Source organism: Budorcas taxicolor, chromosome 18 (assembly GCF_023091745.1).
Source record: "Budorcas taxicolor isolate Tak-1 chromosome 18, Takin1.1, whole genome shotgun sequence".
In the NCBI taxonomy this organism is placed as follows: Eukaryota; Metazoa; Chordata; class Mammalia; order Artiodactyla; family Bovidae; genus Budorcas; species Budorcas taxicolor.
In genome coordinates, this window is record NC_068927.1 from 19,622,027 (window position 1) to 20,188,411 (window position 566,385).

The window sequence follows — 566,385 nt, forward strand, 5'->3', positions numbered from 1 at the left end:
TCTTATTTGCGTTGTTTCTAGAGAGAAATCTGCTATAATCCTCTGTACATAAGGTGTTTTTTATCTTGAGTCTTTAAAATTTTCTTTTTAAGACTGATTTTGAACAATTTGGTTATGATGTGCCTTGGTGTAGTTTTCTCTGTGTTTCTTGTGCTTGGAGTCATCGAACATTTTTAGATCCATAGGTTTATAATTCTTATAAAATTGGGGGAAATTTTAGCTACTATTACTTCAACTGTGTTTACTGCACCCACCGTCTCCTTAAGGAACTCTAATTACATGTATATTAGGCCTCTGAATACAGTGTCACAACTCATTTATGCTGTTTACAGTCTTTATTATTTTTTCTCTTTCTTCCGTTTTGGAAAGTTTCCATTGCTCTGTCTTTAAGCTCACTGATCTTGTACTCTGCGGTGTGTAAGCGCCTCCTTAATCCTGTCCAGTGCACTCTTCAGTCTCAGTAACTGTAGCTTCATTTCCAGTAGTTAGATCTAGGTCTTTTCCATGTCTTCCGTTTCTCTAACTAACTGTTTGAACATATGGAATGTCATCAGAGCTGTTTTAATGTCCTTCCTTGATAAATCTAACATCTGTACCAGTTCTAGGTCTGTTTTGATTGAGTCACTTTTCTCTTCATCCTGGATCATATTCTCCTGCTTCTTTCAGTTCAGTTCAGTCGCTCAGTCGTGTCCGACTCTTCGCGACCCTATGAATCGCAGCACGCCAGGCCTCCCTGTCCATCACCAACTCCCGGAGTTCACTCAGACTTACGTCCATCAAGTTAGTGATGCCATCCAGCCATCTCATCCTCTGTCATCCCCTCCTGCTCCTGCTCCCAATCCCTCCCAGCATCAGAGTCTTTTCCAATGAGTCAACTCTTCGCACGAGGTGGCCAGAGTACTGGAGCTTCAGCTTTAGCATCATTCCTTCCAAAGAAATCCCAGGGCTGATCTCCTTCAGAATGGACTGGTTGGATCTCCTTGTAGTCCAAGGAACTCTCAAGAGTCTTCTCCAACACCACAGTTCAAAAGCATGAATTCTTCGATGCTCAGCCTTCTTCATTGTCCAGCTCTTACATACATACATGACTATTGGAAAAACCGTAGCCTTGACTAGACGGACCTTAGTCGGCAAAGTAATGTCTCTGCTTTTCAATATGCTATTTAGGTTGGTCATAACTTTTCTTCCAAGGAGTAAGCGTCTTTTAATTTCATGGCTGCAGTCACCATCTGCAGTGATTTTAGAGCCCCCAAAAATAAAGTCTGACACTCTTTCCACTGTTTCCCCATCTATTTCCCATGAAGTGATGGGACGTGATGGCTGCTTCTTTACATGCCTGGTAATTTGTAAATAGACGGCAAATATAATAAATTTTACATTTTTGCATGTTGGATATTTTTTGTATTCCTAGAAATAATTTTGTGCTTTATCCTGGGCTGAGCTAGAGCACTCTTTACTCCAACCCTTTCTATGGATCTTCTCTGGGCCTCAGTTACCGTCCCCACGTGCATGCTGATTGATGTTTTGCTAAATACTTAGAAGGGGCCCCTGTGGGTCTCCAGAGTTCTGTCTCTGTGCAAATTTCCCCTTTCAGCTTGTTTTTCCTGCAAACTCCAGCTGCCTTGGTCTCTCAGCTCTCAGCTCTGTCTCTTCAACACGAGGAGTCTACCAGTCTCCTCCAGGTTTCCCCTCCTGTGTCATATCCTGGAAACTCTCTCAAGGCAATAAGCTGGAGCAATCACAGTGCTTTGTTCATTTGGTGCCCATCTCTCAGGGAAAACTGCCCTTCATTTCTTAATGTTCAATGTCTTGCAAACCATTGTTTCCTGTAGTTTGTCTGGTTTCTTGGTTGTTTCAGGCAGGGGGTAAATCTAGTCCATGCTACTCCATCTCAGCTGGAAGTAGAAGCTCCCTCACTAGTGACAAATGAATCGTCACAACTCAGTTCAAATATCATCTCCTTCAGGCAGCCTTCTCTGATGGCCCACAGACCAGGTTAAGCACTCCTGCTATGCCCCATCCCCACCCCACCCCAAGCCCAGCCACAATGCTTCTGTCTTAGTTCCTTATCGATCTGAATTGTTATTGTTTATTTGCTCACCTCCCACGTGGCACTAGTGGTAAAGAACCCACCTGCCAACGCAGGAGACATAAGAGACGCGGATTAGATCCCTGGGTCAGGAAGATACCTTGGAGTAAGAAATGGCAACCCATTCCAGTCTTCTTGCCTGGAGAATCCCTTGGACAGAGGAGCCTGATGGGCTGTAGTCCATAGAGTCGCACAGCGTCTGAAGCAACTTCAGTTCAGTTCAGTTGCTCAGTCATGCCTGACTCTTTGCAACTCCATAAACTGCAGCACACCAGGCTTCCCTGTCCATCACCAACTCCCAAAGCTTGCTCAAACTCATGTGCATCAGGTCGGTGATGCCATCCAACCATCTCATGCTCTGTCATCCCCTTATCTTCCTGCCTTCAATCTTTCCCAGCATCAGGGTCTTTTCCAATGAGTCAGTTCTTTGCATCGGGTGTACCAAGTATTGGCGTTTCAGCTTCAGCAACTTAGCACCAGTTAGACTGTAGTTTCCTAAACATAAAGATCTATGTCTTACTAGACTTGATCTGGCACAGAACAGGTGCTTGATGAATGTTGAGATTTTTGAATGTGTCTTAGCTCCAGAAAACGGAAACACCGTGATCAGGGAGGTTCCTCTTGTGTCCAATCAGATATGGGAGATGGGGAAGTTTCATCTAGAAAGGTGTGGATGTAAGGTACACCTGTGTCCCCAGGGGCAGGACACTTGTTCTTATCTTCAAGAAGTTAGAGTTGGTAGCCAGTTAAACAACAGTATACCAGGGGCTTCCCAGGTGGTGCTGGTGGTTAAGATCCTGCCTGCTAATGCAAGAGACATAAGAGATGAGGGTTCGATCCCTGGGTTGGGAAGATCCTCATGGACAGAGGAGCCTGGCGGGTTTCGGTCCATAGGATTGCAAAGAGTTAGACATGACTGAACCAACTTATCAGAGCACAGCACACACCCTAGAGGTATTTCAGATGCAGAGGGAGCAGGCAGGACCAGGGAGACATCTACACAAGGGCTAAGCTCCCCAAGGAAGCAGGGAGTCTGTCTCAGAATGAAATGCCTGTGCATCCTTGTTGTTCAGTCGCTCAGTCACATCCGACTCTTTGCGATCCCATGGTCTGCAGCACGTCAAGCCTCCCTGTCCTTCAGTATCTCCCGGAGCTTTCTCAAACTCATGTCCACTGAGTGGGTGGTGTCATCCAACCGTCTCGTCCTCTGTCGTCCCCTTCTCCTGCTGCCTTCGATCTTTCCTAGCACCATTTTCTTTTCTGCAGCCTTGTGGTCCCTCCAAAACCCCCAGCTCCCCAAACCCTCAAGGTCTGGAGAAGACCCCATCCCACCCCAGCCCAGGCATTAGGGAGTAAAGCAAGTTTGCAAACTAAAGGGATTTCAAGTCTGCACTGGGTGAGTGGAAAAAAAAAAAAAAAAAACACCTCACTCTTTTATAAAGAATGAAAAGGCTTCCCCCACCCTCCCTTTCCTTTCCCTTCAATGATGGCATTTCCATAAGAGAAACTGCTTGATAGGCCTGTTCCCTTTAAATTATTTTCTAACGATCCAGGCAGTCGCACGCGCAGGCTGCCTCTCCTTGGCTCACCTTTCCTTTCAATTACTTTCCTTCTTAAGCTGAACAATGGCAGCGTCACGGCCCCTCCTTGCTGGGACTGCTGCAACTCAGCGCCTCTGCGGCCGGGTGCCCAGGCTGGGTTCCGGCTTTGTTCCCCTGACCAGACGGCCGCTGTTTCATCTTCCCGTCTCCCCTTTCTGTGCCATTTAAACTTTAACCTGGTAGTAACTTTGCTGCCTTGATTCCCAATTCAAAGGCTGGCAGATGAAAAGCCCTCCCCTTGGATGTGGCTTGAAAACTTCATTCCCAGTCTCTCTCTGTCTTTGAACTGCCTTGGAGCCTTTTTGCCCAAGCCGTTTTATTCTCCCTGGGCCTCGAGCTTTCAGGCCTGGGGGCTCAGGAAAGGCAGCAATAGGGGCTCTCAGTTGGGGCCCAAGAGGACCCCAAGTGCCCAGAGTGGACAACTCCTGTGCCCCCCTGCACACACTACTTCCCCCTACCCCTGAGAGCCAGGAGTCTGGCTCAGGAGACCGTCTCTGGCCTTTCTGGGCCCGGTCCCTGCCTTCACCCAGCCCTCCCCCATCTCAGCTTCCCTTCACAAGCCCCAGACCCACAGCACTTCAAGGCTTCTAGCCCCAGGTGGGTCCTCCAGAAACTTTTTCCTTTTCAATGCCAGGCAGGCCACTTGCTGTTTCAGATATCGGGCAAGGCACAATGACAGAATTCTGCCATCACAGAAAAATTCAGGTAATCAAGACCAAATTCGACAGTGGGAAAATGAACCAGAGAGAGTGTTAGAAGTAAACCCCAGAGCAGACCTAACTTCTCCTCCTCCAATCAGGCTCTACACATCCAGGTGGTGGCTGCGTCGCTCAAGTCTCAGATGGACTTCCTTTTGTTAGATGCTCAGCCATCTTGTTTGTCTACAAGGACAGTTTCCCCACCACCCTTATATCTGCTGACAGAAGTAAAGAACAGTAGAGTGGGTTGAATCTTGGCCGTCAAATCAATATGTCCACATGCCTCCACTCCTGGAATCTGTTAACTGACCTCATTTGGTGAAAGGCTCTTTGCAGACATAATACAGTTGAGGATCTTGAAATGAGCAGAGCATCCTGGATTAGTCAGTTGCACCTAAATGCCTTTTTGAGAGACACACAGAGGAGAAGAGGAGCCCATGTGATCTCGGAGGCAGAGACTGGAGCAACGCGGCCACAAGTCAAGAAACACCCAGAGCCACCAGAAGCGGGAAGAGATAAGGAATGAAGTGTCCCCTGGAGCCTTCGGAGGAAGCACAGCCCTGCTGACACTTTGATTCTGGATTTCTGGCCCCAAAACTGTGCAAGAATAAATTCCTGTTGTTCTAAATCACTAAGCTTGTAGGGGCTTCCCAAGTGGCTTAGTGGTAAAGAATCCACCTGCCAATGCAAGGAGACACTAGAGATGCGTGTTCACCCCCTGAGTTGGGAAGATCCCCTGGAGGAAGAAATGGCAACCCACTCCAGTATTCTTACCTGGAGAATCCTATGGACAGAGGAGCCTGGTGGCTGCAGTCCATGGGGTCACAAATAAAGAGTTGGACGCAGCTGAGCACACATGCAAAAAAAAAAAAAAGCTTATAGTAATTTGTTACAGCAGCCTCAGGAAACTGATATAGTATGCAAAGATGTGGAAGGAAATTTTCATAGGTTTTCACCAGGGTTTGGTGCTATGGGGGAAATATGCTGGGGGACTCCCTCTTCTTCCTCAGGTGTGATCATCTTTACCTGCAACTCCACACAGCCAGCCTGAGGGTGATGGCAGACAGAGGTGGAAAGGGCCTACACAAGGCATAGCAGGAATAGACAATGATACAAGCGAGATTGGGATCTTAAAGGGACAACTTGAACCGAAATCATATATCCCAATGGAAACGATACTGGGTTTGGGGTAGACCAGAAGTCCACCTGCATGATGATTTACAGTAAAAAATCTGCCTGCAACGCAGGAGAGTCGGACACGACTGAGTGACTAACATTTGAATAGAATTCCTTCCTAAGGAAGAACCAGAGAGCCCAGCTTAGCTTTATAGCCAAGGCTTGAGCATGGGGCAGCGAGGGGGCCAGGATTCTAGTCTCTGGCTTGTAAGTTTTTCTCCTGACCATGCCCCACCCCCAGATTCAAGTTCCAAACTGGGATCGAGAAAAGCTGTCAACAAAAATTGGAAAAATGGTTTTTATTGAAACTCAAGTAAGGCATCAGAACCAATGACAGAGAGCAGTGGAGACCGGGGGGAAAGGAAATTCTCCCCATTGCAGCTCAGGGCTAGGAGGACTCCAACATGTGGGAAGACTTCGGCAGCTCAAGCTCCGCCCATCAGCATTGGAGACATAGGCTGAGGGGTGGCTGTGGGGCCAGCAGACAGGATGGCCCAGTTGAGGTGGTTGGACTCTGCAAAGGATCTAAGGTGTGTCCGGCTGGCACCATGGTGATTAAAAAGGACCTTGGAGGCACAGAGGACAAGGCACTGGAGAGCAGGGCTTCCAGATACAGGACCGGGTCACTCCGAACAGCTTCTCAGACACGACCCAACACGTGATAGAGAGTCCTGTGCCATGTGGTAACTGGCAGGTTGGCTTATAAGCCCACATGACACAAGCCTGAAAAGCCCCCGAGATAACTGAGTGACAGCTTGACTGGCTTCTGGCAGACGCAGGTCACATCATTCATTAGCAACATCATTCGAACCAGAGCTGCTCCCTTTAGCCATGCTGGGTAGACACCCCGTGGTCCTCAGGTGTATATCGGAGTTACCTGGGAGCTTTTAAAAGAGACTCATCCCCAGGGTCCTGCCCCCACCAATGACACGGGGATCACTGGACAAGATCAAGACTCGTATTGTTCAAAGCTGTCCAGGAGAGGCCATGGTGCAGCCACTGTTGAGAACCCCTCCTTCCTGGAGCCCTGTGCCTACCCAGACAGGAAGCAGTCACTCCTCAAGTCCCGGCCTGCCGAGGCTGAGCCCTCCACGTTGTCCTGGGCCTGGGTGGATGTGGGGAGAGACGACCCCCACCAGGAGGCAGAAGTCACTTGAAGCCTGCTTGTGTAAAAGCCCAGGAATTACTAATGGGCCTGCAGAGACATTAGGCAGAGGACAGAGTTTCCAGTAGTAACATCTAAACCCCATTTAATTCATTGATTTACAGTCAGTGGCAGCCCACTCCAGTACTCTTGCCTGGAAAATCCCATGGACAGGGGAGCCTGGTAGGCTGCAGTCCATGAGATCGCTACGAGTCAGGCACAGCTGAGCGACTTCACTTTCACTTTTCACTTTCATGCGTTGGAGAAGGAAATGGCAACCCACTCCAGTATTCTTGCCTGGAGAATCCCAGGGACAGAGGAGCCTAGTGGGCTGCCATCTCCGGGGTCGCACAGAGTCGGACACGACTGAAGTGACTTAGCAGCAGCAGCAGCAGCAGATGTAAGTTCCCTCGACGCGAGAGAGGATGCACCCGTCCTCTGACCCACTCCAAGGAGGCTGAGCTTTAATTTCAGGTGGATTCAGAGAGCTCTGGGCCTTGTGATAACCATTTGACAATGATGATTACAGGCAGCCTGGAGGGCAGGTGGCCCCTTGCTCTCCTCGTGGGAAGCATCCCCCATCCAAAGGCTCCCAGGCACCCCGCAAAGATCTAAGTCTTCTTCACCACCCAGTGCCCATGCTTCTCCCACACAATAGAAGCCCAGGCATGGCGGCTCAGAAAGCTCTCTGGTCCCAAGGCAGTGATGGTGGCACCCAGCCCTCTGGAACAGATCTCCCCCTCTACCCGATGGGAGAAGTAGGGGTCCAGGGATGGGGCTTGGCCCACAGCTCCAGGCCCACTTGGCAGTGCTGTAAGGAGCTGTGTGCCACCTGCAGAGATGCCTGTCTGTAGAGGTGGAGCCACTAGCCATCTTAGAGCAGATCCCTGTTCACGAAGGGGCCTTTCAGGAGGCCCCCTTAGGAGGGCAAGCATCCAGCGAAAAGGAACCGAGGACTAGGGGAAGAGTGTGGCCACAAGTTTGGGGCCTGACCAAGGCTACACACCCCCTACTCCTCCATCCCCACCTCCCCCACCCCGCAAGCCCCCACCTCGCATGTTGTGGACCCATTTGCCCTGGTGCCGGGGAGCCAGGGAGAAGAACTGACACTTGCCCTTGAGAGTGTCCCTAAAGCACACTGCCTTGAAATTGACAGGGCCCTGGCCATGATCCCTGGCTGGAAGGGATGCTGAGAACCCCAAGGAGGCTCACCTCAAGAAAGTCTGGACTGATGGATGAGCCTTTGCCTGCCCGGATGGTCGGGAGGGGTGGGGGTGTCAGCCTCATCATGGCCTGGACCTACTCCTGGACTGGCTGCTGGGCTTGGCGGGTGGGCTTTGAGAAGCAGGGTGGGCATGGGGCAGGGGGATAAGCCCAAGTGCTCAAACCAGGGAGGCCATATATAGGCAAAGGGGGCGTGGAGCACTCTTCTCAGATGAGTTCCTTCTACCTGTTGGGAGCTGGCACAGTGGGGGCCTCAGCCTCGGAAGGCAGGTCGCAACTTCCCCCAAAACTCAGCACTCACCAGCTGAGCCTGTCCACCCAGACTGATCTGTCCTGCTGGCTTTTCTCTTCCCTCCACTGGGACCTGGGAAGACAGGTAGCCTGTCCTGTTTGCCAACACCCAGCACGTAACTAATGACTCATAACAGTGGACTAAACACACGAGTCAACAACTTATCTGAAAGCCATTTCCACGTGTGGATGCACCTCGTCACCCACGTGCTCCCCACCCTGTGGGTTTCCCACAGCAAACACCTCCTCTCAGCTTCTCGCCCACTCCAGGGCCGTCCCACCCTCGCTGTCTGTGAGCTCAAGGATTACAAACTAATCCTAATATGTTTGCCTGCATGAAACCTAATTAGGAAGGTAAATCTGAAAAAAAGTAAAAGGTAAAACAATATAGAAACCCAAGAAGGGTGGCCCCCGGCCCACAGAGCAGAAGAGAAGGCGGTTTGGAATTCATTCTCTGGTATCCTCCTCTCAGCTCAAATAAGGAGACAGATCCCCTCCTTCTACCAGGCAGGGCCAATGAGAAAGTGGAGGATAATTTGTTTAAAAAAGCATCTGGATCTGGAATCCCAGTACATAAGGGGCTTTCAGAGAAGGCAGTGGCACCCCACTCCAGTACTCTTGTCTGGAAAATCCCATGGACAGAGGTGCCTGGTGGGCTGCAGTCCATGGGGTCACTAAGAGTCGGACACGACTGAGTGACTTCACTTTCACTTTTCACTTTCATGCGCTGGAGAAGGAAATGGCGACCCACTCCGGTGTTCTTGCCTAGAGAATCCCAGGGATGGCGGAGCCTGGCAGGCTGCCGTCGATGGGGTCGCACAGAGTCGGACACGACTGAAGCGACTTAGCAGCAGCAGCAGCAGGGGCTTTGGGGCCATGTTTCCTGTCTTCCTGCATCCAGGGCTTGGAGTTTCAGATTCATCAGAGGCTCTAGCAAATGGTTAGGGATGAAAAAATCTAATTCCAAGTGGCTTAAGAAAAAAGAAAAAGAATGGTAGTTGCGCACGTGAGTGCATGTGCTAGTGTGTGTGTGTGTGTGTGTGTGTGTGTGTGTGTGTGTGTTTGCAGAATTCAGTGACTCTGTAACTAAAAGCCCAGGGATAGGTAGGACTAGCTGAATGCAGTGACTTAAAGAACTCTCCTTTCCCCACCTGGCCATCATGTCGTCCAGTCAGTCTGTCTACAAACTGTATCCCTTCCAGCAGCCAGCTTCTACCCTCCCCACTCTGTGGCCAGTGGCAGGGAGGGCATCTTTTCTACGTTGTGGAAGCTGGTGATTGGCCCAGTTGGCTTCTCTTGTGCCATGTGGGCATCCATGAGCCAATCATATGGTCAGAAGAATTTGATGCTGCGATTGATCAGCCCTGGGTCACATGTTACACTCCTGGAGACAATGGGTGACATTCATCCCATCTAATATCCAAGGACTACAAGTGAGAGAGAGAGTGGTTCCCCAAAGGAAGATAAGCAAAAAGAGTATGCTTGATCCCACAAATGGGAAAAGAGGCTGCACAAGCAATGGAAGATGTCCACCATCAATTTGAATAGTGAGAAGGAGATGGAAGCCTTTAAAGTTCAATGAGCAGGACAGATAAAGACCTGGAGGTGAGAAATGAGCCACATAGGTTGGGCTGAGAGCGGAGAGGTGGGTTGATTGGAGAAGAGGGCTCCAAAATATAAATTTGGAGCTATCATGGTGTAGGTTTCACAGGCACATAAGCAGAGATGCTCCTGGGGCCCCAGAGCTGGATTTTGAAAGAAGCATCTGAGTATCTTCACTTTGGGGAACACTAAAATGACGTGTCAGCTTTATGTTCTGCTTTCTGGGGGTGATAAAAAGTAAGTGAAAAAAAAAAGGGAGGGGAAGCAGGAGACAGACCATCTGATGTCTAGCAAGCAACAAAGTTCTTACTGTGTGTGCATTCCCCAAAACCACACCTACTTTGGCTTTCCTGGGGCAGCTGTGCTTACAAAAGTTAACTTCAGGATAGAGTGGAGAAGAGCCTTGGGCTCTAGGGCACTGGGGATTGGTTAAGTTGAGGGACAACTTTCAAGGAATGGGCTTCTAAGGACCACTCTTAATTCAATTCAGGGGCATTTATTATGTACCTAGTGTGTGCAAAAGGTTTTCCAGGTGGTACAGTGGTATAAAGAATCTACCTGCCAATGAAGGAGACTCAAGAGATGGGGTTCCATCCCTGAGTTGGGAAGATCCCCTGGAGTGGGAAATGGCAACCTGCTCCAGTATTCTAGCCTGGAAAATTCCCTAGAGAAAAGGGCCTGGCTGGCCACAGTCCATGGGGTCCCATAGAGTCGAACACGACTGAACAACTAAGCACGCAGTGTGCAAAACATGGACTGTATCCCATGGCGTCAATGGACAAGAGAAACTTCACTTGGCCTCTGAACTATGGGATAGTCAGGTCCATCACTGCCGTGTCACATGCCATGTGACAGCATCACTTTTGCCTACAGATCCGTCTCATCTTTAATCCCTACAAGGGCGGAAATGTCCCCCATTCCTCTGGAGGTCTCCCGTGCCTGACCCAGTGGCCTGTACATAATGGCCACTCAATCTTTGAATCCTTTAATGAATCAGTGAATGAATGAGTTTCTCAATGATAACGGACACGATAAAGAGGATTACCATCAAATAAAGAATTCTGCAAACCCAGTGATCCTTCACTGACAGTAAGTTGTTTGTTGAGACCTGCTGTGTACTTCTGCTGGAAACACAGCCGAGTAGTAGAAACAGAGAGCGGTCTCTCCTGGAGCTTATGCTGCAGAGGGTGTAGCCATCCCCATTTACAGATGAGAAAACTGAGGTTCCAAGGGATTAAGACACCTGATCATGGGCGCACAGCTAGGAAAACGGGGAAGCTAGCACTTAAACCAAAAATTGGATTCTGTTCTGTATCTTCCTGCTTCCAAAGCCAAACCAAACCCACACTTCTTGCATCCCTGAGTAAAATAAAAACTGAATTCAATCATGCAACTATGGAAGAAGGTGTGATTACTACTTATCTGGGTTGGAGGAGACGAAGGAAGATACCCCAGAGCAGGTGGCACTGAGCTGACTCTTGAGGGATGGAGGAGGCTTCTGGCATGAGGAGAGGGTGTGGAGAAGGGCCCAGGGATGGGGGGCAGGGTCAGTAAAGATCCAGAATGGGGAAGGTGCAAGGTGAGGCATGCCACCAGCTGGCACTTTGAAAAGAGCAGATGCTGAAGCAGCAGATGATGCTGGATAGAGAGCTGAGAGTCAGCTGTCTGAGGTCTGGGAGATCAAGGGCCCGCCCTCTTATAAAGGTACCATTCTTAATCCTCCATTCTGTGCCAGGCAGGCTCTGTGCCAGGCACTTCCCATGTGTCATCTGATAGCATTACTACTTATACTGTGCTATGCTGTGCTGAGATGCTCAGTTGTGTCCAGCTCTTTGCAACTCCATGGACAGTAGCCCACCAAGCTCCCCTGTCCATGGAATTCTTCAGGCAAGAATACTGGAGTGGGTTGCCATGCTCTCCTCCAGGGCATCTTGTCAACCCAGGGATAGAACCCATTTCTCCTACATTGCGGGCAGATTCTTTACCGTCTGAGCCATCAGGGAAGCCCAGTAGGTACTTACTAAGTGCTTATTGCTATAGTCTTAGAGTACTGTTACTTACAGTATTAACAAGTACTTGCTTCTATTATCTTCCAGCACAGTTGCAATTCCCACCGTACATATGGGGCAGCTAAGGGTGCAAGTACCTGCCCCAGGCTGAAACTCAGGCAGCCTGTCTCTCACACGAGGTACTCTGCTGTGTGGAGAGTGGGAGTCCAGGGGAGGCAGGCGGGTGGGGGCCCTGCCTCTTTCTCCATCGTTCTGGCCCAGCTGGAGAGGGGCTGAAAAGGAGGCTGCTGCCCCGAGGCCCCCACCCCTCCCCAGCCGTCGGGCAGAGCAAGGATGGGAAGTCGCCCACCCAGGGTCTGGCTCCAAACCTTCCAGAAACCTGCAAACATGAAACAATCCTAGATGAGAGGAGGCTTGAAAGCCACCGTTTTTAAAATAAAAGGAAATCGCATTGTAAAAGCCCTGGCAAAGATGACAAAAAAAAGAAAAAAAACTTGTTAAGATCAAAAATGCAGCCAAACCTCAAAAAAGAGGTTTGGGATAAAGGGAGGGAGCAGGGGTTTTACCTGGGAGCTTCCAAGGGGGGCTTCTGAAGCAGGTGAGGGCGGGGCGTCCCAGCCTGAGCCCAGGCAGTCCTGCCTCTCTGGCCTCCCACCCACCCCCCCTCCCTGGGCACCTTTTATGTCCCCCTTCCCCCAGGGCTGTGAAGCTGAAAACGGCGCCCAGACGCTGGACACCCATCAAGTCTTCCAACGTGAAACTCATTTCTTTCCCTTTAAACTGAGGAAACTTGGAGTCCTTTCAAGACACAGAGAATGGCAGGGATTGTCAGGGGGCCTCCTCCCATCCTTTCCCCCACCTCCCAACTCCCCCATGCAGGAGGAGGGGCACTTATGGCTCTGCCCAGAGAAAGTTAAATCTTCACCCTGGGGCCAAGGGCTGGCTTGGTGGGATGCCTGTGGCCAGAGTCATATCACCTGTTACTCGCAAGGGTCTTTCTTCTCCTCAGGCCCCTGGGGAGCAGAGGACCAGACAAGGCCCAGTAAAACTCTAACTTAGAGCAGGAATTCTCTGGGCATTTCTCAGAAATATCTTTGTCATCCCAACCAGCCGAAGAGGGAGGTTGGAAAGTTGGAAAGAAGGTGGGCACCCTCCTTGAGGCCCCCCACCCGAGACTCAACTAACCTTTCAGAGTCTCCCAGCCCAGTCCGAGGGCTGGAGGGCAGACAGGAGCTCCCTTGGCCTCATGCAGAGCCTTGCACTTACTCTGAGTGCCATGGGGCAGGACAGAGGGGTCCCGGAGGACACGGGATAGGAGCTCCAGTGTGTGTCTGCTGTGAGCCATTTGGGGTTCGTTGCCATTTGGGGCTGGAGAGATGTGCCAGGGTCCCCACCTCAGGGACTTGGCTACAAGCACCTACACCCTGCCCCCGGACCACGCAGGCTGGGATTCTCATCCAGTTCCCCCCAGCCCTTGCCAGCCAGTGACCATGTGCGCATGACCACCCCTCAGCCTCCCCAACTGGGCAGGACCAGCCCCCAGCCCTGCCTGCCATGTGCGATGATGTGAGGGTCACAAGCGGCCATTCTTGCTGGGCTCGCTGAGCCTGGGAGGGAGACTATGAGTAATACACACTTTCAGAGAGCTGGGGGGACAGAATCAGGCAGAAAATGGGAGCTAGAGAGAGGAGATGAGCTAGAATATCAGAGAGAGACAGAGATCGGGGGAGAGCAAGAAAGAGGGAAACAGAGTCTCCCGGTGGGCCAAAGACAGAGAAACTGAGCCCAAGGCAGAGGGACACAGGAAGGGCTGGGGAGGGGAAAGGGTTCAGGCAGAACCACCCTCTACTCCCCGCCACATGCACAGACACCAAGGTGCTGGCGCAAGCTGCATGCATGCTCAGTGTTGTCCATCTCTTTGCACCTGGTCAGGGAGCCCTGGCTGCTGCTCACTGCCTCCAGGAGACAGCACGGGTCTACAGGGCCTGGACTCTGGTGAGTTTGGAAGCAGAAACAGTGGCAACTAAGAGCACAGACCCTGGGGTCAGATCATCCAAGGTGGGGGGACCAGCAGAGGGCCCCTGGGCACATCCCAGAGCCTCTGTCTCATCTATGCAATGGGACTCATAACACAACCCCCCTCAAGGGGTCACTGTATGCTTCCATGAGCTGTGGGCTCAAAGCCCTCACACTACTTAGGCCCCCTTGAGGGGTCATGGCCTTGGGCCTTCATCCCTCCTCCTTGGGCCTCCATCCCTCCTCCTTGGGCCTCCCTGTCTGCTGATCTTCTCTTCATGAGGATCCCCTCCAGCTCTGGGATCCCTCTGCCTGCCCGAGGGACACAGAAGCACCCAGGTTGGTGGTAGTATCTGCTCTCATGGACATCTGCCCGCTGCCAGCGATGCCAAAGGCCTGAGACTCATGTCTTCCCGGCCGGAGACTTTACCTACAGTACAGACCCAGGCCCAGCTCCACAGTGCCAGTCTCTTAAAGTGAAAGTCGCTCAGTCATGTCCAACTCTTTGCCACCCCATGGACTGTAGCCTGTCAGGCTCTTCTGTCCATGGAATTCTCCAGGCAAGAATACTAGAGTGGGTAGCCATTCCCTTCTCCAGGGCATCTTCCCAATCCAAGGATCGAACCCAGGTCTCCTACATTGCAGGCAGATTCTTTAACATCTGAGCCACCAGGGACCCCAGCCTCATAAAGGCCAAGGAAATTAATGCTGAAACTCCTATTCCTTTCTTTAAGAAAAAGTCCTACATTAACTGCCAGGAAGTGGCGGGGAGGTGGGGGGGGATGTGCTGAATGGGGGCCGGTGGGTCTCACGAAACCTGATGAGGTGCTTTTGTTCCTCAGGGACCACAGTGCTCCAGCCCTAAGACAGCTGTCAACCTCGTGACTCAAACCTCCTCGGACACATGGCCGAGGAAAGGACCAAGAGGTCAGGACAGCACAAAAGCAAGGTAGGTGCTGAGGGAGCTGCAGGGGAACAGTGACTTAAACGCCACCCCGTCTGAGAGGCAGCCTCCCCTGCCCATGCTCCCGGGGGAGGCCCTGTCTGTGTCCTTGCACGGGGTACCTACTTGGTTTTCTGTCTCCCCTGAACGACCGTGGCTGGGAACCCCAGCTGTTTTGTACAGGCTTGATGCTCCTTGCCTGGTACAGTGTGGGTGTTCTGCAATAATTTTTGGGATGAAATCTCAGTTACTTGTAGTTAACAGGGAAGAGGGGCTGGCGACAGATCAGGAGGTGGGGTCTGGGAAGGGAGAAGGATGTGGAAGTGGGAGAGCTTTATTCTGGGTGGCACGGCACCAGGGTCTCGGCTCTCTGTCGCTGCCTGTGCAGCCTGGGAAGGTCCCCTCCCTCCCTGTGCCTCTGTGTTCCCACCTGTAGAACCAGGGGACGCACATGAATAAGTGTGAGTCACTGCCCAGGTTCCATTCAGCTTTGGAGTTGGATGGGTGAGGCTGTCACAGGTTCTGTATAATTGAAAATCAATATAATGTTGAACCAAACGAAACTGACATTTTCATGGATCAAAAATGGTCCAGTGTGGGCAATTTCGTATGGTTCAACCAAAAATAGTAACATTAACGATAATCGAGTGTTACAGGGACCTTGATAACAGGGTCGATCTGAGGTCCATTCAGGACAAAGACATGATGAGCTGGGTGAAAGGATCCCTAGGTTCCCTTTTAGCCCTGCCTGTGTTAAGGTATTGTGAGCCAGCCATGTGTGACACGAGTCACTAGCCACAAGTCACTCTCCCTCTGCACCAAGTATAGATGGTTCAGCCTCCCTGTTGGGTCCACAGGGCTGCTGCCAGGTAACAAAGGGGGAAGTGCCCAGGAGACTGGAGGAGTGGTCCAAATGCATGATGGGAGTATCTCCATCAAGTGCAGAGTGCTCCTAACCCCAGCTCATGGGCAGGCAAAATCCTGGGGGCAGCCCAAAGAGCTGAGAAACATCCAAGGTGAACAAGGGAAGAAAGCGTGAATTTGTAGAGCAAATTCACAGACCTATATACACAGTCGCACCTGGGGACACACAAAGAAACAGAGATACACACACACATATACACAGACACTGACACACGGCCACGGACACACTGATATGATTGCCAGTTCATTGTGGTGACCTTCAGGGTGTTCAGAAAGGAGAGGGAAAGCCAAAAGGCATAGAAAAGCTGTAGGAAATGGTTGAAGGGGTGGCCTCATGGGCAGTGAGCTAATCAAGGTCACGGTGGGGACTTCCCTGGTGGTCCAGGGTCTCGGCTCTCTGTCCCTGCCTGTGCAGCCTGGGCAGGTCTGTGTTTTGTATGGCTGTTTTTCAGCCGTTTGGACTGTTCCCATAATTTGGAGGCTAAGACTCCATGCTCCCAGTGCCTGGGGCCCAGGTTCGATCCCTGGTCAGGGAACTAGATCCCACAGGCCACAGCTAAGAGTTTGTGTGCCTCATCTAGAGATCTGGCACGCTGCAGCTGAGACCCAGTGAGGCAAATAAACAAATTAAAATGAATATTAAGAAACACAGGTCGGGGTGACAAGAAGAGCCCGGGAGATTCCAGATCCAGGCAGAGAACCTGGGGAGAGACTGATCTGGGGGAGCGGTGCTGAGAGAGAAGCAGCAAGGGCAGGGCGTGGGGAGGGCTGGGAGTGGGACATGGCAGGAGGGGGACTAGGAGGGCTGGAAAGAGCAGCCTGAGCATGGGGTACCCGACACCGAGGGCCAGGCTCCACGTGGCCCTAGGCTGGCTTTCCCGTGCTGTCCTATGTTCCGACACCCCTGGCCAGACTCCAAAGAGCCCCTGGGGATTAGGGAGCCAAAAATACAAAACAGTAAAGCAAGAAATGACAAACGAGACCAGGATTTTAAATGGAAAGGGCCCCAGGGACCCCCAATTCCCCGCCCCCCTCATGGTGTATGACCTTGAGCAACTTCTTAGCCTCTCTGACCCGCAGTTCCCTTACCTACAAAATAAGAATACAAACATTTCTTTTGCAGAACCCCCTCCAGCCAAAGAGCATCAAGAATGCACCCTTTGTCCAACAGAGTTGGTTTTATGAGCCAGCTGCTATGGTAGAGAATGTACATCCCTAGGCATCTCAGGAACCGACCTTTACCAAAATTATTCTGGGACTTTGGCTCATGTTAAGTGAGTTTTCAGGCTTTTTCTTTGGGTTGGATGTTGTTGGGAAATAGGGGTAGTTGGATGACTGGGTATTAATGATTCTTACCTACAAGGCAGGAGGAACCAATGAAGCTACACCTGCAATTAGCAAAGGAAGATTTTAGCCAGGATGGGGGATGTCTGGGCAGTTTTGTGGTTTAGATGGTGCTCATCTCTGTCTGTGTCCAGACATGATTACAGAGTGGTCCTGTCTTTCTTTTGACCCTCCGTGGTCTTGCCTTGATGCTGGTGTTCTGGGGACCAGTTTGTGGCCAACAGCCCAGCTGACTGTCAGGCAGCTCTTCTCTCTCCGTTGACAGGAGGCTGATACTCAGAAACCTTAGGCGTGGCTTCCTCTCTGCTGGAGAGATAATGACCCGAGTCTAGCACGTTATGTGGCCTGTCCACAGAGGCTCAGAGGAGGGCAATGTGGGTAGGCGTATACCAGGTTGCTTCTAGCAGCAGTTAGGGCTTGAGCCGGGTTTTTAAGGATAAGTAAGAGTTGCCGAGGGAGGGCAGATGACTCCAGAAGCATCAGCGAGCAGAGTTTGGACTCATCCAGTGTGGTGGGCACGGTCCATCTCTCTGCCAGAGACAGCAGCCTCCCCAGCCCCTTGGTTGACTGCAGGTCTGCCCCTCCCCCACCTCAGATCTGGGTAGCACCACAGGCACATGACCGCCCCCAGCCAATCAGCGCATCACACCTGGTGGCCGTGGGACTGTGTAGGTCAGGCCTGTGACTGAGCCAGTCCAATCAGAGAGCATCTCAGTGCTTTCCTGGGGATGCTGGGCATCTTTTCCAATGTTTTGGAGCCTGGAAGAATGCCATCCCAGGGCTGCTTGCGGTTATTGTGTGAGCTTGAGGGAAACACTTGCACGTGAGAGGCTCGGGCCCAGGCAGAAGAGCAGGAAAGAACCAGGAAACAGAAAGCGCCTGTGTGGTCACCTGAGCCCCAGCCATTCCTGAAGCTGATTATCTCAGGACATTTTCTTCCCACTAGCTGGTAAATCCCCTCTGGGCTGAAGGCAGCTGGGATTGTGTTTCTGTCACTTGCACCAGAAGAGCCTAATTCATAGGCTGTTTAATTCAAGCATCCACATGAGATGCATTTCCCCATCCTCCTGTTTAGGGTCCCAGTTTCACAAATGGACCTTCCTCCAGCACTCGGCCCCCCACCTTCCTGCCCTCTTGGCCATCATGCTACTTTCCAGGTCTCCAGGAGAAGCAGCCCACCTGGGCATTTGTGGAGATCTTTCTGGGTGATTTTACTTTAATGCATCCTTGCAGCCATCCTGCAAGAAGGAAGAAGGAACCCATTTAATGGATGAAAAACTAAGTGTAGGCTCACAGGTCCAAGGTCCTGTAGCCAGTTAAGTGATGAGGCCACATCTGACTGATTTCAGAGGTCTGCTTATTCCACCAGGCTCCTCTCTAATGCCAGCTTCTGATCAAGTGAATTAATCCACAAGTTATCCACAAGTAATTGTCGAGTATCTATGATGGCCCCCAGGTTTGGGCCAGCCTCTGACACAACTCCTAGATAAAGGGGCGTAAGATTAAGAAAGAGACCAGCTCACCCGCACAGGACACCTATCAGCATGACACCTGTGCCCAACCTCTGCCATGCTGATAGCAGTGGAAGGGGAGCTTCAATAAGGCAAAACTGCGGCCTCTGCTTCACAGAGGGCACCCGAAGATCAGGCAGGATTCGAGAGAGGGTGAGAGTCTGGACCTCGCAGCAGAAACAGCACTGGTCCGGGAGTCAGGCAGACGTGGGGTCAAACCCATCATTTCTTAGCTGTGTGGCTTAGCTTGGCTGATCCTCAGGGAGGGTGGTGGGCCCCCTTCCTCCTGACTGTTTATCCCGGCTCCCAGCCCTACACCCAGCTGCCATTAACCTGCCAGTGGTGGGTGCCAAGTCCTCCAGGAGGCATTTGCTGGCTGATTTCCTCCCTCCACCCTGACTCAACCAACTCAGTAGGGCTTTAGGTGCTGATCTGATGAAGCAAGAACCCAACACAAGGACTGAGCCTGCAGTCCCCTGCAGGCCCTGCCACACACCTGCCCTGGACCACTCGCAGGGGCTCACAGGGGGGCGGAGCTTATCAAGGGTGTGGCTCCTCCATCAGTCCCCGAGTGTGGAGCAGGGTCTAGCTAAGAGTAAGCACTCCGTACCTCTTTGCTGAATGAAAGACTAATGACCCTCACCCCTGGCGGGAAGGGGCTCTGTAGTAAGATAAAGAGGCAGAGGTGTTAGCAGAGCTGCACACCGAGCTTTCCCATGAAAGCCATTGTGAAGTGGCTTTGTGTAGAGAACAGTCTTCTCTGAAGAACTTGCAGTTGCTAAAAGCAGAGAGCTGGAAAACAAGTGTCTTCAGAGGCCAGGCTGGAGAAGGAAATGGCAACCCACTCCAGTACTCTTGCCTAGAAAATCCCATGGATGGAGGACCCTGGTGTCCATGGGGTCGCAAAGAGTCGGACACGACTGAGCAACTTCACTTCAGAGGCCAGGCAGGTCCTGGAAAGGAGAGTGGGACCAGCCGTTGCCAAGGTCTGGGAGCAGGGGGGGCTTTGGGCAGACAGAGAAGACCTGTCACACCTAAAGTTATTGAAACCACAAAAACTAACCAGCACTTATTATACAGGCCAGTGAGAGCCACATCTGGCTTAGGGCCCCAGGGGGTGACTTCTGAATCCTGTCCCCCTCCAAGCCTCGAGGGAGGCCCGCTAGCACGGTGTCTTTCATAGGCAGGGCAGCCTTCCTGATGACACCCAGCTCCATCAGCAGCTTTCCTGTTCCCCAAGAGCCCCTCACCTTCAGAGGAGGGATGTCCCACAATAAGACAGGTGCACCCAGACATGCACGTATGAGCATCCAAGCACCTGCCCCCAAACACAAACTAAGGGGCAGGCTCCTGGGCACCCACCCCTCTGGCCAGAGACCCCCTACTCCAGGGAGTCCTTCTTGACCACGGCCCATCACCTAGCACACCAGATCTGCCCTCCCTCCTCTGGACCTCCAAGCCACCTGCATGAACTGGTGACATCCCCTCCCCTTGGGACAGGGACTCTGGGGTGGGGGTGGGGGGTGTCTACAGATGACTCGCCCCTGTGCCCTCAGCACAGGCCTGGCACTGATCAGTGGCTGCCAAGTGTTTACTGAGTGCATGAGAGAGCTTTAGGGAGCATCACAGAGGCAGTGCAATGTCCTCGGTTTGGATCCCAGCACCGCCATCGTCCAGAGGCAAGACTTGAGCAAGCTGCTTAGTGCTCTCTGCCCTCTGTCTCCCTGGGTATGAGGTAGGGGTAATCACAGCGCCTCCCTCACCAGTCTGCTGAAAACCACATGCAGGTAAGTTTCCGCAACTTCACTCTATGCATGTAATTTCGCCAGTATGGCTGCACTGGTTCCAGCTGGATGGGGAAGAAGGGAGTGAAGACAGGAAATATTTCCTGTGGCTTCTGCAGAGAGGCGCTCTGGCAGTGGGGTCAGACAGCAACCTCCCAAGTGTGCTGGCCCGGCCAGCCAGGCTCCCCCAGACTCGGTATTGACCTTCGCCTGTCCTGGGGCCCGTGGCCTCTTCCCTGAGCAGTGCATGTGGCGAGGATGGGCAGGACCTGCAGGCCGGATTGATTTTGAAATCTTGTCTCTTACACAGGAAAAGGTCATGTTTGCGGGTGGGCGTCCCGAGGCCTCTTTCCAGCGGGGTGCCCTGGCTGAGCCGCGGGACTTCCATTAGCATTAACGGGGGGGGCTGTTGGCAGAGGGCTCTGGTTGGAGGTGCCGGGAGGGCCGGGTGTCTGTCAATGTGGAAATCATTCCTAATGAAGCTGCTCAGAGAAAGTTGGGCTTTAGGGAAGGCGGGGCCGTGAGTGCAGATCCAGCCTCATCTGCCTGAGTTTGCCAAGAACAAGGAGGCTGGGAGGAGAGGGCCCAGTCAAAGATCCTCGGGGTCACGCTCAGCACCAGGGTCCCCTGCAGAAAGCCAGAAGAGAAGACTCTCCATCCTTACATCCTCAGGCAGGGCTGCATCCAGCAGGCTGCTGGAACCTGCCTGGGGCCAGGAGTCGTGGGTCAGTGGGAGAGATCAAGGTACCACTGCAGGAAGTGGGGTACGGACCTGCCCCTCTCTGCCCCTGCTCTCCCCAGGGCGGGCCTGGGAGAGGGGCTCCCTGGAGACAGGTGTTCGGAACAACCCTCTAGGACCCTTAGGCCCTTAAGTCAGGACCAGCGAACCCCCTGGCCCTGCTCAGACCCTCACCCCTGAACACCTGACTCCCAGCTGCCCACTGGGCTTGGGGTCCGTGATCAGATTCATGCCCTGCAGGGACCTCACAGAGAGCTGAGTCCAGAGCTGCCAACTGGTTACTTACAGGCTGGATCTGGCCTGTCACTGAGTTTTGTTTGGCGTGAGGAGGGTTTTAAAAAAATATTTTTAAATTAGCTTCCAACACTTCAAAGTTGGAATAGTTCACATTTTAAAAGAGGGAGATTTTAGCTTTGCTTGAAACATGAGAAGCTCTGGCTACTCTGGGCCTGCAGTCCCACACTGCCAGCCTGCTGCCTGCTACAGACATGCCATGCTGCCCCTGCTCCCTCTCACCTCACTGACTCCGATCTGGTGTCAGCTGCATGTGTTGCTACACTGGCGATCGGTTTCCTCGTGACAGCTGCCTGGAGCGATGGGCGCTAGAATTCATGGTCCCTGCTTGTAGCTGCAGAGACAGATTCAGAGAGGCTGACCCACGTTTGCCTCAGGGCCTTTGCACTTACTGTTTCCTGCACCCAGAACGCCCTTCTTCAGGATGGCCGCCCAACCACCCTCTCTTTTTGTTCAGATCTCTGCTCTGATGTCGGAGAAGCCATTGTGCCCACTCTCACCATTCCTCCTTTGGCTGTGACCCACTTTTTCCTTCATGGTTCTTGTTTCTTCCACACACATAATACACCCATCTGTTTATTTCCCCTTTGTCTCCACACCACTCCACCGTTAAAACATCAGCTCCAAGAGAACAATGACTTAGTGATTTTATTCATTGTCTTGTCTTCAGCCACTGGGTCAAGAAGATCCCCTGGGGAAGGAAATGGCAACCTACTCCAGTATTCTTGCCTGGAGAAAGACTGGTGGGCTACAGTCCATGGGGTCACCCAGAGTTGGACATAACTGAGTGACTAATAATTTCACTTTCAGCCCCTGGGGAGGACTTGGTACTTGGCAGGCATCCATCTGAATGAATGAAAAGGAAAAAAATCCTTGATGCCAGATGGAGAGCCTTGAATGCCAGCCTGAGGAGCAGGAATGGGGAAGCCTCCCTGGTCTACAGGCAGCAGAGTCACAGGGTGGGGTTGGCGTGCTCAAAGATCTTCCCTGGGACCCGCCTTTCAGGCATTTATGTGGCCCTCAAGGGTGCTGCATTTCCATATTAGGCACATAATCTACGTAACCAGAGCCATGAGGTAGCCAGAAACTTGGGGAGGCAAAAGCCATGGCCCCTGCCCTCAGGGGGCTTCAGTAAGCCTGGGAAACGGGAAAAGGCAAGGACCGCGACAGGGGTGGGAGGAAGGGGAGACAGAAGGAGAGAATTCCCACTAGACTGCAACCTCTGTCAACAAAGGTCCCCTAAATCAGTCAATAAAGATTTGTTGTGCACCTACTATGTGCCAGGACCCTGATCCAGTAGAGCTCAGCCTGGCGATGGGACAGGCACTTGTATATCACCAAATACAAGTGAAAGGGGGCTTTGAGAAAGGAACGAGGCCTTGAGGGCCTCAGTCTTGCTCCTCACTGTTTGAGCACACAGGAGATGCTCACATTGGTTTTCTAAATAAATGCAGGACTCTCCTATAGAGCTGTTGAGAGGAGGGAGACCCTGCGGAACCACAGGAAGGGCACTTGAAGGAGGTGGAGGTGAGAGGTGGCAGAGTGGGAGAATGCCCCGACCCCAGGATGAGGGACTTGCTGTTCCCTGCATGGGACACCACAATGGGTGATGGGTGCTGGCCACTAGGCCACAGGGAGGGGTCTCCTTGGGAGAAAAAGGGGGCCCTTTCTCCTTTTCAGGAATGTGCACTGCCCCTACGCCGACCCCAGGTGGGCCGGGAGCCACTCGGTCTGCCATTTTGATGCTCTCGGCAGGACCAGGATGCTGTAAACACCCATACGCGACTCTCCTGCAGGGTCTCCGGGTTGCCAGCAATCACGGCCATCTGCTCGCATGGCACCGGGCCCAAGCCCAGCGCCCAGGGAACCGTGCCAGGCAGCGATTGGTTCGGAGGCGTGCCCCCTAAACCAGGCAGGGGGGCCTCCACTTCTGAGGGGCCCTGGGGGAGCAGCAGAAGAACAAAAGACAGATTTCCCTCTCCTTAGAAAAGAAAAGATCGGTTTCACTTGAGACTTAGCACAAAACCAGGAGCAGGGGAAGAAACGGAGAAGAGTCACAGGCGGCCGCAGCACAGCTCAGAGTCGCCAGGTGACGGAAGAGGCACCAAGGACGCGCTCCATCTTTAAACCATCCTTTGAAAGTCTCAGGCACCCCATTTTCCAGCCATTCCCATGGCCTAGCCACAGAAGGAGGAAGGCAGTGGAGAAGCTGCAGATGTTATAGCCCTGGACTGGGGGCCGGGACCTGAGATCCCACGCAGCCAGGCTATCGGGGGCTGTGTGGCTTTAGAAAGTGCACTGAGCCTGAGTCCCCTATAAAAAAAAGGCAGTGGAAGGGTTGTGCAGATTAGACAAGACGGGAGACACGGTGGCATGTCTCTCGAGAGCATGGAAGGGTCACAGCAGTGGGAGGTCACTGGGTGCTACGCATGTCTTTGAACGTGTGCACACAGTTGTGTGTGTCTAGTGAGCTCAGATCTATCTGCATCTCTGTGGGCAAAAGTGTAGCTGATAGTGCCCCCGGGTGAGCCCATCTGTGTTTGCACGTGAGAGTCCAGGAAACTCTACCAGCATGTCTTGGCTTCTGCCCACAAGTGTTCCTGAGAGTACACGTATGGAGGCTCGAGTGGGCATCAGTGCACGTGTGTGACATGCGGGAGTCAGCTCTCACCCCGAACTCACCGCCTCTGGGAACCAGTCCGTTGGTGGCAGACGAGAGTCGGCTTCTAGCAAGGATTTGGATGCACAGTTCCTTTCCAGCCACGTCACCTCTGTCATGGCTTATCCTCAGCCTACCCCACCCATGGTCCAGCTGGCACACACCAGGGGCTGGCACTTGTTTCAAAGTCCTCACCCGAAAGGGGCTGGCCCTGGGACAGCAGGCTGGACACCCCAGACCCACCTGGACCTGGGTTGGGGGCTCAGGGGTTCTCCACACCAGGTCCTCGTCACCCAGTAGGCAACCTGCCCAGAGGGGGCTGGCTGGGTTCTTAGCCGGGAGCAGGGCAGCCGCATCTCTGTCCTCTGGAGAGGGCTGCAGAGTGGGGCGCTTATGACTCCAGAAGGGAGATCTAAACAACAGGAAGGGAGGGGAGGAGACCAAGCTGCTCCTGGACACAGCAGCCAGCAGTTTGTCTGGTTTTTTGCATTGCAGAAGCCCGCTCCATCCTTGCCACCATGCTGGGTAGCACAGCTGTCAACCCCATTCCACAGATGAGGCAGTCAAGGCTCAGAGCGGGGGACCGAGATGGTACCATGATATCATCCACACTGGATCTAAAAATCTCACCTTCAGCAGATGAGTAGGTGTGACCCAAATCAGCTTTGTGGGAAAGAACTACACGCACAGCATGTGGCTTAACTGCTGGCCCAGGTATGATTGTTAGCAAATCTCAGGAACACTGCTTTAGGAGCCAGGTTCATCCCCCAACAAACCCATGAGGTGAGTCCTCCCATGACCCCTATTTTACCCACGAGGACACCGAGCTCACATATGGGAAGAATGTTACACCAAGTCACACAGGTAGCAAGTAATACTTGTGCAGGTGGTATGCAGCCACCACACTGGGCTCCTGCCTTGCAGGCTGGGGGCATCACTGGCCCATTTAAAAGAAACGAGAGGCAGGAAATGGAAGGCCTTCTTGCCTCCTCTCCCCAGGAGAAGTGGGCAAATTGGCCATTCTCCTGGACAGAGGGCCTGCTCAGTGTCCAGCTACCCTTCCTCTGCCCCTGAGAGCCAGGTGGGAATTCCACCTCACTAGAGGGGAAGACAAGGGACTCCTAAGCTAAGGACACCCAAGGGTCTCCCAGGACCACCATTCCACTCCCATCCTTGCTCAAGGCCTGGCCACGTGGCCCTGTGGCCAAGGGGTCCTCCGCTCCAGGGTCCTGGGCCAGGAGGAGCATGGAGGAGAATGGTGACACTGAGACAGCCCTCTAGACCCCCGTCGCCGGGCCCACCACAGCCTCCTCTGCCATCCCTGAGCCCGCGCTGGATTATTCAATGTAACGTTTAATTACACCGAGAGTCTAACGAACACAAGGAAAGTCAGATGTAGAACTCGCACCCCCCGCTGAGCCTCCTGGAAACTATGGGGGAAGGCAGGGTTGCTCCATATGCTGCCGTGTGGGTGTGTGTGGTGCGTGCACATGTGTACTCACGCACTGGGGGCCTGTCTCCGTGTATGCGTGTGTGAGTCCAAGCGGACAGCCTGGGTTTATGTACCTGGTGCATGTGTGTGTGTGGGTGGCTGTCTCTGGGCTGTGCATGTCTGCGTGGGCCTCTGTATGTCTCTATTTGTCTGCCTTTGTCATGCTGCTAAAAGCAGTTTTGCCTCTAATGATAAACAGAGTTTTCCAGGCCCCCGGTTAAGAGAGGATTGGTCAAAATCACCATCTGACACAGCTTTGCTCTATAACATAGTCCAACAGGGGCCCGCTTGGGGCCTGCCAGTCATCTCCTGACCCCAGGAATCCCTTCTAGCCCCATCGTCCTGTGCAAGACTTTGCAGGTGATCAAGGCAGGAGCAGGCTCCAACCTCTCTCCTCCTCCCACTTTCCTTCCTTCAGGGCTTCTCCCTCACAGGCCTAGACCTGGGCAGCCCTCTTTCTGGTCGTTTTTCCACCATGCCCGTTCTAGAAGGTCACTTTGGATCCCAAGTTCCTCCACTGACTTCAGAGTCAGACCACCCAGGTCTGAATCTTACATCCGTCCCTCCCCGCTGCTGTGTGGCCTTAGACCAGACACTTCTCCTGGCCCAGCCTGCCTTCCCGCTAGTAGGGAGCCCCGACTGCAATGATGCATAGAAAGTGTGCTCTGTACTGCGCGGTGTAGCCAGGGGCGTTCTGTCACAATAGGAAGCAGGCAGAGGAGGCACCGTGAGCCTTTTCAGGGCCTTGCCTGGGGGGTAAGATCAACTAATGGAGAGAAGGTTGCATATTCTCCCAAACTGACATCAGAGACTAGCCCTCAAAAGATGGCAGTCAGAGGGTGGCACCTTCAGAAGAGCAGGACCAGGCTGGGCCAAGGCCAGCTGAAAATTTTCCAGGGACCTGGGCTACACTATTGGCATAAATTAGGGCAGGCTGCTTGGTCTGGGCCTGGAATGTGCTTCCTCTGGTTGGTTCCAGTCCAACTTTCCCTCCCCTATTCCTCTCTTCCTGTCCTTCCATGTGTTTCCCCACCAAAATCGTCTATCCTAAGAACCAACCCACCAAGTGAAGTCCGATCTGCTTAATTCAACATTCTGGAATTGTTCTATGCTCACACCAAGGGACGTGTCACTTCAGTTGTGTCAAACTCTTTGAGACCCCATGGACCATAGCCTACCAGGCTCCTCTGTCCATGGGAGTCTCCAGGTAAGAATACTGGAGTGGGTTGCCATTCCCTTCTCCAGGGGACCTTACTGACCCAGGGGTTGAACCCACAACTCTTACATCTCCTGCATTGACAGGCAGATTCTTTATCACTAGTGCCACCTGGGAAGCCCCCTACCACACAGAACTATTAAATAAATATATAATGGTCACTGCAGCACTGTTTGGAGAAGGCAATGGCACCCCACTCCAGTACTCTTGCCTGGAAACTCCCATGGACGGAGGAGCCTGGTAGGCGGCAGTCCATGGGGTTGCTAGGAGTCGGACACGACTGAAGTGACTTAGCAGCAGCAGCAGCAGCATCACTGTTTGTAACACAAAGACGGCAAACAACGTAACTGCCCAACAACAGGGAATAGGTTCAATCAATGAGGATTTGTTTATCTAACAGGAAACATTGGAGCCATTATAAAAGAAAACTATCTGAAGGGACTTCCACTTTCAGCAAGTTGGGACAGACATTCCCCTCCATTGTTTCTCATCCTAAGTTCAACTAAAACCCCTGGACATTTATGTGTGTGTGTGTGTGTGTGTTTTAAGTACAGACTCAAAAAGATGAAGAAGGCAGATTGACTAAGAACCTCAGGACCCGAAACAACACAATGGTGAAGTCACTGGGTTTACTTCCTGCTTCACATATCTCAGATTTAGAAACACCAACGGGCACAGATAGAAAAAAAAATCCCCCAAACAAAAGCCTGACTTCTCTAGCCAAAGGATCAGTAAAGGAGCACCCTACCAAGACACAAAACTTGTCAGTTCAGTTCAGTTTAGTCGCTCAGTTGTGTCTGACTCTTTGAGACCCCATGAACTGCCGCATGCCAGGCCTCCCTGTCCATCACCAACTCCTGGAGTTTACTCAAACTCAGGTCCGTCAAGTCGGTGATGCCATCCAACCATCTCATCCTCTGTCGGCCCCTTCTCCTCTTTTCAATCTTTCCCAGCACCAGGGTCTTTTCCAATGAGTCAGTTCTTTGCATCAGGTGGCCAAAGCATTGGAGTTTCAGCTTCAGCATCAGTCCTTCCAATGAATATTCAGGACTGATCTCCTTTAGGATGGACTGGTTGGATCTCCTTGCAGTCCAAGGGACTCTCAAGAGTCTTCTCCAACACCACAGTTCAAAAGTGTCAATTCTTTGGTGCTCAGATTTCTTTATAGTCCAACTCTCACATCCATACATGACTACTGGAAAAACCATAGCTTTGACTAGATGGACCTTTGTTGGCACAGTAATGTCTCTGCTTTTTGATATGCTATCTAGGTTGGTCATAGCTTTTCTTCCAAGGAGCAAGCATTTTTTAATTTTATGACTGCAGTCACCATCTGCAGTGATTCTAGAGCCCCCCAAAATAAAGTCTGTTACTGCTTCCATTGCTTTCCCATCTATTTGGCATGAAGTGATGGGACCAAATGCCATGATCTTCGTTTTTCGAATGTTGCGTTTTAAGCCAACTTTTTCACTCTCCACTTTCACTTTCATCAAGAGGCTCTTTAGTTCTCTGTTTTCTGCCATAAGAGTGGTGTCATCTGCATATCTGAGGTTATTGATATTTCTCCCAGCAATCTTGATTCCAGCTTGTGTTCCATTCAGCCCGGCATTTCACATGATGTATTCTGCATATAAGTTAAATAAGCAGAGTGACAATATACAGCCTTGATGTACTCCTTTCCCAATTTGGAACCAGTCTGTTGTTCCATGTCCAGTTCTAACTGTTCCTTCCTGACCTGCATACAGATTTCTCAAGAGGCAGGTCAGGTGGTCTGGTATTCCCATCTCTTGAAGAATTTTCCATAGTTTGTTTTGATCCACACAGTCAAAAGCTTTGGTGTAGTCAATTAAGCAGAAGTAGAGGTTTTTCTGGAACTCTCTTGCTTTTTCTATGATCCAACGGATTTTGGCAATTTGATCTCTTATTCCTCTGCCTATTCTAAATCCTGTTTACACATCTAGAAGTTCACAGTTCGTGTACTGTTGAAGCCTGACTTGGAGAATTTTGAGCATTAGTTTGCTAGCATGTGAGATGAGTGCAATTGTGCAGTAGTTTGAACATTCTTTGGCATTGTCTTTCTTTGGGATTGGAATGAAAACTGACACTTTCCAGTCCTGTGGCCACTGCTGAGTTTTCCAAATTTGCTGGCATATTGAGTGCAGCACTTTAACAGGATCATCTTTTAGGATTTGAAATACCTCACTGGAATTCCATCACATCCATTAGCTTTGTTCAATAAGCTGTGGAAAATTTCATGGCAAATAGATGGGGAAACAGTGGAAACAGAGTCAGACTTTATTTTGGGGGGCTCCAAAATAACTCCAGATGGTGACTGCAGCCATGAAATTAAAAGACGCTTACTCCTTGGAAGAAAAGTTATGACCAACCTAGATAGCACATTCAAAAGCAGAGACATTACTTTGCTGACTAAGGTCCGTCTAGTCAAGACTATGGTTTTTCCTGTGGTCATGGATGGATGTGAGAGTTGGACTGTGAAGAAGGCTGAGCGCCGAAGTATTGATGCTTTTGAACTGTGGTGTTGGAGAAGACTCTTGAGTCCCTTGGACTGCAAGGAGATCCAACCAGTCCATTCTGAAGGAGATCAACCCTGGGTGTTCTTTGGAAGGAATGATGCTAAAGCTGAAGCTCCAATACTTTGGCCACCTCATGCGAAGAGTTGACTCACTGGAAAAGACTCTGATGTTGGGAGGGACTGGGGGCAGGAGGAGAAGGGGATGACAGAGGATGAGATGGCTGGATGGCATCACTGACCTGATGGACATGAATCTGAGTGAACTCCAGGAGATGGTGATGGACAGGGAGGCCTGGCGTGCTGCGATTCATGGGGTTGCAAAGAGTCGGACACAACTGAATGACTGAACTGAACTGAAAGGCCCACTTGACTTGGCATTCCTGGATGTCTGGCTCTAGGTGAGTGATCACAGCATCATGGTTATCTGGGTCATAAAGATCTTTTTGTATAGTTCTGTGTATTCTTGTCACCTCTTCTTAATATCTTCTGCTTCTGTTAGGTCCATACCATACAAAACTTTTGGAAAATAACAATTCTACCCTAGCCGAACACCGCAGAAAAAAACTGTGGCTCCACCCCCACAGTGCAGAGACCCTAACATTCCACTGTCATGAGTCTGTAATGGCATTCCCCAGTGCTCACCAGCATAATGGGGAATCAGAGAAGTCAAGCTGGAAGACGGAGTTTCTATCCTTGCAGTTCAGTAACAAGTCCCTTTTCCTACTCCACTGTGCTTGGGAACTGGGATTTCCACTTCCCAGTGGCAGTAGTGAGGCGCTTCACAGCCTCCCTGTCCACTGGGGAGGTATCAGAGGAGGCCTAGTGAGAGGCAGAGCCTGTTCCTCTGTCCAGTAGTAATGAGGCCACCCACCCCTCTACGGGATCAATGGAGACCACAATGGAGGCAGCAACAAGGCACTCCTAACACTCCCCATTCAGAGAGGTGTCCCTGGAAACGTGATGGGGAGTCAGAGCTCCACCTCCACCCAGCTGTAATAAAGAAACTTGGGTATCAATGGAGACTTAGGTAACCCTCCTTAGGTACCAATGGGGACTTTGTGGGTAACTGAAATCCCACTCCTACCTAATATTAAGAAGACACTCGCACCACCGGCTACCAATGCAGAGGGAAAGAGCTAAAGGAGGCAGTTTATGTAACATCCAGAGTCTCATTATGTAACATGCAAAAATGTGAACATCTCAATAAAGAATACGTCGTTTCACTGGGAACTAGGAGGATAACAACCAGAATGAAAAATGACAACCAATAGATAGAAAATTGAGATGACAGATGTGTTAGCATTGTCTGACAAGGATTTTAAAGCAGCCATCATAAAAATGCTTAAATGAGTAGTTACAAACTTGCCTGAAATTAGTAAAAAAGGAAAGTCTTAGTAAAGAAGTAAAAGATACAAAGAAGAAACAATTGGAAATTTTAGAACTGAAAAACACAGTAAGTGAAATAAAACACCCAATGGCCTCATAAGCAGAAAGGAAGGGGCCGGAAAAAGAACCAGTGAACTGGAAGACAGAGTAATAGAAATTATTCAATCTTAACAAACAAAAAATAAACTGGAAAAAATTAACAAAGCCTTAAAGAAGCAAGATCCGATGCTGTAAAGAGCAATATTGCATAGGAACCTGGAATGTCAGGTCCATGAATCAAGGCAAATTGGAAGTGGTCAAACAAGAGACGGCAAGGGTGAATGTCGACATTCTAGAAATCAGTGAACTAAAATGGACTGGAATGGGTGAATTTAACTCAGATGACCATTATATCTACTACTGCGGGCAGGGATCCCTCAGAAGAAATGGAGTAGCCATCATGGTCAAAAAAAGAGTCTGAAATGCAGTACTTGGATGCAATCTCAAAAACGACAGAATGATCTCTGTTCATCTCCAAGGCAAACCATTCAGTATCACAGTTATCCAAGTCTATGCCCCAACCGGTAACGCTGAAGAAGCTGAAGTTGAACTGTTTTATGAAGACCTACAAGACCTTTTAGAACTAACACCCCAAAAAGATGTCCTTTTCATTATAGGGGACTGGAATGCTAAAGTAGGAGGTCAAGAAATACCTGGAGTAACAGGCAAATTTGGCCTTGGAATGCAGAATGAAGCAGGGCAAAGACTACTAGAGTTTTGCCAAGAAAATGCACTGGTCATAGCAAACACCCTCTTCCAACAACACAAGAGAAGACTCTACACATGGACATCACCAGATGGTCAACACCAAAATCAGATTGATTATATTCTTTGTAGCCAAAGATGGAGAAGCTCTATACAGTCAACAAAAACAAGACCAGGAGCTGACTGTGGCTCAGATCGTGAACTCCTTATTATCAAATTCAGACTTAAATTGAAGAAAGTAGGGAAAACTGCTAGACCATTCAGGTATGACCTAAATCAAATCCCTTATGATTATACAGTGGAAGTGAGAAATAGATTTAAGGGCCTAGATCTGATAGATAGAATGCCTGATGAACTATGGAATGAGGTTTGTGACACTGTACAGGAGACAGGGATCCAGACCATCCCCATGGAAACGAAATGCAAAAAAAGCAAAATGGCTGTCTGGGGAGGCCTTACAAATAGTTGTGAAAAGAAGAAGAGGTGAAAAGCAAAGGAGAAAAGGAAAGATATAAGCATCTGAATGCAGAGTTCCAAAGAATCGCAAGAAGAGATAAGAAAGCCTTCTTCAGTGATAAATGCAAACAAATAAAGGAAAACAACAGAATGGGAAAGACTAGAGATCTCTTCAAGAAAATTAGAGATACCAAGGGAACATTTCATGCAAAGATGGGCTTGATAAAGGACAGAAATGGTCTGGACCTAACAGAAGCAGAAGATATTAAGAAGAGGTGGCAAGAATACACGGAAGAACTGTACAAAAAAGATCTTCACAACCCAGATAATCATGATGATGTGATCACTAATCTAGAGCCAGACATCTTGGAAATTGAAGTCAAGTGGGCCTTAGAAAGCATCACTATGAACAAAGCTAGTGGAGGTGATGGAATTCCAGTTGAGCTGTTTCAAAACCTGAAAGATGATGCTGTGAAGGTGCTGCACTCAATATGCCAGCACATTTGGAAAACTCAGCAGTGGCCACAGGACTGGAAAAGATCAGCTTTCATTCCAATTCCAAAGAAAGGCAATGCCAAAGAATGCTCAAACTACCACACAATTGCACTCATCTCACATGCTAGTAAAGTAATACTCAAAATTCTCCAAGCCAGGCTTCAGCAACATGAACTGTGAACTCCCTGATGTTCAAGCTGGTTTTAGAAAAGGCAGAGGAACCAAAGATCAAATTGCCAACATCCGCTGGATCATGGAAAAAGCAAGAGAGTTCCAGAAAAACATCTACTTCTGCTTTATTGACTATGCCAAAGCCTTTGACTGTGTGGATCACAATAAACTGTGGAAAATTCTGAAAGAGGTGGGAATACCAGACCACCTGACCTGCCTCTTGAGAAATCTGTATGCAGGTCAGGAAGGAACAGTTAGAACTGGACATGGAACAACAGACTGGTTCCAAATAGGAAAAGGAGTACGTCAAGGCTGTATATTGTCACCCTGCTTATTTAGCTTCTATGCAGAGTACATCATGAGAAACGCTGTACTGGAAGAAACACAAGCTGGAATCAAGATTGCTGGGAGAAATATCAATAACCTCAGATATGCAGATGACACCACCCTTGTGGCAGAAAGTGAAGAGGAACTAAAAAGCCTCTTGATGAAAGTGAAAGAGGAGAGCAAAAAAGGTGGCTTAGAGCTCAACGTTCAGAAAACGAAGATCATGGCATCCGGTCCCATCACTCCATGGGAAATTGATGGGGAAACAGTGGAAACAGTGTCAGACTTTTTTTGGGGGGGGCTCCAAAATCATTGCAGATGGTGACTGTAGCCATGAAATTAAAAGACGCTTACTCCTTGGAAGAAAAGTTATGACCAACCTAGATAGTATATTCAAAAGCAGAGACATTACTTTGCCGACTAAGGTCCATCTAGTCAAGGCTATGGTTTTTCCAGTGGTCATGGATGGATGTGAGAGTTGGACTGTGAAGAAGGCTGAGCGCTGAAGTATTGATGCTTTTGAACTGTGGTGTTGGAGAAGACTCTTGAGAGTCCCTTGGACTGCAAGGAGATCCAACCAGTCCATTCTGAAGGAGATCAACCCTGGGTGTTCTTTGGAAGGAATGATGCTAAAGCTGAAACTCCAATACTTTGGCCACCTCATGTGAAGAGTTGACTCATTGGAAAAGACTCTGATGCTGGGAGGGACTGGGGGCAGGAGGAGAAGGGGATGACAGAGGATGAGATGGCTGGATGGCATCACTGACCTGATGGACGTGAATCTGAGTGAACTCCAGGAGTTGGTGATGGACAGGGAGGCCTGGCGTGCTGCGATTCATGGGGTCACAAAGAGTCGGACACAACTGAGTGACTGAACTGAACTGAACTGAGGGATATATGGGACTACAACAAAACAGTAGTGTCACTAGAATCCTGGGAAAAGAGGAAAAAGACAGTAGGGTCAAGAAAAGTACCTGACTGAAAAAAAAAATCCCAAATTTGGCAAAATATGTAAATCTACAGATTCAAGAAGATAAGCAAACTTCAAACAGTATAAACCCAAAGAAATCCACACCAAGACACGTCATAGTCAAATTTCTAAAAATTGAAGCGAATGGAAAAATCTTGAAAGCAGACAGAAACGTCTTGCCTAGAGAGGGAAAACAATTTGAATAAAAGTGAATTTCTCATCGGAAATGATAAAGAAGGAAGTGGCACAACATTTTTCAAATGCTGAAAGAAAAGAACTGTCAATCCATAACCTCACATCCAGTGAAAATATTGCTCAGGAAAAAAGGGGAAATTATGATGTTTTTAAATGAAGGAAAACTAAGAGAACTTGTAGCCAGACAATCTACCCTAAAAGCATGGCTACAGGAAGTTTTCTAAACAAAAAAATAAATTATAAAAGAAAGAACCATGGAACATGAAGGAAGGAAGGAAGGGGACAATAAGCAAAAATAGGAATAAACAAAATAGATTTTTCTTCTCCTCTTGAGTTTTCTAAATTACACCTAATGATTGAAGCAAAAAATTTAATGTTGTTTGGTATGCTTGTAAATGTGTGTAAAAGAATAATATACTATTATGAATAGGAGAGGGTAAACGCATAAGAGGAGGTAAGATTTCTATGCACCTCAAAACTGGTAAAATGACAGTATCAGTAGGTTTAATAAGCTATGTATATATAATGTAATATCTAATGTTATTTTTTAAAGTTCTGCAAGGAAATACACTCAAAAAAGACCATATACAAACTGAATGAAATTTGAAAAGAAAGTGTTCAGGGTAATAAAGCAGTAAAAAGAAATCAGAGAAATGAAAAACAGTGAGATAATTACCTTAAGTGTAAATGACCTACTGTATCAATTAGGAGACAGAGATTGGCAGAGTAGATGATATGACTATGTGCTACCTGTTTAATAAAAGAAACTCACTTCAAATACAATGATATAAACAGGTTGCAAGTAAAGGATGGAAAAATGTATAACGCAAACATTAATCAAAATAAAACACAAATGGCCATATTATTCTTAGATAAAGTAGACTTTAGAGCAAAGAAAACTACCAGAAACAAAAAAGATAATGCAGAATGATATAAGGATTCATCCACTCAGAAGACAGCAGTCCTAAACGTATATGCAAACATTAGAGCTCCAAAACAGGTGTAGCAAAAACTATTTGAATTGAACGGAAAAAATAGACACACCACAATTACATCTGGACTCTTCAGCAAGCTTCTCTGAACAATTAAAAGAGCAACTAGACAGAAAATCAGCAAAAATATAGAAGAACTCAATGATACCATCAACCAACAGGATCTGAGACATTTATAAAACACTCTACCCAATAATAACAGAATACACATTCTTTTAAATCCCATGGAATTTATGCCATGATAGACTATATTATGGGCCATAAAAAGAAATCAACAAATTTAAAAGAATTTAAATTACAGAGTGTGTTCTCCCACCACAGTGGAATCAAACTAGAAATTAATAACAGAAAGATAACAGAGAAATCACCAAACACTTGAAAATTCAGCAACGCTTCTAAATAATTGATGGATCAAAGAGAAAGGCCCAAGAGAAGTTTTTTAAAATACATTGAATGGAATGAAAATGAAAATACAACATACATATCAAATATTTGGGAACACAGCCAAAGCAGTACCAAGAACGAAATTTATACCACTAAATACAAATATTTAGTCTCAAAACCAGTAATCTAAGTTTCCATCTCAAGAATCTAGAAAAACGAGAGCAAAATAAATCCAAAGCAAGCAGAAGGAAATAAAGAACAGAAGTGAGTGAAATGGAAAATAGAAAAAGAATAGAAAAAAGTGAAACAAAGCATAAGGTTTTGGGGGAAAATCAGTAAAATTAATGAACCTCTAATAAGACTTATAAAGAAAGAAAGAGAAGACACAAAGTACCAACACTCAGAATAAAATAGGGAATGTTACTACAGACCCTACAGACATCAAAATCACAATAAGGAAACACTATGAGCAACTTTACTCACAGAAACCTCACAAATTAGATGAAATAAACAAACTCATTGAAAAACACAGACTGCCTCAACTCACTCAACATGAAATAGATCATTTGAATAGCCTTACATACAACTTGTAAATATTGAATTTTTAACTGAATTTAAAATTGAATTTTTAATTGAAAAACTCCCCACTCCCCCCCCCCACCTGCAAAAGAATAAGATCTCTGTGTACTAACAAGGAGAGAAAGGAACAGCATGTCAATAAGGGAATGAAAAATGACTTACAGAACAATGTGTTCAATAACATATTTTTATGAAAGAAAAGATAGCAGTATATACAAATGTATGCTTTCATGTGCATAGACTATCTCTGGAAGAAATAAGTCTGGAAGGAGTGTGTGTAGGAGGAATGGTTGATTTTTTTAAATGATGTTTAACTTTATCTTATATCCATCAGAATACTTTAAACATTTTTCTATTATTATTTAATAACTTTTAAAGTTGAATATCCACCTGCCTTCCCTGGCTAGAGTCCAGCCTTACAGACAGATCACCAGGTTTCACGTCTAGGCTTCACCACTCACTAGCTGTTAGAACCGAGCCCTAGTTTCATTTACTGTAAAATGAGAATGAAGATAATGAGGATAACTGTCTGGGAGAATAGGGACTCTGAATTCAGCAAACAGCACCTTCATGCCTTGCATTGTGCTGGGTGTTGTCATGGCAAGCCCAGCAGGTACCTGAGGGGAGGTCAGACGGTGGTTCTGGAGCTAAGCCCTGAAGGAGCTATAGGATGGCTCGGCCCCAGGGGAGGGACAAATGCTATTACAGAGATGCCAGAAGGCAGTAGAAACCCTCAGTGCCTGGGGACAGGGCACCAGGGTGCAGGACAGAGGAGCCCTCAGGCTGCCAGAGCAGGAAGTTCTCATGCCAAGGGCAAATCAGAACTCTACCCTGTTCAAAAATCAGAAGAGCTAGGATATTTTCCTCCTAATGTTCTCAGGGTTGATTTTCTCCACTGCTTTCTATGGGACTCTAAGAACCATCAGCTAATACAACTGTCCGCCGCGCATTTGACATGCCACCAGAGTGCTGCCAAATGTGGCCTATCCTCAGACCTTCTGCCCTCCTGGGTACAGGAATCCTTGTCCCTACTCAGAAGCCATCCTTGTGCCCGGTCCCAGGTCCCCAGCCCTCCCAAGAAATCCTCATAAACATAGGAAGCTAAAGCCAAGATTAGCTTGGAGGGCTTCTGCTTCAACACTTCCATTTCACAGATGAGGAAACCGAGGCCCAGGGTAGGGAAAGGACTTGCCCAAAGTCACACAGGGCACTGGCAACAGAGCAGCGAGTGTGGACTCCCAGCCTGCTGCTTGGTGCTCAGCGCAGGATGCACACGGCCAGGCCCCAGTCCCTGCCTGCCTTGTGTCGTAGGGCCTGGCCTCCCAGAGCTGTGAAATCCCCTCTGTTTCTGGGCTTGTCTGTTTCACATCAGTAGCAGGATCATCCCTAAAACGTTCAGGGACAGAAACTGGCTTCCGTGTAGGTTCTCTCCCTCCAGAAGAGACTTACAGGTGACTCTGGAGCCCCAGGCTATCTGCAGGCGTTGGGTGACCACCTGGTCTATGAGTACCTTACACGTGTCAGCAGGAACTGTGCTAAAGTCTACTATGCTATCTCCTCAAATTCTCACCACTCAAACAGATTCCCAATTATTTATCCCCATTTTATAGATGAGGAAACTGAGGCATGGAAAACCTGAGGATCCAGCTCTACTGCTAGAAAGGAAAACAGACAAATCCATCCAATAAGAGAGGCGGAGATGTGCTCCCACTTTTGCCTTCAGCCCACCACTCCGGGAGAGGGCGGCTAGCTTCCTTCAGCCTCCACAGGCTTTCACAGGCTCCTGGGGCAGTGACCCATTCCCTTCCATTTGGTGCTGGAAGTTCCAGGGCCTATGGTGTTCTCTCACATGTTCTCAAGAGGCCTCCAACTGGTGGCCCAATCACCAAACCTAGTCCTCAAAATTGTCTGCCCTGGCACACTTGTATTTTTTGTTTGGGGTTGCTTTTTTTTAAATTAAACTCTGAAGTAATTACCAGCACTGAAATATTGGGACTTTTCACAATAAAATCTGGAGTTCCCCCTCTTGAAAGATTGGAAGGTCTGATAAGCGGGGTCTGCATTCTCACAGGGCAGCAAGGAGCTGGACCTCCTTGAGATGGGCATGGACGGCCCCCCAATCCATCCAGCCCCGCTACACCCAGCCCACTTCCCTCATTCACCTGGACTGCCTGCCCTGAGTCTGTGGCTCCTGCTGTGGGTTCTCATGCACTCATTCAACAAAAACGAATTGAACATTTGCTAGATGCAAATAGTGATTTCACAGGGAGAGGAGGAAGGGAACTCTTCATTCAACTCATCCTATCAGAATCTCCAGGGGTGGTGAGGGTAGCTAACAGGTAAATGCAGTTTGAAAAACAATTTTCCGTATTATGAGCTAACTTTATATTTGGAAAAACTTAAAAATTGCAACAATTATACTAGTAGTAATAGTGGAATAACTAGCACCTTTTATCTATTCATTTACTCAACATCTGCTCATTTATTCAACATCTGCTCATTTATTCAATGCTCAATATTTATGGAGCAACTACTTTGTTCTGGCACTGTTCTAGGTGCTGGGGTTCCAGCAGAAACAAAAAGACGAAACTATGGCCTCTTTTTTTTTCCCCCCTTTACCATTATAGTTTATCACAGGATACTGAATACAGTTCCCTGTGCTACACAGGAGGACCTTGGTGTTTACCTATTCTCTGTATATGTGCCAGTTGTATCTGCTAGCCCCAAACTCCCAATCCAACCCTCCCTCTGCCCCAGCTCCCCTTTGGCAACCACACACCTGTTTTCTATGTCTATGAATGTACTTCCATTTCAGGCATGCTAAATCAGTTGCATCCAACTCTTTGGGACCGACCCCATGGACTGTAGCCTGCCAGGCTCCTCTGTCCATGGGATTCTCCAGGCAAGCATACTGGGGTGGGTTGCCGTTTCCTTCTCTAGATTTTCCCAACCCAGGGATCGAACCTGCGTCTCTTGCACCTCCTGTCAATGAGGGTTCTTTACCACTAGAGCAACCTGGGAAGCCCCTTGTGCTTCACAGATAAGTTCATTTGTCATAGTTTAGATTCCACATATAAGGGATATCATCCAGAATCTGTCTTCTCTGACTTACTTCCCTTAGCATGATAATCTCTAGATCCATCCATGTAGCTGCAAATGCCATTATTTCATTATTTTTTTTTAATGACTGAGAACTCTACCCTCTTGAAGTGGAGGTTCTCTTAAGAGTCTTATTCCCTCCCCACAGCAGCCTGATAGACACAAAGTTAGCTCCAGTAGCTCCCTGACCCTGCCTCTAAGCCCCACAGTTCAAGAGGGTGATGTGTGTGCCCCTCTCCCACCCCTTGCCCCAAGGGAAGTACAGCAGGGTCTCTGGGGTGTGGCCTCTGGGTGTGTGGAGCTTGAGATCCAGCAGGCAGGGATTTAGAAGGTGGTGCAGACTCTTCTGAGAGTTCTGGAGCCTGCCATCTTGGGAATCTTTCAAGGGTGGGAGGCCAGAGGCATTGAGGATGAAGCTGGTGCCTGTAGCTTTCAAGGCTCAGAAGAGAGATGGAAACCTGGTGTGGGGTGGGGAATGGTTATCCGCTGGTTGGAGGTCTTCTCTAAGCCTCCTGAGAATTCCCAGGCCCTACTACTGGACAGTGGATCCTTCCTCCCAGGGACTTTGACCCAGGTTAGGCTGGCCTCTCAGAGGCTACCTTGTTCCTCCCTTTCAGCGTTTCCCAAGGTCCTGGCCGGGGAGGGCCGAGGAACAGTAGAGGACAGGCAGTGAGTGGCAGGGCCTTTAAAGGACCTTTCTGTTTTCAGTTCTTTCTGGGCCTGGGGCTGGGTAGGGCCCGTGATTGGGCTTGGCGTTAAACTAGGAGCGGCCAGGGCAGGTGTAAATTATGCAAAGCTATTTCTGGAAACTTATCAGATTTCTCAAGAGAGAGAAATTAATTTGCCTGTTTGGGCAAATAACACCAATTTTTTTTTTTCCCTGCTTAAGGTCATTTTGTTAAAATAAAATTGATTAACGTTCTCTTTAAAGTTTAAGTAGAAACTGCTCAAACATATTTTTATGCACAGAAGCACGGTTTGCGCCCTTCAGTAATTAATAACTCCACAAATAAGTTCACACAGCACACTGCTCGCGCTCAGCCCTGCTCAGCCCGCGGCCCAGGGCGGGCGCCGGGTGGGCGGGGCCGGCGCCGAGTCAGGCCAATCAGGGCTCAGGGGAGGGAGGCGGCGGGTGGAGCCGCGGCCTCCACCGCTCGAGTCCAAGGGGGGTCTCCCCGCCCCACCCCGCCCAGGCTCTCCGGGACCACCCAGGACTTGGGGACCACCCGGCCACGAGATCTCTCCAGGGAAAGGCAGACACTGGGCGACCAACACCTGGAATTGGCTCCAGTGATGCGAGCATCAGAAGCCACCATTTCTGAGTCACTCTTAAAAAAAGTGCTTCTGGCGGGCTGAGAAAAGGGCTCTGGAGCCTAAGTTAGAACTGGAGTGTGAAGTAGCCTTGCTCTGCCTCGGTTTCCTCATATGTAAGGAGATGAGATTACCCACGTGATACTGTTGTGTGCGGGTCTTAGAATAATTCCAGATAATGTTAACATCATCATCGTTTTTATCTCATTTCAACTTCACAACAGCTTTGTGAGATAAACATTGCTTGTTATTCTTCCCATTTTACCTACCTGTGAAAATACCCATGCACAGAGAAGTCAAGTGCCTTGCGGAGGTCACACAGCCGGTGAAGTTTGAATCCAGGTCTGGCATACACCACGGTTTTAGGCTACAAGATGTCTTCATATACATGTTTATCTTCCCCTGAACCTTTTCAATTGTCATTTATTTACCTTCTGTTTAATTTCTGCATACAGTCAGTAAATATTTGTCTGTTCCAGATCCCATGAAGGGTGCTGCATATACCCAGATTTACTAAGAGTCAGGCTTTGCTCTTGAAGAGATTATAGTAGGGATGGGTGGAGCGGCAATGCAGAGTCTGTGGTGGTAGCCACTAGTACAATTAGCCAAATCTTGTCAGTTTTTAGGTCTACCAGTTACATGACAGGATTGCACTTCCTGGCTCCTGGTGATGGGGTGGGGCCATGTGAGAATTGTTGGCCAATGAATTGTGTGTTAAAGTGCTGTGTGTGTGTGTCTGTGTGTATGAGACTCCCAGGCAAGAGCTTTTAATTGCCAGTGTGAGACCCTCCCAAGTTCTCTATCTCTCTTTGGCTTGGTTACTGAACACATTTATGGTAGTCTGTTTTCTGAGCCTTCCAAGTTACTGAGGCTTTCCAAGTGACTACAATGAAGGATGACCAGGTCATCTGTGTGAGAAATAAATCATTATTGTGTTAAGCCACTACAATTTAGGAACTTTTTGTTATTGTGCCATAACCTAACCTATCCTGACTGCTACACAATCCCAGAGACAGACAGCTATAAAAGTGTATAGATGTCTAGAAATAGACTTATACACCATCTATTATCTGAGTCGTTATTATCAGAACATTTTTCCTGTGGGGGGGTCAGAGTAGGTTGCCTGGAAGACAAACAGGATCATGACTAGGGTGAAATGAGCAAAGCATTTGCCTTGGGCACAAAATTTAAGTGAATGGCAAAAAACTCAGAATAATACTTTCAATGTTTTTTAAAAATCAAAATAAATGCAAAAAGTCCACAGTAAACAAAACAGCAAAAATTTTAATAATGACAGGATCCAGTGGTACATTTGCACAATTTTGCCTCACTTGCCCCACCTTAATCCCAGTCCTGTTGGCTGTAGTTTTTCAATTTTATTTTTTTAGAATATTGTGTTAAATATTGTTTATCTTCATTACTAAGCTTTCTGGTTCCCTTAAATTTTGTATCCAAGGGAAGTGTTTTACTCGCCTCACTGAGTCTCAACCCTGAATATTAGACACTTGAACTGAGTTTAAAAGTAAACCAGGTAAAAAAGAAGGGAAGGGCATTCTAGGAAGAGGAGCAGCATGAGTGAAGGCATGGAAGGACACAGCCAGGGGTGTACATGGTAAAGTATACCCTACTTGGTGTCTAGCAAGACAGAGTTGTAAATGTTTGGCTTTTGTTAAGTGCTGGGAGTTTTTATCTCTTCTGGGAAATTGAGGATGCCGTATATCTTTGCTCATACTCCTGTCAAGCCTGAGTGAACCGAAATCAACTGTAAATTGTAAAAATAGTGACCTTGTGAATTTGCTTTGATAACTAACAAGCAGTTGGGTGGCCGGTTCCTTGAGGGTGCCTCTGTCTCCTCCAAAGGCAAAGCTAAGGTAGACCACCTCAGTTTGTTCATTTCCTAAGCTGTGGTCATGGATGGTACCTACTAACCACCAACAGGTGTTGCCTTGGGAGGAGAGAGGGAGGCCTTTCAGTTTTGTGGTAGACCAGTTGTATTAATGACCTTGATTCTCCATCCCTTCCTGAATCCCAGCTGCTGGGATCTTGCAGCTCTTCCCATCAGTAGGTAGAGTCTGTTTCCTTGCTCCTGAGTCTAGTTTGGCCATGTGAGCAAACACCATGCACAAGCAGAGGTTTGAAGTTCTTGCACAAGTGGGCTTGCTCTGCTCTGCTCTTTGGCCAATGCCATGAGAAGAACATGCTCAGGCTACCCTGCCAGAGGATGAAACATGAAGAGTAGCGCTGAGGTATCTCAGTCATCCCAGCAAGGCCATCCCACATTAATCAGGAGTCAGACACCCAAATCAGATCAGCCAAGCTAACACAGCCCAGCCCAGATCAGCCCAGCCCCACGAACTTAAGACCCAAATAGATATTGATGATAGTGGGTCACTGAGGTAGATTTCTTAGACTTCAGGTATTGTTAACTATCCCATATCCTTTCCTTGAAACTTCTAAATTTGCTGCTACTTGGAAGCCATTTATGTATATATTCAATTTGTTGTATTTACAAATTGATTCAACTATAATGAAGAACACAGATAATAATGGCTTGAATAAGAGAGACGTTTATTTCTCTCTCAAGGTCAAGAAATCTTTTGGGAAGCAAGACTGAGTTAGTATGCATTTGACAGTGTTAGAGATCCAGGCTCTTTCTATATTGTTGCTCAATCCATGTGAGGCTTCCATGTCTAGTTTACCTCATGGTTCAAAATAGCTTCTGGAGCTCCAGCTATTGCATCAACATTCCAGCCATCAAGAAAGGTAGGAGGTTGAGCTCATTTCTTCTCTTTAAGGACAATTCCTAGAATTTACATATACCACCATATTTTTACCCCATTTGTAGCCCAATATAATCACCAATAGTAATAGGGCCATGTTCATCTTCTAGGACAGATAGGGTATATTATTTGACTCTTCTCCTCTCCGAGGTAACATGTGCTCAGATAAAAATCAGAGTTAATTTATTAAGCAAAAGAAGGAGAGCCAGCAGTCTTTCCTACATAGTATGTCATTTTATTCATAATAATAATTATTATTCTATCAAATTTCCCTTCAACAAATAGAAATGGCTGCAGAGGGGAGTCAGACACCCAAGGCTAGAAGGCAAGACACCCAAATTATAGTTTTGGTTCTATGCTGAATTGTGTGACCTTAGAAAATACTCTGAATTTCTGTGGGCTTGTTTTAATCCATCTAAAATTGAAACCTGGTATGACCAGAGATCCCTAAGGATATTTCCAGCCATTTCCAGCGTGGGGTTTTTACATTCACTGCACTCTTTTCCCAGTGCTCGTGGACGGCTGAGTTCCTTTCATTGTTCAGGCCGGAACACAAGTCACTTCCTCAGCTAGGCCTGCCTCTAACATGGGTCCCCCACGTATTTCACAGTCCAGCCCTTTCCCATCACAGTGCTTGTGAGCATGCACTGCTGGGTGTTTACTGGCATGCTTGTTTATTAAATGACTGTCATGTGACCATGAGCTCCTCGAGGGCAAGCATCAACTCACCCATCCATCCCTTTATCCCTAGCACCTGGTGTACAAGAGCAGATCCATAAGTGTCCGCTGGATGAATGAATGAAAAAAGTCTTGGTCCATTTACTGAACACTTGTAACTGCAGATCCCACTCCTAAGAATGTACATTTTAGAAGGGAATAAAAAAGCAGAAAGTTCAATATTAAACATACTGTGAGTTTAGAAGGAACACTCTATGACTGGGGCAACTTGAAAAGATTCTCCCTATGGTGGCTTCTCCACTGAGACCAAAGCCCTTATCCACCTGCTTCCAGAAGCTCTAGGCAGGTACCCAATAGCAGGGATCGGTGTCCCGGGGTCCTGGTCCATTTCTCAGCCTGCGCTAAATTTCTCCAGCTCATAGCGCCACTAGACTGATGATCTGCACATGCAAAGCCAGCACCAGTGAAGTCAGAACTCCAGTCACCTCACCTGTTCTCCACTGTCATGCCCTACTCCAGCACCCAAACTGCTCGCGGCTGCCTCTGCTGAAGGGGTCCCTCCAGTGTGAGCTTCTCGAGGGAAAGCATCACATCACTCATCATCCCTTTATCCCTAGCACCTTGTGTACAGCTTCATTGTCCTCCTAGCAGTAACCATGCCACTTCCGGGTCATTCTCTGTGCTCAGCCCTTCTTTCCTGTAGCACCCTTTTCTATGAGCCTCCCAATGACTCTCCCAGATCCCGCAGAGCTGAGACGTAAGGTGGCTCATCCTAGCTTTAAATCATTTGACTAAAAGAAAGTAGGGGAGGGTGGGGCCAAAGCAAATGTTTAGAGCCCTGCACTACCCCCACCCCACACTGCCCGATGGTGACAAATACCAGTCCCAGCAAGGGCCGCCCCATTCCCCCTACCAGCCCCCGCCCCGCACAAAGTCACGAGGGGTTCTCTCAGCCGAAGCAGCGTGGGCAGAGCCAACCCGAGAACAATGGGGCCAGGGTGAGGGGGGAGTCGGTGGGGTTCCCTGGCTGCCTTGTCATCGCCATAAACCTCATTACCTCGCGGTCCCCTAGGCTGTCTCTCTCCTTACCCAAGGCATCCTCTGGCTTCGCTGCTGATTCCCACACGGCGTGAAAAGCTCTTAAACCCCCCGCTGTAGTTTTAATGGGGGCAGTGACTAATTTAGCCCTACGCCACCAACCGTCAAATCAAATCTTCCATTGGTACTTACTGAAGACTCACCTGGGTTCCATGGGGTTCGGGATAAATCCAGACTTGGGAGGGCCCAGAGACAGTGATCTGGCAAGCCCCGAGGACACGCTGATCCTGCCCACAGTCGCATCATTGTCCAAAAGGCAGGTTTGGCTAGGGACTCCGGGAAGCCTACCCCAGACCCAGGCTGTGGCCAGCCACACTTTGGGGAATACCGATGCCTACCCTGAGGTCTTCCCCTAAAATGATGAAGTTTCCAGATGACTAAAAGCTAGAGTTCACCATGTTTGGCTTCCAGGAAGTAGAAGCCCTGAAATAAAAAAGCAGCTGCTCGATTCTGTCCAATACTGGCAGAAGCCTGATCAATCTGAGATTCTCAGGCGTACAATACCTCTAGAAAAACTAACAGCTCCACCCATGTCAGATGTTACATGTGTGACAGCAAGCGGAACTCTTACAGAAGCCCCTCAATATGGGAGTCAGAAGATGCTGGGTATAGTGGCTCCAAATTCCATGCCACGACCTTAGTATTCCATTATAATTAGGTGCAATCTGTCTGCCTGTTTCATTTCTGCTCTGCAGAGGGTAATAACAGTTTTCCTGCCCCTTGTGAAAAGTTAACAAGGAAGGGCTTCCCCATGCAGGTTCCGAAGCCCTGGCTCTGATTGACAAGTTGGCTGAGCACCAGCATGATGGAGGCATGGGAGGACAGGCTTGTGGGAAGCTAAGGCTGCTGCGAGCCCTAGGGTGCCAGCAAGACCAAGAGGAAGTGAGGCAAGCAAGGCACCTAAGGGTGCAAAGTGTCAGGAGACACCCATTGTCCGGGCCCCTGAGAGCAGGCCTCCCTGAGATTTTTGTATCCTAGGCACTTCACTTGCCCCAGTAGAGTTCTGGCTGCAGCCACTGGTAGCACCTTCCACATCCCACATATCTCTGTGATTGGAAAACTGCTGCTCCTACCTGGAGCTTGCCTGGAGTCCTGGCTAGGTAAGTATTAATCATGTAACCAGCTGCATCCAGCATTGAGGAAAGCCAGACCCAAGGGGTAGCGATGAACATGAGCCACCCTACTAGTATACTCAGCTTAGCCACTCACTTATCCTTGGGCCTCAGTTTCTCCACCCATAAATGAGATGACCAGGGTATTCAAAGGTGTTTCCTGCTCTGACTTCAGTGCTCCCTACTAGCTCATCTGGTCTGTGTGCATTAGGTTGCTATGCTTCTTCCTTCTCAAGAGGAGCTGGGTCTAAACGTGTGCAGGTTGGGTTCTATCTCTAGGTCGGGAAGATCCCCTGGAGAAGGAAATGGCAACTCACTCCAGTATTCTTGCCTGGGAAATCCCATGGGCAGTGGAGCCATGATGGGCTACAGCTCATGGGGTTGCAAAGACTTGGACATGCCTGAGTGACTGAGTCCAAGCACACCCCGCGAGCATGTCTGATCTACAGGAACTCACACAGGGACATACCCTGTAGGTGACGACAGCCCCCACGCAGCCCTGGGCTGGGGAGGAGAGAACCAGGCAGGCGGATGCTAATCGCATGGATTCCCTTTATTGAACTGTACTAGTTACTGCAGTCAGATTAAGTCACATTTAAAAGCAGACCATCCAGTTGCACTGAAACCGATTATATTCATTACATAGTTTTAATCACTGTCCGGTGAACTGGCAAATCCAATCAAAGCATTAGTCTTTAATTAAAAAATTAAAAGGAAGTATTCAGACAATAGCCAAGCAATCACATCACGATGCACAATTACCTAGAATTGCAATTAAAAAGTAGTTAACCGAAGGGGGGAAAGAAAAACAAGAAAGAAAAATAAGAAGCGAAGAAAAAAAAAATCACACTAATCCTTTTTTTTAAAAAACTATCAATATAATACATGAAGGAACAAAGGACAATCGCTTCCAAAAGCGGGTTTCTCTAACTCTAGAAATGTAGTCTGCAGCGGAAACTCTAAAAGCACACTAGCTGTAGCAGGACAATAAAAAATACTGAGCATGGAATACTTTTAATCTCTGCCATTAATATTCATTTCCAGCTGCTTATAATAGCAGCGCCTCATGGCCAAATCATTAGAGTTTTACATCTGGGTTGCAAATGACACTTTGATTGGATGTAATGTTCAAATGGCCCTCCCCACGGCGTCTCCGGCAAGCCTTCTGCGGAGAGGAGTCCTGTCGAGCGGTCCCTCACTGTGCATGCTGGCTCATCGTGTGGTTCTGCAAAGGCGAAGAAAGGAGACACGCATGAAGGCAGAAGAATGGAGAGCATGCCCGTCCCCTCCCACTCGGTGCATTTAAGCCGAGAGCCACAGAAAAGCATCTCGATTATGACAAAACAAAATGCAAGAACGAAAAAGTGCTCTGGCGACGCAGCTGCCAAGACGCCAAGTTGATTCGGGGCTTGGGGATGGGTTCCTGTTGCTGCCAACCTGGGCTCCCTGAAAATTTTTGTTTTTAGACCATTCAGGTCTTACCAAGGGGACTGGCTATCCGGAGGGAGAGGGGAAAGGCAGCGCAGGCAGCGAGAATTGAAAATATCCCTGTTCACCTCTCCATCTCCCTTTTGCTCTAATGATCAGGAGGAAATTATATCCGATCGCCTGCAGGCTTCCCCCAGATCCCCTCCACCGTCCTTCCGGGGAAATATTCGGAGCCTGGTGGAGGGATACGGCTTGTGTGCCATGCAGCTCTCCAGCCAAGAAACGCCAGAGCGGCGCCGATGTGATCAGACAGTGGGCGGCCACAGTGCCTATGGCTGAGGCAGGGGCCAGGTCACCCCCGGGAGGGGCCGGGGTAGGGAGCCTGCCTGTGCCGTCATATGACAGTGCTCTGGCCAGAAGAACCTTGTGTACAGTTAGTCCGAATCCGCCTGGGAATAGACAGCCTGAGTGGAACCGTCTGGCTAAACTCTTTCATCTCTCCATAGCCCAAGTCAGCTCTTCCCTCATGCCAGCCAGAGCAGAAAGGCAGTGTAGGTGTTTCCCAGGAGCCAGTGGCCTGGGGCTAGGGTTGGCGTTTGGCTTCTTAAGAGCCTATCTTTTTATTTCTTTTCCAGTGGTCTGTATTTCAAATCCTGACCAATCTCATCAAAGCCTCAGGTGGTATTCAATCTCATGACACCTGGAGAAAGGAAGCGGAATCCCCCCAGGCCAGAGCAGCCCCGCGGTGGGGAGCAGCACAGGATCCCCCCCGTACAGAAGCAGCTCCCCAAGGATGGACTGCCTCCGCAGACCTGGGCGCCCCTCCAGCGCAGCGACTCCTCCAAGGTTGGGGGCTGCTCCTGCAGTTCTGCCGATGACCACCAGGGGTCAGGCGCGGCGCTACATCTCTCTCCTGGGCTCCAGGACTGGACTGCGAGGGCGACCACAGGATGCCCGCAGCTCCGCGCGGAGGCCTGGGGCCACCCCCGCTCCCCAGCCCAGGACCCCTGCGGCAGCCGCTGCCCACGGCGGGCACGGCTGCTGTCTCCTTGGTGATGTCGCCAACTCCTCCGGCAAGCGCACGGCCCGGGAGAGGCAGCACCCGGGCCGGGAGAGGTAGCGCCCCAACCACACACGGCAGATGCTTGCTGACTCCAGCAGCTCGGAGCTACCAAGCCCTGCTGCCTCCTTCCCTGTGCTCCGGGGCACAGGCCACATGGCCGGAGTCTGACCAGCACGGGTGCTCTGTGTGGTTGCAGGCACACTTCTTTCAGTCCCCACCGCAGGCTTACAAGGTAGGACATGGTAAAAAGGATACTGAAGCTCAGACAGGCTAAAATACACCCAGCCAGGAAGCAGGAGGGGGTGGCAAATGGAATCCAAGAGAGCCAGGGGCTTCAGCGAGACGGCAGGGTTCCCACAGCACCTTACATCCCCATGGGCACCCAGTCTGTGGATCATCCAAACTCCTCTCCAGACACGAACGCCAACTCTGCCATCCTGGCCTGGCACCTCAGCGGGGGTGTCAGGGACCCAGAGGCGCAAGGCAGGTTGTCTGAGGCCACAGATGGGATGCGGCGGTTTCCATGGGAACGCCCACCCTCCAGCCGAGGCACCTCTCCTTGCACTTGCGCAGGGACAGCCAGCCGGTCCTGCGGGGAGCCGAGCCCACCCTACATCAAACCGTCCTCCCAGTTCCTGGGCCTTTGCTCACTCAGTTCCCACCTCCTCTCTCCTCCCAACCACGCTCCTCTTGAAGTCCTCTGCTTCCCCTCCCAGGAGCCACTCAAGGCACTTCCAGCCCACCTCCCACACGTGCAACTGCCTCCCGAGTGCCAGGCTGGCTGCCTCGGCTGAGCGGCAGACGGTGGGGGAGGGGGGGTGCATCACCTCCTCTCTCAGTCCCACCAAGTTTGTCCCAGGAGCGGTGTCAAAGGTGCAGCTTCCAGGAATGAACGACGTCATGGTTTCACTCTCCCACCCTGCCAACAGCCAGTCAGTTAACAGTGCCCTGTTGCCTGGGCTCCCTGGGTGCAGTCAGGTCCTTCTTGATTTGCAAGGGGTTGTGGGGGGAGGGGGGCATTAAGAAGGTAAACATGTATAGCTCCGACTTTGTTCTCAAATTTTGGTTCTGAGGATCTGGTACCAAGTAGACACTGAGTAAATAGTTTTGCATCAGTGTAAGGATAAATAAATGAACCTGTGTACAGGGAGGATGTATGGAAAGGGGAGAGGACAGTCCAAACGGGGTGGGGGGGTGGGGGGGTGAGGGGCACAGCATAGAAGAAGGTATGGAGGCTGGAATAAGCTCGACCAGTGCAGGCACCAGTGGGGTGATCCCAGCAGAGGTCACAGAAAGGACTGCCGGGAGCCCTGGATGCCCTTGAACGTGGACTCTGTTTCATAAGCAGCAGAAAACCAGATGATGTCTGATCTTCACAGACTCCTCAGGGCTACCCAGCAGCAACATGGGAAAAGGCAGTGTTCGGGGCTCTCTGGATAATGAAGCGGCCTCTTGCCAAGATGCCAAGAGCAGGGCCGGTGTGACCCACGTGGTCCACAGCAGCTCAGCCAGGTACAGAAATCCTGGAGGTGGGAACCTACACCTAGGACCGCTGATGAGGACAGTTCAGGAACAAATGCCACTTCTCAGGCGAAAACAGCAGCAGCCTTCTCTCTTAAGGAGCAGGAGCTGGTGGTTTTTCGGTTAGACTCAAGGAAGAACTTCCTCAAAGAGGGTCGTAGACAGTGTGGGGTGAAACTTCCATTCCTGAAGTTCTCCAGCAACAAAGAGCCCAGGATGTCACAGCAGATGGAAGTGTTGAAACTCGATGCAGGGATGGGGCCAGGCACCAGAATTCATTCAGCACTGAGCTGTGAAGCGCCTGCTGGAGGCTCTGCCCTGAGACGGGCATAGCGGAAGGAGCGGGTGACTCCAGCTCGGCTCAGCCCGCAGTCCTGACTGCGGAAGCGGGGATGTGCCAAGAGGCACCCAGACTTGGGTGCAGTATGATAGCTCTGATGGAGCCGGGTCGAGGCCGCCCAGTAAGTACGGGGGTGCGGGTGCCGAGAAGCGCACAGGCCAGGACAAGCCGGCACCAGCTCCTCCTCGGGAAGGGCGGAGGGGTGGCAGGAACCGTCCCCAGGACTCACCAACCACTAACGCACCTGTGCGCTGAGGAGCTCCGCCGACGGCACAGTTCAATAACCTAAAAAGCTGGGCTGCTTCCCCCCACGGCTTGGAGCTGCGGTCGGTTCCAGGGATGGGGGAGCTTCATCAAGTCTTCTTAAAGAGTTCCTTGCACCCGGCATGGTTCTCACAAGGGCATTTTGGCTTAATGTCTATTTCTCTGTTTATGCCTGTGCTATATTTAGCCCCTTCCGAGAAGCAAGAAAATCGTTTTTTAAAGATGCTACCGACCCCGCAGAAGAACACTTTCCCGGCCTCATAAAGGCCGGGGCGAGGGCGGGGGTGGCAGCCGGCAAGGACGGGGAAGGTGCCTAGAGACAGGGGGGGTCTGGCATCCACACGGGCCTCGGTGCCTGCCAGGGAGACGCAGGTGTGGGCCGAGAAGCAGGTGAGAAAAATAAAACAGGAGAACGGGAGGGGGGTGGGTGGCCTTGGTTTGCGGCGGAGATCCATCCGCTCGGCAGAGCCCTTGTGGCTCTGGTGGCGGAGGTTTCTGGAAGGGCCGGTGCCGGCCGCCTCTGCCTGCTGCGCCGAGCTGTCAGCTCCCTGGGATAGAAGTGAGTGAGGCGCGAGAGGTCGGGCCCCGAATGGGGTCCTGGTGAACCCTGTGTCTGTGGAAGTCATCCCCAGAGGACTGCACCGCGGAGGATCCCTCGGTCACACCCTCACATTCATTTACATAGTCATTCATTCCTTCAACAAACCTTTTTACTAAATACCCTGCTAGGTGAGAGCCGCCTTGTCACTAGGAATCCGGCAGTAAAATAACCCGGATCCAGGGCCCAAGCCAGGGTATGCTGGGTAGTGAGGGGCAGCAGAATAATGGAATCTGTGGCTGGACCATTCTCTCCAAAGCGCAGGCACTCACTGGCACATGCCAGGTGGAGATTGTGGTGGGGGTCCTGTTCTGGCTTCATTGTCCCAGGAGGCATCCCTGGCTCAACACACCTCCAGGCCCCACAACAGGCATGTGTACGAACCATGCCCACACACACATAAGCACACGCAGACACACACTCACTGGTGTGTCCCTCCCTGGTCGGGATTTCTTCTCCAGGTCGTGGTTCTGTTTTCTGTCCCTCGGTCTGGGACCCTGCTTGGTGTCCCTTTGATGCCCACCCACCGCAGAGTCAAGTAGAAAAGACTAGTGATGCTTAAACATGCTGGGTGCCTGGTGGCATGGAAAACACTGCCTGCAAGGCAAAAAGAGACTGCTCTGCACCCCCTGAGATGCACGGGTGTGGGCTGGAGAGGATTTCTCTGCACTGCTGGTCATTATGGGCTGCCCCTCCTGTGCTCCCACCACGCTGATGACAAAGCATCTCTAAAGTCCTGGCACCTCGCCTGGTCCTTTGCACGTGCCCCATTCGTGCTAGCCCCTGCTCAGGGGATCGCAAGGCAGGCGGCGAGCCCTTATGGGCTGAGAGAGGCTGGCTCCTGGGTTTGAATCCTGGTTCTGCCACTTACTAGCCACGTGACGTTGACCTCTGGGGGACTTGGGGTGGAGGGAGCAGCAATAACTGAGCCCACGTCCTAAGATGCCCTGAGGCCTCAGGAGGTAGTGTGAGTGTAGTTATTGCAGACTGGTCAAGAGGACATGCTCCATACACCCAACAGACGGTGTTCATGATGCTCTGGGAGCAAGGGGCCGTTTGCTCCCGCTAGTACCCCCATGGTACCAGGAGGGCTGGCGAGATCTCAGGACCACTCCGGAGAAGGCAGCACCTTGGATGGTCCTATCCCTGGAGCAGCAGGGTCTGATAAAGGGCCTCCCCTCATGGCCTCCTCCCTGAAGCCCCCTGGCTACAACCTCTGCACCCACAAGCCACTGCTTTCCCTCCCGCCAGGGAACACAGTGGGATTTCTGGTGAGGTGGGGAATCTCACGGAGACTTTGTAAGGGAGGGAGGAGGCGTGTCCTCTTCTAGTCATTCACGCACCCCTTCCAACAGTCGTTCACAGAGGCCCCGGACACACAGAGTTGGGGGAGCCCCAGCCTCTTCCTTGAGAAGCTCACAGCTCCACAGTGTGGCAGGGGACTGGATTCACAACCCCGAGGCAGATGTAAGGGTGCAGGGACACAGCTCCTCACCCTGAGAACATCGACCCACCCACGCACCCAGCCCCACCTGCAGATCACAGCTGGCCTCACCTTGACCACCTCACCTGCCTCTGGTTGGGAAAGAGGCTGTGGTCCATCCCCTTTCTCCCCACCGGCGGGCCAGCCCCTGGTGGCTTCCGACCTAGTAGCTCTCACGAGGCTGGCTTCCGACCTAGTAGCTCTCACGAGGCTGGCTTTACAAAGAGCAGACTCCAGGAACGGGGATCAAGTCCAAGAACCTGCCTTAGCCATGGGAAGATTCATTTCCAGGAAAAAGGTAGATCCTTCCAGCTAATGCTATACAGCCCTGTTCAGGCTAAGGGAGGTTCTGGTATTGGTTCATTTAGCATACACGGAGCCTGGCAGTGTGCAGTGGACAGAGACAGAGAGAGTGAGGCGCATCCTGGCCTTCTACCAGCTCATGGCTGAAGGATGGAGAGCTGATTTCTGATTGGGAGGAGTTTAACAAGAAAGCTGGCCTCCCAGCTGCCCTTTTGAGGATTGCTTAGGTTAGGATTTGCAATGGTGTGCACGCACGCGTGTGTGCATGTGTGTGGGCATGTACTCACTTTCCAGGGAGATGGGACCACCCAGACAAAGGCTGATGGTGTGAAGGATCCTGACAACAATCACAGCTAACACTGATCTCGAGCTCACTGTGTTGTTCTTAACCCTTCATTTATATTAACTCGTGTAAGCCTCGCAGCAACCCCGGGGACTAAGTACTCTCATTATCCCTATTTCACAGATGAGAAGACTGAGGCACAGCATGGAGGTCCCACAGCTGGTAATGGCGGTGCAGGGGCTGCACCCTTGCAGTCTGTATGCAGAGCCCACTCTTCAGCAGAGCCCTTGTCTGCCTGCGAAATGTGAAAAGTGCAGCATATGTTGGGGGAACAATGAATAATTCAGCTTGGCAGAAGCACAGGGCATGTGCCATGGAGACAAGCCTAGAAAGGAAGGCGGGGGCCTTATTGATGAGGTTCCTTGATGCCAGATGAGGCAGCTTGCCCTTAAATCTGGGCCATGGGGAGCCATCGAAGGTATTTGAGCTGTGGAGTTACGTGAGAGTCAAGGAACAGGGAGCTACACACACCTCCAGCCAGAAGGGTCCTCTGGCAGGACCTTCGTGCTCTCATCTCCCTCAGCCCTTCCCACTTCCCCCCAGCCCTGGCCCCTGGTACCTGCACAGTATCTTTCCCTTTGGGGAGGGTTCAGGGGCAGGCAGCCCACCTCCCTCTCCGCTGCGCATCACCTGGGCAGCCCCTCTCTGCTAGTGAGCACTTATTTTTAGAAGCGTTTGACAATCGTCCAAGGGTCTAAGACGAACAGATGGCCTGTCTTAAAGGCTCGTATGTTCGCTAGTTTGCACTTCTGACAAACGGTAAGCGCACTCGAGAGCACGCCATAAACAGAGCTGAATGAATACTCAGAACACAATTTAGCTAATGCACGTCATGAAAATTAGGAATGAGTGATGGCCGAGGTTCCCTCTAAATGCCTGCCCGGTGACGCAGTCGCTCTTCTGGGGGCCCCAGCTCTGACGTGTCTGCGCCCCACTTCTCCCCCTCCCGGCCCACCCTTCTGGCTGACAGCTGCCCGTCTGCAGGGAGGGCGTGGAGAGGTTCGCTGGTGTGGAAGGGACCTCATTCAACATCAGGAAGGTCTGGAGTGAAGCTGATGACCCGCCAGTCTAAGACAAAGCCCGGGGTGTCCTACAAGGCCCAGGCAGCCCCTCCACGCGTGGGGACGTGTGTGGGGCTTCCCTGGCCCTGCCTCCCAGACAGCCAGACGGGCTGTCGTCTGCCACTCCGGAACAGTGGGAAGTGAGCGCCGCACCCGTTTAGCTGGGAAGTCTGTCTCTCCTGTGACTGCCTCAATTCATCCAGATCTCCTGGCATGGAGGGGGATTCCAGCTTCCGGGGAACAGTGGGGTTAGCTTTCCGGGGAGGGGGCAGAGTCTGCCACTTTCTGGCAGAACCCCGAACAGGAGCAGTTTTGGGGACCTCAAGTCACCTGGGGGCATGTGAGAAAGAGCCCTTGACCTTTGCTGCTCATATCCCCAAAGGAGCTGAACGTCTTCTTTCTTTCATCATCTCCACTGCTCTAAGGACCTCAGGTGGGCAAGTGAGCACCCGCTCTAAACCTCTCTCTCCAGCACCCAGGACCCAAGAGCCCGAAGCAGGGAGCGTGACCAACAACCAGTCCCAGGAGCAGGAAAAATATCTTCCTTTGAGTGAAAATGTGGGAGAAAATGTTGTTGTGAAAAAGAAGAAGAAGAAAAAAAAAGCCCAGTGAACTCCCAAGGGGTCAGGTTCTATACGGCTGTGCTTTGGAAATAAAACCCACCGGAGAATAGATTATTAGGAGGGAACTGAAGCCTTCTATTAGGAACTCAGCCCGTAAACAGGCTCCCATTCAGAGTCACCCAACAAAACAAGGGAGCTAATAATACCTGCCCAGAGGGCCCGCAGGCTCCGGGGAGCTGCACTTCAGCATGCAAATGGGCCCAGCTGGTCTGTTTTTGAGCACAGAATCGCAGGCAAGCCACTCGACTTTTACCAAGCGGCTGTGCAAGGGAAAATGAGGGTTTATGGCCGTGTCATGGGCAGAGGAAGGTGAAATCTCTCCAGGGCCGTTTACTGATCCGCCTCTCCTCGGCGACAAGCCTGACCCCCCGAGTCCGGAGTTAATGTGGCTGCCACTCCTGCTGTTTCTCGAAAGGGAGGTGGGGTCCCTCGGGGGCCGGGTACCCAGCACACTCTGGGATTAAGGGCCGAGAACCGAGGGTTTCGGCCATAATACGCTGGGTGGCCACGATTTCCCTGCGTGTGTGGACTCGGGCCCCTCCCAGGTGGGGACACTACGCTGGCCTGACACTGGTCACCAGGAAGTCCACGCTAAACACAGCCAAGCGCCTGCTTGGAACGAGCTCCTGGGGTTCATCTCAAATACGAATGAGGCACGGCCCCCTGCCCCCAAAGAGTCTGAGTCAGGTGTCTGAAAGATGGGATTGCGCCCTGCTGGAGCAGGGCAGGAATCGGGTCACACAGGCCACCAGAGTGTGAGGAGAGATGTAGGCAGCAGTGCTGATGCTCCATTAAAAATGGCACAGGGGGATTTCCCTGGTGGCCCAGTGGTTAAGAATCCGCTTTGCAGTGCCGGGGTTGAGGGTTCAATCTCTGGTGGGGGAAGTAAGATCCCACATGCCTTGGGGCACCTAAACCTGTGCCTCGCAACTACTGAGCCTCTGCACCAAAACTGGAGAGCCTGTGTGATACAACGAGGAGCCCACGAGCAGCAACTAAGACCCAAGGCAGCCAAATAAAGAAAAGAAAATACATGGGAAAAAATGGTGTGTGAAGAGTGGGCTCCCAAGACCACGAGAGGGAAGGGTACTCTCCTGTCCCTGAGAGCATGTCTGCTGGTCTTAGTGATGGTCAAAGAAGACCACACGCCACACACGGAACAGCCTATTAATGGGCCCCAAGCTCACAGTTAGAGCTTCCCTGTAGCTCAGATGGTAAAGAATCTGCCTATAATGCAGGAGACCTGGGTTCGATCCCTGGATCAGGAAGATCCTTTGGAAAAGGGAATGGCAATCCAGTACTCTTGCCTGGAGAGTCCCATGGGCAGAGGAGCCTGGTGGGCTACAGTTTGTGGGGTTGCCAAGAGTCAGGCAGGACTGAGCGACTAACATTGCTGCTGCTAAACTCACAGTAAAGGTTAATAAACTGAAGCACAGAGGCTGATGTTGGGGAGACAGGGCTGTGTGCGCAGGGCTCCCCGACCGTGTACAGCCATGCCCGGACTGGACCATGGCCTGCTGCTCAGGGTGCTGTGAGGTCCACCAGCAAGCTGGCCAGGTGCAAAGCAGTAAGGCACAGCGAGCACTGTGGCCTCCCAAGAACCCAAGCCTCACAGGAAAGAGGCAGCCCTCGTGGGCTCCGGGCAATGGCGGTCCTGTGGGAATGCAGGCCCAGTGTGGCCAGCACGTCTGGTTCTGTAGGAAAAACTGAAAAATGGGAGATATTTGACACATATATATACAAAGCATCTCAATGGGTAAAGCATGATCAGCCAATGAGAACATGTCTACAGGTCACATCTGGCTCCCGGGGCTGCCAGCTTGAGGCCGCTGGCATTCTGAGAGGCCCTCAAGACACCTGAGGTGTCTCCTGGTACACTGAGTGCCTGATGCCCAGGGCAGTGGGGAGGGCAGCCAGTGCTATTAGGTGGCACATGGCCCATCATTAGGATGGAGGACAGCAGAGGAAGCTCTGCTGAGGCCAGCATGGTCCCCCAGGTCCCGGGTACTGCTGCTACATGGGTGCTTTCCAAGGGCACAGCCTGAAGGTTTCCAGCTATACCAGGTGGGAGCAAGTCTGGGAAACCAGCCTTCCCTAGGGTCACATTTTGAAGTGCTAAAATGTTCATCTTTCCAGGCAGCCCCTCCCTCAAGCACTCTGAGAGAACAGCACCAGTTTCCCATGACCACCTGTTCAGGAGTCTCGAAGATAATCCCCCTCGTACCTCCCTTTCTTCTAAAGAACTTGAGAATCATCCCAGCCATCACCCATCGTGCCTCATGGGGAAGGAGAGGGCCGGGCATCATGGGGGGACTGCCCTTGGGGGCACTTATGAACTCAGCATGGTATGATGGGGCTCCTCTGCCCACCCCCAAACACACACTCCCACGGATGCCCTGCAGTCACACATCCAGGGAGAGGGGAAGTGGGAGATCTCTCCATGATCCCCCACTGGGTTCCAAACACACACACAGGTACCCCCAAATGAAATGCACACAGATACACACGTGTGTGCATGCATGCGAAGTCACTTCAGTCGTGTCTGACTCTTTGCAACCCTATGGACTATAGCCCGCCAGGCTCCTCTGTCCATGCGATTCTCCAGGCAAGAATATTGGAGTGGGTTTCCATGTCCTCCTCCAGGGGACCTTCCTGACCCAGGGGTCAAGCCCACATCTCCCGCATCTCCTACACTGCAGGCAGGGCCAGGGAAGCCCACAGATACATACACACCCGTGGACAGCCACACACATCTAGTCTCACAGATACGCCACAGTCACACACACAGTCATGAACACCACCCAATCCCAGTACGCTGGCGTGAACACACACACACACACACACACAGACATTACACTGACAACATGCTGAAAATGGCTCAGGGTTGGTTATTGTTATTTTGGCTTTTTGTCTCCTCACATAGGTGGCTCAGATGGTAAAGAATCTGCCTGCAATGCAGGAGACTCGGCTTCAGTCCCTGGGTTGGGAAGATCCGCTGGAGAAGGGAATGGCAACCCACTCCAGTATTCTTGCCTGGAGAAGTCCATGGACAGAGGACTCTGGCGGGCTGCAGCCCACAGGGGTCGCAGAGTCGGACATGACCGAAGCGACTAACACACAGTGCAGCTAACCTGCCCTGACCCACACCACTTCGGGGACACATCTGCCAGGCCCCACTTGCCAATGGCCCTGGTTTCCACTCTGGCTCCCTCTTTGTGGCAGTGGGATGCTGAGAGAATAAAGAGCCATGGTAGGCATGTCCCAAATTCTCTCTTCCGGGGAGCAGGGAGGTGAGATCTCTGCTAACTCCAAGGGGGTTCCAACCACACCCAAAAGAAATCCAGGCCCTGGACCCCAGGCCTGACAGTCCTACAAGGTCCGGCGCCTGCTGGCCTTGAAGCCTCCCAGCTCCCCAAGCAAGCCAAGCTCTTTCCCTGCTCAGCCCTCCTGGCAGCCACTCCATGGCCCCGAGGCTCCCTCCCGTCTCCCTAGCCTCCTCTGCCTCTGACTTCTGTGCCCTGGGAAAGCCCTTCCTGCCCACATGAGGAGAGACCCCTGTTTTGGTTAAGCTCTGCACCTGCACAGGTATCCCTCTAGCACTTTCCTCAACCTGCCATGACCAGGCTGCTTCCCTGGCTCTCCCTAGGCTGTGGGCTGCAGGCAGGGACCCTGTCTCCCCTTCTCTGCTGGGCAGTGTCAGCTCCAAGCCTGTGTTTGCTAAAAATGCAGTAAGAACAGCCAGTGAGAGACGGTGGTGAGGCGAAGCCTCCACTGACAGGGTCAGGGAGAGGAGAAGAAGCGAGGCTGCTCCTCTTCCCCGTGTCCCCAGCCCCGCCCAGGGCATGTTATACTTTTCCCTTAGAAGTCGGGGGATCCTTTGAAGACACTGCGCTAAGTGCAACGAGCTGGTCACAGAAGGACAAAGACGGTATGACTCACTTCTATGAGGTTCCGAGAGACAGGAAGGAGGATGGCGGTTTCCAGGGGCTGCGGGAGGAGGGAGGGGAGTCACTCACTCACGGGGACGTGGTTTCCGTTTGGGGAGATGGAAAAGATCTGTGGATGGTGGTGATAGTTCACAACCACGTGAAGGTACTTAGTGCCACTGAACCGTCTACCTAAAACCGGTTAAGGGCTTTCCTGGTAGTCCAGTGGTAAAGAATCTGCCTGCCAAAGCAGGGGACACAGGTTCGAAACCTGGTCAGGGAAGATCCACATGCCACAGAGCCACTAAGCCCGTGCACCAGCTCTGAAGCCTGTGCTTTAGAGCCTGTGCTCCAGAACAAGAGAAGCCACCACCATCAGAAGCCCCATGAACCACAGCAAAGAGCAGTGCCCGTTCACCCACAGCAACGAAGACCCAGCACAGCTGGAAAAAAAAGGTGGTTAAAATGATAAATTTTCTGTAAGTGTATTTTATGTTGTCTGTTAGTCACTCAGTTGTGTCCAACTCTTTGCAACCCCATGGACTGTGGCCCACCAGGCTCCTCTGTCCATGGGGTTTGGGCAAAAATACTGGAGTGGGTTGCCATTTCCTTCTCCAGGGGATCTTCCCAACGCAGGGATTGAACCCGTGTCTCCTGGGGCTTCCCTGGTGGCTCAGAGGTTACAGTGTCTGCCTGGAATGCGGGAGACCCGGGGTTTGATCCCTGGGTTGGGAAGATCCCCTGGAGAAGGAAATGGCAACCCACTCCAGTACTCTTGCCTGGAGAATCCCAAGGAGGGAGGAGCCTGGTAGGCTACAGTCCATGGGGTCACAAAGAGTCGGACACCACTGAGCGACTTACCTTACCTTACCTCCTGCATTAGCAGGCAGGTTCTTTACCACTAGCGCCACCTGAGAAGCCTCAAGTGTATTCTACCACAATCTTTTCAGAAAATGAGTGGGATCTTACTTTGTAAACAGGCAGATTGGGAGGGAGAGATTTTGCATTCTACAGCTAAGATGCCATGGCCGATCCTGAGCTGTAACCCTCACCTATTTGGTTCTAGGGCTGGAGGTTGGAACTTGCACGGACTGTAGCAGTGGGATGCAGCCTGTAGAGGCCTCAGCTGGGCAAGCAGGAGCTGCAGCATCTAGGGGACACATCACTGGCCAACATGGCTGCAAGGCCAAGGCCTTTTCCAGCCCCGTGGTGCATAGGGGTTCATCTGCAGTGCCCGAGCCTACGGCTACCACCAGTGGCCTGGCTCCCGGGGCCAGATCGCAGGACGGGGTACCTCGTGAGACCTGTAGACCTTCATGCCCTGAGCCACACTGCAGACAGGCTTCCCCTGCGGTCACCGCCAAGTCCAAAGGACTGGGGCGCTGACAGTTTTCAAACCCTGCTGGATGGACGTGTTCCTCTGTTCCTTCAGTGAGGGAGACAGGAAGCCGAGCATGAGGTGCACCTACGGCATACTTTGCCACGTTGGAGGAAAAAGAGTGGGAGAGAATTTTTCCTTGTAATCTTTTTCTGAAATCTTCCCAGACCTTTACAGCTTTAAAATTTGATGAGCAAACTCAGCTCCATAGATAGTCGTCATGTTTCACAAGCCCCAAAACCAGGACAAATAGCCAACAGTTGGGACAAAATACTTGAAATCAGGACTGTTCTGGAAAATCTAGGTCACACGGTCACTAATTATACAGAACATATATGTTCAGGTCCCTTAACTAACCCAGTGTTTTCAGGTCTTATAAATAGTATTTTAAAACTATGATCATATCCATTTCTTCTTTCTTCTGAATTTTGGCTAACAGGAAAACTTTCCTGCATCCTCAAAATTTCAAGAAGATTAACCCCTGCAGAGGGAGAGCTATCCTGGCAGATTATTCTGAGGGTGATCCTCCTTGGAAAGCACGGCTTATCATCCCCCGCAAACGGTTTCCAGAGCCACATGGCCCAGCCTCTCGCCGACAGACCCCCAGGCTGCAGGGCCAGAAGTTCTGAAGATGGACCTAATTTGCTGTGATGAATTGTGTGCATGCACCAGCGATCAAAACTGCAGCTGAGACCGATTATATTTAATGATCTCAAAGGTTCTTATGAAAACACTTGGGGGTATATCCTCATCCATTTGGAGAGGATGTCCAGTCTGGCACAAAGCAGAGGGCTAAGGGTGACCTTTACTGACCTAGAAAGGCAGGGCTCCTTGGGATCTGGGCCTGCTGACGAGGTTGATGAACACTGTGGCCCAGCTTGCAAGGCCTCGTCTGCCCTTGTACACACTCAGCTTCCAACCAAACTGTAGGCATATCATCACTGCCCACACACAAAGTGGATCTGCTCTTGATCTTGTAGGTCAGCCTTTGGCCTTCCCTTCCACCACCAGAACTTGCTGATTTCCATGAGGCAAACCAAGGACCATCTAGATCCTCAGTCTGTCCTGTTCCTCTCAACTCATCAGAGGGGTGTGTGTGCGTGCATGTGCGTGCATGCACGTGCACGTGTGTGTGTGTGTGTGTGAACACACCCAGCTCTAGGGTGAGAGGAGGGATGGAGAGCAGTTAAGCATGGAATTAAGAGCATATAAGAAAGATGTCATGCTGCTGCTGCTGCTAAGTCACTTCAGTCGTGTCTGACTCTGTGCGACCCCATAGACTGCAGCCCACCGGGCTCCGCCATCCCTGGGATTCTCTAGGCAAGAACCCTGGAGTGGGTTGCCATTTTCCTTCTCCAGCGCATGAAAGTGAAGAGTGAAAGTGAAGTCGCTCAGTCGTGTACGACTTTTCGAGATCCCATGGACTGCAGCCTACCAGGCTCCTCCGTCCATGGGATTTTCCAGGCAAGAGTACTGGAGTGGGTTGCCATCGCCTTCTCCGAAACATGTCATGAAGCTGTATAATTCCTAGCACTTAGCACTCAGTGCTGATGGCCGGCCGGCCGGATGTGTAGCTAGATGGAAGGAGAAATGGATGGTGCATGAGTGGGTGAATGATAAATGAGTGACTATATGGATGGATGAATGGATAGATGGACAAATGTGCAGATGAGTGGATGGGAGAAGAAAGAGGAGTGCCGAAACAAATAAGCGGGAAGAAGGTAGAAGGATTGGAGTTCAAACTCTGCTTTAGCCACCTAATATACAGATATGACCCAAGGCAAGTCACTTCACTTACGTACCTCTTCACTCATCTGAAAAATGGGCCAAACAGCATCTACCTCATAGCCTTGTTATGAGTTTCAAATTAGGTAATATATAGAAAAGTGCTTACAATATGTGAAATGGTACACAGATGTTTATTATTATCACAGTTACTACTAATCACAAGGGTCTGCCATCGCTGTCAACATCAAAGCATGGATGAGCCCATGTCTTTGAGCTGGCAGCTTCAGAAAGGATGGGGAAATGGAGACGAGCCATAGGGCTGCAGCTACTGACCTGTGTGTCCACGTCTGGGTTGAGTAGGGGCCAGGCTCTGAGCTGCAGAGCAGGGAGCCCCACTTGCCTCCCTGTTCAAACACCCAAAGGCAGATGGGTGGAAGACATCCCCTCTCCCACCCCAGGCCCCACTTCTCCCAGCTTTATCACCCTTTCCCAGCCTCAGTTTTCGGGTCTGCAAAATGGTGAGAGTAAAGAATGCTTCTAGTGGTTCCCAGCTATTGAGGCGCCAATGAGATATTTGCAGACTCTGAAGTGCTGCACCAGGGCCCCAAACTCAGAGCCCAGGTGGGTAATGAACCGGGTGAGGCTGACCACGTGGTGGGGCGATATTGAACCAGAGCTCACATTCCCGTGTCTAAAGAGAGCAGCTGATTGTTGCCATGCAGGACTGTGGTCCAGGGGCTGTCAGTTCTCATTTGCAGAAAAATCAAGAAATCTACCAATTTAGTGTGGCAGTAAAGAGACAGAATCTGGGGCCGGTGGCCTCGGTCCAGCATTGACAAGCTCTGTGGCCTCGGAGTTAGTTAACTTCTCGGCACCTCAGCTCAGTTATCTTAATAATAGAGGCATTGTGAGGATTCAATGTCTCAATGTATAGAAGTGCTAAGAACACTGCCTGGCATGTAATAAGGATAATGTTAACCACTGTAATTATAGGAAATCTGCATTTTGAAACATAGACAACCCTTTCAGTTGAGTTCAGTCAGTCAGTCACGTCTGACTCTTTGCGATCCCATGGACTGCAGCATACCAGGCTTCCCTGTCCATCACCAGCTCCTGGAGTTTACTCAAACTCATGTCCATTGAGTTGGTGATGCCATCCAACCATCTTATCCTCCATCGTTCCCTTCTCCTCCTCCTTTCTATCTTTCCCAGCATCTGGGTCTTTTCCAGTGAGTTAATTCTTTGCATCAGGTGGCCAAAGGATTGGAGTTTGCATCAGTCCTTCCAATGAATATTCAGGACCGATTTCCTTTAGGATGACTGGTTTGATCCCCTTACAGTCCAAGGGACTCTCAAGAGTCTTCTCCAACACCACAGTTCAAAAGCCTCAATTCTTCGGTGCTCAGCTTTCTTTACAGTCCAACTTGCACATCCATACATGACCACTGGAAAAACCGAAGCTTTGACTAGATGGACCTTTGATGGCAAAGTAATGTCTCTGCTTTTTAATAGGCTGTCTAGGCTGGTCATAGCTTTTCTTCCAAGGAGCAAGCGTCTTTTAATTTTATGGTGGCAGTCACCATCTGCAGTGATTTTGGAACCCAAAAAATAAAGTCTGTCACTATTTCCATTGTTTCCCCATCTATTTGCCATGAAGTGATGGGACCAGATGCCATGATCTTAGTTTTCTGAATCTTGAGTTTTAAGCCAACTTTTTCACTCTCCTCTTTCACTTTCATCAAGAGACTCTTTAGTTCTTCTTCACTTTTTGCCATAAGGGTGGTGTCATCTGCATATCTGAGGTTATTGATATTTGTCCCAAAATCTTGATTCCAGCTTGTGCATCTTCCAGCCCAGCGTTTCTCATGATGTACTCTGCATATAAGTCAAATAGGTAGGGTGACAATATACAGCCTTGATGTACTCCTTTTCCTATTTGGAACCAGTCTGTTGTTCCATGTCCAGTTCTAACTGTTGCTTCTTGACCTGCATACAGATTTCTCAGGAGGCAGGTCAGGTGGTCTGGTATTCCCATCTCTTGAAGAATTTTCCACAGTTTGTTGTGATCCACACAGTCAAATGCTTTGGCGTAGTCAATAAAGCAGAAGTAGATCTTTTTCTGGAACTCTCTTGCTTTTTCAATAATCCAGTGGATGTTGGCAATTTGATCTCTGGTTTCTCTGCCTTTTCTAAATCCTGTTTGCACATCTAGAAGTTCACAATTCATGTACTGTTGAAGCCTGACTTGGAGAATTTTGAGCATTAGTTTGCTAGCATGTGAGATGAGTGCAATTGTGCAGTAGTTTGAACATTCTTTGGTATTGCCTTTCTTTGGGATTGGAATGAAAACTGACCTTTTCCAGTCCTATGGCCACTGCTGAGCTTTCCAAATTTGCTAGCATATTGAGTGCAGCACTTTAACAGCATCATCTTTTAGGTCAACTGGAATTGCATCACCTCCACTAGTTTTGTTCATGGTGATGCTTTCTAAGGCCCACTTGACTTTGCATTCCAGGATGTCTGGCTCTAGGTGAGTGATCACACCATCTGGTTATCTGGGTCATGAAGATCTTTTTGTATACTTCTGTGTATTCTTGCCACCTCTTCTTAATATCTTCTGCTTCTGTTAGGTCCATACCATTTCTGTCCTTTACTGTGCCCTTTAAAGTCTCCAAAATCCCAAGGCCATGGGCTATGAGTTTTCACCCTCCACTCTGTAAAAATGTTCAACGTTACCACGATAATGACATTTCCTTCTATGTGAGGGGAGGCTGGATGGGACCCCCCTCCATCATTCTGATGAGAACAAAGGGGCTGGTATGCTCCCACTGGGAACCCCAGTCCCTCTCCCAGACAATTTCAGCAACTTGGTTCCTCCTCACCCTCTGCCATGCTTCCTACCAAAGGCATATTTTTTCCATTCTAAAACCCCAGAGAGTATAAGATGCTCCCATATTTGATGTATCACAACAAGCAAACAAACAAAAAAAGAAAATTACACTATAACACCCAAGTGAGGTATTCCAATGTAAGAGATGTTATAATGAGAAAAGCTGTGCATCTTAAAATATGTCAGTGGAATATAGTAACAATTACCATATATTGAGTGCCTGCTATGTGCCAAAACTGGCTGCCTGGTCTTCATACATTATCTTCACATGTCTCAATTGTCCCCATTTTACCAGGGCTCAGAGAGGCAAAGTAGGGATTTCCCTGATGGTCCAGTGGTTAGAACTCCACACTTTCACTGCCAAGGGCCTGAGTTCAATCTCTAGTTGGGAAATTAAGATCCTGCAAGCCACGCATCACAACAAAAAAAAAAAAAAAAAAACAAAAAATGAACAAAACCGAAAGGCAAAGTGGCTTGCTAAGTGATGCAGCTGGCTGAGCCCAAGTGGCTCGGTCCTGAGGCTGCCTCCTCTCAGCTCACCATCCCCTGCCCACCCCACTCTGGCCCCTGATGCCGCTGAGCAGAAAGATGGAACTGGGCCTGCACCAGCTCTGGCCCCTACATATCACAGCACACAAGAGAATCCCTCTGCACCCCTGGACGAGACCCAGTCAGTCCACGCTTGATTTTGCCTAAACTCCAGAAGCAGAGCTAGTGGGGCCACATTCATTATTGACACAGCAAAATTAATTTCTGCTGTCTCCTCCCTCTCCCCCCATGCCCGGCCCCTGCCCTTCGCCTCTCCTGTGAGCGCTGACGCGCGGCTGCTGACTGGTGCTCCTGAAATGCCAACTTGCATTTCTCATCATTAATTTCTTTCTAAATGTCATTAGTAATTGTTCCTGCTCGACCAAAGAGTGCAATCCAGGCTTCCACCGAGAGCACTGGTTCTCATCTTTCCGCTGAAGGGAGCTGAACAATCCCCCCACCGCCATCAGCCACCCAGACCCTGGCATCCGGGCAGGGGGCAGCCAGCCCACTTCCAACAGGTAGAGTGGACAAACCGAGGTATTGAGACAAAGCAGGCCTCATCTTTAACACGTGTGGAGCTTTGCAATGGCAGAGAGCCTCCCACAGTATCCAGGCAGCAGTTCAACACTCAGGCACCACAGGCAGACTGCCTGGGTTCAAATCCCACTACTGCTGACTGTGCCTCAGTCTTCCCCCCTGCAAAATGGGGGCAGCAGCATTGGCCTCAAAGGATCATCCTAAGGATAAAACAGGATGATCAGTGCAAAGGGCTCCCCGCAGTGCCTGGGGTTGTTGCTGTTTCTATTTTTCTCCACTCCTCCCCGCCCCTCGGGCTCTGCTCTGCCACCTACTAGCTCTGTGACACAGTATGAAGCCTCCCATCTGGGAAGTGGGGCAGTGACTTCACGGTCCAGGAGAGGCAGGATCGGCCCACTGTCCGGTGAGTGACAGTCAGTTTCAGAGGGGAGGTCATATGCCAAGGTCAGAGAAACCTTGAAGAAGCACCTGAGATTCATGCCCCCTGGGCCCCAGGCCCTGTGTCTTAGAGGACATCCAGCTGCCTCTAAGGCAATGAGGGGGCAGGGCTCTGTATGGTGCCAACCTCTGGGGGCCTTGGACCAACACGGCACCCACTGTTCTTCACATTTTTGTTTCTAAGAAACTGAAGGCATTTGGTCCCGGCTGGGAGAGTGCTGGCGAGGGGCTGGGCTTACAACACACACAATGGCCGCCGGCCTCAGCTCCTGGCAGCTCCCCCACGCCCATCTGTCGCCATGGCATGGTGCCCCTCTAAAGTTGGTTGGCCCCCCGCCCTAGGGCATGAATGACAGGCTCCGACGGGCAGACAGGCAGCCTGAGGCCGATTCCAAGTGCCATCTCTGCCCGGAGCCAGGCCTCCAGGGCACCCCGCCCCCTACCGCCCAGTCCCCACCTGGGCCTCCACACACTCCATCGCTCATGCAGACAGAGCCCCAGGGCCACGAGGGCATCTGAGCACAGCCAAGCCTGACTCCTCCCGGGCCTGCCGCTCCCTCACTCCTCTCTGCAGTGACCACGGCAACCGCAGCCCCCCCTCCCAAAGCAAGGCATTCACGGGCTCCGGTCACCTGCTGGCGACCTCCGAGTCACCTTCTGGAACTCTGGCCTGCTGGGAGGTGAGGCCTATGCCCAGTGCCCGGCACCCCGAGGCCTACACTGCCCCAACCTCAGGGCCCAGAGCACAATCACTAGGGCCAGGCTGCCTGTGTTCACAGCCCTGCAGCTCCAGCAGCTGTGTGACCCAAGGAAGCCTCGGTTTACCCCTTGGTGCCACGAAGGTCGTAAGATGCCACACTCGAGGGACACCGAGAGGCCTCAAAAGACTCTACGTGTGAAGAGATGGAGTCAGGCCCCCCGGCAACACTCAGGAAATCTGCCTCGTTTTGACTTCGGTGGGGTGAGGGGCTCAGGCCTGTGTCCGGGCGTCAGAAAGACAAGGATGAGCCACTGCCCACCCCTCAGTCTTCACCAGACGCAGATCCTAGGCCAGCACACACAGCCCCTCAGGAGGCTCAGTCACCCCAAGGGTGGCAGCGGTGACAGAGGACGACGATGTGCAGGCAAGGCCTTGCCCCACCCAGGAGTAAAACACTAAGAGCCACAGACAGGCCTGCAGACACGGGGAGCAAGGGGCCACGCTCGGGCCTCTCCGATGCCACGTGGGGCCCAGCTGTGCGCTCCGCAGGCCGCGGCAGTCCCGCTGCGTGAGACTCACACACGGCACGACTGCTGTGACGCTGTGCTCTAGCGCAAATATTATGCTAGATTACCCCCGAATGCGGAATCCATCCTCTGTCTGGCCTCATCAGTTCCCTATTTCTCTCTGGGCAGCACTTGAGAGATGTAGGCCTTTGTGTATCCCTAGAACCTGTACACACCTGGCACATAGTAGGTGCTCAGCAAACCTCGTGGGCTGCACTGAGCGCATCCATGCATGATGGGCTGAAGGAATCAGCCGTGAAGGAGTGAACCAAAGCCCACAGGTCACAACAGTGACAACAACAGTGGCTGATGCTCAGCAAACCTGGACTCTGACCAGACCTGGGGCTGAAGGCCTTTCAGGCACTGTCATTACCCGCCCCATTCTCTGAGGCCCAGAGAGGGTCAGTGACTTGCTCAGGGTCACAGGGCTACTCGGTAGTGGGGCTGGAATTTGCAGCCAGGCTCTGTGGGCACCACCACACCACATCTCCAAGGTGAACAGAAATCGGGCTGTGCTGGGCTCTGGTTTTCTGCCCTAATGGGGAAGGCAGGGCATGCAGGGCTCATACCCTAAATGTGCCATAATTACTGACAGGAAGCTTTATATTCTAAGTGCTCGGCAAGTGCTTTTCTGCAGGAGAACTGTCCATCCTCACAAAAACCCGAGGCAGTAGGTCCCACGCCATTGTACAGATAGGGCCATGGTACAACCCACTGTACAACTGAGGCCAGCAAGGGGCAAGCATCTGAAGCAGGAGATGACGGAGGAGGGGCAACCTGGGAAGGACTCCAGTGCCTGCAACAGGCACTCGCTGCCCGGGACCACGGCTGGGTGGCACTGGCACCTCCCTCTCGCTCCCCTGGCCAAGCCCAGCCAGGCCCAGCTCTCTGTGTAGTGGTGGCTGGCACAGACAGGCCGTCTTTTAAAACAGGAAGGAGGAAGATGCTGCTGCTCACAGAAAGCTCAGCCAAGGAGTCAAATGCTAAGTATATGCCTAGAGCACTTTCAGTTTTTAATTATTATTAGTTATAATTATCTGGCTAGATCTGATAGCGGCAGCGCAAAGAGGCAAGGAAACTGGCTCCTTGGTTACCCATCTTTTAAGGACCAGAAATTTAAAAAATGGGCTCCTAGAATCCGCAGTTGCACTTCTCCTTCTTTTACTCCTTTCCTTGTGTGTGTCCTCATCCCTTCGTTCCCTACTTTCCAGGAGCTAAAAACAAATATGGTGAAACATATGGTGGGTGGATGGATGGATGGATGGATGGCAGGCAGAAAGAGGCTTCGCCCTCCCCAAACTCACATTAGAGTGGGAAGTCAGGTGTAGACACACAAAGGGATCGGGGAGTTAAACGCAGGGTTGGAGAAGTCCAAGGAGGGAGGATCAGGGACGGCTTCTCAGAGAAGGGACCACTTGGGTTGGGGCCTGAAGACTCAGGAGAAGGGAAGGGCGTTCAGGCAGAAGGCTCGGCAGGTGCACTGCACCACAGAAGCTGAGAAAAGCACAGCCAGAAGAATGAAGCAAGAGGGGGCCTTCCTCCCCTCCCTCCTGACTCCCCTTTTCTCTGTTCCTCGGACTCCCCAAATCTGTCCGTGCCTCTGAGCCTTTGCACTGGTGGTTCCCTTTCCAGCTCTTCCCCCGACTGGTTCCTTCTCAGCCTCCAGGACTCAGTTGATATGCCAGCCTTCCTTGACCCCTGATCTGCTTTTTCAGCCGTTAGTCCTTCCTCCTTGCCCCACCACACACACACACACACACACACACACACACACACACACACTTCACTTTCTGTCCCAAAGCTGTGTTTTACTGTCTTCACACACACACACACACACACACACACACACACACACACACACACACACACACACACATTTCACTTTCTGTCCCAAAGCTGTGTTTTACTGTCTTCAAAATTCTGCAATCTGGAACGACCTCGTTCACATATTTACTGACTTAATTTGGTATCTCTTGCAGAACGTCAGCTTCGTGAGCATAGGGACCTATCTACCCGTTCACAGCCGCAGCCCAGGCCCCCATGATGATGACTGTAACAGGTACTCAGTAAATGTCTGTGAAATGGAATGAGGGAAAAGGTCAAAGTCAGTGTTCACAAGGAGGGGTTCCCCTGGGGCTCAGACCACGCCCTTGGCTCACAGACACCTCCCCCTGGCTGGGTACCAGGATTCCACCTAGTAGGGCCCAGCTGGCCCCATCGGAAGGGCTCCAGGTTGCTAGTTAGAATACCTAGCTCTGCTTTTAATCAATTGTAATCATTTAGCTGGAAGCGGCATGATTAGGCACACACAAGCAAACAGCGTGAGCTAATCCTTTAAATGCGCCCGCTCAACGCCAGGCTGGCCGCTTTGCCGCTGCGGGCCAGCTTGGGATGTGCTTCCTGCAGCCCCGGGCTTTTGTCGGTGACGGAGTCTAGATTCCAGGGCACGGGGCAGTCCTGCCACTCCCCCGTCCCGGCCCCATCCCAAAGGTCTGGGATGCCAGACATCCCAGCATCAGAGACCTTTCTCCGGCTCAGCCTCCTGTGACAGCACCCGGCAAAGCTTCATGAGCACGAAGATGCATCACCAGGGAGAGTGAGAGCTTGTAAGGTTCCTCTCCCCAAACCTGGCCCCCATTTTTCCTCTCTCCTTAAGCCTGGCCTGAGCTGACTGCTCATTGTGAGAAAATTTGCAGGCTTCTGGCCTCAAGCTGCAGCCTTGCAAACACAGCTACACAGGACTGGCTCCGCAGAACAGTCCCCAGGGTGCTTCCACTGGGGCCCACCCACGAGCAGGATCTTCTGCATCCCCTGTTACTGCTATTTGTGCTACCTGCTTGGCCCAACTACTAAAATAGTTTCCGGGTCCCCTGACACAAGGCTTTTTATAGTTCAGCACCGCAGGCCTCATTTAAATCTATTAGCTCATATAAATGGCAATTCATGTAAACTTTGGAGGATTTCTGTTTGCCTTGGTGGCAAAGACGATTTGGCTTTGTTTGTGGCTCTGCCATGGGCAAGTGACCCTGGGCAAATCATTTAACCTCTCGGAGTCTCAGTTTCCACATCAGTCAATGGGGAGAAGGAGAGCCTACATCACAGGACCCCGGTGAATACAATCCACCCAAAACGCTTAGAAGAGGGCCTGGCCCACACTAGGCATCCACCCAGGGCGCGGCTGTTATAACTACCTCCTGGCCAGTTCTGCGAGGAGCCTGTCCACCTGTCAGAGGCCTGCTGTGTATGGCTGGGAATCGGTGATCCCCCTTATAGACCCCCTTGGCGATAATGAAGACTGAGAAGCAGTGAGGCTCTCAGGACGGCGAGAAGGAGGTGCTGTCTCTGCCAGTGTCTGTGAGCAGAGAGGTGTCCACGGGGATCAGAGACAGCTGGGCTGGGCGGGTGGAGCACGCCCCTCCCCTCAGGTCAGCTCACCCCTGGCAAAGGGCCCACAGGGCCCCAGGCCTTCATCTGCTGAGGCCTGAGGCTGGAAACGCAAGGTCAACAGTGTTGACATTTTTGGGGTGTGCGGTTTACAGGCTTGTCTCACGTCCCCAACCAAATTTGCATGCCTCCCTCCACTGAGCCCCAGCACAACTGAGGAAACAGCGTCCAGAGAAGAGGTCTGGGCCAAAGGGGCTTGGAAACATGTAGAAAGCGGGAAGTGATGGCCCAGCCTCAGGCCCCCACTCTGTGCCGTTGCCCCTTCGCCTCCCTGCTCTGCACCCAGCAACTCCCAAGCCCCAGTGCCCGTGGCCTTGAGACTTGGCTAGGTGTTGCAGAGGGAAAGATCTAGTCTCACTTTATTCCACCTCAGGCCAGAAATCATGAAATCACAGCAATGCCCAAACAGAGGGGACCCTACCAAGTCATCTGAACCTCAAATGGCTAACTATACTACTATTACTAGTAGTAAATGACAACAGTAACAGGCAGGTGTGCCAAGGGCTTTACAACACAACCATGAGTTAACAAGAACTATTAATACCCACTTACAGATACAGAAACTGAGGCCCAGAGCTGATAAATGATGGAGTTCAGTTCAGTCGCTCAGCTGTGTCCGACTCTGTGTGACCCCATGGACTGCAGCACGCCAGGTCTCCCTGTCCATCACCAACTCCTGGAGCTTGCTCAAACTCGTGTCCATGAAATCATTGACGCCATCCAATCATCTCATCCTCTGTCACCCCCTTCTCCTGCTCTCTTCAGTCTTTCTCAGCATCAGGGTCTTTTCCATCAGAGTTCTTCGCATCAGGTGGCCAAAGTATTGGAGTTTCCGCTTCAGCATCAGTCCTTCCAATGAATATTCAGGACTGATTTCCTTTAGGATGGACTGGTTGGATCTTCCTTGCAGTCCAAGGGACTCTCAAGAGTCTGGAGAACACCACAGTTCAAAAGCATCAATTCTTTGGTGCTCAGCCTTCTTTATGGTCCAACTCTCACATCCATACATGACTACTGGAAAAACCATAGCTGTGACTAGACAGACCTTTGTTGGTAAAGTAATTCTCTGCTTTTTAATATGCTGTCTAGGTCTGTCATGGAGAAGGCAATGGCACCCCACTCCAGTACTCTTGCCTGGAAAATCCCATGGACGGAGGAGCCTGGTAGGCTGCAGGCCATGGGGTCGCTAAGAGTCGGACACGACTGAGCAACTTCACTGTCACTTTTCCTTTCATGCACTGGAGAAGGAAATGGCAACCCACTCCAGTGTTCTTGCCTGGAGAATCCCAGGGACGGGGGAGCCTGGTGGGCTGCCGTCAGGGTTGCACAGAGTTGGATACTACTGAAGCGACTTAGCAGCAGCAGCTAGGTTTGTCATAGCTTTTCTTCCAAGGGGCAAGCATCTTTTAATTTCATGGCTGCACCCACCATCTTTAAGCCTTCAAATGCAGAGCCACTCTCACAAGGTCTGTGCTCCCTGCCTGCCCCCCTGCAGCATTTGAGACAAGTGCTGTGTTTGCATACCTCCACTGATAGGCACCTCACCACCTTCCATTTATTTCATCTGTAGACACTTTGCCCACAGCGTGGGCCTCTGTGGTGTCTACCTGCCCAGCTCCCCTTCCCCTGCTGGTGCTCATTATCGGCCCCACATAGGGCCACAATTCACCGGAGCAGGATTGGACAGCACACTTGAGCACAACCACCAGACTTCCACTCCAGGAATCTAACTTGTTGCCTGCACACTGGCTGTTAGCTGCAGTCCCCATTTCTGGTTTATCTGGGTGTTCTTCTGGCTACTTGTGTTAACGAAATCTGCACACTAAAGCCCCTGTTTCGTGACAGTTGAAATACCCAGGTGTGTCTGTCTCAGCAGACAGGACAGGAGGAAGTGCCGACTACCTTCCTCCATGTGTAGAGGAGCCTGGAGAGTCAGCAGTAGAGAGAGAACACGTTCCAAGCCAGAAAGACGCAGAGGCAAGTGTCACTGCCTTGATCAAGGGCACTTGGTTCTTGGGAACAGGACCGCTGAAAACTCAATGGCGCTTCCTGCTCTTGGCATTCACAGTCATGCCCACATCCCTACAATTTCATTCCCATCTTGCTCGAGCTAACCCCAGAGAGTGATGCCTGAATCATGACTGTCAGAGAAGAAAATCTTCATCCAGAGTCTCCGCCCACTACCGGAAGTCTGGGGGCCATCAGCAGCATGCTGAGCACCCCTCATTCTGGCAGAGCTTAAAACACTTGAAGGCAACTGTCTTCACACTCCCCCAGCAGTCCAGTCAAGCCTTCTCCTGGTGAATTATCCCTTGAAAGCTCCTTGGAGCCAGGCTGCATGCTCACAGCCTAGCACTCTGCCTGGCTGAGTGGGGCATGCGTGCTTGTGTGTGTGTTTGTGTGTTTAGATGAATCTTGTTCAGGCGTCCTCATTTCTTTCCCCCAGCCCCAGCCCCTAGCCACTATTGGTCTGTTTCCTATTTCCACATTTTTGTCTTTTTCCACAGTATCATGTATACAGAATCACACAGTATGGAGCCTTTGGAGTCTGGCTTCTTTCACTTGCCATTTGCAGTTCATACATGTTGTTATTTGTAACGGCAGTTCCATTTTATTGCTGAATAGTAGTCTATGGTATGAACAGATACCTGTCTGCTCACTTACCAGGGAAGGGGTCATTGGGGTGTTTCCAGTTTGGGGCCATTATAAATAAAGTTTTATATCAGTCATGTAGAGGTTTCTAGATGGGTATGTTTTCAAGTTCTCTGGGATAAACACCCAGCAGTAGCCTTGCTAGGTCACAGGTTAACTGTATGTTTAACTCTGTAAGAAACTTAGAAACTATTTTGCCGCATGGCCGTCCCATTTTGCATTCCCCCAGCGATTTTGGAAAGTTCTGGCTGCTCCTCTGTGTCCTGGCTGGCACTTGTCGGCTTTTTGGCTTTGTTTTGGTCCTTCTACTCGGTATATCACGGTATTATGCCATGGTTTTCACTCGTTCATCCCTAATTACTAACCGGGGCTTCCCAGGTGACACAGAGATAAAGAACCCTCCTGCCAGTGCAGGAGAAGCAAGAGACACAGGTTCATTTCCTGGGTTGGGAAGATCCCCTTGAGTAGGAAATGGCAACCCACTCCAGTATTCTTGCCTGGAGAATCCCATGGACAGAGGAGCCTGGTGGGCTACAATCCATGGGGGTCACAAAGAGCTGGACACAACCGAGCTACGGAGCACTCCCACGGTTATTAAACACTCACCATGTGGAACATCCTATATCTTTGGTGAAGTGTTGAAATTTTTCCTTTGTTGTTGTTGTTGATTTCCCCCCTCATTATTGAGTTTTGAGAGTTTTTTTAAAATATGTTCCAGATACAAGTATTTTATCACATACAATTATTTCATGTGTGATTTGCAAATATTTTCTCCCAGCTTGTGATTTTTCAGTCTCTTAATAGTCAGTGACTCTCAAAGGCTAAATTTCTTCAATTTGGGTTTAGGATATAAATCAGATCGTATCTCTTCCCTGCCTGGTTCCCCATCACAGTGGGGATCGAATTCAAATGCCTTTGCTGTCCTCTGAACCTTGCTGAGACCTGGCCTCCACTCCCAGCTCCCTTTACCACCCCCCACCCCACTATGCTTCAGCTCCACACCCCCTTCTGTCATCCCAGCAACACACCCAGCTCACAGTGGCTGCAGGGCCTTTCCACTCATGGCTCTTTTCCATACACCCTCTCTCCCTCTCATCTTCCAGGCCTCAGCTCAAATGCCACCTCCTCAGAGAGTAGCCCCTTCCTTACCACACTCACCAAGCTATAACCAATCTCATCCCCCATTACGCTCTAGCCAATACCTGACTTTATTTTCTCCATGTCACCACTGTTGGAAAGTGTCTATTAGTCCCCTCCAGAACAGAGGCCTTATGCGTGTTTCTCTGTCTCACTCACCACTGTCCTGTTGGTTTAGAGCTCTAGTGTCTGTACATAACAGACACTTCACCTCTCACCTGCATGCTCTGAACAAATAAAGAGCAAAGTAAGTTCCCTCTCATGCATCTAATCAATGAATATGCCCTGGTTTGTCCAAAGCCCTTTAAATTAATCTGTCTTTGGGCAGAGCCAGGTGAACTCAGAATCAAATAGGACTTGCATCTCCCTCTTTCTGGCAACTGTGTTCCTATTAACGCAACCCAAGAGAACACTCCCTTTGGAAGCAGACATTTCATTCTGACACAGACCAAGCCTTCCAGAGCCCAAACCCACCTCTATATGCACAGCAGGAATTATGCTCCGATAGTGAGAACAATTCTAGATTTCATATCTTCCCAAGACCTCTCAGCCCAGAGTCGCTTGTGCCTAAAAACATCAGCTGCCCTGGGTCTCTCCATAGAACATACAGCCTGGGGAGCCAGTCAAGGCCTCAACAAGGACCAGGCCCCGTCTTCTGTCGCACCCCCAAACCGCCACATGTCACTCCAGGGAAATAACCCATGTGTCTGCCAGCTCCAGCTTCAGTGTAATGATGATGAAATTTTCAATGCCTGAAAAATCCTCCTCTCAAAAAACCAGAAAATTGCTCTTTGAGTTACTTAACGAAAGCCATTATTTGCATACATTTGGCGTTACTACAACACTTCCACATTTAAATGGTCTGTAATTAAAATCATTAATTGCAGAAAATAGTGACTTGTTAAGGCTATAATTTAGTGAGGTTCTCGGCATTTGAGGATCTGCCTTAAAGACCGACTGGGTGACCCAGGGAACCCCCAGCCCATACAAACCATTCTGGCATCTGGGACGTCTGCAGCCCCAGGTGGGTGCAGCTGAAGCGAGACAAGACTTGAAACCACAACTCCCTACATCTCTGTACCACAAAGCTGGTCTCTGGCACAGGGATGCTGATGAAGCTCGTAAGAGGCAGGACTGGGAAGTTTCTCTGGGGAAAACCTCTAAGCCAACACGTAAAGCAGTCATCCCTCTTTTGGTGTTCAGGACAGTGTGGGGGAACCAGAGGGCTGAGTGAGCCTGAAGTTTAAGTAAATCACAGTTTACATGAGCTGGTGCATTTAAGAGAGGCCTGCCGTGTTGGGCTATGGGGTTTCCCAGGTGGCGCTAGTGGTAAAGAATCTGCCTGCCAATGCAGGAGACGCGGGTTCAATCCCTGGGTGGGGAAGATCCCCTGGAGAAGGGCATGGCAACCCACTCTTGCCTGGAGAATCCCATGGACAGAGGAGCCTGGCAGGCTACAGTCCAGGGTTGCAAAGAGTCAGACATGACTGAAGCAACTTAGCATGCACACGTGTTAGGCCATAAAAGGGTTCACTTGTCTGAGGACCTGGGCCCCATTTTGGAAGCTGGCCAGGCAGGTAAGGCAAGTGGAGGTAGGGTGCTGGGTGCTCAGCCCATGCACAAGCAAGGCTTCCCAGACAGACACTGATCAGGGCTGGTACCAGCCTGCTTGGTCAAATGAGAAGAGGGGCAGTTAGCTGTCCCCTCACAGGCTCAGCCCAGAGGTACACACTCAGTTTGTGGATCAATGGGGAGACAGTGGTGGGGCCCTGGGTGGGGTTGCAACCTTGCTGGTGGTCATTTGGAAGTAGAATCCCCTTTTGGGGCCTGGGTCTGTAATTCTCCCCGACACTGAGATGGGATAAAGGCTGTGTGAGTAATAGAGGATTTAGAGGAACTCAGAAGGGCTGCCCAAAGGAGGAAAAGAAATAGGCTTTCCAGCAAACCATCCGGCGCAGTTCAAGGTCAGAGGTCAGGCTTGTCAGCTCTGCCTGCCCAGCCCGGGTGCAGGGCCAGCCCATGGGAGCAGGACCCTAACCATCGGATGGTGAACCCCTCTTGTGCCCTCTGTGGGAGCATCTGCACTTTCTCTGGGCGATGGCTGTCAGGAGCCACATAGGCCTATCCGGGCCCGGCTGAGCGCACGGGCTGCAGCGTGGTGCAGTGGGCTACCCTGCAACAGGCGCTGCACCCCTTCAACCCCAGAAAGGCTCCAGCAACATGAGGACTCTGCCGTGACCACAGCCCTGTCCCCTTCCCCTGGGGTGGGGGTGGGAGGGTAGCTGCTGAGTGCAGGACCACCATCTGCATGAGTGTGCAGGCAGCGTGTGTAGGGTGGGCAGATACTGTGGGCCTCGGTATGCCCTAGTCCTTGGGGGCATGAGGAAGCCAGCTCTCCTCTTACAGACACTGGGGGTTCCCTCCCTCGCTCCTTTGAAATTGGGCATGGCTATGTGATGGGCTCTGGTTAAGACAATGTGTGAATGAGATGTGAGTCATTTCCCAGGGAAGCTTTGAGAGCTGGCCTGCCAATTGTCATCTCCTCTCCCTGCCTCAGTGACCACGCAAACATGATAGGAGACGGACCCGCCATGGGCTGAGGTCACTGACGACTGTGAGCAGAGTCCCTCCCAGGCCATCTGCCTGGATACGTAACATGAGCAGCAAATAAATCTTTGTTACTTGAAGCAGAGCTAGGGGATATTTGTTACTGCAGCAGAACCTAACCTGCCTCCCACCTGAAAACCGTGTTATCCCCAGTACACGGTATTTTCTCCCATCTGTGTGTACGTGTGGTATTTTTGTGGATGCCTGTGTGTTACTTCTTTTGGGGTGTGGTATGATACTGTCGTGTGATGCTGTGTATTTGTGATGTTAACCAATGAACATGATGTTTCTGTATATATAGAAATGTGCTTTGTGTGTGTGATGCTATTGTACAGTGTATATATGATTTTTCTCTGTGTGTGTCTGTATGTGTGGTATTTCTGGGATGGCGTATGAGCTCCCTAGTGTTGCGAGAGTTTCTTGCAAAAACCAGTGGGTGAGAAGGTGATTTCACCTGGACACAGATCTTGGTCCTTAAAAACCAGCAACAGGTGGGAAGGAGTCCCAGAGGACACTAAGGGAAGTGGCTGTGGGTACCCAGGAAGGGCCACCAGAGCATCTTCCCTTCCTCAGGGCACCCTCTCAGCTACTATAGACTCTGGATGGATGAGTGGCGGGTGCTGAAGAAGCTGAGGGCTGTGTGCCTCACTTGAGGGCCACATCAGCCTCAGGGACCCATGGCAAGTATCCCTTTCTCTGAGTTGGGGCTCAACCCGGCATCCACTGCTCTCACTTCTCTGGCTTTCCTGGGCACACTGCAGGTTCCAAGACACCAGATCCAGCTTCTGGATGCCCACAACCCCAGGACTCAGCCAGGCAAGCTACATGGGCCACCAGCCACAGATCCAACGTTCAGAGGAACACCATCATGGAACACCGGGGTGGGAAATGAAACCCCTAAGAGGGCAAGGGATTTGCCATAGAAACACACAAAGGTTAAAAGCCTCTGACTCGAGTTCCAGGCTCAGCAGCTTCGGTCCGGCTCTGCTCAGAGTGCTGGCCCAGCGAGGCCAGGAGGCCACACACCCCACCAGCCAGCCAGGAGGGCAAGCACTGGCTCCAGACCCACAAACACAAGTCCAGAGGGCCTGTTGCTTTTTAGGTTACGGTGGGGCTGAGTACAAGACCCCACCATCATGGATTCACCCCAAGACCCTCAGTGCCAGTGGGGGCCCCAAAGAGCACCAGGAGGGGTGTGTGCAGCGGACAAGCACACTCACCTGCAGCTCGGTCTGGAAGAAGAACTTCTGTGGGCACTGTGAGCAGTCATATATCTTGTCCTCCTGCCCGTGCACAGCAAAGATGTGCTGCTGCAACTTGTTGGCCTGGACGAAGACTGGACATGGACATGGACATGGCTGTCAGGGGACACTGGGGACACCAGCCCGGCCACCCACAGCAGCTGTCCCACACCACTTGCAAGTGGGGATCACCCAGGCATGGACGCAGGGGCCAAACAGTGGGCTATTTGGAGCATCCTGGGCACCCACTGGAGAGGACTCAAGCCAGTGAAGCTGAGCTCTGCCACCCACAGGCTGTGTAATACTGGACAAGTCACTTAACCTCTCTGGGCTTCTTTTCCTCATCTGACAAACAAGGACCATTCAAGTAGGCAGTTCTCTGGGGTAGCTGGGAGGATCAAATGGTTTAATACTTGCAAAACACTTAGAAGATGGCCTGGCATTTAATTAGCCCAATGAATGTCATCATTGTCATCATCACCGTTTGCTGGTTACCTTCCGCGTGTGGAGTCCCTGACTACAGCACAGGCCTGTAAGGCAGGCACTGTTATCCCCGTTTGATGGAAAACTGTGGCACTGGGAGTGTTGAGTGTCTTGTCCAAGGTCCCTCTCTGCAGGTGGCAGAACTGAGGTCTGTATTAAATAAGCTCAGCACAGTGTCTGGCACAGGAAGGTGCTCAGTGGACCAGGATCAGTGTTCTTGCTGAGGTTGTCAGCATCCTCAGATCCCTACACAGGGGGCCCGGTGTCCTGGGTGGGCAGACCTAGCAGCTGGGGCCCCTCGGTGCTAGCCTCAACTCAGCTCATGGAGTGTGTTGGTAACAGATGGGTGGGGGCTCCCGAGACTGAGGGATTGGGGGGGAAGGGGCACCAGTGTGTGCCAAGGCTCCTGGGAACCCTGGGGGGGTGTGAGTGTGTGGGGTCCTCCCAATAGCAGAGCCCCTTCCCGCAGGTCAGGGCCCCCACCTCCCACAGCAGGAGTGCACGAGGCGGTCCTGGCCCTGGGCGCACACAGGAGGTGGCCCTGAAGCAGCTGTGTGTCTGGGAGGTGAGCCCTTCAGAGATCCCCTCCCACCAGGCGCCCTCCCCAGGGTGGGCTTCCCGCCATGGCAGACGACAGATGTCAGGGGGGAGGCAGGGGAAGGCCAGGCTCCCCCACGCACACCGGCTGCCATCTGGGCAGCAGGAGGGGGGCTCAGCAGAGCCCCTGAGACTCGCCTCGGGCTGGGGCAGCCGCTCGCCCGGGCCAGCAGCCAGTCTGGGGGCTGGGGAGTTTGGATGGCAGAACCACCCTTTGACCCCTCCAGCCTGGAGCACGGATGCAGCAGGGGCTGGGACAGGCCAGGGCGCTGGGGGGTGGGGTGGGCAGGAGGGAGGTGAAGGCAGAGCCCCACTGGTGCTGGACAGAGCTTGCAGCTCAGAGCTCGCTGGAGCCCCCACTGCAGAAGGGCAAGGCTGGTGGGAGTTGGGGGGAAAGCCTGGCAGCAGCAGGGTGGGAGGAGGGCTAGGAGATCACGCTGCCAATGCGCAGAGGCTGAGAGTATAGACAGGAGGGCCAGGTCAGCTGGGCACAGAGGAGGCACGTGCGGCCATGGGCTGCGGGTCCCTCGGGGTGTCCTCCCATGAACTCCGCAGCCACGCTGTGCCAGGAACCGACGCTAAAGGCCAGGGCTTGAAGGGCTGGGCTCCTGGGTCCCCCGCCTCTCCCCACCTGCGGCCCGCTGGGCACACCTACCTGTGAAGCACACGGGGCATTTGAAGGTGCCACCCATGCCCTCGAAGCTATGCTCGATGAGGTGACAGAGGAGCTTGGCCGGGGAGTCGAACATCTGGTTGCACAGCTTACACTCGTGGTTGATGCCTTCCTCTGCAAGAAGAACCACGGCCGGTCAGCGACCCTGTGGGCCACACCCTCCTGCTGGAGGCCACGCCGCCCCCAGGACACCCCAGGTCAGCCCTCCATGACCCCCTGGAACCAGAGCCCAGGGAGGGGCGCCATGGATGCTGAGACCCACCCCAGCTCCAGGTGCTCCAGCCTCCGCAGGCTGCCAGACCCGAATAGCTGGCTCTTGGATGTGTTATTTGCTATGACTTCTTGCTGGTCCAGCCATGCAGTGTCCGAGCCATGAGCAGCAGCTTGCATCCCAGACTGTATCATAGAGGAGAGGGGCCCAGGGTGGGGTCGGCTTGGAGGAGGGAGTCCAGCTAGAATTTTTCAAAATCCAACAGACCATTTATCGAGCATGTACTGTGTGCCAGGTACTTTGAGTTGGGGATTCTGTGGGGGAGATAAGTGGATAATGCACTTGTCCCCATTCCAGTGATGAGAAGACAGATAATAAAGATGATCAACATGTAACTCATTGTCAAGAGGTGGGGAGGGAATGCATGGAGCTCCAGAGGTGAGAGTCAGAGCAAGGCCCTGAGGTGGGTCCATGTGGGGCCACCTGGATGGTAGCAAGGGGGCAGGGACAGCATGGGACAGTAGTAACCAGGGATGCACTTTAAGAAGGGCCTCGGTGGACACTGGAGGGCTTAGGGATTCTACTCTAAAAGGTCTGGGCGGCCACTGAAAGATACTGAAAAACACAAGAAAGTGCTCTTCTAAACATTTTGGAACAGATGGTCTAGCCAGTGCTCGCAGACAATGGGCAGACACCCCGTGCTGCTTCCAGATCAGAACATGGCTCCATCCATTCACCTGGGAGCTGCTATGACCCCAAACCTTCACTCAAAGGCTCCCAGAGAAGGGAGCGTGCCCCGAGGCCAGCAGAGCCGAGATCTGGTGCCCCTGCCGGGAACCAGCAGGATGGAGTTCAAATTCTGGCTGCTTTCTCCAGCCACATAATATGGGCATCGGTTCACTCTCAGTAGATGGTGGCCACCTGAGTCCCCGCCTCACAGGGCTGGGCAAGGAAGAACGGGGCTGCACCTGTGACCAGCGGGGCCTGCTGGTCAGTGGGGGAATCGCCCCCGCTTGAGTGCCACCTCATCCAGGGTTACAGCCTGACTCTGCCACTTACTGCATGACCTTGGGCAAGTTATGTAACCTGTCTGGGCCTCAGTTTCCTCTTGCTAAAATAATAGCAGTTCTCCTTAACACTGCACACCTATGAGAATGGCCAAAATTCAGAACACCGACAACAGCAAATGCTGGTGAGGAGGCAGAGCATCAGGAACACTCATTCATTGCTGGTGAGAAGGCAAAATAGCACAGCCTCTTTGCAAGACTTCTTGGCAGCTTCTTATAAAACTAAACATACTCTCACCATATGATCTAGTAATCTCACTCCTTAGGATTTACCAAAAGCAGCTGAGAACTTAAGTTCACACAAAAACTGGTACACGGATTGTTACAGTAGCTTTATTTAATATTGCCCAACCTTGGAAGGAACCAAGATGTCCTTCAGTAGATGAGTGGATTCATAAACTGAGACAATTCCAGACAATGGAGTATTGCGTGTGTCTGTGTGTGTGTTAGTTACTCAGTTGTGTCTGACTTTTTGCCACCCCTTGGAGTGTAGCCCACCAGGCTCCTCTGTTCAAGGAATTCTTCAGGCAAGAATACTGGAGTGGGTTGCCATGCCCTTCTCCAGGGGACCTTCCCAACCCAGGGATCAAACCCAGGTCACCTGCATTGCAAGCAGCTTCTTTACTGTCTAGGCTTCCCTCATAGCTCAGCTGGTAAAGAATCTGCCTGCAATGTGGGAGACCCCGGTTCGATCCCTGGGTTGGGAAGATCCGCTGGAGAAGGGATAGGCTACCCACTCCAGTATTCTTGGGCTTCCCCTGTGGCTCAGCTGGTAAAGAATCTGCCTGCAACGCAGGAGACCTGGATTGGATTCCATGGGAGACCAGGTGGATTTGATCACTGGGTTGGGAAGGAAGGGAAAGGCTATCCACTCCAGTATTCTGGCCAGGAGAATTCCATGGACTGTATAGTCCATGGGATCGCAAAGAATCGGACACGACTGAGAGACTTTCACTTTCACTTTCTTTACTATTTGAGCCACTAGGGAAGCCCACAGTGGAATGTTATTCAGTGCTAAAAAGAAGACAGTGAGGAACCTTAAATGTATATTACTAAGTGCAAGAAGCCAATCTGAGAAACGCTACATACTGTATGATTCCAACTACTCTGGAAAAACTACGTATGCAATAGAAAGCTCAGTGTTTATGGGGGGTGAGTGAGCGGATGAATAGGCAGAGCACTGAGGACTTCTAGGCCAGTGAAAATATTCTGTGTGACATTATACTACAGCTATATGCTGCTGCTAAGTCGCTCCAGTTGTGTCCGACTCTCTGCGATCCCATAGACAGCAGCCCAGCAGGCTTCCCCGTCCCTAGGACTCTCCAGGCAAGAACACTGGAGTACATGCGTCCAAACCCACAAAATGTACAACACCAAGAGTGAGCCCCAAGGAAAATTATGGACTTCAGCTGACTATATTGCTTCAGTTCAGGTTCACCTTTGCAAAAAAAAAAGTACCATCCTGGTGAGTGATGTTGATAATGGGGGGGTGCTATGCAAATGGGGGGCAATGGGATAGAAGGAATCTCTCTTGTTTCAACTTTATTGTAAACCTAAAACTGCTTTTTAGCAGACTTCCCTGGTGGTTCAGTGGTTGAGTGTCTTCACTGCTGTATGGAGGGACATGGGTTCGATCCCTGGTTGGGGAACTAAGATTCCATATGCTGGGGCGCAACTAGCCCCACACGCTGAAACTACTGAGCCCACACACCACACCGAGGGCCACAACAAAAGATCCCACGTGATGCAATGAAGATCCCGAGTGCCACAACTAAGACACGACACAGCCAAATAAATAGGTATTTTAAAAACTGCTTTTAAAACACCTTTGAAAAATTTTCTTTAAAAAAAAAGTCAATCCTCGGCCCCACCAAAATAGCCTTTCTCTAACAGCTGATGTGAGAATTAAATGAGTTAATACTCCTTTAACACACGAAAAGGGGTTTTGACCGGTCTCTGGCACACAGCAAGCACTCAATAAGGTGTTTGTTGCCAAGCATGCGGGTAAGGAGGAGAGTATTATCTGGGACAGCCAAGGACACAGGCTCCCCCTCGGGCTCCCCCTGGGAACCAGCCTCACCAAAGGTGCCAGGTGCTGCGATCTGCCCTCAAAGGCAAGAATTAGGTAGCAGAGGGGCTCTGCCAGTGGCAAGGCACAATCACAGATGGGCTGAGGCTCCTGGCGAGTCCCTGGGTCCCCCAGGCCCTGGCAGGGGCTGGCAGGGACAGCAAGCATCCCTCTGGCCCAGCCGTCCCCCACCACCCCCCCCAAGGCACCCCACGGCAGAGGCAAGCACACACACGTGCGTGTGCAGGTGGGCCTGCCCCACATAGCCCACTGGCTGCAATCTACCGGGTGTTTGTCGTGCCCCTGGAGCCCTGGCAACTAGGCCACATGCACCCGACAGAGATTCAAGCTGATCTTCCATTTATACCGGCGGAAAAGGAATTCATTGACAAGTTTTGGGACACAGGGCAGGCTCAGCACGCTCGCCGCACAGGCCCCACGCACGTCCGCCACTTCCCTCGGGGAACTTCTCATCATAATTAGAGATGGCCTCCAGTGTGGGGGACTGCCTCAGAAGACCCCCCAATGCACCCCCACTCCGCACAAACAATGCTTCTAAGAGCCTGGTGCAGAGTAGGGAATGAGTGAGTGAATGAATGAATGAGAGGTACCACCTTTATATACGCTCTCCCTGTTAGGATGCGGACATCTCCTGCACGTTAATGAGGCAGAGGTTATGTGAAAATGATGACCGTGCTGAGGGTTTTGTTTTTTTTTATTGTAGTTAGCTGAAGTTTAAGTTTATAACCAACTGAATCTCAGAAATCACCCTGCCTGTTGGGAGAATTTCTAGGCAAGAAAAAAATGGGTTCAGAGAATGAGACCATTTGCTGAGGTAACACAGCTAGCTAGGGGTGATACTCTGAACAGGATACAAAGCCCTCCCTATTCGTGCATATCCCACCTGCCCACCACCTCCAGGCAGCCTCCTGGACTATGCCAGCTGACATAGCTGCCCCTTAGTGGGCACAGGCAGGGTTCATCTGACACATCGTAAGAGTCTTCCTGATCCTGGCAACGAGGCTGTGGGCACAGATAATGTCTTCTCCTCTAGTCCCCAAAGCATCAGGCTACATATGGGCCCGAAGGAGGGGCTCAGAAAATACTCAGGGACGAGAGATGCCCTGGCCGGGGTCTCTCCCCTTGCCCGGCCAGAGTGGGTTCCCTGGGCTGAGACAGCAAAGGAGGATTTACAGTTCTCTGCCGAGTGGGGGCCTTTATCCACTTGGCTGTGAATGGAGATCTGCCCACCTGATACACAAATAGGGAGAGGACAAAGAAGGCTCCCGCAACTTATAAATCAGAGAAATCATGTCTGACAGTCACTTTCCGTTCTCTGAGTGCCGAGCCATTCATCAGCCGGTCCCCCCTGATTCCCAGACGCAGCTATAGCCTGCACCCACGTTCATAACCATGTGCACAGTCAGGCAGTCCTGGAGCTGCAAGCCAGTTCCAGGGCCTGAACAGCCACCATCTGAGCAAATCACAGCCCCAAACAGGCGCCCATGTGAGGTTCCAGGATAATGAGATAAAGAGCCGGTAGACGAGTTGAGGGGGGTTGTTCCCTTTCCTCATTCCCCATCTAACATGTAAAGTGTCCAACCTGGGAGACAGGAGAAGGCAGATAAAACAAGCAAAAAGTAAAAAGTGGGTGAGAAATAATAAAGCCTGAATGAAGGCTTCCCATAGACCTAGGAATCTCTCCCACCTTCTGATCTGTAAATCTTCTTCCTGAAGGAGAAGGCCCTCTCCCCACCAGCAGGGGCTGGAGGTGCTGCCGGGGGTGTCCATTACGTGTACCTCTGCCTGTAAAACCATCCAAGAGGATGGGGGGCGGTGCTGGGGGGCTGCCCTAGTTACGGTGCAAACATTCCTTTGCATGCCTGTGGCCCAATACCATCCAGTCCACGGCGACAGAAAGAATTCACTGCCACATCCCTCATGCCCCTACCGGTGCCGGCAACCTCTCATTCCATCCCAAGTCACGGGGTCCGCAGACAGAGGCACGCTCAGAGAGTTAACTTCCCTGAATTATATAAGATCCCACAGGCTCAGTGATACCTCGGAGCAGAATGACAAAGCTGTCTGGGAGTCCGCGGGCCCCTCCGCCCCCGGCGTGGGGCTGGAGGATTTTGTGAGTGAAGACGCACAATCGCTCCCTCTTTTTTTTTTTTTAAGAACACATGACAGGCATCCATAGGAGAGACCCACGCAACTCAGGCGCATTAGGCAGCCCTACTCATTTGTAAAGTGAAACGCAGATTTCGCCTGCTCACCGTGCTAGCTCTTGCCTCCCAGTCCCCCTAAGTCAGGGCTGGTACAGGCAAATCTATTGATTTACTATGATTTAAAAAAAAAAAAAGAAAAGAAAGAAAAACCCAAACTGCCAAACAAATAAGCCAACAAGCATGAAAATCCCAGAGTCCCTCTCTCCCTTCAATTTTTTTTTCCTCTGCTCAGGAATAATAAGTGTTAATTTTACACTTCATTTCTCAAAAAAATAATAGGATGTGCTTTTGCTTAAAACCAAGTCAGCCTGCTGGAACCTTTCAGGCTGAAAGTGTGTCAGCCCAAAAGAGGAGCGGAGGGCTTTGTGGAAGAGCATCGTGCCGAGATGATAGCTCCCTGTAATGTCCTCGGTACCGACTTTTGTCTCCAAAAGCATTTGATCCCTGGCAGACACATACTTATTTCCATACAGGTCTTGGGGGAAGCCAGGAGGAGAGAGAGCTGATTATCAGAATCCTGAAGGTGAAGCTCAGGTGGGCCCCACTGAAGTCAAAGGCAGGCCTGGGCACACACTCGGAGGCCATAATTTGCTGCCTGGGAGGGAGGGGCAGCTGGCTGTGGTGGGGAGGGGACAGGGCATTGTTCTTGGATTACAACGCACTGAGTGTGACCTGCTCCCGCCAAAGCCATGGGCCCTGCCTGGCCCTTCTCTAAGCAGGGACCCCAAGTGGAAAATCCACCATGAGAGCAGGAATGTTCATGCATATACCCCTCCAGGAAGAGAACCAGTGACTGCTGCCTGTTTGGACAGGGCACATAAAAAGACGCCTCCATTCAGGAAGCAGTGATTAAGGACACAAAAGTTACAACCAGGAACACTTGGGTTTGAATCCCATTTCATCACTCACTCGCTCTGTGTGTACTTGGATAACTTCCCGAACCTCTCTGAGCTTTAGCTACTTTTGCTAGAAAAGGGGAAGAATCATCCCAGGGTTTTGGGAAGGTGGCCAAGCAGGCTTGTTCTGCCACAAGACCTCTGCCCTCACTGAGACCCTCCCCTGAGACCATCTCCTCATCCCCCTCCCCTCACTGCATCCAGGGGTCTGCTCAAATGATGCCGCCTCCAAGAGGCCTACCCAGACCCCCACCCCAAAATAGCACATGCAACCCATCCTTTCTAGCACCTTAATCACCTTGAATTTCCTTGAGAGTGCTTATTACCATCTGGCATAGTACACAGTTGATTGTGGTGTTTTTTTTTTTTTAATTCACTGACTCTTTTTCACTCACACACACACACACAAAATACAGACACACACACACACAGAAAGAATAATATAAGCTCCACGCAGGTTATTTTGCTCATTGCTGTCACCAGTGCCTAGAATGGGGTCTGGTACCTAGTAGGTGCTCAGTAAATAGGGAATTAATGATTTGCATAAGGCACTTACTACAGTGCTTAGAAAATGAGGTGGGAGGGCTGGTAAATGCCAGTTATCAGACACCGATGGTCCCCCCCAAACTCTCAGGACTGATGGCTTATAAAAGCTGTTCTTGCCTTCAGGAACTTGCTTTTTGGATCCTCAGAAGATGGCCTGAGTCCAGGAGTATGGGCACCAAAGGGGTCCCTCAACGGACAGAGGAGGAAAGGAAGCTTAGAGGGCAGGGCCTTCCCAGGGAGGTGGCAGAGTGAGGCGGGGGTGGGGACCCATGCTGGTCACCACAAGCAGCCCTCTCTGGTTTTAGAAAATACCAGAAAGGCCACGGGACTTGAGACCTGGGACCCAGCAAGCTACTCTCTGTTCCTCGATCAGCCCAAAACTTCCGGTAAGAAGGAGAGCAGACAGACCCAGCCTCCACGTTTCCATGATCTAGCTGGGCGGGCCCCGTTGTTGGTGCTGGTGCCAGCTCCAGGTGCCAGGAGCACTGGGGACTTTTCCCAGGTGAGGTGAGGAGGCAGGGCCCACAGTGACACAGTATGGGCCAACCCCGGGCTTTGGCGCTGTCCCTGCCATAGCATCCCTGCAAACGGAAGGAGCTGCAGAGGGTGCACGGGCTGCTTGGCTGAGCTGAAATCCTCTGTCACCAGCTGGGGTAATGAACTTCACCAGACTTCAATCCCACAGCACCAGGCCCACCCCAAGGATCAGCTGCAGTAAAGACCCCTGAGGTCCTGGGGCCCAGGCTCAGTCCCATGCAGGGCACTTGGCGATAAGGGGAGGGGCACAGAGCCCAGCACTCAGCCAGGCCAATGAGAAGGCAAGAGGAGGACCCTGGGAGAGGACCCCACTGACGCCACTCCCATAAAGAACTAACCGGAAATAGACACCGAACAGGTAATAGAAACACGGGCTGACGGGGAACTCCGTCCTTTGTTCTCTATAAAGAACAAAGACCTTTTGGCAAGAAGAGAAGAGGGCAGGCAGATAATGATATCCAGGCAGCCAGATCAGGCTGTTTATCTATTGATGTGTCATTAAATACCACAAGAAATGAACCGAGGTAAGCCGAGGGGAAAGGGGAAGGGTGACATCTGGGCTGGGCTTGACAAGGGGTAAAGGAGGAAACAGGTCCAAGCGGGGCTCCTTCACCAGCGGCCAGGCAGAAATCCAGGACCCTGTAAGCAGGGTCATGGGCTGAACTTGGGATCCCCAGCCCCCTAGGTCTTGATTGCCCTGGAGGATCTACTTCCCCGCTGGGCAAGGTGTGGTCCTGGCATCACCTGGGAGCTGGTCAGAAATGCAGAATCTCAGCCCCCAACCCTAGATGTGCAGAATGAAAACCTGCATTTTAAAAGCACTCCAATGATTTGAGTGTGCATTCAAGTTTAAGGAGCTCTGAGCTCTATGACAGGGTTTCTGAGGATGCTGACTCCTTGGAACCCTGTTGTCATGAAGCTGTAGGTTCGTAAGCATCACACGGCAGCTCTCACCAGGATGGTATGTTGCAGATCTCTAAAAAGGAGGAAAGTTTTCCAAAGTTGCTTTTGGTCCACGCTTTACAGAAGGCTGAGAAATCCTCAACAATGGGAAACACTTTCCTGTTATCCTGACTGGGATGAAAACAATGTGGGTGAATTTGGAGGGGAGACTCTGGGGTGGGTGGGTGGCTGACAGATCCCCGGCTACCTCAGCACCCCCATGGCTGTAGATTCCCCAATGCCAGGGTTCTCGGGGCTGCCCAGCACCTCCCATCACTCCAGAACATGCAGCCAGGGCTTGAAGGCATGAAGGCATACCCTGCCACCACTGCCCCCATTTTGGGCCCCCATTTTCTTAATTAATCCTGGAGGATGGGCTGTGCCCTTCCTCCTCCCCTCAGGAGCACCTTCCCAGGCCTCTCTGGCCAGGAGGGACCCATCCCACGGTCCCCCGTGTTTCAGAAAGGCTTATAAATGAGCTCTGGCAGTCTGAATCGGGGCCCCACGGGGGACCCGGAGCCTCTTCAAAACAGAGCCCAGACAATTAGGCAGTCTGAGTTTTGAAAGGCTTGGGATTGATGGCGTGGACAGTAAAAATATCACCTGGGGAGCTGGGTGTAGTCCTCTGAGGGTTGCCTGAGGTCAGTTGCCATGGTAACCGAGAATGAGCTCAACCTTGTAACTGACCCTTATCTTTTTTTGATCTGTGGGCCACTTGGGGCCAAGGCTTGAAATCAACTGGAAAATAATCTGGTCACATATCAGAAAGAAAACTATTTATACTTATTTACCCAGGTACCCACCAACATCCCCCTTCAACAAGGACGCTGACGCCACAATAAACCAATGTGGCATCTCCAAACGGAGGCTACCAGATGGCAGAAAAAGGGGAGGCTGAATTCCCCATCTTGGCAGAAGGAACCTCCGTCCACACACTGGCAGGCAGACGCTGGTGGAAAGGGTTACCCTCCCTAGCACTGCATGTCATCCATGCTGGAAGCACTGGGCCCTCTTGCAATCCAGTAAAAGTCCACCAAAGGAGTGGGACTCCGAGATTTCTCCTCTCATCTGCTACTCAGGCGTGTCATTTCAGCCTGGCTAGGTCACTAGGCTGCCTGGCTTTATTCCAGGGTCAGAGGAGGCGTGTTCCCGGCCTCAAGGCTGGACGGGGATACTAGGTAGTTGAGCTTTGCTTTCTGCACTAGGGCAGGTGTCGACGGAAAATAGGCTGAGGGGGACAACTGCAGGCCCTCCCTCCTCGCCCACGCCCCGGACAGACTGGCTGGCTCAGTCGCCCGTACACCCACCCCAGGGTTCCCGTGGCAAGACAGCCATCTGGCCAGGGCCCGTCTCCAGGACACTGCTACCCCACACTGCAAGCACTCGCTCACTCTCTCCTCCTCCAAAGCTCAAATCAGAAGACTCCAGATGGCTCCACTGACCGACTGCTCCCAGGAGCCAGGTCAGATGGGTCTTAGCTCGCGGTCAGCTAAGCCTGAGCATGATTCTGGGTGAACTGCCCTTGAGACTTCCCATCACAGCCGACAGGACACTTGAGCTGACTTCCTCTCACCCACCCTTGTTTCATCAAGATGCTCTTCTTTCGGGGCAGGGGGAACACAGTTGCAAATGAGGCTGCTTGGAGGATATTCCTGGCTCCCCTCAGACCCACAGGGTGACTCTGGGCTGAGCACGTTCCCTCCAGGCCTTAGTCTCCTCATCTGTGAAATGAGGAGAAAGTTGCCTCCCTCACAGGGCTGCTATAAAGACTAAAGAAGGAGCAGGATTATAACACGACTGCCAGCGCCACCCACTATCACGGCTATAGGTCTTTCCCATTCGATTTGACCCTGAAACTCCACGCCCGAGGTCCTGTAACACAATCCCTCTGCCAGGGTCAGTGGGGCGGAGAAATCCACCTCCACTGAATCTTTAAAGAGCCATTGCTGCTGCTGCTGCTAAATTGCTTCAGTTGTGTCTGACTCTGCGACCCCATAGACAGCAGCCCACCAGGCTCCCCTGTCCCGGAGCAGCTGGCAAGTAGCAGGTTGCAGTCTATGTTACATCCACCCACAAAATGCCTCTGGGCCATCTTTCCTTGTCTATATCCACTTCCGCCTCCACACCACTCCCCATATTTGTGACTGCAAAAGCTGTGTTCAGACTCAAACCCTTCTGCTCACCTGTGGCTCACTGCGGCTTCCTGCTTCCAGCCATAGGAGTTCATCGCACCACCCCTCGAATGCTCCTGCTACCAGAGTTTCATATTTCTTTCTGGTTCTTCTCCTAGTTCCTTTGTTTTAAAACTCAATGGGATATCTATGGAGGTCAAAGCGGAGCCTGAGACGAGGACATGACTCAGGTTCAGGTGACGCCCTCCCCACGGCATGGTCAGCCCTTCCTCATAGCTGGGCTCCTGCAGAGAGCTCCCCAAGGGCCCCATCGCTCCAAGCAAGAATCTCAAACAGAGCCTGGCCCAGCTGGACCGTATCCTCGATGGAAGGAGCCGCCTTCCAGGGCTAGGATCTGCTTCCAAGCTGGTAGGGAACCCAGCCCTGGATGGTTAATGAGAAAAAGCACCACCTTTGTAAACTGGTTCTGCTTGTAAACTTCTTTGGCAAAAGAAAAGTCACCAACCAGGCCCTGGACAGGTCCTCCAAGAGACCAGAGGAGACGATCTCAGCTACTTTAAGGGGAAAAAAGTGAAGAAGTGAAAAGTGTTAGTTGCGTCCGACTCTTTGCGACCCCATGGACTGTAGCCTGCTAGGCTCCTCTGTCCATGGGATTGTCCAGGCAAGAATACTGGAGTGGGTAGCCAATCCCTTCTCCAGGGGATCTTCCTGACCCAGGGATCGAATCTGGATCTCCTGCATTGCAGGCGAATTCTTTTCACTGTCTGAGCCACCAGGGAAGGACACTGTAAGGAAAGAAAGCCAATAGAACAGTGAATGATTAAATCAACCACAGACCAATGAGAACTCAAGGGAAAGAGAACTCTTGGAGTTCTAAAGAATCCAAACCTCTGGAACTTGAGACTTTAAGGGCTTGAAACATCCTGTCGATGACGACATTCCATGGCCCGTCTCACATCCTGCCCCTACCTGCGAAAGATCAAGACGCTCAGAAAATGAAGATTTGGCTACATCCCCCAGGGACCCACTGGGTTAAAAACAAACAGCTTATTCTTCTTAACACACAAAACACCTATTAATGTATATCCCTGATCTTCAGATTCAAGTTTTCCACAACAAGGCAACTGCTTAAAAATCCATCATGCTAATAATCCTCAGATTAATGGCCTCTAATAACATACAATTAACGTGACAGGCAGGCTGCAAAACCCTTACTGTCACCAGCCCTGCCAGGGACACATGAATTACCCATGCTTCCACAACAAGGGTTTCCTCTGCCGCTGACATCGTTTTTTTCCCCTACCGAGATCATTTTTTTAAAAGTAACAACAGCAATGCGTCAAAAAACCAGACAGCTACACACGTGCACACAAACCCAGGGCATCCATGCAGAAGGCAGGTATCGCCATTTTTAAAAAAGTTTTCCATCCAGGTAGACACGGAATTGCCCCTGCAGCTCCTCATACGTAAAGCAGGAAGACCTAGTGTTCAGCCTGGAAACTGCAATTCACCACTTCCTCCCCTCTGACCGTATTAGCTAGGCATCTCTCATCCTCAGCAATATCCTGGGCGAAAAAAAAAAAGGTGACAAGAGTAGAAAAGAACGACTGATGGCTATTGCAAAGTTTTCAACAGTATGCATCTGCTAGATGTGAGGTATCTAAAACGGCCGTTACTAGGCACAAGAGGCTATTTAAATCTAAAGTCACATAAAATTAAAAATCCAGTTCTGCAGTTCCAGCGCTCAGCAGCCATGTGGTCAGCGGCTACTATTGGCCAGCGCTGTGCAGACGGCAAGCGGGGTGAGGGCAGGGGCTCTGTCTTGTTCGACACTGTCATTCCAGAACCGACAACAGCGTGTGGCACGCAGCAGAAGCTTGATAGATATTTATTGAGTTGTGATGTATGCGTTTGCAGATGTTGTCAAGAATGCCTCGTCCCTTTTGCCTGACAGCGTTTATTACGATTGCCCTGCACAGCAAATGCTCAGGTGTGAACTTCTCTGACCTTCCAACTTAAACCTCCCCTTGATAATGACGTGGTCAGATTCCCTGGGGCAGATAAGAAGCGAGTGAATGCAGGAACGTTTGAGATAAGAATACAGTGAATGCGGGAAACTTTGAGAGAGTCCCGAGGGTTCCCTGAAGGGCACAACCCAGATAGGTGGGTAACTCTGGACCCCATAGGTTGTGAGGCAGGTCACTAGCCAGGGGTCACTAGCTCATTAGAGGCCCATCTGGCATCCCATCACTGAGCAACCCGCACCCCCTGCTCCCTACATCTGTGTCCCGCCAAGAAATCAGAGAATGTCAGTCGACAGAGGACACCTGAATGCCCGATACAGGGACTTCTCACCTTTACACTGGCTCAGCCCTGCTGCTCGAGCAGTCCCTACTGCTCAAGACTGTAATCCCTAACCGAGTGCTGTGTGGCTTCTGCTTCTACAGGCGGCATCCCAAAGAACCGGGTTTTTGCTGTGACCCGAGTGAAACGTAAACTGGACCTTCAAAGGCCACGTGGGATAAATGATTGCATTCAAAGGGACCATCCATTCTTCACCTCGTCATGTGATCCTATAACATACCAGTGCTGAGCCATGCTGGGGGAGCAGTCCTGTCTTCAGTCGGGCTGAGAAGCCCCAGGAGATGGCTGAGCTCAGAGTCGCAGCCTGGCCTGGTTCTCTTAGGTGGGACTTCCCTCCAGCCCACTCTCCTCCCCATTACCTCTCTTCAACCATCAACAGCAAAACAGCACCTTGCTGAGGGCGAGCACAGCTCCCCTGCCTTTCTCTCTCCAACAGACCCAGACAGAGACTAAACGAGGCCTACTGGATCCTCCAGGCCCACATTTGACATTAGTGTGGCTTTCTTAAGCTCCCAGCACCGAGTCTCCCACACAGTTATCTGGGATGGTTTGGGGCCAGCACCCCAAGACCAGATGGGGGTCCAACATCTTTAGGCAGCTTACGAGCCATGGCCCAGCTCCCAGAGGCTGGCCAGTCTGCCTCTGCCCACCACCTGGCCGTGCCTTCCCCGGCCCACCAGGCCTCCGAAGCCTGGGGTCTGCTCCCATCCCACCCACCACCTCGAGCCCCAGAGGGCAGTTAACTGACAGTGCCTGATGCCCCCTCATCAGAAGAGCAGGGGACGGGGCGGGGGGCAGCCTGCGTGGGCGGAGGAAGCGGGCGAGCTGCTGAGAGGTTGGGGAGCGGGGGTGGGGGCCGCCCCCCATGCAGCCCTCCACTCTCCTCGCTGGCCCAGCAAGCGGAACAGCTGCCATTAAGCCGTGATGAGAGGCAGGCAGCCCGAGGCCCACGCACCTCGGCAGGAGAACGCCCCTCCGTACGGCTCTGGCTGGCGTCTAGCCTTTTTGCTTCTTGGAAAAGACAGCTTCATAGACACCCTCGTAAAAAGAGAAAAAAAGCACATCAACGCCTGGCAATTCACCCTTTGCCCCCCGCCCCTGCCCCAGCTCATCATGCCTACCCCAGGCTCTCCCAGCTTGATCCCACCCCACACACGGTGACCCGCTAACCCTCCCCAGGCTCGATGGCCATCACTTCACCCCCTTCCGCGAGAGCCTGTGGTGGCTCCCTTTCTCCAGGGGAAAGCGCGATAGCCCAGGAGACAGCCCACCTAACCAGCACCCTACTTTCAGCCACACCCACCCCTCTGCCCCACAGGCCTCCTCACCCTCGCAGCCTGGCTCATTTCTGACTCTGCACCTTTATTCAAACAGTTCTCCGTGCTTTGTCTCTGTCCTTCCAACCACGATTTTCCAAGAGCAAGTCTATGCTGGCATTTGAGTCTCTGGTTCCACTTGCACCAAACTTCATCCATAGTTTTGTCAAATAAAAAACGGTCTTTCCAAAAATTCATTTTGCTTAAGCTAACTTGACTTCCTGTCACTTGCAACCCAAAGTTCTGGCCAATAAATTCTCTGTGGATGAAAACAGTAATTCTTTTCCTTGTCGGCTTGTTTCTATTGGGCCAAACATCAGGTGCTGGATTAATGCTAATACTTTGGTTGGTTGATAGATTCATACTGCCCCCGCCCCCAGGGCTCTGGAGGCTGCAGAGCTTGCACTGGGGCTTGCAGGCTAGGGGTTAGAGTGCTCAATGCTGACCCAGACGTAGGAGCTCAGACATGTGGCCCTGGGCCCACAGATGCCCTCCACGTGCCTAGGATCCAGTTGCCCAAGTATCTGCATGGTGACAGGGCAGGACCCAGTCTGCCCTCTGACCCCCACCCCCACCCTAAGAAGGATGCTGTTCCTGGGGCTAGACACAGTCCTGACTTGCCCACTCGGTGCCCTCAGGCAGCACAGAGCCTGGAGAGAAGTCTAGCTTCAGAGTCAGGGTTCAAACACCCCAGCTGCCTCCTACCAGCTGTGGGGACTTGGAAGAGTGACCAAACTTCCCTGAGCCACTGTCATCCCACCTGTGAAAGGGGGAGCATCACAGTACTGACCTCACTGGGCTGTTGTCATGGTGAACGGGCCTCAAAGCGCCAGTGTTATCATTATTATTACCACCACCACCATCGCTATTGTTGACTGTGTCAGGTGCTGGGTGAGGCATTGGGGTTACAGGTCAACGAGACACTCTCTGTGGCCCCCAGGTTGGCTTAGGGGTGAGGAGCTTGGGAGGTCTGGTAAAGGGACCTGGCGCGCGTGATGATGCAGTTACCCAGAAACCCTGAAAACACTCCAAATCGGGTCCTACAGAGGACCCCTGGCGTGGGAGCAGAGGAGTTCTAGGGGAGACAGATGGTTGGCGGCCTCTGTAGCTGGAGGAGCCGGCAGGAATCAGATGCCCCCCGGCCCGGCAGGCTGGTACTGGAGCCCTGGATCTCCCCCACGGGTGACATCACAGCCTCACTGACCCAGCGCCCAGGATGCAGGAACCATTCCACCAGAGGGCAGAGGCTCGCTGTGAGAACACAAGGTCCCCCTGCTACTGAAAGGCTTGGTCTGGTAAGATGACACCTCCTCCCCACTGGGCTTGGAGACACACACACCCCCCCCTCCAGAACCCATTTCCAGTTCCCACAAATTAAAGGAGATCTCAGTACAGAACCTCCCACTACAGTAAAGGCCACAGCCCTAATTCCACTCACAATGTTAGCCTCAGAATCTGGGAATGAAGAGGCAAGAAATCCAAAGGCGATACCTCCGCCTTCACCTCACCCTGAACGTTCAGAGGCCCAACTCTAACAACAATTCTGAAATCGTGAGCCGGAGTCTAGCAAAGTATCTTGAATTCCAGTCCCAAAATCAAGAGCACGTCTCCAACGGGACAGTGCCCGGCCTGTCTGAGCCTCCCTCCGATGGCTCCCTTCTCCTAATTCAGAGCTGAGAAGAGCAGGAAGCCCACACGCCTATGGGGGGCCGTGTATGTGTCAGCGTTAACAGTTGCTGGTGCCTGACACATTCAGGTTTTGCTTTCTGGAGCCTTCTGGATTTTTTCCCCTCAGTTATTTTTGATCCCCAGTTGACTGAATCCATGCAACCCATAGATACAGAGGATCAATCTAGTTTTTCTGCAGTGAGCATGGACAGCTAAATAGAATAAAAGCTTCTTTAATTAAAAAAATTTTAAACTATACCGATTAATGATTACGACAACAGTGGCAAGGACAGCGTCCCCTCTCTGGCCCCTGGGTCCCCATTTATGAGCTGAGGTGGGCCGGAGATTTCCACAGCCCCACTCAGGTCCTGCTCTGTGGTTTCTTCCCTCAGGGACTCAGGGCAGCAGCCCCACCCTCACTCAGGCAGCTTCTCACTGCCTGCTGGTCCCAGCCTGGTCCCTGCCTCCCTGGGGGCAAATCAGACTCTCTAGGCTAGGCTTGGCGCCAAGATCTGTCACGTGGGGAAGGCAGGCCACTTTCCAAGCCCAGGCTTTGCCATGGGGTCCTGGCAAGTCACCTATCCATGCCCCAGTCTTCCCATCTGTATAATGGGAACGGAGCTGCAGAGGCATCTGCAGAGTTGGGCACACATCCCCTGGACTCTCAGGAGCACCATCTCCTTCTCGTGGCCGTGAAGGCGCTTTGACAGGCGTGAGCATCCCTCCATCCCCACAGAGTGCATCAGGCCAAAGGTGAGCTGGCCAAAGGTGTGTTGCAGCCTCCAGGCCTTGGAGGTCAGGACCATGTACCCGGTATGACTCACGACCACAAAACTGGAAGCCGGGAGGTGTGGGAAGACGGGAAGTGACGCACCAAGTGTGTGAGAGACGCTGGGGCCTCCTGACTTCTTGTGAGGAGGTGGCGTGTGGCAGCCCCCCACGAACGGTCAGCAATTCTTCGCCGTGGCTGCCTCAGCCCGGGTCTAGGCTGGGCCCGGCCCAGAGGGGAGGTGGCAGCTCCAAAGGCTTGTCAGGCCAGATGCAGCCTGCCCAGATCTGCGCCCTCCGTGAGATTGAGGATGACAGGCTCCGGGGGGCCGGGACGAGCCGGGTTGGAGGAAACTTGGCAAAGAGAAGGGCGAGAGGAGCAGCTGGGCTCGCGGGGCCTTGTGCCCCACCCTCTGGAGGGCCTGGCGGGGGCCTCCCCTCAGCCCTCAACCCTCGGAGTTCCAAACGCGCCTCGTCAGAGGCCACAGTCCTATAGCTGCCCCTTACCATCCCGCCAGCTTCCAAAGAGACAGCAGAAAGTGATCCAAAGATCCAATATTTGTATTTTGAATGCTAATTTGACAAAGAGGAGTGGGCATGGGGGAGTGTTTATAACCAGCACTCCAATAAGCCCACAAACGACGCCAGTATTTTATAAGCTTGTTAGAAACAAATCACCCCTCAGCTGATATTTACTTACTGATGAATCATAAAAGGGCTCAATACACAAAGAGGAAATCCAAAAAGAATGTCTTTCTTTGGTCGCATCTTCGGCAACAAGGCTGGAAGGTGGGCCTCACCCAGCCTGAAACCCGCTCCCCACAGTGTGTCGCCAGCCTCCCCAGGGTGGCAAAGCGTTGGCACCATCTCTGTCTCCATGCCCACCCTCCCTGCCCCCCACCCATCGACTGGCCTAATCTGAGGCTCAACCCTGCGCTCCAGAGGCAGCCCCGTCCTTCTGCTGCCCCCGGAGTCCTCTGCAGGAGCAGAGCCAATCCAGCTCATTTGCATAATGATGAAGCCCTCCAGTGCGGGCTGGGTCTTAAGAGGCTCGGGAAGAAATATGCCCTGTCCTTTGGAGAGGCGCACAGAAGGCTCTGTGCAGCCCGGGAGGAATGGGGCGCCCGGCGGGTGGGCAGGGGCGGCGAGCAACCGCCGGCTCGCTCGCCAAGGACAACTCAGCTCTGTCGCCCGCTGAGCCTGTGTCCAGCTGGCCCAGCAGAGAAAGGACTGCCCAGGGCTCTAAAGCAGCAGGAAGTGAGGTTCTGAGTGTCAGCTCCAGATTCGGGCTGGACAGACCCAGGTCACAGTGACCGCCACTCACCGTCTGACTGACCTTGGGCGAGTCACTGACCTCTTGGAATCTCAGTAGGACCATACCAGGCAGCCGGTAAAGCGCTGATGAGAAGGGGCTGGTAAAATGCAACAACCGCCAGCCATTATTACAGTCATATCATCACTATTCTCACCTGTGCATTACAGGATCTATCCGTCGATCTGTTTATTCTGCAATGCTGGGTATTGTGCTGGGCAGGCCAGGAGGCACAAAGATACACATCCTCCCTTTGCATGGCCTCAGTGACACAATCGCTCTAAGGGTCTGGAGGCGAGGGTAGTACTTGCTCTTTTGGGGAGGCAGGGCTGGAAGGGGGCACACGGGAGCAACTGGAGGGCCAGTACAGGTCCTCCTTCTTGGTCTGGTTGTGTTCTGTTTCCAGAAATTCCTCGAGCTGTATATTTAGTTTGTGCATTTTCCTGGATGTACATTATATCTTGATAAAGCTTTTTTGTGATGTCTTGTCTACATAGGGAGGGAGATCAGCCAGGTGTGCAGAGCACCAGGCAGGAAGGTCAGCTTCTTAGGAAGGATGGATGAAATATTTGGGATGAGAGCTGGGGCAACATCAAGAGGGAAGAGATTCCTTCTGTGAGAGGTAAGGATGACCTCAGCAGGTGTTGAGCATGGTTAGGGATTCAATAGCTTCGTGCTGAATGAGTGAGTGAGGAAATGAATGAATGACTTCTTTGCTGAAGAGGGGGCCCCAGGAACAGGTGCTGAGATGCAGAAGCAGGCGGGGCATTCCAGGGGAGTGGCAGGGGCCCTGTGGTGGACTTCCCATTTTACAGATGAGGAAACTGGTACTGAATGAACTACACAGGCATCATCCCAGCTTGGCCCACCCTGAGCCAGCCAGGGGGAGCCCCGCTCCCTACTCCAGCCACTCACTGCCTCTGGTCCCTTGAGATGAGCAGCCACAGCCGGAGCAGTAGCTCAGGCTGAAGCGATTCTTCAAAGTCGCCTGTGAGCAGACATGGCTGCTTTAACTGGCAATTTTGCAGTTTGGGGTGCAAAATTCTTTTCCGTGGCACACGGGGAGTGGGGAGAATGGATTTGCCCGTGCTATGTTGCAGTCCTGCAGCCCAAGCAAGGCCGCAGACACTGGCCATGGCTGGGTTCACCGAGCCTTAGTCGCTTCAGCTCCCAGATGGGCCAGGAGGCCTAATAAATATTAACATTTACTAAGGGCTGACTGTGTGCCAAGCATTATGCTAACCACGTTCCATGTAGGATGAGTGGATAAGATCTGTAAGAGGAGGTAACAGTAAGCGACACAGCCCAGGCATTTCAGCCCTGAACTGTGTTCTTAACCCCCTGAGCTGCACTAACATTCATACCATTATTAATTATTACCATTGGTAGAAGAGGGATAACGGCAATTAAATTCAGTACTTAATTTCTGTTATGGCCAAAGCCTAGGGTCTGGGATTGGGACGCTAAGCATGATAAGAACTAAGCTATCTGTAAGGAGATTTTAAATTATTAAACCCATCAAGATTATTATTAATTTTTTCATTAAGAGTATTTCAAATGATCAAGTACCTGCTCAGCACATAGTAAGTCTACAGTAAATGTCTTCTAAGAAAAAAAGTTAACATTAAAAAAATATATTTTTAAATTTTTTGGTTGTGCCAGATGGCGTGCAAACTCTTAGTTGCGGCATGTGGGATCTAGCTCCCTGACCAGGGATCGAACCCGGGCCCCCTGCATTGGGAACACGGAGTCTTCGCCACTGGACCACCAGGGAAGGCCCAGTTAACCTGCTTTTAGGGAGCTCACATTTGCTTCCCTCCTGGGTATTCTCCATTCTATTTCCAAAAACCCCCTACATCCACTCAAACGGTGACTTCCTCCACTTCCAAACAATGATTCTTTCATGAAGAAACAGCAGTGTGTCCTTGGGTAAGTTGCTTTCCCTCTCTGAGCTCAGCGTCCCCCTCTGTGAAAGAAGGTGGAACCAGATTACTCATAAAGTCCCTCTGGGTCTAGAGTACTAGGAGGCTAGGGCCAGTCCCCATCCTAACTGTAGAGGACTTTATCAGGCAGTTGCAGGATACAAACAAATAAGCATGTGAGAATTTCACTGAGAAGTTCAAGGTTCAAACTCGAGGGCACGACATCAGAAAGAGACACTCAGAATGAACACCAGAGTGAACAGCCAGAAAAAGTGACCTTGGAAGCTTGGTAGGTCATTAGAAGGCATAGACTGAAATGCCAAAACTGGTAGGCAAAAAGCTGAACTTTAATGCTTTGAGAACATTCTCTGTAGTCCCCATCAATCCCTATTGTTTTATACTCCAGAGCCCCACCATTACTGGACTGGTCCTCAAGGACCAGAGAATTCATTCTTCAAAAGCAAAGCCCGAGGAAGGCAGGAGCATATCTAAGGCATGAATGCCTGATGCCAACAAGCTGTGTGCCCTTAGGGAAGTCACCTAAGTACTCTGAGCCTCAATTTCCTCACAGCCAATAGTGGGCACACACCTGTATCTTTATTTGATATTCTTTCCAGGAAAAAAAAAATCAACCAGATTTCCAGCACTCCCAGCACCCTAAAGCAAATCATCAAGGTAGGGAACCCCAGTGGAAACCTGTATCAGTCAGGACAGGATAAGAAATGCCCAGTAACAAACAAGCCCCATATCACAAGGGCTGCAAACCACAGAAGTGTAGGTCTTGTTTGCCCTTCATGTCCATTGCAGGGGGCTCTTCTCATGGAAATCACTTGGGTACCGCAAGACAAGCCAAGAAGCACCTTTGTTTCTGACACTGAGAGTCCCGTACCGCAAGGAAAGAGGGAACGCTGGAGGGCCTCACCCTGGCAGGGCAAGGCTCTGGCCTGGGAGCGGTGCCGGGCACCTCCACTCACAGCTCTCTGGCCAGAATCAGCCACTCGTCTCCCCACCCAAGACAGAGCGGCCAGGCCGTGTGACCCCAGCACATTCCAAAGGACAGCGAATGACTGCCACGCTCTCAAGCAGAGCGAGGAGGCCCAGCGGAGAACTCCAAGAATCTCAAGACAAGACTCAGGAAGGGAAGAAAGCAAACGCAGCCTGGAAACTCACAGTGGTGACAAAGGTTCTCAGAGAATGTTCCAAATGCCCAGGGTTCAGAGGAGCAAGGAATGTGCACCCTGCCCGCTAGCTCCCCTGGGTGAGCCCGGAGTGGCAGGTGGGCCAGACAGAGACTCTCTGGTCCCCGCAGCCTCTCCTGAAGGCGGAGGGGGGTGTTATCCTTTCGGCCGCCAGCTCTCCAAAGAGCACCCAGGTAAATGCCAGGTGCTGTCCTGGGGCTTTCGGCAAAAGTCGCTCTTGATGATAATGGCTTTCAGAGGCGATGCGACTGCACGCCTGGCATCTGAACGCTGGCGTCGGAGGCAGGTTTTGCATCTCTAATTAGGACGGGGATTTTTTTTTTCACCCCACACAGAATTTACATAATTGGGAAGGAGGTTACGACATGGCCCCTCCCCACCGATTGTGTGTTTTGTAGGCCCTCCTTCCACTTTCCCTTGCACACTTCAAATCGAAGGGAGAAATGAATCGATTTGAATTTTTTGAAATTAATTATCATCCTTGCCATGGAAAATGTATCTGAGGCCTTCCTTCGGGAGTTGAGAGAGGAGGAGGGGGGTGATCTCGTGCAGAGAGGAGCCCTGGGAGGTGACACACGTCCCCCTGATGCACTCCTAAAGCAAAACCCCACCCCTCCCACGACCTCGCCAGCTGGTTCTCAGAGCACCTCCCGATTGGGTCTGAGCATTCTTTAGAATTTTTTTTTTAGCACCAAAATTAATGCTTTAAAATGTCACTTGCTACAGTAAAATTTATCAACATTATTATATACCATAGAAACTGCCATCCCAGACAAATGCACGACATTAAAATTTGGTCTAGAGCTCCCCAGAGGAAACGTTTGCAGCAATTTGTATAACAGTTTATATATTTATGCTATTTAATGGTACAAAGCAATAATTATGACTTCATTCACTGATAAGCAACGGCATTACATAAATCTGATGCGGATTTAGAACATGCCAACCCTGACACCAGTGTACTAGTTGTAAATTATGTTGCCGTTAAAAAAAAAAAAATCCAAGCAAATATGAAGGAGCAGCGGGAAACTAATAATGCATCTCCAGCTGTTCCAGTTAACCTGCAAATGTGGCCATCTGCACCTCAGGAGGAAGAGAAGGGAGAGGCGGGAGGCGGAGCAGAGAGAGAGGAAGAGCCGCCTCCTGGAAGCCCCAAGCCTGCCCCGATCTCGGACCCATGACCTTGCTCTTCCCGCAGGCAAACCCAGCCTGGATCAGGCAAAGGTCCCCAAGACCCAAGGGTCCTCCCTCTGCTCCTCTGGCGCCCACGCTCCTGTCCCCTCGCCAGAAAGTCTCCGGTGTCATCTTTCCTTTCCTGCCCTTGTAGGAGGCTGGGCTTCCAGCTCTGAGTCCTATTTACTGCAGCACCAGGATCACCAGGCAGTTTCCTTTACAACTTTCTTTACTTCCTTTTTCTTGTCTTGTCTCTGTCTCTCTCTCTTTTTTTGAATTTTAGCACTTCTGCACAGACCCATCTTGCGTTAAGAAAAGGTGGGGCAGTGGTGATGGCAGAAGGAAGTCGTTATAGTCATAGAGAAGAGTGCGCCCAGTTCACAGAGTTCCAAATGGAGCCGGGGCATGCAGGCTGCAACCAGCAGATGAGACGGAAATACCAAGACTGCAGGCCATGGTTCTGGGCACCGACCACCCAGCGGGTTTCCCAGTGATGCAGCCAAATGGGTCCAGTGCTGCCCAGGGCCCACGCCAGGCAGACTCGGGGCTCCACTCTGGGGCAAGGACTTCTGGTCAACCCCGTGTCAGCTGTGGCTCCTGGGCACTGTCCTTGGGCTCTGCTGACCATGACGACTCTCTGCCCTCCAGAGACTGGCAGAGGAGCAGCCCTCACCTTTCTGTGTCTAAGAGTGTAAGGTTGGCTGGAGCACCAACAGCCAGCACGGAGCTGGCATGGAGCATAGATCCTGTGATCATGGGCTGGACACTTCCCATGATTCCCTCATCTAATCCAATCCTCCTAACCACTGTGCTGGGGACTGAATTAGTCCCATTTTACAGATACGGCCACTGAATCCAGGAAAGATTATAGAACTCGCCCAAGATCAGCTCAGCTAGTGAACCTTGCTTATAAAACACAAGGTTTAGAAGAATGTTTGAAGGTCATCTGACCTGTGTTTCAAATTTTTAAACTGCAACCCACAGCAAGAATTATATATACCATGACCTAGCCACACACTAACACATACAAGGAATCGCTGCCCCCATTAATGAAAATCCACTGAAGCTCGCTAAATGTGATGTACTCAGGCAGCTTCTTTCCTTTTGCTTTTCCTTCTTCCTCTCCTTTCCTTCCCTTCCTTTCTATTCTGTTCTGCTGCTGGCCTCTGCTCTGTCTAGTCCCTCTTTTATTTTGTTGGCGGTGACCATCCAAGTTGACTCCATGACTTGCTAATGGGTTGCAGCTGACAACTTGAAAAACACTGGCTGTTTCAACTCCCTCGTTTTACTGAAGGAAAGCTGAGGCTCAGAGAAGGAAACCCATTTTGCCCAAGCCACACAGGGTTGTGACCCAGTCAGAAGTCAAGCCCAGGCCTCCAGCTCTCTTTCCACCAAATGCTGTAAAGTCCACGTCATCCCAAGCCTTTCCTGGGCTCCCCAGCACCCACTTCTGGCCACAGTGAAGACAAGCAAGCTCTGGGCCTGTCAGATCCCTGTTCTTAGTTGGGGACAGAGAGAGCACTGTGTGTGTACGTGATGAAACAGAGGGGACAAGGAGGCAGGCAGAGGACAGGCCCCCAAGAGGGGCTCTCAGTTCATTCAGTCAACAATTCGGGGGCAGGGCTGACCCAGTGGGTCTACCCTTGAAGGTGATAACCGACTACCAGAAGGGAAGAGTCAGGTGATAATCCACCGAGAAGGCTGGCACCCTGCCTGGCCCACCGGTGTCCTCCACCAGGGGAGGTGTTCCTTCTGCTGCCTCCTACAGGAAGCCCTCCTGGCTAGGTATGTGGGGGAGCTGGCTATAGGCCTACAGACACAGAGGGAGGAGGGAGCAAGGTGATTCTTGCAGGATCACAGGCAAAACCAGCATAATCTCTCCAGGGCCTGACTCTCCCTTGGCATCATGGTGTCCCATTTCCGAGTGGGCGCCCAAAGGAAGGCCCTCAGGCCGGAAAGTGGGCCAGAGGCATGGTTCAGTCTTTCTTCCTGCTCACAACTTCCTATCATTTTGGTAAAATGATTCCACAACTCAGAAAACATTTTTGGCTGCTCCAACTTTGGCAGATTTTCGACAATCCCGGTTCCAATGTCCAGCCATCAGCTTTCCCACCCCAAAGTTCCTAGGGCCTCTCCCTTCCTCCAACCCCAGAGACATCAGTCCCTTTGGCCAGCTGCATCTCAGAGTACAACTCTATCCGCTGCCCCGCACATCAGCTTATTCACAAGACACACTCTCAGTATTGAGGACACGGTCTTTTTATTTTTATGGTCTAAGCAGCATCAATTCCAAGAACTAGAAAAACAATCCCTCAGTGGGAACCTATTCAGCGACTCGCCCGGCAAGTCCTGCAGGCCGAGCTGGTAGCTCTGTCTTCTTAGCAGCACAAGGACAAAGGACAGTCAGGCCTGAGGGCTGGGGTCAGGCCTGCACACACTTCAAAACACACACCGCGCACCTGAGCTGGAATCCAGACAGCAGAATATGTTAGGAAAGGCTGACACTTTCTCCACTGGCAGGGCAAGGAGACCCTCAGGAGAGTGAGAAGCTCACAGGGGTTGGGGCCAGGTGGGGGGGTTGCTTGAAGACAGGCAGGCAGACCCCTGATTCTGGGGCAGCCGGAAGGGAGGTGCTGAGGCAGGTGGATGGACAAAGTGGCCTCTAGCTTTGGTCAGGGCACAAGGCGTGGTCAGTATCACCCTCAGCCCACAGCGGTGGCTCTATTCTCTTTTAGGGGTCATATTATTCGGGAGATTTTTGTAATTAGTTGCTAACATTAAAAAAAAAAAGGAAAGAAATGTTTGAAAATATTATGAAAATCTGGAGTGTTGGTTTCTCTTGAAAACTCGGGACATCTGGGCTCCGCAAGATACAATTTCCCTGGACAACAACGGCAAGGCTGGACTCTCTGCGGGGTCACGGGAGCCCCCACTATCTCACACACCAGCTGCGGCACTTGCTTTTGTGACACTTGAACTACCAGGTGCTAAGAGGGAAAAGGAGACTGGGGTTCCAGCCCGCCCCCCGACTAACGCCTTGTGTGACCTTGGGCCAGGTCCTGCCCCTCTCTGGGCATCAAAGAAAGCTGAGCAATGAAGGAGGCAGAATCCAACCACTCGCTCCCTTGGTACCTCCAGGACACAGTCTCAGGCGCCTTCAGAGGGGTGAGCCAGGTGCGGTTTCCTGGTGGGCAGCCAATCTGGGGGACGGGGCGGCCCCCGCAGCCAGCCCCGCCGGGCCCGGCGCCAACCCTGAGGCGGTGCTGACGCCACTCTTCGGCAGCTTGATATGAATATTGTGTCAGAGATTGGAGATATTAAGAATGACAATGCATTATTACTGCAGCAGGGAAATCTCCTGAGTCCTAGAGATAGGATTTCGAAATCCTCAGCCAAAAATCAATAGTAATGCCCAAGAATTTATAAAAGAAGCACGTCAGTCTGCATTTGAGAAGACACACTTTCAGCTTTCTGGCTAAAAACCAAAGGGACAAGTGCAAGTATGTCATTCTGGAAGGGCAGGAAGCAAGATGCAAAAGCTGCCCTCGAAGTCCCAGGTGACTGAAGGCGCCTGGCAGGCTCTCACACGGGGCCGAGAGGCCACCAGGCAAACAGAGACTCACGGTGCCCCCCAAGGGTTCCCTGAGGCCCCTCCCAGAGGGGAGGAGGACGCAGGAGAAGCCCGCTTCCCCGACCATTCCGGGTCAGTCCTGGAAACCCGTGTATATGGAGGAGACGAGAACAGAGAGGGTTAGCCTGGGATGCCAGGTCTATTCCAAACTATGAAATGGGCAGAAAATAGTGGTCCCATCTTCCTCCTGGGATTGTTACGAGATCAAAAATTAATTAAAAACAAACAAACAAACAAACAAACAAACGTGCTTTAGGAAGCATTAAGACCCAACAGAAAGGGCACTGGCTCTGAAGACAGAGAAACTGGGTTAAATCCGGGCCCCACCCTGGCAGATGATGGTAACAACACTTACCTTGCCTCATGGCGGTGTTGTAAGGGTTGGATGTGGTACCTCGGTGTCTGGCACAATACTGAGTCTCGATACAGTTTCGATATTATGATCAGTATTACAAATATAAACAATTATCAAGCATTACAGCATTACCATCTTAGATGGTAACCACAATCACTCTTAGTACATCAGCTGAGACTGTTAAGTTTTTTCATAAAATAGTCATCCACTGGTATAGGGCTCCCCAGATTACAAAATGCTTCCTTTTTTTTTTTTTTTTTTCTGAGTGATGCTGACAAAATGAAGTGAGAGAGATTCCCCATTTGTCAGGACTCTGAACCCCCCAAAAGTAATGGGACTGAACCAAGGACATGAGCCAAACCAGCAACAGGAGAGTGATGCCTCCATCCCGTCTTGGAGGCAGGGAGGACCCCCAAACCCTCCAGTGACTGGCCCCCACCCCCAGTGCTCATTCCTGTTCTGGGCTTCCAGGTCCACCCTCAAAACAATCACCTCCTCTCTTTTTTATTGCTGTCTCTGTAAAGGCTTCCAGGTGGCACTAATGGTAAAGAACCCACCTGCCAATATAGGAGACATAGAGACGGGGGTTCCATCCCTGGGTTGGGAAGATCCCTGGAGAACGGCATGGCAACCCACTCCAGTATTCTTGCCTGGAGAATCCCGTGGACAGAGGAGCCTGACGGACTACAGTCCATGGGGTCACAAAGAATTGGATACGACTGAAGCGACTTAGCACAGCATAGCAAGATGGTGATTGGGATCTTAGATACTTCAATGAGAGTTTTATTTTCTTTGGTGTTTTCATGTTTCTTTCATATTTAATTGTTTAAAAAATTATAAGAGACCTCATGGACACAAGGCAAACCTGCTTACATTAAAAACAGGGCAGAGGCAGACATATGAGGCAAGAATTTCCCCTAAAAGTAGCAACAAAAACAAAATACACTGGCCATTTCATAATAGTCCTTACTGCCCACATCACAGGCCCCTCTTGCTGGAATCCCAGGCCTTGCTACGAGGCAGAAGCCTTATTCCCAGGAGGAAACTCCCCAGCCTATGCCGGGAGCTCTTAAGGAGTTCAGGCAGAATCAGACTCACAGGTGTTGCTCAGTAAGCAAAACCTGCATTTACTGAGTTCTTCCTGTTTTCCAGGTCCCAGGCCAAGCATTTTGCATGTACTATCTCATTTAATTATAGCAATGTGCTTTTACTATCGTTTGTTATCTTCCCCCACTTTACAGATGAAAAGGATTAACTCACAGGTTGAGTAGCTCGCCCAAGGGCATAATGCTACCGAGTGACAGCTGTAGGATTTGAATTTTAGAGGAACCCTACTTTTAACTCCTGCACTATAACATCTCATAGATTATAAATGGATATGTGGATGGATAGATGGTGGATGGACAGATGAATACTTAACTGGATGGTAGGTAGACGGACAGACATATGAGTGGACGACAGATGGAAGCTGAGTGAGTAACTTGACGGATAGATAAATGTATAGGTAAATAGGTAGATAGATGGTGCAGAGAAGGCAATGGCAACCCACTCCAGTACTCTTGCCTGGAAAATCCCATGGACAGAGGAGCCTGGTAGGCTGCAGTCCATGGGGTTGCACAGAGTCAGACACGACTGAAGCAACTTAGCAGCAGCAGCAGCAGATAGATGGTGGGTGGATGGATGGATGGATGGTGGAGAGACAGATGAACGGATGGATGGAATGGGGGTGGACGGCAGATGGACACCAGTCATGCACCAAGCCAGGACTGCTTCCTTCCTTTAACCTGTTGCCTCATCACAAGAAAACAAACAAGGAGATGACCCAAAGACTGCTCCCATCCAAACTTCAACAACCTGAGAGCCGCAGGCTGGCTTCCCTCTCATCTCATGCGGGAATTATCTTCACCCAACCCACCTAAGGGCTGAGTTTTCAAGCCCACCAGGCCATTGGCATCTCCCTGCCCCTGGAAGCTTTCTAGTTGTGGGGGGCAGGGGACTTAGAGGGCATTCAGGAGAAAGCAAGCCATGCACAGGTGGGGCAGCCAGTCCACCTTGCTCAGAATATTCACACTGAAGACTGATTGGAGGTTTGCTCATTTCTAAATATTCCCTGTGGGGTGCTCAGGGCCGGAGCACTGGGATGACCCTGAGGGAGAGGATGGGGAGGGAGGTGGGAGGGGGGCTCAGGATGGGGAACACATGTACATCCATGGCTGATTCATGTCAATGTATGGCAAAAACCACTAAAATACTATAAAGTAATTAGCCTCCAATTAAAATAAATTAATTTTTTAAAAACCTCCAAAAAATAAAATAAAATAAATATTCCCTGTGGCTCTTCTCATCCTTCAAGACACAGCAGAAGTGGCACCTCTTCTCCAAAGCCCTTCTCTTCCCCAGGACAGACTCAGATGCCCCTTCTCAGCGCCCCACACACATCTTTCTCTCCTAGCATCCCTCTCAACTGATGTGTTAGCTGTCCTCTTTCAAGGGATTACAAATGGGAGAGGGGAGATTTTGCCCCATCAACTCTGAGGCCCCCCACGGCCCTCAACTCAGCACTCTGCACCTAGAGGGGCTCAATAAATACATGTGCAATTGACTCCAACATCCCAAACTGAGACTTTCAAGGCCTCCAGCCTCCCTCCCCCGCTCCTGGACATAAGTAAACAAGTCTGGTCACCAGGCTGCAGAATTAACCACCTGCAGTTACTTCTTTATCCACAAGAGAGCACAGTCTTGGAGTTTCACACAAATTCTTTTGTAAATGCTTGGTGTACTTACAGAACACTGTATAACTCAAAAATTATAATTAAAATGTCTTAGCTCCTGTATTTATAGTAACATTTAAACTACTGTGCTTTCTTGAAGTCAGTCATTTACTCGGGAACAGCACGGTTTATGGTGAACAGATCTTTGAAACAGTACCGCGGGGATCTAGGCCAGGCACATGTAACTCAATATATGTCAACAGCTGTAAAAATATTGGTGGGAGAAGGCAGGAAAAAAGCCATGAGCCCAGATCAAGTGCCCTGTCTCTCACATCTGACTGTTTGCAGCGGCTCCCTCCTCTTCCAAATAATTGGGCCATTTTGGTGCCCGCTGTCACACAAGGCGGGCCCTTTTTGAGGCTGGATGATCAAAAAGGTTATAAATGAAAATGATTTCGATGTTGGCGGCCTGGAGAGTGACCAGGGCGTGCGCGGCGGCAGAAGGGCCTGTTCTAATCTTACCAACTGCACACCGCCTTCGCAGAGTCTTCCTAGGGCGTGAGCAGCTCCCCAGGGCGAGGCCATGGTAAATTCCGCCTAATCCCTTCTGCATACAAATGAGCGCCTGGCAGGAGGAGCCGGCCAGACGCTGCAGCCCAGCGCCTGCTCCTCCTCCCTGGGTTGGCTGTCTTAGCTGCACAAACAATCGGAGATGGTGGAGAGGTCGGTGGGCTGGGGAGAACCCCAGGGCTGGGCAGACAGCGCCCTGACACCATCGTCTGGCAGTGGGGACACAAGCCAGGATGTCAAAGGGCAGCATGGCCAGAGGCTGGGCCAGAGGAATGAGATATCCATCAACCTCAAGGCAGTGGGGGTGGCGGGGGGCATCTCTCTTTCAGGGCCAGGGGAGCTATAAGGCAATGTGGTGGTGCAGCGGGCACCCAGTCCTTCCAAAGACACTGGATTCGCCAAGATGTGGGGCCTAATGTCCCAGAAGGGACACACGGGAGTCAGGGGCCTCCTCTCCAACCACCAGATGAATGGAGGCCGCAAGCAGGAGTTCCAGGGAAGGGCCAGAAGGGAGGATGTGCCACTGTGAAGCTTCCCTGAGCACCAGCTCTTCATGACCACCCAGACGGGGCCACCCTACAATGAACTAAGTCAAGGGCTGGATGCTAAATTTGAGAGAAGGGTCCCAGATCTGGGAATCTGGGAGGCCCAAAGCAGTAGAGGGGTCAATAATCAAATGGGGAGATGTCCCAGAGAGGGGATGCGGTGTGTGTCTGGTCACAGAGAAAGGGAATGGGTCAGCCAGGACCAGAGTCACACAGGGTCACTTTGCAGCGCGAGGGGGCTCTGATGTCGGTTTGCCTTCCGAAAGCGGGAAGCAAGAACTGTTCCTGAAATCAATTCCGAGCCCCGTGGCCCACTCGGAACTTGAGTGCTTAGCACTTGGGTTCTTGGATGGACCTCGGGGAGACAAAGCCCACAGCTGCACTGCACTTGATCCTCACAACTGGAATGAGTTAACGTGTGTGCAGCATTGAAACTGCGCTTGGTTCCTGGGCACCCGAGAAGTATTAACTAGTGTGATGCTCACTCAGTGAGGGGACAAAGTCTCATGGCACACTCAGGTTCACGGTCATTGCACCGGGCTGGTCTCACTCTGGGGTCCCTTCCCAGCTTGGCTGATCCCGGAAGAGAGGAGTGGGCTCAGATGGGGCTCAGGGAACACGTCCCAAGGTGGAGGGGACAGTATTCCTTTGCTCAACAGTGGATCTATCAGATTTGGGCACACACGTATATCTACACATCACAAAAGTTATCATTTGCCTAAATCTGCCTGTGGATTCACACACTCACACACACACACACCATCCCACATCCACATCTTCCATGAAAACCAGCAGGAACTGCACATTTTGAGGACCCAATTAGGCTCAGTGTGTGTTTGACAACCTTTCAACCTCCAAGAAGACATTTATTTTTACAACGCTCTCCAGCTGAGAAATTACTAGGTTCCCGCTCCTCCCTGAATCATCTTGGCATCAGGAGGCACCAAGGTGTACCCGGGAGTGAGGAAGGGGGACCCACTTGGTGAGGCTTAGCAGTGGCTGTCGTGACCACTTGGAAAGTGGGTCTTAGGGGCATGGGTTGTCCAAGGAGGGGACAAGTCCTGAGCTCCTTGGGAGCCTGAAGAACCCACTCCCAGCCCAGGCCGCCCACAGGATGGATAATTCTGGAGGACTAAGCACCTTTTCCACTTTCCATCATCCTTCGGCCGCTTGCAGCCACCCTGGGAGGCAGGTGCGTGTCTGGGGTGGGGGTGCTGCCCATTGCATGGATAAGGAAACTGAGGGCCAGGCCAGAGAGGCCTGTGACCTGCCCTACAGCTTCATCACACGAAAGGACTCCACCTGGGACACTCCCACTTCCTGCTTTGCGCTGCCTGACTTGATACTCTCTGTATCAGGTCACTTGGAAAAGCGAGGCCAGTCGGGGAAGGAGTTTCAGAGTTCGGGGACCAGGGAATGGGAACAGAGCATGGGAAACAAAAATAAAGATGGCCTTCCTTGGTGATGAGGCAAGAGGAGCATGCATGTCGGCCCAGGTCAGATGGCTCGAGAGTCCCCTGGCCTTCCAGAGAGGCCCCAGCCCACCTCGTCATTAGGTTCTGTCTGCAGGCATTCTCTTGTCAGTCACATCTCACCATCACCAGCTTACCTCTCTCCCAAGGGCTTCCTCTTGCCCTGCCTAAGAGACTAGGACTTCACATCCTTGCGGAAGAAAAAGAGGTAGACGGTGATACGTTTTCCCACAGATGGCAGACCTTGACTCCTGGAGCCACTTAGCTTTGTCAAGGTCCAGCATCTGTGCACATGAACGAGGTCTCCAGCATCAGGACCAGCGGGGCATTCCTGGGCAACGACACCAAAGCCCCTGGAATTTCACGGGTATTTCATAGTAGGTCTCTCATTCACTAACATCTTCCTACACTACCATCTTCCTATGGATGCAATCAAGGCACCGGTGGACTTTCCCCTGGAGCAGAGACAGTGTCTCTGATTGTAAGTTACAAGTGAACGACCATAGCTTCAACATCAGTCTCTCTTTGTCCCTTGCCCCACTAAATGTCATGGTGAAGTTGTCAGGGTGAAAGCTGTTCTCAGAAAAATGCCACCCCATCACAGCCTTGGGATGGGGGTACCAAGGAGAACATGTACTCTGGATGGCTCTGTCTGCACCTCAGACTCAGCTATCTCACAAGCAGCAGGTTGGCAATTAGCAAAACAGCAATAGGGTCGTAGCCAGGGACAACTGCCATGGTTGTGCCAGTGCTGACACGGAGGGTCAAGCCTGCTTCTCCCCCACCAGGGTCCCCGCGTAGGCAGGAGCTCTAAACATTTTAGGAAAACTTGGCCAATCACTGCCGTGAATCTTTACTGCCTGGACAGATTAAACCCAGGCCCCAAGTGGCTTCCGCAGTTGACAATTTTTCTTTCAAAAAGGCAGAAGTTGCTGTGAGCCAAGTTCTTGCAGCCGAATTCCTGGATACAGTTTCCAACTATTCCAATCAGCCGGCTCTGCGGTGGGGCTGGGATTTCAAGCTTGCCACAGTATGAAGTCCAGTTTGGGCTATATTCCCTTCCCTCTCGCAGCGTGATGAAGGTTTCCCCGCAAAATCAAAAGGCTTACTGTCAAGTTTTCGATTGGTCTGGGCTCCGCACTATCATGTGTGTGGTGATGGGAAGGAATATGAATGCGGTGCCGGCTCTACCATGGGGCCTGGAGGCCTCGTCCAAGCCGTCCAGGGACCTCATGAAAGTGGAACGGAACTCTTTGCACGTATATTCCAACTAATGAAATTCCCCAGACGCGCCACAGTGTGCAAACCCAGTGTAAAAAAGAACAATGGCCGGATAAAAATCGAGGCAAGTCCACCGAGCACGCTGAAGACAAACCAGTGATGCTGCTGATGCAAGGGGAGGCCAAGCCAAGAGTCTGCCCCCCTCCACCTCTTCTTTTCTGTCTCTCTTTTCTCCTTTTGCACTTGGAACCTAATGTAAATAAGTCACCACGTTTCTAAGCGAGGAGGGCTGCTCTTTACTTGCATCAAATATATTGCAAGTTCACCCAAGGAGGCTGATGGTTTGGAATCACACACAGATGATACTCAGGGCCCAAACTGATGGATATGTCTTACTTCTCTTTTGTCCCTTTAAACCATGGTATGTGTAGGCAGGTATATAAACCAGTGCTGTGCTGGAGCCAGCTCATATTGGCTCCTAAGAGCAGATCACGTGCTTCTCTTCCGAACCCCATGTTCAGTGAAGTCGGATTGGTGGGAGCATTTACACCACAGAAATTGATGAACAGAATTCCTTTTTTTTTTCAGACAGTTCATTATTAAATATTTATCAGTATATTCCATTACTGATGTGTGTATAGATGGATGGATAAATAGATGAATGGATGGATGGAGATAAATACATAGACGGGCTTCCCTGGTAGCTCAGCTGGCAAAGAATCCACCTGCATTGTGGGAGACCTGGGTTCGATCCCTGGGTTGGAAAGATCCCCTGGAGAAGGGAACAGCTACCCACTCCAGTATTCTGGCCTGGAGAATTCCACAGGCTGTTAAACCATAGGGCTGAAAAGAGTCGGACGTGACTGAGAGACTTTTACGTCACACATGTATATCTATATTTTTAGATGGATATACATATATGGGCTTCCCAGGTGGCACTAGTGGTAAAGAATCCACCTGCCAGTGCAGGAGATACAAGAGACGAGGGTTCGTTCCCTGGCTCGGGAAGATCTCCTAGAGAAGGAAATGGTGACCCACTCCAATATTCTTGCCTGGGAAATCCTATGGACAGAGGAGCCTGGCAGGCTATGGTCCATGGGGGTCACAAAGAGTTAGACATAACAAAGTCTGAGCACACATGCACACACACGTCATTCATGCATATATCTATAGATACGGACAGAGAAAGATTGCAGGCACAGATTAACCATGAATGTCTGTTCCCCCTACTTCATAATTTCTCTTTAAATATTCTTTGAACGCAATACTAAAACCAGGGGTTCAAATGAATCTGTATGTTTTTATAATAAAAAAGAAAAACCAACCTGTTCTCCTCCAACATAATAGCAATAGCTAAATTGAATCCTTTTTGCCAGGCATTAACTTTCTCCTGACTGCAAATTCGCTGCACTTGTATCTTCTTCCATCCCCAGAATTAAACACACTTCTAATTTCTCACTTCAGGTGCATTAAGTGTGGTATAGGGCACAAATGAATAATTTTATTGGTAATAAGTTTTATAATCCATGCAGCACTTGCTGAAATGGATGCGTTCTCGATACATTCATTATTTCTCCTGATTTGAAGACCACGGGATTGCAGCCTCCCTGCTCACTGCCTCTGGTAATTGATGCCTATTTTCTACTGGTTTGAGGCCCGACTGACAATTCAGGCACATGGCTCTGCTTTATGTGGATAAATTATAATAACCAGTTTATCCGATTATTACTTTTATTAATTTAAGAAACTATACAACATTGGTGAGTGGTTTCTGTCTCCTGCAGACAGAAGTTAGCCTGCCAGCTTAATGGTGCCGTGAGGACTGGAACATGTTGCTAAAAGTAACAGCTCAACACACTCTTCTAAAATTATGCAGATAAAAGGTGATGGGAAAAAGCATGGTGGGGAAGTAGGCTGAGTGAGATGGAGAGAGGAGGAGCAAGGAAAAGACCAGAGAATTTTCAGGACTTTCCTGGTGGTCCAGTGGCTAAGATTCTGTACTCCTAATGCAGGGGGCCCAGGTCTGATGCCTGATCAGGGAACTGGATCCCACCAGCCGCATCTAAGACCAGGCACAGTCATACATCCATGAACTAAAATTAGAACTACCATATAATCCAGAAGTTCCACTATAACAAACAACAAAAGAAAGACCAGAGACTTCTCGGTTGGCTTTAAAATTGCTTGGATAGTTAAGAACAAGGTTTTGAGATCAGACAGACCTGATTTCGGTTCCAGCCAGCCCACTAGATCCATGTAATCTTAAGTCAAATCTCTGATCCTCTGTTTCCTCATCAGTAAAATGGAGAAATAACACCTTCCCCTTAGGACTCAGGAGGATCGATGAGATACTGTAGGTATAGTGCACGGCAACTGCTAAGCACCCAGTGGGTAGCAGCTGTTGACCCTTTCGGGGCTTCCACACTGGAAAGGAAGCCAGGAAAGTCTTTGCATCAGGTTAAGAACTATCAAAATGTACAGAGTTTGGAGAGAAGATGTCTGTGGTTGTCATGGCAACCAGGGGTGAGTTCCCCACCAAGAGAGGCATTTGAGGAAAGCTGAGTATTTGTGGAAGAGGCTCATGAATGGAGACTTGTGAATGGATTCTAGGATCAAATTAGATGACTTGAGGTTCTAGGATTCTTGTCAATTTACTCTTCTAGGATTCTTGTCAGCTGGACTTTCCTGGTAGCTCAGACAGTAAAGAATCTGCCTGCAATGTAGGAGACCTGGGTTTGATCCCTGGGTTGGGAAGATCCCCTGCAGAAGGGAATGGCTACCCACTCCAGTATCCCTGCATGGAGAATTCCATGGACAGAGGAGCCTGGTGGGCTGCACCCCCATGGGGTCGCAAAGAGTCGGAAACAACTGAGTGACTAACACTTTCACTTTCAAAGAGGAATTTGACCAAATTGCTCACATTCATTGAGTACTTACAATTCACTGGATACTTACACAACCACCTGTAGTTGTCAGCATTTTACATGTTTTCTCACTTAACCTCTACAAGAGCCCTATGAGAGAGATGTTCATTACCCTCATTTTCTTGATGAGGACACGGGACACAAGAGGGACAAGGGAGGTTAAGCAGCCTGTCCAGGTCATGCAGGCAGCAAGAGGCAGAGTCGAAACTCAAACGAAGTGATCTGCCTCCCAGAGCTGGGTCCTGAGCCCATAAACCTGTCTGCATCACTCCCACCCATACCTGTGGATGACAGAGGATCAATCCATTGGCATTTGCCTGCACCCCAGCCTCCTCTGGCCTGCCACTGGACTCATCCATCTCACCAGCAAGGCCAACTCGGGAATCCAAGCAAACACCTGAAACCACCACATCTGCTCAGTAGCCTCAGATCACGCCTTGGACAACCCAAGCTCATCCCCCACCATCTGACAGATGGAGGGAAAGCATGGCAGCTTTAGAAACCAGACCTCTTCCCAGCAGAGGACCATCCCAGTGGATGTGTGACACAGTGGTATTTACCAGCAGGCTCTTTACCAAGGTCTGCATTTTCCCAATAATTAAGAGCATCTGATACTTACACAAGCCCCTAACCTTCCCTAATACACACACACACACACACACACACACACACACACACGGCCAATGGCCGGCCCAAATGAGAATGCTGTCCATGCTTATCAAAAGCATGAATTCACTGGGATGTACCACATACACAAATGCAACTGAATTGTGGGTGTATCTGTCCTATTTATAATCATAATGGTAATAAGTGTTTAGTTGGATACCTTCCTTTCTTTGCAGTAAAGACTCACCTGGCCCTTGCAGTGGGAAGCATTTTGCTTTTTGCAAAAATAAAAACATATCAAAAAGAAGAGGAGAAAGAGGAAGAAGGAAATGACACACAAACTCCTAACCTTGAGATTCTGAATTTTTCTAATAGTGAAGTGGTCTAGATGGACCCCCAAGTGGCCCGCCCGGCTCCAGCCTTGAGTTAGACTCAGAGGCCAGAGCCAGACTCCTGTCAAGAGCATTTCTCTTCACAAGAGAAGACTTCTCTTGTTGTTTTTCAGTCACTAAGTCATGTCCAACTCTTTGCAACCCCATGGACTGTAGCACGCCAGGCTTCCCTGTCCTTCACTATTAAAAGGCCTCAAAACTGAACTTCGAAAGCCAGGCCTCCGTGCTACAGTAAAGGGGAAACTGGTCCCAGGTGACCCTGACAGCAAATGCTTCCTGGGTGAAGACAGGGGCAGCCCCCAACCCCAAGAACCACCCTGTCACTTTAGCCAGGGAGCCCTGGGCGTGGAGTGGTGGCACTGAGCTCTTGGGGCCTTTTGTACATAACCCCTGAATGTCCTTACTCACCCGACTCCCGAGCCAGCTGTCTGGAGCAAGGCACAGACAGGGTTGGGACACTGAGCCCACACCTGAGCAGCCTCTGTGTTCCTGGCCCCAGGAGCTACGCTTCTGCACAGTTTCTGGTCTGGGCGGGACATCCCAGCCCATCACGTCCTCCTCCTCTGTTCTAAATCCCCAGCATTCCGCCAGTCCCCCTCCTAGCTCTCCTGATTAACAGCCGGCCACCTCATTTAGAAAGCGAACTTTTCTCCGAGTTCCATCCTGTTCTTGAGGTTTCGGTTGGAAACTTGGCCTAGATGACAGCTGTGTGGGCCTCTCCCCAGCTCGACCCAGCAGGAGTTCTAATACACTTCATTCTGGGGCTGGTTGCTGCTTTTAATCTATCAGCACGGCGCCGCAGCTGCTGTAAGCTAGCTGAAAATTGTCTGCATACGGGGCGAACCGTTTGTAACCCTTTTCAGTGCAAGCGTGCACTTCAGCAGAAATGCACGGCCCGGATCTCCCATGCCTAGGAACTGTGTGGGTCCAGAGAGGCTAAGGTCTTCCCCTCTCCAACAGGAACTTCCTCACCATGAAAGCCAGGACACTTTTAGAAGCCTGAACCCACTGGCTTGGAAATTCTACCCTCCTGACTCAACTTCTTCACGAGCTTCAGCCAGAGCACCATGGAACCCGGTCACCAGGGCTGGACCCCAGGACTCCTCTGCCTGGCCCTTGGCTTTGATGCTTGATGAGAGGAGGGGCTTTCCTCCCTAAGGAAGCAGGTTCAGATTTGCGGGGGGCCTCCCAAAGGCTGCGCTCCCTTAGACCCAAGGAGGCCAGGCCCAAGGCAACGCCACCTGATTCTCAGTCTGCTGGTGCCGTCAACTGTAAAGCGCCTCTAGTTGATCCACTCAGTAGCGCTGAACCCAGCAGGCTCCACAGACGCGGTGGGGAGGCAGGAGTTGAAACACTTGCCAAATATGAATAGTTCCCATTCCTACAGAATAGCCAGTACCCATCAGGCATTAAATACAATTTTAGATGTCCACAGGGAAAGAGAAAAAAGGGAGAGAAATAGGAAAATAAAAAGGAAAGGGGAAGGATGAGTGGGAGAGAGAGGAGGGGATGGGAAGGGTGACTAGAACAAGGAAGGTGGTCCCCCCAGAAAACATATCCCCCCACCACCCCCCAACTCTGTCTCTACAGACCCCTCAGTGGTCAATGGACAAAGACCAGCCCTCTCTCCATTTGTAGTGAAGACGTTCTAAGGAGCTGTCACTCCCCAGCCCTCACCCCTAGACCTAATCGCTACGGAGGAGACAGGCTCCCCAGCTTTGGCACCAGGCACAGAGCCCCGAGGGCATTCACCGCCCCTGCTCCCTAAGCAGGCATGCAGAGAGGGACGTCCCCTCTACCATCCAAGGACGGCCCAAGGCGGCTCCCTCCTTGGTCATCGGCCATTAGATTTCTGCTCACAGAGCAGCACCCACAGGAGTCTGGGTCACCAGTCAGGGCAGTCCCCACACCCTGGGCCTAGAGCGGATGGGCGCAGATCACCCGGCCCCTCAGCGTCAGCCAGGCTCCAGCACTGGTTGGAGGGGGAGGGGCCCTTCCAGACGATGTGACTCAAAGAAGAGAAGGTCTGGAGGAGGGGACGGGCAGGGGAGGTGGGTCCACCTTCCAAACTCAGTCCGGCTCAAAACCCAGTCTTCTCTCAGAACTGATACAGCAGCAGCTGTATCTCTTTCATTTGAGTAATTATCATATAATTAAGTGCATGAATTACAAGAGAGCCAAGGCATTAAATTAAAATATTTAATGCTTGTAAATCTGAAAATGATTACTGTGCTGATGCGCAGCCAGTGAGAAGTGAGGCTAATGGCTCTGCGGCCAGCACTGGGAGGTAGTGGCAGCGACCAGCTTCACCTCCAAGGCGGGGTGGGGGCGGGGGGGGGGGAGGTGAGGGGAGGGCTGGGGGGCGGAGATCGAGGGAGGGCGTGGGAGGAGGATGAGAGGGGTCAGAGATTGTGGGGGAGGCTGAGAGAAGGCTGAGTACTGAGAGGAAGGGAAAGGCCTGGTGGGGAGGGCTAGAGGGAAGGGAGAGGACTGGGGGGAAGGCTGATAGGGGAGAAAGGTGGGGAGGACTGAGCAGGGGAGGCTGGGGGGAGGACTGAGGGGGAGGAAGAGCGGTGACTGGAGGAAGGACGGAGGGGGAGGACAGGGTGGGTAGGACGGGGAGGACCAGGAGAAGGACAAGGGAGGGCCCGGTGGAAGGCAGCAGACGGCAGGGGCAGCCAGTTTACAGATCTCACAGCTGACTCTCCCAGCAGAGAGAAGTAGAAGCATCGGTCCTAAAACGAGGGTGACATGTCGTGAAGCCCCCCCAAAGGAAACAAGGAGACAGAGGGTAAGACAGAGTCAACCACCTGGGAAACCTCACAGGGTGTTTCGGGGTCTCCAGGGACAGGAAAAAGTAGGACCAACCTTGATGACATCACTTAGGTGTACACCTTTACCTCTGGAATGTGTTCTTGCTCTAGTGGGGACAAACGAGGAAACCAAGGCACAGAAAGGAAGGGAGATTTATCCCAAGACCATGCAGCAAGTCAAAGCCGGGCTGGGACTCAGGCCAAGGCCTCCGACAACCTGAACTTCCACACCTGGGAAGCTGCGATGCGCTAGCTCACCTGGCTTCAGCTGGCTTTGATGTGACCCAGGATGGCATTAGCTGATCCTTTCATTTCCCAAACCAACCTGTCTCCCTCTTGGGAGAAAAAGGAGGTACAAAGCTCCCACAGCAATGCCCCATGATGCTGACAAACAGTTCCACAAAGAGGGAACAGGGGTGAGCTTTGGGTTTCTGCCCAGAAAACACCATCCACTACCCAGACAGAGCCAGGCTAGAGAGATGCCCACAGGGTTCAAAAGGAAAAGCAAGACCTGCCGTCTCAGTCACCGTTCATGGTGGCCAGACAGGAATCAGACCACTGGTGGTTTGGAGCAAAGCTCCCATTCTCATCCTGGAATGGTCTCCAAGGACAGCTAGGGAGGATGCAGAAAGTGGACATCCAGTCCACATGCAAGAAAATCAATGCATGAGATGTCAGAAAACTAGAGAGGATGAAGGGGCTGCCTCTGCCCACATGGTCTCCACCAGAATTCACCATTTCGTGACTCAGAAGATCTTTCTTTCCCTGGACCCACCCCTCTGTGGGTGGCCAGCTTCTGACCTCTCACTTGAGAGCTCTGACTCATGACCTGCAGAGGAGAGATCGCCCTTACTCCTCCTAAAGTGAAGTTTACTTTTATCCCCAACTGGTGTCTATTTTCCCTTCTGGGAACAACTAGTCAGATGTCCTTTGAGGAATCTCCACCAGAGGTTGACCTTGACCCTACCCCCACCTCTACCTCCTAGCTCTGCCCTAAGTGAGCATGTGACCCAGGCCTGGCCAACCAAAGTATTCCATTCTTCTGGATAAAATAATTGGTTCAGGGATGAGCATGTGACCCAGGCCTGGCCAATCAGAGTATCCCATGCTTCTGGAAAAACTAATTGGTTCAGGGATGAGCATGTGACCAAGACCTGGCCAATCTTCAGATTAAGGACAAAAGACCCTTGCCGGTAAGGTTGCTGAATTACAATGATGTACGTCTGGGGGGACTGGTGGCCATTTTTCTCTTCCTGGTGAAGCCATGTCCTGAGAGTGGGACCACCTGGGCCTTGAGAACTTCCCCTTTCAGGCCAGTGAGCCCATTTCCTTGGTTCCTTCTGAAGCCAGTATAAGGCAAGGTCCCGACTCTCAAGGTCCAGACAACTCAAGTCCTGACAAATGTGCCTCTCAAGCCTTCAATTCCTCCCAGAATCGTCTCTCTCTCTCCCTCCCTCCCCCTGCCTTACAGTATCAAGTACAATGATGGACTCAACTAATGCCTGAATGAATACAACATTCCCTGCTCAGGCAAATCCTTTGGGTTGACTGATGGTTCCCAACCACCTCCTACCCCCAGTTCTGTCCCTGATAGCCTCTCCTAAACACTGAAATTCACAAGCTGCCAGACGGTGGAAGAGCTGGTATTGGAGGTCACTCTGCTTGAGCCCCTGTGGGCCATAGGCCTCGTGTCCCAAAACACACAGGGAGCTCCTTGAAGGCAAGGACCTCATCACAGCCGCCTCCTGTACAGGGCTTCCCATGTCCAAACCTTTGCTCTCCGTGTCCCCTGTTGGAATGACCAGGGGAGTCAGACTGAACCTCACCAGCACCTTCTGGAAAGTTTTTGCAGAATACACTCCCTCCAAAGACACTGGTCCCTCTGAGTCATTCCCCCAGCTTTTACTGTGCATACTACTGGTGAGTGATAATTTCTCCAGAACTCACTCACTCCCCTCCACCTCCACCTGCCAGCACGCTACTTCAAGTCCCATCTTTTCTGGTCTATACGACAACAGCCTCCTAACTGGGGCTATGAGCCTGTCCTGTATGAACTTTTATGGGCTTCCTGGAGAAGGGAGCTGCTAAGGGTAAGACTGCCGGCGGGGGTTGGGGGGAGGGGGTGCAGCGCAAAGCACAATAGAGACTTTCCAGACCTGTGGGCAATCCCATGAGACTATAGATGAGAGCATGATCTGCACCGAGCAGATGCCCAACAAGGGTCAGGGCGGGACGGCGTGCCTTCCTGAGTGCTGGCATGGCAAGCAAAAAGAGTAGCCGAGGAGTCCCACAGGCCTGCGTACAAAACCCAGCCCCAAGTGTTCTGGTTCCCTCTATGGCCTCTGCTGGGTGACACTGAGCGCCGCGACTGCAGGGCTTCTCTGGTGGCTCAGTGATAAAGAATCTGCCTGCCAATGCAGGGGACACGGGTTCAATCCCTGAGCTGGGAAGGCCCCACTGCTGCGCAACAGCTAAGCCCACGCACCACAACTACTGAGCCTGTGCTCTAGAGCCTGGGAGTCACAACCGCTGAAGCCCACAGTGCCCTAAAGCCCGTGCTCCACAAGAGACGCCACCGCAACGAGAAGCCCACGCGCCGCAGTGAGAGAGCGCGGCTCGCAGCAACGTGCGAAAAGCCTGAGCAGCAGTGCAGACCCAGCACAGCCAATATGCAGATAAAGTTATGTTTTAAAAAAAGTCCTTAAACCTCGAAGACACAAGTAATAGCAAGCTTGTTATGACAGTCATGAAAAATGGATGTGAAGTACTTGCTCTGGGCTTTCTATGACACACAGAAGCACCCGATAAGAGGCAACTACTATCATCGTCATGGTGGCTGTGAATGTCCCCAGCCTGACAAGGGAAGTGACTACAGAAAACACCAGCAGTTTAAATGAGCCTTTCTAAACTGAAAACTTAAATACAGGAATAACAAAACCCAACATGTAATGTGCTTACTATGTATCAGGTACTGTTTAAGTGCTTTCCGTTTATTAAACTCACTTAATCCTAGGAGAAGAGTAGTAATTCTTATTATCCCAGTTTACAGAGAAGGAATTAAGCACAGGCCCACAGGACCCAGGTCTGTTGCCGGGCTGGCCAGGACCAGGAGCCAGCCTGCGCGCTGCCCCTCCTCTCCTTCTCAGCTGTGTTGAGCTATGGACTGAAAGTGACAGAGAAGCAAAATACAACAAGAGGCTCCTCACCCGTGCTCCCAGAAAATATGCTGGGAAGAAAGATCACTCTGAGATGCACTTGAGGCTCAGCCTTCCCAGGCGGCTCAGGCAGTAAAGAATCTGCCTACAATGTGAGACCTGGGTTTGATCCCTGGGTTGGGAGGATCCCCTGGAGAAGAGAATGGCAACTCACTCCAGTATTCTTGCCTGGAGAAATCCATGGACAGGGGAGCCTGGTGGAAGACAGCCTAAGAAGTTGAAAAGAGTCAGACACGACTGACTAACACATACTTGGTAAAAATAAAAGGCTCTGAGCAATGGGACAAAATCACCCAGCCTCAGTGTACCTCTATGCCATGGTGACCCTTTAAAGAAAAGCTGCTGGGAACTATGCCTTTTCATTCATGATCTCATTTAATCCTCACAGCAGCCCTGTGACATGGGTATTACTATCCCCACTTTACAGATGAGAAGGCTGAGACTCAGAGAGGTTAAATGACTTTGCTGTGGTCGCAGAGTACAAGAGAGTTGGACATCAAAGCCTGTCATGGTTCCAGTAAATCACGCCGTCTGAGTAGGGGGTTACTTGACTATTTATTCTTTTCCCTCTTCTCTTTTTTCAAGCTCATGGGGAGTCAAGCGAGGTGCCTGTTAATAAAGAATGAAATAGTTTGCTACAATTTGCTCCAAAACAGTATGCTTAATTACCACAAACTCTTCTCCAACCAAATCACTTAATTGAATTCAGATAGCATGTTTGATGTTATATATAATATTTTGCAAGTTAGCCCTCTTTGGGGAGTGTATCGATTGAGGAGGAAAACAGATGTTCTGGAAGATGTTTCCAGATTAGGGCGGGACCAGACAGCTGCAGAGTTGAAAGGATTATACAAGTGCAGAGACAGATGTGACACTGAGGCGCAGGCAGGCTTCACTTTGCTTCTCATCCAAAAGCCTCACCCCCACTGCATTCCTCATCCCTGACCTGCACCACAACTGCGTCAGCAGTGGCTTCCAGGGCCAGCATCTCTACCCCTCCCACTGCCCCTGGTTGTGACTGCTGAGCAAGAGGCAGGCAAGAGGGTCAGAGACATGGCTGTGTAAGGTCTCCTGGAGCTGATGGGATAAGCACAGGAGGGTTAAAAGGGCAGATACTGCACTCTCCCTTATCTGGAGGGACTCTAATTGGCCAGAGCTTTTCCAGGAAGGCGCTGAGCATCCTTTAATAGTCACCCATTTGTTTGTTTATTCAACAAACATTTGCTGCTCCTTGGAAGAAAAGCTAAGACAAACCTAGACAGCATATGAAAAAGCAGAAGACATCACTTTGCCAACAAAGGTCCATATAGTCAAAGCTCTGGTTTTTCTAATACTCATGTACGGATGTGAGAGTTGGACCATAAAGAAGGCTGAGTAACGAAGAACTGATGCTGTCCAATTGTGGTGCTGGAGAAGACTCTTGAGAGTCCCTTGGACCTCAAACCAGTCAATCCTATAGGAAATTAAACCTTCCAATATTCGTTGAAAGGACTGATGCTGAAGCTGAAGCTCCAATAATTTGGCCACCTGATGCGAATAGCCAACTCATTGGAAAAGACCCTGATGCTGGGAAAGATTGAAGGCAGGAGGATAAGTGGGCAACAGAGGGTAAGATGGTTGGGTGTGGGCAAACGCTGGGAGATAGTGAAAGACAGGAAAGCCTGGCATGTTGCAGTCCACAGGGTGGCAAAGAGTCGGACACAACTTAGTGACTGAACAACAGCCATAACTATGTGCCATTCATATATGCATTAAACATTTACTGAAGATCTACTGCCTATCTTTTTTACTCATTCATTCAGTAAGGAGGTATCAGAAGTCTGCAGTGTGCAGAGCCCCAGGTCTCAGAGGCACCTGCCCATGTGGAGTTCACAGTCCAGAAGAAAGGAAGACATTCATCACTGGATGCAACGAGATACCACCTCTGTGCAACCTGAGGGGTGGAGGCACATGAGGGTAGAGAGAGTTGGCTAGAACAGCACCAAGCACAGCATTCAGAGCAGGGAGGGCAGGTGCTAAATAGGAGGCGGGAATCCCCAAGGCAGAGGGACGGGCCACCCAAAGGCCTGCCCCTGGGAGAGGAGAGAGAAAGCCAGCGTGGCTGGAATGGGGACAGAGTGGGGGCGGGTTTAGAGACAAGCTGGTGTGCATGGGGCAGGGGGAGGCTGCTGACCTGGTTGGGCCTGGTGGCTGTACTGAGGGTCTCTACCTAAGGGCGATGGGGAGTCACATTCAGAAGGCCTCATCAAGTCCAACATAGACAACAAGTTAGGAGTTGGGGAAAAAGAATAATTCCAGAAGAGCAAGGAGGATGCCAGGTTCTGTGCCAGATGCTGGGGGTTCAGAAATGAAAAATACTCGGCCCCTCCCACTAGAATCAGCAGTCACTCCAAACACACTAACAAGTCGGCAGGTGGTTGCAATCCTGGGAGACTAGCACCTCATGGGGCAATTTGGTTTCTGAATGTATAATATTATTTCCCGCTTTATCTGGTCAATATTTATTTTGAAATCACAAACAACATTAAAGAGGAGGATGAACGTTCTGGTTCATTCAAAAAAATATTTAGTGAGCACCTACTATGTGCCAAGTCCTGTGTGTCCTGTGGCAGAAACAGCAAGGTTTAAGACCTTTTAACCAAAGTCAGCCCCAATAGGCTTTCTAGGCCTTTCATTCGTAACATGCACCTTAGGCAAATGAAACTGATGAATCTGTCCACTTCCAAAGCAGGACCTACTGTGTGTCAGGTCCCGTGCAGCAAGCTGGGCTGAAGATGAGGCAGACCTGCTGTGGCCTGCGACCCGCTTGAGCAAACAAGAGCCAGACACGTGATGGTGTGAGACTAGAGACAACAAAGAGTTCTGCAGAAGGACATCCCACCCCAGTAGAAGACGGAAGCAGATCTCATGAGTGAGGTGGAGCGGGGAGTGAGGGGTACTAGAGCGAGGCACAGAGTGTGGGAACGGTTTCCGTGGAGGATTAAGGAGCATCATGCTGGTGAAGGCCTTTTGGGCAAGGAGACCAGCATGTGCAAAAATGTGTCAAGGTGTCTGGAGACAGCAAATTACCTGCTCAAGCTGGAGCACAGGTTGGGAACAAGAGGGTCTTAAGGTTGATGAATAGACTGGGAACAAGCATGGCCTACAACCAACGGCAGAACAAAATTGTGGGCTTTGTGCTGCAGGCAGTGGGGAGCCGTTGGACTCTTCTGAGTGGAGAAGTGGCATGATTTGGTGTGGCACACTTTCAGAACATGAATCACAGCACAGAGCTAGGAGATAGAGCAGAGACCAGGTGATTTAGCAGTATCACAGCTCAGAGGGACACAGACGGGACTGTGGATGGAGAGGGTAGCAGGAAGTCCAGCCTCCTCACAAGGCACAATGGGGAGGACGCCTGGCACCGGAAGGGAAGGGAGAGGAGGACCCATGCAGAGCTGTGGGTGGACTAGATCACTGTCAGGGTCTCATCTCAACAGTATCTTGAAGAACATGGCCAGCTCATGTGACCAGATGTAAAATGATATGCAAACTTCTATGAGAATGAGAGAAAAGGCCTGGTACATGGGAGGCTCTTCATAACGCTGGGAGTGTGTATGCACAGCTGTGTGCCCAGTTGTGTCCAACTCTTTGTGACCCCATGGACTGCAGCCCCTCAGGCTCCCCTGTCCATGGAATTTTCCAGGGAAGAATACGGGAGTGGGTTTCCATTTCCTACTCCAGGGGATCTTCCCAACCCAGGGATCGAACCTGCAGCTCTTGCGTCTCCTGCATCTCCTGCATTGGCAGGTGGATTCTTTACCACTGAGCCACCTGGGAAGCCAAAGGGTGGGGTCAATAGATGAGTGATGAAATGGATAGATGATGAATGGGTGGGGATGGATGGATAAACAGATGAGTGAGTAGATGGCCACTTGAACACTTGGATGGATGCACAGATATGTGGAGCTTGAAGAGCTCTCAACTCCCAAAGCCAAAGTGAAAGTGAAAGTCACTCAGTCACTCACAAAGTCCGACTCTTTGTGACCCCATGAACTTTACAGTCCATGGAATTCTCCAGGCCAGAATACTGGAGTGGTAGCTTTCCCTTCTCTGGGGGATCTTCCCAACCCTGGGATCGAACCCAGGTCTCCTGCCTTGCAAGCAGATTCTTTACCAGCTATGCCTCAAGGGAAGCCCTGTCATGCAAATAGGAAGGGGTTTAATACAGGGAATTAAGAGCTTTTCACAACTCTGGAAAAACTTCAGGAAGGATGGTGGTTGGGATCTCTTTCAGGAAATCTGGAAGTACAGGGATCACAAGGAAGCTACAGTCACTGATCTCAGCTGCGTTTCTGGAACCTAAAGACCAAAATCAAGGAGCCAAGGTGAGAAGTGAAGGATGAGAGATGACAGAAGGCAGGAGGGAAGGAAGGGGGATAAGAGGCTGCATAGTGGACCGGTAGACTCATGGGTGGGTGGGTGGCTGGGTGCATGAGTAGGTAGATGGATGTGTGTGCTGACAGTAATTCCTAGCAGAACACAGCTGGTGGATGCTGGGAGACTGCAGACTGGTAAAGGTACTCTAGGATGATAATCCTTGGGCTCCACCCCCCCCCCCCCCACCCCGCTTAGCTTACTCATAACTTCCAATTGAAAGCTTTTCTCTCCGAGCCCTGCCCTCAGCTTTCAGAGAGACAGTCTAACAGAGAGATAGTCTAACCTGAAAGTCTAACATTCAGATTTCTGACTCTCTGAAATCAAGAGAGCAGTGTCAGTCACTTAGTCCTGTCCAGCACTTTGCAACCCCATGGACTGTAGCCCACCAGGCTCCTCTGACCAGGGGATTCTCCAGGCAAGAGTACTGGAGTGAGTTGCCATGCCCTCCTCCACGGGATCTTCCCAACTCAGGGACTGAATGTGAGTCTCCCACCTTGCGGGCTGATTCTTTACAGTCTGAGCCACCCGGGAAGCCTGGCTGCTTACTAATTCCAGTTTTGCTCTGACTTGCGGTGTAGCCTTACACCAGGCCCTTCCCCTCTCTGGACTTCTCTGTGTCACTCAGTACAACAAAGGAACAGTACTGGGTCTGGGACGCCTGCGCGCCCTCTATCCCCCCGCACCCACACTCACACGTTATAAGCCAAGCCTCGCCAATCTACAAGGTTTCATTTGCAAGCTGAGCGCTACTTGCCAGGTGACCTTGAAGGATAGTGGTTCTATAACTTTAGAAAGCACTGGAATCAGCTGGAGGATCCATTAGAACACAGATTGCTTGTCTTCACCCCAGAGTTTCCAGTTCAGTAGGTCTGGGTGGGGCCAAGATCCTGCATTTCTAGCAAATTTCCAGGTGACGCTGACGCTGCTGGTCTTGGAAACTCTCTCTGAGAGTTATCTAGGCATCCCTGTGGGCTACTTCCCTGACAGTCTGTGCTGAAACCTGGTAGGTATCCCACCTGGGGGCTGCTCACCCTGCCCCACGCATGGGGCCTCCTGGAGCGCTATCCCATCAGGGCACCCAGGGACAAGCTCAAGACAGGTTGAGGGGGCCGGCCACAGCCCTGCAGTCATCCCTGAGTCCATTTTCCCTCCACGGTGCTCCCGCCAAGCTCCCTCTTTCTCTCTCTCCGTCTCTCTCCGAGCCTGTGAGAGCACAGTGCCTTCTGCCGCCTGCGCGCCGCCTGCCCCTGCCGCCCTCAGAACAGCTGTGGGCTTAATTATCAAAATAACATTTTAATAGTCTCATAACTGAACTCCCTTCAAAACATGCCAGCCGAGGAGGCGGGAAGGATTCTTTTTAGCACCTCTTCCCGCCCGACTTGCTAATCGGAGGCATTTAAGCTGCCAGGAGGCCCAGATGCCCAGGCCTGCCCACGGAGCGCCTCCGCCCCACCCGTCACGGGCGTGGCTCCCTCCACGTGAAGCACGCCGGTGGGAGTCCGAGCCAGGAGTCATCACGGGCCCCCACTGCTCCTGCCTTTGGAAAGGAAAAGCCACCCATTCCCACAAACACAGCCATCACTCAGGAAAGTGGATCTGCTCAGAGAACTTAGGCAATTCATTTGCGATCACCAGGGGTTTTACTTGCTTTTAACACCTTTTTTTTTTTCAAACTAAAAAAAATTGCTATCACAAGCATTAACTCTGGCTTCCCCTTTCCCTGCTACTCCATGTAATAATTCTATAGGGAGTCCTAGCTGGTATTTAGCTCCTGAGTTAAGCTCCACTAAACAAGCCCAGGGCAAGAGTAGCGTCACAAATCATAGTGTTTTATCCTTCCAGTCGCCACAGCCCCCTTCTCTCTCTCATTCTTAAAGCCAGCTAACATTGCATTTATCCAGTGCCCACTACGCCTGGGCTGTGTGCTAAAGGACCAAACCCGTGTTATATGTTATTACATGGGATCCGTGTTCTGCAGCCCAGGGAGAAAGGCCCAACTATTAGTATGATCCCTGCTTTACTCAGGAAGATACCGAAGCCAAGAGAGGCTCTCCCCTCCAGGTGCCCTGCCAGCACCAGGGGGCCAGGCTGGGGAGCCAGGCAGGTGTGCTTTTAGCAAGGGCACCATCCTTCCTTGGTGTTGGCCCTGCATGAACTGTCTTCTAAGGCCAGAGCTTCTCAAACCTGGTAAGTATGCGAACCACCAGGGGCTCTTAAAAATGCAGGTTCCAGTTCAGTAGGGCTGGGGTAAGGCCTGGGATGCTGTGTTTCTAGAACACTCCTCGGTGATCCAGATGGTGCTGGTAGGGGCGAGGCTCTGGGAGGCAGGGCCCAGGGAAGGCCTAGGCCAGCACCCCGCATCATTAGACCGGAGAGGCCAAGAGAGGCCTGAGAGTGCGGGGCCTCCTCCCGCAGCTCAGTCTTGGGCTGGGGGCCCTGGCTCTCTCCTGTCCCTCGGACCATCACCCCAGGTGGTAGCCCAACCCCCAGGAGAGAAAGAGGAGGGGGCACTATTTCAGAGACCAGTATGCTCCCCCTACCCATCTGGCTCTTCAAATTCCACGCCCAGCCATAGAACAAGAAATCACCTTTGCTCTCTGAAGGAAGCTGTCAGAACCAGCCAACCCTCCCTTGGCCCTCATCAGATTCCCTGTGGCCTATGCTGAGCACCTACTATGTAGCAAGACAGGCGCTGTGGGAACATGGGGCAGGTTGTGGCACCTGTCCATAGGCACCAACTGGTGGACAAGGGGGAATTGCTGCCATCTAAGGTTCTGGGTGGGCTCACCGTGGGGACCAGGAACACACAGGCAAGAGCACAAGCTGGGCTGGGCTGGGCACTGCCAGTCACCCTGGGCCCTGGGGGAATCAAGTCCATTTAATATTAGACACAGGGGACCCTTTATTATTTTATTTATTGTTTTATCCTGGACATGAGAGTGGGCTTCCCTTGTGGCTCAGCTGGTAAAGAGTCTGCCTGCAATGTGGGAGACCTGGGTTCAATCCCTGGGTTGGGAAGATCCCCTGGAGAAGGGAAAGGCTACCCACTCCAGTATTCTGGCCTAGAGAATTCCATAGACTGTATAGTTTATGGGGTCGTAAAGAGTTGGACACGACTGAGCGACTTTCACTTTCACTCATTAGGGTGGGCACAATGGCATAAACTTGGGGACTCAGTAGTCCATCAAGCTTCTGGCTAAAGGGACTTGGCCCATAGCAACCCCTAATCCATGGTCAGCCCTCAGTAAACTGGCCACCAGCCCATCAGAAAACCAGTTCTACTCAACACCCCCTGGAGACCACACAGATAGACAGACAGTAAAGCAATAAGCGACTGAGTCCCAAACCACCCAGGCAGACAACGAGACCTGGGAGCAGGCCAGCTGCGAAGGCTCTCTGCCGGAGGATCGCTTTAAGCCATCTCCAGGAATGGGGGTGATCTGTAACCACAGCAGTCATAACATCAGATCTTTATCCACTTATCACCACTCGGTGTCACACAGTTCTAAGCAGGCTCCTTACTTAGCTTGTTGAATTCTCAGGACTACCTGAAAGGGGCGGAACCACCATCACCACTATCTTACCCCACGGAGCTCCCACGACTTGCCCACAGTCACCCGGCTGGCAGGCAGGGAGCAAAACAGAGATGCAAACCCAGGCAGAGGCCATGTTCTCAACCATCTGGTTGTACAGAGGCCAAGGCCCCTAGAGGCCAGCCTCTCCAGAAATACAAAGGGAGGGCTGGTACCCCATGTGAGCTGTGCCAAGACCCAAGGGAAGTGGGGGCAATGTTGGCAAGGCAGTGGTAGGGCAGTCCCACGCCCGGCAGATCGTGCAGCAGGTAAGAATAGGGGGTCCAAGGCCCAGAGGTGACTGAGGAGCTTGGCTGAAAGTCTTGTCAGCAGCCCCCGGCAGTCCCCAGCCGTCCTCGTTAGGGAGGGGGTATCTTCTGGGCCCCGATGACGGCCCTGCTGTAGGAGCAGTTCTCTTTGTCCTTCCCCCATGGTGGGCGAGAGTGGCCCCTCTAAGGCATAAGGTCTCTGGTTTCTATTTGCCGGAAGAGACCCAGCTCCCAGCCACCCCAGACCAGGTCTGGTCCTGAAACTGCACTCAGATCACAGTCAAGGTCTCTACCTGCTTGGCTGGGACACGGGCCTGGCACAGACCGTGGCGGGGATGGGGTCCCGGCGCGGGCATTGGGAGGAACAGCGTCAACATTAGGAGCTCGGGGAGGGCAGGAACTACAGAGACAAAGCAACAGAATTCCCAAACCCCCACCTCTCCAGGCAGGGAGCCGGGCATGCCATTGTCCACAGCCTGTGAAGCCACCCAGGAGGCACCAGTCCCAGCAAACAGCCCCTGGGACGGGATGGGAATCTGAATCTCTGCCTGCAAGTGGCTGCCTCCCCAGGACCCCCCACCCCCCTCAACCACAAGCCCCTCTCCTCCCCTGGAGGAGGCCTCTCTCCAGCCCCAGCCAGGCTGCCCCATCTTGCTGTCTGAGCTGGGGAAGGGCCTCTTGCATTCGTGAAGGCTCTTGTTCATTTCCTCCACCTCCTCGTACGGCACTTTCCAGAACAGGATATTAAGGGAAGAGAAACCGAGGGCTTTCGGGGTTTTTCGTCTCTGCTCCAGGGAAAAACAGACACTCATCCTTGTCTGAAATTGCTTCACTCTGCGAGCCCGTGGGCCGCGGGAGCCCTCCCGCCACAGACAAGCAGAAAATAGAGTTTGTTTCTCCATCTCCCAGCCCCCTGCGCCTCTCGCCTGCCCTCCCTCCAGCTTCCTTGCTCCTCTCCGCCTGGCTCGCGGCCGGGGGGGCAGGCAGGGCAAGGTGGGGGGGCTCGTGGCTCCGCGCGGCTGCCTGGTGCCAGGCAGCAGGGCAGGGGCTCCCACAGCTCGCGGCCCTGGATGGGGAGGAGAAACAGCCAAAACCCCTCCGGCTGCCTCCCGCGCCCCGAACCACGCGGCCTTCAAACAACCCTGGATCGAGGCCCTTCTCAGGAAAGCAGACCCGAGGACCTTTTGTTCCCTGAAATATTCAGGTTTTCAGGTCATTCTCTGGCCTTGCCAGGAGTGCGATGTGCTCCTGGCTTGCACAAAATGCTCGGGTGTTAAAATATTCATCTGGTTTTGGTTGGGATGGAAGTGTCTGTATGTATGTGGGGGTGTGTGTGTGTGTGTGTGTGTCTGTGTGTGTGTGTGTGTGTGTCTGTGTGTGTGTGTGTGTGTGTTTCAGGGAAAAAAAAGCACTGATTTTCGCCTCATCTTCTGCTTCCCAGCCCACCTGGGAGAGGGTCCACCTTGATTTTGGCAACATTTGTTTAGATTTCACCATGGTTCCCGAGGATGTAGAGAGTGAGAGAGACACAGATGGATGGATTCAACCAATTGTTGCCTCTCCAAGGTAAAGGGCGGGTAGAGTAGATGTTTTCTTGGAAGTTAATTCAACCCCAAGCTGGGCACTGGGAATATCCTGTCCAAGCAATTAATCCCTGCCCCTCCTCCCACCCACTGCCCTACCTCTGGCATCAGCAAAAAGCCTGTCCACCTTCCAGAGGTGCACACATGCTCCCTGAGTGGGCCCCCACTGGGAAGACCCCTCTTGGGCCACTGGACCAGACTGGGGCCCGCAGGCTGCCTTAATTATCAGTCACTCCACCTCCTTCCCTTCCCTCCTCAGCCCCCATCACGGGAACCTGTCAAGCGTCCACCCCGAGGACAGGAAATCAGCTACCTACTGGCCCCGGTCTTTAACTAAAGGCTCGAGCTCAATTATCCTGCAGACCTCGGGGATCTCCGGAGTGGTGGCTGGAGGAAGGGCTGTCGGTGGGCGTGGGGGAGGGGAAGGAAGGGTCAGGCACACCGAGAGGAGCTGGGGAAACTGAGGCCGGAGAAGAAGTAGCATGGGGGCAAGGAGGCTGGAATCCCGGAGGCCCCGCCCTGTCCTTCCTGGGAGGACTGCCATGAACGGTTCCAAACTGTGCAGTGAGATGATGAACACCCTGGGGGTCAGCCCCGGGAATCGAGAGAAGCCCCCCCATGGGAGGACACGGGGGTCACAGGTAGAAGCTGACCAACTGTAGGAACTCAGTGGCATAGAGCCATTCACGCTCATCACAAATTCCTGCCAGGCATGCACTTTACCAGCGGGTGTATCCAGCTACCTTTCAAAATGTGTCTTGAATCAGCCCCTTCATCCCGCCCCCTCGCTACCGCCATGGCCATCTTCTCTAGCCAGGACAACAGCGGGGACCACCCACTGGACCCTGAGCATCCACTTGTCTCCCTGGTGATCTCATCTCCATCCAGCAGCCAGAGCCATCTTTTTTTTTAACAACGTTCAAATGGGAAAATGTCATTTGACTTCAAGCCCTGCATGGGTTCCTTACTGCAGAGGATAAAGTTCCTGTTTTTCCCCCACACTGTCCAGCCTCTCACTTCGTTAGAGCCACAGTCCTGATCCCCCACCACCCTCCAAGCCCACATGGCAAGTTTCAGTGCCTGGAAGATGTCGAAGCATCTCCAGCCTCAGGACTTGTGTTCTTGCCCCAGCCTCTTCACTGGACTGGCCCCTTCTCATCCATTAAACCCCAGCGTAACTGGCATCCTCCTCAGCCTTCTCCTTCCCTGCACTAATGGCCCATCTCTCCAATCGTGATTATACAAACTGACTTGTTTGTCTGTTCTGTCTTGGCTTTCTCATCCAGATAGTTGTTGTTTCGTTGCTAAGTCGTGTCTGACTTTTGCCACCCTTTAGACTGTAGCCCGCCAGGCTCCTCTGTCCACGGGATTCTCCAGGCAGGAATATTGGAGTAGGTTGCCATTTCCTTCTCCAGGAGATCTTCCCCACCCAGGGATCAAACCCGCATCTTCCGATTGGCAGGCAGATTCTTTACCACTGAGCCACCTGAAAAGCACCCCTATGCAGACAGTAAGCTTTATGAATATGGGGGAACACATTTTTTCACTCACCAGAGCCCAGCACAATGCTTGGAGCAAAGCAGTCTCTCAGTAGATTGAAGGAATCAGAGAATACGTGGCTGTGAGTCAGCTCAAAGAGGAACTTCCATATAGCCAGAGACGAAGAAAGGTAGGGCTCTAACCATTCCAGACGGGTAGAAGCAAACATTCTTCCACCCTGCCATGAATACCAACATTCCCTGCTCCATCTTAATTCCTGATCACATTTGGATTCAGATATTTAAGAAGCTAGAGAAGCAAATGTTATACTGTGCCCTGAGAAAGCCCCTGAGGTTCTGCATTCAAGGATAGAAAAGTTTCACTTTTATAAAGCCTAATAAAATATTGCTTCTACCGAGCTGGCAGCGAAGACGGTACTCAGCCTACGGGATGCTCTGGATCCTGAAAGCGTGGATGCTTGGACTGTGACCGGAATACAGGAGTCCAAGGGACCTGCCAGGAGGAGGGCCTGAGGCCTGGCCAAGTCCCACGCACGCACAGAGGAAGGGCCCCAGGAGTTTATAAACTGAGCAGAGCTACACCCCGGCCGTGATATTTGTAACAATAAATGAGTCTCACAGTTGCCACAGCCCACCACAGTCCCCCTTAAGAACCATGGGCAAAAAACAAACACATCTTCATCCCCGCCTCGAAACACAAAACAAAACAAAACCTAGGGGGAAGACAGGCTATCTGTTCCTCCAGCCTTGCTGATGTGGGTTTACCCATTACTCCCATGTAATCAGAGAACATTAAACATTTCTAAAGTCTCCTCTTTTCCATGGCTGATTAAGCAGTTGGGAGCAGAGACTTTACTGTGAAAAAAGCAAACAATTATGTGCTATCCGAGGTAAACATTACCTGAGGAATGGAGGCTAAGATGCGCAGCCCCATTGTCAGTAGGGATTATCATTATAATACTTAAAATAACATTTATAACACTTACTGAAATTACACGAACGAAGTCTGCAGAGACACAGAAATGAAATCAGCTCAATGTGTTTTTTTATAAGAATACTGAAATCTCTTCCCTTGGAGGGAAGTTATAGGTATTAACAGTTTTTGCCGGGCCTCCATTAGCTGGTAAAATTTGAATACTGTTTCTTAGGTGAGCTCTAATCTTCTTTGAATCCTCCCAACACATTTTATCTGTAAAAAAATTGTAGTTAAAAATTTAGTTTGATGGAATGATATTTAAGTGCTTTTCCTCATCTAACTCCCTGAAAGCGCCCCAGAGAGTCGCCCTGTAATTTGTTCAAACGAAATAATATTTTCGTTTCCCCGTTTCTCTTTGTTGTCTTGTGTGATGAAAAGTAACATTTCTTTTCTTTCAATCTTATTAAGCGAGGCTCGAGGAATGCCAGCCACTCAATCCAAATGCGATCTGGCAGTCAGGCTCTCTGCTTAAAAAATGGGGCCTGCCAACCCGGGTTTCCTTCAGGAGTTGACATGTCACCGGGCGTTGGAGCCTTGCATTTCCAGAGCAATAACTGGGGTTCCCAGCAAGCGGAGTGGGTTTTTTCCTTTTCTCTCTCTTTTTCAGCTGCCACACTGGGCTCCTTGGCTCAAATATCCGGTCACTTGCATATCCTCTTGTCTGCCCGCACCCCTGCAGCTCACCATGCTCACGTCTCCTGAGCCTTCCTGACACTTGCCTTCAAACACAGAGGCTCTGGCCCTGTCTCCAACTGCAGGACTCACTCTCTAGGCCAGTCCTTCCAGGAAGAAAGGGGCATGAGATCTTGTTCTCGTTCCTTCCTGAATCCGCTGAGTCCCCCTGATTCCTCTTCCCATCCTATGTAACCTCCCTCCACACTGCTGGCATGAACAAAGGCAGTTCAACTCACAAACTCCAGCACACTCTTCAAAACTGGCTATCAAATGTCACCTCCTCCTTGAGGCCCTCCCCAGCACCCAAAGGCATCCAAGCTTCTGTTATATTTTGCCAAGGCTTTGCCTCCATCCAGAAAAGATGTGATTAAATAAATTATGATGCAGCAATCTGATAAAACACTATGTATACTCTTTTTTTCTTTCTTATGGAGTGAAACCAAATGAGTTGATATGGAAATGAGTCCAGAGGAAAATGCTAAATGTGACATAGGAAAGATGCATAATAACAATTATAGTTGATCCTATTTGAATAATACATGTACATATGCATAGGAAACTGGACAACACATAAAAATCAGTGAGGGTGGAGGGAGGGAGTGATTTCTGGGGAGTGTAAATTGGGGGAGGAGCCACAAAGAGACAACATATATTCTTTTACACTGAGTCTTTTTTCCATGAGCAGGGATTTCTTCTCTGATTAAAAATAACAATAAAGTCCATCTATGTTAATGAAAAAGACTTAGCAGTGCCATTTTATTTTGTTTTTTGACTGCATTTCACAGTAAGTATGTGGGATCTTAGTTCCCCAGCCAAGGATTGAACCCATGTCCTCTGCATTAGAAGTGCAGATTCTTAACCACTGGACTGCCAGGGAATTCAATAGTACCATTTTGAATTCGTAAATTTAACTCACTGGACCAAGCACCATCACTTATTAATAGTCTTATCACACAACCTTTGCAATGGACCACGCTCCCTGTCTATATCTACACGCAAATGTCTTGCCAACATTATAAGCACTAATTCACTAATGGAAACACTCTAAAGATAAGATTCTTTTAATGCCCTACTCAAAACTAAGCTCTGACGTCCACTCTCTACCCCTGGCTAGCTGGAAAACAGAAGCAAAGATGAGCCAAGAAGAACCACAGTGTGACCTTAGAGGCCATCCCTGAACTACGCTCTCAGGCAACAGCAAAGGGCCTTGCCTGATGGTCACAAACAGTCAAGCTTTTGGAACATTTTGACTAACCTCATTTCCTGCACGTTGCCCCTCTTGGATGAAAGACTAGCTAGAACAATAGGGCCAGGAAAACTGTCAGGGCACAGACATTTAAGTCCTCCAGATAAAGTTGCCATTTGATATTAGAAAAATACATTGTGATTAGTGAATTATACCCTAAATGGGAAAAAAGGTACAATGGCACCATTTCTGTTTTGTATGCATGTCAGTGAACCAAAATTATTGAAAACATTTAGACACAGAAACATTAAACCTAACAATTTTATCCTTATGACAAAATGGTCTTAACGAATATGTATGTGTGTGCTTAGTTGCTCAGTCGTGTCTGACTCTGCAACCCCATGGACTGTAGCCCACTAGGTTCTTCTGTCCATGGGGATTCTCCAGGCAGGAATACTAGAATAGGTTGCCATGCCCTCCTCCAGGGGATCTTCCCGACCCTTAGATCGAAACCAGATCTCCTGCACTGCTGGCAGATTCTTTATAGTCTGAGCCACCAGGAAAGTCTCTTAACAAATATACTACTTACAAAAGTGCTCACATACTCTATATGCATTTCACACACACACAAACACACGTGTACATACAGAGACACCTAATGCAACTCTAACGCAACTGTCCAGAGGGTGAGGTAGCTGAGGCTGGAGACTGCACCAAATCCACGCCCAGGAACACCCAGGTGGCTAGCATTGTGTGACACAGCACCAGGGAACAATCAGTAACATACAGTCATCACATTCAGAGGCCAAGGAAGGCAACCCTGGGAACAGCAACAATTTGCCCAGGAGTTGAGGATTCAAATGATTTCTGCTATTTTGCTTTGTACGTTAAAGGAAAATGAAATTTTTTAAAATTATGGACTAGAATAATGGGCCGGAGGAATTTAGAGCCCGGGGTGCTGAGGGCTAAGTCCGTCCCAGACCTGGCTTGTTCAGAGCAGAGACAAGAGCTAGAAGGAGGCTGGAATGACCGCATATGACCAGATGCATTGGCTTGCAAGCTTAGACAATCCTTTTCTTAGATACTGGATTGGAGGCACTAACACCCACATGCCCAGGAAAGTAAAACACAGGAATGCAATCCTGGAAATGGGGCTGTGGATGGCTAGTGGGGGAGGGGGGTGGGGGGTGGCAAGAGGCCTCTGTGCAGCCTATTTCAAATTACAAAGAAGACGCCCCTCCTCCTAGCAGCCCCCACGTCCCTTAGTAACTAGTTGTGGATGTAGTATGGCACAGGTCTGTTAATATCTGACATACTAGGACCTGGGCGTCTACCACAGAATGAACTCTGAGTGGCGCTATCTATTGCATAAGCCTGGGGCATCCCTGTCTCTGTCCTAAAACTATATTTTTCAAACTTGATGGAAGCGGCTGACCTTTGATTTTCTTGGACTTTTCTAGCAAATCCATACCACACCCTTCCCAACCCATTCTAATGGAACTGCTGGGATTATCCATATTAGTCAGCTCAGGTCGCCATAACAAAACACTGCAGACTGGGTGGCCTAAACAATAGAAATGTATTTTCTCACACTTTGGAAGCTAGACATCCAAGATCGAGGTGCCAGCAGGGCTGGTTTCCTCGGAGGCCCCTCTCCTCGGCTTATTGACGGCCCCATCTTTCTGCGTCCTCACACGGCCTTCCCTCTGTGTGCACATATCCCTGGTGTGTCTGTGTATCCAAATTTCCTCTTATACGGAGAGCAGTCATCTGGAATCAGGGCCCACCCAAACAGCCTCCTTTTAACTTGCTCACCTCTTGAAAAGCTGTCTCTAAACACAGTCACAGTCTGAAGCACTTGGGGTTGGAGCTTCAATATACAAATTTAGTGGAGCGGGAGACCTGCATTCGATCCCTGGGCCAGGAAGCTCCCCTGGACAAGGGCATGGCAACCCACTCCAGTATTCTTGCCTGGAGAATCCCACGGACAGAGGAACCTGGTGGGCTACAGTCCAGGCGGTTGCACAGAGTCAGACATGATTGAGCAACTGACACACACATTCAGGTCTCTGTCGTTCCAGAAGGAAGGAGGTCACCTCTCTCATCCATGTCTGCCCGACTCCCATCACTTCACCCATGAGATGTACCTTCCCCAGGCTTCTGTGGGTGGGCATCAGAAACAGCGGTGGATTTCCAGGGAAGGATGACACACGTGCTACCCTCTTGTCCAAATTACCTTTTGACTGTGGCTGAAGCTACTTGAGAATAACCTCACCCAGTGCCCTACCAAGAGCCCCTCAGGGGACTTCCTTGGTGGTCTGGTGGATAAGAATCCTCCTTGCAATGCAGGGAACCCGTTTTGATTCCCGGTTGGGAGACTAGGATCCCACATGCCGCTGAGCAACTAAGCCCGTGGGCCAGGACTAGGGAGTCCGTGCGCCACAACAAGAGGTCCCGCGTCAAACAGCAAAGACCCGACACAGCCTAATAAGTAAATGTAACTAAACAACGAAAGAGGAGCCCCGCAGGACAAACAAAGCCCACGTGGAGGACCCAGTGCAACTAGAAATAATCTAATCGTGGTCCAAAGGACAGAGTCATGGGTGCCCCCAGATCACAGACATCAGTAGGATGGGAGGCCACTCAAGATAGAGGTAAGAGCTCAGCTTCTCAGCCTCCGTCGTTCAGTCGCTCAGTCCTGGCAACTTTTTGTGACCCTATGGACCGTGCCCGCCAGACTCCTCTGTCCATGGGATTTCCCAGGCAATAATACTACAGTGGGTTGCCATCCCCTTCTCCAGGGGATCTTCCCGACTCAGGATTGAACCTGCATCTCCTGCATCGGCAGGTGTATTTTTACCACTGAGCCACCTGGGAAGCCCCCTGAAGGAGCAGTCAAACCGCCCCTCCCATCCCCACCCAGGTTCCCCTGAAATCCCCCATCCTTCAGACCCAGGCACCCACGGTCACCCCATCGCTCCTGAGCAGCCAGGCAGTGTTGCACAGTCGGTGAGGGGGCAGGCGGGGAGACTTCGCCGTGGTTGGTTTTTAGTCGTAGGCATTTTAAAAAGTCTATTCACGTGTGAGATGCAGCCTGCCTCTGCCACGGAGGGCATGCTTCGCAATCTGAATCGGCAAATTTGTTAACTGACTGTTGAGTCTAATGTTATACCACTATTCTGCCTCTCGTTAGCAACACAAATTACCGGCAATTAGCTGGCTGACTGTTCAAAGGCAGTTCAGTTTCATGTATAAAGAGAACTATATAATGCTTAATGTATCTATCAAATGTAATAGCCCAAACAAAATTAACGATATGAATACAATGAGTGCTTATATGGGATAATTACAAGGTGTCCGTCAAGAGAAGCTGCCGTAGAGTCAGACACACAACTCAGGCAAACAATCACCCAAGTTGTTGAGGCTGGTCTAAGTCACTCCGAGAGAGAAAAGTCATCACGGGGCCACTGTGATCTCCAGGCTTAGCCTGCGACAGGGCAGGAAGGCCAGACGCCACCTAAGCCATGGTTTCAAACGCGGAATGAAGGAAGACCTTGGGCAAATCCCTGAGACTCCATTTCCTCATCTGTAAAATGGGAAGAAGAGCACCCATCTCTCAGAACCCTAACCTGGCACAACACGAGCAAATCGAGAAGAAAGAGCTTTGCTGACTCTGCAGGCCTCGCCCAGAAGAAGGTGGCGATTGCTGTTTCTGTCACAATTATTACGTCAGAATTTCCACAGTGAGGCCCACGTCACCAACGGAGTAGCGTGGCATGATACAAACCACACTTCCATTTAATTACCACCTTTTTTTTTCCCCCTCCAGTAACTAAACATTTTCCTCTGCTCAGTATCCCTGGAATGGCAGGGCCATTCCCAGTGTATTACTTGCATATCTATAATTAAATAATTAAGAATTGTTCAAGCCCTTCCAAACACAACAAAAGGCGATGATTATTTCAAACCCACTTTAGGAAAAGTCAAGCCCCTATTCAGCTCCATTTTTTGCTAATAGTTATGCAAGGCTGCACCGGCAGCATTCCCTCTTGCATGCCAGCACACCAATAAATTAAGATATTCCTGGCCGCATCTGCACGAGGGAAATTAGAGCATTACCTGGTCCCCGCCAGTGTGCCAGCTCGGAGCGGCAGGCGCAGCCCACGCTGGGCGACCAGCTGTCTGCGAATGTGGTGTGTGGATCACAGCTCAGAGCCAGGGGATCTCTTAGGACGCCTGCTCTAATATCACAACTGCCTCGCTGCAGGACTGTTCCCTTCACAGCACAGTATTCAAACACTTCTTCTGCCTCTTTCTTTCCAGCTCCAGACCAGGGAGAATCAGGACCCGGGGCCTCTGAGCTGGTCCCCGGATGCTGAAATGTGCACGGCTGATTTTTCTCCTGCTCGCCCTGAGCCCTTGCTGGAGAGAACAGCGGTGAGGCACTTTGTCTTCTGAAACCCCAGCCCCAGCTGCCCGGGAGGAGGGGTGACCTCGTTCCTGGTGGGTGTAGCATCACCAGGCACAGCATCTTTGGCTTTGATGGGGACAGACGGCCCTTGTAGAGGCTTAAACACCAACATGACTCCAAAAGATGGTTCACACAGCACAAACTCACTGTCCCCAAAGAAGGCAAAGACCCACTTTCCCAGAAATGGATAGAGGCTTCTGACCTGAGCTGCTAAGTTCAAGCATGTGTACAACTCAAGAGACCACCTTCAGCCTCCACAGTGTTCCTTTAAGTTTGAATCCCCCTCCCCACAGGGTTCCCCAGATCCTGATCATGACAGACAGGCCCCGGAAATGGTCCTTGACTTTAGACAAATGAAATCAAAGAATGGAGTGCCACTGGCCTCGGGTCTGGCAAATGTGCAAGCCATCCAGGATGCAGCCTCCTTGGCAAACAGAGGGGCAGGGCTGGATCAGAGCTGGAGCTCAGCTGGCCAACTTAAAAGCAATAGGGGTCCAACAACTGAGTGGGTAGGGGTCGAAGGGATGAACAGAAGGAGCTGCTGCTGAGGCTGAGGACTGAGATGAGAGACTGAAGCTGGGGCACGGGAGAGGGTAAGGGTACTCTCAAGCATGTTGAGCTGGATGGTCAGCAAGTAGCCAGCTGTGAGCGTCAAACACAAAAGAGAAGGAATCTAGGGCTGGAGACCATAGATTTGAGGGTCAGATATGCATGCGGACAAAGCTCCGGGAGTAGTCAACAGGGTCCGGTGGCCTGATAGGACTACAAAAGTCATCAGCTTCCACAGTCAGGAGTCACTGGTGACCCTGGAAAAAGAGTTTCAAGGAGCATCATGCTTTCTTTAATACCTCTAAGCTTTGTTTGCACCCACCACCTAGAATTATCTCTCTCTATTCCCTCTAGCAAACTCCTACTCATCCTTCAGAGGCCCAGCTCAAATGCCCCATTTCAAACCTCCACTGACCACTCCCTATCCTCATATATCTACTCTACTCACACATAATTTCCCAATCCATTCATACTATTTAGGACTTTCCACATCTACTTCTCCCACCGGATTGGAAAGTCCCTTAAGTGGGGCAGGGCGGGGAAATGGCGCCCTGCCTTGGATTCCCTGATTGCCTTGGATCAGGGTCTCTAGTGCTGAGTGCAAAGCCTGGCAGAGAACTGGCAGGTAAAGACTGGAGAAGAAATAGATTCCAAGCCTAGGTCAGAGTCTGAGATCCCACAGATCTTCCCTATGGCAGGGGTGCTACCTGAAGAGGCTGTGTCGGGTGTTGATTCTCCGAACAAAAGAGGTCAGTTACCAGAAGGCCACAGGAATCCTGCATAATGAACACCTTCCTACCCTGAGCACACCTGGCCTCTACCCAGATGGGTGGTAACCAGCTCCAACCTTGCCCACATAGGAGCTAAGCCTAGCCACAAAAAGACAGAACTCCCTTAGGGTCCCATAGGGCCACACAAAGTAAAAATGGGGTTCTTCTCCCTTTTCCTATATCTGTGCACACTGGGCTACACCTTTCCCATGGTTTCATAGGTATGTTCAACTCCACCCAAGCTAGTCTCAACAGTCCCCAAATATGCTCCATCCTTCTCCCTGTCTTTTCAGATCGCTCCATTCTCCGTATCCTTTTTCCTGATGAAAAAGCATACTCCAGCATTTGCTCATAAACTGATTATAACATGAGATGTTTTCTGTAGCTCTGCCTGCCTCCCAACAGAAGCTTCCTACACCTTTCCAATATCTTCCTTGATCTCCAGGAGTACAGGAGTTCACTAAGTATAGTTGATATACAAGTATCAGATAGATAGCCATCCCTCAGTATTCACCAAGGAATTGTCCCAGAACCCCTGCAGACCCCCAAATCAGAGGATGCTCAAGCCCCTTATAAGATATAGCACAGTGTTTGCATATAACCTATATACATCCTCCCTTTTATTTTAAATCTTTAGATTGTGTAAAATACCTAATACCATGTAAATGCCATATGTGTATGTGTTAGTCACTCTGACTGACTCTTTGCAACCTCATGGTCTGTAGCCTGCCAGGCTCCTCTGTCTATGGGATTTCCCAGGCCAGAATACTGGAGTGGGTTGCCATTCTCTTCTCCAGGGGATCTTCCTGACCTAGGGATCGAACCTGGGTCTCCAGAATTGCAGGCAGATTCTTCCCCATCTGAGCCACCAGGAAGCCCACATGCTATATAAATAGTTGTAAATACTAAGTGAATAGGTGGCAGTGCACGGCAAATTCAAGTTTGGCTTTTTGAAACTTTCTGGACTTTTCATTTCCAAATATTTTTGATCCACAGTTGGTTGAATCTGTGGATGTGGACACTATGGATAAGAAGGGCCAACAGGCAGAGCAAAGGCCGCCTCACTACACATGGCAGACATTGCCAATCAAGTGCCTATCTGCTCTCTGTGATGAGTGATTCACTCAGGGAACTTGATAGCTCCTGCCAGTCTTACCTGGTGACTGCCCTCCATCCAAAACGGAAGGAGCGGAAATGCAGACTCCTGGGTGGCCCCAAGGAGGGGCTGCCCAGAGTGCGATGTGCTCAGAAGGTGTCGCTTTCTGTGGCTCTCCCCGGCCCTCCCCTGTTGAAAGCTGACGAGGTCACAGAGAATCAGGAAAAACAAAGAGGACCACCATCCCAATTCTCAGCATTTCTACACAGAGTCACTGCAGGACCTCCTCCAGCTCGACATGGTAGTTTTCAGCAGCTCAAAGTCCAGAGCACCAGGGGAGAGAGGACCCCATCTCCCTGGGATGTGCCCTTATCCAGGCTTCTGGCTGCCCACACAACCAAAATCAGACAAAGAGATAAAACGAAAGGTGGGGAAACTATGACGCAGTTCATTGGCTGTCTCTAATATTCATTTATAAACATTCTTTCTTCCTCCTCCGCTACTTGCCCTTCTCTGGGCTAGGAAACGCAGCGCAAGGCCTGATCTGGGTATCACTTTTCAAATGCCCAAATCCCTGCAAAGGTTTAGTGTCTGGCTGTGTGCATTTTGCTCCGTATTAACATGTTCAATGGAGTACTTTGATTTTTTTTTTTTATCTAGACGCCAGAAGCTGGTGAATATATGCTTCATAGCTTCAGATAAACCTTTTGTTCTTCTGGGGCTGATCAGCTGGTAGAGCAGCGAGAGGGAGAAGGGGAGGGGAATTCACAGGGGCTCAGCGGTTTCAAAAAGTCAAATTACCTCTGAGCCATAGCAAGGCTGATAATTTAAATGAAAAAATATACATACAGGCTGCAGCAGACAACACCGTCTCTGGTAGGACTTTTAATGAAGCCCCAGTTGTGATGACACTGAAGCCGGGAACGCTACAGTGGGATAATTACTTGGCTCCCACACAGCTGAGTTCCATAGATGCATTATTAACGGCACATTCCTCGCCATAACGAGAGCTGAACAGAGGTAAGCTCCGCAGACCTTGGCGGCCGCCATTAGCGGCCTGGCGCAAACACAAATGAGTGTTTTCACAAAAGCTTGCAAAGGTTGTGAAATTCCAGTGAATCCTGTGCTGGGAGGTGGAGATGGGGCCGGGACGGGGGGAAGGGAGGAGAGGAAATGTGTGTGTGTGTGTACACATGTATATGTACACACACACACCCCTATTTGGTCCACACAGACGTGACCAGAGATGTCACCTTTCCGTGCACAATGTACTTGGAGTAAGGCAACCTGGGAAATTATGGAGTCAGAACGCATTGATTTTCCCGCAACAGATCCGGGCGGCAGCCCTGATGAAGAATTACAGAGGAAATACAATAACCTAATTCTGCTCCAACCTGGCCAAGCCGCGCCTGCAGCTCTGCGTCCACCTGGCCAGGGCCCCGGGCTGGCGCCTCCTGGACTTCCGACTGGCACAGCCGGGCAGCGGCCCCTCCTCAACCCCGGCTCCATCCCCAAGCCACCATGCTCACTCAGGCCGGGTCCTTAGAACACACAGGGAGAGCCGCTGCCTCAGAGTCCAAGGGTCTGCAGGAAAGGGGGTAAGCCACAGACCTGGGTATTCCCACTCCCCCATCACCCCCATTGAAGTCGGGGACAAAGACGCACATGCTGTTATTCAGCGCCAGAAGGACCCTATGCACGTCCACACAGAGGCTCCCGGGCACGGGGGTGACTTAGAGGAGACTGCTGGGAAGCCGGGGCCTGGTCCTGCACTTCCCCACGGTCTTCTCCTTGGTTGTGCTTCCCCTGGAAGCGTCTGTTTCAAGGTGACCCTGTTTCGCGAGTTAGCCCCAGCGTCCCCCGCCTGCTCACAGAACCAGGGGCCTCCCAGTAATTAACACCCGCACTTGATGAGGTCCAGCTGGCAAACTGAAGCGATGCCAGCATCCTCCACTCGACAACCTGGGCTCCTCCAGCCGGGCCCCAGCGAGGGCCCCTCCCTCCACGGCTGTTCTGGCCACCCTGTCCCCAGAGAAGGTGAGAGTCACCCATCCAGCATGGATGTTCACAGGAAGTTGTTTATAATAGCGAAAAGGTAAAGTTCCACAGGGGAATTTAAACTGTGGCACTCCTGAGAAGGGAACACCAAGTGGCCACCGAAAATGATGGTGTAAAGGTATATGTGTGCTGACATGGGGTGTTATCACCGGATCTCATTGGAGGAAACAGTTACAAAATTGCATGGACATGATAAATCCATTTAAAACTAAACACGTGTACAAAAATATACGTGGTGATTCCATTCGTATAATGGAACAAAAACAGGCACCGCGGTCTTGGCTGTCTGAAGTCAGGATCATGGTTATTCTGGAGAGTGGGACTACAGGGGCCAGGAGGTGGTCTTGTGGGGTGTAGCTGACACTGGGTCACGGGTCCAGCACAGCCTGTGCTGATGGGTTCTGTCTGGGAGAATGCAGCGATCTATACGCTGATGGCATGCGAGCTTTCCTGTGCGCAAATGATGAATCAGTAACAAGTCATTACATATTTATTGCTATGTGTTACTTCTCTGTATAAATATCAAACTTCAATAGGTTTTTTAAAACAGTGTTTACATGTGTATGAACAGAGTCAGGAAAGGTAAACACCACATTGTTAACGGCAGTTTTCCCTCCGGAGGTGAGGATAAGGGTGATTGCTATCTCTCTTCTATTTATCAGCATTTTTTTTTCTTGTAAGGAAAAAAAAGGTGGAAAAAAAAAAAACAACTTAAAAAAGAGAGGTATGAGTTGCCCAAGATAATAAGGAACGTCACCAATTAGCAAAATAAATAATAACAACCACCACAACATCCTTCTTTGCTTAACAAAGAAAAGACTCAAAAGCAGTTTGGGGCCTGTTCTGCCAGAGCTTTCTGGATGGAGGCTCCCCTAGAAATGAACACACAGAATTCTGCTGCAGAAGTCACCTGTGGAGCGAATTGTTTTCCCTGGCCCGGCCCAGGAGCCTTGTGAACCAAAAGGTAAATATGTGCCAGTTCCTCACTGCCAAGCTTCTCCTGGTCACCCATTCTGCAGGAGCCGCCACGTGCATCCGGAAGGTAGTTCAACAAAAGGCAAAGCAGGTGAGACGTTAAGATCCATTCGGCAAAGGTCACACAGACGCCCCTCCTCAACCAGGGCCCACCCATCACGGAGTTATCCCTTCCCCTCCTGGCTGATTTCAGATCATTATCTAACAGGCTGATCTCAACTCCTCTATTCCCCAGTTCATAAGCCCAATTTCCCACTGATGTTCAAAAAACAGGTGAGAAGACATAGAAGGTTAGCCAGGTTTTAAGACTAGACATAGTTTGTGGGGGAAGAAGTCGGTCATCCAGGCCGACTAATCATTTGCCCCCCACAACCCAAGCCAGTATCCTTAAAATAGCTAATCAAGATTTATTGAGGGGCGAGGGGAAGGGTGCAGTTGGAGAGTGAGAAGAAGCGGGGGACCCCTGGTGGCGGCTGCAGGCTCTCTGATACTGTCCCCAGCAATCCACTTCTGACCCCAGACTCATCTGCACACAGCAGAACAAAAGCTCTGGCGGGAGCAGCCCCCACCCCTGGGAAGCTGGTCCTCAAGTCTGCTGGGATCTCTGCGGGGCCCTCCCTCCAAGAAGGCCCATCTGGAGAGACTTCTGGCTGGTTTGCAGCACCTCCTGCAGGTCGGCTCCCAGACTCTGCCCTGCCTCTGCACTGGTTTCTCCCTGTGGCAAGTGGGAAAGCCAAATTGGAGCCCTAGCTCACACTCCTGGGTCACAAGGGGGCCTTGGATCTCCAAGGAGCCCCTGCCGGCATGCCGGCATGCCACCTAGGCAACTTCCTCCAGGAAAGGGTGATTATTTAGCAAAGCACAAGAAGAGGGGCAAACAAGAACTCTGCCAGCGGCTCAGAAGGCAGCAATTTCTATCTGCGATGCCCTCTAGCATCCCTAGTGGAAGGGTGGTGATCTCATCACTGGACTCAGGCGAGGAGGGCCTCCCACAGCACCCGAGGGGTCCCCAGAGGCAGCCCCTGCCTCCCCTTCAGTATAAAATGTTGTCCTAGATTACTAGGTACGGGCCAAGCTGGGAGAAGAGGAACCCACCCCCCCCCACCCCCCAACCTAAGTCACTAGCAGCACAAGGTAAGCCCTTGAAAAAGCCCCTCTCCCAGCTGCCTGCCCTTAGCAGAGGGACGGGGGCCTTCAGGCAGAGGGACTGGTATTGGCCTCCCCCAGCATGAAAAAGAGATATTTTCTGGATTAAGAACCAAAACCAGAAGACTTCCTCTGGCAGATTGCTCTGGGTGTTCTGAGACCAGGGTCCAGTTGTCTCTCTCTTTATTAAAAATTCCACACTTCCCTTCCCTTTGGAACCTCTTCCTTGCCTCCTCTCTCCTCCCCTTCCACCAGGAAGTTTGATGCAAAGAAATGTTCACACATCTGCACTAGCCCAGCCAGCCATCTCAGTGCTGGGAAGCCCCCAGGCCTCTCGCAAGGAAAGCACTGGTTCCTCAACAGAGGGATGCCTGTCTGTCTGTCTGTCTCTCTCTCTCTCACACATATACTCACAAACTTAGAAACATGCAAGTACACAGAAGGAGCTGCCTCTCACTCAGGAACACACACACACACACACACACACACACACACACACACAAATAAATATAGACATATACACAGACAGACACATACAAAAACAAAGTCCCCACAGATGCAAATACACAGAATCAACAAATACACAAGGCCACAAACATACCCAAATCCAAAACACAGAAACAAACCCACAGACAGCAAATACACTGACCCCAAAAACACACACACACAGACACCAAAACTCATACACTGAAGATGGAGCAGAAAACCCACAGGCATGTAAATGTACAGACTCAGATAAATACAAGCTACACACAGACCCTCAACAGCAAGTCAGACATACAGAACCAACTGCCAGGCTCAGAGACACACCCTCAGATAAGGCAGTCAATGCAGAAGTCTGGGAGAGCCAGGAGGTTGAAAGCAGGCTAGTTATTATAAGACTGGACCGTGATAGCTGTTCCATGCATGCAGGCAAGGCCCAGACAGGCTCTTTCACAACTCCTTGATGACCTCTTTCCTGTTTAGGTCCTTAAACTCCCCCTCCCAATCTGGACCATTTTCAGAGACACTTCCCATCACAGTGGCCAGTGGAGGGCAGGGAGCCATGCAGGGGTGAGGCTGGGAGCGACAGTGGGGAGAGAAGGTGGAGACTCTCTCTTGCACCTCTTGTTTGTTTTTCTCCCAAACAAGGACTATACAAAAGGAGGGCTCCCTGCCACCCAGGCTCCAGATGGAGGTTCCCATGGGGCAAACCCACACCTCACTGACTGCAGACAGAATGCGAGAATCAAGGTCAAACCTTCATAAACCACAAGACTAACCTGACCTCCCAGTAGCCTTGAATCCCACCTGCATCTGAATTCTGCTAAAGCACTCCAGAGCGTCTTCACGCCCTCCCTGCCCTCAGACCCCTTTAGCCTATCTGATGGGAGAGTAGCAACTCTGATACTCAACACTCCACCGGTACCATTCACAGCTAAGAATTTTATTTTAAAAATACAATATCTACCAATATCCCTAGCCAACAATAGGCTGACAATATTTTAATTTCTGCACTAGTCAGTTCTCAACAAATAAATGAGGGAAGGAACTCCGGAACTCCAACACCGAACTCAGTTTCACTAATCTTGAAACATCCACTGAAAATAGCACCAAACTTTTATACCCCACTCACTTCCTGGAAAATAAACACATCAATTGTCTTTTTAAACCTCTATAGTATTTTGTCAATATTTTTTTTTATTACAGCAGAGAATGTATAAATATTTTATTATAAACCAAAGGCCTAAAATAAACAGTTTAGTAAATAGTTATTACATTACAAGGAAAAACATCTGTGGAAACTGCTTTCCATGTAATTATTCTTGCTATTTTACATTAGCGCTCAACATGAATTTCTTTGGCACTAATGTTTCACTTGTTCTAAATCTTCCTCCTTGTTGCTATTATTAAAATCTTAAAAAGGTGCCAAATCTTAAATGAAGAAAAAAAATGATTCACTAGAAATTATTCATATCACAGTGAGCCGCTACTAAACCTGGCAGGGGTGCAGTATTTTCGGTGAAATTAACATAAAATATACAACTGCAAATTATCCAGGAAATAGCTATGTTCTTTACGGCATGCTTTTACATTCGGAAAAAAAAATGTTCTCCTCCGTCTCTTCGTACAAAGCCACAAACAGCTCCATTCCGGCAAGTTTTAAAGGAAAAGTAATAGATTTGTCAAAGGAGTGAGGGCTTTGAGAACAGACTCACAAATAGCTCATGGGTGGATCAGCCTTAGGTAATTACCAGAGACAACGTCAGAAACACAGCGAAGGCAAGAAAAACAGCCTGCAGGTTTCTTTCCCCTCGATTCCAGAGAATGGATTTCCTCTCGTCGGCCTCAGCTCTTTCTCCTAAACACAAGAAAAACTGTAACACCATGTAAAATGCAAATCTCGCTGTAAATATTTTATAAAATTGTTGCATACATCCCAAAAGCTATAGGTCTTAATTGAGAGCAGGCGATTTTTCTAGTCAATATATGGAAATGGAAAATGCTAATTTGTGTTTTTCTACTTATGAAAAACCCTGGAGAACAGCAAGCACAAATGCACTCACTTTAATATTATAAATATAATTTGGCTCCCTCTTTACCATCCCCACAGCCCTGGGTTTTATCTCCCCGTGGCTGCAGGAGGAGAGATGGAGACACTTTCACAGCATCAGCCCGGGAAGACGGCCTCGGATAAAGGCAGGGGGGACGTCGGGCACTGAGCTCTGTGCACCCCCCAGGAAGGGGCAGAGGGGGCCCATGCCAAGAGGCACTGCCCGGCTTTCTGTTCCCCGGGGCTGAGTGAAGGCAGCAGCCTTGGCCACGTGGTTTCCCTCTCCCCTGGTGGCCTTGCTTGGGCCTCAAGCTCCCTCTGACCAGCTCAGAGCTCCTCCTGGGCTAGGAGAGGCCTCTCTGAGGGCCGCCCCGGGAGCTGCCGCGAGGAACAGGAGCGGCTGGTGAGATGGCCAGGGTGGGGAATGCAGGTCTGCAAACTCCCAAGAGAGAAGGTCTTTGCCAGCGATTCCCCAAGAGCCAGCCCCTCCTAGCAAGGGGACCCGTGCTCCCTCACAGGCCCACAGCCCACACGTCACATGCACATCCCATCAGGAATACCCCTAGACCTGCACTGGCCACATGTGCCTGCTGGAGCACTCGGAATGTGGCTCGTTCCCAGCACAAAATGTACACCTGATTTTGAAAGCTTAGCATGAAAAAGCGAGTGTAAAAAACTCTCATTAACAACTTTTTAAGTTGATTTTACAGTACAATCATAATATTTTGGATATACTGGGTTAAATAAAAGTATCTTATTCCATCTGTTTCCTTTTAGCTCTTCTCAACGCAGCTTGTAAACATTTTAAAATTACACACATGGCTTGCATCTTGTTTCCCTTGGACAGCCAGCAGCCCGTGTTGCATTCACGCGTGTGAGTGGCTCTCTTCCACACCGCCTGAGTAAGAGGTCCCCAGCTTTACAATCCGAAAGCTCTACAGTCCTCAGAGTCTGGGATGCTATGATTCCATAAATCCGTATGTCTATAGTTGTAAGAAAGCACTGTGATGATAAGAGTCTGCTCCTACCAGCATTCAACAAAGGCTTTATGACACCAATCCTCCGGCCAGGGTCTTGCCCAGTCCTTGACTGAAAAGAGCTCAAGTATTTGGCAATCACAGCCCCCTTCCCTCACCCTCTCAGGAGCCCAAACATAGCTCCCCCTCCCTGCTCCACACCCCCAGGAGCCTCCCCCGAGACTCCGGCCTTCCCCAGCTCTCTCTGCCCAGAATGCAGAACAGGTCCTGTTGGGAGAACTTATCAATCACACACAGCTCTCACCCCGTGTGTCAACCGCCTCCTGAAAACCGTTCCTCAACTTCTCCTCAAACGTGTGCATTTGAAGAAAACAGTAAGGAAGCAGAGGGGGTGGTGGTAAGAAGGGCACACTTGGAGCTAAGTGACCTAGGTAGAGGGGCTCCCCAGGTAGCTCAGTGGGAAAAGAATCCACCTGCAATGGAGGAGACATGGGTTCGATTCCTGGGTCAGGAAAGATCCGCTGGAGGAGGGCATGGCAGCCCACTCCAGTATTCTTGCCTGTAGAATCCCACAGTCAGAGGAGCCTAGCGGGCTACAGTCCATGGGGTCGCAAAGAGTCGGACACGACTGAAGTGCCCGAGCACGGCCGGGGCAGAACTCCAGCCTGTGCCCTCCTCAGCTGTGAGAGCAAGCTTTGGCACATTACTGAATCTCTCCTTGCCTCAGTTTCCCGATCTGTCAGACAGGAACAATACACCTAGTTTATAAAAGTGGCGGGAGGGGGTTGAAATCGTGCAGGTAAGGTGCCTGGATATAGTACACACTCCACAAACAGTAGCTCTTACTATTTTTCCAATTATTATCATTTTTTCAGAGCTGTTCCATGACTCAAAGTCCTTGGGTACTCGAACCAGCATTCTTGGGGCAGAAGCAGGGGTGGAGAACTGGTTGCAAAGGCAGAGTGAGGCCTGTGCGGAGGAGAAAGCGGGGGGCGCCAGGAGGACCTGACCTCAGCGCGGCCAGATCGCACCCCTAGGCCCAGGTTCCACTGCACAAAAAACTCAGGGAGCGGTGTCCAACCCTCCAAAGCCTCAGGGCCCACCCTCCTGGGTGTGCAGAGACACTCAGAAAGTTCAAAAGGAGAGCTGTTTGCTAAAGAAACCCACTGATTTACTTCCAAGCATTTTTGATCGTGTAATCGCCAGGGAAATAACCAGGGTGAGGGACAGCAATATTAGGACTCTGATGGAAATTGTTTAAAATCAGTGTGGCAACTTTTTGCTGTAAATGGTCACTTCCACAGGGCCTTCAGATATTAGGGGGGGGCATGTGAAACTGCCATTTTCTGTAGGTCAAAAATTGGATATTCAACCTAATAGCTTTAAGACCTGAGAGCCGAGTGTCCCCCTGCAGGAAACACAAGGTCGCATTGTTTTAAGGAAGCCCCAGTTTCTGAACTCTACCCTGGACACCTCAGGCTGAAAAGAAACCCCTCACATGGATACACATAAACACAGACATGCACACAGGTTAGTTTACTTGTCTCTGAACTCACCTACAGATTATGAATAAACAAACCAAGAAAGGAGGAGGAACGAGGCCGGCTCATCAAGCCCATGCAATGGCATACTTTCATTGTACAAAGCAAAAGGCTGGGGCTCACCAGGCAGTCTTTAAAAAGCAAGGAAGCCCTTTCTCCATACACTATTCCCCATGGCAATCAGTGGACAGACGTGCGTGTCCAGGTAAAACCAGCTGATACAAGAAGAGGCTCCATCACCAAGTGCTCCCTTGCCGGGCCAAGCACTTGATGTTGGATACATTAATCCTCTCATTTCACAGATGTGTAAACCGAGATCCAGAGAGGTTAAGGAACCCGCACAAGATCACACAGCAAATGGGTGGCCAAGCCAGATCTGAAGCCAGATCCCAAGACCTCAGAGCTCACAAACAACACGCCAGGCTCAGGCCTGGAACTGGGCTCCCCGTCTAGGCTCATCAGTCACTCTTCATACCTCACTGCCTCCACTGTCAGATGGAGACTGTGGTCCTGACCTCATCCTCCTCATAAGAAGGTGGATGCAATGGCAAGACAAGATACACGCAGCATCTGGGTTTGAAAAGTTCAAGTCCATTCATTCTTCTTCTCCTTACCCATACCTACTATGTGTTGGACTCGGGCCCAGGCACTGAACATACAGGCAAAAACGACATAGACAAGGCCCCTGATCCATCTGGAAAGACAAATACCACGTAGACAAACACATGAGTAAGTGAGGTGACTACAGATTACAAGAAGCACTATGAAGGAAACAGGACAGAGGGTAGATTAGAGGGACAAGTTCGAAGTGGGGCTCATCCTTGAGAGGTGGCACCTGGATGTGAGCGCAGCAGTGGTGTAGGGAGCTGGAGAGGAACATTCCAGAGAGGCACAGGCTGTCCGAGAACAGGACAAAGTCAGGTGCGGCCAGAGTGGGGTGAGCAGGAGGTGGGAGCAGAGGGTGTGGGGACAGAGGTCATGGGGTACACAGGACCTTGCAGGCAGAGGGTGGGCAGGTAGACCCGCACAAGCCCCCCGGAAAACTGGCTGTGTCAACTCCAGCTGAACATTTCCCCGCCCACAAGCCAGCAGCTCAGGAACCTGCCAGCTATGAAAGCAAAGACGTGCATGTGTGACCACAGAGAGCCCCTCCGCAGACAAGACCCTCTGCAGACGGCCTCAACAGCGCTTATTCACAGCAGCAACCCCATCCAGGAACAACCCAACACCCCAACGCACAGCCACCTGAACATGTTGGTACAGGGGCTCGAACACGGCAATAAAAAGGCACACACCCCCAATACGCAAACAAGATGAACTTCACAAATGTATTGTTAACAGTGAGCCACAGAAGCCAGACCCTAAAACCACACCCTGGAGGGTTCCGTTGAGGCAGGTCCAACCACCCTCAGGTGGTAGAGGTCAGAGGAGCGACTGCCTTGGGGAACTGCTGGGGGCAAGGAAGGGGGCTACTTGCTGATGTGCACACAGGCTGGGCGGGCACACGTAAAGGGCGTCGAGCGACACTGGGTATGTTCGCACCCTTGACTGTGTATAAATGAGGCCTCCATCCTAAAGGGGGCAACATGGAGAGATCCTCCCAAGGGGCAGAGACAGCAGAGCGCCTTCCCTTGGGGTGGTTTCTGCACCGGCCCTACATCACCCATACCCTCTCCACGAGGACGTGGACACCCTGCAGGAAGACAGCCACCCAAAACCAAAACAGCAGAAACAAGAGTCCCCAAACCAACCTCAGGTTTCTAAAATCTGGGTGAGTCAGACAAAATTCTGGGCAACTTCTCACCTCCGGTCTCCAAGCCAAGACGAGACGTGATTGCTCCACGGCCGTAGAGACAAGGCCAGGCCTCTCGGAGGCCCAGTGGGCCGCCGCGCACCGAGGCCCCCGCCACCCCCTCTCCGGGAGCAGGAAGGCAGCCGGCCCACGTTTATTACCCGCCGGCAGCGAGATTGACAGCGGGCCTCCTTTGCCCACACTGAGCCATTAGCGCGTAATGGCCCCGAAGGCTCCCTCGGCCACAGACCCAGGCCTGAGCTCGTGGGCTCCAACACCAAAGATACTAATGACTACCACATTGCCGAAATAAATCATCATCGCTCAGAAGGGGCTCCGGCCGGGCCGGCGGCTTCCAAACTTCATTTTACGAATTTCCCCTTAACATGCAGCTGCCTTGGCAAGGAGGTCCTTGCGTGGACACACCATCGGCAAATTTCTCTGATACAGTGTTTTTATAAAGCAAGGATGGAAAGAAGAACAGATGACTATTAACCTACCAAGCACTACGAGTCCACACTGGTGGAGATTCGGAGACTGGAGCAAAATCTCCATTGGAGATTCCCCCAGGAGTTTGACGGTCCAGAGCTGGCAGCCGGAAGTGCCCACGGAATGCATCTGGAAAGTGTGTTCCAGGGAACACTGCTCCCTGTAGACAGATGCTCCATTAAAAAGGGGACTCTATGTCCGCACGGGTGCAATTTGGCATGGCGCTTGAGCACATGGAGTCTGCAGCCAGATCACTTGGGTCCTAACCTGGCTCTGACTTGCTGGTTGAGTCAGAGTAGCCCTAGGCAGGCTACCTCGCCTCTTGATTTCCCCATCTATAAAATGAGAGAATAGAAGGGCCTCTCTGCCCCAAAGTTCTGGATCCCTGTCACTGACAGGGACCGGCAGACATGTGGATGGTGTTCCTGTTAAAACTTTGTGCAGTGTACAACCTGCCCAACCACGCCCTGCAGACCTGAGTGCTGTGGGGTTCCTGCACTCAGTGAATCCTTCTGGGGGCTGATGTGAGAATGAAATGGAACAGTTGATATAAAGTGCTTAAGACGGGGCCTGGCACTTAAGTAAGTGCTATAGAACTGTCTGTGATCACTATCATCACTGCAACCATCACCATGTTAGAACTCTGAAAGTTTTATCAGGAAGGAAGACTGGTTAACAGAGTGGCATGCTCATTTACTCCATGCTCGCTTTAATCATACAATGGCCAGAGTACGGTTCCTGGAAGAGGACATTACTTGCTCAAAGTCACAAAGCTCATGAGGGGAGCAATGATTGGAATCTAGGTGTCCTATCTCCCCAGCTGCTGCTCATCCCCATGGAGGCTCTGACCCCACAGCCTCCAAAGGTAGCACTCTCTATGAACATCAGTAAAAACAGGGCTCTCTGTCCAGGGAGCTATGAGCAGACCTGAGTCCCGGGGAGAGCTCCAGGCTTCTGTCTGGGCCTTGCTACCCCATGAGTCCAGGCTCAGACCTTGGGATCTTAAGGTGCTGGAACACATAAGGGACTGGAAAGCATCCTTTCAGCCTGCCTGCCCTCTTGGGGCAGATTGGAGCCAAGGTCTCTTTCCTTTAGACTCCTGGGGCTCTTCCCAGACCCTAAGCTGCCCTCTTCTCCAAGCCCAACCTGCCCTCTTCTCCTTCCTCCACATCCCCTCCCATGGCACTCAACCCATTTCTCTGGTTGCTCTGAAGATCTCACTCTGCAAACCTCAGCTTTGGTCATCGAGTCCTGTTCTACCTCTCAACCAACTCTGATTCTGCCAGTGCCCCATTATTATTTGAGTGGCTCTGAATTTCCAGGCCATAATACTCTCCCAACCTAGGTGCTCCAGGCTTCCTGTACTGGCCTAGAGATGCTCAATCTTACTCCCTAGAGGCCTCAAGTAATAGGGAGAGAGGTCATAGTCCAGTTCATCACTGCCTCTCCCAGGAAGCACTCCCTGACTTCTCCAGGCTGCCTGTTTCAGTTTCCCTTGAACACCATTCTCTCTGACAGCCAGTCCTGCCAGCCTGCACGTTCCCTAACCACCCTCATCCCTGTCCCACCGCTGGGCCCTTGAAGGTAGGGCCTGATGAAGACTTGTTCATCTTTTCCCTCCCCTCCATCGGGGAGTACTGGGCTGGGCACTGGGAAGTTATCACAATGGAAGATACCCAGAAGAGCCTCAGCAACCCAGGCTGAGGTTAGGGGTGGGGGTGTCAGAGCAGTTGTGCAGAACCAGGTGGGCCAGCTGGCAGGCCACCATGCCATCCTGCAGACCACGGCGAGCGCAGTGAGGCTCGGGTGGGTGCCAGTCTGAGCAGACCCTTCCACTTCATCTAACATGGGGGCAGAAGCAGAACCTGGCAGCCCCACCCAAGTGCCCCCTGCCCAGGAAGACAGGGCCCCAAGGAGAAGGCTCCGCAGGCTGGGGTTGGACCAAATTCCTTCTCAGCGGCCGTACATTTCCAGCATACAGGAATCGTTCCTGCCGATTCAAAACCAGGTCAGAGAAAACCGTCTCTCGTTTCCGGCAGGGGTGAGCGTTCCTCCCGGGGAAGGGCTCCGTAAAAGTCTCCAAACCGAGCTCGAGAGACAAGTGGGAACCAAGCCTCATTCCCTCGGTGGCCCCGCGGCTGCCAAAATTACTGACAAACTGACCTACAAAGAGAGTTTCTATTTTATGAGCAAACCCCAAAGGTTAACAGCAGAGCCGCCGGCGGGCGATCCGCACGGAGGAGCGGAAGCTTCCCCAGCAGCACCCGCGTGGAGCCCGGGCACCTCAGCTTCGCGGAGAAACGTGTCTCTGAAATGCCAAGGAGAAGGGGAGGAGCGAAGAAGGAGCTTCCAGAACCCTGGCTGGAGGGGAGAATCTGGGCATGAGGACCCCAGCCCATCTTCAGGTGGCCTCTCTGTCCGAGAGCTGTGGCTCAAGGCCACTGTCAAGGGCTGGTTGGGGTGACCTCTGGCAAGGCCGCCATGCGGGGCCACAGTGTGAACGGTATTCCCCAGAGCTGCGCAGTATACAACCTGCACAACCACACCCTTCCAGCCTGAGTCCTGTGGGGTTCCTGCCATTCAAAGCATCTTGCTCCTATACAGTGCTGGTTTCGTGGGCATGTGACTGGTACAGTCACGGAGGTTTGATATCCTGAGGTTGTCATCTTGAGATTCTTCATTTTTAGAAAATGAATTAAAAAAAATTTTTTTTAGAAAATTCAGGGCTCTGAATTTTCATTTTGTACAGGTTACAGAGCTGGTCCTCCCTTCATGTTGGAGAGCGCCAGGGCCACACCAACAGTGTGGACATAGAGAGAAAGGACGAGCAATTATCCGGCAGACTCATTCCTGAGTAACTGATACAAAAAAGTAAGGAAGTATCCAGCCTCCATCCTTCTTCATTCCGCAAGTCGTCCAAATGTGGGCCCCACCTCTGAGGCCTGCCACGAGCAAGGCCAGGGCCAGAGGTGCCCTGGTGATGGGCAAGGGCACACGGGTGCTGAAAACCTTAAAGACTTGTGCCCTAATGCAGGAAGAAGCTTTTGATAGCAAGGAACCCATCTGAGACTGAAGGCCCTTGGGTTTTTTCATATTATACTGACATCTGAGCTGCAAGAAAATCTGGTTTTCGGCAGAGGGTAAGTAACAAAAAGCAGGTCAGAGAATGAAGGCAGGAGTCAGGGCCGCTTCAGCAACCCACTGACTGGGCACCCAGGTCCCCCGTTGCTGACCCTCAACCCAGACTTGAAACATCAATTGCCGCTAACATCAGACCTGCCGACAACCTGGACGGAGCATCCACCCCATCTAGAAGATGAGCCTGAGGTTCACAGAGGTCTGCAGAACCACCCAGAATCACCCACCAGGCCACGCCTGGCCTACAGCTCTCCTAATTCCAGTCCTGGGGCAAGGTCTGCGGACGCACAATGACCCACAGAGGGATAGAGCCTCTGACTTTCCCAGTGAAGCCCTACATGAAACACCAGCTTACACAGAGGAACAGAGCAGAGTTGCTCTCAACGCCCATGTCCCACCCTCTAGCCTCTCCCACCCAGGACACAGCTGCATGCAAAGCCAGGGCTGCTCAGGTTGCGACCTGACACCCAGTCGTCTAGTGGCCTCGTGTCTACCTTCCGTCAACACTAAATACCTGCGTCACCTCAGAGGGTCCCTAAGTCTCACTCCGTTTCTACATCCACATTAAGGCATACTGGAGCACTCAGTTCCTTTGATCACGGTCAGCAGCCTCCTGGTCCTGCAATTTGAGATTATTTTCCCATCCTCAAGCCGCAGAGCAACAAGCAGCTCTTCCCCTAAATCTGACCACCGGCACCAAGAAGCCTTGTGTATCCACCTCATCTCTGGGTGCCCAGGAAAGTGAAAGTGTTAGGCACTCAGTTGTATCTGCCTCCTTCTGACCCCAAGGGCTGTAGCCAACCAGACTCCTCTCCTCTATCCACGGGATTCCAGGCAAGAATACTGGAGTGGCTAGCCATCCACTTCTCTAGGGGACCTCCCTGACCCAGGGATCGAACCTGGGTCTCCTGAATTACAGGTGGATTCCTCACTGTCTGAGCCACCAGGGAAGTCCCAGGAGCCCTGCACTAACTGGTTTGAGCAAAGCAGGACCCTCCCCCTACTACTAGCCCCCAGCTTCCCAGATCCTAGGGAATAAGGCATTATTAGTTTCCCCCCAAATTATTATTTTTACCTTGGATGCTGCCTGGATTGATCCATGGGCCCCAGTGTCCACAACAGCCGACTCCTCTCTCACCTGGCCAAGAGTCTGGATGGTTCCAGACACAGTCCTGTTTCCAGGCACAAGCCACAGTCCCCCAGAATCCCAGCTCCAGAATTCCCATCAGGTTGAACCCACCACCAGCAGGTACGGTATAGACCAGAATTTCCCAAACTTCTGATGATACAAATCTGGGGGATGGGGTTGGGGGTGCTTGTCAACTATGCAGCCTGCCAGGCTCCTCCCCTGGAAATTCTTACTCAAGAGGCCAGTTTGGGGGCTCCACCTGTTGAATGAATGAGTTGGGGCAACGCATGTGGAGTGCAGACTCAGTGAATACTTAACAGATGAGAGGAGAGATGGCCCCTGGTCATACACAGGACTGGTTGGCCATCATTCCAGTTTCTGGCCATTGGTGTGACCTTGGGCCAGTGTCTACCCGCCTCTAAGCCTCAGCTTCCTGATGAGTCAAATGGTCAGGTGGTTCGGAAGCTTCCAGCTCTGACCCCTTTGTGGCTTCTTCAGAACAAGGAGGCCCTCCCAGACGCTGTTTCCTAACAAAGAGAGGACTCCAGCTTGCCCTCCCAAACAGAATGCAGCCTGTCCCACCTCCTTCCACTCCCCAGAGTAGACCCTCGAGCCTCTCTGGAAGGAGTGGGGCCCAAGGGAGGGTGCACTAAGGGATGTTTAAATAAATGAAGCCTCCTGTGAGCTGGGCGGGGTGCCTTCCTACAGACACTCACTCGAGACTAAGCTGCCATTCTGAAAATGGAGTCATTGTCAAGCCCAACGTGATTACTGGAGGAAGTCACCCCTGAGAGTAGTGGAAGCTAAACTCAAGGCTGACTGACAAGTGTCAGCTTTCAGCTCACAGCTTAACACAAGCTGCCGGCTGTGAAACAAGGAGAGATGTCCTGATGATAAAACTTTCAGAACTGGTCTCAAGGAAAACCAGCAGAGTGAGGAACAGAGCCTCCGAAAGGTGTTTCCTCAACCTCAACTTGGTAACGGGAGGGAGAAGGGAAACACCAGCCAAAGGCTGAACGGGGTCATCACGACTGCTCCCTGGAAATGCGTGAGGGCGCTGAGCGGGGTCCGAGCACCACTCTGCGTTGGGGGAGAGGCAGAGGGCTGTTCTCACAGCTGACACGCCCGGGCTACTGTCAGAGCAGCGACACACATGTCACAGAAAGCCAGGCAGCTACTTTGCAAGTTGTAAACAGAACAGAAACTGCAAAAGCATGAATGTGAGTAACCTTTCTACAGGAAAGTCCCATCATGGGGCGGGGGTGGGGGGGGGGGTCAGGATGGCAGCAATAGGAAAGGCCTCACTTGGATTATCTGCACAGCAAGAACACACCGGCAGCACTCATTGCCGCTGTATAAAAGGGAAAAGCGGTGGGGACACAGGCTCAGAAAGGGGGATGTGCTCAGGAGGAAATGAGACTGGCCAAGAGGAGCTGGCTGCAGAGCAAAGAAGTAGCACACGGCTCGGATCCAGGAAACACTTGCTGTTGAGTGCAAAGGAAGAGAATGGGTACAAAATGCGTCAACAAGCAGGGCTGGGAAGCCAATGCCTTAGCAGCTAGTGCACTGGGATCCCCACCGACTGAATCATCCTGGGCTGTAGCCTGGGGGCCTTAATAGAGCAGGCGTTTTCCTCCTGTGCTCTGGATCTAGGGAAGGGCCAAGGCTCCAGGCACAGGGGAGGATCTGTGAGCAGAGGTTCAGGGCAGAAGCTCTTTGCCAGCAGCTCAGGAACTATTTCAGTATTTTTAGCAACAGGTCAGTGGTACTGGTGCATACCATGTAAACATCAAGCAACCCTCCACCAGGGCCCTGGACACAGGTGCCCTGAGCTGGGTTAGGACCGGGTGAAGGGGGCTTACCTGGTGGTCCAGTGACTAAGACTCTGAGCTCCCAGTGCAGGGGCTCCAGGTCCAGTCACCGGTCAGGGAACTAGATTAAATTAAAATCCCATGCGCCACAACTAAGATCCAGTGCAGTCAAACAAATGCTTTTTAAAAGATCTATTAAAAAAAAAAAAAAAGAACAGGGTGAGGGATGTGTTCTCACTACCGTTTTATTTATCCATTCATTAGCTTTGAGGAGCGATGTTCCTGCCTTGCAGAGATTTCCACATGCAGAAATGGTGCAAACTCTGCAAAGGCCATTCAAACCCGAGCAGGGCTCACATGGAGGGGTTCTGCAGCGGGTGAAGACTGCCAACAGGTCACCAGGAAAAAGCTGGACTGCCCCAGGACAGAGAGAGAGAGCGAGATACCTGATCCTGCAGGTGGAAGCTCCAAAACATCTGACAGTGAGATGCTAAATCTTTTTTTGATTGTTTTTGTTTTTTGTAAAACTGATCTTGAGGGCACATGCTGAGATAGTCGAAGCTCTTCATGCAGGTGATAGGTGAGGAGGTTGTGTGTGTCTGTGTGGGTGTTTTTTAGGAGGCTACCCCTTATTAGAAATCCTTTGTGATAAGTCACCCAGTGAAATGTTTTTGCAGGTCCTGCATACATGAAAATGCCTTTTGTGGCTCACCATAGCCCTGTATGTGGACAGCAGCCCACAGAATTCAGAGCACATGGACACAAGAAGATAACTGGGCCCAGAGTGGACAGATGACCTCACCCTCAGCATCTTCTAAAGACTCACTTTACCAGTAGAAACAATTATTCCTCCTAAAGCTATGGGTCCTTTACAGTGCTTATTAACATTTGATGAGAATTCAACCCTAACCAAGATTCCGGGGACAGATCATCAAAACTGAAGTGGCTGCTAGAAGCCAAGCAGAAATTTGCAATTTCTGCTAGTTTCTTGTATTTACTCCAGCCCCTAAAACTTTAAAGGGACAGCCCACGCCATGGAAAAATCCTTTTTCCAGAATGAAAGAGTTGGGCAAAGCAGATGTTTTAGTCACTGAAAGGAAGAATAAGCTTGCTTCTTAATAGGTCCATAATTAATTCACACATTCAACTGTTAGGTCCAGAAATATATTTGTGTTGACAATCTGCCTTCAATCCTCCAAAAACAATGTCATGGTTTTACTTGCCTCCCCACCCCAGAAACATCACCACTTTCCAATATCTGCCCAAGTGCTACAATTCCACTACAGCTTCCTGAGACCCTGCCTGGGGTGACAAGGGAGGGGACTCAGAATGCCTCCAGGTGAGAAAAGTGGGGCTCGTGCAAGAGCTGTACTCCTTTGAAGGGACGAGACAACCAGATGACCAGTCAGATCTTGGTCTGACTCTCTCCCAATTCCCATGACAGCTTCCAGCCCTCGGCTGCACGGATTTGAGACCATTCTACCACCCCACGTCTGCAACACTGCATCTCTGCATCCCTCCTCAAGCACTAGTACTGGCCCACATTTGCCAGCTTTGGGTTCATACCATCAGTGCACTTAGGTGATATGTTAGGTAGGACCCCACCCCAGCTTGCCTCATCAGCTCCTAGGAGATAAAATCCCAGTGAGAAGTAGGATCATTAGGGGGAAGAAATCAAAAGGCAAGGCCAGACACAGGAACAAGGTGTCATTAGTATCAACTTTTACAACGGGTGCTCCTAGGCTTGATTTATGACTGCCACCAACAGGTGAGTCAAGGGTCTCGCACAGCCCTGTTCTCTCCCCTTGCAAAGGAAGAAAAGGGGAGAGAAAAAAGGGGTCCTTGAAATGACCTTGGCCCAGGTCTGAGCTACAAACCTTCAGTCTAAGCTCCAATTTCCCCACAAGACCTTGGACCCAGCAACCTTGCATAAAAGTCACTGTGGAATAAAGCGATGTTTTCTAAATGTTCCTGAGACTCACAGTTGCCTATTCAGTTTCCAGATTTCTCCCCTGGACACAATTCTCTCTATTCCTCCAATAAGTACAAATATAAACCCTGGACATTATATATGAAAGAAACACAAGAATATTCTGTATGTTACAGAAAAGAAGGCAGTGCAGCCAGGGACCTTGGGATCCAGGAAGTGACAAGGTGGCAAGTTCCCTGGGTTTTCTTTTTGCTTCATGTATCTCAGAAAAATTTTAAATCCCCAGGGAAAGTCTGGGCTCTTTAGCCAAAGGACCAGAAAAGGTACGGCCTGGCAAAACAGAAAACTTGTACACAATAACAGCTCCAGCCAAATCCACAGAAAAAGCTGTACCTTCACCCTACCCATTCAAGCAAAGGCTGGGCAGGGCATCTAGGTTTCCAGGCCTTTCAGGCTAAAACAGGGCACCTAACACCCCCTCTCCATGGAACGTAGAAAAAGCCTAGTAGAGAGTCAGACTTTCATGCTTCCTGGGCAGTAACATGGCCCCTCCCCATGGTGTCACTAGAGACCATCTGGAGAACCTAGACTTTCACCTCCAGCAGTAGCAAGCTGCTACACCCATCCTCCCGGCGTCAGTGGAAGCCAGGCGGGGAGCAGGAATAGGGCACTCTTCCCTCTATTCAAAGAGGTATCATTGGAGACCTAGTAGGGAGACTAACCTGTAATTCTTCCCATTTCAACTGAAAGTCGTTTGCCCCACCGAGAACCAGGATGATCTCAAACTGGAAAAAGACAATCCATACACAGTAAAACTGAGATGACTGAGATGTTACAGTTCTCTCTCAATGAATCTGAAGGAGCTGTCACAGAATACACCAACAACTATAAACATGTGTGAAACTAATGGAAAAAGAAAGTCTCAGCAATGAAAGTTTTGGCAAAGAAACAGAACATAAAAAGAAGCAATAAATGGAAATATTAGAAATGAAACATGTAAAAAACAAAACTTTTCTAAAAATCAATGATGGGTTCAACATCAGAAGGGAGGAAACAGAGGAAAGAACTGGCGACCTGGAAGACAGAACAATAAAAATCACCCAATCTGAGCAAACAACAACAATCTGAACAAACGAGAGCAAATAGATTTTTTTAAACGAAAAGAGCCTTAAATATTGATGAGATTTTAACATGCATGTGATCAGAGTTCTAAAAAGAGAGGAGTGAGAGGGTAAACTATAAAAGTAGTCAAAAAAAAAAGACAAAGGAAAAAACTTGAGAGCAGAAAAAGAAAAATGCCACCTTACTATAGTGAAAAAATAATTCAAGTGACAGATTTCTTATCCAAAACAACAGAAGCCAGAAGAAAGTGGTACAATACTTTTCAAGTGCTAAAAGAAAAGAACTGGCAACCCAAAATCTATATCCAGCAAAAAAAATACCATTCAGGGATGAAGCAGAAATCAAGACATCCTCAGATGAAGAAAAACTTCACCAGAAGACCTACTGTAAAAAAAAGAAAAAAAGACTAAAGGAACTCTAAATAGCAAGGAAATAATAAATGAATTCTTGCAAGTAGGAAGAAAAACACAGCAAGCAAAATTATGGTAAATATAATAATTTCTCTACCTCTTTTGAGTATTCTAAATTATGTTTGATGTTTGAAGCAAAACTTTTAAACTATCTGATATGGTTCTAAATATATATAGGAGAAATATTCTAAACAAGTAGATCATAAATGGGGGAGGATAATGAAAGTTAAGTTTCTACACTTCACTTGAACTTGTAAAATGATGGCATCGTAAGACTTTGCTAAGCTATGTTTATATAATGTAATCTCTAAGTAACCATTTTAAAAGTTGTACAAAAAGAAACACTACAAATTAACCAAAATTAAATTCCTGAAAATATTCAAATAACACACAGGAAAGCAGGAAGAAGAAAACAGAAAGGAAAAGCAGAGAAAACCAACAGAAAATAAAATATAAAATGGCAGGCTTAAGCTCTAACCTGTAATTAATCACATTAAATATAAATGGTCAAAATACAAACTTTAAAAAGACAGAGTTTGGCAGAATGAGGACGGGGAGTGGCCCACCTATATTCTATCTACAAGAAACTCACCTAACATATAACAATATAGTCAGGTTGAAAGTAAAAGGAATAAAATTATGCTGCAAACAATCAAATGAGAGCAGAAGAGCTATATTAATATTAGATAGCCCTCAGAGCAAAAAAGTAAAATACGAGAGATAGAGAAGGGTACTGATTAAGAAGTTCATCTATCACGAAAACATAGCAAACTTACATGTGCATGCACCAAATAATATAGTTGCAAAATATGTGAAACCAAAGTTAATAAAACTGAAAGGAGAAACAGACATAATCACAGTTACAGTGGAGCATTTCAACACTCTCACTCAGTGATTCATAAATCAACCAGGTGTAAAACCAGCAAGGATACAGAAGAAATCAACAACACCATCAATCAACAAGATCTAACTGACATTGATGGAACATGTCACCCAAAAACAGAAGAACATGCGTTTTTTTTCAAGTGCCCAGAGACAATATATCAATATTCACTATATCATAGGGCACGAAACAAATCTTAACACATTTAAAGAATGAAAGACATATATAGTGGTTTCTCCAATCACAATGGAATCAAACCATACATTAAATGAAGATAACAAGAAAAAGTCCAAACACTTGGCAACCAAACAAGACACTTCTAAACAATCACAAGTCAAAGATGAAGCTCAAGAGAAAAATTTTTTAAATTGAAATAAAATTAAACTACAGTATATTAAAATTTGTGGGACCTGGCTAAATCAATGCTAAGAGGAAAATTCATATCACCAAATGCATATGTTAGAAAACAGAAAGTTTCAAATCAATAACTAAGCTTCCACCTCAAAGACCTAGAAAAATAAGAGCAAGATAAACCCAAAACAAGAAGAAATTAAATAATAAAGATAAAGGCAGAAATCATGTAATTTAGAACAGAAAACCATTATTGAAAATCAATTTTCTAAAGTTGGTTCTTGGAAAAGATCAATAAAATCGACAAATCTCTAACAAGACTGACAAAGAAATAAAGATAAAAAACACAAATGACCAATATCAGGAATGAATCTGATGCTATCACTATAGATGCTACAGACATCAAAAGGAAAATAAGAGAATAATACTATGAAAACTACATGCACATAAACTTGACTAATTAGATAAAACAAACCAATTTTTTGAAAAGCACCAACTACCACAACTCAGCCAACATGATATATTAATAATCTGAATAGTCCTTTAACTACCAAATACTTGAAACCATAATTTAAAACATCCTAAACAGAAGTCTTCAGGCCCAGATTATTCTACTGGAGAATTCTAACAAATATTTAAAGAAAGATCAATACCAAGTCTACATAATCACATAATTACTTTCAGAACAAAAGGAGAACTTCCTCAATTTACTTTATAAGTCTAATATTGCCCAATACCAGAACCAGGCAGACAGAACAAAATAAAACTACAGACCAATATCCATCCCTCATACATACAGAGAAAAAACTTTAACAAAATATTATCAAAGATAATTCAACAACATATGTTAAAAAATTATATACCATGGTTAAGGGGGGTGTATACCAAGGATGCAATGCTATTTTCTTGGTTCAAAAACCAAGCAATACAATGCACGATATTAACAAACCAAAGGAAAAAAATCACATGGTCATATAAATTACTTTTAACAAACTGATAAAATTCAATACCCACTCATGATTAAAAACTCATAGGAAAATAGAAATAGAGGAAAAGTTCCTTAACTCAATGGAGTATCTATAAAAAAAAAAAAAAAAAAGTAACCCTGTTATTATATCTGATGGTAAAAGTCTGATGCTTTGCTCCTAAGCTCATAAACAAGTCAAGGATGTTCACTGTCACACTCTTATTCAACAAATGCTGGAAGTTCTAATCAGAGCAAGAAGAAGGAAACAAAAAGGCACACAGATAGGGAAAGAATAAATAGAACTGTTCCTGTTTACAGATGACGTGATTGTCTGTATAGAAAAGCCCATGAAATCTACCAAAAACCTCTGTCAACTGAGTTCAGCAAAATCAAGGAGTACAAAATCAACATTCAAAAACCAACTGTATTTCTTTTTTTTTTAATTTTACTTTACAATACTGTATTGATTTTGCCATACATTGACATACCAACAATGAACAAGATTGAAGTTAAAAACACAAAATCATTTATAATCACTCAAAAATTGAAATATTTAGATGTAAATCTATCAAAATATGTACAAGACTACAAAACAAAACTATAAAACAATAATGAAAGAAATAAAGGAAGATCCAAATAAATTGATTCACCATGTTCATGGATTAGAAAGCTCAACATGGTGAAGATATCATTTTACCCCAAATCAAGATACACGTTTACACAATTCTTATTAAAATTATAGCAAGAACATTTGTATATGTAGACAAGATTATTTTAAAAGTTCTATGAAAAGGCAAAGGACCTAAGATAGCTAAAACAATTTTGAAAAAGAAAGGTGAATTCAGTCTACCTGATTTCAAGAGTTAAACAGCTATAGTAATTAAGACTGTGTCACACTGACAGAAGGACAGACACATAGATCAATGGAACCTAGAAACAGACCTTCACAAATATGCCCAACTGATAATTAACAATTCAATGAAAGAATTATAGTCTTTTCTAACCACTACCACCACCTAGGAAGCTCCTTTCAAAAGATGATCCAGGCGCAGCTGGACGTGGGGAGGTGTGTGGTACTCAATTCAAATTTATATAAAAATTAACTCAAAATGGATCATGGACCTAAATGCAAAATGTAAAACTATAAAACATTTTGAAAAAAGTAGGAAAAAAACCTTGGCAGTTTAGGGTTAGGCGTAGAGCTCTTTGGGGCTTTGCAGTTGGCTCTACTGGTAAAGAACCCGCCTGCCACTGCAGGAGACGTAAGACAAGAGGGTTCCGTCCCTGGGTCAGGAAGATCCCCTGGAGGAGGGCATGGCAGTCCACTCCAGCATTCTTGCCTGGAGAATCCCAAGGACAGAGGAGCCTGGCAAGCTAGGGTCCACAGGGTTGCAAAGAGTTGGACACGACTAAAGTGACTTAGCATGCACGCATAGAACTCAAACTGGGAACCGAAGACTTGGAGCCATAAAGGAAAAACTGACAAGGTAGACTTCATCAAAATTTAAAGCTTTTACTTCACAAAAGATCCACTGAAGAGGATGAAAAGACAAGCTACAGACCTAGAGGAAACCTTTGCAAACCTTACCTCTCTGACAAAGGACTAGTATTTAGAATATATAAAGAACTCTAAAACTCAACTACGAAAATGCAAACAATCCAATCAGAAAAGAGACAAAAGATATAAAAATAAAAAATAGTGACAAACTAAATGCTGGCAAATATGTGGAGAAACTTGCTGGTGGGAATATAAAATGGAACAGCTATTCTAGGAACATTCGGCAGTTTCTCTAAAAGTAAAACGTACGGCGTAAGTAAAACATAGCCCCAGCAACTGTACTCCTGGAATTTATCCCAAAGACAATGTAAACTTACGCCTGATTCCATTTATATAACATTCTTGAAATGACAGAATTATGGAAATGGAGAACAGATTTGTGATTTCTAGAGGTTAAGGAAGGAGCAGAGGCAGGATGGAAGTGGCTGTGGCTTTAAAGGGAAAGCATAAAGGGTTCTTGTGGTGCAGGGACGGTTCCGTAGCTTGAATGTACTGGTGTCAATATCCTGCTTGTAATACCGTCCTCTCATTTTACAAATGAACCATTGGAGGAAACTGAATCTCTACGTGAATTTACAATTATCTCAACCTTAAAAGCTTAATTTTGCTAGTTAAACATTTTATAAGGATGAAAAAGAGACCATCAGCTTTAAAAGAAGGAGGTGGGTCACCACCGTTCTTCCCCAAGCTCAGAGGCCGGGGGAAACGGGATGGGCTGCCAGGTAGAATACAGGATAGTGGGTTAAATTTAAATTTCACAAAACAAATAACCTTTTAGTATGAGGATAACCCAGGTGATATTGGGGACACACTTAGACTAGAAAAGTTACTTGTTGTCTATTTGGAATTTAAATTTACCTGAGCGCATGATAAGTCACTTCAGTCATGTCTGACTCTTTGTGACCCTAGGGACTGCAGCCTCCAAAGCTCCTCTGTCCACGAGATTCTCCAGGCAAGAATACTAGAGTGGGTTGCCATCCCTCCTCCAGGGGAATCTTCTTCACCCAGGGATTGAACCGTTGTCTCTTGTGTCTCCTGCACTGGCAGGCAGGTTCTTTATCACTAGTGCTACCTGGGAAGCCCCAGATTTACCTAGCCATCCTGTGTGTTTATTTGCTAATTCTGTAAAACCTAAGAGGGAAGAACAGGACACCGGCACCTGGAACCAGCTAAGGGCTACAGACTGAAAGAAGTAGGGTGGGCCCAGGGAGAAGTAACGAAGACTTGAGGGGAGCGTCCAGAGCGCAGGCAAAGGGGGTGCTGGGGGGCCACAAAGAGGCCCTGGACTGGACGGTGCCTTAAGAGGGAGGGGGCAGATGCCAGCACGGGGGGTCCCCAAGCTGCTGGGTTTATGGAGCTCTGGTGAACCGAGATTCTCTGTGGGTGGTCCACACAGAATCCAGAGGAAGGGCAAAGAGAGGATGCGAGCATCTCCAGTGTTGGAGGGAGCCTGGCATAGCATGGCCGGGGCAGGGGGCGGGGGGAGGGTGCCCTCTAGGCACAAGGAGCAGCACCCAGTTAACCCCAGGCTGCCTGCCTCCCCAGCACCTGGGACGGCTCTCACTCGATGCAGCCCCACCTCTGCCTCTAGGATTTCCCCTTCCTAAGGAGAAAGTGAAGTCGCTCAGTCGTGTCCAACTCTTTGCGACCCCGTGGACTGCAGCCCACCAGGCTCCTCTGTCCATGGGATTCTCCAGGCAAGAATACTGGAGTGGGTTGCCATTTCCTTCTCCATCCTAAGGAGAAGGACACACAAACTAACAGGCTCAAGTGCCCAGCTCGGTGAGCAGTCATGCGTCTGATCAAAACTAAAACTACGTTCTCACTCTCCATCACCTCCTGGCCAGGCCATTGCCAATAGTATGGTTTTACACAGCTCCTGGACACCCCATGACCATCCTTCATTTTCTTCCTAAAACATATCATGGTTTGAAATAGCTGGGATTTTTAATCTGCTTTCTTGTTTAGCAGCTGATCCCCACTGGCTCCGGAATTCCAGGGACTTTGGCTTGCTGCCACATCTATGCACAGGGCCTGGCACAGAGTAGGTGTTCAGGAAAGAAAAAAGGTGCTGGATGAACGGAGGAGTAAGTGAATAGACCATTTTGATTGAAGCTACCGCTTCTGGAGCTACTCTGCAGGCAGAACCCTGCAGAGCTTGATAAAGGCAGAGGGTCAGTCTTCCTCCGCTGGACCTCAGCAACATCCTCTGAGCGGCCGTGGGCTGGCACCCAGGATGGTATGCTCAGCATGGTCACAGAGAGGCTCAGTTTGTCCTCGCCAAACAAGGGCCCCAGCAGCATCATCATTATCTTTAATTAGTCCCTGCCACAGGGACTAATAATGATAATACTAATGTTAATAGCTATCACTTACTGAGAACTTAAAAGTGCTGGGCGCTTGTCATATATTTTAACTCATTTAATCCTCCAAACATCCCCCAAAAGGTAGGAGTTTGTGACTTTCTACTGTCAGTGCTGCCCCCTCCTTGTGGAAAATAGACACCTTTTCTATTTTTAAGAACACCCTCCCTCCTCCCATTGTGGGCAGAAGAGAAACAGATACTCGCCCACCCCAGCGTCCAAGGAGGGTGGGTGGTGCCAGTCTGACTAGTCAACCCACTTGAATCCCTGGCTACAATGACTGTCTCCTGGGCAGTTGCAGGACGCATCTGAGGCACTGAGTCCCAGTCCTGAAACCTTTTTTGATGAAGAAGCAGAATGACCTTCTCTGCTGGGGCTGCTGAGTGGGGAGCTGCTGGCTATCACTGGCACCAGGGGAGCCTAGTTGGGAATGAAGGCAACAAAGGGGAAGCAGAGCTGAAAGGTAAAAGAAAGTTAGACTAGTGATGACATTGTTAGAACTCCTGGATCCAACCATGCCTGAAACCCACTGTATCACCAGACTTTTCAGTTACATGAGCCAATAATTCTCTTTTTAATATCCAGGTCAGGAAGCAACAGTTAGAACTGGACATGGAATAACAGACTGGTTCCAAATAGGAAAAGGAGTACGTCAAGGCTGTATATTGTCACCCTGCTTATTTAACTTCTATGCAGAGTACATCATGAGAAACGCTGAGCTGGAAGAAGCACAAGCTGGAATCAAGATTGCCGGGAGAAATATCAATAACCTCAGATATGCAGATGACACCACCTTTATGGCAGAAAGTGAAGAGGAACTAAAAAGCCTCTTGATGAAAGTGAAAGAAGAGAGTGAAAAAGTTGGCTTAAAGCTCAACATTCAGAAAACTAAGATCATGGCATCTGGTCCCATCACTTCATGGGAAATAGATGGGGAAACAGTGGAAACAGTGTCAGACTTTATTTTGGGGGGCTCCAAAATCACTGCAGATGGTGATTGCAGCCAGGAAATTAAAAGACGCTTACTCCTTGGAAGAAAAGTTATGACCAACCTAGATATCATATTAAAAAGCAGAGACATTATTTTGCCAACAAAGGTCCATCTAGTCAAAGCTATGGTTTTTCCAGTGGTCATGTATGGATGTGAGAGTTGGACTGTGAAGAAGGCTGAGTGCCGAAGAATTGATGCCTTTGAACTGTGGTGTTGGAGAAGACTCTTGAGAGTCCCTTGGACTGCAAGGAGATCCAACCAACCATTCTAAAGGAGATCAGTCCTGAGTGTTCATTGGAAGGAATGACGCTAAAGCTGAAACTCCAGTACTTTGGCCACCTCATGCGAAGAGTTAACTCATTGGAAAAGACTCTGATGCTGGGAGGGATTGGGGGCAGGAAGAGAAGGGGATGGCAGAGGATGAGATGGATGGCATCACCGACTTGATGGACATGAGTCTGAGTGAACTCCGGGAGTTGGTGATGGACAGGGAGGCCTGGTGTGCTATGACTCACGGGATTGAAAAGAGCTGGACACAACTGAGCGACTGAACTGAACTGAATGCTTTAGTCAGAGTGATTTGGATCTCAGACTCGTCACTGAAAGAGATCTGCCTAAACTGCTATGTTAGTACAGGTATGTTAAGATGGGGGCAATTTACAGACACAGAGCTGAAGCATACAAAGGTGGAATAACTATGAGCTGGGAGTACTCTTAACCACTATGATTCACTGTAGAGCTCTACATTCTGTGTGTGTGAGTGCGTGCACACACATGTGCACACTCTATTTGTCATTAATATATCTATAGCAGATTAAGCAAACTATTGGTGTTCATAAAGATATTTAGGATGAACTAAAATCAGTAACTCCCTAACAAAGCATCTCTGTTTAAAAACACTTCCATCAGCAACCTTGGATTCTTATTCCAAGTCAGATGCACAACTCACAGTGTGTCTCTGGAGAATCACTTCCCTTCTCCCTACCTTGGTTTGCCCAGGGAGATGAGCTGGAAACCATACCAGAAGGGGTGTCAGCCAGTGCGGGACACCCTGACTCCTTCAGGGCAGAGATTTGCAGCCAGAAGGGGAAGCCTCGCACTTCATCCCCACTGGAGCCCGGGGATTCACAAGGCAAGGAGCCTGGCCAGCCATGCAGAGCCCAGTGTGAGGTCCTGGCGCCTACTGGGAGCTCAGGGCAGAGCAGGCCAAGCCCTGGGGTTGCAGGGCCCTTGTTTTCTGCCCTCACTCCAGCGAGGCTCGGCCAGAAGCAGATGCAAGGCAAATTGCTCATGTGTCAGCTGCTCCCAAGCAGCCAAATGACCATAAAGGGCATTCAACAAAATCAACTCAATAACACAGGCGGCCAAGTCCATGGCATGGAGAGCAAGAGAAGAAGGCTGGGCCCGTGGGCTGGTCCACCAAGATGGTGCCAGGGCCCCGGGCCCCACCCCGCCAGGCCTGGCTCCATTGCTGTCTCCTCTCCATCCTTCCTCTGCTGCCCACTGGCTCTCTCCTCAGCCTAGTAACATACTCTGATCTTTCCCTCTTCCAAATACAGAAGCTTCCTCTGACCCCGGGGCCCCATGGCCCCTGTTTCCCGCACTCCCTTCCCAGTCTGGAACCTGGGAAGTGAAGTCTACAGCACTGGTCTCCCCACCTCCCCTCCAATTATTCCTGCCCCCGTTTCCACTGTTGCTGCTCCTGCTCAGGACGGTCCAACAGACCCCCTTCAGCCTGCCTCTCTGGGCCTCTCTGTGGCCTCTCACGCTACTGCCCAGAAGCACTTTGCTGTCTGGGCATGGATGACCACGTGTTCCTCATGCCCCTCACTTCTCCCAGCTGCCCCACCATCTGTGCTGAGGCCTCCAAACCCCTCCTCCAGCCCAGGCCTTCTTCCTGAGCTCCCCACCCATGCGGCCGACCGCCGGCCAGACACCAACACTCAGATCAGCCAACAGGCATCCTCTACAAGGCCCAATCGCCAACAAACTCAAGCTAACCAAGTGGGATGGGCCTCCAGTTGAAGGAGTTAAGAGGATTCCAAGCTCGAAAATTACACTGCCTGAGTTCAGAACTCACATTTGCTAGTCACTGACACTGGACACGTCCCCTCAATTCCGCATGTACAAAATGGGGAGAATAGCAGTGCCCCTCTCTCATAAGCTATTGTGGGGTTAAGTGTGATAACACCTGTAGATATTGATAGCAGGGCCTGTGAGTGACAAGTTGCATTAGATGTCACTGATCATTGCTGGGAGCATCTTCTTTGCCAGCAGCTCTTCTTCAGGCATAGTGTCATCTTCCGCTGGGGCTTCGCTTCCCATTTCCATGCATTTCCCAAATCCTGCCAGCTTTGCCTCTTAAATGCTTCTCCAATCCCTACCCTCCTAACCAATATCCTCATCTTCTCTCACCTCCCCTACTCTGTACTCTGTCTTTTCTATGCCTCACCCACCTCCTGCCTCAAAATTTATTCTGAAGCAACACTGAATTGTCTACAGACAACTCAAGACAATCTACCTGAAGTAGATACTGAATTATCGCATACTACATGAGCCTCTTCTCTTTGAAGTGGCTTATGCTATTTTCTCTGCCTGGAAGGCCCCTCCCACCTTATTTTCTGCCTTAAAAGAGCCTGATTAGGTGTCACCTCCTCCTGGAAGCCTTCCTTGGAATGCCCAGATTGGACAACGCGCCTGTCCTTTGAGCTTCTATATCTTAGATTTTGTGACATGATTTTACCTTATCCTTTTAAGTTATCACCTCCCTAACTTGGTTAGAGTTTCCTCACTGAGGATGTCAATCATGTTTATTGAACAGAGGTTACTATTCCGAGAAAACCTCACCTACAGGTTTCTTAAAAAAGGATAAAATCTATGAAAATGAGATGCTTGCACTCACTCAGCTGTGTCCAGCTGTTTGTGGCCCCATGGACTTTACCCCGACAGGTTCCTCTGCCCATAGGATTCTCCAGGCAAAAATACTGGAGTGGGTTGCCATTTCTTACTCCAGGGGATTTTCCCGACCCAGGGACTGAACGTGCATCTGTGTGCCTCCTACACTGCAGGCAGATACTTTACCACTGTGCCACCTGAGATGAGAAAACTCACTATTTTAAAATTCAGAACTGATGGATTCTTCATGGACCAAGTACTTGATCAACAGCCTCCTTAAACTGACCAATGAGATTCAAAATCAGGGTAACTGAGTCCTCTCATCCACCAGGGCTGTTAAGGAGGGAAGTGATTGTACTCTACTTGGGAGATGAAGAAGGAAGAGAAAGAGGGGGAGGGGAGGAAAGAACTGGATTATAGGCTCTTTGCACAAGCTTGTTATCCTGACAGAACAGTCCCGGAACTTGAAACGTGATCTCTGGGGGCAGAGGGAGACAGTTTTATCACATGTTAAGGTTAGACAGATGTTTTGGGTCTGGTGTTACCCGAATGAAAAGCACCAGAAAACAGCTAGCACAGCCCCACTCAGCCCCATGTGTTCCCAACAGAAAGTCAACAGGAACCGTTTTTTCCTTTTCCTTTTCACGTGTTTTTCTCTTCAGTTATATTTGAGAGTTTTTGTATGTCCCTGGTGTGAGGGTGAAATGCTGATTTCCACACCAGCCTTTCCTTCCTCTCGAAAAACGCTGCAGGCCAGGTCTTCCGCAAGGCAACAGCCGCAGAAAGAGGGGGTACCCTGTCTGCAAGGTGGCTTTCAGGATGTCTTCTGGGATATGCTTCTGAAGACTTAGAAGGCAGAAAGCCTCTCTCCCCCTCTCTCTCTCTCTCACACACACACCCATATCCCGAGCAGACCCCTCCCCTCCAGGTGCTATGTCAGGGAGGACAGACAAGGACCACCGCCCAGCATGGGGGGCGTTTTGAAGGCCTGAGCAGGAGGTGGGAGAGGCTGATTTTCCAAACGCTACCCGCCCCCCCACCCCAGCCTCATTTCTTCATAGCAAAGCCCAGGCCTTAAGAGGCACCCAGGGAAAGAGGCTGACGTGACCAAGAAAATAACGTCTTCAGAATGACTAATGCCCCACCGGGACGGGCCGGCTCTGGCCTGGCTGCCTGCCAGAGGGTCCACAGCCACTTTTCAAGGACATGGAGGGCAAACGTCCCTGACAAGGTTCCCCGAGGACCGTCCCTTCCCAGCCCGGCCCCTCCTCGGGGCTCCCCCCAGGGGCCCATGAAGCCCTGAGTTAGGACATCAGGGCCCAAAGGCTGAGTCACTCCCCTGGGGCCAACCTGGGTCATAGCAAGATCACTATTTCAAGGACAAGTTCTCAGACCCTCGTCCAGCCATCGGCCTGAGAGGAGCTGAGAGAGAGGTTTTCGAGCAGACGAGGAGAGGGCAGGAGGACCAGCCTCTGGGCCTCTGAGGTCCCGCGTGCCCCAGGCCTCCTGGGGCCGTGCACATCATGTCCTTGCACACACATGTCCAACACACATGGGGAGACACTCATCTGTCCCCGGCCACGGGGCTGACTGTCTCCGGGCCAGGCCCCCCACAAGCCCTCCTCAGCTCTCCCCTCAGCAGGCCCCAGGGAGCCCAAGCAGGGCCTCCTGCAGAGCCATTTTCCAGGGGGGAGGTAACCCTTCCAGAGAGTGGGGTGAGGGTGGGAAGGGGGTCGCTGATGGCAGGGGGCCAGGTGCAGGGGGAGGTGGGGAGGGACGGACCCTCCAGGAGGCCACAGATCAGTGCAGTGGACTGCTCCAAGGTTTTGATGTACTGGGGGAGGGGGCGTCTAAAACCATTTCAAAAGCTGGAAGAAGCCAGGAGAAGGGGGCTCCATTCTCTGTAGGGAGGGGAGATTTCAAAGGAGACCCTGCCGCTGAAAGGTTTCAAAAGACCCTCGCCTTTCTATCAGCTCCAAATCACTCCCTCTCCAGCAGCCGCCAGGAAAGGGGTGCTGGGAAAATGTTTCCAAGGAGACGTGTCCCTGGGTCATCATAACTCCCAGGGTCTGGAAGCTGCAAAGTCACGATGCGGCCCCCCGCTATAAAAAGGCCAGTTTAGCGTCCCCCGGGGGAGGGCTCCTGCAGTCCGGATCCCCGGGGAGGCCTGCCTCAGAACCCCCGTGCCCCGAGTTGATGAGAAGGCCACTGAGCTGAACAGCATCACGTCTATCTGCCGAGTCCCCTTGGTGCCACTAAGGGGGCTTTTACCCCCGCTGGCTCCAGGCAGCCACTCTGGGCTTGGGTCATTTAGCAGGGGGAAGCTGTCCACAGGGACACTGGGCAGTTTTTACCAGCTCTGCCGTGCCAGCCCCCACCCAGGGCTCCTGGGCCTGCTTCTCTTCCATTCACACCTCCCACTGTCACCCCCACCACCTTCCCCAAGCCACCAGGGCCCACAGGCCCACAGCACAGGCCAAATGGATGTCCTATGGCCTGCCTTCTCTCCCCGCCTCATTCCCTGACCCCTGGACCAGACCGGGCCCCGGGCAGGTCTCTGTTTTTGCATAACAAGTTTATTTTTTTTTAAGGCATAGAGACAATAATAAACAAAGTAAATACTCCATCAGATCTTAACTTCTCCTAAGTATTACCTGTGCTAGAATCATTCCATTAAGTTCAAGTCTCCGGACATCTTAAATTCAATATTCATCATCTTCATCAGAGTCTATTACTTTTCTTCTGCTGAATTTTACTGTTGTTTTCTGTTTGGTGGCTTGCTTCTTCAAGGATTTCACTAAACCTTGTTCTGATGCCTTTCCACGTAATTGTCCATACTGTGCTGCCTCATTCCAGGTTCCCCCCTCTGAGCCTCCATAAAGCACCCAGCTGCTCTAGGCCATACTCTGCTCCAAAACCCTCAGTGGCTCCCTAGTGGGTAAGCCCAAGGTCACACATTCACGTGTCTACAGAAACCAGGCAGGGACACAGATGAGCAAAGTATCTCCTCAAATCACAATAGGGACTGGGAGGCCCAATGGAGCCTGAGAACACACAGTCCCAGTATTGCCCAGCTCATGTGGGAATGTGGGCCCTGTCTGACACCTCTTTGGGTTTTTCAACAGAAATCAAATAAAGCATCTGCCAAGGGGCCCCCAGATTTGGAGCCCCCAAATCCAAATCCCTTAATCTGGCCTTCAAGGTCCTCCATGGTACAGCCCCACACCACCTCCCCACCTTCACTGCCCACAAGGCTACCACATGCAATGCCTCCATCCTGGCCAGGTCAGAGTCCCCTGTCCCCCAGTCACTTCCTCTGCTCCTGTCTCTGAGCTCCACTCACCCAGGGTCCTCCCCCAGATGTTGCTCCCCACCTTCTCAGGCTAACAACACCCATCCTTCAAGGACCTGCCTCCTCGTTACAATCAGCTTTCCGAGGGCTCTGCTCTCTATGACTGTCCTTCCCTGCCAAGGCTGCTGCCCCTGCCAGAGATGGCCCTAAACCACAGAGAAAACTCCTCTTCATCCTTCAAAACCCAGGCCTTCCTGATGGACCTATTTGGACCCAGCAGTCCCTGTTCTGGGAGCATCAACCTCACTGCACAGTGCTTTCCTGGACGCCCATCAGCCTCTCCCGTGGGCAGAGAACCCTTAAGAGTAGGGCTGTGTCTCTCCCACCACAGGCCCTGGCAGGGGAGCCATGCACAGTGGAGAGAACCTGGCTTTTATGGAGACCCTGGCTCTGCTATTTCCTATTGGGAAAGCCATTAACCCTCCTCTGTGAGGTGCAGAACTGGCAGCTACATAAAGTACCCGGCCTGTGGTGGGCTCAGTACACAGCGGCTGTGAGCACCCTCACCCAGGTGACATCCCTCCACCCCGCAGGGTGTGGACTGAGAGGGCTTCGGCGGGACGCTGGGAGGTCTCTGAGGGCACAGCCCAAGTCCCCTTCACCCTCTGTCGTCCACAGGGGCCACCCCAGGTCTTCACGTGCAGCGGGGGCTTGCTGTTCCTTGATGGATGGAGGTGACAAGGGCAGTGAAGGGCGGACAGGTGGGGAGGGCGGGACAGAGTAAGAAGAGGTACCACCCGGCACCAGAGGTGTGGCGCCAGCGGGGCCCTAGCCCGTCCCTCATGGCCATGCGCCAAGGCCCTGCCTGTGAGACTTTGCACAGTTGCATAAACATCTTGGCCGGACGCTTGGGCTCTGAGACCAATAGCCCCTTGCTGCTGGCTCCCAGGCCTGCATCCTCCACGTGGCCTGAGAGCAGGCCCGCTCACAGCACTGCGCAGGCTCAGGGGAGGGGCCCTGTCCAGCCACTTCTTCCACCAGAGCCCCGGCCCCCACTCCCACAAAGACCCAGGTGCCAATCAAGCCCCCCTCTCCCATGAGTGCCAATCAAGCCCTCCCCTCACATCTCCCCCGACTCCAGTGAGGCGCCGGCCTCACCTTCCACCTGAGGACACTGCAGCTTCCCGGCTCTGCGCGAAAAGGATAGGTGGAAAGGAGAGAGGAGCAGGGAGAAACACCTTTGAAACCACTGTGGTCCAATTAGCCAGCCTCTTGCCCTTCGTGCTTACAAACAGGAGCACACATTAACACCTGCTACAAAAGCAAACATTTTGAGATATCTTCATCTTCACCTCCCCGACACCGCCGTGAAAGCGCTCTTGGCAGCCTGTGACTGACAGGGCGGTTTCCTTCCTCTGCTTCAGCCGGGCGGGGGGACATTCAAACAGAAGAAATTAAAAAGTCATTAGTCTCCCTGTCAGGCCAAACTCCCAGGGTCCTACCTGCCACCCCTGTGCTCCTCATGTCCCCTCATCATTGAGGGAGCCCCACCAGGCACCTGGTTAGGGTCAGCACCTTCAGGACACCTGCCCCGAGTCAGTCACTGGGATGCTAGGCATCCAAACTCACTGAGCCTGGCGGGGACCTGGACACCGTAGCCACCTTGAGCACAGCTCCACTACAGAAGGGCCTTCGCAGTGGTTCTTGGTATGTACAAGGCAGATGATGGCACAGACATGCAGCTCTCACAGGCTGGGGTGAGAGCAAGACTTCACACGACCACTTTGGAAATGTATTTGTCTGTTTCTACTGAAAGGGTACCCACTCACATCCTATGACTCCCCGGTCTGAGTCCAAGAATATTCTCATTAAAACTGCATGTACATGTTCACCAATGACTCACACAAGAATGTTCACAGCAGCACACTATGTGAAGCAATTCCACAAGGGAAACTACCCAGATGCCCATTAGGATGTGTATCAAGAATAGATAAACGGTGATGTGTTCACACAATAGAACAGCATCCACTAGTGAGAAGATCCAATCACAGTCAATAATATGAACAAGTAAAAGTTACCAGACACAAATGAGTAGAGACTGTGTGATCTCATTTATATACAATGCAAAACCACCCCAAGTGACCTCTGCTGTTAGACAACAGGATGGTGACACCCTTTTGTTGGGGGAAGGACCTGGAGAGGGTCGAACGGGGGGCTTTCTGAGACCGGGGAATCGTCTGTTTCTTTACCTGGGTGTTGCTTACCCAGGTGTGCTCTGTTTGTGAGGATCCCCTGAGCTGGACATTTAAATGGATTTCTTTTTTTAACACCAAAAACATTTTTGTACTGGGGTATAGCAGATTAACAATGTTGTGATAGTTATAGGTGAACAGCGTGAAGGGGACTTTTTTTTAACTATGGGATCGAGGGTTTTGGGAAAAAGTACTCAGCTGGCATGGCTGTTGTTAAAACTTTAATGAAAAGATATCAGAGGCAGAAAAGTGGAAAGGAAGTAAGGGTCAGGATGCTCAACCCAGGACAGACCTCTCACCACTCTGACTGTGGAAGCCTTGAAGAAGGTGATCACACTTCCACCAAAGACCCAGAGCACCAAAACTCCAGGAGCTCCCAAGGCCATTACTGCCAAACCCACGCCCTGGGCCAGCCCTGTGCCACCAGAAATTGCTATGCCCTCTTAAAGCTGTGCCCTCCCAGCTGCCAGAGAGACCACACCCACCCACAGAAGACAAGGAAGACCTCAAAGCTTCCCTCCATCCCTTGGGCCAAGTGGGAACACAACGGGACCTTGGATGCTCCCTTTTAAAAAAGGCTGAATTTTCCAAAGTCCAAGACTGCTTGAAGACGAATAGAAAAAGTAGCGAAATAACTTTGTAAGCATTCTGTTTTGACAATGTGCCTGAGGAACTGCCCACGTTTGGTGGGGAAATGTGAGCAGTTAAATCTATTCCATGTCATGACATACAAAATCGAAGCACAATTGCCCCTGAGTGCCTGACAACTGGAAAGCACTTTGGTTCAGAAATGGAGGGAAATTTGTGCTGAGAAATGGGAGAGATAGTCAAAAGTTTGACTCGAATGTGAACGGAGCCGCGAAAAGAGGGTCCGGATGGAGAAAGTGCTCCAGCTCTGACATTTTTAGTCCCATTTGAAATGTCTAACCAGCAGCAGCAGTGACACCATCCTTTGAGCTAAAAGCCAGCAAAATGATGGCCAGACCCACACAGTTCAGCCCCGAGGAGTGGCCGCAGCCCGGGTAGGAGGAAGCGTGCTCTTACCAATCATGTGGTTGGCAACGTGGATTTGGATCTCTCTCTCATTCTCGAAGGTCATCTGGCACTTGATGCACTGGTATGTCTTTTTCTGCATGGAAACCAAAAGGAAAGGAGTTAGACAGTCAGGATGCAGAACAGGGAGAAAGCAAAAGTTCCTGCAGGTCATGGCTCAAGACTTCCTAGAACGGCTCTGACCTGTTCCCAGGTCTCCCCAGGCCACTCTCTTCCCACCTGCCTCTGACTCCAGCTCTGTGAGTCATCCTCGCAGAGGGAAAGGGGTGACACGCTCCACTGAAGGAAGCTGCTTCTCTGCTGGCCCTGGGGAAACGGAACCATCCCAAAGTGAGGGCACACAGGAAGAACCATGGAACTGAAGCTGAGGCAGGCTGATCTGCCTGAAGCATGATCAGATTCACCTACTCATCTTCCACCCATCTATGCTTGCTGCATCCACTCAAGAGATCCACAGATCTGTTCATCTGTCCACCCATCACCTGTCCATCGACCTACCCTCAGTCTACCCACTGATCCATCTACACACACCCATACATTCATCTAGCTGTCCATCTACCCATCCATCCATCTACCTAACCTGCCTACCCATCCATCCGTTTAAACACACATACATATACCCATACACCCATTCATTTATCTATCCATCCATCCATCCATCTATCTGTCAATCCACTCATTCATTCACCTACCTATCCAATTTACCCATTTATCCATCTACATACACATTCTCTCTCACAAACACACACACACGCATCCATGCATCCATCCATCTATGCATCCATCTCTCTTTGCATCTAACTATGTACCCGCCCTAAGAAACAAGTGGACAAGCAGGGGAGACTGCGCCCATCAGTTCTGACCCTTAAGGGTGACTGAAGAATTCCTCACCTGCCCTAGACACATAAGGCCCCGCATCATCCTAGATCTGGCTTCCACACACGGGGAGCTATGACCAAGTACTTTTGTCGGGAGGGGGCAGAAAAATGGAGAATATAGAAAGTTTCAAAGCTTCTTGAAGACTGGTTCCAAAAAGTGGAGCTTCTCAGTGTGAAACCAGCCCACTGTGGATATAGGTGGTGTTGTTCCTAACTGGGGGGAACGGCTGTGACTGTGGGTTTCTATGAAGGGAGAGGAATTCACAGTATCCAAGCTTTCCGAAGACCACTTTGTGTCCTGGAATAATGGGGCCTCCCTTGACCTCTGGAAAAGAAGGCAAGACTGGATTTTTCAGCTGAGCACTGAGGCCCATCACTCAGCAATAGGGGATGAACCACCAGGGGGCTCAGTTGTCTCAGCCCCACCTGAACTTGCCTGGTCCCACCTCTGGGACTTTGTCTATGCTATTTCCTCCATCAGAATACCCTCTCCGTCCTCAAGGTCTCTGTTCAAATGTCATCTCTTCTGAGAAGCCCTCTCCTCCCAACCCAGAGTGAGTTTAGGGTCTGCCCAGGCCCCTGAGTTCGTGCTGAAATCACCTAGTTGGGCCCCAAAGAGTTTGCTGTGGCCAGTTGATTTGTCTGCTTCCCACTGCACCATGAGAACCCAAGGGCCAGAATATGTTCTGTTCACTTGTGAGGTCCCAGCAAAGACCAAGCGCTTTGGGAAGAATTTTTGAGCAGATGGGCAAAGTTGCAAAATAATATGTGCCAAGCCCTCTATTAGGGCAGAAGGGATAAAGAGAAGCCATCCCTCAGTAACTAGGGACCCTGGACCCCCACCGCCCTGCACAGGGCCCCACCCAGTGAGCATCTAATAAGCACTGAACTTTCATCGTGACTCAACTGCCGAGAGGCTGCTGAACAGATGAACGGAGAACCAAGTGGAAGAGCTGGTGCTGGGAGTTTCAGGCTCTGGGCAGGGTCCCTGCTCAGGCTCCAGGACCCCCGCTGATGAGACCAGAGGGCCTTGCCCTAGGGGTTTCCGGAGAACTAGGCGTTCAGCATGTCCTCGGAGCAGCCATAGCGCTGGTCCCAGAGGCAGGCATTCAGCACAGACACATCCCGGGAAGAATGGGTGAGTCTGGAGGTGGAGGGGACGGAACTTGGGAGTCAGTCTCACAATGGGCAGAGGAGATTTCAAGCCAGAAGAGACAGCAGGGACTGAGGACTTCTGAGGGGCGCACCCCGCCGTGGCTCAACTCCTGGTCTGTGCTCACAGAAAAGAAGGACCCCGAGTTTCTCCACCATCAGAATCATTCATCCCCTCACACATGTGTCCCCCACCACTCTGTCCAGCCCATGTAAGAGTCTTTGATGCTTAATGAATGATTGAATGAATGAATGAGTGAGTGAACAAGTAAATGCAAGAATGAAGCACAGCCCAGGAAGCTCCATGCCAAAGAAGCCCAGAGGAGACTGCTGGACAGGGAACATGGTGCCCCCACCTCCTGGCTGGACGCTTCTGCAGGCCACAGCCACGGCTGGTCCAAAAGTGCTGTTCCTCTTCAAGGAAGTGAGTGAAGTGGGTTCACTGGGCTTGAAAGATAAGTCACCAGGAGCCTGAGCAGGACAAGAGGGTACCCCTCAAAAGTCCCCCAACCATATGGCCACCCTTTGGTGTCAGGAAAAGGAATGGACCCTGCCTTGTGGGGAAGCAGACTCCAGGGGATGCCCAAGGGAGGGGGTCACAGGAGCTGCTGACCAAAGGGCCTGGGCATTCACACAAACACACAGGCCCCTGCACACACACACACACACACACGATCTGTACGCACAGGCATAGACACGCATGTGAAGACATACACACATACTTGCCAGTATCCTACACACCTCATTCCAACTCACCATCAACACACAAGACCTTCAAGGATACACCCACAGGTTACACACACCAACTCACTCCCTGTAACACGGACACATAAGTGCAACACCCTCAGAGAAGTGGAAACATTGTCATGGACCCCAAGTTCACACAGCGTCCCCAGTGACACACCGGCTTTCAGTTCTCTCCCTGGACCCTGACAGTCACACCCACCACTCCCAAATGCACCCACAGATGCACAAGCAGCTCATGGCACAAGGGTGTGCACCAGCCCTCATAGACACACATGTAGATACATAGGTATACACACTCACACTCACAGGCACACACACACCCGTCCACAAAATTGCTCACCAGCACCCACACCCAGTAAGGCTCGCTGCATACTCAGCTGTCCCCACAGATGGCCCTTCCGGCCAAGCACATGAGGTCAGGGATGCCCAGGGTCCATCATGCAGCTGGTGGGGCCGTGCAGTCGTCTGGGCTGGAGAGAACAGATCAGGACTCTCCCTCCTGTTGCAACCCTGGCTGGCCCTCCGTCCTCACCTCAACACCTTCTCCCGGCCCGTCTCCCTTTCTCTATCCCTCCAAGACTCCATCTTCCTCTGGAGCCTCAGCTCCCGCCAGGAGACGTAAGCACAGCAAGGTAGAACTTGGCATTCAAAGCGCCTCCGGTCCCAGGAGAACCGGAGCTGAGCCCTGGGAACTTGGCCGGGGCTCCCTCCCCTAGCGTGGCCCCGAGCAACCTCAGAGGGGCCCAGGGCAGAAAGAGAACTCACCTGGGGATGTGGAGACAGGAGAGGAGCAGGAAGGAGAAGGCAGAGACAGCCACTGCTGCTGAATTCCCTGATCATGACTGCAGCCCATGCTTACTGAGCACCTACTGTGTGCAGGCACTGTTTACTCTGAATACTCACAATGACTCTGCAATCTCCCCTTCAGGGATGGAGAAAGCAGAATTTCAAGCACTGATAAGCAGCGGCACAGGGATTCAACCCCGTGCAGGCACCCTCCAGAGCCACTGTCTGGGCTGCCTTCTTAGCTCCATGCCCCAGACCACCCCAGACAGTCTTGATCGGGGTGACAGAAAGCTGTCACCTGGACAAGCCCCTGAACCCAGCTGTTTGCCCTGCAGTAAGGTGTAGCAAGTGAGCATCCAGTCTAGCCCCCCACCCTGAGCAGCAAGAGGCACTGTGGCGGTCTGGTGAGTCGATGAGGGCCAGGGTCTGCCCACAAGGGGCTAGAGCTGGGGCGATGTTGTTATTACCCATAAATAGAGGGGGAGGCAGAAACCTCAGTGCTTCACGCTCCAGCCGACAGCAGCCTCGGCCCCACAGGAACCCAGTCCTCAGAGAGCCGGTTGCTATAGATACACTCCCGAGGGTCCCAGCCTGCCAGCCCCCAAGCCCCTGTGCAGCCCCCAGAGTCTGCTCTCACACGCATGAGTCCTGGGGGAGAGAGGGGTGGGCGAGCAGACAGCTGGGCCCCTGCCCCCAGGCGTGCCCAGGCAGGGGCAAGGCCCCAGAGGCTATGCCTCTGCTGGGGAGGTGCCCAGGCTTTGTCTAGTTCCTTTCGGCAAATGGCCCATCTGCCCAGGCCTCTGGACATGAACGCCAGCTCCCTCCTCTCTCACAAGCCAGGGACAGGAACAGGAAGCCTGACCAGGCTCCTTGCAAACAAGCCCCCTCAGGTTGCAAGTCCTGCACTGCCTTGCACAGCTGCTCACCCCTGGGTATGTGGCTCCACCTTTCTAAGCCTGGGCTCCCTCTTTGCCAAAGCAAAGGTCACAGCAAAGGTCCAGGGTGTTGCCAGGAAAACAATATAAGAGTGGGTGCTCACACAGTAGGGGCTTTATGAAGTGGTGCTAGATACCAGACACAGAGCAGACTGGGAAGGAGGAGGCTGCAATAGCCAAAGGCTTTGTGGGGGGCTAGAGGCAGCCCCGTGACCAGCAGAGTGTGGGCAGGAATGGGGCTGGAGAGCACCTGGAGCAGGACACACAGGCGCTGGCCCTGCCACACTGTCCCGCCACCTGTGCACCGGGCTGACCACCCCGAACCCCAACCTTGCAACCAGGATGGGCTCCAGAGGTGCTGGCTGGAGGGCTGTCAAGAGCTCAGGCTGGGGTGCCACACTCTCCCCGGGATCAACCCCCATCTCTGCCTCTTGAAATCGAGGGGCTCCCAGCAAACTACCTAACGGTTCCTTGCCTCCTTTTTCTCATCTGGAGAGTATTATAAGGAATAAATAGATAGAAAGTGCCTGGCACATCCTTATTCCTCAATCAGTGTGAGCTGTGATTATAAACGAGAAAATCACAAGTGATGGCTATTACATGCCCAGCATGTCTTGACTCATTTAATCCCAGGGCAAAACACGAAGGTCAGCACAGGAAACGGTCACAGTATTTGACACTGAGAAGGAATAGGCACTGGCTAGCCAGAGCAGACCCACTCCAGTGTTCTTGCCTGGAGAATCCCAGAGACGGGGGAGCCTGGTGGGCTGCCGTCTATGGGGTCACACAGAGTCAGACATGACTGAAGTGACTTAGCAGCAGCAGCCAGAGCAGATGCTGGTTAAGAAACAGAACAGCCCCCAGGTCCCTCCCAGATGATGCTGGCTTTGGAGACAGACACCACTGAGACTACTATTACTACTACTGCTACCGCTGCTAAGTCACGTCAGTCGTGTCCGACTCTGTGCGACCCCATAGACGGCAGCCCACCAGGCTCCCCCGTCCCTGGGATTCTCCAGGCAGGAACACTGGAGTGGGTTGCCATTTCCTTCTCCAATGCATGAAAGTGAAAAGTGAAAGTGAAGTCACTCAGTCATGTCCGACTCTTGGCGACCCCATAGACTACAGCCTACCAGGCCCCTCCACCCATGGGATTTTCCAGGCAAGAGTACTCTACTGTTATTACTATTGCCCTCTGGCTTTACCCAGGTGGCGCTAGTGGTAAAGAACACTTCTGCCAATGCAGGAGACATAAGAGACCCGGGCTTGATCCCTGGCTCAGGAAGATTCCTCGGGGGAGGGTATGGCAACCCACTCCAGTATTCTTGCCTGGAGAATCCCATAGACAAGAGGAACCTGGTGGCCTACGGTCCATAGGATCACAAATCGTACATGACTGAGGCAACTTAGCATGCACTGGCTTACAGGTGAGACAGAGGCCCAAAGAGGTCAAACAACAGATGGGTAGGCAGGCCCTCTGTCTCCAGGGCTGAAACTCTTCCCAGTCCACCCACCTGGCCAGCCAGAAAGCTGAGGCTTGGGGGGACAGAGCTGGGCAGCTATGACTGCACTGTGCTTAGGACCCCTGAAGGGTGACCCAGTGGATGCTTACCTAGTGGCCTCGCTCAGTCAAAAGGCCTTGAGAAAGTGGTCCATCTCTGACTCTCCTTGGATGCCAGGCACCCCAGAAATAATGGGTGCTCAGGACAAATTCAATCAATCAATCCACTCTGAAAGGAGCTCTCTGCTCCAGGCAGGAATTTGAGAGGCCTCAGGCCCCAGGTGAAAGCATGGTTCTGTTCTCATTCAGACGTTTTCTCTGCAGCTGGGTGATCTTGGTCAGACGCTGCAGCTCGCTGGGCAGGGAAGCTGGGCAGGAGACCCTTTAAGTGCCCCACTGCGGATTCTCCCTTCAGCCTCTACAGCCCTTCTCTCTCACTCTCTCCCCACTACTCCCACCCCCAGCAAAATCCCAGAGTCCCAGGCCCCCGTCTGATCCCGCAGTGAACACCTTCACAAACATCCCTGTCTTCCAGGGGCACCCGTGGCGGGTGGCCCTTTCCCAAAGCCTGCCTCCCTGCCAGCGGCACCAGCAGTGGCCCTCGAGGGACAGATGCCCCCGAGATCGGCTTGGCACCTCCTCGGCCTGGAAACAGATAACACAGACTTGATGGGAGTCCCCGGGCCTGCTCTGTCTGACACCAGGGGCCACACAGTCTCCAGCAGGTGCCCCACGGTCACCATTCCCAGGGCCCACATGGACCCTCTAGTAGCTCAGACTTCCCCTGCCTTGCTGAAACCCACTGGTTATAGGTGTGTGGCTCCCCTGGGTCTAGAAGCCCCAGTGCAGGGTGTTTCTGGCTCTGCTTGGCTGCCAGACATCCCCAAAATAAAAGGTGCTCAGGACAAATGTGATCGATCAATCAGTAACTGGAAACATCCCATGGGCTTCCATGCACCAGCTCTGATGATAGTGTTTATGATAATAGTACCAATTGATGATTACTGCTAGCATGATGGGGCCCTAAGTGCCAAGTTCCAGGTCCTTTATGTGTATGTTACCTTTAAAAATGGTCAAAGGATTCCTAAATCTAAAGCCCAAAAACAGAGTGACTTGCCCAAGAAGACCCAGTAAGCACACAAGTAAGTCCACCCCCGATCAATGACCGAGATGACCTGACCTCCAACATGGACAGAACTCACTGTATCTACCCTTCACCTACACTGTGCCACGGGTCCCTCACAACAATTCTGTGACATTGAGACCATTATTATTCCCATTTTACAGAAGAGCACTTGGCAAATGAGACCCAGGGTGATACACGCCATGTCCCGCTGGAAGGGAGATGGCATGCACCGGGATCTGGACTCGGAGTTCACTGCGATCATCAGATCTGCTTAACCGCTGCAGGAGGCCCCTGCTTCTCGTGTCAGCAACTAGAAAGGAAACGCAAAGCACGGCAAGCGGCCTCTAGTGGGCATGCGCGGAGCCCCAGGGAGCGGGGGTGGGGCAGGCTGGGGCGGGCTGTACTTACCCGGGGCACTGGGGACGTCTGGGCGCCTTTCCGGGGCCCACTGGTCTCCGGGGTGAGGTCACGGTGGTCCACCTGCATGTGGCTCTCCAGGTCCTCCGCGCTCTCAAACTTGACGCTGCATTCGGGGCAACGGAGGCCGGCGCAGGGCCGGTCGGCAGGCTCGGGCGGGGCCAGGCCGCCCACCTGTCCGTTGGAGCTGCGGGCCATGCAGCCAGCGCAGAGGCCGTAGGGGAGCCCGTTGACATCGAGCTTCACCAGGTCCTGCTTGCTGCGGAACTCTTTGAGGCACAGGGCACACTTGTAGAGCTTCTGCAGCCCCTGGCCGTTGGGGGAGGACGCGGCCGAGCTGCCCGCCAGCTTCTGCATGTGGAAGGTGCCGTGGATCTTGAGCTCGAGCGTGGAGGTGACCGTCTGCATGCAGACCACGCAGCGGAAGCCCGTGAGGGAGTTGCGCAGGTCGGGGTGCATCTGGCAGTGCTCGATGAACTCCTCCTCGCTCTGCAGGGGCATCTTGCAGATGCGGCAGGTGCCCGTGTCCAGGCTCTTGCTGTGGGTCACCTTGTGCTCGGTGAGCGTCAGCAGCGAGGGGAAGCGCTCGCCGCAGATGGGGCACATGTAGTGCTTGGCGGGGCCCCGGTGAGTCTGCAGGTGCTCCCGGAGCCCGTTCTCCGAGAAGAAAGTCCGCGAGCACACGTTGCACTTGTGGCTGCCCTTGATGAACTCGGCCTTCTTCCGCGAGCCGTCGTCCTCGCCCGGCCGGATGTTGTGGTCCCGCAGCCGGTGGTTCTGCAGCAGCACCTCCATGGTGTAGGCCGCCCCGCAGATGTCGCAGCCGTACATGGGCTCCGACGCGTCCACGTCGTCCTCACTCGCCTCGTGGCTGTTGGGCGCCTCGGGGTTCTTCAGCAGCACGCCCGGCAGGTCGGCCGGCTCGGCCTTCTTGGCGGCGGTCGGGGGCACCCCGTTGGCCGTGCCGTTCTCGGCCGCCGCGTCGAACACGCAGTGCTTCTCCCGCAGGTGCTTCTCCAGCAGGATGATGGCGTGGAAGGCCTTGCTGCAGAACTTGCAGTTGTACTTCTTGCTGTGCGTGGTGATGTGGCACTGCAGCTCCACCTCGGTGCTAAAGGTCTCCCCGCAGAAGATGCACTTGTGGGCCCTGGCCGGGTTGCCAAGGTGGCTGTGCTTGACGTGCACCTGCAGGTCGGCCTCCTTGCGGAAGTCCCAGTTGCAGGCCGTGCAGCGGAACATCTTCTTCTCGTTGCTGTGCTTCACCGCCAGATGCACCTGGATGGACACCTTGGAGTCGAAGACCTCCTGACACAGCGTGCAGTGGTAGAGCACGAAGGTGTGCATGTCCAGCAGGTGCTTCTGCAGGTCGTCCACCGAGGAGAACTGCTTGTCGCAGCTCTCGCACACGTAGTGGGTGGACGTGGTCATGTAGTGCACGGTCAGGTGCTGCAGCAGGGACTCCTGCGAGTCGAAGTCCTCCTTGCACTGGGGGCATGCCTGCTTCCTCAGCAGCAGCTCCAGGTGCAGCTTCAGGTGGGTCTGGAAGCTCTCGAAGTTGGAGAACTTGAGGTCGCACTGGTTGCACGGGTACTCGCCGTTGGAGATGGAGTTGGCGCTCGCCGAGAGCCGCTGCCGCTTCGGGGAAGACACCTCCACATCCGACGAGACCGGGCTCTGTTCCGCCTTGGACTTCTTACTGTGGGCCAGCGGGATGTTCTTGTGGTTCTCCTTGATGTGCTTGGTGAGCTTCAGGATGGAGCCGAAGATGGGCGAGTTGGTGCAGTAGGGGCAGGAGTAGACCTCCATGAAGGACTGCGTGGGCTGCACGACCGGGGACTCCAGCTTGGCGCTGCCCACGCTGCAGTGAGCCTGCTGGATGTGCTCCGTGAGGGAGGACTCGGTCAGGAAGCCCATGGAGCACTGGTTGCAGAAGAAGGCGTTGTTGCCATCGGGCGGGTTGGCGTTGGGGCCGCAGTGGGAGACCCGGATGTGCTCCTGCAGGCTGTTGATGTCGGCAAACATCTCAGGGCAGTAGTTGCAGTGGAAGGCGGAGATGCTGCCGAACTGCATCACGGGGTACGCGTGGTTCTTGTGCAGCTTGCGGACGTGCTCGTTGAGGTTGTAGAGGGTGGGCATGGAGTCCAGGCAGATCTGACACGTGTGGCTCTGCTGCGGCTTATCCGCGTGGATGGTCTTCAGGTGGATCTCCAGCACGGCCAGGCTGTTGAAGTCCCGCTTGGAGCAGTAGGGGCAGCTGTACACCACCTTGGACCAGCCCTGCCCGTCATCCCGCATCTTCTTCTGGCCCCGCAGCGGCTTCAAGGTGGAGTCCGGGGTGGAGCCTCGCTCCACAGAGGCGCTGGAGTCCGGTGTGGCGCTGCTCATAGAGGCCACGCTGCCCAGCACGGGGTCGGGGCTGACGCTGTGGTTGCTGGAATCGGGCTGCCGGTGGCTGTCCAGGTGGCAGTAGACGCCCTCCACGGAGGAGAACTGCTCGGGGCACATGGGGCACTTGTGTTTCTGGTTGGCGTGGGCTTGGTGGATGTGGGCGAGCAGCGTGTTCTCGTCAACAAAGACCTCGGGGCAGTGGATGCACTGCAGGTCGGCCTTCTCGGAGAGCTGGGGGTGGCGGGTGAGCACGTGCTTCTCCAGCTCCTCGGTCTGGCTGAAGGTGTCCTCGCAGTAGTCGCACATGAAGTCGTCCTTCTTGGCCTCCTTCTCCGACTTGGCCAGGTGCTCCTTGTTCTTCTTGTGGGCCTGCATGTGGCTCTGCAGCGAGCTGGTGGAGGAGAAGCCGCGCTTGCAGACGGTGCACTTGAAGGGCTTGCTGGAGCTGTGGGTCTTCAGGTGGATCTTGAGGTGGTCGCTGCGGGAGAAGGCCGCCTCGCACTCGTGACAGTGGTACTTCTTGTCGCCCGTGTGCAGCTTGATGTGCCGGTCGCGGCTCCTCTTGTGCTTGAAGAGGCGGCTGCAGTAGGTGCACTTGAACGGCAGCTTGTCGCTGTGGATCTGCTCGTGCCTCTTCAAGTAGCTCAGGCGGATAAAGGACTTGTCGCAGAACTGGCAAGGGTACGGCAGGCCCGTGCCCCCTTCCTCCTCACCCAGGCCCAGGTCACACCCATCTCCGATCATCTGCGTGGGTGACGCAACATCCTTGCTGGAGGGAGACGAGGCCACCCAGGAGAGTTGTGGGTCGTCGTCACCATCTGCGGGGGGGGTGGAAGGCAGAAAGGAGATTAGAGGCAATTCCCAGGGCCGCGAGAAACAAGGACGGAGCCAGCTTTTCGACAGCTCGCGGGCTGAGGCTGTGCAGCTGGCCAACTGCTACGGGGGAGTGGGAGGAGGGAGTCGGGGGGGGGGGGGGCGGGCCAGAAGCGTGTGGACATGTGGGCCTTCCAATCTGCCGAGGGGGTGGCAGAGGGGCGGCAGGGTTCGGAGGGGAGGTGCCTTTCCCCTCGACAACACCTGCCTGGGCCTCGCTGGATGTGGTACCCACCCCGCAACAGGAGCTGCGGTCTCAGCCACTTCCCTGATGGGGAGGGTGGGCAGGGGGCTGGGAAAAAAGTCACCAGACCCGACCTCACAGACCATCAGGCCAAAAGGAGGTAAGTCCCACCACCTGATCCAGGCATGGGGCTTGACTCCCCCCTGCAGCCTGTAGCTTGGGTGGGAAACCCCACTGGGTGCAATGGGTGTGGGCAAGACTTTACAAGAAAGTAAAATGCATTCTTAGTGAATTCAGCCCTGCTACATTCCATGGGGAAGGAGGGCTGATAGAGATGGGACTGCTGCTTCAGGTGCACACGGACATAAGAGGCGCAAGGACCTCAGGCCCAGGGGCACAAGCAGGGGTAGGGGACTTGGGAAGGATCCGAGGGGCTCCCAGCTCAAACCATCCCAAGGGTGGTGGTCTTCTTTGTTCCCCTCCACCCCTGGATTTTCCCCACGTCCACTCAGAACCCCAGGAGATGGCCTGAAGGGACAGTGATCAGAGGTGGGGCCAGGACCCAGATGGCCTCAGAGCTCAGAGCCTCATGGGCTCTTAAATCCACTGTGGCGTTGGGGGTGGGGGCGGGGTGGAGGGTGGGGGCAGGTCATGGGTGGGGCTTTGCACAAACAACCGGCGTGGCGCACCCTCCCCAGGGACAGGGGCCACCCCCCACCTCCCCAAGCCCCCCTACCCCCTGCCTTGGCCGGCCAGGCCAGCCTCAGAGGAAAACGAAACCAACTAGGGGTTGACCGTTTCTGGAAAAAAGGCACACTGGCCCCAGCAACTTAAACCAGTGAAGTTTCCTGAGAAGCGGCAGGGGTTGAACCGAAGCAGCCTGAGCAGGGAGTGAGTTCCGTGGCTCAGGTTTCATGTTGGGTGGATTCAAGACTTAATAATGAATGAAAGGGACCACAGGCTGCTACGGACAGGAGAGAGACAAACGAAAGCTCAGATTCGGCTGCACTGACCTTGCTCTTCTAACCCCAAGGAAACAGACCACTGTCCCGCCTCTCCAGCCCCCAGCCAGCCTGGTTGAGTCTTCAGAAAAGCCCTCACAGATGTAACCCAGAAATTCTTGGCTAGAGGCAGCCCAGATCCTCTAGAAGGGAAGGCAGGGGACCTCACTCCCAGGCTGGGCAAGCACCACTCACACACCTACACACATAAACACACTCACGCACACATACAACTCATACAGCACTCCTGCAACTCACATGTGAACTCCAACACACTAACACACAGTCATGCACACCGTCACAAACACACAATCATACAATCACGTGCTCTCTCTCTCATATGCACACACGTCCATTCCTACATTATCACATCCACGTACACGCATAGGCTTGAACATACACACACACTCACCTGCAGACACAAACACACACCATCATGGAGGCGCATGGCTCAGACTGGGGGTCCTGCAGCCCCAGGCTCTCACAACTGCCAATCCCAAGACTTGAAAAGACAACAAGGCCTGCTGGAGGGTCTTCCAGGGCCCCTTAGAGCTGGCTCTGAGCCTGCTCCTAGGCCCCACTCCCACCCTGGTGCCCGCCCGCGCCCTTGGCTCTGACCCCATGAAGATGTGCTTGACCCCAGCTGGCACAACTGGCAGACCTCTGCCTGGAAGGATGCTGCTCTCCGAAGCTCCTGACCCGGAGTCTCAATCTCCCTGCAGTCTCCCCGCCCCCGAAGCCCAGTCACTCAACCCAGCATGGGGTGCCTCCCAGAGTGAGGGCATCCACTCCCCTGGGGGCCTCATGTTACAGGGCCTTTGGACGGGAAGGACCCAGCACTGCCGGCTCCTTGGATTAGATGTGGCAGGAGGCGTCCCAGCCCCTGCCTGGTAATTCCTGGCTCTTGCCAGCTGGCTCCTCGGGGTGCAGACAAAGGGACTCAAGGGAGGAGGTGGCTAGAGCTAGGGCAGCTGGGGGACCCACTCGCCCCTGCCCCCTGGCCGGGCTCCACTGGCTTTTTATTATTTTGATGTCTCAGTTCAGACTCATGCAAGCTGCCATGGAGCCTTTCCTGTGTGCATCACTAAGGGCTGTCTCCAGCACAGAGGTGGTGGGGACCAGGGCCCCTCCCACTGGATAGACGAGGAAACTGAGGCACAGCCACATGAGGCACCCCCAGGGGAGAACAGTGCCAGGCCTGTCCACTGTCAGGGCCCTTGACACAGGTCAGTCGTGCAAGACACCTGCGTAGGTGAGACTGAGAGAGGGGGCCCTATGGCAAGCTCCCAAGCAGTCACGGTCTGACTCCTCTTTGAGCCCCGACAGGGCCATCGGGATGGCCCACTGTCTGCATTGTGGGGAGGGGCCCCCGAGGCCCAGGAGGTGTCAAAGCTGGCTGACAAGTGGAGGATCCAGGCTCAAAAGCCAGCCGGTTCATGGGTGAGGAGCGCAAGAAAGACACCGACCCGAAAGACCAAGCCTGCACACGTCTTTCATTCACATTGTCCAAGGATGAGAGCAGACACCTGCACTTGAACCCTGCTCCTGCGTTCACTCGTCACCCCACGAGCGCTCCTCTAAACTCTGAAGTCAGCTCACACATCTGAAACACAGATGCGCTGTGAGGGGTGGATGAGAAAGTTAAATGTGAAGAAGCACTCATTCCATTCACAGGAACTGTCCAGACCAGGCCCATCTGCAGAGACAGAAAGCAGATTAGTGATTGCCTGAGGCCAGAGGAGGGGGCAGGGACTGACTGCAAATGGGCAAGAGGCATCCTTCAGAGATCATGGAAATGCCTGCGAGCTGGACTGCGGTGAGGGCCGCACAGCTCTGTGAATTCACTAAACGTCACTGAACTGCTCACTTAAAACAAGGGAGTGTTACAGTATGCAAATTATACTTCAATAAAGCTGATAAACAAAAGCGCTATTTGGCCAATAATCATAATTAGCACTAATGAGTACCACTAGTGCTAATAAAATTAGCAGCTACGTTTAGCGAGCATGTCCCGAGTGCCAGCACTGTGCTAAGTGCTTCTATTACCGCAATTAATACTCTCCTTTCATCCTCCCATCGGCAACATCCCATTTTTGAGATGAGGAGGCTGAGACTCAGAGAAGTGAGTAACTTGCCTTCAGTCACACAGCCAGAAGCCCCAGCGGTGTGTGGCCAGGATCTCGGGGTCTACTCTCCCCTGCACCCCTTCATCCATCCTTTGAGAAGGAGGGTCAACCTGCCCCAGCACCATAGCCCCCTGAGGTTCATCACGGGGCTGCCCAGCTGGCTTTATTTTTGTGTAAATAAGTCTCAAAACTACAGCAAAGCACATTATTTTGGGAGCAACAAACTGAGCAACTGCTGAGATTATAATTATCCGAACTGAAATAAGGCTCCTTAAACTGAAAAGGCCCAATCAGGGGAAATGGGCATGTTGACAAATCAAAGACCCAACTCAGATTGCCCTGTTCAAAGCCTTTTACTCTCACAACATTTAACCTTGGCCGCTGCCATCCGTCCCATCCCTCCAGATACATTTTGTGTGAGGGGCACTTAGCTTACTGTTCTAGGAGCAGGCTGGAGAGAGGACCAGGGCCAGCACACTCAGGATGGATGCGCAGGGGAGGGGTCGGCAGAAGGGGGGGTCCTTACAGTAGCCATGCTCCCCTCGTGCTGTTCGTCATCACACAAATGAAACCAGTGCAGCACATACCCTTGGGCAGACTGCAGAAAGGGGAGGGGTGCAGAAACGGGGTGAAGGCAACCCCGAGATCCCCGTCAGCTTGAACGTTTCAGAACTCAGGAAGAAGGCAGATGCAAGGAAAGACCAGCTGTGCCAGCCACCTTTTCATTTCCAAGTGAATGCTTTGATAGATTCTACTATGTGCCGGGCATTCTTTTAACTCATTCAGTCTTCTCAATAGCCCAATGAGATAGGCACTACTATTATTATTTCCCTGTTCATGTGAGAAAACTGAGGCACAGAGAGGCTGAGTAACTTACCTAAAGCCACACAGCTTGCAGGCAGGAGAGCCAGGGTTCAAACCTAGTTAGTTGGTTCTGAGTCGGTGCTTTCACCCACCAGGCTGTGTGTGTGTAGTCACTCAGTTGTGTCCGACTCTTTGATCCACCATGCTACCCTGCTTCTATCTTTTGGGAGAGAGTATGGTCACAGCAGAAGATCAAGAGGGAAACCCAGTGACTAATATCAGATCCTCGGCTTCCCCTTTTCACCTAGAGTAAGTACAGCTAAAGAAATAGAACAAAAATGAGTATAAAAATCACTTTCAAAAAGGAAATTGCAGTCATTTAAAAATGACTAATCCTCAAAAAGGGCTGATAGGAAATGGGTTATATGGGTCTTCTGCTGTCAGCTGCAGGAAGAGAACAAAAATAAGCATAAAAGTGGGCAGAAACTTCAATAAAAACTCAATTAGGTAGTAAAAAGAACATTAACTGGGCTTCAGGATATATCAGCGGAAGAAGACCCCAAGCTCACGTGGCCACACTGGGTCAATTCTGCGGGCTGAGTCTGCAGCCTTGAGAACATGGCCTCACACACACCTTGACTAGGTGGAGTCAAGTGGCCACCACCCAGGATGGCTGGGACCCTCAGCTCCATGCTCTTCCTGTCACAGAGAATCAAGGTGAGAGCTGCAGAAGAAGTCCAGGAAGCCAGGGGGAGAGTAGCTAGCCCATGAGAGTTTGCAGAAAGGGGCCCTTCCTGCAGCGAGGGGCACAGGCTAGGAAGGTGGTGGGGGGAGCCATCCATCACTGAAGCTCTGCACGAGGAATAGATGGCTCTGAAAAGAACACTGAAGGGGTTGCTGCCATGGGTGGGAAAGTGAAAACAGCTGATGCCCAGGCAGCTCCAGGTTTCTAGGACATTCCTGGAATGGGCAGTTCCATTCAGATGAATAAAAATGACTGCCAGGCTCCAGAGGGGGGAAAAAGCTGAGCAGCCCCAGGAGTGAAGTTTCCACCAGGTCCACCAGTGACCCCAGCACAGGGGACTGTACTGGGGGCTGCTCTGGACACTGCCCCGTGGAGAGTCCAGGCTGCACACAGTAGGTGGATTGGCACCTGTGGGAGACGCACTGGGGCAGAGGAAAGAACACTGGACATAGAGTCCAGCGAGAGACCTGGGACAAGAGTGCCTGCCCTGCTCCTTACCTCTTACCAGGTAGCAAAGCTGGCCATCCATCCCAGAATACTCCTTGACTCAATTACATGCACACATGTAGAATCGACATCAGTGCAAGGGGGAGGGGAGGCAAGAGGAAGTGAATGGGCCATTGCTCGTCTTACCTCACAGATGGGGAGACAGAGGCCACAAGGCAGGAGCAGACAGATCCAGGACTAAACTCACAAAAACCACTGTAGTTAATGCTTCTGGAGCATTCTGTATAAACCAGACACTCTGCCAGCATTTTCTCATTTGGTTTTGACAACATCACTATGAGACAGGCACTATTATTACATCTCATTCGTTATAACTTGCAAACTGAGGCTCCAGGAAGGAAAGAAACTTTCTGAGCACACAGAGTTAGCAAGCAGCAAATGCACCACTACCCCCACCCCAAAGCCACTCACGATTAGACTACACTGCGTCTCCAGGCCCAGTTCAGAGCCCGCCCCACTGCAGAAGCTGCTCGGTGCCAAGCACTGTAACTCAAGGAGAGCCACGAGCAGGTCTCACGCTTTACAAGCCCACCTGCCACAAAGATGTGTCCCAAAGCAGGCAAAGTCAGCAGTGGATCACCAGGAGCTGGCTCTGATGCCAAGCACCAATGAATGTGGCTGCCCTCTTTTTACAAAATATTTATTTGGCTGAGTCAGGTCTTTGTTGCAGCATGTGGGATCTTTAGGTGCATTATGTTGGATTTAGTTCCCTCACCAGGGGTAGAAGCCGGGCCCCCAGCATTGGAAGCATAGAGTCTTAGCCACTGGACCACCTATAGTGGTCCCTGTAGCCACTGGAAGTCCCTTGTAGCTGGCCTCTTGCCTCACTTGGTGGCAGATACAGCAGGATGCTTAAACAGCCTGGGCAAAACCCATCTGCGAGATTGTAGTAGGCAGAACAATGCTCCCCCCACCCCACAAAATGTTGATGTCCTGACCCCCAGAAACTATGAATATGTTACATTATATGACAAAGGTGCATTAAGGTTGTAGATAGAATTAAGATCGCTAACTAGAGGACCTTCAGATAAAGAGATTATGCTGAATTATCTGGGAGGGTCCAATGTAATGACAAGGGTCCTTAATGCAGAAGAGGGAGGCAAAAGAGGAGGTCAGAGTGATACAACTGTTGGCTTTGAAGATGGAAGGGGGCCACAAGCCAAGGAATGTGGGCAGCCTCTAAAAATGGAAAAAGCATGAAAACAGATTCTCTCCAGGGCCTTCAGAAAGGAACACAGCCCTGCAATTTTAGCCCAGGGAGATCCATGCCAGACTTCTGACCTACAGAATTGTAAGATAATAATCTGTTCTTGTTTTAAGCCACTAAGTCTGTGCTAATTTGCTACAGCAACAATAGGAAATGAAAACAGATACTGGTACCAGGAGCAGGGGGGGTGCTATTACAAATACCAGAAAAGTGTGGAAGTGGCTTTGGAATTGGGCAGTGGGCAGCGACTAGAACTTTCAGGAGTGTGGTAAAAAAAATGCCTATATTGCCTTTAAAAGATTATTCATAGAAATACAGATATTAATGACTCAGAGAAGACTCAGAAGGAAGTAAGGAGTACATTTGAAAAAAATCTGTCACCATAAAAAATACACACATATCATGAACAGACTGATAAGAGAAACAGGAACATTAAAGGGATTGATGGTGAGGGCTTAGAAGATGAGGAACTTGATATTGAAAACTGGAAGAAAGGGATCCTTGTTATATAGTGGCAGGAAGTTTAGTGGAATCATGCCGCCCACTTACGTGAAAAGCAGGACTTGTAATGGGTAAAAAATGGATATTTGGCTGAGAAGATTTCCAAACAACTTATTGGAGGTATGGCCAGTTTCTTCTTGCTTCTTATGGTAGAGAGGAAAAGATGGATTGAGAGAAGACTGTTATAGAAGCTCTCAGCTGAACCAGATTGCAAAAGACATTATAATTAAGAGATTCACTATCAGCAAAGCATGCTCTAGAGGAAAGACTGAGAGTGTGACTACACCGTTTGCTTGTATCTCAGAAAAAGCAAAAGGTTGGAGCACTCAGTCACACAAAAGGCTCTTTGGAGAGATTAAGAATGTGATTCACCAGAGAGCATCTAGGAAATTTGAGGGCATTGCCCTGGAACCATCACAGCAGAAGCCGAAAGTGGAGATGGGATTCTCTAGGGGGAAAAGAAATCTACAGAGGGACCTCTTATCCAATGGAATAGATTCCCCATGACATACACAGGAGACCACCAAGTTTCCTGAAAAGTTTACACCAGCAGAAACACTGCCAGCCTGGACCAAAAAGGAGATGAAAGAAGGATGTGGAACCCCCAGATTCTACAGGCAGGAAATAGGCTAATAAAATGGCTTGGCTGCAAACATGTGCTACTTTTCATTTAAAAAAAAAAAAAAAAAAAAGATGACACAGAGGGCAAAGCCAGAGTGTAGAACTTTGAGCCTAGAGGGTGAGGCCATGAGCCCAGGGTGAAACCATAAGCACAGTGCATGAGATCACTGCTAAACTAGGTTCAGATTCTGGCACTAGATAGCCATGGGCAAGTACATCCCCTCTTTGCGCTTTCCTTTTCCCAACTCCGGAGAGAATGAATCAGATGAATTGGTCTTCTAAGAGCCTTTGTAGCTCTAAGAGTCTGTGATCAACTAGTGATGGCTTCCCTGGGTACAGGAATAAGGAATGGCAGATAGTAGGTATCCTAGCTCTCTGCTGGATATCTCCCTGTCTTTCCCTCAGCACATATTTGTTGAGCCTGCTCTATATGCCTGGACCTCTAAGGGTTTACAGAAGGTCCATTCTTAGGTTTCTCTGCTCTTGACTGCCCAGCCTCTCTGTCAATTAGTTACTATCTCAAGTTTCAGCTCTCAACCAATGCTTTGCTACTTTGAAGCACTTTGAAAGAGGAAAAAAAAAATCTTTCATGTAAGCAGTCAGTCTTGCATCTAGGTATTTGATTTTCCTAAAGGGACATCTGAGGGTGTGGTGTAAAGGATGGAGGCCCAACCCCTCAGAAATCAGGAGTCCACCCTGGGAAGAAGAGGGATGAGGCAGCTGGAGGGTCTCTGCTCAGAGGTAGGTTAAGAAGCCCCATAGAGGTTACCAGGAACTGACATGGCTCCAACTGAAATCATGAATTAAAATTATGCTTTTAATAAAAATAACAGCAACTCATAGTCACCCTTCTCTGCTCCAGGGAGCGCAGAGTGCCTTTGTGGATACGATATCATCATGCCCAGTGAGGCCACAGACAGGGATATTGGGGATCATTCTTTCAGTTTGGATATAAAAAATAAGCAAGTGGGGCGGGAGGGTGGTGGTTTCAGGGGTCAACAGACAGCACTGGGGTGGAGGCTGGGATGCAGAGGTCAGCAACCCCAAACTGAGGAGAACGAAGGCATTCTTGCCCTTAGGGGCTGCTTCCCCAGCTGGCCCTGGTGGGTGAAGGGTCGGGTCCTATTCTCTGACCTGCCTCTAAGGGACACTGGGCACATAGCCTTGAAGGCCTGCAGGCCACCCAACAGACTGAAAGCCATGGCTCTGCATGCCTTTTTCTAGCTGTCTCTGGGAGCTGCTGAAATGCCACCTGACAACAAATAACTGCCGTCTAGGCCCTAAATAAATCTTCTGGGGAGTCAAAACCACCCACGTTACTTTAAAGAGACTCAGTCAGTATCAGGGACACACCAGCCATTGGGAGACAGCAGAGCCACGGTTTGAGAGTTCAGGCTCACGTAGACTGAGTTGCCACCATTAGCTGTGTGATCACAGACAAATCACTGCACCTTTCTGAGCCCCTGTTTACTTATCCATAGGATGGAGGCAATAATACTGTCTACCTTGGGACTTCCCTGGTGTTGCAGCAGCTAAGACTCCACGTCTCCAATGCAGGCGGCCCAGGTTCGATTCCTGCTCAGAGAACCAACTCCCATATGCAGCAACCAAGAGTCTGAATGTCGCAACTGAAGCTCCCACAACTCACAGATTCCGCATGCAGCAATTAAGACTGAAGAGCATGTGTGCCACAGCTAAGACCCAGCACAGCCAAATAAAAATGCATAAATAATTTTTTTTAATTTACCTTATTTTTTTAAGTGTCTACCTTAAAAAATGTGCATATGCTGCTAAGTATTCAGTAAATGCTGGCTACAGAACAAGAAGATCACCAGTGTAACTTGTACTACTTTCATTAACTAAATCCCATCAACTGTCTGGCATTTAAAATTTTACACACCATTTTCAAACCCCTTATCCCTCTGACACTGGAGCAGCTTTTCATGGCTGAGGTGGTGGTGGCAGTGGTTATTCCCATATCACAAGTAAGCAGGGTGCCACACTCCCAGGTACCCCGGAGGGAACCCAGCTTCCCACCCAGCCTGTATCCCTCTTTCACGAAGTATCTGCGTTTACACTCTAAGTTGTGTGGTCAGCGCCAAGGATGAGAAAATAGAACAGAGAGGTTAGATCACATCCCGATGTCACAGAGCAGATGGTAAATGAAAAGGCTGGGATGTACCCTCGGTCAGCTGGACTGAGAGGACTGATCACCTGAGCAGAGGGGCAGAGACCACCATGGCTGTCCTCCTGCCAGACAGTCTGGGGACCACCTGGTCATCAGTTATTATGTAAAAATGCCAACAGCTAGAAATCAAGAACTCGAGTGTCTTAAACCAGGCCCATGTTTTCTAGAAGGAGGGGGCAAAGACCTGGAGGCACGGGACCTGGTCTGGTGCATCCACGATGGATCAGCAATGTGGCTCCCACTTAGAACCAGACGTGCTTCCTCTGTTGTCTGTCCAGACCCACGGGGCTCCCTTCCCCATCTCAAGGTGTCCTGGCCCTGAAGGCACCTGTGTTTGCTTAGTGGCTGAGTCCAGCAGCTGGACTTCAGAGCCTCAGATTTCCAGCTCCATCACGTTAATAAATCTCAGTTTCACAGAAGAAGAAACCAGCCTCAGTTTTCTCATCTGTAAAATGGGAACAATAGCAGTCCCAATTATAGAGTTACTATGCAGAGGAAATAAGTGAATTTTTGTAACACATTATATAAAAGAAGGGCTTCCCAGGTAACGCTAGTGATAAAGAACCTGTCTGCCAATGCAGGAGACATAAGAGATGGAGGTTCCATCCCTGGGTTGGGAAGATCCCCTGGAGGAGGGCATGGCAATCCACTCCAATGTTCTTGCTTGGAGAATCCCATGGACAGGGGAGCCTGGCAGGCTACAGTCCATAAGGTCACAAAGAGGTGGACATGACTAAAGCGACTTAGCACGTACACATGCACCCATATATGAGAGATGTTCTATAAAATAAAAATAGTCACTGGCTATTGGCTCCCTCCCAGCTCAACATAAGGTCACAGAGCAGAGAAAGGGAGAGAGAGGCAGGCAAGAGAGACAGGCAATGGCCATGAGGGTTTGGATAGCACAAGACAGTGAGAGGTCCCATCTTCCTGAGTCCTGATTAACAACCAGGAAGGTCTAAGTTAAGGACCAGCAGTTACCACCTCAGAAGGTGGTTTTCAAAGCAAAAGACACCCAGCCTGCACAGAGGCCCATTGGGTCCTTGCATTTACAATCCTAGGACATCAGAGAGCAGAGAAGCCTTCAAGAGCACCCAGCTAATCCTCTCGTCATATAAACACAGAAGCTCGGGCATCAGCAGCCTTGCTGGAACTTGGACCTGAGTCTCCAGGCGCATGATGGAGGGGATGGGGAATGAGGTCGGACTCCCAGGACACCCTTGCCCCCTTCACCCACTAAGGCTGCCATCCCCAAAGGACTTCTGGACACGCAGGGCAGAAAGGAGACATCCGCCTTTCCCCTTGAAGCCTCTGACCTCACAGAACACACAGCCTGCCTGGCTGCTCCATCCCTTAGATAAATTTACTTAGCACTGATATTGAAAATGCAATTGAGCTTGAGTTTTATTGCAGAAATTAAACAGACCAGGGGGTGGGGGGGAAAGCCAGTGCTCATCAACTCACCCGAGAGCTGGCGATGATCAAACTAGCTAATGTGGAGTGTCACCATCAACTCCTGCCAGGAAAGGAGGGCCCGATATTCCCCCACCAGGGGCTCCCCAAAGATGGGGCGCTTGCAGCTAGCAGAGGAGCTCTGGAGAGCTTTCCCATCAGCCCCCTGGCTGGGGCTCCCTGCACACCCCAACCTCAGCCCGCCGGCCTCCCACCGTCACAGACGCAGAGACAGCACCTCTGAAGTCACCTCCGTCAGCCTTTACGGAACAACACTGCCAGGGGCCGGAGCGAAGGGCTCTCTGTTCAACTCAAGAGAAAGCAAAATGCTTTCGGGGTTGAATCACTGTTTTTCTTTACTCCCTTCGGAGATCGGCGGAGCCCACATTCGGCCGTGTTCGTGGACCTGGGACTGGAAACAGCTGCGCTCTAATTACATGTAAAGTGTACCAAAACATCCCTTTTATCACAGACTGGAAATCTGTTAGCATCTGTCTCTCCTTTGTTTCTTCCACAAGATACAAGCTTGTTTCTACATTTTTCTCACCTGTAGCGGTGATTAAAATTCATTATAAATGAAAGGAGTGAACAGAGAAACAAGTTCCTCTGTGTACCGTTCTAAACTCAAATTAGAAACAGCTGTTTGCTAATTCATGCAGCGATGTTTTGTCGTGCTCTGTGAATCAATAATAACTCACCCTATTGCTGCAGAAATTTTTGGATAATCCATACATTTAACTCAGCGTTGTGTACTCCAGGCAGAAATGTGAAGGCAGAAACTCCCAGCTGCCTCTAACCGGGCACGAGGGGACTCTGGTTTGCTCCCTGGAGATGTCCACACTGCCCCAGCAGACAGCCCCAAACTCGAGGGTCCCAGCAACTCTCCCCTAGACCAGGCCCCAGTAGGACCAGAAGGAAACCCCGAAACAGTCTTCTCATCTCCTCCCCTCTCCCAGAACCAGCAAAAAAAAAAAAAAAATCAACTCTGATTAAACGCAAACCACACACATCCTCCAGCCGCCGGAGGGAACAGCAAAATTAAAAGTCTAATTGGTACCCGGAACAATTTAAAACTATTAAGTATAGGTGAGGCTTTTCTGTAAGAAAATAATCCTTTGATTAGGATTAAGTTTATTTGGATAGCATTCTTCCCGTTCCTACATTTTAGCTGCAGATGTCAGAGCTATCGTCTGCAAGTCCTCGAAGCTCCTGAGAAGTATTTGGGCATCTCCTCTGCCAACTTTAGAGAAGAGAGCGTGTGGCGTCTGGAGTGGAGGCTCTGAAACGGAGAGGATGTTCTTTCTGCATCGTGGGGAGGAAAGTGAGCAACACCTTCAGAAGCCCTGTACTGCTACCACAGCATGCCCAGCTTACTCAGCAGGTGCTCCTCCAAGACACTGCCTCCAGGAAGCCTTCCCTGACTCCCTCTGCCACCATCAGTGCCCCTCCCTGACCCTGGGGATACTTCCATGAGGCCACTTTTCACCCTGAATTGTGGCATCTGACATCACTGTTATTTTGAGGCTTTGTGGAGCCTGTGTCTCCTGTGTCCTTTCAGGTCTGAGACACAGTCACACTGAGCCAGTTTTTGAACCTCAGGCTAGTATCACCTCCCACTCCCCACAGCCTAGTCCCACTCTGCAGCCACCAACTGCAGAGCCCTCCGTGAGTGCCAGGCACAGCGCCAAGCTCCTCATAAGCTTTACCTCCTTAAATGCCCACCTCCATCCTACATGGTGCCCACCATCATCTTCCTCATTTTCCAGAGCAGACATCTGAGACTCAGAGAGGGGAAGGGCCCTGAGTTTCACAGCAGTTAGTGGAAGGAGCCTAGAATGATTCCCTATTTCTCCAGAAAGCCATCAAAACTACCCCCTGTCATCAGAGAGCAGGCCTCACCCAGCCCAGCCTCCAAACCCTTGTTCAGACCATGGTGCCCACCAAAGATGTCCCTCTATCGGCCACCTAAACCAACCTGTTACTCAGCACCCAGCTCCCTCACCTCCTAGCATATCCCAGGGGGCGGGGGTAGTGGTCTCCCTCATGGGTATGGTCAGGCACTCATTTCGAGGTTCATCTGGGCCTAAGGAGACAGTAGGTCGATGCGTCCAGGCGAGGGGGTGGGTGTGTCTGCCTGGAGCAGCTCCCGCTCATCTGTGCGGCTCTAGGGAGCTCTGGCCTGGGGGAAGCCAGTAGATGCCAGGCAGCTCACTCCTGGGCAGAATCAGGGACGTGTGAGCAGAAGGGGGTGCCATGCTGGGAGGCGTGCATGCGTGTGTGTGCTCAGTCGTGTCTGTCTCTGCGACCCCAAGGACTGTAGCCCACCAGGCTCCTCTGTCCACGGGATTATCCCAGCAAGAGTACTAGACTGGAGTGCCATTTCCTCATCTAGAGATGCTGGGAGGCGGGGGCACTCAAATTGGGCTTCAAGGATGGAGGAGGCCCTCCGCCGACCCGTGTTCCCTCAAACATGGGCTGTGCACCACGGTTAGAACCTATGATGATTTCAGGGGCAGCCTAACACTGAGCCACAAAGTGAGAAAGTCCATGCCCCTTCCATTCCTTTTCAACCATCAGGCCGAGGAGAAGGCCTCCACTTGGTGCTGTGTCTTTAATTTCTCTCCAACGTTCCAACAAAGAAAGAACAGACCCCAAGGCTCAGGGTTTTCAGAATGCCACAACTTCTGGCAGGAATAACTTGAACGTAGGCTTTTCTTTGGGTCTGTTTTCAATTTACTTTTAAGGTTACTGACTGCCTACTTACAGCAAATGACACTGACTTTCCATCTGCAAAATTAAGTAAATGAATTAAAGTATGAAAAGAGGACTTAAAACTACTAGGTAAATCATAGCACCAGCGATACTCGAGTGTTGCAGAAGTCATGGCAGAGGGATTCAGTAGAATAAAGCCTGGGACACCCAGTGCAGAAGTGGGCTTAGAGGGACTTCCCTGGCGGTCCAGTGGTCAAGACTTGACCTTCCAATGCAGGGGGTGCCAGTTCGATCCCTGGTTGGGAAGCTAAGACTCCACATGGCTCGTGGCCAAAAACACAAAACATAAACCAGAAGCTGTAGTGTAACAGATTCAACAGACTTTTAAAATGCTCCACATCAAAGAAAAATAAGAAAAAAGAAGTGAGCGTAGAAGCTGGAAAACTCAGAAACAACAGACTTTTAAAATGCTCCACATCGAAAAAAAAAAAAGAAGTGAGCGTGGAAGCTGGAAAACTCAGAAATAGCAGGCTGAAGTCTGCATGGTCACTCCTGGGCTCTGCCCCCAAAATGATTTTCCTGCCCAGCTGCTCCAGGAAGTAGACACGAGAGAGTGCCAGGTAGGGCCTGGGAGCCGAGGTTCGGCAACAGCAGTCCTGGGAGCCCACTGCCACACTGCCCCATTTGGCAGCCTCCCCACCTCAGGCCCCGCCCCTAGGCCCCAGAGACAGGGCTCAGCGCTATGCTCACAGCACTCAGGGCAGGTGCTGGGGGAGGTCATGGGCAGGGCATCTGGGCGGGGCCTTAGCCAGGCTGAGCAGGTCTTGGGGCTCCCCGAAGGAAGGAGGCCCCCCGGGGAGAATCAGAGCTCATCCACACAGGAGCCGCTGCCTCCCCCTAGGTCGGTCTGGGTCCAGGCAGAATGCAACTAAACCAGCCCTAGGCCTCTCCCGCGGGCTTGACCAGCACCTAGGTTCTGGGGCTGGTTGTAGCCCCAAGCAGCTGGGTGACCTTGAGGCAAACCTTTGGCCCCTAGGCTCTCCTCAACTCATCTGTAGAATGCAGCTTGTACCCAGACTTTCTCACTGGAGGTGTGGACAGAGAAAGTGCTCCATGAGGGTAAAGAATGTGAACAAAATGACCAGATTCATATTACAATTTTCACAAAACCCAGTATCAGAGAAAACCACATGGAGCCCCTAACCTCAAACTTGAAGCCCCTAACCCAGAGTTTAGAGACACGGAAAAAAACGATTAACAAGTATATTTCATATTATATATACATTCTATACGTGCCTCCAACACATGGATAATAAATGACATTTATTGTGCACTAGACATTTCCTGAGTGTTTGCTCCATTGCCACACGTTGTCCCATTTAATATCCACAACCATCTGACCAGTTAATGCCAGTCCCCATTCTGTAGATGAGAAAACTGAAGCTTACAGAGGTTAATTAGCACATCCAGATCTTATGGGTTAGAAATGGCCAAGCTGGGCTTTGAATGTGGGTTACCTGACCTCGAAGTCCATGCTGTTCGTCACCCTGAGATGCTGTGTGTGTGAATCACCAGATGCCAGGGAATGAAACTGAGTGGGCAACCCCCCCGCCCCAACCATGGAGGCAGCGTCACTTAGAGCCCACCCAAGAACACTGGGAGAACGTCAAGGTCATGTCCTCATTTTCAGCTCAGACACCTCTTGACGAGGGATGTGTTCCTCTGGCTCAGGGAGTCAGATCTCCACGGACAAGGCAGGCACACTGTCTGACCTTGAAGCCCGCATCCCCTGCTTTTCAGCTCAGTCAAATCCCTCTGAGGCCCAGCTTGAGGGTGCCCCCAGCACCTGGAGAACTGAAGAGCCTCCCACAGCTGGGGGGATGGCGGTTCCCCCAAAACACTCACTCTCTCTGCCCCATGATGTCCGCCGCAGCAATTCTGCCAGACAGTCACAGTGTGGTCCCACCTTACAGAAGAGGACCCTGGGGATGGGGAGCCGAAGGGGCCTCCACGGCAGGCGCTCCAGGTGAGGACATCACAGCCCGTAGCTCGGTTTAGCCGCAGCTGCGGTGGATGTGCTGAGCCCCAGGGCCTGAGGTCTCACCTCCAAGGCTCTGCCTGTCTTTAGAAGGGTGGGCAGGAGCTAATGCACACCCAAAGTCACCCTCCACCACAAAAGGACTGGAGCCTGTGGGGCATCCTGCACAAACATGAAGTTCCTGGCAGAATCGAGCCCGGAGGTCCACAGCCGTGACTTTGACACTCCTCCCCAGTGTTGGCCTTTCCCTTCCCTGCCTCACCCTGCCTGCCCCTCACTCCTTCTTCCTGGAGCGCCTACCTTCCCATCACAGAAAAGAAAGTGAAAATGTCAGTCACTCAGTCGTGTCCACCTCTGCAACCCCATGGACTGTAGCCCACCAGGCTCCTCTGTCCACAGAATTTTCCAGGCAAGAATACTGGAGTAGGTAACCACTCCCTTCTCCAGGAGATCTGCCCGACTCAGAGATAGAACCTGGGTCTCCCGCATTGCAGGCGGACTGTCTACCACCTAAGCCACCAGGGAAGCCCCAAGAATTTAGTCGCTCAGTTGTGTCTGAGTCTTTGTGACCCCATGGACTATAGACTGCTAGGCTCCTCTGTCCATGGGATTCTCCAGGCAAGAATACTGGAGTGGGTAGCCATTCCCTTCTCCAGGGGATCTTCCCAACCCAGGGATTGAACCCAGGTCTCCTGCATGGTAGGCAGATTCTTTATCATCTGAGCCATGAGCTAAGCCTCGCCTGGACCTCAAGTTCTGCGTTCAGGAGAGCCATCCTCAACGCGTACCTGAGGTTGTGGCACCAGGTTCGGAAGCCGAGTCTACAGAGGATTGGCTATGCTCACATCACCTTCCAGACCTTTGTCCTATTTATTTACTTACTTTTATTATATTATTCAACTTTGTCCTTTCACCTTCCTCAGGACTAACAGTGCTACATACCTGAGTTTAATCCCAAATAATTATCTTGATGAAATCATGGGTATGATGTTTTGTAAAGTCCACTAAAAGACATACATAATTACCTTTATCAAAATTGCATGAACTGGGACTTCTGTGGTGGCCCAGTGGCTGAGAATGTCTTGCAATGCAGGAGACTTGGGTTTGATCCCCAGTCGGGCCCCTAAGACACCACATGCCACAGAGCAATAAAGCCTGTGTTCTGCAACTACGGAGCCCACGCACCACAGAAAAGACCTCACATGGCGCAACAAAGATCCCACGCACCTTGGCTAAGACCCGACATAGTCTAAATCAATAAAGTTGACTTCCCTGATGGCCCAGCGGTTAAGACACCAAACTTCCGATGCAGGGGTTGCAGGTTTGACCCCTGGTCAGGGAACTAAGATCCCACATGCTACATGACATGGCCCCCAAAAAATTTTTAGTAAAGTAGAAATTGCCTGAACCGTCTAGAATTGGGCTGCCAATCCCTCAAAGTGTCAGGCATCCATTGTGAGCCCCTGCTCTGGCCTACATTTTGGGCAGGACTTGCAGGGCTTGGTGTGTCCCTTGCTCCCCTCCAGGCTATGAGCTTGTTGGGAACACTGGAGCTGTGTGCCCAGAACAGTGCTTGGCCAAAAGTGGGCAGGGGAGAAGAGGTAGGCTGGGCCCCACGGCAGGGGAAGAGCCCGAGGATCCCCCTCGATGTGCCAGGGCCAGCAACACAGCCACTGAGGGCCCTACTCACCCTTTATACTCATCCAAATCTGCGACTCAGCAGAGAAAATTTCAATTTTCCCTGGATTTTCATGTTTCAGCCTCCAGAAAAATTGCCACTGTGGGCTTTGTTGCCTAGCTGTCAGCCCTAGATCACTGAGGCCTCCCCAGCCCCACCTAGAGAGGGAGGAGATTAGAGCAGCTTAGCAGGCCTGGGGAAGGCACAGAGACAGAGGCAGCAGCAAGGGAGGTGGCCACCTGGTCCAGACCACAGTGACGTGGAGGAGCCCTACGTGGCTGAGTTGGCATGACAGGATCCCCCCCCCCCCCCCCCCCAGTAGCTGCGGCCAGGGGCAGTCCCCTGATTTGACTTCCAAGTGACAACAAGGCAATTGATGTCAAGGCATCACTACTGGGGCATGTCATTCCCTGGTCTCTTCTCGGCATCACTGACCCTTCCCTGGGCACCCCTACCCCCTGCCCCTACCTTTGCTGTCTCATCCTGAATGGCCTCCACCTCCTTACACTGTAACCAGGCCCTCATTTTACCCTGCATTGTGACTGCTGTCCTAAAAAGACTTGAAAATCATCATTAACTGTATTTACTGAGCACTTACTATGTGCCAGGCTCTTTTTTATTTAATTATATTATTAGGCATAAATGTTTTGCATGCCTTAATCCTTTTAAGCCACACGTAAACTGGCACCCCACTCCAGTACTCTTGCCTGGAAAATCCCATGGACGGAGGAACCTGGTAGGCTGCAGTCCAGGGGGTCGCTAAGAGTCAGACACAACTGAGCGACTTCACTTTCACTTTTCACTTTCATGCATTGGAGAAGGAAATGGCAACCCACTCCAGTGTTCTTGCCTGGAGAATCCCAGGGACAGGGGAGCTTGGTAGGCTGCCGTCTATGGGGTCGCACAGAGTCGGACACGACTGAAGCGACTTAGCAGCAGCAGCAGCAGCAATGTTACCAGAAACACATTTGACAGATAAGAAACCTGAGACTCACAGGCTGAAACAGACCTTTGGGGGCACCCAGCCACCACCCATTGTGCACACAGGGACACTGAGAACCCTGAGGTCTGAAGGAAGGACTTGCCCCAAGACAGAATCCAGCAGAACCTGGAGGATGTGACTGCCTGACTCACTGGAAATCCCCACGCCAACACATACACCTTAGAGGAGACTGAGAAAGCTAATATAATGTAAAAGGGTAAACCGAGAAAGTCCACCCACTGAAAGTGATGGATCACCCAGGAGCCTTGGCACAATGTGCCACCCACGACATCCTGCCCACAGGGTGTCTGGGAAGAGGAGACATTGCCCCCAGCTCAGCATCCCTGAGGGTGAGGGTGCTATGCCCACAGCCGGCCGGGGGCCACTGTCCCCAGCAGGGGTGGCTACCATCTCATCTCAGTGCCGGGCACAGAGTAGGTCCTTGACATTTGCTGAATCTTCCATGAGTGAACGAGGGACAAATGAATGTTTCAGCCAGGTCATTAGTCAGCGCTGGGTGCAGGGCTGTGAACGAGCTATGTATTCCTTACACCTCCATTCACATTCCATCTAAACAGCACTTCAGCTGTCCTTGTTCATCTTCTTCCAAGAATGTTATTCTTGGGTTATTCTGTAAGGGTCTCCCTACAGGTACACATGCCTTAGAACTGCCTAGAGACAACTCTGAGAAGCCCCAAATTTGTGGATCCCTGGAAGTCCCCACAAGATGCCTGCCAATACATATATGCTGGATGATTGAATAAATGAGTGACTGCATGAATGAATGAAAGGGTACATTTCTGGACTTGTCCTAGAGGGAGCAACTGGTAAGTGGCATGAATGACTGGGTGGATGGAAGGATGCATTAAGGGATGGAAGGATGGAGGGATGGAATACTGAAGCCCCAGGGCTTGGTCTAAAGAACACCTTCCTATCCATGGCATGAATGAGAGAATGAATGAATGGATGGATGGATGACAAAGCAAACCACAAAGAAGGTGCCAGGAGCCACTCAAGGAAGCCCCGATCAGATGGAGGCCCAGGAGCTGGCGGGTAGAGGCTCCAGCTGGCAGCTGAGGGGTTAATGAGCTTGCCCACTTGCTTGACCACCTGGCCCATAGGGGTCACCCCACAGAGCCTGTCCTGTGTCACCAGGTCCCTGGGGTGTTCACATATTGTGGCAGAATGCAACTAGTTCAGTCTTCAGCATAGCCTTCATTTGTCAGAGAGGAAGAAAGGACATGTCGGGGTGGGAAAGAGGGTGGCAGGGACGGAGGCAGAGCTCAGCGACCCAGCCTCAGCCCGAGCCCCTGAGAAAGCCTCACTCAAACCAAGGAGACACTGGGAGTGGACAGAAGGGGAGAGTCGGAGGTGGGTGGGTGCGGGCCTTCTATTTATTCAGACTAGAGCAGAAGAAGTGAATAGCTTTAATAAAATAATGAGCCAAGAGTCCAAGCTCTTAAAGGTACAGCCTCAGCAGTGTGACCTGGGGTGGGCTGAAAGGTTTGCATTTTTGTCTGGTAAAACTAGGCAAGTGAGTATCTTTGCACACAACGCACCGGGGATGAGAGAGACAGAGTGTGTGTGTGTGTCTCTCCCTCACCTCAAATCTCCCTACTGCCCACTCACAAATAAGCATGCCCTCCCACGAGGCACACACAGCCAAGTGGCCCCCTTGTAAGTTTTTCTGGGAGGAAGTCAGGCCAGCCGAGCACACGCGGCTATCACACCTTCTCGGCCACCGCTGCCCTGAGTTTCTCCTTCCCCTGCCCAAACAGGAATTGATCACTTCCTGTTCATCTTAGGACACTCCTTGCATTCATTCATTCCTTCTCCAGACAGTTACTGACATCTACTCCATCCGTGCCAGGCTGTCTCCAAGTGCTGGGGCGGCAAACACACTGGCCAAGGGGGCCTGGCTCCAGGGGCCTCAGGAGCGTGTCCAGGACGGCTCTCGAGCCAGAGAGCTAGGCTCCAGCCCGGCTCCACCCCTGACCAGCTGTGGTGACCTGGGATCTGTTACTGAACCTCTCTAAGCCCCATCAAGGGAGAAAGTAGACAGAGAACACCTTCGGCCTCCTCTGGCTGTGGTGAGGATTAAAGCGGATAATCCAGGTTAAGCAACTCTGGCCCAGCGCTGGGCACACGGGAAATAATGCTCAGTGAATGTATCACTGTGTCGTTTCCAGATGGGAGGCAGCAAGAGCGGAGGCCGCTGGGCAGACCCCTGGTTAACCGCAGGGCTCCCCACCCACAGTGGGCCATGCCGCCCACTCTCAGCTTACCCTTCCCAAGAGCATTTTTTACAATTTTCCAAATCCTCACACACCACCCAGGGTAGGAGCCACTAACCGCGTGTGATAGAGACAGCGGACCCCACTGTCCTACCCCTGAGCCCATCACAGAACCCAAAGACAGAAGGGCCCTCAGGGGGATCCAATTCACTCCCCACCGGCACTTCCATCCCCTCTGCCAGGTTTGGTTCCTTCCAGTGATGGGGAACTCATTCCCTTCTGAGCTTCCTTAGCAAAAAGAAATGATGTCACCATGATCCCAAAGAGAGGGCTTGCTGACCACCTCTTGGGGACAGGAACAACAGGATCCCTGACTCCCACCATCCTCTGAGAGGAGACGGAATCGGTCCCCTGTCACATGGCAGGCATTTTTTAAAACAGCATTGTAACTTACATGCATTTATTCCCTCAACAAATGTCACCAAGTGCCTACCCTGCAGCCCTGGTCCAGGGTCTGGGGACAGGGTAGCGAGCCCAACAGTCTGCCTACAGTGGAATGAGAGGAGGCTGACAATAAAGCAGTGAATCCATCTGTAGTAAGTCAGGCGGCACAACAAAGAAACTACGGAGCAGCGTAAGGACAGAGAATGAGGGAATGGGTGGGGTGTTACTCCAGACAGGTGGCAACACGGTGACACTTGAGCACAGACCTGGAGCAAGCAAGGAAGCGAGCCAAGGGACGTGGAGGAAGCGCATTCCGGGAGGGGGCATTAGCACGTGCAACACCCCCGAATCCTGGCCGAGCTGCCTTGGGCACATTCCAAACCTCCATCTTCCTGGATGCTAACACGAGGCTCAGAGCGAAGGCACTTGTCTGCCTTCAGAGATCGCAGACCAAGCTATCCTTCCCATGGAGACCCACAGTCCAACTAGAGCACCGACTCACTGTGGGACCCGATGCTGGTCTCTCAACCTCTCTGGTCTTGGCTGCGGCAACAGCTAATCAGGGCTGAGCATCCACCCCTGAGGTCCTCCCCGGCCTGCCTCTCAGTGCCATGCGCACCCACCGTTCCCCTCTACCCACCGCACCATCCTCACGCCCGCGCCAGCAAAGCCACACAGGATTGGCACGCCTGCCAAAATGGCTATTAACCCAGTAGCCAATAATAACACATTATCCTATCAATTTGCTTCCAAAACGCTGTGTAACTGCAGAACCCAAGTTTGCCATTTCGGTAGCTTGGTTACAACAGAGAAGAAACACGCTGGTTCCTTCCCACGGAGAACAAGTGGCTGGCCACAAGAAACAGCCGCTTCGCTTACCACCGAGGCCCCCCCCTCACCCCGCCCCACCGGCAGGCCCCACGCCAATCCATCAGGAATCACGGTCCGGTGATCCACAGTCAGAGGCTTGTCTCGGTGTCCTCTTGGCGCGTCTCCCAATGACGGAAGAGGAGACCGATGCCTGGGAGGGGAAGGCTCGAGGCCACGCTGGCCTCGTGGGTGGCAAGGTCAGGCCCAGAAGGTGGCACGCAGGCCACCTCCCAGCCGCCGGCCAGGAACCAGGGCAGGAATTGGGGCAGAGGTGAGGGCCTGGGACGGGACGGGAGCCAAGGTGCCTAGTGGCCAGCAAGCGCTCCGGCCCAAAGGGCACGCAGACCAGCGGGGATGCCGGCCAGCCTCCTCGGCAGAGACGGGGGAGCCCGGAGGCCACCGGACGGACACAGAGAAGGGCAGGGGGGAAGTGAGGAGAATGGTGCCAGACCCGGAAATCGGGGCGCTCCCAAGAGGGCCACCCCCACCCCCACACTGCAGGACCCGACGCAGATCTGACACCCCAGCCACCAGTGCCTCTGAGGCCCTCACTTTTCTCCCCTAATCCAGGAAAAACAGCTCCCTTCTTTCTGGGTTAGATTCCACTCTGAGCGAACGTTCAGACATTCAGCTTCCCAAGGAGCCAGGAGCCTCTAAGGGGACTCTTGGCGTTCCAGTGCAGACACCAGCCTGTTTTATCCATTCTCCCCCTCCAGCCCCGCCCCTCCACTTACCTCTCCCCCCCTGCTCACCGGGACATCCCAGGATAAATTGTTTGATGCCCCTGCTCCGGGCACCCAGCGGCCGGGCAGGCGAGGGCTGGAAAAGCGCTTCCCACTGCCCCGCTGGTGACCTCAGCCCCAGGACTCATCCCCACCCTCGGCCTCAGCCGGGGAAAGGATGGGCCCAGCGTGGCTGCTCCCGCCGCCTTGGCGGGGAATCCAGCTAGTGGGGAGAGGAAGGGCCTCGGGGAGGGAGTGGGGGAGGAGACAGAGGAGGCCAAAGGCTGGGCCACTCGGCCAGATGCTGACCCAGTTGAGGGCCCCAGACCCCAGGGGCGCCCGGGGAAGCTCTGACTCTTCCACCAGCCCTGGGATTCCTGCAGAGATGAGGGGCCGGGACAGTCCCACTCCAGCGCTTGTCCCTGAGGTTGGGGTTAAAGGAGGAACGCGGGGCTGCCAGGACAGGGTGGGGGACAGCCCCTCAGAGGCCCTGGGTGGGGTGGGTGGGGTGCCGTCTGCGGAAAGGAGTGCTCAGCAAATGGAAACCAGGCCCCAGAAACTGGCCCAGCCACAGCGGCTGCAAGCTCCAGGGAAAACCCCACCACTCAAGGAAAGGTGCCCCAACCCCAGAGAAAGACGTGTTAAAAAATGAAGAAGCAGGGAGGGGGCCAGGAGTTGAGGCAAAAGTGGGGGTGGCCGTCAGCTGCGTCCACACGAGCCCCCCTTTTCTATGCTCTGAGCACCTCCAGGGCTGGCCCATTATCCTCCAAGGCCGGCTGGCCCACAAGTGCTGTAAAAAGCCAGGTCACGGAGCAATTTTCCTCCCTTCACCTCCCTCTGCGGCCTTCGGTCAGGTTTCCAGCAGAGCTGGGCCAGAGCTTTGTCCTGGCCCTGGAAATCAGCATCATGCTGGGATGGGCAAGCGTGGATTCCCACCACACTCATTTTTCAAGATTCGGCCCTCAACACTGACTCCTCAGCCCTCATCAGTGAGAAAAGAGGTCACCGGAAGGGGGAAGGCCAGCGACACACAGCTCCAGATGACAATTTGAAGTCGGTCGGACCCCCGGGTCCTGACATCAAGAACCTGGTGTTAGTGAGATGCTGGAGAGGGTGTGAAGAAAAGGGAACCCTCCTACACTGTTGGTGGGAATGCAAACTGGTACAGATATGATGCAAAACAGCATGGACATTCCTCAAAAAACTAAAAATACAGTTATCCTATGATCCGGCAATCTTGCTCCTGGGCAAATATCCAGAAAACAGCTCTGATTCAAAGATGCGTGCACCCCGATGTCCACAGCAGCACCATCCACGACACAGAGACAGCCTGAGAGCCCCTCAGCAGAGCAGCGGGTGAAGAGGGCGCGGCTCGTGTATGCGGTGGAGCGCCACTCAGCCACACAGAAGAGTGAAAGAGTGACGCCTGCGCAACACAGATGGACTGGGAGATTAGCACACTGAGTGAGGTAAGTCAGAAAGAGCAACACACATATCACTCACATGCAGAGTCTAAGACATGAAATGAATGAACTTATTTACACAACAGAAACAGACTCACAGAGACAGACTCACAGACATAAAGAACAGATTTGTGGTGGCCGAGGGGTCGGAGGGATGGGTTGAGAGTTTGGGATTTCCAGATGCAAGCTCTTATGGAGAGAATGGATAAGCGACAAGGTCCTACTGTATAGCACCGGGAACTGTATTCCAAATCCTGTGATAAATCATAATGGAAAAGAATATGAAAAGGAATATATATATACACATATATATAACCAAATCACTTTTCTGTATACCAGAAACTAATACAACATGGTAAATCAACTATATTTCAAAAAAAATTAAATTAAAAAAAGAGCTTGGTGTGCAGCGGCACTCAGTTAGTGCAGATGTCATCTACCCGTTCATCCATTCATCTCTTCAACAGATGCTGAGGATGTGTTTAGAACACTTTGGTGCTGGAGGTGGGAGGGGAGACAACGCAGGCATAGTTCCTGCCCTACGGAGTTCACAGCCTCCTGAAAGAGACAGACGTTCTGCACGTGCTGACATCTGCTAGGACTGGAGAAGTCCCGGGGCAGTGGGAGAATGGGGACTGGGGTGCAACGAGCTTCCTAGAAAAAGCAGCCTGTGCGTTGAGACCAGTAGGATGAGTAAGGATCAGCCAAGGAAAGGACGCAGGGCTGAGGACAGAGGTCCACGCAGCAGCCCCAGCACGCACGAAGACCTGGAGGCGAAACTCAGGTCTTGGATCACTTCTACTAAATCTCAAGTTCCTCTCTCCCAGCCCTGGTGGGTGGCCCATCCCAGCAGCTCCGAACCCCCTCCCCACTTCCAGACTGGGGAGACCCCCAACTGGCACCTCTGGCAGCTAAGCCCATATCCAAGGCCTTCTCTCCCAGCTGAAGTTCTTATTTGAAATGTTTTCACATGTTTATTTTTGAAGGGGGATGGGAAGAGAAAAGGGAGTCCTGAAGGTCTTTTACTTTTCAGAAAAAAATTTAATAAATAAATAGAGCCTCAAGAAAAGGGCATGGAAAGGTCTCTGCATCTGTAACCACTGAACAAATTAAAATTAGCTCATTTAATCAGCTCCTAATGGCCTGGCTGTCCCGAGTGGGCCCTGGAACACAGCAAACTTCACAGCAGAAACACGCGGGCCAATGTCAGTTTATCCTACAACAAAGGGATTTTCTAAATAGCGCGATCAAAATGCAGCAAAGGCAGGGGAGAGCTGGGGAGACAGAACTCAGCCCCCCAGATCTTGGTGGGCCCCCACCTCCCCACTTTGTCCCTTTGAATGGAACTGTTCTCTCGGCTTTTGTTCTAATTATCCAAACATAGGTGTAACTCTATTCTACAAAGTGTGTTTTAGCCACCAAAGGAGGTTAACACTTGCCCCCACCATACATTCCTGGGGCCCCACACGGTCAACATCCCCCCTCCCCCATTACCTCCAGCCTCCCAGACAGGCACAAACGCACATACAGACACACACACCTACACACACGGCAGTCACATACCCACACGGTTCTGCAAAAAGTCACACGTCACGTACAGTTCCATATACGTAGTTCTATGTGTGCAGTTCTATGCATGCACAATTACATGCACACAGTTACTCTACCACACACGCAGGCACACCGCTCTCAGGTTCCTAACAGCTGGAGGGGGCAGGCGCAGCTCACCGGACCCCCAGGGAGGGCCGCTGTGCACACACCTGAGGCCCAGGCTGGTAGCAAGGACTCTTATTTCCCTGGAGTGGTTTCTCCATGTAACCTGCCACCTGGGCTAAGTCATTAGGGCAACTGAGGAAGGGGAGCAAAAGGCCAGGGAAGAGGGGCCGGGGCCAAGGGGGAAAAGGGGGTGTCTGGTGCCAGGGCAAGCCTGGGCCAGCGGCCACTCCCAGACCTGGTGGGGAGGCTGGAACAAGGCTCCTCTGCCAATGCCAAGCTTATCTTCTAGCCGGCCTACACGCAGCCCTAGAGCCCTGGGTGCTCAGCCCCATGGGTCCTCAGTTAGTCTGGGTTCAGCCCTGGCTCCACCATTCACTAGCTCTGAGCCTTCACTTCCTCCTCCATAAAATGGGAAGAAGCACCAGCCCCAGGGAAACGCCATGCGGACTAAATTGGAGAGTGCAGCACACTGCCCCGCACAGAACAAACTGCATCAACCTTTGCCACTGCCTCCGTTATAACCAAGGGCCTGGTGACCCAGGAGGGGGTCAGACGGTGGGTTAGTGACACAACCAGAAGACAGCTCATCGTCTCGTAGTTTTCACGGTCTTACCCAACCCCAATCCCTCGAGTGAAGGAGGGAGAATTTAAAAAGTAAATCAAAGACATTAAACAGGGTGTAGTGAGGGGGACACAGCAGCCCGCTCCAGTATTCTTGCCTGGAGAACCCCATGGACAGAGAAGCCTGACAGGCTACAGCCCACAGGGTCACAAAGAGTTGGATCCGACTGAAGGGACTTAGCATGCATGCAAGGAGTAAATGACCAGGACGATGGGAGTCTGGGAAGGTTCTGACTTGAACAGCAGCAACCTGGGTCCGTGCCAATGTTATCCTCAAGTCACAGAAATGGAAACTGGGCTCTCTGTGGCAAGCGGCTTGCAAACGAGTCTGCCTGGATCAAGGCCGTGTCCCTGCCCCTTCCCGTGGCAACAGTTTCTGCAGAGCCTGCTCTCCAAACTGTAAAGTCCACCCAGAGGCCCCATGGAGGAAACTGACACCTGAGGACCATCTCCAGCGAGCAGCTCTTGGGACGGGAGGATCAGGCCACTCAACCCACTGCAGACCCAGGAAGGCAGCCCTTCCCCACAATGGCTCACGAAGGCCTCAATATCCCCAGACCTCCCATGTCAAGGAGAAGTCAGGAACCGCCCTTGCCCATGCCACAGACTTGGAAACTGAGGCCCAGAAATGGTGCAGGTGGGAGACTCCAGCTGCCACAGCTCCCAGGTGAGTCCCAATAGGGGCTGAGTCTGCAAGGCTGGAGTCATCCTAGGCTGGGACTCCAACCCTCCTTCCTGGCCCAGCCCTGACCCAGGCAGCTCCTGAGACCTGTGCTATAGGACCCCCAAGGAGTGTTCAGAAAACGGACCTCAACGTGGTTCCAGCCAGCAGGTTCCACTGCGTTGGCAGTGGCTGTGACCAGTCCTATAGGAATACCCATCTCCATCTGACTAGCAGGGCCCAGGCCCAGGAGACTCAGAACCACCTGAGGCAGCATCAGCATGGGCAGCGAAACCTGGGAAACGAGCTCCGGTGCCGCCAATGCCTACAGATCCCACATCCTGCAGGCTCCCCCAGCCCTGCCCCCATCAAGCCCCAGGCCACCCAGGAGACAAGAAGCATGGGCAGTGGAGGTCAAATGCATGGGCTTGGGTTGAAGCTTGGCCCTGTCACATGTGTGGTGTGTGACCTGGGGAAAGTGACCTCCCCTCTCTGAGCCACAAACCTCAACTATAAAATGAAGATAGTGAAAACGGATGCCTCCCTCCCGGACTTGATGATGGAAGGGGATGCTGTCTGGCAAGTGTCTAGCTCAGCGTCTGCCCCCAGGCCCAGTTGGTAGCCCTTAGTAAGCTCAGGGAGTGTGGCTGAGGGAGAAATAAGCTCAGGGAATGTGGTAGGGGGAAAAAAGGAGGGCCTCAAATTTGACTCCTCTCCACAGGCATCCACAGAGCCCTAGGCCATCACACACAATGGGCAGGATAAGGGGCACCCTTCCTCTTTCAGATTCAGCAGGACAGGCGTCCCCATAGACTCAGGCTCACACTCCCCTCCAGGGTCCCTGAACCAAGCCCAGCAGGCAGCTAATGAGGTGGCCCAGAGCGTGCACCCCAGCCAGGCTGACGCAGGAGGGTGGACCCAGAGGCCCCTCAGAGAGCCCCGGGTTTCACTCTCTTACAAGAAGGACTCAGAAGAAAACCACAAGGGAAAAAAGGAGTTGGCAGTCTTGCCCCCACCTGCCACCGTGTCACACCACACGCAGAGGCCCGGCTGGTCTTGCCTCCTGCTTCTGGGCCGTGTGGCCCTACACTCCCCGCCCCCGCCCTGAGCCTCGGTTTCCACTCACTGGGGCTCTGGTTCACCTCACAGGGCCGCAGTGAGGGTAGGAGGAGAATGGAGTCCGGGTGCTGCTGCTGCTGCGTCGCTTCAGTCGTGTCTGACTCTGTGCGACCCCATAGCCAGCAGCCCACCAGGCTCCTCTGTCCACAGGATTCTATAGGCAAGAACACTGCAGTGGGCTGCCAGTTCTTTCTCCAGAACCCTCTGTGGATGCTCTATAAACTGCCACCAGCAGGCCCACAAGTGGGATTACCGGGGAGGAGTGCGTGAGAGGCCAAGGGCAGGCACAACCTGCCCACCCCTCCTACACCTGGGCTGTGGCCACAGGAGAAGTGCTAGGATGGGGTGCTCCCTCCAGGGCCCCAAACACAGGCAGCATGCAGGCAGCGGCTGCTCCAGCTGTCTGCCTCCATCCTGGCCACCCAACATAGCACACGGCACACAGTAGGCAACTGGTCAGGGTTTTCCTAACCTCTAATCCTCGGACAACCTGCTTCTGCAAAAGAGACCAGTGCAGACGTCCACAAGGGCTCCCCGCAAAGACAGAACACGGAATCTGCGCTCATCCACACTCAGACATCACACCCCACAGGCCACGTGGCCCAGGAAGGATGGGGTGGGGGTGTCTGCCCGCTCACAGGCTGCCAGGGATGCTCCTACCTACCCAGCAGAGAAGCTCAGATGAAAAAACCATCCAGCTAGGGGGACGAAACTCTGGGCCCTGAATCCCAGGCCTATCTCACTCTGCCCCCTGTGCCATCGGTGACAACGGCCCTCCTTTCTCTGAGACTGGGTTTCCCTGAGCGCTCCAGCTCCCCCTGCCTCAAAAGCCGTGAAACTCCGGAGACATGGCGCATTGCCTCGCTCCCAGCCTAAGTAGGCTACAATTAATCTGAAGCAGGAATTTTCTTAATTGCTGGGTTTTACAACCCAAACAGAAGAGAGAAAGTACAGCTAGTTGACAACGCTGGCTTGAGGCAAGACAGTTAAAGCATCTTTTGTGTTTGGGAGGAGGAGGAGCTCTTTGAAAAAAGCTGGTGCGGTGTGAATGGATTGCACCTGGAGGACCAAGCTGAGGCACTGCCCCGTGAGAAAAATGTTCAATTCCCTTAGGGAGTCAGGCCAGAAACACTGGTGGGGTGGGGGTGGGGGTGAGCATCTCAAAGGACCACATCTTATCGGGAGTAAAAGAGAAATGTGTAAATAAAGGGAGGTTCACCTCCAATTTTCCTAATTGCCTTCCTTCGCAGGCACATGCCATTCCACACCCCGCAGCCCCTTTGGAAGGTGGTGTCGGAGCCAACAGGATTCTCACGACTAGGAAGGCCGAGCATCCTCATTAGCCGCGCTGGGCCGCTCGGGGGGCACCGGAGAAATGGTGTCAGCAGGCACCAGGCAATGCCCCTCAAACAGGAGGACGGCTGCCCCCGAGGGGAGGCAGAGGACGATGTGTGAAGGGGTTCCTTCAGGCCCAGGATCTTTCAGGGAGCTACAGAACTGGCAGCAGGCACCTCCACACAAACCATGGGCACGGAATCCAGCGGCCAGCCCCTGGAGCCAGCAAGAGTCAGCCCTCCCTGTGTGTCCCAAACACAAATCAACCTGCTACGGGGCATCCCACCTCCTACCCGGGGGCACCAGCCGTGCCATGAGGGACAGAGGTCAGGCAGCGCTGTTCTGTTGATGAGGTCGAAGGACAGCTCTGCCCAGTGCTGACTGAGCAGGATTCTGTGTGTGAAGCCCCGTATATCTTGCATGTGCCGGTCCACAATCCCCTACCTGAAACTCTCGAAGCCAGACGTGTTCCAGAATCCAGGCATCTTCAGGTTCTAGAAAAGTAACAGACTGCCTTTTCCTTGGTATCTGGGAATACCTCAGAAGCAACTGAGCACACTGATATTTCTGCAGCAAAATGTAATTCACCACCATAAATTAAACTCTATAATTTAATGGTTCACATCAGCCAGGTCAAATTTTGCTGCCAAAGGAGAGGTGGTTGTTGTTGATGTTCCGTCGCTAAGTCGTGTCTGACTCTGTGACCCCATCTATGCTAGGCTTCCCTGTCCTTCACTACCTCCAGCAGTTTGCTCAAACTCATGTCCATCGAGTCAGTGATGCCATCCAACATTTCATCCCCTATCATCCCCGTCTCCTCCTGCCTTCAATCTTCCCCAGCATCAGGGTCTTTTCCAATGAGTCAGCTCTTTGTATCAAGTGGCCAACATTGGAGTTTCAGCTTCAGTATGAGTCCTTCCAATGAAGATTCAGGGTTGATTTCCTTTAGGATCAACTGGTTTGATCTCCTTGCTGTCCAAGGGACTCTCAAGAGTCTTCTCCAACACCACCATTCAAAAGCATCAGTTCCTCAGTGTTTAGCCTTCTTTATGGTTCAACTCTAATATCCATACATGACTACTGGAAAAACCACAGCTTTGACTAGATAGACCAAAAACTTCTGGTTTCAGGCTTTCTGGAATTCAGAATAGTGAATAAGGGATTCAGGACCTATACTATACAGTCCATGGAATTCTTTGGGCCAGAATACTAGAGTGGGTAGCCGTTCCCTTCTCTAGGGGGTCTTCCCAAACCAGGGATTGAACCCAGGTCTCCAGCATTGAGGGCGGATTCTTTACCAGCTGTCTTTAATCTTCTTAGGGACACTGCTGGGGAGAATCCGCTGCCATTCCTCCTTTCCAGAAGAGGAAAGTGAAGCATAGGGAAGTTAAGAGCAATTTCCCCACAGTGTCGGAGCACGTAAGTGGGGGAGCCCCCGGCCGCCTGGCCTGAGGGTCTGTGCTCTCCACCCCAGGAAGTCCTGACCAAAGTACTGAACCAAAGTTTAAAAGCTTCCTAAAAAAAAAAACCATCACTCAAGCATATGTGAATGTCCCCAGTCGACCCCACTACATGTGCAGTATTTGGGCTACCCCACCAGGAGGCGCCCTACCTGGAGGCTATCCAGACCCTGAGGGCATCCCACCTGCCAGGGTCCTTGCTGGAGCCCAGAAACCCAGGGTAGGTTTCCACCAGCAGGTGAGACTCCCCACCCCGCCCTGGTGCCCAGGTAATTACTCCCCACCTGACACATTCTGCACAGATCATTTTACCCACAGCAAACATGCTAAACACAGCTCCTGTCTAGGAGAAATGGGTCACAGGGTAATCCCATTTGACAGAGACCAGGGTTTCTGGGTCCAGAAGATCCCCTAGAGGAGGAAATGGCAACCCACTCCAGCATTCTTGCCTGGAGAAACCCATGGACAGAGGAGCCTGGTGGGCACAGTCCACCGTGTCAAAAAGAGTCGGACACGACTGAAGTAACTGAGCACAGAAAAGTACAAGGGCTTCCAGCTGGACTCCCAGAGGGCAGGGACCCCGTCTCTTCAAAAGACGTGCGAGCCCCACAGCTCCCGAGGTAGAGCCCTGGTTGTCTCTGGCTTCTCTTCCTTGGCAATTTTTTTCAGCGGCAGGGAAAGATTGCTGTATAAGCAAAATCCTGATGCCCTATTACCAAATAATTACATGATAATTTCGTAGGCATTAAGACACTCCCACCGGTGCAAGCCGTGGTGTCCAGCCCGAACAGAAGCCGCCCTGGACAGTGAGTGCTTGTTAAAGAGAACTCCAGCGTTGAGAAAGACCCCCAGCTGCAGTGCTGGCCCGTTCTTTCTCTGCTCTGATTTCTAATTAAAAATTAAAGCAGGTACCTTTCTTCAGAAATCCAATTAGAGAGAAGCATCAAACTGATGGGCCAAAGCAAGCACATGTGTGCAAATACACATGGGGACACGCGTGTGTACTTGCACATGCACGTGCAGGCACCAACTCTCCTTCCTGCCTCAGCAGCAAATCCCAATCCAGTCTTCCGTTCAGTCAGCACGGATGGTGGTAGTGGTGGTGGTTTAATCGCCAAGTCATGTCCAACTCTTGTGACCCCATGGCTGTAGATGCCTGGCTCCTCTGTCCATGGGATTCTCCAGGCAGGAGGACTCGCCAGTTTCTGGGCACAGCACGTGACCACGAGGAACCAACCCCGAGCCCGTGCCTTCAGGAGCATATTCTTTAAAGGAGACTGAGGGAAGGGCGCGAGACAAGGGGGACTACGGCGGACCATAAAAAGGGTGTCGTCAGGCGGAAGTCACCTCTGGCTGGCCGACCGCGGACGCCACCACAGGGCAGACAAGACCTCAGGCTGGGTCTTAATTTATGGGGAAAAAATAAAAAGCCAAGGGGCAGGCAGACAGAACATTCTGGGCAGAGGAAATAACCAGGGCACGAAAGACAGCTGGCATGAGAATGGAAGCTATTCCAATAGATGGATGGATAGTTAGAGAGATAGATACATAATAGGTAGATGTCAATATTACCTACTACATGCACTTAGACCTCATGTAAATTGAGCTATACATTCAGCAAAAAGAAATAGCCTGTTATTCCATGTTATCTGAGAGCAGGCACCCAGGAAGGGTCAAGTTGAACATAACTTAGCTCTTCCATCCATCACCTTATGTCCCATCAGCCTCTCCTACCACGGGCGCCTCAATCAGAGTGCCCACAGGACATTCGGTGTATATACAAGCAGTGCACAGAGTGCTCTCGGCTGGGTTGTTGCTGTTTAAGTCCTCAGTAGCTGTCCGACTCTTTCCTGACCACATGGATTGTAGCCCACCAGGCTCCTCTGTCCATGAGATTCTCCAGGCAAGAACACTGGAGTGGGTTGCCATGCCCTCCTCCAGGGGAATCTTCCCGACCCAGGGGTCCAACCTGCGTTGCCTGCTTCGCAGGCAGACTCTTTACCGCTGCGTCACCAGGGAAGCCCGCTTGGGTGGGTAGCAGCCCAATCTATGTCTTCAACAAGCGTCAGTGGTCCTGCCATGTGTCTATGACTTGCTGCCAAAGTGCATACAGAGCACTGTTCCACTTTACAAGTAAGGACAGCAAGGTTCGGAGAGCTGATGCCACTCTGCTGCAATCACAGAGGGGCAAAGCCTACGTCTGACCCCAGGCAGTGTGGCCCTAGAGTCCAACCTCGGGACCACTAGACAGAGAGCAGCGTGAATAAAGTGGTATTCCAACAAAATCATCAGGCAACAGCCCGTGAGTGGGATGGGACAAAGAGAAAGCAGAGAGCAGACACCCAGGGAGGCCAGTGCAACAGCCCAGCCTGGAGGTGCTAGGGGTGGACCCTAAGAATGAGGCCTCAGAACAGACTGATGGCAGACAGAGGGCTATCTAGGGTGGCGGGAGGTCTAGCGTCTAAGTGAAGAGATTTTCTTCAATAAACTACAGTCTGTGAGCTACTGGTGACCAAGTTTTCTTAGGAAGGAATCACCCCAGTCCTTCCCCACCAGTCACCACCAGCCCTTCCCCACTTCTCTCTTGATGGGAGAAAACACTACTATCCCAAGAAATCCTGAGAATATCCTTCCCACCACCCATATGGACAGGATGGTGGATAGACAGCTTAGGACTGCTCGAGGCAGAGGGGGAGGTGCATACACCTGTGGTGTGAGTATTCATCTTCCCCTGAAATGATCCCATGCATTTCCTCATGCCAATATTACAGGACTGTGGGAAGAGTACCAGAAACAAGAGTCACCATTTCCACCGGATCTGCTGACATGCTGTGTGACCCTGGAGACATCACTCAACCTCTCTGAGCCTTGGCTGCCTTTATCTATTGAGTCACACACACAATAAACATGTACACATGTGCCATTATGTTCCAGGTGCTGGGTTGGGAGTAGAGAGAGGACAGTCAGTCCTACACGCCTCATGGGGCCAAAGCCCGCCCTGGATACAATGCCAGGAGTTGCATGTCCCCACCCATGTGCTGGAATGACTGCCCTGGTCATCTGTGATTAGGTGGGGGTGGGGAGGAGTCTTGGGAATTCTAGAAAGTTAAGCCACTCCCAGAATCCCCTATCTGCTGGGCCCATGCCCAGCACCAGGGGCAGCCTGCCGCCCCACCACTCCATGGCTCCATCAGCCGGGACTGGTCACGTAGAAGCTCGGGAGCCTGGCTGCCACGGCCTCCGCCACCACGGCTGCCACCGCCCCGCCCCCTCCTGCCAGCTGCCTTTGCGCCTGCTGCCGCCGCTGCTCATTTCCAGGCAAATGTTCTAGTTAATTAAAACACACCCAAGTGCTCACACGCACATGAAGCCAAGCTACAAAATCTGCTCTACCCAACTGCAGCTTCTTTTCTCCAGCCTGGGATCCACACCGGCAAGGGAGGTTTCCAAAGCTGCTGTTATTGGTACCAGGCTTTCGCTTATACAGTCCTACTGGGCACACAGGCTTATACACAAGGCATGTGCAGGCGCACGTGTGTCCATGCACACACACACATTCATTCTTGCTCCATACACACATGTATGCAGGGTTGCACACACCCACAGGGCTCCCGCCTCCAGGAGGTCTTCTCCAGCTACACTGACCCTCCAACTCATAACATCAGCCACAGTGAATGCATAAACACTCAGAGCAGGAGGGGATGAATGAACTACAGAAGACTCAACTGATCCTCGATGCCTCCAGCAATCGGGAACAGCACAGCTCTGGCCCTGAGCCCCATTTGGGTGCTCGCTGGATCAGCAGAATAGACTGAATTCCCCAGGGAAAGAGCATCCAGGAGGGTATAATCTCTTGCACTTCCACCTACGCTGCGGAGCTCTGCCAGGCACTAACCAGGACCCATGGACACGCGTATGAGTGTATACCTGTGACGTGTACAGCCCATGTCACCAGAAAACTCACCTTCCCAGATCCGGACATCCAAACCAACCAGGAGCTGGTGCGAGAGAGATCTGACCATCAAGGCCAGGAGATGGAAAGCAGCTCCCTTCAATGGGACTGAGCTTCAAGAAAGGCAGCAGAGTGTCTGTGGGTGGTCCATGGGACCTCCTAGCATTCTGGGCCTAAGATGGGTCCACGGCCATCAGAAGGCAGGTAACTCTAGCTGATAAAACAGCCAGGATGAAACAGCTAGCTATCTGCCCCAGCACACATTTCTAGCACACTCCAAGTCCACCGAGATCACCTTGCTGGTAGGAACCAGGAACACTCACCTTCTTGATGAGGGTTTGACAGTCATGCAAGAATTCAGTCACTTAGAGCCCTGGATGAGGCCTGGCAAGGATTTCTGTTCAAGGAGAAGGGGGCGGCTGTGTTGGGTACCTCAAACTGTATCACATGGACAAGAGGTTATCTCATTCATGCCATGGGACTGGCAAAGCTCTCTGTGGAGAGTACAGACATAGCTTTTGAAAGGGTGTTTGGGAAGGAGTGAAGACAGTGGCCCAGCAGACATCTCAGTCACCCACTCAAACTATGGTCCTGGACCAACAGCTCAGCACTGCCTGGGAGTTTAAGAGCAGGGCAGCATTCCAGGCCCTATCTGGACCTGCTGAATCAGAACCTGCATTTTACAACATTCCATGAAATTAAAAGATGCTTGCTCCTTGAAAGAAAAGCTATGAGAAACCTAGACAGCATATTAAAAAGCAGAGACATCACTTTGCCAACAAAGGTTCATCTAGTTGAAGCTATAGTTTCTCCAGTACTCATGTGGGGATGTGAGGGTTGGACCATAAAGAAGGCTGTGTGTGTGTGTGCTTAGTTGCTCAGTTGTGTCTCTTTGAGACACCATGGACTGTGGCCCACCAGGCTCCTCTGTCCGTGGGGATTTTCCAGGCAAGAATACTGAAGCGGGTTGCCATGCCTTCCTTCAAGGGATCTTCCCAACCCAGGGATTGAACCCAGGTCTGCCTCATTGCAGGCTGAGCACCAAAGAATTGATGATTTCAAACTGTGGTGCTGGAGAAGACTCTTGAGAATGCCTTGGACTGCAAGGAGATAAAACCAGTCAATCCTAAAGGAAATCAACCCTGCATATTCATTGGAAGGACTGATGCTGAAGCTGAAGCTCCAAGACTTTGGCCACCTGATGTGAAGAGCTGACTCACTGGAAAAGACCTTGATGCTGGGAAAGATTGAAGGCAGGAGGAGAAGGGATGAGATGATTTGATGGCATCATCAACTCAATGGACATGAGTCTGAGCAAACTCCAGGAGATAGTGAAGTACACGGGAGCCTGACATGCTGTAGTCTATGAGGTCGTAAAGGGTTAGACAGGACTGAGCAACTGAACCAAAACAATAATTATAATTATGATTATCTGAAAGCGAAATGAAAATATACTTCTTTCTTTAAATGTGTGTGTTCAAACAGCTATTAAGTTCTCAGGACATAAGTACTTGTTATTTGCACCTGACTCTTTGAACAAAGGGAACCATTAAGTAATTCTTTTGGCTTAGAGGTACCCTGAAAAAAAAAAAATCACAGACGCTAAGGTATTATGATCCAAGAAAGCTGGGAACCTCTGAACTCTGTATAGGGTGTGGTCTGGGTGACAGGGATGCAACAGGGAAGAAGGCAAAGTCCTGCCCTTTTCGGACTGACAGTCTGGTGGGAGAGATGGACAGTAAGGGGGTAGGCAATCAAATCATCCTATAAGATGTTAGGAATCAGTAACGTGCATGAGCCCTGCTCTCCAGCTCTGTCCTCTCCCTGTCATCAAGTCCCCACACCAGACACCTTTCCTCTCTCTCCTCTCATGCCTACATAGCTCGTCACCAAGTCCTGCCCATTCTGCATTCAGCCTGGTCTCAAATCCACCCACCAGCCTCCTCAGTTTGCTTCCATCACTTGAGTCCCAGCCACTGTGGCTGGCTGGTTGGTTGGTTGTTGGCTGGTTGGTCTGGACCACCTCACTGGCCCCTAACAGGATTCCCCGTGTCTAGTCCAGTCCAGATACAGATCTTGGCAGAGCACAGGTCCACTCACACTGTTGCCCTGCTTAACATCCCCTCGAGACCTTCCCACCACGCCAAGCAACTCACAACTTCTCCAGCCTTGGAATCAGACTGGACCTGCTGTCCTCATTTGTTCTCCCATATTGGTTTTCACACAGAACCTGCGATTTATCCACAGCACCCACCAAAAGCCCCGCTTTGCAAAGATGTGAAGTCATCAAAACGAATACAGAGCAATCTGATGTTGAAATGGTGGACAACCTCAAGCTAGTAGCTCCTATCATGTGCAGCAGACGCCGAGTACTGCTGTGTTCCCCTTGAAAATTTAAAATATACCACAGAGCTCTGGCAGATTAGCTCTGCCTTGGCCCACAAGTTGGGGAGATCGATTTACTGAATGGATGGATGGATGAATAAATGAACGAGGACCATTAGGAGAATCTGAGACACAAAATTCAATCCTCACTCCATACGAATGTTCACAGATACCTGTGAATACTGGTTGAAGGATGCCATCCCCAGCTGCTTCAGAGCCCACTGGGTCTCCCTCTGGGTCTCAAGTCTGCCCAGCAATATTCAGGTAAAGAACCATCAGTATATAGGTCAGGAGCCATCAGTATATAGGTCAGGAGCCATCAGTATATAGGTCAGGAGCCATCAGTATACAGGTCAGGAGCCATCAATATGCAGGTCTGGAGCAATCTTCATTTGTAAAAGCACAAACTTTAAGCCAGACAAGTGCCAGTGTCTGTCAAGGCTAGTGGAGAGAAATAATTTTCTAAGAAATGTTCATGTCCCTCAGCTCCAAGGAACCCCAGAGTTGGGACAACAGGCCTATCCAGTAAGAAGACCAAAAGGCTCCCCAGATTTTGAGAGTCAGGGGTTCAAGCCTCAGGAGAGCAACACAGAAAAACCACATGGGGGACTCAGTACAAGAGGGAAGGGAAGCAAGTGATGAAGGGTGGGTTTGGGGAAACGGCCAAAGCACAAAAGGCCTTCTTTGTCTTAAGCATCGGCAGCAGCTGCACCGGTTTGGGGAAAATGAAACCCACCAGCATCCAGACTAAGCCGCTTCCAAGTTTGAGTGGGAAAAGAGACATGGTTCTCTTTCGGCACCTTCTTTCCCCCTGGGCAGCAAAGCTTTGGTTCCTGCATGCTTTTGAGGGTGGGAAGAGGAGAGAAAAACTCATGTGTGTATTAACACTGTCAAGATCACGTCAGCGACAGGCTTCATAAAGCAAACGGTGCAGATTTACAAACCTTGGCGTTGGAAGGACTGACGGACGGGGAGATTAAATGGCAGAGTGTGTGCAGCAAAGCAGAGGCTAATGAGACCTCAGACCAGATTGTTTCACCACAAATGTCAGGGACTTCAAAGTGATGGCTCCCGGCCCATTGTGCAGTGAGAGAAGCCCACGGGCACGCCCAACCCCGTGGCCTCTGCCACCACCCGCAAGCGCCTGCTCGCCACTCCTGGAGGCTGTGAGGGTTGTGAGCTGGGCTTTCCAGCCTCCACACAGTCGAATCTTCCAATACTGGAATTCTTTCCAGGACTTCCCTGGTGGTCCAGTGGTTAAGACTCCGCACTCCCAATGCAGGGGACCCAGGTTCGCTCCCTGGTCAGGGAACTAAATCCCACTCACAGCAACTAAAGGGTTCGCATGTCCAGCTAAAGACTCTACATGCCACAACTAAGACCCCAGGGCACTCAAATAAACAAACATTAAAAGAAAGAATTCTTTCCACGCCCTACCCAGCACCCCCTCGGCACGCTCCGCCTCTGCACATGGTTGTCTCCTCCCTTCCTCCCCAGCCCCCTGCATCCCCCTCCTGTTTCTCAAGGTAGGGACCCCCTTGGCCCCCATCTCTGCTTCCTTTTCCCTTCTGCTAGCTCTCATCCTACCCTTTCTTCCTCACCCTCAAAGGGTCTGTCCCGCCTTCTCTGCCTGCTCCCCCCTCATTCCCTCCTCCTGAGCCTCTTTCTCTCTATTTCCCCCTTTCCATCCCACTCCTCAGGCCCCTCTCTCCACCAAGGAGAAAGGAGCCAGGGAACAGGCGGAGCTGCTGGGGCTTGCAGGAGCTCACAGGGCTGGCCGAGCACATCCCACCCCACCTGCTCGGGGGAAGAAGGGTGAACCCGTGCACAGAAGGCCCAGCCGCGGGGAAGAGCCCTTGGCCTGCCAGAGCCTCCCAGGCCATACGCGCCAAGCCAGGGTCTGGAGCAGTCGCGAGGCCTGAGGACCCCCCTCCCCTCCCTCTGGAGAACTGCCCCGGCCTGGGGTCCCAGGAGGGGCCTCGCATCTGGCCGGAACAGAACCTCTGACAGATGGGATGTCGCCGAGCACGGCAGGAGGGCCTGAGAGATGGGAGGAGAGAGCCAAGCTTGTCGGGGAGCTGAGCTGGCCAAAGCCGCAGGGGTCGGTCTTGGAAACCGGGAACCTGAGGGAGGGTGGCAAGGTTCAAATCTTAACTCCATCACCTCCTCCTGGCTGTGTGATCTTGGGCAAATGAGAACTTCTCTGGGCCTCAGTTTCCTCATCTGGAAAATGGGCATGAGGTCCCAATACCCACCTCATGGGTATTGGGCTGTGGTGATGATGAAAGGGGATGGGCCTGTTGTAAACACTGATGATTACAGCTGAGCCTCTGAGAGGTGTCAGGACTTGGTGCCTGTGTTGGTGCCTCTGAGAAGGTGTCAGGACTTCAGCACAGTGGCCATCTAGGAAATGACCCCCCCAGGACCCCCACCCAACTCTGAGTGCCCCCTCTCACCCAGGAAAGGGAGGGTCATAGCTGAGAAGCATCGTACCCAACAGCCTGTCCACCTGTTTCTGACACTCCAGGCTACAGAGCTTCAGTCCCCAGAGGACCAGAGAATCGGCCTGGCCATCCATCTGTATTCTTCTCCAGTTATAACCCTGTGGACGGGAGCAGAGGTGTGCCCGGCGCCTGCCACTCACTTTGCCCTCTGACCTCTCTCTCAGCAGCACCTACTGAGCTCTCTTGTGCACAGTGAGTGCTGGCCGCAGCCGAGAAGGCCCCGCATGGAGCTGACCATGTCATTCAGGACACAAGACAACGTAGGAAAATTACGCCAAGTAAGTGTAAAACCTATTTCACTTATTTCACACTCATTTTAAAGATGGGATAAGAGCCACAAGGAAGAACTTTGCATAAGTAGTATATTCTTATACTTAACACTCATTCTTCACATGAGGACATTCCTTCTTTGGAGCCGCAAATTTTGACATGTCAGTGGTGCATGAGATGGACCTCACCACTGATACCCAAGGGATGAAGGGCCATGTTCACTCACAGCCACCCAGTGGCAACCCAGGGCTAGAACTCAGTTCTCCTGATCCCACATTCAGAATTCTTCCCTCTCTGCCCAGGCACAAAGACAAGGGTCTGCAGAGGGAGACCAGACCAGGGTCCACAAAGAAGAGAGGCCTCCTGGGAAATTCCAGTGTAGCAGGCATGACGTCAGCACCTTCTCCACACCTCAGGCTGGGCCCTCACATGGTCCTTAGGAGCAGCTGCTATATGGACCACGGACTCTGGAGGCAGGTCAGGCCATGAACTCACTGTGCAAAGAAGCAGAATGTGTTAGAGTCCCTCTGGTTCTAATCCTGCAAACCCACATGTGCATGAATAAGGACCCAGAGAAAGGATGTAGACAGGGAGATCGAGTGCTTTGGAAAAAATATCCTTGTTGCCCAAATTCTACTAACTGCTGTCTCTGCCTCATCTATTGAGCTCTCAGGTTGTCAAACTACAGTAACAGGGACAGACCTATCAGGGATATTTAGATTCTCAAATCACCATGGGGAAGATCAAGGGGACATTTATAAACTATTATGAGGAAGCTCATGCTATTAATTAGCCCACAGGTTGGATGATGACAGAACAGGGCAGAAATGAAAAGACCCCAGGCTGTAAGAAAAACCATCTGACATAGTGGTGTATACGCTTCCCCGTCACCAGCTCAGACCTGGCCACATCTCTCTTGGAACGCCTGCTTTCAGGATGAGGATGAAGAAAGGGGAAGCTGAGTCCTCCAAAGTGCTGGTCAGGGGGCGAGTGGTTCCATGACATCAGGGTCCTCGACCCCAAAGAGCAAATCTAGGGGAGTCGCTGTGGATTGACAGCAGAAACCCAGCTCATGAGGACTATGGAGCCCCCCTGGGAGCTCTGTCTTCCCAGAATTCCCAGCTATACAAAGTCCTTCCCAACCTGAGCCTCCTCAAGGCCCCTCCATGCAGGCTAGACAGGAAGCACTCCCACCCCCACCCAGCTGCAAGCGGGAGCTGCCGAAGGCTAGGGTCATAAATGAGCGGGCCCTGTCAGGCAGGGAAGTCTGAGGGCTGGCCGCCAGGCTGTGCACACACCAGGCAAAGCAGGTCTGTGTGCAGCCTGGACAGCAAGAGGAAACAGACAGCCCTCCTGCGTCAGCCCAGAAAGGCAGGGGCACACACGCCATTCCCACAGCTGCTGGCTGTCCCCGGTCCCAGAGGCCTGGCGAGGCGGGCCAGGAGGATTTGCAAGGGAACAGCCACACTGGACAGGCCACCTCCATCTGGGCAGGACGCCAGCCCCAGGGCTGGCAGGGGGCCTCCAGAAGGCAGCAAACAGGGAGTCCAGGGCAAGATCTTCAAGGGCCCGGCAGCACCCAACCCCAACATGTGTTAACTGCTCTGGAGACTCACGGAACATGTCCCCTCACCACAGGTGACGTGTGTGACAGGACTGGGTGGGCCTAGCAGGGGATGGCTCAGGGGACACCCTGTCCTCTCGCAGGGCGGGGTTTTGGGGTCGAGCGGCCGACAGGCTGGGGTTCCTCACACTCGAGCCCCACTGTCCCCACCAGCTTTGCCCAGGCCCCTGCCCCTCCCAGTGCTGTCAAAACGGGGGAAGGATCTGGTCTTCCTCCGGGCCTCCCCACTCTCTGCTCACCCCGGTGCCCAAGCCAGAAACCATGGGTCACCCTGGACCCCACACTCCCTGGCTGCCACTGCTTAATCCATTTCCTGGTCCTGTCAACTTCACGGTCTAGGACACCCCCTTCTCTCCACTCCCACCACCTGCACCATCACCCCAGCTTCCCCAACTGGCCCACACCCACCCCCTCAGAGCAATTCAGAGAGCGAAGCTGATGATGCCGAGACCCCCAGCCCCAGCTCCACCTTGGCCCATGAGGCCCCATAGGGCCTGATCCCCACAGTCCACCCCTATGCGCACCACGCTCCCAAGACCGCCTGATGACAGTCCCCCAACTCGCCAAACACCCCCTGCCTCCAGGACTTTGAGCCTTCTCTCTGGACTCAATCTCCCGTTATTCCTGTTCCGCACTCCACCCTCATTTTCAACATCGATTATTTTTCTCTCTCATGCCTCCCACTCTTCCTTCTGGATGTGCATGGGCCCCTGATGATATATGTAGTCATGTGGGGACTTGTCAATTGTCCTGCTCCCCACGAAGGACACCCACCACTCGGCACAGAGCCTGGCACACAGGAGGCACCCACTGAATACCTAGCAAAGCATGCAGCGTGTGCAAATCCTGCTACTGGAGCCCGGAGTAGACGGGCAGGAAGGCCAGCCTCGGACCCTCCCAGGAATGAACCATCAGCACCAGCCAAAGTATGAGGCGGTTCTCACAGGAACCTGTCCCCTTGCTAGCAGAGTGGGCGCACACCCTCATGAGTGCCAGGCACACAGCGGGGGTGACACTTGGCCTCAGACACCACGTGCAGAACTCTCCCGGCCCCAAAGACCTCATCTCCAGGAAGGCCCCTACATCAACCTGAGAGCTGGATGCTCTCGGGCCACTGCCCTTCTTAGTCTGCCCTGACCCCTCCAGCCTGTCCTGCTGGCCCCCACCTTGCTCTGGCAGCCTGGGGACCAGCCACCCTCTCACTCCTTCCAGGCACAGGCCTTCCCCAGCTCCCAGCCTTTGCCAGCACTGTCCTCTGACCAAGAAAGCCTTCTTCCTCTCATCTCTTCTGAGAGACTTCCCATCAAGACCTGAATTTCCGGCTTCTCGTGGAAATCTGGAAGCATGGGCCACACCGGATCCAGCCTCCAGCAAGGCAGCCAGCAGCAGGAACTGGGGAGCAGCCGTTCCCCTTCACAGGCACGTGATCTCCATCACCCAGCCCCACCCGGCCTCCTCACCCGCCCGACCCCCAGCATCATCATCTGAGCCTGTGGTTCCAGCAGCAGCCACACACGTCCCCCTCGCAGGCCTGGATCACAGGCTTCTTATCACCAAGGCCTCATCTTCTCATCTCTGTCCATGCCACAGGGCCCTTGCTGGGAAGCCCTCTGAGTGTGCTCAGGAGATGAGCAGGAAAGGATGTGCAAACAGGCCAGACTCTGACACCCAGGCTCTGCCTCCCACCTCCCGTCCTCTGGCCAGACGTCTCCATTTTATCTCTGCTACCTGAGCTACCAGCTCATATACCTCTTCCTGTGGCTTGTCTCTTATAGTTTATTAACATCCACCAATAAACAGTGTGCAGGCCTCCCACACAGCCACCAAGAGAAGCCAGGCTCTGCGGGCTAAGCCTCCCTTGTCCTGCTCACTCTCAGCACATCTTTGGCCATAAGGGAACAATTAGGAAAAACTCCCTTCAGGTTATATTTAGAAAGGGGTGGAGGGGGAAAGGCTTCCTCTAGTAATTTTCATTCAGTTGCACACGACTGCCTGTCCCCACCTACCCGCAGGCCAGCGCCATGGGGGCAGGCAACCGCCTCTCCCCGAACATGGGTTAAAATCAAGCCCAGCCTCTGCCCAGCCCTGATTATGCCCACGTTTAAAAATAAGATGTGAAAGATGCATTATGTAAGACCTGTAACACTCTCCTGCCCACCTCCAACTCTGGAATCAAAGATCATCATTTCTGCCATCAAAAAAGAATGAAAGAAAGGCAGGAACAATGAAAATAGCCGCCCAACATGAGCCAGATCAAAGACATGGGCACAGAAAATGAGGAGCCAGGGGGGCCTTTAATTACTGCCTGCATCCTCCGAGTCGTGTGGCGAGAGGGGAGAAGAGAAGTTTTGAAGGCCACCAGGTTCCGTCCTGCTGCGGCTCCTGTTTCCACCGCCAGCACCAGTTCCCGACAAACTCGAGCCTTTCATTTTCCTCTCTTTTTTCCCTCCTTTTTCTCTGCCCCCCACATGCCAGACAGGACTCCCAGACTCCCCAGTGCTTGCCGTCCACCAGCAGCGAGAGCTCAAAGGGGCTCCTCGGAGACCCCAGGAGGGGATTCAGCCCCCACCTCGGAAGGCTGGAAGCCAGGTGGGCCCAGCCCCCAGCAGCAGAGAGGCTCATGGAGGGACCCACGGTGGGCCGTCACTGCAGACCACACCGACTTTTTTTTTTTTTGCAAGTCTCCCTGGTTGAGAGGGGAAAAAAAACTCTTCAAATTCACATTGGGCAGGGCTCCGTGGGGCAGCAGATCAAACCTGAGGACCGGCTGTTTGAGCTCAGCGGCAGAAAAAAGGATTGCCCAGGGACTGAGCTTAAGTAGAAGCTGGATTAAACTTCAAACGCAAACTCCCCCTTTTTTTACACAGCAGACAGTCATGGCTAATATTGCAATATGGACTCTGAAAATGCATTACAAATAACTTACTCTGGACCCAAACTTGGGCCTTTTGTATCAGGGGGAGGAGTCAGGGAGATAATTGCAACAGAAAAGACACATGGGAGCCCGCCCTCTTTGCTTGGCGGAGGGAAGTCCATCAGTGTGGGGCCCAGGAGGCCGACAGCGGGTCTCCATTCCGAAGACACCTTGCTGGCCAGTCAGGCGGCTCCCCCGGAGGCTGAATGAGGCTTGGGTCTTCCCCAGGTATGAGAATCCAGGTATATTTCATAGATGAAGAAATGCCTGGACGGGGTGGCAAAAGCAGTGATGCTCTTAAAGCCTGTACCCAAACAATGGGGTGTAACTGTGTTCTTCACGTGATCAACGCGTGACTCACTGAAACAGAGAAAAAAACTTACAAATTCACAGGTGATACAGATGGGAGCAGAAGACAAGTGTAAGTTGTAGGATTTTTTTTTCTTTCAATACCTTCAGGGTAGCCCTGTGGCTCCCAGAGGGTCGGGAGCCTGACCGTGGCTGCACTACAGACGTCAAGATGAGCCTGAGCTGGGCTGGGATGGGCTGGCCCTCACTGGGCTCCTGCAGCCAGCACCCCAGGGACCTCAAGAGATCCTGGCTGTGAACACAAACACAGGAGGAGGCCCTGGAGGCCTGGGTGCAGGACTAGTGGCATTTGCTCCTGTTCGTCAGGACATGGGTCCCAGCTGGTGCTGTATAACAAAGAATTTGGGCAAGGACATGCTGCTTCCCTAGAGAATTTTCCTACAGTGTTTTCAGAAATGCCCAATATCCCCTTCCCTAGGATGACTCCTCCTTGTGACCTGCAGGGGTTCGGAGCTGCCTGCAGTATCAGGGAGATAAGAGAAGACCTGGTCCTTCTCCCTTCACTCAAGAATGCCCTGGAAGAGGCCAGAAGACCCTAAGAGTGAGCAAACTGCATGTGGCACTCGGCAGGGGTCCCAAAGGCTTGTGGCACCATTGCTGACATCTTTACATAACTTGACAAAGGGCAGCAACAGGCTGGGGTGTTGCTGGAGGAGGTGGCCAGCTGGAGATGGGTCTGTGCAGAGCAGCTAGGCGGTGTCCTTCCCTAGACAGAAAAACCGGGGTGGGTCCTCCCTTACAGTGGCCACATCTCTGGACCCCACAAGGCCCCACAGGCTCCTGGGGCAGTGACTCCGCTCTGACACAGGTGGCTCAACAGTTAAAGGTCCATGGGTGGCGCCTCGCTGGGGTCCACCCAGGCACTGCAGCCTGCACTGTTTTGCGCAGCTCCATCCACCATCCACCAGGAAAGCTCTCTTTTCTCCACACCCTGCCCCACTCCCTCTGGTCCCTCTGGGGTGCCCTGTTCCAGGCTAAGAAATAAACAGAACCACCATTCACTGGGTGCAGCCCCAGAGTGCTAAGCGGTATGCTGGCCCCTCTGAACCTCCCATCACCACACAGGTGAGTCTTCAGCGGCTCCATTTCACAGAAGGGTACACTAAGGCTCACAAATAGGTTCACTGCCAAAGATCACAGAGAGAACCTGAGCCCAGCACTGAAGAGATCCATTGATCTGCTTTCCTTTCCACGGTGTGATGTCATCTCCCAAAGATTCCTCAGAGCTCCCACCCCATCACCATTAATAACAGCTGTAATGATAATAATAATAAATAGCTCTCGTGAAAATGCATTCCAGAGAGGTTCTGGAGGAGGCAGCAACGAGGCCCTGTTGGATTAAGCAGATGAGTTATTCATGCCCCAAAACAGAACTCTAGGCAGCGCCCAGCCATCCCCAGCATGGGCACACAGACCACTGCACTGAACATCCTTCCCAGCGAGAACAAGGCTCTGCAGAGAGGCAGACGGAGGCTGTGAAACAAGGGGGCCCAAAGAGAGGGCCTCTTCCTTCCTGCCAGAGCACAGGACATGTCAGCCATCAGCTTTCCAATAAGGAAAATGGAAAAGCGAGGGAGCTTCCTCCCCTGCTACTCCCCACAGCCCAAGATTGAGTTGTGTGCCAGGCCCAGGCCTGGGGAGGATCCAGCAGAACTGCAACCAGCTGTGGCCCAGGAGAGCAGCCCGTGGGGTGGGTGGGGGCAGACTCCCCAGCACTCCTCGGCTGGAGAGGGCAGCGGAGCGGGGAGGAGGGGACTGCAGAGAGGGGCAGGAGGTCTGCGGGCACACTTAATGAACTCCTGCTGACCAATTCCTGTCTTGCCAGACGCAGCCACTGGGGACTGCATGCAGACAGGAGGGGCCACCTCCCCTCGAAGCCAACGGCTCCAGCCTGAGACCCAGGTATTTCACCAGGGTCATTGATTACTTCCTTCTCGGAAGCAGGCCCACTGCTGTTGACTCTGGGCCTCTGGTCACCAGGAGGGGGTCTGCAGTGGCGGCTCCTTAGTGGGGAGGGATTTGCTCAGACCAGGACAGGGGAATCCTTCAGAAAGAAGTGTGAACGTGGCCCCTAAAGATGTCCTCTGGGTCAATACATGCATATATTGAGTCTGTACTACAAAGATATACTCTAGTCTTACCAGGACCCTCGCCTTCTTGGCAATTTCTGAATTCTGAAATTTCTAACTGTACAAAGAGCTGGGAAGACACTTGAGTCTCTGCAAATGTTCTCTCCACAGGAGAGTACAACTCGGTGGCCAAGAGTTGACTCTGTGGTCAGACACGCGTGGTTTCCCACCTGGTTGGGTGTGCTTGAGCCAGTTACTGACCATCTCTGGGCCTCAGTTTCTTGACAGGTAAAAATCAAGGATCCCCAAAGTACATATCCAACAGAGAGGCTGAGGCTATTACAAGATGACATATCTGAGAAGGGGTCAGAGGGGCATCTGAGAAGGGGTCGGCAGGGTGGCTAGCACAAGGCAAGGGGCTTTGGGATGATTTTCAGCTTGAAGCCAGGCGCGGAATAATTGCTTCGTTTCTCCTGATGCTAAAGAAACGGCCCTGCTGCCCCACTGCCCCATTTCTTATGCAGAACACTTCACGTGTGAGCAGCCCCACCCATGAGCTGGAAGGGAGAAAATGAGAGGCTTTCTTCTTGCCCATCCTCTCTCCTTCAGAACCCAGGCAAGCACCTCTGGAGCACAGAGCTGCGGGAAGCGATCCGGCGAGGCCACAGTGGACCCAGGCCTAAGACCTCACAAGGAAGCAAGCCCCAGAGGGCCAGCGAACCGGTCCACTGGACCCAGTGGTGCCCACCAAGAACTGGCACCTGGGGACCCCCTACAGAGCAGAGAAGGCCTGAAGCCACCCCATCCGTCTTGCTGGCAGCAAGCACAGAAATGGAAGGGATCAGCCTCACAGGAAAGAAGGCTCCAGAAAGAGACAAGGAGGGGGCTGAGCACTGGTGTACAACCACTGACAGGTGGGTGGATGCCCACCCACTGGCAACCTACGAGATAAAAGCCCACTTTCAGATTTTTAGCACATTTCCACGTCTACTTTCTTTATGCAGTCTCTCTGTAGAAAATATTATCGTCCATGCTGTTTAGATGGGAAACGAAGAATTATTAAAAATACCTCACCCCTGTGCCCACAGCCTAGCACTGTGCCTGGCACATAGTAAGTGCTTAGTAACTAGCTCCTGAATAAATGAGCCAAAAATTACCATCGACTACCTCAGTGAGCTCTCTTATGGAACAGAGACTATGATTTATTCACTTATCTGAGCGCAAAAGACTTAATGAATAAGCGAATGAATGAATGAAAACAATAATGGTGCTGGTGGTGGTTTAGTCACAAAGTCTTGTCCAACTCTTGAGACTACCTGAACTATAGCCCACCGGGTTCCTCTGTTCATGGAATTCTCCAGGCAAAAAAATACTGGAGCAGGTTGCCATTTCCTTCTTGAGGGAATCTTCCTGACCCAGGGATCGAACTTACATCTCCTGCATTGGCAGGTAGATTCTTTACTGCTAAGCCACCAGGGAAGCTGAAAACAGTAATAGCTAACTAATACTTATTTAAGTGCTTATTATGTGCCAAGCATTGCTCTGAGTGCCTTCTATGGGTTAACTCATATGATTCTCTTAACAACACTGTGAGGCATATGTACCATTGTTGGTTCCACTTCAAAGATGAGGAAACAGAAACCCAGAGAGATAGGTAACTTGCCCAATGTCACATAATATGTAAGAAGCAGAACTGGGATTAGAATCCAGGCAGCGGGGCTCCAGAGCATGTGTGATGCATGAGCAAAGTTCAAAGGATGCTTACTGATGCTGAAGCTGAAGCTCCAATACTTTGGCCACCTGATTCAAAGAGCCATCTTAGTGGAAAAGACGCTGAGGCTGGGAAAGATTGAGGGCAGGAGAAGAAGCGGGCAACAGAGAATGAGATGGTTGGATGGCACCATTGACTCAGTGGACATGAGTTTGAGCAACAACAGGAGACAGCAAAGGATGGAGAAGCCTGGCATGCTGCAGTCCACGGGGTCACAAAAAATCAGACGCGACTGAGCAACTGAACAACGATTGAGGTGGAGTGCTCCAAGCTTTTTAGCCTGTCCAGCACCCGTGCCCACCTTCTGTAAGAAAAACCCTGTCTCCCTTGAGCAAACACCCTTCTATGTGATTCAGATTCCCCGGTCCTGGCCAAATAGATGGCATCCCCCAGCCACAGAGACTGGTTTACAGATGGACACGTCACCAATCTGGGCCAATCAGAGCAAGCCCTGAGACTTTCCTACACTGCAGGAAAGAGATGCTCCACCTCAGCAAGGAGGATTTGAGTGTAGAGCCCTGAGGGGACAGGGATTAACTTGCCCCCTCTTAGGAAGAGCCTGGCTGAGAATGAAGCCAAGAGGAAAGCAGAGATGGGAAGAAATGAGAGGGGAACCCCTTATGGCTCCAGCCATGCCTGAAGGTTTATCCCCAAGCCAGTCTGGATGTGCCTCCACGGCTTGTGACCAAGGCAGTGGCTCAGTTCAATGTCCGCATTCTGTAAATGATGGTTCAGAACAGGTCGATTACTTGGTCAGGCTCACACAGTCAGTACAGGGCCAAGGCTACAGCCAAGCTTCATGGGCAGCCCTGCCGGTCTCTACTGCACTGCTTCTTCGTCTCTAACACAGGAGCCCTGCCCTGTTCAGTTCTGCGCCCACCGTAAGCATAGGGAATGAGAACGCTTAATGTACGATGAATGGAAAGCAGGGAAGGAGGGAAAGTAGGAGCGGGGGTGGTGACTAAACCCCTGGAGGGTCAGCACCATCTCGCCCAGTGGTTCCAACGAGTGGAACAGTGAGTGCCCGTCACAAAGTACGAGTCTTCACTCTGCCAAATGGCTATGGAGGGGTCCCACTAAAGCTGACCACAAGGGACGTTTTCAGTAGGATTTGATTTGCAAAACACCCAACTGCACACGTGGTTTTGTACCTCCAGCCACTTCTCAGAGCACTTTTTTGCCCATGTGGTAAAAATAACCAATCTCTGTTCCTCTGCAGATGGGATGACAAGCTGTGCTGCCAGGCACTGTGAGGTCCTCTGATGTGCCTTTTCGTCCTGTCTCTCTACACCCCGTGGGTTCCCAAGGGTTAAATGCCCTACACTTTCCTCTCCTGCAAGGGGTAACCCCATGCAGGACTCACGCTGGCCTCGAGGGAAGGGAGAGCGCCCCCTTACCCCTAGCCTCATCCTTCCAGGAAAGACTGATGCCTTCTGGCCAGGGCAGGTACCCGGGGTCACTGCAAACATAAAAGCAACCATGCAGCCAATTTTAGGTCATTCCTAAGAGCCACATGGGGTAGTGTTAGTAGGGCCTTGGGAAACCCTTCAGAGTGTTTCGAAGATACAAAATATGGCCCAGTATCAAGTGAGGAAGTGGGTCTCCACAATTAGGCAAAACCTAGCAAAATACACCCACACCTCCTCACACCCCGACACCTGCTGAAGACGGTGTCTTCAGGGGAGTACGGCCCTCAGAGACATCTCTAGCTCCTATACCCATATGCCACTCACCTGCAGCTAATACCTCTACCCTTCCCCTCCCTGGATCCCTTCCCCAAATCTATACCAGGCAGGTTGGACTAATCATTCCTCAGCAGCCCTACAGAGTTTTACTTTATTTGATCATGAAGCGAAGGAGCACAGGCTCTGGAGTCCAGAGAGTCTGGACCAGAATCCAGACCAGACAACCTTCACAAGAACACCAGCTCCTGTTGCTTGCATGCTTTCTATGCACACTCCAGGCCCTTGACGGGGATTTCAATGCACCCTCCCAAAACTCCCATGAGATAGGTACTACTATTAGCCTCATTTTCCAGATGAGGAAACTGAGGAATGCAGAAGTCCAGCAAATTAACAACAGTCAGAGTCTGATGGGGTTCTCAATGGAATCAGTCCTAAAGGAAATCAACCCTGAATATTCATTGGAAGGACTGATGCCAAAGCTCCAATACTTTGGCCACCTGATGCAAAGAGCCAACTCATTGGAAGAGACACTAATGCTGGGAAAGATGGTGGGCAGGAGGAAAAAGGAGTGACAGGGGATGAGATGGTTGGATGACATCACTGACTCAATGGACATGAGTTTGAGTAAGCTCTGGGAGATAGTGAAGGACAGGGAAGCCTGGTGTGCTGCAGTCCACAAGGCAGCAAAGAGTTGGGCACGACTGAGTGGCTGAACAACATTAGGGTCTGCAAGTGGAAGTATGGGTGATCTTGGGCAAGCTTGCTTTATTTATTTATTATATAATAAATATAACAAAACATATTATATTTATTATTATGTTATTTATTTATCCTCTTGGAGTCTCAGTGTACTCATCTGCAAAATGGGACCGAACGCCCAAGTCTTAGTGTCACTGTGAGAATTTAGAGAGAGTAGGAAAAGAGCTACAAGCTGTGCCCTAGAAGCTCTTCTTTCTCTTGCTTCCTCCCACTTGAAAGACAGAGGTGCTCATACCTGCTCACATTCCCACCTGGCCAGATAGAAAAGTCACTGGGGGCAGGGTGGGTGGGGGACACGCTCTGAATTCAGTAACATATGTCCTCGTACAAGGGATATTATTATTATTACTGACTTGAAAGACACTGATTTAAATAACTGGGCCATATTGAGCTTCGGCTCCAAACAAAGCCAGTGAAACAAGGCTGCCAGAGAAAGACCCCATACCAAGGGCTCCCCACAGCGCCAGATTCCAAAAACCTGACTCCATTGGCCACATTCTCAAGGTGTTTTTCCACCTCTGGTGGCGGCTTTGGGAGCAGGAGGCCCAGGCCTGCCCGGCCAGGCTGGCCTCTCCCTTCTGCCCCTTTGAAGTGCCCAGCATGGGGTGAGCTGGAAAGAAACCCTGGGCCGCTGAGGCCGGTCGTGGAGGCACCTACCCGCCCACCCGGCCCCCTCCCCCTCCTCTTGCAGCCTGACTGGGCCTTTGTTGCCGGGCAGGGGACGGCCCAGGACCCGGCCTCATTATGTGCCTGACCTCAGGCAAGCCCCCTCCCCCCAGGGTGGAAGGTTAACGTGGCTGCCCGCCATGCAGGCCTGGGCCTCCGGGAGGCCTCCTTCCAGGGACAAAGGACCAGCCCCCTTCCTCCTCTCCAGGCCCCAGAACAGCTGCTGGCCTGCAGAACCCATTCAGGAGGGGAGTTGAGGGGCCTGGAGGCGCGCGGTCCCAGGCTTTGATGGCTCAGAAGTCACCAGGGGGCCTCCTTTCCAAACCTCTTTCCTCCCACCCTGTGGGGAAGACAAAGCCCAGGGGAGCTGCCCGGGGCCAAAGCAGGAATGCTGGCAGTCAGTCCTGGCGGGGTGGTGGGGGAGGCCGGCCCTCCTGCACCTTTCTTTCTCTGACTGCTTCCAGGAGGGCCAAAGTCAGCCCCTCAGCAAGGCAGGCTGGTGTAGGCCTGACCAGGGGTCGGAATCAAATCAGAAGCTCCTCAGTCCTGTCCCACTGGGCCCCCCTGCCACCTGGCTTCTGGAATAAAATCCACGTCCCCTGGTCAGAGATGGGCTGGCAGCAGGGCATACATGCTCAGTTGCTTCAGTCATGTCCGACTCTTTGTGACCCCATGGACTGTAGCCCACCAGGCTCCTCTGTCCATGGGATTCTCCAGACAAGAATACTGGAGTGGGTTGCCATTCCCTTTTCCAGGCGATCTTCCCGACCCAGGGATCAAACCCGCGTCTCTTGTGTCTCCTGCACTGCAGGCAGGCTCTTTACCACTAGCTTCACCTGGGAAGCCCGGGAGCAGGGCAGCTCTCAGAAAGAGGGGAGGCCAGAAAATGCGGGAAGCAAAAGCCCCTCTAACTTACAGCATCACCCTTAACACTAAGTACTTACTGAGTAGCATCCTGGGGTACATGCCAGGCACCAGGTGGGCTTACCGGCTTCCTTCTCTGATTTCCAGTTGTATGCCTTACACACTGGACTGACACACCGTTTTATTGTGCACTGATTTTAATTTCAAAAGACTCCAGGGTAAATTTTTGGAGTGTTTCTTTCTTTTTTTTTTTTTGCTTAAGATCCTAGAGCCATACAGGGGCTCCCTGGGGGCACTGTGGGCCTCGCCCAGGCCATGCAGAGGAGTGGGTGCAGTTCAGAGTTGTGCGTTCACGCGTATCTCTGCAAGCAGGTTGTGTCCCAGCGTGCGCACAACAAAAGGCCGGCTGAACGCCTCACCCACGGAGCAGGCTGGCAGCAGGAACCTGCAGCAATAGCCTGGTTGGCCCATTGTTGGGAAGGGCTGCCTTTCAAGGCACAAAAAAGGTACAGAGGGGCAGGACGACACGCGCGGGAGAGGCAGGCACATCTGTAAGCAGCAAAAACTGCTGTCCCATTATCGGTGCCGACTCCCGGCAGCAACGTGCAGGAAGTGTGTGTGTGCGCGTGTGCACGGCTGGCCCGACTCACATTGTCCTGTCCAGCCAGGAGAAACAGCGCGAGGCACTCTTACAAAGACATTGATTTTCCTCCTTTCCTTTCCAGAGCAAGATCAGATGAGCTCCCGGAGTGACACAGCCTTAACTTTTCAGTGGGGTTTTCTTTTCCAACTTGTTTGTTTGTAACCTATTATTTTAAAACCCGGTCTCTAATTGCGTCTCTTCTCCACTGCATCGCCCTGGCTCCCACCCCCCTCCCCAAAGCTAGGAGGGCACGGGCTGATTATCTGAGCGAGCAGGCTGCTCATGGGGGCATCCTGGGCTCTGAGAATGCCAGGGGGGGTTAGAAATGGGGGGAGAGGGGGGGAATTAATTGCCAAGAAAACATAAGGCTGTGCTGTGACTTTGATTCCATCAATTACCATTATCTTTCTCCACAGGTCCGCCAAGCATCCCCCGGAACCGGCCCCGTGTTTAACTTTCTTTGGCAGTCCTGATACCCCGTCAGATTTCTGGCGGTGCCATGCCGCCCGCCTGGGCTCCTTCTGGGCCCTTATCAGCCTCTCCCAGTCAGCCTGGCCCGGCACAGCTGTTCCAGGCCCTCAGCCCCTCACTTTATCTGCTCGCACAGACCTCTGCCTGGCAAGCGGTGGGCCCGGCGCCTGCTCCACATTCTCCAGGAAGCCGGCTGGGAACGCAGCCGCCCTGCTCCCAGAATCCTCTGGGAGTTCATTACCAGCCAGGGTACCCCAGCCCGGCAGCCAAGGTGCGGGCTGCGCCGCCCAGCCTCACCGCCGGCATCATTAAAACTCCAACCTTCTGAAGAGAAGAAAGAACAAAACCACAAATTTAGATTAATAAAGCATTTGTTGATTCTACAGCAATTTAGCAGGCCCCTAAGAAACCCACCAGAGACCCGCGGAGCTCCAGTAATTTTCTGTTATATTATCTTTCTTGTAAAATACTTCCCCAGACAGAGTTCCCAAAGGGGCTCAAATATCACTGTGACTAACCAAAATCAATGTGCACTCACCTATTGACATTTTTACATAGTTTTTGGATTTAGTATCCAGCCGAAAACACAATCAACTCCTCTGCCAAGGAACCGACAGGCACTTAGCTAGTCAGCTATTAGTGTTACAAAGGAAAAAATGCAGGCACCCAGGGGAGCAGGGCGAGGAGGCACTGACGTCAGGGGGTAATTGGGTGTCTGAGAGAAATTGCCAGCGGCTGGCCGGCTCCCCCGGGGCCGCACAAAGCTGAGCTGTAACTCTAATAAAGGAGAGGAAATTCTAGAAAAGGGGGCTTTGCTACAAAGGAACCCGGGCAGACAAAAATAGCCCTTTGGAAATAAATAAATAAATGTGGCCAAAGCATATAGACCTAAAAAATAAAATAAATCACTGCACAGAGGAGGCTTTCTGGCCTCCCTTCCCTGGACATCTGTCAGGGGCTCACAGACTCCGCCTCCTTCCCTCCCCAACCCTTCCTTTCTGGATCCACATGGATTGTAGCGCTGGAAGGAGGTTTGCCATCTATTTTGGCAAACAGGGTGGGTTTTCTAAACAACCTAAGTTTGCAACCTCCTCTTTCCCAAAGGCAGTGTCTGTGACGTTGGCTTTGAGGCTTTGAGGCATATTAAGAACGCTTCTCTATTGTTCTGTTTTGGGTTTCGTGTTGTTGTTTTTTGTAACAGTTTCGGTTTGGGGTTATTTGAGAAAGCGGATGCTGTTATAAAGCCACCCTCATTCAATGAAAATTTTACAGATTCTTGCCACATGGGCCAGGCCTCCCCTGGAAAATGTCTGTGTTCTTGGGAAGCGGGGTTTAATTTTCTTCCTGTACGGTTCTCCCACCCACAGCCAGGGCTTCTCAGCCCTGAGGTCAGAGGCTGTGGAAGCATCTAAGCAGACGTCACTGCCTCCCCCAAAATGAGGCCAAAGTCTCCTCGAGGAAGGAGGACAGAAAAAATGGCGGCTCTCACCCTATAGCTTGAGAACCAGGCCCCAGGCAAGGATATGACCTCCCTTGGGACTCTGGAGCCCTCAGAAGACCCTCGGAGGGGGCGGGAGAGGATGATCTGAGGCCCAGAGGCTGCTGGGAAATTCAGGCCTCCCTGGTCAGCCGGGAGAGGGTGGTGGCTTGGGGAAAGAGATGGCAAGAATGGGATTCCCAGGGTCAGATTCTATTTCATCGCTTTGAAAGAAAAAGAAAAAATAGGCCCAGGATTTTTTAAAAAAAAGAAGAAGAAGAAGAAAGAAAAAAGCAGAAGGCACTCCAACCCAAAGCCACTTGGAAATTGGTCTGAACAAAGGTCTTCAGCTAAAAATGTCAAATCAGCGCCACAGGGCTCCTTGCCCTCTAGTCTCCGGGCCCCTGCTGAAGCCCATGGGGCCTGCTGGGAGGAGAAAAGGCCTCTCCTGGGGTCTGCCGAGGCTGAGATCCCACAGCCCCACCCCATAAAGACACCGCAGGAGCCACCAGAGCTTCCTGGTTACGGCTTGGGGCCGCCTGGGATATAGGAGCCCAGTTCCTTTCCTCGCCGCCCACCCAGGGTTGGCACAGAGAAGAAAAATCCAACTAAAGAAAAACAGGGGGGATCCTACAACGGACAGCCCCAGGGAGGAAAGCAGAGCTCAGGAATGCGCCAGCCGGAGCCCTGATACCAAATCACAAACCTTGGATCAGTGCTGCAATTGCTTAATTAATCAGCCCGCTCAGGGTGGGTGCAGAGGATCCGTGTGAGTGTCTGACCCAACCAGCTCCTGACGGGCAAACCCCCCTCCTCAGGCCCCTCTGCCAGACCCACGGGACCACAGATGGTTGAGCACCGTCTGGGAGTCTCACTGAGGGGGGAAAAATGTGAGTTCCCCAGTCCCCTGTGTGATCCAGTCACTCTGGCAGAAAGGAGGGAGGAGGGAAGAGGGAGGAGGGAGGTGGGAGGAGAGTGGAGGGTGGAGAGAGGAGGGAGGGTCTTATCAGCAACTTAGAATTTCTTGGCCTTGGCTGTTGCAAGTTAGCACTCTCAATGTTATTTTCTTATCCCAGTCAATGAGACTGTAATAGAAATACAGAAAGCAAGGGACCTCTTTTCAGCAAACCAGTGAGTGCCAGATTTAGAAGGGAAAAGAGGCAGCTGAAATTAACCCTAAAGGCTTAACATGTTGAAGTCTTGTAACTTTTAAAAAACAGTACCAAAGCTGATGGTAGAGGCTGGGAACAAGTCATATGCAGAAGCTGGTGTGGGTGTGTGTGGGTGTGGGTATGTGGGTGTGTGGGTGGGTGTGTTGGGGGACAGGAGGGCACCCCCTGTGTGTTTTCAAGGCTTCAGCAACAAATGCAAAAAAGTAGTAGGCAACCTCAATATTGCCTGTTCTGATGGCCCCAACTGGGAGCGAGGGTTTGAAACCAGTCTGCACGAGGTTGGACTGTCTCCAAGGTTGATTTTCTCATCTTTAATGCACAGAGAGAAGAGGAGGGGAGGGGAGGAGAGGGGGGCAGGCGGGCCAACATCTCAAACCGACCCCAAACGGTTAATGATAATGAGCCGGAGCACGACAGGAGTTTAACAGCTCTGAGGAAGAGGGGAGACCCAGGAGAGGGCATGACGGCAGAGGTGTGTTCAATTACCAAAAAGAAAAATAATTTCTTTTTTAAACAATACCCTCTCGACACTGGGTGTTTAAAGAGAATATATTCCAGCCCCTAAAATATCAAAGTGCGATTTAAAAATAGAAAAGTCATTTCCCCCCTTCCCTGTTGCAGATTTTACTGTAGCGTTCTAGAAGGCAGATTAAATGAAGGAAGCTCAAACACACTCAATTTTGTCCTTTAGCAAATTCTTCTCTTTCACTCTTGCATGAAGAAAAAAAATCTCCCCACAGAGTTTTTCTCTTCTTCCTGGTGTGGATCTGGGCCCCTGCAGTGCCCTGTGTAATTTCCAGTTCCTCAGAATTCAGGTATTAATAAAGACCCCATGGGGACTTCCAACAATATAACCCTACATTTTGAGGCATTATGAAAGGAAACCCCCAGGGGTCTGTGGCTCAAATTTCTGAAATGTAGGCATTGTAAAAGGCACCCCAGGGGATGCCCGCAATAGAAATCTGCTGAATTCAAAGCATTTTGGAAGTCCTGGTGGGAGTCATTACTCCCACTGGAAGCTTTTTACAAAACATGTGTTGCTGACATGTTGACAGATTGCTCAGTGAAGTGTTTAGGTGCATGCACAAGGCGGGCCTTTGGAGACGCTCGGCGCTGCCAGCGAGTCTCCCAACGCTGGAACCGGTACCATCCATATTTCATAACAGGGGAGGCCGTGGCAGCCGGGGACCGGAGGAGTGTTCTCCGAACCAGCAGCCAGCCTCGCACCCCTCCGCCAAGGAGCCACTTCGAGCGGGCCGGCCCCGTCCTCGCCTCTGGAAGCCAGTCTGTGCAGCACAGCTGTGACGGCCCTTGTCTCCCTGCCAAGGGCTTTACTGAAGGAATCTTGAGGCGACCTCACTGATCACTGCAAGGCGTCGGGCCGACCAAACCGAGGAGGCGGTGGGGCGGGGGTGGGGGGCCGGCGGGGACCCACACCTCCGGCCCCCAGCCCTCCAGGAGCGGCTGTGCGCAGTGGCAGCGGGCAAAGGGGTTTGAACTGGGGCGCACTGGTCTTGACAGCGTTAAGCTTGGGAAAGTGATCTGTGACTTTAATAAGGCAGAGGGGCTCACAGGAATTAGCTGCCTAGGTGATGGGGGCCCGGAGATGGATGGAAATGTATTCATGGCCTGGTGGGCCAAGGGCCAGGCTGGGGCCCTGGGGAGGTCGGCTCACCCACAGCCCCGCGCTCCAGGGCTCCCCTCTGCACAAGAGTTTCTCAGCCACTCCAGGAGCGAGTGCCGAGCAGGCCTGACTGTGCACACACGCACGTATACACACACACGCACGCCATGGCAGAATAATGCACCATATGCCCGTGTTCATAAAATTTTAAAGGTAAAAGCAGATGTAATTTGATCAGTGTGTACATGTGTTGATAGGAACACACACACTAACACTCATGCACGCACATTCCAGAAGGCAGGGCCTTTTCCTTGTGCCACGGCTCTGCTTTTGCCTCCAGGACCTCCCCACACGCGTGCCAGGGTGAGCCGTGGCCTGCTTCACCATGCCATGGCCGCTGGAACACACAAAGAAATCTCCTCGAGAAATTTCGTGGCTTTAAAAAAAAAATTATTCTCTTTGAACCATACTACCTATTACGTTGTCAGCTTGGGAGTTTCCTTTATTGAATTTTCGTAGAGCATGTTAAGGAATAAAAATGATTTCTGCTTGGCACAACGGCATTTAGAATCAGGAGTGTGGAGGGTCATGGGGAGCGGCGACTGTATGTCCAGCCCAGCCCTGTCCCTTTTGGGACTTCACCTCCAAAGTGGAAACTGACCCTCCAAGTTGGCTTGTAGTTCCCACAAACACCTTCTCACCCTGGTGGCCCTTCTAGTCTTTTTCCTCTCTTCAAAAGTAAATTGCATTTCAATGGACAAATGGCTTTTACAAGAGAAGGGTGCAAGATTTCATTCTCTCAAGCCCTTTCAGGGATTTCTGGGGAAAAAGGCTCCAGAGAGGTGCCTGGCAGGGGAGCCTCGGCGCCCAGGTGTCAATCCTGGGGGAAGCCCACGCGGTGGGGGAGTGGGGTGGGGGAGTGGGGTGGGGGGCGGTGGGAAGCTGGGGATAAGGCTCTGTGACTTAATGCAGTCCTTCCCACCAGCAGTCCTGGTGAGAAATCTTAATGCTTCTGGAGCAAGCTGGCCCCCTGAAGCTGCCTGAACGTGGTGGGGGGCAGGGGCGGCGAGGACACGTTGTTTATCTACCAGCTCCTGTGTGCCCAGCCCTGCATCATGCAGGACATAATGGATAATCAGCAACCACATGTCGAGTGAAGAAATGGGTGGATGACAAGCACAGACTGCGAATCGACCCCATAGGTACACTGTCTCGTTGGTTCAGTTCCAAGGCAGGAAGAAGATTTCCCTACAGAGCTGACCTGATCGAAGAGGCTGGACACAGGCCCCAGGGATCAGCTGGGGAGCTGCATTTGTCCTGGCACCTGGCTATGATGTGCCAAGAGGGAGACCGCTGGGTAGGCGAGTGGCCTGAAGAGCTAAGGAACGGGAGAGAAACCTATGGTAGAAACCCTTCCAGGACCTCACCCTTTGGCCATCACGTGAGAAGCGAAGTCGCTCAGTAGTGTACGACTCTCTGCAATCCTATTGAGTGTGGCCAACCAGGCTCCTCCATCCATGGCGTTTTCCAGGCAAGAGTACTGGAGTGGGTTGCCACTGCCTTCTCCAGGGGATCTTCCCGACCCATGGATGGAACCCAGGTCTCCTGTATTGCAGGCAGACACTTTACCCTCTGAGCCACCAGGGAAGAAATGCTGTTGGACACCACAAACTCCATTTAAAGCTCCCGCTAAGCATGCCAGGCCTGTAATTCAAGATCCCTCCTGGAGTCCCCCACCCACCAACACGCTAGTCCTGACCCTGGATAACAGGAATCTATGTTTACATCTGAATATGGTAACCAGTTTGCCCCAGTTTGTCTGGGACATTCCCAACCTTAGCACTGAAAATCCTACCTTCCAGGAAGCCCCTCAGTCCCCGGCAAGCCAGGCCGATTGGTCACCCCTGTATACACCACACCCTCTAAACTGTGGGCTCCATGAGGGTAGACTCTGATACAAAATAGGTGTGCAATAAACATTTGCTTAACCCCTGCATGAATGAATCAAGGCTTCTGTTCCTGGGTTCCAATAGGTCTGAGGGAGTATGAAGGTTTGCGCCCCATCACTCACGGCAAAGCTCCAGTCCCAGCCAACCGCTCCTCAGACACACACCAGGCACAAAGACGGCAGCCACCTCGCCTGCACTGGGGGCCTTTAAACATGGCTGCCAGAGCTGGAAGCCAGCTTGCAGGAACCTCCACTGCTGCATGGAGTCCCTCCTGCTCACCAGCAGCAGCAGCCCCTTGACCACCTAGAACTTTCCAGCTCCCTCCTGGCCTGCAAGCCTCATATGAGCAGGCACCCATGCTACTCCTGACTTCTAGGTAGCCTTCCTATCTACCCTCTCCCATGCCACCTCTCTGCCTCTTCTCCACCTGCGCCTATGGACTTGACTTTTAAAAGTCAAACAAGAGCTGATGGGTTGTGGGGTCTCCTTTCTGGGAGAGTTGAGAGGGTATTCAGAGTAAGAAGAAAGTGGCCTCAGATACAGGCTTAGGTCTGGCATTGTCAGGAGAGGAGTGAAAACGCATGAGGGTACATGCATTCCAGGAACACTTTCTATGAGCCCTCCTGCATTCCAGGAACACTTTCTATGAGCCCTCCTGCATTCCAGGAACACTTTCTATGAGCCCTCCAGTCAAAGTCAGGCCCTGGGCAAACAAAGGTGAAATTTCAAGGTCCGACTTCCCTGGTGGTCCAGTGGCTGGAGGTCCACCTGCCAATGCAGGGAACACTGGTTCAATCCCTGCTCCAGGAAGACTCCACGTGCTGTGGGGTAAGTAGGCCCCTGAGCCACGATTATTGAGCCCCAACTGCTGAAGCCTGCGCACCCCAGAGTCTGCCCCAGAGAAGCCACGGCAGTGAGAAGCCCACTCGCTGCAGCCATACTGCCCACTGGGTGAAGACCCAGTGAGGCCATATATAATTAATTCTAAGTCAGGTTCCCTTTCCTTCCCAAGGCAGATGTGGGGATTGCTGGGATGGGTGTGTCCAGCTTGGCCACAGGGCACCATAACACACCTGAGCACAACAAGACAATGGAACACCACCAAGCCGGTTAAAGGGTTCTTCGGGACGATCCTCAGCAGCACGAGTGTTTACAATCTGTAGTGGGGTGGAGGAAGCAGACTGAAAAACCAGGAAGGAGGAAAGCCAGCATGATTGTACTGGATCGCTGAATTACAGGTGAATTTGACTCTCTTCTTTTGGCTTGTCTTTATTTAATAGATGCATTACAACAAATCTGTCTCACAAGCATGAGATAAGAAAAATGTATTTTAAAAACAAAGAAGTAAGCCAAGTGCTCCTGGGGGCCCCAGAGGAGCAGCCGGACCATGTCTGCTGAAAGGTCAAGGAAGACTTCCGGGGAGGCGGGATGGGTGGGTCTGGCTTTGCCAAGGAGGCACATTGGAGCGTGGTATTTCAGGCAGAGGCTGGCCTGGGCGAGGACACCACGACTTCAGGGACAACGACAAGGTGGACAGTGGAGAGACAGGCTGGAAAGGAAGGACAGACTCCACCACAAACGGCCACTTGAGTAAAGAGGTGAATTTTGGCCTCATGGGCACTGGAGGCTGGAGCCCCCTGGACCTCTGACCCATCACCACGCTCCATCAAACATGAGGCCACCGTTCGCCTTTGAAGATCTGGTTTGCATCAAAAAAGCAGAGTCTTCCTAAGAAGGGTGGGGCTGCAGTCTCAACTGAGGTGGAGGCTTCAAGTTCTCACCTCCAAAGCCAGTCACTGTCACAACGTCCTGCCAAGCAGACACTGGAACCAGTCCTGTCCCATCCTACAGGCACTGAGCCTCCGGCACATGTTCTAAAGGGACTCCCCGTGTGGTGAGGGCCTGGGCCCTGTCTCAGCTGCCTCCATGTCCCTAACAGAGCAGGTGTGATCAATCCCAGGGCCCCACACCCTGGAGGTGGGCTTCCAGCTGCTGGAGGGACAGCTGCCACTGAACCAGGTGTCAGAAGAAAATTAAAACAAATGACCCTGCCACATTTGCTATCATCCATTCATAAAAAATACAAGAGCAGAATGGAAGAAAAATAGGTCAGTTCAAAGAGATTTACAGGGACTTAGAAATCCAAACATCTCCCCCGGAGGTCTTTGGACTCCATCTGGCTTCTGAGAAGGATCTCTGTTCGTTTCCAAGGCAAACCATTCAATGTCACAGTAATCCAAGTCTATGCCCCAACCAGTAACGCTGAAGAAGCTGAAGTAGAATGGTACTATGAAGACCTACAAGACCTTCTAGAACTAATACCCAAAAAAGATGTCCTGTTCATTATAGGGGACTGGAATGCAAAAAAGGAAGTCAAGAGACACCTAGAGTAACAGGCAAATTGGGCCTTGGAGTACAGAGGGAAGCAGGGCAAAGGCTAACAGAGTTTTGCCGAGAGAACACACTGGTCATAGTGAACACCCTCTTCCAACAATACTAGAGATGACTCTACAAATGGACATCACCAGATGGTCAACACCAAAATCAGACTGATTATATTCTTTGCAGCCAAAGATGGAGAAGCTCTATACAGTCGACAAAAACAAGACCAGGAGCTGACTGTGGTTCAGATCATGAACTCCTTATTGCCAAATTCAGACTTAACTTGAAGAAAATAGGGAAAACCACTAGACCATTGAGGTATGACCTAAATCAAATCCCTTATGATTATACAGTGGAAGTGACAAATAGATTCAAGGGATTAGATTTGATGGAGCGCCTGAAGAACTATGGACGAAGGTTTGTGACATTGTACAGGAGGCAGGGATCAAGACCATCCCCAAGAAAAAGAAGTGCAAAAAGGCAAAATGGTTGTCTAAGGAAGCCTTATAAATAGCTGAGAAAAGAAGAGAAGCTAAAGGCAAAGGAGAAAAGGAAAGATACACCCATTTGAATGCAGAGTTCCAAAGAATAGAAAGGAGAGATAAGAAAGCCTTCCTCAGTAAACAATGCAAAGAAATAGAGGAAAACAATAGAATGGGAAAGACTAGAGATCTCGTCAAGAAAATTAAAGATACCAAGGGAACATTTCATGCAAAGATGGGCAAAATAAAGGACAAAAATGGTATGGACCTAACAGAAGCAGAAGATATTAAGAAGAAATTGCAAGAATACACAGAAGAACTATACAAAAAAGATCTTCATGACCCAGATAACCATAATGGTGTGATCACTCATCTAGGGCCAGACATCCTGGAATGCAAAGTTAAGTGAGCCTTAGAAAGCATCACTACAAACAAAGCTAGTGGAGGTGATGGAATTCCAGTTGAGCTACTTCAAATCCTAAAAGATGATGCTGTTAAAGTGCTGCACTCAATATGCCAACAAATTTGGAAAACTCAGCAATGGCCACAGAACTGGAAAAGGTCAGTTTTCATTACAATCCTAAAGAAAGGCAATGCCAAAGAATGCTCAAGCTATCACATAATTGTACTGATCTCACATGCTAGATCAGTTTTCATGCCAATCCCAAAGAAAGGCAATGCCCAGGAATGTTCAAACTACCACACAACTGCATTCATCTCACACACTAGCAAAGTAATGCTCAAAATCCTCCAAGCCAGGCTTCAATAATACATGAACTGTGAACTTGCAGATGTTCCAGCTGGATTTAGAAAAGGCAGAGGAACCAGAGATCAAATTGCCAACATCCGTTGGATCATCGAAAAAGAAAAAGAGTTCCAGGAAAACATCTACTTCTGCTTTATTGTCTACACCAAAGCCTTTGACTGTGTGGATCACAACAAACTGTGGAAAATTCTTCAAGAGATGGGAATACCAGGCCACCTGATCTGACTCCTGAGAAATCTGTAAGCAGGTCAAGAAGTAACAGTTAAAATCGGACATGGAACAGCAGACTGTTCCAAATTGGGAAAGGAGTATATCAAGGCTGTATACTGTCACCCTGCTTATTTAACTTATATGGAGAGTACATCATACGAAATGCTGGGCTGGATGAAGCACAAGCTGGACTCAAGATTGCCAGGAGAAATATCAGTAACCTCAGATATGCAGATGACGCTACCGTTATGGCAGAAATTGAAGAAGAACTAAAGAGCTTCTTGATAAAAGTGAAAGAGGAGAGTGAAGAAGTTGGCTTAAAACTCAACATTCAGAAAACTAAGATCATGGCATCCAGTCCCATCACTTCATGGCAGATAAATGGGGAAACAATGGAAACAGTGAGAGACTTTCTCTTGGGGGTCTCCAAAATCACTGCAGATGGTGATTGAAACCATGAAATGAAAAGACACTTGCTCCTTGGAAGAAAAGCTATGACCAACCTAGACAGCATATTAAAAAGCAGAGACATTACTTTGCCAACAAAGGTCCATCTGTTCAAAGCTACGGTTATTCCAGTAGTCAAGTATGGATGTGAGAGTTGGACTATAAAGAAAGCTGAGCGCAGAAGAATTGATGCTTTTGAACTGTGACATTGAAGAAGACTCTTGAGAGTCCCTTGGACTGCAAGGAAATCAAACCAGTCCATCCTAAAGGAAATCAGTCCATAATACTCATTGGAAGGACTGATGCTGAAGCTGAAGCTCCAATACTTTGGCCACCTCATGAAAAGACTCTTTGGAAAAGACCCTGATGCTGGGAAAGTTTGAAGGCAGGAGGAGAAGGGGACAACAGAGGATGAGATGGTTGAATGGCATCACCAAATCGGTGGACATGAGTCTGAGTAAGCTCCAGGAGTTGGTGATGTACAGGGAAGCCTGGCATGGTACAGTCCATGGGGTCACAAAAAGTCAGACACAACTGAGTGACTGAACTGGCTTCTGAGGCCAGGTCTGCCAAACCCAGAAGGGAAGAGGGAGTCCAGCCATGCAGAGAGAGTGGGGTTACAGCCTGGACACCAAGGAAGCAATGACACCTTCAAACCTCACGGCACAGGTGGCCCCAGGCCACATGACTTCAGGTCCCCAAAGCAAAACTCATCATCAAAACATGAATGACCCACAGATGAATCCAATTTCCACACAGCAGCCTCAGTGATCTATTAAAAACAAATATCTGATCATGTCACCCTCCCGGTTCATCCCTTCCAATGGCTTCTCACAAGTCTTTGGATAAAATCTCCCCTCCTTCCCATGCTGTCCAAGGCCCTGTGCAATCGAGCCGCAGAAGACCCGAAACTATAAAGTATCAAGAAGTCTTGAAAAACTGATTCATTTGTTTGTGCATCTTTTAATGCTTTTAAAAAAATACCCCATATCGAATTCTTGTAGGAAAAAAAATGTTTTTCTCAAGTAGGAGTAGCCCTGCTCTACTGATACCCTAAGAACTTAGATAAAATACAGTTCAGATCTCAGCCCCAGTGCCACCACCTCCAGGAAGCCCTCTGTGACAGTCTACCTTCGCCAGCACCACCACAAAGACAAGATGCAGACACCTGCATCAGCACTTTCACAGCACCCCTAGAAGTCCCTGCCACAGCTGTGATTTTTTTCATTCCTGTATGATTCTCACGTTAACCCCCAGCACACCATCAGCACCACCAAGGGAATAACACCTGCCCTGCTCAGCAGTGTGTCCCTGTCTTAGCAGAGTGCCTAGAACATAGCAGGTGCTCAAGAAATAGTTGTTGAAGAAACGAATAGACTAATAATTGCATGAATGAAATCAGGGATGACAGTTCACACTACGAACCCAATCGTCAGCCGAAAGGAGGTGTCAGTGAGCTCCTGGGATGAACCGATTCCCCTGTGAATTTAAACAGGTCGTTCAGCAAACATTTACAAGATGCCTACTATGTGCCAAGCCCTGAAGACATAAGGATAAACAAGACAGGCCTTATCTTCCAACAGCTCAACCCAGAAAAAATAAGCACATCAAAACCCCAAATGCTCACTATTTGCAGAAACATGGATGGATCTAGAAATGATCATACTAAGCGAAGCATGCTAGACAGAGAAAGACAAATATCATATGATCAGTTACATGTGGAATCCAGAAAATGAAACACATGAGTTTATTCACAAATAGAAACAGACTCACAGACAAAACAAATTTATGGTTACCAAATGGGAAATAGGGGGAAGGGTAAACTAGGAGTTTGGGATTAGCAAATACACACTACTATATATAAAACAGATGGACAACAGGATCGAACCCAGGACTCCTGCATTATAGGTGGATTCTTTATCATCTGATCCACCAGGGAAGCCCACTGGATAGCACAAGGAACTATATCTGATGCCATGTAACAATTTACAATGGGAAAGAATCTGAAAAATAATACATATGGATATAAAACTGAGTCGCTCTGCTCTACTGAAACTATCACGATTTTGTGAATCAACTGATGTACAATGATGCTGTACCTCTGATGCTGAGGCTCCAACCTGATGGAAGAGCTGACTCACTGGAAAAGACTGATTCTGGGACAGACTGAAAGCGGGAGGAGAAGGGGGCAACAGAGGATGAGAGGGTTGGATGGCATCACCGACTCGATGGACATGAATTTGAGCAAACTCCAGGAGACGGTGACGGACACGGAAGCCTGACGCGCTACAGCCCTTGGGGTTGCAAAGAGTCGGACACGACTTCATGACTGAACAGCAACAAATTGTAACTGACCGCGCTTCAGTTATCAGAGGAGGCAACGGCCCCCACTCCAGCACTCCTGCCTGGAAACTCCCGTGGACGGAGGAGCCTGGTGGGAGCTTCAGTCCATGGGGTCGCTAAGGGTCGGACACGACTGAGCAACTTCATTTTCACTTTTCACTTTCATGCATTGGAGAAGAAAATGGCAACGCACTCCAGGGTTCTTGCCTGGAGAATCCCAGGGGCGGGGGAGCCTGGTGGGCTGCCGTCTATGGGGTCACACAGAGTCAGACACGGCTGAAGCGACTTAGTAGCAGCAGCAGCAGCATACTTCAATTATAGAGAACAAATATATGGATACCAACGGGGAAAGGCAGGGAGTACAAGGAATTGGGAGACTGAGATTGACACATAAACACTATTGATACTGTATATAAATAGATAGCTAATGAGAACATTACTGTATAGCACAGGGAACTCTACCCAATGCTCTGTGGTGACCTAAATGGGAAGAAGTCCAAAAAGGAGGGGATTTAGGTCTATTACAGTCAATTCATATTGCTATACAGTACAGATTTTTTAAAAATTGCAAAGCAGCTATAGTCCAGTAAAAATTAATTTTAAAAAAATGTAAGCGCTCAGCTGCTGTTTCATCCATTCCATCCAGCAGAGTCTCCGAGTGAAAGGGGGGAGAAGGAAACAGACATGAACTTTGGAAGCTGCATCACTTCCAGGTCCTGTTTCCCCATGCTCTCCCACGAGGTCAGCACGCTGCCACCCTCAGCGGCGACCCCACTGCCCAGTGCAGTGGAGGCACACCACGTGGGTCCCTTTCCTTGAAACAGGGAGGGACGATTAGAACTTGCGTCCAGGTTGTTACCTCCTTCTTACAACACACAGTGATCCAAGCTCTTACTCTGTGCCAGGCATGGTGCCAGCCACGGGGGACATGGAGATCAGGCCATGGTCCCTGCCTGCAACAAGGGCCGAGTGCAGCTCAGTGACTCACTGAGGTACAGCACTGCCTGGCCTTCGAGTGCTGCAAGAATCAGAGAGGTTGCTACTGGCATCTAGTGGGCAAGGCCAGGGGAGCTGACTGTCCTGCAAAGCAAGGGCAGTCCCCCAGAATGAAGACTTATCCTACCCTAACTGCCTCCCTGAGGTTGGAAATCCTAGTACAAATCTCATGGTTTTGCTTTTTATATGTGTGATTTTATTTATTTGTCTATTTTTAGCTGTGCCCAGTCTTCGTGGCTGCACGGGTTTCTCTCCAGTTGTGGCGAGTGTGGGCTGTTCTCTAGTTGCAGTGCACAGGCTTCTCATTGGGGTGGCTTCTCTTATTGGGGAGCACAGCCTCTAGGGCACTCGGGTTTCAGTAGCTGCGACACTTGGGCTCAACAGCTTTGACTCCTGGCTCTAGGGCCCAAGCTCAGTAGTTGTGGTGCATGGGCTTAGCTTCCCCATGGCACGTAGACTCTTCCCAGATCAGGGATGAAACCCATGTCTCCTGCATTGGCAGGCAGGTGGCTTACCACTGGGCCACCAAGGAAGCCCACTAGCACAAATCTACCAGCTATACACAAAGCAACAAACCCTGCCTTGACTTGTACACAGTTGCTGGAGGGCAGGGTGCCAAAAGTGCAAAGGAAGATAACCGAAGGTCCCAAGGATTGAGATCTGCCACGTGTGCACAGCTTTGGCCCCTGGAAAGACCCAGCTCCCATCAAACCTCTCCATCCCCGCTCCCAAGGACCTCTTTGCCTCTAGGGATTGCCTAGTGGCCCTAAAGTGCTTGCTACTCAAAGCATGGTCCCCAGATATCAGCATGTCCATCCCCTGGGTGCTTGTAACGAAGGCAGAACCTTGGCCCCTCCCAGACCTGCTAAATTATAACCTACATTTTTGCCAGATCCCAGGTGATCTATATGCACTTAAAAGTTTGAAAAGCGCTGCCTGAGGCCATTCCAGGACAACTTTCCAGCACTTTCTGTTCAGAAAATCCCCAGGCAGCAGTAGGCAGGGAGGCTCCATCTACCTCTAGCACCTCTAAGCCCTGGACACATGTCTCCTGCAACCCTGGTGGCAGTAGACAGAGCATCTTCTTGGAGAGCAGGCCACGTGTCACAGGACAGGTAGGGGCTCTTTTCTCCCTGCTCAAAGGTAGGAAAACAAGAGTGGGAACCCCCATCACAGCTCAAACACATGTCAGCCTTAGGGGGTCCACTTGGGAAAGATTCCCATTTATGCCCCAGGTTAGTCAAGGGATGTCATGCGTCGGCACAAAGGCAATTTTTTTGTTATTCCTGAGAGGCTTGCCAGCCAGAAAGGACCCTGGAATAAGTGTAAAATGAAGGCTGAAATGGATGTGAGGGTTGGACCATTAAGAAAGCTGAGCACCAAAGAATTGATGCTTTTGAACTGTGGTGTTGGAGAGGACTCTTGAGAGTCCCCTGGACAGCAAGGAGGTCCAACCAGTCAATCCCAAAGGAGATCAGTCCTGAATACTCATTGGAAGGACTGATGCTGAAGCTGAAGCTCCAATACTTTGGCCCCCCATTGCGAAGGACAGACTCATTGGAAAAGACCCTGATGCTTGGAACGATTGAAGGCAGAAGGAAAAGGGAGCGACAGAGGATGGGACGGTTGGATGACATCACCGACCTGATGGACATGAGTTTGAGCAAGCTCTGGGAGTTGGTGATGGACAGGGAAGACTGGCATGCTGCAGTCCATGGGGTTGCAAAGAGCCAGACACTGAACTAGAATGAATGAATGAATGAATGAACTGGAACCCCCAAGTAGACTCTAAGCTTCTGTGGAGGCAGGACTATGACTCTCTGTACCGACACCTCAAGCCCCCAAATTGATATGGCACAGTATGTGGTACCTAGGAAGTACTGGGGTGGTGGCTGTGAATGGATGAGAGAGGATGGGAGGGCATGAGATGGGGTGGGGCGCAATGGGACAGAATAGAATGAAATGGAAGGAAGTTTGGAGCCAGCAACACCCCCTTCTCTCTACCGACCGTGGAAAAATGCTCCCATAGGGAGACGTATATAAGAAAGTTTACTACAGCAAACAACCTAAATGCCCATCCTAAATTGGAAACAACCATGGTACATCCATGCTATGCAATGCCACATGGCATTTAATAAAGAATAAAGGAGATCTACACTCCAGTCTGGAAAACCCTCCAAGGCATAGTACTACGTGAAAAAACCCAGCAAGTTGCAGGATGATAGATCCAATATGGTATCATTTATTTTTTTAATCAAAAACCAATACAACATTGTTTCTATGGATACACATACACTATATTTCACTGAATCTAAGGAACCATAGGTTATAAAACGCACCACTATTTTATGTACCACTAAGAAAGCAAAACAAAAAACACTGTCAATTAAACCATGACAAGCCATGAATGGTAAGATTCATCTCGATTTCAGAGGTGTTAAAGTGTGTCTCAGAATCCCTGAAACATGGTATAGTGTAAATCTGCAGTAGACAGTCTGGAAGCATGCAAGTCACAATGGTGACCGCAATTAACCTAGGGGTAGGAGATAGGAAGAAGGAGATCTGGTCTTATCGGTATCTTTGAAATTTTCACAAATAGAATACATTTATGTGTTAGTGATATTTAATAATATCCAATTTTTTTTTGGCGACCCTATGGACTGTAGCCCTTCAGGCTCCTCTGTCCATGAGATTCTCCACGCAAGAATATTGGAGTGGGTTGCCATTTCCTCTTCCAGGGGATCTTCCCAATCCAGGGATTAAACCCATGTCTCTGAAGTCTCCTGCCTTAGCAATCGGGTTCTTTACCACTAGCGCCACCCTGGAAACCCTAATAATGTCTACATTTTTTTTTTTTAAATAAAAAGTGACAGAAAGCCTGCTCCACCCCTGACGAAGGTGAAGCAATGCTAACAGTACTAGACCAGCGCATGAGTCATCGGAGAAACAGGGACTTTCCAAGTGATAAGTCAGGGCAGGGCTGGGGTGGAAAAGTGACGGTGACGCTGCAAAGCTTTGTGGAGAGAAGGAAGCGCTCATGAGATGTCCAGTGGGGAAAGTGTCATGGAAAAAGGAAACAACAGGAAGAGGACTGGATCTGGGGACATGAACGATTCATCATCTATTCACACCCTAAGATAAGGACTACTTGGGGGCCTGGGGTTGTCCCCCAGAATGGTTCCTTCATCTTGCCCCGGCAGCTTTTCTGCAAAAGCAGTTTGGAAAGTCATAACGCCATCCTGAATGCATCACTCACAAGGGATCGCCTTGGACTCAAGCTTCTAATTCCGCCTTAATATCCAATTCTGTGTGTCAGGGAGAGCTGAACCTCGGCCTGCAGCAGCCGCGTCACCTTGCCCTGCACACAAATAAAAATAGCTTTGGTGCTCAGAGCCTAGGCTTCTTTGCCTTATCCTCTGGGGTCCCGGGAGCGGAGCAGCCGGCGGATGGAAACCACGTGCGATATAAATACATAATGAACAAAGAGGCTCCTCTGAAGCATCCTTGACCTTCCTGCTTTCCTTGACTTCTCCCCTGCCATTGTCCCCAGTGAAGCCGTAAATGGAATGACACTGTCAAGGGCGGTGATGGCCACAAGAGTGCCCTCCTTGCCAATTTCTCCAATAGTTAAGAAGCAAATGGCGTCGATCGTAATGATAACCTATTCAATTCTCTATCTATGCAAAGAACAAAGTTTTGGCAGCTCGGGACATGACTGGAACAGCTACACCTGCCGGGAGCCGGGCCTTGGGTCTGACAAATCTGCTCCTCTGTTCCCAGGATCCGTGGCATCACAGGGCATCACAATCCTGATGCCCTTTGCAGCACCACGTCCTGCAAAAAGGGAAAACCAGAAGCTGAACCCCCCACAGCAACCAGCCAAGGCCCAAGGCTCCAAGACAAACATGTGGCTCAAAGTCCCCAAAGCAACACACAGGACATTTTCCCTTTTTACAAAATGGGGGTACTCTTTGAAATACGGCCATTCAGCAGCATATAAGCCAGCCCCTGGATCAGGAGTGATGCAACGCATGCTAGTCACAGGCCTCTAAACCCACCCTCCCATTCCTCCACCAGCTCTGTGCCCCGGGAGCATGACCAACGGCTTCCTCTGCCTCTTCTTGGGTTCAGGCTGGAAGAGGGCAGAGTCGGGGTACTTATCCACGTAGCCAGCTCACAGGCCATGGACACCCCTCTACAGGGCAGCCCTGCCCTTCAGCTCTCTCTCCACGTCCTGACAAACGCTCCTCCCCTCGGCCCATTAGGTTCTCTGAGGTCGCTGGGATGTCCTCAACATTCCTGATGCTGCCTGGTCTCCCTTCACCCTGCTCAGCTCCGTAGATGCTAAGCCATTTCAGTCGTGTCCGACTCTTTGCAACCCTACGGACCATAGCCCATCTGGCTCCTCTGTCTATGGGACTCTCCAGGCAAGAATACTAGAGTGAGTTGCCATGCCCTCCTCCAAGGGATATTCCCAATTCAGGGATCGAACTCGAATTTCTTAATGTCTCCTGCATTGCAGGCCGGTTCTTTACCACTAGTACCACCTGGGAAGCCCGCCCAGCTCCATAACAGCCCTTTATTAGATGCTCCTCAATCACCCTGTTTGAGCGTGCCATCTGTTTTCTGTGGGGACCTTGACTAAGACAGTATCCTTTAAACAATTTTTAAGTAAATATGTCAACAAGGTGTTTGTTAAGACTGTGATAAAAAGACCTCAAAGGCAGCAGTGGAGAATATGGCATCGATGAGGGTGACGAGAGATTATAAAAATCACTGATGAGACAAGCAGCGCACGGCAAAGGCAGTCAGAGTCCTTCCTTATTCCCCCCAAGCCGGGGTCCCCAGCCCCAACCCTCTGTGACCTGGCCACCCAGGTGTCAGTGGCCACTGCCCTTCTCCCTACAACTCCATCACTCCTTGCACAGGGGCACAAGCCCACAAGAGATGACCTTTCTAGAACCTCCCTCCAGGCCTCCTACTTGTCACTCCGCTGGGGCTCCTCAAATCCCATCCCCAGGCGCCCAAGGACTTGCCCACCCCCTGCACACCTACTCTTCCCCCTGGGAGACAGTGGGCTCCCAGGGCAGGAACCCAGCTGTACTTATCCACCCCCCGTGTGCGGGTGTGCACCCCAGGCTGTCACTATGTATTTACCTACTTACTTCATCATTATCTATCTGCCCTGCAGAATGAAAGCTTCCTGCAGGCAGGAAGCCGCTACATCCCTGATGCCAGGGCCTGGCATGTAGTAGGGACCTAACCAAAACTTGAAGGTCCAAAATGCGAAATGTCCCTTTCTTCTAGAAGAGCAGAAGGCCCCCTCTGGCTTGTTCTCTGGTCCCGGGAAGCAGGTGGAAGAACAGTTTCCAGGGCAGGAAGGGAAGGGGTAGGGAGGTGTGGCTTGGTGGTGTTTGAGAGGAAGGAGGCTCCTCGCCAGACCAGAGAAGGCTACCCTCGAGAATTCCCGGCCCTCGGCCACTCAAGGCAGCGACGAACGGCACAACGTGGCACCACCTGAGCCGCCTCCAACAAATCAACAACGTCAGGAGATATTTCCTGAGCACCTACTAGGTGCCAGCCCTGCGTAACGTCAGAGACAGATACAGGCACCAGAAAGGTAGAGCAGGTCGCTACTCTCAAGTGGGTCACCGTCTATTAACAGTGGCAGAGACACTAATCCTAAAGCAAGTCAGGAGGAAAATCTGAAATACCAAGAACTGCCTTGAAGGATATCAAATGGGATGATTCAATAGAGAGTGAAAGAGAGCAACTTTAGCTGGGGGCCTCGGGTGTCAAAGGCGACCACCCTGGGTAGGTGATGTCGGAGCTGAGGCCCAAAAGAAAGTGAAAGAACCTCCAGGGGGCGGGGAAAGTGATGCAAAGGCCCTGTGGTGGGAAAGGGGTAGCCAGTTCACGGCTCAAGGGGAAGGGCGCGGCTGGGAGAGGTAGGGCCAGGTCTGCAGGAGGGGTTCTTTCCAAGCGCGGCAGGAGAGGGGCACAATTTGCGGCCGCCCGGGGGACAGATGCGCGGAAGAGGCTGGGAGGCCACAGGCGAATGCCATTCATCTAGACCTGCCCCTCGGCCTCCTTCCCCCATCTCCTCACCGCTCAGCCCCCACCTGCTCGCGCAGGGGTCACCCCGGCCCGGGCAGATCTGGCTTTATCACCCTGTCATTCAACAGAGCTGTCACGCACAGCCAACCACTCGGCGAGGCCAAGACTTCCAGTGCCCGCGGGGGTGGGGGTGGGGCCAGGGCGCGTGTACCCCCTACAGCCAGACGCCCCCCACCTGCTCGGCCGCCTCGCAGCCTCGGTCTTCCCAGATGCTCCCCCCAGAGCAATGATGTCATTTCCACAGGCAGCCAAATTCTAGCCAGTCAGCTCCAAAATAAAACTGTTTAACACAAAATGAAGCATTTTATAATCCCCTGTACATTTTTTCCCCTGAGCTGGCACATACAGTGTTTAAAAACACTGCCAAAATGCTCAACCAATAGCTGAGCTTTATTCTAGACCAGTGCCAGAGTTAAACTTCAGATTTCCTTGCTCTTTTCCTGTTCCGAAGCCCTCGCATCCCTCTGAGCCTCTGCTGCAGCACCCCTGCGGCTTCTCCCACTCCCCACTACGCCAGCTACATGTAGGGGGGTCGGGGGGAGTGGTCCAAACCTGAGTAGAGAAAGGCTGGTCTCCCGCTGGCTGCTCTCCGTGAACCGTAGGCCCCAGCCAGCAGGAGGTAAATTTGGTTGCCTTCTCATTTTGTTGGGAATGTTCTCTATTTTTCTGTGTTAGGGTGTCATTTTAAGGATGCCAGTCATAGGATCATGGGCTTTGGAGGGACCTAAAATATAGATCAGTGCCAGCCTCTTTTCTCCTGCCATCCACTCCCCTGACATCATCCGATGCGTTCATCTCCAGGCTGTTAAAGGCTCTTGCCATCAGGAAGTTGCTCATTACATGCGGCCCAGAATGGGTCCCGTGGCTTCTTGCATTGGTCCTGGTTCTGTCCCTTGGAGTACCAAGATTGATGAAGAAAGAGATCAGGGTGTGTCATTCCCCAATGCTACGGTGCACAGCTTGGACCAGAGCTTCCACTGGGTAGCCCTCTCCATTAATGCATCTTATCCAGAGGTGACAGTAAAAAAAACCACTGACCACCAGCACAGGAGGAGACACCAGCTGGACTCGCGGGACTGGCCAAGCTCTCCCTGTCCCTGAGGTCAGGTCACCTAGTCTGGGATCTTAGTTGCCAAGGATTAAATGATTCAAGCTGCTTCCCTTTCGGGGCTGCTTCTGCCTGATGGCATCCAGTTCCCCATCTTATGCTGGCAGCACCCTGATTTCCTCTGGAGAACATCTCTGGGCATGCCATTCAGAGCACTTGACTTGCCCTGAGCCAAAAGCCCACACAGCATTCATCAGAACCAGAAGATACAAGATTAGGTCCCAAGGCTTTTGCCAGAGTTCCTAGATTCAGCCATACCTGAAGCTATCCCTGTGTCTGGAACGTCTATTTCCAAGAGCAAATAAATCCCCTTACTTGGTTTAAGCAAATTAGGGTTTGATTTTCTGACACTGGCCACCAAGAATCCTAACTGCCCAACTTGCAAGCATGACTTTGAGGCCTCCCCTTCTCCCTCTTCCCCTGAATCCCTCTCCAATCATGGTCTTTCCAGCCACACGTGGGACAGAGCAGTCACCTCCTCATCCTGCTTTGCTGACACAGCCTCTGAGCATGCTAACCGTTTCGGCAGTGAGCCGGCTGCCTGTCCTCCCCTCTCACACTCCTCACACCACCATGAACCACAAAAGGCGCCAACAGGTTCTTGGAACAAAATAACTACAAACCGGTCAGTTTAAGAATCTCCTGGCCAAAGTCAGTGAGAGCTAGTTGTCATAAAATGTAAGCTCCAGGGACGTCCCTGGTGATCCAGTGGTTGAGAGTCTGCCTTCCAATGCAGGGGGTGTGGGTTCGATCCCTGGTCAGAGAACTATTAATAAGATCCCACATGCCTCGCGGCAACTCAGTCCACACGCCATAACTAGAGAGCTGACATGCCGAAACCCCTGAGCCCACACACTCCAGAGCCTGCGCTCTGCAACAAAGAGAAGCCCAGACACCGAAACTAGAGAAGGCCCAGGCACCACCAGGAAGAGTCTGTGCACCACAATGAAGACCCAGTGCAGCCCCCCCCAAAATAATAATAATAATATGACCTCCAAAAATATAAGCTCCAGATGGGCAGGAGTGAGTGTCTGTTTCACTCACTACTCTATCCCCCCCATCTAGACGAGTTCCTGGCTCATAGTAGGTGCTTAAAAAAATTACTCAATGAATGAATGAATACGTGCCAGGGCTGCTAAGGTTCTAAGGAACATATTTTTCCTCTGAGCGGTAGTTCGCTTTGTTCTTTGGGGTCCCTGGAGTCATAAACTAAGGGACGTGGACTAAGCCATCAATGGTTTTCAGCTACAATAAAGGATTCTCGTAGAACAATTCCCCTCTAGTTGTCTCTTTTACCCCAAAACCAGGTCAGGATTCAGCTGGAGGCTATTCCCATCTTCACCCACAGGCACTTCTCAAAGCTTTTCAATCTCAAATTGGAGGAAACGGAGTTGATGACTCGGGGAACACAATTTTCAGATCTTTATGCCCAACAGGAGCTAGAATTAGCACCAGCACTTCCAGGAGAAAAGCACGGGGTCTCTCCCAGGGCTCTGGTCTTTGTGTATCCTGCCTATCAGTGATAAAGGTGACAGGAGGGGGCAAGGAGTGCTAGGCTGATGACACTGTAGATCTTGATGCAACAGGAAAAGCTGTGACTCTCAACAAAAGCGCCACATACCTGGCCCTGAGTTTGCTCAGGAACACTGAGATTTGGGGGCTGTACATGTACACACTGGGAGAAAAAACAAACTGAAATACCTACACAAGATACCTTGTACTGTGACGCTGGAACACTCTGGCTGCACCCTCCTTCCCCCTGGCACTGGCAGTCGATGTGACTTTTGGTAATGCTGGGTTTCCCGGGTGAGGCTATAGAGGGAGGCAGCATGGCAGACTGATTTCACAACCGCCTGCTCACACCATCTAACTCAGCCACCAGCAGTCCGACCTCTCTCCAGCCTGGCCCCGGCCTGCACACGGAGTCCAGGAGGCCCAGGAGCCAGCGATGCCACCAGGACGTGACTTTCCTCTCTCCCAGAGTTCCGTCCCCAAAGGACCAAGAGGGAGAGGTCTGGGTGAGCGGGCTTTTGTGGGGACCTCCAGAGTAGAGACACAACTTCCACAAAGTTTGTCACAGTTCAAGGGCCAAACTCACTCCACATGAAGCGAAGAAAACATCTAGTCCAAACAAGTGAAGTTTGTGAGTCTGGCGTGCGTGCATGCTCAGTCATGTCCAACTTTTTGTGACCCCATGGACTTTTTTGAGCCCACCAAAAAAGCTTTTGAACTTTTTGAGCCCACTAGGCTCCTCTGTCCATGGGATTTCCCAGGCAAGAATACTGGAGCGGGTTGTCATTTCCTTCTCCAGGGGATCTTCCCCACCCAGGGGTTGAACCCCCATTTCCTGCATTGTCAGGCAGGTTCTTTACCACTGCGCCACCTGGAAGAGAACTCAGCTTACTATGACACAGCCCGACAGATAGCCAGTGAGCCAGGCAAGAACTGCAGTAAGGGCCACACATCTGAGAACACATGGGTGACCAGGAGCCAGCCCCTATAGGGCTGCACTGCCTCCTAGGAACTGCACATACCTCCTGCGGCCACCGGCCAAGCCACCACCTCCCCATGCAACCATGGACAAGTGTCCGTCATTAAGGGGCGCCCAATTAGTACTTTCAGACTGCCCAGGGCTTCTGAAGAGCTTCCCTGGGGCTTCCAGGAGACTGAAGGGGACAGGATGGGGGATGCTAGGCAAGTAGGCAGGGCTCAGAATCTCCCCAACTCTTTTTTTTGTTGTCTGTTTAGCTGCATCACGGCTTAGTTGTGGCATGCAGGATCTTTCGGTTACGGAATGTGAACTCAGTTGTAGCATGTGGGGGATCTAGTCCCCTGATCAGGGATCAAACCTAGGGCCCTTGCATTGGGAGTGCAGAGCCTTAGCCACTGCACCACCAGTGAAGGCCCTCTCCCCAACTCTTTAGCACAGCGCCAAGCATCTACCAGCCTTATATACTGGTTGGTTTTGACTACACTGCTTGTGTTTGAGTACACAGGGTTAAAAACAAGGTTCGAAACTGCTGAGTAGTTGGTCTTTAAGGAATGTGCCTCCCTAAAACTCTGGGATGAGATGACTAGACACTATTAAAAGCAGAGTGGATGGACTTGGTCATTGGTAGCTGTCAATCTGGTATTTGATTAGACTATTTCATTCCCTCATACGTGCCTGCATATAATTCCCTTCTGCTAGAAAAGATGTCCATGCTTCCTGGCCATCATCCTGGGGAACCTCTTCAAAATGCTCAGTACAGAGGTCTGGATGAAGCTGACCCCCGAAACTCCCACCCGGGGCCTGGCTAATAGGCATGTCTGTCTCCCCAAGTGACCCAGAGGTGAGCCTTGGTCATTGGGAGTTGCCAGAAGTCCACTTCAGGACTGTGTCCTGGCAATTTGAAAGAGGCTACTCTTTCTCCTGGTGAGGCCGAGTCAGGAGGGTGGAAGCCCACAGGCTCTGGGGCCCCTCTGCGGCTGGCTGCACATGCAGTGACAGGGTTTGTGGACACAGCCCCAGGGCATGTCTAAAGGAACACGCTTGAAGTCGGCCTTACTTCTGAGTTCCTTCAGCCAGTGAATCTGCTTTTCTCCACCTGTCAGTTTGAATTGAGTCTTTATGCAGACAGCATGTTAACTGAGGACCTACTATGTGCCAGGCAGCCAAAAGGACCATAGTGACTTCACCTTCCAGCTAGGTTACACATTCTTTGTTGATAGGAACTTCCTGTCTCTCTCTCTCTCTCATACACACACACTGCCCTGGAAATACGGTAGGTATGGCATCACTACTTGATGACGTGACACGCACCCCCTGGAATCATCTAAGCTGCAATGGATGACAGCAGGCCAGACCAAGACAGATCAAGAATACATTAAGCAACCAACCTGAGGGTCATGGAGGTTTTTTTCTCCTCCCAAGACCTTGACATCCTGCTGGGTGTACATCCTGGGCCCAATGACAGGAAGCCAATGGAAGCTTTGGCTGATGCCAGGAAAGGGGCATAAGCCAAGGGTCCAGCCTGGGAGGAACAGCCCAGTCTTCCCCACTCCCCCAGTGCAGCTCCAGGGTCTACACACAGAGGCTCAGCCCAAAGATGTTTGTAGCAGAAACACCCCAGTGTCAGCCACCACACCCAGATTCCACTCTGGCCCACCTGTGGGCACAGTGATCCACAAAACCATCACAGTGATCAAGCTGGCTACGTGGGGAAAAAGAAAAAGACTTCCTCCCTTTTTCAGAGTCCTCTGAAACCTCAGGACATACACAGAGACACTTATTTTTCCATGAAAACCAAAAGAAATGTAGATTCTTCCCACCTTGACCCCTGCCTTCTGCATTGTCAGATCTGGTGTCTAATTCTGGAGAGACCTGCAGACCCAACTATGCGAGAGCCATGCTTGCCCTACATACTCGAAGCAAGGGGGACACGTGCTATAACCCACAGGCTTTCCAGGAGGTGGACGATAGCACTGGCATCTGGAAAACCACTTCCCTCCGTGTCATCACCAGGAGCCAAGGACAGCTGTCCAGACAGAGTCACAGCCGCAGGCAGCCTGCCGCCTCCCCAGGCACCCATCTAAGGGAACTAGGAGGCCGGGGAGCAGCAATTTAGGGAAGGTTCCACCCTTGCCAACAGCCAGCCAGACGCAGGCTGGCCAGTCACCCACCTTCCCAAATAGCAGTGCTCCAGGAGGCAGACACAGACAACATCTTGCCTAAGTGCGGTGGGAGTGACATCTCTAGACATGGAAATCCCTTTTAAAGGCACTGGGGAAAGCAACTCTTTCAAGGGCACCTATGGTACTTCACGTTACAGGTCAAAAAATGCTTTTGTGAAATGAGTGCCTTCTCTACTGAGTTGATTTTTATTCAAATAAGCAGTTCCCACATTCCACCCCCCATCAGCACCCAGAAGGGTGCCTACACATAGTATTGGATTGGCCAAAAAGTTTGTTCTGTTTTTTCCATAAGATGTTATGAAAAACTCAAATGAAGTTTTTGGCCAACCCAATATATGCCAGACCACCTTACCTCCCTCCTGAGAAATCTGTGTGCAGGCCAAGAAGCAATAGTTAGAACCAGACATGGAACAATGGACTCGTTCAAAATTGGGAAAGGGGTATGTCAAGGCTGTATACTGTTCCCCTGCTTACTTAACTTATATGCAGAGTACATCATGTGAAAAGCCAGGCTGGATGAAGCACAAGCTGGAATCTAGATTGCCGGGAGAAATATCAATAACCCCATATATGCAAATAACACCACCCACGGCATCAGGTCCCATCACTTCATGGGAAATAGATGGGGAAACAGTGGAAACAGTGTCAGACTACATCTTTTGGGGCTCCAAAATCACTGCAGATGGTGACTGCAGCCATGAAATTAAAAGACGCTAACTCCTTGGAAGAAAAGTTATGACCAACCTAGATCGTATATTCAAAAGCAGACATTACTTTGCTGACTAAGGTCTGTCTAGTCAAGGCTATGGTTTTTCCAGTGGTCATGTATGGATGTGAGAGTTGGACTGTGAAGAAGGCTGAGTGCCAAAGAATTGATCCTTTTGAACTGTGGTGTTGGAGAAGACTCTTGAGAGTCCCTTGGACTGCAAGGAGATCCAACCAGTCCATTCTGAAGGAGATTAGCCCTGGGATTTCTTTGGAAGGAATGATGCTAAAGCTGAAACTCCAGTACTTTGGCCACCTCATGCGAAGAGTTGACTCATTGGGAAAGACTCCGATGCTGGGAGGGATTGAGGGCAGGAGGAGAAGGGGATGACCGAGGATGAGATGGCTGAATGGCATCACTGACTCGATGGACGTGAGTTTGAGTAAACTCCGAGAGTTGGTGATGGACAGGAAGGCCTGGCGTGCTGCAATTCATGGGGTCGCAAAGAGTCGGACACGACTGAGTGACTGAACTGAACTGAATGGCAGAAAGCAAAGAGGAACTAATGGGCATCTTGAAGAAGGTAAAAGACGAGAGTGAAAAAGCTGGCTTAAAACTCAACATTCAAAAAATTAAGATCATGGCACCTGGTCCCGTCACTTCACAGCAAACGGATGAGGAAACAGTGGAAACAGTGGCTGACTTTATTTTTGGGGGCTCCAAAATCACTGCAGATGGTGACTGCAGCCATGAAATTAAAAGACGCTTACTCCTTGGGGAAAAAAAGCTATGACAAAGCTAGACAGTGCATTAGAAAGAGACATCACTTTGCTGACAAAGGTCCATACAGTCAAAACTATGGTTTTTCCAGTAGTCACGTACAGATTTGAGAGTTGGACCATAAAGAAAGTTGAGCACCAGAGAATTGATGCTTTCAATCTGTGGTGCTAGAGAAGACTCTTGAGAGTCCCTTGGACAGCAAGGAGAGCAAACCAGTCAATCCTAAAGGAAATCAACCCTGAATATTCATTGGAAGCACTGATTCTGAAGCTGAAGCTCCAATACTTTGGCCACCTAATGCGAAGAGCTGACTCACTGGAAAAGACTCTGATGCTGAGAAAGATTGAGGGCAGGAGAAGGGGGCGACAGAGGATGAGATGGTTGGATGGCATCGCTGACTTGACGGACATGAGTTTAAGCAAACTCCAGGAGATGGTGATGGACAGGGAAGCCTGGTGTGCTGCAGTCCATGGGGTCACAAAGAGTCGGACATGACTAAGTGACTGAACAACTACAATATATGCTCAATAAACATTTGCTGAATGAATAAATCATCTCTTCCTTCTCTAACTCCCCCTTCTAATGACATACTAGCTGAAGACCTACTATGTCCCAGCATGCTTCCTGGAACCTTTATTTTTGCTGTCTGATACCTCAGAATCCTTCCTTCATGAAACCTGTATCGTCTACATCTTACCTCAAGGGGGCTGTAGCCTCCTTGAGGACAAGCTCAACAAACATTTACTGAGCACCTACTACGTGCTCTAGCCAGAGGCCAAGGCAACCCTGGGGAGAGAAAGAACAGGGCCCAAGCCTTGGCATCAAGGATACACTAGCGTGATGGGCTGGCAAACATTTTGGTCTTTGCCAATCAGATGGGTTAAGAGTGGTATTTTCCTATGGTTTAAATGTACAGTTCTCTTACAATAAAGGTAGTTCTGAATCTTCTGACTGTTTAAGATCCCACTCAACTTTCTTTCTCTGGTTCCATTTCTGTTCTGGGCATGTGGGAGATACTCAAAATATCTAATGAGCAGTGTGTCACCAACCAATCTGAGTGGGTGCTGGCTTTGGGTGGAATGGCCCTTGTCCACCTTTGCGGTTGATTTATTGGGTATTTTCTTAGTGTTGGTTAGGCGTGCCTCACACATTAAGGAAAATATCTTTTGCCTGTGATATATATCTTTGGTTTGATTTACTGCAGTTTTGGCAATGCAGAAGTGTTTTATTTTTGTGTAGTCTAACATTTCTGTCCTTTGTTTTATGGCTTTTGGGTTTAGGGTTATATTTAGAAAAGGCTTCCCCATTCTGACAATCTTTAAAAAAAAAAAAAAACTCATGTTTTCCTTCAGTGTTTTTAAGTTTTCTTTTCCTGTTTAGATTTCTGATCCATTTGGGATTTGTTTTGGCATTAGGATGCAGGAGGGATCCCATGTCCTTTTTCAGGATGGCCACCATGCCCTCCCAACCCCACTGAGTGGCCAATCCATCTTCCTCTGCTGAGGTGCAATGACACCTTTCTCATGCACCTAATCTCCAGCTCCATTCGGCTCCATTCCTGGCCTTTTCTTCATTCCTCTGGTCTGTGCCACACTACTTAGAATCCTACCACTTCAGAACATGCTTTAAAATCGTATCTAGTTACCAGCTCCGCCTGTTAGGTCTCTTTATCGAAACTGTCTTTCCTATCCTTGCATGCCCGTTTGTTTTTCTATTTTTTTGACCGCACAACATGCAGGATCTTAGTTCCTGGACCAGGGATCAAACCTGTGTCCCCTGCAGTAGAAGTATGATGTCTTAACGACTAGACCGCCAGGGAAGTTCCACCTCATGAACTTGAGAATCAGCTTGTCCATGTCTAAACAAAGCCTATTATTACTTTCACTGGCTAACATTTAATAGGTTAATTTCACAGAAATTGATGTATTTATGATATCAAATCCTTCCATTCAAGAACAAGGTCTGCCCTTTCACTTAATTAAGACTCTTTTGTGTCCCCCAGTAGCTGATTCTGTTTGCTTGCTCCGAACACTTGAATGATGCCCCGTGGATTCATTCCTGGTCCTTTACATTCTGGACTAACATCCTATACATTAGTCCGGCTAACGTAAGCCAGACTCTTTCTTGCTCTGTGTTTTGTGACTGGATGCTGTTCCTGTGCAGGAAAGCTCTTCAGGTGGGGGTATTCTTTGTGCTCCAGCCCCCAGGCCTTTTGCTCTGCAAGACGCCGGCTGACACCAAGGCGCTATGCACACCCCCACGGGCAGAAGGAACCCGCACCCTGCACCTGTGTACTTGGCACCACATCGCCCAGCGGCTGGCCTGCACCCACTCCGTTTTGCCCAAATGGAGCCAGTACAAGGGATGCCGCAAGCAATAAGGCAGGGAGGGGCCCCACCCATGCTGTTGGAGCAAGAAAGGGCCTGAGCCGGCACACAAAGGCGAGCTCTGGCCAGCCGGTGGACAGGAACGAGGCTGGCAAAGGTGGCCAGCCTCCACGCAGCCCCAGTCCTGTAATTAGGGCCCACAGGTCACTCTGGCCACAGCTGAACAAACCAGGGTGTAATTAACTTTCCACCCGGCTTTTTACACAGCAGCATTTCACCTTTGCCAGAAAGGGAGGGTCTGCCTTTCCGAAAGGGCTGAGGAAACACTCCTTGGTCCCAATCCCCAGGAAAGGGGGGCAGGTGGGGGTAGGGGCAGGGAGCAGTGAAATTAACCCACAGGGAGCACATTTTTTGCTATTGCTATTTGAACAAATTCCCTTCTCTTATTTTTTCTGAAGTTGAGCATTCAAAAAGGCTGTGTCGTCTGGAGTTCAGTTAGAAACTAACTGCTCACTGTCTGTGTTGCCACCACGAAGTGTTCAGACCTCAAATCTTAGCTCAGCTCTGTAACCTTGAGCAAGATCCCTCTAACTCGAGCCTCAGTCATCCAATGGGTACAGTAGGGAGGAACGATGAAAAACAAGACCTCCCTTGCAGGAACTGTTGTGAGGATGAGGCGAGATAGGCCCTGCATTCAGCAAGCATCTATTAAGCACCACTGTGGACCAGGCACCGGGCTAGGACATAAGAGGGAATGAAACAGACATGACTCTTGTCTTCACAAAGCCTGACAGCAGCGGGGGAGATGGGTGGGAAACACATTGAAAAGAATCAGAATCTAATTCTAGAATCTGGGGAGTGCTAGGGGCTGAATGGGGCAGGGGCTGCAGGGAGAGCAAGTGGCAGGAGGTCTAGGGGCCACATTCCAGGGCGAGTCCCACAGGGCCTGACATGTGACAGGTGCTCAATATATGAAGAGTGTCAGGACTGAAGCCCCTGAGAGCTCCCAGAGAGCAGCAGGAACCCCATGTATTTCAAGGCGTCCACCTGGTCCTAAAAGGCAATTTCTGTTCTGTGGAGCAAGTGCTTGGAGCCCAGAGAGAAAAGCCTGTTTCTAGAGAGACTCCATCCACTGCTCCCCACCTATAATGATACCCCAAATGATGCCAGAGGAGCCTCTGGCAAAGAAACTAGGGACCCACAAAAGCCACTGGGTGCTCCAGTCCTGGGGACCCACCTGTCCTGAGTCCGACACACAGCACAGCCCTACTCCTGACACGGCTGGAGAAGGCAGATCTAAAGCATTGCAACGTGTAGATCCAGCACCCAGATGTCCTTGGGCAGTCAACCTAATTAATTTGGACCGATGAGCAGTAAGCCACAGAGTATCGGGATAGTTTCGCTATCAGGAAGCAGTGAAACATTGCACCTGAATCCAGACTGAAGGTCCATGGGTGACCTGCTTCAATGAGCATATAAAAAACTGAAATCAGCCCCCAGGATAAATCAAACCTCTCATGCCTGCTTCCACGGTGCCCCAGGAAGTTCTCAGAGATACTTTCTAAGGCACGTGATATCCGCCTGGCTCCTAAAAAATGATGGAAAACAACCCCCTTCAACCATTTATAGGGCCCAGACATGCTTGGCCAACACTGTAGAAATGGCATAATGTAAACTTCAGCTCACTCCCTGTTCCCCGTGTTATTCGCTGTGGTGGAACCAAAATTAATGGGGACTTTCTATCATCAGTTCAGACGGCCACCCAACACTCCAGCAGTTTCCCCACTCAGTGCCCACAAAGGATACTCCATCAGTAACAATCAAGTCCATCACACATTGAGTCAGCCTCTACTCTGCTGCAAAAATCCTCACCTACTGGCACACTGGTCTACATTTTTACAGTATATGGACCCAGTGCCAGCAACCCAGCTTCACAAGAAGGGCTCCCCAGAAAGGATAATGCAGAAGATCACATGGCGACGTGGGACCCGTTCAGAAAATGTCCAGTGACAAATACCAAATATAAGGCGGTAAGTGCCCACAACTCCAAGCATGTAAACATTTGTTATCCTGTGGGCAGGGACTAGAGGGGAACAAAGAGAAATCAGACAGCTCTTGGGGGTGGGAGCATCGGCAGAGAGGACCGGATCTTTGCTTGTTTCACTTCGTGTCATAAAGATGCAATGTCTGTTGGCTTGTGGGTTTAAAGTCGGTTTCTCTGCAGACACAAAGGAGGGAGAGGGAGAAAGAGGGAGAGAGAAATACAAACAGGTCTCAATGGAGCTGCCTTCGGGTCTGGAAGTCCACAGTTCAGCAGCCCCTCCTGGACCCAGCACTGCCACTCCTGCTGAGGAACGAGGAAAGCCCCGGACGCCAGGGTTCCTCAGTGCAGCCAGTCCTGGCTCCAGGGTGGAGGATCTGGGAGCTTCCTGGCGAATGCCATCACCACCATCCTGGCAGGAGGCTCCCCTTCCACGAGGAGCATCCCCACCCCAGAAACTGTCCAGACCTCACACCACTCTCTCGGAGTCTGATGGAACAAGGCCGTGCCCCCACGCCCACCGCAACTGCCACAGCAAGAGCCCAGAGCTCACTCTGCCAGAGCAGTTCAAAGAAGGACCACATTCGGGGAACCTAAACTATGGCAGAAATGAACCCATCCACGAAACAGAAACAGAATCGCGGACCTAGAAACAGATTCGTGGTTGCCAAGGTAGGAGCCGGGGGAGTTTGGGATTAGCAGATGCAAACTCGTGCATAGAGAATAGATAAACAATAAGGTCCTACTTGACAGCATAGGGAACTTATATTCAATATCTATCCCATGGTAAATCATACTGGACAAAAATGTACATATAGGTATAACTGAGTCACTTTGCTGTAGAGCAGTAATTAACATAACATTATAAATCAACTATACTTCAGTAAAAAATTAATAATAATAGAAAGGGTCATACTCAAGATGAACCCCACAAACACTGCCCCCTGGGCTGGGCTTTCCAGGCACCCTGGCTGGGGAGGGCTGTGCTGCCTCCGCATTTCAGGACAGCCCTCTGCAGGAAAGCTTCTTGTTACACCCAAAGCCAGATTCCAATGGACGGGTGTGCTGCCCTCAGGCCCCAGATCCTCAACAGCAGGCAAGCTCCACCTTCTCTCAAAACAAGACTCATCTGTTCCCTCAGAAGCGTCTGCAGAGCACCCAGAGCCCGCCGGGCCTCAAAGAGCAGGGTCCTCTCTGAAATCCTTGTCTGAAACGGTCTTCGCTGGGCTGAAAAGCGTCCACCTTTCCCTCCAGAGTCTGCTCCATGGGGCAGCAATGCCCACCTTCACTGTCCCTGGTACTGCGACCAGGTGACCAAGGATGAACGTCCAGCAGAGACCCCTGAGGCTGGCCTGGGAGGGCCTGCTGCTGCATTTTTGTACCAGTTCCAAAATGTTAAAGCAGAAGCCAATTTTTGAAGATGTTAAACTAACTCAATGTATAAAGCGAACTTTTTAAGATAATAGCTCTGTCTGGAGTGGGTTTCAGAGCCCCTCAGTCAGATAGTCCCAAAGACATCTCTGAGGACACAGCTTGAAAACCACCACACAATCCAAGGATGTTGGAGGCGTCCTAGGTAGGGACCTGTTTTGAATAAGTGAAAGTGAAAATCGCTCAGTCTGTGTCCGACTCTTTGCGACCCCATGGACTATACAGTCCACGGAATTCTCCAGGCCAGAAAACCGGAGTGGGTAGCCTTTCCCTTCTCCAGGGGATCTTCCCAACCCAGGGATCGAACCCAGCTCTCCCACACTGCAGGTGGATTCTTTGAAAGCAGAGCCACCAGGGAAGCCCAAGAATACTGGAGTGGGCAGCCTATCCTTTCTCCAGGGGATCTTCCTGACCCAGGAATCGAACCAGGGTCTCCTGCAGTACAGGCAGATTCTTTACCAACTGAGTTATCAGGGAAGCCCTGTTTTGAATAATATGCACACAATTCCCAATAGTGTATCCTGTCCCTGAGTAGTCCTAAGAACAGGGGGAAATACCTCCTTGCATTTATCTTCCATGTTCGAGGGACTTGCCCAGGCTGGGTCACGCCTTTACTGGGTGGTAATGAATTTCTCAGGGATGCTATTAGGCAAGATTGTTTCTTGTACTCTTTCAAGGAATCTCTGACTCCTGTCCAGTGCTCCAGGGTTTGGGGGTATTCCTGGTTCCCATGTCCCAGTGGAGGTCGTTAGTGGGGTCCTGTCAGGAAGCAGGCAGAAGAGCTGGTGGATAAAGATGCATCGATAAAGATGGCTGGAGACCCTGCAAATAGGGCTGCCGTGATTTCAGCCAAAGTCTGAGGCTGTGAAGAAAAGAGACGGTCACCGGGAAGACAGTCCTGCCCAGGACCAAAGGACAAATAGCTACCGTTTAAAATTTCCAATACAGACTCCCACATATAGCCCCAAAGCCTTCCAATCTCCCCTCTCCACGTAGAAGCACCACCATTCTCTAACGTGTGGTAACAGACACAAGAATCTCCTTGATGCTGAAGGACTGGAGGAAAGAATAGCCTGGGTAGTGCCAGGAAGGGCACCTCATTCCAAGAGCTACAGACACTCAACAGAGCATCACTCCACAGTGGAACTGGGAAGCCCTGGTTTAACAACTACACGAGAGCAGTGTGATAGAACATAAAGAGAATAGCTTTTAATTAGAAGATCGATTAACTGATTGTTTTTAAAATATGTACCAATAGTTCACTCTGTTATAGTTAAGACTTCACTTCAGTTCGTAGCTAATCAAGAATTACACCAGCATCGACTGTTTTCTCAAGCAGAATGAGAGTCTGTAGCCCACGATGCTAAGGAGGTCCTGATTCCATCACCAAACTGCTATGTGACCCGGGTTAAGTAATCAACTTTCTGTCTCAATGCCTCAATATTTTTCCCCAAGAAATAAGACAACTGGAAAAGCCAACTGTATAAATCCCTTCCAATTCTGATTCTAAACATCTAAGTTGGCCATCTCCTCTGCCAATGACGGAAATATTAATAAATTCCAAAAGACTGGGTTTGGTTTGCCGAATCCCAAACAGTTCAAAACTTTGAGTCTTTCTGGGTCCATTGTTTTTGCTATCGATTCCCTTTAGAGGTTGAGAATGAGGACTTAGCTCATCCAGGGCTGTGCGGGTACAGATGTCACTAGAGGAAAAGTCATAGCAAAGTTCCCCAAACACCTGGCTGTCAAACTTCCAAGACAGCCTGACAGGTAGAGGAAACAAGACTTTGAGTCCCAACCTATCTCCTACCAGCAAATTTCCCTCCCAAAACAGGTGTCAGGCCCTCCCTGGAGTACTGGTTGGAGATTTAGGTCCTATCCCCACAAACCAGCACCCAAGGGGCTGCATCAGCAATCACAATAGAAGGAAGTGTCTCAGGATAGCTATTTAAGGAATACAGATGCTCTGACCTCCTTGCTCAAAGCCTGGAAAGATAACAACCCTAACGGGATAGCGTGGCTGCCACACTCCAGGGAATACACATGCCCCCGTTCCCCTACCCCTCACACCCCATATATCCCAGACACATGGACACACTTGACTTGTGAAGTCTTAAATCCCTCCTAGAAACTGTGGCCTTGTCCACCTTCTCTGAGGCAGCTGGTAAACAGAACACAGGGTCATCGTCATGTCTAGCAAAAACTGCTCCCAGCCACCCTTCTCCTACCCGGAGAAGCAGGGCTCAGGTGCAGAGGCGGAACTGGGTCCCCTTCCGCAGGCGTACTTCTTGGCTTCTGAAATTCTCCTCATCCCATCGTTAGCCCTGCCTCAGAGTTCACTCCTTCACGCAGCTTTCCACACTTAAGCTGCTTAACTTTGCACTAATAACCTCTTAATTGCTGGGTTTCCAAAAGGCCTTCCAGAAATCCAGGGTGCAGACCCACCCAGTTATGGGTCACAGACCACAGATGGTAGTTTCGGGGAGCAAGGACAGGGTACCTCCACCTAACTCCTGCTTGCCGCAAAGCTGTTGCTTTTATTTTTAATTTTATTGAAGAGGGTACCCAAGACACCACAATAAAATGACATTAACTGTAAAATTACATTATTAATTCTTTAATCTCACTTGAGGCTTCAAGCTGTTGCTATGTCCAATTACCCGTATAACCACCTGTCAGAATCCCAGTGCTATTTAACATTACCTCCAGGACAGCGGTGGGCCCGATGGTCCGTCAGGTCTGCCAGAGACTCAAAGTCCTGCTGACAGTGATCGCAGGTGTAAATTGACTCATCCTCCACGTCTTCATCGTCCTCATTCCTCTCCTCTTGACTTGTCACGCTGTTCCTGTCTTCCAGCGCACGGCTGGTTTTTCGATCACACTCTGGCTCTCCTTCTAGGCCTCCTGCCAACAGGAAGAATACAGTCCATGTCAGCTGACGGGGTCTGGGGAAAGCATTGTAAAAGAAATCGCCCCACATTTATGAAGATACATTTAATTACTCTCCCTCCCAGGGTCCATTATCCTTGACACCTCTCAGTATATTAATATATGGGTTTTTGTAGCGTGTGGTGCCATAATTCTCAGCTAGCTTATTTAATTCTTGGTGCAAATCTTCTAGAGGGATTTCCTGTCATCTTCCCTCTGTGCGTGGATACTGGGGGTCGTGACCCATCAGGGAGGTGAAAATGCCTTAGCATTTTGTCTCCTAAAAACTCAACTCTCTCACACACCTCTCCAGTGTTTTGATCAGCTATTCCTAATGCACAAGCTTTAAGTTTCCCCTAAAGCCTTGTGGTTTAGAGCTGAGAGATCTCTTAGCCAGACTAACCCTCCACACAACATGCCTCTCAATGTGGTGAGAGGCTGGCTCAGTTCTATGTAAAGATGTCCTGATTCTGGAATCAAAGAAGCACATATGTTTGCAAGACCAAGGACAATCAAATTGCTGCTTAAAAGGTACCTGAGCCCTCACTTGCACCCCAGTATCAGCCTAGAGAGTGAGAACCAGCCTTGGAATCATTTGAACAACTTCTTTAAAATAAAATACCAATTCTATGCTTAGCACCATGCAAACCAGTAGATAAACTGTACAGAAAACTGAACTCATGATTAATGATCATGATAACGATGCTTTGAGTTTGCATAGCATTCTGTGCATTTTCAAAGTCGCAAATACACACATGTAGCCCAATTACACAGTCTTACACATCCCAGAACTAAAAGGGGCTCAAGTGATCATCTGGCTCCACTCTGCCACTGCCCCTCCCCTGCAGAGAGGGAGAGCTTTGTTATTCCCCTTTCACAGGTAAGGCACCTGGCCTCCAGCCAGGGGGCTGTAACATCCCTAGCCCCCCACAGATGTTGACCTTGACATCCTGACTCCTGCCCGTGCACTTCCCCCCACAGAGCAAAGACTCAATCTGAGAGAGAAACAGGGCCCAACAAGAATTTGTAAAGAGAAGTGAAAAAAAATCCATGGCAAATATTACATACAAAATATATCAGTCATCCCAATAAAAGTCAGTGGATTAAACTTGCCCATTAAAATACAGAGACTTGGAACCGAAAATCAAAGTGCCTGTCGTCTCTTCCCACAGTCTGTTCTGGGAAACAGATCAACCTGTGCGGAAACTAGCGCTTACTTAAACTAAAAGAGAGAAATCTCTACTACATGTAAAGATACTGATGCAAAATATACTCATATGCAGAGGTGCGTGTATGTATGTGTGCACGTGTGTGTGTGTGCATGAGTGTGTGTGTATATTGGCCATAACATCACAGTTATAGAAAAAGCCTTCGGCACAGAGCCTTTAAACCCTCAAGGACTGGTTGCCAAAGGAAGAAAGAGGAACAAAGCAAAAAATGCATTCGATTTGAGGTGGAAGCCACAGTCCTACAAATATTTCAATTTAGAAATAGATAATGCTATAAGGGCTCCGTTCCTCCCGTCCGCACAGAACGCGCACTTCCAAGCGCCTGACATCAAGAACCTACAAACACAAATCAGCTCATTGGAGAGCCAGCTGCCGCCTTCCGTGGCAGGGAACGTGGCGTGACACGCCGCTTGGAGCTGCGCAGAGACAGTAAAAATCAATGTTTCCATTTGTGGCCCATCAAAACATCTCTCTTCTTACCAATTAAGGGATGTACAATTTTTAGGTTCTTTTATTATCAGAACACGCCAACTCCCGGCAATACAGAAATCCCATTAAAAGCTAGGCAGCATATTTATCTCAGGAAATCTGATCTGCTGCTGCAGCGACGGCAAGAAATAGAAAGCAAAGAAATGAGAAATATCATTTGGAGCCTTCAATATTATAAGTCATCACACAGCCATGGTTACACAGTCAAGCGCCCGTCTCTGAAATTCCTAGCTTACAGTCTCTTCCTTTAACAAAAAAAAATGTTCTGAAGGGGGAAAAAAAGAACCATAATTCCCACTTTATCTACTACACCAAGTCTCCAGATAATAAGTTACATTCAGCACCACGCCAGTGCTACTTTACTTAACACACAGTTTAATAGACATATTTAAGTTATCCCCTTGTTATATTTTTTTTGCCATATTTACTTGGCAGCACTTTCCATAATAGCTCATCTAATCCACAACTGGAACCACAAACATTACAATGCATTTGATCTCTTTAAATCTGGTACATCCTGTTGACTCAGGAGCAGATAAATCAGAATGTCAACTCGTGGGTTTTTATAAGGCAAAAACCCATAAAGTCATCCAAGAGTATAAATCTGTTTTAAGGAACTGTCACCTCCCCGCCGCTGTCTCCTAAATGGGAAGGCAAGGTGGCTGCATGGAAAGGGACAGGAGACAGGAGGTAAGCGACATGGGGACCTCATACACAGCCTGAAGTACTGTTAGAAGCGGGACTTCCCTGGAGACCCAGTCCCCGGGGGCCCCTCTGCTGCATCAACAGAATCAAGACCTCAAGAGCAGGAAGCCCTCCATCCTGCTCCAAGGTTTACTGTGTAAGGCAAACTCGTGTGACCCAGTCTCGGAGCCTCACAATCGGGAAAAATGGTGTTATTTTTCCAGCTTTCCTCAGAAAACTGAGGCTCTGAGAGGCCACCCAGAGCCACATAAGAGATTGAACCTACAAGTTCTGACGTGGAGTCACTCGCCCTTCTCTGGGCCTGGACCCCAGACGCCCAAGGCCAGGAGACGAGAGCACTGAGGGTGCCAGTGCCCCTGGGGCACCCTCTGGGTCTCTTCTCTCCAGGCCCACCCGCAGCAGCTGCTCAGTGAGCCCCTGGGGCCATCAGGAGCGGACCTTCCCTGCTCCCCTGACCTGGCTCTGGCTCCTCGGGGGCGGCCCTATTGGCCCATGTCCCTCCCTCATCCAGCCAGAGTCCCCCAAGGGTCCTCACTGAGAGTGCACAGGGGACGCAGGGCCCAGCAGCCGTCACCAGCCCTCCTGAGCCCCCACCCTTATGGCTGCCTCGGGTTTCCATCGTGGAAACCTTGAGCCTAAACTACAGTTGACCCCAGGTCCCTGCAACCACCAGGGCCCCCAAAGCAAGGTCAGTACAGCTCATTTCTCCACACTGCCCACCCCCGCCCCCCCACCCCGCACCGCCCCAGGGCTGAGAAAGACTTTCCAAAAATGGGCCACTGGGGCCTTTCCCTCCAGCCTCACCCAAGTTCTCTAGGGGACAGCCAAGGAAGGCCTAAACTAAACAGTTTCCAACAGGGCCCTCTCCCCAGGGCCACGAGCTCGGGACAGGAAACAGAATCGGCAGCATGCAGGCCGCCTTTCCGTCCATTAACAGAGCTCCCGACCTGCCAGGCCACACACTGCTCCTTGGCTAACTCACAAGCTGGGTGTTTTCCTGTGTGCACACCACCATCTTTCTGCCCAGGGGTCCACCCACAGCAGCGAGCATGACCAGCTGAACTGGTGCCCTATGAGCTGGGCACCATCACAGCCCTACCTTCCAGCTGAGGAAGCTGGGACTCTGGGAGGTGATGACACTTCACCATGGCCACAGGGGCAGATTTCAAAGCCAGCTGGTATTGTTGTTGTTCTCTAAGTCACGTCCAATGCTTCGCAACCCCATGGACTTTCCAATGAGTCAATTCTTCATATCAGGTCGCCAAACTATTGGAGCTTCAGCTTCAGCATTAGTCCTTCCAATGAATATTCAGGGTTGGCTTGATCTCCGTGCTATCCAAGACTCTCAAGAGTCTTCTCCAGCTGTGCCTGACTCTTAACCACTCCGCCACATGGTCTCCCCACAGCAGAGCCTCAGTGGAAAGGTGAGTCTCAAGTGTCAAGGAACCGTCCTACCCTCCAGAGTCACCTGCAGGGTCCTGTTCACGGCCCCCAAGGCCCAGCAAGGGTTCTGGTTGTTTCCAATTGTCTCAACAGCCACACACACCTTTGTTCCATCCCTTAACTTCAAGTGTATTTAGCCAAGGGCTTCACACTCCTGCTCTGCTGTCACTCTTTACCCACCTCACTCCCCGCGGGCCTGAGTCTCAAGGCCGCTCAGACCCCCATCATCCGTTCCCCAAGGTCCCCTTTCCTTCCCTGTCAGCACACTTAGCTCCAAGTTCTCTCACAGGCTGATTTTTCACTCGCCTCCCGTGGCAGCCCCACTTGGCCTGGACGGCAGCAACGACTCCCATCCCATGTGCTACTATGGAGGAAGACTTTGCCCTCTCCCATCAAAAAGAGGGACCCAGGGCTTCCCTGGTGACTCAGTGGGAAAGAATGTGCCTGCCAGTGCAGGAGACACGGGTTCAATCCCTGATCCGGGAAGACCCCACAGGCCGCGGAGCAACTGAGCCCGTGCACCACCACTACTGAGCCTGTGCTCTAGAGCCCGGGAGTCACAACTACCACAGCCCACGTGCCCTGGAGCCCATGCTCCGCAGCAAGGGAAGCCACCGCGATGAGCAGCCCACGCTCCTCAACTGGAGACCAGCCCCCACTCGCCGCAGCCAGAGAAAAGTCCACGCGGCATTCCGCACAGCCGAAAATGAATGAATACAAGTTAAACAAAGAAGCAGAGGGATCGACGTCCCCTCCACAACTCCCCTCTGGCCCGCCTGGCCTTGGTGGCTCCTTCGAACGCTAGAATGCAGCAGAAACTAGAATGCAGCCTCCCCCGGGTCCCCTAAGAACCCAGCTGCCCTACTATGAGAAACCGAAGCCTCATGAAGAACGGGTGGGTGCTCCAGGCTGCCAGCACCCCCTGCCAGCCCCGGGAATGAAACATCTTGGACACCTAGCCCAGACAAGCCTTCAGAAGGAGGCAGCCCCAAGAGCCACATGACTACAACCATGTAACCAGCTGTACTAAGTGAAAGCACCAGCCAAGCCCAGTCACCCACAGAACCGTGTGCGGTAATAACTGCTGCTTTAGGTCACTGAGTTTTGGGGTGCCTGTGACAGCCACTGATAGCTGCAACACGTCCCCATAGGCTCATGAGGGCAGGAGCTCTGTTTATTACTATCTCCCCAGCTCCTAGTACAGATACATAGTAGGCACTCAGTAAATGGTGAATGAATGAATGAATTGATTTCAAAGAAACAAGACTCTGAATATCAATACGGATGGAAGCAAGGGAAGAGGAAGTGGTTACAGGGCTGTTTATTGTGTGGTAAGTATTGAGTTCAACCATATGAAGTTGCCATCTTTGTGGGTCAAAAATGCCAAATATTGGCAATCTCAAATGGTTCAACCTAACATATGATGGGACCAATGTGTTCTGCCAAATTCTTCAAAGCAAGAGGAAGAAGGTACACCTACACAGGTAATCCCTCTCCACCACACAAGTCCCTGAGTCCAAGATATGGGCTTGGGGAACCTTCTAGGAGCAGAGCGCGGCAGTAACAAAACACTCCCTCTGCTGCCTATGACGAGAGAATAGTGCATCTCCCCACCCAAGCCAGGTGCTGCCCCCCTGGCACCCTGAGTGACGGTGGTCACCTCAGGTACCTTCTCCCTTCGCAGCCTCACATCCCGCCATCACAGTAAGCCTATGGGGAGATACAGTTGAAATCTCCCCTCTCCAGAGGGGGAAGCTAAGGCTCAGGACCACACTCAATCACGTACAGGAAGGGCAGAGTCTGGAATCGAACTCAGGTCTTCTGCCTATAATCTTGACTCTTAACCACTGCACAGGAGAGCAAAAAAGGGAATGCTTGCAAAAGCGCTGAGCAGGGGACAGCTGGCTGAGTTCACTGCCAGAGAAAGGGAGAGGGGAGAGGCCCCGGGGGGCCAGGCTGCCAGGTCTGGGAACAGGACATTTCCTACCTTCTCAGCCAGGCTTCTCAGGCTCATGAGTCAGGACTGTCAGGGCCTCGGCACTCCCCAGGGCCAGCTGAGAGAGGCTCAGCCTGAGAACACCCGTGAGGGTCTCTTCCCTCTGGCCCCAGTCCCCACCAGCACGAGAGTCAGAAAGAACCTCAGCAACAACGCTGCCTCTTCTCCTTCCTGGGACCAACTGCGGGAAACAACCCACCATCAAGGGTCCTGGGCACCCTGAAAACCAACCAGGGGCCACTGAGGGTCCCACCTCAGGGGTCCCAGGGCCAAGGACCCACCCGGTAGAGGCGGAAGGCCAGGAGCAGCCCCCACATGCCCAGGATACAGAAAACAAGGGAAGAAGATGAGAGCCGTGAGATACTCCAGAAGCTACAATCACACCCGTTCATCTGTGCGCTCCTTCATTCACCCAAGATGCATTGATTAGGCACCTACTGTGGGCCAGGCATAACAAACATGTATTTGCAACAACATACAGTCTCTTTCATCTCAGCGGCCTCAAAGCCATACAAGGCCTGGCACAAAAAAGATAGTTAATCAACATGAGGTGGGTGAAAGAGTGCCCAGTGAAGAAATGAATGCCCCAGGGGAGGTATAGGTGGTTAAGCGCTGCAGCCTGGGCTAGGGTCACTCAGCACCCTGGGTTCCAGTCTTAACTCTAGGACCACCCACTTCAGCCCATGAGTGACTCTGACTCCGTCACTTGTCCCACCCAAGGCTGAGTCCCTATGTGTCAACAAGCCTGATCGTGATGGACACGGTCCTCTCCTGCTTCAAAAAGTGGAGGTGAACGAACGGCCATTGATTCGAGAAGACTTGCTCCTACAGCTACACACAGATACAGGTAAGCCAAGAGCCCTGCAGGGTTCTGAGGAGCTCAGGGGAAGCTGGAGCAGGAGCAGATGGGCAGAGGAAGATGTGGGCAAAACTGCAAGACAAAGGTGCCAGGGAGGGGCAAAGAGGGGTGTGAGGGCCAGGATGGTGCCCCATGAGAGTGGGAGGTGGAGAGTCATCCCTGGAGGCCAGCCTCCCCATCTCCTACCCCAGTCAGACCTGGACAGGAGACCGCACCACCCGTCTCTGCAGAAATCAGCAGACGGTGAATTCTAGGCATGTCCAGGGCTTGACAAGAAAACCCAACTGCACAGGGAACACCAGGAGTGCCAAGTGTAGAGGAATCAGCAGGGCAGAGAGTACCACGCTGTTCCTGCAGAAAGATGGTTATGAAGCAACGGCACACAGGAGCAGCAGACAGCTGGAGTCATGTCCCAGGGCCTGATGGGATAATACCAGACCTTGGAGCCAGCATTTCTGGGTTCAAATCCACAGGCATCACTTCATAGCTGGGAGACCTTGGATAAGTCACTTGCCCTCTGAGAAAAATTTTAATGCCGTTAAACTGTTTTAACGAGATAACGATATACAAAGCCTGACACTCGGCTCACAAGGAAGCTTGCGAAAACAGTAGCCACAGTTACTGCCTTATTTTGCTGTCATCATTCAAACACAGGCAGCATCTCTGCTCAGACAGGAGGGTGGAGACACCATGCCACACGCGACTTTGGAAGGAGACCTCACAGGCTCCTGAGGGTGGAGAATGTCAGGGTACAAGCACGATGGAAGACACAAAAGTGTCTAAATGAATCCGCTGCACCAGGAGAGGAAAGTCCTGGTCTTGAGTCCAGGCTCCCCCACTCCACGCAGTGTGACCCTGAGTAAACAACAAGCCCACCTCCTCCAGGAAACAGCGTGACCTCTGCCGAGGGTCTGCCCCGGGGGCAGGCAATGTGTATGTGTTTACAATTCACACGCCCGCTTGTCCTGCGCTCTCCCCCTGTACGCCGCTCGGGAGCCTCCAGACAGACTTCACAGTCCAGGCAGGTGTCTACCACTTCCAAAGTGTTTATCCTGGAGCAACAGTTTCCTTTAATAGTGAACGCAGGCTCCGTCCTAACAGCCCGTATGTTTCCTACAAACAGTTTCCCCGGCAGCACGTTTCCTGAGGGCCAGCGTGGGAGGAAGCACTTTCGGAACCTGGGCACGAGGTCAAACCCCTGGCTGAACCTCAGCGCGGCGCTCAGGCCCGGCTTGTAGAGAAGGACACGTCTCCGTGAACACTTTCTCACGCACGCCTGGGCGGGTGGGACGAAGAAACAGAGGAACTGGGCCGGGAATGGGCAAGGAGCCTGCCAACCCCAATTAGACACTCTGCTTGTGCATCCGCTGCTGGCCCCAAATTCCACAAGGCAGCCACTATTTATCTTCAGGTTTAAAATATTTGCAGTGCAGGCAGCAGGGTAACATTTAACACTCAGCCTAAAGGGTCCCCTTGACAGCAGAGCTGTAGGCAAATATTTTAACACATAATTTGCTGTCCAAGTTCCACTTCTTAAATAAGGAAGCAACTTCCACAGGCTGTCTTGGGGGTTTTGGAGGGAGTGCCTATCACTCCCTTGTCAGCATTGATGGCTCTGCGGATGGGATTTCAAAGCCACGGTCAGTCAGACACGGAACCTGAGGCTGCATCACACAAGTCTTGCCAGAATGGTCCATCCTGGCTGATGATGCCAGATTGGGTACAGGCCCCCCTCTCCGCAGGCCCGTGGTTGACCAGGAAAATGACAAGAACCTTCCAGAGAACGTCTCTCTAGTGGACAGGAATTCTAGAAGCCAAGGCCAAAGTGTGATGGCAAAATGTAATAGCACTCACTTTTGTCAGACCAGACCTTCCGATTAATTTGCATTCTTCACCCCTTGACCCATGTCCCCATAAGGGAGATATAACATTAGACCTTTTTTATAGAGGGCAAAACCAAGGCTCAGATGGCTCAGACAGCTCACTCTGTCACTCAGATTATGAGTGGGCCTAAGCTCACAACTCCAAGGCCCCCACCTTCACACAAACGAGTAGAATGGGCTGAAGGAGTCTACGGGGAGACTATACATCCACCCAAGGAGGTGGTCCCTGCTCAAATCATCTACAAAATCACCATACAGAAAAGTGAGGCTCAGTACAGACATTATTTGTTCTTTTTTAAAAGAAAAAGAAGAAAGAAATCCATATATTTTTGTGACGTTTCTGGACTTCTTAATGTTGACTTCAAATTTTAAGAAATAAGGTGTGGACGAAACAATAGGCTTTGGAGGGCTAGGTATAACCTGGGTGGGAGCAGTGGGGGGTCTTTGCCATGGGACACACCCAGCAAGAGTCTCCGGGGCCCCTCACCCAGACAGGCAGTTTAGCTGTGCAATAATGAAAGTGCCCCTTTCTTTGAAGATTTAGGGCTGGGTTCAAGTTCCTCCCTGCAAGACTCTGGTTGCTTGTACTTCTAGACCTGGGTTTCCTTGCCTAGAAAATGAAGAAGATATCAATCCCTGACGTTCTGATTGGAAAAGCTTCCTCTGAGGGCTGTCATTCAGGTGACCTTGTCCCAGGTCTCTGCCACCCAAGCCGTGGTAAGCAATAAGGTCCCCCCAGACTGGAGCCATTATCAGACACAAATCCTCCACATCTCAGTCAGTCAACGAACATTCTTCTGAGCACCTACTATGTGCTAGCCACTTCTCCAGGAGCTGTAGATGCACCAAAGAACAAAGCAAAGTTGCTCATGCTGCTGAGGCTGACATTGGTTATGAGCACCTGGCCCTGTGTGGGCAAATCCTGCTGAACAAAAGCATGATTCTGCCCTCCCAAGTGCCTACCTCAAGCCACAAAGGCAGAAAGAGATGGCAGCTTTCTCCGCGCCTGGCTCCCAACTACGGTGGGTAACGAAGGAGCGGAAAGAAAAGATAATGGATGGGAGGGAGGGAAAGCGGGAGGAGGGGAGAGAAGCAAACACCCCCACCAAGAAGGAAAAAAAAAAATTATATTTTTCTAGCCAGTCCTGAACAGTGTCGCTCCTCCGAGCCTCACAATCTTAATAAAACTGATCTCGCCGCATGCAGTAATGAAGAACAGTCGGACAAAGCCACCCTGGAACCATGAAAATTGTACGCTGTTACCGCCTTGTGACCTCCTGAGGCTGTGACCACACTGCCCTCTCCTTGCTGTCATGTTTTGTCTCCGCCGGCCGCTGGGAAGGAGAAGATGGAGAAGCAAACCAGAGGTAGGCAGGGGAGGGAGGCCGTAGGGCGGCATGGGGAGCTCGATAAATCCAGCTAATCTGTGGCCAGCGCTGAGGCCTGGCGCTCCTAATTGCCCCTGGTCCAGGAGCAGAACTCAAAGTGAGGATGCTGGGGCGCAAATCACCCCCGGAGGGCCACGGCAGAAAGAAGAGCCCTGTGGGGGTGGAGAAGGGGACCGGGGACCAAAGCGCACCCCCAGGCAGGGCTGAGTAAGAGTGGCTCAGGGTCAAAGGCAAACGCCAAGAGTGCAGATTAAGGCCACAGCCCCCAGGCCATGCCAGGGTCGCCTGGGACACCGGCAGGTCCCACCCTCTCTGGCCTCATGGCTCCATCTGTCCATGCAGGCATGGGCCATGGAGCAGCTACTTTTAAAGCAGGGCACCTTAGTGACTCCTTGCTGGACCAGGGGCAGGCCCGAGGGCAGAATGCCAAGGGTCACCTCCACACCAAGGAAGCCCTCCTCTGCTGTAGACCCTGGGGTACCACTGAGCAAGAAGTGGGCAAAAGTCCTCCCTCACAACTCCTCTTCACTGCCCAGGACTCAGCCCAAGGAACCTTCAGCCCCACAGGGTTAGCCTCACATGGCGCTCTGGGTGCTCGCCAGGCACCCCTTTTTCTCGCTCTTACCACAGCAGCCCTGGTCCTTCTCTCTGAGGACATCCCACGGTCCCAGTGCCCGTGAGCAGGCTCCGTGCAGTCAGGATCAGCATCGGTTTTGCTCATCCGGCTCCCTTCCCCCACCGAGCCCTCAGTATAGAGCCTGGCACACAACAGGTGCTCAATAAATGTCTGTGAGCCCAGCGGTCTGAAACGGCCCTTCCCACCCTAGCACTTAAAGGTCCAGCCATGGGTCTGGACATCTCTGGGCAAACTGGAGACAGTGGGAACAAAGACAGGAAGCCGGCCCAGGGCTCCGGGAGTGGGAAGGACTCGCTGCCCTTGGTCCTCAGGAGCCGCTGCTGGAACCCTCCAGACCAGGGTCTCCCGGTCCAGCCGCCTCCCGCACCCAGAGCCTGGGAGGCCAGGAGCCCCACTCCTTTCAGCCACAGCGGAGAAGCTGTGCAGAGCCTTTAAAAATTAGCAGTCGGCGGGGCATGGAGACGGCCTGGTGTGTGGTGCGTCCCGGGGAACACTGAAGTGGCGTCTCGAGAGAAGGGAGCATGTCTGATGGAGTGGTTTCACCGCGTTGTGGCTGCTGAGGGAGAAGCCGGGGGGCTGGGGGGGGGCCAAAGCCGGCTCCCCCAAAGCGGCTTCCAGAGCCCCCCGCCCCGCGCCGCAGCGCGGAGGCCCCGCCCCCTGCAGGACCCTTCACCCCACATCACTGCATCTGCCGGCGCTAGCCCGCCTGCTTTCTGCCCACTTCCCTCCAGCCTCCGGGAGGGTGCCCAGTCCCACAAGTGGACTCTAGGCATTCCGGAAGCCTCCAGAAATCTGGACCTGTGCGCAGCTGACAGGACAAAGCCAACAGCCTACACAGCGCATTGGAGGGACCTCAGAGAAAGCCCGGCCATCCCTCAGGCGGGAGCCCCCTCCCCCGGGATGGATTTAAGCGGCGAGTGGGCCGGATCTACACCCGCCAATCAGAGCAAGGGCTGCATGGAGCCCAGGAGGAGCGCAGACCTGGAGAGGATTAGCCACAGATCAAAGGTCAAGTGGGCAGCGCCAAGGAAACTTCCAGACCCACCCCAGGGGCCCGGGGGCCTCCTCGGATGGCCAATATCCGCGTGATCTATATGCGCACGCACACCCACACTCCGCACGGCAACCACCCCCGGCTCATCCTCAAACCGTCACTTAACTCGGATTTCAAACTGCTCGCGATGTTCTTTAGTCAACATGAAGCAGAAACCTTTTATTAAATGCTGCTAATTTTTTATTGATCACACTGTGAATCATTTCATTTTCCATTACCACAAATGTCTCCTATCAGCGCTCCACGATTACGCTTCTTTATTCAGTCTCAAGCAACTTGTCACTTTTAATCAGGTTGCTGGTTTCAGTATTGCTCAAAAATTAGAAAGTGGGATCTCTGTATCATGACTGCTTTTGTTTAAAAAAAAAGGGGGGGGGGGTTCCATACAGGAAGAGTTATTATACTTGGAATAAATATCCATGAATCAAATTCAAATGAAATTCCTCCCTGACTCTAACCAATTTTAGCATTTGCTTTTATAATTTTTTTAGGTTTATTTTCACGGAAAGACTATTCATAATTATTGCTCGTACTCTCCCCAAACACTTATGTTACTAAAGTGTGAAATGTCTTCTAACACAAAGACAGATCTCTGGGAAGTAATTACAGAAATGCATTCAGGGGCAATAATTCTATATTAGCTGTCAGCAGCAGACATCCTCTGAAAGGCACTTGTTATGAAGGAATTATTTGTGTAACCATTGAAGGCATGGCAGGCAAGCCCACACTGAAAGGCTGCGCCCGACCAGAAGCTTGGGCTCCCTCATCAAGGGTCAAATTAAGTTTAAATCATTACCTTGAAGCCAAGCAAACGCGTACCTGACTGTCTATTGTGGAGACGTTTTTTGAGACGCACTCAAGCGCAACGTGGTCTTCCCAGACCCAGCGTGGTGCAATTACCCTGAGTCTCAAAAGGATTCTGCCAGGAGCCTGTCACAATAGGGAGAAAGGAAGTGGCAGGGTGTCTGTTAAATGCTAACTCATGTCACCAAACAGAATTCTCAAGAATTATAAATTGCCGAGATGCCTCACAGCTGACCCCCTCACGTTAAGAAGAGCCCAGAATATTATCAGGAAAGTGTAAGAATTTGCATCGAAGGCAGGAAAGGACTCTCTGTGGGGAGTCCACAGCGATGAAGCTGAGGGACAAGGACCCAGTGGAGTATCTCCTCCCACCAGTGAGGTTACAACTGGGGTCTGGGCGGCGAACGCTGATCCGTCTGGGGTGGAGAAGTAAGGAGGGCTCGTGGACGCAGCATTGGAGGGGACCAAGGAGGAGCCTACACTGTTGTCTGGGCTTTACCCCCAACTCTTGGCATGACCTTGGGCCAGTCCAGTCACCTCCCCTCTCTGAGCCTCAGTTTCCCCATCTGTAACAGCATCCTGCATCAGCAGTGCGTGGAGCGTATTAACTGAGTGGCTGGAAACAAAGAAGCTGCAGCCTTACCCCCGTCCTGTTCCGGGCCTGGTTCTTCCACCTGTGAAACGGCGAGACCGAGTCTGGAGCCACTAACGGAGCCCCCTGACCTCTGAGTGTGGGGATAAAGAGTGGGGAGGAGAGCAGAGTGTCTTCCCAGTTTGCTGGGTCCCACAGACCCCTCAGGGGATTGCTGAGGCCCTGGAATCTCAGCTTCCCCATCTTTAAAAAGGAAACACTGAAGATCACTGCCCTGGGTTGTGCTCAGAAATCAAAGTGTGAAATACAAACCTAGGCTTCTTCAATCTGCTTGCCCATTGTTGCTGCCAAAGAGACAGGTGCTTTCTAAGAAAACTCAGGGCAAAAGGCAAAGGAACTACATTCCCCTAACACCATGGGGCCAAGGCACCCTGGGCGGTGCTAACAGTTAGCTCTCCTGCCCCCAGCCGTAGCACCCTGATCTTCCATGGGGCCAACCCTCCCTAACTCCCACTCTGAGGCTCACGTGGGGCTGGCCTCTTCTCCAAGCTCCATCCAAGGATGGACGTGTGACCCAAGTGGGGCTACTGAGACACAATTCAAGACATTTTCTGGAACCACTGGGAGAGCAGTTACCTGCAGTGTTAGAATGGGGGTAAGCAGAGCTGAGAGATGGAGAGAGAGGGAGCAAATGGTGTTTGAGACATGCCCTGTGACTCAGTCATTTCACATCAAGGTTTTACCTCCTAGAAAACTGTACCTGAGAATTAACTGTGAGAATATCCACCTCAGAATTATTTGTAATAGCCACACACACACACAAAAAAAAATCAGACCACATCTACATTTCCATGAATAAGAGATGAATAGATAAACAGTGGTACATTTGCAGAGTGGACACCATGTAGCAATTAAAACCAATGAAACAGAGCTACACATATCAACAAGGATTAATCTCCCAAACATAACAGAGACAGAGATAGAACGCACGTTGCAAAAGATGGACTGTGGTGATACGATAAAATACGAGCTTTTAGAATATCTACAGAACATCTAACACATGTATAGCAATAGTATTGATATACCATCCATATGTTTTTCAAGAAGAAAGACAAATACAGAAATGATAAATGCCAGGCCCTGGGGGGAGAAAGAGAAAGATGACTGGGGGCTTCAATGGGTGAACGGAGCTCTGTTTCTCTTGTTGAAGGGTACTTGATTGGTCATTATTCTCTTTTATGTATCTGAACTATTTCATGATAGAAAAAACTATCGTTGAGCCACTAAAAATGTTTAAAAGAGGAGACGGTGAATGAATTGGGGAATCACAAGGAAGCACCGAATTTCAGATGGAGAAGCCTTCAGAGAAAGGACAGGAAAACCCAGTTTCTTAGAATTTAAGACTGAAGGTACTGTTCCAAGGCCACGTGGTAAGTTGGTGGCAGAGCCAGGGCTAGTCCTCAGGTCCCCGGGTTCTACCTCAGCTCTGGGCTCCTCCCCCTTCATCCAACATGACAGGGGTGGAGAGGGAGGAGAGAAGGGAGTTTCTGGCTTGAGAAAATAAGTGGTACCCCACCACTTGGTACCGGAGCGGAATTTCTGTTTTGTTCGCTGCAGAATCCCCAGCAATTAGAACAGTGTCTGGCACATATTAGGTACACAGTAACAACCATATGTGCCAAATGGATGGATGGATGGATGGATAAATGGATGAATACAGACTGAGATGAATTGAAGTCATGTACATCCACTCCTTAGAGCAGACCCTCCTGGACAGAATCCCTTTGCTGTACCACACCACGGCAGTCGTTTTTAAGCAAATGCTGATTTTCCACCTTTGTGTCTTAAAAAAAAAAATCAATGCTTCAACTCTGACTTCTCACCAATTTTCTGACCCTCCCGTGGGCAGGCTGAGATTGTGAGTCACGGCTGAGTCTGGAAAACCACCTTGGGGAGATGAGAATGAAAAACAGTCTAATTTAAGGAGGAGCCAGGTACTGCCTAAAATGCATCCCTTCCCCCCCCCCCCTTCCATGAATGCACATTGAATGGAAAAAATTACTCAAACTCTCTCTGCTGGAGAGCGTCTGATGGCTGGGCCGACCAAAAGGAACCGGTTGCTAAGAAATCACACCCGGCGACGTCAGATGATCACTTGCTACAGGCAAGAGATGGCCAGGGTCAGAGTCCAAAACAGTTTCTGGAAATCTTTCCAGCAAAAATCCCCTTTTCTGCACAGGGAGGTCAGGAAAAGGAGCCATCTTGTGGGGGACCTTCTGTGACACCTACCCTATGAGGTGCGGGTTCGGCGGCCTCAGTTACAGATAAGGAGACAGGGACACAGAGAGCGCGAGGTCACACAGCTAGAGAGTGACAGAGCAGGGATCCTGGTCTCCAAGAAGCGCCTGCTGAGCACAGACCTGCTTCCCAGGATGCCGGGTCTGGGCTCCTCTGGGTTCACTCCTCTGGTGCACAAACTGGTGAACACACAAGCCCAAGCCACTTGGAGAACACCGAGCTCCAGATGCCATCCCATCTCCGCCACATTAAATAAAGAGACGAGGACTTCCCTGGTGATCCAGCGGTAAAGCGTCCACCTGCCAGGGCAGGGGACACGAGCTGGATCCCTGGTCCGGGAAGATCCCACATGCCGAAGGGCAACTAAGCCCGTGCGCCACGACTAAGTAAGTAAAGTCACTCAGTCGTGTCCGACTCTTTGTGACCCTGTGGACTGCAGCCCACCAGGCTCCTCCGTCCATGGGATTCTCCAGGCAAGAACACTGGAGTGGGTTGCCATTTCCTTCTCCAGGGAATCTTCCCAACCCAGGGATCGAACCCGGGTCTCCTGCATTGGAGGCAGACGCTTTAACCTCTGAGCCACCAGGGAAGCCCGTGCGCCACGACTGCTGAGTCCGAATTCTAGAGCCTGTGCTCTGAAAGAAGAGAAGCCACTTCAGTGAGAAGCCCGCGCACCACAACTAGAGAAAAGCCCCCACTCACCACAATTAGAGAGAGCGGGAGCGCAGCAACAAAGACCAGAGCAGCGAAAAATAAGTAAATAAAATCAATCGTAAAATAAATAAAGAGATGAGGCCGGTGCAATGTCACCTCCTTCCCAAGCCAAGGTACTACCCCAGAAGGGCAGCCAGTAGCAACAAGATCCACTAAAGGCAAGGGGCCCAGGGAGTGAGGGCCCATGGGAGACCCCGACTACAAAGGGCACAGGGGTCCCGGGTGGAGGCAAGAAAGACTGAGGCCGGCCCAGAAATGCCCAAGCTGGGTGCTCTGCCCATATTTCCAATAGAAATCCACAATGTCTGCCCGGGGGACTGATGCTGGCCATGTGTCAGCCAGTGGTCCCATCTACCTTTCTCCCTGGGTCTGTTTCTAGTATCTTTCCTTCCCACAAAATGAGCCTTTACTATTATCTCTGAGTACAAAGTTAACTGCGATGAGCGTCACACAGAAAAGTACAAGGAAAATAGTAAAAATCACCTGAAATCTCACACACAGATGTTTGCGCTGTGACCACTTTGATGAACAAGATCGCGTACTTCTGGACTCACGCAGCAATCATTTTATAAGAGTGGGACCCTGAGCCGAACGCCCGCTTGGAACCTTTTTGCACTTTGCGCCGAGATCCTGTCTTCCAGGGACCACTTCTTTGAGTCTGGCTCTACAGCTTCATCTAGAGGGAAATCTCACAGTCCCCAGCTTCTCGTCACATGTAAACAGGTCCCAGTAAAGAAGTGGGGAGAGGTGGGCTTGTTTTGTCTTAGAAAATTTCCCTGCTCTGAAAATGGGTTCAGCCTGGAGTCTTCGAGTTAACAGCAGAGTTTCTGGAGATGCGGTTCAAAGGGCCACCTGGGCCAGCATCGCGTGGAGGGGCATCCCAGATGACATACCAGCCACCCCTCTCTGAATATGAGGCCTGGAAATCTGTGCTTAACAAGCCTCTGTATGCCGCCCCTAGCTACTGTCCTAATGTCTTTTGAATAGAATGGAAGTAATATTGATTCTCTAACACAGTCTTTCCAGAGAAGGCAATGGCAACCCACTCCAGTACTCTTGCCTGGAAAATCCCATGGATGGAGAAGCCTGGTAGGCTGCGGTCCATGGGGTTGCTAGAAGTCGGACACGACTGAGCGACTTCACTTTCACTTTTCACTTTCATCCATTGGAGAAAGAAATGGCAACCCACTCCAGTGTTCTTGCCTGGAGAATCCCAGGGACGGGGAAGCCTAGTGGGCTGCCGTCTATGGGGTCGCACAGAGTCGGACACGACTGAAGCAACTTAGCAGCAGCAGCAGCAGTAACACAATCTTTCAATCACCACACTGGACCAAAGGCTGACCATGACTCTTAAGAAAAAGAACTTGCTTTGTGCACCAACACTGAGGCTGAGAGTCAGGGGTACTCCCGGCGCTCAGCCCTCCTCTCTCACACCGTCTAGGCCCACCACCACCCGCCGTACCTGTGCAGAGGAGAGAGGGTGTGCGCTGGAGAGTTTGGGCAGCTGACCTTGAAAGGAACGATGCCCTCAGCCTGTAAGCCTTTGCTGTGGCTCACGAGCCCCGTCTCTGGGTGTCACTCACTATGTGTGCACACACATACACATTCATGCACACTGACCATCACACTCCTGCCCAGGAGGGGTGGAGTCGGTGCCTCTTCCTACACCCTCTGATCCCAGGGAAAGTTTAGGAAATTCCCATTCTGGGAATTCTCAGTTGGCGGCTTCCTTTCTTCTCTGTACCGAATAGAAAGAGGAGATATTTCCCTTCCTCGTCACGAAATCAGAATGCTTCCTGGGTTTCGTCACTAATGGCTAAGCATGGGACCCAAGTCATTCCCACCCTCCAAAGGCCAAGCCACGAGGGCTTCCAGGAAGGCCCTCATTCTTCTGCCCTTGGAGGAGCCTAGGTGAGGAAGTGAGCTGGATGCTTCTGGGAAACAGGCCTCCCGGGAGACACCTTCCCCTCTGTCTGCCAGCTGCCAGCTCTGAATCACAGAAGACAGCCACAGGAAGGAGGGCCAAGGCCCCAGGGTGGCCTCACGCTCCTTTCCAGAAGAGAGACGCAGGGGCATTTAAGACACATCCACTTATTTCCAGAACACTTAGCAAGATTCACAACATGCCAGGGACTGTCCTAGGGCACAGTGGGAATGGAGGCGGGCAGACCCTCTTGGGGAGTTGACCCACTCATCAGGGAGAAAGACAGCAGATACACAGAGAAACAAAGTCAGGACTTTGGAGGAAATAAAATAGGTGATGGGGCAGGGACTAGAGGAGGCCAGCTTCAGCCAGGGTGGCAGGGAGGACCCCTCCGCAGGGGGCATGAGCTGAGCTCTGGAGGACCAGAAGGAACCAGCCCATCGACACGTGGAAAAGGGCGTTCTGGGGCGAGGAGAGTGAGCACCAAGGATTCTGATGAAGCATCGGGTCCATTCCAAGAAGTGAGAGGGCGTCAGTGGACCTACAGGGGAAGCACGCAGCTCAGCGTTGGGCCTGAGGAAGGCACAGGACAGCCATCAAATCCTAACTCAGACCAAGACTGGAGGGAGCCCAGAATCAGTGTGAGTGCCTTGATTCAAAGCAAATGTGAGAAATCCAGAGTGGATTCAGACTGAGTGAAGGTGATCGTGTACAAATTCAAGATCGTGTGAGAGCCTCTGGACTTTAATTCAACGTGGTCAGATGTTACTGACAAGCACTTCAAACATCAGAGGGCCATGTCAACAGCATGCAAAGTGCCGTGGCTGGGGCACAGGCTATGAGGTCAGATCTGAGTTTGAATCCCACCACTGCCAGACAAGTCTGACTTATCAAAAATGAAATCATTAATATATTCAAAACCATGCTGGTTCTTCCAAGTGTCAGACCCTGCACACACGGCCTCTGCCTACCAACACAAAGACAGGATGGGCCTCAACAGCCCAACTGTGCCAGACAGGAGGGTGGTGGGGGGATGCCCAACCTTGAGCTTTTCAACCACTGACTCAGCCTTGGAAATATAAAAGTGTCAAGGTGCCACCCAAGAAGGGCAGTGAACAGGTTCTGCCCCTCCTCAAGGGCAAGGGTCTTTGCTGAGACCCCACAGCAAGGAGGGAGCAAATTAAGAGCAGCAGGCTCATTGCGGGACTCCTCGTCTTGCCCCCTCAAGCGATCCTAGCCCATATCAGGATGCTCGCCTCCACATCGCGCACCTGGAGAAGAAAGCTGGACTGAGGGAGCCATCACTGTGTGACAGTGTCAGCCCCCCTGCCCACAATTAATTAGCCCAGGAATCTAAGAACTGGGGCCATGGTGGGGGTGACCTAGCCCAGGAAAGTCTTTAAAACAGAAGACCTGGTGCACCACCCAGCGTCAACCCAGCCAACAACTGCACACGTGGGGGACCACATCGCTGGCCCCTCCTGACCCTGCCCTACTGGGCTCAGGCCTGGTGGGCATTCAGCAGCCCTGAATCAGGAGCTGCAATGCTTGCTCCTACCCACACAGCTTGTCCTGGCCTTCTCAGTACCTGCACCAGCTGCTTGAAAGATCCAAGGGCCTGGGAGTCCCCGCTAGAACCAGTCCCCACTCTGACAGTGGCACCATCATCAGAGAACTCTAGCCAGGGATATCAATCCAAGCATCTCATCCTTTAAAAAAAAAAAAGGCAGGGTGGGGGGGGGGTGTGGAGCAGAACAGGAAAGCTGTCCCCAGACCACTCAAGAGGAGAATACAGAAGAGCAGGCTTGTTCTGGGAGATCACAAGGCACAGAACTCGACCTCACTCCTCAACCTATCTACTTTTAGTTCATGTTTACTCACTCGAACCAAGTAAACTGAACAGGTTCACTTAGTAAGTGCTCAATACACATGATGGCTGGGGCTGCCACTAGGGTCTACGCTGCTTTGTAAGGGGATGAGCCTCCCATTCCTGGAGATATTCAAGCAGAGCCTGGAAGAAAACACGTTGAGGACAACTGACACCAAGAGGGGCTTAGATGATGGGAGCTTCCAGGCTCCCTCCCATACCGAGAACTGCTGGATCTGCCCTCTGCTGGGTGCCTGGGTGGCGGCAGGGAGCGCAGTAGCTCCCATCACTGCTGGACGGCTAAGGACAGACGTGGTCTCTGAGGCTGGACACGTGTGCCTGGAATTCGGACAGCTGCCTTGATTTTGAAGTCACTATAGATTTATTAACTACCACAAAGTGCAGCCCCTACAATGTTTAATGAGAAATGTAATCATTATGGGGGGCTGGAGGCGGGCAGGCAGGGGTCGAAAGGGAAGAAAAAACTTTTTTGCCAACATTGTGAGTGGAGTGCCAGGCGAAATGGACTGAAATCCTCCCTCAAAGGCCCCCCTGGGCAGGGCACTTCCTGCAGACAATTGGAACTCAGCCTGTTGGGTTCGACTTCCTTTGTGTTAACTAATTTCTGACTCGGGGTTTTCGGCTATTTATTTCTAGAACAATACCGCCCACTGCAACAGCCGTCCAGTGCGGCAATCTTCCTGGCGGCGGGGACAGTGTGGTCTCCGCGGCTTTGCTCCGAGGTGGGGGTGAGGGGTGTGAAAAGTCATCTCAAAGAGGTAGGGGGAAGTGGTCAAGCCTTGTCCTCCCCAAGCGTAAAGTTCATTCTCAGCTCTCTAGGGCCAGAATGTGAGAAAGGATCCCAGAGGGGTCTTGCAGCCCCAAGATTTCAGGACAGGCCAGAGACAATGCTGGGGGGAAAAGAAAGTCCAGCCCCCTGGAAGGACCTCTTCCTCCATTAGGTAATTAGCCGAGGTTCCCAGAATCTTTCCACCAGCAAGCAAGGCACTTGCGGTCTTTTCCCTTTCTGTAATCTTTTTCTAATTTGCGTTGCCGCTTCCTGCTTCCTCCAAGCCACCTTAATTGGAAACTCTCTCGTTCACACGGAAAGTTCCTCTCTGCTCTCTGAGGACACCTATCGAGGGTGGAACCAGGCTCTTCATAAAAATTCTTAGCAGACGTGGCTAATAATGACCCTCTTGCGCTAATGAAAAAACACACACATGCACACATTGTGACTGCTGTAATTAAGCCTGTGACGAGTTGAGTTGGAGGGAAATTAGATTTATTTACATGCTGCTCTGTTGCTGATGAAGCACTAGCTATCCGGAAGACTTCTAATTAACCCTCGTTTAGAGGCTGTGCTCTCTGTGCCTCCTTCCCTCTCCACACCCTTTAGAAAATTGCATTTGGTTAAAAATAATAATAATAATAATTAGCCATTCTTAAGAGTTCATTCTCTCCTGTAACTCTCTTTGATCCTCGAGCTGTGTTGCCCAAATGCTGACAGTAATAAAATGCCTGCAAGACTTCAGTGCCAGGCTGTAGTCACCTCAATTTATCAGGCAATGAGTGTTACAGGAGAGCCTGCGCCCGGCCAGGTCCTGTCTGGGTACCCAGTGGATCAGAAGTGGAGCCAGAGACAGGCCTGCCTCGGAGGAGGTTAGGATGATCGCAAAGGAACCTCGGGAGTGTCTGAGGTGGAAGAAGAGTGGGTAAGGGAGGGAAGAAGTGGGTGCAGCTTTAAGCAAGGTCCAGGCAGAGTCCACAGAGGTGGCTGGAGGATTTGCAGGCTAGACCTGCAGCCTACTGCTGACGGCTCCCTCTGTCTTGTGCTGTATGGGCAGCTGTGTGTGGGAGGGTAAGAGGCCCGGAACACCAGGCCTAGAAGCACGCAGGTCCAGGACTAGGCATGCATGTCTGCAAGGCCTAGGTTCTCAGACCCTGGTTTCCAGGAAGCTGCTTGCATCAGACAAGGGCGTCCACCACCATTACCAGAGTCCCTCAGGTCCAAGAGGCCACCAAATGCCTGACACCTATGAACTCAGTGATAGCTTTCTTGGGAGGAGGGAGAGTCACTGAATTAGACATACACATGGACATTAATATGCCCCTCCAACTTCAGAAGTGTTAGACAATGATAAAATGCACGTCTTAGAATCAAAGCATTTTGATAATCAAGTGTTCAGAATACAGCCTTGCAGGAGGCCAGACCCTACCTGAAATAAGCAGAAGCAGGCAAGCTCCCCACTCCCCACCCCCATACCCCACCAATAGCCAAGGCAGTCACAGCCGTCTCTGGGTACAGCCATATCCCAGAGTCACCTTCCCCTCCAGCTGTATAACCCTGTCCTTCTCTTCGGAGACGACTTCATCCACCTCAGAGACTACTTCATCCAACCCAGCTGTTACCTGGTCAACACCATGCCCTCCAGCATCCCTCCTGAGAGCTCTCCAGGGCCAGCTGGCGCACCTCCAGGGAAGGGAGGTGGTTGGGGCAGTCACCACCTCCCAGGGCACTACCGAGCAATGGAATGTGATGACGGAGGGAAGGGGGCATGGATGGGTTGGGAACATGGTGACAACATCCATCCTGAGTGTGGATACTTGTGAGCACCTCTGACAGATAGGGAGTGGTGGGGGCAGGCATGAACATGCTTCGGAGCCCTCATCCGTGTAGCTGTTCAATTTCTCGAGCTTTCTTCTAAAGCATGTGAGACCTGCCTTCCCTGGTGGTCCAGAGGCTAAGACTCTGGGCTCCCAATGCAGAGGGTCTGGGTTTGATCCCTGGTTGGGGAACTAGATTCCACATGCCGCAACTAAGACCTGGCACAATCAAACAGAGAAAAATAAGTAAATAAATATTTTTAAAATAAATTTTAAAAAGCATGTGAGACTTTTTAAAAGCCTAAGTCCAGCCAAAAAACAGCACAGCTCTAGGCTCCAGAGTAAAGTAGGGGAGAATTCTCATTCCATGTCGCCAACACACAACAAAATTATCTTGTGCTTGGGTATTTTGTTTTTTCTCTAAAGTATTTGCCGTACTGTACAATGACTGTTATTTCTTTCCTCTTAGACTGTGTAACAATGGGCAAGGGGCACATGACCCCTTGAGGAGAGGGACCAAACCCAGCCCCTCTGCATCCTCAGTGCCAAAGACAAAACCGACTCCCCATCAGTAGGGTCAACAAACAAGGCCAAGAATTTCTGGTCTCAAAAATCACATTTTCCTTGACTTTCAATATCATATTTCAGATTCCACAGGTTTGTGATGCTTACCATTCACTCAGCTTACTGACTTGCTACATTAACACCTCCCACATTCTCCTTCTATTTACCCTCAGGAGTTCATGAATTTGCAGCCAAGGGAGCCTTTATGAGAAGTTAGCACACTCAGTCACCATGCCGGCTCCGTAAGTGTCTGTGAAGTGAACAGCCCCAGCTCCTGGTCAGAGGATGGCTTTGTCATCCACCTGCTTGAGGTCAGTTTCTAGGACATGAGGAAGCCCTACACGCTGAGGACTGTGTGGCCCACATCAAAGGCTAAGTGAGTGAGTGAGTGAAAGTTGCTCAGTCATGTCTGACTCTTTGTGACCCCATGGACTATACAGTCCATGGAATTCTCCATGCCAGAATATTGAAGTGGGTAGCCATTCCTTTCTGCAGGGGATCTGTCCAACCCAGGGATTGAACCCAGGTCTCCCACATTGCAGGCAGATTCTATACCAGCTGAGGCACCAGGGAAGCCCAAGAATACTGGAGTGGGCAGCCTATCCCTTCTCCAGCAGATCTTCCTGACCCAGGAATCGAACTGGGGTCTCCTGCATTGCAGGCGGATTCTTTACCAGCTGAGCTACCAGGGAAGCCCACTGTTTAATTAACCATTATTTTTAAATCACCTTAGCCCAATCCCATGGAACTCATGCCTGTAAATTCTAGAACTCAACACAGTTCTGCAAGTTATGACTCTTGGGAACTCAAACCAAGCCAGACGTGTGACCACCTGCCTGAGAGTCCCTCCTTGGGTGGAGTGCTGAGGAGCCTGACACAGCAGAAAAAGCCCCCTTGCCATCAATTTTAATGAAGAATGGTCTCAAAGACACACACCTGTGCACCCTGGACACCCCAACAGCAAACTCGGGTTCACCTGCTGCAGCAGGTGTGAGGAGATTAATTTCCCAAGTGCTCAGAAGAGAAAATATGTTACAAATGACAAGTCAAAGAAAGATTGATGGATGACTCCTCACTCGGAACAGTTCACCAGCTCCTCCCCTCCACAACGTTAGTCATTCCAGCCGTCACCACCCTGGTGCAGGACTGGGTCACCTCTTCCCCTAAAAACCGCAAACTCTGGCGGCTTGTGTAGCCACTCATCAAACCCTCAGGGGACAGCTGCTAGGTGGTAGGCACGAGAATGTTATTCTGGCTCCACCTTCACCTGCCAATGGTGGAAAATGATTTATCCAGGAGCCTAAGCATCAGAAGGATCCACTTCAGGGGCTTGTTTTAAAGGATGCTTAAAATAAGCATCCTTTCAAAGAACATTACACCCTCATATTCCTTAAAGAATGACACTCCAAGTCTAAATTGTAGTGGCAGGGGGTACACACTTAGGTGATCCTAAATCCTAAAGGAAATCTTCCTTTAAGAAATCCATCCTAAAGGAAATCAACCCTGAATATTCACTGGAAGGACTGATGCTGAACCCAAAGCTCCAATATTCTGGCCACCTGATGAGAGGAGCCAACTCATCAGAAAAGACCCTGATGCTGGGAAAGACTGAGGGCAGGAGGAGAAGGAGACGACAGAGGATGAGATGGTTGGGTAGCATCACCAACTCAATAGACATGAGTCTGAGAAAACTCCAGGAGATGGTGAAGGACAGGGAAGCCTGGTGCACTGCGGTCCATGGGGTCACAAAGAGTCAGACATGACTTAGTAGCTAAACCACAACAATTCCATAAAGAATGACACTCCAAGTCTAAATTGTAGCAGTAGGGCGTGCACACTGAGGTGACAACGTTAGAGAAATGCAAGTGATGGCCATAAAGGTCAGGAGGAGGAGGGGGAGGGGGCTGTGTCTGGGATGGAGAACACAGATGGGGGGTTTCAGTGATGTCTCACCTTGTAAGAATTTGCTCGGTTGTACACTGGTTTTGTGATTGCGCTCAACCGGTAAAGAATCCACCTGCAATGCGGGAGACCTGGGTTTGATCCCTGGGTTGGGAAGATCCCCTGGAGAAGGGAAAGGCTACCCACTCCAGTATTCTGGCCTGGAGAATTCCATGGACTGTATAGTCCACGGGGTCGCAAAGAGTCGGACACGACTGAGCGACTTTCACTTCCACATTTGTTTTGCGAGGTGTCTGTTTCATTGTACAATAAGATAGGCTCAAACATGAAAAAGGCAAGCTTGAGCTATGCCTTGGAGGTGATGCAGCCCAAGGACCAGCAAATGGCTGGAGGGTAACAAGAAGGCATCCCAGGTCAACTTACAGGAGAGTCACAGCAAATCCGCACCAGCGTGTGGCGCGTGAGAGGCCTCAGTTCAGAGTAAGCTTTGCTGGGCACTGGCTGTTTTCAAGCTTGGAACTGCAGGTTCACAAACACGCACACCTCTGCTATAGCAGACCTGCTTGTTTTCACTGTGCTCCTTTGAAACTAAGATCCCCAAACTCGGTAAGTGTGTTGGTCTGGAAAGAATGAGGGGCCAAACATCTCCTTCACGTCTCCCTTTAGGCTTCAGGGCTCCCCAAGGGAAGGTGCCCTGCCTGCCTAGGTAGGGCCGGGAGCCTTGCCCTTTAGCCCTGTTCTCCTCACTGTGCTGAGTCTATAAAGACAGATTTCTGGCAGCGACACCCCACTGGGCTGTTAGCTCTGTAAGGGCCTGGATCACTCCGACTTACTTGCACTGTAACCCCCCGCCGGGGTCTTGTGTTTGCTGAATGAATGAATGAATGAATAAGTCAGGCTTCCCACAAGAGCTTTCCCCCCTATTACATTCCAGAGATCAGGAACCACACCTGCCTTACTTACCATGGAAACATCAGTGTCTAAGCCAGGACTCAGCACACAGAAGTTCCCAATTATAAAATTAAAAAAAAAAAAAAAAAAACTGTTCTAGGAATGGAGGATACAAAGTTGACAAGACATGACATGGTCCTTCCATCAAAGACCTCCTCATCTAGCAAAGAGAGGCACAAACTAGACCACATGATAAAGGCAACGGCCAAAAATAAGCGGAGGGCGAGAGGAGGGGGAATCAGGGAGGGCTTCTCAGAAGAGAGGACGTGGGGCTGATTCTCAAAGGAAAAGCCAGAAAGCTTCCCCCCTGGGAGGCAGGCTGCACTTCCGAGGAAGTGTCCAGGGTCTCCTCACCCCCACCGAGGTCTCCCCAAAGAATCTGCCTTGTCTGCTGATTCCACCAGCAGTCACATCCCCAAGTCCTCACATCATGCCAGGATCACCGCCTCCCCTCCAAAACACGCACACACACCGTCCCCAAGCAGGTGCTTGGCCTCCCAAATGCAGTGTGACCTAGGACAAGTTACTTAACTTCTCTGAGCCCTTTCCTCAACGGCGAAAGGGAGATGACGGCAACAGTGCCTGAATTAGAGAGCTATCAGAGGATGACCGACCATAAACCAGGGCAAGAGCTCAGCACAGTGCTGGCTGCTGTCGCCTCGAAAGGCTTCCTTCTGACTGCCGTCGTTATAGCTAAAGAGGGCAGAGGCAAAGCCGAGTGTGTCCCCAGCTTGCTCACGCTTCGTCAACAAGGGCCTTGGACGTGCACACAGACCTCCTTTGATCTTGTTCAAAGGCAGCATCTGACTCAGCAGGTCTGGGGAGGGGCCCGAGATGCTGACATTTCAAACCAGCTGATGGGCGATGCCGGTCTGTGGACCACACTTTTGAGTAGCAAGCAGTTAGTCAACACCTGGTCTCCTCCCTTGTAAAGTGGAATCGATAACAACCAGTGCACAGAGTAGTCACTCAGATTAAATGGGGCAACACGGGTTCCGAAACCCCTGGCGCTCGGCTGGGCACGTGGAAGATGCTAAGAAGATGATCCCCCCTCTTCTCCTCCCATGACTGGCTAATTGCAAACAGTATTCATCTGGACACAACCCCCACCCGGAAGCACAGTAACAGTGTTCAAATAAGGCTTAATGAGGAGATGAATGAATGAAGAAATCCCTGTTGAAAAACCACTCAGCAACGGAGTTGAGATCCAGAAGCAGAGCCTCAGGGCCCTGACCCCTGGAGGGGCCGTGCTGGTACAGTTATGACAGGACAGCCCTGTGAATCAAAACCTCCCACCCAGCCCTGCCCCACACGGAAGGGACCCCCACTGAGTTCCCGCCTGGGCAGCATCCGCCCCTCCCGTGTCTCCCCTCAACTTGGCCGTGGGAGGCACACAGGGGCCAGGACAGAATTCCCTACTCGGCAGCCTGTGCCCAGCCCTTCAGAGGTACACAGACGCCCCACACGCTTTCCCAGCACTGAGGCCGTCCTGGCATCTGGACCAGAGAACCGGGGCTCACAGGAGGTGGGCAATTCAGGAGGTCAGGCCAGGAGGAAGAGAAAAGATGGGCGTCCTGGATCCCATGCTAGAACAATTTCCTGGCATAAGGTCTGAACCCTACTTTCCAAGAATGGTAGGGAGCAGTGAAGGGCTCGCAGCCCCCTCCCCTGTGATACAGGATGTTAACAGGACAGGCCGGGTCCCCCAATATCCTCCGCCCTCAGGAACTTCACCCTTGGTGTGAAAGGCTGGCTGAGTCAGACCCAGCAGTGGATCTTGGAATACAGACCCTAATAACTCATGGGGAAATGAATTAAGTAAAGAGCCCACAGCCTCCACATCTCTGAAACGAAGATGTTTTATGTTTATTTTTATTTTCATGTCCCCTTTTTATTGAAACAATTTAGATGCAGTAATGTGCTCAAATCTTGACAAACTGGGCGGCACATTTTTACAGAAGACCTTCCCAAGGCCCCTCCCAGCCATGCCCCGAGGCCAGTGACTGCCTGACCTCGGCCACCAGACGCCACGCTGCCCAGTCCTGGACGCCACATGATGGGCGCATGCAGCACGCTCCTTTTGTGTCTGGCTCCTCTCACCCCGTGTTGTGTCTGGGCCATTCATCCAATACTCAGGGACGGCAGTCGGCCATGCGTCCTCATTGCCGGGGCCATACTCTTCAGTTTTGCTTTCTTAAAGGTCAGGTCCCATCCTGTCCTTTCTCTCTCCAGTCAGTGTCACTAAGGGCAGACCTTAGACCACAGAGCAGCTCATCCCACAGTTACCGCTTTGAGGTTTAAAGCATCTCCATGACCACAAGTGGCAACCGCACTTCGCTGAGCAAAGAGCTCCCTCTCTCCTCTGAGCACCACGGGTGCTGAGACAGTCTGCCTTAGTGCGACGGGGAGGGCAGGAAGGGGCTGCATCTGAGGGTCACCTGTGGCCAGGTGGTGGTGGGTAGGAGGCTGGGCCAGAGCTGGGAGGGTTGGGGAGAGCGCTCCACTCCACGCAGGGAACCTCACCGAACCCTCGCCCCTGAGAGCCACACCCAACAAGCCTCTTGCCACTGGCGTCCTTCATCCAGGTGAGAGACAAGAAAAGTCCACGCCCTCCACATTCCTTCTCAGACAGAGCTTTAGGTGTGGGTATTGTAACGTGGTAAAGCCACATGGCAGTTTTTCCAAAAAATTAAGCAATCCACGTCTCTATAGACTGATAAATGGATAAACAAAATGTGGGGTACGCATACAGCAGAACATGAAGGGAAGTCGCTCAGTCGTGTCCGGCTCTTTGCGACCCCATGGACTGTAGCCCACCAGGCTCCTCAGTCCATGGGATTCTCTAGGCAAGAATACTGGAGTGGGGTGCCATTTCCTTCTCCAGGGGATCTTCCCAACCCAGGGATCGAACCCTGGTCTCCCGCATTGTAGGCGGATGCTTTACCGTCTGAGCCACCAGGGAAGCCCAGAATATTAGTCAGCCTTAAAAAAGAAGGAAATTCTGACACATGCTACAACTTTGATGACCGTGAGGACATGCTGGGTGGCATAATCTGGACACAAAAGGACAAAAACTGTTCAAGAGTTTCCGTTTGGGAAGGTGAAAAGAATTTTGGAGATGGATGGGGGTGACGATTACACAACAGCGTGAATGTTCCTAATGACACATGTTCCCTGGACGCTTGACCATGGCTAAGACAGTAAATTGTATGTCATGTATATTTTATCATAATTTTTTTAAGTTTCCTGGGGAAAAAAAAGTAAAATCCTGAAAAAAGGCAGGCAGATGCAAAAAAAAGGAAAACAGAATTCATGGTATCAATATGAGACAAAAATTCAGTTTCAAGCAAATACCGTTAAATAAAACAATGAGACTTTTTTATATTTGTTAAAAAGTAAAGTGAGAGTTTGCAGCCACAGTAAGATTAAAGTGGCAGCAAGATGTAGAAGTGTGTACAATCTCCAACCAGAGAAAAGAGGACAGTAAAAAAAAAGCAAAAAACTTCTCTCCCTTCTCTGTCTTGCTCCCAACATCACTGCCACAGAAAACAAGATGTGGGGTAGGCAAGAAAACATGCGCGATTTCATCAGACAGAGCAAGTTCTGATCGGAAGCAGTGGGAGACTCTCCCCTGGATGTGTGGGTCCACACTTTTCTCAAGTCTTAGAACCTTCAGAGCAAGCTCCGAAGGACTCTCCTTCCTCCAGCTTCTTGTAAGAATGAGGTTCTGCACAGCGGAGGATCCAGGAAACTCAGAAACAGCCGGTCTCCAACTCAGGATCAGTCTGGAACCGACACACAGATCCCAAGGCTTCTGAAGAGGAAAAGCTCCAGCGCCCAGCACTGCGCACCACACCACACCTCCCGAGCACTCAGGCTCACTGTGGGTTCTCTCCCCTCACACCTCACAGCAGTGTGAGCAGACACAGACACTGGCTACATTTCACAGACAAGGAGACTGATGCTCATAGAAGGCGAATAACTCTGCTAGGCTCCCAAGCAGGAGGCAGAGCTTATGTACATGTTGATGACCGGGCAGACTCCAGAGCCCAGTTCTTTTTTTTCTTTTTTAATTTATTGTCCTTTTTTAAGTTGTTTTAAATTGGAGGGTAACTGCTCACAATGTTGTCTCAGTTTCTGCCATCCATCGGTATGAATCAGCCATAGGTATACAAACTCCTTCTTGAGCCTCCCTCCCACTCCCCAGCCCATCCCACCCCTCTAGGTTGTCACAGAGCACCCGGCTGAGCTCCCTGCGCCATACAGCAAATTTCCATTGAGTATCCATTTTACGTATATGTAAATGTTTACATATATGTATATGTTTCAAGGCTACTCTCCCAATCCGCCCCACCATCTCCTTCCCCTACTTCCCACAGTGAAGTGAAGTGAAGTGAAAGTCGCTCAGTCGTGTCCTACTCTTTGCGACCCGTGGACTAGTCCACGGAATTCTCCAGGCCAGGATACTGGAGTGGGTAGCCTTTCCCTTCTCCAGGGACCTTCCCAACCCAGGGATCGAACCCGGGTCTCCCACAGTCCAGGCGGATTCTTTACCAGCTGAGCCACCAGGGAAGCCCACAAGTGTTCTCTATGTCTGTGTTTCTATTGTTGCCCTGCAAATAGGTTTATCCATAGCATTTTTTCATAGATTCCATATATATGCATTAATATACGATATTTGTATATTTCTCTTTTTAACTTACTTCACTCTGTATAACAGGCAGAGCCCAGTTCTTAACCATCAGGCTATGGTGCCCTCCTGAGACATGCAAACAACCTAAGGGACTTCACAGCCCAAGTCTCCATTGACAGATGAATGAGTCAACAAAATGTGTGGCCTGGCCAGGGCTGAACCAGGTACACAAAGAATAAATCTTCCTTTAGCAATAATCTCATTGATTCACATAGAGAGTTTAGAGTTTTCAAAATCTAAGAATCTTTTTGCTCCAACAGACCACGAAGGTGGATAACAGAGTTTTCATTGTCACCCACAGTTGATAAGAAAGGAAATTTAGAGGAATGATCAGAAAGGGCCACAGGCAGCTAAAAGTCACACAGCAAGCTCCCATCAAGTTAGACCTAGCATCCAACCAGGCTTCATTTCTCGACCCCAGAGACAGACCGCACTAAGCCTCCTGGAATGTGCCCCCAGATATAACATTCCAGCAGCCCTGGGCTACAGAGGAAATTCTCTGGAGTCCATGCAGCCTTCCTGCCAAACCACCACACAATGCCTGCCTGCCAGCCTGACATTCGGGCCTCCGTTTTTTATTGCTAATTAATTTGGATGGAGACGTCTTTAAAACGAGACTTAACGTCGGGTCCTCCCCACTGTCTGTGAACCAATTTCATTACAACAGAAATCGTGTTGCCAAAATGAGAAATCCCCTCCTTTTCAGGCCTGTGCCCTTGAAGGCATCTTATTAGAAAAGACCATTTCTTAATTAACATTTTTGATCTTTAATCCATTACACATCCCTCTAATCCTGTACGGAGGTGCGGCTGGCCCACTTCCGCGGGCTGGCTCTGGGCTGCGCAAGGCTGGCAATTTCAGCGCTGAGGGCTCGCTCACAGCTGGACTCCACCACGGACAGTCTGCCGCTCCCAGACACCACCTCTGGTCCAGCCGTGGGTACATTTCCCAAGCGGGAGGCAGGAAGGGGGGTGCTCGGTGCTGACACCCCCAGATGGGCCAGTCTGCAGACGAGAGTTCATTTCATTAACCCCTGAACCCCATCTCTGCTCGCCCCAGAATGGTTTCAAGCAAAGGCTGTTTTTAGCAGCTCCAGCTCCCACCAAGTGTGAGAGTCGTGAGGCAGGTCTTCCTTCCCATTCGCACAAATCGCAAGCAACTTGACCACATCTGGAAGAAGATATGGTCCCCACAAGGTCACAGGACCCCGCTCTGTAAAGCTCTGAACCTGCCCAGGGACTCCATCTTCATTGAGCGGTGAGGACCCAGCCTCTCCTGGGTTTCCTCCCACCTCCCTGACCACTCGTCTCTCTCCTCCGTCTCTCCTCCTCACTCCAGCCTTCAATACTGATGCCTCCTGGACACAGATCTCAACTGTTTTGCTCAGTCCAGGCTCACGCCGCTGGTAGGTGTATCCATTCGAGGGTTAGGTACTAATGACACACTCATGACACCCAAACACACCCCTGGAATCATCCTCCCTAGGTCACAGGACCACACACATTCAATCGCTCATCTATATCTATGAGGCATCTCAAACTTAAGGCCACTATCTAACTCTTGAGCCCACAGCCACCATCTGCACCCCAGCGGCTCTTCCCAGGACTGCCATCACAGTGAAGGGCCCCTCTGGCCATCCCGCCACTCAGCCGAAAACCTTGGAGATGTCCATGGGTCCCCTTCTTTTCTCATCCCCAACATCCAACCCAGGAGCAAATTCTGGTGGACCTTCTCCAGAGGAAATTCCCAGTCTAAACTCTTCACCTCCTGCCCTTGGTCTCAGCCCCTCCATCTCTCAACGGAATGGGTATGAAGTAAGCCTCACTGCCCGCACAGCTAAGGGGGCCCCTCCCCAGCTCCCCTTCAACTCAGAATAAAACCCACGTGGCTCAGGGCCCTCCGTGAGCTGCTGCTGCCTGCCTCCCTTCTCAGCTCCCCAACCTCACTCCATGCCCCGCTGCCCCTGGTTCTCTCTGTTCCAGCCACAGTGATGCTATTTCCCTTCTCTGTCTTTCAATGAGCCCAGCTCACTCCCATGAGGAACAGCGACTAGAACACTGCTCCTACCCACTCCGCATGACCCATACCCCCTTTGCTCAAACACCCCCTCCTCGGCAGAGGCCTCTGCTCTCCATCACCCCATCATCTCTAACTGGCCACCCTGCTGGTCCCCTTCCAGCAGAAATGCAGAACACATGATCTATTTACTGGTTTATGTACTGTGCCTGCGTCATCTCCCCCACTAGACCCACAGCAGGAACTTCGTTGGCCCTGCTCACCACCTAGAACGGTCCTGACACTTAGTAGGTGCTCAGTGACATTTATGACGGATGGAGTGCAGCCTGTTGGGACCTTGCCAGCGGTGACTCAGCTGGTGAGCTGAGTCATTCGGCTGGTGACTTGTGAGCTGGCTCGGCTCACAGCCATCACTGGCCATCAAGAAGAGGTCCTGCAACACCAGCACTGATGTTCTTCCAGCAGCAACGGAGACAGTGGTTAGACGTTCAGTGGAACTTCCTGGTGAAGTATGTTCTGAGAAACTGTCCATCAGCGAATAAAGCCCAACTTGAGCCTCATACTGGATTACTAGGGGCGGGAGGGAGAGAAAGCATCGGAGGAGGTGGAGTGATGGAGGAGATGGAGCCTCTGAACAGTTAAGGGAAAGGGACAAGCTGCCATGTGGTCCTTCAGAGACTGCAAAGGGCAGGACGGGAGTTGATAGAAAGAACAGGTCCTCAGGAAACATGTGCAAAAGCTTCACAGAGGACAGGCAATGGGCTGGGCCTTGAAGGGCTTGCAGGTTTGGGGTAGGTGATGAGGAGGGCATTGCAGGATGGGGACACAGCCCAAGCCAGGGCACAGGGCTGGAAATGAGGACACAAGACTCAAACCTCTATTCGATGATATGTAAGAAACCATATCCGGGATTGTGGGGTCCTCCACCTGCCTTGACTCTCCCAGCAAAATGCTCCAGCGAGATCCTCTGTGGGACCACCTGCCTCAGGGTACCGCCCAGGCTGCTGAGGGCCCCTGCACCTGGCCAGCCACAGAGCCGGGCCTGGAGCGAGGAGCTCTGGACTCCCAGTCTAGCGCTCCTGCCGTTCAGCACTCCCTAAGTTCCCCCTTCATCTGCATCCCCAAACCTTGACCTGAGCCCTGGAGGCCATTGTGCTGTAGGCCACGAGGACAAGAGCCCATCCCCCATAGCAGCAGGGGCCAAGGTGCCCAGCACCCCCCTGCCCTCTCCCAGGCCAGAGATGGAGGGTACTGGCTGGCTGTGGAGGAGCGGGTGGGTCAATCTCTCCCTGACACCAGACAAGTTCCCTTTAGGGAAACTTCTGTCAGGGCCCAAGCAGGCATTTCCCAGCTGGTCAGGCCCCAGGACACAGTCTGGGATGGTGCTCCAGGAGGACCAAGGACAACACCCGTGATGGAGACAACTCAGCACCCGGGTCCATCCTCCACCGTCACCCTGTGGTCCCTTTGCAAACCTGTGGGTCAGATTCAGGCCCATCCCTGGCCCCTGGGTGGTGTCTCAGCTTGGGGGTGGGCTGGGGAGGGGAAAAGGGGTGCCAGGCTCTAAAGTCAGCCTGTGAGGTGAAAATGCCATCTTCCCTGAGATGCAGCTGCCATGACGTGGGATACACACAAGGATGCTGTCCAGGAAGGGCTTGGCTCTTGGGTCAGGAGTGAGACCTGAAGACACCCATCTTAAAGCAACAGGGTCACAGCCACGTGCCCCGTGAGGGGCCACGCAGACCCTCACCTGCTTCCCAGACTCACCTACAGAGCCCCCCATTGACTGCAATCGCCAACTCTCTTTAAATTGTTACTGCTCTCTCCTGGTAAATGAGCATATAACGTGGGAGATCCCCTGGAGGAGGGCATAGCAACCCACTCCAGGATTCCTGCCTGGAGAATCCCATGGAGAGAGGAGCCCGGCGGGCTACAGTCCACAGGGTCACAGAGTTGGACACGACTGAAGCAACTCAGCACATACAAAGTGGGAGAATTGAGTTAGTAATGACCTGAACGCATGCACAGACTGCTGTCGGCTCTGCCACAAACTTGCTGTGTGACACTGGGCAAGACCCCTAGCCTCTCTGAGGCTCAGTTTTCACTAACGGGAATAGGAATGATACTAATACCAATGTCAAAGTGCTGCTTCAAAGATTCAGTGAAATGATACCTGTGGAAATGCCTGCTTGACGGAGTCCAGGGGGCAGGGTGACAAGTACAGGGGACCTCGGGGACAGAGAGCCAAGTCTGAATCCTGACCAGCCACTTACCAATCGGCTACTGGATCTCTCCAGGAAGAGAAGGCATGGATGCGCACACACTCAAGGCCCCCGGAACCGCAGGGACACAGGGCTATCAGCCCCCAAGCAGATCGCACTGTGTGAGGCTGCAACTCCGCCTGGGCTGTGCCTTCGCTGAGGGGTGGGTCCCAAGCAGCCAGGCCCCAGATCCCGCCGGGTCCCCAAGCTCTGCGGCTTCACAGGAGTCGGGGGCTCTGGCTGGAGTCCCAGGCTGGCTGCCTCTCTGTTCTTTCTCTCCACATTTGGGGAAGGCATTTCCTCCTTCCCGGGGCCTGCGGGTCAGGTTTCCACCCAGATGGAAAGTCCCACCCAGGGGCCCCCAAAGGAGAGCTCACCATGGAAACTCCACGGGGCGCCCGCCAGACACAGGGACGAGTGGCCACTGGCAGACCTTCTTGGGGCCAGGCCCACCACCCTGCCAGCTGGGAGGGGAGGGCGCAGAGGGGGCTGCAGCTAGACTTTCCCCATCTTGGGCACAGAACAATGTTCACACTTTACGTGCAAAGCAAAGAGCGGCTGAGTGTGAGCGTGTCTCGGTATGCGTGTGTGCATTTGGGCGTGTGCGTCTATGGACAGATCCTGCAATAGCAGCCCCAGCCGCGTGCCCTCTTAACCTTTCTGAGCCTCATTCTCCCTGGCTGTGTCCCTCCTGAGGGCTGGGCTCTGCTCAAATAAGTAATACAGTAATCTGGCAAAAAGTGAACAAGGGGTGGGCTCTGCTGGTTGAAAGCCCTCAGGCCCAACATGCTAACCACAGCCTGATGATAATCCGAGCTGAGAAGGTGGGGGACCCAGTGGGCGAGGTATCTCCTGGGTTTTGACCTCAAAACATAAAGATGTAAACAGAGCTTCCCAAAATGTGTTCCAAGACTCCCTGAGCTAGGGATACATGTTCCTCAAAAATGAGAGAGGAGTTCCTGAGGTTAAATTTAAAAAAAAAAGAAAAAGAAGAAGGGCTTCCCTGGTGGTCCATAGTTAAGATTCCGCCTGTGTAGAGACAGAAGTTTGACCCCTGGTCTGGGAAGACCCCAGGAGGCCACAACTGCTGAGCCTACGCACCCTGGGGCCGTGCTCTGCAACAAGAGAAGTCAATGCCAGGAGAAGCCTGTGCACCGCAGCGGAGAGCAGCCCCCACTCGCCGCAACTAGAGAAAGCCTGCCAGAACCAACAAAGACCCAGTGCAGCCATAAACAAACATGCAAATAACAAAAAAGAAGCCGATATAGAGAACAAACTAGTGGTTACGGGGGGAGAGGGAAGCAGGGAGGGGCAATACAGGGGTAGGGGATTATGATGTATAAACTATTAGGTGTAAAAAAGCTACACGGATATCTTATACAACATGGGGGACACGGGCAATATTTTATAATAGCTATAAACGGAATAAAACTTTTAAAAAATTATTACTCACTATTTATTATACACCTACAGTTTTCCAGGTGGCACAGTGGTAAAGAATCTGCCTGCCAGTACAGGAGATGCAAGAGACCTGGGTTCGAACCCTGGGTCGGGAAGATCCCCTGGAGCAGGAAATGGCAACTCACTCCAGTATTCTTGCCTGGAAAATCCCATGGAGAGGGCAGCCCGGCGGGCTCCAAAGAGTTGGACATGACTGAGCACACACACACACACACACACGCACGCATATTGCTCACTTATGCCCTATATAATGTTGTACAGCAATTATATTCCAATTTAAAAAAATCTGATGAGTCCTCCCCAAGATTGAGAGCAACCACTTGCAGAACAAGGGCTCTGCCTTAAAGGAAACTGCCTGATTGCACTTAACCAGGCACTTAGGAAGGTAACCTGAGCAGCTGCCCAGGACGCAGCCAGCTGAGACGCCCTGTCTCTGCCGCATCCCCTCCAGGCTGTACTGCACGTAACTCCACGGCTGTGCTGTGCACTTAGGCCCTGAGCATTTTCCAGGGTCAATTTAAGAAAGAAATCGAGGAAAGATGTTTCTGTATTGTGTGCCAAATTGTTATTGAGACAGAGCTATTGTTTGTTCAATGATTAATGAGGATCCACGCAGTAAATCCCTCAGCATTTAGTGCCAGGGATAAACGTTCGTCAGTCCCAAGTACTTGAATGAGACAGAGGTGTCTACTTCATCTTATTTCTCTTTTGGCCTCAGCTGCCAGGAAGCTCACTGGCAGTGACCCTGACCCTTGGCTGCTGACATAACTAGTTCTTTCATCGATTACTTTAACTGCCCAATGACACCTGGGCACATCATCTTGTTTCATTAATAATCACCAGAACTGGCAGGCTTCCCTGGTGGTCCAGTGATTAAGACTCTACTCTCTCAATTCAGGGGTCACAGGTTCAATCCTTGGTCAGGAACCTAAGATCCTCAAGCCCCATGCCACACAGTGTGACCAAAACTTCATAAACTAATTAAAAATAAAGTACATACGATAATTAACTCCTGTTTTGGGACTACCCTGGGGGTCCAGTGGTTCCAATGCAGGGGACACAGGTTCAACTCCTAGTCAGGGAACTAAGATCTCACATGCCGTGTGGCACAGCCGAATAAAACATAGTCACCAGAGCTGGTGTTTGTTGGATGCTTGCTATGTGCCAGGCACTGTGTGAACACACATCTTTCCCTCACTCATTCATATAACAATGTCAAAAGGTAGGGATTTAGTCTCCCCACTTTACAGATCAGGAAATTGAGCCCTGGAGAGGTGAATAATTGAGTCAAGTCCATACTCACAGCTAAGAAGCCAAGAGAAGAGCTGTATGTGTTCAGCTGCCCCCCGTCTCCTCATTCTAGAATATGAGTCTGGAAGGCAGGTCACCACTGCGTGCCTGTGGCCGAAGACCCCTTATGATTAGGTGATGAACACTTTGGAGGTGAAACAAGGATTGATGCAAAGGTCTGTTTGCTTCAACCCCATGCAAAACTCCTCTTTCTGGCCTTGAGGGCTGGTAAACCTCACTTTAACCCTAACACTAAATCGACTACTTAACCTTAACGCTAACACTAAATCTAAGCTTCCTTCTAACACAACCCCAGATGAACTCAGCATTAACCAACCCAGTGTTCCCAGCCGCACCCATCCTCAGTTCTGTGGGGCCAGCACTGCGACCACAAAGGCTGGGGGGCAGATGGTGGAGCACGTGGGGTCTGCAGCAGGGACGGGGCAGCAGGGATGGGCTTGGGTTTCCCGTCCGGGGAAATCTGGGCAGACACGAGCGGGGCTGGCCTCCAAGCAGGCCCGAGCAGAGGATGGCGGGGCAGGCAGGCCGCGCTAGCCCGGCTCACAGCAGCAGCTCCTCTGGCCTGAGAGAGCCAGCCCAGCGGGTGGGGAGGAGATGCCCAGCCCCGCTTCCTGCCCACTGCGGCTGGCCAGGAGCCCCGAAGCCAGCACAGGAAATAACAGGGGCCCCCAGAGGCCGCCCAGCCAGGCCCTGCTCCGAGGCCGCCCGGGGAGGGAAGGAGGCCATTGTCGGCCTTTGTTGCAGCTTCCCCAGCCTAGCCCGGACTCCGGGAGGCCCCTGGGAGCTAACAAAGCTTCCCCCAACCCGCAGCTGTCCAGCCTCCCCCAGCCCAACCCTGGGGACAGGCCCACCCGGCCCTGGGCTCTTAAAGTGGCAGGTGCAGAGTGGAAATGAAGTCATGTCCAAGTTAGGGGTGGGGTGCACGTGGGCCAGAGCGGGCCGGGCCAGGCACGCGGACAGATGGCCACTGAGGTCTCTGTCTGCACCCGGGTCTGCCCGGCGCCAGGCCCAACAGCAGGGGTGTGGATCTTTGGTCGGAAAGAATGTCTGAAGCCCTGAGTGTACAACAAAGGAAAAGCAGAATGAGAGTAAGGGGGTGACCCGGACATCTCGGGAGCCTCCTTGGGTGGGAAGAACTGTCCTGTCCTTGAAGAGATCCCAGAAGCAGCTCTTTCTGCTCATCTGCAAGCCTAGGAGTGCCGGTGTGTGCCCGTCTGGGTATGTGCTCATGTTGGAAGTGTGTGCATACGTGCCCTGTGTATGTGCGTGTAAGCATTCACATACAGGGGCATGCGCATTTGCACTTGAGTGCATGTGTGTGCATGTGAGGTGTGGAGGAACATGTGAATGTCTGCATATGTGCACTGCATGGTGTGTGGAAGTGGGTATGTACGTGTGTCTAGAATGTGTAGGCAGTGTGCTTATGTTTGTGAACAAGTATATACGAGTGTGTGTGCATGCAGGCAAAATGACTTGTCACTGCTACACATCACTGTTGAAGAGCATTCCTGGGCTTGTGTCCATCAGCAGTCATCACCCCCACACTGACCCTGGAAGTGTGTGTCGCCACCATGACCTCTAGGGTTCTTAGCACATCCTTGGGGATGTCCCCCCACAAAGATGCCTTACATCTCCACTGGGTCCTGGTCACTGTGAAGTAGCAACTCCAGAGGAACAGACCCTGGACTCAGACAAAACCAACCGAAGTTCAAATCCTGCCCTGGTGCAGATCAGCTGTGAGAGCCTGCACCTGTCTCTCAACCTCTCTGAGCCTCAGCTGCTCATCTGTGAGATGGGCATGATACGACCTCCTACCACCTGTGGTTAAGAGAGTTAAATGAAAGATGCATGTCAGGTACATGGCCCCTGCCTGGCCCCAGCAAATGCTCACTAGATGGTTGGTTTTTTTCATGGTTATTGTTATTACAGTTGCTTATAATTATGGTTATTGAGAATACAATGGTGAGCAAAGCAGGCACTACCCTTGCCTCCACAACCTTGCACGGTTTGCAAAGCATTTAGCCCAGAGAAATAGAACAGCAGAAGCAAAAGTGTCTCCTGTTTACTGGATTCAGTATCAGTCTGATGTGCTAACTACTAAGTACAGCCAGCAGCCATCCATTGAAGCAACCAAGCACAACAACAAGAAAGGAGCCATCTATCAGTGTGGCCAAAATAATGGGTTTGTTGAACCAGAGAGGCATCAGTTAGCCAGGCTCAACCTAACACACATGGAGCAAGAGAGAGAGAGGGAGAGAGAACATATGCACGTACCCACACATGCCTCACGCTCAAGAATTTTAAGAGAGGATCAGCAGAGACGACAACCGCCTAACCCCTGCGGGCCTCCCACAGCCTACAACAGGACTGTGACTGACGCGGTGCTAAACATACCCATCCCAGAAGCTGGGCCGTGCGGAGTGCCCGCCCAGGAAGCCAGGACCAGCCAGGCTGCATGACTGGGCTGACCTTGGCCATTTCCTGCTGGCACGGACCCATGGCCGCACGGTGGGTGCATCAAGCCCCACCCAGGGAAGGAGCTTGATCATAAGATAGCCTCAGAGCCTCTGGCTTTCAGACCCTGCCCACTACCCCCCTGCCAACTCCAACCCCACGCTGGCCTTCTCCACAGGGGAAACAGGCAGCACCCCACTCCCAGGTCAGCGTGAGAAAGGATGGTCCCTTGAGAGCTCAGTCCCACCCCAACCCTGCATGGGGGTGAAGGCATGAGTACCCTGCCCACTGTGGCGACGCCTAGAGATTGCCGATCGAGACAAGGAAAAGGAGGAAGGGAGGGGCCAGTCGGAGCCCTCTGTGGCCCACACAGATCAAGACTCAGAGCTAAGCTCCAAGCCAAGCTTCCCTCAACATGCTGTCAATATATTACAGAGAGTAAGAGGGGAGAGCGCCAGCTGCCACCCTTGGGGGCTATAGCTAAGCTCCGTGCATCTCCTCATATCGTCCTCACAATGGTCCCAGGAAGCACGATAAGCATCCCCATTTCAGATGAGGACATGGACAGCACAGAGAGGTTGAGTAACTTACTCAAGGTCACACAAGTAGTATCTTCAACCTCAAACCCAATTCTTGCTCAACAAAGGGAACAACAATCTGACCTTGTGCTGCCAAGGGAAAATACAGATGAAGAGGCAGAAGCGAAGTTCTCCACCTTGGCAAACTTTGGCTCAGCGGCTGTCAGTGATCAAGACAGAGCCCAGCTCTGGGAGCTTAGAGAATCAGACATGGTCGCTGCCTGAGGGAGTGAGCAGAACAGCAAGGGAACCAGGAGGAACGTCATTGCCAAGCAGACGGCAGTGAGGACCAGGATGAAGGCAGCCCCCAAGACTCAGGGGTAGGCACAGTAATTATGGCAGGGCAATCGTGGTGGCCTCCTGGAGGAGGCGTCATGTAGCCTGAGCTCTGAACGCGGAGCTCCGTAGGCAGAGGGCCCCCGCCAGAACAAGAGTCAAGGGGAGTGGGTGAGAGGGCTTAACTCATCACACCCTCTAAACCCGCACTGCTCCAGGTGGTGGGTGGACCATCAACACCACTCTGGAGCTGGCTTAGCATGCAGAATCTCAGACCCCCTCCCAGAACGGCTGAGTCAGCATCTGCGTTTTAACAAGATCACCAAATTTGCCTACATGGTGAAGTTTGAGCAGGGCCAATGTAAACCACGCCTGGAAACCACAGTGAGACCTCCCTCAAATCCCGAGGAACAATGTCATCATCACTCCCGGGGCCCACACCCACATACATGCCTGAATGTGGCCCTGGTGTATAGCCTGGCTTCAAGTCACCAAAATAACTGCTGATTTCCAACATCCATCAGTGGGGGCCCAGACCCTAGGGAGCACCCACGGTTGAATAAAGTAGGACCAGCCCCTCCGTCAGGACAGCCCTCATCATTGGTGCCTGTGAAAAACTCCAGAGCCCCAGGAGAGGCGAGGGCAGACACACTGGGCTCGTGGAATGGACAGTCCCCAGTCAACAGGGCTGGGAGCTTGCAACTTCACTGCAGAGAGTAAGGGTACAATGGCAGAGCAGCTGCTGTGCGCCAGCCTGTGGGTACAGGACAAATGACACAGAGGCTCTGCCTCCGAGGAAGCTTCAAGTCCACCCTTGGAGGTGAACTAAGCAAGACAAACCCCCTCCAGCGAAGCCATCAGTCAGGCCACAGGGGAGAGAAAAAAAGAGTCAGAAGAGAGACACACCACACACACACACACACTCCCTTGCACGTACCCCAGGCACCAGCATACACGTGCACACACATGTGCATGGCAGACGTGGCACAGAGGAAGCAATGTACAGTGCAGCCCAGCGGGGCCCCTGGCTGGTCCAGAGCCAGAGGAAAGGGTGGGCAGGAAATACCACATCCCCTTGGAGAGCTGGGCCAAGTCAGCCCCAAGGGCCTGGGACACAGCACAGAGGGGTGCAGAGGCCACAGAGCCCCCAAGAGTCTGAGTCAGGGCCGAGGCACCTGGGCATACTCACACACACACCACACACACACACACACAAGTGCATGCCTCCGTGTGCACTCGGGGCACAGATGCCCTACCTCGTGGACCGCTCACCATGGTAACAGAGTGGCCACCTCTCAGCTCCAGTCACCACCTGAAGGTCTCCGAGGCCTCCTGAGCTGGGGGAAGCAGCGCTAACAAAGGCCCGCCTGGCCAGGGGTCCACGGTACAGACCAGTCGGCGCATGCCTGCCGCGCTCCCCCGGTGAGCTCGGGGCCACCGCATCTTCCTACCCCGCCTGCCTGGCTCCACTCAGCTCAACTCCCCACAGACGCCCCAGCAGAGCTAATGAGAAACTCCCCAGCTGGCCCCATATAAAAATGCATTTCATAAGTCTTTAAAATGCTAGGAAATTCTCCATCTATTTAGGACTTTCCTGCTCCTTTAAAATGTCCCCTGGTCCTTGTGGAGGAAATGACTGGGTTGGGGGCTCAAGCGCAGGAGGTGGGCAGCACCAGCCAAGCCAGCTGGAGTCAGGGGCATCTGGCAGCATCCTTCGTCAGCCCCAGGATCGCAGGAAGAGGAGTGGGGATACCCTCACCGATGAGCCAGGGTAAGGCAGTCACTCAGGAGAAAATTCAGGGTGAGGGAACCCTGGGGGAGAGCAGAGGAGAGAGGGAGACAGTCTCTCCAGCCTTGATCTGAGGATTGAAGTCAAAACGTCCTGGGAGCCCCTAAGAAAAAGTCCAAAGGGGAAAAAGACCACCGACAGAAAGACGCTGGTAAGAGCATTGTTCATGAGTCCAAAACTGAACGCGGTTCAAGTGTCCAGCGGGGAGGGGCAGTTGAGGCAATGAATGCCCATCCTCCCAGAGACCCCGATGTGGTGACTGAGGGCAGGCTATGTGGATCGAGAGGTCTCCAAGAAGCTCGGGGCTCACGGGGGCTCCACAGAGCCCACCGGTGCATTCAGCCTGCACTTCATCTCGAGAGAAGGGATGGAGCTGGAAAGCGAGCCAAGAGAAATGTAAACAGCAAGTGTGCAGAAGCACAGAGTGGTGGGTGGAGTCTCCGTGAAATAGTTGAAATAATAAATACATGCTCTAGGACAACACTGGCAGGGTGGGAAGGAAGCCCTGAGAAGTTTCAGAGGAGCAGGCTGGGCTGCACCAAGGGGCCTCAACTCCCTGAAGAGAAAGGCCCAGTCTTCCAGACATTTCCGTCAAGTTCACTGGTCGAAACCTGGAGGTAAAGGACCGCAGGGGGTGAGGAGGCTGCCACCTTTGTCCGTGATGGGAGTACTGACCACTTCCCCACCCCACAGCTAACCGGAGTCAGATTAAAGGAAAGGCTTCCAGCCTCCCTCCGCCAAGGAGCCCCCAGGCACCAGACACCCAGATGCCACTCTAATCTTCTCCCCCTCCGAGCACGTCTCTGAGCCTGCGGCCCTAACACAGACCCACCACCCCACCGCAAACTGCACACACACCCAACACGCAGGGGGACCTAGAGGCAGGCGGGCTGGGATCAGGCGGTGGGAGTCTCTATGGACAGTGTGACCCACAGTGTTTTCCAGATCTGGCCTTTGAAGATGGGAAGTGTGTTCAAGGCCTTCTAAACAGGCATCTCCTCTCCCTTCCGGCAGCGATCCAGGAGGCCTGGCCCTCGTAAGACTCCCAACTGACCCAGAAGGGACCTGAGCACTGAGCTGAACCCAGCCCTGAGCCTCTGGTTCCCCTCTGACACAGAGAGCCTGGACCAACATTCTCACAGGAAGATCTTCCATTTACAATTTCATCTCACAATTCACAGTACAATTCACAGTAACGCTGGAGCTGTGTGTGTGTGTGCGCACGCTCAGCCATGTCCAACTCTTTGCGACCCCATGGACCATACAGCCCACCAGGCTCCTCTGTCCATGGGATTTCCCAGGGAAGAATACTGGAGTGGGTTGCCATTTCCTCCTCCAGGGGATCTTCCCGACCCAGGGATCAATCCCGCATCTCTTGCATCTCCTGCATTGGCAGGACAGATTCTTTAACCAACTGCGCCACCTGTCTGGGTTCAAATCCCGGCTCTGCCACTTCCTAGCTGTGTGACCTTGAAGCAAGTCACTAGCGTCCGTGTGCCTCAGTTTCTGTCTGTGAAAGGCACCAAGAAGGAGAACTGGCTCCTAGAAGCGACTCCTGCATGGGAGTGATGGTTTCGTTAACCAGGACGATGAGACCTACAACGGGGCAGGAAGGCCTGAAACTCTGATCACACCAGTAAGGTCTCAGGCTGCTGGGCCATTCACATACAATCGATTATACTGACTGTTTCTCTCCAACAGCAAGTATGTGTGTCACCATGCCAGACCTAAAGCTGACTAACCTGTCCAGGCATTGACAGTGAGTGTTTGTCAACAAATGAACTGTTTTCCATCACCAGACTGCCCCAGACCCTCCTTGCGCTCCATCCCCAGCTTGGTCCAGGGCAGCCATGCTGGAAGGAAGCCTAGCCTGCCCTGAAACCTGGTCCAGGGAGGCGGGAGGTTCTGGTGAGGCAGTTACACAAAGGTGAGCCCCTTCATCTCCCAGCTCAGACTTAGTGACCAGCAGAAAGGAGGCAAAGCAGAGCGTGGTTGGTTTGGTTCCCTGAAACCACCCACTGTAGGCTACTATCATCCTGGTGCCTGCCACTCAGATGGCTCATTCCAAGGGCCTAGGGGAAGAGAGAAGAAGCACTGAGGGAGAAAGGACCTCCCCACTGAGCTGGGCTGGAGGCAGGCGGTGGGCGCAGAGAGGCCTGGAAAGTGGCCCCTGGGTAGAGACGCACTTGGCAACCATTTAATGGCGGCCAGAATGAAATCAGCTGGCAGGGGGACATTATTTGGCCTGAGCAGTGTTTTTTCAAATATATCGATTGACCAAAATGAGATAGCATTTCACATCTAGGAAAGCTAGAATCCACAAAAAAAAGGAAAATTACACGTATTAATGAGGATGTGGAAACATTGGAACCCTCTTATCTCAATATGAGCTGCTTTAAAAAGACTTGAGTTGCTAATTTTTCAATCTAAGAACACCAGATAAAAATCCAGCTCTCTGGCTTCTCTTTTTAAAACTGAGATGACGTGGGGATTCTGGGCCCAGGTACCCTGTCAGCAATCAGCTGGCACTGAGGTACGGCTGTCCCGGTGGCAAGGCCTGGGGTGCAGTGCACAGCGCCACCTCCCTGCCACCTGCCCGCTCACCTGTGCCACCAGCCTGCCCCAGGTGAGCCTTTGAGCTTGGGACCCTTGTGGGCTTTCACAAAGGACTCTCACAGTTCTCTAAGGTATTTGAATTCACGGCCTGGCAAGGTAGGAAGAAAAGCTTGAGAGTAATCTATGACCCCGCCCCCGAAATCACATGCGCAACGCTCTGTGCATTTGGGAAGAGAGTCTACACGTCCTTCCACTGGATGCTTGGGGCTTCCCAGGTGGCACTCCTGCCAAAGAACCCGCCTGCCAATGCGGGAGACGTGAGAGACAAGGGTTTGATCCCTGGGTCGGGAAGATCCCCTGGAGGAGAGCATGGCAACCCGCTCCAGTGTTATTGCCTGGAGAATCTCATGGACAGAGGAGCCTGGCGGGCTGCAGTCTACAGGGTCGCACAGAGTCGGACACGACTGAAGTGACTTAGCACACACACAAGATACTGTCCCTTCATCCCCCTTTCTATGGATCAGAAAAAAACAGGATGCAATGGGAAATGAGTTAAAACCCACACCCACCAGGCACCCCCATACCTCAGCTCTGAACAGTCCCCTTCGCCCAGGTTCTGCCACCAGCAGCCCCCTCTTTGCCAGCGGAGAGGCAAGGGCAGGCCCCCTCCTCCCGTGACGCCCTGGCCAGAAGGGAGAACTGCAGGGAGATGCTCACCCTGCTCGCCTCCCTGCCAGGCGGGGCTCTCCATCACTGCTGGGGCCCTGACTCAAGGGCACAGACAGAGCAGGTCAGGGTGCTCCTGGGGGCGGTGGCCACCGGGTCCCCACAGGAGCAGAGGCCACTGTGCCTCCTGCTTCCTTATTGCCGCTCTCCATCATGCTCCCAGAGCCAGGAAAAGCGGGCGAGGGGACACCAGCACCCTGGGGAGAGGGGGCGGAGCTGCCCGCTGTTCACGGCTCCGCACTCCCAGCAAGATGCTCTCTGCCTCCCTCTTCACCTCACCCTGCGTTCCTCCGGTCTGATGAGCCAAAAGGCCCTCCATGGCCACGCCTGGGCCCCCCGCCTCCAGGGACCATGGTAAAGCCCCCACGAAGCCTCGGATCTCTGCTCAGCTATCTACCTCCCAGTGGCGGGCAGCGTGGAGGTTACACCCCAGGCTCCGGGGGCAGGAGGACTCGGGTTCGAGCCCCTGCTCCACAGCATGCTGGCTGGGGATGGCGGATCTGCGCCACGCCGTTCCAAGCCTCCTTCCCTCATCCACCAAATGAGGATGGCAGCTCTCAGTGACGGTGCCAAGGGTGGCTTGGGGAGGCTTTGCTCCCCCATAATCTTCTTTGGCACCTGCCCCCATTCTCTGATGCAGCCAAGTGACATTTTCTCAGCTTAATGAGAAGCGTTATTCTAAAGCAGCTTCAGCCAGGCCTTTGGCCCCATCCTCTACCAGATGGCAGCCCCGAACCAGCCCGTGGAGAAACTGTGGACTTGCTGCTGGAAATACCACCCAGCTCCCAGGGTTGTCATGATGGCTCAGGGAGACCCTGAGGGGTAAAACACGTTTGCTCCGTATCCTGGCACAGACCAAGTATGTGCTCACCAAACGCCAGGCGCCACGTCCAGGACTGCCTCCCCTACCAGCCTCATCCTGCCACCCGGGACTTGCGCCATCTCACAAGTCCCGTGCTCAGGGAATACAAGCTGACTTTAATAGCCTGAGTCCAACAGGATTGGGAAGGAAAACCTATCACGTGCATGCACTGTCAAAAAGACACAATCAGAATCAGCCCAAAGGAAACAGAACAACCCATTGCCCAGCTGTGGATTATCCAATGCCCGGGATGCTCGGCCCTCCCTTTCCCGCCTCCGAGCAGATGACCGAAAGCTGGCCAGCCCCAGGGAGTCCCTGAGGGCCGGAGGGAGTCACGAGGGGTCTAGCACCTCCTCCTGCCTGTGCATGCAGGGTGCGCTCAGCTCTTGGCTGGAAACTTGCAAGCTGCACGCCCTCCACCACTCCCAAGAGCGCCCGAAGGCCCTAAGGCTGGTGCTCCCACTGTGGCATCAGGGTGTCGTGGACCCCAGGCCCGCACACAGCCCTCGGCATCGCCCCTGCTTTCTACAGGAGATACACCCAGGCCCTGACACCCCCTGCACAGAGCTCCGCACCCACCACACCCTGCCGCATGCTGCTGCTGTCCTGGTCTGTCCTCGTCGCCGCTCGCACCACTGGGAACACAGCCGGGAGGGAGGCCCTTATACGGACGTGACCAGGCTGGGCGCTTTTCTGATGTGGAGGTTTGGAGCACAGCGGGGACCCTCATCAGAGCTGGCTGCAAGCCTGAGCACATGCACCCCCACATCCGTCAGGACGCCTGGATGAGACGTGGAGTTTCACAACCTTGCAGCGTTCCTCCGAGCGTGGGGAATGCATCTCAACCGCACAGAAAGAGACAGGGCATGGGCCACCCAGCACCTCCTCTTATCCTGCCTACAGTGTGGCCCCCAAGGCCTGTCCTAACTCAGGGCTCTCCTCCTGAGAACACTTGCATCTCCCCACCCTGGCTCCATACCCAGCCCCTGCCCTAGAGGGAGCCCCTGCCACCAAGAACCAGGCACCTGCAGACACCGCAGTGCCCAAACCTGAGCCAGCCAGGACCCAACCAGGACCCTTCGGACTTTCCAAGCAGCACAGCTCCCGCTGCAGAGAGCCCTGGACCAGGAGTCCAGGAACCTGGTTTCAGGTACTGGCTCCCCACTTGCCTGCAGCTCAGTCTGTACCAGATTTCAGTCACCTGGGAACCATCTTCATGATTTTTTCCTGAATCCAAGCATTATTACTTAAAAACTTTGTCAACACAATTTTCTCACTTAAATGACTTCCGCATCGTCTTAAATCACACGCAGCCATAAAATCACAAATTTGACGTGTAACCGTTCAAGTGTTAAGTGTTGGTACGCCTGACGCCTAACACCTCGTTTCTGCAATGACTGACCCAGAGCATACCTCCCTCTTTGCCTCAATTTCCACACCTAAAAGACAAGGAAGCTGAACTAAATGGCTCCCTCACAGGTCTTCTCAGGCCCAAAGTTCTCCCCCATGGAACTGGAGACAGATGGCCAGGATCCTGGGACAGGGGACAAGGCAGAAGAGTCTGGGGCCTACTGGACCGGGAACAAGGGCCCTGCTGTCAACGAGGCTGACAACTTGCGCAGCAAATGGGAGAGTGGTGCCCTCCATTCTGGAGCTCCCAAGGACCCCAAGCCAGCTGCAATCCCAAGCTCCATGGGCAGCTCCAGATTCTAGAACTTTATAGGGAGATAAATCTCATTCATCTACCTCTTTCTGTAGCTGAGGAAACTGAGGCACCAGAAGGCACTTAGGCAAGGGCAGAACTGAGCAGGAAAACCCAAGTCCCCTAATGGCCTGGTCACCCCCATCACCCTCCAATGGCCACGCCCCCCGCAATTCTGATCGCTCCTTCTTACCTCCCCCTGGGGGTGTGGGCTCGGGTCTGCCCACCCGAGAGTGCGATGCAGCCCCTTCCAGGAAGGCAAATAAAGGAATTCTGATTTCGATTGGAGTTTAAAGGTCCCATTAGAGTGGCTTTTATGCAATTAGGCTGGAAAGAGTGTGCAGCGACGCCCATGGCAGGGAGCTTCAAAGCCTGCATAGTGGGGGTGCGGTGGCCCAACTGAGTATGCCCACAAGAGGGGAACACGGCCCCCGGGGGAATAAGGGCATATTAGTCTCCGTAGGTAATAGATTTTATTGACCATATGGAACTGATATAAAAATCACGTTGCACAGGGTAATCTGGACTGGAGACAGGAATGTGACAGGAAGAATATGACTTCCATAACGAGCTGGGTGGCTTTCTGAGTTTCCTGAGCCAGCCCCCCAGGACCCCCACCAAGCTTCCAGCCGGCCCCTGGGCATTTACCTGATGCCGTCACGGAGGAATCCCAGGCCAGCGAGAAGTCCGAGGCCTCCCCCTCTTCAACTGAAAGAGAGAACAGAGATGGGCCTGTGAGTTTTGAAGTTGTGCAAACAGGTCATTGGTGGCGGGGGTGGGGGGTGGGGAGCGTGGTGTGTGCAAGACACAGGGCAAGGAGAAAGGATCCTTTGGGGGAGTCCCTAGGGAGTCCCTATGATACCCATGACCAAGGGTGAAAGGATCAAGTCTACAAAGAGACTTTTGTTGGTTTCACAGAGATGTAAAATACTCAGAACAAAACCTAAACAGCAAATAAGTGCCATATCTGTACGGTTCCCCCATCCTTGCACCCCCAGCAGACATCACAAATCAATCACAGCACTGCCTCGAATCAGATGCAGAATCACATTCTTTCTCTACACAGAGCTACAGGCCATTACTATCTATAATCAGAGTATCCACTTGAGATAAAGCCATGTGCCCCTCACAGGAGTAGAGTGAAGACCCAGACCTCTCCCTGGTCCTCCAGACACTGACCTCCTACCAAGAGCCCCTCAGATCACCACTGAGATGTGGAGGCTTTCTCGATTATTCCAAGAAGCAAACAAGACACTCTCAGAGGTTGGCAAAGCGTGGGGTGCTATCCTTTACACCGAGTGCTGACAGACAGACCTCAGGACATGTTGGAGTTGATTGTCCCGTGGTCAGCAGTCCTGGGCCAGTGACGCCACAGTGCAACTCACCTCTCCACTCTACCCCAAGCCCACAGAACCAAGCTGGGGAGGGACGGAGTGTCCCGGCCACCCCACGTCCTGCTGTGTGAGACGAGGCGGGTGGAGGTGGTAGCCATGCACTAGGAGAACAGGGGAGAAATTCTATACAGCATAATAAAACTCTCATCCTGGAATCAATCCCAGTCTGGGGCATGTAATAATATTAAAGCTGGGTTATGGACTTTGTAAAATGGAACTCTGTTTAAGCCAAAAATGTGCATACGCAGTATTTTTCAGATTTAACGGGCTCTGAAGTTCTGCACACGTGCATGCCGAAGCCACCACGTACGCCCCCAGTTCTCTCTGCAATGCCGCTGTCTCTCTGCGGGCACACGCTGTGAGCCAGGCCCTGCACCCAGGGTGTTCACTCCCTGTCATCAGACTTTTGAGAGGTGACAGGACAGGCCTGAGGTCCTATGCTAGAAAGAGTCCGTACAGAGTCGGGGCCAAAACCCATGGCTGTCCATCTCGAAGGCTGCTCGTGCATCCACCTGAGACACAGAGGACCCTATCCAGAATCCTAGCAACTGGGGACTAGAAAGCAGCAATCCAGCCCGCCCTTCAGAAGCCAGGCACACAGTAAGCAGTCGACCTGGGGGAAGAACAAGCAGGCTGGCTTGTGGTTAGACGCTGGATTCAAATCCCAATCCTGCCTCGAACCAGCTGTATGCATATGTGCACACTAAGTCGTTTCAGTCGTATCTTACTCTTTGCAACCCTATGAACTGTAGCCCACCAGGCTCTTCTGTCCCTAGGATTTTTCCAGGCCAGAATATTGCAGTGGGTTGCCATTTTCTCCTCCGAGGGATCTTCTGATCCAGGGAACAAACCCGCATCTCGTATGTCTCCTGCGTTGGCAGGTGGATTCTTTACCATTCGTGCCACCTGGGAAGCCCCTAGCTGTATGACCATGAGTAAACTGTTTAATCTCTAGGCTTCAGTTCTCCCATTTCAAAAACACAGGCAAAAACAGTACCTAAGCCACAGATTATTGGGAAGATTCCATGGGATGACGGTTGTCATCCACTGGAACAGAGGCTCAAGCACTCAGGTGGGTTTGATGCCGAGACTGGAACAACTCTTGGAATTAACAAGTCCAGCCCAGCATGGCCCTGCCCCTGTTTTATCCTCTACCCCTGATATTTCCCCCTCCCCACAGAGCCTCGCAGGACAGGTTTCCTTTTAACCTTTAGAAACAGCTTGCCCAGGAGGGCACATCCACATCACTGAGTAGAAGCCAAGGACTGCTAACTAAGAGCCCTCCTTCCCAGATTTGCATCCTAAGAGGAGAAGCTCAGCATCTGAGACAATGAAATGCAGAGACGATCTGGATTGGGATCTGGGTTGTTTGACTTAGCCAGTTACAGCTGAGGTGGGGTTTTCAAATGTGCAGCTTTGTAAATATGAATTAAGACCTTGAGTCAGACAAAACTGATATTACTCACTAGGCTGATTGCAGCCAAACAGCCTCCGAAACACAGGTGGATAACGCTAGAATGATCAGAAGCAGGCTGTGCATGAGAGGAGCAGCAGTTTTCATGGCTACACCTAAAACTCAGTTTCTTTCACATTTCGCTGTTTACTCGCATTAAAATGGAATATAGGTATTGCTTCTATTAAGAGGTTGCTGCCAATGTGTAAGGTCACCATGGTACCATTTCATAGGATGCTTTCAACAAGATCTGCCTTGGGTCCCTACACCTTCTCAACCACAAGCTCCAAGACATGAATGCAAGGTTCCCAGTTCTCCCTTTGCCCTCAACGTACTCCGAGTATCAGGGCAAAAGACCCCACGTTTGGGTGACTCAGTGTTTCTTGGTTGGGAAATGTGACCTCCCGAGTCACTGAACTGGAGGGTGTCCCCAAGATGCCCAATCCCTCCCTCCCTAAGATCTGACTTCCACCTTCATAGGAAGGAGAAGGAGAAAACATCTGCTCTTTTGGAGCTCTTGGGAGGATTCAAGCTTCTGTTTCTGGGGACAATAAGCCTGCAGAGGTGGGAAGAGGGGGAGAGCAGACCGATGCCCTGGCTGGGGAGTTTCAAAGTGGCGAACGTCATTACGGGCAAACAGCCGCATCACACACCAGAACCCCCAGAACCACACCCCTCCCAGCAAGGAGCGCACAGGCCAACTCGCCTAGTGACATGGGCACGAACGCGCTTTCTGCAAACTGCTGGCCCACGTCTTTTTGAAGGTATAAATACACTGTCCTTTATAGATTCTTGATGAGAAGTAACGCCCACCTCCACCACCACCATCACGCGGCCCTGCACTAGCCGACACTGAGCGTGAGAAGGTTCTCCTCCCCTCCAGCTGGCCTTTTCTGCCCAGGCAGGTCTCTTCAACGACAAGATAACTGGCAGGGGCAGCAGGCACAGAGGAAGGAAGGCCTGCCCTACAGCTGGAGCCAGGCACTTGCTGGGGGAGTGGGGAGGGGAGGCCGAGCCATCCCCAAAGCGGAATTCCACTAGAGAAGCACAATGAACGCCGAGGGTGAGCATCACAGAGAAAATCTGATCAGCACCGCGTCCAGTACATACAACACCCAGAGGGGCTGCCCAGCCAGTGAGGGGAGCTTGGCGCTTTCTGGGGACTTCCGCAGACTCCAGACTCTAACTTTTTAATTTATAAGATACTTGGCATCACTGAGGCCAAAACGCACACCCCCAGCCTTGCCCTGTCTCGAGGGAAACACACGGAGACCCACTCCTGTGAGTGATGGGCTTCTGCAAGCACGGGGTGGGCCATGTAAGGCCAGTGGGTACACAACGGGAGTGCAGGAGGGGGGACAAGTGTGTAAACATGGGGAGGGGGCACACAGTAAGTGTGAACACACAGGGCGGGGGTGCAGCTGCAAGTGTGTACACACGCGGGGGGACCACATGCGAAGTCTGCATGCAAGGCACAGACGTATAGGGCTTATGCTCACATGGAAGAGGACACAGAGAGAATTCACCGTGGTTCCTGGAGTGTGTTAAGAAAGATTCTGAGGCTGTCTCAGGGCTTCTGAGGAATCAAAATTCCGTGTTCTCGCTCTGCTCTGGGGTCACAAGTCGCGGATGGCTGACTGCCCCACGGGTATATACACCTGTGAGCCCCACCAGACGCTGTCTCCCCAGCTCAGCAGAAGGTTCATAAGTGACCACGGCCCCCCTACTCTGGGAGCACCCGTAGCCTGCCCTCTGTGCACCTTGATGACTGTTGACGAGATGCCAGTGAGACCCTGTGTGTTGGCCTCTGGACTTCAGGAAGCCAGGGGCAGGTGGTGCTAAGGGCACTTGTTCCTGGCCTGGGAGGAGGGTGCTCTCCCCGGGGCTCCCCATTACCTTGAAGATGCAGAGGAGCTGGAGCTGGGGAAGGGGAAAGAAAGGGAGGCAGGGGGCCGTGGGGAGGGCTGCCAACAACCTGGCCGAGGCAGGGCTGTGGGACTGCTCAAACTCAGGCCGGGTCTGGGCAGACAGACAAGGTGCAGGGAAGAGGCAAGAACGCTCGAGGGTGAGAACTGAGGCAGGCAGTGTCGGGAGGTGAACGAGAGTGACAAACAGAGCAGGCATTGAGCCGAGGGCCAGAGAGGCCTCCAGCAGCGCCAGCAGAGCCCAGAAGGCCCCCTTCCCTCCCCCAGATCCACACCAGGCCAGCTGCTCAGCCTGTCTTTGAGGATCTGAGAAGGCCCTGGCCCTGGCTGTAAGTTTCTGGATATGTACATAGCTGGGCACTTTCCTGTGGAAAGGATCCATAGTTTTCATCACAAAGATCTAGAACAACTGCCCCTCCCCTGCCAAAAAAAAAAAAAAAGATTTTATTTGAGGAGGGTTCTCAGCTGACCTCACCTCTGGTTGGTGTTCCCAGGGTCTTAATGGACCTCTCCACGCTTTCTGCCTTTGGCCCCAGGGCCATCTTATCCTTAGGGAAGGGTGGGCCCACCCTGGCCTGACAAAGACTCCCTAGAGGCATCCCTGCCCAGCGGAGGTGGGGAGCCCGGCAAGGAGCACAAGGCTGCCTCGGCTCATCCCTAGGGAGACCCTCTTACCCACACCAGGCCAGGGCCCAGGAAAGTAAAAGACATACTGAGAACCCAGACTCTCCTTATCAAGCATAAAATGGAGCGTCACTCCTGACTTGATACTAAACAAACTCAACGAACGAAAAAGGGGAAAGCATACTGTATATGGATGGATAAGGTGTGCACTGCACAAAGGGCCCAGCAGAGGCGGTGAGAGAGGGTTAGATTCAGCCCGCAGTCTGTCCACGAAGCAGTGTGTCCTGGTGCAGAGCTATGAATGCCCAGAGGAGGCAGGACCCCTTGCTTTTACACAAAGGCATAGCTGGCCTTTTTTCTAATTCACAGAGATGTGCTGTAGAGCATAGCCCATGGCCAGCTCTGGCATGAGGCTTGGGGCCAAATGCCCATGGTTGGGGCCAAGCAAATCCAACCAGTAGGCCCACACTCTCCAGGTTCCTCTCCAGTGAGGATGGGGACGGGGAGGGGCTGGGGATGGGGGTGGGGGCATCACGGAAGGGAATAGTATAGGCTCCTCGTAGCCGAAGCTAAAGCCACCTGAGCCCCCAACGCCAGCCCCCTCACGAAGCTCAGACCCTCAGAGGAGCCCAGACCTCACGACAGGGTCACATCACAAACCCATTTATTTAACTTCATAATTCCCTGGCCACTTGCTGAAAAGAGAAGAAACCAGCACTGCAGATGGTGCCATTGTCCTCCATGAGTTCTCACACAGAGCCAGGGTGCAAGGAGGGCTGAGGCTCTATGCACCACACCCCGGCCACCTGAGCACCTCACCACCAGGAGGACAGGTCTAGGACTCAAAGCAATCTATTTCTGCTCTAATGGCAGAAAGGGAAGAGGAACTAAAGAGGCTCTTGATGAAGCTGAAAGAGAAGAATGAAAAAGCTGGCTTAAAACTCAACATTCAAAAAACTAAGATCATCGCATCCAGTCCCATCACTTCATGGCAAATAGACGGGGAAAAAGTGGAAACCACGGCAGATTTTATTTTGGGGGGTTCCAAAATCACTAGACAGTGAAATTAAGACACTTGCTCCTTGGAAGAATAGCTATGACCAACCTAGACAGCTTATTAAAAAGCAGAGGTATCACTTTGCTGACAAAGGTCCATATAATCAAAGCTATGGTTTTTCCAGTAGTCATGTATGGATGTGAGACCTGGACCATAAAGAAGGATGAGTGCCAAAGAATTGATGCTTTGGAACTGTGGTGTTGGAGAAGACTCTTGAGAGTCCCTTGGACAGCAAGTCAATCAGAGAAAATCAACCCTGAATATTCATTGGAGGTACTGATGCTGAAGCTCCAGTACTTTGGCCACCTGCTGCGAAGAGCCAACTCATTGGAAAAGACCCTGATGCTGGGAAAGATTGAGGACAGGAGGAGAAGGGGGTGACAGAGGATGAGATGGTTGGATGGCATCACCAGCTCAAAGGACATGCTGCTGCTGCTGCTGCTGCTGCTGCTAAGTCGCTTCACTCATGTCTGACTCTGTGCAACCCCATAGACGGCAGCCCACCAGGCTCCCCAATCCCTGGGATTCTCCAGGCAAGAACACTGGAGTGCGTTGCCATTTCTTTCTCCAATGCATGAAAGTGAAAAGTGAAAGTGAAGTCACTCAGTCATGTCCGACTCTTAGTGACCCCATGGAGGGCAGCCTACCAGGCTCCTCCACTTATGGGATTTTCCAGGCAAGAGAACTGGAGTGGGTTGCCATTGCCTTCTCCGCCCAGACATAAGTTTGCACAAACTCCAGGAGACATTGAAGGATAGGGAAGCCTGAAATGCTACAGTTCATGGGGTTCCAAAGAGTCGGACACAACTGAGTGACTGAACAACAAAGCAAAGAAATATATTGGGTTAGCCAAAAAGTTGATTCATGCTTTTGGTACAATCTTATGGGACAACCCAAAAGAACCTTTTGGCCAATCCAATATAAACCTGGGGGAATCTAAAGCAGCTCCACTTGGCCCCACCCGGCCCTGCTTTGGATCCTGCCTGTGGGCCCAGGGCTTCAAGCCTCTTGCCCAAGCTCCCAGGGTCTTCCTGACCACCAGCTACATAACCACCCCTCTCCACCTCCTCAAGACCCTCTCCCTGACACCCTGGCCCTGGCCTTCAGTGACCCTCATCATGCAGCAGCGGTTTGCCAAAGACAGATGCCTTAGGATCAAATCCCCATCTGGCACGGACTGATGTGTGACATCGGCAAATGAAGGAACCTCTCTGTGCATAACCTACCTGCGAGGTAGCATAAAATAAGAAGGTGTTAAGAAAGCACATGGTCCTGAGCCCAATATCAAGGTGCCCGACAAAGAAGAATGACCGTATAGCATAAAGCGCTGTTTCCAGTGTACTCTCAGTCCCATTAGGGAGACCCCCCCCCCACCTCTCCTCTTCCTCCCATCCGCCAGCCTCTTTGACACAGAGGCAATGTATCAGTGATACTAGGAACAACAATCACTTATGCTCTTCATGCACATTTTCATGTTTATGTTTAATCTTCCCGATGGTCGGACAAAGAGTGATGGTGTCCATCTCAAAGGGGAAACCAGGGCCTAAATGATTTTTCTAAAAACTGAGTTAAATTATGCAAGCAATGGAAGTAGAGCTCAGATTTGCAGCCAAATCTCACGTGGCCCCAAAGCTCGCACACTACCGCCAACCCACCTGCCTCTCAGCCAGTGCTGAATACACGGAAAGTGATGGCCTGAGCTTCCCAGGCCTTCTGTGCCCGCTCAGAAAAGCCACAGCTGATGGGGAAGGGTGAGGTTGAAATGACTCCTCTTTTGGGACCCTCCAGAGACCAGCCTGCAAAGTCAGTGTTGAGTGTGCCAGCCTAGGGCAAACTCCCCTGCTCCTCAGGGGGCTGGATTCTGCCTCAGTCTGGGTTCCCCAGTCCTAAGGCAGGGGTAATAAAATTCCATTCATTTTGAAGACAAAGTGAAATAACACACATGAAGAGTTTAGTCCGGTGCCTGGCATACGCTAGAACACTGAAAAGGACTCCCGTGTCTGTGCCCCCAGCAAATCCACTCAGGCTGGGGAGGCTTCCTGTAAATTCCCTTTGGGGTCCCGCCTGCTGGGCCTTAACACTTGGAAGGCCCCAGGCCCCCCAGGATGCCCTCATGTTTAATCCCGCCTCTCCCTGAGGTTAGTGTCCCTGTTCGTATATATATATTTCATTTCATACAGTCTCCCCTGCACAGACTCGTTAACCAGAAACACACAGCATATAAATGTGAATTTATGACGGGGTCTGGCTCCCACATCCTGTTTCAGTGGCAAGCCTGGCTTCTCACCCACCAGCTGTCCAGCTCTGATGGAAGGTGACAGAGCCGAGCACACACTCTGCCATGCACGGAGGGGCCGTGACAACATCCCACACAAAGGGTGCGTGGAAGCGGCCTGTTGAGTGCTAGGGACATGAAGGTGGGCACCAAGGCCTCTGGGTCAGGGAACATCAGCCTGGGGTCCCTGCCCCCACCAGACAGCACCCGCCCAGATCTATTCACTGTTTAGTGTGGGGAAAAAAGAGAGAGTAGACCAGAATTCCACTCTCTTGCCTTGTTTCCACTTTCATTTAAAGAGAGGCGCCATAAAGTAAGAGACTACGTTTTTTATGACCCCTTAACAACTCCTCTGTGCTAACATACTATAAATAAACATCAGTACCTTGTTACACACGTGGTTTATCTTAGACACAAGCAAAGAGGAAACTGAGTCTGCTGTTGAAAACTGGTGTGTGTGTGCATGTGCGTGTGGTTATGCGGGTGTGCGTTAGTGTTTTCATTTCATTTTCAACACACAGACCATCTCTTTCTTCATACCAAAAGCCCCAAGCCTTCCCCAGGAATGAACCGTAATGACCATTTCCAAACATGCTGTAATTCCATAGGGATGTCCCAGGGGTAGGGGCAATCATAACTCTTTACAGTTTAAGGAGTCAATACTTTTCATAAGTCTGACTGGGGAGCGGGGTATTTCATTGGCACAAATGTGGCCCCCCAGCTCAGCCCCACTGCCCACCCACCATGGTTATAACGCACGTGGAGGCCTCCAGGAGGTCCTGAGCACCTCCATCTGGCAGCTGGTCTCCCCAAGATAGGCCTCACATCATCCAAACCTGCCCAAGGTTCCTGAGGGGATGAGCATCTCGGGGTAGGGTGGCAGTTTCTCAAGCTCCTGGAGGTCCCCAGGACTGGCAGGGCCTCCCCAGACCTCCCCCAGGAGCTCAGCTGGTTCACACTCCTGCACCAAGTGTGACAGACACTGCTCTCCACATCAACTTCCTCCTTTTATTTAAATACCTTATCTTCTAACCTCCTTCTAAGCAGTGCTACTCACGAAATCACACATTGTGGTGTGGTAGTAACAAATTTTCTAATAGCTATTAGAATAAACATATAAAGTAACATTTTCCTAAGAGTAGAATAAATATATACAGAATGAAGGGAAAACAAAAAAACGTCATTCCCCTATCAACCACCTCTATCGCCACAAGACTCAGGGATGTGGAAGGTCACATCTGGGGAAAACAGGTTTGGGTAGTGCTAGGTGACCTCTGATAAAGAAATGAATGGGGAGGGGGCATCCTCTTTACATCCTCCCACCCCAAAACTGCATCACAGTTGTCCTATACAGGATCTCCAGAAATCCACCCAGCCCATTTAAGTTCATTTAAGGGTAGTGCTGAGCAGAGGAAGGCCGCTGTTGGTGGTGGTGGTTTAGTCGCTAAGTTGTACCCGACTCTTTGTGATACCATGGACTGTAGCCCACCAGTCTCCTCTGTCCATGGGATTCTCCGGGCAAGAATACTGGAGTGGGTTGCCATTCCCTTCTCCAGGGGATCTTCCCAAGTCAGGGATCGAACCTATGTCTCCTGCACTGGCAGGCAGATTCTTTATCGCTGACCGACCAGGGAAGCCAGAGGACGGAAGGAGCCATGCCAACTACAAACCCCCCTCCCACCCCGCACAAGGTGGAGCTCGTGGGCCCACCAGTGCCTTGAGCGGGAGATGGAAAATCCGGGCAAGTCAGTCGCTTCCCAAGCATGCCTGCATGCACCTCCCTGCATGAGGCAGGGCCCGAGCACAGGGGCCTCACCAGCCTGGGACCACTGCCCAGTGCAAGCACCTGGCTGAGCCGGGGGGGCAACCAGCCTCAGGAAGCCCTACCAAAGGCAAGGCCCCAGAAAGAGCCAGGGGGACAGCAAGGGATGTAGCTGAAGGCAGGCAGCCTGCAGCCCCCAGGCCCTGAGGTTGGTAAAGAGCTCTGGAAGAAAGCGCGGCGCTGGGGAGGGGGGAGCCCTGAGCCCTTCCTCAACCACATCTGTCTCATCCCACAGTCCTGAGAGGCCCGAAGCCTGCCAGATGTGGGCCGCCCATGGGGACCGAGTTCATTTTCCCCGCGTCCTGTGATAATACTTGGCTGTGTTTATTTAACTTTTTGCTTTGGATGGAGAGGAGATCGGCCAGGAAAATCAGTTTGGCTCCCTTGGATCAAAACATCACAGCCCACACATCATGCGAGGACACCCACACAGAGAAGCTCCCCCTGCACCATCCGAAAAAACACATCTGGGCCGCTGCTGGCAGGGGCTGGCCCTGGGCTCTCGGAAGGCTGCTCAGTGCAGAGCAGGGCGTCTGAGCTGCTACACACACCCGACTTGGCCAGCCAGGGCTGGGCGCCCCGCAGCATCCACTGCCACACTCTCAACCAGGCCCAAAGGCTCAGAGAGCTTTCAGGTGGCCCGCGGTGCAGCTCATGGGGAGGGGAAGCAAAATTCACAGCCAGGCCCCTCCCTGTCCCCAGGCCCCGAGGAAGGTGAGAGAAGGATGGACGGCAGAAGAAAGGAATGTCCCCGAGGAAGGCTCGCGAGGGCCCAGGTCCCTGTCCTGCACCTGCACATACAGACGTGGCCGCAGGAGACCTTCGTACCCGCCTGGCTCCTGGGGGACCTCGAGGAGGGTTCACACACCCGTGCCCCCTGCTCTTGCAGACTGCTTTCAGGGCCACTACCAAGGCCCATGGCCCCTGAAGCAGCTCCCAAGGCTGGCAGTAAGGTCCAGGAGCCTGCAGCAGGAGTGGCCACCGGGGCCCACACAGGACAAACACGGGAGCTCCCCCACTGCCCGTCAGGCAGGCTCAGCCATGCAGCCGGCAGGACCGGGCCCTTCCCTCAGGCCTCCTCTCACATTCTCCCCCAGCCGACAGCCCACCCACTTTCTTTTTCACCCTCAGCTCCTTCCCTTGCTGAGAAGGGGCACCCACATAGCCAAGTCCTGCCTGGGCCCCACCTCCTGCAAACAGCACTCCTCGCCCCCTGGAGATGAGCATCCTGAAGACCCATCCACCCATCACGGGAAGAGGCCCACGGACACGCCGGGCAGCCGGGCCACATGGGCAGGGGGGGTCCTGGGGACCTGCAGACTAGATTGGAAGCCGGGGCATGACCCTTGCTCACAGGCTCCTCTCCCGATTGTGGACAGCCACTGAGGGGATTCTGTAACACGGAGCTCAGCGCAGAACCCTCCCCGGTCCTGCCCTGCCACACCCAGCTCTCTGGTCTGGGTGCCTCCGTCTGCACTTTTCTTCACGCCTCTGCAAGGAAGCTCATCACTGTATTTCCCTATTGGGAAACTCTAAGAGCTGAGAGCACAGGCTTTGTAATCAGGCAGACCTGGGCTCCAAGGCCTGGTTCCAACACTGACGAGCCGGGCGAAACCAGGCAGTGGTTTACTGCCATCCTTGGGTTTCTCTAGGTCAAACGGGGCGACGTGAATATGAAGTCCTGGGAGGTACTGCGAGGCAAGGAGATGATGCGGGAGGATGCAGAGCACAGCACCAGCAAAAGCCTGTAAATGGTGCCCACCCAGGGGCAGTGGTCGTGGCCGTCTTAGCTCAAGAGGCCAGCCAAGGTCCCTCCAGGAACGTTCACACGGGGATTTACGGCATTCGACTCACATTCTCAGCCAGAAGGAATCACATTTGCTTCTTGAGGGTGTTGGGTCAGGATGGGCAACAATGTGTCACGTGTCACAGAAGAGAAAGGTGAGGTCGGAGGGGTGAAGAGCCTGCAGGTCACACTTGGGTGTCCTCCAGTCTAGTCCAGACTCCAAGACTGGGCTCTTTTCACAGTCCTGCCAGATCACCCTTGCTGTTAGCACGGCCTGCTGTGCTAGTCACTGCTGATCATGCACTCCAGTTTAGGGGTGTGGGAGGGACAGAGCCAGCATCCCAAGAAGCTAACGCAGTCGGTACTTCCTTACTGGAATGGAAAACTGGGCAGCAGTCATTTCACTATAAGGCTTAAAAGCGTCCACAAGCACACTGAAGACCTGGGACAGATAGAGAGCAGACTGTCATCAGGGCGCCCCAGGTGCCAGGCAGGAGGCTAAGCACTTTGAGGGCATTTGTTTGTTTACTCCTCTCAGCCCCTTCATCCCAATCACCATGAGAAAACTGAGGCTTGAGAATCATAAATGACTTGTTCACAGTCACGCAGCTGCAGACTGGGGAAGCCAGGCACCCAGCTCTGCCATTCCAGTCCTAACCACTCTTGCTGTCACGCTCATCACCTTCAGAACAACCTTCAGCATCCTCTGCCTGCGTCCACCCCTCAGCCCCTCTGCCCACAGGGACCCTTCCCCAGCTCACACAGCCGTGCTCCAGCCCATGCATCTGCAGGCCCTCCTGCCTCGGGGCCATTGCTACTGGTGCACCCTAAAACGCCCCCTTCCACCTGATCTCCACTTTCCATTGCAGACCCCTGCATAAGTAGATCGTCTCCCCCTACTCCTCCTCCTCCCTTCTCAGTGCCCAACTCAGCTGAGGTCCCTGAGCACGTGAGGCAGCCCTGGGCTGTGAGCTCCTCCAAGCCAGGACCCCACCCTACCTCCTTCTCTAGCCAGGGAGCACTCGTTACCGCTGGTTAAAGTGAATTCACCCCAAGCCCTTGGCTTTTTACCTTTTTTAATTCCCCAGATTGTAGAGGGGGAAAAATTTTTAAACACAGATGGGCACACAAAGCAATATAAAACTGTCCTTTGATGCCCCCTTGGACATGCCCCGGGTATTCTGGAGTGGCTGGCCTAATGTAACACTTTCTATGCATTACGTTTTCTTTTTCTTTAAACAAAAGTGGGATCCCAGTCATGTCCTTATGGCCCCCGGGTGTGCAGGGCGGCTCTGGAAAGCCGGCCAAAAGAAGTCCATGGGCCCAGGGGGAGGTGGCCAAGGAGGGGTGCCAGGGTGATGGGGGGTCTTGAAACCACATCTTAGGAGGGAAAGCAAAGGAATGGATGCTGTTCAGCCCAGGGGGGCAGGCTCAGGGGGACACCAGAGCTGTCTTCAGGCATCTGAAGGGCTGTCATGGGGAAGAGGGACAGAGCTTGCTATGTGGCCTCAAGGGGTCAAACCGGGACCAATCAGTAGAAGTCACTACAGGGAGATTTCAAGGAAGAATAGATAGGATTCCCTCAGCAGAGGCTGCAAGGGAAGGTCCACTCTGGAGGTAGTGAGGCTGCTGGCATAGGAGGGCGTCAAGAAGATAGGGAGACCCCAGGGGAATTCAAGGCTCAGCTAGAAGAAGTTACAGTTGACCTTGACAGGCTTCTCTAGACCAGAATCTCAGAAGGCCTCAGGAGGACCAGAGGTGAATATGGAGGGGGAAGGGAGAGACAGTTGGGCTGTCAGTGACCCACCCAGCAGCCACTCAAAGCTGCCACCCAGAGTATGCTCAGTAGTTCTGATCTTCTGACTTTCTGAGAAAGCCAGAGGTCTGAACATTTATATGAATCACTGCAACTTTTAAACAAGCCCAGTAAATTTCTTCACTGACTAGCATCACCGACTCAACGGACATGAACTTGAGCAAACTCTGGGAGATAGCAGAGGACAGGGGAGCCTAGATCACAAAGAGTCAGACATGACTTAGCTGCCAGATAACTTGTCACAGGCTAGAGAGCATCTTTGCCCTGCATGCTGGAGACCCCCTAGACTAACAGGGAACTCACAGGACACATGAGGCAGCTGAAAGGGAAGGGCCTCAAAGAGCAGCCATCCTCGCAGGGACAGAAGGGGTTAAGGCATGGTTTGGCTCTCTGCTTCACTCCAGGGCTGCAGCTGGCCTCCAAGCCCCCCTGGAGGCTCTGTCAGCTGCCCAGCCCCCGTCCAAACTGCCTGCCTTCGCCATTGAGCCTGGAACCCCAGATCTGGGAACAGGACAGCTGCCCTGGGGCTGGCTGGCCGCAGCCAGCCAGGGAGAGATTACGTTCCCCAGGCCCCGCTGAGAACCATTTGCTCATCTAGGATGGATGCCACAGGGGCAGAGAAGCAGACCCCTGTGCCCACTCTCCTCTCCCTCTCCCCCTACAGTTCCTGGCCTGCGGAGAGGGTGAAGACCTCCAGAGGCACAATCACCGAAACGGTGACAAGCATGATTGTTCACTGAGCGTGAACACCAACGACCGGACTGGGTGTTTACACACGGTGGGGGCTCATATAACCCTCGCAGGCGTAATCCTCACCGTCACCCTGCGGGGAAGCGTTTAACCATCCTCACTTCACAAGCGAGGAAACCTATAGTTGGATAGGTCCAGACACTCACCCATGGTCACACAGCCAACAAGAGGCAGAGCTAGGATTAAAACCCGGTTTATCCAACGATCTAAAACCCCACATCACACCACTGGCTCCCAGACGTCCACATACTCTCTCCACCTGGTTATGCTCTATGGGGTCCAGGTCCCTGGGGCCTGACTGGCTACGGGAAGGGAGAGGACAGAGTCAATGCCCTAGCATAGAGTGGGACGTGCTAGACAAGGATGTCGAGCTGCAAGCCCTACAAGGGCATCCACAGCAGATAGCCAATGTCTCGTAAGAAATGGGGGGTGGGGCTGGGGCTGGGGCTGGGGTTAAGGGTAGCAGCTCCAGCTGCTCAACAAGACCCCCATGGCCCCAGGGGTAACCTCAGGACTGGTCCCATCACTGTTCCTGGAATTGAGCACCCCAGTGATTCTGAGGTCACCCCAAGTTAAGAGCCGCGTCCAGCACAATGCTCTTGAAGCACGGCAATAATACCTGGGAAATCTCAAGTTGGATGGGCTGGTTTCATTTATTCAAAAACACATTAAAATAAATACACAGGTATTCAAACCTAAAATGTTTGTGCTACCCTTGGGAAGAGCCGTGGGGGCCAGGAGCAGGCTCTAGGAAGTTGGCTGGGTTTTTCTTCATCTGATGCTGGTTACACAGATACACTCAGCTTATGAAACTTCCCTGAGCTGAACCTTTATGACTGGTACATGAAACTTTAACAATAAAAATGTACGTGTATGTGTTAGTCACTCAGTCGTGTCCAGCTCTTTGCAACTCGATGGACTGTAGCCTCCCAGCATCCTCTGTCCATGGAGTACACAGCCATTCCCTTCTCCAAGGGATCTTTCCAACCCAGGGGTCGAACCTGGGGCTCCTGAATGCAGGTAGATTCTTTACCTTCTGAGCCACCACAGCTGCAGGTTTAACAATAAAAAGCCGATTTAAAAAGCACTGAGGAAGCACTAAATTAACCAATTTGAAATCATATCTAACAGACTGGAAAACTAGAGGAGAGAGAACATACATTATTCATACGTGTGCACATACATGGAACTGCTTCGGAACTAGGCACAAGAATCGAGTACCACCTGCGGCCTCTAGGGAGGAGAAGTGGATAGTTGGAGGTGTATTTAATTTTGTGCCTTGTGCATTTATTAGCATTTTTTTAAACGTTTATATGTATTCTACTTTAAAGTCCCCTGCCATACCACCAGGGGTACCCAAGGTGCATTTTGGGAAGCAGTGCTATGTCAGCCCCTCTTGGTCCCCTCCCAGGTCTGGCCCTACTAGGCTGAGGGACTTTGGGGAAACTCCTGTCCTTTTAGGCACCCTTGTCTCCATGGGCACTGCCACACGGGATTTCCCAGGGGGGCCCTCCCAATCCTGATGCCCTAGATGTCATCACTGGATGAATCCGACTCCATGGCCCAAAGCCAGCCTAATGGGCAACTGCTTCCTCCATCTTCAGCCCTCCCTGACCCTTATCCCAGACTTTGGGACCTTCCAAGACAGGACAACCCACCAGGGCCACATGTCAGTCAGGCAGGGTATTGCCCACCAGGTACCCACTGCCCCAACCTCTGATTCAGCACCCTCCTTGTGCCCTAAGGAACCATCTCTCATCCACTTGGACCTTGATGGACCATCGGTCAAAATGTTCTGCCCTCCCCTGGACACAGCCAGGCTAGATGCTCAGACCTTCCCAGAGATGGATCCTTGAGCAAAGTTAACACAGGAGATAGAGCCGGCTGGGCTCTTTGACTGCAGGGGCAACTCCCTGAAGACAACAGCCATTCCATCTAGCTCCTCTCATCTCCGAAGCTACCCTGTCTGGGTCCTGTTTCTCCTCCTATTCATTCCATCAGCTCTCCCCTGTTGCTGCTGTTCAGTCACTAAGTCATTGTCCGATTCTTTGTGACCCCGTGGACTGCAGCACACCGGACTTCCCTGTCCATCACCAACCCCCAGGGCTTGCTCGAACTCATGTCCATTGAGTCGGTGATGCCATCCAACCATCTCATCCTCTGCCGCCCTCTTCTCCTTTTGCCTTCAATCTTTCCCAAGCATCAGGGTCTTTTCCAATGAGTCAGCTCTTCCCATCAGGTGGCCAAAGTATTGGAGCTTCAGCTTCAGCATCAGTCCTTCCAATGAATAGTCAAGGTTGATTTCCTTTAGGATGGACTGGTTGGATCTCCTTGCAGTCCAAGGAACTTTTAAGAGTCTTCTCCAGCACCATAGTTCAAAAGCATCAATTCTTCAGCACTTAGCCTTTTTTAAGGTCTCCCTTATCGTCTCGTCAAACTTCATCCTAGCCTGAGTTGTCCAGAGCTTATTTCTGTCCTGTGTGACCACTGAACCCTGATGGACAGGAAAGTCACATAGTAGCTGAGATCATCGGGGTGGTCCCACCAACATCCCCCACCCAGAAACCCACCCCGAACAGACCAAGAGCTCTCTAGGCAGGAACCAGGGCTCCACACCCGTTCCCCCCACCTAAACGCCTCGTAAAGTCCAGAGGAGGCCTCACTCGGGCTTCCCAGGAAGAAGCTGCAGGAAGCAAACACCTCCTCACTCAAGGACATCAGCAGGGTCAGCTGAACCTCCACTTCCTCCTGGAAACCCCGGAGGAGGCAGGAAGCAACACGGCCAGGAAAGGCGTGCAGCTGTGCCCAGGGTCTAGTTGAAGGCTGCCAGGGGCCGAGAGCCGGGGTAGAGAAGGCCCTGGGCCACGGTCACAGCCTGGCACTCGGCAGCTGTGAGACCTCGGGCCAGGCCAGTAACACAACGCTTTGAAGCACCACCTGGAACCTGGACGTGACCAATCCTCGAAGGGTAAATGAAGGGCCGGGCACATCGTGAGCCCCACTAAGTCATAGTTACTTCAGTCAACATAGTATAGGGTCTGAAGGGCAAACACGGACACAGCGGGGAGTCCCTCTCTCAAGTGGGCAGACTGAGGCTCAGACAGGAAACATGCCTGGTCCTGAGAACTTCCCGAATCTCTCCGCAAACCTCTGCATTTCCCCTAAACAACCAAATTAACTGGCCTGGCTATACAATTTGATTGAGACAGTTTTGGAAGCCAATACTGTAAAAAATTTAATTTTTTTAAACATGCACACACACAAAGAGCTCACGGATGGACAGGTGCAGTACCCCATTTCTCCACCTGTTTTGAACCCAGGAGCATGGCTGCAGATGGGGGAGTCTGAGGGAGGGAAGCCTGGCACGTGAGCTGGGAGGCAGGAGTAGACCAGACTTCCCTGAGAGTGTGGACGGCCAGACAGACAGAAGGGGCCGGAGGGGGCTGGGTCTCTTACGAAGCGGCCACAGAGCGCCGGCTTCCCTTCTGCAGCCCGGCATCCTTCTGCGCACATGCAAGCCCCCCCTCCCGCGCCACCACACGTGGAGCGCCACGCTGCCAGGGCCTCGGGGTCTGGAATGAAACAAATCCAGGCCCACAGCTGGGTGACCTTCGGCAAGTTACCCAACCTCTCTGAACCTGTTTCCTCATCTGCAAAATGAGAATCAAAGAGCACCTACCTTAGTGGGAGGATAATGCCGCTTAGTAAAGGTAGCCATTATTTTTTTCATTAATTTTTATTGGAGTACAGTTGATTTACAATGCTGTGTTAGTCGCTGCTGTACAGCAGAGTGAATCAGTTATACATAAACAGTATCCACTTTTTTAGGTTATTTTCCCATAAAGATATTATCAACAAAACTATTAATATTATTATCTGCTTCTTGCCCTGACACCTGCAACTACTCCTGGAAAAGGAAAAAAATAAGAAGGCCCTGGGCAGCAACTGGACAAAGACAGATTCTGACAAAGAGGCAGAACAGGAAGCACTCTGGGGTCTCCCAAACTTTGCTAAGCAGTGGGGCTCCCTGATCTTTCCATGAGAAGGCTAATGCAGAACCCTAATTCACAAAAGGGGAAAGAGAACTAGGGGCCCAGCATCCTACTTCTCAGCCTCCATCTGGCTAGTCATCCAGGAACAGTGAGAGATCATTGATCCAAGCTAACATCCTGTTGGACAGATGGGGAAACTGAGGCACAGGGAGGTGGTGCAACGAGGGCAAAGTCACACAGCAAGCGAAACAGGGCTGGACCAGGCACTGTCACTGCGGCAGCTCATTTAACCCTCGGAGTGCTGGCAGTGCTTGAGGCCTCCAGCGCCAGACAGATAACAGACAGGGGTGAGGAGGGCTGGTCGTGACACGACAGGAAGCGATGGGAACCGTGGCCTGCCACAGCACGTGTGCCCTCACGGAAACAGGCAGAGCCAGTCGATCCCTGCTGTGCAGGAACCAGGGCCAGTGAGACCAGATCTTTGGATTACTCTGAACAAACTCTATAAATCTGGATTGTTGTGCAAATGTTTCTGAATGTTAAGTGTCACATTCTATTTCCCAACAAAGTTCCAGCCTGAGCAGCCAATAAGCAAAACACTCTGGCCCTGGATCTGGTCCTTGGATAACCAGTTTGCAACCTCCATTCTGGTATTTCAGCACAGGTCCTGAGTGTGATTTTTGGCACTGAGTCAAAATGATATGAGAGGCGCTTGGAGGGTATCTTCCCCTACAAATCAGTGTCACACCCAGGTGGCTAAAATTCTACCATTAGCTGTTCATTCCTTTGAGTCAACAGGGCTTTCCCAGGATAGTCTTCTAAAGAAAGAATCCAAGTGTCTAGAGGAGGGACCTGAGCCAACATTTCAGTTTCGGAAAATCAGAAATTAATAATCATCACAACAACAATAAAAACAATAGCAATAATAAACTGAAACTGAGCAATAACTATGTTCAAGGCACTCTCCCCTGTACTGGGGGACACAGCTGTCTGGAAAGGTTTCTGAGAGCGAAGAAAAGCACAGGTCTATTTCAGATAAGAAGCTGCTAAGTGTGAAAGTCGCTCAGTTGTGTCCGACTCTCTGTGACCCCATGGACTGTAGCTCGCCAGACTCCTCTGTCCATGGGGTTCTCCAGGCCAGAATACTGGAGTGGGTAGCCATTTAAAGTCCCCCCCCCAGAATATCACCCCAAGCCGAGATCAGACACTTGGTGTCTTTCCAAAAGAGAAGCATCCACCACATTTGCGGTCTCAAAATAAGTCTGGCATCTTCCAGGGACAAAACTTTCAGCTGCCAAATAGCTGGGGCACGGCTGAGGCTCTGGCCACCTGACGTTCTGTGGGGAAGGGGGTGTGCATGGAGTGCTGGCAGCGGGGAGGGGAGGGCAGAGGGAGCTGGGGGAAAGTTTATCTCGACACTTTTCCCTAAAATGCTGATCTTAGGTCTAGACAACAGAAAAGACGCTGCTAAAATTACTAGGAAGACTTTCCCCAAAAGCCATTTGGGTACATCTGATTTTAAAACACACTTGCAGAGGTCCACTCTCTCAGCTGGCCCCTCCTAGGCTTCCAGATGAGGACTCCGGGAAGGGCCTCCGAGATTATCAACTCCATAAAGAGATGAGGAGGCCAGGAGAGGATCTCGCAGGAGGCAGAGCAGAAATCGGAAGATGGCTCCCCAATAACAACCCGGGCTTTGGACCCCACTGTCACAGGGACCACTATGTAACTTAGGCTGAATAAGAAGAGCTAAGTAGAGACATGCTGGCAAGGAAGAGGATTCTCAAACTGAGCTGTGACCTTCGAGGTAGGAGAATTGGAGAAAGGGTAGTCCAAGAGCAAGAGAAAATAAATTAAAAAGAAGACCACCAGGCCATCCACCTATCCCAGTAGCTGTTATCTGCACAGGAAGTTTTAATCCATCTGTCCTCTAACCCTATTAGATAAGTAAGTAGCAAAGGATGGTTATCTCCATTTTTATCAGGGTTCAGAGAGGTTAAGACACTAATCCAAGATCACACTGCTGGCAGTACCAAGGTCTTCTATCCGCCAACCTCTCTAACTATAGTTCACAAACCTCCCTTCTCTGTGCTCCAACACACTGGCCATTCCAGTGTGCATCAAACGTGCCAAACTCTCTTTGGGATGACAAGCTGTGCACTGTTAGCAATACTACTAACACCCTTCCCCATGCCCAAGCCACCATCTTCATCAAGTTACTCACAGTTTACTCTCAGCTCTACCACCCCTTTCCCTGGCAAGTGTGTGAAAGTCACCAAGTCATGTCCAACTCTTTACAACCCCGTGGACTATACAGTCCATGGAATTCTCCAGCCCAAACACTAGAGTGGGTAGCCATTCCTTTCTCCAGGGGATCTTCCCAACTCAGGGATCGAACCCAGGTCTCCCGCATTGCAGGCGGATCCTTTACGAGCTGAGCCACCAGGGAAACCCTTCCCTGGGAATCCTTCTATCAATTTGAAATCCAGTCTCCTTATCCCTTGACATACCTTCTGCTGAGTCACATTGTAGCTTCACACCCACGGTCACCGTCCCTGTTCAACAAGGCCGCATAAAAGTCACCTGGAGGCACTGTTCTAACTCAGAGTCCTGGGCTCCACGCACAGAGATTTCTGATCCAGCAGCTCTGGGCTGAGGCCTGAGAGTCTGCGTTTCTAACAAGTTACCAGGAGACGTTGCTGCCAATCCTGTGCTATCCAATCCAGCAGCCACGAGCCTGCGGTGGCTATTAAAATTAAAATTAATCAAAACTAAGTAAAATTTACAATAGTAGTTTTTCAGTCACACTGGGCACATCTCAAGTGCTCCATAACCACACGTGGCTTGTGGCTACCATCTTGGACAGCACGGACCTAGAACATTCCCTGCATCACCGAAAGTTCTATAGCACAGACACCAAAGAGCACATACTTCTGTTAACCACAGGCTCGTCTGTGTGAGGCTTTGATCACTGTCATCTCTTCCACAGGACTGTACATTCCATGAGGACTTGGCCTAATATTAGATGAATGACGGATGGATGGATGGATTGTTGGTGAGGACTCTCAAAGGGGCAGGAACCACTCTGGGGGGCAGGCTCCCATTACACTTTGCCACCCTTGATTATCCTGGTAGAGCATAAACCCTCTACTCCATCCCATAGCCCGTGTCCCCAGATATGAGCAGCAGAAGACTGGCCCCCCAGCTGCCAGATGACCATGCCTAACCAAGAGCAAAGCTGTGTCGGAAAAGAAAGTCAGCTCTTAGAGGCCCTTACTATTTTGAGTTCCTGGATGCCTAGCAAACATGCACTGACAACCTGCCTTTAATAGCCCCAGTTCTGAGTGTCTTAAAGACATTTCCAACTAAGTAACCCAAATAAATTTAGCGACTTTTTTTTATAAGGAGAAATAATTAAAGAACAGATGGTGTTGCTTACTTTGAAATTTTTGCTCTAAAATAGATTTTGTGTGCACCTTGGTTGGAGTTCAACTTCTCCCCCCTCTCCTCCGTGTGTCAGAAAAGGAGATCAGCTCACTAATTACCTGGCTGTCTTTTCCCTACAAGATCCCAATTTAAGAATCTCGTTTCATTCTAAGAAAATTAATTCAAAATGCCAAATAATTTAAAAATGTATTAAGATTCCCCTTAGACTAGAAAGCGAAAAGGAGCTTTCATTTGTCTGCTAAAAATCACCTTGGGTAGTTGAAGAGAAGTTTAGCTCCTAAGACTTGATCCCCAGAATTGAGCTTTTGGCAGAGCTATTGGTTCCATATGTCCACAAAATGTTCCATTTAAAATATATGTGCTTTTAAATTGGTCTCTGACCATTTCTCTGCCATGGTCTCTAACCACTCCGTGCATTTTCCCAACCCTTGGAGCCTTGTTCTCCTCGGAAGCTAGACGCTTTTATTTGCATTGGAGGTAACCTATTTCCAACATGCCAAAACCTGTTCACTTTCAAAGCCACTTTTGGAGATTTTATAGCCTGAAATGGAATAAAATTTAAATTTAATAAAATTTGAGACCGAACCACCCCCCCCACCCCAAAAAAAATGTACTGGTTTAAAAGCCAGGTACCCAGACGTTGAAGAAAATATTCTGAGAAAGCCCCACAGGGCGGAGGGGGAGAAAACCAGACCATCGACAGCCTGCCAAATGTCATTTGGGGCTGGTTTTAGAGGAGAAGCAGAGCTGGGGATGCAATGCAATTATTTAAATCCAGAAAGAAAAATGTTTGCTCCGAAATTTGGCAGCAGCTGATTGCCTCTGATTCTTCTTGTTTTCAACTGATTCCATGCATGGCTGGGGGAAGTTTCCAGCCCAGAAGGGCACATCCAACAAGGGTGTCACACCTGGCCTGGAGGTGCAGCTTGCAAGTTGAAAGGTCCGGGTATTTTTTTATCGGATGAACTGAGTTTCACGCTAAAGCATGGTGGGGTAACGGACCACATTTTTCTTTAACTCACAGGTTGTAAGGAGAGGGGATTTTCTCCCTTCCTTTGTTTCTCTCCTCTCTGCCTTTGTCCCCGGCTGGCAGCCCCCCTCTGCCCCTGCCGCACTCTCTCTCTTTCCCTCCCCCTGGCTGTCGGTGTGTGAAGCCCTGGCTGTCACTCAGGCCCCTTTGTGGGCTCCACAGGCCTCAGGGTATTACAACCCCCCACAGCCCCAGGCCCTCTGCAGCCTCAGAGGCTGTACTCAAAGGAGGCTGCACTCAAAGCCAGGCGACTGGCCACGAGTTTGCTTTGACACCCACAAAAGGGCACTGGAGGGTGCGCCAAGTGTCTTCGGATGGTTCTCTCCCTACCCCAGGGATGGTCCCATGGGGTAAACCCATCAGCATCACACTTCCCTGGCTGGCCAGCTGATAAATTAATCCCAACAAGAGTATGAGCAGAAACTCTGTGAGCTGCAGGCCAGCACTCGACACACAAGAATCGTGGGTGCCTTTGGGCTGAAAGGTGACTCGTTTGCCTAAGTCTCTCCTGCAGGAATTTTTGAAGACAAGCTAGTTCAGGCCAAGAGGCTGCTGCCGCCTCATCTTCTCTCCTCCACAGGCCTGGCCCTCGTTAGGCCCCCCTCGGGTCAGGAGGGATGAGACCCACACTGTTAGTGAGCACAGCTGTTCTAGCACCTTTCCTCCCCCTGCTTCCTCTGCCCAAACCCCTCAGCCCACAGCTCTCCCTTGCTCTCATTTCTCCTCGGTTATCCATCACTCATCCCCCTCTTTCACTGTTTATGGGGTCGGAGCCCTCCTTCTCCAGGAAGTCTGCCTGGGAGAATAACAGCAGGATTGCTCACTGCAGGCTAGTAAGCCTGTTCCATCCCCTAGCCTCCTCAAAGCAACCTTCTGAGATAAAATACTACTGCTTCCCCCATTTAGCAGATGAGAAAACTGACGCTCAGACTGGTGAAATACTTGCCTGGCTAGTCATATGCAAAGCCAGGATTTTACTGCTTTTCCAGGAATGTGAATGGAACCTCAGTCTCTCGATGGCCGACACTGCGGACCCTCTGCCAGCAAGGCCTTGCCCCGGGGTGTGGCCCAGAAGAGGGGATCAGCCTCACTGAGTCATCCCCACGCTCTCATCAGGCCACCCTGGTGACTAATGACTCGGCAAAGCAGAGAGGCCCGGTGGGGGATGAGGCCTGTGATCGACCTTGAACTTAAGAGGCTCCAAGCTTGGACCAGCATTGTTAATGGGCCGGGAGTAACCTGAGCCAGCCCTTGGATAGAAGCTCTGGGCACTAGGGCTGGCTGGCCTGCCGGCGGCTGGCAGCACCACCTGGATAAGAGCCTCACTTCTCCATTTCACCGGGCCTCTGTTCAGCGCAACCTTTTCTCAGATAACAAAGCAGCTCCCGTTTATCAAGCGCTGTCTGAGTGCCAGCACTCTGCCAAGCACTTTACAAACATTATCTTGTTTAATCTTCACTACTGTGCAGAAAAACCATGTTAATGTGGCCTTCTAGGCAAGGAAACTGAGGCCAGAAAGGACAAGGGCACACGGCTAGTGAGCCCTGAGCTGGCTGGCATCTGAAAAGGCCTCCGTTCTTAGCCGCGGTCCCATGCTCCCTCTAGAAAGAGATTACGGCTGATTTTGTTATCTTCCTTTCATTTTAATAGATTTTCACGGCACACTGCATCAAGTCAAAGGGAAACAAAGTTGCAACTTGATAAGAAAAGAAAAGGGGAGGAAAAAATGGTTTAGAAGAATATTAGTATCATTTTCTTTGATGAGAACACTTCACACACATACAAGCACATGTGCATACGCATACACACACACACACACACACACACACACTAGCCTTAATCTGCTGTTTATTCGGGATTTCACGATTGTGAAAAGTCTCAAAGGTTCATTTTGGTCCTCTAGGGCATAGGTCATCAGTTTCAAATTGGACAAACGGACCCAGACACAAGGGCTTCACCAGTGGCTCAGCGGTAAAGAATCCGCCTGGCAAAGCAAGAGACGCAGGTGATGCAGGTTTGATTCCTGGGTCGGGAAGATCCCCTGGAGGAGGGCATCGCAACCCGCTCCAGTATTCTTGCTTGGAAAATCCCATGGACAGAGGAGTCTGATGGACTGCAGTTCATAGGGCCGCAAAGAGACTGAAGAAAATGAGCACGCGTGCACGCACCCAGACACAAATTCTTTCCTATCATGTGTCGAAGCTACCCAAGAGGCTTCTGAGCCCACAGCAAGGTACCGTAGGCCCCGACCCAACACTATACAGGCTTCTGCACATGTTTCTAGCACTGGTCCTGGAGGTGGAGACTAGAGATCCCCTTTAATAGACGAGGACTCTGCACCTCCCAGGGGTTGGGGACCATGCCCACTGTCACTCAGCTTACATGTGGCAGAGCCAGGTTCCCAACCAGGTCAGCCTGCTTCCAAAGCGCTTCTAACCTGCTTCCAATGTCCACTCACTTCAATCCTAAAGGACAGAGGCTGCAAGGTGGTCCTGGGAGCATCTGCAGAGATGTCCACCCAGCACTCGAGTGATGGGAGAGCATCACTGAAGTCCTCAGCCCTCGTCAGATCTCCAGGAGGCAGCAGCACTGGGCTCAGGGAGAAACCTGGGAGGCTCACCCAAGCCCTTCTAGTCATCTGATCGTACTTTTTTTACAGGATAGGAGGAGCTTTTCTGGGTCTCCTCCACAGAAGGAAACCTGACCCCTTGCTGTCTCTCCCTGGACCCCGTCTCTCCAGCAGACACTGAGTCACCTAGAAAAGGACTGTGCTCTGGGTGCCCATTGCAGAGGCCATGAAACTCGCCAGGCAGGCACCCTCACCCACCACCAGCCGCCCTCCTCGCCAATGGGAAAGAAACTCATGGGTGGGTTTTTAAGGCTCGAAATAAAGTTTAAATATTACGTGGAAATTACTGAACAAATCAAATCACTGTTAAGTGGATGTCATGGGCTTCCTCTAGACAATACGTTTAATGAAGATTATTGTCCTCCTGGTTATAGTTTTAGATTTGCATTTTATTATCAGAGAACCACTTATGCATTACTCCAGGATTTTCATTAGGTAAATAAATTTTTATGTGGATTTCATTATATTCCCTTGGCTGAAATCCTGATCACTTAACAGCAAGAATGCTGCTCCAACATCCTGTGTGTCAATCAGGATGTAACTGTTTCCTCTGGTTGTTGAAAGTACTTTTTAAAAAATCTGGTGTTGATGGCAAAAGGAAAAGGGAGAGGGTCAGAACCCAGGGTAGAGTCTGTGTCCAAGTTCTTTCACTGAAAACATACACACACACACACACACAACTAAGGAGGAATTTTCTGTTTAAAGAGATATGTGTATGTATCAAGATATGTGTATGATACATATAAATTTCATACTAAGGTGTTTTATACATTTTATATATATATATATATGTTTCTTATATACAATTTTTTTCTGGTGTCCACACTGTTTCTGTTTTTTCTGTTTCTCCACCCTGCTTTGGCCTCTCCAACATGAACTGATGCTATAGCCCTGAGACTAATAGTACTGAGGTATAGGCCAGTCCTGGAGAAATAAAGTTGAAAGAAACAAGCTTGGGAGGAGGCAGGAAGGAAGACGGTGGGGGTAGACATTCCTGGAACCGCAGCCATCAGCAGGAAAAAAAAATCTTTTCTAAGAAGTCTAATATGAAGCAATTAAGCTAATTGGAATCTAGATTGTACCGGGTGCCTCCGGAAACTTGAGACCAGGGGAATCTCCTTGCTGGAAAAAAAAAAATCATACCAGGATATGAATGAATGAGGGAGTGAATGAATGAAGCAGCTACAAACTGACCCTCACATCCAAGTCTAATTCACTCAGCCCCTGAGACACAGAGGGCTACAGGTGTTCCTCTTCTAAGGCCCGACAGGGTTTTAGAAGAATTCGCTAGTAATAAAAGCTCTGCTTATTAAAAAGCGCTGCCACATGCCAAGGACTGGGCTGAACTGATATGCGTGAAGGCATCCACCTCTGATCCACCCAGCCCAAAGGACCGAAAGAGAACCTTCTAAGACACCTCTCCTGAGAGTACACAGCAGAGAGGCAAACACCTCGACGTGGCCCAGGGAAGAAGGGCAGCAGGGGCCACATGGTAAGCCCGGGGTTGGGGGGGTGGCAAGTTAGGCTCCTCGCCATAAGGATGCCCCGAATGCCTTCACATGGGTTTTCACTCAGATGGCCTGTGGCGCCTGGAACCCAACTCCTGCCCAGACTTGGGATTCAAATGTTGAGCTCCCATTATCAGCTCTGATTATCTGTGTGATTTGGAGAAAGTCAATAAGCTCCCTGATCCTCAGTTTCTTATCAATAATAATAATGACAACCTCATAGAGGTTATTTCAAAATTACAAGAAAACTGACACAGACTGAAAGAAAAGATTTGTAAATGACCGTGCATGTTCAGTTGCTTCAGTTGTATCCAAGTCTTTGCAACTCCATGGACTGTAGCCCGCCAGGTTCCTCTGCCCATGGGGTTCTCCAAGCAAGAATACTGGAGAGGGTAGCCATTCCCTTCTCCAGGGAATCTTCCCGACCCAGGGATCGAACCCCAGTTTTCTTGCAAAGCAAGTAGATTCTTTACCGTCTGAGTTACCATGGAAGCCCTTGCAAATTATATATCCAGGATATATGGAAAACTCCAAAATCTTGACAACAAAAAAACAAACAATCTGATTCAAAAATAAATAAAAAACTTGCATAGATGTTTGTTCAAAGAAGACCTACAAACGGTCAACAGTACATGAAAAGATGCTCAATATCACTAATCATTAGGGAAATGCACATCAATGCTACAATGAGACACCACCTCATACAAGAGGATGGCTGCTATCAAAAAAAGTTAGAGAAGACAACAGAAAATAACAGGCGTCAAGGATGTGAAGAAAATGGGACTCTTGCCATTGTTGGTGGGAATATAAAATGGTGTAGCCACTACAGAAAAGAGTATGGCCACACCTCAAAAAATTAAAGGCAGAATCACCATACAATTCAGCAGTTTTATGTCTGGGTATATAGTCAAAAGAACTGAAAGAAGGGTGCTAAACAGATGCACACACACCCATGTTTATAGTAGCGTTGTTCACAACAGCCAAGAGATGGAAATAACCTAGTGTGTACTGACAGATGAATGGGTAAACAAAATAACAGTGTCCCTATTCAGTGGATGCTACATCGCGGATGAACCTTGAGGACACTGCGCTAAAAACAAATACTGTATGATTCCTTTTTTTCCTTTTTTTTTCTTTTGGCCAAGCCATACGGCCTGTGGGACCCTCAACCGGGGATGGAACCCTCACCCCCTGCAGCGGATGCAGGCAGCCTTAACCACAGGACCACCAGGGCAGTCCCCAGTACGATTCCGTTTTTCTATGAGGTACTGAGAGTAGTCAAATCCATAGAGGCAGAAATGAAAACAGTAGTTACCAGGGGCTGAAGAAGGAGGAAAGCGGGGAGTTCTTGTTTAACGTGTTGAGAACGTCAGTTCTACAAGATGAAAAATTATGGAGCTGGATAGCGGAGAAGGCTCACAACAAGAACACGCTTAATACCCTGAACTGTGCACTCAAAAATGGTTTAAAGAGTAAGCTTTATGTTCTGGTTTTTTTTCTCTTTGTGTGTGTGTGTGTGTTTTACCCACAGTAAAACACTGGCAAAATAAGAGAACTGAATGAAAACTACTTGTGTCTTGCACCTACGACCTAGTAAGGACTCAAAAAAAGTTCACTGTTACCACTGAATGTTTGTGTCTACACAAAACCATCAGCCCTCCCGAGGCTTCCTTTGCAACCGTTTTTTCAGCTGTTGAAAACCACCTAAAAAACTACCTGGACTCCAATTTCAAGTTTTTTAAGGGCACAAAAAAAATTCCTCAATCTTCCTTCTCAAAATAGTCACCTGTGATACTAAGCAGGGGTTTGAGCATTTCTCAACAACCTTCGCAAAGGCTGGGAGAAAAGAAGCTAAAGGAGGTGATAAGATGAGAAGGCATGAAAGGAGCATCCCAAACATGAAACAGTGATCCCCTGCAAAGGGATATTTGGGGGGATTTTATTTTCTTCTCTATTTTTTGTGTATTATTCACACCATCTGCAATAGAGTAAATGTGGCAAAATGTGGAAGTCTTTTTCATCTTATGAAGTAAAGGAAAAGCAGTTCAGAAGTATCTTCTTCTGGGACTTCCCTGGAATGGTCCAATGGTTAAGACTCTGCCGTCCAATTCAGGGGGAGCAGGTTTGATTCCTGGTCCAGGAACTAAGATTGCACGTGCCAAGAGGTGCAGTCAAAAAGTTTTTTTTTAAAGTGTCTTCTTGCATATAATAAAAGACCGAATTACATTTCCCTGCCCCTCAATCAGCTGTGTGACGTAATCACCCACTTCTCCCCATCACCCCGCTCAGCCCCAGGCACCCGGGCCTTCTCACCTTTCTCAGACACCCAAGCACTCTTCTGCACAGGGCCTTTGCACATGCTGTTCCCACTACCCGGAAAGTCTGCACCTCCTTCATGTCTTCACTCACAGTCACCTCCTCAGGGAGGCAGGCCTTCCTTGACTCAACCTAAAACCACACCCACCAAGTCGGGCTCCCAGCCCTCTCCCCCTTCACTCTCTCCCTGAGCCCTGATCACTAACACACCACACAATGGTGCTCACCATGTTCACTACTCCCCCACCACCACCAACAACCAGACATGGGATCAGGAGGGCACAGATGCTGACATTTTGTCGGCTGTCACACCCAGAGCCCTACTGTGGCTCTGGGTCAGGTGCCCAGGTGCCCAACAATAATCGACTGGAGGAGTGAATGAAAGAAGGGATGAGTGGAGGTTGACTTTAAGCCCCCCCGACCCACTTATTGAAGCAGCCCCAAGGCTCTCTTTTGCCCACACTTTCTTAGCAACCCAAGCACAAACTACCGAAAGAGCTTGACTCTTCTCTGATTCAGACTTTTCACTAATTCAGAGTGGCCTCCTGCCCACAGACTTTAACAAGAGCACCACGAGATGGCCCATCTCCAGGGTCCTGACCCCACATTCCAAGTCCGGGGCATTTTTCTTGAAGAGCATTTATCACTCAATCAAGCCACCCACCCTGCCAACACTGCTGAACACCACTTACAAGAGGCTCGGCCATCCTTGCTTCAAATCTCACTTGTCCTCAAATATCTCCTGTTTATCTTGGGAACGGCCTACATGAATAGTCCATTTGTTGGAAGAACATAATATTTTCCTTGGCTTTTAGGCAAGAGTCTGGCAAATGAGCTTTCCCCGTGTAACTTTCTGATGGCTTTATGCGAGCAGTTAATTAGAATTATACAGACATGTTTATAGAAGTTTAAATGAAGCATAGTTCGAGTTTGTGAAAATATATATAATTACTCACACCGACACTTCCCACTGAAAAAGAAAAGGCAACATAAGCAAGATCCCTAAAAGCAACAGCAGGCGCTAGGAAAGCCTCCGCCGTCTTCAATGGCTCCACTTTGGGGGCCTTGGAAAGACCAAGCTCCGGCAGGGAACCTGCAGCCCCACCACCTAACACTTTGCTCATTAGGCTCAAACTGCAGCCAACGCATTCCCCAAAGGGTCCCTGGGGTGGGCGCCGGGCCCCAGGCAAGGCCCGCATGGACCCGTGTACACACACGCTGGGTCTCCCCTGCACACAGGAGCAAGGCTATGATTTGCTGTACAACCAGCCATGGAGAAGAGGTCTGCAGCCACAGGCAGGTTCTTTCTCTGCCCTGCGGGAGAGACCTCAGCCTAAAGCACTGAGTGATGTCTCTGGCAGTCTGAGAACCCAATGAGGAAGAGCTTCAAGCACATCTAACCTGTTCTACCCACCACCTTTGGGTCAAGACCCCTGCTGTGCCCTCACCCTAACCTCAGTGTTGGCCAACCTAGCCAGGGATGGCCCCCTTCCCTCCCCCTGCCCAGTCCTATGGTAACACATCATGGGAGTGTCCCCTAGAATCCACTTCATCTGAGTCAAAGGTCAACCTAACTATTTGGGTCAAAAAATTCCTCAAAAGTATTCAGATTCCCAGTCTTAAAACTTCAGAGAACTACAGCCAACCTTCTCCACCTTTGTCTTGTCTAAAATAATGAGCTGGCTCCCATGCCAGCCTTCCAATTTAGCATCAGCAAGACTGATAACTGAATGGCTTTGCCAGGAATGGGATGGACTCAATAGGCAAAGGGGCCAGCTCCTTGTCTCATGGGTGAGGGAGCTCCTGGCCACAAAAAATAACCTCCTTTGCCTCCTTGGGGCAAAGCCATGAGTCCTCGGGACACATGCGGGCAAGGGTCAGATCCAGACATCCAGACATGCATCCGTGCTGCCCACTGGCTTCAGCCATGGGCCAAGCATCTATATAGGCTGACTCCAGCAACCTGGCCACTGTAAAGAGAAAATGGTCCACAGACTCATGGAGATATTTTGTCCCTCCTCTTCCTCAAAGAACCAAGAACAGAGGAAGGAATTTGGAGTCCATGGGAGAGGGAGACAGAAACAGATGAGGCAGAGGAAAGAGACGGGGGATTTGAGTAGGTCCTCCATCCAGTGCATATTTACTAAATGCCTGCTCCATGCCAGGCTCTTGCTAAATCCCTCCTCCTCCCCACTGGTCCTTCTCCTGAAGCCTAGGGACACAGAGTAGACAAGTCAAACTCAGTCCCTGTCCCAGATAGAGCTGAGAGTCCAGTGCAAAAGGAAGACTGTAAACAAGCAAGCACAAAAATAAATTCCTATTGAGACTAACATGAAAATTTTTAAAAAACAGAGATCAAGAGCAGTGGACCCAGTTGGGGAGATAAGTAGTCAGGAAAGGTGGCACTACACTGAGTCCAGAGGATGAGAATGAACCAATCGGACAAGAAAGAGGGGCGAGTGATTCCATCAGAGGGAGACAGACAAAGGAATGATGTAGTCCTAGAACAGGAAGTGGGGAAAGAGGAACTAGGCAGACTAGGATATGGGAGAGGGCCATAATGAGATGAGGCAGGTATTCCAGAACCTTGCATGGAAAGAGACACAGGCGTTGTCACAGGCCTCCTGGAGACTGCTTGTCCCCAAACAGCATCGGGTACCTCCCCACAGCCATTTCTTTCTTGTTGACTCAAATGACTTGCTATCTCCAGAAGCCAATAAGTCTAAGGAAAGCTGGGGCTCTCATGAGCCTCAGGAGTGATGCTCTATACTCTAGCCTGTGTGGGTCTAGAGTCTGCAGGGGAGGCCGTTCTTACCAATGAGACACAAGGGAGGGACCAGAAGGCCATTTAGGAAAAGTATCCTTCCTCTAAAGACAGACCTGTGTAAGGGAGCTTCTCTCTTCTGGTTTTGGGACATTGATGAGTGAGGGTGTGATGTCTGGCACCAATGCAGCCATTTCTTCACCATGAGGAGACAGCTGTGGGCAAGAGCCAATATATTAAGCAGGACAGAAAATAAAGACAGAAGGCACCTGAGTTACTGCTGACAGTGTTCAATGCCTCACTAAGTACTCTGAAGCCACACTCCCTCCAGACTTCAGGTCGTATAAGATACTATATCCTCTTTATGCTGGAGCTGTTTTGAACCTGGATTTCACATCTTCCATCCCAACTGATAGGATTCCTCTTCAGCCAGCCAGTTCTATCAAAACAGAATGTCTGGCTTAGCTGTTTGCTCTTTCTCTTTCCAGAAGACCCTACAGGTTTCTCCATGCTACTCCCTGCCTCAAACAGTTAGAGGTACAAGCCTCCCCAAAGGAAACTTACAACCTCAGGATCTTGGGGGAAAATTCTGTTCAGAGCAGTGAAACGATCAAAAATAGAAAAGTGAAGAAAGCATCATGCTTAATGACACCATCTAATAATAGTTTAAAAAAAGAGAAACCTCACCATGCCTGAGTCCATGTTCCTGCTCTAATCAGCAGAGGTTGTGTGTGCACGCTCAGCCCTGTCTGACTCTTCGCGACCTCATGGACTGTAGGCCGTCAGGCTCCTCTGCCCGTGGGATTTTTCAGGCAAGAATACTGGAGTGGGGTGCCATTTCCTCCTCCAGGGGATCTTCCTGCACAGGAGTTGAGCCCGTGTTTCCACGGTCTCCTGCACTGGCAGGCAGATTCTTTACCACTGAGCCACCTGGGAAGTCTCAGTAGACGTAACAGTGAGATCTTAGGTCATTCTATCCTTGTAATACTCCTAGGAGGTGGGGACATTTTCCTTATTTTATAGTTGGAGAAACTATATATATATATGTATGTATGTATGTATGTATGTATGTATGTATTATGTATGTATGTATATGTATATATACACATGCATATGTATATACTATATATGTATATATATATATCTACTATCTACATATATACTATCTATGTATATATAGAGAGAGATATATAGACAGGTAGATAGATATTAGGAGAATGGGCTCTAGAGCCAGGAGGCCTGGGTTCAAATCTCAGCTCCTCCATTCAACAGCTGTGTAACCTTGGGCCTCAGAGCCTCAGTTTGCTCATCTATAAAATGGGGATAGCATAACTACCACTTAGAGCTACTCTGAGGATAACATGAGACACTATATAAAGGACACCAGACCCAGAGTATAGTTTTCAACCACGGATGTACACGATGAAGGCCTGGAGGTACACTGGGATTTACAGGAGCTACTTTCTAAGCGGTGCTCAAGATACCCAGGCTAAGGGACAGAGTTCTGCAGAATGAAGAAGTTGTTGGCATTAATCTGTTTCGCCCACTTTCTTTGTTACGTCTGACTTTTCCTCCTACAGAGTGAAGGGGCTTCAGAAAGGCTACCAGATAGCTGAGGGCTCTGCTGGGTCATCTGGGGGGTGGGGAGCAGGCACCGTTCCTTAGCTCTAAAGCCAACTCCAGCCCAGACCCTTTGTCAAACTATCTGCAACTGTACAGGTATTATTCTGGGCCCACCCAACATGAGTAGATTGAAAATGTACTAGAGTCAGCTAAGAAGTTATTCGGTCCAAGCCTGCTGACCAAGCTGGGCGATGCTGCTTGAGTCTAAAAAACAGCGTGAGATCATGAAACGCCTGTCTTCTGGGGGCAGTAGACTCTAAAGGGAGCTGCTAAAGAGGAGGCCAGGAATGTTCGGAGCAAAGGCAAGCTCCTGGGAATAAGGGTGTGACCTCCCAAAGTGGCTCCTTTTCCAGATCTCTGCCCCTGGCCAATATGGACATCAGGAGGCCTGGAACCCAGAGCCCCTGGGGCAGAGCCAGGGGGCCCAGGGGAAGCTCCTCAAATAGGCCGAGGCTGAGCAGACATCTCATAACAGATCAGCAAGGGCCTACAGAGCGTTTCAGTGAAACAAAGGAGCCTCAAGCTTGCAGGACACTGAGAGGGCAGACCCACTGCAGTCAGGATCCCTAATCCCTCAGGGCGGGCAGGCACATAAATGGGTAACGTGAGCAGAGGGGTTATGATGAAAATACCCCACCTGTTGGAGAAGTCTCCACCCCCACCACCACCAGGACTGTCACCAAGCAGGACAGCGGCCTAGCGGTCCCAAGTCTACCCAGCTATTATGAGAGAGAAGCAAGAAATCTGAATGAATGCTTCTGTGAAATCTCCACATTTTTCAATGTTGGTTTATTTCTTTTAGACACAGCACAACCCAATCAAAACATATCTGTGGGCAACACTGGGCCTCAGGCCACCAGTTTGCAACCTTAATCAAAAAGGCAGAAAGAATATAACATTAAAGGAGCAGATACTGGAGTCTGGACGTTTCCTTGAGCTCACCTCGGCCCCCCTCCCTCAAATGCCCCTCCCCTAAATGGGCTCCACAAGTTCCACCCACCAGGCAATGCCCACAGCCCTGGAAACACCTCTCGAAGCAAGAAAATCCTCTTCCTGAAGCCTGGGTTTCCTCCCCGAACCGGATGGATGGATTACCATGTGGGAAGAAAAAGGCCTGCGCATGCACCCGGCTCCAGACCCCAGTATTTATACAGTTTCATAAACAGTAAGTGATTATTTTGTTTCATAAGAACAATCACTATGCAAATGAAACCTCCAGCTAATACAAACAAGGCTGTTAAATTCACTTGCCAATGTTTATGAAAAGAAACTCGGTGCAGCCCTGACCAAGCTCGCTAAGAAAATGTTTAATCACAAGATACATTTAAGTGAGGAAATTAGGCAAATAAGAATAGATATCCTGACTTTGCTCCCAGAGCCCCCACCACGACCACCCACCCCCTCCTCCATTTAACAAGACAATGAAATGAAAAGATTCCCAGAGGACCAACAGATGTCAAGACTCCAGGAGAAAAAGGCAAAAAAATGCAGAGATTAGAGAAGCACGGGTCCCAAATTTGAACAGCACCCCGCAGGGTCTGCCACCCCATTTTTCACATTTGTGTTTTTCAGTGGGGCAGTGGGAAAGGAGGAGGGGGAGGGCGCAGGGGGATCCACAGGGCGGGGCCGGTGGTCAAGCAGGGTGGGCATGCGGAAATTCCCACTGGCTCATGGTTCCTACAGTTGGCAGCGCTGAAAGCCAGGACACATTCTATGCAGGGAGCGATCCCACATGGGGCCAGGCCCCTGGACCACAGAACGAGCACTCAGGATGGAGTGAGATCCCAGCTGGCGGGCATCCTGGGGCCTTGGCTTCCCACAGCCTGCTGCAAGGCAGGGGGTAGGCCTGGGGACCCAGGCAACACCGGAGCAGGATGGAATAATGAGACGGGGCTCGGGCAGAACCCCTGGAGGAGGATCTCAAGTCCTTAGACTGCCATGCAAGAGTCCCAGAAAGAGTTAACATCCCTAGTATCAGCATGGATTTTAAAATGTCAGGGCAGTGAAAACTCATCTCATCAGGCTTACCTGGGCTCTGACCCCTATGGTTCCACCATGGACAGCCTGTGTGACTTTCAGCAAGTTACTTCCCCTTTCTGTAAAACAGTTGCCTTATCTCTAAAACAGAGTATAGGAAAACACGCCCCATGATATCATTGTGACAACATTATGTGCGTTCATTTGCTTCAATCGTGTCTGACTCCTTGTAACCCCGCCAGGCTCCTCTCTCCGTGGGGTTTTCCAGGCAAGAATACTGGAGTGGGTTGCCATGCCCTTCTGAAATCATAAACATAAAATGCTTAGCCAGGTCCTTGGAGCATATAGTAAATGCTCAATAAAGGTTAGCTACCTGGTCCAAATCCTTTGTCCCATAGAGGAGACCCAGAGAAGGTTGGTGGCTTTCCCCACCTCACACAGATCAACAGCAGACAGGGAACTTGGCCCCCAGCTCCAGTCTCTCCAGCAGAGATTTTAGAAGAATGAGGAGGCTAGGGCCTGGCGCTGCCCCAGGGCCCCTCTGGGAAGTGCGCTCAGCAAGGAGGCGGTGGTAGGAGGGACCTCTGGAGCAACAGCTCCCTGGGGTTGGGGGAAACCAGAGCCCGGCCCTGGCAGGGCCTCCCAGGGGCCCGGGGCAGGGGCAGCTGTCCAGAACTATCTGTCCAGGGAGGGGGCAGGGAGCTGCCACTCGGAGCACGCTGTGTGCCAGTCCCTGGGGCCGGGCCGGCTCAGCCTGCTGGCTCCATCCACAGCCCGCCCCAAGGGATGCTGGGGGAGGCAGCCAGGATCAGAGCCGCCGGCTGCGTGCTCCCCTCCCCCAGCAACAGGGGACTAAAGTGGGTCAAGGAGGAAGGAGGGGGCCCAGGAGGCCTGGGGGAAGGGCCCGAGGAGCTCAGGAGGCACCCAGAGGGAGGCGACCAGGGGAGGATGCCTGGTAAAGCAGAACCGTGTGTGTGGTGGACCGTGGGGGCAGGCAGGGCAGAGCTGCCAAGGGCTTGGGGGTTCTCGAAATCACTTCGGCATTATCTCCAAGGGGCCTTAGCCCAGGTTCCTACTCCCCCAGAGGTCCTTCCTTTGCCCCCTCCCCTTGGTCTCAAGGGCTCCATTTTCTCCCTAATTCCCCGCCTGTGCCAGAGCTGCACCCCCCCACCAGACCCCCAGACCGGGCGTCTGTAAGGAGTCCTCTTACAAGGCTCTCCATCAGCCCTGGCCTCCTGGCTCAGACCTGAAGGTAGGCCCAGCTTGGTCCAGCAGTCCAGCCAGCAGGGGCAGCGTGGGGAGAAGCAATCCAGCGGAGCCCACCCTTAGAAGCCCAGCAGGTCTGTGGCGTTATCAGGTCAAGTCAGGCCCCGGTCACCAGGGAGAAGAGTGAGAGTGGGCCCCACCACCCGCCCCCCAGGGTGCCCTTGGGGAGCCTGGTGCCAAATGAAAGGGAGGGAGACAGGAAATGCCAGGCAGGGCTGGTCCCAGCTTGGAGGGGAGGCCGGGCTTCGGGCCCCTCGGAGGTAGGGGTTGGGGGCCACAGCCCGACTCTGAGAGGCATGGACTGTAGTCAGCCTCCACCCCAGGCTGGCCCTGGCCCAATCATCGGCTTCTCTCCTAGCTCCTCCACCCTGCGTGGCCTTTAAAGAAAAAAAAAAAAGGAAACAACCACCCAGGCAACTCGATATGGCCCAGAAACCTCCAGGGTCCCTGGGTTCCAGGAAGCCTGCGCAGGAGGAGGTGGAGGGCAGGGAATGCAGAGGGTCGGTGCCCAGAGAGAGGGACTTCAGAAGGGAGGGCAAGCTTGCTTGCTCCTGGGCCTCTTGGCTACGATGGGTGTCTGCTGAAGGGCTGCCTGGAAACCCAGCCCTAGAGGGGCTCCTGCCCTGGGTTCAAACCCAGGCTCTGGGGAAAACTCTGGTGGGGAAGAAGATGCAGGCCCACTAGCCATGTCCTGGGCTTACGGGGCAGTTTGAGTGGAACCAGAGAGAGGTCCAGAGGGCAGGGCCCTTTAAATCTTTGAGTTCCCTCGGCAAGGCCATCCATGCCATAACACCACATCCCAGATTTCTGGGCTGGGCCTGCTGGACTCTTGGGGCCTGGGGATGGGTGGGGGACAGCAGAAGGAAGGACTCCCCACCCTGAATGTGGCAAGTAAGTACCTCCCACCCGACAGAACAGAGGGTCAGCCTGGCTGTGCAGTTCCGACGAAACCAGGAAGCAGGTACAGCCCTGTCCACCAGCCAGCCACCCTGACTGTTCCCAGGGGCTGGCCCCATCCTCCCGCCCCAGCCTGTGCAAGCTGCTTCTCCCCGGGCTGAATTTGAGAAGAAGGCCCAGGCAGGCAGGAGTCGCGGAGGAGAGTGGGGGAGTGTGGACTTGGCCACCAGCTGGGAGTTACCAGCCTCAGAGTTCATCACTGTTTATGGGTCTGTCTCCCAGCCCAGCTCCTAGGGGAGAGTACGGAAGGAAGGTGGCTCTGGGAGTGATGAGGGCGGGCACCTGGTGTCGGGCAGCCCGGCTCTGACACAAAATCTCGAAGCTCAGGCTGACCCACCATGCATTCTCACCTGCAGGATGGCGAGTGTAATGGGACCAGGCTCACAGGGCTGTTGAAGGTATTCATGAGTAAACATGTATAAAGCGCTCAGCAAGCACCAAGCCTCAGTAAATATTATCCCCTCCTGCCAGACCTCCATAGAACAGAGCACACTTGGAACTCTCCTAACAAAAGTCAGACAGGGTGAAATGCACAGAGAGGTCTGAGGCCAGGTCCAGCCTTACACCAAACTCAGACCTGGAACATACAGCAGGCCTTGTGCTCTCAGGGCAAGCCAGAACAATAGATATTTTCAGACAGTAGAGACACAAAATTCAGAATAAAGCCCATTCAGTTATCCAATTCAGACCGAACTGTGGATGCAGTAGGTGCATGAAGGCAGCTATCTTCTACTGGCCTGGCTGGAGGCCAGAAGGATGGGGACAGCTCAGGGACTTGGGTGCCAGCGACGAAGCATCAGTACATATTCCACCTCCAGGCCTAAGTCTGTGCAGAGGATATGGGCTCTAATATTATAGATTGGGCCTGGGGGTAAGGACCCCTGTCTGTGGGACACGGGATCTTGGACATCAGTAGCCTAATAACTGGACATCATCTCTGCCACAGACAGATGTGCAGTGTGAGCCAAGGCCAGGTCGCGGGGCTTCCCTGGATCACCCTTCCTCATCTGGCAAATCAGGAGGCACCCCTCCAACCTCCTCCCTGGGTACTTGGAGGTGCCCATGAGAACCTCTAGAGCCACTCTGTGCTCAGAGGTCATGCATACCTCCAGCTTGAAATCTCAGGGTCCAGGGGCCTGCCAGGGGACTCCCCAGAAAGGACCTACAGGCCACCCCACCTGCAGAGAGAGTGTAACTGCTCACCCTTCATGGTCAGTCTCACCACCCCGCCTCCAACTAAACTGCAAGCTCCCTGAAGGCAAAGACCCAGCCCTTTTCACTTGGCACTGAGCACCCAACCCAACAATAAGATCTGGCCCGGAATCAGAAACACACATCCAGGGAATGAATGAAGTCAGACAGTATCCATTCAGTAAGGGAAAGAGTGAGTGAAACCCAGAATCAGTACATGCGCTTGTAAATCTTGTGTCGGTAATTTCTTGAACATATATAAGTAAACTCAGAATTGCACTCCCACGCCCGTAATCCCCACACACGCGCCCCGGGGGGATGGATGGGGTCTGGGGGCTTGCATGCAAGTCCTGTTCGCCCCAGCTGTGAGACACCGAGCAATTGGTTTTGCCACCGTGTGCCTCAGTTTCCTCCTCTGTGAAAGGGGGATAATCACAGTACCTACCTCACAGGGCTGCTCTGAAGTTAAAAGTGAAGTGCTCAAAGGCAATCGAGGACATTTATTTATTTATTATGTATACACATCCAAGGACTGGCCCTACAGTGATCGACTGCCCTCTCCCGGCCCCGCCCCAAAGCCGCGAGCCAATCAGCGCTCCAGTCGGTACCGGTGCCCCCGCCCCGCAACCCTCCAAGGCGCACATCTGGCCAGCGGGGGCCGCAGCCCACCCACCGGTGGCACCCGGCTGTGGGCTAGACGCCGCCGCCTGCTGCCCGCCCCCCGCTCTGGGCTGGGGACTCAGGAGTCCTGGGGGCGCCAGCTGGGCCTGGCCAGCCCCAGACTCCGAGGGGCGGGCGGCGGGGGCGGCCCGCGGTGCGGAACAAGCCCCGGCCCCACCCGGGCAGCGCGAGCGAGCGCCGCAGCCCGCGCCTTCCCAGCCAGCCCCCCGCCGCGGCCGCTTTGTGCCCAAACCTGGGCCTGAGTTATTGCGCCGCAGCCATGGAACCCTCCCGGGCGGGGGGCGGCCCGACGCGTTCCCAGGACGGCCGCCTCAAAGGGGTCCCTGGGCCGCCCCGCGGGGCGGGCAGACGAGGCCCCGGGAAGGGGCCGCGTTCCCAAGCGCCTGGCCGGCTGGCGAGGCTCGCTGGGCGGGACGAGCCCCGAGGTCCCTCCCTCATGCCCCCTCCCCGTCTGTTCTCCTGCCTCCGCATCCCCCCACCCCACCCCCGGATCTCCTGGCCCTCCCCCCACTGACCCGACCTCTTTCTCCTTTGCTACTCTCCATTTCCAGTTCCCCTTCTCTCAACTCCCAGGACCCAGATCACACCGGGAAGCTCGGCAGACAAACGCCAGGAGGGTGCTTGAGGCCCCCAGATCCCACCTCCCTTCCTAGAAGCGTCTGCCCTCCCCACCCCACCAGCCTGGGGTCACAACCCTGGCATGAAAAAGGGTTGGGCCTCTGAGGCAATGGGCTGTGGGAGCCTCCTGGCCTCATTTTCCCATCTGTCAGATGGGGATGGGAATGAGGGTACAGTGCCAGGCACTGGGGACCCGGCAGTGACCAGGACAGGCAAAGGCTCTGCCAGGTGGTGCTTGCAGCCAGCCAGCCAGCGGGGTGAGGGACCCTCTGAGCCCTCCGTGGTGACCTGGGCAGGGTTACACTGAGATAGGACTCCGTGGTTCAGAAGTTCCTGGGGAGAGATAGGGAGGCAGAAGCCGCCCTTGCCCAGAAACAGCCCCACCAGACTGACTCACCACTCAGAGAAGCATCTGAGGTCTGGCTGTGCCATAGAAACCACAGAGGGCTAGGCCAGTGGGGTGCCCTGCCAGCTGAAGAGGCAGAGGCCCAGGGAAGGACCACCCCCCCAGACACATCCCTCAGCCCTTCCAAAGCACCAGCTGCAAGGCTTCCAGCCTGCCGTCCCCCTCCATCACCCTGGGCTCAAGTGTCACCTCCCAGATGGCCCTGTCTGGACAGCCTTCCTCACCACTCCCTGCCTATCCCAGGACCTGCTTTGTTTCCCAGAAATTGTTATTGACTCATGTACTTGTCGGTGGCCTCTCGCCCCTCTAGAATAAACATCTGTCTGTTCGCTGTTGTGGCCTTAAGCACCCCAAAGAGTGGCTGGTGCATGGTAGGTGCTCACCAAACGTGTGTTAGGTGAATAAATGAACAAATAAATGAGCAACTAGTAATGACAGCAGATCTTCGAAGCCTAGAAACCCAAACTGGACCCAGGTCATGCAGTCCCATGACAAGTGAACAAGCAAGTTTGAAAGTCAGAAGCTATTAACAGGTCTGAGAGAATCCCACGTTAGTATTTTGAAACTCTGAGAAGCCCTGAAAGTGTTTAAAACGTGTAACTCTGTTTAACGCAGTGGTTGCCAAATGTGTTTGGCCACAGAAAATAGTTTTTATTCTTTTGGTGGAACATCAACGAAATCCTGGAATACATTTTGGGAAACAAGAATATAAACTCATCTCTCACACTCACAACCAGGATTTTACAGATGTCAACTGAATCTTAGCATGGAGAAAGAACTTGCCTCTCTTTTTTCAGCAAAGTCAAGTCTAGCACAGGGCTTCGCATATAATAACAGGTGCTCCGAAAGTATTCCAGTGAATGGATATAAACTAAATTCATGAGCAAAGCCTGTTATTGACGTGCATTTTCTCTGTCCCTGTGCTGATGGTCTGAACCATGCAATGACAAGAATCTCTTCACTGTGGAGGTTGGGGCTCACACACACATCCATGCACATGCATCCATGCACATGCATGCGTGCATGTGTGCATGCGTGCATGTGTGCATGTGTACATGTGTACACACACATGCAGACTCACATATGCGTGCACACACACACACATATCCACCGGCATACATACAGACACACGCATACCTACTCTGGGGCATGTGCCAGCCCACACAGTCCCCTTCCATGTGCCCGGCCAATGCACCCCTTTAGAAAGGCAGCTGTCCTTGGTGAGGTGGGGTGAATGAGGCATACAGAAGCCTCATTCACAACCTCTTGGCACCTCCAGGGGACAGATTAAAAGCTTGGTGTTTCCCGCACATGTTCTCTGGCACGACATTCAAAGCACACGTACAGGTGAGAGAGAGAATGGCTAAGTTAGACCGCTCCAGGGTCTGAGTCCAACTGCAACCATCCGGAAGGCCATTTCAGTTTTACAAAGCTCCTTCTGACACCTCTCCTGGGAGGGGAGCCCCCGTTTCATAAAAATGAAGCTGAGGCTCACATGGTGAAGAAGTGGGTGGGATAAGAAGTGGGAGTCAAGGTCCGCCAGCTCAGAATCCCCCCACACTCCCCACAGCTTGGAGGTCCAGGTGGTTCCCAAGAAAGACCCTGGCCTGGGTCAGTGACAGCAGCAAGACCTCCCCAGCTCATCCTTGTCCTGCCCCTGGGCACAATTCTGCCACAAGGTCATTGTATGACCCTGGACATCTGATTCACCTTCTCTGGGAAAGTCTGACCATTCACATGACAAGGGAGTTCAGCTGATGCTTCTCTAAATCTGTTATGTCTTGTGATTAAAAAAAAAAAAAATAGCCTAAGGCCCTCAACTGAGTGGCAAGAAGTGTGTGTTGAGATGACATACTGCCTGAAAAGTACATAGCCAGTGCCTGTATACAAGGGGAGCTCATGAAACGGTAGCTGCTCTGGGTGCTGCAATTCTATCTTTCCGGACCCAAATCAAACATTATACCCTCTTCCAGGTCTTGCCTCACTCCTCCTGCCAGAGGAACTCCTCCAACCTCTCTTGGCCTTCAACCTGCACCTCTATCGGGCCGCCCTGTCGGGTCCTGTGGTTAGGGTTCTGTGTCCACTCCAGACTGTGGGCTCCCTGACAGCATGCCCTCCAGCTGGTTCATCTCTACAGCCTCCTTGGAGACCAGGCTACCGTGCTCACCAGGGTAAGATACTCGGGATATGGATGGATTGGTGGATGAAAAGGAAAGAAAGTGATGGAGAAGAGGGGAGGAGAGGAGAGGATGGAAGAATTACGGGTGGAGAAGTGACAAATGGCAGATGAATGGAGGAAAAATGGATGGATGCTAAGATGGGTGGATGGATGGGACGGAGGAATGGAAAGGAAGAAAAGGAATGGGAGAGGAGGGGAGAGGAGGATGGATGATGACAAGATGGATAGATGATGAATGGGAAATGGATGGATGACAGATAAGTGGATGGACGTTTGATGGAAGAAAGAAGAGACGTGACTGCAGGACTAGTTGACGGAAAGAAAAGCTCACACTCCCATGCTCCAGAGTGCTGTCAGTTCCCCTTCCTAAAGAAATAAGAAATATCCTATAAAGATAAAAATGGTCAACTTCACCAGTAATCAGGAAAGTACAAATTAAAACAATGGGCTATTTTTTGCCTGCCAGATTGGCAAAAAGGAAAAGTGGGGAAAAGAAGGAGAAGGAGGAGCAAAAGAAGAAGAAAAAAGGGACCTATAATATGTGGGCAAGGATTAGGAGAAACATATTCACACACCATTACTGAAGGTACATCCTCTGAGGACAGCAATTTAGAAATATCCTTCAAAATTTACAAGTGACTGCTCTTTGACTTAACAAGTCCACTTCTAGGAATCTAGCCTAAGAAACACAAAGATTTATAAACAATAATGTTACCTGCATCCTTGTTTATAACAGTGAAAAACTAAACATCCATCAATAGAGAACTATGAACCCCCCTACAGAATCATGGCTGTTGACGTGGAATAGTCTGCAACACTAACATGATGACGCCTCCTAGACTAATGGTTCTTAACTCTGGCTGCACAGCCAAAGTACCCTAGAAGCTTAAAAAAAAAACCAAACAGCTGGGGGACCACCCTCGGAAAGTTTGGATTATCTCGTCTATGGTGGGTCCCAGGTAATGTTCTTTCTTCAAGTGTCTAAGATGATTCCAATGTGTAACCAAGACTGAAAACTCACTGCTTCATGAAAACAACAAATAACAGAAAGCATAGCCACCCAGCAGATGATACTATCTAAGTTTACAATTGTATATCCATCGGTGCATATACATATGTTTTCATGTAAATTCACCACAGAAGAGGTCTGGGAGGAAAGAGAACTGTGGATAACAGTGCTCATCTCTGGGGAAGGAGGGGGTTAAATTATTTTTGAAGATGTGTAAATCAGTTATTAAAGATGTGGATATTGATAGCCCACAAGGAGGAGAACATGGATGGGTGGGGAGCACGACAGACCTCCTGTGCCTTCACTCGTGACCCTCTCTCCTTCCCAGGGTCCAGGGACTCCTCCAGCCCATGGAGAAAGCATGAGTTTCACTGCTGTCTTTTTGGGGATCCTTGGGCAGTTATAAGGTAATGGTTACTGACACAGGCCCTGGGCTAATCCCAGCTCTGCCCCCCTCCAGCCATGTGACTTTGGGCAAGGGACTTCTGGGCCTCAGTTTGTGCATCTGTGAAATGGAGAAAAATCAGAGAACCAGTAAGGGGACAGATGGGAGGAGCTGAAGGCAGGGCCTGGCACAGGTGATTGCCTGGCCACGACTGCCCCTCCACACCCCCCCCCCAACATTGGGCCAGCCATGCTGGTGGCTCTGATGGGCATATGTAGGGCCTGGACATTCTCTGTCCACGCTGCCCCCTGGCTTAGAGGAGCACCAGAGAGCCTACTCCAAGGATGCCTGGCAAAGGCCCTGGAGCCAAAAGAGCCAGGGACACCTCAGGCTGAACTGTCAGACATGTGAAAAGATATTGACATCACAGTCAAGCCCTTGACATGTCTTCTCTTATCCACCGCTCCCTTCAATCCACAAAAGGACTCGGGGAGCAAGGAAGGATCCAGATGCCCTGATGGAGGATCCCCCAGATCTGCCCCTTCAGACTTATCACCCTGTGGACAGGTCACTTTAAAAAGTACCTTGAAAAGGGGCTTCCCTGGTAGTCCCGTGGTTAAGAATCTGCCTGTGATGCAGAGGACACTGGTCCAGTCCCTGGTCCAGGGAGACTCCATATGTAGAAGCAAGTAAGCCCATGCACTACAGCTACTGGGCCCGCATGCTCTAGAGCCTGTGCTCCGCAGCAAGAGACGCCACTGCAGTGAGAAACCCGCGCAGGGCAACTGGAGAGCCACCCACACGCGCTGAGGTAAAGAGAGCCCTCGCACAACAGCCAAGGCCCAGCACAGTCAACAGTTAAATAGATAGCTTTTTTTAAATGCATTTTTAAAAAATACCTTGAAAAGACCTAAAAATATCTTTCTAGTTTGTATTATTTTAAAGCCAAAGCATCTTGTGCTTTCCCACTCTTATGTTCCAGGAATTAAAATCTTAAACCATGTAAGACAGATAGCTAGCCCCACCAGTTCCATTCCATTTCACAGATGGGAAAACTGAGGCCCACAGAGGGCACTGTCCTGCCCAAGATCACAGAGCATGCTTCCTCCAAACCACAACCGTCCCATGCGAGAGAAATAAGTCAATCTTAACACAGACCTTCAGTGATACAGGGGTCTTTCTTTTTCATGCTGTTTTATTTTATTGGCAGTTTTCCCTGCAAACACATCCTGTTTTCCTCCTTCCTTCTCCCAACCCATCCCTCAGTCCTGGTGCTATGTGGGGACAAACCGTCCCTGAAAGATGCTGAAGGACCTGAGGGCCACTTAGTGGCGACAGGACCACAGAGTCCTGGCCAGCACTGAGCTGGGTCAAGTATGTCCACTCTGAAGCCCCCTTAGGATTGTGGCAGGAAGAGGGAAGAGGGAGTAGTTTATTCAATTAAAAGTTCTGTTTCATTTAAAGTTAGTATGAAAATCTCATATTGCTTTTATTCTTTGAAAACAGTGTTTTACAAACCAGCACAATGATTGCCACAGTAGCTACAATCTCACAGAAGGAGAGCACTACATGCCCACACACCCTTGGGCTAAGGGTGAAGGGGGAGAATAGGCAGAGAGCATCCCAACCCCACGAGGGTGTGAGGGCTCCCAGTCCTCCAGGAGGAGCATCTCCGGAGGAGGGGAAGGAGGCAGGAGACCACCAGAGATGCCAGCCGGGAGCCCAAGTTACCCATAAAGACATTGTTTTTCAGTCCCTCAGTCGTGTCCGACTCTTCACCACCCCATGGACTGCAGCACGCCAGGCTTCCCTGTCGGTCACCATCTCCCAGAGCTTGCTCAAACTCCATTGGATTGATGATGGCATCCAACCATCTTATCCCTTGTGGCCCCCTTGTCCTCCTGCCCTCAATCTTTCCCACCATCAGGGTCTTTCTTTTCCAGTGAGATGGTTCTTCCCATCAGGTGGCCAAACTATCGGAGCTTCAGCTTCAGCATCAGTCCTTCCAATAAATATTGAGGGTTGATTTCCTTTAGGATTGACTGGTTTGATCTCCCTGCTATTCAAGGGACTCTCAAGAGCCTTCTCCAGCACCACAATTCAAAAGCATCAATTCTTTGGTGCTCAGCCTTCTTTACACAGAGATGGTCTGTGACATGTTCCTGTGAGTTTACCCACTCACTCACTAACTCATTCATTTAGGAATTCATCTAGTCTTTAACCAGTCATTTGTTCACAGTTCACTCATTCACCTGTCTACCCATTCATTCATTCCCTCAATAGCTTACACAGTTACTCATTCACCTAACAAATTCTTTTAAACACAAGGACCCAGAAGCTCAAGACGAGGTCATCTGCAGTCATCTGTAAGTGAGCATGGCATCCCGGAAGCCCACCAGGCTGACCGCATCCCATGCAAAGATACTCTCCCCCTGGGCCAGTAGACCAAGGCCAGCTTTGCTGACTCTCAACAGGGCTGCCCTGGGGAATGGAGATTTGAGCTACTCCCTGTGGCCCCAAGAGACAGACACAGGACCACTGCACCTAAATTACAGGAGGCGGACTGCAACTTCATGGAAAGAGAAACATGGGACATTCAAGCTGAAAAGGCACAAGTTGTGCCATAGAGGTCGTGAGCTCCCAGACACTGAAATGTGTGAGTCCAGGCTGGATGGAACTCGGGATGCCACAAACACATGGGAAGGCTGAAGGAAGTGGCCTCCAAGGTTCCTCTTCAACCTGGGATTTTCAAGATTCTGAGAAGTTCAAAGGCAAAAATGGTAAAGGTCTGAATCTTTGCATCACATGTGCCAGGCCCCTGGCTGCCCCTCTCTCCCCGAGGAGACAGGGCATCTGCAGAGCGGTCCTAGGCACTGAGAATGCGTGCTCTGCTCCTGGTTCCCCGGGGAACCCAGCGCTCGCTGCAGCCTCAACCCCAGGCGACCAGAACCTGCCCCCTCTCTCCATCCCCCCACCCTGGGAGCCTGGTCTCCTCCCTCACCCTCTCCTTGGGGATTCTCTGGAGCTGGTGATTGTCTCTCCTCTTCCCAGGTTCAGACCTGCAGCCTCATGGGGCTAGGGACAAAGCAATAGCTCACGTTCAGAAGTATGCTGTACGTTGCTGGCAGCTATGGGGTCCTGCCAGCCTCCCCAGGCCAAGGGGGTACACCCAGGCCTCATGTACCAGCCCCTACCATGCCAGCTCCTTTATCCAGCCATGCCCTGCTCCCTAACCCAGCCCAGATGGCCATCACTCTGCCTCAGGCAGGTAAAATTCAGTGCAACAGGAGTTAGGTGAACAGTATGTTTTATTTAATTAGGATCAACAGAAGAGATAAACCTCACAGCAGGATAGGGAATGACAACGCTGCAAAAAAATAATTCATGCCCAGGTAACGAAAGGGCAGATTTCAATTACAGGAAAAAATGGGGGAGGAAAAGGTGGCTGGCACCTCAAGGAGAAGAGTATAAGAGTCTGTAGCACCCAGACCGGCGGGCCGGGGCGGTGGGCGCTCTAGGACTGGAAACCAAGGCAACTAAGTGGCCGTTCCACAACAGCTGTCCCTCCCCCATGCCATCACAGACGAACCAGCCTGAAGTGTGCAGGGCTGCTAAGTCAGAGTGGCTGTCTGGGTCCTGGCAGGCAGGTGTGGGGGCCACGGGCCAACCTCACACCTGCCAGTCTCAGTCTCCAGAGGAACGGTGCCCCCAAGGAGAGAGAACGCATGTTCTCATCCTGAGAGTCGCCACCAGATCCCTCAACAGCTCCGAAGCACCCCCTCTTGCCCGGCCCTCAGCCCTGATGGAGCCCTAATGTGCGCTTTGAGCACACCAGTCTCCCCTCTCTCACTGGAGCAAGGGAAAACATCACCAGTTCTCCCAGTCACTGCATCTTCGGGGCCTCTGTTTCTCCTCTCTCCCTGGAAAACAGACGCCTTGAACTGATGGCCTCCTTGGAGGGTGATGGGCTAAGATCCCCCCAACCCACCACCACCACCTGCTTGTCAGCTAAAAATGAATGTTCGTGACGGCTGCACAATGATGTGAATGTACTTAAAGTCACTGAGTCTGCCACTTAAAAATGTTAAGATGGCAAATTTTACATTACGTATATATGTGTGTGTTAGTCACTCAGTCATGTCCGCGACCCCAAGGACTGTAGCCCGCCAGCCTCCTCTGTCCAAGGAAGTCTCCAGGCAAGAATACTGGAGTGGGTTGCCATGACCTCTTCCAGGGGATCTTCCCAACCCAAGTATTGAACCCAGGTCTCCAGGAGTGCAGGCAAATTCTTTCCCATCTGAGTCATCAGGCATCTTACCTCAATTTTTTTAAGGGAAGAAAATGAAAAGTGGTTAGCCCCGACCCCAGACCAGCTAGGCGAGCATCTCTAGGCTCTGAAAGTGGGAATCTACAATTTTAACCAGCTTTACAGTTGGTAAAGAATTTTCCTGCCAATGCAGGAGACACAAGATATGTGGTTTTGCTTCCTGGGTCAGGAAGATCTCCTGGAGGAGGAAATGGCAACCTACTCCAGTATTCTTGCCTGGAAAATTCCATGGACAGAGGAGCCTGGTGGGCTACAGGGGGTTGCCTGTGGGGCAACAGTGGGGTTGCAAAGAGTCAGACACAACTGTGTGTGCACACACACACACACACACACACACACACACACTCTCTCTCTCCAGGTGACGGTAATGAACCCAGGATCCTCTAACCTGTAGGAATCCACTGTCTTCCTACACCCAGGCTCCCTCACCTTTTCCAGCATAAAGCCTTAAATTATCTCAATAAACATCTCTTGCACGAATGAGCATTCAAACTAATGGATTCTCCCAAGTTTCATAGCCCCAGGAATTAAGTTTATTTACATGCTCTCCCTCCAAAATCAAGGCTCCGGCACCTCAGACAGCGCAACTGGTACAGCTGATGCTCTCACCCCCCAATTCTGGCCTCAGGTGACATCAGCCCCAACACCCCCATTAGCTGCGAGAGGGAAATTACTGTTAAATTTGTGAGCCCATCTACAGAGCCCCATTTTATATCCCAATTCAGAAGATGACATGAACATCTGCTTTCACTTCAAGACATTAATTTTCAATTATTGGAGAAAAACAAAATTAGTCCTGACAAATTGCTGGCGAACACAGTCTCCTGTCTGGCGGTTCATAATAACAACTTTGGGGGCCCACAATTAGAGTCCTCGGCCAGAGTTTCCCAATGCGGCCCTGTCATCTGGAGTCAGTGGCAAGTCCTGTCCACTCTCAGGTAGCTGCCTCGTTTCGGCCAAGTTCAGAGAGCCAGTTTGCTCTTCCTGAAGAAGGCAGGGACGGTGGTAGGGGGAGTGTAAATAAAAACCTCCACCCTGACCACTTTTAGCTTCGGACATGTCAAGCCTGCCTCCCTTTCAGCAGCAGAATTTCACACCAGGATGAAAATCACTCCTGAGTTTAAGGGTACCCAGAGTAAAGGCACTTTGGAGAGCCTTATAATTCGCATTTGCCATCTGCAACGGGAAAAGGGTGGGTTACAAGGTTCTCTTACGAGATAAAGATGTCATCCAGGATTCTACATCCAAAACTCACCAGCCCTGGCCTGTGAGTTCAGAATGTTTATTATAAATCTTCTGCAGCAAAAAAGCTGGGGGGCAAAAGGGGTGCTCCCAAAAGCCCAGGACCTTGGTTCAACCTGGGTCAGGAAAAAAAGAGAAAAAAAAAAAAAACAGAATTTGCCAAACTTAAGGACCCCAAAGGCTTCTCCCGTGGCTCAGTGGTAAAGAATCCGCCTGCCATGCAGGAGACTCAGGTTTGATCCCTGGATCAGGAAGATGCCCTGGAGAAGGAAATGGCAACCCACTCCAGTATTCTTGCCTGCGAAACCCCAAGGACAGAGGAGCCTGGCAGGCTACAGTTCATGGGGTCACAGAGTCGGACATGAACTTAGAGAATAAGTATACACACACACTCAGAGCAAGGACCCTAAATCCAGAGCAACCCACTTGATAGGGTTATCAATACCATAATCTCATTTGATGGGCTTTTTATGTATCTTGGCTGCTGTAGTCACTATATCAATAAGAAGCCACTGAAATGTGAATGAGCAGAAGAATTCAGAGATAACGATGTGGCAGTCTTAGAATCTGACTTGTCACAACTGAAACCAGAATGTGTTTGCCTAGCTAATGCGTTCTGACTCTTGAGGGGCAGAGGGGGTGGTCACCAGAGGGAAGCAGGTCAAAAAGAAAGAGAGAAAGAAAACAAAACAATGACAACAACCACGCAGGAAAATTATATCTTTAAGAAGAGAATGAAAAGACATTGCTACTTCCAAAGTCAACTCTGTAACTGAGCTCCGACATTGTGTAATTGACTTTGCAAGTAGAACAACAGCAACGTAACAAAGAAAATGTCAGTGTTTTCACAGCACTAATCTATAACGCTGGGAGGCCCTCCTGCTGTCAGCCAGGGCTGACAATACAATAGCTTTCAAAGGGATATTACCATCATGCTTTTATTCCTGACATCAATCAAGACAAAGAGAATCCTTTTCACAAGACATTAAAAATCAAACCTTTGTACAAGAAGATAGGTAAGACAGCATTCTCCTTAAAGACAGCCACACGGAGCAATCAGCTAATTGGCGCTCCTTGAAAGAGATAAAGTATTTTTATTTACTGAGTGTACAACCCCAATCGTTGGCTGCCACCGATCCCCGCAGGTAAGCGATGAATCAAAAGTTTCCATCAGCATTTCCCTCACTGCCCCCCCCCCCACCTCTCCCACAGTCAGGGGGAGCTGACAGTATCAAAAACTTCAAGCAGAATATAACCAATCCAGACTTAATTAGTCCATTTTGGGTGTAAAACTACTCTGATTATCGACTAATTCGACTAACATGCTTATACACAAAATGGCCTTTTGAACTGACAGGAATTTGCAGAAATTGTCAGATTCACCAATCAAGGTGTATCAAGGCTTTCCCCAGCTACTCATGGTAACAGGGAGCCTGCTAATAGTTTTCAAGGCATTCTGTTGTAATTACCTGGACCCAAAGATAAGAAAGGAACCCCGATATCTATTGCAAACATTTTCAAGATGTGAAGATAATATTCTTCACAAATACCAGTGTACCACAGACAAGGTCCAGGAAAGGTAAGTCCATCTTACCTTCGGACAAACAAAGAGTTAACTAAACCCACCCATCCACCTCAGTTTAAACGAAGAAAAAAAAAAAGATAGGGCCATAAGGACAGATAGCCCTCCTCAAGACAGTTTTGGATGCCTGCAAAAAGAAGTTAGTGACACCTACAGAAACCTGCAGGTCCAGGAGCAGGGAGTTAAGAGGTGCTAACGTTTGCAAGGGTTCATTATCTACCCCCTCTCCAAGCCACTGAAGTCACACAGGCACCATGCCAAGGGGTCCAAGATACCATGTCCCATATCTCTTCAGGGCTTGACAGAGCCACTGCAGTCTAGGGGACACCAGGCCCCTAGGAAGGGGAGAGAGAACTCACTCCGTTTCCGGCAAGAGGTCCCTCTGGAACTTGGAGCCAAGGTGTTCTGTGACTTTTCTCTCTGGTACCCAACAGACCATCTGCCAAAAATACGCAAGTGAGTCCAGTCACTCAGAGACAGAAATGTTACTCTGTACATGTCTGCAGCAAAAGAGGGCGTGTTTACTTTTCAGACAGAACAGGACACCGCTGTTGGTTTTTAAACACTGTCTGAACAACAGGTGCTCTTCATTTTACTGCAAAATGGGCTGAAACGTCAAACGAAGAGGGAACTAGCCCCAACACTGCCTTGAAGAATCCATCCTCCTACCACCATCACCTAAATCAGCCTGTTTTCCAAGAGCCAGGCAGCCGTCTGCAGCAGTGGAGGGTTCCTTTGGTTTACACATCCAAATGAACAGTTAAGAGAAATCAATGCATCTAATTGCCAGACTATTAAATCCTACATCAGGGGAAGAATTCCACAGCCACCAGCTTAAGAGTTGGCTACCGATATAGCAATTATTGCAACTTTCTATTAGACTGAACCAGACCTGCAGCTTTAGTCTCCAGCTAGGAATGCTATGTCAGACGCTGCACTCTAGTTTCCTCCTCCCATGGTTTCGCCTCCTCCTCCTCTGTTACCATGCTGTAGCAGGCCACCACAGTGCCAGGCTGGTTTTACCCAGTTTCTTCACAACTGTAAAGTCACCGGCATCTTGCACCTTTCGTGCAATGCACACTCGGCACCTTATGGTTAAACATTTAGCAGGACCCTCCTGTCCAAGACACATAGTTAAACTGTATTGCTTATTAAGTTTTCGCATGAAAGAAGTGGAAGAATCTAAATGGCAATTACTACACATAAAGGATGTTGTCTAGACTAAGACAGGTCCCTCCAAAGCTGAAAGTTAGTGATCTCACTGAGGAAGGGGGAATTAAATATTAGGATTAAATGTTAGCTGCCCCAATCCACATAGAAAGCTAAAGAGCCTATAAAGCATTTGTTTTGCCCTTCCTACAAGATCATGTACATTTAGCCAAACAAATCTCGACAATTTACACTTGTATGTGGTCTCGGCTGAATCAAGAAACCTGTAACCTCAGAATGCCTCTATTTATTACATCTCAATTATTTCCATGGAAACACAAGCAGTGTGGAACTACACTGTTCCCAAGTCCTTAGACCACCAAATTTATAAGATGGACTTTGGAGGAGCTATGGGCTGGCAGGAGCGGAAGATAGAACCAGGGGAGGGGAGCACAGAGAAGTCACCGGGGGTAGTTTCAGGATGTCGGGGTTGGGGGTGCGTGGACACAGCCTAAGTGCTAATTAATATTAAGAACTGTAATTAAGAGGCAGTTGCTCAATGGAGAAAAATCAACAGCATTACCAATTATTCAAAAGTTTTAAGCCAGAGCCTGGGAAAAAAAAGATGTGTTAATTTTCCATATAAATGGAGAGGCTGTTCTGTGGATCTGAAGAGGCAGTGTGGGTACAGGGAGACAGGTTAACAAACCACCTGATTTCATCAGCCGAAATAACATCAGTGAGATGCGATGGGAACGGCCCCGGAGAATGAGGCCAAAATTATCAAAGGGAACAAATCATCTCACAACAGCCACACCACACCACCGGGAAACAGAAAAGGAGAGAATGGTGTCGGAGGGGAAAATCGGTCAGAAAATGTGACTTTTGTAACATTCATAGGTTTTTTGGTATGTATCGGGTTTTTTTTTAAATCACAAGGTTTTTGAAAACCAATGAGGCTATTCCCCCCACTGCCCTACTACCCGGCCCCCTTCCCTATTTGTTGGGTGTGCTCCCTGGGTTTTCCAAAGAAGGACAAACATCCCAAGGGGCATAAGTGACCCCACTCCAGAAGGGGGGCTGTGTCTGTGAGTGGAAAGTGAAACCCCCCCACCAAGGCCTGTTTGATTTTCAAAGCAGCAATGCCGTGCTTTCAAATCATACTTTCTGAGCATCCATTAGAAACTGTTATATTTCTGTCTTTCCTTCCTGCTATGGGCTTTCACATTTCCGAGATCAATTATGAACTATACCGTCAAGCGACTTTCACAGCAGAATGTGCGGGCTAGGGAAGTCTACAATGCCTCTACTTTAACCCTGACACACAGCGATGGAGGCAAAATAAAATCAAATACAATCTAAAAGGCACCACTGTTCCTTAAGAAGCATCTTTGAGGTTGAAGACCTTGTCATTTTAAACACTTGGTATGGAGCTGTCCACACTCAAGCATACACTTTTGAATATTGCTTTGGGGGGGAGGGGGGAGGCAGTTCTTGAAAAGCAATAAATCCTTCATGTGCTGTAACTCTTATCTATTCAAATTATCTTCTCTCTTAATTCCTCCCTGAATAAGTGGCTGCATCTCCACCCTGTTCACCCCAATAAACTCAATAAATGGCGAAATGGTGAGAGGCACGAGTTGGAGCTGCTTTCGGAAAATGCAAAGAACTGAGGGAAGAAACAGGATCTCAGACTCCAGTGCTGTGTGGTTGATATTTACAACGCTTCTCAAAATGCCTACCCTGGCCTTGTTCCCACTTTGCTGTCTTCCCCACCACCAACTGGGTCTTCCCAGGTGGCTCAGCAGTCAAGAATCTGCCTGCCAAGCAGGAGACGCTGGTTCAATCCCTGGGTCGGGAAGATGCCCTGGAGAAGGAAATGACAACCCGCTCCAGTATTCTTGCCTGGAAAAACCCATGGACAGAGGAGCCTGGCGGGCTGCAGTCCATGGGGTTGCAAAAGAGTAGGACATGACTTGGTGAATAAACAACAAAACAACAATCAGCTTGAATTCTCTGCTATATACGTTCATATATATATACATCAAGAGAAACATTCATTACAAATCACGTCCAGGCTCATTTCATGAACGTTTGCAGTCTGATTCTTGAGTCTTTCTCAGAGATACACAGAGTGGTTTTAGAATTAGGTTCCAGCAACTCTGAAACACCCACCCATCTATTCCCAGCAAATTGCTCTACCTTTGCCTTCTGAAATAAGGAGGTATGGAGGCTTGGGTTGAGGTTAGAGGTGGTAAAGTTCTGCATCTTCCTCTGTGAAAAATCTGCTTCAATACACAGTTTTAATTCACAACCAACTGCCCAAGTTAGATAGAAACCCCTTTTCCAACGAGACTCCAATTGTACATTTTCTTCTGGGCCACCTTAAGTGGCTCTTGAAGGAGTGAGCAGTGAGCCAGGGAAAGAGAAAAGAAATCAAATATTATTTCAGGCCGAGAACACTTCTATTCAGCACAAGGACAAACATCTACCGTCTTCCTATCCGGCTCTTGAGGTGTGTCTCTCTTCTGGTTTCAACCAGAACACCCTGTAGACCCTGCAGTTCTGTGGAACAGGTCTGGCTGTCCACGACTAGGATGCCTGCCCGGGTGAGGGGAACAAGACCAACTTCTCTCAAGGAAAGAGAAGAATAGAGAGCAGCCAGATTGCCGAGTTCGGACTGAGTTGGCCGCGTCTCACATGACAAGGAGAATCTCTGTTGACTGCCCGCGATCTCCTGGGACTTCGGAAGGAGAGCAATGGCGGGTGTCCCACGACCCTCCTTGCCAGATTCAGTCCCAGCCATTCCAGCCTGGAGCAAGGCTGGCAGGAAGGGAGCGGAGGCCCCTGAGCCTTCCCGCGCAGGCCTCCAGGAAATGAACTTTTCAGAGCAGAACTGGGCTCGGGCCAGAGGTCATCAAGAGAGTTGGGAGAGGACAAGGGCCTCGGGACTTTTGGCTCCAGAGATGTAGCGGCTTCTCATCCTGTCCTTTCTCTATCATCTCCCAGCGCGGGCAGGAGGCCGGGCACCCACCCGGGGGGACTGGAATCGGGACAAAGCAGCAGGCGAGGCCTGGAGAGGCCAGCGGGTGGGGAAAGAGGGGCAGGGGAGGAGCTCAGTTGCCCTCACGCAGCATCTCCCCGGGGGGCCTCTGCTCTCCAGGGGGCCCGCTCGGGCCGCAGGCGCTCGGTAGAAATAGAAAGCGAGGCAAGGACAGTGTGTGTGTGTGTGTGTGTGTGTGTGTGTGTGCGCGCGCGCGCGCATGTGTGTGTGTCCTCAAAAGTGTGCGTTCTGGGGATCCGATTCGAGAAGCCGACCTAGGTGTCGAGAATGTAGGTGCCCAGGGTCGCGTCCCGGGAGCTCTAGGCGGAGGGGCGCGCGCGGCAGCCGCTTCGCTCCCCTGGGGATCCGCGTCCCGCCGGCGCTGCGCAGACAATGAACTCCTGGCGGAGGCTCCCGGCCCGGTTGGCCTCGGTGGAGGAGGCAGGAAGTGTGGGGGCCCGGGCCGGGAGGGCGGCCTGGGCAGCGGGCAGGGAGGGGGCGCCCGGCGGCCAGGGCGGGGACCCGGGGCGCGCGCAAGCAACGCCCGACGACCACGGCGTCCCGGGGCGACAAGGCGTGGACAGAGGAAAGGCGGCAAGGCCCCGGGCCCGGCGAGAGCGGCCTCGGAGCTACCGGCCTCCTGGGCGCCGGTCCTCACCGCCTCTTCCTTCCTCCCGCCGCCCGCCGCCGCCGCCGCCGCCGCCGCCGAGATTCGCAATCCCCGCCAAGTCGGGCCCGCACCCCTTGATTGGCCACGCGGGCCCGGGGCCCGCACGGAGGGAGCAGCGAGGGCCCCTTGGCTGCGCCCCCCGGCCCGGGTGCCCCGCGGGCGGCGGCGCCGGGCCCGGGGAGGGTCCGGGTGGCTAGGGTGTCCGCGGCGTGCCCCCTCCGCCGCCTCCGCCTCCCGCTCGCGGCTTCCTCCTCCCCCTCCTCCGCCTCCGCCTCCGCCTCCGCCTCCTCTGCCGCCGCCTCCTCCTCTCCGCTCGCTCGCTTGGGTCCCCGGCCGCCCGCCCGCTCGCCGGTCCCTCCTCCCTCACTCCCTCCCTCCTCGCTCGCTCGCGCCTCCGCCGGGCCTCGCTCGCTCACCTTTCACCGAGCGCGGCTTCGCCTGCTTCCGCCTGGACATGTCCGGGGCTCCCGGCGCTCCGTCGCCCTCCGCGGCCGGCTCCCCCCGCCGCCCCCTGCCGCTCCGGGCTGCCCTTCTCCCCCTTCTCCTCCTCCTGCCTCTCGGAAACTTTTTTTTTTGCAGCCGGGTCGGCAGCTGTGGGGAGCGGATCGCAGGTCCGGGGCGGCCTCCCTGGGGGGGGCGGCCCGGGCCGGCCGAGGCCGCTCCGGGGCGGGGGGAGGCCCGGGGGGCGCGCCGGGGCCCTGCCTGTTGCAATGCGGCAGCCGGGGGCTCTCGGTCCCAGCGGCGGTCCCAGCGGCGCGGGGAGTCCGGAGGCCACTCGGCCGAGCCGAGTTATGCAAAAAAAAAAAAAAAAAAAAAAAAAAGCCGCCCCCCTCCTCCTCCCCACCCCCCGCCGGCCCCCGGCCCCTGCGGCCCCCTCCCTCCCTCCCCCACCCCACCGCCACCCTCACCCTCCTCCTCCTTCTCCTCCTCCGCCCCTTGCCGGATTTTTGTGCAAAGTTTGCAGGCGTCCGGCTACGCAGCCCGGTGCGGAGCTCACAATGAACCCATCTGAGGAGGGGGGACGGGGCTGGAGTCGAGGGGGTCTCAGGAGGGGAGGAGACCGAGAGGCGGTCTGGAGCGCGGAAGCTCAGTACCCCCCGGAAAAAAAAAAAAAAGCCTTCAAATTATCCCCTGCCGCCCAAAAAAATAATAATAAATATTAATGGTTTTAAAATGCCCAAACGCCTGGTTTGGAGATTATGATGGATGGGGACGGGGATCCCTCAACTCAGCCTACTTGGGGGGCTCGAAACGGCCGCAGCCGCTCGGAAGCCGCAGCTCGGGGCCCCTGGCTCACGCCCCCTTCTCTGGCTCTCGGCTCGGTCCGGCGCCGGCCCCCCGGAGGAGGAAGGGGCGCGCGGGGGCGCTCAGGCGGCGGCAGGCAGGCGCGCCCGTGCCCCGGGCATCGCTCAGCCCGTGCGCCGGGCCGCCGCTGCCTGCCCTCGGGCTGCGGTGCTCAGCGCGAGGCGCGCAGCCGATCCCCAGGCCGGTGCCAATTCGCCGGCCCCGCTAGCTGCCTCCATGGACCAGGGGCTCGGAGAGGCGGGAGGCGGCGGCCGCGGCGGCGGAGGAGGAGGACGAGCAGGCGGCGGCCGGGCTCCCGTCCTCCCGGGCAGCGGCGGCGGCGGCTGCGCCCCGGCTCCTCCGCGCTCCAGCCGGCGCCGGCCCGCCCGCCAGCCTCCCTTGCGCTCCTGTCTTCTTTGTGGTCGCTGGCTCTCCTCCTCCCGATCCGGCTGCTGGGGCTGCACTGCAGAGACACATAATAAAGCCAGGCTTGGCTGGAAATGTAGCCGGGTCCCAGCAGGAGGATGTGAGGAGCGGAGTCCCGGCGGGGGAGCGCTCTGATCCCGTGGGGCGCCCCGCACTGCTCCGGCTCGGATCAGACGGAGAGAGGGCCAACAGCACCGAGCGATGGACAGCGCTGGAAATACAGCTCCGGCCGCCCGCAAAACCCGGACCGCGGCGGCGGCGGCGGCGGCGGCAGGCACGGCGCGGGCGCGGGTACCGCACCCGCACGCGGGGCCCCAACTCCGGCGCTGGCGGCCCCGGGGAAGGGAGGAGGGAACAGACACAGGGCCCACGCGTGCTGTCAAGTTCGCCAAGATACCTTTGCATCACAAACTGCAAAAAGTGAAGAAACTGGGGGGAAGGGAGCACGCTGGGGTGAATTGCCCTGGCACTGCCAGCTCTGCAGATTGCACCCCACGCATATGCATTATCCCTGAACCTGATTCTTCCTTCTCGGATTCTGCCCATCAGTCGGTGTTTGAAGACCATTCCTACCCCATATCCAGAAACTTACTCTACTGGGCTAAATCTTTTCCACCCCAACACCTGAATCTGTAGAGTTCCCGCGTATGGTTGCACGCTTCTTCGCTAATACTGTAGAGAAACACCTTAGCCCCGAAACATTGCAGTAGCACTTCCTCCTCCGGAGATTTGACAAATAGACCAGCTCCTACTTGAACACAAAGTTTTGCCCCAGCCACCAGGGGGCGCCTCGGGCCCTAGCAGCTCTTGAAAAGGTCGAGGCTTGGGTCTCGGAGCCTCCAGGGGAAGGGCTCAGATTTAGGAAAAGTCTTCTCCAGGAGGCTCCCCTAAACTGTTTCCTAGCCTCCTCCATCCCCCACAAGCTGCAGGAGGCCAGGTTCAAGGTGGATAAAAGGACCCGACATCTCCCTCCTGCCCACCCCGCCCTTCCTTGGGCGAGTGGCGCCACCTTGGGCCGGCGAGCCCCAGAGCTGGGAGAGCGGAGGGAGTGCGCGGCGCGGCGCTGAGGGTTATCAATCTCGCGGATCGATAAGTTGCCACTTGGAGAGGCGAGGGCTGTGTCCCCTCGGAGACGAGTTACCCAGGGCAACCTTTCACGGAAGAACCTGCTGCCCGCCGAAAGCCGCCCCGGGGCCGGCCGGGCAACGGCGCCCGCCCCAAGCAGGGCGCCTGCGCCCCGCAGTTTCCCAGCCCGCCCGCCAGCCGGGCCCGCGCCCCCCTCGGCGAGCTTCGAAGTCCCGCTCAGCCCCGCTCGCCCCTCTGGGCCTCCGGGTCCCGACCCCATGCTAGGCTGATGGCAGAGATAGATGCCACCCCCGCCTCCCCAGCGGCTGGAGGGCTAGCTGGGGTGGGCTTTGAGGCAGGATCCGGGAAGAAACCAAGCTAGCGCGCTCAAGGCCGTCTCCTAGGTAGAGTCGGGCGACCAGCGAAACGCGACGCCTCCGAGGCATACACCCTGCCACCAGGAGACCCACAGCCAGTGTCGCGAGAGGGGCCAGGGCCAGGACAGAGCCGTCCCCTGACTGGGACTCAGGCCGTGAGAGCCGCCCCTCCCTCCATGAGGGCTGCCTCCCCCGCCCCGGGTCGCTGCCTCCCCAGCTCCTGCGTCCTAGTGTCCAGCATCTCTGGGCCTTCCCAGAGGGGAACGGGAGCCGCCTCCTGCAGCTCAGGGACGGCCGGGGTGAGGAGGAGAAGAGGTGCCAAGGGCCACAGCGAGGGCAGAGGCCGCGAGGCGCCTGGGAAGGAGCCAGGAAGGAGGGGCCGAAGCAGCAGCTCCCCACCCCCGCCGGCGCCTGGGATCGCGGCCCGCGGAGAGAGGCTGACAGGCGGCAGATGGCACACGCTGGGGGAGGGGGGCGATTGGCCGCGGCTCCGGGGTGCCCCCGCCGCGGGCTGCCTCTCCTAGGGGGAGGGGGCGGAGAACAGCCCCCGGCTCGCCCTCCCGGGCTCTCTGGGGGGGCTGGAGACTACGGATCGTGCCCAGCCGGGAGCCGGGAGAGAGGTGGGAGGGTGGACAAAAGGAACGTGCGGTGGGGAAGGGGCTGCTGGAGGAAAGGAGGGGTCACCGGGCAGGAAGGACTGGCTGGAGACGCGCGGCGCTGCCCTTTTTCCAACCTGGGGAACTGCGGAAGGCCCAGAGGGCAGAGGCAGGGGTAACAGGATGGGGGTGGGGGGGCAGGCGATAGTCTTTCACGAGGGCACTAATGCACAAGGGCTAGGGGTCCTGGAGATGTGGGCAAAGTGTTTCGATCACCATCCCCAGCGTCGCCGTCGGGCACGTTCACATCCCAACGCCCACCCCCCCTTCCAAGACCTGGCTGCCTTCTCCCAGCTCACTGGCAGTCAGAGTGCCAAGGGAGCCCCACCTCGTCCCTGCCTCACCCGGCCCGCTTTCTGGGCAGCTTGTTTCATTTTTTAACTCCTTCCAGAAATAATGATGTTTTAAGGAAAATTCCAGAGCAGCAAAACTCCGGGAGCTCCTACTGAAAGGGTCTCAAGGGGCACTGAGCTGAGGGCAGGGCTAGCTGCCTGCCGCCTGGGCTCTGCTCCTCATCAGCCTTGGAGACCTGAGCAGAAAAAGTCATCTTCAGGTGACATTTTGTATCCCACCTGCCTAGCTTCCTACAGGGGATCCAAGAGTCTGGGCCCCTCCTGCCATGAGAAAGTCCCCCTATGGCTGCTTCTTCTTCCTCATCTGCCAAGGGGACAGCTGTTTCTGCCCGGCCCAAAGGAGAGGCTGGGAAAAACCCTTCATAAACCATAAGGAGCCGCCATCATAAATGCAAAAGAAAATACAAGTTAACCTTTTTGAAAACAGGTAAGACCTTGCTCAGAGCTTTCCTGATAGCTCGGCTGGTAAAGACTCCACCTGCAATGTAGGAGACCTCAGTGTGATTCCTGAGTCGGGAAGATCGCCTGGAGAAGTGATAGGCTACCCACTCCAGTATTCTTGGCTCTGGGGCTCAGATGGTAAAGAATCTGCCTGCAATGTGGGAGACCTGGGTTCTTTCCCTGGGTTGGGAAGATCCCCTGGAGGAAGGCATGGCAACCCACTCCAGTATCCTTGCCTGGAGAATTCCCATGGACAGAGGAGCCTGGTGGGCTACAGTCCATGGAGCCGCAAGAAGTCAGACACAGCTGAGTGACTAAGCATAGCACAGCACAGCGCAAGACCTTGCTCACATAAACGGGCAACTTCACCAGAGAGCAGGGCGCCTCTCACCCAAGGTGCTACCTTCTCCCCTCCAATTCTGCTTGTTCCTAATGATGTATCGCCAGACACACAGCAAATGAGGTTCCTCTTTGAGCCTCAAAAAGAAGCAAGCATACTCCTGAACAGTCTGGTGAACGCAGAAGGGGCTGTGGGTGACAAAAACAAGATAAGACAATAAAGAAAAATGAGACAGGGTTCGTTTTGACCTCTGCACTGGTATCCTTGAGAAGTCTCCAGAGCTGTTCTAGAGTTAACTTTGCAATAAGTGACCAAATGACCGAATTCTCCCACTACACACACACACACACATGCATACACTTAAATGACACCTGAATATATACAATTTGGAATTTGTGATCTTTGTTTTCTTTTGTCTGCTAGCTTCTTTGTTTGTTTGTTTTTGGCTGCTCTGGGTCTTCCTTGGGGCGCACAGTCTCTTCTGTACGGCCCGTGGACTTTTTCTTGTTGCAGCGCACAGTCTCTCTAGAGCGTGGGCTCAGTAGCTGCAGTGTTCCAACTAGGTTGCCCCACAGCATGTGGAATCTTAATTCCCCAACCAGGGACCCAACCCACGTTCCTTGGTTTGGAAGGCAGACTCTTAACCACTGGACCACAGGGAAGTCCCTGTTTACCGTTTTAATAACTTGAGAATCATACTCTCCACTGAAAAAATTTGCATCAGCCTGTAAGAAAGAGTCATTTTGGAAAGGGAAGACGAACCCCTGGTTTCCCCCAGGAAATAAGTTCATTCCTTTGTTGTTGGTTTATTCAACCATCATTTATTCATTACGTGCCTACTGTGTGCCCAAACTGAGGATAAGACAGTGAACAAGAAGGACCACAGTCTCTCCCTGCTGGGTCTTGTTCTCTGATGCGGAGGCTGACTTTTTAATAAAGGGCCACATAAATAATTATTTAATCACCATTTGGAACAATCCTCAGAAGGAAAACTATAGTGCAAATGAGGCCAAAAATCAGAGGGTCCCGGTGGTGGTCTGGCCAAGAGCCTAGAGGAGGAGGAAGAAGTCAGGGAAAAGAACAGAGAACAGAGTTCCTGGTGGGGTGAACAGTGCATGTTAAGGGCCGGACATGGAAAGGAACTGGGTGATTCCAAGGGAAAGTTGTCACAGTTCAGAGCTAAGGGCTCAAGGAAACAGGGGTTGCCAGGCTTAGGAACCAATCTGATCCATCTTCTAGTCCAGTCTCATTACCCAGGGAGACCTCGAGAAGGGACTCTGTGCCTCCATTTTCTCATCTGAAAAATGGGAATATAGAGAATGTGAATCTTGTGGGGTTGTCCCAAAGATTTCTTGTTAGTTAAGTGTTGCTGGTCTGGCCCACATGACCAAGGAACGGTCACAAGGCTTCCTTCCTTTCCCTTCCTGTCTCTCCCCTTTACCAGTCCTCAAGTTCAAAAATATTTCTAGAGAGAGAAGCCAATCACACAATTACAGATTCCCTCCTTGCACTGACAAGCGCCTCCTTCCCTGGGCTGCTGGTTTCTAGAAGTTTTCTAGCATCTTCAGGTCTTCGGAGAAGGTTCTGTGTTCAAGAGGATTTGATTGTTCCTTTTTCTCTTTTGCATTTCTGTTTCATGATAATGACCCACTATACTTGTGGAACCCAGGTTTTCCTGGGCACTCCTGTCCTGAGGATACCCAGGAAGCAATAACTATGCCCCATGGTTGAATCTGTCAGGATTGTCAGATTGAACCTGTCACCTTGACTATGAACTGGCCACTACCCACTAGTCAGGTGTTCCTGCCTTCACAGCTGGCTTTGCAACATTGAGGAGTCCTTTCACATGGCTTGGTCTGGAAGCTTCTGAGACTTCAGAACAGAGTAAATCAAAATAGAAAGAGTCCTTTTCTCTGCTCTTAGTTCTCAGCCTGGTGTTTTGGGGAGGGAAATCCCTACAGATGCTCCTGAAATTCCCCAAGGGTCCACAGTGTCCCCCGCCCATGACCACAATTCAAAGTGGCCAGCGGCAGGCCCAGACATCTGTGTCCCTGGAGCTGGGGGAGTAGAGGGCCAAAAACAATAAGTCGGGTGTGGGAACCTCCTTGTCTTCTCCAGTTTCTGTTCAGCTGGGAAAGCCATTTCTATTTTATCATTATTATTATAATTATTTAATTCTTCAAGTGTCAGCAATCTTTGCAGAGAACACCCACAAGGCGGCAAAGAAACCAACTTGACATGAGGGTCCCCGTCGACTCACGCCCTGGGAAAGCTTGACACTCCTCACCCGGCCCTGAGACCTCCACCCAAACGACCTCTGACTGCCCCAGGGTGTGGCACACGCAAACCTGTGGTCACTCTCAAAATGCTTCTTTTAAAATGTTTTTGTGATTCACTGATTAAAAAAAAAAAGCAATCCAGTGTCTGATGACTGTGGCAAATGTCCAGCTTTCTAAGCTTGACAGAAAGCGGTTATATCAGGCAGGGGCACATTTCAGAACTAGTCACAGGGCCTTTGGCTGTAGGTAGCTCCATCAGCCACCAGTGTCTTACTAATTAGCAAACAGGATGTCCGAAAAAGTGATAGACTTAGAAACGGGCTTTCGTTGGTAGAATTCAAGACATTCAAGGTACAATTGAGCACAGTGTTCTAGAGATGCTCCCCGACTTGCCTGCACAGGCAGAATGAATCTGGGGAGGCTGGGGTAATCTGTCCCCTTAGGGGAAACCCCTTCCCTCCTCCCAGCCCCCAGGCTCTATCTTTTCAGGGTCCTGGGTCTTACCCTCAGAAATAATGTCTCACTGCAGGGTACCCAGCAGAGGATACAGCATCCTGCCTGGAAGTGAGATGAGGCTTGTTCGGAGCATACCTCTCATATCAGAAGTGGTCAGAGGGCCTGTTTCGTCTTGGGGTAATCCTGCTTTCACGACTTTCACAAGGCAGAATTGGGCCAGAGACTTCTGCCCACCATCACCTGGTAGAGATAGGTAAGAAGAGCAGACGCCCGGGCTTCCCTGGTGGCTCAGTGGTAAAGAATCCACCTGCCAGTGTAGGAGATACAGGTTTGATCCCCGGTCTGGGAAGATTGGCACCTGCCGTAGAGCAACTAAGCCCGTGTGCCACTGCTACTGAGCCTGTGCTCTGGAGCCTGGGAGCCACAGCTACTGGGGCCCGAGAGCCCTGGAGCCTGCGCTCTGCAACAAGAGAAGCCCCCACAAGGAGAAGCCCGAGCACCACAGCGGAGAGTAGCTCCCCTCACCACTTGCCGCAGCTGAAGAGAAGGCCGTGCTGCAACGAGGATCCGCGCAACCAGGAGTAAACACAACCTTCAAAGCAAGAAAAGCAAATGCTCACCCACTTCCAACCCCTGTTGTAACCACTATATTTACGAAGAAGACCTAAGAGTGTGCAGGACCAAACTTACTAAGCTAATTTTGAGAAAAAAAAAAAAAAAAGACAATATTGGGTTGTTTCCTGTGCACGTACCCTTTTCCCTCCCATCCACCAGCATCATGAAAAGAACCTATTAGGTGTCCAGGCCTAAAGGAAACACCATGGAGATTTCAGAAGAGCATCAGCAATGTGTGGTCCCTGCACTGTGCTAAGTCACTTCAGTCGTGTCCGACTCTGTGCAACCCTACCAACTGTAGCCCGCCAGGCTCCTCTGTCCGTGGGATTCTCCAGGCAAGAATACTGGGGTGGGTTGCCATTTCCTTCTCCAGGGGATCTTCCCAACCCAGGATCGAGCCCATGTCTCTTATGTCTCCTGAATTGGCAGGCGGGTTCTTTAGCACTAGAACCCCCTGGGAAGCCCTTGGCCCCTGCATTAGGCACATCCAATTAAGAACCCAAAGCCCAAGTAGGAAGGGGGGAAGTGAGATCATCAGGGCTAAGCCTGCCCTGCTCCCCACTATGTTTCTGGTGCCCCACAAATGCTCAGAACTTAGGACACTGGGAGGAAAACTCAACTGTGCAGCATACAGAAGAGGTACCCACTACATCTCCGTGCAATCAACCGTTTTCTCATGGTTCATTGGGTGGACAACGGAGACCAATTGGTAAAAACCTATGCCTACCCAGCTAGGTCGAATTGAAAGCTATTTCAGGGCAGATCCCCAGGTTTTGACAAGAATCTCCTTCACGCCACAGTGCCCACTTCATGCCCAGTAAATGGTGGTGTCTGGAGAAGGAAGATGACCCCAGAAGCCAGAGGCAGACTCTAAGACACACCAGGCCACTGCAACCATAGAGGCTGGTCTCAGAGAAAGGGCTCAGCCTCTCGAGCCAGACAGGCCTTGATTTGAATCCCAGGGTAAAGCAATCAAGAGAATATTGCCAATATGGCATAGGTGGTTGTGAGCCATAAGATAATCTCATCGTTGACCAGCCTTAGTCTTGTGCGGAGGGCATGAAATGAGCAGTGCCGTCACACGCCTGGCATACAGCACGGGACACAGTTGGTGCTTGAGAAATGTTACATTTTGACCATGGTTCTTCTTCAGTGAGGGTGATGACTATGACCCTGCTGAGGGGTGGTGGGCTGATGGGGAGGAGAGCTCACTGGTGAGGCTGGGAATCAGCAAAGGCCAGAAAAGAGAGCTGGTCAGACAGCCTCCCTGCGAGGAGCTCTCTTATATCTGCCTGTTTCCTAAGTTCATTCCCGGGTCCTCTCGTACTGTACAGGCTTAATAAACGTCAGCTATTGTCAATGGTGTGCATACTCAGTCGTTCAGTCATGTCCAACTCTTTGCGACCCCACGGACTGTAGTCCACCAGGCTCCTCCAGGAGCCTGGCAAGAATACTGGAGTGGGTTGCCATTTCCTCCTCCAGGGGATCTTCCCAACCCAGGGACTGAACCAGCTTCTCCCGCAGTGGCAGGAGGATTCTTTACCACTGAGCCACCTGGGAAGCACGGCTACTGTTAGTACAGGAAAAGCACACACAATAGCTGCTCAGTAAGTTTAGGTTCTCTGCGGGGCCTCAAACAAACCCTCTCTCTGCCTCAGTCTCCCCGTTTGCAAAATGTCTCTGGTTCTCTGACTAAAAGCACCAGGCCAGACAGCAAAGGCAGAAGGGGCAGAGGAAATGCAGAGAGAGAGCACCGAAGAGAGCTGGTGGGGCTTATGCGGGAAGCAGAGGGAGGCTTTGCCGGGAGCCCAGCGGACCCAGCCTGGGGCAGTAGTTCCCAGCGCCTGCTGTCGCCTCCTCTGAGTGCCCCAGCCCCATCCTGGTCGTTCACATTGGGACATGCCAGGGCCTGGCTTCCCAGGGGCCAGAGGGAGCTCCCGCAGGGGACTTCAAAAGCCCAAATGCCTTTCAGAAAGGAACTAAAACTTTCTGCTTAACCAAAGCCTCCACAGGAGAAGAACAGCCTAGCCCTTTTCTTTTTAAGTCTCTTTATTTTCCAGCCGGCTGGCCTGGTCATTCTCTCTCTCTCTTTTTTTCTATTATAAACGGTCCCAGCTGCAACACACAGGGAAAAAAAAACCATCTCCCAGGCCTGGGCAGGGGCCGGTTGCAGCCGCAGCCGCCTGGCTGGCCTCCTGCAGCAGACAAAGGCGGCTCCAGCCTCCGGCACCCACTGGGAGAGGCACTGGAGCCCCCAGCCTGAGCCAAGGCCACAGCAGGAGCGAGGGGAGGATTCGAGAAGCTTCTGCCAGCACTCCAAACCTTCTCCTGCCCCGGGGAGCAGAGCTGCCATCCGGCCAAGCCAAGGACTTCTGGAGAGCCTGTTCATTAGGGCAGAAAATGAAAGATGGGGCCCCCTTCAACAGTCAGAATTCAGGGCTTTAGAACGGGAAGGGCCCTACCTTCCAGTAGTCCAACCACCCGGCTGGAAAGATGGGGAAACTGAGGTCTGGATGGGAATAGACTTGCCCAAGGTTATATTCCCAAGTAATGACGGAGCTGGCCCAAAACCAAGGCTCCCAATTCCTACTTAGGTAGTGAAGAGATGTTCGGTGGGGAAGGGGAGCCAGGGGAGGTGGTCACACGAGGAGCCTTATATCCTGAGGTTGCCAGATGGGGTAGGGGTGTCCTTTCATTGACAACCCCAAAACAGACGACCTGCTTTGGCCTCTCCGCTCCTCTGCCTCCCAGCAAGTTATTTCATTCCTCTGTGCCTCTGTTTCCCCATCTATGAAAAATGGGGTTATGCCGGTACCTACCTTGTAGGGCGGATGTGAGAATTAAAGGGGCCAATATGTAAAGCGCTTAGAAAAGTACTCAAAAAAGTCTTCAATTACCTGTAAATGTAAAGATTCATTGTCTTCACCCAGTGAAAATTTGTTTGCAACCTCTGGGGCCTGCTCTGTGATGGGCTCTGGACCACATGCTGGGGAATCCGGCAGAAAGGCAAGGCAGAAAGATCTCTGAGCTGTGGAAACATCCAGTCCAGGGGAGGTAAGAGGATTGATCACTGCGGGTTGTCTTGCCCAGGTCACCCAGCACACCCACAGTTCCTCTGTTCTCCAGGGAGAGAGTGTAGCTGGAGTCACAGACTGTTGTCTCTAGAGCAAAACTGACCAGGCAGATGAGGCCAGGAGACTGGAGAGCCCAAGGGGATCTGAGAAGACCCTTACAAAGAGGTGAGATGCTAACCACACAGCTTTGTGCGCCCCTGTTCATGAATGTTGACGACTTGTAAGTATTTCAATTATGTTTTTAAGTGAGATGGGGCCCGAGGTGGACAGTTTGTGACTTCCTTCCCCTGGTGGGTCTGATGCATCCTCAGAAGAGCCCCAGGCCCCTGCTGCCTCCCAGGTACCACAGAGGCAGAGGTGACTCACAAGCAAGAAGGAGCCCTGGTCCCCATGGCGGGGTGGGAGGGGAGGGTGGACAAACTCTCCTCTCTGACCTCCAAACCCCACAGATTTCCCACAAACTTGGCCTCAGATCACAGGAGTGGGGCCATGGAGGTGAGGGTTCAGAAGCATTCTCCCCTTGGCCTAAGGTAGGAACAAGCCACCCCCCTTGCCACACCTTTTCCTCCAGGGACCCACTCCCAAGGCCCAGCCGGGACATCCTGCAGAGAGCCCTTCCCTCAGTGCCCATGTTGATGCCCACACACTGTGATGATCTCCCTTTACAGGCGAGAACAGAGGCTCAGAGAGGCTGTGCCACTCACTGGTCTAAGGTCACACAGCCCTTAGGGCACAGAGCCAGGATGGAAATCAAGGTGGACTTCCTTCCAAAGCTGGAAGCTTTCCATCGCACAGTCAGTTAATTTCAGCTCCTACACCTTGCCTGAAGCGGAGAGTTGATATTTAGAAAGACATAGATAGGCAGATGCAGAGATGAAGATGCTATCTGGGAACTGCAGACAAGTGCATCAGGCGTCAGGTTTGTGGAGAGGGATGGTATGTGTTAGTCACTCAGTGGTGTCCTATTCTTTGCGATCCCATAGGCTGTAGCCTTCCAGGCTCCTCAGGAACACTCCAGGCAAGAAGGCTGTAGATTGCCTTCTCTCCTTCTCCCAAATCTTCATCAACTCCTAAATCCTTTTGTTTTCATTTTTAACTAGGGAAAATTCCAAACAAGCAAAAATAATATAGGAGATATCTATATGCCCCCAATACTTGTTATAAAATTTACCACTTTGGAGAGGGGACGGTCTTTGATAGGGACATCTGATGTTTGTGCAATCTTACTCAAATGTAGCTTCGAGTCAGATGTCCTAGGTACCCTCTCCCCTCTCCAACTAGACCTTCTTGAATAGATGGATGCGTGTGCACTCAGTCGTGTCCAACTCTTTGCGACCCTATGGACTGTAGCCTGCCAGGTTCCCCTATCCATGGGATTTCCCAGGCAAAAATACTGGAGTGGGTTGTCATTTCCCACACCAGGGGATCTTCCTGACCCAGGGATCGAACCCGCATCTTCTGTGTCTCCTGCATGGCAGGCAGATTCTTTACCGACTGAACTGTCGGGTAAGCCCTTAACTAGACTCAAGTCTTTCTCCTTTAAAAATGCTGCTACATGGTCAAGGGAGCTCCCTGGGTAACCAGCAGGGCTGCACAGGCTTCCATTATATAGGTATTCACACTTCAGGAGGGCAGCTCCAGGGGCTTTAGCTGAAATATGGGATCTGACCCCAGGGGAGGGACCCTGTGAACAAGCAGTGGAGGAGGCAAGGGCTGCATTTTGCAAGGATGCCATCTGAAGCTCAGGACCAAAGCTCTGCCCTCTTTTTCCCTTCCCTCTCCCTGCTTGCCTGCTGCTTGCATTGGAAGAGTGGGTGCAGAAAGGAAGGGGCGCCTTCAGAGGGAGGGGCTGGGAGGCCAAAGTGAAATTGAATGTCGCTCAGTTTTGCCCAACTCTTTACCATTTCATGGACTGTAGCCCACCAGGCTCCTCTGTCCATATGATTTCCCAGACAAGAACACTGGAGTGGGCAGCCATTGCCTTCTCCAGGGGCTCTTCCTGACCCAGGAATCGAACTGGGGTCTCCTGCATTGCAGGCAGATTCTTTACCAGCTGAGTCACCAGGGAAGGCCTGGGAGGGCAAAGCTCCTGATGAGAGGAAAGGGGCCAGGTTGTGCCCAACCACCCAGGGAGAGGGCTGCAGGGCCCTGGTGGCCAGCTGCTCTACCTGCTCCACTGAGGCCTCAGGGTGCTGTTGGGCTCCTGCAGGGAGGGAGCAGAGACAGCCAGCAGGGCATCTGGGAGTGAAAAGGGAGTGATCTCAGGTCACCTTGGGGATGACAGGCAGGTTGGCATATCCAGGCATGATGAACAGCCTGCCGATCATGGAGGTCTGTCCACCGGGTCAGGTGGTAGACTCTGGCTCTTGTGTTTAGGCGTCTTTCAACATCCAGAAACATGCACAGAAAGACACACACCTCTGGGGGACTTTCCTCAGGCCAATGTGTCTGTCAAGCCAATCCCAAGGTTTGGGGAAATCTAAAGCTAGGAATCCTGCCTCTTCTCTTAGGCAGGTCCTTGGCCTCACTCGGGCTTGCAGCAAAGCCACAGAGTGGAAGCGGTGGGATGAAAGCCACAGCAACAACAGTGTATTTGTTTTTGTTTAATATGTCTTTTCCACTTGATTATAAGCTCCATGAGGACAAGGACCTTTTGTATCTTCTTCACTGCCTGTCCTAAAGCAAGTGCCTAAAGCAAGCCTAGAATAGCCTAGGCACAAAAATACTTACTCTGGGGAAAGAATGCAATTTTACCCTCCCAGAAGTCGGGGGTGGGTAGACAGCTGTTCTCTCTCCCTAAGGGGCTCAACTTTTAGCCAGTTTCCCATCTTATCTCTCTTCTGAGGCTCTGTTGAAACCCCTGAACTTCCCACACCCCAGACAAATTAACTGCCTAGTTTGGAACTGGGGATAATGTTGCTATTACATGATCATAAAGACTGAATAAGAAACACTATAATTGAAACTACAGAATTCCAGAAAGAAAATTACCCACAGACCCACCCAAGATTAAAGCAATGTTTCTTTTGTCTACACCACAAGCTTCTCATTGTCCATGTACAAATTAGCTTTCACAGATTTACGATTGCAGCCTATAGAAACATTAAGTCACATATTTTCCATCAACATTAGCCAGTGTATACTCTCCTGGTTTTGCCATTGACCAAGTTAATTTCTCCTTTATTATCTACCTCTTTCTAGTCACCACTTCCAAAGCTGGTAGTCTGGTGTGTAGCCTTCAGAAGGATGCTCCATGCTTACAGGTCATATGCAAACAAAAAGTACTTACATGGGAAGAGGCAGGACTGCTGTTAGCATCAAAATGTGCATCACATTATAGACATGGGACATTTATGGACCTCTGGCTCTCCTTACCTAACCATATACCATGGAAGTCCTCCAGGGCACTTAGAACAAAGCCAACTCATCCTTTTTCACAATCACATAATATTCCATGTGTAGACATATCACAGTTTAACCTCTCATCTTGGAAGTAAATGTTTCCAGGTTTCCATCACTTCAAAAAACATTTCTATAAATATCCTTGTATATTTATCCTTAGGTCCCAGGATGGAATCTCAGGAGTCTGGTTGCTGGACAGAGGCTATGTTTATGGACAGAGGCTTTTGTTTATGAATCAGAACTAAGTGACATCACCCATTTTTAATTTTGCTCATCTGATGGGCATTAAAAGGCATTTCATGTGGCTCTTGCTGCTGCTGCTGCTAAGTCACTTCAGTCGTGTCTGACTCTGTGTGACCCCATAGACGGCAGCCCACCAGGCTCCCCCGTCTCTGGGATTCTCCAGGCAAGAACACTGGAGTGGGTTACCATTTCCTTCTCCAATGCACGAAAGTGAAAAGTGAAAGTGAAGTCGTTCAGTCGGCTCTTACTTGCATTTTTCTGAAACCAGATACAAACTTCTTTGCATGTTTTTGGCTGTTTTGGTTTCCTCTCCTGTAAAATGTTTGGTTGTACCCTTACACTCTTCGAGGAGCTCTGTGACCTCGCACATATCTCAGTACATCATAATTATTTATGTTCCAGAATGCTGTGAGCTCCGCCTGTAAAGATCTGTGTCTTATTCCTAGCAACAACACCAGCAGCACACAGCAGGACTTCAGAAAACACCAGATGAAGGAAGGAGCCTCTACCAGCTGTGGGAGACTCCATTATGCAGCCTCAAGCCCAATCACCTGGGCAGCCTGGTGTGTCCTCCCAAGATGTGGCCCTGTATGTGTTCCTATCCTGGGTTATTTGTCTGTTTCTCGGAGCTGACTGATAGGAACTTTTCACTTGGACTTTTGAAGAGCCCCTTGGCAAAGCCAAGTGGAATCTCATCCTGAGTGCTCCCAAAGAGCCGTAGACCTGGCTGTATCCTTGCTCCTCTTTCCCCCAGGAGACCAGGGTCCATCCCCCCACCTCCTCCACCCCCACAACACCTCTGCCATGGAGCACGTGGCCCAGGAACATCAAAGTCTTCTCCTCAGGAAGACACTGTCACACTTCTGTCTGCTGTGAGTGAGTGGGTCAGAGCAGGAAGGAAGGTATGGGGACCCCCCCCAGTGATGGCCCCAAGTTGCCTCCCTCCCTCCACTGGCCCCAGGACCTGCTCACATAGTTTGGCAACATAAAAAGAGTCCACTTGAACCAGGTGTGTGAGTGACTCACCTAAAGGAAGGCTACTGTGGGCAGCCAGTCTGATTCTTTGTTTCCCCTTGAGAAGAGTGGCTGAGGGAAATCTGCCCCTCTTTGATCTCCAAAAGGAACATCTGCTTAAATTAGTGGGGACCCCCAGGTCCAGTTTAGGAATGTTGAAGTCCCACCGCATTTTTGCCTGAGGCCAAACTCATTTATGCAACTTATTGTGCAACTATTATGTCCCAGGCACTGGGGAAACACTAAAAATCAAACAAGCAAAAATCTCTGCACCTGTGGCGCTGACAGTTGTCACAACTACTTAACTACTTTGTAGCGTGAACGCAGCCAAAGACAATATGAAAATAAATGGGTGTGGCTGTGCTCCAACACAGCTTTATTTATGGACACTGAATTTGAATCCCATGGCATCTTCATGCATCTTGAAATATTGATCTTCTTTTGTCCCCAACCCCCTGCACCACTATTTAAAAATATACAAACCGTTCTGAGCTTGAGGGAGGGCATGTAAAAACAGGTGGTGCCAACCCCTATTCTCAATAATAAACACTGAAACTCACACAGCAAATGTTTAAGTGCCAGGACTGTTCTAGTGTTTATGTAAATTAACTCACTCCATTCTCATAATAGCTGTGGAAGGTCTGTCACTGCCACTGACTCTGCTAAACAGGAAAAAAAAGAGGCACGTAGTAGGGAGGCTAAGTTGTACAACTGTGGGGTCAGGATTTGAATCCAGAATCCAGAGTGGATGCCCATGTGCACTATTCTTTACCTCCTCTTGCAAACCCTCAACAAACTAATATGCAGTTGTCTATATACCTAGTATGCGTACAAAGAAAGGTATAGCCACTAAACGTACAATAAAGGAATGGAACGCTGAAGTTTATGAGACAGGTGTTAGCATCCCCACTTGGAGGGGATGTCATCGACTTGAGGATCTCACTCTTTCCCCTTTGTTTCTTCCCTTTGCCCACATTCCCCTGCAAACACCCTCCACCCGCCCTGCTCCTCAGCCTTCTCCATGTACTGGCCACATTTCAACTTGGATTCCACAGCCAGAGTGATGCTGGCATCGTTTCCCAGCTACTTGAAGGGGTAAGATTCAGAGTTAAACAGCCCCAGGAGAGAGACAGACTGGGGAGCTTAGGGTTCCGAGAAAGCCTTTTGGGGGACGGATATGGAAGGGTGAGGGGATCAGTGGACCTCAAGAAGAACCTTTTCCTTCATGCAGGGAAACCTCAGTCTACCCCAACAAAGAGAGAGCCTCCGCCGCCAGGTCTTTACGGAGGAGGGGGAAGGAGGTGAGTATTCCGTGATTCTCAGCGCGTGGGGGAAATGCTTCTGGCATTAAACAAAGCCTTTTTATATTTAAACTGCCAGCCCAGGATTTTCAGAAAAGTTTCCCCAAGTGTGACTGAGGGTGTGTGCACACAAAAAAATAATACACCGACGGATAAGCACAGTTGGAGGCAGAAACACGTGTGCACGTGCAAACACCCCAGTTAGGTCTAAACACCGCCACGACCGACACGAGCCACGTGCCCCTCGGCGGCAGCGCGCCGGGGACGCTTTAGCACGCCCGGCTGCAGGGCGGGCCTGGGGAGTCGGTTCCACCAGGAATTCCAGAGCCACGGGGGGTGGGAGGAGAAGGAAGCCGCCGCCGCAGGGGAGGAGGCGGGGAGAGGAGGGGCGCCCCAGAGAGCTGGGAGAGCAGGGCTAGGGGCCAGGGGGCCGGGTGGATAGAGGTCGCGGGGGATGGGCAGGAGATGGAGGCCCCGGCCCCCCACTGAGGGGCCGCCCAGCTGGTGGGGTGGGGGAGGGAAGGCCTGGCAGCGGGAGGCCAGGGCCAGATCCCAGGGTCGGGGGGCAAGCGCAGCGGGCGGGGACCGAGAGGGGCTGCGCGGGGGGAGGGGAGGGGTCTAGGTGCAGCCTGGCCGGCGCGGGGCTGGGACCGCTGCTCAGGGTGGCTGGGAGCCGAGCCCCAGAGACCTGATCTTAAGCTTCTGGGCAGGCGGCGGAGATGCAGGGAGCGACAAGCAGTGGCCACCGGACGGGCGCCGCCCCCCGGAGCTTGACCGTGGGCGGTGACTCCGCAGGCCCTTGCGCTCCTTTCTTTCTCCCTGGGGTCGGAGAAATCAGCCCATGGAGAGCTTGCTGGCTGGGTTCACTGGGATACAAGGGCTCGCGGCCCTCATAAGCCAGGAGACTTGCCTAGGATGTTTTTGTTTGTTTTACTGCGAGTCCCTTAAGCTGGGAATCTGGTCCCTTTGGTTTAGGGGAGCACAGAAGTGCAAAAGTCGAGCCCTAGTTTAAAAAGAGACCGGAAAAGCCTGATGAGAGTTTGGCCTTGGAGACAATCTTTTGTCGTCTCCACACCCTGACTATGAACCCAGCCCTTCTCTCTGTTACTTGCCTATCTGTCCAGCCCCTGAGGGCATCTCCCACCCTACTCTTGGGGGTCAGATACCCTTCTGTCCTAAGGTTCAAAACTAGCTCTGATCCTCCCGGCCTATGTCTCTCTGAGGGAATCACACTACCTGACCCTCAGTTTTCTCACCAGTCAAATGGGCAGATTATCCCTACTGTCTGAGACTGCCGGAGGATTCCCTAGGGCAGTGCCTACCCTCCACACAGTTGGAAGCTTGGACTTGAGTCAGTCCATGCCTCACCCCCAAATCAGTGAACTTGGGTATTCACAACAAAAAGAGAGCTTGGCCAACACATTATGATACCTAGCTCTGAGAATTTCTCCCCAGACTCCACTGCTAGCCAGAGGTGGGGCTGGGACCCCTGTCCTGCAGCCTCCAACCCTGAGCAACTTTCCATCGTCTCAGCAGATGAACTTGTTTTCCAAGGCTAGTTTCAAGGTACTACATCAAAAGCAGCTAACAATTGCTTTTTCACCCTACACACCATCTATGTGCCAAGACCTTTCCACGAATGAATCCTTCCTACCTTGTCCACAAGCCGCATTGGTCCGATCTCTAAGCAGAGGCTCAGCGGTGATGTGATGTAACTTACCCAGGTCGCCCAGCCCGTTCACGGCACAGACAGGACTCAGCCCTAAATCAGAATCTCTGGGAGGAGGGGGAGGAGGGTCCGCGTTTTCCTAACCCTCAGGTGACTTTAGTGTATAGCGCAGACGAACCACAGCACTGAGTGTCAGAAGATTTTCCAGTCCAAAGCTAGCAAGCACGCGTCCCTGGCGTGTTTTCTTTGATCCCCACGGTGTTTCATCAACTTTTGAATCCACTGCTAGCAGATAAAAATCAGGAGATCTTACACCAAAATCCAGATTCTTTCCTTCCCCAACCGTTGGAAAACTAGACCACATGGAGTGCACGCATACAAGGCAGCCAGAGATACAGTTGACTGGAGCAGAGAGAGAGCATGGAGCTGCTTCAGGCCTGGCGCAAGCCCCCAGTTCACCAGGGCCCCATCCTCTCCATCACACCGGCTATGTTCCCTCTCTGACTTCACTCATTGCACTGATGGGGAACCAGGCGTCAGAGGTTCAGGGGATTGTCTGGATACCCACAGGTCAGGTTCAAGAGACAGAGCTGGGACTGGAAAGAAACCAGGTCTCCCAGCTTTCAGTCCTGTGCTCACCCCTGACCCCATACACAGTCTTGAGTCATTTTCAGACGAGGCTACTGTGGGTGTGAAAGACACCCCTTAATCCTTTGGAAGCAGAAGTGATGTGTTTGTACGTCCGCCTGGGAAGGCTCTGCTCTGAGCCATCCCTTCAGCCGGGTGCCTATTTCATGACTCAGGAGCTTGCAGGATAACAGTGTAATTCAGAGACTCCAGCAAATCAGTCCGCTTCTACATAGATCATTTAAATGTCCTGATAATAGCAGGTAGGTACATTGCAAGCTAGATTCAGCTACCTATTGGGAACTGTCAGGGGTCTGAGTGGAAATCCCTAAGTGGAAGGTAATGTTATGGGGTGGGAGCTGGGGCAGAAGAAGCAGAGGCCTGGGTGAAGATGGAGAGTCTGATTCATGTTCTCAGCGGCTTAGAATGAGGGAGTAGGCAGACGTCTCCTCTCCCATCCTACAGAAGGGCAAACGGAGGCTGGAACTGCTTACAAAGCAGCAGGTGAGCTAGAGACACCTTGGGACCTGAGCACTTTCAGGGTGGCAGGTGAGTTTCATCCCATGTGCCATCCGTGATTGATTGCTACTCCTGCCCAAGGCATGGGGTCTCCAGGTGGGCCCATGGAGGAATTGGGGCCCTCTACAGGATTTTAGAGGGAAAGGACCAACTGAGGCCAGAGAGCTCGTTCATGCAGGCTGTGAGAAGGGCCAAGACTGGTGAAGAACCGTCCCAGTTCTTCAGGCCAAAGATGATGGCGCTAGGACAAAGATAAGGTGGGCAAGAAGACCATCACCCCATCACCCCAGCCCAGGCCAGGTTACAGGGATCTGAGGGTGGCCAGCTGAGACTGATGTCTTCCATCTTTCCAGGTCAGCCTGGGAGCAGCTTAACCCTGTCTTAGTCCTCAGCTCTTCTTCAAGGAAAATTAAAGGCACAGCCTTCAAAATGCCCAAGGCCGATGTGGGTGAGGAGGCAAGAGGCACACGAAGGGCCCCGGCCTATTGCAGTCTGTGATCTAGAGAACCAGCTCCCACCTTGCAAGCCTTAGGGGCTGGAAGGCTGGCAGCGGGCCCTCCAAGCAGGCCAGATTTCCTCAGTTTTCTCAGCTCTACTATAAACCACTGCCCCTCACCTGTCTGGAGCTGGTGTCCTGTGTTTTCATATCCTGAGCTCCCTCAGGGCTCACCAGCTCACTCTCCAGGGTGGCTGCAATCGCTGATGACTGTGACATCCTTTGTTTATTGACATGGCAGGAAATACCCCATTTCTCAGAACACAGAGGCCCCCATTTTAATTGTACACTACAGGCTATTTCAATTTGGAGAACTCAGCAGTGGCCACAGGACTGGAAAAGGTCAGTTTTCATTCCAATCCCAAAGAAAGGCAATGCCAAAGAATGCTCAAACTACCGCACAACTGCCCTCATCTAACACGCTACTAAAGTAATGCTTAAAATTCTCCAAGCCAGGCTTCAGCAATACGTGAACTGTGAACTTCCAGATGTTCAAGCTGGTTTTAGAAAAGGCAGAGGAACCAGAGATCAAATTGCCAACATCCACTGGATCATGGGAACAGCAAGAGAATTCCAGAAAAACATCTACTTCTGCTTTATTGACTATGCCAAAGCCTTTGACTGTGTGGATCACAATAAACTGCGGAAAATTCTGAAAGAGATGGGCATACCAGACCACCTGACCTGCCTCTTGAGAAACCTATATGCAGCTCAGGAAGCAACAGTTAGAACTGGACATGGAACAACAGACTGGTTCCAAATAGGAAAAGGAGTACGTCAAGGCTGTATATTGTCACCCTGCTTATTTAACTTCTATGCAGAGTACATCATGAGAAACGCTGGGCTGGAGGAAGCACAAGCTGGAATCAAGACTGCCAGGAGAAATATCAATAACCTCAGATATGCAGATGACACCACCCTTATGGCAGAAAGTGAAGAGGAATTAAAAAGCCTCTAGGTGAAAGTGAAAGAGAAGAGTGAAAAAGTTGGCTTAAAGCTCAACATTCAGAAAACTAAGATCATGGTATCTGGTCCCATCACTTCATGGGAAATAGATGGGGAAACAGTGGAAACAGTGGCTGACTTTATTTTTCTGGGCTCCCAAATCATTGCAGATGGTGATTGCAGCCATGAAATTAAAAGATGCTTACTCCTTGGAAGGAAAGTTATGACCAACCTAGATAGCATGTTGAAAAGCAGAGACATTACTTTGCCAACCAAGGTCTGTCTAGTCAAGGCTATGGTTTTTCCAGTGGTCATGTATGGATGTGAGAGTTGGACTGTGAAGAAAGCTGAGCACCGAAGAATTGATGCTTTTGAACTGTGGTGTTGGAGAAGACTCTTAAGAGTCCCTTGGACTCCAAGGAGATCCAACCAGTCCATCCTAAAGGAGATCAGTCCTGGGTGTTCATTGGAAGGACTGATGCTGAAGCTGAAACTCCAGTACTTTGGCCACCTCATGCAAAGAGCTGACTCATTTGAAAAGACCCTGATGCTGGGAAAGATTGAGGGCAGGAGGAGAAGGGGATGACAGAGGATGAGATGGTTGGATGGCATCACCGACTCAATGGACATGGGTTTGGGTGGCCTCCGGGAGTTTGTGATGGACAGGGAGGCTTGGTGTGCTGTGGTTCTTGGGGTCGCACAGAGTCGTACACGACTGAGCAACTGAAGTGAACTGAACAGGGCTTCCTAGGTGGTGCTGGTGGTGAAGAATCTGCCTGCCAATTCAGGAGACATAAGAGAGGCTGGTTAGATCCCTGGGTCAGGAAGATTCCCTGGAGAAGGAAATGGTACCCTACTCCAGTATTCTTGCCTAGAAAATTCCATGGACAGAGAAGCCTGGCAGGCTACAATCCATGGTGTCGTAGAGAGTCATACACGACTGGGTGACTGAATACGCACCATAAACCACTGAACTGAGAGCAGAAGCTACAGTTGTGCCCCGTGGAGGATGCAGGAAATATGTTCTGGACTACCCCTTAACAGGCAAAGCGACAGACCAAGGTCACCTCTTGAGTTTCTGGACACAGATCTCACCAGTGAGGGCCACAGATCCCCTGATAGGTCCCTTGAAGCCCTCCTTGTCCTACCGGTCTCTGGGCTCTGAGGTCAGCGAGTGGTTGACAGACACTCCTGGCTGGTACAGGCCTATGCCCAGGACAGTAGACCACTCAGAGTCAAGAGGCTCCGTCCCCTCCCAGGACCCCAGGCACAGTGTACCCTCCTTCTGGGACTGCCTGGAATGTGAGCCAGAGGATGCGATTCAGGAAGAACAGGGCTCTCCCCCCAGAGATGAGCCATCTCATCCTGCTGCTTCCCTGCTGTGTGTCACGGGGCAGGTTGCTCTCTTCGTGGGACCTCACTGCCCCTGCCCCACCTGCTACACAGAGCTGCAGTGACGGGCAAGGAGAAACAATCCGGAGACCTTAGGCTGAGTGCAACCTGAGCCTTGTTCCCAAATATCCACAGAGGCCTGTATTCAGAGCTGTGGTGCTCCTGCACACGAGACAAGGCCCGGCCCCAAAGACAGGCTCAGTGTGTGGCAGAGAAGGCAAACCCCAAACAAATGGTTTTCATAGTGTGCGAGCGTACTTCCGGGAGCATGGCAGATTGAGTTGCAGAGGTGGCCGTTGTGCGCTCTGGACTGCAGACGGGGTAGGAAGGGAGGCAGCCGCAGAGTAGAGTTCACTGAGTCACTTGTGTGAGTACCGTGTAACTAACATGTGACCCAGGAACCCAACTTCTGGGCGCATTTCCTGAGAAAAGCAAAATTCAAAACGACGCATGTACCCCAGTGTTCACTGCAGCACTATTCACAATAGCCAGGACATGGAAGCCACCTAGATGCCCCTCGACAGATGAATGGATAAAGATGATGTTGTGCATATATTCAATGGAATACTACTCAGCCATAAAAATAAATGAGATTGGGTCATCTGTAGAGACGTGGATGAACCTAGAGTCTGTCATACAGAGTGAAGTAAGTCAGAAGAGAAAAGAAATACTGTATATTGGCACATCTATGTGAAGGCTGGAAAAATGGTATAAATGACCCTATTTGCAGGGCAGGACTAGAGACGCAGATGCAGAGAATGGGCGTGTGGGCACGGAGGAGGAGGAGGGGACACACCGGGAGATTAGGACTGACATATACACACTGCCGTGTGTGGAACAGATCGCCAGTGGGAAGCTGCTGCGTAGCACAAGGGAGCTCAGCTCCGCGCTCTGTGAGGACCTAGAGGGGTGGGATGGAGGGGTAGGATGGAGGCACAAGAGAGAAAGGATATATGTATCAGTTCAGTTCAGTTCAGTCACTCAGTCATGTCCGACTCTTTTCCACCCCATGGATCGCAGCACGCCTGGCCTCCCTGTCCATCACCAACTCCCGGAGTTCACTCAGACTCACGTCCATCGAGTCAGTGATGCCATCCAGCCATCTCATCCTCTGTCATCCCCTTCTCCTCCTGCCCCCAATCCCTCTCAACATCAGAGTCTTTTACAACTGGGTATTGTTTTTGCTTTGGCTCCGTCCCTTCATTCTTTCTGGAGTTATTTCTCCACTGATCTCCAGCAGCATATTGGGCACCTACTGACCTGGGGAGTTCCTCTTTCAGTATCCTATCGTTTTGCCTTTTCATACTGTTCGTGGGGTTCTCAAGGCGAGAATACTGAAGTGGTTTGCCATTCCCTTCTCCAGTGGACCACATTGTGTCAGACCTCTCCACCATGACCCACCTGTCTTGGGTGGCCCCACAGGGCATGTCTGAGTTTCATTGAGTTAGACAAGGCTGTGGTCGTAGTGTGATTAGATTGACTCTTTTTCTGTGATTATGGTTTCAGTGTGTCTGCCAAGGCAATGGCACCCCACTGCAGTACTCTTGCCTGGAAAGTCCCATGGACGGAGGAGCCTGGTGGGCTGCAGTTCATGGGGTCATGAAGAGTCGGACATGATTGAGCAACTTCACTTTCACTTTTCACTTTCATGCATTGGAGAAGGAGATGGCAACCCACCCCAGTGTTCTGGCCTGGAGAATCCCAGGGATCGGGGAGCCTGGTGGGCTGCCATCTATGGGGTCGCACAGAGTCAGACACGACTGAAGCGATTTAGCAGCAGCAGCAGCCCTCTTGCAACACCTACCGTCTTATTTGGGTTTCTTTTACCTTGGACGTGGGATATCTCTTAACGGCTGCTCCAGCAAAGCACAGCCGCTGCTCCTTACCTTGGATGAGGGGTATCTCCTCACCGCCGCCCCTCCCAACCTTGAACGTGGAATAACTCCTCTAGGCCCTCCAGCGCCCACGCAGTCACCGCTCCTTGGACGTGGGGTAGCTCCTCCCAGCTGTCGCCCCTGACCTCAGACGTGGGGTAGCTCCTCTCAGCCGCCCGTGCTGATATATGTATACTTATAGCTAATTCACGTTATTTTACAGCAGAAACCAACACAACCATACAAAGCAATTATACTCCAATTAAAAAAAAATCCTGGCCCCCCCACCCCCACTTGCTAGCTGTGCAACCTTGGGCAAGTTACCACCTCTCCAAACCTCCATTTCCATTTCTGTAAAATGAAAAAAAATAATAGCCAACATTTAATCAGCACCAACTATGTTGCAGGAGCTAAGTCAGTCCTTAAAATGACCATGGGATGTACTATTCCAGCATCAGTGGACAGACAAGGAAACTAAAGCCCAGAGAGACAAAGCGATTCACTTGAGATCATGCTGCTGGTAGGTGGCAGAGCCACCTGCTCCAGGCTCCGGAGAAGATCCCTGATCTCTGCCTTCCCGGGTTAGTGAGGAATAAGAGTGATGGCACATGGCTCTGTCTTGGCGCCATGCCTGGCACTCAGCAAGCTCACGGTACATGGTCACTGCTATTAATGCTATGATGGTAGGTACCTCAGTATGCCAGGGCTGCTCTAACTAAGTACCAGGGACTTCACGATTTAAACACAGAAATGTGTTTTCTCACAGTTGCAGAGGCTAGAAATCTGAGGTCAAGGTGTCGGCAGGGCTGGTTCCTTCTGAGGTCTGTGTCCTCGGATTGTAGATGGCTGTCTTCTCCACGTGTCTCCACCTCGTCTCCCCTCTGCATGTGACTGTGTGTTCAGATTTCCTTTTTTATTATGACACCTTTTTAACTTAATTGCCTCTTTAACATTCCATCTCCAAGTACGGTCCCTTTCTGATGTACCGAGGGTCAGCACATCAACATATACAACTTGAGGGGACGCAGTTCAGCCCATTTCAGTGGGACATATGGGGTGTCTGTTCCCATGGCAGGGGCAGAGAAGGGTGGGGCTGGAGGAGAGGTGGTGGCTGCCCAGATGGCCCCTGGCCCTGTCTGGCTGGCCGTCAGCTCCTTGGAGCCCTGGTCAGTGGTAGGAGGGCCAGGGCAGGCTTGGGCCCTGGACATGGTGTCAAGAGTCCCACCTTGAGGATGGAGCCTCCAGGGTAGGGTCCCCTCTGCCAGGCTTCACACACTCAGCCTTTCACATGGGAGTTGGTGGCCCAGCACCGTGGATGGCACTCTCCAGACCCTGCCCTGAGGAGGGCATCATCTCCAGGGCCAGAAAGCACATCTGGGCCCCAATTACCACCTGGACAGCTCATCAGTCCTCCCTGCCCCTGCCCAGATGGACTGTGGACCGAGAACTTGCTCACAGGCCAGGATGCTTCCTCCAACTCTTGCTCTTCCTCAAGGTTTTTCTTCTTTTTTTAAGGCTTTTAAATTTTCTTTATGCACTTATCTGCGCTGAGTCTTTGTTGCTGTGCGGACTTTCCCCTAGTTGTGGTGAGCGGGGGTCGCTCTGTAGTTGCGCTGCGTGGGCCTCTCACTGTGGTGGCTTCTCTTGTTGTGGAGCACAGACTCTGGGTGCAAGGGAGTTGAGGCTTCTGGGCCCCAGAGGACAGGCTCGGTAGTTGTGGCTCACGGGCTTAGCTGTTCCACGGCATGTGGGATCCTCTCAGACCAGGGGTCAAACCCAGGTCTCCTGCACTGGGAGGCTAATTGTTTACCACTGTGCCACCAGGAAAGCCCCTCAAGGCCTTCTTAAACTTCCTTGGGAATCATGCCTGCCAGAAACAAGGACACTTTAAAAAGACTCCTTAAGCTCCCTGACTCCAGGGTTTAGGACTTTCCGGCATCATTCAGCCTTGCATGTGGCGGGGTTTGGCCAGGTCTGGACCGTGGGATGACTGCAGCCCATGGCGTCGGCCTTAATGCCTTCAGGAGGCAAATCCTGAAGCTATGATCACAGCTAGGTCTGGATTCATTCTGGGTGAGGGGGCTTCCGATGGGCTGTCAACTGCCCTCTCTTTCCCCAAAGACGTCCCCTTCTCTCCAGCTTGTTGTCACCACTCTGGTGCCAGGCGCCGTCTCCCTCACCTGAACAGTTAGTTCCCTTGCTAGGTGATTGTTGTCGTTCAGTCACTAGGTTGTGTCCGACTCTTTGTGACCCCATGGACTGCAGCATGCCAGGCTTCCCTGTCCTTCACTATCTCCCGGAGTTTGCTCCAACTCATGGCTATTGAGTCAATGATACTATCTAACATCTCATCCTCTGCCACGCACTTCTCCTCTCGCCCTCAATCTTTCCCAGCATCAGGGTCTTTTCCAATGAATCGGTTCTTTGCATCAGGTGGCCAAAGTACTGGAGTTCAGCTTCAGCATCAGTTCTTCTAATGAATATTCAGGGTTGATTTCTTTTATGATTGACGGGTTTGATCTCCTTGCTGTCCAAGGGATTCTCAAAAATCTCCAGCACCACAGTCAAAAGCTTCAATTCTTTGGTGCTCAGCCTTCTTTACAGTCCAACTGTCACATCTGTACATGACTATTGGAAAAACCATAGCTTTGACGATACGGATCTTTGTTGGCAAAGTGATATCTCTGCTTTTTAACACGCTGTCTAGGTTTGTCATAGCTTTTCTTCCAAGGAACAAGCATCTTTTAATTGCATGGCACCACTCACCATCTGCAGTGATTTTGGAGCCCAAGAAAATAAAACCTGTCACAGTTTCCACTGTTTCCCTCCTAGGTGATCTCCTGCTTTGCTCCCCTGCAACCCTAAGCCACAAGACAGCCAGAGCCGCTTTCTTGCACTTAAATCCGATGATTATCCATTTAAATGCCGTTCGGAAAGTCCAGTTCCTTCCTTAGCGTATGCTGCCCCTGGCTTCTTTCTCCCCACCAGGTCTTTGCCTTTGACCTTCTCTGCCTAGAATGCTGGGTGCTAACTGCTGTCACTTGCTGTCAGCTCCCATGGGCTGCTCCAAGCCCTCCTCCTCTGAGGGCTTTGACTTCTGTGTTGTCTGAGGTCCTGCTGCATGACTGACCCTGGGCCAGCATGCCCACACTCCCAGCATCCTCTGCAGCTAGGGCCTGGGTCTGTCTGGTTCAGGTGGTGGAGGATGCCTGCCTCCTGCATTCACCTTAGGCCTGCAAAGAACTAGGGAACAATTTGATCTGCCAGGATATCTCCGAGCTCCAGGACCTCCCTCCCCGCAGCTGACCCTCCGACAGTGTGACCTTGGGAATGTTTCAGCCAGAGCCTGGGGCTGAGCTTGGTTGGGGCAGGGGGCTGAGCAGGTGAGTACTTTCCAGGGTTCTGTGCTCTGATAAGCTCAGTCTGCCCCAGCTGCCCCTGGAACACTACAACCCCTCGCTGATCTCCCAGGGCTCAGACATACCTTCCAAACGGTCGCAGTCACTGTATCAGTTTCCTATGGCTGCCGTAACAAGTCACCACAAACTTAGTGCTTAAAACAACAAAGATGTCTTATCTTATAGATTTGGAGGTCAGAGTCTGGAAGAGGGTAAAGTCACTGAGGCAGAATCAAGGTGTTAACAGGGCCATGCTCATCCTGAAAGCTCCAGGGGAGAATCTGCTTCCTTGTCTTTTACCTCCATTCCTTGGCTCATGGCCCCTTCTTCCACCTTCAAATCCAGCAGCATAGCGTCTTCAGAGTTCTGACTGGGACCGCTTCTTCCGCCTCCCTCTTCCACTCTCAGGACCCTTGTGATAGTATTGGGCCCACCCTGATAACCAAGGATAATCTCTTTATTTTAAGGTCAGCATGCCAAGTGGCATGCAGGATCTTCCCCTGCTGCTGCTGCTGCTAAGTCGCCTCAGTCGTGTCCGACTCTGTGCGACCCCATAGACGGCAGCCCACCAGGCTCCCCCGTCCCTGGGACTCTCCAGGCAAGAGCACTGGAGTGGGTTGCCATTGCCTTCTCCAATGCATAAAAGTGAAAAGTGAAAAATTGAAAGTGAAGTTGCTCAGTCACGTCCGACTCTTCGCGACCCCATGGACTGCAGCCTTCTAGGCTCCTCTGTCCATGGAATTTTCCAGGCAAGAGCACTGGATCTCCCGCTACCAGGGACTAAAGCCGTGCCCCTGCAGTGGAAGCTCAGAGTCAACCACTGAGCCACCACAGAAGTCCACAGCTGATAGCAATCTTGATTCATCTGCAAACTTAATTCCCCCCTGCCATTTTACATACCATCTTCACAACTTCTACAGATTGGATGCAGACAAGTTTTTTGGGGGGTGGCAGAGGGCATTACTCTGCCTACCAAAGGAAAAAGCATCATAGTCCAGTAAGAGAGAACACACAGGTGGCAGTTCAGTGCGCTGGCCCTGGAGGCAACCGCCTGGATTCAAGTTCACCAATTACCGGCCAAGTGACCTTGAGCAAGTCACTTCACTTTTCTGAACTTGAGTCTCCCCATCCAAGCGGAGGTTGATGTGAACCCAAACAGTGGGATGCTGCCCAGCAACGAAAAGGAATGGGCTGTCAATACACACAGCAAGGTGGATGAATCGCAAGATTATTACAGGTGAGTGAAACCAGAAGAAAAAAGTACATACAGCATGATTTTGCGTAACATTCAAGAAAACGCAAATGGATGTAGTGACAGGACGCAGATCAGTGGCTACCTGTGGACGGAGGGAAGCAGGGGCGCGCAGGAGGGAGGGATTACCAGTGGGCACAAGGACATGTTTGGGAGAGATGAGTATGTTCCCTTTCTTGATGGTGTGTGGGTGTGAGTGTGTGGATGCCAAAATATCACATTATATATTTTAAAAGGCATGGCTTATCATAGGTCAGCTAATCCTCAATAAAGCTGTTAAAATGGAGATGATTATAGTGTCTCCTCATAAGGTGGCAGTGCAGAGTAAACAAGTTAATTCACAAAAAACCATAGAACATTTGGCACATAGTAAGTACTCAAAAAGCCTTAGCCAGCGTCATCACTAATGTTGTTGTCATGGTTAAACAGCAGTGCTTTTCCACCCAGGCTGCCTATTAGAATCACCTGGAAAGTATTCTTAAAGCTGTGATACCTGGGCCTCCCTTACACAGAGTATGATTCAGCTGATGTAGGGTGGGGCCTGGGGCTGGACATTTTTAGAGCTCCCCAGGTGATTATTTAGGATTTGAACAAGTCAGGATTTTTCTTCACTATACCAATATTTATCTAGTCCCACAATGTGGAAATTATGCCAATATTTTCCAGATAGTTCTGCCATGCAGGCCAACTCCTGTGGAGAAAGAGCTCTGGCTTCATTCATTCATTCATTCATTCAGCAAATGTAACCTATTACACTGTACACCCCTGACCAGATGCTGGGGAGATAAATGTGGACCCAAGCTCCTGCCCTCCAGGATGCCTGGTCTAATGATAGAGATGGATATGGGTGAGAAAACAGAAGAAAGGGCAGGGAGGAATCAAAGAAGACTTCACAGAGGAGATGACATTTTTTTCAGGGTCTTGAAAAATGTGCAGGAGTTGGCCAAAGGGAAAAAAGAGCATTATGTAAATATTGATTATCTATTCATTGCTGTGTAACAAATTATGCCAAAATTTAACCACTTAAAACAACCATTTTATTATGTTCATAGCAGGTTGGGAATTCAGTTAGGGCAGAGTGTCTCTGCTTCTCAGTGTCTGGGTCCTCAGCTGGAAAACTTGAGGCTGGAGCAACTCAGACTAGTGCCCTGAAATTGTCTGGTCTCGTTTACTCGTTTACCTTGCACGGGCCAGGATGATTCAAAGACTAGGACTGCCAGCCACAGAGCCTGCATGGCCTGTCTATGCAGTTTAGGCTTCCTCATATTATGGCCACTTCGGGGTAGTCATACTTGAAGGTTGGGGCTGTGATAAGGAATATTCTATTGGAAAAGATAGAAGCTGCCCCACCTCAGGAGTCACAAACCATCACTCCCACTTCATTCTGCTGGTTGAAGCAGGCTTAAGCCCACCTTGATTCAAGAGGAAGAGCCATGGACCCTGGCTCTTGATGGAAGGGCCTGTTTTAGAACTGCTCTGGTGTGTTCAGGGAGCAATAATGATAACGATGACGCTAATATCATATGGACATATTGAGCAGTCAGGATGCTCCAAGGACCATTCCAAACTCTCTTCATGCATTAACTCAGAGTCCTTCCACCCCAAGGCATATCATTACTCATGTTTTCCAGGTAGAGAATTGTGCAAGTCATAAAGCTGTCAACAGGAGAGCTGAGATGTGGACCCAGGCAGACTGGCTACAGTGCTCAAGCCCTAACCACTACACCCACTGCCTCCCATCAGCAGAAGCAGTGTGGCTGGACCTCTGATGCCTGCGGGGAGGGGCTGGAGCTGCATCTGGAGAGGAAGAGGTGCCAGAGCCTGCAGGACCTTGCCAGATGCATAGAAGAGTCTGGGGTTTGTACTAATAATAGTGGGGAACCACTGAAGGGCTTAAGCAAGAAAATGGGACTTCTCGGGTGGTGTTAGTGGTAAAGAACCCACCTTCCAGTGCAGGAGACACAAGAGATGTGGGTTCAATCCCTGGGTTTGGGAAGATCCCCTGGAGGAGGGCATGGCAATCCAGTATTGTTGCCTGGAGAGTCCCATGGACAGCGGAGCCTGGCAGGCTACAGTCCATAGGGTCTCAAAGTGTCAGACACAACTGAAGTGACTTAGCACACATGCACACAAGCAGGAAAATAACATGAGCAGATCTGTGTCACAGAATGGTCCCTCCAGAGACTGAAAGAGAACGGATTGGAGGAGGTAAAGCCACAGATGGGAGATGAGTCAGCAAGTCAGTGCAAGGGGTCAGATGAAGGCTTGTTGGGAGAACAGGGAATGCTTGCAAGGAGAAGTCAAGGAGTGTCAGTCCACAGCCATCTAATATGATTTTGAAGATTAATCAAGCAACTTGGAAAAATTCTTACAAAAAAGCTTAATTTTAAGCTTCGTTTAGAATAAAGAGAATTCAAAATCGTATAAGAATATGACTCCAGTTTGTTTAAGGGCACCTGTCTACTGTGCCATTGACTCTGTTTGCCCCCTCTGTGGACAGTCTTCACCCTTCTCCCTGCCTAAATCCTGAGTTGAACAACTACAGCCTGCCTCACCGCAGGGCCCCACCCTCTGATTTCCTGTTGTTCAGCCAAAGAGGGGGCACCAGGGGAGATCAGAGGGTGGGAGAAGAGAGAGGCCAGGGTATTTCTTTTTCTGGCTCCCTCTCTGTGTCTCTACAGTTCTGAAAATGGCTCAGTTGAAGGGCACAGCTCCTGGCAGCACCCCCACCCACTGCTCCAGTACTTGGGGGGCTCCTGGTAACTCCACTCCTTCTCCCACCTGATAGTACAACTATAGAGAGAAAAGCCTGCATGGAAGTGCCCCAAACCATAGAATTATTTTGGTGGTAGGACTGGAGGTGTTTTCCCTTCTTTCTACTTTTCTATATTTCCTTAACTGTTCGCAGTAAACCAGTATTAACTTTTATAATTTTTTAAAAAGTTAACCAATAGGATTTGAGGCTGGTCAGATGCAGAAAGGACAAACGTGGCTGGAAAGCATGTGCAGTGATTTGAAAACATGTCCATTAGCCCTTGACATTCCTCCCCCCAAAGGTGGAGGCTAACTCATGCCCCTTGAGTACAGCTGTCCTTAATGGCTTGCTTCCAACGAATCGAATACAGTTAAAGGGATGGTGTCTGTCTAGGTCTATAAAAGGCATCGCAGCTGTCTCCTGGGCCCTCTTGGAGCACTGACTCTGGATGAAGCCAGTTGTCATGTCATGAGGACACTCAAGAAGGCTTTTGGAGAAAGTCACAGTGAGAAACTGAGGCCTCCTGCCAACAGCCATGTGTGTGAGCACCATGGAAGCAAATCCTCCTGCTCCAGTTAAACCTTCAGGAGACTGCAGTCCTGGCCAGCGTCTTGATTGCAACCTCAAGAGAGATTCTGATCCAAAACCACCCAGTCAAGCCACTCAGCTTCGTGACCCGCCCAAATACGTGTGAGATGGTAAATGTTCTTTGTGTAAAAATGGTGCTAAGTTTTTAGGGTGATTTGTTACACAGCACTGGATAACTAACACAGCATTAGGACAGTTCCCTGGGTGCCAGCTTGGGCTTCCCTGGGGGCTCAGCTGGTAAAGAATTCACCTGCAATGTCAGAGACCTGGGTTGGGAAGACCTGTGGAGAAGGGAACAGCTACCCACCCCGGGATTCTGGCCTGGAGAATTTCAAGGACTATTCCATGGGGTCACAAAGTGTCGGACACGACTGAGCGACCTTCACTTTCTGGAGGCCAGCTTGGATGTTAGCAGAGACGAGGCACAAGCTAGGGAGCTGTCATGGAGGAGGAAGGTAATCTCCATCTGGCGGTTGTTGAGCTCGGTGGTCTTGGGAGGAGGTACCCCATGTGCACCAGGCCTAGAGTTTGGGGAGGAAGATCTGGATAGAAGAGAGAGATCCAGAATCATCAGAAGAAGAGGAGGTGAAAGAAGAAACTTCAGGAGTGGGAAAGGTCACCCCCGATGAATGTGTGGAGTGGAGAGGGTAGAGGGCTGGGTGGGGGTAGGTTGAGAGGAAGATGACCACAGGAGGGGTGTCCAAGGTGGGGTCTGAGGAGCAACCATCAGAGAGGCGGGAGAAGACCAGGGGAGAAAGCAGCCTTTGGAAGGCCAAGAAACAGGGAGAGCTTTCCAGGCTCCAAGAAACCGAAAGAGGACTGTGATGGAGCCCTAGGCAACCTTATTGGGAGAGAGCGGTCTTCCAGCTTCAGTCCTGAGTCCCTCCAGCGGAGGGTTTTCACGTTCCTACAGGGTTGAGACTAGTGCAGCCCCATCCTGGCCAAGCTTGTTCATTCAAGTCCTCCAAGCTTGGGACACCAGTCACCAAGAGCTGGTGCATGGGGTGGGGGTGCAGGGGCCCTCATGTCTGCGGGTCCTAGGGCTTACTTGGCTGACAGTGGATTTTTTTTTTTTCATTTCTTTTGAGAGCTTGCTTAGTTTCCCCTTCCTTCCCCCTGTCGGGGGACCAAAGTGTAGAGAAACCCACCTCTGAACATACACTCGGCCAAAACACATTCACCAGTCTGCGCTTTCAGACGGGAGGTTCCTCTTAAGATCCTGAGTCTTCTCCAGTAATTTCAGTGGCAGCGGCTTCAAGGGGAGGAAGAGACTCCTTAAACACCCTACACAGCGTCCATGTGGGACTCACTCCACTTCCCGGGGTTCTCAAAGCCCAATTTAATCCAAGCTTATTAACACATAACATTTTAATTTGCCTTTTCAATATGCTCTGCACCGTATAAGCGTAACAAATTTAATAACATCAGAAGTAAGGATTTCGTATGTTAATTACAATGTTTCCATTTCTTTGAGAAGCTCTAGCCAGTTGGGGTAACCCCTGTGGAAAACAGTCAGCTGGAAATCGAGGCAATTTCTGGTCCTCTCTGCAACCAACCCCCACCCCAATTGCTGTATTGAAAGCAATCAAAAAGGAAAAATGGGTTTCCTGGTTACGGAAAACGAGCTGAAATCTAATGTTTTCCAGTGTCTTAGGTTGTGTGGTTCTGGCGTAAGTTATTTACTTGCGAGGTGGTCTCAGGAAGTACCCATGGAAGAGACGAGGGAGACACGGAGGGGACAGCGACCAGCAAGGAGTGTGTTTATCAAGTCTGTTGCCACCGAGTGCAACTGAGGCTCAGGCCTGCTGGAGAGCCCTGGGAGCCAGCATGGGCTACAGTCCGTGGAGTCGCAACGAGTCGGACATGACTGAGCACACACACCGCAAGTGATGTCTTCTGCTGTATGTCGTTCTCTGTCTGACTTCCCTTTGATAGTCTCTGTGTCCATCCAGGTCTAGTGAGTGCCTGGTGCCTCACGGATGCTCACTGATTTCTGTAGGTCTGGGGCCAGGAGAAGCCAGAGCTGTGTTCCTTCAACAATCAGCACCCCACCACGCACCACCCCAGGGTTGTCCCACCCAAAGACTTTATCTACCAACAGTCTCGATCATTCAGTTCAGTTCAGTTCAGTCACTCAGTCGTGTCCGACTGTTTGCAACCCCGTGAATCGCAGCACGCCAGGCCTCCCTGTCCATCACCAACTCCCAGAGTTCACTCAGATTCACATCCATTGAGTCAGTGATGCCATCCAGCCATCTCATCCTCTGTTGTCCCCTTCTCCTCCTGCCCCCAATCCCTCCCAGCATCAAAGTCTTTTCCAGTGAGTCAACTCTTCACATGAGGTGGCCAAAGTACTGGAGTTTCAGCTTTAGCATCATTCCTTCCAAAGAAATCCCAGGGCTGATCTCCTTCAGAATGGACTGGTTGGATCTCCTTGCAGTCCAAGGGACTCTCAAGAGTCTTCTCCAACACCACAGTTCAAAGGCATCAGTTCTTCAGTGCTCAGCTTTCTTCACTCTCGATCATTAGGTAAAAGCTATTTCCAGGGGCTATTTATCCTCTGGCACTTTCAGCCTGCACTGTGGGTGGCAAAATGGGCTCTAGCACCCAGAGAAAGCTGGCAGGTTAAGGAATGTCAGGCTGAGATGCAGTGAAAAGGTAAAGATGACCGAACACGGGCACGGGCAGGTGGTGATGATTAAACAGGCTCCAGGAGCCCAGGAGGAACCCTAAATCTCACCACAAGTTGGTGGAAACGTGAATTCCAGGATGCTGCTGATTGTTGAAGGAACATAGCTCTGCTTTCTCCTGGCCCCAGACCTAAAGCAATCAGTGAGCATCTGTAAGGCACCAGGCACTCGCTAGACCTCGATGGACATGGAGACTATCAAAGGGAAGTCAGTCAGACAGAGAAAGACATACAGCGTATCACTTACGGTGTGCGTGCTCGGTCACGTCCGACTCTTTGTGACTCTACGGACTGTAGCCCACCAGGCTCCTCTGCCCATGGGATTTTCTTGGCAAGAATACTAGAGTGGGTTGCCATTTCCTCCTCCAGGGGATCTCCCAGACCCAGGGATCGAACCTGTGTCTTCTGTGTCTCCTGCATTGTGGGCAGATTCTTTACTTCTGAGTCACAAGGGAAGTCATGATATTACTTATATGTGGTATCTAATACAAAATGATACAAATGAACTTATTCACAAAACAGAAACTGATTCACAGATCTTGAAATCAAACTTATGGTTGCTGCTAAGTCGCTTCAGTCGTGTCCGACTCTGCGCGACCCCATAGACGGCAGCCCACCAGGCTCCTCTGTCCCTGGGATTCTCCAGGCAAGAACACTGGAGTGGGTTGCCATTTCCTTCTCCAATGCATGAAAGGAAAAGTGAAAGTGAACTTGCTCAGTCGTGTCCAACTCTGTGCGACCCCATGGACTGCAGCCCACCAGGCTCCTCCGTCCATGGGATTTTCCAGGCGAGAGTACTGGCGTGGGTTGCCATTGCCTTCTCCAGCAAACTTATGGTTACCAAAGGGGAAACGTAGAGGAAGTGATAAATTAGGAAATTTGGGGTTGACATTTATATATTACTATATATAAAATAGAAAACAAGGACAGACTCTATAGCAAAGGGAACTCAGTATGAAACCTATATGGGAAAACAATGACGTGTATGTATGTATGGCTGATTCACTTTGCTGTACACCTGAAACTAACACAACTCTGTAAGTCAACTCTACTCCAATGCAAACTTTTTAAAAAGTAAGCCAACCCAGAATGTCCATCAACAGATGTATGGATAAACAAACGTGGTATATTTGTACAATAGAGTAGTCGTTGTCCATAGAAAGGTTAAATGCATGCTATAGCAAGGATGAACCTTGAAAATACGCCAAGGGAAACAAGACAGGGTCTTCCCAGTGGCTCAGACTCCAAGCTCTGGGGTTTGATCCCTGGTCAGGAAACTAGATCCCACATGCTGCGACTAAATATCCCACTTGCCACAACGAAGACCCAGTACAGTCAAATAAATAAATAAATAAAAGCCAGACACAAAACAAATATTAAGTGATGCCAATTATATGAGGTACCTAGAATAGGAAAATTCATGAGTCAGAAAGCAGAATAGAAGTTACCAGGGGCAGGGGAGGGGAGGATTGGGGGTTACTGCTTAATGAATACAGAGTTTCAATTTGGGATGGTGGAAAAGTTCTAGAGGCGATGGTGGCAATGTTGCACAACTTAATTGCCCTGAATTGTACACTTAAAATGTTTTAAAATGGTAAACTTTGTTACAGACAAGCTGTTGTTATTCAGTTGCTCAGATCTGTCCAACTCTGCAACCCCCTGGACTGCAGCATGCCAGGCTTCCCTGTCCTTCACTATCTCCTGGAGTTTGCTCAGGTTCATGTCCACTGAGTCCGTAATGCTATCTACCCATCTCGTCCTCTGCTTCTCCTTCTCTTTTTGCCTTCAATCTTTCCCAACATCAGGGTCTTTTCAAATGAGCCGGCTCTTCACATCAGGTAGCCAAAGTATTAGAGCTTCAGCTTCAGCATCAGTCTCTCCAATAAATATTCAGGGTTAATTTCTTTTATGATTGACGGGTTTAATCTCCTTGCAGTCCAAGGGACTTTCAAGAGTCTTCTCCAAAACCACAGTTCAAAAGCATCAATTCATTGGCACTCAGCCTTCTTTATGGTCCAACTCACATCCATACACAACTACTGGAAAAACCATAGTTTTGACTACTGGGACTTTTGTCAGCAAAGACATATCTTTACTTTTTAATATACTGCCTTGGTTTTTCATAGCTTTTCTTCCAAGGAGCAAGAGTCTTTTAATTTCATGGCTGCAGTCACCGTCCACACTGATTTTGAAGCTCAAGAAAATCACATCTGTTACTGTTTCCACTTTTCCCCCTTCTATTTACCATGAAGTGATGGGACCAGATGCCATGATCTTTTTTTTTTTTTTTGGAATGTTGAGCTTTAAGGCAGTTTTTTCACTTTCCTCTTTCACCCTCATCAAGAGGCTCTTTAGTTTCTCTTCACTTTCTGCCATTAGCATAGTATCATCAGCAAATCTCAATATGTCAGCAAATTTGGAAAGCTCAGCAGTGGCCACAGGACTGAAAAAGGTCAGTTTTCATTCTAATCTCAAAGAAGGGCTGTGCCAAACAATGCTCAGACTACTAGTAAGGTTATGCTCAAAATACTTCAAGCTAGACTTCAGCAGTGTGTGAATCGAGAATTTCCAGATGTACAAGCTGGGTTTAGAAAAGGTGGAAGAACCAGAGATCAAATTGCCAACATTCATTGGATCGTAGAGAAAGGGAAGGAATTCCAGAAAAACATCTACTTCTGTTTCGTTGACTACGCTAAAGCCTTTGTGCAGATCACTACTAACTGTGGAAAATTCTTAAAGAGATAGGGATACCAGACCACCTTATCTGTCTCCTGAGAAGCCTATATGCAGGTCAAGAAGCAACAGTTAGAACCTTATATGGAACAACTGACTGGTTCATAATTGGGAAAGGAGTACAACAGGGCTGTATATTGTCACCCTATTTATTTAACTTATATGCAGAGTACATCATGCGAAACGCTGGGCTGGTTGAACCCCAAAATGGAATTAAGGTTGTTGGGAGAAATATCAGCAGCCTCAGATATGCAGATGATACCACTCTAACGGCTACATATATGTTATCACAGTTTAAAAAAAAAACTGAGTCAATTAAAATGTTGATCTAAATTATTGTGTAAGCAAGAGCACACCCTCATCAATAGGAGATAGAGAAACCATCAGGTGAATTTAGGGGAAAAGTGACAGGATGCCCGCCTGGAAGCAGAGCCAGGAGTTTGGCCAAAGGGAGGAAAGACAACGGGGGAGGAGGCAAGGAGGCTGTGAAGAGAGCTGGATGGGACTGAGGAAGCAAAGCTAAGCTAGCTCCCCACTCTCCTGGTTATAAACTGCTTTACTCTAGGTGTCCCCCCAATTCCCCAAGGAGATCCCAAGAGGAGATTCCAGGGCAAGTAGCTTATTTGGGGGACAATGCCTCAAGAAGCATTTAGTGGAGTGGGGAAGGGAGGGCAGCCTCTGAAGGGCACGGTGACCACTGGGGGCATCTGCAGGGACCCCTGGAGGCAGTGTGAATGGTCCTTCTACCTGAGAGTCCAAGAGGCCACACACTGCTGCTGGTAGTACGATCTTTGTATTCCTACCGGCTGGCCTGGCACCCTGAGCCATGCAGTAAATACCCATCAAGCAAATGAATGAAGCACCCACATAGGAGGCAAGGCCCTGAGTCAAGCATTTTAAGAGCATTCTCTCATTAAATCTCACGATCACCCTAGGAGTCAGGACTTCTTACTTATTTTTTTTAAACAGGGTTGCTGTTATTATTCCAATGTTACGGATGAAGCAAGTGAGGCTTGGGCTAAGTAACTTGCTGCAGCAGACACTTCGGTATTCTACCCTTACCTCCCAGAGCTATTTTAGGGCCCAAAGTTTCGGACTTCTGACTGTGGGCACTTCTGTCTCTTTGCCTGAGGCCACCCGCGCTGATTCTGTCTACACATGGGTGGACCTGAGTGCTGCAGAGTTAGTGCCCCTGTGAGCGGCCCTCAACCAAGGGTGATGTGAGGTGGTGTATAAACACCCCAGCTCTACTGCCCGCTCAGGCACACACTGTACACTGACTCCCAGGGTGCCCCAGAGGGGATGAGCTCCTGTTTCTTAAAAGCCCACACTTTTAGAAAAAAATTATTTGGCTGTGCCAGATCTTAGCTTTGACATATGGGATCTAGTTCCCTGACTAGGGATCGAACCTGGGCCCTCTGCATTGGGAGCACAGAGTCTTAGCCACTGGACTGCCAGGGAAGTCCCACAAATAGTAAATTAAAATTCAGGGTGAACCTCAGTTGCAAAAGATTCTTCAGGTGGCACTTTTGTTAAAGACTGAAGTGGAAACCCAAGCCTTGCTCAGATCACCTGGAGAAACTCCAGGGTCCCCAGGGAGCCCCCCAACCCATCTTCTACCCTAATGGGTCTCCCCTGAGCCCCTCGCACCTCCAAACAGTTCCCCTTGAAGCCTCCAGAACAGTGTTCTCCAAATGCAGAGCTGATCACATCACTCCCTTGCTAAACCTTTCCAATGACTCTCTGACACTTAGAATCCAGGTCAACCTGCATCCTCAGCCCGCCAGGCACAGCGTGATGGGGCCCCGCTGACCTCACCATGCAGGTGTCCCCTAACCACCATACTCCTGTCCTCCTCCTGCCTTGGGGACTTTGCTCTTGCCTGGGGCCTCGGTGCACAGACCCTGTTTCATATTCCCCCACCTCATCACTTGCTGTGAAGCCATTCTGATTCACCGTCACCACGGTCCTGGTCACTTCTGGAAGATGCATCACTTGTCTGTTATTCACCTGCTCCCTAGCTGTCAGCTCCTTGCGATCAAAGACCCTGTCCCCTTGTCCAGCACTGTTCTTCCGGTGCCTGGCACCTGGCTGGCCCAGTCCATGCTCGGTAAAACCTTACTGAGTGGATGGACGAGTGATTGTACTCCCTGAGGTGAGGAGATGGGAGAAGCAGAGGAAAGTGCTGCGGCGGGGGGGAGGGGCAGTTGCCACTTGAAAATCCAAATAACCAAGCCTGTGTTTAGGAGGCCCTGCAAGTGTTCCTGGCGGGTCCTTCAGCTCTTTGCAGCTAATCCCATATTTCCTTTCCTACCCAGGCCTCTCAGGGCTCAGGGGAGGCCCCACCCTCCAAGAGTGAGGGGAAGGTGGGGGCCTGGCAACGGGGCCCAGGAGCTTCAGCTCCTCTGGGCTTCCTCCAGGCTTCTCACAATCCCCAGGGTCTCTGGTGGCCTCTGCTCGGCAACCTGGGCCCTGGCAGGGAGGGAACAGATCCCTGAGCAAAAGGACTGAAAACAGAGGCTCCGGGGTCAAGGGCCCTCCTGGGAAGGGGCCCTGAGGGGCTCGTGGTTCGCTTGGGAGTTGCCAGGCTCCAATCACCCACAGCCTCCTTCCCCAGGGCCTGCACCCATGGGAGACAGGGCCCGGAGATGTGGCAGGCCAGGTCCTCCGGGGAAGCCTCTGGCCACTGGAAAGTTGTTAGGAAAAGTTTGCCTGTGCTCTCTCTCTGTCCCCCTAGGTTGCTCTGGGCCTCCAGGGCTCCGCAGCTCTGGGGGACACAGGGACACTGGTCCTGGGAGGCCTAATGCCTGGCTAACCTCACTCTTTCCGAGGTAGGTCCCCAGAGCCAGGAGCTCAGGGAGAGTCAGACTCTGGGCCCAAGAGCTCAGATATCACAGGGCCCAGGCCCTAATTTCCAGCTTGACCACATCTAACCTGCCCAGAGCAGCGTTTCATGACTGAGAGTCAGGAAGTGCCTTCTTAAGTCCGACGGCTGTCTCTCCGGCTTTCATGTAAAAGCCTATCCTGAGAACACAGCATCCAAAGGAAAGATCATAAAGACCAGACTTTCAAAGACCCAGCATTTGGAGGAAAGGAAGTTTCAGGAGACCAAGTAGGAGCTGTCCTCTTTCTTTCTCATCTTTCTATAGGAGCAAGACTGAGAGGGAAATGTGAGCTTGGGCTCTGGAGTCAGGGAGTTATGGGTAACCAGTCCCACTCTGCTCCATGCCCTGTGTGAACTCTGGAAAGGGCAGGAGCTCTCTGAACCTGCTGGCCCCCATCTTGAACACGGTGGAGTCCAGGTACCCACCCCCACCTCAAGGGTAGGATCACCCGAGATGAGACCTGAACACCGAGTCTAGTGGGCGCTGCTACTCACACCACTCTTAGCACGTCCTGCAAGGCTCCCCAGGTCTCCTCCTCTGAACCTGCAGACCTGGAATGCACATATTTTCCCGTTAGATTGGAAGGTATGGAGCCTGGGGTGAGCCAGAGCACCAGCCTCCCCAACAGGCTGGGTGCTGATTCATTCAACAAACACCCTTGCAGCCTGCAGCCTGGGTACCAGAGCTGGGAGCTACGCCCCCTAGCAAGCCGCTTACAGCCAAAGGGGCCACCAGCAAGTCGCCAGGTCACCCTGTGAGTAATGCTAAGAAGGGAGTATGGGGGGGGTGGGGAGGGGGCTGCCTGCAGGAACCCAGTGAGATGGTGTCAGGGAGGAGGAGGTGCTGGGGCCAAGTCTAGGGATCAAAGGGACCCTCACAAGACCCGGGAGGACCCTTGGGCTGAAGGACCCCTGTGGCTTCTGTCCCCAGGCCCACTTTATGTCATTTATTTATTTCATTCTGTATTATTTCACTTAATTTTGAAAGCTGGTAAGGCTTACTGTCTCACATGACCCTATCTGTGGTGTCTGGCTCAATGAAGGTCATACACGTGCACCTCCATGTCATGCCTTCCCAGGCACAGACATAGGACACCCCCAGCCCCCGGCAGGCCCCTCATGCTGCTCCTGGTCTGCGCCTCCAGCCTCAGGTTCTGATTTCTGTCCCCACCAATGATGAAGGCTCCCTTCTGTTACATGCACTTTTTTATTTTGGCCACATCATACAGTTTGCGGGATGTCAGGTCCCCAGCCAGGGACTGAACCCAAGCCACAGCAGTGAAAGCACCAAATCCTAACTATTAGACCACCATGGAACTCCCTATAGTATGTATTTTGTAATACCCCTTTTACTCCCCTAAAATTAAAGCCTAACCTAAGCTTTACCTTAAATTAAGAAGAAAAATAAAACATAAAATCAGTATTAGAGTAGGAAATGGCGACGCACTCCAGTATTCTTGCCTGGATAATTCCATGGACAGAGAAGCCTGGTGGGCTACAGTCTATGGGGTCACAAAGAGCTGGACATGACTGAGCATAGCATCAGCGTATGTATTTATAATAAAGCAGCAAGTACAGTGGTACAGGATGTAACTGTTCCCATAGGAATATCCCAAATATAAACCTTCCCAAGGGGACACATAGGTCCCGTCAAGAACCACGCCCATGATCTTCAGAGCTACAGGGACTAGAAACACTCAGCCATCTCCCCACTGGAGTAAGAAGGAACTCCAAGCTGGTCATGAGCAAAGTCACAAACTCAGTTACTGGCAGAGCCAGGGCAGAACTGGGGTCTGAGGGACAGTGTTGCGCAGGGATCAATAGCACAAATTGCAGAGTCAGATATGAGATTTCAATCCTCAGACAGTTTCGTCGTCTCCCTGGTAACAGAGGAGCTTACAAGGATTAAATGAGATGATACGCACTAGGTGCTCAAGGTTAGCACCGACACTCACATCTCTTCATTCAACAGTATTCACAGTGTACTTACTATGTTCCAGGCACTGGGCTGGGCAGGGGAGGTGACAAAGATGGGGAATCTTCCGGAGGCTTACACAACACACAGACAACATACACAAGAAACCAGTAGAAGGTAACATATGATAGCAGATGTTAAAGTAAGAATTAATTTAGGATTTCTTAGATTGAAGGGCTCAAAGAAGTCCTCCCCGAGGAGGAGGCACTTGCACTGAGATAGGATAGGATGTTACCTAGGCAAAAATGGGAGGAAACCGCATTCTAGGTGGAATAGCAGCAAGTGCAAAGGCCCTGGGGCAGCGCCTGGCTTGAGTTCTAGGAAAGGAGAGATGGTATAGACAGCAAGAGCGTTAAGATGTGAAGTTGGCCGGGAACACATCGGATCGTGTAGGACCTTGCAGGCTTGTTTGCTGGTGGCAAGGGAAGCCCGTGGAAGGTTGGAACCAGAGATAGAGCATAATCTGATTTGCATTTTTAAATGTGAATCTTACCCACTGCTGCCATGTGGAGGAAGAATTGAGAGGGCAAAAGTAGAAGGAAGGAGAGGTGAGGAGGCCACAGTGGGTGTCCAGGAGAGAGGTGCTGGAGGCCCTTGTCTGGGAAGTGGTGGGTGGACAGATGGACTGATGTAGGTTGCACATAACTCAGTCAACAGCAGGGTGATCAATATTTCCAACCAATGCTCTTCTTTCTGTGCACTCAACAAACATTATTCTAGTGCATTCCAACACAGCCTTGCTTTTTCCACGCAGTCATAATTTATTCAGGCCCTACTGTGTGCAAGGCTCGGCACTACGCTGAACTGAAAGGAGGTGACAGAGAAAGCAGCAGTCCCTTCCGCCCCAGCCTGCTAGCAGAAACCAGAGAGGCAGAGCCCTGAGGCCAGGGCAGCTATGACTCCTAGCCTCTCCTCTGCCTGCAGCTCTCTCATTACTCAAGCTGAGCTTCCTCCTTCTGTTACACCACAGGGCTCCCCCAAACCATGACCACCACTGCCCCCAGACGTCCCTCCAATCAGCGGTTCATGGTCCCTCTGCCCCTCAACCCAGCAACGATGCTACAGGACACACTGCTTCCTCTGCGGCCCCCAGGCTTCCATCCACCATCTTGGCAGTGACCTGGGAGGGGCCTGGGGGTCTCCTTCCTCTTGGGCAGACAAGGATCAATACTTTTGTTCTTTCTGCGTTGTCTGGAGGCTTGCAGGATCTTTAGTTCCCTGACCAGGGATTGAACCTGTGCCTCCAGCAGTGGAAGGGCAGAGTCTTAGCCACCGGACTGCCTGGGAAGTCTCTGAGCGCTTTTATTTATTTATTTTTACTATATATTAATACATTATAGGGGCTTCCCTGTGGCTCAGCTGGTAAGGAGTACAGCTCCAATGCTGGAGATCTGGGTTCGATCCCTGGGTTGGGAAGATCCCCTAGAGAAGGGAAAGGCTACCAATACTTTGGCCATCTGATGTGAAGAACTGACTCTTTGGAAAAGACCCTGATGCTGGGAAAGATTGAGGGCAGGAGGAGAAGGGGACGACAGAGGATGAGATGGTTGGATGGCATCACTGAGTCAATGGACATGAGTTTGAATAAGCTCTGGGAGTGGCTGAATGACAGGGAAGCCTGGCGTGCTGCAGTCCACGGGGTCGCAAAGAGTCGCACACGACTGAGCGACTGAACTGAACTGAATACATAATAAGATCATTTTTAAAACTTTTTATTTTGTATTGTCGATTAACAAACAATCTGATAGTTTCAGGTGAACAGCAAAGGGACTCATGTATCCATTCTGCCCCAAACTCCCCTCCCATCCAGGCTGCCACGTAATGTTGAGCAGAGTTTCATGTGTATACACTAGGTCCTTGTTAGTCGTCCATTTTAAATACAGCAGTGTGTACACGTCCATCCCAATCTCCTTAACTATCTTCCCCTAGACCTTCCCTCCAACTCCCGGCAACTATAAGTTCGTTCTCTAAGTCTGCCTGAGTACTTTTAATAAAACAAGAACAGTAGCTCTTGTGGAACTTCTCGTAGAGCAGAGCAGACTTGTCAGAGAGGCAGCAGGCGAACCCAGCCTCAGTTCCTTCCAGATCGTAATCCCTGTATCTGTAATAACAGTAGCACCCCATCGATCGCACATAGTCTGGCTACCCACTTAACTTTCAGAGCTCTGCCCCCATTTTACAGATGGGGAAGTCAAGACCTGGATTCTCACAACCACCTGTTACGTGAAACCCGGTCTTACACTGCCCCCATGCGGACAGCCAGTTCTCCGAGTTCGACCACCAACAGTCCCTCCCAGGGCGTTGTTCCATACTCGGGTTCCAGGAGAGGATTCTGACTCTCTGGATCCCGTCTCCCTTTCCACACACCTCCCCACCACAGTGTGACGGGCAGAGCCCAGGTGTGAGTCGTTCCTCACACATCTGTGAAGCAACGCCCTGCAGTCCAGTCACAAACACAGCTTCGCAATCCATCTAGAATTCCACCACTTCCCACCACGCTGTCCCCTGGCTCGGCTGCCATCGCCCCTCACATGAATTACGGCCATGCCTCCCAAATGTCTCCCAGCTTCTGCCCTTGACCTGTACTGTCTAGAGCAGCGCTGTCCAGTAGAAACAGAATGTGACCCATGTATGGAATTTTATCTTTTCTAGTAGCCACAGTCTAAAAAGTGAAATGGAATAAATTACAATAATACATATTTTAGGCTAATATATTCAAAATATTATCACTTCAACGTATAATCAGTGTCTTCAGATAGTTAATGAGACAGTTTCTCTCTTGCATGGTAAGTCTTCACCATCCAGAATCAGATGGGCCACGTGTCAAGCACTTGACAGCCTTGTGTCCAGTAGCTTCAGTGGTGGACAGCAGTGTTAATCTCAATACAGCAGCCAGGGCAGTCCTTTAAAAAGTAAGCCAGTGCAAGGACTCCCTGGTGGCCCAGTGGTTAAGAGTCCGCCTGCCAGTGCAGAGGACACAGGTTTGATCCCTGGCCTGGGAAGATCGCACATGGCTACGGAACAACTAAGCCTGTGTACCCCACTACTGAGCCCGCGAGAACCTGCGCTCCGCGCCAGGAGAAGCCGCTGCAGCCAGAAGCCGTGCACCTCATCTAGAGGGTAGTCTCCACTTGCTGCAGCTAGAGAAAGGCTGTGCACAGCAGTGAAGACGCAGCATGCCAAAATAAATGAATGAATATTAATTAATTAAAAAAAAACTTTACAAAGTAGGCACACATTACTCCTCTGTTTGCAACCCCATAATGGCTCCCACTTCTTTCAGAGCCAACTCGATGTCCCTAGAAGGGTGAGCAGGCCTGCACAGAGCCCCTTCCTCCTGGGCTTCCCCCAGGGCCCTTGAACACACTGTTTTTCTTCTACCTGGAACACTTCCACCCAGACAGCCACATGGCTTGCTTCCCAGCCTCCTTCAAATCTTTGCTCAAATGTCACAGTCTCAAGGAGGCCTGGCCCCACCCTCTCCTTCCTGTCTCATCCCCAAATTAGTTTTTCTCCAAAGCCCTTATTACCTTCTAATATACTGTATAGTGTTCTTATTTATTGTGTTCATTATCTCTGTCTCCCTTGTTAAGATGTCGGCTCAAGTTGGAGAGGAATGCTTGTCTGATTTGCTCACAGACCTGTGTGCCCAGAGCCTGGCACCTGGCAGGCACTCAGCTAATAGTGTTTGGTTGGATGGGTGGACAGATAGATGGGTGGATGGGTAGATGGGTGGATGGATGGATGGATGGATGGATGGATACAGATCAGTTACACACCAGGCAGCTGGAGTGGGTGAAAGCCATTATTTACGTAGCCCTGCACGCTGGGAGAACTGGGCAGCCTCTTGCTTCCTCTTGCTGCAGCAGGCCCTCTGGTTCTGCTGGGTGCATTGGCCACCTTTCCTGGAGGGTACCAGAGGCAACAAGAGGGGCCACAAGAGTGGGATGCTGCTTGGGCCACCCTCTGGAAGTTTATTTCCTCAGGCCATTTTCTAGTGGTCTGAGAGGTTTTAAAATAGTCATGATTTAAAAACAGAAAATCTCCCAGTCTGCTCAATTAATGCTCACAGTTCATTGTTTGTAATTGCACATAAAATTTTATAACGGGAAATTACAAGAACTCTCTTTGAAGACTTCCCCTAAGGAACGGATTTGGGAAGAAAAATCCCATTTCTGCTTTCAAGGGATAGGTCCTATTAGCAGAGCTCTGAAAACTCCCCAAGAGATGAGCTTATGGGGACAGAGGGGAGGTGCAGAAAGAGCAGGAGCCTTGAGGTAGGATCCGGCTCTGTGGCTGAAGCAGCAGCCCGCAGGGCTAAGCACTCCGCACAGTCATCTTCAGCTCAGCCCCGTGGGCTACAAAGGAAGGTGCTCATTTTTTAGAACAGAAAACAGGCTTAGAGGGATTCTGACCTGCACCCGCCACAGGGAGGCCATGCAGTTTTTGCTTCCCACCCACCAGGTGGCGCTAGTGATAAAGAATCCGCCTGCCAATTCAGGAGACTTAAGAGACATGAGTTCAATCCCTGGGTCAGGAAGATTCCCCTGGAGAAGGAAATGGCAACCCTTTCTAGTATTCTTGCCTTGAGAATCCTATGGACAGAGGAGCCTGGTGAGCTATATTCCATGGGGTCGCAAAGAGTTGGACACAGCTGAGCATCTGAGCATACACATACAATGACCACAATTGCAGACCACAGAGGGTCTCCTAATGGGTCTACGCAGAGTCACAGACATCAGCTGGCAGGAATAAATAAAGACCATTCCATTGTATAAGGCCATCCAATCACTCCCAGACCACCCCTGCAGGACGCAGGAATTGGCTGTTATTTCTAAACACTGTGATCGTCTTCTGAAAAACGTGATTACATTGTGTGATATTTTTTCAATGAGTTAAAAGTGTTAGCTTTTTCAATGCAAAAAATGTTAAATATGCAACCATTAAAAAAACCCTATTTGAGCATTTCTTTACTTGTTTTGAGGGCTTCCCTGATGGCTCAGTGGTAAAGAAACTGCCTGCCAAGGCAGGAGACATAAGAGACACACATTTGATCCCTGGGTTGGGAAAATCCCCTGGAGGAGGGCATGGCAACCCACTCCAGTATTCTTGCCTGGAGAATCCCATGGACAGAGGAGCCTGGTGAGCTACAGTCCATGGGGTCACAAAGAGTCAGACACGACTGAAATGACTTAGCACGTGCTACTTGTTTTCATCTATCTGGAGACTCTAAATGACAGTGCCTGCATCTCTTTGGACTCGCAGAGGACCCAGGTGCAGAGTCCAAGCCTGAGCAGACTCCTGTGTTCTCAGAGACTTCCTGTGGCCCAGCCCCACACTGAGCCTCAGTCTCCCTCCCAGCTCTGACATGCTCAGATTCCCATTGCTGCCCAATGATGCCCTCGGAGTGATGAAGGGGACACCCCAGGGCTCACGTGGAGCCCACCCAGTGGATGACACCCCCTTCACAGTGACCTCTCCTCCCAGGGTCTTGCCAGTCCTGCTCCTGCACTGGTGGGCTTACACATCACTCTACATATGGATGCTCTGGGCCAGCCTGGGTCCAGCAATCATTTCCACAGTCTCCAAGCAAGCAGCCAGGCCTCACCCCCATCTGACACTTCAGAGGCAGCTGTGCCAGCGCCCCCTCCCCTGCTGCTGTGCCTCCGTCTCAGAGAACCCTCTTCCCAACACCTCTTCTCTCAAAAGGCTCCTCTGGATCAGACATCCAGATATGCCACTTTTCTCTCATTCTTTAAATAACTATTGAGCACCTACTAAGTGCAGGCTATGAGGCTACAACCATGAACAGATTAGGTCTCTACCCTCGTGGAGCTTTACTACTGGGGTGATACACACAAAAGCAACATAAGCAAACGATGATTCTAGAGGGACATGAGCGCTATGAAAACATGGGCCTGCGGGTCTTCACAGGGAAATCAGTGCTGATGACCAGCCTGCTATACCCCTTCCCACCACTGCCCTCTATAAAGAGGCATTCCTATCAGAAAAAAAAAAGAAAAAAGTGCCCTTTCCCTCTTGAAATCTGTTCTCTGCCCCTCTAACTTACCCTCTTCATTAGTCACAGAAGAGATATTTCACTTTCCCATTAACTCCATTCTTCCATTAATTCCATCTTTAATAAAATGATAGTGCAGGCCCATTAATAAATGGCCACTGACATTGGCTTCAGGCCAGAGAGGCAAAAGGGAGCAGTAGGGTCTGCAGCAAATTAGGGCGTCCGCCTCTGTCTTGGAGGCCCAGTGGCTGCTTCTTAATTGCAGCCCACTGATGCCAGCACAAGGCCATTGTAACCAGATGTTCTGATCTTCTGATAGAAGCCAGGCATCCTGAATATACGAGAAACGTCCCAATTTCTCAGTGTTGGCAACCAATTCAGATGTTTTACAGTCATTGCTCAGGCCAAGGAGTTCACATCTATCATCCAGATAGATGAAAACAAGTAGCACGTGCTAAGTCATTTCAGTCGTGTCTGACTCTTTGTGACCCCATGGACTGTAGCTCACCAGGCTCCTCTGTCCATGGGATTCTCCAGGCAAGAATACTGGAGTGGGTTGCCATGCCCTCCTCCAGGGGATTTTCCCAACCCAGGGATCAGGGATCCTATAGACAGGATCAGATCAGTGTGTCACTCAAGGCAAGAAGGGCAGACACATCATTCCAGAGTACAGAAAGAAGGGTGGGTTCCCTGGGGCCTAGCAGGGAAGACTTAAGCTGGAAACCAAGAGTGAAGACAGAGAATATGGTTGGTGAGATGGGGTATTGGGAGATGGAGACCAGCTGAGCACTGAGCAAAGGCCTGGTAGCCAGATTGTGTGTGTGGTGGCCATGCAGGCCAGCTGGCCATCGGTGCGCCTGGGACAGCCACCGACAGCCCTGAAGAACTGACTCCAAAGATGGTCCCAGGCATCCAGAATGGACTCTGCCAAGCTTTTGCCTTCCCTGGGAAGGTTCCTGGGAGGGTTCCTGAATCTTTAGGTTTCAGGAGAAAAAGCCTCATAGATTTTTTGCTAAATCCTTAGCCAAGCCCCTCCTTCCTCCACCAGAAACCCAGGCAGTCCTTCCCTCTGGTAATCTCCATAGCTCACTCATAAATTATGAGCACATTCATTTGCATGTCAGAAGCTCGGCCAAGAAATTAGATAAAATTGATCCGCCACAATTTATTCTCTCTATTTTTCCAAGAAATGGCCTCCCTCCTATGTTTTATTCATGGAGACACCCAGCTCTCTCTTTTATCTCCAACCCTCAGTAACATTTTCAATTTACTCAATTTATAGCTGCAAGACGCCCTTGGGTCGGGCAGAAGGGAGGCCACCCAGAATGGGCCGCCGCACTCCGGGCGGCTTGCACCGCGCTGGGGTCGTCTCAGCCAGGCAGGCGCTTTGAAGCGAGACGGAATGTGGTCCCAGCAAGATCTCCGCCCAGCCCGGGGCTCGGGAGAAAGGCTCCAGGGGGCAGCCTGCAAAGACGGCTCTGAGCACTAATGAGGGGCCTCCGCTCCGAGGTGAGCCGCTGGGGGAGCCTGGGTCCCGGCTGAACTGGGAGGGGCTTCCCGCAGCTGCTCTTGCCTGGGAGAGGTAGGGCCACCTTCGGCCTGACACCGGGGTCGTCTGCTGGGGAGAGAGACGTGCCTGCCTCTGTCAGTTCCCCCACCCCTCCCTTTGCGTGGAAGCAAAGGGAGACGCCATCTCAGACAAAGGGGAAGTTGAAAAAGGATATTTCCACATCTTCCGTCTCTCCTTTAGAGCACAGGCATTCTGGGAAGCCTGTGAATTCGGTTTGGCTTTTTATTTCAGAGCCATTTTTGTCTCTGAGAGGCACAAGTTCAAGTGAGTTCACATCTGCTAAGTCCCTTCAGACGTGCGCAACTCTTTGTGCGACCCCATGGACTGTAGCCTGCCAGGCTTCTTTGTCTATGGGATTTTCCAGGCAAGAATACTGAGTGGGCTGCCCTGCCCTCCTCTAGGAAATCCTCTGGACCCAGGGATTGAACCAGTGTCTCTTAGGTCTCCTGCACTGGCAGGTGGGTTCTTTAGCACTAGTCCCACCTGGGAAGCCCAAGTTTACATCTACCAGGGTGATTTCCATGGTGTCTGCTTGCTGTCCAGGCAGAGGCATCTGAAATCTGTCCAGCGACCCACCTAGGTCTTCCTAAGCAGAGGCGGTTAGCTCACATGCTGCTATGGCCATGCAGGTGTCTCGGGGACTGCAACAAACAGGAGGAGAAGGGTTCTTTCTAGAGGGCAGTTGATTCTCTAACCAGCTGTTGCCACAATGATCTAAATCAGGCCTGCTGCTGCCAGAGCGTCAAATGCTTCATTTTCAGGAGACTCCAAAATTCCAGATCATATGTGAATTCTCCATTCAACAAAAGAATTTTTTTTTTTCCTTTTTTAGCACTCTGTTGCCAAAACAATTCATAACTGTGAGGCCATCCACTCTAGACTGCTGGTTCCTGAGGGATAAGGACCATGTCTTATCTCGTTTATGGTTCAGCTCAGCCCTTTGCCAGGCATACTCTAGCTGCCCAATAAATGTGTTGACCTAAGATGTAGATCAAATTCCTTGTGGCAGAAGCTACCCTTTACTTTCTCCATCATCCATTCTTCCTTTTCTCTTTAAAGTTATCAAATCTTGATTTTTTTAGCTGATCGTATTGTTCCCTGGCATAAAAGATACAATTCTTAGCTCCCCTTGCAGCCAGAGATTATGCTTCAATAAGAAGTAACTATTAAGCGAAACTTCTGAGAAGGAGGTTTAAAAGGAACTGATAAAGCTGAGAGGAGCCCTTTTCGTTCTTCTGCATTTCTACCTTCCTGTCATCCTAATCATGATGGTTGGAACTCTGGCAGCCATCTTGCAACATGTTCTTGAGGATAGAAGCCAATGCTGAGGTTGATGGGGCTCAAAAGAGAAGGAGCTTGGGATCAGTGATGGTGATAGAGCTGCTGCTGCTGCTGCTCAGGTGCTTCAGTCATGCCCAACTCTGTTCAACCCTATGGACTGTAGCCCGCCAGGCTCCCCTGTCCCTGGGATTCTCCCAACAAGAATACTGCAGTGGGTTGCCGTGCCTTCCTCCAGGGGATCTTCCCAACCCAGGGACCAAACCCAGATCTCCTGCACTTCAGGCAGATTCTTTATCGCTGAGCCACCAGGGAAGCCCAATAGAGCTGCTTACCCCAGGGCTAACTACATTTAGACTTGTTTTACAAGACAGAAATGAGCTTTATCTTCCTTAAGCCACCGTTATTTTGAAGTTTTCTATTATATACATCTGAACCTAATGTTTACGTACCCTTATTCAAGTCTTGACTGTTCAGCACTATGTCTACCATTTCTCTTTTGGGGAAAGAGAGAATCTAATTCATTAGATTTACACTTTGCAAGTAAATCTGCAGAATGGACCAAAGGAAAGGAGACTAAGAATGGTGTGTCTGGCATCCTTCTGGGTTCTTTGTTCACAGGAGGTCCAGGGAAGCAACTGTCTTTGGTGGGAATGCTATGGTGACCCTGAATGACTGTTGACCAGCCATGTGTGGTTTAGGTGTACACCTACATGGGGACAGTGGAGAAGGAAGGAAATGGCAACTCACTCCAGCATTCTCTCCTGTTGAATCTCACGTACAGAGGAGCCTGCTCGGCTATAGCCCGTGGAGTCACAGTGAGTCGGACATGACTGAGCAACGAACACTACTACACTCCGTGGGGGAGCAGGGTAGACCAAATGGCCCTGGATGGTCGAGAGTTGGGAAGAATGGAAGGACAATTGTTGAAGGAGACTGTCTTCATATGTGGGATCCCCAAAGCCTAGGACAGAGGCCATTGCGTGTGTTCCTTTCCCCAATGGGATAATCAGTGTCTGCAGAGGAAACTGGCCCCTTCATGGACCACGGCCTTGTCCCGGTGAAGGGGCTTATGTAACTTGGTGAAGCTATGAGCCGTGCCATGCAGGGCCACCCGAGAGGGACAGGTCATATGAAGAGTTGTGACAAAACTTGACCCAGTGGAGAAGGAAATGGCAATCCACTCCAGTATTCTTGCCTGGAGAACCTCACGGAGTATATGAAAAGGCAAAAAGATATGACATTGGAAGATGAGACCAGGTCAGAGAGTGTCCAGAATGCTACTGGGGAAGAGGAGAGGGCAATTACTAATAGCTCCAAAAAAAAATGAAGTGACTGGGCCAAAGCAGAAACGATGCTCAGTTGTGAATGTGTCTGGGGGTGAGAGTAAAATCCGATGCTGTAAAGAACAGTATTGCATAGGATTCTGGAGTGTTAGGCCCATGAATCAAGGTAAATTGGACATGGTAAAGTAGGAGATGGCAAGAGTAAACCAGCATCTTAGGAATCAGTGAACTAAAATGGACGGGAATGGGTGAATTTAATTTAGATGACCATTATATCTGCTACTGTGGCCAAGGATCCTTTAGAAGGAACAGAGTAGCCCATAGAGTCAACAAAAGAGTCCAAAATGCAGTTCTTGGGTGCAATCTCAAAAATGACAGAATGATGCTTGTTCTTTTCCAAGGCAAACCATTCAACATTACAGTAATTCAAGTTTTGCCCCAACCACCATTGTTGAAGAAGCTGAAGCTGACCACAAGGCCTTCTAGAACTAACACCAAAAAAAGATGTCCTTTTCACCATAGGGGACTGGAATGCAAAAGTAGGAAGTCAAGAGATACCTGGAGTAACAGGCAAGTTTGGCCTTGGATAACAAAATGAAGCAGGGCAAAGGCTAACACTTTTGTCAAGAGAACACACTGGTCATAGCATATACTCTTCCAACAACACAAGAGATGATTCTACACATGATTATATTCTTGATTGTATTCTTTGGAGCCAAAGCTGGAGAAGCTCTATACAGTCAGCAAAAACAAGACCTGGAGTTCACTGTGGCTCAGATCATAAACTCCTTATTGCCAAATTCAGGCTTAACCTGAAGAAAGTAGGGAAAACCACTAGACCATTCAGGTATGACCTAAATCAAATCTATGATGACTATACAGTGGAGATGATGAATAGATTTAAGGGATTATATCTGGTAGACAGAGTGCCTGAAGAACTATGGACAGAGGTTCATAACCTTGTATAGGAGGCAGTGACCGAAACCATCCACAAGAAAAAGAAATGTAAGAAGGCAAAGTGGTTCTCTGCGGAGGTTTTACAAACATTAATAGCCAAGGAAAGAAGAGAAGCAAAAGGCAAGGGAGAAAGGGAAAGATATACCCAACTGAATGCAGAGTTCCAAAGAATAGCGAGGAGAGATAAGAAGGCCTTAAATGAACAATGCAAAGAAATAGAGGAAAATAGTAGAATGGGAAAGACTAGAGCTCTCTTCAACAAAATTGGAGATACCAAGGGAATATTTCATGCAAGGATGGGCACAATGAAGGACAGAAATGGTATGGAGCTAATAAAAACAGAAGATGTTAAGAAAAAGTGGCAAGAATACACAGATTGAAGTGAAGTTGCTCAGTCGTGTCTGACTCTTTGCGACCCCATGGACTGTAGCCTATCAGGCTCCTCCGTCCATGGGATTTTCCACGCAAGAGTGCTGGAGTGGATTGCCATTTCCTTCTCCAGGGGATCTTCCTGACTCAGGAATCGAACCCGGGTCTCCCACATTGCAGGCAGACACTTTACCGTCTGAGCCACCAGGGAAGCCCAAGACACAGAAGAACTACATAAAAAAGGTCTTAATGACTCAGATAACCATGATGGTGTGATTACTCACCTAGAGCCAGACATCCTGGAATCTGAAGTCAAGCAAGCCTTAGGAAGCATTACTACAAAGAAAGCTACTGGAGGTGATGGAATTGCAGCTAAGCTATTTCAAATCCTAAAAGATGATGCTGTTAAAGTATGCACTCAGTATGCATACTGAGTATGTCACTTAGTATGTCAACAAATTTGGAAAACTCAGCAGTGGCCACAGAATTGGAAAAGGTCACTTTTCATTTCAATCCTGAAGAAAGGCAATGCCAAAGAATGTTCAAACTTCGGTACAATTGTGCTCATTTCACATGTGAGCAAGGTAATGCTCAAAATCCTTCAAGCTAGGCTTCAACAGTACATGAACCAAGAACTTCCAGATGTATAAGTTGTATTCAGAAAAGGCAGAGGAACCAGAGATCATATTGCCAACATTTGTTGGGTCATAGTTTTTCTACGGTAATTCCAGAAAAACATCTACTTCTGCTTCCTTGACTACGTGAAAACCTTTGACTGTGTGGATCACAACAAACTGTGGAAAATTCTTCAAGAGATGGGAATACCAGACCACCTTACCTGCCTCCTGGAAACCTGTATGCTGGTCAAGATGCAACAGTTAGAACCTGGCATGGAACAACAGACTGATTCAAAACTGGGAAAGGAGTACATCAAGGCTGTATATTGTCACTTTTATTTAATTTATATGCAGAGTACATCATGCAAAATGCCAGGCTGGATGAAGCTTAAGTTGGAACCAAGACAGCCAGGAGATATATCAACAACCTGAGACATGCAGATGATACCACTCTAATGGTAGAAAGTGAAGAGGAACTAAAGAGCCTCTTGATGAGGGTGAAAGATGAGAGTGAAAAAGCTGGCTTAAAACTCAACATTCAGAAAACTAAGATCATGGCATCTGGTCCCACCACTTCATGGCAAATAAATGGGGAAACAATGGAAACAATGACAGATTTTATTTTCTTGGGCTCCAAAATCACTGCGGATGGTGATGGCAGCCACTAAATTAAAAGATGCTTGTTCCTTGGAAGAAAAGCTATGACAAACCTATTAAAAAGCAGAGACATCACTTTGCCAACAAAGGTCCATCTAGTCAAAGCTATGGTTTTTCCAGTAGTCATGTATGGATGTGCTTGGACCATAAAGAAGACTGAGAGTCAAAGAATTGATGCTTTTGAATTGTGGTGCTGGAGAGGACACTTCAGAGTCCCTTAGACAGCAAGGAGATCAAACCAGTCAATCCTAAAGAAAATCAACTCTGAATATTCATTGGAAGGACTGATGCTGAAGCTCCAATACCTTGGCCACCTGGTGTGGAGAGTCAACTGATTGGAAAAGATTCTCATGCTGGGAAAGATTGAGGGCAGGAGGAGAAGAGGGAGACAGGATGAGATGGTTGGATGGCATCACCGACTCAATGGATATGAGTTTGAGCAAACTCAGGAGACAGTGAAGGACAGAGGAGCCTGGCGTGCTTCAGTTCATGGGGTCACAAAGGGTCAGACACAACTTAGCAACTGGAGAACAACAACAATACAGATAGCCTATCAAATATTAGCCGTAAACTCTGAACATGGCCTCCGCTGGATCTTAATGGGGAATATAAACCATTATAGACTCTGCCAGCTCTCTCCCAGTCCCTAGTGGTGAGGGCTCTTGAATGGTGACCAGCTGGTTGAGTTTACTGCACAGCACCATGGGGTAAGGCCACACTCCCTCTAGCAAGGCAGTTCTACTTTGATGAGCCCTGTCTCGCTGTCAATCATCTGTGGAACAGGCGGGGCCCAGGGAGGCACGAGAAACAGGCTGGCCGTGGCTGGCTGGGACAGGGCCACAGCTGGCAGGGTGGTACCTGTTCCAGAAGATGCGGAAGTGGCGGGGCAGAGGCCCTGTGGGAGCACTCATGAACCAGGCACCCTCATCAGGAGTTTCCAAAGGAGAGAGAATCTCAGGGCATGACAGGCTCTATAGGGTTCAGCAGCCCTGACCCACCCTCCCCTCAGTGTGGACTCGGGAGTCCAGAAGTTTCTTCACCCAGGGTGCTGGTAGAGTCCTCATAGATGTTCTCTAGGCTAATGGCTGGATGCCTGTAAAGCTGTTTTGTATGTGGTTCAGCTCATGTCACAGACAGGTGGCAAAATAAGGTTTGGGCAATGGAAGAAGATTCATGAATAGTCAGCAAAGTTGAAACCATCGTTACAGGTCCTAGTCGCCCCCAAGCCCTAACCTCCCCTTCCTTGTGGTTTAATCAGGGACAAAAGCATAGACTTTCCAGGTTAAGAGGGTTGCTGTGTAGGTCCCAGACAAAACGCCTGAGTCTCCCTGACGCTTTCCACTCTCTAAGCGCTCGCACGTGGACTGACACTGTTTGTGACACTCAGTCGTCTGAGGGTATAGTGAACTGGCTCACAGAGCAAGAGGCATCCACAAAGTAGGTTTTTTTCAATAAATTGTACCTGTTGTGCTGTAATTATTATTCTTCACACTATAGTGCAAGGTTCCCCTTCCTCCCCTCCCAGCTCTCAAGGATCTGCCTCAGACAATAGGAGCAGAGCCCGTCCTGTTTCTTCTTCCTCTCCTATCCGCCTTGCCTGTTCCTTCCCCCTCCGCAAGCTTGCCCCTTCCTTTCCTCCCTCCACTTGCCCTTTCCTTCTCCCCCCAAGCCTGGGTGCGCAGTTGTGGCCAATTCTTTGCGACCCCATGGACGTTAACCTGCCAGGCTGCTCTGCCGGTGGGATTCTCCAGGCAAGGCTACTGGAGCAGGTTGCCATTTCCTCCTCCAGGGGATCTTCCCAACCCAGGGATCGAACTGCGTCTCTTGAATCTCCTTGGCAAGAAGATTCCTTACCACTGAGCTACCTGGGAAGCCCTTCCTTTTTCCTCCAGACTGCACCTTTTCTGCCCCTCCTTAACAACCCCCTGCCCCCTGCCCACCACTTTGTTCCTCCCACTGGCCCTGCTTTGGCACCTCGGAGGGGCAGGAAACTCATGGTATAGTTTTGTGGGCTGGAAGCAAAGCCCACACGTTAAGGGGCATGCACCAAAAAGGAGGAGGCTGCTTTCTGAACGTGGACATTGAAAAGCTTCAAGATGTAGAACTATCCTGAAACAAAGCCAAGCCCGGAAGAGTGCGCATGCGCGTGTGTCCCTTCTCTGGACGTACACACTAAGAAGCTGAGCGGCTGGCTGCCTCTGGGGAGAGGAAAGGAGAAGTAGGGGGCCCAGGGCAGGAGGAAACGTACTCTGTATCTTAGAGCCTTTTGCAGTGTTTGAAAATTTTCGTCATGTGAAGTTCCTCCGTGTTTAAAATATTGGGTTAGCCAAAAAGTTCGTTCAGGTTTTTCCGTAGCTGATCGATTCACTTTCAAAGTGTTTTAACTACCCCTCCCCCAGTCTCATTTAACCCTCCCTGCGGGCAGGTGTAGTTATCCCCACTTAGGAAAGAAGGCTGAGTCCCAGAGAGGCAGAGTGACTGGCCCATGGGTCCTGGCGCACTCAGCACCAGCCTCCTTGCTTTCAATCCGGAAGAGATTCCAGAGGCAGTGTGGCAGTTCCCTCAAGGGTGAGTGAGGCCCTTTCTGGCCGGCTTCCCCGGCTGCCAGCAGCCTGGCCTGAAGGCGCCCTCCGATCTGGGCATTTGGGGCCGTGATGCTGAGCTGGAGACAGCGGCGCTCCTAGGAGGCTCCACGTCAGATCCTACTGACGAGGCTCAGCGGCGAGGCCTCAACCTGTCCGCCAACCCTGTTCCTAGCGCAGTGCACTGCCTGTAAGATACATTCTTAAAACGCCTGTCATATTTTATCTGATGCTCAAAATTGATTTTCGTTTTGGATGACACACAGTCTGAACCGGCCGCTCGATGATCTCTTTATCAGCCATAGACTCCGGTGTGACACTCATCCTGCTCGAGTGGACACTGCGAGCAGGCCCAGTGCGGTGTTCCAGGAAACCTCCAAATCTGGTTAGAGTGCAGAACCAGGGTTTCCTAGATGCTCACAGAGGCCTGTGGGACAGTCACATTGAAACATTCATGCAAGACAGGCAACGCAAAGCCCCCAAAGCAAATAAGTGCATGGATTGAGAGGCTACTATAAGCTGGGGTCTACACTTGGTACTGTCATGGGGTCCCCTCCTTTACTTTGCATAACAGTCGGTGAGGATGTGCTTTAATATACTTCTTTTGATTGCCAGAATGAAACCGGGACAAGTCATGTGGTGGTTGGGGGAGGGGGGGTAGCAGGGGGACAGGCAGGACATCGTGGAGCAACAAGGGAGAAAAGGGAGGGGGAACTTACTAGTTTCTTCAACAACTATTTAGTGAGCCGATATGTCAGGCCCTACTCTGAGTGCTGTGGATGCAACAGAAAACAAAATGGAAAAAAAAAAAATCCGCCCTGGGATGCTGGGCCCTTTAAACAGTGATGAGAGGAAGCTTCAGCAAGGAGGTACCATCAGAGCTGAAGGACAAAGGGGTGGGCTTGGGAGAACCAGGAGTATGAGGCCTGGGGATGGGGTGGCCCAAGGCTGTATGTATTGGCCCCGTGTGTGTGTGTGCACACATGCGTGCTAAGTCCCTTCAGTCGTGTCCAACTCTTCGCAACCCTAGGGACCATAGCCTGCCAGGCTTCTCTGTCCATGGGGTTCTCCAGGCAAGAATACTGAAGTGGGTTGCTATTGCCTTCTCCAGGGGATCTTCCCAACCCAGGGATGGAACCCACATCTCTGATGTCTCCTGCATTGGCAGGCAGGTTCTTTACCACTAGCGCCACCTGGGAAGCCCGTATTAGCCCCAAATCACAGCAAAAATTATCACCAGCCCAGGACTGGCTGTCCTGTGTCAAGTGCCCACCCTGGTTCCATCAGCAGTGGTCAGGGGTCATGTGGCCGCTGGGTGGAGCTGATTCATTGGGAGGAGTTGCGGATTCCCCAGCCATCCCTGCCAAGAAATAGCAATTCTACTGTAAGAACCCTCCAAGGCTTAGCTCTGATACTGCCCTGTCAATAGGACCCACAGAAATATTTCAGTTGCCTTGATGATGTGCTATTTTAACTGAGCCAATTTTTTAAATGGGAAATCTTCTAAAACAACTCATCTTTTAGAATTTTCTTGAAAACAATCATCAGATCTGAAAATACTGGCACCTTATTTTTCTCCCAATTACCAGTGGACTGGAGTAACTATCCTTCAGGTGGGGCTCTCCCTAGTCCACACAAGGGACTCATTTATGCTGCTGCCTGTCCCCAGCAGCCATTTGACTTGTAACATTGATCTAACAGTTTGTCCAGGGTCACAGGCTTCCCAGGTGATACTGGTGGTAAAGAACTCACCTGGCAATGCAAGAGACGTAAAAGATGCAGGTTTGACCCCTGGGTCAGGAAGATCCCCTAGAGGAGGATATGGCAACCCACTCCAGAATTCCTCCCTGGAGAATCCCATGGACAGAGGAGCCTGGCAGGCTACAGTCCATGGGGTCTCAAAGAGTTGGACACAACTGAAACAACTTAGCATTCATACACCAGGGTCGCAGAGGGGCTGGTGGGGGCTGGTCAGGGGTACTGCTTTACTCCTGCTTCCTGCAACTGCTGCCCGTTAACTCTGGCACCCAGTCCAGGGGTGAATCTGTCTTGCCACGAAAGAACCCCCTGAGCAGACAGCAGAGAGGTAGGCTGCTAGGGGCTCTGCTCCCCCACCTCTGCTGGTGACATGTCATTCTTGGTGCCTTAGAGTTGCTCGGAGTCCTTCCCATGAGCCATTAATATTTATCTTTTTCAGAGCAGAAAGGATGAGAACTCCTGGGATACGCTTGGGTTTAGGAAGCCGGACTGTGGTTATTCCTCTTGGTGTCCCTCAAGTCTGAGCACTGTGTGTGGTTCAAAGGACCATCTGAATGGCAACTGAGTCATGGGCCAAATGCCACATGCCAAGTCTAGAGGCCTCACAGAGGGACCTAGGCTGTATCTTAAAGGGACACCTTTCCATCTGGCCAGTGGGCTTCCAAGAAGAGGCTAGAGGTGGGGGTTCAGGAGAATTGTGGGGCTGGGGCCTCTGCCTTCCCAGGCAGGTGGGCTCAGGGACAGAGGGCTGAGGAGGGTGGAGTGGGTGGAGCCTGAGAAGTAGAGTCTTATTCCTCAGTCAGGCTCTGGACTCTTGGTGGCAGCTGCTCCTGGCCTGGGAATTTGCAGGCAGCCAAATGGGCTCAGTTCCTGCAGAAGGCCCCAGGTCTGTGTTAAACGAGGAAGGTGCATTTCCAGGGAGGGAAAGGAACAAGTCATGGGCAGATAGGAGGCCTCAGGTACAGTTCAGATAGCTGTCTGTGTGCCCCTGGCTTTAGAGACCAGCCCCAGCTTCAGCAAGTCTCTCCTTGAGGGAGCAGATGGGCTCGTAGCTGCCCCTAATTCCTCCTGCACTTCTTCAGAAAAGGTGTTTGTGGAGCACCTACTATGTGTCTGGCACTGAGCTAGGCTGCAGGACTCGGAAGGTAGCCCGTGACCAGTCGTGACACAAACTAATGATGAGATTTGTGACAGCACAGAGCTCAGGGAACAGGACTGAGGAGCCCAGTAGTCAGGGAAGGCCTCTCAGAAGACACATACTGAAGCTGATACTTGAAGGATGGAGAGGAGCTGGCAACACACAGGAGAGGAGGGGCCAGGCAGAGGCAGAGCAAAGCATGATGGTCCAAAGGTTAGCGTTCGAGGCACTAGAAGCAGCGGTGACCAGAGGCAGGAAAAGTGGACAGGGCTTCCCAGAGGCAGGTGACCGCCTGGACTGTGTCCTGAGGCAGCCGGGGTCATGCAAAGGCTTTAAGCAGCAGATCAGCCTGGTGGGACTTGTGCTGGGAAAAGACGATTCTGCTGCAAGGGGAGGATGGGACGGGGTCAGGACACTGGGTGCTGAAACAGGTCCAAGACTCCGATGTTCGGGCCACCGCCTGGGGAGGCGTGTGCATGGGGGTATGAGAATATCAGGTGCCCGACCCTCCCCCACAGCTCCAGCGACGCCGCAGGGTGGGTCGCAGCGGATGAGTCTGGGTGGTGAGGTTTTTCTTAATGCTATTGTGAAAATCCATCTTCACCCCAGGAGATCAAGTGCCCTTCAAAGACCCACGCTGGAGCTCGCCTTAATCTGGGCAGACACCATCTCGAGACTGCATGTCCAGCCTGTGCCACTTTAAAATTCTCTTTGTTTGAGCCATCTGAGAGCTGGAGGTGGGGGCTGCCTGGCTCAGGGAATCCACAAAGGACCCAGTCGGGGTGGGGACTGAGGTCTGGGAGGCTGGCTGCAGGCCCAAGGAGAACCTATCACTGAAGTCAGGCCCAGGAGGAAAACCTCGCACACCCTCCCGGCCCTCCACGATAGTGGTGGCTGCGGATCTATGTGCCAGGGGTCAGGGAGCAGGAGGGGCACCCCCATCGCCCAGCACTTCCCACCTCGAGCCATAGTACACAGGGGCCTTTCAGAGGTTTGCCTCTGTGCCTTCCTCTCAGCACAGTGTGGTGGCTCTGGAGGTGTCTGAGGCCTGAAGGGTTTCCCTGAGAAGTGGCCAGGCCTAAGGGTGGCTTAAGTGAAAAAAAAAGTGTTAGTCGCTCAGTCGTATCTGACTTTTTGCAATCCCCGTGGACTGCAGCCTGCCGGGCTCCTCTGTCCATGGAATTCTCCAGGCAAGAATACTGGAGTGGGTAGCCGTTCCCTTCTCCAGGGGATCTTCCTGACCCGGGGACTGAGCCCAGGTCTCCTGCACTGCAGGCAGACTCTTTACCGTCTGAGCCACCGGGGAAGCCCAAGGGTTGCTTTAACCCACCCCAAATCTCCACCAGCCCTTCCAGCCACCAATATACAATCAGGTAAAGATGGTGTCTGTTTTCACTGCCAGCCAAGCCTACAGCCCCAGCTTCCAGCCAGACTGCCAACCCCCAGGCTGTCTGGCTGCCCTGGTCAGTGACCTGATGCAAGTCACAGAGCTGGGATGGGGTCCTTGGAGCCAGACCACACCTGAAGTTTTCAGGGAGCAGGCCCCGTCTATGGGGACCCAATTTGTCTCGAAGTGGTGGCTGCCTGACACCTCCAACCCCTCCCACCTACCTCCTCACAGATCCATTGTGTCCCGGCTTCAGAAGTCACCGTCTGCCCCCTTCTGGTGGCTGAAAATTCTCAGGAAGCCACCGACTGGCAGGAACTCCAGCACAGAAGATGGGGGTGAAGGTGTTAGGCTAAATCCACCTTGGCATGGCCTCCTGGGTACCCCTCCCAAGCCCTGACTGAGGGGCCCATCCTCCCTTCCATGACAAGGGCCACAAATGCATACCTTTGACTTTCCCTCCAAACGCCATTATGCAAGGGTCACAGGAACAGGGTGGAGAGAAGGACATTCTCTATTTTGAAACTTGTGTCCCATTACCAGGTCACGCTGCCTTCAGTGACCTATAAATACAAATGTTTAAAGGAAAATGCTTAATTACCCTGGAAGAGTTAAATTCACTGTTATGTGTGTGTTAAGAGCATTTGTTTGTTAAACCTATTCATATTAAGTATACAACAATGGTAGAAATGTGTTTTCATGCTTCCTAATTTTTTAACATAAGGAAGCTTCAAAACTGGAAGTGGCCTGGCTTTGCATGCTGCTCAGGACCAGATACCAACTGTGACGTGAGGATGGAGGAAATTCATCTCAAGGAGGCCTGGAGCCTGGCACAGGTTCAGAGTTGCCTCTGCACTTGCAGAGACAGCAGAACATAAAAGCTAAGCCAAAAGGCCCTGTCGTCAGTGGATCTGGGTTCAAGAGCAGCCTTCTCCACTGACCAGCGGTGTGGTACTGGGCAAGTGACCTCACCTCACTGTGCCTCCATTGCCCCATCTCTAAAATGGGGCTAATAACGCAGCCTTCTCGATCCAATAGCAGAATGGAATATGTGAGATTGCACACATATGGTATGGAGCACAAAGGCAGGGCCCAAGGAACAGGAGGCTGTTTTAGCCCTACTTGCCGGCCTCAGGAGTACTGTCACTGACACTCCGGGCCACAGCCATGACTTTTCTGCCCTGGGTAGAGGCAGCTAGAGTTCAAAGAGGCCCAAGCAAATCCCTGAATGACTGCAGTGCCACGATGCCTTCCTTTATTTTTGGACTCCAAGTCCAGTGCTCTTTCCTTGTCCCAAGCCTGCTCGTCTCCAGATTTCCAGGTGACCCTGTCTCCTGTTGGGCCGCTTTCCTTTTTCCATTCAGCTCACTAAGCACCTGGTAAATGGCAGGCAGGATGCCAGAGCCTACAGGGGAAGGAGGGCCAGACTGGTCCAGCTCCCTGGGACTCACATTCTCCTGGAGGAGACGGACAGATGCCCAACAGCTGCATGTCATGCAGGTGCTGCTCAGTGCTACCACAGGGCAGGGCACGGGCAGGTCACTGGGCTCAGAGGGCTTCACAGGTCAGCCCCAGGTATGAGTGTTAGGAAGCTTGGAGAGAGACTCAGTCTAAGAAAGAGTGAAAGGCATAGACCAGATTCTTTCCTCAGATTCTGGAGTTTGTCTTTCCGGACTGAGGTCTGCTGTCTATAGCCCTCTGCACTGGATGTCCGTTGAGGCTCTTGCACTTTTAACTGACAAACGTCACTCAAACTGGATTAAATATAAAAGAGGATTCATTGGCTCATGTCATTGGAAATGCCAGGGCATGGCTGTTTTCAGCACAGTATGACCCAGGGCTTCAGACAACCTTGTCACACCCCAGTTTCTCTCCCACTTCCTGTCTGTGCTCTCCTCTGTGTGGTATCTTCTTCTCAGGCAGGCTCCCAGCCTCTGCCTCAGGTGCCTGCCTCCCAATCCCAGCTCGAGGATGGCATTTGACAACCCCACCAGAAAGGGCACAGTTGTGGGGGCCCAAGGAAGTTCTAACAAATGTCCTGAGGTAGACTCTCATTGGACCAGCTGGAGAGCCAGGCCCATCCTTGAACCAATCACAGAGGCTAAGCCAATGGGTTATGCTGATTGGTCAAGCTAAAGTCACATGACCACCTCTGCCACCCTGGAGAAGTCTGTCCTTCGGGCTGAGAGTTGGGAAAGAATAGTGCTTCAAAGGGATATCAGGACACTGTGAGCTAAAGATCACCCCAGGTGAAAACAACAGGTATTTACTACAAAAAATGGATGTTTTTGACAGCCTCAGGGGTTTTGGGGGGAGGGGTTTTGTTGGTTTTGATTCTTTTCTGTCTGGAAGCTGCTGTTTTATGCCAAACAGATACAGAGAAACTGTGGGCCTGTGGACTGGATGCTCCTCTGGGCCCTGTCTTGGCTGCTAGAAAAAGACCCAGCGTGGAGAGGAGCTGCCATTGCTGACTCTCCAGCCCCAGGACACCAGGCTTTTGCCTCATGCAGATCTGGGCAGCCCTGACACCCACAGCTCCCCAGACAGCCGAGGTCTTAGCTCCCAGCACCACCCCCTCTCCTGATGATCTGAGCCCACCAAGCCCCAACATAGATCCATCTTCTATGCCAAGAGTAGTTCAGGGCGCACTGTGTTTCTAGGAAAAAGAATGATCTAAGGTACATATTGTCTTTCAAGATAGTGTAAGTATATTGAATTTTTATAATAATCGTGCACTTTCACAGGGTGATGGGTCTTTCCCTCATCAGACCCTTCTCTCCCAACAAAATATCTCACTAGGTAGATGAGGAGCAAAGTAGGGTATAATTTTTTTTAAGTGATTGCTCTGATTGTCTATGTAGAAAATCAAAAGAATTGACAAGGAAAAAAAAAAACCCTCCTGGAACCAATAAACAATTATAGCAAGATTGTAGAAAATAAGATTAATATACTAGCTAATTGCTTTCCTCTAGCAGCAATGAAGAATTGGAATTTGAAATTAAAAACACAACACCATTTACATTAGCTATTCCCCCCAAAAGAAATACTTTGATATGAATCTAACACAATATGTATAAGATCTATATGAGGAGATCTAGGAAACTCTGATGAAAGAAATCAAAACAGAACTAAGTAAGTGGGGAGGTGATTCTGATTTCATAGACAGAAAGACTAGTATTGTTCAGATGTCAGTTCTTCCCAGTTTGGTCAACATGTTCAATACAATCTCAGTCAAATCCTAGCAAGAAATGTGGATATCAGCAAAGTGACCCTAAAGTTTATACAAAGAGGCAAAAGTCCCAGAATACCCAACTCAGTATCAAAGGAAGAAGAATAAAATTGGAGGACTGACACTACTCAACTTGAAGATATACTATAAGACAACAGTAATCAAGACAGTGTTAACTGCAAAAGAATAGACACATGGGTCTGTGGAACAGAATAGAGAGCCCAGAAATAAGAGTCACATAAATTTAGTCAACTGCGCTTTGATGAAGGAGCAATACAGTGAAGAAAAGACATCTTTTCAACAAATGGTTCTGGAACAACCAAGTATCCACATGCAAAAAAAGTGTTGATTGAAACACATACAGTACTCAGATCAAGATCTTCCTTATACTCTTCACAAAAATTAACTCAAAATGGAACACAGACTTAAATGTAAAATGCAAACCATAAAACTTCCAGAGGAAAACATAAGAGAAAATCTTGGTGACCTTGGCTATAGCAATGACTTTTTAGATTACAACACCAAAGGTACAATTCATGGAAGAAATAATTCATAAATTGAATTCATTAAGAACTTATGCTCTAAAAAAGACAATGTTAAGTGAATAAGAAAACAAGCCACAGAGTGGGAGGAATATTTGTAAATGACACAGCCAATAAAGGACTATTATCTAATATATACAAAAACTCTTAAAAGTCAAAAACAAGAAAATAAACAACTCAATTTAAAATGAGCCAAAGAACTCAGCAGACACCTCACTGAAAAAAAAATACGCAAATGGGAAATAAATATATGAAAAGATATCTATCAAATGTCCTGGTTTTAAACCATATTATAAAGTTATAGAAACCAAAACAGTGTGGTACTTCCATAAAAACAGACATATAGACATTATATGCCTATAAAATGTATTTTAGACATTTAGACATATAGACATTATATGTCCAGTCCAATGGAATAGACTTTGGAACCCCAAAATAATTCCATGCACATAATAATATTTCACAAAGGAACCAAGAATAATCAACGGAAAAAGGATGGTCTCTTCAATAAATGGTGTTTAGAAAACTGGATAGTCACATGCAAAAGAAAGAAATCAGACTCGTCTATTATATCCCTCACACAAAATTAACTCAGAATGAATTAAAGACTTGTAGATTATGTAAGACCTAAACTCCTAAAATTCCTAGAAGGAAACATAGAGAAAAAAATGCTTTGTAAGTGAGTAAAAAATCTACCTGCAATCCAGGACACACAGGAGATGTGGGTTTGATCCCTTGGTTGGGAAGATCCCCTGTAGAAGGAAATGACAACCCACTCCTTTATGCTTGCCTGAAAAATCCCATGGACAGAGGAGCCTGGCAACCTACAGTCCAAAGGGTCACAAAGAGGCAGACATGACTAAACAGCTAAGCACAACACAACAGCCTTATTGTGGTAATCATTTCACAACTACACACGTATCATATCATCACAGCTTATATTAAATTTACACACGTTATCTATCAATTGTATCTCAGTCAATCCCAGATTGATGTTCTACATCGTATGTCATCCTATGATGAGAAATAAACCAATGAGACACCACAGAACACTGATTGGAATGGCCCAAAAACACTATGGAGCAACAGGAACTCTCACTCGCTGCTGGGGGAAATGCAAAGTAGGATAAAAACCGCACACACATACTTCTATTTGTATTTGCCGAAACTTCAAGCAGCCAAAATGTCCTTCAGCAGGTAAATGAACAAATCAACATCCAGACAATGGAATATTACTTAGCAATAATAAGAAATGAGCTATCAAACCACGGAAAGACATGAAGGAAACTTAATGGACTTTACTGGGTGAAAGAGGCCAATCTGGAAAGCCTATACTTAGTATATGATTACAATGATATGACATTGTAGAAAAAGCGAAACTATGGAGACAATGAAAGGATTAAGGGGTACCAGGAGGGAGGGATAAACAGGCTTAGCACAGGTGGCTTTCAGGGCAGTGGTCATATATTCTAATATCCTATGGAATAATTGTATTCTGTGTTGGTGGATAATATTAGATTGGTGGATACATGTCATAATACATTTGTCCAAACTCATATAATGTGCAACACCAAGAGTGAACCGTAATGTAAACTATGGACTTTGGGTGATAATTGGGTGTCAGTGTAGGTCTATTAACTAACAAATGTACCACTCTGGTTCACGATTTTGATAGAAGATGGGCTGTATTATGCGGCGGCAGGGGGTATGTGGGAAATGTACCTTCTGCTCAATTTTGCTAGGAAGCTATAACTGCTCTGAAAAATAAAGTCTATTAAACAACAACAACCATCATTTGTGATATCTATCCCGGTTCTGGAATTTGACTGGGCTCCACTAGGCAGTTCTACGGAGAACTACTCTGTAGCCCCCTGCTTGGCGACAGTCGGATAGGGACTGGGGCCGGAGTCACTGCCCCAGCTTCTTCACTCACATTTGATGCCTTAGGTTCGCTGGGACTTCAGCAGGTGCTGTCAGCCCACACATCTCCATGTGGCGTCTGCACGTGTCCTGGGCTTTCTTGAAGCATGGCAGCTGGGTTCCATGTGTAAATAGGCCCAGACAGGGAGGGAAGAAGGACAGTATGGGAGCTGGTGGAAGCTTCATGACCTACCTCCAGAAGGCATGGAGAGTGTCCAGGTCATGTTACAAGAGGGCACAGAGGATGGGAGGCAGTCACGGCTTTCTTTACAAAACACAGTCTGTCCCACTGACCTGCCTTCTGGTGTGGCCGAGGCCAAGGTGCCAACTGGGATGTGGTCCTGGGTTTGTTTCCCGTCTTCTTCCCAGGAGCTATGCACCTCCTGTCTTCCTGACGCTGGCCCAGGTGCTTCAGGTCATTCGCCTTGCTCCCCAGGAACACCCCAAGGACAGCAGGATGAATTCCCCTTTCCAGATGTGAAAACTAGAGTGTGCCCCAGGTCTCACTGCTCGGGCTGTGTCCTGCAGAGGAAAGGTGGGTGCCTGAGCCCGAGGTCTCTGCTCCTCTGACTGCTGGGCTGCTCTTTGCCTCATTTACTCCGAGTAGAAGCTGGCCACCCACACAACCCCTTGTTCCCCCAGCACTACTTCCCCTGGCCCATGTGGCCCCTTCAGTCTTCCCTGGGCTCTCCAATATCCTCGCTTGGTCTGCATCCAGGGCCTGGTACCCTCAGTCCCTTGCTCAGAGCCGGGGAGGCCGCATTGAGGTTAGTTCATGGTCTCACTCTCATGCCGTGTGTTCACCTGTCCTGTGCCTCAGTTCATGTGTGGAGGCCCTGTGGTCCTCCCACGTCCTCACAGTCAGCTGCTATGTCCTCCCAAAGGCTCCTCTGCGATGATGACGGGTCGCCAGGCCCATGATACATGGTAAGCCTGCGGTAGCCGTCTGCAGGCCGCCATGTCCTCATGCTGGACTAACTGCAGGGGACAAGGACAGGTCCCGTTTCCTTATGCATCCCCTGGCACGCAGGGGCACTCATCTTCTGAATGAATGACTGACAGATGAATGGACAAGGTCTTAGAAGTGAAGCCAGTTTGCTACCAAGGGAGCTCAGAGCTACTGCCCCATCTCCAACAGATCCTTCCAGTTGGGTCCAAACCTGCCTCTGCCTCCTTCAAGGCTTAAAATTTTGGACCTGGTGGAGCTGCCTCCCTCCCCCCCGCTCCTTGCTTCCCCCTTCCTCACCCCCATTGCCGTCCACGCTTGGGCGCAGTGCAGCCACACGCTGGTCAAGTGGAAGTCACCTTGTAGCTCGGATTCTAAAAGTTTGCCTTTGTTCCTTAGGCATGCATAGAATGAGTACTTTAAAATATAAAAAGATAAAAGATCACAGGATGAAATTTACCCATATCGCTCTGAGATAATTACTATGAACATTTCTCTACATTTTTCTTCCAGCATTTTCCAAAGCATGCATATTTTACACAGTGGAAATCATACTTCCTATGTACATTGCAACCTTTCTTTTCAGATCCTATCATTAAGTTTTCCTCAATAAATTCCATTTTAACCTGTGTTTTAGTGGCTGCATAATATTCCATCTTATGAAAAGGCCACAGTTTAAGCTATCCTTCCAGAGATGGTCATTTGTTTGCTTCTCACTCTTTCACACGATGCTGTGAGGAAGTTATGGGCTTTAGCAGTCTTTGCCCACCCACCATTCACCCTTCTTTTGGCAAAAGCACTGCCAAGTATTCCCCAGGAAGCCCCTCCTTCCTCAGAATATGCTCCAGGTGGAGACAGCCTTATTCCCCAGCTCTAGGAGAGGGCACGTGACCAAGGCTCAACCAACCAGCTTCTGCCATCCCTCTGGCGACAGGGCTGGTCTAGGACAAGCATGTAGCTCAATCAGAATCAGAGACTCAATTCTAGGACAGATGTGACCTCTGTGAAGAGACAGGCCTTCTGGTCTTGTCCTCTGGTGTCCTGGTAGATTAAGACGAAAGCCTGGGGCTGCTAGTATGTATCTTGCCACCAAGGAAATAGCGAAGAGCAGCAAGTCATCCCATAGATCCAGCTATGCCTAATGCTGAACTCCTTGACTTTTTTTTTTTTAACGTTCTATTTTGTATTGGGGGTAGAGCCAGTTAACACACAATATTGTGATCCTTTCAGGAGAAAGGGAAGAGACTCAACCATACCTTTGCTGCTAAGTCACTTCAGTCATGTCTGACTCTGTGCAACCCCATAGACGGCAGCCCACCAGGCTCCCCCGTCCCTGGGATTCTCCAGGCAAGAACACTGGAGTGGGTTGCCATTTCTTTCTTCAATGCAGGAAAGGAAAAGTGAAAGTGAAGTCGCTCAGTCGTGTCCGACTCTTAGCAACTCCATGGACTGCAGCCCACCAGGCTCCTCCGTCCATGGGATTTTCCAGGCAAGAGTACTGGAGTGGGGTGCCACTGCCTTCTCTGAACCATACCTATACATGGGTCCATTCTCCCCCAAACTCCCCTCCCATCCAGGCCACCACATAACGTTGAGCAGAGTTGCACGTGCTATACAGCAGGACTTTGTTGGTTATCCATTTTAAACAAAGCGTGTGTACATATCCATCCTAAACTCCCTCACGATCCCTTCCCATTCTCGAAGACTGTGAGTCTGTTTCTGTTTCGTAAGTAATGAATTCCTTGACTTTTTATATGACATGAGCTAATACATTCCCGTGTTTGCTTCATTCAGTTTGAGTCAGGTTTCCGACCTTAAGTCCTATTACCAGTTTATCAGACACATTTTCATCAACAGTGCAAAGTCTTCTTTTCCTTAAAAGACAGACCCCAAAGTAGAAATTGTGGATCAAAGTAGAATGTTTTTACAGCTGCTAATATGTCCTAATAGGAAGTCTATGACTATCGATCCTCCCTTATCAGGTAGGGAGAGATGCCACACTGGTCTCCCAGCATGCTCCCTATGTGTTTGGAAACAAAACCAGGCTGAACACTGCTGCTGAAAGAGGCTCTGGCAAAACAACAACAACAAAAAAAAAAACCTCAGTGTCCAACTGCCCAGTATGCAGGTGATGATGCAGTATAGACAGACAGGCGGGGCTGGGAGAGGAGGGAGCAGGCAGTCCTGGGGGCTGCTTCCAGGTGGATGCTGCAGCAATGCCTCCACTCATGGGTGGAGTAAGAGAGACTTGAAAGGCAGGCAGGGTAAACACCAGGAAGTGATGGTCCCCCAAACTACTCACCAAGTCACTCTGTGCAACAGCCACAACTCGCAGCCTTGCAACGTGGTTATTCCTCCTCTGCTAACCCCTCCTGCTTGAGTTTTCAGAGTGGTCCAGACTCCTTTCCTCCCTGGAATTGAAAGCCTCAGATGGATTCTCAATGAGCAAGGACATTTATTTCTAGGGGAATTCTAGATTGCAGTAGTCATTCAGCCACATTCATCTGGAAGGAAAGGATGCCAGGAAGGTTGAAACATGACTCAGGACCAACCGAACTACCCGCAAGAACTACCTGTGTCCATTTGAAAAGAAAAGCCTGAAACGTGGGATGCCCGCTGCTTCCCCAGGCCGGCTGGCAGCAGGGGGCTTCTCCCGCTGTGCCACCATTCAGCAGGTGCCTGTTGGTTTTATAACTGCACTCTTCCCTCAAATAATGGGCCATGAGCCCTGCAAAAATCCCTTTGCTGGTTACCGTTTGCCCCCTGCACACGGCCTGCTCTGTGCCCACAGTGGACACACTGCACTCTCCGGATTTCCAGCTGCCCAACCAACATTCCTGGGTGGTGTAGTGTGGAGCACATATATGGGGGCTGGTTCGGGGGGCCTGGGCCACTTCCGGCTCTGGCAGGGGCTGCCTCCCTCTGTCCAAGGCCACAGCTCCCAGCCACCCGTCTCCCCTGGCTTCCGCTTTTCCTAAGCTCCACTAACTCCTCTGCCTCCCCAGGTCCCTCCGGGCCCAGTGGTGGCAACATCTTTGCATTGTTCATGATACCCGTGCACCTCACCATCCTTTGCTGGATTCTCACACCTCTGGAACTGTCCCCTCGTTCGTCTCTCTTCAGTTAAAGCCCTCTGAACATGCCATGTGTGTCCTGATATCAAACGTGCCAGGATTCTCACAAGAAGAAGTCATAGTCTTAATCAGCCTGCCAAAGCAGGGGACACTGGTTCGATTCCTGGTCCAGGAAGATTCCACATGCCTCGGAGCAACTAAGCCCACACGCTGTGACCCCTGAGCCTGCATGCTGCAATTACTGAGGCCCGTGTGCCTGGAGCCTGTGCTCTACAACAAGAGAGGCCACCTCGATGAGGAGCTCACGCACCACAGCGAAGACTAGTGTCCACTCACCGCAGCTCGAGAAAGCCGGCACACAGCAATGAAGACCCAGCAGTCAAAAATAAGTCAGAGTCTTAGAGATGATGTGAACCTTACTCGTGGTTCAAATGGGAAAATCGAAAACCAGAAGGAAAGGGACTGGCCTTCAGACACACAGGAGAGCTTACAGGCAAAGCCAGACTGAGATGTAAGCCTGGGCCCCCACCCCCAGGGTCCCCAACTCATGGCATGGGAGTCACACAGCAAGGTTTGCAGTTTGACTACTTATGAACTGTGTGATCTTGCCCAAGTGACCTAACCTCTCTGAAGAGATAACATGTTCCCACTTCAGAGGGCAACTGGGATGATGAAATGAACTGACATGCATGAGCACTTAACGCAGTTTATACACATGCCCAGGAGCCGTCACCGACTCATGAGTATGGTCTTGAGGTCTGTCGGTGGCAGGGTGAGAGTGACCAGCATGGGCTGCCTCTCTTGGCGATACAACGGATGACTTAAAAAACCAAATAGACAAGCAGGACAATGGAGACGCATAAACCAGGCAGCTTGCTGCTGTGGAGAAACAGGACAGGCTCTGAGAAGGCCTTCCTCCCCTCTTCTCTTCCAGATCTCTCCATGACTATGAACTCTACAAGGTCGGGAGGACTGTTCGGGCAGAGCCTGAGTGCCCTCACTGAGGGACTTCACGTATGCATGCTAACTCCTCTTTGAAGGTACTACATAGACATGTATATATTTAAAAGTTGGCACCCCTGTCAACCCCACCTCTAGGAATTTATTACCCCGGAAGACCAGCAAGAGTGCAAGAACTGGAGAAAACATACAGACACACAAATGCACATCCTTATAATGAAATACTGCACAACCACCAACAAGGTGACTGGGTCCACATTAATTCACATGCAGAGTAACTCGTCAAGTGAACAACTAGATGATGAAACAATAACAAGCACTTGTTCTGTGCCAGGGGCTATTCTAAGCTCTTGACCCAGAGCTATTCATTTCACTTTTGTATTACAACTTTATGAGGTGGGCACTTTTACTGTTCCCATCTTGTAAATGAGGAAACGGAGGTGAGGAGAGCTAAAGTGACTCAGCAAGTTCACACCACTGATAAGTGGTGGAACCGGACTCAAATCCCAGGTAGTGTGGCCCCAGAGTCCCGTTTTTTCACTTGCTTCCCAATGTGAGTGACATGATGCCATCCACAGCAAAGCAGAAAGGAACTGTAAAGGATACTTAGCTATTCACACTGATTATGGGATTAAGTGCTAATTTTCTACATGAATGACACTAAATCTATCTATTCTTCTTTTGGTGTTTACAAAATACCTACTCTCTTTGGTTGACTCAAGAATTCTATTTCTCAGAATTTATCCTCAGGAAATTATAAAAAAGATGCCAACAAAGATGCATCAATAAAGATGTTTATCACAAGAAAATTATAACAACAGAAAATTAAAACCAAGGTAAATGTCCAACAAGGGATTGCTTAAATAAAATGCTCTACCTACATATGGTAAAGCAATAAATACTGACCTGGTGAGATGTTTCTGCTCTACTGAGAAATGAAAGAATCAGTAAGCCACATTTGTAAAATAAAGCCCTAAAAGTGCGGAAGGAAAGTGTGGAAGGGAACATAAGAAAGAGGCGCCGGCAACCGCCTCAGGGCTTGAAATCATGCCTTTTTTATTTGTGATCTTTCTGAATCTTCCAACTTCCCTGCCTTGAGTGTGTTTCACTCCTATACTAGTGAGAAATGTTATTTTTATAAAATGGTTGTCACTCTCACCCTGCTCAAATATCAGATCTGAGACAACAGAATCCCCCGGGGGTACAGTACCCTGCATTGTAATTCTCAGGAGAGATGGTGCAGGGTTCACTAGTAAAAACTCCCATGAAATGAATCTCTACCCCAGCCTCTGCCAGAGGAGTATTAGGGAACAGTCAAGATGCAGAGAGCCGCTAAATGCCTCCTTAAGGGAGCAGCTCCTCGTCTCTCCTGCCGCCGGCATGCCAGCCAGGCAGCCCCCTGTTAGTCGGACAGACAGTGCGGGGAGTGTAAAAGGTCAATCAAATAAGGACGTGCAATTCAAACATTTACTTTTCAAACATCTTCAGAAAGTTTATCATACACAAACAAGCACAGGAGAGAGAAGAGGGTTCAAGTTCAAGACAATTCATTTGCCTAGCGGCCCCAGGGAACACGAGCATCATAGAGTGAGTGGGCCACAGAGGCGGCGGGGGCGGTTCCCTTTGGCAGCCAAATAGCATGGCTGGCAGGACAGACTCCAAGGCTCTGGGGGCTTGGCTATGAAAAGTACTGTGGAGGGATGTCCCTGGTGGTGCAGCGGATACGAATCTGCCTGCCAGTGCAGGAGACATGGGTTCGATCTCTGCTCAGGGAACATCCTGGATGCCGGGGAGCAATTAGACTCCTGCCCACCTAGCACCTGTGTTCTGCAACAAGAGAAGCTACCACAGTGAGAAGCCTGCGCCCCACTCCCTGCAACTACAGAAAGTCCTCGCAAAAGCAAAGAAGGCCCAGCAGAGTCAAAAGCTGAAAACAAAAAAGTACTGTGAATCAGAGTAACCAGAGACCACACAGGAAAGGTTACGATGCCAAGTGAGCACAAGAGTAGCCTACGCTGAGAAAATAATTCATGAAAAATTTCAGAACAGTCTGTAAGCAACTTATTCAGTGCACTTCAACAACCACCCTGATGCTATAGCCAAGTGAAGCAGATTTTAAGGAAAACGGCAACATAGCATGCCTGCAATGCTTCTTGGGAATCTTAATGGACAGTTTTGATTTTTTTGTTTTTCAGAAAACATTTACCCAGAAGGGAAGAAAACACCCTCGATCTGAGTCTTGAGCAGAGAAATAAGGAAATATTAGTTGAGCATCTAGTATACATGTGACAGGACGCCAGACAATCACTCAGAGCAGCAAGTCTCCCAGCTCCTTAGGAGGCATGATGAAAGATATTGCAAAAACAGAGCTCAAAGGCTCCTGGGCTTAAGTAAAATCCTGTGACAAGTGTGTATTAGGCACCTGTTGGGTTCCAGGCACAAAAAGGCAGAGGGCACAGTTCTGTCAGCTGGGGGCTCATAGTCAGTGTGCCGGGGAGGCTGACAGGTAGACCCTGGGCAGCATCGATGAGATAAATGTCATCACTGAGAGACAGAAACTAGAGGAAAGGTCACCTCAGGCAAAGTCTGAGAAGGCTTCCAGGAGGATAGGAAATTGAGCGGAGTCTGAGTGGATACCCTAAGGACAGGGGCCAGGGAGGAAGCCGTAGCACAGGACTCACACGGGCAGAGGTGAGACCTGAGGCTCGAGAGATGAGCATGAGCCTGACACCGGAGGCCCCTGGAAGCTGGATGTAGGAGGACGTGCCCAGTCCGTGGCCCAGTGCTGCTCAAAGCAGCAAACTCTCTCTCTGTCGCACACAGGGTATGAGAGACACACTGCAAGCACAGTTAAAACCCTATCACTTTGGGTGTTCTGACACCAAAGGAGACTAACCAGAAATGCAGGCCCTGGAATCATCCAACAGGATCAGTTAAAAGCAGTGATTCGATAATCCATTGTAAGCTTACATTTTAAATGTCTTGAAGGTTATCGCTAAAACTGAAACACAAGATCAAAATATCCTTGTAGAATTTACCATCACCTTGATACAATTTTGAAGACTCCCAGGGGCCTGTGTCTCTAATCTGAAAACACTCCTGTAGGCAAACAAAGGTTTTAAGTATGTATTTGGGGTTCGGGAGAGCACAAGGGTGACTGAATTAGATTTGCACAGTCTCCATGGTCTCAGTGTTACAGAAAATGATCCTAAGCGTTATATAAGATGTTAAGTGTTCTAGAAAATGGTGCTGACACAAGTCAGGAGGGTCTGGCCTGAGGGCACCAGTGAAGGGATAGCCGCAGGGGTCAGGCGAACAGTGATGCAGGCCTGAGAGGCAGTAAGGACGAGAAAGAGAAGATGCCCTTCCTGGACATCCTCTACGCTCAAGGTCAGGAGCTCCACACTTTAGAGACCCTCAGGAGACTGGGTCCCTACCCTTCTAGAACTTGGAGCCTGGTTGGAGACTCAAGAGATGAGTCTTACCAAACAATAGATTTAATATTGATAAATCATTCAAAAAACAACCTAAATGGTCATCAGTGGGCAAATGGATAAAGAAAATGTAGTAGACACACACACAGGGCTTCCCTGGTGGCTCAGAGGGTAAAGAATCTGCCTGCAATGTGGGAGATCCAGGTTCAGTCCCTGGGTTGGGAAGATCCCCTGGAGAAGGGAATGGCTTCCCACTTCAGTATTCCTGCCTGGAGAATTCTACGGACATAGGAGCCTGGTGAGCTACAGTCCACACATACACAAAGAAAACGTGTGTATAATATATATATATATATATATATACACACACACGCACACACATATATATACACACACATTTTTTTCCCTTTGAAAAGCAGGAAATCTTGCCATTTGCTACCACATGCATGAACTTGCTAAGTAACATAAGTCAAATACATAAGAATATACTTATATGGGAAATCTAAAACAGTCATATTTGTGGAAGTAGAAAGCAGAACGGTGGTTACCAGAGGCTATGGGATGTGCGGGATCAGGGAGATAGATGTTGGTCAAAAGGTACATCATTTCATTTACGCAGGGTGAAGAATTCCTGAAGGTCTCCTGCACAGCATAGTGCCTATACCTAATACTGTATTGTATGCTTACTTTAAAAAGTTTAAGAGGGTAGATCTTATGTTTCATGCTCATATCAAAAGGGGAAAAGGAGGGAAGGAGGAAACTTCTAGAGTTAATGAATAAGATCAGAGTATTTTGTATGGTGATGGTTTCATGGGTGTATACTTATCTTCAAACTCATTAAAACATATACATTATTTTTTTCTTTTGCATATTTTTTTCATCAGAACCCATTATAAAATATACACATCTCTCCAAAGGCTACTTTTGCCATCCAGCTGGACTTTTTCCTTATTTTCATTTTGTTCAATATTTTTTCACTGAATTGCAATAAAAATATTATTTACCTCTAATTTAAAAAATAAATCAGGAAAGAGCAAGGAGATATTAGGCGTACTCTTTATTTCTCTTTGGTTTCTTAACACAAAACAGCTTATTTTTCTATAAGTCAATCATACCTCAATACGCACATGCACAAATGAAGAAATCAATAAAAATATGGAATTCCCTGGCATTTCAGTGGTTGAAACGCCACATTTTCACTGCGGGGGGCCCGGGTTCAATCCCCGGTCAGGGAACAAAGACCCCACATACTGTGGCCAAATAAATAAATAAATATGAACAAAACTTTAAAAGTCCATCAGAAAAAGGAGGATTCTATTAAGGGCAGATGTAGTCCAGGTGACTAACCCCCACAGGAAAGACTTCAAGGGAAGATGGAACTTAAGACTTTGAAGCAAGAGGGGCAAACAGGAACATACCATCCATGGGATGTGGTGGAAATCAAAGGGATGAGTCCTGCCTGGCGAGGCAAGGGGCTGCCGGCGGTGGGAACAGAGCTCCCCCTGGGGCTGGCACGACCACCGCCAGCTCACTAACCCAGGGCCTGAGCAGGGCTACCGGCTTGCCTGCTCTCTTCCTCCACCAGGGTCCAAGAGATAGCAACATCGTGCAGTGCAAATTTTCCAAATCTCAGTCACTGATATATGACTGTCACCAATTTTGTCAGTTCCTTGTATCTCTTGTACTGTTATTTACTTCCCATGTTTCTTTAAATTGCCTCCCTTGTTAATTTTAAATAAATTTATTTTAAAGGGAAACTTTACATGACCACAAGTGGAAAACAAGTGTCACTCACTAGAAAAGGAAAGTACCTGGAAAACTAAGTATAGACTGAAGGATTTTCTACAAAACAAGAGACCTATACTCTTTAAAAGGAAAGGAAACCAAAGAGACATGATAAGCGAGTGCATTGTGTGACCCTGAATCAGAGTGGGGGAAAGTTGTCTAAGGATGATACTGGGACAAGTGTACATATGTATACACAGGTAATAGCAGGGTATCCGTATCAAGTTTCCTAATTTTGACAATTTCACTCTGGTTAACAGAATAAAATCCTTATTCCTTTTTTAAAAAAACAACTCTTAATTTTTGGTTACGCTGTGTCTTTGTTGCTGTGCAGGCTTTTTCTCTAGCTGTGGAGAGTGAGGGCTACTCATCACTGCCGTAGCTTCTCTTGCTACAGAGCATGGGCTTCAGTCATTGCAGCACGTGGGCTCAACAGCTGCGGTTCCGGGGCTCTAGAGCACAGGCTCAGTAGTTGCAGTGCGTGGGCTTAGCTGCTCCACAGCTTGTGGGATCTTCCTGGACCAGGGGTCAAACCCGTGCTCCTGCATTGGCAGGTGGATTCTTTACCACTGAGACACCAGGGAAGCTGTAAAATCCTCATCCTCAGGTGGTGAGTGCTGGATATCTAGGTGTGAAGGGCACTCACTGCAGCTTACTCTCAAATGCCTAGATTTTTTTAAACAAATGAATTCAGACATATACAGACGTATATATTAATTATACACAGAGTGAGAGAGACATAAAGCTAATGAGGCGGAATGTCAGTGATGGATGAACGTGCATGAAAGTTATATAGAAATTTACTACGATCTTATTCTTCTGTAGTTTGCAATTTTTCAAACAAGAGCTGTTATAAAAGATATACCAAGAACATCACTGCGTGTGGACATACAACCCTGGCAAGCTTGGGGGAGTTGCTCAGTAAATGTCTTCAGCCAGATGAACTATTATAAATGTCCATCAGTGGTGGAATGGATAAAGATGTGGTATACACATGCACACACACGCACACACACGCAAAATGGAATAGTACTTGGCCATAAAGTAGAATGAAATAATGCCATTTGCAGCAACACGGATGGACCTAGAGACTGTCATACTGAGTGATGTAAGTCAGAGAGAGATAAATAGCTCATGATATCGCTTACATGTGGAATCTCAAAAAAGGGTACAAATGAACTTATCTACAAAACAGAAATAGAGTTACAGATATAGAAAACAAACTTATGGCTACCACCACAGGGTGAGGGGGGAGAGTGGGATTGACAAAGACATACTACTATATGTAAAATAGATAAATACTATTAATAATAAGGACCTACGCGTAGCACAGGGAACTCTACCCAATACTCTGTAATAGCCTATATGGGAAAACAATACAGAAAAGATTGGATATATGTATATGTGCAGCTGGTTCACTTTGATGTACACCTGAAACTATCACAACATTGCAAATCAGCTATACTCCAATACAAAATCTTTGTGTGTGTGGCTTTAGGAAGCGTTCTAATTTCATTCTTTTATACAAAGTTGCCCAGTTGCCCCAGCACCACTTACTGAAGAGACTATGGTTGCCCCATTGTATATTCTTGCCTCCTTTGTTGAAGATAAGGTGCTAGTAGATATGTGGGCTTATCTCTGGGCCTTCGATCTTGTTCCATTGGTCTATATTTCTGCTTTTGTGCCAGCACTAAACTATATTGATGACTATAGCTTTGCAGTATAGTCTGAAGTCAGGAAGGTTGATTCCTCCAGCTCCATTCTTCTTTCTCAAGATTGCTTTGGCTATTCAAGGTCTTTCATGCATCCGTATGCAAATTTTTTTTAAAAAAAGCAAATTCTGAAAGAACATTAAAAAAATGTGTCCACATGCCCCTCAAACAACAATGGTGCACACCCCACACTGGGGAAACCAGTGTTGAAGGACAAGAGTGAGCCACGAAAAATGACTGCCAGTGACAAGCCACAGGGGAGTGTGAACCCATCACAGGCCAAAGGGCTTTCAATGTCCATACCTTCCATCAAAGAAAAAGACAGAAGTACAGCCCACAGGGGCTCCTGCCCCAGGTGACTGCAGACGGGAAAGAGCTGTAAGAAAGGAGTTGCGCAGAAGCCTCGCTGTTCACAGCGTGGCTGGGGGTGTGGAGAAAGGATGCTGCTGCTCTTTTTACTAACACCAACATTCCAACCCGAGTCGTGGCCAAAGACAGTATGAAGCTAAGTGACCACAGCTTTGGCAGACAGAAACTGCTGCTCTGGGTGGGGGGAGGATGAACAGACTCTCACAGCAAGAAAAGAGGGATGCGAACACCCAGTCAGGAGGGCTGGACAAGATGTGGAGAGATGCGGGCTTCATTCCCACCTCTTCTCGCTCCAAAGGAGAATCTTTGCAGAGATCCAAGTTTCTCCTGTCAATTCCTGACCTGTAATTCACAGTAATTCACTGTTCTAATAATGACCACCACCACAGTTTGTGAGACTGATCAGTATTTATTATAATATGAAATAAAACGCTAATTATTGCAGTCAGATGCCTTCTGTTACACACGTCATGACTTCAGAGAGACTAGTGAGAAAGAATACACATCTTTGACATGTTGGATGGGACTTCCCTGGTGGTCCAGTGGTTAAGACCTTGACTTCCAATGCAGGGGGTATAGGTTTGCTCACTGGTTGGAGAGCTAAGATCCTGCATACTTTGTGGCCAAAAAGCCAGAACATAAACACAGAAGCAATAATACAACAACTTAAATAAAGACTTTAAAAGGGTCCACATCAAAAAAATCTTTTAAAAAATTAATTTAAAAAGTGATGGAATACAATCCTGTGTTAAGTGTCCAAAGTTCCTTCTCATGCCGTATCAACTCCTCCTAACCACACAGGAACACAGTGGGGTTAAGCTGATTTGCAAGAAGAGGATATTGAACTGAGAGCTGATGCAACTTGCCCAAGATCATTCTGGAAACACTCAAGTGGTCCTGATTCCACGGTGGGCTTATTCCACCTCCTGAGCTGCCCAGTGGACTGACTGATGGATCAATCTAAGGGTTTCCTATGACAGAAGCCAGAGCTTTCCCATCTCTGCAGAGAAGGGAGCAGACTCGGGAGTCTGCACATGGAGAATGGCTGTACATTAACAAGGCAGAAGGCAGCCAGTCTCCCCTCCTGTCTCCCAGCATTCACAAAGTAGCACAGTGCGTTCTACTGGGCGCCCAGCTGCAAAACCTTCAGAGACCCACGGAAGTCACAGTTCACCTTGGTCTGTCATCAGCCCTCCCCTGGGATTTTGGCCACCTGATTCGAAGAGCCAACTCATTGGAAAAGACCCTGATGCTGGGAAAGATTGAAGGCAGGAAGAGAAAGGGACAACAGAGGGCAAGATGGTTGGATGGCATCACTGACTCAATGGACACGAGTCTGAGCAAACTCAGGGAGATAGTAAAAGGCAGGGAGGCCTGGCGTGCTGCAGTCCATGGGGTTGCAAAGACTCAGACACGACTGAGCAACTGAACAACTGCCCTGGGACAGGGTTCTAAGTAGGAGAAGCCGTCCCTCCTCTGAATGCAGAAATCAGGGTGAGGTTTGGGGTGATGACACTCCAATGATGGTTCTAACATACACACTTTTTTCAGTACAGAAAAGCCACCTCCTCAACTACTTTGGAAGGTTTATTACTTTCCTCTGGCTAGATCCTGAATGATAAATACTTCCTGTCTAAGAGGTATTTGGTTAAAAGGAAAGAGCATGACATTTTAGGGTTGAAGGAGAGAAACAGAAAACCCCGTGAATAGGAGAGACCCCTTCTGAAAAATCAATGTTTTTGAATGACATGGAAGCAACTGGCTACTAAGGTGGAGATAGGCAGAACTGCCCACTTGTCCACTGTAATTTAAGAGGTGTCTCACATAAAAATGTAGATTAATTATTGCCTAACTACTACTTCTTCACAGAGAAAAAATTTATACCAATTCTAGCTCAGGTCCCCTGTGACAGCAGTGCTCATAACCACCCACTGAGGTAGGTAGAAATCTAAGATGACCACCAAGATTCCTGCCCTCTGGTGCACACGCTTTCCATAATCACCTCTCTTTGAATGAGGGTGAGACCAATTAATATTAAAGGGAAGGTCTTCCCTGGTGCTCCAGTTGTTAAGGCTCCATGCTCCCAATGCAGGAGGCTCAGGTCCCATCCCTGCTCAAAGAACCAGATCCTGCATGCCTCAACAAAGATCCTGCATGCTGCAACTAAGACCTGGCACAGCCAGATTTTGAAAAAAAAAAAAAAAAAAGTGTTAGCTTAAAAAAATATTAAAGGGAGATCACTTTAAATTCATTAAAAGGGAAATTATCCTAGACAGGTAGGCCTGACCTAACCAATTCAGTTTAGTCGCTCAGTCGTGTCCGTTTCTTTGCAACCCTACGGACTGCAGCACGCCAGGCCTCCCTATTCGTCACCAACTCCCAGAGCTTACTCAAACTCATGTCCATCGTGTCGGTGATGCCATCCAACCATCTCATCCTCTGTCATCCCTTTCTCCTCCCATGTTCAATCTTTCCCAGCATCAGGGTCTTTTCAAATAAGTCAGTTCTTTGCATCAGGTGGCCAAAGTATTGGAGTTGTAGCTTCAGCATCATTCCTTCCAATGAATATTCAGGACTGATTTCCTTGAGGATGGACTGGTTGGATCTCCTTGCAGTGCAAGGGACTCTCAAGAGTCTTCTCCAACACCACGGTCCAAAAGCATTAATTCTTCGGCACTCAGCTTTCTTTAGAGTCCAGTTTTCACATCCATACATGACTACTGGAAAGACCATAGCTTTGACTAGATCTAACGAGGAAAGCCTTTAAAAGACAAAGCATCAGGCTCTCACAGCCTGGAAGAAAAAAGACACTCACATTACAAGAAGAGCGGGTCTGCATGACAAGGACATGAGGATGGCCCCCAGGAGCTGAGAGGTGTCTCCATCTGGTAGCTAGTGTGCAAATGGGGCCCTCAGTCGCAGAACCACACAGAAATTAATTAACCAACAACCAGTGAGCTAGAAAGAGCAATCTGAGCCTCAAATGACACCCCAGCCCCTGCCCACACGTTGCTTTTCAGGTTAGTGACACTGAGGATCCAGCTAAACTGTACCCAGACTCCTGAAACCACAGACACTGTGACAAAATAAATGTGTTTTATCTATCTATTTATTTATTTATTTATAAGCTGGTTGTTTCCAGCTGCTAAGTTTGTGGCCATTTGTTACACAGCAACAGGAAACAAATATACCCTCATAATGATGGATCCTGAATGCTCAAGACGCAGACTCCAGCCAGCTTCTTGTCTAGGCTCACTTAGCAGCTCAGACAGATCAGCTTTGTACCCAAGGGATGTGGAAAAAAAATCACAGGCTAACCTGGAAAATAAAAATATATTTAGCAAACTACAGAAAAAAAAGTATTAGAAAGTTTAATCTAGCAAACTTCTTCTTTATCTAAAATCCATGTAGTATAAATCAGTGCCTATTTTAAGATATTAAATGTCCTACTACATGCCAGAAAGCATACCTGATTGAACCTCCTTTCCAAATGCTAGCCTATCATGCTAATTTATGATCTAAAGACCAACATGAGTGTGTAAAATACTTCCATTCATAAAGTTTGCGATGTAGGTTTTCTTTACATTCCTGATAGCAAAAACACACTTTTGTTATTTCTTATTTTGGGCGGCGGGGGGGTGGTTTGGAGGGAGGTTTGGTGGCGCCACTTGGCATATGGGACCTTGGTTCCTTGACCAGTGGTCCAGCCTGTGCCCCCTGCATGGGGAGTACAGAGCCTCACCACTGACCTGCCAGGGAAGTCCTTGTTATTTCTTATTAAGTAACAAGTAGCAATATTTGAAATTAGCTTCTAAAATGAGTTACTCTATAACATAAGAGCAAACCAACTTACATCAAAATAAATTCTATTTTGCTTAAGCAGCAAAAGATTAGAAATGACCTAAAATGTCTATCAATAAGATCTGATGAAATAAATTAATACACATCTATTCTTGCCTGGAGAATCCCAGGGACGGGGGAGCCTGGTGGGCTGCCATCTATGGGGTCGCATAGAGTCAGACACGACTGAAGCAACTTAGCAGCAGCAGCAGCAGCATACTCCAGAATGGGCTTCCCAGGTGACTCAGTGGTATAAAGAATCCTCCTACCAAAGCAGGACAAAAGAGATTCAGGTTCGATGCTGGGGAAGAAAGATCCCCTGGAGAAGGAAACGGCAACCCACTCTAGTATTCTTGCCTGGGAAATCCCATGGACAGAGGAGTCTGGCGGGCTGTAGTCCATGGGCTCGCAAGAGTCAAATATGACTAAACAAACAGTAAGACTCCAGAATAATCTGCAATTGTTAAAAACAGGTAGTAATATACCCAATCAAGATACAATTATTTCTAAGACACAATGGAAAAACTATTAGAGAACCAGAATAGCATTTACAGCATGTTACCACTTGTATGTAAATTTATATACACTTGCCTATGAATAAAGAAACAAGAAACTGTTAAACTAAGAAATAGAAACGGGAGAACTACTTTTTATTGTTTACCTTTTCTCTTGAATTTTGTACCATGTGTATCTATAGTCTGCTTTTAAAAAGACTAATTTTTTAAAAAGAGGAAATAGGCCAATACCAGAAAAATCCATGCTTTTAAAAAATATACAAACTGTCTTCAAAACCTTAACACAAGTTACTGTTCTAATCTTCTTCTACTAAATTATTTAGATAACTATAAGAAAATAAAAAGTCTTTCCCCTGTAGATGCTAGTGATTCATTCAACAACCCCGAGCGTCTCGAGAAAGTTTATGTATATTTATGTGCAGGGGAGGCTCCAGCGCCCTCGGGGAGTCTCTCTAAGGCAGAAGAAGGGCTCAGTGACTAATGTTCAGCCAACACCAGCACCTGAGGCTACACCCGCAGGATGGATGCCAGGGCTCCACACGGATGAGTGTCTCAACCTCCCGGCCCTCGGCAACCTGGCATGTGGCCTACCTCACTTCGTGTATCCGTTTGGTAGGACGGGACACTACACGGTAATAGAGAAAACCAAAGAGCTCGCTGTCAGACGTCAGGCTTCACAGCATGCAGGAAAAGACCTACCAGGTCATCCAGTCTAGGGAGATGCGGACACGCATGCGTGCTCACACGCATGCCCAGTTGTGTCCAACTCTGTGCGACCCCACGGACTGCAGCCCGCCAGGCTCCTCTGTCCATGGGATTCTCCTGGCAAGAGTACTGGAGTGAGTTGCCATTTCCTTCTCCAGGGGATCTTCCTGACTCAGGGATGGAACCCGTGCCTCCTGCATTGGCATATGGATTCTTTCTCACTGAGTCACCTGGGAAGCCCCAGTCTAAGGAGATACCTTGAGACAAAGGGAAATAGGGATTTTTTTTTTTTTAAAGTTTCAGAAGGATACACATACAGGTTGATAGATGTCATGAAGACACAAGGGAAAGAATGTCATGTGATGACGGAGGCAGAGACGGGAATGATGGAACCCCAAGGGTGCTGGCAAAGGCCAGAAGCCAGAAGAACCAAGGAAGGACTCTCTCCTCCACGTTTCAGAGGAAGCACAGCCCTGTGAAGCCTGCTCTCAGACTTCTGGCCTCCCAGACTGTGTGATGATTTCTTTTGTTTTAAGTCACCCAATTTGTGCTGCTTTTTTATGGCAAGCCTAGGAAACTAACTGGAGAAGGCAGCGGCCCCCCACTCCAGTACTCGTGCCTGGAAGACCCCATGGACAGAGGAGCCTGGGAGGCTGCAGTCCATGGGGTCATGAAGAGTCGGACACGACTGAACGTCTTCACTTTCATGCACTGGAGAAGGCAGCGGCCCCCCACTCCAGTACTCGTGCCTGGAAGACCCCATGGACGGAGGAGCCTGGGAGGCTGCAGTCCATGGGGTCATGAAGAGTCAGACACGACTGAACGTCTTCACTTTCACGCACTGGAGAAGGCAGTGGCCCCCCACTCCAGTACTCGTGCCTGGACGATCCCATGGACGGAGGAGCCTGGGAGGCTGCAGTCCATGGGGTCATGAAGAGTCGGACACGACTGAACGTCTTCACTTTCACGCACTGGAGAAGGCAGTGGCAGCCCACTCCAGTACTCGTGCCTGGAAGATCCCATGGACGGAGGAGCCTGGGAGGCTGCAGTCCATGGGATCATGAAGAGTCGGACACGACTGAACGTCTTCACTTTCATGCACTGGAGAAGGCAGTGGCCCCCCACTCCAGTACTCGTGCCTGGAAGATCCCATGGACGGAGGAGCCTGGGAGGCTGCAGTCCATGGGGTCATGAAGAGTCGGACACGACTGAGCGACTTCACTTTCACGCACTGGAGAAGGCAGTGGCAACCCACTCCAGTGTTCTTGCTGGAGAATCCCAGGGACAGGGAAGCCTCGTGGGCTGCCGTCTATGGGGTCACGTAGAGTCGGACCGACTGAAGTGACTTAGCAGGAAACTAACACACTGACAAAAAAGTCTTTGACATTGACAAAAAAGTCTTCGTAGTTTTCACTAACACATTCCCTAGACAGATAAACAATGAATGTACCTTCTGATATATTGCAATATGAAACCCCACCACCTATGAAACATCCTTTCCAAAACTGCAGAACCTGAATCTAATCAAGCCTCTAGACTGAACTTCTAGCATACAGAAAATATAGGGAACAGGACAGTTAAGTGACACCATGAGAAAACAGACAAATCTACAATGTAGGATGGTCTATGAGACAGCTGTCTTAGACTCAAATTTAGTATCACTAGTGGAGGGAAAAAAAGGAGGTTAAAAAGACTGCTTTAGATGAAAAGAAACTAAAGACACATAAAAACCAAATGCAATGGATAAACCTTAATTAAATCCTGATTTTTTTTAAAGGGCCGTAAAAGGATCCCTGGGACAAAAAAGTTGGAGTAATTATATTCAATATCACACAAAATAAACTTTAAAATAAAGATTATAATAAAAGACAAAGAAGAACATTGCATAATGATAATGGGATCAATTCAGAAAGAAGGAAAACATTTATAAACGTAAATGAACCCAACATAGGAGCCACAAGAAGTACAAAGCAAAAGCATTCTTGGGCCAACTGGAAATTCAAATATGACAACCAGATATTATAGATTGTAGAATTGGTGCTAATTTTTAAGATGTGATACAGTATCATAATTATACAAGAGAATGTCTGTATTCTTAGGAGATGCATGTTGAAGTATTTAAAGATGGGATATCATGAACTCGACATCTTATTAACGTTTTTATGGTTGAGGAAAAGTTTTATTTATAGAGCATATATATAAGTTTTTAAAATGGAAGAATGCTAACAATTACTGAATCTAGTTATAGAATACATGGGTGTCCATTATACTATTCATTCACAATTTTATGCATAATAAAATATTTCATAATAAAAAATTGGAGCATAATAAAATTAAAAGGAGCCTCAATGCAATGAGGTAGCCAGAACAAGTTCCTGAAACAAAAAAATACATTAGTAGAAAAACTGGTTAAATATTAATAAAATCTGTAATATAGTTACTGTTATTGTACTAATGGCAATTTCCTAGTAAATGTGCATGGTTCTATAAGACGTTAAGGGGAAGTTGGATAAAGGGAACTACCTGTACTACCTTTGGAAATTTTCAATAAATTTAAAATTACTCCAAAATAAAAATATTTTTTTGTTTGTTTTTTGGAAAGGGGGTTGGGACTTAGTGGTAAAGAGTCCGTCTGCCAGTGAAGGAGACACAGAAGACACAGGTTCAATTCCCGAGTCAGGAAGATCCCCTGGAGGAGGAAATGGCAACCCACTCCAGTATTCTTGCCTGAGAAATCCCATGGACAGAGGAGCCTGGTGGGATACATGGGGTTGCAGAGTCAGACACGACTGAGCACACACACACACACACTCTACCTGACCAGAGTCCTGGAGTCACACCCACCTTTGCAGGACAGATCGGATTAACCAAGCTACAACATCAGCAGACGTCCGTGCAGTTCCTAACAGCCTAAAATATTTTCAGTCATATTATCTCATTGAATCCTGGTGACAGCCCTCATTTTGTAAAGGAGGACCAGTAAACACCTAGCCCACCTCACTGAATCATGAACACTTTTCACCTGAAGGTCCCTCTCTAACAGGAGATTCCCACCCACCTTGGCCCGGGCACCCAGGTATTTGATTTCCTCCAAGGTCAGCCTTTCCATTGGGCCCCTGGGGCTTCACCTGAGACCCACATTAACGGTAGTACCTAGCAGAAATTTAGTGACACTGTTTTGTGTTTTTTTTCATTGTGATTTGTTGTTGTTGTTCAGTTGCTCAGTCATGTCCAACTCTTTGTGAACCCATAGACTGCAGCATGCCAGGCTTCCCTGTCCTTCACCAGCTCCTGGAGTTTGCCCAAGTTCATGTCCATTGAGTCAGTGATGCCATCCAACCATCTTGTCCTCTGTCACCCCCTTCCCCTCTTGCCTTCAATCTTTCCCAGCATCACGGTCTTTTCCAGTGAGTCAGCTCTTTGCATCAGGTGGCCAAAGTATTAGAGCTTCAGCTTCAGCATCATCAGGCCTTCCAATGAATATTCATGGTTGATTTCCTTTAGGATTGACTGGTTTGAACTCCCTTGCTGTTCAGGGACTCTCAAGAGTCTTCTCTGGCACCACAGTTCAAAAGCATCAATTCTTTATGTACACAACTACTGGAAAAACCATAGCTTTGACTGTATGGAACTTTGTAGGTAAAGTAATGTCTCTGCTTTTTAATATGCTGTCTAGATTGGTCATAGCTTTTCTTCCAAGGAGCAAGTGTCTTTTAATTTCATGGCTGTAGTCACCATCTGCAGTGATTTTGGAGCCCAAGAAAATAAAGTCTGTCACTGTTTCCATTCATTCTCCATCTATTTGCCATGAAGTGATAGGACCAGATGTTATAATCTTTGTTTTTTGAATGTTGAGTTTTAAGCCAGCTTTTTCACTCTCCTCTTTCACCTTCGTCAAGAGGCTGTTTAGTTCCTCTTCACTTTCTGCCATAAGGGTGGTGTCATCTGCATATCTGAGGTTATTAATATTTCTCCCAGCAATTTTGAATCCATCTTGTGCTTCATCAGCCCAGCATTTTACATGATGAGCTCTGGATATAAGTTAAGTAAGCAGGGTGACAATATACAGCCCTGATGCGCTCCTTTCCCAATTTTGAACCAGTCTGTTGTTGTTACATGTAACAACAACATGTCTGGTTCTAACTGCTACTTCCTGATCTACATACAGATTTCTCTGGAGGCAAGTGAGGTGGTCTGGTATTCCCATCTCTTTAAGAATCATTATGATTACCTTCTATTTTATAGCAATTGACTATGATATCCATTCATGGTATAGATATAGTATTTCCCCTTTTAAGTACATTTGCAGCTTTTTAAAAGGGGAGGAAGAAAAAGATTAAGAAATAATAGATTTTTCTTGGTAAAAAGACAACACACTCTCTTACCTGTTTCTATATCTTCTTGGTACCTCTGACAGCCCAGAACTGTGCTGACCATTACACAGTAGCAACCAGCCACATATGACTATCATGCAATTACTATAGTATGGTCATTTAAATTAATTAAAGTTAAATAAGATTAAAAATTCAGTGGGTCAGTCACACTGTCCCCATTTCAAGTGCTCGACAGTCACATGTGGCAATGGCTACTGTGTTGGACAATGCAGCTACAGAACACTCCTCCCATCACAGAAAGTTCTACTGGCCAGCATGGGCCTGGAATGCCACTCACAGCTCACCTGGCTACTCGCCTGGCAGTGGTGCTAAAAGGCATGGTTTCTCCCCAGGTAATGATCACTAGCCAGATTGGGACGGGGGGCATCCCAAAGAAGGAGGCCTCTTGGAGGGGCTGCCAGAATCGGGGGAGGGGAAACAGAACTTTTGTGCTCAGTCGCTCAATTGTGTCTGACTCTTTGAGACCCCATGGACTGTAGCCTGTGAGGCTCCTCTGTCCATGGGATTCTCCAGGAATGGAGAATGGAATAGGTTGCCATTTCCTCCTCTAGAGGATCATCCCAACCCAGGGACTGAACCCACATCTCCTGTGTCTCCTGCGTTGGCAGGTAGATTCTTTACCTGCTGAGCCTTGGGGTTGACCAATCCTGCAGAGAACAAAACCCAAAACATAAAGGGGAAGATGCCTGATGAACCCACTCCAACTGTGCTACAAACCTTGGTCAAAGATCTTCTCTATAAGTCTTACCTGTATTAAAACTTAAGGCTACTCACTCAAGAGAAATAGCACCCAGTGAGCTATAAAGTGTCTCTTGTGGTCTTCTGAAGATGTAACATTCATTAAAACTATGACAGCAAACACTGCAATTCCTCTAAGCTGCCCTACTTCCTCAGGAAAATTCTCACGAAAGCAAGAAAGCTACCGCTCCACTGAAGCCCTGCAGGGAAGCACTGACCGGCCGCAGAAGGAGACCTCCCAGCCTCTCACCTGTCAAAGGGGACTTGGCAGCGACCAGGTCAGGAGGGCCTGGGAACCATCTCTTTCCAGGGGTCGGAAGGAGTGGAGGCAGGTCGCCCATGATGGGGGTATGAGGAAATGAGGAATTATTTGCCTTGAAATGAGGGATGATCACTGCCAGCCAAAGGATTTGGCATCTCAAAGCCTGGAAAAATGAAGAAAACAAATGGAGGGCAGACGCCTGCTGCAGAGGCCAGCGAGCTGCACAGGGAGCCGCTCAGGCAACTCTAGGAAGACCTTCACATCTTCGGACTTCGAAGTTTCTACGATCAAAATGCAAGATGTTAGCTGGGCTTGCTGAGATGAGCACCACACAATAGGCACAACTATTGAATCATCACATTGTTCAGCTGAAACTAATAAATGTTAAGGGTCAGATCTCAAGTAAAATACAGACAAATTGCTCAGAAAGAAACAAAACTGTTACATTTTAAGCTTATGAGTTCCCTCCCCATCCTGAGAAAGTGAGTTCAATAAAACACATTCTTCATTTAAAATATGAATAAAATAATAATACAATATATTCTTTGAATATAAATAATGAAAATATGACTAAAATATGAAAATATGAATAAAATAAAAACAATTTGTTTAAGGCTTTTTTTAACACAGTCCTGTAACTTCAGCTTTTTCCCTACAAGGGACAAGTGAGTATTATTTTCTTCTCACCTGCTTAACTCAAAACAAGCAATCTGAAAAGTCACTGCTTCAAGGACTCGGCTTATAGCTGAAGTGCTTTTAAAATCGATGAGGAACTGCTTCTTCACATTCACCATACACTTTAAGGCACTCTTCAAAATGTCTCAGTTAACAAACTTAGAATCAGAAAAATAAACAGATAGAGAATTGGAATTATTTCCTATGTGCCCATCTATATAAAGAGGCCATTCCATTTATGTATTAAACTCTGGTTCAAAAGAAAATGTAGCTCCAGAAGAAGCATTTTAGCCTATAAAGGTTAAACATTAAACCAGTGTATTCCCATCTGGAACACATTTGAATCAGATATCGTTGTATTACAGAGGTATATTCTCTTAATTGAATGAAAAATTCTTACTTTTCTTTCATACATAGATTCATAGAAAAGAAATTTGTGGGGAGACTCACAGACTTAGAAAATGAACTTAGGGTTGCCAGGGAGAAGGGAGAGTTAAGGAGTTTGGGGTGGTCATGCACACACTGCTATATTTAAAATGGATAACCAACAAGGATCTATTGTGTAGCACATGGAACTCTGTTCAATGTTATGTGCCAGCCTGGATGGAAGGGAGGTTTTGGGGAGAATGGATACATGTGGATGTATGGCTGAGTCCCTTCACTGTTCACCTGAAACTACAACATTGTTAATCAGCTATACCCTAATATAAAACAAAAAGTTCAAAAAATAAACTAATTAATTAAATAGAGAAGAAAAGGGACAGGGCCAAATACCTTCCACTTGTCCTTTCCTGGTCTCCAGGTAGTCGATGAGTAGGTCCAGCTCATTCCTGTACAGATATTTGCCCTCATTCAACAGGAAGAGAAGATGCTGAATGCCCGAAAGGACAGTGTAGCTGGTAAGGCACTCCTGGGCCATAATGTCGTTTACCAGATCTCCAGCCCTCAGAGAAATGCCAGTGTGCTCCTGCCGCTCCCATGTGGCGAAAAATCTCCTGTATTCTTTAGCCATCAGCACCAGGGCATTCTCCAAAGGCATATGATGATGTGCCAGGGACAAGAAGAGCCTGCGTGGGCCTGTGTGCTGAAGTCACTTCAGTCGTGTCCAACTCTTTGCGACCCCATGGACTGCCAGGCTCCTTTGTCCATGGAATTTTCCAGGCAAGAGCACTGGAGTGGGTTGCCATGCCCTTCTCCAGGGGATCTTCCTGACCCAGGGATCAAACCCATGTCTCTTCTGTCTCCTGCATTGGCAGGAGGTTCTTTCCCACTAGCACCACCAAGAAGAGCCTGCTTTACATCAAATGGGTGCCCTGGTTTCTTTTAAAACACATTTACACATTTAAAACACATTTAAAAGACAAGGGGAAAAGCAATCAGAAAAAAACATAGTTAACCTAACGATATGCTGTTGAAACTGTTTCAGCTTTCAGTACAGATGTGACTATCTACTGATTCAAGAGACTGGGACCCTCAGCAGCAGATGCGCTGCTGGATTTCAAAATCAAACAGTACATTCTGTTACAAAGAGACAGAATGCGACAGCTCGGTTTACGGTTTGAATGCAAACCCTTACTTCATAATTGGGTAGTTTCATGCTAAGCTAATGAGAGAGAGACACAGAGACAAAGAGTGAGAGCAAGGAAGGGAGAGATAGACAGAGGGTGGGCGACAGAGGGAAAGAGAAAGAGAAAGAGTGAGAGATGGGAGAGGGAGGAAGGGAGGAACAGGTGGCCTGCAAGTCAATGGGAACTTCTATGGTTAAACAAACCTAGCCTAAAGTTAAGACAGGATGCAACTGAAACCATCACTGGCCACTTGAAAAGCTAAGAAACAAAACCACCACAACAAAATCCCTAAAGGTGAAGGTTTGCATTTGGTTTCAGCAATCAAGGTATATGACTTGAGTGTGATTCACAAGAATCAACCAGGCCCTGAGAATGGCAGCCTTTATAGACAGTGGAGTAGGGCGGGGGAAAAAAACAGTGAGGCAGGGGCTGCTGTTTTTCATTATGAGCCTTTTAGTGTCTGTCTTTTAACTTTGTAAAAGCAATAGAGAAAAGGCAGACAGACAGACACGCCGTGCAGGGCTTCCACGCTGTCACTGTAAGATGAGGAGTACCTGGCTCCAGTCTTTAGCTCAGGTCTATTTGGAGAAGGCAATGGCAGCCCACTCCAGTACTCTTGCCTGGAAAATCCCATGGATGGAGGAGCCTGGAAGGCTGCAGTCCATGGGGTCGCTAAGAGTCGGACACGACTGAGTGACTTCACTTTCACTTTTCACTTTCCTGCATTGGAGAAGGAAATGACAACCCACTCCAGTGTTCTTGCCTGGAAAATCCCAGGGATGGGAGAGCCTGGTGGGCTTCCGTCTATGGGGTCGCACAGAGTCAGACACGACTGAAGCAACTTAGCAGCAACAGCAGCATGAGATCTTAGACAGTACTGAAAGCCCTTCCAGGTCAGATCAGCAGAGCTCTAATTACTACATAAAAAATGAATTCTAGACACCAAGCATAGCTTTCATATAACTTCCTGGGTCTAGTTAATGCAAGATATCTTCTGATCTCTCCCAAGCTGATCTACAGAGGGTAAGACTGAATAAAAGTTTACTTTTAAGTGGGAGGCCCCTACCCTATCTTGCCATAGATCACTGGCTTCTGAACAAATTTAGGACCCAAGGGACACCACAGAGCTAAAGTGGAGATTATGGTACTTGGCTAAATCTTAAACTGTGTTTATTAAGATTACATTTAGGAAACAATATGAACATATATGTCTCTTCAGGTGTTGAAGGTTCATTGTTTGACTATTTTATATATTTGTCTGGGTGCAAAAGCAGCTCCACACACTTTTGAATAATGGCTGCAGGCAAGGTAGGAAGCAAGCTGCTGGCTATAAAAGCATGGTTAGAGAGAGCCCAGCCAAGACAAATCTTGCTAAAATAGATGGAGCTTATAGGAGGAAACAACGTGCTCTATTTATCTATGATCTGAGTTCAGGAATTAAATTCATGGATAAGAAATGAAACACTTTTCTCTTCATACTATTCTGGACATGAAAAAGAAACTATCTTCTGAATTTCTTACATGTTAAAAAATAGACTATACTTTTTTGAAGGAGTGCTGAGTTTTTTTTTTAAGTATTTTAGTATTCAACAAATTAATCAATCTACTTGAGTGATAATCTTCTAAACGATCTTGCAGGAACATAACATGCAAATAACCACATATGATTAGACTTTTGCACAACCTGTTCAAGTTACACCGTTCTCCACCCTAGCCCAGGAGATTGGGATTTGTGATTTTTGAAAATATGCATTTTCAGGACTTCCCTGATGGTCCAATGGTTAAGACTTCACCTTTAATGCAGGAGATGTTTGTTCAATCCCTGGTCAGGAAGCTCAGATCCGATATGCCTCATGACCCACTGGAAAACCAGAACATAAAAACAACAGAAGCAAAATTGTAACAAATTAAATGAAGACTTTAAAAATGGTCCACACCAAAATTTTTTTCTAAAAACTTATTAAAACTTGAATCTTCTTTTACATTTTCAGAACTTATATATGACATAAATATGGTTTAGTCTTACTGTTTCTTTGAAATAAATTAGACATTTCCTATGATTAGAAAAGGGGCTTCCCAGGTGGTGCTAGTGGTAAAAAATAGAAACCACCTGCCAGCGCAGGAGACATAAGAGATGTGATTTCCATCCCTGGGTCGGGAAGATCCCCTGGAGGAGGGCACGGCAACCCACTCCAGTGTTCTTGCCTGGAGAACCCCAGGGACAGAGGAGCCTGGAGGGCTACAGTCCATGCGGTCACAGAGTCCAACACGACTAAGTGACTTAGCACACCTGCACACAGGCTTAGAAACACTGCAGTTTCATACTCTTGAGTAAGAACTGGCTAGGGGGGTGTGTGTGGCTACAAAGAGGCCAAGCAAATGGAATGGTCAGAATAAAAGATATGCTGGCCTCCCCCCAAAGACAGGAAGCAAGTGTTCTTCACAACCGTCTTTTCACACCCAATATTATGGCTGGATTATAGACCATCAGTCCTACACGGGCCTCTCTGCAGGCTCCAGGAGCTATAAGCAGTATATAAATTCAGCTACTAGCATTCCACAAGGTCTCTGTCCAAAGCAAATTTCTCCTGACTCAGCAAGGAAAAACCCTACACTGCTAAGGAGACTTGAGCTGGGACTGATGATCCAGGGCCTGCAGGAGAAGTGGGCCTGTGTTGCTCACCTGGTGCAGGGTTGGCCTGACATCCTATAGACCTCCTGGCGCATGAGGAACTCAACACATCAGGACTGAACAGAAAATTTCCAAGAGCATCTGCAAAGATGAGAGGACCAGAAAACCCACGCTTCTCTGGGGTATGGCTCTAGGCAAGCTACTAAGGACCTTCACAAGCCGGCCCCATCCTCTCTTTTTAAAAATTTGTTTATTTATATATATTGTTAAAAATCTTCCATGGGTATGCTGTTTTTTAATTTATTTATTTTTGGTTGCCCTGGGTCTTGGCTGCTGCACACAAGTTTCCTCCAGTTTCAGAGAGCAGAGGCTACTCTTTGCTGCAGTGTGCTGGCTTCTCATTGCAGTGGCTTCTCTCGCTGCGGGGCACAGGCCCCAGGCAGGTGAGCTTCCATAGTTGTGGCACACAGGCACTACTTGCAGCTCACGGGCTCCTGAGAGCGGGCTCACTAGTTGTGGCTAATGGGTTTAGTTGCCCTGCATCATGTAGAATCCTCCTGGACCAGGGATCGAACCCATGTCTCCTGTGTTGGCAGGCAGGTTCCTATGCACTTTGCCACCGGGGAAGTCACTCCTCCTCTCTTGAGGTAGCAGTTCTGACCAGGAGGGAGAGGCTGAGGGTAGTTCAAGATGTGCGCATCTGCTGGGGTCTGGGTATTTTAAGGGGAAAGAGTTCATTTCTGTGAACCTAAGAATAGTTAAAGGTTTGAGATGTCCTACAGGGGCTTCCCTGGTAGCTCAGACAGTAAAGCGTCTGCCTACAATGTGGGAGACCCGGGTTCAATCCCTGGGTCGGGAAGATCCCCTGGAGAAGGAAATGGCAACCCACTCCAGGACTCTTCCCTGGAAAATCCCATGGATGGAGGAGCCTGGTAGGCTACAGTCCATGGGGTCGCAAAGAGTCAGACACGACTGAACGACTTCACTTTCACTTTTCACTTTCAGAGAAAGCAAAGTTGGCAAGAAAGGTAGTGTAAGAAAATGAAGGAGGTCTTATTATCACCAAGTGTAGAAAAGGTGGTGGCGGGACCTGATCAAAAGTTCAACATAAGAGAACTGAATGGGTTACATAATATTTTGGATGAATATTTTTGATTCTTACATAATAAGCAGTAAAGACGATTTAAGTTTCAATTGCCTCTAGTCACCAAAGAGTACTCTGTGATAACCGTCCAAGTCACTTCTTCCAAACTGGGCTCAAGTTTAGTCACTGACAAATGTGAGCCTTCAAAGTGAACCAGCATACAAAGAAAAAAATATCACATTTTAAAAGCAGGATCTATTTTAAGCAATTGTTCTATATTGAGCTAGACTTACTTTTGACAGACTCATGAAGCATAATGATGGTGCAAGGGAAAAGTTTTATATTAGACCGTTTGACAAGAATACAAAATGGGGATCCATCGTCTTTAACTTCTGGAGTGCCCGAGTGAGGCATGACTCAAAGGCAAGGTGAATCATTTCCACCATGAGGCCATGATCCTATAACCAATGACCCATGACTATTGCATATTCCCTTAAAAAGAATACATACACACACAGACACACACACCCATAAACGCAAGAAAAATGTGAGTTACTTTCAATCAAACAACTGAAAAAAATCTGTGTCACAAAGCAATTGTTCCCTAGATGCTTTGATGCACCACAGATTTAACTAAGTGAGGGGATAGATACTATATTTTTATTGTATTTAGGTAAGTGAAGCGGAAGATGCTGTATTTTTCTAAAAATCATGCATGCCATACAACCTGTTTTCATTCTCAGGCACATTGAAAACATTCTAGGGTGTGTTATTCATCTGATAGAATCAGTTAAGAGGACTGGAGGCAACCCCAACCAAAAGAAATCTCTCTCTTTTTTTTTTTAAATATAGTGCCCTCATTTGGTTGATTATGTATGCAATTTTTTAAAGAAAGCAGAATATGTTAAAACCTTATTTTTGTGGGGGAAGCACCATGAATGTGGGAGGCATTTTTCAAAATGGAATCATTCACGTGTTATTTGATGTTCGGTCGCTCAGCAGTGTTCGGCTCTTTGTGACCGCATGGACTGCAGCCTGCCAGGCTTCCCTGTCTTTCACTATCTCCCAGAGTTTGCTCAAATTCATATCCATTAAGTCAGTGATACCATCCAACCATCTCATCCTCTGTCGACCCCTTCTCCTCCTGCCTTCAATCTTTCCCAGCATCAGGGTCTTTTCCAATGAGTTGGCTCTTCCCATCAGGTGGCCACAGTGTTCATTAAAATTATTTAAATTGAAATTTAAAGACCATGAGAGAAATTTTTTAACTATTTTAAAGAATAGATAAGACTTTTATCTTCAGAAAAATGAGAGACTGCTCATTCACAGTTAGTTCCTAGGAAAGACCAGTACTTGTTGAGGTTATTACCACTTGGACAATTCCTTGCTAAAGAATAAATGGATGCTACTGCAGTAAACCATCTCATCCAACATCAGCTATCATCCCAGAACTAGCCTTGGATCAAAACCCAGCCATTGGAGCGTCCCTGGTGGTCTAGTGGTTAAGAGTTCACCTGCCCATACAGGAGACGCAGGTCCGACCCCACCTACCACGCATGGAGCAGCTAAGCCAATGTGCCACAACTACTGAGCCCCTGAGCCGCAGCTCCAGAACCCTGCTGGCCCAGAGCCAATGCTGCACAACAAGAGAAGCCCCCACAGTGAGAAGCCTGCCCACCACACCAAAGAACAGCCTGGCTCCACGCAGCGCACTTGGAGGAAAGCCCATGCAGCCACGAAGACCCAGCATAGCCCCAGATCAATCAATCTTAAAAAACACAAAACCCAGCATCATCTCATCACCCACCTCCTTAGCCTTGGTCCTCAGGTCCTGAAGAATCTGTCCTAGACCTCTCCCTTGGGTTTCTGCTTCCATTCCTGCCCAAAACTCTCTGAGAACCTGCAATGGCCTCTTACCACATCTTCTGGCTCTGATTCTGTTTCCCACTCCAATCCATCCTACACGTCAATCTGAGTATTACTTTCAAAAATGCCACAGCAACTGTTCAGCATCTTAAACTTCTCACATTTGCTTCCCAAGTCCTGGCAAGAGGGGGCTCCATCCTATCATAAGAGGTCTTGTAACCCACTGAGCTTCAAACATCTTGTTTCTCTCTCCAAATTGAAAGTCTTGTGATCTCAGGACAATCAACTCCTGTCACATTTTGTCTCGCTGTGCCTTCCTTGCCATTCTGTTTGCTAAACTCTTAGCAGTCCTCACCTCAAAGGCCCAGCTCAAATTATTCCCTGAAATCTTGATTCAACTCATTGGCCCCATAAAGGTAATACTCTTTCTGTATGTATATTCTGCTTAGAGTATAGTCTATCTTCTGCTTGTTATTTATACAGGTACTATCTTATTAGACTACATGTGGTCCAAATAGGGATTGTTATTTAATTATCTTTAGGTTTCTCTCTATGCCCAGCACAGAGCTTTACACAGAACAGCATATAAAATGTGCATTTTGTAAGTGAAAAAGTAACATGATGGCAGAAAAATGCTTTTCTGGCAATTTGGGAGAGTATGGATGATTTCGGGTTTCCCTGGTGGCCCAGATAGTAAAGAGTCTGCCCACATAATGCACGAGTCCCGAATTCGATCCCTGGGTCTGGAAGACCCCCTGGAAAAGGAAATGGCAACCCACTTCAGTATTCTTGCCTGGAAAATCCCACGGACGGAGGAGCCTGGTGGGCTACAGTCCATAGGATCCCAAAGAGATAGACATCACTGAGTGGCTACACTTTCTTTTTTTCCATGGATGATTTCAGAAAATAAATTCAAGAGGAAAGCAAGGAAAACATGACATAGTTCATATTCACAGAGTGACAGCCCACGAGTCAAAATTATCACACACAAAACACTATCACAAAAATAATTCACATTGAGATGACACGATTTGAAAATTAATTACTTCTTTGGAATATAAAGGAATGAATGAGCCAACTAATTGATCACTACACATCTTCCTGACACTGAAGAGACGAGCAGGCCAGTTGAACGGCCTAGTTCACAAGTTCCCTGGGAGAGGCAGACCCCTCAGGGCAAGAGCTCCTCAACTGCATCTACCAGGGTCCAACTCCACAGCTAGGTGCCAGGCCTGCAGAATGCCAGGCAGAGGAGTGACCTCCACTCCAGATGGAACGGAGAGAAGAGCACTCTCCAGGACTTCCCCCTCAAATTAATACTGGAGATGGGAAGGTGGCAAGAATACCAGGGTGGGGAATGTCACACAGCAGCTGGAGTTACTCGCGATTCTAAAAGAAGCACAAGATGCTACAAGACTGGTGTGATTCTTGCTACAAGTTTTGAGAAGGCTAAATGCAGTCCAAGATTAATGTAGTTTCCCTGGCTGATGCAGAGTATGGTAGTAAAGTTGCCAAATGCTGAGGGAAAACAAAGCTACGAGGCATGCTGAGTCTTTACTGCCTCCGGGTTCAAAATCAGTTTAAATTACTACACGATCAAATTAATCCAGGGCATGCCTTGTCGTCTTTCAATTATTAAAGGGAAATTCCATAATTTTTCTAATGTAAAGGGAACTGGCCTCTCCCACCCTCTGCACGCTATGACTGACCTCATTTCTTCCACTGTGCTGTCTCCTAAGGTCCAACCCGAATAACCCTCCAAATGAAACGATTTTGCTTTCACAAACTCAGAGAAAAGATGCCACCGACAAACAGATATCTGTAGAGGAGCTATCACAGAATAAAAATTCTGAGGCAAGTCTAAATTGCATGTTTTCTTTCTTTCTTTATTTAATTCTTTCTTTCTTCTAGCACCAGGGCTGCATTTTTGCTTGTTTGCGTTTTTAATATTTATTTATTTACCTATTTATTTGGCTGCATCACTTCTTAGTTGCAACACATGGGATCGCTGTTGTATCGGGGGGATTCTCTAGGTATGGCGCGTGTGCTCCTGAGCGCCTGGGCTCTGGAAGTTGCAGCGCACTGGCTCAGCTGCTTCTCAGCACATGGGATCCAAGTTTCCCAACCAAACCCACGTCCCCTGCATTACAAGGCAGATTCTCAACCACTAGACCACCAGGGAAGTCCCATAAGTTGCATATTTAAAAAAGTAAGAAAACCAACGCTGCCTGAATTGATGGGTTATGTTTTCTGTATGCCTGGGCTCCTGTTCAGGAATTATCAGTTCTCATCATGCCTGGATCTTCCCTCTCAGTACCTACCTAACCTGGAGTAACCGTACACACCTCCAGCCAACCACTGGTCTACGAGCCAGACTCTGCCAAGCACCATGAAACCCAACATAATCCAGAGACACAGTTATCATCGCATATTAAGCCTCCATCTGCCCTCAAGTGCCAGCCAATGGTGTGCAGGATCAGGGCCCGGCAGGAGCCCAGAGTACAAGCTGGACACTGACCAGGCTGCAGCTGTGCTTAAGCAGCCCTTGTGAGGCAGGTGGAGAAGACGGAACAGCATCCCATGTTGAAACCAAAACAGCACAAAGGCTAAGAGGAATTCAACATGCAGTTGAGAAAGGAGAGGACCCACACCTCCCTGGTGGTACAGTGGATAAGACTCCGCCTGCCAATGCAGGGGACACAGGTTCAATCCCTGGTCCGGGAAGATTCCGCAGTGGCAGAGCAACTAATCCTGCACACTACAACTACTGAGCCAGGGCACCTAGACCCTGTGCTCCATGACAAGAGGGGCCATGGCAGTGAGACGCCTGTGTACCTCCATGAAGGGTAGTCCCCGCTCATGCAACTAGAGAAAGCCCGCACACAGCAAGGAAGACCCAGTGCAGCCAAAAATACATAAGCAATTTTTAAAAAGAAAAAGAAACAAGAGAACCCTTCTCTAAAATCAGTGAAAGCAATTTTTTTAGCACACTACACTAGACAGTCAGTGCCCGGGGCAGGGGTTTGTCTGTTATATTCATCCAAATATCCTCAGAGCCTAGATCTGTGCCTAGCACATGGGCCCCAACCTTAAAAATAGCTTTGTTTTTTTCTGATTATAAAACTAATAGATGCTCACTGTAGAAAACTCAGGCAATACAGAAAAACTGAATAAGATTGTCATCTTCAGAAACCTTCCCATCTACTGAATGCCTCTACCACCAGCTCAGCAAACCCAACAGCATAATTCTCATAATTCCTAACTCAGGGTTCAAGCAAAGCATTTTGAGAATTTCAACTCTCAGCAACTTATGTACGTAAGGCTGAAGACTTCGTTATTTGGTTTTACACAATCTCATTTGACACGCTAAAAAGAAATAAATTTACCTCTGCTCTTTGTCAACAGAAACAATAATTAGCAACCCGAAGACCTCTCTCGGTCATGTTCTTTCTGAATCACTTGATAACAGAGCTGGAAAAACCACCCTTTCCGAGCATTCCTGCCACTGGCATCATCTGGAATATATTGATATATTCATGCTTTTTTGCAAGGCCAAAAGCAATGCACAGGTGAAAATAAACTCTCCAAAAGAAAGGTCTTCAGGGTTTCTTACCAAAGTGTAAATGAAAGACAGTATGTCTACCAAGAATAGACAAGGAAAACAGAAGATTCTCAACAAGGCTCTTACCTAATATTGCACATGGCTATCTTCATTTCCTTTGGAATAATCAGCCACCTTGTATCATTATTCTTCAATGCTGTTGGATGCATGAAAATATAATACTTTGTGCAAACATAGTCTCCCTCTATGTGTCCCCAAAAGCCAAAAAGTAAATACCAGATCACCAAGCAAAATATTTGTTGCTGTTTAGCCCTAAGTTGTTTCTGACTCCTTTGTGACTCCGTGGACTGTAGCCTACCAGGCTCCTCTCTCCTTGGGATTCTCCAGCCAGAATACTGGAGCGGTTGCCATTTCCTTCTCCAAGGGATATTCCCAAACCAGGGACCAAACCCATGTCTCCTGAGTCTCCTGCATTGGCAGGCAGGTTCTTTACCACTGAGCGACCTGGGAAATCCAAGCAGAACAGACAGGCACCTAAATAAAGACTGTGTCAACTCAGAGGTAAAACAACACTCAATAATCTGTTCTCATTTTAGAATTCTATTAATATTAGTTTCTAGGATTTTCTGCCCTTTTCATTTCTTCTCATCTGTTACAACAAAAAGTACTAAATGGAGCCATTGATCTTTGTCACAGAAGACTCAGATATAGGCTGACAGTGCGAGTCACACTTTAAGGTGTTTATTCTAAAGGATATGAGATCATTTTATCTGAAGTGTTCATCTCTTGAAGAAAGGGCAGCTATCTCTGAAGGCGCTCATTGGATATGGGTGCACAATGAATCAGCGAGATCTGCTCACATTACTCCTGAACACTCTACGGCTCCTGTGAGCAAGCTGTGTTCCCTTGCTAAAGGCATGCAAGAGCGCACAGATGCTGGATAATCCATCACACATCTAAAGTGGTCCCCTTTGCTGTGATTTTATAAGAAAGGGGGCGTTCGATGCACGATGCCCCCTAAATCAGGCATTTTTACTGCAGCTCCCCAGCATCCAGGTGCCGATGTTTCTGTCCACAAGGAATGTCCTGCCAGGGAGAGAACCACCTGGGCAGGCAGCAATTAGCTCTTTTCTCACCAGAGGCCTCGGGCTGCGTAGAGTGGCACAGAACCCCTCAGTCAGACCATGACTATTCAGCAAGCTGCCAACCAGCGTCGATCCCTTTGCTCTCCCCCTGGACGATTTTCATTCAGGTTCTTGCCCACATCCAACCTCCTGACAGAGCAGAGTTCCGGCTCCAGATTTTCAGATGCAAGGCTTTGCCTGAGTGCATGCCTCCCCTACTGCCCCAAGAATCCTGAGCTACACCAGCGTGCTTCCCACCCCGCAGCAGGCTCCATCTTTGTCTGCTGTCTCTGACAATAGCTGCCTCTGATTCCACAGGCCATTCCTTAGGCTGTCTGCTCTCTCCAGCCTTTGCTACACTGGCTTTCTCTCAAACTTCATATACTTACGTTCTTTTAATGAAGTGGCATGTAAACACCCTCCCCACTCCCCTAAGTGATTAGAGGGGACTTGGAGGTGCTCCAGAAGCGGGCTCATCCAGGAAAGGCAGTGTATTGGTGAAATTGTAACTGCCTGGATTTGAATCTCAGCTCCTTCACTCACTAACCGGGGAAGCCTGAACACAATATTAATACTTGACGTCGTTACACTTCAGTTTCCTCACCTGTGAAATGGGGATATTTGGAGACCCTGCCCCTAAGTGTTGCTGTGAGGATTACATGAGTTACTACAGGTAATTCGCATTCAATAGTGCCTGACTGCAGAGTAGGCTCTCGATAGATGTAAGGCCTTGTTACCCACCTCTGCCTTGAGGTTCCTGTCAGGCCCAAGGCTAAGACAAGCTCTCCTTCAGAAGAGCATGAGACAGTGTAAGCATTCTAAGTCTCCTTTTCAGGAAATGCTCCCTGAGAAAAACCAACCTCCATTAACAGCCACTCCTGAATTCTATGCTTCCAAGTGCTTCTGCAGTTGAGGAAAGCATTTTTCAATTTTGAATTATTAATCTAATCTGACACAAATCTCATCTTTAATGCAGGCAAGACAGAAGCCCTGTCAAGGTTCACACATTCAAAAATCAATGCAAATACAGTTCAAGGAAATCTGCTTTTACCAAAACTACGGAGGTAGATCCAGGCCGAGAGTCCTGAACTGCCATGTTGATTCACCCATTTCGTTTCTCAGAAGAACTCCACTGTTCAGTGCAGCAAGACAGAGGAAACTAAATAAGGCAAGCTTCAGAACTGGTTGACTTTGGGATACTACACAGTGGTCAAAAACAATGAGGATGAATAATCCTCCATGACATGGTGTTAAGTGAAGGAAGTTCCGGAACAATATACTAGTGTGAGCCGTTTAAGCTACAAGTAAGCAGAAAACAATTGGGAGAGTTCTGAAAAGGGATTTTCACTTTTTATTACCAGACACTTTTACATCTATTTACCCATTTCTTGGGTTAAAAAAAAACTAAGTGACTTTTAGTTCTATACCAGGCTCTGGAGTATTGATCTGTCTCATAATAGAACAAGCTGGCATTTTTTGAGCACATACCTAGGATTGGATGGTAGCAGAGAGACTGTGTGGAGGCGTGTGAGGGGAAAGTCTTAGAAGAGATGTAGGGCCTCTCTACTGATAACCCACCAGGTGGGTCGCCCACATGGAACTGACAGACCCACCCACAACGGAAAGGCCTAGGGGCTGAGTCCCCTCAGGCTATACATCTGTTTTAGCTCCTAGAGCCCAAAGGTCTATGAAAAGGTAAAAGTTAATGCAGAATGGCTTAATATGATCAAGTTGACCTGAGGGACTTCCCAAAAAGCAAATATTAATAACATCAATTTGAACAAACACATAAGTCTGCACAGTAAGACCACATCTAAATTATTACTAAAGCTTTTAGCAAATTGAGCCACAACAATAAAATTTTACCTTAGCATGTCTTCACCCTCCTTTAAGTAGCCCTCTTGGGGAGAATAAGAAGTCGGCAGAAAAGGTTTATACATTTTACTGCTAAAAAACCAACAAAGACAAAATTACACTTAAGAAGAAATTATTTCCCATCGTCCTCACATTGGTTTCCACAGTTCTGGTACACTCAAAGGTGATTAAGTCTTCAGTTCAGCTGGGTTTTAAAAACTCAAACAATGGTTTTTCTCCAGATTTTTTTTTCCAGAACCCCTACTTTATTTTGTAATGCCTTTTTCTATTTTTGTCTAGTTTGTTTGCAGAATTGACAGCTGAAGGCTGGGTTCTGTCACAAGAAAAGACCATTTGAAACTCACTGACAGCAAGGAATCAACACAATGAATCTGATTTGCCCCACTGAGCCGAACTAAACCTCAAAGTATGTACGCAGTGCTGGTGGTGTTTGGCAATTATGAAAAATAACGATAAATCACGGTTGTGTTTTTTTAAAGCTTTTCTATGCCAGATGCTCCATCAATAGCACCGTAAATTTTTGTGGATTATCTGCCACCTTTAATGTATCTGACACTAACTCCACAATGGAACTTATGAAAGAAAATTCCTAAATGATTCATGTGTATCAATTGCAAGTATTAAACATCCTCAATTAAGACTTCTCTTATAAACATTTACACTCCGAACACATTTTGACATACAGTGACACCTCCCTCCTCATTCGAAGTTGTGTGGTTCACGAATAACATAGGTCCAAAACTGAGACAAAAACAATAGGCAAAACCTAAGAAGAAAGTGCCTGCTGCAAATCATTTAGCTGGAAGCACCAAGGGACGAAATAAGATTAACGGTTATCAATTCGAACGGAGAGGGTTAAAGAGTTACTAGAAAGATTTCTGCTTCCAGAAAGGATAAGGAGCGCAGATGCTCCGCTCGACCCTTTCCCCGACGATTCTAGCCAAGTTTGAAGGCCATGAGAAGGAATAAGCAGATGGTTCAATGTGAGTAAGTCAAAAGGAAGTTGCATTTGCCTTATTCGGCTTCCTAGCAACTAGACTGAATGATGCCAAGAAAGCCAGCCGGCTCTGAGGAGAAACACTGCAGGATACTTGGAACCCAGCGGTCGGGCAGGGGAGAGAAGGCCTCCAGATACCCCCACCTGGCAAAACGGATTCCGTGCCTGCCGACACCCACACCTCCCACCTCCCCGGATCCTCTCACTCCCCTCGAGGCTCCTGCTCTGGCCTACCTGGCCCGGCTAATGTCCACCACCCAACCACACAGAGCTCCTCTCAGGACCACCTTTCAAACTCCAGTAACCTCAGATGAGCAGTTTGGCCCAGCCATCAAAGAGCAACTTCCACTTCTCCACGGGAGGGAAGGCTTCACGCTCCCCTCATGCAACTTGGCCAGCTGGACAAAGGATTTCACAGGCCAAAAGGCCGGGGCTCAAACACTGCAGGCCAAGCACTGAGAAAGGAGGGCACACACATCGGCGAGGATCCCGGAGGCCTGAGAAACATCCCTCCTTCCGCGCAGATATACACTCAGGCAGGAATTGCCTTTGTGGGCGTACATAAATATGCACATGAAGTACATCCCCTTTATAACTCCAATGGCCGAAGGAAGGCTTGCGCGTTATTAAGCGTTGGAAGGTCACCCTGAGCCATGGCAACGCCACTGTGTTTTGCCACGTTCTCCGTGGCCTCTGTCTAACTGGTGGCACCCATTAAACTTCAGGTCCTCTCCTTCTCACTTCATGAGTAGCAAATTAACCACTATCAAGTAGAAAATGGAACTTAAAAATACATCCAAGGAAGTGAATAGTTTCCCAGATGTTCCCAGAAAATGTTTTCAATGCATGGTATCTAAGCCTTACCACAACCATACAATCTGGGTAATATCAACCTTTCCACATGCACTTTTAAAAAACAGATGAGGAAGGAAGTCCCTGGCTATCCAGTGGTTAGTAATGGGTGCTCTCACTGCCAGGGGGCTGGGTTTAAAAAAAACCATATGAGGAAACTGAAGCTCCAGTCATACGACTTGCTGCAGAGCTAAGCTATAAAGCCCAAATCGAAATCCATGTGTGTCTGACTCAAAAACCATGTTCCTTTTAATATCTCACAGTCGAGAAACCTGAAGGTTAACCCAGAAAGTCTGCAAGTAAAAAAGTTAGGAAAAGTGATGAAAAAAGGATGAGTAAAAGGAATAAAGATATCATTAATGTCTTCTTATATTTTTATGGAAACTAAATTCACATACACAGAAAAGTTTCTCATTCAAGAACATAAGGAGTAGGAGGGAGAAGGCTGCACAGTGCTGGGGACGCCTCTCCTGGCCGCGTTACAGCAGGTGAAGAGTCTTCCTCCACACTTCTGGGTGGACCACCTAAGCAAGAGCAATTCAAACTTCAAACCTCAAGACTGATGTGGAGAAATGAGAACTCTCGTATGTTGCTGGTGGGAAAGTAAAATGGTATAATCACATAAGAAAACAATTTGGCAGTTTCTTAAAGTAAAACCACACCAGGCCAGTCCACACCTAAATTTTTAACCAATAAAAATGAAAGCAAATGTCCACGCAAAGACGTATACACAACTGTTCTCAGCAGCTGTATTTGTTAACAGCCAAAACCTGGAAATATCCATCAAATACCCATGTGAATGAAAAACACAAACTGTAGTATATCCATATGTCTTAGCCTGCTCAGGCTGCCATAACAAAATACCATAATCTGGGTGGCTGAAACAACAGAAACTTATTTTATCAAAGTTCTGGAAGTTCAAAGTCTGGGATCAGGATGTCAGCATGGCTGAGTTCTGGTGAGCCTCTCTTCCTGTTGCAGATGGTCACCTTCTTGCTGCGTCTTCACATGGCCTTCCCAGGTGCATGCACATGGAGGGAATGTCTCTCTCTCTGTTCCTCTTCTTATAAGGCCACCAGTCCTATTGGACTAGGACCCCATCCTTGTGATCTCATTTAGCCTTTAATCACATCCTAAAAGCCCTGTCTGTCTCACAATACAGTCACGCTGGGGGTTATAAGGCTTCAACATATGAATTATAGGGGATACTATTCAGGCCACAGCACCATAAAATAGAGAACTACCTAGCAATAAAGAAACAAAGTACTACCACACACCACAACTAGAGAGCCCACGTGCTGCAACAATTGAGCCTGTGTACTCCAGAGCCCATGTGCCACAACTGGGAAGTCCACGCACTACAACGAAAAATCCCGCATGATGCAACTAAGGCCCAATGCAGATGAATAAATAAATGCGTTTTAAAAAGAGAAAGTACTGATCTACCCAACATGGAAGAATCTCAAAATAATTGTGCTGAATGAAGTCAGAAACTTCTGCTCCAAAAAAATACACAGAAGTCTGCTCTTATCTACAGGGGATACATTCCAAGACCCCCTGTGGATGTCTGATAACTCAGATAGCACCAACCCCTATATATACCATGTTTTTCCTATATATGCATATCTATGTTTAATTTATAAATTAGACACAGAGATTACAATAGCAATAATACAGATTAATTATAACACACTGCAATGAAAACTATGTGAGTGTGACCTTTTTCTTGAAATATCTTATTGTACTGTACTCCCCTTCTTGTGATGATGTGAGATGATAAAATGTCTGCATGATGAGACAAAGTGAGGTGGATGATGTAGGCCTTGTAACATAGCATCAGGCTACTCCTGACTTTCTGATAAATAAAAATGAGAATAATCTGCTTCTGTTGATTCTGGCCAATGGAGGTGCGAGATATTGATGGTTGGGGATCCCAGGGAACACAGAGTGTGAGAGTGAGAGATTTCATCACATTACTAAGAATGGCACATAATTTAAAATTTATGCATGGTTTATTTCTGGAATTTTCCAGAAATATTTCCATTTAATATATTTGAACTGTGATTGACTATAGGTAGCTGAAGCCACAGAAAGGAAAACTGCAGATAAGGGGGAACTACTACATTCTGTACAATTCCATTTAAATAATTGACATAAATTATATATAATAGTATATAAATTTATATAAAATCCAAACTAATCTATAATACAAGTGATAGATCAGTTGGTGCATGGAGAAGGGGGAATACAAGGAGGAATGAGGCAACTTTGGAAAGTAATAGGTGTATTCATTATCTTTATCACGCTGGTCTGACATCCATATGTCAAAACTCAAATTGTACATTTTAAATATGTGTAGTACATGTGTTCCCAATCAGTATTATACAACAATATTATACATCAATAATTGTACATCAATAAAGCAGGAAAAATCCAAGCCTCTTTATTGCTTCATTTTTTTCCTTCTTTGACATCAATAGGTTTCAATGTGCTTCAGGTCTTAGTGCCAGTCAGAAATCATGTAGATTCTGAAGTCTTTACACAGAGAGCACCTTATGCATCTATGAAGACAGAGTCTGTCAAAACACCCCTCCCAATTTAAAATTAAAAGTACATGTCACTCCCAAGGCCTCTAGAAATGCTAGTACAATTATTTTTAACTTTTTACTGTTGTATCTCAATTACTCAACTTATTAGACAGCTGATCTATTAAGTTCTCAGCATAGGACCCACTGGGAATAAATTTTAAAATTAAAAAGATTTTTAAGAATCTACTCTTGGAAGTTTCATCATAATTTCAAATTTCACTGAAAACAATTTGAATTTTAACACTCCTCTAGAGAAATTTCAATCAAGCTGCTAGAAATAGAAGAGAGTACCTAGTAACATGGCACTGTTAAAAGGACCAACAAGTCATTGGTTCCTTCCACGGCACTCTAAAAAGTAGGGTCAGTGTACAGCTAAACCGTGTTATCATGCAAGTTAGCGATCACACCCAACTGATTTGAAAATGTATGTCCACATAAAAACATCCACACAAATGTTTATAGCAGCTTTATTCATAACTGCCCCAAAACTGGATGCGACCAAGAGGCCCTTCAATAAGTGAATAAACAAACTGTGGTTTGTTCATACAAATATTTTTGCTGCTACTGCTGCTAAGTCGCTTCAGTTGTAGAGAAATTAGCTATCAAGCCACAAAAAGACTTGGAGGAATCTTAAATGCATATTGCTAAGTCAAAGCAGCCCATCTAAACAGGCTCCATACTGTACAATTCCAATTATTAACACATTCTGGAAAAGGCAAAACTGTAGAGATGGGGAAAGGATCGGAGGTTGCCAGGGGCTTGACAGGAAGGAAAGGAGTTGAGTAGGTGAAGCACAGAGTTATTCCAGGCAGTGAAATTATTCTGCGAGATACATGATGCTTAATGCATTTGTCAAAACCCACAAATGAATACAGCGTAAAGAGTGAACCTTAACATATGCAAATTTTGCGTTTAGGAAGTCGAGAGGATCCGGGATAGAGTACAGAATGTGACAAAACACTTATAAACTGTACTTCGAATGTATGAATCAACTTTGCTGATGGGAGAGAGGGAAAAGATATGGGCTTACTCCGTAGAATTTTGTACAAAAAACGGTGGGAGAAGATTTGGCCCTAAAGCTGTAGTTTTCCAACCCCTGCTCGAAAGCCTAACGATGCCCTCAAGTGGTAGCTTTCAAAGCTTGTGAAAGGCAGGCCACTGTGATGTGGGATCTCTGCCACGGGGAAGAAGGCCAGGTCCACGGCTCCGCCTGCATCTGGCCCAGAGTTGATGCCAAAGTCCTGACCAGGACTTAGACGGTTCCTGAGGCCCAGCCCCCTCCCCAGCTTGTGCCCACCACCTGTCTGACCTGTCCTCCACAGGCTCCCCCAGCGGCAGCCAGCATGCCTCCTACTTGTTCCCTCGTGCAGGGCCTTGCCCCTTGCTGTTTCCCTGTCTTGAACACACATCCCCGAAACCCATGCAGGCAGCTCCCTTGCTCCCATCCAGAGCTCTGTCCACTGGCTTCTTCTCTGCAGGGCCCTCCTTCACCTTCCCCATTATCTGTACTCCCTGCCCCTCTGACTTGGTTTTATTTTTCTTCTAGTCACTCATCAACATCTGCTATCACACATACACACACCTTTTTAAAATAAACTTCATATTTTTAGAACAGTTGTAGATTTTCAGAAAAACTGTAAAGAGGGTACCTATATAAGACAGCTCCTATATAACGCATACCTAGTTTCTCCTATTACTAACATCTTACACTTGTATGGTACATCTGTCATAATGAATGAAGCATTATTATGAAATAAGGGCTTCCTCAGTGGAAAAGAATCTGCTTGCCAATGCAGGAGACACAAGAGGTGTGGGTTTGATCCCTGGGTCAGGAAGATCCTCTGGAAAAGGAAATGGCAACTCACTTCAGTATTCTTGCCTGGAGAATGCCATGGACAGAGGAGCCTGGCGGGCTACAGTCCATGGGGTCGCAAAGGACTGAACGTGACTGAGCGACGGAACAACAACAAATGCCACATAAAACCACAACATAGCCTATTCCCTCAGCTGCTGCCTAGTTATCAGCATCTAAAAAAGTGAAAGTGAAGTCGCTCAGTCTTGTCCGACTCTGTGACCTAATGGACTATTGCCTACCAGGCTCCTCTGTCCATGGGATTTTCCACGCAAGAGTACTGGAGTGGGTTGCTATTTCCTTCTCCAGGAGTTATCAGCATATGATCAGGGGAAATCTGACTAACAAAACTGCCAGCAAGATGACAAGCATTGCTAAGCAACTCCACAGAAATGCTGGGGCTTAATGGTCACCAAGCAATCCCATGTCTGTGTGTTTTCAGTTGCTCAGTCGTGCCCGACTCCCTGGGATCCCATGGACTGTAGCCCGCCAGGCTCCTCTGTCCATGGAATCACCGAGGCAAGAATACTGAAGGGGGTTGCCATTTCCCCCTCCAGGGGATCTTCCCGACACAGGGATCGAACCTGTGTCTCTAGGATTGGCAGTCAGATTCTTTCCCACTGCACCAACTGGGAAGCCCCTCAATCAATTCCATAACAATTTATACCTTTCACCTCCCCAAGGGCTAGGTAATTAATGTATTCTATTGAAATGATGAAGGAAAATATATAACCAAAGAACAAAATACAAGATATTAAAGCAAACACACTCTAGATACACAGAAGTATTCTCTGACAAAGCTATATTCTGAGATAATTCAGAAACTTCAAGCAAGTCAAGCTGATAGACATAAGGAAATTTTTACTTATGCGTTTTTATTCTATCTGGTTCCAAACCATTAGGGATTCCACCTAGGAAAGGTGATTCCCGTATGGTAGCATTTCATTATCCAGTATTATTGGGGTACGTGATGGTTCACACACATACACACACACTGCCAAAATTTTTCATTTTAAGCTTTTCCTAGTGGGCCTCTCTAAAACATACCAGACCCATCCCATCCTTCTTAACAGCTGAAATGTACGTGCTAAGTTGCTTCAGTTATGCCCTACTCTTTGCGACCCTATGAACTGTAAGCCCACCAGGCTCCTCTGTCCATCAGGTTCTCCAGGCAAGAATATTGGAGTGGGTTGCCATGCCCTCCTCCAGGGGATCTTCCCTACCCAAGGATCAAACCCGCGTTTCTAATGCCTCCTGTATTGGCAAGCAGGCTGGTTCTTTATCACTAGCGTCACCTGGGAACCCCAACAGCTGAAATAGTCTTTGATTATTTACCTGTCTTATTGACTATTTAAGGCCAATTATCACCATCAGCTACTTTTTTTTTTTTTTCAAATGTAAGACTTACAATTTTCCTTCTTAAAAAATTTTATTTATTTTTGGCTGCACTGGGTCTTCGTTGCTACATGTGGGCTTTCTCCAGTTGCAGTGAGTGGGGAATACTCTTCATTGTGTGAGCGGGCTTTTCATTGCAGTGGCTTCTCTTATTGTGGAGCACGTGTTCTAGGTACACAGGCTCAGTAGCTGTAGCTCCCCGGCTCTAGAGTGTGGGCTCAGTAGTTGCAGTGCACAGCTTAGTTGCTTCATGGCATGTGGGATCTTCCTGGACCAGGGATCAAACTCATGTCCCCTGGATTGGCAGGTGTATTCTTAACCACTGGGCCACCAGGAAAGTCCCCAATTTTTCTTTTTTATATCTGGAATTAAGGATCTTTCTTACAACTAATATGTAAATTTAATGTTGTATATTTTCATCTTAAAAGCTACTACTAAGATAAATGATTTTTCTCTCCAATTGGAACTGTATCTCAGAATAAACAAACAGTTTTTAAGGGGTATTACAGAATTAGTACAGTTAATAAATGATTGAATAATAGAATTGGTTATCAACATCTTATAACAGCCAATGAATTAATGCACCCAGACAAAGATAAATAGTTGCTAACAATAGAAAGACCACTAGGTATTGAGTACTTCTCGAAAGTGAACATCACCTGTGGAATTATATTCCCAAAAAAGAACCCAAATCATGCCACACCTCTAGACTTGCATGCAACAAACAGGAAATACAAGAAGCAGAAAGACAGGCTAAATGACACCACAGGATGCAACTGGCACAATCTAGGCTGTAGGAAACTCTAGAGGACAGAGGATCTGTTTCAACAATAACAAAATCCTTTTTTAAAAATTGAAGGAACTTATAGATTTAAGAAGGCTTAAGAGAAATCACCACTACAGAAAATTCCACCCAGCAGGAGCAGAACACACATTTTTCAAGTGCACATTAAACAGTCTCAAGAATAAACCATATCAGACCACAAAATAAGTCTTAATCAATTTAAAGACATTGAAATCATAGTAATTCTGATAACAGTGGAATAAAACATCAATAATAGGAGGAAAACTGGAAAATCCACAAACATGTAGAAATACACACTTCTAAACAACCAGAGGTCAAAAAAAGGAATCACAAAGAAAAATAGAATATATCTCGAGGCAAATGAAAATATAACCTACCAAAACTTTTGAGATATAGTATGGTTGCTAAGAGAAACAATTATAGCTGTAAATGCATTTTAAAAGATTTTAAATCAACAACCAAACTTTACAACTTAAGGAACTAGAAGAAAAAGGACAAATAACCTGAAGCTACTAGAATGAAGGAAATAATAAAGAGTAGATCAGAGATAAATAAAATAAGGGCTTGAAAAGTTAATGAAACCAAGAGCTGGTTCCTCAAAAAGGTCAACAAAACTGTCAAAGCCTTAGCTGGATTTTAAAAAGAGAAAGAGAGATAATATACAAAAAAAGATAAAATCAAATATGAAAGGGACATTGCTACTAGTTTCATACAAATAAAAAATTTGAGTACTATGAATAATTATATACCACAAACTCGATAACCTACATGAAAGGAATTAACTCCTGGAAACATATAACCTACCAAGACTGAATCATAAACAAATAAATCTGAATTGACCTGTAACTAAGCAATAAGGAGACTGAATCAGTAATTTAAAACCTGCACAAAGAACAACCTGTGCAGCTGAATTCTACCAAAAATTTAGAGAAGAGCTAACACCTATCCTACTCAAACTCTTCCAGAAAATTGCAGAGAAAGGTAAACTTCCAAACTCATTCTATGAGGCCACCATCACCCTAATACCAAAACCTGACAAAGATGCCACAAAAAAAGAAAATTACAGGCCAATATCACTGATGAACATAGATGCAAAAATCATTAACAAAATTCTAGCAATCAGAATCCAACAACACATTAAAAAGATCATACACCATTACCAAGTGGGCTTTATCTCAGAGATGCAAGGATTCTTCAATATCTGCAAATCAATCAATGTAATACACCACATTAACAAATTGAAAAATAAAAGCCATGTGATTATCTCAATAGATGCAGAGAAAGCCTTTGACAAAATTCAACATCCATTTATGATAAAAAAAAAAAAACTCTCCAGAAAGCAGGAATAGAAGGAACATACCTCAACATAATAAAAACTATATATGACAAACCCACAGCAAACATTATCCTCAATGGTGAAAAATTGAAAGTGCTTCCCCTAAAGTCAGGAACAAGACAAGGGTGCCCACTTTCACTGCTACTATTCAACATAGTTTTGGCCACAGCAATGAGAGCAGAAAAAGAAATAAAAGGAATCCAAATTGGAAAAGAAGAAGTAAAACTCTCACTGTTTGCAGATGACATGAGCCTTTACATAGAAAATCCTAAAGACTCCACCAGAAAATTACTAGAGCTAATCAACGAATATAGTAAAGTTGCAGGATATAAAATCAACACACAGAAATCCCTTGCCTTCCTATACACTAATAATGAGAAAAGAGAAAGAGAAATTAAGGAAACAATTCCATTCACCATTGCAACGAAAAGAATAAAATATTTAGGAATATATCTACCTAGAAAAACTAAAGACCTATATAGAAAACTATAAAACACTGGTGAAAGAAATCAAAGAGGACACTAATAGATGGAGAAATATAGCATGTTCATGGATTGGAAGAATCAATATACTGAAAATGAGTATACTACCCAAAGCAATCTATAGATTCAACACAATCCCTATCAAGCTACCAACGGTATTTTTCAGAGCTAGAACAAATAATTTCACAATTTGTATGGAAATACAAAAAACCTCGAATAGCCAAAGTAATTTTAAGAAAAAAGAATGGAACTGGAGGAATCAACCTGCCTGACTTCAGGCTCTACTACAAAGCCACAGTCATCAAGACAGTATGGTACTGGCACAAAGACAGAAATATAGATCAATGGAACAAAATAGAAAGCCCAGAGATAAATCCATGCACCTATGGAGACCTTCTCTTTGACATAGGAGGAAAGAATATACAATGGAGAAAAGACAATCTCTTCAACAAGTGGTGCTGGGAAAACTGGTCAACCACTTGTAAAAGAATGAAACTAGAACACTTTCTAACACCATACACAAAAATAAACTAAAAATGGATTAAAGATATAAACATAAGACCAGAAACTATAAAACTCTTAGAGGAGAACATAGGCAAAACACTCTCCGACATAAATCACAGCAGGATCCTCTATGACCCACCTCCCAGAATATTGGAAATAAAAGCAAAAATAAACAAATGGGACCTAATTAAAATTTAAAGCTTCTGCACAACAAAGGAAACTCTAAGCAAGGTGAAAAGACAGCCTTCAGAATGGGAGAAAATAATAGCAAATGAAGCAACTGACAAAGAACTAATATCAAAAATATACAAGCAACTCCTGCAGCTCAATTCCAGAAAATTAAATGACCCAATCAAAAAATGGGCCAAAGAACTAAACAGACATTTCTCCAAAGAAGACATACAGATGGCTAACAAACACATGAAAAGATGCTCAACATCACTCATTATCAGAGAAATATAAATCAAAACCACAATGAGGTACTATTTCATGTCAGTCAGAATGGCTGCTATCCAAAAGTCTACAAGCAAGAAACGCTGGAGAGGGTGTGGAGATAAGGGAACCCTTTTACACTGTTCGTGGGAATGCAAACTAGTACAGCCACTATGGAGAACAGTATGGAGATTCCTTAAAAAACTGGAAATAGAACTGCCTTATGACCCAGCAATCCCACTGCTGGGCATACCCACCGAGGAAACCAGAATTGAAAGAGACACGTGTAACCCAATGTTCATCGCAGCACTGTTTATAATACCCAGGACATGGAAACAATCTAAATGTCCACCAGCAGATGAATGGATAAGAAATCTGTGGTACATATACACATGGAGTATTACTCAGCCATTAAAAAGAATACATTTGAATCAGTTCTAATGAGCTGGATGAAACTTGAGCCTATTATTACTTCACAGAGTGAAGTAAGCCAGAAAGAAAAACACCAATACAGTATACTAACACATAAATATGGAATTTAGAAAGATGGTAACGATAACCCTGTATGCGAGACAGCAAAAGAGACACAGATGTATAGAACAGTCTTTTGGACTCTGTGGGAGAGGGCAAGGGTGGGATGATTTGGGAGAATGGCATTGAAACATGTATAATATCATATATGAAACGAACAGCCAGTCCAAGTTTGATACAGGATGCTTGGGGCTGGTGCACTGGGAGGACCCGGGCTGGTACAGGGAGGGAGGAGGGAGGGGGGTTCAGGATGGGGAACACGTGTACGCCCGTGGCAGATTCATGTTGATGTGTGGCAGAACCAATATAATATTGTAAAGTAAGTAGCCTCCAATTAAAATAAATAAATTTAAATTAAAAAAAAAAAGAACAACCTGTGACCAGATGGCTTCACTGGTGAATTCCACCAAATTTCTCCTCATTGATTCTATAAGACCAGCATTACCCTAATACCAAAGTCAGATAAAGACACTACAAGAAAAAAAAAAAAACTACAGACCAATGTCCTTTATGAATATTGATGCAAAACTCCTCAACAAAATATGAACAAACAGAATTCAGTGGCACATTATGAGAATTATACACCAAGTGGGATTCATTCCTTCAATATAAGGGTGGTCAACAGAGGAAAATATTACACCACAGTAACAGAATAAAGGAAAAATCCACATGATCATCTCAACGGATACAAAAAGCATTTGACAAAATTCAACACACTTTCATGATTAAAAAAAAAACACACCACAAAATGGAAATCGAAGAAAACTACCTCAATCTTTGCTGAAATGGTCCATATAGCTAAAGCTATGGTTTTCCCAGTAGTCATGTACAGATGTGAGAGGTGGACCATAAAGATGGCTAAGCACCAAAGAAATAATGCTTTTGAACTGTGGTGCTGGAAAACACTCTTGGGAGTCCCTTGAACAGCAAAAGAAATCAAACCAGTCAATCCTAAAAGAAATCAACCCTGAATATCCATTGGAAGGACTGATGCTGAAGCTGAAGCTCCAATACTTTGGCCACCTGAGGCAAAGAGCCGACTCACTGGAAAAGACCATGATACTGTGAAAGACTGAGGGCAAGAGGAGAAGGGGGTGATAGAGGATGAGATGGTTTGATGGCATCATTGACTCAATGGACATGAGTTTGAGAAAACTCAGGGAGATAGTGAAGGACAGGGAAGCCTGGTGTCCTGCTGTTCATGGAGTCACAAAGAATCAGACACGACTTAGCAACTGAACAACATCAACAACCTAAACAAAATAAAAGCTGTAAATGAAAGTCCCACAGCTAACATCATGTTCAGTCATAAGACTGTAAACTTTTCCTCTAAGATCAGGAACAAGACAAATATGCCCATGTTCATTACTTCTATTCAACACAGTCCAAGAAGTCCTGGCCACAGCAATTGGACAATAAAAAGAAGAGAAAGCAACGAATTTGACAAGAAGTAAAATTATCTGTTTGTTGATGGCATCATCTTAAACACAGAAACCCTCATAAGTATTGAACAACAACAAAAAAAAACCTGTTAGAATTAATAAACAAATTCAGCTAAGTTTCAGGGTATAAAATCAACTTGCAAAAGAAAAAAAAAGTTGCACTTCTATATACTAACAATGAACAATGTGAAAAGAAAAGAATACAATCCCATTGAAAAGAACATCAAAAAGAATAAAACACTCAGTAGTAAATTTAAAGAGGTAAAAACTCATAACACTGAAAATGACACCTCCCCCTAGAAGTTACTGGTATGTACTCAAAAGTAAGCACAGGGGATTCCATCATTCTCAACACTGAGGGCAGTATTTGAAATCCAACCCTGAGCTGTGCGTGGCCTCACGTCTCATTTCTCCATCACAAAAGAGCTATAGCAGAAGGCAATTATCTTGCAAAACAACTGGTCTTGGCCTCTACTTTTCTGGGACGGGGGGAAAAAACTGAAATACAAAGATGACCCAAAAGAGTAAACGCCAATATGGGGCTTTCAAGATCCAGGTCCTACATGAGTAATATTGACCTGAACTGATTTTCCCCAGGCACTGAGCTCCCAAACAAGACTCGACCCTGCTATCTTTGTTCAAATGCCTCTTTCAGACCTAGGGCAGAACTGTCTTGACTGCTCTTCAAGCCTAGCCAGCGCTGGCTTCAGACTCCATGCAGATATCAACCTAGATCGAGGGATACAAGGTGAACAAAGATAAGAGCACTGTCCTGGGAAAAATTTATTAACAAACATTAAGCAGTGAAAAGAGTAATTAAATCACAGAAGCAAAATCACAACTGTGAGGTAATGAACAAGGAAGCAGAGGCATGAGGCTAGGGGTGAAACAGGAGGACATCTCCTGAAAACTCTATCCATATTAACTTCTTTAAATATCGAAAAACCCTACAGGTAAGTTATGTTACTATTCTATTTTAGGTATGAAAAAACAGAGGCATAGAGAGGTAAAGGAACTCAATTAGGGTCACACAGGTCAAGCGATCCACCCAAGCTCATAACTGGCCTGACCCCAGAAACCTGGTGTCCTCGCCAAATTTGCTGCCTCAAATGTGGGAAGAAGGAATGAATGGAGACAGCCACAACAGGTTAGTAGGAGTAATTCTGCTAAAGAGGTAAAAAGGGAACAGGCCGAAGAAAGGCTGATTCAGACAGCACCAGCCTGCACCAGGTAAGGGCTCGCCAAGACAAGAAGTTAAGAGGACCAGTCAGGAGTGTGAAAGGAGGCGCTGCTGGAGCTTCCAAGTTCGCTCTGAGGCAACGTGTCGCGCCCATCTACCCACTTCCCGGATGAGGAAACTGAGGCCACCAAGGACCGGAAAACCGAGGTTCTGAGGCACTAGCCCTGCTTGGGCCTCCCTGAGCTTCTATCCTCAAGGTCACTGGGGGCTGGGCTGCAGTGTGGCCGGGCCAGACCTGCCTGCCTCGGAGGCCGCTGACCTGGCCATAGTGCGCTTCAAGGCTCCCTCAAGCAGCCTCCGTGCTCCCCCTCCGTCCAGCTTCTCTGCTCCCACCTGGCCCCGCCCACCTGCGGCCCTGCCCACCGGAACCTCCCTGGGGCTGCAAAGCGGCCAACAGCGCCCCTGCCGGCCAGGAGGCGCAGGCCACGCACGGCTTTGTCCACATCCTGTGACTTTTCCTCTTTCTTCTCGTTGCTTTTTCCTTTCCCTGTCTTCTGTCGCTCCTTTCCCCTCCTTCCTTTTCTTTGGTTTCCTTTGTCTTTCATTTTTTCAACCAGATAGTTGTTCTTCCATTCATTCTTTCTTTCAGCCAGTATCTGTGTGCCAGAAACTCTTCAGAACACTGGGGGATAAGCCAGAGAAGAACGTTTATTCTAGTAGAAGACTGCTTTCAATCATTTTTACCACCACCTACAGTTGCAATACATTTTACATCACTTTCCAGTAAACGCAGACACATACTTGTGCACATACATGAAGCTGAAACTCGTTTCACAGAACAGTACTTGCCTAGTAAACTGTCAGCATCTCCAAAGATGGCCAGGAAACCTGCTATCAAGCAGAGCTAACTTTGCTAGACTTGTGGTGGTGGAGAACATAATCTTGACAATCTGAGTAGGGGGTAGTGAGAAAAGGAAACTGCAAGCGTTGGGGTCTATACTTAGGTAGTTCAAAGCAGGTCTTTCAAGAAAGGAATCAATTGAGATTGGCCAAATATCATGACATAGTATGACACCATTTTAGGACTGGTGAACACAACAAAGCAAAGGTCTGAAAGCAAGTTTCAATAAGTAAAACTGCTGTTCAATAGGAAAGCTGTTTTCCCAGACGACCAACCCTGATGGAGGTCCTGATGGGAGAGCCCATCCAGCAAACGGTCCAGATTAATAGGCTTGGATGAAATCCCTAAAGTTATTTATTGGTTTACAGCCTTATCTTGCTGAGCACGGATTCATTTTTGCTGTATTCTGAGGTGAAAGCAATAGTAGAGAGAACCCAGATGCAAGAGAATGGGATGCAGACTGACCTCTTGATGTAAGGAATGTCAAAGATTTTGTGACCATCTTAAATCCCCCATACTTGGGTTATTTGGAAAAGAAGGAGTTCTTTTCTTCTGAGCTGAAGAAAAAAAGAGGGATCGGGCAGGCCGCATGGATTGCCTGGGCATTGCAGTTAAACTTTCCTTCTGGCATAGACACCTAAATGTGACTTTTGGTGCACGTTCTACCTGAACATTTTTTCCCTTTCTGTGAATCACATCACACAGTGAATCAGACCTGTATTGCTCAGGTCTATGGTTACACTGACTTTCAAAGAAGTCATTAGGTCTTTTATTTAAAAACTGTTGTTCTTGTCTCTGAAAGGGATGTTTTACTTGTTTTGGCTATGGAATGGGGAATAATGGGGAGTGACCAGCCAACAAAGCAACATGAAAATACACTGAGATGCTTTTTTTTTGGGGGGGGGGGGTATTGGTTATTGAGCAAACTACTTGTAACCAGCTATTAATATCATATCCAGAAATTACCACACACACACACACACACTCACACAAACTCATAAACCTAGGGGGGGAAAAGGTTAGTATAAAAGCAATTCTTTGGGGCTTCCCTGGTGGCTCAGTGGTAAAGAAACCACCTGTCAATGCAAGAAACATGAGTTTGACCCCTGATCCGAGAAGACCCCACATGCCACGGAGCAACTAAGCCTGTGTGCCGCAACTGTTGAGCCCGTGCTCTAGAGCCTGGGAACCACAGCTACTGACCCCACGTGCTGCAACGACTGAAGCCCCTGTGCTCCAGAGTCTGTGCTCTGCAAGAAGAGAAGCCACTGCAAAGGGACACCCCTGCATTACAACAAAGGGTAACCCCCGATCGCCACAGCTAGAGAAAGTCCACAGGCAGCAATAAAGAGCCACCACAGCCAAGTGACAGTCACTCAGTCGTGCCCGACTCTGCAACCCCATGGACTGTAGCCCGCCAGGCTCCTCAGTCCATGGAATTTTCCAGGCAAGAATACTGGAGTGGGTTGCCATTTCCTACTCCAGGCCAATAAATAAATAAATAATTTTTAAAAAGTAATAATTTCCATCTTTACATTCCTGAACAGTGTGTGGGCAGAGAATGAAAGCAGAGTGACAAGAATAAGCCAGAGATTTAAAGAGCAAACGAGGGAAGACAAGGTGAGGTTCTGACCCACATTTTGTGTGGAAGCTACCTTTCCTCCATTTCCTCCACTTGCTCTGAGGGTCACAGGGTAGCTATGTTTCTTCCCATATTGTTTGTCTTTAGAGAAATCTGAGGCTTCTCAGATGGTTGTCTAGTTAATGAATGGTAATGAATGGATCAACAAAATGGGGTATATACATACAGTGGAATATTATTCACTCTTAAAAAGGAAGGAGATTCTGATGTATGCTACAAAATAAATGAACCTTGAGTTTGTTATGCTGAGTGAAATGAATCAGTAGCAAAAGGACCAATACTCTGTGAGTCCATTCATACGAGGAGCCTAGAGTCAAAACCATAGCGGTAGAAGGTAAAATGGTGGTTGCTAGGAACTGGGGGAGAGTGAGTTACTATTTAATAGGTACAGAGTTTCAGTTTGGCAAGATGAGAAGTGTTCTGGAGAGGGATGGTGGTGATGTTTACACAACAATGAGAATGTCCTTAAATGGGCCAGAACTACACAGCTAAAGATGGTCCATATAGTAAATTCGATGTGTAGTTTAATACAATTTAAAATCCATTTAAAAAAAAAAAACAAATAGAGTGTTAAAGAATCTATCCCTGACCTGATATCTTCAATGGTTTCACCTTTCTTACTTGTGTGTCAGGATATGACTCCAATCAGCTATCACAAGATATTGGCTCCAAAACTTGTCAAACATCTGCAGCTTTACAAAACCTGTCTGAATCCCTGCACAATAAAGGATTTGTTAGGCTACCCTCTGAGCCTTTCCATTGTAACTTTTCTACCCAATTTTTTGCAGCCCAGCTTCTGACTAATGAATGAATCAATTGGTATAGATTGTGGACTCTATCTTCCTAGAACTATTCTAAATTCTTCTGTAAGATCTTTTTCCTTTTTAAAACTTTAACCTTTTATTCCTTCAGCACTCCAAATACAAGAGAATCTACATGCTTTCAGTGAGAGCTTTTTTTAATTTTTGGTAAAATATGCGTAAATTTACCACCTCAATCAGTTTAGAGGTATTAAAAGTACATTCAAAAAATAAAAAGTAAATGAAGAGAAAATAATTAAAAATTTTAAAAAACAAAAAAGATTAAAAAATACATTTATATTATTATGCAACCATTGCTATCATTCATCACCACAACTCTTTCTACTTTCTACCTCTATGATTTTGACTCCTCTAGGTATTTCAAACAACTGGAATCATACAATGCTTATCCTTTTGTGACTGGCATATTTGACTTAGTATAATTTTCTCAAAGCTCATCCATGTTTTAGCATGTGTCATAATTCCCTTCCTTTCTAAGGCTGAATAATATTCCATTGTGTTATAGGCTGAACATTCATGTCTCTCGCAAATTCATATATTGAATTCACTTATTGAAGCCCTGACCCCAATTGTGGGTGTATTTGGAGGAAGGTCTTTTAAGGAGGTAACTGAGTTTAAACTAGATTATAAGGATGGGGCCCTGTTCCTATAGGATTAGTGTCCTTATGAGAAGAGAGATCAGACGGTCCCTCTTTCTCTCTCTCTCTCACCTCTACCCACCCATCTTCCCCCTAGTGCCTCCCTGTGCAAACAAACACCTGTGTGCATACGTACACACACACACACAGGAACAGCCATAGGAGGATGAACTGAGAAGGCAGCTGTCTGCAATCCAAGCAGAGAGCCCTCATCAGGAGCTGAACCAGCTGGAGCCTCGATCAGCCCTGTAGGCCAGTGTATAAGAGCAGAATAATCAGACAGATATCTATCCTCTTTCCTTGGAACTTCCTCTTATTGACTTGCAGTAAAAAGTGATGAGAACAGACCATAGTAATGCAATAACATTGTTAGTAACAAGGAAGGTTTCTGCCAAGGAGAAAGGTTTCACACAAGAACTAGTAAGTTATGGTTCTATTCATGATTTTAAAAAAGAAAAGTCTACATGTGTATAGATGTGTGAAGATATTTGCCAAGCTAGCAATAAATAGTGGTTACCCTTGGGATGAGAAGTAAGTTTGAAGATGGGATGGAAAAAGGAAACTTAAATTTCTTATATTTCGGTATCATTTGAATCTTCAAACACTAGAATGCATTCTACATTATATTAATGATGTAATTTTTAAAAGTTGTAACCAAAAAGGCCCATTCCTACCTTTTTAAAATCTGGCCCTTTTTTACTCCTAATGCCCTTTATTGCTTCCTTCCTATCTATGGGATGGAAGTTCTTCCCTCCCTTCCTCTCTTCGTCCCTTTCTTCCTTTAACAAGCATTTATTGAGTATCTATTATGTGCTAAACAATACAACAGATGCCTTTGTGAACCAGAGCCAAGGTCCCTCAGGGAAGTTGCAGGCTGTTAGGGGAACCAGACATTTAGACAAGCACAGACATAAACGAACTAAGCAACTGTCAAAGGTGATAAAGAGTTGGATGGGAAAAGAATAAGGCACTCTCTCTGCCTGTAAAAGGGTACATAGGATTTTCAAAAAAAAAGTCTCTTTGCAAGAGAGAGATTTGAGCTGAATGATAGATACGCAGAGGGTGGGACCTTTAGGTAGGAAGGCGTCATAGCAGAGGGTAAACACTGATGGTGATTACAACTTCCCTAAGGTAACAAACAAGAGGGACTGGCCAGAAGCCCATGAGACTGCCCAGTTCTGAGTGAGGGTGCTAGTTTTGTAACAAAATTGAAGTAGTCAGGGCCAGGTTGTGCATATGCAGGTGAGGAATTCAGGCTTTCTTTAAAGGGCAGGGGAAAGGTCATTATCAAGTTATAAGCAGAGAAGGGAGGAGATCTAATATACATTTTAAAAAACTCTCTCTTAAACCTACAGAATGGAAAAAAGACAAATCATTAAAGAAGTTCCAGAAATAAACCTGCACATGTACAGTCAATTAATTTATGACAGAGAAGCCAAGAGTATACAATGGGGAAAAAATAGTACATGAAAAGGTGGTCAACGTCACTCATCATCAGGGAAATGCAAATCAAAACTACAATGAGATATCACCTCATGCCTGTTAGAATGCCTGCTATTGAAAAGATGGTGATAAGTATTGACCATTATGTGGAGAAAAGGAAACCCGAGTGCACTGTTGCTAGAATGTAAATTGATGTAGCCACTTTGGAAAATGGTATGCAGGTTCCTCAAAAAATTAAAAATAGAACTATCTATGATCCAGCAATTCCATTTCTGGGTACTTATGCAAAGAAAATGAAATCACTCAGAAAAGATACCTGCATCCTCACGTTCAATGCAGCATTATTTACAATAGCCAAGACATGGAAACAAACTAAATGTCCACTGATGGATGAATAGATAAAGAAAATATGAATGATACACATATATAATATAATATTATTCAGCCACAAAAAAGTAGGAAATCCTGCCATTTGTGAGAACATGTATGGACTTTGAGGTCATTATGTAAGCAAAATGTCAAACGCAAGAAGACAGATACTGAATGATCTTTTTTAAAAACACTATTTTATACTGGAGTATAGTTGATTAGGAGAAGGCAATGGCACCCCACTCCAGTACTCTTGCCAGGAAAATCCCATGGATGGAGGAGCCTGGTAGGCTGCAGTCCGTAGGGTCACCAAGAGTCGGACACAACTGAGCGACTTCACTTTCACTTTTCACTTTCATGCATTGGAGAAGGAAATGGCGACCCGCTCCAGTATTCTTGCCTGGAGAATCCCAGGGACAGGGAAGCCTGGTGGGCTGCTGTCTATGGGGTCGCACAGAGTCGGACATGACTGAAGTGACTTAGCAGCAGCAGCATAATTGATTAACAATGTTGTGTTAGTTTCAGGTATACAGTAGAGTTGATTCAGTTATACACATACATGTGTCTATTCTTTTTCAAATTCCTATCTATATATTATTACTGAGCAGAGTTCCCTGTGCTATACAGTAGAGACTGAATGAAAGGTTCTATGAAGACCTGCAAGACCTTTTAGAACTAACACCCAAAAAAAGATGTCCTTTTCATTATAGGGGACTGGAATGCAAAAGTAGGAAGTCAAGAAACACCTGGAGTAACAGGTAAATTTGGCCTTGGAGTACGGAATGAAGCAGGGCAAATGCTAATAGAGTTTTGCCAAGAGAACGCACTAGTCATAGCAAACACCCTCTTCCAACAACACAAGAGAAGACTCTACACATGGACATCACCAGATGGTCAATACCAAAATCAGATTGATTATATTCTTTGCAGCCAAAGATGGAGAAGCTCTATATAGTCAGCAAAAACAAGACTGGGAGCTGACTGTGACTCAGATCATGAACTCCTTATTGCCAAATTCAAACTTAAACTGGAGAAAGCAGGGAAAACCACTAGACCATTCAGGTATGACCTAAATCAAATCCCTTATGATTATACAGTGGAAGTGAGAAATAGATTTAAGGGACTAGATCTGATAGAGTGCCTGATGAACTATGGAATGAGGTTCGTGACATTGTACAGGAGACAGGTATCAAGACCATCCCCATGGAAAAGAAGTGCAAAAAAGCAAAATGGCTGTCTGAGGAGGCCTTACAAATAGCTGTGAAAAGAAGAGAAGGGAAAAGCAGAGGAGAAGAGGAAAGATATAAACATTCGAATGCAGAGTTCCAAAGAATAGCAAGGAGAGATAAGAAAGCCTTCCTCAGTGATTAGTGCAAAGAAAGAGAGGCAAACAACAGAATGGGAAAGACTAGAGATCTCATCAAGAAAATTAGAGATAGGGAACATTTCATGCAAAGATGGGCACAATAAAGGACAGAAATGGTATGGACCTAACAGAAGCAGAAGAGATTAAGAAGAGGTGGCAAGAATACACAGAAGAATTATACAAAAAAGATCTTCACAACCCAGATAATCACGATAGTGTGATCGCTTACCTAGAGCCAGACATCCTGGAACGTGAAGTCAAGTGGGCCCTAGAAAGCATCACTATGAACAAAGCTAGTGGAGGTGATGGAATTCCAGTTGAGCTATTTCAAATCCTGGAAGATGATGCTGTGAAAGTGTTGCACTCAATATGCCAGCAAATTTGGAAAACTCAGCAGTGGCTACAGGACTGGAAAAGGTCAGTTTTCATTCCAATCCCAAAGAAAGGCAATGCCAAAGAATGCTCACACTACTGCACAATTGCTTTCATCTCACACTCTAGTAAAGTAATGCTCAAAATTCTCCAAGCCAGGCTTCAGCAATACATGAACCGTGAACTTCCAGATGTTCAAGCTGGTTTTAGAAAAGGCAGAGGAACCCAAGATCAAATTGCCAACATTCGCTGGATCATTGAGAAAGCAAGAGAGTTGCAGAAAAGTATCTACTTCTGCTTTATTGACTATGCCAAAGCCTTTGACTGTGTGGGTCACAATAAATTGTGGAAAATTCTGAAAGAGATGGGAATACCAGATCACCTGACCTGCCTCTCGAGAAACCTATATGCAGGTCAGGAAGCAACAGTTAGAATTGGACATGGAACAACAGACTGGTTCCAAATAGGAAAAGGAGTACATCAAGGCTGTATATTGTCACCCTGCTTATTTAACTTATATGCAGAGTACATCATGAGAAATGCTGGACTGGAAGAAGCACTAGCTGGAATCAAGATTGCCGGATGAAATATCAATAACCTCACATATGCAGATGACAACACCCTTATGGCAGAAAGTGAAGAGGAATTAAAAAGCCTCTTGATGAAAGTGAAAGTGTAGAGTGAAAAAGTTGGCTTAAAGCTCAACATTCAGAAACTAAGATCATGGCATCTGGTCCCATCACTTCATGGGAAATAGATGGGGAAACAGTGGAAACAGTGTCAGACTTTATTTTTTGGGGCTCCAAAATCACTGCAGATGGTGATTGCAGCCATGAAATTAAAAGATGCTTACTCCTTGGAAGGAAAGTTATGACCAACCTAGATAGCATATTGAAAAGCAGAGACATTACTTTGCCAACAAAGATCCATCTAGTCAAGGCTATGGTTTTTCCAGTGGTCATGTATGGATGTGAGAGTTGGACTGTGAAGAAAGCTGAGCGCTGAAGAATTGATGCTTTTGAACTGTGGTGTTGGAGAAGACTCTTGAGAGTCCCTTGGACTGCAAGGAGATCCAACCAGTCCATCCTAAAGGAGATCAGTCCTGGGTTTTCATTGGAAGGACTGATGTTGAAGCTGAAACTCCAATACTTAGGCCACCTGATACAAAGAGCTGACTCATTGGAAAAGACCCTAATGCTGAGAAAGATTGAGGGCAGGAGGAGAAGGGGATGACGGAGAATGAAATGGTTGGATGGCATCATTGACTCAATGGACGTGAGTTTGAGTGAACTCTGGGAGCTGGTGATGGACAGGGAGGCCTTGCGTGCTGTGGTTCATGGGGTCGTAAAGAGTTGCACACGACTGAGTGGCTGAACTGAACTGTACTGAACTGAACTTCTGAAGTTCCGACTACCTTGTTTTTGTGGCAAAAATGCTTATATATACTGGCAGTCTTTCAGAAGTATCTGAAAGGCAGTTTTCTGGGCTGAAGTCCTCAGAAAAATCTGCCAAATGAAACATAATTCTCAACCCTTAGTTTGTGTATTTTTTTAAGGTGACATTGTATATTTGAAAGTTGCTAAGAGAGTAAATCTTAAAATGCTTTCATCACAAGAAAAGGAGTTTTGTAACTATATATGGTAATGGATGCTAACTAAACTTACTGTGGTAATCACTTCACAATACATACATATATCAAATTTTTATACTGTACTCCTAAAACTAATACACTGTTATGTGTCAATTATATCTCATTTCTTTAAAGGATAACTGTATGCTGCTACTGATGGGATAGTCAATATCATCAAGATGTCAACTCTCCTCAAAACAATTTCTAATGGAAACAGAATCTAAAAGAGAGTAAATGGGCTCACAAGGTTGTTTTGTGACCATGGTTCATAACCTTCATACATGGTCCTTTATATTTTTGTATGAATCAAATATTTTGTCATTTTAAAAGGGGAATGGGTCTCTTGAGCTGCAGTAAAAAGAATGGCTGAGGGTGGGAGGCTGCAGAGTGGAAGTGGGGAGGAGGAGCAGATGGGAGCCATCGCAAGTGTCCAGCTAGGAAATGATGGCATAAGTAGAAAAGGTGGATTCAAGAGGTGTTTTAGATGTGGAATGGACTTGCTGATGGGTTACACATAAGGGATGAGGAGGAAGGAAATCAGTAATGCCTGGCCAATGGAACAGAGTCCAGAAACAGACCTTCACGGTCATAGAAACTTGAAGAATGACAGTGCTGCCCAAGTAGATCAACAGGGAAATAATAAGCTATTCAGTAAATGGTGCTAGTAGTTCATACGGAAATGGCGAGAAATTCACTATATCTTTGAACAGGCTAAAGACTTCAGTGTAAAAGGCAAAACTTGAGAACGTTTAGAAGAAAAAGTGAATAGATTTAAGATACGTTTTGAAGAATGGAAATGGAGGGGAGGGGAGAAAGGGCATGAATAGTTATTTTTAGCTAAAATAACAGGATGGATAAAAAAAAATAAGATTAATAATAGCTTCCCTGGTGGCTCAGACAGTAAAGAATTTGACTGCAAGGCAGGAAACCTGAGTTCGATCCCTGGGTTGGGAAGATCTTCTGGAGAAGGGAATGGCAACCCACTCCAGTATTCTTGCCTGGAGAATTCCATGGACAGAGGAGCTTGGTGACTGCAGTCTGTGGGGTCACAAAGAATTGGGCACAACTGAGTAACTAACACACATTTGTATAGCACTTACTATGTAGAAGTGAGCACTCTTCTAAGCATTTTCCATACTTTTTCCCACCCAATCCTCACACCAGTTCTGAAAGAGAGCTTCTCTGACTGTCGACATTTATTGGGAAGCACAGGAAGTTCAGGTAACTTACTTGAGACACAGTATTGATTAGCTGTGGAGACTCTGTCCTTGGAAGAGTGACAAACCCAGTGTGTCCAGGTTGCACCCCTGAAGTACTATGTGAAGAAGGTAGAATTCTTAGGCATTTCAACCTCTTCACAGGTCTCCTGGGATTCCCAGGCCCCACCGCCATTAACCTCCCCAGAGAAGGTGTGCATGCCAATGAAAGATAGTGAAAAGGTGAGTGTCCTGTAATAAGCTCCAGAAAGCTGCTATCCAAGGCTCCCCACCCTCCAAGTGAATAACCACTCCTTGGAGGCTAGAACTTGGCTTCATTCATTCTTTTTTTTTTTTTTTTTGGTAACTAAATATCAAGTATTATGTCACATAATACATATGACATCAGCATGCATTTTTACTGTGGTACATGCTAAGTCACTTCAGTCATGTCCAATTCATTGTGACCCTATGTACTGTAGCCCTCCAGGTGCCTCTGTCCATGGGATTCTCCAGCAAGAATACTGGCGTGGGTTGCCATGTCTTCCTCCAGAGGATCTTTCCAACCCAGGGATCAGCCCATATCTCTTATGTCTCCTGCACTGGCAGGAGGTAAAATAAACATATTTATTAGAAAGATTGATTCTGAAGCTGAAGCTCCAATACTTTGGCCACGATGACTCATTAGAAGACCCTGATGCTGGGAAAGACTGAGGGCAGGATAAGAAGGGGGCGGCAGAGAATGAGAAGGTTGGATGGCATCACTAACTCAGTGGACATGAGTTTGAGCAAACTCCAGGAGACAGGGAAGGACAGGGAAGCCTGGCACACTGCAGTCCATTCTGTCGCAAAGAGTCAGATACAACTGAGTGACTGAACAACAACAAAAATAAACATAACACAAATATCACCCTTTGCCATTTTTAAGTGTACAATTCAGTGGCATTAGACACATTAATGTAGTTGGCAACCATGAAGCTTCATTCATGCTCAACACACATCTTGAGCTCTTGACATGCACCAGGCACTGTTCTAGGCACTTAAGGAGGTAAAATGAATCTTCGCCTTTTTTTTTTTTCTGCCATGCTGGCATCTAGGATCTTAGTTCCTTGACCCAGGATGGAACCCACGACACCTGCATTGAAACTGTGGAGTCGTAACCACTGGACCACTGTTGAAGGAAAGGGGACCCCTTCCAGGGCCCAGAAGGGGGGTCTTGTCTAACACTCAGAAATGTCTCTAAGGTGACACATGTGTTGACAAAGCAAGAGACTTTACTGGGAAGGGGCACCTGGGCGGAGAGGAGCCGGGTAAGGGAACCCAGGAGGACTGCTCTGCCACGTGGCCAGCTGTCTCGGGTTTTATGGTGATGGGATTAGTTTCCAGATTGTCTTTGGCCAGTCATTCTGACTCAGGGTCCTTCCTGGTGGCCCCTGCATTGCTCAGCCAAGATGGATGCCAGCGAGAGGATTCTGGGAGGCGGTAGGACACACGGTGTCTCCTTTTGACCTTTCCTGAAGTCTTCTGGTTGGTGGTGGCTTATTAGTTCCGTGTTCCTTACTAGGATCTCCTGTGGAAAAATAACTCATGCAGATGTTTACTATGTTGCCTGGCCAGGGTGGATAGTTTCAGTCCATGTGTTTCCCCTAACACCAAGGAAGTCCCTGGGATATATTTTGGAAGTAAGGTGGCAGAACTTGATTGGTGGGATAAAGGGTGTGGGGAGTGGAAAGGCCTCCAGGATGATCCCCAGGTTCTTGGCTGAGCAACTGGTGGCCGCTGAGTCACTGACTGCAGTGGTGAAGAGGGGTAAAGAGCAGGTTAGGCACTGAGTCCACGTAAGTGCACATCCTCCGAGTGGTCCCCACCTCCTGGACTGACAAAATGAGGGAGGGAGGCTCTAGAGAACAAGGATGCCCAGTTCCTTCTCCCTTGGGCCTTCCTTCTCCTCCCCTCTCTCACGGTTGCTCTAAAGCCCTAAAGCCCACTTTACAAAGGAAAGGCCCACTCCCCACCCTCCAGAATTACAATGGGGCCTGGCCCTGGCACTGGCAAGCCTGGGGTGTGGGTGGCAGGAACAGTCAGGGTGTCTTATTTGAAACAGAACACCTTTGAAGCCTCTTAAACCAAGGCACGTTAAATCCATCCTATGCCCTTGGCTTTCTCGTCTTGTTCAGATTTCTGTTAAGAGTAAGACACTGTTTGGACACAAGCAATTTGGGCTCCTGTTGATTTTTCTCAGGGATTTACAGCTGAAGAGGGTAGGAAAGTTTCTGACAGAAATGAAGTGTGATTTCGCTGATTGTTTTGACAATAAGGACTGATTTGGCCAATTACAGTAAATGGTGAAGAGTGTCTAGAAATTAAATGAGCCCAATCAGCATCTTCCAGCTTTTCATGAAAATATATTTATCATAGAAGATAAAAGTCTTTTTATTTTTCAAGAAAAATATTAGCAAAGCTGTGTTTAAATTACCAACACTGCCATTTTCCCAATTGTTTCTGAGCATATTGGGTTATACAAGTTGTCTCCAAGTGAAGGAGAACCAGGTAAAATTAGTTCTCATTTGATAAGTTTTGGTAAAGCCTTTTTGATATATATTCCAGGAACTGAGGAGGTGACAGGGTCTAAGGACAGAGTAAGAAATCCTTTTACAAAAGAGGAAAATCCCACAGAACTGAGGACCTAATCCAGTGAGAGAATAAGAAAAATACTTTTTGATAATAGCCTATTATATGATTTAAAAAAAAAACTTGGTAAAATATACATGTGATTACCATCCTAGCCATTTTTAAGGCTGTAGTTTGGTGGTATTAAGTACATTCATATTGCTGTACTTCCATCATCACTATCCGTCTTCACCCTGTAAAACTGAAAATTTGTGTGCATTGAGCACTCACTCCCCAGCCCACTCTCCCAGCCCCTGACAACCACTATTCTGCTTTCTGTCTCCGTGATCTTGAGTACTCTAGTTGCCTCATGTTAAGTGAAATCATACAGTATTAGTCCTTTGCAGCTGCTAAGTCGCTTCAGTCATGTCTGACTCTGTGCGACCCCATAGATGGCAGCCCATCAGGCTCCGCCGTCCCTGGGATTCTCCAGGCAAGAACACTGGAGTGGGTTGCCATTTCCTTCTCCAATGCATGAAAGTGAAAAGTGAAAGTGAAGTTGTTCAGTCATGTTTGACTCTTAGCGACCCAATGGACTGCAGCCCACCAGGCTCCCCTGTCCATGGGATTTTCCAGGCAAGAGTACTAGAGTGGATTGCCATTGCCTTCTCCGAGTCCTTTAGTGGCTGGCTTATTTCGCTCAGCATAACGTCCTCAACGTTGATCCATGTTATAGCATGTGTCAGAATTTCCTTACTTTTTAAAGCTGAATAACATTCCATGTATATACAAATACCATATTTTGCTTACCCCTTCATTCATCAGTGGAAATTTAGGTTACTTCTTCCTTTTCGACTGTTGTGAATAATGCTGCTATGGAACGTGGGTGCACAAATATCTTTCTGAGACCCTGCTTTCAATACTTTTGGGTATGTATCCAGAAATGGAAGTACTGGGTCACATGGTTTTATAGTTCAATTTTTAATTTTATGAGAAATTACTATGCTGTTTTTCACAGTAGTTGCATTTTATACTTTATTTCCGACCAACACAAGTGTTCCAATTTCTCCACATCCTCACCAATATTTTTTAACATTAACCATCCTAGTTGCGTTATTACATGATCTTGGCAGGTAAGTCAAAAGGACTTTAAAGAACTGAGTAACACTGATTCTACAAAATTCCTTCCATGCCCATCTACTTCTTTCTGTTAGAAAGATTTTTCAGTGCTTCAGTTCAGTTCAGTTCAGTTGCTTAGTTGTGTCTAACTCTTTGCAGGCCCATGGACCGCAGCATGCCAGGCTTCCCTGTCCTTCACCAACTCCTGGAGCTTGCTCAAACTCATGTCCATAGAGTCTGTGATGCCATCCAACCATCTCATCCTCTGGCATCCCCTTCTCCTCCTGCCCTCAATCTTTCCCAGCAGCAGGGTCTTTTCCAATGAGTCAGTTCTTTAGATCAAGTGGCCAGAGTATTGGAGTTTCAGCGCCAGCATCAGTCCTTCCAATGAATATTCAGAACTTATTTCCTTTACAATTGACTGATTGGATCTCCTTGCAGTCCAAGGGACTCTCAAGAGTCTTCTCCAACACCACAGTTCAAAAGCATCAATTCTTCGGCACTTGGCTTTCTTTGTAGTCCAACTCTCACATCCATACATGACCACTGGAAAAACCATAGCCTTGACTAGACGGACCTTTGTTGGCAAAGTAATGTCTCTGCTTTTGAATATGCTGCCTAGGTTGGTCATAAATTTTCTTCCAAGGAGCAAGTGTCTTTTAATTTCATGGCTGCAATCACCATCTGCTGTGATTTTAGAGGTAAAAAAAAATACAGTCTGTCACGGTTTCTATTGTTTCCCCATCTATTTCCCATGAAGTGATGGGACCAGATGCCATGATCTTAGTTTTCTGAATGTTGAGCTTTAAGCCAACTTTTTCACTCTCCTCTTTCACTTTCATCAAGAGGCTCTTTAGTTCTTCTTTGTTTTCTGCCATAATGGTGGTGTCATCTGCATATCTCAGGTTATTGATATTTCTCCCAGCAATCTTGATTCCAGTTTGTATTTCATCCAGCCCAGCATTTCGCATGATGTACTCTGTATAGAAGTTAAATAAGCAGGGTGACAATATACAGCCTTGACGTACTCCTTTCCTGATTTGGAACCAGTCTGTGGTTCCATGTCCAATTCTAACTGTTGCTTCTTGACCTGCATACAGATTTCTCAGGAGGCAGGTCAGATGGTCTTGTATTCCCATCTCTTGAAGAATTTTTCACAGTTTGTTGTGATCCACACAGTCAAAGGCTTTGGCATAGTCAATGCAGCAGAAGTAGATGCTTTTCTGCAACTCTCTTGCTTTTTCAATGATCCAACAGATGTTGGCAATTTGGTCTCTGGTTCCTCTGCCTGTTCTAAATCCAGCTTGAACATCTGGAAGTTCATGGTTCATGTACTGTTGAAGCCTGACTTGGAGAATTTTGAGCACTACTTTGCTAGTGTGTGAGATGAATGCAATTGCACAGTAGTCTGAACATTCTTTGGCACTGCCTTTCTTTGGGATTGGAATGAAAACTGACCTTTTCCAGTCCTGTGGCCACTGCTGAGTTTTCCAAATTTGCTGGCATATTGAGTGCAACACTTCCACAGCATCATCTTTTAGGATTTGAAATAGCTCAACTGGAATTCCATCACATCCACTAGTTTTGTTCATAGTGATGCTTCCTAAAGGCCCACTTGACTTTACATTCCAGGATGTCTGTCTCTAGGTGGGTGATCACACCATCATGGTTAGCTGGGTCATGAAGATCTTTTTTGTATAATTCTTCTGTATATTCTTGCCACCTCTTCTTAGTATCTTCTACTTCTCCAGGGGATCTTTCCAACCCAGGGATCTAATCCAGGTCTCCCACATCGCAGGTAGATTCTTTACCAGCTGAACCACAAGGGAAGCCCAAGAATACTGAAGTGGGTAGCCTATCCCTTCTCCAGTGGATCTTCCCAACCCGGGGATCGAACCATGGTCTCCTGCTTTACAGGCAGATTCTTTACCAACTGAGCTATGAGCGAAGCTCTTTTCAGTGCTTAGATGTATAATAATGAAAAAATAAGAATAAAATTGCTATTGGTACAGCCATTTTATAAAATAGTATAGAGATTTAATTGTTAAAATTTATATTAGGGAATTCCCGGATGCTCCTGTGGTTAGGGCTCTGTGCGTTCGCTGCTGTGGCCTGGGTTCAATCCCTGGTCAGGGAACCAAGATCCCACCAGCTGAGCAGCATGGCCAAAAAAAATAAAATAAAATAAAACTACCATTTGATCTAGAAAGAAACCCCACTTCTAGGCATATATCTGAAGGAAATGAAATCAGTATTTCAAAGAGCTATCTGCACCCCCAAGTTCATCATAGCATTATTCACAATAGCCAACATGTGGAAACAATCTACCTGAGTGTCTGTTGGTGGTTGAATGGATAAAGAAAACGTGAGGTACATATACATACACACACACAGAGGAATACTATTCGACTATATAAAAGCTTGAAATCTTGCCATTTGTGACAGCATACAGAGCCTTGAGGATATAATTCTAAACGAGCTAGACATGGAAAATACTGTGTTATCTTATTTAAATGTAGGATCTAAAGAAGTTGAATTCATAGACACAGAAAGTAGAATGGTGGTTGTCAGGGGCTGAGGGATTGGAGAAATGGGCGAATGTTGATGAAAAGATGTAAATTTTCAGTTATAAGATGAATAGTTATAGAAATGTACAGCACAGTGACCGTAGTTAATAATATACTATAACTAAAGAGCCTCTTGATGAAAGTGAAAGTGTAGAGTGAAAAAGTTGGCTTAAAGCTCAACATTCAGAAAACTAAGATCATGGCATCTGGTCCCATCACTTCATGGGAAATAGATGGGGAAACAGTGGAAACAGTGTCAGACTTTATTTTTGGGGGCTCCAAAATCACTGCAGATGGTGACTGCAGCCATGAAATTAAAAGACGCTTACTCCTTGGAAGGAAAGTTATGACCAACCTAGATAGCATATTCAAAAGCAGAGACATTACTTTGCCAACAAAGGTCTGTCTAGTCAAGGCTATGGTTTTTCCAGTAGTCATGTATGGATGTGAGAGTTGGACTGTGAAGAAAGCTGAGCGCCAAAGATTTGATGCTTTTGAACTGTGGTGTTGGAGAAGACTCTTGAGAGTCCCTTGGACTGCAAGGAGATCCAACCAGTCCATCCTAAAGGAGATCAGTCCTGGGTTTTCATTGGAAGAACTGATGCTAAAGCTGAAACTCCAATACTTTGGCCACCTCATGCGAAGAGTTGACTCATTGGAAAAGACCCTGATGCTGGGAGGGATTGGGGGCAGGAGGAGAAAGGGACGACAGAGGGTGAGATGGCTGGATGGCATCACTGACTCTATGGACATGAGTTTGAGTGAACTCCGGTAGCTGGTGATGGACAGGGAGGCCTGGTGTGCTGCAGTCCATGGGGTCACAAAGAGTCGGACACGACTGAGCGACTGAACTGAACTGAACTGAACTGCTATACTTGAGAGTTCTGAGTGTAGATCTTGAGTGCTCTCATCACACACAGACACAAAGTGTTAATTAGCTTGATTGTGGTAATCCTTTCACAATGCACAGATAAAATAAATCATCATATTGTACACTTCATATACAATTTTTATTTGTCAATTATACACCAATAAAGTTGAAAAAAAAAGAATGGAATTGCAATTGGATGCTAGCACTAAGTAATACTCATGACCTAATTTTTAGACAATGGCACCCCACTCCAGTACTCTTGCCAGGAAAATCCCATGGATGGAGGAGCCTGGTAAGCTGCAGTCCATGGGGTCGCCAAGAGTCGGACACGACTGAGCGACTTCACTTTCACTTTTCACTTTCATGCATTGGAGAAGGAAATGGCAACCCACTCCAGTGTTCTTGCCTGGAGAATCCCAGGGACAGGGGAGCCTGGTGTGCTGCCGTCTGTGGGGTCGCACAGAGTCAGACACGACTGAAGCGACTTAGCAGCAGCAGCAGCAGCATACTTATCTCATTAAGAGATACATTTCCAATCAAATTTTATCCTGTTTGCTGTTATTTATTATAATATATTTATATTGCCTTGATCAAAAAAGTGAAGTCACTCAGTCATGTCTGACTCTTTGCAACCCCATGGACTGTAGCCTACCAGGCTCCTCTGTCCATGGGATTTTCCAGGCAAGAGTATTGGAGTGGATTGCCATTTCCTTCTCCAGGGGATCTTCCTGACCCAAGGATCGAACCTGGGTCTCCTGCATTTCAGGCAGACGCTTTACTGTCTGAGCCACCTTGCCTTGATCAATTGCTTACCAAATATAATTTATTACTCAACACAATCCAAAATGCTTTTTTTTTGGGGGGGGGGTGGAGCTATGCTGGGTCTTCCTTGCTTTACACAGGCTTTCATTGTGGTGCGAGGGCTTCTTACTGCTGTGGACTCTCTTGTTGCAGAGCATGGACTCTAGGGCTCATAGGCCCAGTCATCGCAGCTCATGGGCTCTAGAGTCCAGGCTCTGTGGTTGTGACACATGGACTTAGTTGCCCTGCAGCACATGGAATCTTCCCAGACCAGGGATCAAACCCATGTCCCCTGCATTGGCAGGAGGATTCCTATCCACTGTACCACCAGGCAAGTCCAGAATACTATTCTTAATAGAGCCCCTTGGACACAAGAAATTTAAAATTTTAAAAATTTAATTTAAATGCACAGTTTTATTACAGAGAAATAAGATACTCAATTCAATTTTTTTTTCAAGCATAACATACGCTGTTGCTGCTGCTGCTAAGTCACTTCAGTGGTGTCCGACTCTATGCGATCCCATAGATGGCAGCCCACCAGGCTCCCCTGTCCCTGGGATTCTCCAGGCAAGAACACTGGAGTGGGGTGCCATTTCCTTCTCCAATGCGTGAAAGTGAAAAGTGAAAGTGAAGTCGGTCAGTCATGTCCGACTTTCACAACCCCATGGACTGCAGCCTACCAGGCTCCTCCATCCATGAGATTTTCCAGGCAAGAGTACTGGAGTGGGGTGCCGTTGCCTTCTCCGCATAAAATATAGTTTGTTAGAAAACAACTCCATGAGAAAATGGAAAGGAAGTAATAGTCCAGAGAAGGAAAGAACAATGCCAAAACTTTTGCTTAAACAAAGAGCTTATTTGTTTATTGTGTAACAGCTTTATTGAGATGTGATTCACTTGTCATGAGTTTCCCCCATAGCTCAGTGGTTAAGAATCCACCTGCAACATAGGAGACATGGGTTTGACCCCTGTATTGGGAAGATTCCCCTAGAGGAGGAAATGACAACCCACTCCAGTATCAGTACTCTTGCCTGAAAAATCCCACAGATGGAGGGGCCTGGTGGGCTTTAGTCCAAAGGGTTGCAAAGAGTCAGACATGACCGAGCACGTGAGCAATTCACATCCCATACGATTTACCTATTTAAAGCATACTGTTCAATGGATTTTAGTTTATTCACAGAGTTGTGTCATCATCCCCAAAATCAATGTTATAACATTTTCATTGCCCCAGAAAGAAACCCCCTATGCATTAGCAGACACTCCTCATTTTTCCCCAACTTCCCTCTGAAAAACAATGATCTACTTTACATCTCTACAGATTTGCCAAGTCTGACATATCAAATAAACGGAAGCATATTATACAATATGAGTTCTTTCTGGCTGGTTTATTTCACTTAGCAAAATGTTTTCAAGGTTCATCTATGTTGTACCCTATGTCAGTGGCAAAAAGATAGGGCACTGAAAGATGAGCTCCCAAGGTCAGTAGGTGCCCAATATGCTACTGGAAATCAGTGGAGAAATAACTCCAGAAAGAATGAAGAGACAGAGCCAAAGCAAAAACGACACCCAGTGGTGGATGTGACTGGTGATGGAAGTAAAGTCCGACTCTGTAAAGAGCAACATTGCATAGAAACCTGGAATGTTAGGTCCGTGAATCAAAGCAAATTGGAAGTGGTCAAACAGGAGATGGCAAGAGTGAACATTGACATTTTAGGAATCAGCGAACTAAAATGGACTGGAATGGGTGAATTTAACTCAGATGACCACAGATCTACTACTGCAGGCAAGAATCCCTTGAAGAAATGGAGTAGCCATCATGGTCAACAAAAAAGTCTGAAATGCTGTATTTGGATGCAGTCTCAAAAATGACAGAATGATCTCTGTTTCCAAGGCAAACCACTCACTCTCACAGTAATCCAAGTCTATGCCCCAACTAGTAATGCTGAAGAAGCTGAAGTTGATCAGTTCTATGAAGACCTACAAGATCTTCTAGAACTAACACCCCCCTAAAATGCCCTTTTCTTTATAGGGGACTGGAACGGAAAAGTAGGAGGTTAAGAAATACTTGGAGTAACAGGCAAATTTGGCCCTGAAGTACAGAATGAAGCAGGGCAAAGGCTAATAGAGTTTTGCCAAGAGAACGCACTGGTCATAGCAAACACCTTCTTCCACCAACACAAGACTCTACACGTGGACATCACCAGATGGTCGATACCAAAATCAGACTGATTATGTTCTTTGCAGCCAAAGATGGAGAAGCTCTATAGAGTCAGCAAAAATAAGACTGGGAGCTGACTGTGACTCAGATCATGAACTCCTTATTGCCAAACTCAGACTTAAATTGAAGAAGGTGGGGAAAACCACTAGACCATTCAGGTATGACCTAAATCAAATCCCTTATGATTATACAGTGGAAGTGACAAATAGATTCAAGGGATTAGATCTGATAGACAGAGTGCCTGAAGAACTATGGATGGAAATTTGTGACACTGTACAGTGATCAAGACCATCCCCAAGAAAAAGAAATGCAAAAAGGCAAAGTGGTTGTCTGAAGAGGTCTTACAAATAGCTATGAAAAGAAGAGAAGCAAAAGGCAAAGGAGAAAAGGAAAGATATACCCATTTGAATGCAAAGTTTCAAAGAAAAGCAAGGAGAGATAAGAAAGCTTTCCTCAGTGATCAGTGCAAAGAAATAGAGGAAAACAATACATTGGGAAAGACTAGAGATCTCTTCAAGAAAATTAGAGATACCAAGGGAAATTTTCATGCAAAGATGGGCACAATAAAGGACAGAAATTGTATGGACCTAACAGAAGCAAAAGATATTAAGAAGAGGTGGCAAGAATACACAGGAGAACTATACAAAAAAAATCTTCACTACCCAGATAATCACGATGGTGTGATCACCCATCTAGAGCCAGACCTCCTGGAATGTAAAGTCAAGTGGGCTTTAGGAAGCATCACTACGAATAAAGCTAGTGGGGTGATGGAATTCCAGTTGAGCTATCTCAAATCCTAAAAGATGATGCTGTGAAAGTGTTGCACTCAATATGCCAGCAAATTTGGAAAACTCAGCAGTGGCCACAGGACTGGAAAAGGTCAGTTTTCATTCCAATCCCAAAGAAAGGCAAATACAAAGATTGTTCAAACTACCACACAATTGCACTCATCTCACACACTAGCAAAGTAATGCTCAAAATTCTCCAGGTCAGGCTTCAACAGTACATGAACCATGAACTTCCAGATGTTCAAGCTGGATTTAAAACAGGCAGAGGAACCAGAGACCAAATTGCCAACATCTGTTGGATCATTGAAAAAGCAAGAGAGTTGCAGAAAAGCATCTACTTCTGCTGCATTGACTATGCCAAAGCCTTTGACTGTGTGGATCACAACAAACTGTGAAAAATTCTTCAAGAGATGGGAATACCAGACCATCTGACCTGCCTCCTGAGAAATCTGTATGCAGGTCAAGAAGCAACAGTTAGAACTGGACATGGAACCGCAGACTGGTTCCAAATTGGGAAAGCAGTACATCAAGGCTGTATATTGTCACCCTGTTTATTTAACTTCTGTGCAGAGTACATCATGCGAAATGCCAGGCTGGATGAAGCACAAGCTGGAATCAAGATTGCTGGGAGAAATATCAATAACCTGAAATATGCAGATGATACCACCCTTATGGCAGAAAGTGAAGAACTAAAGAGCCTCTTGATGAAAGTGAAAGAGGAGAGTGAAAAAGTTGGCTTAAAACTCATCATTCAGAAAACTAAGATCATGACATCTGGTCCCATCACTTCATGGCAAGTAGATGGGGAAACAGTGGAAACAGTGAGAGACTGTATTTTGGCAGGGCTCCAGAATCACAGCAGATGGTGACTGCAGCCATGAAATAAAAGACACTTGCTCCTTGGAAGAAAAGTTATGACCAACCTAGACAGCATATTCAAAAGCAGAGACATTACTTTGCCGACTAAGGTCCGTCTAGTCAAGGCTATGGTTTTTCCAGTAGTCATGTATGGATGTGAGAGTTGGACTATAAGGAAAGCTGAGCGCCGAAGAATTGATGCTTTTGAACTGTGGTGTTGGAGAAGACTCTTGAGAGTCCCTTGGACTGCAAGAACATCCAACCAGTCCATCCTAAAGGAGATCAGTCCTGAGTGTTCATTGGGAAGACTGATGTTGAAGCTGAAACTCCAATACTTTGGCCACCTGATGCGAAGAACTGACTCATTGGAAAAGACCCTGCTGCTGGGAAAGATTGAAGACAGGAGGAGAAGGGGACGACAGAGGATGAGATGGTTGGATGGCATCACTGACTCAATGGAAATGGGTTTAGGTGAACTCCGCGAGTTGGTGATGGACAGGAAGGCCTGCCGTGCTGTGGTTCATGGGGTCGCAGAGAGTCGGACACGACTGAGAGACTGAACTGAACTGATGTTCTCATTTTTCATAAGTAAATAGAAGTGGAATTGCTAAGCCATCTGGGAGTTTTCATTTAATCTTTTTTTAATGCCAAACTGTTCTTAAATGTGGCTATATAACTTTACATTCCCACAAGCAAGAGTTCTAATTTCTCTATATCCTCAATAACAGTTATCATCTATATATTTTTTCAAATTTACTTATATTTTAACTGAAGGATATTTGCTTTTTAGAATTTGGCTATTTTCTGTCACACATCAAATGAATCAGCCACAGGTGTACATATGTCCCCTCCCTCTGTATTTTTTATTCTAACCACCTCCATAGATGTGAAGTAGTTTTTCATCATGGTTTTGATTTGCATTTTCCCTATGGCCAATGAAACTGAGCATCATTCATGCACTTATTGGCCACTGCTATTTTTGACAAATATCTATTAAAATCCTTTATCCATTTTTTATTGTTGGATTATAAAAGTTTTTAATATATTCTGGGTATGAATCCCTTATCAGATACATGATTTACAAATACTTTCCAGCGTTCTATGAGTTGTCTCTCTTTTCACTTTCTCAGTGGTGTCCTTTGAAGCACAAAGATTTTATTTATTTTTTGGCCATACCACAATGCATGTAGGATCTTAGTTCCTCAACCAGGGATTGAACTCTCACCCCCTGCAGTGGGTGTGCAGCAAAGATTTATTCCTGGGACTTCCCAACTACTGAGCTACAGAACCTGCACAGGCATAGCTAGAGAGAAGCCTGTGAGCCGCAACTAAGACTCTATGCAGCCAAATTAATTAATTTAGAAAATATTTATTCCTGTTTTCTCCAAAGAGATTTATAGTTTTGGCTCTTACATGATCCATTTTACGTATGGTGAAGACAGAGATACAACTTCATTATTTCACATGTGCATATACCTTTATTAAGAAGACCATTCTTTCCCTGTTGAATTGTTTCGGTACCCTTGTCAAAAATCAGTTAACTATAAAATCAGACTTTGTTTCTGAATTTTCAATTCTATTTCACTGATCTATATGTCTGTTATAGGTCAGTACCGCACTTTCTGTGTAGAAAGTTTGGAAATGTGAAAGTGTAATTTCTCTGACTTTATTTCTTTTTCAAATTTGTTTTGGCTGTTGGGATCCCTTGCGTTTCCACAAGAATTCTAAGATCAACTTGTCAATTTCTGCAGGAAAAAAAAAAAACAGTTGGGATTTTAATGGTTGTTGCATTGACTCTGTGTATTATTTGGGGGAATATTGCCATCTTAACAATATTATCTTCTAATCCATGAATGTAAGACGTCTTTCCAATGTTTTAGGTCTTCATTAATTTCTTTCAATAGTGTTTTATAGTTTTTAGAATACAAGATTTGCCCTTCTTTTGTTAAATGTATCTCAAATATTTTATTATTTTTGATGCTATGTAAGTGTTTCCTTTATTCCATTTTTGGACTGTTCATTACAAGTGCAGAAAAATGCTGTTGTTCAGTCACTAACTTGTGTCTGACTCTTTGCAACCCCATGGACTGCAACACGCCAGGCTTCCCTGTCCTTCACTATCTCCCAGAGTTTGCTCAAACTCATATCTATTGAGTCAGTGATGTTATCTAACCATCTCATGCAGAGAAATACACTTTATTTTTATACTGATCTTATACCGCGCAACCTTGCTGAACCCATTTGTTGGTTCTAACAACTTATTGGCGAATTCCTTAGGATTTTCTATATGTAAGATCGGATCACGTCTTCTACTTTTTCGTTTCCCGTCTGGATTCCTTTGATCACGTTTTACTCCGTAATTGCCTGATAGAAACTCCATTACAATTTTGGACAGAAGTAGCAAGCATGGCCATTTTTGTCTACTTCTTGATTTTAGGAACAGAACATTCACTTTTCTTTTTGGCTGGGCTGGGTCTTTGTTGCTGCACGTGCGCCTTCTCTGGTTGTAGCAAAGGGCTCTCCTTAGTTGCAATGCTCATTGTGTGGCTTCTCTTGTTGGAGAGCATAGGCTCCAGGCGAGGGATTCCGTAACTGTGGCACGCGGGCTTAACTGCTCTTCAGGATATGAGATCTTCCAGGACAGAGAGTCAGACCCATGTCCCCTGCATTTGCAGGCAGGTTCTTAACCACGGAACCATTAGAGCAGTCCTGGAAACATTCACTTTTAAATATGAAGTTAGCTTTGGGCTCTGCAGACATTCTTTATCAACACTGAGGAAGTTTCCTTTTATTATTGGTTTGTTGTGTGTTTTTATCATGAAAGGGTGTGAGATTTTGCTAAATACTTCTTTTGCAACAATTGAGATGGTTATGTGGGGTTTTCCCACACTTCTACAATTGAGATATAATTTGCATAGCATAAAATTCACATTTAAAGTGGCTTTTAGTGTACTTACAAAGTTAGGCAATCATCACTATCTAATTCCAAAAGATTTTCATCACCCGCCCCTCAAAATCTCATACTTTCCACTTTCGATTTTCCTATGGCAACCACTATCTACTTCCTGTCTCTATGGATGTAGCATTTATCAGTACTTCGTTTCTTTTTATTGTTAAATAATATTCTATTGTATAGAAATATCACATTTTGCTTACCTATTCTTTAGCTGGTGGGCATTTGATTGTTTCCACTCTTTGACTATTATGATTAATGCTACCATGCACATTCATGTGCAAGGTGTTTTGTGAACATATGTTTTCAATTCTCTCAGATATTAAGAGTAGAATTGCTGGCTCATATAGTAGCTATATGCTTAACTTTTTGAGGAACTGCCAGACTGTTTTCGAAAGTAGCTGCACCATTTTACATTCCTGCTAACCATATATGGCTTTCCCAGGTGGCGCTAGTGGAAAAGAACCTGCCTGCCAATGCAGGAGCTTCAGAGACGCAGACATCCCTGGGGTGGGAAGATCCCCTGGAGAAGGAAATGGCAACTCACTCCAGTATTCTTGCCTGGGAAATCCCATGGAGAGAGGAACCTGACGGGCTACAGTCCGTGGGGTCACAAAGAGTCAGACACGACTAAAGTGACGCAGCACACACATCCTACCATATATGCATGCTCCTGGGCTCCAGTTTTTCTACATCCTCATTAAGTCACTTGATTTTTGGTATTTATTCTGTTTATATACTGTTTATATGAGTACTCATTTTATATGAGTACTGGGTCATACTCATTTTCTTTTTTTCTGAATTTTAACTATTTTATACTGGAGTACAATTGATTGGCAACGCTGTGATAGTTTCAGGGGTTCAGCAAAGTGACTCGTATATACATATGCATGCGTCTATTCTTTTTCTGACTCCCCTGGTGGCTTAGAGGGTAAAGCATCTGCCTGCAATGCAGGAGACCTGGGTTCGATCCCTGGGTTGGGAATATCCCCTGGAGGAAGAAATGGCAACCCACTCCAGTATTCTTGCCTGGAAAATCCCATGGACAGAGGAGCCTGGTACGCTGTACTGTCCATGGGGCCGCAAAGACTCGGACACGACTGAGCAACTTCATTCATTCTTTTTCTAATTCTTTTCACATTTAGGTTGTTGAACTCGACTGAGCAGAGTTCCCTGTGCTATGGATTCCCGGATGGAGCAGCAGTATATAGTACTCTGTACTATACAGTAGGTCCTTGTCAGTTATCCATTTTAAATATAGCAATGTGTTTTCTCAATCCCGAACTCCCTAACTATCCCTCCCTCTAACCCTTCTCCCTTGTAAACCATAAATTCATTCTCTAAGTCTCACGTCAAACCAACACTTCACCTTGTTGTATACTCTTTTTTATATGTTGCTGGATCTGATTCACTAATTCTTTAAAGGATTTTATGTCCATATTCATAACAGATATTCATCTATTTTTAAAGGGATGATGGTGGACGTCAAATTGCCATGGTATTTTGATTCCATCGAATACCTTTAAAAGAGTCACATAAGAGTTTACTTCCAAATGTCAATATTTACAATACTAGAAAATACATCTTTTACAAGGATTCAAGTCCATGATGAAAATCTCAGATGTAGTTTCTGAAACATGTGAGGAGGCATACAATTTGTCAAAATTATTTTAGAAGGTGTCGCCATGGAGATAGCAGGAAAATCCCTGTTGTAGTCACTCCAAGGGGCCATTGGAAGTTTCTGAGGACAACGTGTGATCTTTTAGTATTTTACAAATCACTATTTGGCAAAAGGGTGGGAACAGGAGGCTGGTGAGAGGCCACAGCTGTAAATCCAGGCTATACAGTGGCTTGGATTAGAGTGGGAGCTGCAGAGGTGGTGAGAAGTGATTAAATTTTAAATCGATGTGGATGGCAGAGCCAAGAGGATTTGCTACGGAATCTGATCTACCACGTGGAGAGAGAGAGGGAGAGAGAATCAAGGATAATTCCAGCGACAGCGTTTGGAGCTGATCAACTCATCTACCTATTTCTAAACTCAACCCTAAATGGATTTGATAACACCTTTTGGTTCATATTGCTGCTGCGGGGTTTAAAAGAGGTTTACATACTCCTGAACTATAAAAGACGTAGCACCAGACCTCCAGGAAAATAGAACAAATTTTAGTTATTGTATTGGCTATCCCTCTTTGAAGCAGATCTTCATCTTATTACTGATGTTTTCAGGGTCTTCAGTGTTCTTTTGTTTTTTCGCTAAGCACTATCTTTTACACAGGGCAGGAGATCCTAGAGGGAGACCTTTGTACTCTTGGCTTATATCCCAGTGTCTGAAACATGTATTCCTTAAATATTTGTCAACTATCTTCTTGACAAATCTAACTGATACAATGTTTCTACAAATCTATATCCTTCCGTCTCCCCATTACTTCAGGTTCAAAATTTTTTAGCCTGACTACGAGCCCGTGTTTTCCTCTCTCCCCCCCTCACTGTTCCCCAGGCCCCCATGATTCATACATGCAGGTGCCAATAACAGGATAAAAATGTACACCCTTTCAAAGGCATGGTCAAATTTTTTTTTTTTTTTTGAGCACAGATGAAAATGAATCTGTGACATGAATGTGTGACTGACACACACACTTCTGGGCAAGTCTGTTTTACTTTTCTCATTGTAAATGAGCCTATTAATACCTACACTAGTGGCTTTCAAACTTTTTTTTATTGGAATGCTTAGTTACATATATGTTTTACATTATGATCAAAACATAGCACCTACGTGATACACACACAAACAAAATAAAAAATCATGAAATGACACATTCTTCTAGTGATGTTAACATTTTAAGTTTTACCTTAGTTCATATTTACAAAATAACAATTATGGCTCAGTGCATGTCTTTCATGATCTTCTCAGGGGTTTTGACCCACAGTTTAAAAAAAGGTTGTGTTCCAGCGCTAAATGAGATAATGTATGTAAGGGTTTGTCCCAGAGGAAGGCTCTGGAAGTGTTAGGGTAAAGGAGCCTACAAAGAGAAGTACTGGGCAAGAATGTGTCAGTTCCAATGGCAAGTGGGGAAAAGGAAAACTGAAGGATGAGTGAGTAAAATACCAACAGTTAAAAAATCCCAGGGCCACTTGGAGCTTCTTAGCGCCCATCTTTGCATGGCCAGATGCTTCCTGGGGCTCTCAAATCAAACGCCCCGCCCTATGTGTTGAATAGCTCTTCCCTAGAACTAGTTCCCATTACCCATCACCACCCGCCCCACCACCCACCTCCCGCTCTTATCTCATTGTATCCTATTACCCTGTTACTTCCTTCACAGAACCAAGCTCATCTGAAATTAATGACCTATATGCGTATTTACTGTCCGCTGTAACACTTTCATTTCGAGGATGGGAACCTTGTCTATCTTGCTAAACTGCATCCCTCATAAATACAGTGCCTACCAGACATGCAATAGTTCTTGAATGAATGAGTGACCACAAGGAAAGGAGCAAGAAAGCGTTTTAATCAAATAGAAATGCAGTCAATGCCTTACAGATTTTTTTTTTGTATAAGTTCCAGAACACTTTGCTCATTTTATGATTTATGAAAATTGGATGACATGAGAAAAAATAACCAAGGGAGAAATGTGTACTTAAAGGGTTCGTCGACGTTCAGTCGTTCAGTCGTATCCGACTCTTGGCGACCCCATGGACTGTGGCACGCCAGGCTTATTTAAGTAATGAAAGAACCAAGCAAGAAACTAGGAATTGTACACACACGAATGAATGAACTTTACGGGACAGGCTGCAGTTCCTCCCCAGGGCAGGAGGCGGCGCTAGGGTCACGCCAACTCAGCCGCCGACAACTCTTGGTCCCTCTGGCTGACCGTCCAACGCCAGTGCCCGAGGACCGTGGGGAACTAGCCAGTAGAAAACCGTCTTAGTTACAGGGTCTGGCGGAAACGTCCAATGAGCGTAGCGGGTCTAGTCAAGGGGCGGTGCCAAGAAGAGGGGCGGAGGGAAGCGGTTAGAGGTGGGAGTTGGCGCTGCGAGCCGGGCAGGGACCGCGGAGCTGAGATGCGGACGGGGCCGCGCCGGTGACCGGAGCTGCCGCCCGACATGAACTCGCTGGAGCAGGCGGAAGGTAGGGTACGCTTCCTGGGCCCTTCCCTAATTCCTCCCGGAAGCTCGCGGGGCTCTAGAGGCGCCGGAATCGTGGAAACCTGGTCGGGAGAGGAGGCCGCGAAGGATGGACTGACGGGGCCCGAAGCTGGGGGCGTGGGGCCCGGCCCAGGGGCCAAGGGGCGGCCGGACACGGCCTGGCGCTGCTTCCGGCGCGCCTGGCCTCCGCCGGCCCTGGAGAGGCGCTGCGTCAGCTCCCCCCCATTCCCCGTGCGTGGACCAGGGAGCTTCTCGCCCAGTTACTTCTTTCTTACTCGTTAGCAAACCGTTGTACTTTGTGCCTTGTAGGGTGCTAACTCACTTTATTTTTTTCTAATAGTCGATAAGAGTTGTATCCCTAATTCCTGCCTTGGTTTTTGGTAACTGCCGGGGTAAGGGAGTGCTTCTTGGTCTCCTTTTTCAAGTTTGAAAAGCGCAACTGAAAATGATACCTTACCTTGCTCATTCAGAGGGAACACCTTGAACGCCCGTGTCTTGTAGAACCAGGCGTCGGCGCTCCAGAAATGCCACATAGATCATCTGTAAGCTCTTGGGAGGCAGGAAACGGGAGAGTCTTTCCATTACCCATCCGTTAGCTGTATCAGAAGTCCAGTAAGAGCAGGCTGAAAGCGTAACTTAATTAAACATAAGGGCATCGAGACTTTGGTCCTAGGTAAGACATTATCCTAATATGGAGTTCTTGATTCCAGCAGAGTTAAAACTCGACTTGATTTTGATCCTTTATTTGCAACCCCAAATTTCTAGCTTTTGGCGCCGACTGAGGCTGCTGCTGATTTTCCACATACCATTTTATGTGAAATTGGAACTAAAGAAACCTAGTGTTTCTGTCAAGTGCGTAAAGCTATCATAGTAAAGAAGTAAACAGTGCAAATTTAAAAAAAAGTAAACATGTAAGTCAGTATGCAAGACCTGAAGCAGTTAGAGTATCTGAAATTCATTGTAATAAATTGAGACTAGTAAGAGTGGCTAATTTCAAAATTGAAATCTTTTTACCTAGATCTCAAGGCTTTCGAGAGGAGACTTACTGAATATATTCATTGTTTGCAACCTGCCACTGGACGTTGGAGAAGTAAGTGCTTGGACATTTTTTTTAAGGGAAAATAATCTGACAGTTCATACTTTTATTCTGCCTAGCAGTGATTTGCTTTCACCTAAAACTTTTGATTAACAAATGCTTGCTTAAAAACAAACATATGCTTGCTTTATTAAACCATAATTTCCCTTTTGTTTTGACAGTTCTAGATCTATTTAATATTGTAAATAACGGCATTTTAAAGAAATTTTAAGAAAAGAAACCGACAACCCTAAAAGGATAGTCTTATTTTGTGTGGTTGACTTTTTATGTTTATATTAAAATACATATATTTTGTTAGACATATATGGCAAATCTGGTTACCAGAACACGTAATAAAAATTTCAGTAGTCTGTTTAGCAGTTTTACAATTTTGCCTATAAACTATTGAAGTAAAGTTTGTTAAAGGAAGTGATATTCAACAATACTGTAAAATGTGATTTGAGAGAATTGTAGTTACTGCCCCATGGAAATATATAGGATATAGGAAATGTAGACAAATATATAAGTGATAAGATCAGTAAACAAAATACTTTGTTAACTTATGTTGGGAGAGTCTTAATTTCTTGGCTGTTCATTGCTGAAGTTTAATTTTTTCCAAGAAGAGTGAAAAGTGAAAATTGCTCAGTTGTGTCCCACTCTTTGGGACCCCATGGTCTCTGTTATAGTCGATGGACTTCTCCAGGCCAGAATACTAGAGTGGGTGGCCTTTCCCTTCTCCAGGGGATCTTCCCAACCCAGGGATCGCACCCAGGTCTCCCACATTGCAGGCAGACTCTTCAGATGAGCCACAAGGGAAGCCCGAGAAGGACATACTTTATTTTGAAGTACGATTCAGTTGTTAGGACTGAACTGAAGAGAACTACTGAAGTCAGGGGTCTTTCCCTATGACAGGATTTTTTGTGTAATTTTTATTAAATCTGTTTGCAAACTGCTAATCATACGTTACAGGAATTATGATTGGTCAGAATTCACGAGTAGTAATGATTTTTCTCAAGCTCTCCTGTTTACCTAGGAATTATCCCGAAAACCTTATTTCAGTGTTACTTGGGAATCTTTTTAAATGTATAGGATTATCAAATGTAATATAATGAGTACACGTTTTCTCTGGTTCACTGTCTCAGTGCTTCCATATAAACGACATCAGCTTGTTTAGTATACCCATGTGTATGAGGTCCTGTCTGGTGGGTTTAATTATGATTTTGCTTCAAGAAAAGAAAAATCTGTATACTTTAGTATATTTCTTATTGGAAATATAGAGATGTAAGAAACTGAGTTTAATCTGTTCTGAGCTGAGAGCATAAATTTGAAATCTTGAGTATTATTAAATAACTCAAATGAGATTGTTTTTCTATGATTTGCCTCTTCTAAAAGTGCATCACCAGAGGTTGTAGATAATTAAGGTTTTGCATTATTTCTGTTGCTCTTTGAAGCTTGATCTGTAAATTTTAAAAATGTTTTCATCCCAGTTGAAAGAAAGTAACTGTCTTGGTCTCTAGAACATTAACTAGGTCTTGGTGCCCCTGTATTATTTTTAATAGTATAATAGTATTTTAGTAATATTATTTATTCTCAAGTTTTACTTATGCTCTATCTAGAATTTCTAAAATAATTCTACCTTAATGAGGAGAAAGAATCTTTCTAACTTGTACTGTCAGTAATTCTACCCCAACTTTCCTTAAGTCCCTTGAAGAAAATCTGATACTGATTGGTGTGCTCCACACTCCTAACACTGACCTTTGTTTAATTCAACAACAGGCGGTTGTCTGCAAGGCAAAATCCTTTAGGCCAAGTTCTCAGTGCATTCATAAAAGAGTCTTTGTTTGGTTTGTTTACATTAAAAACTGAGGTTTTGGTGGGGAGTGTTTTTTGTTTTGAATCTGCAGAAAGCGTAAAGCACATAACAGAAATTTACAGTAAAGTTTTACCACCTTGGTTCTTACTGCTTTTAATTTCATAAATCTGTAGAAACACTGACTAAAGAATTCAGGGGGACAGTATCGGCCTCAGTTACTAAGGTTTGCATTGTTTTGGAGAATTCCCCAAGGTCTTGTGGCAAGTCTCCCTACTTCCTGAGCAGAGCACATTTTCCATTTAATGCAGTGCTGCACCCTCTGGCTGTTGTTTAAGAACTGGTAGTAGTATCATAGTAATGGCTTATTTCCTTACTAATTTCGTGTTTATCTTTCATCAGTGCTTCTTATAGTGGTATCTGTCTGTACAGCTACTGGTGCCTGGAACTGGTTAATAGATCCCGAGACACAAAAGGTAGAAGTTTTGATTTAAAATCTTTCATAGATTAAGTGAGACAATGGCTATAGCAGTGCTTTGTTTTTTGTAAAGTATTAATCAAATGCTACCTATTAGTACTAGTAGTGATATTAATCATGTTAAAAATATGCCTTATATTAATTTGCTTGAAAAAAACTTTGGCTGGCTATTGCGGGTCAAGTATCTTTGCAGAGAAAAAGGTCTAAGAAATACTACTTATATTACTTTTCATTTCTGAACTTGTATGCAGTTGTTATGTATCTCACTATTACATATTTCAGTGTAAACACTATATTTTATTTTGTTCGTTTAGTGTCATCAGTACCAACTTTTAAAAACTATACAGCAACATTTTCTTCTATGAGTTACTTTTGTTAATGCCTTTTCTCACCCCGTAAAGCATTCGAGACAACTTTGCAGTAAGCATTATGATTAAATAGTAGATATAAGTGTACTAAGCGGCCAAGACTAGAAAAAAACAGAAGGATGTCAGAACCAGGATGGAAACCTGGTCACTAATACCATAGACCATCTGGACCAGCGTAATTGCCAGGGTCTCTGAAATCACATAGCACCCTTATGACAGAAAGTGAAGAGGAACTAAAAAGCCTCTTGAAAGTGAAAGAGGAGAGTGAAAAAGTAGGCTTAAAGCTCAACATTCAGAAAACTAAGATCATGGCATCTGGTCCCATCATTTCATGGGAGATAGATGGGGAAACAGTGGAAACAGTGTCAGACTTTATTTTGGGGGGCTCCAAAATCACTGCAAATGGTGACTGCAGCCATGAAATTAAAAGACGATTACTCCTTGAAAAGAAAGTTATGACCAACCTAGGCAGCGTATTAAAAGCAGAGACATTACTTTGCCAACTAAGGTCCGTTTAGTCAAGGCTATGGTTTTTCCAGTGGTCTTGTATGGATGTGAGAGTTGGACTGTGAAGAAAGCTGAACGCCAAAGAATTGATACTTTTGAACTGTGGTGTTGGAGAAGACTCTTGAGAGTCCCTTGGACTGCAAGGAGATCAACCCTGGGATTTCTTTGGAAGGAATGATGCTAAAGCTGAATGAAACTCAAATACTTTGGCTACTTCATGCGATGAGTTGACTCATTGGAAAAGACTCTGATGCTGGGAGGAATTGGAGGCAGGAGGAGAAAGGGACGACAGAGGATGAGATGGCTGGATGGCATCACTGACTCTATGGACATGAGTTTGAGTAAACTCCGGTAGCTGGTGATGGACAGGGAGGCCTGGCATGCTGCGATTCATGGGGTCGCAAAGAGTCGTACACGACTGAGCAACTGAACTGAACTGAATTGAAGTCACTGCCAGTTCCATGGTTTTCATCATGAAGAGAACACATGTGTAAATTCCCTAAACTGTCAAAGCTCTTCTTTTTCAACTTCATTTTATCTTTAAAAAAAAAAATTCTGCATGAAGTTTAATATAGGAGACATTGAGAGATCTCCCATTGGACACTGTCTAATATCACTGTGCCAAATGCAATAACAGATTTCATAATGTTATTTCTTGAAGCATCCTTCGATGAAACATGATAGCATGTTTCTGAAATTTCTACCTCTTTCTACCAACTTGTGCCTTAATTTAAAACTTGAGCTTTTTTGTTAGAGGAAATAATCATCTTCAGTTTTTCAGTGAAGTTTCTTTTCTCCCAGTTCAGTTTTCTTTAGGTATTAATGATACTGTAATTTTCACAAAATTAACCTTACTTCCCCTTTTAAACTATAACTAGACGAACTATTTCCAGTAGCTTTATTTACAACCTTTAAGTTACATAGAAGAAAAACTTAATAATAAGACTTTTGTCAGCAGTCTAAATTTTAGTTCAGACAACCAGGGGGTTATTTACCATGTAATCTCTCTTGACTTTATCCATGAGGTGGAAACAAAAGAATAGGAGCGGGGGAGGTTGGTGATGGGATTTCACATTAATAGAGGAGTTTTTATAATGGATAAGAAATCCTCCTGTGTGTCCCTTTATAGCTGGTACTCATCCTTAGGGGAAGAGTGAAAGAGACTGGCAAGAAAAAGGTCTGTCTTGGGAAATGAATCTGACTTCTAATTGGGAAAAACATAAGCTGATTTCAGCTAGTTGACATCTTAATAAAACATAGAATTAAATGTAATATGAAATAGGCTCAAAATTGTGTAGTTAATGTAATTCTCTAAATTAGGTGAGAATGTAACTATTAGCCTAAATGTCAACTCTATATTTCACTATTTAATAACTTCAAACCTGACAAGAGTTAATAAACAGCAATTGTGTCTGTAAGAAGAGTTGCAAACTCGAAGCCAGTGGCTAGCTGGAGGAACACAGGGGAGAGGGAATGTGGCAAGCTGGAAAGTACAGGAATGCCTAAACTAAAGGAGGAAATTGTTACTTGGATGCAGTTGATTGTTGCCATGGAGGAGAGAAGGCGATGCTGACCTAATTAAAATTAAAACACTGTATGTGCTAATATTGTGCAGGGCTCATAAAACGCAGCTAGCCTGTGGGAATTGAACTGTCCTCAAGGGTTTAAGAAGACATTACTCTGGAATATTAATCTTTCTTCAAGATCCCATCCTTCTGGGAGCCATCTCCTTCCTGATGTTTTCAACCTGTCATCTCTGCACTTGACAAATTTATTTAACCAGTACCATGCTAGGCCCCTGTTCTTCCTTAAGTTTAGTTCTCTGTTCTCTGTCTTAAGTTTAGTTCTCTGTCTAATTCTATTTTGAGCCTATTTCATATTACATTTAATTTCATATTACATTTAAGTTTAGTATGAGAGTGGAGCACAGATGCCCTTAGTTTGATTCTGTTACTCCCATTTAGTTTCTAGTCCACTTGATTTCTTTTTCTCGACTCTAAATACTTGCCTTCTCCATCTGCATTCTGATTCCCAGTAGTCTGGCTTCAGTGCCATTCTGGATCCTGTTCCCTTGTCCTTCTACATAGTCTCAGAATTGTGGATGGTTCTGTGTTTTTTTCTGCCATCTGATTATGCTCATATCTGAAATTAGCCCTTTGTTTCTCTTGAACTGTAGTGTTTTGTGGATAGCTACTAATTATTCTCTCCTGGAATGTCCTGTGGCCATCTAAATCTAGTAACTTCAAAACCAAACTCATATTTTGTCTCTTTCATAAAGAAAGGGTGATGCTGAAACTGAGTCTTGTAAGGATATGTAGGAGCTAGCCAGGTGAAGAGAGAAAAGGAAAATGGTAGTGATTAGACTGAGACCAGCTTGTGTATGCAGTTTGCTCACTTCTGCTTTTTAACAGGGAAGATAACTAGATCCTGTCTGACTTGTGTTTCATTGAGATTAGAGGCTTCATCTCCATTCATTCAACAATATTTATTGAGCACCTGTATTTGCCTGGGTGGTTGCTCAGTCATATGCACTTCTTTGCAACCTTTTGGACTGTAGCCCTCCAGGCTCCTCTGTCCATGGGATTTCCCAGGCAAGATTACTGGGGTGAGTTGCCATTTTCCTCCTCCAGGGGATCTGCCCAGCCCAGCAACTGAATCCCTGTCTCCTGTGGATCCTGCATTGCAGGCTATCCTGATTCTTTACCCGCTGAGCCACTGGGGAAGCCCCTGAGCGCCGATATTTGCCAAGGCCTGTTTCAGGCGTTGGGGAAATAGCAATGCCGTGCCCAGGACAGTGTCCCTCCTCCTGCAGAGCTTTTTTCTTTTTGGCCATGGCACATGGCATGTGGAATCTTTCCTAACCAGAGATCAAAGCCCCCTTCTCTGGGAGCATGGAGTCTTAACCACTGGACCGCCTGGGAAGTCCACGGAACTTGTAGTCTTAACGCTTTTTAAATTACTTCTCACTAGGAAGGGTTCAGTAAATATTGTCAGTAGAGTATTTTTTTAAATTATAGAATTGAATTTGTAATGGTTGAAGCATTTGAAATGAATGGAGGGAATATTACTATATTGTTTTGCTGCATTGAAGATTTAAAACAGACATTAATTTATGTAGCTAGCAATATGAAGAACTGGGATTTGGGAAAGTCTTCAAATTCCCTTTTTTTTTTTGCCTTGCCTCGCAGCTTATGGGATCCCAGTTCCCTCTTGTTCCTTGTTCAGTGGCTAAGTTATCTCTGACCGTTTGTGATCCCACGGACTGCAGCATGCCAGGCTTAGCTGTCCTTCACTGTCTTCCAGAGTTTGCGCAGACTCATGTCCATTGAGTTGGTGATGCCATCCAACCATCTCATCCTCTGTTACCCCTTCTCCTCCTGCCCTCCAGTCTTTCCGAACCTCTGGGTCTTTGCCACTGCGTTGGCTCTTTGTTTGCATTAGATGGTCAAAGTATTGGAGCTTCAGCTCCAGCATCAGTCCTTCCAGTGAATATTAAGGCTTGATTTCCTTTAAGATTGACTGGATTGGTCTCCTCCTTGTCCAGCTGACTCTCAGGAGTCTCCTCCAGCACCACAATTCAAAAACATTGATTCTTCTTTATGGTCCAACTCTCACATCCAGGCATGATTACGGGAAAAACCATAGCTTTGACTATATGGACCTTTGTCAGCAAAGTGATGTCTCTGCTCTTGAATACAGTCTAGGTTTGCCATAGCTTTTCTTCCAAGGAGCAGTTCCCTGACTAGGGATCAAACCCAGGCCATGGCAGTGAAAGGCCAGAAGCCACCAGGGAACTCAGCAAATTCTCACACTTTAGAGAATTAAATGTTACATGTATTCATGCACAAGTAAAGAAGTAGGAATCAGTACTGTTCTAAGATTTTTAACATTTTTGTGTTTCAAACTCTTCTTTTGACAGGTGTCCTTCTTCACATCATTATGGAACCATCCATTTTTCACCATTAGCTGTATCACTCTAATAGGCTTATTCTTCGCTGGGATTCACAAGAGAGTAGTTGCACCGTCAATGTATCCTTTATCATGAATTGAATTTTATTCTTTGAACTAAACTAAAGCACCTCTCTGGTGTCGTTAAAAGCTTACTTTTGAAATACAAATTTTCCTTTGACCGTATTTATTCAGTATAGCTGCTCGATGTCGAACTGTGTTAGCAGAATACAACATGTCTTGTGATGATGTAAGTATTTTCATTAGGAAACTGTAGACAGTATGTGAAAGGACTGAAGTTCTTTGGTTTAAGTGAAAAAAGCGTTAAAAATAATTTGTCTCAATGGAATTAATAGGGAGAATATTCATTGTAGCATTGATTCGAAGACACTTTTTAAAAAAATACTGTAACATCCCTGAAAATTGAGATACATCTAATAATCAGTGGTGTCTCATAGTTAAATTGATAGAGAGTATAATCTGTCTTAATGACATAAAGTCATGATGCATCTTCTAACTGAAGCTGTCTTAGCTTCAGTGAAATACAGTGGTCATTATTGGCCAAAAATGACTCGCTGGGAGTTGGGTTTATAAACTACTGTTACTTGTCTCATGCTGTTGTGTATATAGGGTTTTAAATAGAGGAATAGATGAATTGATAGACTGTAGACGTATGAACCTGCCGTTTGTTTTAAAAAATCACATATCAGTATGATGAGAATATGTCACAATATTGATTTTATTTATAAAAAGCATTTTTACCTTCAACTTAAAAAACTATTTAGTAATACCTACCCAGTATAGAAAATTAGAATAAAAGGCCAAAAAAATTTTAGGGCAGGAGAACAACTGGATCAGTGAGAGAATGTAGAGGATAGTATCCACAATATTTGAAGACTGATTAAAAATCAGTAATAAAAAGACAAATAGTGCATTTTTAAAATGGGAAAAGGTTAAGTCATATCACACAAGTGGAAATACAGATGGATAAAGGTGAAGACTGGACAGCCTCGTTTGTCATGGAGGAAGTGCAAAGTTAAACAGTTCATTTATAAATGAACTGATTAGTGAACATTAAATACTTTATAACTAGTATTGTGCTGAAATGATGCAGCCACAGGCCGCTTGTTGGGAATATACATTGATACAGTAGGTTGCCATTTCTCTTGCCGGGGAATCTTCTTGACCCAGCGATTGAACCCAAAACCCAGGTCTCCTGCATTTTAGGTAGATAACTTTACCATCTGAGCCACCAGGGAAGCCCTTTTTGAAGGATAGTTTTCATCATTCTTATAAAATGTAGTATGTGCTTGCCTCATGACCTAACCATTCTGCTTTTCTTCTCCTACCCTGGTTAGGGGTACCATCCCACAGGTACACAGGGTTGTTCATTATAACATCCTTAGTAGTGAAAAAAAAAAAATGGAAATAATTTTTGTGTCTCAATAAGGGAGTGTTGAAATAGGCTGTGGTAAAGCCGTATCATAGGAAATCAAAAGTAAATCTGTAAATACAGACGTGGAAGCATCCAAGACATAATGTTAGGAGCAAAAAGTAAATTAACAAACAATATGCTCAGTTCAGTGCTTTTTTTTTTAAAGTTTTAATTAGGGAAATTTCCAAACATAAGAAGGCAAAGAGAAGAGCTAAATGAACTTCATTTATCCTCGACCGGTGTCAACAGTACATCAGCTCTTGGCCATTCTTTTTTGTTTTCATGGCCGTTCTTATGTGTATCCATGCCCACCTTCCCCATCATCAGGTTATTTAGAAATGAAACACTTCATTAGCATGTTAGAAGCCCCAAATTTTTATTCATGTATGTGAATGTAAATCCATTTAAGAAACAGTATGTAAGAATTCATGCTGAAACTGTTTTCTTCTGTAAGAGGACTAGAATTTGAAGTAAATGGAAAGGATGACTTTGGCTTTTCTTATTAGAACTTTTTATTAAATCCATGGTATTTTTACACAGTGGAATACTACACATCTTATAATAGCAGGTTAAAAAGATACAAAAGTGCTGAAACATAGTAGCATTGGTGAGTTTCAAAAACACACTGAGTGAAAGAAGTAGAAGCGAAAGAACACACACTGTGTGATTCTCTTTATTTACAGGTCAGAGACAGGCAGGTTAATCTGTGGTGAGCAGTTATGTCGGGAGCTCAGGTTCCATTGACCTTAGAAAGAAGCATGGAGGAACTTTCTAAGTGGTGGTGATGTTCTGTAGCTTTCCTTCAGAGGTGGCAACTTGGGTCTATACATTTGTCAGAACTTAACAATTTTATATGAATTACACCCCAGTAAAACAGTAGAAAACTTAGTATCAAAGTTCTACCAAGATACAAAAGTATTACCAAAAATTAAGGGAAAGTAAGACTTGAGAGGGAGCCAGAATCCTGATAACACTTTTGACCTAGAACCTTGCAACCAAAGATAATCACCATGTTTTATGTTTTATTGTGTATCTCATGTGCTTATAAGGGAAAGATGTTATAATCAAGTTTATGAGTAAAGAACCTCTAAACAGTGTTACAGCGTTTTCAGTTCTGCTCTTTGACCCAGTGTTAGGATTTCAGAGCTGCCATATATTGGACATGAACTGTATACAAGGTCTTGGGCCTGTTTTTCTTGTTTATTTGCATGATCTCAGTTAACGTCGTCCACTTTGTTTACATAGTGCTCCACTTTGTGGATGCATCATAATTCCATTCGCACTTTCATGTTGTATATGTTGTGCATACTTCATTAGAACGAGCTCCATGAGGACAGGAAACTCGTTTGTTACTGGGTCTTTAACATCTCTTGAGGCCTGGCACATGATAAGCACTCAGTAAATCCTGAATGAAAGAATAGGACTTAAATGTGCGTCCTTACACTTGCATCTCTTCAGATAAGTTCCTAGAAATGAAATTCTTTGGATTATATGGTATGTACTTTTTTTTTTTTGATAAATATGACACTGGCCCTACTGTATCCATCTGCGCATGGATACAGAAGAGTTGTATCCATGTGCATTGAATACCAGCAGCATATGAATATCTATCATTCCACCCTTAGGTTTGCATTTTAACTTGAGGAAATTAAAGTTTTGATGTTAGAAAATGGGAAAAGTTTTTGTTCAGATATACAGTTTTATTGATGTTTTATAGACTCCACTTGGTAAGGAGCATAAATTAGCCTATACAAGTCTGGATTTTATTTTATCCAATGGGTTGGTTGACTGATTTTCAGGAAGATTGTATGTGTGTGTTTTAAAGTACTAAAGATTTTAGAAGAAAATTCTACACAAAGAACACTTGGAAGATATAACTGTTAATTGCTTAATCTTGACTAAATATCACGGGGTGTTCTGATGCCTTATAAGGCTTTTAGGAAAGTGGTGATACTTTTAATAGAACTGTATATATATATATTTTAACCTTGTTTTCTTTTCATTTTTACAGACAGGAAAGCTAATTTTGAAACCTAGGCCTCATGTTCAATGACAATCTACACTCATTGTTTTGGGACTAAAAACAACCTTTCTTCAAAAAGTGATAACAGCAAAAAGCCATAAAAGACTCCTTTTGCAGTTGGACATGTGACTGTCAGAGCAACAGCGGACAAGAAAGGTGCAATATTTACCCAGATGGTCTTCGTGATGATGACCCTCATCATCAGTGCTGTGGTACCTTTGATTATCTGTGTTTCAGTATCAGTGTCACTTTAGTACTTCAGATCCTGCAAAGATTTTTGCAGATGAAGTATGTATGTAATATGTTACTAAGTTAAACTTAGAAACAGAACCTCATCCAGTTTTTATAATGTATTTTTGCAAACTACTGTAAATAGCCAATCAATGCCAGTGTTAAAGAGGAAATGTTATGTGGACATCGTTCTCCTGCACCAGTATTTCAAGAACATCCGCTTGCCATCTCCACAGCTCTTTAAAACCGGCTATTATTTATAGCTGTGCCTTTTACTCTGTACTCCTCTTTTAATCATAATGCAGGAAAAACAGCAGATTGAGCTTAGGCTAAGGAAAATTCATCTCCATTATGTTGTAAGAAATTGTAGATGTTTTGAGAAACAGTTTTTGTTAAACCAGATAGTGAATTTCAGCCACTGTAGTGCTATTTTCCAGGTTCATTGTTTTCATTTAATGCTAAATATACTTTATATTTTTTTAAATGATTTTAAGAACACTCCAAAGGCTTCTGAGTAGACAAATTTAGTTATAAATTACACATTGTCTGGGAATTTGACAGTCATTGTTTTAGATTATTGGATTTTATGCTGTGGTAGACATGCTGTTAAACTAGTATTGTGCAGGTGTGATTGGTCATCCACTCCATCATGGGATCACTTGGGAGCAGTGCCACAAACTAGAGTCTAAAATTCTCACTGTTTAGAGAGTGTTAATGACATACTGTGTATGCATATTAGCCACATGTACTATAATAACCCTTAAGATTAAACTATTGGGATTGCTGTAAATATTTTAAAGAACTGGAGGTGCCTTTTACCTGTTTATTAGAAGATTTTGAAAAGGTTTAAATTATTTCATGAGCAATCTTTTTAATTTCATTTAATGTAAAGCTGAAAATTCAAAGACAGGACAAAAAATTTTTAACAAGGCTGCCATTTATCTTAAATGTGTTCATCTTGGCTTTCACATGTATAAAATTTTATTCTTTGAACTGCAGCAATAAACCCTCTGCTCCTACTAAGTCTTAAGAGGGTATTCTATATATTCTTCATTGTTTTATTTCCTGTAAATTTTGTAGGTAAATATGTGCATAAAAATAAATACTTTATATATACATAGTGATTGGGCTTTTCCTTGGTTTAAGTCTGTAACTGAAAAGAATTTTAAACATACTGTGTGTCAGATACAGGTTAGTTCCAAATGAGATATTTTACTCTAACTGTAGGTTCAGTAGAGCAAATTTCAAGTGACAGCTGAAGGTCCACAGTTTATCAGGCTGGCAATACTTTTAATATGTCTTATTCTGTGTGCTCTGTGCTCAGTTACTCAGTTGGGTCTGCCGTGGACTGTGGTCCACCAGGCTCCTCTGTCCTTGGAATTTTCCAGGCAAGGATGCTGGAATGGGTTGCTATTTCCTACTCCAGAGGATTTTCCTGACCCAGGAACTGAACCCAGGTCTCTTGCGTCTCTTGCATTGGCAGGCGAATTCTTTACCACTGCACCACCTGAGAAACCCCATTTCTTATTCATCGTTATCTAATAACATTTGGCGCTTAATTAGGAAATTCAGGTTTTCTCAAAAACTGATCGCTAGTTTCCTCCAAGAGTATAAAACTAAAGAGCGATTTCATATGTCCTAAATCCTTCATGGAATCATCAGCTACTTCATGTATTTAACAAAAGCCTTGACTCTCCTTCCCTAGAAATCTACGTCTGTGTAATGCATATATTTCACATGTACATGGAGAGGATTCCAAGGATTTCCTGATGCCAGACTGCTTAGAATCCATTGGCTCCAAGAAACTTTTGTTACAGTACCAAAGACTTTTCATACCTTAACTTCTAGCAGAATAATTTATTTTCCAAAAAAGTCTTTACTCTGATTGAAATGGCCCAAGGATCCTTGCCAAGCTAGTTTCTTAACCACCAGCACCCTCACTCTTGTATGCCCTTCCACACTGTTAGGAAATTACTGTTGAGACTAGTCCTCTAACTTTACAGGTGGGAAAGGCAGTCTTAGATTTTCAAAGTGACTTTACATCCACCTGACTGACTGAAGACAACCAACACTAAGTCTCTTGACTCAGATTGAAAGGGTGCGTGTGTGTGACTCAAGTCATGAGCCATTACAATGGTATGGTTAAGAATGTACACTCTTTTGCCAAACTGTCTGGATTCTGATCTCAGATCTACTACTTGCTACTTTTGTAACCTTAGGCAAATTATGTAGCCTTAGTTTTTTCATTTATAAAATGGGCATGATGCCAGTCTTTAGATAGGGAAAGGCACAGTGTATAAGATAAAGGTGTATTGCCAGTCATCCAGGCTTATATCCAGTATTATTAATTCACAGAGAGCACTTAACCAGCGCTTGGCTACAGAGTCAGTTTATCAATCTAGTTGTTAAACCAAACACTAAACCAATCTAGTTGTTAAACCAAACACTAAAGAAAGAAAGCCTCATTGTTACAGCTGCTGCTGCTAAGTCGCTTCGGTCGTGTCCGACTCTGTGCGACCCCGTAGACGGCAGGCTACCAGGCTCTGCCCCTGGGATTCTCCAGGCAAGAACGCTGGAGTGGGTTGCCATTTCCTTCTCCAATGCATGAAAGTGAAGTCGCTCAGTCGTGTCCGACTGCAGCCTTCCAGGCTCCTCCATCCATGGGATTTTCCAGGCAAGAGTACTGGAGTGAGCTGCCATTGCCTTCTCTGCGTTGTTACAGCTACTTTACCTAATACTAACATCTCAGTTGAGATAGCCATGAGGGGAGATTTTAAGTTAGAAGGCTAAATGCTAAGATTTGTAATGTAAAAAGCCATAGTGAAACTAACATAGCTTCATTATAACTTCATTAAGTCAAAAGAAACATTGTTTATCCTTGCTTTCTGTATTCTAATTTTCCTACAGTTATCTGTCAATATCAGACATTTGCCCCTGCCCTACCCTAAAAAATCATTTTTTAAAATCTAACAAATTGTTATTATGAAAAATTTTAAATGTAGAAGTAGAGAAAGTGGTATAGTGGACACCCATGGGCCCATTGCCCAACTTTAACAGTTACCAACATAAATGTAACCAATTTGTCTTGTGTTCTACTTCCTCACCCCCACAGAGGATTATTTTGAAGTAAAGCCTAGATAGTTTTTCATTAAAACTGTAAATATTCCAGTAAATATCTCCAAAAGATAAGGACTCTTTCAACATAGTCAACAATAGTGTATCACATGTAAAGCAACAATTTTGTACCATCAAAGTTACGAAGGGGCTGTTGCCCGCTTCTGCTTTCAATCTTTCCCAGCATCAGGGTTTTCCAGTGAGTCGGCTCTTGGCGTCAGATAACCAAAGTATTAGAGCTTCAGCATCAGTCCTTCCAGTGAATATTCAGGGTTGATTTCCTTTAGGTTGACTGGTTTGATCTTGCTCTCCAAGGGACTCTTAAAAGAGTCTTCTCCAGCACCACAGTTTGAAAGAATTATTCGGTGCTCAGCCTTCTTTATGGTCTGACTCTCACATCCATGCATGACTACTAGAAAAACCATAGCTTTGACCATATAGACCTTTGTTGGTAAAGTGATGTCTCTGCTTTTTAATACACTGTCCAGGCTTGTCATAACTTTTCTTCCAAGAAGCAAGCATCTTTTATTTTGGTGGCTACAGTCACCCTCTTTAGTGATTTTGGAGCCCAAGAAAATAAAATCTGTCACTGTTCCCACTTTTTCCCCATCTGTTTGCCTTGAAGTGGTAGGACTGGATGCCTTGATCTTAGTTTTTTGAATGTGGAGTTTTCAGGCAGCTTTTTCACTCCCTTACCCTCATCAAGAGGCTCTTTAGTTCCTCTTTGCTTTCTGTCATTAGAGTGGTATCATCTGCATGTCTGAGGTTGTTATTTCTCCCTGCAATCTTTTTTTTTTTCCCTCCCTGCAATCTTGATTCTATTTTGTGATTCATCCAGCCCAGCATTTCACATGATGTACTCTGCATAGAAACAGGGTAACTATATCATCTTGATGTCCTCCTTTCCCAATTTTGAACCAGTCTGTTGTTTCATGTCTAGTTCTAACTGTTGTTTCTTGACCTGTATACAGGCTTCTCAGGAGGCAAGTAATACGGTTTGATATTCCCATCTCTTTAAGAATTTTCCACAGTTTGTTGTAATCCACACAGTCAAAGGCTTTCACATAGCCAATGCAGCAGAAGTAGATGTTTTTCTGGAATTCTCTTGCTTTTTCTTTGATCCAGTGGATGTTGGCAATTTTACCTCTGGTTCCTCTGCCTTTTCTAAATCCCACTTGTAGAATTCAGGTACTGTTGAAGAAATTTTTAAAAAGAATCAGATAAATTTGAATAGCCACAGTTTGGGGAAAAAAATAACAACCTAGGGTCTGGGACTGGGTTTCTGAAATCCCTATTTCTAAATTATGTCTGATTACATTTGTGAACTCATGCATGTAAAATATGTTTTTAGTAAATTATGTAAAGTGACTCCAGTCAAGAGCTTCCAGAGTAAAGAGCATTATCACAGTGAACACCACTGCTATCTCTTCCATGTATCAACAACTTCAAAGAAAATGGAGAACCCACATGCAATCCACCTTGAAAGTCCAGTATGACTGCTATGCAGCGTAGACAGGTCCCAGTCCGGATAAGGGCAGGAGGAAAGGAGAACGATCACAGGGAGAAACTGGAATGGGTATGTTGGAACATGTGAGAAATACAATTGACAAAGTAACGAAAATAAGGCAGTTACTAAGTCCAAGAAAAATGAAGGATTGTATAAGAAAGAGACTCGTTTCAGTGGACTTCCTAGACGTTTTAACTTTCCTGTTGGCTCAGAATGTAAAGAGTTTGCCTGCAATGCAGGAGACCTGGGTTCAGTTCCTGGGTTGGAAAGATCCCCTGGAGAAGGAAATAGCAACCCGCTCCAGTATTCTTGCCTGGAGAATCTCATGGACAGAGGAACCTGGAGGGCTACAGTCCATTGGGTCACAAAGAGTCAGACACGACTGAGTGAATAATACTTAGACATTTAGCAGTGAGTAATATTTGCATTGTCCAAGTAATTTGAATAGCGATAGTTGATTTAACCAAGAATTGTGGTACGGTTTTGTTGGATGAAGTAGAAATGGAGGAGAAGGTACAGGAGAGTAAACTCTTTATACCTACCAGGGCACGAAGGCAAGAAAGAGTAATAATAGCTTACTCTTGGGAATATGGAGATAATAACAGGAGAAACAGAGTTGAGAATGTCTGCTTCTTAGTAGACATTGGCTTGGGGTTGGGGAGAAGAAAAGCAAGGGACTGCTGTTCTTCCTTATAACTTTTCAAATTCGAATTGCCAAACTTCAGACTTCAGTGAGGCAGCAAAATAAAATATAAGTTTGCTGGGGGCAGTAGTTCATTTTAGGAAACACTATAGAGTGTTTTGCCCAGTTTGGGACCCCTTGCTCTGCTCTTATACTTAGTCATTTTCCATGTTCCTCCTTTTACCTGGCATTACCCAATAAAACTTTGGTTTTGTTTTTTTTTTTTTCAATTTGCTAGCTCTTCAGTAGATACCAAAAAATTCATTAGGAGACAATGTATTGGAGTTATTACGAGCCAATTCGAGTCTGTGTGTGTAGGGGCAGTCCTGTCTTTGTCATTTACAAATCACGTGCTCTTAGGCAAGTAACTTCTCAGTGCCTCGCTTCCCTCATCTCTGACATGGCAATGCATGTCACATGGGATTGTTGATGGGTTACACAGCTTAATCCACGCAGAGCTCTCAGTGTCTGGCACATAGCGATGGCTCAATAAATACTGTCAAGGGTACCCTCACTCTCCAAGTAGGGAATGGAATCCATTATAATTACCAATGAGTATGGGGGAGATGATCAAAACAGGGATAGGTTCTGCAGGCTTTTTAAAAAATCAACTTTATTGAGGTTAATTTAAAACAACTCATTTTTATCATAAAATGCAGTTTTAACTACAGTTTGATGAATTTTGATAAATACAGTACCCCTGTAAAAACCATTACAAGGAAGATGCAGAACAGTCACCCCAAAGGGTTCCCTCACACCGTTTGCCAGTCAGTTCCCATCCCCAACCTCTGGCTCTGGGCAACCCTTGTCAGCTCTATCACTATAGATGAGATTTGTGGTTTCTAGAGTTTCACATAAATGAAATCGTAGTATAATCATACAGTACAGTTCTCTTTTGTCTGGTTTCTTTTTCCAAATATGTTTTTGAGGTTTTTATCTATGTTAATACATGTATCTGTAATTCATTCCCTTTCATTGCTTTTTTGTTTCTTCATTGACCTGTTGATAGGTATTCCAGTTTGGGGCTGTTATTAATAGAGCTTCTGTGAATATTCATCTACAGGTCAGTGTGGATATATTCACTTTTCTGGGAACACCTGGATCATAGGCTGAGTATATGTTAACTTTATAAGAAACCACCAAACTGTTATCTTTCTTTTTTTCATTGTTTATTTATTTTTATCCTTCTCAATTTATTATTGCAGTGGCTTCTCTTGTTGCAGAACCTGGGCTCTAGGCTCATGGGTTCAGTAGTTGTGACACGTGGGTTTTGTTGCCCTGAGGCATGTGGAGTCTTCCCAGACCAGCAATTGAACCTGTGTCCCCTGCATTGGCAGGCAGATGTCTCACCATTGAGCCACCAGGGAGGTCCCCACCAAAATGTTTTCTGAAGTAGTTGCCCCATTTTACATTCCCACCAGCAATGTTTGAGAGTTCCAGGAGCTATACAACCACTATAAAGGCTAAAATGAGAAAGACTGACAATACTGGTTTAGGTGATAGCTGACTCTGTTGATTTTGAGGTATACAGGATGCTCTTAAAATATACTCCCATCACTCTCTTTGGATCAAAATCATTAAGATTTGTTGCTTTCCAAAGGTTGATTTCGAACTGTGCTGCTGGAGAAGACTCTTGAGAATCCCTTGGACAACAAGGAGATCAAACCAGTCAGTCCCAAAGGAAATGAATCCTGAATATTCATTGAAAGTTCAGTTCAGTCGCTCAATCGTGTCCGACTCTTTGCGACCCCATGGACTGCAGCACGCCAGGCTTCCCTGTCCATCACCAACTCCCAGAGTTTACCCAAGCTCATGTCCATTGAGCTGGTGATGCCATCCAACCAACTCATCCTCTGTCATCCTCTTCTCCTTCAATCTTTCCCAGCATCAGGGTCTTTTCCAATGAGTCAGTTCTTCACATCAGGTGGCCAAAATATTGGAGTTACAGCTTCAACATCAGTCCTTCCAATGAATACTCAGGACTGATCTCCTTTAGGATGGACTGGTTGGATCTCCTTGCAGTCCAAGGGACTCTCAAGAGTCTTCTCCAACACCACAGTTCAAAAGCATCAATTCTTAAGTACTCAGCTTTCTTCACAGTACAACTCTCATATCCATACACAACTACTGAAAAACCATAGTCTTGACTAGATGAACCTTTGTTGGCAAAGTAATGTTTCTGCTTTTTAATATGCTGTCTAGGTTGGTCATAACTTTCCTTCCAAGGAGTAAGCGTCTTTTAATTTCATGGCTGCAGTCACCATCTGCAGTGATCTTGCTGCTGCTGCTAAGTCGCATCAGTCGTGTCCAACTCTGTGTGACCCCATAGACAGCAGCCCACCAGGCTCCTCCGTCCATGGGATTCTCCAGGCAAGAGTACTGGAGTGGGGTGCCATTGCCTTCTCCGCAGTGATTTTGGAGCCCCCCCAAAACAAAATTTGCCACTGTTTCCACTGTTTCCCCATCTATTTCCCATGAAGTGATGGGACCAGATGCCATGATCTTAGTTTTCTTAATGTTGAGCTTTAAGCACAAGCTGGAATCAAGATTGCCAGGAGAAATATCAGTAACCTCAGATATGCAGATGACACCACCCTTATGGCAGAAAGTGAAGAAGAACTAAAGAGCCTCTTGATGAAAGTGAAAGAGGAGAGTGAAAAAATTGGCTTAATTCATTGGAAGGACTGGTGCTGAAGCTGAAGCTACAGTACTTTGGCCACCTAATGCGAAGAGCCAACTCATGGGAAAAGACCCTTTGCTGGAAAAGATCGAGTGCAGGAGGAGAAGGGGTCAACAGAGAATGAAATGGCTGGATAGCATCATGGACTCAAGGGACATGAGTTTGAGCAAACTCCAGGAGATGGTGAAGGACAAGGAAGCCTGGTATGCTGCAGTTCATGGGGTCACAAGGAGTCTGACACACACGACTTAGCAACTGAACAACAACAACAAAGGCTGGTTGAGTTCGATGGAATTTAGGGCGACTCAGGATTAAATCCTATGAGGTAGAAATTATAGGTTCTAATCTAGGTATTTTTCATAGTGTTTATTTCGGCCAAACAGCCAACAAAGCAGGCAATAGTTTTCAAGGGCAGAAATGTGAATATCCTACAACACAAAATCGATTTGGCTCATTTTAGGCAAGACCACTAGGTTTCAGCTTTCTTTAAAAAATTTTTTTTAATATTAGTTCTCTATTTGAAGAAAGTTTTAACCTGCTAGGACAAAATAAAAAATTTGAAATGCTATATCAGCAATTGGTATTATTTTTGTCACTTTTGCTATTGGCTAAACATGTGAAATGACAGTTTAAGCCTGAACTTTTTATAGAGAGGCTATTACTAAAAGCTCAGCCTCTCTATAATATCGGTGCTAAATCAAATTCTGGAGACAGAGTTTGGAATGAAGTAGGAAAGGACAGCTTCATTGCTTTGCCAGGCCAAGGAAGACACACCAGGCTCTGCCTCGAAAAACTGTGTCCCCTACCCCAGAGAACTTGATGAGGGTTTTTGTGTTAGTGGGTCAAAGGTGGGGTCTCTGACAAGATTAGGGTGTGAGCAGAGTCTCAGGTGTTCAGTCTCCTAATCTTGATGAGCTTTTCCGGTACCCTTAATCCTGCATCAGGTGTTATGTGTTGGCTGCTCCTGCTTTGATTAGCAGCTGTTCCAGTCTGACCCTTGGAACCCAGGGAAGGTCATAATGGCTGGAGTCTTGCCTACAAGAAATGGGGGAGAGAAAGGCCTCTGTGCCTGGGAGCCCCACAGGGCCCCACTTGTTTTCAAGGCTATATGTTTCTTTTGGATGTAAAATGTTGTATCATTAATGATGATCTTTTAATTCATATGATTTTGCATGTTATATCACATATGATACAGATTCCCTAGGTAGTCAGTTTGTAACTTTTTTTTAACATTTGAGATGCACAAAAAAAGCTGTCAGTCATCTAAAAAAATTCCTTACTTTCAGTTTTACTTGAAAATTTGATAAACCCTGATTTTGATCTGGCTTAGAAGGTAATGAAAAAGCAAAATTTTATAATCACAGTTACTTATCTGTGATTCCATGATCGGTTAAAACAAATAAAACATATAGGAAAATACAATAATCTTTAGATGCCCTAAAGCTAGTTCTTGACAAGCTCATTTAAAAGCAAATGGGAAGACTTTCCTGGGTGGCCCAGTGGCTAAGACTCTATGCTCCCAAGGCAGGGGGCCTGCGTTCCATCCCTGGTCAGGGAGCTAGATCCTACATGCCACAAGTAACCCACGTGCCACAACGAAGATGGAAATTTCCGTGTTCCACAGGAAGACCCAGCACAGCCAAATAAAAAAGACCGAAAAAAAAAAGTGAATTTTAAAAAACACACAGGAATATACCGGCTCCTTACTGGAGAGCTTGGTCTGTGGTCTGTGCTCAGTCGCTCTGTCACGAGCGATTCTTTGCAACCTCGCGGACTGTCGAAGCACCTAGACTGGATTCATAAAGAGCTGGGCAAAGAAAGTGAGCAACTACCAACAGGAAGAAAGTGTTGCCCATCTGGGAGAAAAAAGAACTGCAGAATTAAATGGGTTTATTTGGAAAATTACAATGTTTTTAAAGTGAGAAATTTCTAAGAACTCTACAAACATTAAGACTGTTATACTACATGGAACTCGTGCTACAGCTAACCTGGAAACAACAGTCCACAATATTCATATTAATGGTATTGATCTTAACAAAAGGTACGAAATGCCAATCTAGACACGGGAGTCGTGGGAGGAGCCCTGAGCGGGGCAGTCTCTGGCTCCAGGGGCAGCTGCTGATCTGTGGCAGGTCGGTGTGGGGTAATACGAAAGGAATAGGGACTCCATCCGGAAATTGAGTCACGTTTCTTTTTCTTTTTTTTAACATTTAAAACAAATTATGTCTTTTTGGCTGTGCTGGGTCTTCACTGCTGCATGCAGGCTTTCTCTAGTTGCGGCGAGTGGGGGCTACTCCTCACGGCAGTGTGTATGTTTCTCTTTGCCGCGGCTTCTCTTGTTGAGGAGCCCGGGCTCCGTGGTGCATAGTCTTTGGTGGTTGGGGCACACAGGCTTAGTTGTGGCAAGGCATGTGGAATCTTCCCGGACTAGGGATCAAACCCGTGTCCCCTGAATTGGCAGGCGAATTCTCAACCACTGGATCACCAGAGAAGTCAAATCACAATTCTTTTTAAAATTGTTCATGATTTTAAAAAAAATAAAGGCAAAGACTACCTGCTCATTCTAGAAAACCTCCAAAATAAAATATTTCAAAAGTAAGATAGTTAGATAATCTCCTTTAATTCCCCCATAGTCAAACACAAGTTACGCTTTGCTATATATGTGAAAGAAAAGTGTTAGTCACTCAATTGTGTCCTACTCTTTGCAACCCCATGGACTGCAGCCCACCAGGCTCCTGTCCATGGAATTCTCCAGGCAGGAATACTGGAGTGGGTTGCCATCACTTCTCCAGGGAACCTCCCTGATGCAGGGATTGAACCCAGGTCTTCTGCATAACAGGCAGATTATTTACCATCTGAGCCACCAGGGAAGCCCTTGGTATATATACTTCCAGAGATATTCCCTCTGTGTGTGCTTTTCTGTAAATGGGATTTTACTATATATGCTGGTCTGTAACCTGCCATTTTACTTCATATCTGGTGAACACCTTGCTTGCCTTGAATAAACACTGTCAAAGGATGATTTCAACAAGTTAAAATTTTTGTGTTTATCATATAAACGTATAGTGATCATGCATCAGTTCCTTAATGAAGGAACCAGGAAGATGGAAACATTGGTTTAAAGGAGGAACAGAAATTTAGTCAGAGGAAAAATATGCTTAAAGAAGACTTCTAGGAAACTATAAATCTTCTAGAAAGAAGAAAACATAGGCAGAACTCCTTTTTTCTTTGTTCTTTTTTATTTATTTTAAAATTAATTTTTTGGAGTATAGTTGCTTTACAATGTTGTGCTCATAGGCAGAACACTTTGACATAAATTGTAGCAATATTTTTTTGGATTTGTCTCCTAAAGCGAAGGAAATAAAAACAAAAATATACAAATGGGACCTAATTAAACCTAAAAGCTTTTGCACAGTGAAGTAAATCCTCAAGAATATGAAAAGACAACCTACTGAATGAGAGGACATATTTGCAAATGATATTACTAAGGGGTTAATATCCAAACTAAATAAACAATTCAACATCAATAAACAGACAACGCAATTAAAAAATGAGCAGAGGAACTGAACAGACATTTTTCCAAGAAGACATACAGATGGCCAATAGACACATGAAAAGATGCTCAACATCATTAATCATCAGAGAAATGTAAATTAAAACCACAGTGAAATATCACCTCACACCTGTCAAAACACCATCAAAGCTACCATCAAAAAGAACACAAATAAATGTTGGTGAGGATATAGAGAAAAGGAAACACTTGCACACTGTTGGTGGGAATGTAAACTGGTGTAGTCGCTGTGAAAAACAGTATGGAGATCTCTCAAAAAACTAAAAACAGACCCAGAAATTCCACTCCTGGGTGTGTATACATAGATAACACACACATATACGTATGTGTACATATAATGTATGAGTATGCACTCATACATGTGTGTATATATATGTATGTATGTGTGTGTATATATATGTGTGTATGGCAAGAATACACAGAAGAACTGTACAAAAAAGATCTTCAAGACTAAGATAATCACTATGGTGTGATCACTCACCTAGAGCCGGACATCCTGGAATGTGAAGTCAAGTGGGCCTAAGAAGGCATCACTACAAACAAAGATAGTGGAGGTGATGGACCAGTTGAGCTATTTCAAATCCTGAAAGATGATGCTGTGAAAGTGCTGCACTGAATATGCCAGCAAATTTGGAAAACTCAGCAGTGGCCACAGGACTGGAAAAGGTCAGTTTTCATTCCAATCCCAAAGAAAGGCAATGCCAAAGAATGCTCAAACTACTGTACAATTGCACTCATCTCACGCCAGTAAAGTAATGCTCAAAATTCTCCAAGCCAGGCTTCAGCAATACATGAACTGTGAACTTCCAAATGTTCAAGCTGGATTTAGAAAAGGCAGAGGAACTAGAGATCAAATTGTCAACATCTGCTGGATCATCAAAAAAGCCAGAGAGTTCCAGAAAAGCACCTATTTCTGGTTTATTGACTATGCCAAATCCTTTGACTATGTGGATCACAATAAACTGTGGAAAATTCTGAAAAGAGATGGGAATACCAGACCACCTGACCTGCCTCTTGAGAAACCTATATGCAGGTCAGGAAGCAGCAGGTAGAACTGGACATGGAACAACAGACTGGTTCTAAATAGGAAAAGGAGTACGTCAAGGTTGTATGTTGTCACCCTGCTTATTTAACTCATATGCAGAGTACATCATGAGAAACGCTGGGCTGGAAGAAGAACAAGTTAGAATCAAGATTGCCAGGAGAAATATCAATAACCTCAAATATGCGGATGATACCACCCTTATGGCAGAAAGTGAAGAGGAAGTAAAAATCCTCTTGATGAAAGTGAAAGTGGAGAGTGAAAAAGTTGGCTTAAAGCTCAACATTCAGAAAACGAAGATCGTGGCATCTGGTCCCATCACTTCATGGGAAATAGATGGGGAAACAGTGTCAGACTTTATTTTGGGGGGCTTCAAAATCACTGCAGATGGTGACTGCAACCATGAAATTAAAAGACGCTTACTCCTTGGAAGAAAAGTTATGACCAACATAGATAGCATATTCAAAAGCAGAGACATTACTTTGCCGACTTAGGTCCTTCTAGTCAAGGCTATGGTTTTTCCTGTGGACATGTATGGATGTGAGAGTTAGACTGTGAAGAAGGCTGAGCACCGAAGAACTGATGCTTTTGAACTGTGGTGTTGGAGAAGACTCTTGCGAGTCCCTTGGACTGCCAGGAGATCCATCCAGTCCATTCTGAAGATCAGCCCTGGGATTTCTTTGGAAGGAATGATGCTAAAGCTGAAACTCCAGTACTTTGGCCACCTCATGTGAAGAGTTGACTCATTAGAAAAGACTCTGATGCTGGGAGGGATTGGGGGCAGGAGGAGAAGGGGACAACAGAGGATGAGATGGCTGGATGGCATCACTGACTCGATGGACATGAGTTTGAGTGAACTCTGTGAGTTGGTCATGGACAGGGAGGCCTGGTGTGCTGCGATTCATGGGGTCACAAAGAGCTGGATACAACTGAGTGACTGAACTGAACTGAACTGAACTGATGTATATATATGTATATATACATAGAGTGCACTAATTTAAAAAGATCCACACACCCCGATGTTCATAGCAGCGTTATTTATAATTGCCAAAATGTAGTTGTGTTGTTGTTGTTCAGTCGCTAAGTTGTGCCCAACTGTTTGCAACCCCATGGACTGTAGCACACCAGGCTTCCCTGTCCTTCAACCGTGTGATAGGTGAGAAACAGGAATCTGAGAAAACAGTTCATTCTTATTTGAAACAAAATTTGTCTGCAGATAATTGATTACAAGCATTTTTATTGTCTCAAAAGGGAGGAGGATTCTATGCAATTGAATTCAAAAATTCCCTCTTGACAAAGACAATTTGTAGGAATATGGATGATTGACTGGATCACTGACATTGATCATGTCAATTATTGCTTGGCTGGATTTTTTGTTTTAATGACTGGTTAAAGATAGGGCTTCCCTGATAGCTCAGTTGGTAAACAATCTGCCTGCAATGCAGGAGACCCTAATTCGATTCCTGGGTCAGGAAGATCCACTGGATAAGGGACAGGCTACCCACTCCAGTATTCTTGGGCTTCTCTTATGGCTCAGCTGGTAAAGAATCTCACCACAATGTGGGTGACCTGGGTTCGATCCCTGGGTTGGGATGATCCCCAGGGAAGGGAAAGGCTTTCCATTGCAGTATTCTGGCTTTGGGAATCCACGGACTGTATAGTGTATGGGGTCACAAAGAGTCAGACATGACTGAGGACCTTTCACTTTCACTTTAAGGATTATTAGACTGGTTACAGAGAAGGCAATGGCACCCCACTCCAGTACTCTTGCCTGGAAAATCCCATGGACAGAGGAGCCTGGAAGGCTGTAGTCCATGGGGTTGCTGAGGGTCGGACACGACAGAGCAACTTCACTTTCACTTTTCATTTTCCTGCATTGGAGAAGGAAATGGCAAATCACTCCAGTGTTCTTGCCTGGAGAATTCCAGGGACGGGGGAGCCTGGTGGGCTGCCGTCTATGGGGTCGCACAGAGTCGGCCACGACTGAAGTGACTTAGCAGCAGCAGCAGACTGGTTAAAGGTTGCACTGCCTCTAAGACTGATGTGGGTTCTGGAAGGGCTCCTAAGTTCACTAATAGTTTTTTGTTGTTCAGTCGCTAAGTCATATCTGACTTTGCGATACCATGGACTGCAGCATGCCAGGCTTTGTCCTTCACTGTCTCCCAGAGTTTGCTCAAATTCCTGTCCATTGAGTTGGCAATGCTATCTAACCATCCCATCCTCTGTTGTCCCCTTCTCTTCCTGCCTTCAATCTTTCCCAGCACCATGGTCTTTTCCAACAAGTTACCTCTTTGCATCAGGTGGTCAAAGGACTGGAGCTTCAACATCAGTCCTTCCAATGAATATTCAGAGTTGATTTCCTTTAGGATGGATTGGCTTGATCTCCTTGCAGTCCAAGGGACTCTCAAGAGTCTTCTCCAGCACCACAATTCAAAAGCATCAGTTCTTCAGCACTCAGCCTTCTTTATGGTCCAACTCTCATGAAATAGCTCATTATTCATTTTTTAGCAGAAATGTTAATTTCTCACAGGAAATAGTAATGAAATAGATCCCAAAGTTCTCCCTGGGTTTAAGGTTTTGAACTTTATGGTTTTTTACTCATCCCTACAGTGGGAGAAATAGCAAGAATCTGTCTCTCCCTATTCTGTCTAGGTTGCTTGCCCTACTCTTTCTTGATTCAGTTCAGTTCAGTTGCTCAGTCGTGTCTGACCTTTGTGACCCCATGAATCGCAGCACGCCAGGCCTCCCTGTCCATCACCAACTCCCAGAGTTTACTCAAACTCATGTCCATCAAGTCGGTGATGCCATCCAGCCATCTCATCCTCTGTCGTCCCCTTCTCCTCCTGCCCCCAATCCCTCCCAGCATCAGGGTGGTCTCTATTCTTTTAAAAAAATGGCATGCTTATTTTGTACCAGGTTTTGGCCAGTGTTGAGAAGACAGTGGTGTGTTAAAACAGGCAGTCTTATCCTTACAAGGTTTAGTGTGCAGTTGGGCCGAGCATGGGCATACTTGTAACTTAAATTTACTTGTGTATAGTTGTAATTTTGAACTGTGCTTTGAAGCAAAGGGACAAGATAAATATCATCTCAAGAGAGATCCATCTCAGACTTCAGAATCAGAGGAGGAACCTATGAAGCGACTCTTGCATTCACCAGGACACGGGTCAGATCTGGGGCTTGCCCAAAATTCTAAGGCAGGAGAGAGGTTGGCCCTTTGGAGGATGGGTAAAGGACTGGATGCAAGAGGTGACGAGATGAAGCTGGAGGCTAGAATGAGACACTGCAGCCAGCCAAGGTTTTGATCCCTGTCCTAAGAGAAAGTGAAGCCACTGAAAGGTTTCAAGCAAAGGAATACATATGAGAAAGTTGGAAGGATATTCAGTTTGAAAAAAAAAATCACTCCAGCTGCTCTATAGATGGGCAGACTGGGAAAGGCAAGGCCAGAAGGCCATGTGGTCAGGACAAGAGCAGACAATAGCCTGGACCAGGGAGGTATGCAGATCAGTAACCAGGTAAGAGAGATCTAGGAAGCTAAGGTTGCCAATGTATGTCTGGGGTTTCAACTTTTCCTTATACCTAAAGCTGGTCTTTGATAGGCATGAGCTTCTGTACAACTTTAGTTACACCTTCGTGATTATTTTCCAAAATATACTAAAGTAGTTAATCATTTCCCTTACTAGAAAGTCAACTCTTTGAGGGCAGGGTTGCATGGAGTAGAACTTTTCTCCCATACATTGTTGACCTGCAAGCTATGTATCTATTGGGTGCTCAATATATACACATAATTATAAAGAGTATATAAGATTCTCCTATACCTTCCTCCTTTCTTACTACTTACCATAATTGTAATGAAATAGTTATTCATCACCTCTCACTAAACTGTCAACTCCATAAGGACAAGGGTAGGGTCCATATCTGTCTTGGTTATTGCTTT

General features: G+C 49.5%; 2 protein-coding genes and 2 non-coding genes across 7 annotated transcripts; 2 read left to right on the top strand and 2 right to left on the bottom strand.

Moving 5' to 3' along the window:
* Positions 1–46,623: 46,623 nt before the first annotated feature.
* On the bottom strand, positions 46,624–389,267 carry ZNF423 (zinc finger protein 423). Of its 3 annotated transcripts, none has more exons than XM_052655503.1 (8): positions 389,147–389,267; positions 332,486–332,545; positions 283,022–283,222; positions 189,680–192,894; positions 182,138–182,222; positions 80,604–80,735; positions 78,848–78,963; positions 46,624–47,291 (listed from the first exon to the last, which is right to left on the bottom strand). In XM_052655503.1, exons 1-8 carry the CDS (start codon positions 389,184–389,186, stop codon positions 47,262–47,264), a joined length of 3,879 nt encoding a protein of 1,292 aa, XP_052511463.1. In that variant the 5' UTR covers positions 389,187–389,267; the 3' UTR covers positions 46,624–47,261. The 3 variants fall into 3 exon arrangements, with proteins under 3 accessions (XP_052511463.1, XP_052511464.1, XP_052511465.1); XM_052655504.1 differs by lacking the exon at positions 389,147–389,267 and adding an exon at positions 384,228–384,269; XM_052655505.1 differs by lacking the exon at positions 389,147–389,267 and adding an exon at positions 368,077–368,112.
* TRNAG-CCC (transfer RNA glycine (anticodon CCC)) lies at positions 231,917–231,989 on the top strand. Its single transcript has one exon. It is a non-coding gene; the product is annotated as a tRNA-Gly (tRNA).
* On the bottom strand, positions 299,141–299,212 carry TRNAW-CCA (transfer RNA tryptophan (anticodon CCA)). The gene has a single exon. It is a non-coding gene; the product is annotated as a tRNA-Trp (tRNA).
* A 148,589-nt stretch (positions 389,268–537,856) lies between the features above and the next one.
* On the top strand, positions 537,857–550,942 carry CNEP1R1 (CTD nuclear envelope phosphatase 1 regulatory subunit 1). 2 transcript variants are annotated; one of them, XM_052656367.1, is made up of 7 exons: positions 537,939–537,968; positions 538,321–538,372; positions 538,999–539,070; positions 541,268–541,341; positions 546,138–546,247; positions 546,362–546,416; positions 549,613–550,942. In XM_052656367.1, exons 1-7 carry the CDS (start codon positions 537,939–537,941, stop codon positions 549,652–549,654), a joined length of 435 nt encoding a protein of 144 aa, XP_052512327.1. In that variant the 3' UTR covers positions 549,655–550,942. The 2 variants fall into 2 exon arrangements, with proteins under 2 accessions (XP_052512328.1, XP_052512327.1); XM_052656368.1 differs by lacking the exon at positions 538,321–538,372 and having other exon boundaries at positions 537,857–537,963.
* Positions 550,943–566,385: the final 15,443 nt, after the last annotated feature.

What these genes read in the sequence shown, in the direction of transcription:
- ZNF423 (XM_052655503.1), bottom strand. Translation starts at nt 389,186, where the DNA reads ATGTCCAGGCGGAAGCAGGCGAAGCCGCGCTCGGTGAAAG. An exon ending in GAAGCCGCGCTCGGTGAAAG is followed by an intron (nt 332,546 to 389,146) that starts GTGAGCGAGCGA and finishes TCTCTCTTTCAG; the next exon opens with TTGAAGAGGGGGAGGCCTCG. An exon ending in AGACGTCCCCAGTGCCCCGG is followed by an intron (nt 182,223 to 189,679) that starts GTAAGTACAGCC and finishes GTTTCCATGCAG; the next exon opens with AAAAAGACATACCAGTGCAT.
- CNEP1R1 (XM_052656367.1), top strand. Translation starts at nt 537,939, where the DNA reads ATGAACTCGCTGGAGCAGGCGGAAGGTAGG. An exon ending in GGTTTTTGGTAACTGCCGGG is followed by an intron (nt 538,373 to 538,998) that starts GTAAGGGAGTGC and finishes CTTTTTACCTAG; the next exon opens with ATCTCAAGGCTTTCGAGAGG. An exon ending in TAGATCCCGAGACACAAAAG is followed by an intron (nt 541,342 to 546,137) that starts GTAGAAGTTTTG and finishes TTCTTTTGACAG; the next exon opens with GTGTCCTTCTTCACATCATT.